General features: G+C 42.3%; 4 protein-coding genes across 9 annotated transcripts; 2 read left to right on the top strand and 2 right to left on the bottom strand.

Annotated features, from left to right (window-relative positions):
• Positions 1-21,913: 21,913 nt before the first annotated feature.
• On the bottom strand, positions 21,914-290,596 carry Phactr2 (phosphatase and actin regulator 2). Of its 4 annotated transcripts, XM_041680164.1 has the most exons (14): positions 290,040-290,596; positions 113,967-114,134; positions 85,987-86,067; positions 80,538-80,696; positions 75,130-75,369; positions 72,648-72,659; positions 70,782-71,316; positions 65,157-65,359; positions 63,663-63,819; positions 56,398-56,453; positions 50,366-50,427; positions 48,721-48,858; positions 35,817-35,893; positions 21,914-27,002 (listed from the first exon to the last, which is right to left on the bottom strand). In XM_041680164.1, the coding sequence occupies exons 1-14, from the start codon at positions 290,260-290,262 to the stop codon at positions 26,987-26,989; spliced, it is 2,127 nt and encodes a 708-aa protein (XP_041536098.1). In that variant the 5' UTR covers positions 290,263-290,596; the 3' UTR covers positions 21,914-26,986. The 4 variants fall into 4 exon arrangements, with proteins under 4 accessions (XP_041536098.1, XP_041536100.1, XP_041536102.1 ...); XM_041680166.1 differs by lacking the exons at positions 72,648-72,659; positions 75,130-75,369; XM_041680168.1 differs by lacking the exons at positions 72,648-72,659; positions 75,130-75,369 and having other exon boundaries at positions 70,782-70,875.
• A 27,911-nt stretch (positions 290,597-318,507) lies between these two features.
• Positions 318,508-339,321, top strand: Fuca2 (alpha-L-fucosidase 2). The gene is made up of 9 exons (XM_041679950.1): positions 318,508-318,843; positions 320,362-320,549; positions 321,194-321,533; positions 323,510-323,720; positions 323,999-324,189; positions 331,924-332,032; positions 333,168-333,335; positions 335,690-335,728; positions 338,938-339,321. The coding sequence occupies exons 1-7, from the start codon at positions 318,629-318,631 to the stop codon at positions 333,306-333,308; spliced, it is 1,395 nt and encodes a 464-aa protein (XP_041535884.1). The 5' UTR covers positions 318,508-318,628; the 3' UTR covers positions 333,309-333,335; positions 335,690-335,728; positions 338,938-339,321.
• Positions 339,322-341,212: 1,891 nt separating this feature from the next.
• Pex3 (peroxisomal biogenesis factor 3) lies at positions 341,213-372,205 on the bottom strand. Its single transcript, XM_041680364.1, has 12 exons — positions 371,870-372,205; positions 365,311-365,442; positions 361,735-361,816; positions 354,507-354,550; positions 352,814-352,938; positions 352,616-352,682; positions 352,479-352,533; positions 351,691-351,859; positions 349,427-349,497; positions 348,354-348,476; positions 344,710-344,806; positions 341,213-342,030 (listed from the first exon to the last, which is right to left on the bottom strand). The coding sequence occupies exons 1-12, from the start codon at positions 371,940-371,942 to the stop codon at positions 341,947-341,949; spliced, it is 1,122 nt and encodes a 373-aa protein (XP_041536298.1). The 5' UTR covers positions 371,943-372,205; the 3' UTR covers positions 341,213-341,946.
• A 51-nt stretch (positions 372,206-372,256) lies between these two features.
• Adat2 (adenosine deaminase tRNA specific 2) lies at positions 372,257-401,949 on the top strand. 3 transcript variants are annotated; one of them, XM_041679942.1, is made up of 6 exons: positions 372,257-372,419; positions 376,323-376,427; positions 383,745-383,895; positions 385,679-385,785; positions 389,279-389,351; positions 401,496-401,949. In XM_041679942.1, the coding sequence occupies exons 1-6, from the start codon at positions 372,324-372,326 to the stop codon at positions 401,564-401,566; spliced, it is 603 nt and encodes a 200-aa protein (XP_041535876.1). In that variant the 5' UTR covers positions 372,257-372,323; the 3' UTR covers positions 401,567-401,949. The 3 variants fall into 3 exon arrangements, with proteins under 3 accessions (XP_041535876.1, XP_041535877.1, XP_041535878.1); XM_041679943.1 differs by lacking the exon at positions 401,496-401,949 and adding an exon at positions 389,451-390,897; XM_041679944.1 differs by lacking the exon at positions 389,279-389,351.
• The last annotated feature ends 63,794 nt before the right edge of the window (positions 401,950-465,743 follow it).

The following is a 465,743-nucleotide window of genomic DNA, read 5'->3' as shown; positions in this document are numbered from 1 at the left end:
ATCACTGAAGATATGCCTTACCTATTACCAGCTGAGAACAAAACAAAACCAACTCTACACGTTCATGGAAGGAAAGTGGCCACTTCCCCGGCTTCTTTTTGGTAATATGCCACAGTTTTTATTGCGACGTGGCCACTTTTGTGAGGGTAGTGAGTTTGATCTCAAAACAATGTTCCATTTAAGGCTCTTTTATACAGAAATTGCCATCATGACTGATACTCAAAATATCTGTAGTGTTTCAAGACTCATACGGTAAACATAAAACTCCTACATTTATTCAGTAGTGTATACCCAATGGGAAGCCAAAGACATCAACACAGCTATATCTTTGAAGAAAATATGCAGGTAAGAGGAATGAACACTGAGGTATTAGGATAAATCAACGACAGGTAATGGAACTTAATTGTCATTCTTTTTAAGGGATTAAACTTTTTTTTTTTTTAAATAAAGTGCTCCCTTTAATCCCAGCACTCGGGAGACAGAGACAGGTGGATCTCTGTTAGTTTGAGGCCAGCCTGGTCTATAAGAGCCAGTTCCAGGACAGGCTCTAAAACTACAGCGAAACCCTGTCTTGAAAAAAACCAAAAAGAAAAAAAAATGCTTTTAACGCATAGTGTTAAATCTGTGCTTCCAGGTCACAAAAACAGGCTGGCCAAGGCAGGTGAGGGGTACAAACACTCCAGTGCCTCGAGGAACTGTAGTCAAGTGCAACTATAAATAATATGAAAAAAGGTTTGCCATATGACCAGTGGATAATACTTTCAAGGCATTCAATTAGTTTACCCTCTGTAGTACTCTAAGCTGTTCATATTGACATCACATCCATTGTAGTGCTCACTGCTAGGAAGGCATGTGAAAGACCTGGATAATTCCAGACCCCCCCCCCAGCAGGAAGAAAATAGCCAAAAATCTAAGCAGGAAGAGAAGAATCAGAAATCCAGGATTTAGCTGGGCGATGGTGGTGCATGCCTTTAATCCCAGCACTTGGGAGGCAGAGGCAGGCAGATCTCTGTTGAGTTCGAGACCAGCCTGGTCTACAGAGCTAGTTCCAGGACGGGCTCCAAAGCCACAGAGAAACCCTGTCTCGAAACCCCCCCCCCCCAAAAAAAAAAAGAAATCCAGGATTTAGCCAGTTCAGTAACTGTGTTTCAGGAACTAGCTGAAGATAAAGTTAGATTGTAATCTTGAGAATAATCTTGAGAAACAGGGAGTTTCCCCCTTGTGATTCTCATTAGGTTTTTTGGAATACTGTATTTCAGGAACTAGCTGATTGTGACCTTGAGTGATCTTGAGAGGCAGGGAGTTGCCTCCCGTGATTTTCTGTGACACCCTCCCTGCCCCTTTTGGATTACTGGGCTGTAGTTTCTTCCTATAAAAACCTTCTCCAGGTCACTCAGAGTCGAACTCTTCCCCTGCGTGGGTTATGAGTCTCAGCCCCAGTGCACTGGTTCCCGTCTCATCATTAAAGCCTCCTGTGATTGCAGCAAGGACGGTCTCTCGTGAGTTACTGCGGGGTGGGGGGGGTCGTGTTATCCTGAGACTTGATGACAGTCTCCCCAGCACTGGGGGTCTTTCACATGGAACCATTTGTTTTGGCTAAAATAAGACAATCTATGGGGAAGGCATTCCTTGGGTTCTACATCAAAGTAACCCTGTGAAATAAGAAGCCTGTAAGTTATTCCCTGGCATCTTGGACTAGGGGTATAGGTTGCCTAGCAACGTGCCACCAGGCCCAGCTCTAATAAGCAGAATCAGAAATCATCAGGGTGTAATTTGCACCTTTTGACAAACTACCTCCAACCCTACCTTTAACACAGTCCCTAAGACTATTGGTATTAGGGGCATATGACATAATAAAATACATTCCGAAGCTCTAATGGTTGCATATTTTCTAAGATAAAAATTAATAACCCCAAGGTGGTTCTTTTTGAGACATTGTCTGGTTTAGCCCAGCCTCCAGTCTAACTTGCTGTGTCGTTAAGAATGACCTTGAATTATTAAATTTCCTATCTCCACCACACCAAAGCTGGGCTTATACTGGTTTTGTTCTGAGGAATGAACCCATCCAGGGCTTCCTGCAAGCTAGGTGAGTTCCCTACCAGAGGATGTATGATGACGTTTCCATCCCCCAAGTTATTGCTCACATATCTTATGGTGGCTTAAGCAAATAGGTTTATAAGTATAATTTCTTAGGAAGATTTCCATCAGGTGCTAGAGAAAAGAGTGATGAAATAATTCAAAGTTCAAACAGTCAACGTTTTCTTAAATTTGTGTTTTCCTTCTGGTGTCTTTTTCAATGTCTTGGCTCTGATGGAATGCCTCTATAATTATAGGCAAAATATTTTCATCCTAAATGCTTGGGGGCCATGCTCCTTTCCTACAAGAACAATAACAGAAATGGTTTAGGTTAGGACCACAACATTTATCAAGAGAAAAGTAGATACTTCATTTAACATACTGTTAAGCTAGATACCCATCATTATTTATTGGAAAACAAGATTCTTAAGGGAACCATGTGTTTCATTTCAGTCTGCTTTATTTACTACTTTATCTGCTTCTTGGTACATGCAGCCAATAAACATTTGTTTATATATGAATTAATGGCCTGCTATTTTACCTGCATGAACTATTTCTCATGCTAAGGCACTGCTGGAAAGGTGCAGTTATGGTCATTTCACAGCAAACTATAGTTCCCAGAAGAAAATGCTACGCTTGTGTGGAAGATTCCACAAAGCTGAACGGCTAATTAGAATTTTCTGATTGTGGACAGTTAGAATATTGCAGATGCAGACTCAGATTAGCTTGGCCTATCTTCGGTCTCCTTTGTAGCCACTCACTGTCTCCTCTGTGTCCCACCTGGCAACCCCTTGACTATTCGGTGAAAGGTTTGGCATGTGTTCTGACGGACTACTGTTTCCACCAACCCCAAAGCTAAGCCTTCAGGTAGCATCAGCAACCACAACAGAGTTTTCTCTGAGCTACTGGAATCTGTCTACTTGTGCTGCCAAGCAAAGTATTTGGCAAATGCATTGATTTATGTTGTTTGTTTTTTCAACACAGGGTTTCTTTGTTTATCCCTACTTGTCCTGCAACTTGTTCAGTAGACCAGGCTGGCCTTGAATTCACAGCGCTCCACCTGCCTCTGCCTCCTGAGCGTTGGGATTAGATTTATAATTCTTTTTTATTTTGGTTTTTTGAGACAGGGTTTCTCTCTGTAGCTTTGGAGCCTGTCCTGGAGCTAGCATCTAGGCTTCTTAGACCAGACTGGCCTTGAACCCACAGAGATTTGTCTGTCTCTTCCTCCCAAGTGCTGGGATTAAAGGTGTGTACCACCACTGCCAGTTAGATTTATGATTCTTAAAAAAAAAAAATTAGTAGCCGGGCAGGTGGTGGCACATGCCTTTAACCCCAGCACTCGGGAGGCAGAGGCAGGCGGATCTCTGGGAGTTCGAGGCCAGCCTGGTCTACAAGAGTTAGTTCCAGGACAGGCACCAAAGCTACAGAGAAACCCTGTCTCGAACAACAAAACAAAACAAAACAATTAGTAGAAGTCTGTGTGTCTACTCCCATAGTTAATCAAGACAATCTGAATCTGTGTTCCTGGGTGTGAGACTCATATTTGGTGTAATGATAAACTCTTTTCTCTTTGAGGTGAGAGATACATTTTCACCAACATTGTAAGTAGTAAAAATTATGGTATCAAATAAGTGACTCTTCATAGTAAACATACTAATAGGTGGAAATTTTGAAATATAAGGTTGAAGAGCCTGCCTAGAGCCTGGGTTTCTAAGCCATGTTGCTTTCTTTAAAAAACTAATAATATGCTTATTTTATTATTTATTGCTCTAATGCAAACCCTAAACACACAGCAAAGGGCTTTCTTTTATTATGACATTGATTTCCTTCCATGGGCCCATGAAGCCTAACTAAATAATACTAAGCTAATCTCAACGATGCGCATCTGACATTCAGAAAACTGAAGGTAGCAAAATAAAGCCCAGAAATGTCCACCATCAGGCTAGTTTACGAAGGTCATGTTCTTACCCATTTTTTTTTTATTTTGTTCTCTCAGTGACAGTCAACCAGCATATTTGTTGATTTTACTTTCTAAATTTCCATATGTACCATTTCATTACCCAATTTGTTACATTGTTCATTTTAAACACCCACTGAGTCTCTTCTCTAGAATAAAGTCAAACTCTTGGACGGTGATTGAAATTTCAACTCATTTTAGCGTTCTGTTATTTTTCCAACTCCTCCTCACATCCCAGTCCTGTAAAACTGTTTGGAGGTCCCCAAAGCACCTGGGTGTGATGGACTCTTTCCTGCCTGTCTAAAAGGCTCTCCTCCCCTCACTGTTCCTTAAGGCTTAGCATTCTGAGTCCTAGGCTGGAGTTGCCCCAAGATGGGTGGCAAGGGAATTCTTGAAACAGATTTGCCAAACCAGTTGGAGAGGAGGACAGTTGAGATTCCAAAGAAAGAAGCAGTACACACTAGGGGGATCGGTTCAAAGTCCATATGAAGATTTAAGCAATGTGGCTCAGAGCCATGGCAAGTTTCTATGGTTGAGCAACATATTTTCCTATTTTCCCGCTTTGGGGAAATAACCCTCACAGCTTTATCATTGCCTGGAAATGTTCAAGGATCCGTCTTAGCCTACAGGGAAAAAACACACACAGCTGTCCAGGTCATGGAACAGTCAAGGTTCTCCGGGTTTCTGTTAGCATGCAGATGGATGGAGGGGGGCTCTCCAGCTCTCTCACCAGAACACTTGTGTCCATCGTTCAAATGCGGTCACCGTATCTATTGATTACTCCACCCTGCTCAGCTCTGCTGACCGGGAAGTCCTCCTTTCCTTTGTCACCAGAGCCTGGCTGCGGCAACCTACTAGCTCCATCCCTACACAGGAGAAGCTTTGACTGCGTGCCCCATTCAAAGCATTTCATGTATGTTTATTCATTAAATCCTCATCAACAGAATTGAAATACATACAGCATTATCTTTCAAAATGTATCTGGGGCAAGTGAGATGACTCAGAAGATCAAAACGCCTGCCCCCGCTCCCAGCCTGATGGCCTGAGTTCCATTCCCAGGACCCACAGGTTAGAAAGAGAGAACTGGCTCCTGCAAGCTGTCCCACGATCATTGTCACATACGTGAGGGGGCACGTGTGCATCTGGTCACATACACGCGCAGATACAAATAAACGATAGGTATGAAAAATGATTTGACGTTGAGGAACATAAAGTGTTCCAGGGCACAGAGGTGGTCCCTGAGGAATGCAGAGTGTGAACTCAGGGGTAGGTCCTGGCTCAGTGACATCCTTTGTTACCACAGCACATTCTGTTTCAAAGATCATCTCCCCATCACTAAACGCCAACACGTACTGATTTTCCAGGATCAGAGATAGTTGGAGTGCTATCTTAGCAGTAAAACATTATTATTATTATTATTATTATTATTTCATTTTATCATTTATTTTCAGTAAAGTGCCCACCAACTGATTTGGGGGCAATAATATTAAATCCACATCAGACTTTTACTTTCTTATTGGTATTCTGTAATTAACTGCATCTATTTTAAAATTGTTAAACAGAATTTGTGGTTTTTGTCTAGGCTCTGCAGAGTTGTTTTCAACTTACCCATTGAAAGGATGATTATTGTGCTAGTCTCAGTTCTATGCCCTTAGTATTTCTCCTACTTAGAAAACTTCTTCCACCCCCCACACTCAGGAATTCCAGGGCAGCAGGAAACCAAAGTACACAAGAAAGGGGGATTATTACTCAGGATAGGCAAACTCAATAGAATCTGAAGCAGTACGTTCAGGAGCTATAAATGACACGCTTGACAACAGTAACAGTGCTTAAAGAGGTAGTTAATTCATAAGAAGAGAAAATGTGCCCAAGAGTACACTGGAGTGCTGCTTGTAACAGAGAAAAAGAAAAACAACTAAAAATCTGACAGTAAAGAATTAATTGAAAGAAAGCTTAAAACTGCTAGTAGCTATTCCTGAAGAGCTGGGAGGGGAATGCATGGAATTTAAATCTATAGATCTTTCTTCATTGCATGTGTCTGTATATTGAGAGTTGTGATGGTTTGAAAGAAAAGTGGTCCCCAAAGGGAATGGCACTATTAAGAGGTATGGTTTTGCTGGAGTAGCTATGGCCTTGTAGGAAGCAGTGTGTCCCTGTGCAGGTGGGTTTTGAAATCTCCTTTGCTCAAGCTATGCTTAGTGTGGCAGACAGTTCACTTCCTGTTGCCTGTGGATCAAAAGGCAGAACTCTCAGCTCCTTCTCCAGCACCATGCCTGCCTACATGCCACCATGTTTCCTGCCATGACAATCAAGAACTAAACCTCTGAAACTGTAAGCCAGCCTGAATTAAATGTTTTCCTTTCTAAGAGTTGCTGTGGTCATGGTGTCTCTTCACAGCAGTAGAAACCCTAACTAGGACAGCTGTGTAACAGTTTCTTCTGAGACTGAAATATTTCATCTCTCAGTGAAGCTTATGACCGGAACTAAAGAACACAAACTACCTCTAGGAAGTCCCTGAAACTGACCAGTTCCACTGGTCCTTTCCATGTCCAAGAGTATAGACGCAATAAAGACAACTGGGGGTCACTCCCTGAAAAGCCTAGCAGCCAGGAAGAAGCCAGGACCTGCTGAACTGTATATAAGAAACAAAGACCAGCTTCCTGGAAGAAGCTCTGTTCAGCCTAGCCACTTAAAGGACACTCTGAAGGCTGGGCAATGAGCTCCAGCTTTCCGGGTTAGGTGAGCTGACCCCCTTGTTAGGATGGGCTTTGGTAATGCTCTTTTCATGTCATTTTTGCTCCTGTAAGTTACCCCTACCAAAATCCTTTGAATCACCCCAATAAAGCTCAGTGGCTTTTTTTGGACATTTATGGTAACAGTACTTTGATCAGTTGACAGTTCCCTATCTGGGGTGAGCAGATTTTCTTCATGTCTGTTCAGGAAAAGTCTGTCATACAACCCTTATGTCTCTATACCTGTAGGAAATTCTTTCAGACAGGTCCAGAGAGTGTCTGAGTCCTGATACACCTCATATAGACATACAAAATAATCTCTAATGTCATTAAATTCTGAATGCAATCCAGGTGCAAGGTAAATGCTGTGGAAATTGTTTTACTGTTATAAAGAACAAAAAAAGAAGTCTGAGCTAGATGCAGCAGCACATACCTTTTATCCCAAGTGTTGCATGGCTGATGCAGGATTGTGGGTTCCAGGCTAGTCTGAACTACATAATAACAAGAAAATGGGAAACAGAAATAGGGAGAGTATATAGGCTCACTGAAGACACAATTTTAAGGAGAGATCTCTTTAATCTATCATTGGTTGGATCTTCCAATGTGTAATTCTTGGATGTAGAACATTGCTCGTATTATATAAAGACACACATAAAAATAAAAGCAAGGATGGAACATACTAGAAATATATAATCTAGGCCAATAAGGAGTATAAATGATAATTTAAAATGATTAAATTATGCTACTTATATATCTGTAAAGTTAGCAAATATTAAGGATTCTGTTTACATATTATCAATGAAGCAACCATTGTGAGGTGGGGTGGAAAGTCCTACTATATATGTATTACTTTTATTGATTAATAAAGAAGCTGATTTTGGTCAATGGCTTAAAAGAATATAGCCAGACTGGAAGAGATATATATAGAGAGAGTAGGTGGAGTCAAAGAGCTGTCATGGAGCCTCCAGAGGAGAAAAATGCAAGCTGCCAATAGGCCACGAACATCATGGTGAAATATAAAATAATGGAAATGGATTAAACAAAGGTATAAGAGCTAGCTAGCATTACGGTTAAGTGATTGGCTAAGCAGTGATTTAAATAATATAGTTTCTGAGTGGTTATTTTGAGTCTGGGAAGCCAGGAATAAACAAGCGGCCTCCACCAACAGTAGGGTATTCACCAGAGAAGGCTGCTTGGACCTGGGTTCAAGCCAAAAGAAACTCTTTAGTAGCTGACCGCTGACTACAGTGGTTATGTGTTTGGGATTCCAGGGTAGCTCCAAGTCTTTCTCAGGCTGCGCTTCTAAGAAAAAAAAAAACCATATTCTGGGTTAACATACTTCAGTTAACAAGAAGAGTTAGCTAGAAGAACTACAGAAGCCAAAAAAGCAAGGTTAGTACATTTAGAAACTTTCTATAACTATGGACTTTGATGGATTAGACCTTTGTTTTAGTTGGTAGTGCTGTCTATGTGTGGAGTTTTACAGCCTGAATGGTAGCTACTTTTATCATGGAGTCAGTTGTGCTAAGGTCTCAGATCCTACAAAGTCTGGTGCCTTGTTACAGCAATAGGTAAATGTTACATTAAGTTCAGAGCAGAAACATTTGGAAGCATTTGCAAATGGTGATGCAATAAATTTCTTCTACAATGAGTAAGGGAAGACATTTGGACCTGTGATGGATAAAATTCAGGTACATAACCTAGAAACAAGAGGGACACTCACACTACTGGTGTGTGAAGTCCTTCTGAATATGCATTGGCATAAAAACAGAGAAGTCGACCAATGGAATCGAATAGAAGACCCTGACATTAACCCACGAACCTATGGCTTGGCCTTTGATAGGGCAGAGTAGAGCTAGGTGGGGAAAACTAAACTGAATGCTGGGTGAAAAAGGTAGATTTGGGAGATGCTATGTAGCTGCCATAGGAGAAGGATGCAAGCTGCCAGCTGGAACTTTGCTGGTAGGCCACGAGCCTCGTGGTAAATGGAAATGGATTAATTCTAGATGTAAGAGCTAGCTAGCAATACACTGAAACTATTGGCCAAACATACAAATAATATAGCTTCTGTGTGATTGTTTTAAATCAGGGTATCCGGGAATGAACGAGTGACCTCCACACAACACACTACTCTCCATTTTCTAAATGGGAAGAGAATGCTCATCTATAGAGACTTCATGTGTCACCGGAGCATGCATTTTCCTTTCGCAGGACATGAGGACCACAGTATGCCACTGGCGTACTGGATGGAATTCCTTTTGGGGTCTCTGCTCCACTCTCATTGTGTAGCTTGCTGCAAGTGAAACTCAGTTTTCTTACCTCAACATATTGCTTTGTGGGTTGCTGTTAAATGAGATGCGTGTGATGTTCCTGGTCTACGGTAAACATTTAATGAACATGAGTTATTGGGCCAGTCACAAGACTGTCGTACCCCACACTGGCCTTCTTTAAAACCAGGACCTTCAGCATTTGGGATATATCAGGACATGTGTTTTGCTCATATTATGGAACTGAGTTGATCTGCACACTGACCCTAGGTCCCCTCCTTTCGATTTTTAGCAGCTTTGGTACCTTTCAACTTCTTTGTTATAGTTATGTTTCAAATATTTTACTTGCTTCTAGCCCTAGAAAGCATTGTCTTGTTTATTTATTTATTTATTTGCTTGCTCCCTTGCTTATTTATTTTTGAGACAAGGTCTTACTGTTTGTCTAGGTGGGGAACTGAACTGCTGTATTCAAGTATTTCTCCTTCCTCAACATCTAAATAGCTAGGGCTACAAGTATAATCACTGCTGAGAATCTTAATTGTGTTCTTTAAAATTCCATTTAGCCATAGTCGCTTCACATTTCTTGACTTTCCGTTCACTGACTTCTGTCCTTAGAATCCAAAGTCTATACACTCGATTGATGTATACACTTGCAAATATCAGTCTGAATTTTCTTTACTGTGCTTCTGTAGTCACAGTGAATTTTGAAGTTTTTTTTTTTTTTTGTAGGTTTCAGTTCCACTGACATTAGTTTTAGGAAATAAGTGTCTCATAAGTCATTATTATTCCCCTTTCCTTAGTAACACATTGGTATAGGAGATCCTTCTGTATTTGTGTTGCTTTTATTGGTTAATAAAAAACTGCTGTGGGGGGCGGAAGGCGGCCGGAACACCGGGCCGGGCAGCAGAAGGCGGCCGGAGGACGCCCAGCGCAGCCGGCGGGGACCAACTGGGACAGGCTGGAACCGGCAGGGACCAGAGCAGCAGCAGAGGACACAGGCTGCTGGTGGAGGGAACCATCTCAGCAGCAGAAGCAGGCTGCAGGGACCGCGCGAAACACCTAGAACAGATCGCCCCACTACAATTAAACAAAAGAGGTAGGCATTCGGTTGGGGAGGTCCCTGGCAGAGGAGGAGCCCGGTCCTATTCTTGAAGACCCTTCTGAGGGGTGAGAGGGATCTTGGCCCCCCGGCAGGAACCAGGAAACAGAGCAAGGGCATTTTGTAAGAGGAGCCCCTGGCCAGCAGGGAAACCTGAACCAGTTTTAACAGACCCCTTAGATAGCATCGATAGGAGGAGATGGGCAGGCGTCAAGGAAAGAATTCACCCAATAATCTGAAAATCAGCATGAAAACACCAGAACCCAATGATCTTACAACAGAAGGTCTCCAACACCCTAACACAGAAGAAGTGGAAAAAATTGACTTTTTGAAAGCAGTAGAGTCCCTTAAACAACATGTGAAAAATGTCCTTATAGAAATGGATGAGAAGTATAACCAAAAATTTGAAGAAATGAGTAAATACGTACATAATACCCTGGGAAACCAAGAAAGAACGATCAAACAGGTAATGGAAACAGTTCAAGAATTGAAAACTGAAATGGAAGCAAGGAAGAAAACACAAACTGAGGACCAGCTGGATATGGAAAATCTAGGTCAACGAGCACAGCCTACAGAAACAAGCATAATCAATAGAATACAAGAAATAGAAGAAAGAATCTCAGATTCTGAGGACACCATAGAGAAAATAAACGCTCTGATCAAAGAAAACTGCAAAGCCCACAAATTCTCATCACAAAACATTCAGGAATTATGGGACACAATAAAAAGACCAAATATAAGAATAATAGGAATAGAAGAAGGAGAAGAGTCACAGCTCAAAGGCCCAGAAAATATTTTGAACAAAATTATGGAAGAAAACTTTCCCAACTTAAAGAAAGATATTCCTTTGAATATTCAAGAAGCATACAGAACACCAAACAGACTGGATCAAAGGAAAACATCCCCTCGCCATATAATAATCAAAACACAAAATATACAGGTTAAAGAAAGAATACTAAGAGCTGCAAAGGAAAAAGGCCAAGTAACTTATAAAGGTAAACCGATCAGACTTACACCTGATTTCTCTATGAAAACAATGAAAGCCAGAAGGTCCTGGATAGAAGTACTGCAGAAGCTAAGAGACCATGGATGCAAGCCCAGACTACTATACCCAGCCAAGCTTTCGTTCACTATAAATGGAGAAACCAAGACATTCCAGGATAAGAACAAATTTAAGCAATACGTAGCCACAAATCCAGCCCTACAGAAAGTAATAGAAGGAAAACCGCAACCCAAGGAATCCAACATTGCCAACACTGCCTACAATAACTCAGACATCTAGCGACCCTTCACTAGCACAACTCAAAGAAGGGAGACACACAAATTCTACTTCCAAAAACAACAAGAATATCCGGCATGAACAACCACTGGTCATTAATATCACTTAATATTAATGGTCTCAACTCACCTATAAAAAGGCACAGGCTAAGAGATTGGATACGAAAACAGAATCCAACATTCTGCTGTTTGCAAGAAACACATCTCAACCACAAAGACAGGCATCTACTCAGAGTAAAGGGTTGGGAAAAGGTCTTTCAAGCAAATGGTCCTAAGAAAAAAGCAGGTGTGGCCATATTAATTTCTAACAAAACTGACTTCAAACTAAAATCAATCAGAAGAGATCGAGATGGACACTTTATACTCATAACAGGAACAATTTGTGAGGATGATGTCTCAATCCTGAATATTTATGCCCCTAATATAAAAGCACCCATGTATGTAAAAGAAATATTACTAAAACTCAAGGCAGATATCAAACCACACACAGTAGTAGTAGGAGACTTCAATACACCTCTCTCAGCAATGGACAGGTCAATCAGACAGAAACCTAATAGAGAAGTAAGAGAACTACTGGAGGTAATGAAGCAAATGGACTTAACAGACATCTATAGAACATTCCACCCAAATAGGAAAGAATATACCTTCTTCTATGCAGCCCATGGAACCTTCTCGAAAATTGACCACATACTCGGAAACAAAGGAAACCTCCACAGATACAAAAAAATATCAGTGTCCACCTGCGTCTTATCAGATCACCACGGATTAAAGTTAGAATTCAACAACAATCCTACCTCCAGAAAGCCGACAAACTCATGGAAACTGAACAGTCAACTACTGAACCACACCTGGGTTAAGGAAGAAGTCAAGAAGGAAATTAAAGTCTTCCTGGAATTCAATGAAAATAGAGAAACAACATACTCAAACCTATGGGACACTATGAAAGCAGTGCTAAGAGGAAAGTTCATAGCACTAAGTGCCCACTTAAAGAAAACAGAGAAAGCATACATCGGAGACTTAACAGCACACCTGAAAGCTTTAGAAAAAAAAGAAGCAGACACGCCCAGGAGGAGCAGAAGACTGGAAATAATCAAACTGAGGGCGGAAATCAACAAAATAGAAACGCAGAAAACAGTCCAAAGAATCAATGAAACAAAAAGTTGGTTCTTGGAGAAAATCAACAAGATCGACAAACCCCTATCCAAACTAATTAAACGACAGAGAGAGAACACGCAAATAAATAAGATCAGAAATGAAAAGGGGGACATAACCACAGACACAGAGGAAATTCAGAGACTCATTAGATCTTACTACAAAAGCCTGTATGCCGCAAAACTAGAAAATGCAAAAGAAATGGACATGTTTTTAGATAAGTGCCACATACCAAAGCTAAACCAAAACCAGGTGAACGATCTAAATAGACCTGTTAGTCGCGAAGAACTAGAAACCGTTATCAAAAATCTACCTTCCAAAAAAAGCCCAGGACCAGATGGTTTCAATGCAGAATTCTACCAGAACTTCCAAGAAGAGCTAATACCTATACTCCTTAATGTATTTCACAATATAGAATCAGAAGAGTCATTGCCAAATTCCTTTTATGAAGCTACAGTTACCCTGATACCAAAACCACACAAAGACCCAACCAAGAAAGAAAACCACAGGCCTATCTCACTCATGAATATCGACGCAAAAATTCTCAATAAAATACTGGCAAACAGAATCCAAGAACACATTAGAAAAATTATCCATTATGATCAAGTAGGCTTCATCCCAGAGATGCAGGGCTGGTTCAACATACGCAAATCTATCAATGTAATCCAGCATATAAATCAACTGAAAGAAAAAAACCATATGATCATTTCATTAGATGCTGAAAAAGCATTTGACAAAATTCAACACCCCTTTATGATAAAAGTCTTGGAGAGATTAGGGATACAAGGGTCATACCTAAATATAATAAAAGCTATTTACAGCAAGCCGTCAGCTAACATTAAATTAAATGGAGAAAAACTCAATGCCATCCCACTAAAATCAGGAACACGACAAGGATGTCCACTCTCTCCATACCTCTTCAATATAGTGCTTGAAGTTCTAGCAATAGCAATAAGACAACATAAAGGGATCAAGGGGATTCGTATCGGAAAAGAAGAAGTTAAGCTCTCGTTATTTGCAGATGATATGATAGTATACATAAGCGACCCCAAAAACTCTACCAAAGAACTCCTACAGCTGATAAACACCTTTAGTAATGTGGCAGGATATAAGATCAACTCCAAAAAATCAGTGGCCTTCCTATACACTAAGGATAAGGAAACAGAGAGGGAAATTAGAGAAGCATCACCTTTCACGATAGCCACAAATAGCATAAAATATCTTGGGGTAACTCTGACCAAGGATGTGAAATATCTATTTGACAAGAACTTTAAATCTTTGAAGAAAGAAATTGAAGAGGACACCAGAAAATGGAAAGATCTTCCTTGCTCCTGGATTGGGAGGACCAACATAGTAAAAATGGCAATTCTACCAAAAGCAATCTATAGATTCAATGCAATCCCCATCAAAATCCCATCAAAATTCTTCACAGATCTGGAAAAGACAATAATCAACTTTATATGGAAAAACAAAAAACCCAGGATAGCCAAAACAATCTTATACAACAAAGGAGCGTCTGGAGGCATTACCATCCCTGACTTCAAACTCTACTACAGAGCTACAGTATTGAAAACAGCTTGGTATTGGCATAAAAACAGAGAAGTCGACCAATGGAATCGAATAGAAGACCCTGACATTAACCCACAAACCTATGAACACCTGATTTTTGATAAAGGAGCTAAAAGTATACAATGGAAAAAAGAGAGCATCTTCAACAAATTGTGCTGGCAAAACTGGATGTCAACCTGTAGAAGAATGAAAATAGATCCATATCTATCACCATGCACAAAACTCAAGTCCAAATGGATTAAAGACCTCAATATCAGTCTGAACACACTAAACCTGATAGAAGAGAAAGTGGGAAGTACTCTACAACACATGGGCACAGGAGACCACTTCTTACATACAACCCCAGCAGCACAGACATTAAGGACCTCATTGAATAAATGGGACCTCCTGAGACTGAGAAGCTTCTGTAAAGCAAAGGACACTGTCACTAAGACACAAAGGCAACCCACTAACTGGGAGAAGATCTTCACCAACCCCGCAACTGACAAAGGTCTGATCTCCAAAATATATAAAGAACTCAAGAAACTAGACCGTAAAAGGCTAACCAACCCAATTATAAAATGGGGCATTGAGCTGAACAGAGAATTCTCAACAGAAGAACTTCAAATGGCCAAAAGACACTTAAGGTCATGCTCAACTTCCTTAGCGATCAGGGAAATGCAAATCAAGACAACTTTAAGATACCATCTTACACCTCTCAGAATGGCGAAAATCAAAAAAACCAATGATAGCCTTTATTGGAGAGGTTGTGGAGAAAGGGGTACACTCATCCATTGCTGGTGGGAATGCAAACTTGTGCAACCACTTTGGAAAGCAGTGTGGCGGTTTCTCAGGAAATTCAGGATCAACTTACCCCTGGACCCCGCAATACCACTCTTGGGAATATACCCAAGAGAGGCCTTATCATACAACAAAAGTATATGCTCTACTATGTTCATAGCAGCATTGTTTGTCATAGCCAGAACCTGGAAACAACCTAGATGCCCTTCAATGGAAGAATGGATGAAGAAAGTATGGAATATATACATATTAGAGTATTACTCAGCAGTAAGAAACAAGGACTTCTTGAATTTTGCATACAAATGGATGGAAATAGAAAACACTATCCTGAGTGAGGTAAGCCAGACCCAAAAAGAGGAACATGGGATGTACTCACTCATATTTGGTTTCTAGCCATAAACCAAGGACATTGAGCCTATAATTAGTGATCCTAGAGAAGCTAAATAAGGAGAACCCAAAGGAAAACATATAGGCATCCTCCTGAATATTAACCTTCAGCAAGCCATGAAAGGAGACAGAGACAGAGACCCACATTGGAGCACAGGACTGAATTCTCAAGGTCCAAATCAGGAGCAGAAGGAGAGAGAGCACGAGCAAGGAACTCAGGACCATGAGGGGTGCACCCACACACTGAGACAATGGGGATGTTCTACTGGGAACTCACCAAGACCAGCTGGCCTGGGTCTGGAAAAGCCTGGGATAAAACCGGACTCTCTGAACATAACGGACAATGAGGACTACTGAGAACTCAAGAACAATGGCACTGGGTTTCTGATCCTACTGCACGTACTGGCTTTGTGGGAGCCTAGGCAGTTTGGATGCTCAACTTACTAGACCTGGATGGAGGTGGGGGGTTCCTTGGACTTCCCACAGGACAAGCAACCCTGATTGCTTTTCGGGCTGAGGGGGGGGGACTTAATTAGGGGAGGGGGAGGGAAATGGGAGGCGGTGGCTGGGAAGAGACAGAAATCTTTAATAAATAAATAAATTTGAAAAAAAAACTGCTGTGGGCCTGGTGATAGGGCAGAACTTAGGTAGGCAGGGAGACAGAACTGAATGCTGGGAGGAGAAAGCAGAGTCAAAGAAAAGCCATGGATCCTCTCCCTGAGATGGATGCTGCCAGTTATAATCTTTCCCGGTAAGCCACTGCCACATAGAGATATACATGTTAGTAGAAATGGATTAAATTAAGATGTGAGAGCTAGTCAATAAGAGGCTAGAGATAATGGGCCAAGCAGTGATTTAATTAATACAGTTTCTGTGTGGTTATTTCGGGGCTAAGCTAGCCGGGTGGCTGGGATGAACAAGCAGGCCCTCTCCTTGCAACAATACATTATTGCACAAGATAAGTTTTTTGAAATTATGAGGTAATTGCATCATGTATCCATTTAACTCATGAACTGAATGCTAATGCTATGTTTTCAGGAAATGGGAGAAAGATTACAGACATTTCTATTGAGGGAAATGGGCAATGCCACCTATCCTTTATCAAAGAGAACCTGCTTAGAATGGTGGTGAAAAGATTACAGACATTTCTATTGAGGGAAATGGGCAATGCCACCTATCCTTTATCAAAGAGTACCTGCTTAGAATGGTGGTGACCCCGAGACATGCACCAACTTCTCTCCATACATGCATATCATACTAACATACGGTTGTTCTGTTCCTTGTACAGCTTGCATTGTGAACATCCTAGTCATCTCACTGTGAGCAGTGTAATTCTTATGTTGCTTTTACTAGTGTTTTGTGAGGAGGGGGTCTCATACAGCCAAGGCTGGTTTCATATTCACTATGTAGCTCCTTATCTTCCTGCCTCCAAGTGTTGGGACGACAGGCATTTGTCATGAGATGCAGCAATTCTTACACTTGAAAGGTATGATTACATGAAAACACAAGTGAAAAATTCCACACCTGAGGTTATGTGAGAAGTCATTGTCAAAGACGAAGTGTACTAAGTATGTTGTAAGAGATGATATTCAGGCAATTTGCAGAATGTGAAGATGGAACAAATACATTTTGTGTTTAGACTTGGGTCTATCTATCCTCAGGGCACCGCATTATATATATAAAAATCTTCTAATGTCTTTAAAAATTAAATACACTTCTATTCGTAAGCTTTTATATAATGCAGATAAAACTCATATATATATATATATGTTATATATATGTACACAGAATACAGCAACTAAATATAAACTAATTTCATTTGTGACCATATTAAAGAACAAGCCATTTATCCTAATAGTAGACTGTTTGATTCAATGAGATAATATTCATATATATAGTATTTTGTGCAATATCAGGAATTTTCAAATGTAATTTTGCTTTATAATTTAATATCCTGAACAAAAAGTTTTTGCATTTTCAGTTAAAGTTCAAGTAATGAGTAAAATCCTATACAATTAAAACCAAGTAGGTATCAGAAATCCCCAATGATGTGTAAATAATGATGGCGTGGATTCCAAGGTAAAGTTAAGCAATGAGAAAATAGTTTATTGACTTTTGACTCTGTTGATAACTTCATGGGCTTAAGATATGCTTTTTTTGGTTAAAAAGGTTTATTTATTTTCATCTTCCATTGCATGTATTTATAATTCTCAACTTCCTCTCTGTCTCTCTGACATCCTCCCCTCCCAGCTCATGGTTTTGTGGGCAGAACCAGGGAATATATATAGGCCTAACAAGTACTCTCCCATCGGACTACTTTTCTGATTCTCAGCCTGGACACTTCCCCTGACCTTGAGACTTGAGTCCTGTTGACTCCTGTACATCTATCAACATGTGTTGTCCCAGCAGAAGGCAAGCCAAACAAATTGAATCACCAAGTTAAAACTGAATGCTTCACTTCTCTATGTCCTCAGCCTCTTCCACCCTCCCCGCTATACCTAACCCTACCCTTATATTAGCCTTATGTCTCTGCTGTTCTATCCTTCAGTAAGTACCATTGCCATTTTTTATACAACACAGACACATGTCAGGTATAGACATAACTTTTCCATGTCCCCCTTTCCCACAGGCAATACTTCCAACTCATAACTGCCCTTTGAATTAGTTGACAGGTCTTTGTTCTGATAGTAAATAGCTTGTTTGGAGCCATCTTTGCCTTCCCACCAGACGGTAGCAGTAGTAACAGCCACTATGCTTCCACGTGGTTTTTTCTAGTTCATCATGGATCGGGATGATTGAGGTGAATCTATTCCTGAGATTAAAGTGATCAAGAGGCTCCTTTCGTCTTGAGGACGAGCTACAAATTCCTTGATAAAGTTTACAAGTCCCATTCAACTTCGTGTTGTTTTTCTCTCAAAAACAAAAAATTCCAAACTAGGGCAGCAGTAACTCGCCAGTAGAGTGCTTGCCTTACAGGCAGGGGCCCTCAGTTCAATCAACAATATCACAGCCTCACTAGGACCCCCAAAACGAAACCTAACCCAACCCAAACTGAAACAAGCACAAAAACACTTGGGTGTATCAACTACTCCCCAGGGCAGGCTCCATGCTCAGTCAGTAGTTGGTCAACACAAACAGGATCCCACACTTTTTTCTTTTTCTTTTCCTTTTTTCTTTCTTTCTTTCTTTCTTTCTTTCTTTTTTCTGGTTGTTTTTAGCACTGTTCCTACATTGGTCTTTTTTAATGATTTTGGTTTTCGTCTTCTGGTCCATTTTCAGTTTTCCTCTCATCCATAACCTTGTCCTGGAGCTGAGAGAGGCTAAGTTGCATTTGTTAAGCCCTGTTGAAGAATGAGAAGAAATATTCTAATCCCGTTTCTGGTTATAGCATGCTCCTAGTTTCTTTCTTTGCTTACAGAGCATTAAAGATTAAACACAATGAGGAAGACTGTTCCCTCATTTATTAATCTGACACTGTTTTTTTTTCTTCTGATCTTTTTTGGGTACCTGTGCCAGACAACCAAGAGGAAATGTGATTGCTTCTCTACGAGGGAGGTAAGGAAGATTCTGTCTGAAATATCTTGGTGTTCCCTCGTCCTGTGATTAAAGTCAATGGGAAATTGCAACCCAATCCAGGCAGGATGATAAAGAGTCAAGGCCTTCAGGAATGAAGATACAAGTCACTTCTTCAGGAAAAGAACCAAGATCTGCTGAGGTGCTTGCTGGGCATGTAAGAAACACAGATGGTGAGTGAGACCTTGTAAATGCCAGCTAAGGCCACATGACCAGTTGCAGAAATAGGGAGTGGAATTGACACCAGTGTTTCTGCCATATCTTGTGAAGAATGTGTTTGTGCATATATGGACACATATTAAGCAGATTTTTGTGTTTTCCTTCCTCTCTGTCTTCATCACGTAATGTAACATCAACTGAGATAATATCAGTGGTTATCATATTTAAGTGATGAGACATTAAAAGAATGTCACTCAAGGGACGTTGCCACCTAATTCCAAAATATATAATGCATTTGTACTTGTCTGCTGGATAGTTATATTACCCATAATTAGGACCCAGTTATGTTTGTAGTTGGAAGTTAAGAATGACATAAGCAGATGTGGTAGTGTGTTAGGTTGACAAGGGATGGATTCATGATGGCTAATCTTGGTTATTAGCTTGATCTTGGCCCACTTGTGAGAGGCTTCTTCTTGAATCATCTGAGGAAGGAAGAACTATCCTAAATCTGGAAAAAACTTTCTAGTGTCGGCCTACATTAAAGGACCCAGAAGAAGAAACTTTTGCTTTTTGTCTGCCTGCCCCACTCCCACTGGCAAGATCATCTAGTTTACTGAGAAAGCATTTCTTCGCTGGATTAGAACACTCTTCTTGGCCTCCAACACTGACCAAAGACCAGGAGGAGACACTGGCCTCGTGGACTGAACGACTAGCAGATTCTTGTCCTTTCCACTCAGAGTCGGCCATTGTTGTACTAACTGGACCACAGCCTATTAAACTACTCTACCAAATCCCCTATTAATACAGATTCATTGTCAGTTCCATTTCCCTAGAAAATCCTAACACACACACACACACACACACACACACGCATGCGCACACGCATGCCACATGCATGCATGCACATGTGAGCACTTGAGTGTGCTCGTGCATACACACCCTAAGTCTTTTTTAAAAAGCAACAGTTCTTTAGGTAGGTTTTTAAAATTAAAAGCATAAATCACCAGGCCTCACATACAAAATACGTTAAAAATTGGGTGGGGTTGAAATACCAGAGAATTATAAAATGTATCTGAATCTTACTTTACCCATGAGACCTCCATGAACTTTTAATTTAAACAGACTATGCGTGATAAGTTGGCGGTGCATGTCTGTAAGTTAGCACTTGGGAGGTGGAGACAGAAGGATTAGGAGCTCAAAGGAGGCCCTGTCTTAGAAACACAGCAAATAAATAAAGAAATACAAAATAAAAAAAAAACCCAACACTATCTGAAAATGAGATGGACGGTAACAGAATAAAACTAGGATTTCCCAATGATTTTATTGAGGTAACACTTCCAAACTTATACACACATATATGCATATACATATACTTAGGAAAGCTAAACAATGTTCTAAGGCACTTGGAACTGTGCACAGCGAAATATTCTATTATATTATACTACCAGATAGAGTATAATTTTCCACTTTAAATAACACAAACACCAATATGGAATACAAAAGATAATACATGGTCTTTCAGGTTACAATCGTGGAATACATATGTTTCGGTGTGTATACTTGCAGCTGTCAGATTCACATACTATAATATAGTACGGATTAAGAACAACCGAAAGGAGAAACTGTCGTGTTTGTTCAGGTACAGTTCCAGTTATTAACACCCACAGAAAGCACACCTGTGCAAAAGATTGGGTCACGCACGGGAGACTGACCCAGCTAGTCTCAAAATGATCACAGTTTACTGTCACGATCACATTAACCAAAGCTTGAAATGACATGAGAACACAGACAGTCCGTTATGGAAAAACCACTGTTACTCAGGGGGGAAAAGAGAGAGAGAATTTTCAGCAGGTATTTCACGGGTCAATTTTGTGCAGGACGCTTTAACTACATCGGCACATATCTAAGTCACAGAAGAAATACTAAGGGATTAAGTGCCTATAGCGTACGTGATGAAAGTGGTTTGACCCTCAACTCCTGCTAATTCCTTCCAAATGCTAGTTAGCACTGCAGTGGCAATTTCTCATGGCGGATGCTCTCTACGCAACGTAATGATACAGTCAAAAATCAAATCAAGAACATCCATAAAGGGAAAAGCTTCCCCCCCACCCCAGAGCTGGCAAGTGGCACAAATATTATTGGCATTTTAATAAACCTCAAAATTGACCTGAGGGTGGAGTGGCGTACTGCCTCATGTACTCCTTCAATTTATTCTCTTCTTAAAAAATACTGTTATTAAGAAAGATAAGAATTTTTAGGCACCATCTATAGGTTTATGCTATAACCACCTTTATTGACTCTGAGCTGCTCTGCTTTCAAGACAAAGTGTCTTTAGATTTTAATATTAAAAAGGTTAGAGTGGGAGGAATTAATTCCATCCTTGCAGCTAGCTGCAATTCATCTAAATATTTTCCAAGACATATTGACTATTAAATTTCAGTGGCATAAAGAGTATGCTTCCGTATGGTTAGCGCAGGTTGATCGCGCTGCACCCGGGGGAGAACTCGCTTTACTCTGCATAGCCTCGGCTCTGTGGCGTGAGCAATATGCGTGCGATCCAGTTAACCCACATTTCTGCCACCATGTCCCATTTGCACCTCTTATTAGAGAAGCCGAACCATATGGGCTTGTTTACATGAGGGAATCCAAACTTCCATGTGAATTAACTGTGCTGTCTATAGGAAGAGAGGCGAGCCGGTCCGTGGTGTTACCAGGTAGAAGCTAATTCTGACTTCCAAAGGCCATCTGTTTTGTTCAGAGCCACTACTGTGTTGCTGTGGCCAGCAGTCTAGTTCTGAAGCGATGAACAAAAGTTTGCTTCACATATTAACCCCCCCCCACCCCCCCCCCCACCCCCCACCCCCCCCCCCCCCGCGCCCCAAAGTACGTACAAGCATCAGGTCAGGTCACTCTGCCCACTGTAATGGACAACGCTGCCTGGCAACCCTCTCTCCTAGAGAACAGAGTAATTTAAGCTGCATCTAAGCAGAAAGCTTGAAGTGGATAAGAGACATGCAAGGCAGTGGAGATGATATTCGGGGACAGGCACTTTCCTCTGTGTGTCCTTAGTAGACAGTGGTATTCAGGTGCGGGGGGTGCACCCTTCTGTGCAGGTGTATAGATACGGGGAAGGCTTTTTATTTTGTTTTTATTTTTTGTTTTGTTTTTTTTTTTACAATGTCAGGGAACAATCCTGGTGTTGAGTCGCTAGGAGTCTGGGATACCGAACATCTTGCAACATGTGGTACATTTCAGCACGACAAAGAATTGCCCAGATCCAAATGCCAGCAGCACCCCCACTGGGGACCATCTATCAACAGTTCTTTGTTCATGCGCAGCTGCTGCAGAGGAGCAACAAGCTCAATGGCATTTTCCTGCGTTAAAACCCAACGCGGCTAAAAATTGGCATTATGTAGGAATAGCAGCTACACGACTCTCCATCTCTTTGCCAAAATCCTTACAATATGTAAAAATAAGATTTGTTCATTTGGGATGAAGCCGTCCACAAAAAAGAAATCAAACAAACAAAACAGAAAACAAAATATCATCATAGCAAAAAAAAAAATAGTTGGTCTCTATTACAGTTGCCTTTTAGAAATGCTAATAGTGGTTCAAGCTTTGAAACCGTGTTTAAGCTTAGCAATTAGAAAAGGTAAACAGAAAGCAAAAAGGAGAGTGGTTTGGGCTTTTCTGCCGTCCTCTCCTCGGCCACCCTTTGGTCGTTGCTTGCCTCTGTAGTGGAACCTAGAGTCCCTCTTTGGAACTTGGGTTTGAGTTGCCTAGGCATGCACTTTCTCTCAGGAAGCTGTTCCCATTAATCTGACCATTGCTTATTTTTTCCCACTGTTGTCCTCTCCGGCCCATATCTTCGAAAGGTTCATTCTGCTTTGTTAAAGGAAACATATCACCAGTAAGTAGACAGCAAATCCTAACAAAGAATTCATCATTTTAAGGGGTGAAGGGACAATCTGTATACTCTGCGGATGCGGGGGAAGGAGTGATGATATCCAACCACAGCTTCTTGTACTGGTAATGATGAGCGAATAAAGTGAGGATTTAGGAATGCATAAACAAATTCACTACACTGATGAAAATGACATTGAGTTCATATATCTCCGATTTGCTTAAGTCTGTCTCACCGCTAAAGAAAGTTTACTACTCTAAATTAGGCTGCTAGGACCACGCACAGATAACACAGGATGGACTGCCTGAGCAGGGGATGAAGAAAAAGAAAATACTGTTCTGTTCAAATGCAGACATACTGCTATGTGGCAGACTGGCCTCTTTCTACTGTGCCTACGGCTTGGTCTTTGGTAGGCTTGTCTGTCCTGTGATGCCATGGGGTGGATGTGCTAACCCCCATTTCTTTCTCTCCCAGGGACAAACTACTGTATTTTTTGTTTTAAAATGCCAGCGCGTCACTGAATCAATCATAGGATACAAATCGAACAGAGGTTTTAAAGGCTCACAACTCGTTTTCAATATTTGGTGACTTTTGAGGAGCAATTAGAGTCTTCTATTTCCTTAAGTCTATTTTCAATTAAATTTCAGAATTTCCTCCTGACACCAGAGACAGATAAGTAAGTGACTGCCTTCATTTTGCAAATAAGGATGGGAAGAAGAAACGAAAAAAGGCAGCTTTTCTGGGTAAATCAGAGAACCCGGTCTGTTTGCTTTTCCCTTTTTAATTAATGGCTGTTCAAATACCCAGGATGGTTCTCTGAATATTGCAGACTTTAGCTAAATGTTTGAAGGGAAAAACATAAAGGTAAAGGACAGCTAACACAAAACCACAAGGCATTTCACGTGGGTAAAAAATCTCCAGCCAAGATGCCCCAGATGAATGCCGACTAAGGGACTGTTGTTTTTATCGCCTTGGTTGGAAATGACTGTGCGGCTGCAGAATGAAGGGGACTTGGTGTTCTCTCATTACCTTCAGACCAACAGGGTTTCTCTCCTCCGTGAAAAGCCAAGATAGAAACGGCCACTTTTTATTTTATATTTGGTCTAGTTCTTTCTTGCCTGGGACCTTCCATGAGATGGGCTAATTTTCTTTTTTCATTCTATCTCAGGAGTCAGGAAAACTTCCTCCGTTTCTCCATCTCCAGGCTCTAGTGAAAAACTGGAACCATATTACAACTGCACCAAGAAATAACTGTGATTTCTGCACACATTTATTGTCTTAGGGAACAGTGGCGGGCTGGCTGGGCTGCAGAAACGCTGGCGGAGGGCAGAGGCATAATTGCAGGGAGAGAGAGAGAGACATGGCTGCTTTGCCTTCTGTGGGGATGCCTGGATGGGTCGCTAGTGAGGTTATGCAGCCTTTACATTTTTCTGTCTTTAAAAATTAACCACGAAAATAGAGACTTACTCTGAGCACTACAGCTTGGCTCATGATATTTTAATTATTTCCATGGCTTTTAAAAAATGAATAGATTGTTGCAATGAACTAACAGGTCGTTCTAATTACTTAAATATTAGACTACTGGTAGTTAATTTTTAGCTTTTTAAACTTCTCTCTAACTTGAAAATTTTTCTGTAAATGTATGAGTCAGTATGGAGGAAAGGTATTTGTAGTTCATAGATGTGACAGATCATGTCAAGAAAACAGGCTTTCATCTGTGCGGTACTGGGGATTGAACTGGGGGCTTCAGCATGAGAGGCAGTCTGTGTTCTGTAGTGGGCGAAGATCATTGTGGAAAGAAAAACTGTAATTCGGACCACTATGGGGAAAAAATATTGTTCTTTTTAACAAGCACACGGAAACTTTCTATGACACACACTTTGAAGGACAAACTGGTGTGCAAGTCTTGCATTTACAATGTACAGAGAACATGCGGTTAGGAGTTGTAAAATATTCGAAGGTTATACGCATAGAAAAAGAAACATTATCTGCCTTGGCATTTTTCTCATGACACTGACATGATAATATCATAAAGGAACACTACTGTGCAATTAACGAGAAAGAAGTTAATTTTTATGGTCGAATTGAGACACTATGAAGCAACCAATGGCTGGGAGGGCAGCTCGGGGCTCCTAGAGAGTGTGCAGCGTACTGCAAACAACCAAAGGAACGAGCCCTCAGCCCAAGACAAATACTGTGGCACACACAGACGCTATTTCAAAATTAAAGCCTGTCCTATGCCGTTAGTGGAATGGACCAGTGTAAATGGCAGCCTTATTTTATTAATGCAACAGCTAAGCGCAGTTCAGGGGACAATAATGCTGGCTACCTCACAGAATGATCCTCCCGGCTTCTTATAATAAGCCAACTGCAGCTAACCACTTTTACTTTGAAATGAAATCATCAAATTTCCAGTGGTTCTTCCCAATACCACAGAGTGGTGGGACCTACACTTATTCCACTGATTAAATGCTGACTTCTCAGTAGAGATAGAAAATTACAGGCTTCCACATTCTGAAGGAGGAATGGTTCAGAACAGATATCGTTTCAGATCGGAGAGTAAGGCAGACGCGATACAGATTCTGCCTTCTCTTTTGAAAACACAATATGGCATGCTTTTAATCCAGGTGGCCCAAAACAATTGTTAAGGGACAATGAAATTTAGGGGAGTATTTACAAGTGAGCCCTTCTGGGGTTCTGTGCTGGCCTGATACCGCAGAGAAGGGCAATTTAAGGGAGGAAGCTTCTCAATGTAAACACTACTGATTAGAGGCTCTCAGGAAACCGTCTTCCACTGTATCTCACTGCTTCTCTGGCATGGGGAGTAAAGACTGTATGTATAGATGCGATCCACAGAATCAGCACAGAAGGTAAAGTTTCCTTTACATAAACCAGCAATTTTCTGTGTTTCTTGAAAGCCTTAGGGTATTTTTGCTAAATCCATGTGCTTGATATTTTTTTTTTTAATAGCAGCAACCTAACTTTTTTACTTTTAATGCAGCATTCAAAACTACCTGGCATTTTATTATTATTTATTCCCCTTTAGAACTTAAGAGCAAGGAACACACACTTGTATGTTGCTTAAGTTGCAACTCTGGACTGAGTTTTTCAAAAGGGTATCGTGATTGTCCTTATAATCTTCTTTCGGTAATGAATGCTTTTCTGACTTGGGAGATAATTAAGACAGGGAACAATCAGGAGATTTGTTTCTAAAGCCTGCAACGGTTTCTCAGAGTCACATTATATCTGACCTTATCTCTGTTACCCTTGGAGAGGGCTCATTGATTAGGAAAGCAGGCTAAGAAAATGTCACGTGGATCGCGGGCCACTGGAAGCATGCAACACAATGTGAGCGAGCATGCTTGGTAAGAGTTGGTAGAGGCTTCTCGCACTTAATGCACACACAGATTTGTTTCTGGCAACTGGGTTCACTGGCACAACATAAAAAATATGGTATTACACAGAACCAACTTATTGGCGAAACAAGAATATATGTTCTGGAATCAAGTCTTTAAGGAATCCACACTGGGTGAGTAGGTTCCCAAATCCCTTCGTAAGTTCTTAGCTACCAAATGCCTACTTCAAAAATATACTTATCTTCGTTCTTCTTTTCTTCATTAACATAATGAAACCGTTCTCCTTCTTTTTAGCTCCCACCCTGCTGGGGTGACCACCAGCAACTCCAATGTCTCTTGTTTTGCGAACCCACACACACTATACCATTTGGCTTTCCGGTAGTCGAACTGGCGATTGTCTTCTGCTTGTCTTCTTTGATGAAATTGTCCGAGGAAAAGCAGCTGAGAGAACCAGACTGCCCTTCCATCAGTGCACATCCTGGGCAGGCAGGCTTGCTGCGTCTGGTTCTCAGCTTGTTGGCCTCGTCTGGGCTGTCCAGGTGAGGAGCATGCACAACGAAAGCTGAGTCACAGGCCTCCCTCACCACAATGAAACGGAAACATCCACGTTCAAATCTCAGTGCAATCTCGGGGTCTCAGGAAGCAGGACTTCAGCTAGGGATGATCAGTTTATATTTCTGAGCAGTCCCGCACCTCATTATGGACGATGAAACCTGCAGTAAGAAACAGAGACTGTGAGCCCCTGGCATAGACGTGTATTCTGCATTTGGTGACACGCGTAAGGCGCAGTTCTGAATACCACCAAGCCAGTTACCGTTAAGTCGCTGCTGTAACAGAATGCTATTACGTGCATTATGCTGGAAAGTAGACATGATTTTACGGAAATGATCTCGGCTTTACTATTCAGGCTCATAGAATAAAGAAGACAAACCATCTCCATGCTCAAGGCTCATATTCTAACCAACATTATGCAGAGGGAGACAGGTTTTACATGGATTTGGTTATACCTAGCCTGTGGATATGAAACGCAAACACAATAATCACTATTTTATCATTTTAATGATAGGCATGGTGGCACACAGCTGTAATCCCATTATCTGAGTGGTAGAGACAGGGGAATGTCACCTTTGGTTATATGAGTCATCTTTGGTTATATGAGGCATTCCAGGCCAACCTGGGATACACGAGATGCTATCTTACAAAACAGAAAACAAAACAATGTAAGACAAACACTCCCTGCAACCATTAGAACAACACCCCCAACAAAGCCAGTAGACCATTTTCATTAGGCTGTCACCAGCCCCTACCAGTGACTTCAAACTGACTTTCACCACTTGGAGTTTTTTAAATTTATTTTTACTGATTTTTATGTCTGAGTGTTTTGTCTTTGTGAATGTCTGTGCATCACGGATACGCCTGGTGCCTACAGAGGCATCCGATTCCCTGACACTAGAGTTACAGACAGCTCTGAACTGCCATGGGGGTGCTGGAAGTCGAATCTGGGCACTGCAGAGAAACTCATTTGTTAGTGACTGTTTGGTCTGTTTCCACTTTTGCGTGACTTTTGTGCATAAAATATTTCACAAGTCCCTATCTTCATACACACACACACACACACACACACACACACACACACACACACACACGTGTTTATATGGGAAACCCTGTCTCAGAAACCAATATATAACAGCCCCGGCTTTCCTGGAACTTACTTTGTAGACCAGGCTGGCTTCAAATTCAGAGATCCACCTGCCTCTGCCTCTCGCATGCTGGGATTAAAAGGCATGTGCCACCACCGCCCGGCTTATATTTTATTATTTATTGTTTTTGTATGCGTATAGGGCACACATTTATATGGAGGACAGAGAGCGACTATGGAGTACGGACTTCCACTGTTCTACTGTGGAAACTGAGACACTGGGAAGCGAAGTCACTTGTCCAAGACAGAAAAGTGATAAGTAGAGGCGTTGGCTCTAGAGTCTTTCGTTTTTCCTGTATTATAGGCCAAAACATGGTAGCTGAGCTTTCATTCAAAGAGGGTGGACGGTTCGTGTTATAGTCTTGTGACTACCCAGGCAGGAGAGGACATATTTCAAAGAGAGGCACTCATGCTATCAGACCACTGAAATAAACCATAAAGAACAAGAATTGTCCCAGGAATCCCATGCCGGGTAAGGGCAAGGCTGACTGGACCTGGGTCCACTGGAGGAGAAACTTGCCTCCGGGAAGAGATTCCACACGCTTTTCCTCTAACTTATCAGACCACCTTGAGGACAGACCAGAGCCAAGACAATGATGCATAGACTCAGACCTTAGCCAGTGTTGATCAGTTTTGACCAGGGGTAAGTCCTGACCTCCATCTCCAGCGGGACGTGAGGCAGTGCCCTCAAGCTTTAACCAGTGGTTAGAGCAGCTGATCCATCTGCTCCATCTGCTCCACCTCCCTCCGAGAAACACACCGTGCTGTGGCACACAGGGACTAGAGCCTGCCTGAGACTGTTCGGGGAACAAGACAAACACCTCATCCCTTCGTGGCCCTCACACAGAAAACCATCAACCTCTCTCCCTCTCGGGTTCAGTTTCTTCTGGGCACTGCAGAGAAACTCATTTGTTAGTGACTGTTTAGCCTGTTCCCAATTTTGCATGACTTTTGTGCACCAAATATTTTGCCAAGTCCCTCTCTTCAGATACTTCCGGGTTCTGGATCCAAAGGACAAGTGTGGGCAAAAGAGACACAGGACATCTTATCTTCCCATCAGGATTCTTCTAAAGCCCAGCATTTTCTGGAGAGAACCCTGATTTTAATTTCTCCAAACCAGCAGGAAAACACTTAAGGTTTTCTCGCTGTCCTATACAAAGCATCTGCCCAAGAATCTGGGCTGAAAGTGAATTCCATTGGGTTGACTGTGATATGATACTAGCTCCTCCAGCTGGCTCAGAAGAGTATGGTGGCTAGCTATGGCTGCAGCCTCTATTCATAGCAACCCCCAAGATCTGGAAAAACAGACACAAACCTGTATTTTTGTTTTTCTATTTTTTTTTCCCGAGACAAGGTTTCTCTGTATAACAATCCTAACTATCCTGGAGCTAGCTCTGTAGACCACACTGGTCTTGAACTCACAGAGATCCGCCTGCCTCTGCCTCCTAAGTACGGGGATTAAAGGCATGTTCCGCCACTGCCTGGCACAAACTTGTATTTTGCTACAGTGTTCAATCAGTCAAAGATGTCTTCACCCTGCAAAATGAGGCTTCCCCTGTTCAAATTTGGCTATAGAATTTAATGGCTAGACGGAATATAAATGCAGTTTTCCCTAGGTGTGTTTAGCTTTATCTCAGAGAACTTCACCTCTCCGATAGAATGACATTTTTGGCTTTAGGCTTCGAGTTGGTGAAGCAACAAACGGATTTCCTCTCCCCTATGGACACAAGCTTTTCATTCACTCTCTTTTAAAGTTGTGTCTGATCTTGAATTATGGACATTTTCTTCTGAAGAGTAACAACCCAAACAGCCCTCTCACCCTTCTGTGGTGAGCCCTCCACAGGGCGTGCTGCAGCCCTAAGGACAGTCCCTGCATGTGTGGGCCTTATGCAGTGCAGGCTGCAACCCCTACAGTGTCACATTTTGAAAAGTCACACCCTATCTAGTGGCCGAAAGAGTGGGTTCCTATCTATGTATATCAATCCCTACTTCAAAAGACAAAAAATGAAATCACTGCTTGAAAAAAAAATGTATGTTCATATGTAGTAATTTTACATGAAAAGTATTTTAGAATTTGAGAGAATTCTCAAATTTTACAGACCCTTAAGAATACTGCATAATAACTATGAAGAACTTTTGCTCTCACTCTCAGTGTGGTTTTTTTATGCACCTGAATTTTAAATACGCACCACACTGTAGGCATTCAGGCAATATCTTGTGTGTCTGCTGGTTATGATACAAAAAAAAAAAATCTCTTTAGATCTGTTTTGACTTTGAAAGCTTCAATTCAATGACACAATGAATGTATGATAATGCACCTTACTTAATAAGCAAACATTTCATAAATGAATAAAATTATTCACATGTGAAGATACTCTGCACCTTAAAATGTTATTTTGTGCTAAATTAAATTGACTTTGTAAAAAGTGGTATTCTCTCTTGATTACAAATCTAATATAAGTTAATACAATAAAATCCTTAGAAAACAAATACTAGCCAGGCAGTAGTGGTGCATGCTTTTAATCCCAGCACTTGGGAGATAGAGACGGGTGATCTCTGTGAGTTTGAGCCCAGCCTGTTCTACAAAACAAGTTCCAGGGCAGTCAGGGCTGTTACACAGAGAAACCCTCTCTTGAAAAACAAAATAAAAAATACTATCCAGAAAATTCCAATTACCCAAGTCTTACTACTGTGACCCTTCATACTTTACTTTTAAGCAAAATATGGCTTTTTATGTAATTTGCCATCATAATTTAGATGTTTTTTCATAGAAATTCCATTTGTCTTGAAAAGTAGAGTGGATTCTGTTTGTCATAGTGGTGTCTTTCGAGAATGTAATGACTACATAATCAACATCCAGACCGCTATTCAAGTATGTTCAACTTTTTGGTTTTAAGCAATGAGCCGAGTAGGCAACAAAGGGGGAAAATACAGAGTGTAGCCAGAGAAGCGGTAAACATGCTAAAGAATGCAGGTCACAGTTGGTCCCTTATCAGGCTCGAGGATAAGTTCTTGTGGGAGCACTTGTCCCCATCCTTGTTGTAAGTCCTAGTTTGTGCTTCAAATCCCAAAAACGTCTCTAGAAAACTCAGGGAGTAACCAGGAGGATTGCAGGAGAGAACAGATCAACACAATTCATCAACGCATGCATGCACACACACTTACACATACGCACCAGAAGATATTCTGTGATGGCGGTCAAAGAAGTGTTTTCCTGCTGTGCTAAAAGTATTCACGATATAAATGCCGGCACATGAATCAAAATGAAGCACCAGGCTGGAATCCTTATTTATTAAAACAGGGTCTCAGGAATTGGATCTCTTCCCTGTATCTGTTGTTGACTTGGTAAAACATTCCCCTGTCTCAAAAATTCAAAAGGTTTGAAAGCCTCTGTGGCAAAAAGTCTTTCTCTTGTGTGTGCCCCAGCTACCAGCCCTCCTCCCCAGAGATAAGCAGTATCACCAGCCTTTGGGGAGTTTTTGCAAAGATCCTGAGGGAGATGGTTGGACCGCCATATGTGTGTGTCTGTCTCCCATCCAAGTACTAACCAGGTCCAACCCTGCTTAGCTTCTGAGATCAGACTAGATAGGGTGCATTCAGGGTGGTATGGCCGTAGACGTGTGTATGTTTTGCATGTGTGTGCGTGTGTGTTTGTGTGTGTCTTGCGTGTGGCTTGTGTGTCTGTCTGTGTTTGTGTCTGCGTGTTTGTGTGTGTATCTGTGTGTGTCTTGTGTGTGTGTGTCTTGTGTGTGTGTGTCTGTGTCTCTGTGTGTGTGTCTGAGTGTGTGTTTGTGTGTGTATGCCTTTGTCTCTGTGTGTGTCTATGTGTTTGTATGTGTCTTGTGTGTTTGTGTTTCTGTCTGTGTGTGTGTCTGCGTGTGTGTGTGTCTGTGTCTCTGTGTGTGTCTGTGTCTGTGTGTTTGCTTGTGTCTGGATAACAGGTAGGGAACAGAGCAGTCTTCAACATGATCTACCTTGACCGTGTGTGGGTCTCAGAGGCTTAGCGTCTGATAGGAAGGCTTGCTTGATATGGAAGATAAAGCCTGGCACTGACTAGAACAAAGAATTGCTGCCATGTGTCTAGGCTACAATTAAAAAAGATGGATAAGGATTCCGTGTTTATGCCCCATGCGGGGGCTAATGCCGAGAGTGCTGTGTTTTTTTTTTTTTTTTACAGGAGTACTTTTCTAAGTGAAATGCATGGCCATATTTTCACATTATTTTGACTAGAAACAGTAGTGTTTATTAGAACTTTTTCCTCTTCAAAGAAATACTGACACCAACATGAAAATCACAGCATGATTTTTATACCTCCAAAGCCAAAAATACTTCCCTGCTGGAATACAACTCTAATGATGTCATGTAAATTAATGGAAAAATAGCAGTAGACATTTGCTTTACTGTCAACTCTTAAAGACTTCTTGAGCAAGGCATGTTTATTTTGGTGGTATAAATATTTAATTTTTCCTTATCTGAAATGATAGTTTAAAGAGTGTTGATCAATACCGTTAAAAAAATCTTTTTAAGCACATCTCCTCAGCATGAGATGTTACCACCTCAAAACTTACCTAACCTTCATCTGTTAGCATTTACTTAAACAATAAAAACATCAACAAATTATTTAACAAAACACAAGGTGAGCCTGAATTTCTACAGAGAAGTAAATAATTGATAGGCTTTTGGAGGTGAAAAAAAATCCCATCAAATAGAAAAACACATTACAAGCCTTCTGTTCAAGAGTGTCACTAGCTAAGGCAGGGACAGTCAAAGATCCAGGGCATAATATGGAACCCAGACCTCTGGATGTGCCCAAAGCGAACTTCACATCTAGAGGGCAATAAATGGCACAGGGAAGGCTGAGCACTGGTTGACAAAAGCAAAGTTCATGTGTGATTTTGAATCATACACAGAAAGAGGTGCGCAATGGCTTAAAGTCTTAAGTGTAAAAACAGTTGAAAACAATGGTTTTGTATTCTTGGCTCCCTTCCACACAGGAAAAAAAAACCCAATGAAATAAAAGAGTAACAACACAGAAAGATTTCAGCACGCAAACATTACACAAAAGACCGTGGAAAGAATGTAAAAGGCTGACAGCAGGTTGCAAAATATATCTCAGATTTTACTAATCCATCTAAAAAAGGCAGGCAGTCCAAAAGAAAATTTACAAAGGTTTGAATACAAACGTTAAATAAATAAACAAAAAGGGTCAATAAAGATGAGTGAAGCTTTCCAACCATCTGGAGATTAGTGTGGAAATTAGCATGCTCCAATTTATCCTGGAGAGCACAAACCTTGAGGTCACCCACCAACTGTTGATGACGGTGACTGAGCGTGCAGCATCCTCTAACTGTGAGTCAGAAAACGAAGTGTTTTAAATGAGAACAGAGAGGAGTCTTCTGAAAGCTACCAAACCCATGAACCCAGTCACCTAGGAAATCCAGTCAATGGGGCAACCACAGAAGTCATGGCATGTGCACACAGACATAACCGTGACGGCAGTGACTTAGTGTCGACCGTGAAAAGCTGAAGTGTCATGGACAACCAGCAGAACCTGCTCAGTCGTGCGAAGTACATTATCTGTGGGACGCCGCAGTCATGGAGATAGATGAGCGCCATAGAGACCACAGGGAGGGACTGGCTTTCTACGTGCTGGATGTGGATAAACAGTCTGTGCACACAATTATATTATATTTGGACACATTCATAAATGCACAGAAAAAGAAATGCCTAAAAGCCCTTAGCTAGCTCTTCCCCAGGAGAATAAAGATGAGGGTGGAAAATAAGTAGAGGATTCATTTTTATTGATAAACTTTAGCACTACTTAAATGCTTAATTAAAATACATCATTTCGTATACAAAAGACATAAAAAAGAAACGGCCCTGATACCCTATCCCCCCCCCCCCATGGCTAATTTTAGTGAATCTGCTTAGAGAACACAACAGAAAGAAGGCCTTCCAGCAGAAATGCTTCCTGGAGAATTAGAACTACAAAATTTAATTAAATTTAACTAATGAAAACTACAAAATTAGAATTACAAAATACATTTTTCTTTGCTTATTTTCTGCTGTAATTTATTCTCACCTCAGGCCACTGAATGGAGATGAAGCTATCAGAACTTATGACTTAGAGGAAAGTTTTACACAAGGAAAACCAATCGGAATGACCATGTGGGATGAGTGCAGACACTACAGCTCAGGGGGCAAGACCCAGCTACAACTGAGGCTGTCTCTAGATCACAGCATCGAGACAATGCAATTAGGGTAGGGCATCAGTATTTGCATTCTAAAAGACAGAGAACCTTGTCTTCTTCATGCATTCATTTCCTGGAATTTTCTATTACTTCAATTGTGTGTTTATGTGTGTGAGTGTGTGTGTGTGTGTGTATGTGTGTGTTGCTATATAAGTTTGTGTTCATGTATGTGCGAACATATACTGAGGTCAGAGGAGACGGGATTTCTCACGGAATCCTGAGCTCGCGTCTGTATCTCTCTGCCCTACAAGCCCCCTAATAGCCTGGCAACCAGCAATCCCCAAACATCCTCCTGTCTCTGCGCCCACAACATTGCCCCCACAGGCTTATATGGCCATGCCAGGCTATTTGCATGGGTGCTGCAGATCCAAACTCAGACCCTCATGCTTGTGTGGAGAGTCCCCTTTTTACCCATGGAGCTATCACCTCAGACCCTCAATTTGGTTTCTAAAAATTTAATTTCTGAGCAAAATTTTAGGAATATGCTTGCTACATAAAGCAAAGCTAATATATGTATGAGATTGTAACTAAATAGAATAGCTGTTACTTCTGGAAATTAGATAATGTGAACACTCAGATTCCACCCCCCCCCACACACACACACAGTTTCTGTCATTTGGAAAACCAAGGAGTAGTGGGGAGACAAACCACAGCATTACACTTGTTAACATTTGGATCTTAGGTGCCCAAGTGCTAAAGTTCCAGGCCTCAACTTGGCTCTCCAGGGAATGCTGTAAACCTTAAGGGTAGGGCCTTGCAGTCGCTGGGGGCTTGTCTGTGAGGGCAATGGGACCCAAGCCTGTTCCTCTACCTTATTCTCATTCCTGGGTCACAGCAGGAAGGAGTGGTGTTCCCATGTGTTACCACCATGATGCCTTGTTATAGGTCCCAAAGCAGTAGAAAGAACTGAACATGCCCTGGGATCTCTGGGCTTGTGAGTCAAAGGAAGGCTTCTTTTTTTACAGGCTCATGATCCCAGAGATTAATGGTGATCCCAGCAGTATCTGGGGAGCCAATCAAAACTTGATTCCCATTATAAGATCTAGCTTCTGCAAAATTCAGTTTCTGCCCTAGGTCTTGTCCTGTGAGCAATAAGTAACACATATGTTCCCACACCGCCTGCTACCAGGGTGTCTTCAGAGCACAGAACTTCCGATATCAGTTTAAGAGCAGGCTATGACAATACTTGATTTTTGGCCCCAAAAAAGAAACTAAAAAGAGAACCATAATATAGTCCTTCAGAATGATTCACAGTTCACTGAAAGAAAAAATCAAGACCTCATTGTAGAATCCTTTTCTCCCAGTGAGATCAGTTTAGGTGCACTTAAACGACACAATTGAGCCAATCAGGAAAGTCTAGACATTGATAATCTGGTCCAGCCATATCTTTAAATTTGCCACCAGGACTCTAGTTAATCAAAAGAGCAAAGAAAGACAGAGGCGAGGGAAGCCGAAACCTTCATTAGACAATTTCTGACAAACCACATTTAAAAATGAAATCACTACACGGTATACCCGACATGAAATTTCCAGTCTTGAGTATTCTCACCCTGCAAAACTCGATCTTGTCTACCCACCTTGTAAACTGTCGGCTCTCCTCATGGACTTCCATTTCTGTGCTTTTGAATTCATTTAGTTCTTTTCTTATTGCTGCCTAAACAGGAGAAAACGAAACAGAATTTAGGTCCCATATTTTCCCAACGTACACAGCATCCACGAGACAGACAATCTTCTATGATATAACATTTTGGGGAAAGAATTACTAATTTATCTCAGATTAAGACTTAATAAATGAAATACATTACAGTCTGAGCACCCCTGACATAAAAGCCAAAATTAGAAGATCTTCAAAACCCCAAATTTTCTGAGTATTGGTGTGTGAGCCACAAGTGGAAAATTCCATACCTGCCCCCCCCCGTGATGGTTGTAAAGTGGAACCATGGCAAAAACGTGTAAAATGACCTGCAGGAGATGTGTGTGCGGTATGTACCAACACAAATGAACTCTTTTAAAGCAGGGTTGGAGACTGAACCCAGGCCTTATGCATGCTAGGCAAGCACTCTACCACTGAACTAGACTCCAGGCCCCATCAGAGAACTTTGTGTGTGGACACAGTCCTCATCCTTCAGCTACTTCTTCTCATTATGTCCTTGCAAATATCCCAAATTCTAGAACTACTCCTAACCCATAAACACCTTTGGTCACTGGCATTTTGAGAAAGGGACAGTCAGCTGGAAGCCAAACTGAGGCTAGGATGGACTCCCTGAGAGTGTCCTTTGTGGGGAGGGCGGCAGTAGGGTCTAGAATGTCCCTCCACCCTCTTCTGACCACGGCAAATGCAAGGCATGAGGTTTTTCAGAGAATCCATACCCTGCTCCTCGGAAAGTTTTACATTGGAGCCCACAGCAACGCAGCTTTGACTTGCAGCCACAGGGATGTTAAGAAGGCAATTGCTATTTATTTTTTTCATGTTGAAAGTTTAGACAAATGACTGAAAATTCAGCACAGCATTTAAAGCCAGTCGGAGAAACATCAAATAGGCGGCCTTGTTTAAGGAACACATAATCCATGCCATGTACAACAAAAATGCTTATGCATGCAGACTGGAAAGCTGAGACACCCCTCCAAATGCTAACTTTGGCTGTCTGTTAACAGACAGTGGCAGGATTATGCATGAGTTTAGCTTCAATTTTTGACTTATTTTTATTTCCGACTTTTTTCCCCCTACAAGGGATATTTTACTCATATAAAAAGTACTAAAAGGATCTTTTTAAACTCTATGTATATTGCACTATTCAGCTCAAACACAGAAGATTATAAATGTCTTTTACACAAAGAATGCTTTCCTTCATATAAAAGGAAAAGTAGGAATAAAGCACCCTTCTGACATCTGTGCTAAAGGGTTTGGCTCCAGATAAACACAGAATGTCAACATAAACCACAGGAAGTCCCTTCACAGAAAGATAGGAGAATCTACTTTGCGAATGAAAGTCAATGAACTTCGGAAAAACGGAAAAGATAGTAGAAAGCCCCGAGACCTCTCCATAGCTCTTTCCTGTCATTAACCATTACTCTACACTTCACAGACTTCCTTCCAAGTATATTTTAGTGTAATAATTAAGCCCTGTTGTCACAGACAGTCTCCTCTCCTTAGATATATTCTTTAGGTCTGGAAGTCTCTTTGGGGGGAACCTGGACAATAAACAGCAGTCATGATTCTTATTACTAACTCTCGGAAGTGCCAAAGCAGACAGAGACCTGTTTGTGAACCTGAGTCGCACGTGACACAGTTGGCTCACAAGACACAACAATGTGGACACTCGGTTTTGGCTATAGTAACAATCGGCACTAGCATCAGGAGCTGGACAGTTGCTTTGATGAAGTTCTAGAGCAATGCTCCTCCTTGGAAAGAAGTGTTTCGATATGAACGGGGTCAGGGATCCCATCTCTGTTTTCACTTGAACTTTCTTCTCTCCACAGGTTTCATCAGAGGCCGTGCTAGACTTTGTTTAAGCTCAGAAGACATGGTATTGGTCTTGGCTACATTTCCCACGGCAGTATGATACTCACGGAGGACCTTTCCCTCAAGCTGCAGCTTTCCTACCACTGTGATTTGGACGATGTTATCTGAAGTCCACGTGGTACAGCCCATTGTCCAGGGAGGTATTATTAGAGGGAGGGTGACCATTTAAGAGGTGGGGCTTTGTGAGGGACATGTCTCTAGGTCATTTGGGGCATGCCCTTGAAGAGATTATGGGACTATGATCTATCTTCTCTTTCTTCTTTTGACTCATGATGTAAGTGACTTGATTCACCATGTACTCCCTGCTCCAACCATATGATACCTCCAAGCACCCATTACTTAGACCTTACTTAGACATTACTTAGCCCTAAGCAATGAAGTAACTCTTGCATCCAGAACTATGAATCAAACTTTTTTATATTTATAGGTTAGCTATTCTAGGGGTTCTTTTTCAACAGTAACAGAAAGCTAGAGAATTTACTCACCTAGAAAATAGGAATAAAAATTTATGATGCAATTAAGAATATTAGTTCAAAATATATTTTTTAAAAATGTGCTGACCCTCAACTGAAGAATGGATAAGGAAAATGTGGTACATTTACCCAATGGAGTACTATACAGCAGAAAAAAGATAATGACATCTTGAAATTTGCAGGCAAATTCACAGATCTAGAAAACATCATATTGAGTGAGGTAGCCCAGACCCAGAAAGACAAATATCATATGTACTCACTCATAAAGCAAAGAAAAACCAGCCTACAATTTACAATCCCAGAGAAGCTAGACAACAAAGAGGACCCTAAGACAGACATACATGGATCTAATCTACATGGGAAGTAGAAAAAGACAAGATCTCCTGAGTAAATTGGGAGCATGGGGACCATGGGAGAGGACTAAAGGGGAGGAGGGAAAACGGAGGGGAGTAGAGAAAAGTATATAGCTCAGTAAAAACAATTTAAAAAAAGTTCTGATGACAGGTTCAGTTTAAAAAAAAAATGTGCTGAATATTGTAGAGTTACCAATAAAATATCGTGAAGTTTTTAAAAGGTATATTATTTGGACTGTGACTAACAATTCTTTCATTTTTATTCCAGACAATTCAATGGAGCGCAACAGGACCCTGCTGCAGGAGAGCTAAGCATAAACAAGATGAAGGACTCACTAGTGACAGAGGGCTGGCTACCAGCTGAAGAGTCTGGCAAAATCCAGGAGAAACATTCAGAGAGAAACACTTGGGATATGGAGTTTGTAAATCAGTACAACTACAAACTGTGCCCCCATTCCACCCAATATTTATATTAATGAAATTTATAACCCTCTAGTGCCCACATCCCCTCATGCGTACTGCTTTCCCCTGAAAGTCAGTTAGACGTGGGCGCATCCCATCTTCTCTGCAAGGCCATTTTGTCATTGCGTTCCTAAGATGTGGCTGGTGTCTGCTTCTTTGGAGTTGACTCTGGGTATAAACCCTATCATGACGCTGAATAAGAAGACAAGTAAAGTTGTCGCTCCATGATACCAGTCGAAGGACAGTGTCTTCCTGGCTCTGTGACACTTGCTTCTTGGAAGCCAGCTGCCACATAAAACACATTTGACTGCCCTGAGCAAGCTGTAGTACGAGACGCCCCAAGACAAAGAAAGACTTCAGAAAATGAGATGCCATGTAGACAGAGGTCAAGGAGCAAGAGGACATACACACATTCACAAAGAAACTACTTTGGAAATGGGTTTTCAAGGCCCAGCATCTCACCAACGCCATGTGAGCCTGAAATAAACCCCTGGGTTGATGCATTCCAGAAGTCCTCCCCCAGAAACTTGCAAGCGCTATAATCACTGATTTAAGCCAGTAGCTCTGGGCTGGTTTGTTACAAGGCAGTTGATAACCTAAACAGTATTCTAAGATGAAACAGAAGCCCAGAGGGGTCTTATTATCTTCTGGATATCAAAAGTGCTTAAATGATTATAATGGAGCCACTCATAAGCCTACAAGCCTTACATACATCCAATAAAATGGGCTTTGGGGCCTCGCTAATCCAGATAACTGCCTCATTGCCATGAGTGTGCTGGCTTGCATTTAGAAGTGAAAAGTCAGTTGTACGTAACAGTATGGTAATCAGCGTAACCCTGCAGGGTGTCCGCATTTGCCTGATTATGGGGACAGTCTTCACTTTCAAAATCTACTCACTAAGGACCTACTTTGGAGTCTAACAGTTACTCCATTAGGTAAGAAGGAAGAGTGCTTAGGGGTTCGAAGGAGAAAAAAGGAGATCTTTTATATTGACCAGGTACAGGGTCAGTATAAACACAGCTTTGTTCCCCCCACCTCCTTTTTTCAGATGAGACCAGATTTTAGGCCAAATATTCTCAATCTAAGTGTAACTGGGGCTGGTTTTGCTGAAAGATAAAAGAAATAGACTGAGGCAGTGGGATTGGAGCCCGAGGTGCTGCACCGGACCACCCTATGTAAACCATTAAGCTGAAATTGATCTCGAAGAAAACAGGCAATAGCAACCCCAAATGCCAGGAGTTTGCACTGAGACCCTATGAACAGTGGTGGCTTGTATCATGGGAATTAAACACAGGACACAAAAACGACAAAAACCAAGCTTAAGTTTGACTGGTGGTGAGTAGCCACGTACATCCCCCATCTGATCAGCTGTGGGCAGTTCAGGGGCACCTCTCGGCAAGGAACACCAGGCAGTTGTTTGAAAACATGGCTCTTGCGGCCATTTCCAACATGACAGCGTGGGTTGCGAGAGAAGAATTAGAGTTTCCAGTCGATATCTTTTGTTTATTTCTGTGCTAAAACGCTAGTATCAAAGGGAGGATTGCTGGCTGACTCATGAAGCCCCATGTCATGGGGAGGGAAGTGTGCATGCCATGAGTCAATGGATGACATTCTACAGGGAAGTGGGATCACATTCTTCCCGAGTATCTTGCTAGACAGCGCATTCCTGGGAAGACTTTTTGTCTCCCTAGCCCTCGTACCCACCATATTGTTAAGAGTTTTAAGAGCCGAGACAGATTTGTATATCATCAGAAAGCAGCCCGTATTCTGGTTCACTAGAAATCTTGTTTAAAATTTTTCTCAAAACATATATTTATGCCTCCTCTCAGTACATCTTAGAGCACCTTGCCAGAACCTCCCAGCAACGTGCAGTTCCCCCACCCAGCGGCCCATGCCCTCCCTGGCCCTTAGAGACAAGGCCCTTCACAGCTTGCACAACGGCACCCTTGTCAGGACCAAACCTCTTCAGCAGCTCCGTAGAATTTTCTAAGCTGAAACTTTCATGAGTATTTTAAATTTCCATCCAGCTGTGGAACCACAGACTGAAATTACTTTCGGAGTCTAAATAATATTTGAATTTCATTTTCTTTAAAAAAGTAATACAAGCTTTCAGTCATTTTGACTTTCCCTAGGTTTTTCAAGTGGAGTATAGAGATCAAAAATTAAAGAATAAAACCAATTTAAAGCTACATTTATTTGCTTTTGCGTACGTGTGCATGCCTGTGTGTTTGAGTAGGGGGTCGCACGTACCATGGTATGGATGCAGTTGGAGGGAAACCATCTCCCAGCACGTGTGTCCCAGAGACCACACTCAGGTTTTCAGGCTTGGGACAAACATTTTACCCACGGAACCATCTTGCTGGCCTCATAACCTAATTCTTTTTTTTTTTTTAATCTTTTCTATTTTCACTTTGTTTTAATTTTCTGATCATTGGTGTTTTGTCTGCGTTTATGTCCATGTGAGGGTGTCAGATCCTCTGGAACTAGAGTTACAGACAGGTGTGAGCCGCCACGTGGGTGCTGGGAATTGAACCCTGTTCCTCTGGAAGAACAGCTGATGCTCATAACTGCTGAGTTATCTTTCCAGCCCCCTCATAAGCTAATTCCTAACCCAATAGTTAAGTCACACTTAATTAATTTTATATTAATTAACTTAATGAATCAAATACATTATTTAAAATATGACTAATAGGTGTTATGAAACATTTTAAGGCAAAAGTAATAAAAATCAATAATTTTTGCTATAATGACAGTTAGTATGCTATTTTCATCCTTACCTAAAATGTTTTTAGCATATAGGCCCTATTTCTTTATACACACCCACCCACATACACTCATTGGACATTCAAGGAAACCCAGTGTTGACATCAGGAGGTTTCCTCAATCACCCTCCACATATTTCTTAGAACAGTGGGTCTCAGTGAACCCGACACTCACTGTTTCAGCTAGACTGTCTGTTTGGCATGCCAGGGAGCCAGCTAATTCTGCCCCTTGGTGCTGGGGTTGTGGGTATGTACCGCACACTCAGCTGTCTCACAAGGGGTTCGAGGATTCAGGCTGTGGTTTCCAGGCTTACTGGGCAGCACTGTACCTACAGAACCATCTACCTAGTCCTTGTATATCCACATTGTAACAACGGTGTGAGAGTACTAAATTTTCCTCAGTGTTATGGAGAAAACGGTATTTTCAGACATTTCTGAAAATGCCATGCATTGATCTAAATCCCAGTTCATGTCTCCTGTTCGTGAGTCTGGATACTCAGCTATTTGACAACAAGCACACACCACTTGGTGTGTAACACATACTACACAAAACAGACGTATAAAACACACTACATGTAAACAGCAGGTTTAATATTTGCATTTTTCTATTTTCTAATATATATATATATATTTAATTGAAAAAAATTTCCGCCTCCTCTCCACCTCCCATTTCCCTCCCCCTCCCTCTCCAGTCTGAAGAGCAGTCAGGGTTCCCTGCTCTGTGGGAAGTCTAAGATCCTCCCCCGTCCATCCAGGTCTAGGAAGATGAGCATCCAAACAGGCTAGAGAGGGGCTCCCAGGTGTCCGGGCAGATGTCCCCAGATAGTTCCTTGGGCAGCTGAGGAGAGAGAACCTGAAATGGCCCTATCCTATAGCCATACTGATGAATATCTTGCATATCACCATAGAACCTTCATCTGGCGATGGATGGAGATAGAGACAGAAACCCACACTGGAGCACCGGACTGAGCTCCCAAGGCCCAAATGAGGAGCAGAAGGAGGGAGAACATGAGCAAGGAAGTCAGGACCACGAGGGGTGCACCCACCCACTGTGACAGTGGGACTGATCTATTGGGAGCTCACCAAGGCCAGCTGGACTGGGACTGAAAAAGCATGGGATAAAACCGGACTCTCTGAACATGGCGGACAATGAGGGCTGCTGAGAAGCCAAGGACAATGGCACTAGGTTTCAATCCTATTTTGTACTTTTTTAAAAGTATACTTTTTTTGGTCTAAAACAAATTCTTATTTAAAGAGAACAGTTTTCTCCTAGGGAACACAGACAATAAAAACACAGCCCTAAAAATGTTGTCCTTTAGATCTTAACACGTCTCAGGATAAATGTGTGAGATTTCCTCGGGAGAAATGAGCCACCCCCGTAAGTCGGGAAGGACTCTGGCTCTGCCCTGGGCTCAGATGCCATGGTCAAGGGAGATGTGAGACTCCCATGTCCTTAGAGTACTCCAGAACAGAAACCAGGCTTGTAGAAGAAAACCTGGCAAGGCCCAACTCCCTTACGTTTAACAATCTCAAGACAAAAGCCCTTCTTTGTCTCAGTTCAAAATGTTCTTTTAAAAAAAAATCTCTGCCCATGGTAGCTGGAGATAGATGAGCTCTTGCCTCCCACAAATAGGACAAAGGCAAGGAATGGCTCTTAGATGGATGGAGACTGAGTTTGCATATAAGGGTAGTTAGTCATGTCAACCGTCACTCCTGCATAGTCGAGGATTTTACTGTTTATCTGGCCTGTATAAAGGTTGGCATTTGAATAATCAGGTGGCTGGCAATGGATGTGGCAAATCGTACTTTTCTAAGATGGCTACAATCCGCCTTCAGTCGACACAATATGACCCCACTGCTCTCCTAACAAGAAGTAGAGTTATCAATCCCCTTCCCATAACAAGAGGTAGACCTATCTACCCCATTCCCCTGGGTCTGAGCTGGCCTTATGACTTGTTGGAGCCAACAGGATGAAGCAGATGTGCACCTTGAGTAACTTCTGTAGTCAGACTTTCCTTTGGGCCACCAGATTACAAATAATGACATGGAAATTTCTTATTGATTATGAAATTAATTGCACCTAACTAGCTCTTATAACTTAAATTAACCCATTTATTTTAATCTATGTTCTGCCATGTGTCTTCCATCCTGCACCTCCTGTTTCCTCTCCCTGCTACTGGCATCTCTCACGGGACTAGATTCTTCCTCCTCTTCCTTTCTCGACTCAGAAGTCATGCCTAAACCTCCTGCCTAGCGGTTGGCCGTTCAGCTCTTCATTACACCAACCACAGCAAATACATCTTGACACAATGCACAAATATCCCACAACAGACTTCTAAGGATGATTAGAGAAGGCCAAGTGGCTTTTACTGGACTCTCTGGGGACAGAGCCTGCTGTGAGGGAAGCCAGCTCGGGGAAAAGGTCTGTTGACTCACGCCGAAGAGGCAATGTGTAAGTGGTTCTGTGGGCAGCCCAGCTGAGCTCCACCTCTGGGCTATGGAAACCAAGACACAAGACATGTTGAAGAATCAGTCCTGAACCTCTCAGAGAAGCCTAGTCACCAAGCAGGTGACGCTGAGGACCTTAGTCAACCATGGAAAGTGGAATTGCCCAAAGGATGCTTGAATACATCCTGACCTATGAAATCCACAAGATATAATGAAACTCTCTGTTCTACATCACCAAGCTTAGGGTATCTTACTGCATGGGGACAGTGGCTGCAGCAGTGTCAACGCTGAATGAGGGGAGAGTGAGGAAAGTCCACAGCTGGAAGGAGAGTAACTGGAATAAATCTATTTCTTGCTATAGGATATGCTAGATGCCTTGATTAACCCTTCCATTGAAAAACAGTGAAGATGATAAAGCATTAAAAGCTATCTTAAATTTATTGAATGGCTGGTAAGAGAGTAGAAACTTCTGGGGGAGGGCAGACAAACAGAGACAAACAGAAAAGGAAAGTAAACAGTGAAAATGTCTTTGACTTGAGGATACTTGCATTAAATCTGGCGAATCTAAGTAGTCATTTTCAAAAGCAGGCAGGACATGGAAGATGGGGGAGACCAAATGGAATATCCTAACACAAAGCTATGCTGCCTGAGCCCCAGAAGACAACAAAGGGAATGTTGAGCTGGAGTCAGTGTGGGGTGGGTGGGAACGTAGGCTGAGGAACTGAACCTATGAGGCAACTGCCCACCTGGTTTGCGGTCTAAATCCACAGTCATAAGATAGTCTGAAGTAATTTATTTCTCTCACACAGTTCAAAGTAACATTGAATAAAAGAAGCTTTAGAGAAAAGAGTCATTTCTTAAGATAGAGCTTCATAACGAAGTTTTTATAACAAAAATGTGGTTCGTTCTACACATGTAATGATGTAGCTCGTACATGAGGGGAAGACTTTCAAAACATTTTTATTTACTGTGTGAGTTCAGGGACCTGAGTGTCCAACACACGTGGAAGGTGCTTCTCTCCTTTCACCGGAGGTCCTAGCGATGGAGGACTATCAAGGCAAGTGATTTACCTGCTGAGCCTTCCTTCTGGCCCAGGGAAAATTCAAAAGACAAAAATGAAATCATAACACAGAAGGAAAGAGTTCGACTAAACTCAGCTGTATTAAGGCGTCTCTCTTCCATCAACAAGCCCCATAAACAGAGTTGACATGTCCCTAAACGGAAGCAGGCATGGGCTTATTTTCACCATACAGAAACCCGAATCTAGCTTCCTTTTGTCCCTGGCTCATTGGGCTACCAGGCATCACTGTTTAGGTGCTGAGGAGTTCCATCTGGACGGGTGAGTGTGTGCTATCCAGGGGCGGATTGTCCCGGAAGAGAGCACAAACCTCCCTCCCCCAGCTCCTGCTGCAGGGCTGTCTTTCTTATACACCAACCAGCCCCCCAGCCCCCCCCCCCCAAGCTGCTAGGTCCTTTGCTCAAGAACAGCTCTCTGCTCCTACACTAAGATTACCCATCCAGAGCGGTGAGTGCCTGCATACTGGGCAGGCCTCAAGGTCCCCTGCAAGGGAGCCCGGGCACCTTCAGCTTGTGCTGTAGGGTCTCCTGTGCTCCACTGGACCCTGCCCTGCCTGACATGTTCTTTCTTTTGTCCTCGGCTCATTGGGCTACCAGGCATCCCTGTTTAGGTGCTGAGGAGTTCCATCTGGATGGGTGAGTGTGTGCTATCCAGGGGCGGATTGTCCCAGAAGAGAGCACAACCCCACCTCCCCCAGCTCCTTCTGCAGGGCTGTCTTTCTTACACACGACCCTGCCCCCAAGCCTGTGCTGTTTGCAAGGTCCTTTGCTCAGGAACAGTTTCCTGCTCCTACACTAAGGCTATCCACCCAGAGCGGCGAGTGCCTGCCTATCGGTAAGGCCTCTAGGACCCCCGAAAGGCATCGTGGGGACCTTCAGCTTGTGCTGCAGGGTCTCCTGTGCTCTACTCAACCCAGCCCTGCCCCCCAAGTTCGCCCTTTTGTCTGCGGGTCATTGGACTACCAGGCATCCATGTTTCAGTGCTGAGGAGTTCCATCTGCATGGGAATGGTTCCTGCTTCTACACTGAGGAGATACACCCAGGATGGCCAAAGCAATCTTATACAATAAAGGAACATCTGGAGGCATTACCATCCCTGACTTCAAACTCTATTACAGAGCTTCAGTATTGAAAACAGCTTGGTATTGGCATAAAAACAGAGAAGTCGATCAATGGAATAGAGTAGAAGACCCGGATTTTAACCCATAAACCTATGAACACCTGATTTTTGATAAAGGAGCTAAAAGTATTCAATGAAAGAAAGAAAACATCTTCAACAAATGGTGCTGGCAGACAATGAAGGCTGATGAGAAGCCAAGGACAATAATGGCACTAGGTTTCGATCCTAATACATGAACTGGCTTTGTGGGAGCCTAGCCTGTTTGTATGCTCACCCTCCTGGACCTGGATAGAAGTGGGAGGACCTTGGACTTCCCACAGGGCAGGGAATCTGGACTGCTCTTCATTCTCAAGAGGGAGGGGGAATGGAATGGGGGGGAGGAGGAGGGGGGGAGTGGGGGGATGGGGCAATGTGTGGGAGGAGGGGGAGGGAAATGGGAAATGGGGAGGAGGCGGAAATTTTTTTTCAACAACTAAAAAAAAAATAAACAAAAAAAATAAAGAAAAAAAAACAAATAAAAAAAGAAACCTGAATCTACAAAGAACCCCTATGAATCAGCAGGAATCTAACAAGCCAGGAGAAGACAAGCAAAAGCCCAGCAGTTCACAGAAGTGGAATCTAAGTTCCTGTGCACATTTGATGGTGTGTTTGCACATGGAGGTATTTGTCCACAGCCTCCTTCCTCAGTGCCTGCTCCCTGCCTGTGAGCACCATCCCACCTTCAACGGCCTTTTCTTGCTTTCTACTAAATGTTGGCTTCTGCTCTAACGATCGTGTCTCGCTCAAACTTTTCCTCATGTAGACTTCATCTTTACCCTCATTTTTGGATCCTTCCTTCAAGTAAAAAACTGTTAAAATTTCCATCCCTGATCCCTTGGACTAGAGAGATGACTCAGTGGTTAAGAGCATGATCTGCTCTTCCAGAGGACCCTGGTTCAATTCTAAGCACCCATGTGGCAGCTTACAACTGTCTGTAACTCCAGTTCCGGATTACAAAAACACCCTCATACAGACATACAAGCAAACCAACAAATGACATAAATAATTAAAAAAAATCTTTTCCAAATTAAAAAGACAGACTCCCATTTTGATGCCCTTCTTCGGCTTATGATTAACTTCTTCCCTCAAAGCTGAGACCTTGGCGACTGTGTTTATCCTTACTGTCTTCCAGCGGTCAGTCCTCTGAAATGCCTCTTTCTGGGCATTAAACACTCACGGTCATCCCTCTAACGCTCTCCTCCTGGCTGATGTGTCTTCTCTTTTCACATCTTTCAGTGGTTTCTTCTACACTCTTTTATCACTTTTTTTCTAAAATGTTCCTGGGATGCCTTTCTTAGCTGTGCCCCTCCACTCTTCTTTTCAGCCCTGCTGGGACATGAACTCAGGGCCTCACCCTTGCTAGTAGTTTCTTGATAAACATCTCCAATGTGTCCTTCGCACATAGTATATGCTTGACAAAATGCCTCATTTATTTAAGAAGCGTCTCTACACAGTATCATTAAATACTCAGTTACAGGTATGGTAGGTATTTATTCAATGCCAGGTTTCACTGAGAGTAAAAAATTATGAACTCATTGATAGAGATACTGGTAAACTGGTAACGTGAAAAACTTAAAAACAAATGGTCGGTATTAATCTCGGGCTATGCAACCTCTCTTGGAAACAACTTAAGGGAATATTTATTTTAGCTCACAGTCTCAGAGATGTCGGCCTATCAGGGATGGTGCAGTGGAGAAAAGAAGCTCTCAGTACACGGCCTGACAGCAGCGAAGCAGACAAGGCTACCACCAGAAGAAACTCCCAATATTCCCATAATATTCGTGCTGCCAACCAGGTCCTACCTACTACACTTCACCAGCGGCCAGTAATACTATGCATCTGTCAAGGGATGAATTCGTTTTTAGACCAGAGACTTCTCAGTCTAGCTGCCTCTAGGCAAGGCCTGACAAAACACATCTGCATACACGCTTTATGATCTCCTAGGTATTTTGCAATGCAGTCAAGCTGATATCCAAGACTGTTATCACGATGAGGAAAGCCTCCTATCACAATTAAGAAAGCCTCCACCACTACACTTGATGAAGACAGGTTACACAGCAATTTAGGACCAGCTTTCACTGAGACCCAGTAGAAAGAACTGTATTGCTATTGTTTTACACGAACGCTTGTATTTAAACTTCCAGAGGGAGAAAGGGGCTAGGATGGCTGAGCAGAGGCTGAGCACACAGGTTTTGGAAGCACAAAAGGACACTGAGATACTTGCCTTGTCGGCAGGTGTCAACCTGGCCCAGGGCTTGTCGGCGCGGCGGTCATAGTCCGGAGAATCCGTGACTTCTACATACTCATTAAACCGCAGGATCCTTCGGGCTTGTAGCTCTGCCACAGAAGGTCTTAGGCTGAGCTACAGGAGGTTAGGAGGGAAAGGCAGAGATCAGTTACACGTTTACAGTCTCTAGGTGGCAAGGTTTCTGGCTGGAAGGCTTCAAAGTTAAGGTCACTTTCAGGTATTAAAAGAAAAGCAATGGCATCTTGGGAATTTGTAACGAGACCTAGAAAGCAGGGTGCCCTCATTTCCAGACCAGAAAATCATCACTGCTAGCTAGGTCAGCCTTTGGCAACCGTCTGGATTGTGCGACTCCCCATAGCATGCCTGGCACTAAGATTAAGGTTTGCCTGTCATCTCTGTCACAGGAACACTCAGTGGTGAACATACAGTTCAAGGACGGTTAAGGTGGTGGCTGACGGACTAAGACAAAACCTATGAAACTCCTAGAAAATGAGTCTCTGCTCCAAGTGAGTGTGGCATATGTAGAAATGTGGTGTTCTCTGCAGAAATGGCTCAGAGAAGGGTATAGCTACAGGGCGGTCTTCCTGGAGAGATGGGGACAGGTCCTGCGCTGGCCAACACAGCCAGGACAGGTGACTGGCAGATGAAGGAGGCTTCATGGAGGACACTCCTTCTTGCAATCTTTCTGACATGTCTGTTCTTGGGGATTTCTTCTCAAGTCCTCTGTCCCATTCAAATTGATCGCATATTTAATCCGGCCAGCCCTGGGGTGCCCTTGCTTTACTCTCTTGGTCCTTCCACAAGCACCCAGACAGACCTATCTCGGAATGCTTTGTTGTGAGCTCCCCAGCCAGCGCTCAACAACCCGAGTCAGGCCACACTCTCGGCTGGCTATGGACTCACACTTTAGTTAGCTCGCTCTCTTCCAGGTATGGAAGGGTTATCTGAGAAAAGACTACAAGGATTTATGATGAAAGATAAAATCTGATCGTCCTTAATTTTTCCAAAGGCTAATTAATTTTAGCAGAGAAGAAAAAACAAAGTCGTGGTCCTGGGATCAGGTTTGTATTTTTGTAAATAAGTGGAGACAATTGCCTGGTTCTAAAGATAAGCCATTTGTCAATTGTGGCAACACTGTGGTCAAATTCACTCAATAAATTAGTCACCCAGGCTTGCTACAGAGTGGAGACAAATCATTAAGAGCCACAAAATACTTATTTAGTATTTCCGAGATAAAATGTTGAGTGTGAGCATTTTTAAACCTAATTAATGGCATACAAATATATTGAAATGCTAATGGTGGCTCTCTAAATGGAAGATTTGTGTATGACATCTTTTTTGTTCATTTTTGTATTTAAACTTTTTTCACTTAACATACCTATTTTCATAATCATTAGCTACAATGTACAAGCTGTTAACTTTTCAAAATGAACATAGCACGCAAGTAGAAGATAATTAATTTGTGTGCATTGTTCATTTTAATGCCTTGGATCACATGGTGGCCTAATAGAAGCACTCATTCCTAAACATCCCAGTCACGTGTTAAGAGTGGGTTTGTATCTAACGAAGATAAACTGTATCCCAGAACACGCATGCTCATTAGCAATTGAAATGTCATCACCTTCCGGCTGAGTCTCCGTTTGAGTTCCATTTTTGCTTCTTGCTCCTCTTCTTCATTCTTTTCTGTTAATTAGGCATAAGTATAGTTACTAGAGATGATTGTACAATCAGAAGAGTCTACCAGGAACAACTACCCGGCTCTGGCATATGCTGATTATACAAGCCATCATGCTAGAAATCTATCAAAGGATTCTGCAGAAAGAACAAGTCATACGCATGGGATATCTATGCATACATGCAATGATATCGTTCTCCCATAGGGAACTGGTGGACTGTCTTCTTGCTTCCTGATTCTTTGTTCCATGCACATATTATTGTCTTAGAAACATAAACTACCAGAATTCAGATAAAAAAATATCTACTTCTGGATCTGATCTTCATGTGAAAACTCCAAGGCACGTTAAAAGAACAAATTAGAACCATCCCATGCACGTCTGAGCTGCTGACTTCCATTCAAACCCAACCAAAATATTTGATCTGTCTTCCTATGTTTCCATAGAAGCAAAATGTAAGCATTCCTTGGGCCTTGGCTTTCAAACCACCGTTCTGAACGGGGTCAAGTTGTACTGCGGGTAGAAATTATTTATTTTCTTGTGACTTTAACTTTCCAAAGTCGTCTTTTTCTCTAGTGCTTCATCAAGTAGTGCAATTTCAAGCAGTCCAACAGATGGGATTGAAAAAAGAGTTCAGAATTTTTAAAGAAATAGGCAGCCTTCAGGATTTATGGGATGCTATTTGGAAAGCTTTTGTGTGTTTCCTGTCTCTCTTCTGTATTAAGTAAGGCATTGATTTTACTTCCTAGCAAGATACGTAAATACTTACATTCTAAAGAGTCTAGTGAAGAAAGACTGTACTACTTCAGAAAAATTCTCTTCTATGAAAGGTTTTATTTTATTTTACCTTATTTTTTATTTTATTTTTTCGAGACAGGGTTTCTCTGTAGCTTTGGAGCCTGTCTTGGAACTAGCTCTTGTAGCCCTGGCTGGCCTTGAACTCCCAGAAATCCACCTGTCTCTGCCTTCCGAGTACTGGGATTAAAGGCGTGTACTACTACCACCCAACAAAAGTTTTATTTTTTACTCTCTCTCTCTCCCCCTCTTTCTCTTCCTCCCTCCCTCCCTACCCCACTAGTGTAGTATACATCAGAGGACCTTGAATGTCATCATCCGATTCTACCTACCTTGGATTTTAAGAGAGTGTTTTTCACTGGGACCGGAGGTTTACTGATTAGTCTGTTAAATCTGGCTAGAGAACCCCAGTAATCCACTTATCTCTGCCTCACCAGCATTGAGGTGGTAATTGTACCTCACCACACTTTTGTTTGTTGTTGGTTTCTGTGTTTGTTTTTAAAGACAGGGTTTCTCTGTACCTTTGGAGCCTGTCTTGTAGACCAGGCTGACCTAAAACTCACAGAGATCCGCCTGCCTCTGCCTCCCAAGTCGTGGGATTAAAGGTGTGCCCCACCACTGCCCGTCTAACACATCCAGTTTTTGAAGTGGGTGCTGGGGATAGAACTTAAGCCCTCACGCTCACGGGGCAAGCACTTTACTGACTAATCAATTCCTCAACTCCAAAATATATTTACTGTAGCATTTTAAATGGACTTTTCACCACTAAGCACTGGTTCTAAGAGTAAAAAGTTAGTCTTGAACTCACAGAGACCCACCTGTCTCTGCCTTCCGAGTACTGGGATTAAAGGTGTGCACCACCAGCTACAGGCAGTAGGTAGTGGTATTTGCTACAGGCATTTGCTCACTGACCACCTTATATTCTCCATACATCTTTCTCCTTCTCTGGACATACCGAACTTTCTGTTTTCTTCTCAAATACATCTTTCCATTTATATGTAGGAGAATGACCTTTGTTGTTACAGACAAACTGAAATCACTCTAAGACAAGAGAGTGTTTCTGTATCAGATGGATTTGGTTATAAGTCAGATTTCTTATTATGAATGAGCTGTAAGCTTCGCTTATGGCTTCACAAAAATATGTCTTTCTGTACCCTTAAAGTATACTCAAAGGGTCGATTACTTAATGTGAGCTAAATGAATCTTGTGGATTGCCTATTATACATATTACACAAATTCCAAACTTCTTGTTAATGTGATTAAAACCAGAGCTATACAAGGCTAGAGCTGTGATGACATAATATTAAAAGAAATAATAATTTAATAAGCATAATTTTAGTCACGTCTTCCTATATGTCTACTATGCTTCACTTCTTTTCTTTTTTTAAGCTACTTAAAAAAATTTGATGTATTCATTGAGTTTTATGAATGTTTTGCCTACATTTATGTTTGCACACCACGTGTGTGCTCGGTGTCCCCAGAGGTCAGAGGAGGGCATTGGATGTCCTAGAACTGAAGTTGCAGACAACTGTAAACTGCCACGCGAGTGATGGGAATTGAACCCAGGTCTTCCGCTACAGCAGCGAGTGCTCTCAACTGCTAAGCCAAACCTCCATCCCCGCTAATTCCCATGCTTCATTTCTTAAAGGCATTTTTCAAAGACAAAAAAAAAAAAAAAAAAGCCCAAAGGTTCTACTTGCGTAAAATGTCACTTCTTTAAAGGGAATATTAGTTTCACCCTATTAAGGATGTTGTACAACAAGGTGACAGTCAGCGATGTTTAAGAAAGAAAGAGCCGATGAGGAAGTTTAAGTAAACAGGGCTGTACCATCTGGGAACTCTTCCCTGACACTAGGAAACTGGCTTTTAGCGTTTCCCATGTTTGAAGTGATTCTTCTAAAGAGGGTGAAGGATGGAGGGGGCTGCCCTGGGGTCACCTCTGAGTCTTTGCAGAGTGGCAGGACCGGCAAGGAGAAATCCTGAAGTTGGTACTGAAGTGTTCACAGCGAGGGTCATTTAGGACACATCTCCTTCACTTGCTGACGAATTAGAGGACTAACCCTACTGGGTGATGTAAACTGTTGGGGGCATTGGGACGGACCATAGGGCTTTTGTGAAGGAAGGGGCAGAACTTTGGGTCAGTGTCTTATGTCAGAGTGGAAGGGTGCCACTTCAGACAGCCACAGGGAAGTGTCTGAGTAAATACTCCATCAACACCCCTGCTTTCAAGGCAGCAGGCACTGCAGAAACCTGCCTGCCAAGCCAGTATGACTCCAGCATTGTGTGAATGAGCTGAGAGAGGAGAAAATAGAGCAAAACCAGCAGCGGGAGTAGCGGTGCACGGTTGAGCCCTCGCTGTGCAGAAAATGACCTGGGTCTCCCCCAACATGTTCTTTGTGGTTTTGTTGATCTTTTTGCCTCTTTACATGTTTCCACGTGGGTGGATTTTTGTTTTGTTTTATTTTTTAAACATTTATTTATTTTCTGTTTGTGTGTGTGTGTGTGTGTGTTCACAAGCACACTGCCACAGCACACCTTTAGGGGTCAGAGGAAAACCTGTAGGAGTCCATTCATGTGGGCCCTGGAGATTAAACTCAAGTTGTCAGGTTTGCTACCAGAGTCTTAACCTGCTGTGCCATCTCACTGGCCCCAGACAGGTATGTTTAACAAATAAAAATACATCTATAACCTTTTGAAATAGAAAAATAGCATATATATGTCATATATATGTTAAAAAACACAACTCAATGGGTGGTGATTTATGATAAAGTCAACAGTAGAACACGCATGGTTAGGTGCACTCTGTAAAATTTCTTCAGTTTTTGTAGATTCAAAAAATTTCACAATTGATTGTTGAAGATAAAGATTCAGAATTCAGTGACCTGGGTCATTTTTTTTTTCTTTCTCTCAGTGGAAAATACAGCTGGCCTGGCACTCACAGTGTGCCCACAAGAGCAATGCATCCTTTCTCGGGTCCTGTATGGAAAAGCTGTCCCATATAGATCACTTTTTCTGGCCAGCCAGAGGCAGGAAGAGATACCTCTATATATGATCTGTATTTTAAGAGACTGGTTTGAAACTGAATCATAAAATATAAATGTAGTTGATATATTATACAATATAATATGTATTCAAACACATTATAAAGCTTATGCATTATACAATATGAATGTAGTTAAAGAAAACAGTTTTACCAACATAGGAAAGAAACCAAGTGTGTGGTATAAGGGATCTGATGCTAAGACATCAAGTTTGCTCCATGTCCTTACAAAATAGTTACTGGTATTCACTGTTATCTTAGCCATAATTACCAAAGGGGTGGGGCAATTCAAGTAGAGAACTATTGAATACTTTATGCTTTGAATCAGCTTCCTAGCCCCCAAGAGATGGTCTATGTGACCTTAAAAATCATATTGTATCACAGTTTTCTGGTGTCTTCATTTAGATACTGTTGCTGCTTTTGAACCAAAGCTTGAGATGAAATATACAAGCAAAAAAGAGGGCAGTATGGAGGAGTGCAGAAACAAGGGGGCTGAATGAAGTGTTTGTGGGCTAAGGCCCTGTGCTGCTCAGTGGAAAGAACCCCCCCTCTCTGCCCCAGCTCTGTCTGCTTCCCTTGGCGCATGTCAGGGGATCAGGAGCCAGTTATCAGCCGCTCCAGACTGGAAATGGACCTCCACTTTCCAGAATCAACATGAACTTAGAAGGAAGTAAAACAGGGCTGGACCCAAATCTGAAGTTGACTTTGGTGCTTCGCTCTTTCCCGAACCTCCAGGAAAACAGAGGGTAGAGAAGCCAACACAGCACTTAAGATCAACATGCAATACATTTCCGGATCCATGAAAGAGTTCCTCAAATAACTAAACTCCAGTGTGGCTTGGCACATCAGTCCCAATGGACAGGATTATCCAGAACTTGCATGGCCTTCTTTTCCAAGTATTTCATCAGACACCCAAGAAGACATACCCTCTGTACTTGCAGGCCCTCACAGTCTACCCTTGAGTTTGAACTTTAACTCAGTATGTCCTAGGAACTCCATCATGGAAAATACTTCCGAAACTTCACGGCTTTGTTTTCATGTCAACATTAGATGTTGCTTAGGTAAAAATGCACCCTCCTTTTGTAGTTACAACCTTTTTGTCTTTCAGAGTGACATTTCTTCATATTAGCAGCCACTTTGGTGGGTTCTAGTCAACTCAGACTCACAAATAGCCAGAAAAAAGCACAGCAGGGGAGCGATGCCACAGACTGTGTGGTTGGTCCTGCTTACACTGGTAAGTGTTCATTGCTAGGTTGCTTCAGTTATGGCAAAATTGCTATAAATATGCTACAAAAATCTTTCTTTCACAAAAGAAAATAACTCCTATGAGAGCGTGGGGTCATCCAGCAGGCTGACTGTACTCGGTCAGCTTGGTCGAAAAGGATGCCTCCATGCCAATGGCTTACTGCTATTATAGTCTGCCCGGAGTTCTGATCGTTCTTATCTTTTGGTATTTCATGAACTAAAAAGCTCCTTTGGAACTAGGTTAATATCTAGGCACTGCTTTTTAGCTGACAGGCGCTGGTGACCATCCTGAGAGAACAGCAGGATAGACAGTGGTTCTAGTGGGATCTTCTCACACTTTGCTGCCAGAAATTGGAAAGGAAAAATCAAGTGGGAAATGAGTGGAGACCTCTTTAAGTTCCAAGAAACCACAAAGAATTCAAGAAAGAAGAGGAGCAATCACAACAAAGGCAAGTGAAAGGCCTGGAAAAATCCCTCTTACCATAATTTTAAATTGGAACTTTTACTCAACCTAGCAACCAACTGTATTATTCATAACAATATAGGAATGTTTGATTGATTTCTTTGTGGGTTTGTTCTTTGGCAGTTATTTGAAAGTAGACTAGAGCATTTTCTTTAATATTTCGGCAAAAGAACACATGGGATAAATTTAATTTTTCTCAAAAATAATTGCTATGACCAGGACTTCACTTTAGGGGATATCAGGCTTAAAGCTATAAAATGAAATATGAAAACCAAGAAATTATTTTTTTAAATACGTAAACATCTACTAATATATATGACATACACGGGCCTTCCCAGTCAGCTGTGAATCATGTTTCTCTCCTGATGGATGAGTTGTCTCTAGGGCACCTTGTTATGGATCACATTAGGGATCGCAGTATGGAATCATATACTCACGTCTTAAGATGTTTCTTTGCTCTAATTCTTCAGTTGTTGGCCTCTGGCTGAGTCTCCTAGGATGACAAAATGATAGACTACAGGTTACAAAATGAACACACCACGAGTTACAAACAAGGCCCATTTGGTGCAAGATACAGTGAACCAACAAAGTTAGACTTTTATCTTGGGAAATAAAAATAAAATTTAAGCCTATGAAATAAATATCTCCCTCCTGTTTGTAGACTACTGAGCACAACTTAGATTTCCATCTGTCACCTCTCTTCCACTCATCCTTGTAAGAGAGGCATCTGGCTTTTGGCTGGGCATATGGCTACAGATCATAGCTCCCCTAGTTAGGTGCAGGATGCGACTGACTTCTTGAAACAGGACATGAGCAGCATAAGCTTTCCCCCTCCTCAACACAGATGAGTGTGTGGTCTCTGCTTTCCTTCTAGTACAGGCTGCACTGGAACATGGTATTATGAGCCAGCTTTGATCTTGCAGATAAGATTCCCCAGGGCTGTAAGAAATGTGCAAAGCAGAAGGAGTCTGAGTGTTAGGACTATGGGGAGAAGAGGAGAAATTTCCATCATGCTGGGTGGCCCAGTTGTCTCTAGACTGCCTGGTAAGAGAGAAATCAACATACATTGCTTGAACTCCTATATTCTTGACATGTTACAGCAGCTTAGCTGATAGCTTACTTAATTAACGTACAGTGCACTGGGGCCTCCAATAAGCTGCTGTTGCAAAGTTCACGCCAATGTACGAGCTGCTCAATCTGTGCTGCTCGGGGTTTGACGGGAAACCCTGCAAGTGAATATATTTCATACAATGCTATCTTGAGCTATGCGGGGGCCCCTTCTTCTCTGCCGTTGAGATAAGCCAGGCTCAGCCAGGATTAGTAGTTAACTGCTTTACATGAGAGCAGGAACTCTTAGAAATTCCATATAACTTTGTTCTTGGTCTTGATTACATCATCAATTTGTTTTTAATTGCAGCGAAAGATTGCCTCAGGATGTAGGCTGCATTTGTGTAAGTGAAGATAAAGATATATGTATTTACTAGACACAACCGATTCTAAATGTTAGGATCACAACAAACCAGTAATCCTTCAAATGTCTCCTCAAATTTTCATTGAAGTTAGATATTCATTGGGTTTGCTTTGAAATTAAGGCAGTAACTGAGTCCCCAAAAGGGTCCAGGGAGCAACAGTGTGTGCACTGCTGGAGTACTAGAGATTGTCACACTCAAGTGTGCTAGCTCTCTCTTGCTGAAGGAATATCCTTCCTCTGGAATGCTTTCTTTTCCTTTCCTATTTTCTAGAATCCTACAGTTGATTAAAATGGGACCTTGAAGGTTGTCTGTCCTCAAGGGTAGAAGCCCCTGGGTTCTTTAACCTCAAGGAACAGTATAAAGACTGAGCAGCTCTTGCCCTTGGTGTTAAAAGCACGGAAAACTATAAGAATAACCACGGCTACCGTTCACTCCTACTTTTAAATGTCTAGTCCTTGTGCTAGATGCTTAAAGTGTGGGGAATCCTCCAAACAACCCAGCAAAGTAAAGGCCGGCTCCCAGTTTGCTGATGAAGAAAGGGACTTGCTTAAACTAAAACATGAGCAAATGTTGGGGTCAAGATCCACTCTTATCTCATTGGACTTAAACTGTGTTATCTAAGCTTGAACAAGGGGCATAAGATTTGCTGTGTTCACTGAAAAGAACATTTATATATTACTAAGAACAAACCCTACTATATTGAAAATTTAAAGCTATAGATCATGTACGTACTTATAAAAATATTAAATATTTTAAGGGTGGCATTGGAATACTAGTTCATAAAAGATACGGTTGGTACCCCAGATTTATGGTTAGAATTGGAATGGAAATGTCTCAACCCATTCTAATCTATGCTCACACTTCCTGGTGAAAGACTGGGCATGATCCCCAAGGAATCCCTAATGACATGGATAGAAGACCAATGTTCTAAGGACAGGAACCACACTGCTAGGTTGTTTTTTTTAAAAAAACTTTCTTTATCAGTGTTCAGGTTTTGTCTACTTACTTGGCTTGTTCTTGGTTAATTTATCATTGCTATAAATAGTCTTATAATACATATCTTTATAAAAAGCCTTTCAAATGAATCACTATAGATCCTTTCCTTCTTACATATGTTCCACAAGATGGAGTTATGTAAGTTATAAAAGTTAATAAGAAGCCTGAGCTAATAGGCCAATCAATTTATAATTAATGTAGGCCTCTGTGTGTTTATTTGGGACTAAATGACTGCTAGATCAGGCAGGACGGAAACCTCAGTCAACAAATGGCACCAACGTGAACAGCTAAATTCACTTACAACCTGAGAGAGTTTGGGAAATAATTCTGGACAAAAATGAATAGCATTGGTAGCAGCAATTTCTCGGATTTGCTCTCTTTACTAGAGGCAAGTGCATCTCATTTAAGAGAAGCTTCCTAACTCAGCTTTAGTTGTGAAACTTGCAGCTCTTTTAAGAGGCCCTGCCAGCAAACACTTAAATGGTGTTTATGAATTGCCAACAGCATGCATCTTGGTGGTGTCAGGGACCTTGAAACTCCACAGAGTTGTGACAATAAACATGGCTCCAGCCAGTACTTCTGCCATGAAGCTAGGCTCTCAGAAAGCTAAGGAATGGGTTTAATTCTAGCCATACTGCTTAGCAAATTAAAGACTCATGTTGTCAAAAAAAGAAAGATGTACAGTAAAGATAGATTCAGGTGAAGAAAACCTCTAAATGGTTTACAGTGTATTTAAAAATATATGTAGGCTTCAGAGAGAAAAGGAAAAGGATAAAGTCCTTAAAATAAAAAAGAAACAAAGAAAGTTGGGTGTAGTGGCACACTCCTTTAATCTCAATTCTTGGGAGGCAGAGGTAGGTGGATCTCTGTGAGTTCAAGGTATGGTGTCACATACCTTTAATCCCAGCACTTGGGAGACAGAGGCAGGAAGATCTCTGTGAGTTCCAGGATAGCCAAAGATACACAGAGAAACACTGTCTCAAAAAGCAAAAAAATTTAAAATAAAAATAAAAGAAATAGAGTTTAAAATAAAGCCATGTAAAGATGAAAAATACACAGAGAGTATGAATACTGTATGTTATTGTGTTGTCTTTAAATTGCTTGATGACTGGGGAAGGAGCAAAAGCTGCTAAAAGACATTTGATTATAAATGCTGCTGAGTTTTTTTCTATAAATAAAAAAGCATTGGAAAATACAAAAGGCAATCATTTGTTTGTAAGGTTTAATAAACTTGGGTTAATGCTAAAAAAATATTGCTGGATTAATCCAACATATATATTTTGAAAATGCCTTGACTTCAAAATTTAAGTTAAAAGGTATGTTACTTTGGAGAAGAGGTTTTGCTTTTGTTTTCACAGGAAACAAGAGGCTGTGGATTCATTCTAGATTAAGAAAAATAAGGTTTGATTAAGGAAGACCCCCTGAGAAGGAAGACCCCCTGAGAAATCTCCAAAAGGAATGGATGGTCCAGATGATCCAAAATTTTAGGGGACCTCTGTTGAGTTTCCTCTGAGTTCTGCATCCAGAACAGTTTCAAGACTGTTGGCTGAGATGATCAAGCCTCACAGAATATTCCATTTAGGACTTGACCATAATTCAAAATTTTCTTTAGCTTCCTGTAAAATTATCAGTGCTTTCAATCAGCAGGAAGTAGTCTGGAAAACTACACCCACATTCCCAAAATATGGATTATGGATGTTTGCCTTTGTTTAGAGTGTTGGTTACAAGTTGTATGGATAATAGTCATGATGAAAGCTAAACAAAGGATATTAGATTCAGAGTTTTTCGTTTTTTTTTTTTAAAGGATAGTCTTTTATCCTGTCACTTGTATTATTTTTAATAAATGCTGATTGGCCAGTAGCTAGTCAGGAAGTATAGGTAGAGTGATCAGACAGGAAGTAGAGGTGGGGCAATGAGAACAAGAGAATTCTGGGAGGAGAAAAGAGTCAGTCTGCAGTTGTCATCCAGACACAGAGGAAGCAAGATGAGAAGGCCTCACTGATGAAAAAGGTACCAAGCCACATGGCTAACACGGACAAGAATTATGAGCAAATATAAGGTATAAGAGTTAATAAAAAGCCTGAGCTAATAGGCCAATCAGTTTATAATCAATGTAGGCCTCTGTGTGTTTATTTGGGACTGAACGACTGTGGGACTGGGCAGGACAGAAACCTCAGTCAACAGAGTTATTATGCAAAGAAATAGCTTTATAACTATTTTATTTAAACTGCTTCAAAAATACATATCAAGAACAATGTATACTATTTTCCCATAAACTTGGGTTTAATTTTTAATTGTGCTTCACTAGTTTAATAAGTGTGTGCAATTTAAGTTAAAAGTAAACATTTAATTTTCCTGGGTACTTGTAGTTCAAGTAGTAAAGGCTTTAATTTAAGAACTGTTCTGTGAGTGTCATCAACTGATGGCTGTTGATGTTTTCTCTCTTGTTTTAGATATATTTTTACCCTTGGTTTTTTTTTTTCGGTTTTAAATAAGGCCACATCTCATTCATTCATTTATTCATTAGTTTGTAAATTTACAGTGCTTAGGATCAAACCCAGGGTCTTACATTTGCTAAGCAATCCCTCTACCCCTGGGCTTCACCCTTGACCAGACACTCTGACTGTGACTAGTCCTCCCTCACTAGTGAGTTCATCATACAAACCCTCAAGCATCTTCAAAACGTGCTACCAAGGGTTTTTCATTCCATCTCAGCAGATCAGCTTGGATCTTTCTTTAGCTCACATCAGAAGGGGGTCACATTTGTCTGGTTTTCTTTTGTCAATCATCAAGGCTCCGATTCCATAGAACGCATCTACTTTCCTCCACACACTACAGGAGGGGCACATCTGATCAGCCTGTCTTGTGAGTGTGCCTCACTGATACAAATGTCTACTTTCTCTCCATTCTAAACTCATTCCATCCATCGTGGTTGTCTGGACAGGGCGTGCTTGGAGCCTCAACTGTTAAGTGGTTGGCTACTGACAATGGCTGCTGGAAATGCTGTGACTGCCATGTCTCCCACTTGCTGTGCTCTCTGCTCCGTGCCAATGCCTGTGTTACTAGGATGACAGTATTACCACGCTGCTGATGCTCATGAATTAACCTTAGGGGTTTTTTGAGCTTGCAGAAGTTACTATATAGCTGTTTCATTTTTTCTCAGAATTTTCTAGGTCTATAACTAGGAATAATAACAGTATTTTGTTCCCATAATTTATAGCTTTTTCCCCCCATTACAAATAACCATGGCTAGACATTTAGTATGAAAAAAGTAGGGAAACTTTGCTCATTTAAAAAATGCTTTTAGGTTTTCTCTAGGTACTAATGTATTTAGCATAGTTTATAAAAACCTTTAATTCTGGCTTGTCTCAGGCTTTTTTAAGCTAACACAATTTTTACCTGGGTGCTGAGGATGGAACCCAGGTCTTCACGCTTGCACAACAAACGCTTTATCAAGTGAGGGATTATCCTGGCATGGGGCTCACTTTATAAAAATCCTTTACTATGATAAACTATACTAATATTCTTTGCATTTAAGGAGTTTCTCCTGTTTTGCTACCATTTTAAATGCACTGTTTTTCTATGATTAAAAAATTTCACACCAAAACATAAACAAAGGCAATAAAATAATAAAACACATTTGTCACGTATCCGCATGCATGTGGTGTAGTGAGGATGGTATAAAAGAAATCCATCATAGCTGAACAGTGATCCTAACCCGCTTCTGTTCTAAGGAAATGCAGTTTTCAGAGAGTCCCTTCCTCTCCCCAGACCTCAGAGAGGCCCCTGCTTTTAGTTGTTAAGAAGACAAATTTGACATGAAGTTCCTCTGACTTCTGCTAGCTCTTTCCTGAGGCAGGAAATGGTTCAGGCTTAGGGTAGAGGTGAAAACCCTCCAGTGAGGAGCCCCTTGGCAAACTGCTCAGGACTCCTTTTGGAGTCTTAGTGGGAGTTGCAAAAGCTGGGGACACCACACCCCCAGGCCTCCTCCTGGATTTCTTAGGGAGGTGAGCCTTCCCTTCATCTGGGAGCCACAGCTGCTGCCCCGGAAAGTCTCCCTTTTAGCAGAGAAGGGCCTTGGAGATTCTCTCCCTTGTGAAGAACAGCAAACACTCCCTAGCAGCCCTGCACAACCTTCCTACAGTGATCACGAAAGGCTCTGGTTTCTAAGCAAGGGCAACAACTTCCTCCCATCTTCACATCCTGATCTGGTGCCCTTCTCCCAGGGACACACCTGGGTGGGTGTGCAGAGTGAGAGAAACCAGTGGAAAATAGTGACACTCGAGGGTGCTTATGCTGGCATCCAAAACAGTTCCTTCAAGAATTAGCCACTATTAAAAATCTTAGTTAAATGGACTTTTGAAGCCACTGTGGTCAAAACAGAAGACCTACAGCACATGAGAACAGCAGGGTGTGAGGAGTGATGCCCAATGACCCACCCATTCTAAGCTAACGGTCTGCGTCTGGACAGGGGGCTATGCTTATCTGACCAGGACAAAGCTAGACCACTGCAGCTTGGTACTTCTTCAGTCTCACAGCCCAGAGGGTGGAACCTCATAGTTTTCACATAAATCTCAGTAAGCCCCCGGATTAGAAGAGTAGCTGGTCAAGTTGTGGACTGTGCGTCAGTCTCCCCCATGCCGCCCCTTTTGGTAAATGCATTTTATTGAAACGCTTTCACGTTCATTTATTTCTATGTTGTTAACATCTTCTTTTATGTAATGGCCGAGTTGGCTAACTGCAACAGAGACCAGCCAGTCATCAAAACCTAAGACGTCGTAACAGATCAGTTTTTGGAAAAGTCTGTTGACCCCTGAGCTACGTTCTGGAGATCTCAAAGCTACTGGCTAACTGACCAAAGGGCAAATCCTTTGAGTAGTTCACAAACTGAGATCAAGTTTACAGGACTGGATGGGCCAGGAGCACCTGAACCTGGGGAATTCACCAAGCCCTCAGGCAGGTGGGAGACTTTGAAACAATGATGAGATGTAGTAATTAGGGCGGCAGCGGCGGGGCTGCGTCCCCAGCACCCCATCCGCCCTCATGGCTAGCTTATGTGAGAATTAGCCTAGAAGAGAATGGGCCAAGCAGTGTTTAAGTGAATACAGTTTGTGTGTTGTTATTTCGGGCATAAGCTAGCCGAGCAGGCGGCCGGGGTGCTGGGAACGCAGCCCCGCCGCCCTTAATATTACAATGAGAATCAGTCACTTCTGCACTCATGTGCCAGCAAGTACCTGACCAGGTTGGTCCCGATCTGCTGTCTTATTTCTTGCCTTTCTTCTTCAGATGTTCGCTGCAGGATGTTTTTGTCCTCCAGTTCTTTCTTGGATGGTCTATTGCCAAGTTTGATGGCAAGAGTGTCCCTTCGCCGTATCTTACTTGCCAAAGCACCTGAGGATTGGGAAGGGGCAGAGATACAGGTACATCAGTTTTTAACCTAGCAGGGCTTTGGTTACACGTGGCTGAACTTTAACAGGACCTGAGTCAAATTCTTTACTTGCGTGCAAGAGGGGAAGCTTAATCAGTTCAAGGGTGTGTGTGTGGGGGGGGGGGGGGAGGATTTTGAGTTGGAGATAATTCGTTTTGCAAAAGAACTAAAGGATTTTTTAAAAAATGTTCTGGAAAAAAAAAAAACCCAAGATAGCATGAACACGCTTGGAAACAGCACCTCATCATCTGGATGGAGCTCGAGGAGGTTTATTCTGCTGATTTGGTGGATCATGGAAATCGGTGATTGCACAAGGCTTTTGCTGTCTTTTCAAGTCAAGAGCTTATCCTCGCTCCTTTTCTGTACAGTTAATCCTTGTCATCCCCTTTCCCCCAGCCAGGCCTTATGCTGGCAAGGAGCCTACACTATACACAAATGCTTTAACCCTCAGTCACCCAGGCATCCTTAAGCCCCCAGCAGGCAGTAGCTATCAGGTGGGTGCTAAGGGGAGGAAACCTAACAAATTTCTGCTGAGTCATTAATACACTGATAACTTTTAATCATCTGTAAATCCAACCCCACAGTGAAATTCTGCCAAGTCACGCTCCTCCTAAGTTAAAAACAAAAAACAAAAACTAAAAACCACAACATTTTAACAGCACATTCTAGTCATCTAATTAGACACAGTCACGGCTTTGATTCATCTCTAGGATTCTTCCTTTCTAGAGGCATTCTGTCTTTGCAACGGTGGACAAGCAAGCATTTTCAACTCCAACCAAGCGTTTGTCATTCTCGACTCATTCCCCTCCCGTCTCTCTTTAAGCCACAGTATAAAATAAGTGAAGATGTCTAACACTTCCAGCAAGCCAAGGAAGCCCCACCCTGGCTGATACTCTTTCTTCAAGAGCAGGTCCCTGGAGGGATGGGCACCTTTGTCTTTCATGAGAAAAACCACTGTTCTTAAAAAGCTTAGACTGTTTGTATCAAGACAAATCTTTAGTCTAACTCATTGTCAAGGGTGTGGCACACCTATGTTGTATGTTCTTCTGGCAAAATCTGTCATCATGAACTAAACTTTGGGATGGGCACACTTTTTTTTTCAGTACTGGGAATTGAACTCGTGGAATTATGCTATTCTCCAAGACTGCTTTTACTTTTAGCTAGGATAAATATATTTTTAATTTGAGAGAAGAAGGTGAGGGGAAGAAAGTGTTGGGCGGTGGCTAAGGAGATTTTGCACTGCACAGTAGGTGTCTCTCTGTACGCCACCTGCTGCTCTACTTCTTGGAAATATTCTTACTTTCTCCGCTGCCGTCATCATCATCATCCTCTTCCTCATCATCATCGGTGTACAAGATGGGTCCGTCTGAGTCAGAGTCGTTGGATTGGTACTCTCTTGGGGTCTCACCCTCCGGGGCACTGAAGGATTCTGAAGAGTCTCCCACCTGCCCGGGGGTCAGCAACTGAGGTCCAGCCTTTCCCAGCTCATCTTTGGTTGCAAAGCTATGAAGGGCAGTAAAGCAGAGGGTAATGTGAAGTCCAGAGCGATCCTAATGGATACCGACACCACAAGAAGCATGCTAACCTCATGAACATCCTTCATGCTGGGAAAGGGAGAAATGCAACATGGGACAGTCATCCAACATCACAACACATACATTCTCTGGGGCATTACTTAATTGTTGAGGTTTTAGATTTTGCATTTGCAGAACATAAAGGTATTACTAGATGTTCTCTAACACATCCCGCAAATGAACAGAGTGAAACTGGACTTTGTGAACCGATTCATCCATGAATCACGGGGCAGTAGAGGAGACAGTAGTGGGTTAGGGCTGCTGGAGAAACAGCTCACTAAGTGTTCGCTGCACAAGCTAGGATACCTGAGCTTTCAATTCCCAGAGCTCACATGACAAAAAATATAGCTGTGGTAGTGCTTGCTTAAAACCTCAGTGTGGGGAGGCAGGGACAGGCAGATTCCTGGGCTCTGCCTACACTTCTTTTGTGCTCTTCAAGTCTAAACATAAAGCCCCAGGACCTCCACGGATGTTTCTGGATCACTCAGTTGACTTGCTCGCCCCATTCCTCTGCTCTCATGGTGACCCAGCGCAGAGCTCAGCATCCCTGATTTGTCTGCCTTCTGACCCCTACCATGCCTTTGACACACAGGCTTCTGAGAGTTCTGCATCCCAGCACCCAGAAGGGTGTCATACAGGAACACACATCTCTTATTAATATTAGAATAAATCCTGTTTTCTTTCCAGCCAGTATGTCAACAGGATAAAATTCCTTGATCATCTCCGTGCTTGCATTTCTTCATGAACAAGACCGCCTCTTACAGGACTAGAGTGACGCCTAAGACGCAAAGTCTTAGATGAAGGCTTTAAAAGAAGGGCAATATACTGGGGGAGGGGCAACGATGCTTTGTCGTTCAGTTGGGTAAAAGTCTCTACAAGGCTTACTCATCTTCAAAGACTAATGAAGTTGCGTGGGATGACAAAAATATTTAATTTCAAAAATAATGTAATCATTATTGTAAGATACAGACGACCTCCCAAATACTTTGTGATATAAATAGATGAATTCAAATTTGGTGTTTTCACAGAAAAAAAAAATTAAAAACCAACCTCAACCCTCCTCCAAGACAAACAACAACACACATGAACGTGTTTTGATTGTTGCACACAGGCAAACTTCATTAGAACAAAAGGCATTTAAAGCTGGTTCTATGATTAGAGGCCCAGGCACTTCCAAGACTCTACCTTTTTTTTTTTTTTTAACTTAGAAAGAACCCAACAGCCTAAGTTGTTTTCAAAAGGGTATATGAAATCTTTGTGTGTGTGTGTGGGGGGGGGGTCACTAATTTTGAATGCCTTCCTCTATCACTCTTAAATTTTGAGATAGGATCTCTCATTGACCCTGGAATTTAGCATCCTAGCTAGACTGATGGGCCAGCAAACTCCCGGGTTCTGCCTGTCACACTGCTGCCTTCCTATCCCGACCCTGGCGCTACATACGTGCACCCCTATGCCTTGCTTTTACATGGGAGCTAGGATTGACTTAGGGTCCTTTGCCTACCGAGCTGTCTCTCTAGACCCTGAAATCTCATTTTTAATTATGTGACATCAACATAACCCAAAATCTCCCATCTTAACAATTTTAAAGGTACCATTCTGTATCATTAAGGACATTCATGTTGCTGTATAATTATCACCATGCAACTCTAGAACCTTTTCATCTCTCTAAAATGAAGCTGTGTCCCCATGAGCTAGTAACCCCACACACTACACTCTCTGTGTCTGTGATGCTGACTGTTTTATGAAGGCTCACGTAAAGGTAATTATACAAACTTATGGTTTGACTTATTTCACTTAGCGCGATGTCAAGGAAGCCTACGTCCTAGCAGCGGCAGAATTTCTTCCTGTGGGGGGCTGGATGATATGACATTGTGTGCATATGCCACACTTCGTTTATTCATTCATCAGCCAATGCCCAGTGGGGCTGCTACTGCCTTTTGGTTACTGTATATTAACTCTACACACTCTGGTATACAAATTTCCTTCCCTAATTTCAATTCTCTTGACTATAAGCACAGAAGGAGATTGCTGAATCGTATGGTAATTCTGTGTTCACTCTTTTGGAGACAACACAGAATGAAGTGCCATTGGAAAGAAGTGAAGATGTCTTTTTATTGACAAACTTTTCCGTGGTCCAGATTATTAGTCGATTGCTGCAGAAAGCGATTCTATTTTGAGGATGCTGTCACTATGGACAACTACAGTATGTTTAAAGGTTTGTCAATTAATAACAGCATCTGCTTATAGCAAAACAAGGTACTTCAGGACTCAATCCTGTTAGTCACTAATTGACTGTGTTAATTATGTTGATCTCGCTGTTGATATAGTATTCTGCAGTGTGCAGAGTTCGGCAGCAGTTATTCACAGCTCATAACTATTTAAAACTACAAGGTGGTTGGAGAGTTTACAACACGGGTCCAAGAAAGGCTGTAAGTAAGTAGCCCACCCAACCTGGCCAGTGCAGTCTGGGATCCAGACTGAGACCGCTAGTCTACTAACTAAATGTTATATTATGAAGTTATTATAATTAGTTAATAATAACTGTGCTCCACATCTGCATTGGTCAGCTCACACCTCCACCCTTATGGTTCCTGAGAACACTGGACAACATTGAACATTACATAAATTTTTGTCGAGGGGACTCAACAAGTCATTTTTAAATATGACCTCAAGTGGGTTGAAATTTTTTTCTGCTCCACACTACAGAGATGCCTGTGTTATGGATAGAGCTGTAAATGAATAAAAAAAAACCATACTGAACAGCAGCCTGTGAGATAGGAGGAGAGGTGGGCATTTTTAAGTACAACCACTAGCCCTATTTCAAGTTTTGATATTTGTATCCCAAACAGAAGGCTTTTCATACTATGACAGAGTTTTCACACATTGGGCAACTAAATATAACCGAGGAAAAGTTCTAAGGAAAGCAAGGGAGTGAGAGGCAAAAACCCTAACTCAAATTCCACTTGAAAGAGAGAGAATTTGGGAGAAAATCTGAGACACTGCATTTTCCAGGCTCATTAAGTCAAGGGCAAACACAAACTACCCCTGAAGAATGCATTATAAAGTCACTCTTTGCATTTTAAAAATATACTAAGAAGAAAACGAGCTCTTCTAAGAAACTCTGAGAGTGACCCTCGCTGATGGGAAAATATATGATATACACCCTCAACGTCCAAAGAGACCCAAGCTTATTCCCTTTACTCGGGGTATCGCTGGAAACAGAAAACTTACATTTATTTCTTTATTTAAAAATTCTCCATGTACCTGGGGTAACTAAGGCATTAAGGTCCTAGTAGAAAGTGTGGTGCTTAGTGTAATTAATACAGTCCCTAAATGACCATGGAAATGAACTGAGGAGAGTCAGGTTGGCGGTGGATATGAATGGCTCTCTGAACACTTACAGCTACCCAAAGCTGCCTTCCTTTTTGCATAGTGAACAACAGGCCCATATACAGCATCCACTTTCTGAAACTGAAACCTTGTCTTAAACACACATATCCTGAGCATGCTGATTGATTAAAATCGACTCTTTGGAACTAGCCTGTCTGGCTCACAATTATGCCTTTGGTGTTTACAGCCTTGTCCAACGGAGAACAAACAACCTTCCCCCGATCACACCCGGAAAGAGAAAAAGTTCAGTTTGAAGTGCTGAGCAACACTACAACCAGAGGAAGGTGTGCTGTGTGCTGGAAGGAGTGAGGACACTGGGCTAAGGGTGTGGACATGTTCCTTGGAATTCAAGTCTTGGGAACTTCATCTTCTATGCACTAGCACTGAAAGGCAAGGCCTCCTGAGGGCAAAGCCATAATGAAGAGAGGAACTCCATTACAGAAAGGGCTCCTGGGACAGGGTGAGCTGTCTTGCTCTCTTGGCCCTGCCACCTTCTGCAGCAAGAACTTCCTTATTAAATGCTGGTTTGATTTAGACTTCTGAGCCTCTAGAATTTTGAGCTTATACATGTACTTTCATTATAAATTACTCTCTTTCAGGTGGTCTGTGACAGCTTCACCAAACAGACCAATAAAGATAGTCTATCAAAATCGGGTGGTGGTGGTGCACGCCTTTAACCCCACCAGGTCTACAGAGCTAGTTACAGGACAGCCAGGACCACACCTGGCTTGGAAAAAACAATAAATTTTAAAAATACAAACAAACAGATAACATATCATTTATCTCAATATTTTCTGTCTCTTCTAGCTTTTACTAAAATGCCAGGCAAATAGTTTGTAATTTGATATTTATCGATCATCTCTAAATTTTCCTTCAAATGATAAAAAGGAGAAACATGAAATAGGTTCAACTTTAGATCTGAGTCTTTCCTAGACAGAAATGATAATTGCATGATTGGTAATTGCATCTATTATATACTCTGCTAGTTTGTCTTACCTATGGGGCAGGAGGTCTAACTTGACTATTTCAACCTCAATAGCATATTTATAGGATTTTTTGAGGGGCATCAGAAAAGGAGCCAATGAGCTCCAGGCAGCTGGAGAGCGATGGGCCACTAGCCCATAAAGGGCAAGACCTAGTTCTTTATTAGACTGAGTTCTAACCGTTATATTTTGTTATCTTCCTGAACAAAACTAAGATGATGCGACCACTGTTGGGCCTTCTTTAGACTCTATGAACTCCATCGTCCAAGGCCGCTCACCTTCAGCACGTCACTGACAAAAGCTGACCTTGGCTCACATGTTCTTACTGTCACATGACAATTCAGTGAGTATGCATTGACGGCCTACAGCTCGTCACACTCTACACTGGCTGCTAGGGACACAGAAGTAAGTAAGACATGCTGTCTAGTTCTACAGAATGTATAGGAAAACTCTTCTAAATAAACTACCAGTCCTGTTAATACATATTAGAAGATGTCACAGAAGAAACTAGGATTTAGTGGAGAATTAGCGAGGAAGGGGGTCACTCTACTCTTGATATGAGTAGATCCAGAATTTTAAAGAGTTCTTTACTGTTGGTCTTAATTTTCCTGGGGAAGAAAGCTAGGTTGTTACTGGGAGATGAAGCTAAGCAAGCATGGATGAGTGATCTGGGACCAAATAATATAGGTTTAAAACAAGGACCAGAGGGAAAAAAAGGAAAATGTCTAGGTAGAAGAAAAAGAATGATGGTCTATGTTGAGAGAGGCTCGAAGCATCCTTGGAAGGCACACGGGGCCAAAGTATATCTGTTAGCATCATCGCTGTCATCACACAGCCTATGGGAATTCTACCTGGTGAGACCACGGGTGTGGTCACCTAACATTCAGCATGTTTAATACAGACAGGAGCAGACTATATTCTTTTATTCCAAGAGAATATTCGAGTAGCCTGTGCTACTTAGACTGTGTACCAACTCACCATTGTGCATGTTCTCTGCTGCCAGTTAAGTCGGCGCTTGAATACGGAGTGGTTCTGCTTGTCGGCTCTTCAGTCCAAAGGAGCTGACTTGGGTCTACGGCAGAGATGGGCAGGGTATGTCCATCACTGACTAGGACCATGGCAGTGTCCAAGGCAACAATGCCCTGATCCTCAAGTGGCAGAGGCAGGGCAGATGGGGAGGGCAGTGGTGCCACAGGATGTGGAAGGATGGTCGCCTTGGATTTGCCTGTGGCTTGCTCCTCAGCTCCAGCAGCCGCCTCCTGTTTGAGACTCTCTAGCTCAGCGTCTGAGGGCTCCCCTTTAAGACTAGATGGCTCAGCAGTGGTGGTGTCGGAGGACAGTCGGGACGCTGCCGTCTGCTTGCCAAACTTTTTCTTGCCCCTTGTGGTCCCCACTATGCCTGTTTTGCTAGCAACTGACTCCTTGGACACTTTGGAGCGAGAGGAGGTGGAGGAAGCAGATGCTGAAGCAGATGCTTTGGAGCCAGTTGTTTTCTTCAGATGAGAAGAACCAGCTAAAAACAGAGAAAGTTTTGCATTAAAAATCAAAAAATAAAACACTCTTTAAGTGACAAAGTTGCAATTGTCAATGACATTTGAAATGCTCCCTTTAAAATGCATCAAGTCAAGGAATGTTAAGAAAATTGGTCAGTAATCATAGTGGTCTTGTTTACTGTCTCCTCCCAGCCTCTCAGAGAGGGAACAGTGACATTCAAGAAAAGTAAAGGGCAAGAAGCCCTTGTCTCTCTCCTCCATCTTCACCAGAAACAGCTTAACAGGACAACTGCCCTTTGTTCTGAGTTACTCTTACAGACCTTGGTCCTAGGAAGGAGATGGATATGACGGGCAAGCTGACTATAGGACACACACGGGACCTTGCCAATGACATTCCTTCTTGTTTCTTTCTGGGGATGGAGAGAGGGCCCATATTCAGAAGAAGTAGGGTATATATTGCCAGCCTCTTTCTGGGTCACAAGTAAATTCATTTACCCCACTACCTTCCAAGTGGTAACTCCAAGGCAACTGCTCCCAAAACTCCAGGGAAAGAAGTTTGTCCTGCTGGCCTACACTTCCACCTGCTGTCGTGAGGGGAAACAGAGAGGGGACATTCACAGCAGAAAAAGACACCCCCCCCTCAAAACACCAAACCACAAGGAAAAATTGTTTGCTGTGGTTTTAAAAAAATATCTACATGGATGGAACCTGAATAATCTGAAAAGGAAGAATGTCACTCCATGCACACGTGTGTGTGTGTGTGTGTGTGTGTGTGTGTGTGTTTCTATGCCTGTGTGGTTCCTCAGGCTTAGCCTTCGAGAGGGTCTTCCTCTGCATCCCGGTTTGTTTGAGCTCCTGGACTCAAATGATTCTCTTGCTTCTTCCTCCTGAGAAGCTGCGAGAGCACACACACGTCAACTTTTCCAGAATTTCCAATCCCATCCACGCTGGCCATCCAGTCACTTTTACTTTCTAATGTTCTAGGCAAGCCTTCAAAGGCCTACCAGAGCAGGGCCTTTGCTTACTTCTGGATAGAGCTGACATCAACTAAGCAACTTCCAGGAAAACAAGTTAGGTAGTCTTTCTTTTTTTTCTTTTAATTACATGTATATATTTTAATTTTTCTTTATGTCATCTTAGGAAATCCATTTAAAATCCCATGCGAATATTAACTAGTTTCATGGCCTTTTTAATCTGTATTTTCTCTGAATATTACTTCTATTACGATGCTACATATTCTTCCTTTCCTAAGAGGGGGCTAAAGTTTCTTTCACACAACTATCAAAAAATGCCTTGTTAATGCACCAGGGAGGGCCTTCCCATTCTGCACACACGTATCACAGTGACTTACCTCTGGAGGCAACTTTATTGATGCCAATGAGAAAGTTGAAATAAAGAACAAACAGAGGAACAGACAATGAGACATATGACTTCATTAATTTTGACATGTAAAGAAGCCAGTCTTACTTAATGACAAGATTTAGGCTCACAAGGAGTCTAGTTAGGGTAATTACTATCTTAGACACACACAACAGCTGGATTTCCCCTTTGCCAAATCCGGGCTTGTCTGTAGGCTTAATGAACCTGATAATCTTTCTCTGATTACAAGTTAAACTCATTAACCGTACTAAAAAAAAATTAACCCCATTCTAAATTGATTTTTAAATAACAAAGACACGAGGCATTTTATGTTTAAACATGTTCAAGTGTTTTTCTTAAGTTAAATAGATCCCTTCTTCATATCCATTCTAATGGTATCAATTTTAATATTTTTGAAACTTTTTATTTTTTGACAGAAAGTATTTAATGTCATCCTATTTTAGAGAAAAATATTTTTTCCCAGTGCCTGGAGTGACTATTCAAGCCCTATTTGTTAGGTTGGAAACCTACACCTCAGCCTTTTGTTGATAGTAAACAGACAAGGGGTAAGTATAACCTTTGCTTTTAAAGTCTCTTCTGACAGGAGAGGGTTTGTTGAGCATAACCTTCGTTAAAAAGGAAGCTTTACCTCTGTGTTAAAAATGTTTGTTAATAGCAACAATGAGAAGAACAGAATCCTGGCAAAACCAAGGATGTTCTAGACTAAAACGTGGTTCACCAAGGCATCTACGCTCAGAGGGAAAATTAGGTGACGGCTGTTTTCAGAATGTAAGAAATATAATGGAAAACCGAGGGACCTCAATGCAGCCCTTGCTTCTCGGTGACAGTCCCAGAAGTGGTCACATTCATAGGAATAGGAAGGGTCCTGCACATTTTGCCTTAATACAAAGGACAGATGACAGCTCTCTAGCTCATTATCCTCTTAGAGACATCAAATCATATGTTAAATTTTCAAGAAAAAAAAATATATCAAGATCTGTCATGAATTCTGTGTCCAGTCTTTGTGTTCATTTCCAGCTTTCTTTCCAGCTGAGTCTACAGTGAGCTCACACCACCCAGAGAAGGAGCGAGGGAGGAAGTGTATGCAAGACAGGCTCTTAATTCCCGAAGACAAAGTGATGGTCTGGGAATTCTCCTTACTGAGTAGCTCCGCGCCTGTGTTACTTCACACACCACTGCTAGGCTTCGCAAGGCCGTGGGGGACATATAGGCACCAATAGGAAAAGCCACTGAGTCCCCAAGGAAATGACCTTTAGGAGCCGCTGGCTCATCATTCTGGGACATTTCACTTCAGAGAGCTTAGAAGAGGCCTGTGCACCAACGATCAAAGCGCGGAAGAAAGAAACCCAGGGAGAGGTCTACTTGCACTCAGAGAGCTGCTACCCTGCCAACTAAACCAGTCTTTGAATTTCAGTATGACGAGTATAAATTACAAGAGAAAAAGGATCAACGCCAAGGCAAGTCTTTGCAGTTAATTTCTGAAAAGCTGCTGCCGAGGTTAAGGGAAATAAGATGTGCTACAATACAAAAGAACTGTATGCACACATGAATGGGGAAGCGTCATCGAGCATGGGAATTCTGAGTGGTGTTAAAAGACAGATGACAGGATCTCTGTGAGTTCGAGACCAGCCTGGTCTACAAGAGCTAGTTCCAGGAGAGGCTCCAAAACCACAGAGAAACCCTGTCTCGAAAAACCAAAAAAAAAAAAAAAAAAAAAAAAAAAAAAAGACAGATGACATAGATAGCAGGCATCATGATTCCATGAGACAATGAAAGAGGAACTTCGCATTAAGCTTGTAAGGTTGAGAAACATATGAAGTTGCAAATGTCCAGTCACGATTTGTAATGGCAACATGTAATCACAATGCACTAGGACACTTTGACCTGTTGGTCTGCCGAAGTAGTGAGGGGGTATCACCGACCATCAAATCAAATCCATCAAAATGATGTTAAGTGGAGTAGGAAACAGGGGGATGTTGCTGACCATGTATATGAACCTTTGCCATATCATATTTATCAGAGGACAGACGACTATGGATGTTGCAAGGTGAAGACTTTATGATCCGGCAAAGCTGCCAAACACCCATGTCACATTTTAACATGCGAGTCTAGTGTATTTTAAAAGAGGAATAGTAACAGGTCACCACAAACTCTCATGGACAGGTCTGGATACTGGTTCATCAGGTCAGCCTCATTCCCAGGCACACTAAAGGAGTGAGTCTTATGCATTGATTGTGGAAACCAAGACTAACAAACAGTTCACAGTTACTCCAAAGACAACAACGTTAACTTTTCTTAGGAGATAACTACTGGGGAGTCTCTGAGACATTCTTGTGACTCATTGGTATTGTGCCGTGAGACAAGAAAAAACCACACTCCTGGAAGAAGCTACAGCCCCATCCCAGAACCCAACATGCTGAACTCTACCCAATTATGCACTAGGGCATACTCACCAGCCTCCCGGGCAGTGTTTCGGCTTGTTGGCTTGGGTGGAGGGGTTGGGGCCTGCTTACTGGGAGCCTTGACATTTTTTCTATTAGGAGACACTTCATCCCCTTTGTGGCCGGCCCCAGCAGTGGCCCCTTTGGGAGGCACAGGAGATTTTTTGGGTTTAGGTTTAGGTTTAGGCTTAGGAGGAGCTGTAGGAGGTAGAGCAGGAGCAGCCGGTGTTTCAGAGTGGATTTCAGGGTTCTCTACAAATGAGAAAGTGAACAGAGCACACTGATACAGACACACACCATAGGAAAGCAAGGGGCAAGACATGGCGGGAGTGAGACATACAGGTGGCTTTATGACATTTGGGAGCCAGGCAGTGTTTGCATCAGAGGAAGCAAAGTTTGGAGGCAAAACAAAAACTAAAAGACAGACTGGGGAGGGTTCTCTGGGCCCATCGATCACTCCTTTGATAAAAGGCGACACAACTTACTGCGATGACGTTACATGAAGGATTAGTGTCTCTGTGCGCTAGCCAACACCCTTATTCCAGCCTGCACTCTGCTGCTGCCGTATGAAGACATGGGCAATGGGTGCTAAACGGAACACCATCACCAACATAGGAAAAGCGGAGGACCCTCCAGAGTGACAGATGAAAGCAACGGACACACTGCCACAGGCAAGACCGACAACCGCAGTAATGACTGCACTTCCGGTTATCTTTAAAACTTCACCCCGCATCAACCAGAAGTCTTAGCGCGCCTAAAACAACCACGTATGTGCTACGCTCTGGGAGACTCTGGGGGCTTTCGACACAACGCGCTTGGCAGTCACACATCAGTGTGCTTTCTCGTTCTCCCAGCGGGGCATGGCAGCTTCAGTTTCTACAGTGATCTGAGCCATGACTATAGGCGCACAGAGTGCAGGATAAAAAAAGCTGGCTATGTCTTATCTGGCACACTTCCATAATAGTTTCGAAAAGACAGAGCAGAGATTTTACAGACAGAAGTTGTACAGAAGAAGGGAGGCCCCACGAGAGCTGGAGGGGAAGCAGGCTTTGCTCTGGGGACTGACAGTGGACTGCATCCCCACGTCTCTGTTATTTGCAATCGTGACTGAAATAAATTAGAATACAGCTCCAGTCCAAAGAACTAAGTGGTATCTCTTTTAAAATGGAGCACAATCAAAACTAAAGACAGTGACAACCCTAGTCAGCCTTTACTGACCAGGTCTTTCCTAGTGACCAAGAAGGCCATGACATACGTCATATGCCGTTACCATTTCTTCTGTTTTGTTTCTTATCCTAGTAACCATCAAGGGAGGGACTTCCCCCTTTTAAATCCCACCCTCTGTTAATCAAACCATGTGTCTAGCTGAGATAGTGATTTCAGTTACAGAAGTTCATCAATAAAACCTTCATGTTGTAAAGTTCTTCCTTGTCCTTGCCCTAGCCCTGACTTTCACCAAGTGTGGCTGTCCAGATTGACCTCTTCTACCTCTGCATGGATCTGGCCTTACAGTCCAGCCACCTCACATCTCTGAGGAGCAAATTTGTAATTCTGCTTTTCCGGTCAGGTGAGAACCTTATCCTTCAACATACAGTGCTGCCTCCAGTCCAGCGGGTATGAATCAGGGGTCCAGAGATCCTTGCACACCCTCCCCCCCCCCATGCTAGAACACAGAAGTGCAATGCCATACCTGGTTTTATGCTGAGGGTCCTAATTCAGATCCTCTTCTTTGTGTAGCAGATATCTTACCCACTGAGCCACACCCCAAGCCCCAGAAGACTACTCTTTATCATATCTCTGTGACTTCAGTTTCTATCACATGGCCTTGCATGGAGATCAAGTACAATCCTCTAGAGAGTGCTGGTTGGTGTGGCACTTGGGGTCTTGATTGTTGTTTAAATATTTCTGAGCCCAATGGGACATTTTGTGTCTTTCTGCTTGATGCTTAGTGTTGCAGAACATATAGTTAGCCAGTGTGAGACCCCAAGCTCCACCCCTAGCATAAATAATAAACTACTCCCAAACAGTCCAACTTTGTGCTTGGGAGGAAAAGGTGGACTAGCTCTCTGACAGCTGAAAGTGCCGATTCCTACACCACACACAAGCATGAGCAGTTCTTTGGAAAGTATGGAGCATTCCTCCCTAGCCTCTCAACTCTGCCATGACAGGGCTCTGTCAGTGCCTACCACTTACAACCTCGGGGTAAGTTGTGTGTGCTCAGGTGAAGACACAAAGAGTAGGATTTTCTAACTGGATTACAATTGTCTTCTATCTGAAAATCTGTATCTAATCGAATGCAATGCCTTAAAGGTTACGTCTGTTCAATGAATGGGACTGGCTGATAGTATTGGCAATCGGTAGAAAACACTCTTTACTTGTGTGTGGGTGGTAAGGAATTAGGTTCTATTTTGACTGTGAACATACGATTCAAAGGCTTTGTGCAAATTGGTGGTGGAGTAATGGAACATTGTCCTTTTAAGGGGATGTTATGAGAGCTGTCTATTCATTCTGGCTTCCCGATAGGAGTCTGGAGAACACGCTGTCCACTCCACTTGGCTCTCTCATTCATGTGTAGGGCTGAGGTCCAGTGTTAGAGCAATCCAGGACTAGGTGTGTCCTGCACCTGGTCAGAGATGCACTTCGGGTCCAGCTCCTCTCTCTCACCTGCCTGTCTTCTCCCCATCTCCCCTAGGATTTTGTTTGGAAAGATGTGGCACAGGGAAACAGCTCTGGTCTCCGCTGAGAGTTCTCTGGCTTTGGTACCGCAGCCTGCTCAGAGCTTCCTGACTATTGCCTCTGAGCCACCTGTTCTCTTTGAAGGATCTGCTTTTGGACAGAGGCCACTCTTTATTCTCTCTGTGTCCTCTGCTAGAGTTTTACTCAGGCTAGTCTTTCAGTGCTGTTTATGGAACAAGTAAGTGTTGATCAGTGTTCCTTCACCAAAGGCCTTTCCTAATCATACCATGGAAACAATGCTGAAAAACTTGGAGATTTCATGTGGTTAGATTGGAATAGAGTGTAGATATGATTTTGTGTCTCAAATTTCTAAGAACATCTACTGAGAAAGAATAGCAGGAGAATAAGAACCTAGAAGATGTTGAGGAAGAAGGTTAGTGTTGCCAAAAAGGCCCAAGGTTGCTAAACCAACTGTAGAATCAGGTTCCTTCAGAATCCCAGAAATACCCTCATAGCCTAAACCAAACCCATCTACAGAGCCAGGGTGGTGGATAGCACCTGGCATGTGCTTTGCTTTTGAATATTTTCTTAGAGTCAAAAGTGAATCAGGCTTTTTTTTTTAGAAGTAAAAGATATAGGACTAAAGAAGTAAGAAGTAATTCATATCTTTATCGATAAGCACTTTCTATTTAGTCTTATTCTCTGTGCTATTACTCATGAGTGATAATCTTTTTAGCTTCAGGAAAGGGCTCCCATTCTCAGTACTTCTCTCGGCTCATGGCACAGAGCCACGTGGAATCTGTCTACCTAAGAGGGAGCTCCAGCAGCCGCATGGTGGCACACCAGCACTCCTGGCATCTCCCTCTGCTCGTGTACTGATGCTATCACGGGATTTACTTGACTAGAAAGAACTCAATGTACTAATTGGAGGGATACGAAAACAAACCCTGTCTCAGCCATTCCTTGACCTATCAGATCTGCCATCTTTTCTGCAGAACACCAAGGCCTGCCAGTTTAACCAATATAAAACTGTCAGCAATGCTCTATCATGCTGATATGAGAAACATTTTTCCTTTCTAGTCTGGACAACCACTGAGTGGCAATGACACCCACAGGGACTAGGGACAAACCACAGATTGATAAGACATCTAACAGGTTGTTGAGACAGGAGAGTTGGAATGGAAGAAAATAAAAAAAACAGGTTTCTGTTCCCTACCCAACCAAACTCACTCCTTGCCGTTGAATCTCCTTATAATCTGTTGGCTCTCTTGTTATGTTTCAGAAATATTATCATTAAAAGTATAAGCTAATGTCCTATAATTGGTGTTAATAAACTTAACTAGATGTTTTTTCTTGGGAAGAAATTAAAGAAGGTCCTATAAAAACTATGCTTAATCTCCGAGGACAGCAAATTAAATTTCCAATAGCTTATTGAAGCTTTTAAAAGCTGATTACTGCATATGTAAAGGACCACAGGGCTTCAGTCTTCCAAAGGTGACTTTCTAGTAGCAGGGAACTTAATTAAGGCCTCCTTTTCCTCCTGCCTGCAGGAGGATCTGGATCAAGAGAAGAGATCCACTTAAAGGAATTTCTAGTTCTCAAAATATCTACCCAATGCAAGGGAATTTGACAAACCTTATAGAAATTAGGGAACATACTGGAGATGTTTCCTGAGGATCCTTTCTTATGCACATGGAAAAATTTATTCAGAAGTTTTTGGCTAAACCTTTCCCTATAGGATGTAGCAAGCAAACTAGAAGCAGGCTGAAGCAAGAAGTAGCTTCAGTGTTCAGTGAAGTCAACCAGGGAAACTGGGAGTGATGGGGCCTCTCTATCTCAGTTCCTGGCATGGTCCAGAGCCTTCTGCATAACACCGGGCTCCAGTAGTTTAGTGAATAAAGGAGTCAACATATTCTTTTGAGAAATTTGGATTTGGAAAGAGGAGAAGTTGGGTTTTGTATAAGCTAATGAATATTCTATGTTACAAAGATTTCATCAGCTCAGGGTTTCTGTAAGTATAAGGCTTGTGTGGCGTTGTGATGGATCCGCCATTCCATATTCATGAACATTCTGGGGGACCCCATTAGACATGTATTTACAGTATCTGATTCCGAGCACACTCAAGAAATGGGAGTTTTTAAAGAGAATCCTGTGAGAACCAGCATAATTGCCTATGGTATATTCTGAAACTTCCAAGCACACATGTAAATCACAGAGCAGAGGAAGTGGCATTGAAATCATGGCTCCTTAGGGAACTCCTCCTTGGCGTAGCTTAGAAATGTCTAGCCCTTAAAATACTGGGGTGGACGGGTGCATCAGTTACTTCCTGCTGCCAGAGAGCAAGTCTAGATTGAGAGAGGTTGAGCAGCTCACGTGGACCAGATACAGGGAAAAACAACATTCTGACTGCTTGTGTCTTCCACCTTGAGAGAAAGTTATGAAAAGGTCACTTCCAGGTAAATGTAAAGCCTGAAGGGTCCAGTCCTTGCGGTCAGTACCATTAATTAGCTCTCCTTATTAACACAAAAGCATAGTTACAGACAGATGTGTTTGTAACAAAGCAAATAGCATAGTTACAAACAGATGTGTCCACCCGAGGAGGCCACCTGTCTCTCCTTCCTAGCTTCCTTTCCTCTCTTCTCCCAGTTTGCAAGCCTCCTCCTCTCTGCAGGCTCTCTCTAATTCTCTACACTGGGCTGCTGGGCTGCGCTCCAGGAGATAACAGGGGATTCTCTTTATTTTACCTGTCTTATCTTCTGCCTTTTCCTCCCGAGGTGGTGTTTTCTCACTCACAGGGCCATCCCCTTCTTCGGGTTTCCCTACATTCTCCTCTTGGGTAGATTCCTCTCCGATGTGTATCATGTGCCCGTTTGAATTTTCAAAGTTAACTGTTACATCTCCATCTAAAATCGGAAAGAAACACCTCGATGTCTAACTTGATGGCTTTCTTCAAAAGTCATTTTCCCCGGTGACTAGGACTGCAGGGTCTGGGTTCCTGTTTCTGTCCCCTGGAACCAAATCACCACGTTTCCCCAGCAAATTTCTTTAAAAGGCAAGAGGTAGAAAATCTTTGGTTTCGAGGGAAAGCAACAATGAAGGGAGATTCCTGTGCCATGTTAAGACACGAGGTACTGCCTAGTGTCTTAAATCACACAGTACCCCAGACCAGCAGCGTTCCTCTGTCCTTGTGTTTAGGTTTGGTTGAAGGAAACAGTTAGGGTTTCTTTTGCATCCAGAAACTGAATGAAGGAATGATCTGAAAAATGGAACAAACATTGTAACACGTCAAAACCATGAGGTGAATGCAAATATACAAATAACATGAAATGCACTTACACGTACAGACAGCGGGTGGGATGATGGACCAGTCCCAGGCCCCAGCATCTGAGGAGCACGTGAGACAGTGTCCACGTTCTACACAGTGGCGTTTAATTGTGGGCATGTTAGAAAATATCCACACTCTACAGAGCAATCAACTGTGACCTTTTTTCAGGGAAAAGATGGCTTTAAGGCTAATTTCATTTTTTTAAAAAAACTTTCTTCATTATGAAAAGAATAAAAGCTAATTACAGCTAAAAAAATACACATCAGAAAACAAGTTAGAGAAGAATTCTAAAAAATTTACTGCTTCAAGTAGAATTCTGCACATATTCTGAATCATAAAGACTAATTTTATCTCCTGGACTGTTGTAAGTCCTGGAGGTGTTTAAAATTCAAGGATTTTTCAGAATTCAGTGGTGTTTGGAGAGATTACCCCAGTAATTATTCCCATGCATAGAAATATTTAGGAGACTCTGCTACCACCATAAAAAGAAAAATTAAGGAATCCAAGTTTTGATTTCAAACTAATTTGAAGAAATATATTAACAGAGTCATTTCTATGCAGTTTTTAAAATTAATTTCTTGGCAGTCATTAAAAAATAGAGATCATAGCTGGGCAGTGGTGGCTCATTCATGCCTTTAATTCCATCACTTGGGAGGCAGAGACAGGTTGATCATTAAGTGTGAGGCTAGCTTGGTCTATTATGTGAGTTTCAGGACAGTTAGAGCTAGACAGAAAAACCCGTCTTGAAAAAAAATTATTTCTCAAATTTTCACTGTTTTTTTTTTCATAAAATTCACAGGCCTTTTTGTCAAAATGAAAAAAAGACCATGACATTTCCATAGATAAAGTAAATAGGAATGATGCCATGTTGAAAACGAAATGGAATTGTCACTAAGTCATATGGATTCTAAGGACCTTTATTCTGATTCCTATAGAAAAGTAAAACAGACAATAACACAAGGCAATACCATTATAAATGAATCTTCACAAGTTCGATACTAGTAGATAAAACATTGGGCTTGGAGCAACTCGTTTTAAAAAGAGGAATAAGGAACAAACAATACACTGACAAAACAAAAGTATTGTAAAATGAACAGCAAAAAAATTTCACTTCTTTATACATGAATCCTTACTTTTAAAAGGATGCAGATAAATATTTTATTTGGGATTTCTGATTATAGTTAGTAGAGTCCTAAAGTCATATCAACAATAACTTAATGCTACTTTAAGTGATCATATTTTTATTAGGTTAAAAAATTTATTTTTAAAAAACTTATTTGGAAAAAAAAACAACTATAGAAAACCTTGAATATTACCACAATAGTATGCACAGCAGAAGAAAGTCACGTGGAACGGTACCTACACTGAGTCCTGAAATAAAAACAGTGCATGGAAAGACAGTGGCAGAGAAAAGAGGATTCGTAGGAAATATGAAGTTTATAAAGCCAACTAAGGATACTAAAGTGAGTGGCATCTATATCTTGAAAGCTTTCATAGAAATCTGTGCTAAGGAAGTTTTCTCGGAATTAAAATAAACTCAGTCCCTGGTATAGGAAACAATGCCAGCAAAATATAAGCCCAGTCAGAGAAGATAGTGCTGAGTCAGGCCTAGGCTCTAGGGACAGGTGAGAAACACTAGAAGAGATTGTGCCTGCAGAGGAAGGGGAACTCACCAAATCACATCCAGCTCAAAGTAAAAGCAGGGAAATCATTACACGGAGAAGATCGTGTATGGCAAAAAAAAAAAAAAAAAAAAAGTGATTCTTCGGGGGAGGGGGAATCACACTAGAATATATGGAAAGAGGATGTCAGGCAAGCAGGTGAGACACTTGCATGCCTTGAGAAAAGATGAAGGCAAAGTCGTCCATGTGGACTGAACGTGGATTAGAGCATGTGTGAGAACTTCTCAGAGGTCATTTGGTGAACTTTCAGATTGAAGCTAAGCTTGGTGTGGAAAAACACAATCTGGAAGAAGTAATAATCACAGTCAAGAGGGAGGGTACAGGACAGGGTGGGGTGAGGTCACAGCTATGGCAGCTGCAGGGACTTCAGGGGTCTATTTGGGCCACAGAACGAAGCTCATCGCTGACATGCCCTGTCAGGAGTTTCAGTGATACCAAGGAGACAGAGGCCATGAGTGCGTCTTCACTGACGGAGGGAGGCTGTCAGAGAACGGCAGCATCCAGTCTCTCAGACAGGATTCTCAAGGTAATTGTTTTGGGGGAAGGTGACAGCTAAAATGAGAAAATAGAAAACTACTTTTTCTAGCGTTTGGCTAAAAACTGGGAGATTTCCAACGGGCATCCTTGGGCACTTTCAACCATTAGCAATTCTGGTATTTTAGATGAAAACTGTGCCAAAGTACAAAGTAAAATTCAACCAACTAGCAGTCTCCACCAAAACTCCGAGTTTGGAAATGCATCTGGCCCGTAAGCTCTACCATCAATTCTAATAACAAGTTTCAACCATGATTTCCCCCTTTTCTTTTTAATGAGATTTTATTTTTAATTTTCAATTCTGTGTATGTGTGTATCTACATGCAGATATGTGCACTTGCATGCAAAAAAACCAGAAGAGGGCATCAGAGTTCTTGGAGATGCAGTTACAGGCAGTTGTGAGCCTTTAATGAGAGTGCTGGGAACGAAATTCATATCCTCTGCAAGAGCAGTAAGCACTCATAACTGATGAGCAATCCCTCCAGCTCCCCTTTCCTTTCTTTAAAACATTTTCAAATACGGGATACTGAACAAATGAATGTGTCACTCCATAAAGCTGATTGCACAGGGTTCAGTTGCTCATTCAGCATGCCTATCTCCTGCATGCATGCCTACCTCCTGCATGCCTACCTCCCCGCATACCTACCTCCTGCATGCATGCCTACCTTCTGCATGCCTACCTCCTACATGCCTACCTCCTGCATGCCTACCTCCTGCATGCATGCCTCCTGCATGCATGCCTACCTCCTGCATGTCTACCTCCTGCATGCCTATCTCCTACATGCCTACCTCCTGCATGCCTACCTTCTGCATGCCTACCTCCTGCATGCCTACCTTCTGCATGCCTACCTCCTGCATGTCTACCTCCTGCATGTCTACCTCCTTTATGCCTACCTCTTGCATGCCTACCTCCTGCATGCCTACCTCCTGCATGACTACCTCCTGCATGCCTACCTCTCGCATGCCTACCTCCTGCGTGCCTACCTTCCCGCAAGCCTACCTCCTGCATGCATGCCTACCTTCTGCATGCCTACCTCCTGCATGTCTACCTCCTGCATGTCTACCTCCTTAATGCCTACCTCTTGCATGCCTATCTCCTGCATGCCTACCTCCTGCATGCCTACCTCCTGCATGCCTACCTCCCGCATGCCTACCTCCTGCATGCCTACCTTCCCGCAAGCCTACCTCCTGCATGCATGCCTACCTTCTGCATGCCTACCTCTGGCATGCCTACCTCATGTATGCCTCCTGCTAGGAAGGGGAAGTGTGAGCACTTTTCATTTTTAAAGCTCCGAGGCAGGAAACAAATAACTTCAAGGAAATAGCATATTGAAAAATACAAAAAGGTCATTGGCAAAGATGAGTGGGAAAATTTTTACAAGTCAGAAATGGAAGGAAAATTTCTAGAATTGTGATGGCTTGCTCAATCAAAATAATATTATTCCATTTAGATTTTCCTCACTCCTTTTGAAGCAGCTATGCAATTCTTAGCTGCACACTGGGATTATTCTGGTATTGGAAAAAACATGACATTTTAACTAATATACAATGTATGCCCCAAACTGTTATATTCTTTATAAGGAACATATATGATCTATCTATCTATCTATCTATCTATCTATCTATCTATCTATCTATCTATCTATCCATCCATCTATCATCTATCTATCTATCTATCTATCATCTATCTATCTTCTATCAAGCTATAGAGAGGGAAGTATTATTATTTAAATTTCAAATCAATATTATTTCATTTCTTCCCATAAAGTCTCAATAATAATAATTCCCGAGGAAACTTGGGGGAATGAGGAGAAGAATGAGATAAATCACCAGCATTGTAGCAAAATACCCTTTAGTTTTAACAGTGGTAGGAGCAAAGAAAATATTATGGACTTATTTATTTGGCAAAATAACCAGTGCGGGTGTCTGCTTCGAGGGTCAGTCTTAATTTCTACATAATACTTGTCTTTTCTAATCAACTTCCCTCCTTCACAGGATAGAGGTAACAGGGAAGAGGGAAGGAAAGAGAAAAACAAAATGAAACAAACAAACAAAAAACTCCTGGAGAGAATTGTCCTTAACAAGGTGAGAGGCAAGAAGATTAAGAGAAACACAAGAGGAACAGATTTCTTGGGAGAAAGCAGAAGGCAGATTGAGTCATTCAGTCATGCTTTATTGATCTGTGAACACGGGTGAGTCTCTCAGACAACGCGAGGGATAAAGCTGCTGCTATCTCTTTTATTGGCAGAGTTTAGGAACAAGCAAGGCGCAAACAAACTCAAACTGAACTCGCTCAATCGATGGGGTTTAACTTGATTAGAAGAGTAAAGCTTGAGGTTGCGGGGGAAGGAGGCAGGCAAGCATCGTGACCTGTATCTCTAGCTACTGGCGCTGAAGCCTGAAGAGCACAAAGTTAATAAAGCAACCTCTGGAGAAGGATTGACCAGAAAAGTCACCATAACACCTCAGGTTTCCATAACACCTCAGGTTCTTGGCCACCCACAGAGACATCCCAGGTCGAGGCAAGATTCCGGGCATACACTCCTGGCTGCTTTATCTGACAGTGACCATGGTCACTTTAAATCCCGAAAGAAAATAACAAAGCAAAGAATGAAGAATCCATTAGTTTAAATGTAAGATGGATTTTCTCACCTTGATCAGGCAGTTCTTTAAGCAGGCCCCTTCTTATCAGCTCCTCTCTACTCTGTCTGGTGGAGATCTTCCTCTCTAACACTGAAAAAGAATAAGCACAAGTATGAATCAAGTCATTGCTTAGCAAAATTATCAACAGTATTCAAAGTACTTAAGCACATTTATTCTGTCCACATGAAGATTCAAAGCCCCGTTTGGTTTTATGCCCACCGAGAACACTTGTCTACACAGTACTGTTAGCACAGTAAGGACACAAGGAGTCCATGCATGACTGAGGCCCAGTCACTGTATCTGGCCAGGATGATCATGTCTGAAAAGGAACCCAGACATTTTACCGTATACCGGCTATGGAGCACAGAGGCCACTCGGTGTTTTTTCTCTGATAATAGTGCCTTCTGAAATGCATGCCGACACAGGCCTTTGCAGTGAGATATCCAGGTATGCAACAGGAGAGAGTCATATGAAGTGATTTCATCTCTGTGTTTTCAGCATAAGTGATTCCTGGATTTTATACACATGCATAGACCATGTACGTATAGATAATGTTCATGTATACACACACACGGTCTGTGCATGTGTATAAAAGGTGTGTATGTATAGAAGTGAGGCTGTCGACGGGAAAAGGGGATTAATAGGAGGAGGGACTGGTGGGAAAGGAGATGGTAGCAGGCATAGGAAGAATATACAATATAGACTTGTATGACAATATCCTTATTTAACAGTGTCTGGTAGAATGAAAACACACAGTAAAAAGAGAAGAATAGAAGCAAGAAGGCTGGAAAGCCAGATAAGTGTGGGGATTTTCACAAGATTTAATGTTAGTTCTTTTCAAAAGCCTTTAAAATTACATCAATCAATCAATTCATTAATTTGTGACTGCATATGTGCACATACCTCCACACATGCTACGCGTGTATATGTAGATGTCAGGGGACACTTTCGGGAGTCAGTTCTGCCATATGGGTCCCAGGAATTCAATTCAGTTCATCACGTGTTGTGGCAGGTGTCTTTAAGCCATCTGCTAAGCCATCTCACCATACCTAAATTAGTTCTTTTTTAAAATTACAATTTAATTTTTTAATTATTATTTATTTTATGTGTACAGATGCCTGAGGAGCCAGAAGAAGGTGTTGGATCCTCTGGGACTGGAGTTATAGACAAAAGTTGTAAGCTACTGTGTGTATGGGAATTAAACCTGGGTCCTCTGAAAGAGCAGTAATGCTCTTAACCATTGAGACGTCTGTCTAGCCCTCCTAAATTAGTTCTTAATGCCAAAAAAATCTAAACAACAAACAAATACAACACAAAACAAAAAGCCCCAAATCATAAACAACCCACAATGTTCCTGTAAACATTTTATCTAAATCCTGATAAAAAGGGATAACGTTTACTGGTTTCTTGTTTGATGTTTATTTATTTTGTTTTTTTTTCCCCTTTCACGCCATCAACTCAAAAGTTTAACACAATGGATCTCTGTAAATTTTTCTTTCTTCGGTCATACACTCTAGAGGTTCTGGTACATCCCTTGACAAACCTTAGGGAGGATGAAGAAGGGAATTAAGAACGGGCAGTTTTTTGAACCAAGTCAAGGGAAGGGAATCTCTACACGGATTCTTTCTTTCTTTGGAAGGAATCTGTATTTCTGATATCACTTAGGATGGCGCTTCAGAGCTGAAGGCAGGACCTCCGTGGTACTGAGCCTGCATATCTGAATTCTAGTAGCTACCAGCTGCACTTCCCACTTGAGGGCCCAGTAGGTGGAGGAGGATGAACGGTAGACATTGACCTTGGTTGACTACACGAATGTCTTCTGTGAGTGTCTACTGAAGGCAAGAGCTCTTAGGATAGCAGTACTTAGCCTCTTTTGAAGAAACAGGGGTTCCCCCTTTCTTTATAACTAGGAATTGTGTGCTGCTTTTTTAAATCCTGGTTACTAGAAAAGCCAGAGTGAAACTTGACACAACGCAGACCACAAGCGACATTTCATATTTTCTCCTTTATACAACCTGAACTCAGTTTCATTCTATGCATAGTATATGTGCTCTTTGTTCTAAGTTGTCAGCTTTTTGGAATAGAGATATAAACAAAGAAGAAAACGAATGAATGAGTGAATGGTTAAAAGAAAGAAAAAAAGATGACAAAGAACCCATTTATTGTTCTAGTGGAGACACATCTTCCTTCCCATCTCCAGCCCTGGTCTCCACTCTCAATTCCAGAAACCAGTATCCACAGCTCACAGAAAGGCTGGTGATTGCAGTGAACCAGGTTAACTAGGTGTGGCACAGATGAGTTCTTTTCTGGGAATTCATTAAAGAGCACTGTTCTTTAAGTGAAGTGTCAGTAGGTTTAGACTCTCCTCGAGGGAGAGAAGAGAGGTCCAAAGACTAACACCCCAAGGCCGCAGCAACTACCAGGCGCCAGATTCTTCACAATCAAACCACCCCAACTCACTGTCAATCCAAGACACAGCCACTTGCACCGCCTACCTTCTGCCCGGCCACCCCTTGCTAATAGGAAACAGAACTTTTCAACAACTACTACTTCTGTAACAGTGCCTTCAATGTCACGTGATTTTTCAGGAGTCCCGGGTACTGGTCCCAGAACACTGGCAACAAGTCAAGTGATGCTGGGTGGCCTACATCAAGTTTTGGGCTTCTAATCTATCATCTATAAAATGAGAGGCAAGACTCAGTCAGTGGTCACTAAATCAAATACTGTGGGATTCTGTGTCAACAATGAAGGCCACTCCAAAATTCCTGTCTTTGTAGATCTTTAAAGACCTTTATTCTTTACTAAGAATTTTCTTTCTTCGTCTGAGAGACTAGAACATAACTCACTCACACATGGGCTTTTCTACTGCAGATCCCAGTCCACTCTTTAGTCTGAGTTTTGAGTTTTTGTTGGTTTAATTCTAAGTTAAACCTTGGCTTAAACAAGTCTCCTTTCTTTCTTCCTTGTATAACAAAAATTCTTCCCATTTCTTCCCATGAATTCCGTGAAGCTCCGTGCCGGCTCCTACCAGCAATCAAAACCAACAGTTCTGTTCTTTTTCTCTGCCTCATAAATGGGCCCTGATAGGAAAATACCATTCGCTGTTTGCTTGGTCTTTGGCTGAGAGCATTTTAAACACATAATGTAGATAGCTGTGTGAGGGCCAATGTGGGCAAGCTTCAGGCTGCTGGGTATGGAAGGTATGTTGTTGGACACAAAATTCCAAGCCCTGCTCTCCCTGAAGTACAAGAATCTTATTCTTCACCTTTTAAAATATTTGCCTTGTGTTTATACAGTGTCTGTGTGTTTGCGGAGCCGGTCCACTGGACGTTTTTCATGGACTCTGAGGGGTTTTACATTGGAACGGACTTGAGAGGTCATTTTAGTTCAGCATGCCACATAGGGCAGGAGCATCATGGGAATGTTCTTGATGCTTGTTCGCCTGTTTTTCAATCATTGGAGGCAAAAATACATGCCTCTGAGGCCCATTCAGCTCTGCATGAGCCTTATCTTTAAGGAGAAATTTCCCAGGTAGCCCCCAGATCTCTCTCCCTGGGACTTCTGCATGTGACTCAAACCCAAGCCCTAGTTGTCACTGGACTGTAGGAAGCCACGTGTGAACAGAGGGCAGAAAGACTCTGTTCCACAGTGCTCACCAGGAGCAAGAGAGACCCCTGAAATCACCAGAGGTCTAGCTCCCAGGACCACATCAGGGACTTGGGGATTGAAGATCACACTAATGTGTACAAGAAGGAAAATACAGTGTGTGTGTGTGTGTGTGTGTGTGTGTGTGTGTATAGGGTTGTTAGTCCCACAACTATATCATAACCACACATTGCCAGGAGATGAGGGGGGCAGGATATTGGATACAGTTCCCAAGTCTATCCATGAAAAGCACTGATGCCAGTTCAGTTAACAAATGGGCCACGAGCGCTCTCTTTTATCCTGATTGCAAAAGCACAAGCGACTCACGACGCCAAGATCAAACAAATACACAATTTCTGTGTCACTTTCCGCCCTGGGTAAATTAATATTTTGACATTTCCACCCTGATCACAATAGCACACCTTCTCATTCTCTCTTGGATGTGAAAGAAACATTACCTGTGACTTTCCTGATTTTGCAGATCTCCTATTATTTTCCAGTATTTTTTTTTTAAAAAACTGGTCTTTCAAGGACATACAGGGACTGCTCATCTCTCTTTGGATAGCATCTCAGCTTCCTAGTATGGGTCTCTGCCGTGATCCTGGGAATGTCCAACTACACAGACTTCCATACCCGATGCTTCCCCCCAGAGACTGCTTAGCTCAGTAGTACTACCCTGTCTTCATCGGGATTCCACTCCCTAGTTCAGTGCACCCTGTCACGGCCTTCATGTTATGATCAAGGGTCATCTCACCTGAAGCCCCTGGTGAACAGCTTGCGCCCGCCCATTCCCTTTCCCCAGTCATCTCAACAAAAACCAAACTGTTGTGCTCGATGTTATGTTTCCAGTGGTGACACACTGGTTACTGCCACTCAAAATATACGTACATTTTGTTGAAAGTATGATTTAGAGAGAAAACAGTCTTTTCCTGGTCCTAGTCTTGTTTTCTGTCCCTTTTCATTTTCCAGTCAAGGAGAAAGCAAGCGAGGCTCATGGCACAGCCTCAAGAAACAAGGGTGTTCTGTCTCCTCTAGCCTTTCCGCTTTGGCTGGGCCAGGCTAAGGGGGAAACTTTCCACTTTAGTCCTATGGATCATGTGAAAAAGGCTCTGTATGAAGTAGAGAAGGGAGCCCACAGTGTGTGGACAGACACCAGCAGCTTGCAGGGTGTAGCACAGGATTGGCCAGGCTCCTTATAAATTATAAATGATTTATGATGTCCTTCTGGGCACGGCGTGACAGACATGGAGTCTGCATTCAAGTGAGGCCAGAGCATAGGCCACCAGCTCCTTTCAGGGGCTACTTGGCCAAGATTTCCTGTTACTCTGGAAGTATATGGGAGAGAGAACTGTGTGTCAACAAGTCACTTATGTTTCCAGTTGGCAGAGAAAGAAGGTCCTAATCCTGGATTCTAACCCCACTTAACGACTGAAGAAAATAGAAGTGCAAACAGGAGACCCCAATAACCGTGCCTTGTTATCTTCTCGGTTCTGAGTCATGAATGGTCTTGCTGTAAACCTGAGACAGAAAGACAGAAAGCATTTGTCCTGTGTTGGAAGTCTTCTATAAGAGCTGGCTTGGCTTGGCTTCTCTTCAGTAACAGAGAGGGGAAATAGGATGGTGGAAAATGGCCTCCTTTCTGAAAGACCCTTCATGAAGACGAAAGTAGCTAGCCTGTTTAAAGAAGTAACTACCTATGCTATTCAATGACACAGTCGCAAAAACCTTCCAAAGCATCTTAAGCATGTAAAGTAGAGTAAGAAATCCAACCTCCCCACCTAAAAACTCACAGGGGCCTGGATATTTTCTTGTTTGTCCAATTATGCCACTCCTCCCCTGCACTCAAAATTCAGAGCTCAGAAGGGGCTCATCTCCTTGGAATGGGAGCTGTCTTCAACCACTGTCCATAGGAGTCACATTCATCCTGCTTCCCCCTCCCTCCCTCCCCTTCATCTCCCCTCACCAAAACTAAGGTCCAGCTTTACCTATCATTTTCTAAGCATCTTTATTCTCTCCAGCGCCATTCCTGTAGTTACTGTTTCTTCTTTCTACACCATATGGGTTCCCTAATCTCTCTGTGGTGAAATCAGTCCTCAAGTTTTCAAGCCATTTCCAAAGGGCGCCCTGTGCAGGGCCCTCTCACCACCTCAGATACTTTCAACAAACTTCTTGGTGCTTAGGTCTTTTCACCGACAAGATGGTGTGATAGCTGCTGTTCTTTAGGTTCCTTTGGAGGCAATGGCTTACACCAAGCAAAGAGCACAGGCTAACGCCTAGAATCTAGATTTCTCAACAAACAAAACTATGATGTCCATGCTTTAGAACCACATGTACCTTAGTCACTGCTAAACGTGTGTGTGTGTGTGTGTGTATGTGTGTGTGTATGTGTGTGTGTGTGTGTGTGTATGTGTGTGTGTGTATGTGTGTGTATGTGTGTGTGTGTGTGTGTGTATGTGTGTGTGTGTGTGTGTGTGTGTGTTGTTCGTATTCACACAATTCTAGTGGACACCTGATGTTTCATCCATGGAATACCCAAAATACCCATACTGACTGCATAGTGTAGTTATTGAAGAATCTAAACATCTTTTATTGGGGCCAGGGCGGAGAAAGGGGTGATGAGAGAGGGAAGGCATGTCTAGCATATTTTTCTATTTCTTTTATAAATTGTCGCCAATTTTCTCCCATTTGGGAAATTACTCACCCTGCTCCCACTCTTTATAGTCTATCATTTATGATGCTGCCATGCCTGGGCTCTAGGCTCGATGGCACTCTGGTGGTTGGTTCAGAAAGGGGTACCTACTCAAGCTACGTAAGATCCAAACCCGGGAAACTGGTTGGAACAATAAGAAATACAGGCTTTACCTTTCTTCTGGAGCTGGAACAGCTGGCCTACTATGATGCTGGAGTTGCTGATTAACTGCTTCGCCTCCACAAGAAAAGAGATCAAATTTGAAAACAAAACAGGAGCGTAGACTCAAAGAGGGAGAAAGAGATTCCCAAACATAGCTTGTAAGTACCAGTAATCCATTGGGTCTACAGGCTGTATTCTCCTGGGATTTTTCTGTCATAGGCATCAACGAGTTCCCTGTTTCCTTCAGCTGTTATGATTCAGAAACAGAACAGATCTCTACCCAACCAGAAGACTCTTACATTGAATTTCCTTCCAGCAGAGACCAAAGACTCTCTCTGCTTTCCGAGGGAGAGATGAAAGAAGAGCTAAGCAGGCCTCTCTTGCTGCCTTAGTTTGCAACTCGGAAGAAAGGCCTTAAGAAAGAGGAAGATGGAGAGATCTATGTCCCTTCCTTCTCTTGGGAAATTAGTGTCCCAATTTCCCCCAAAGAAATTTGATCATAATCATCTATTTTATTTGTCACTTAGAGAACATTTTTAACCCCTGCCCAGTATCCCAGAAGGATGGGCAAAGCAGCTATTTTTATCTCCCTCCTATAAATGAGCGTTTGAGACTTGGAAAAGCTAAACATGCTTCCCAGTCTTGTCGCCAGGATCTGGTTGAACTCAGGTGCACCTAACAAAAAGTCCATTATTACATTCCCCAGTCTGCAGTGATGGCTACAGAAGATTCAGCTTCCCTAAGGGTGGGTGGTACCTTCTCATTCTCCTTCAAGTTATCAGGTAGAAGCGCTCCTAAACATCAGCTGTAAGGAGATACATTTTAGGCACCATGACAATATCATACCTCAAATCACAAAGTGCCAAGGTGAAAATGCTCTCTTGGGCTGGTGAGAGGGTCCAGCTGGCAAGGTACCTTGTTGTGCACCAGACAGACCCACATGGCAAAGAAGGGCATTGACAAGTTGTCCTCTGAGCTTCACATGCACGTCATAGCATGAACTCCTCCTCCCCCAATATATAAATAAATAATAACTATATTAAATTCCTATTTATTTCTTGTCCCTGCCCCCATTCCAACTGAATCCCATCCTAATTCCACAAGCAATTAATTTTCTTTTGAAAATGCATGTGTGCGTTTTCGTGCATATGTTTGTGAAGGCAGACGGTAACCTCAGGTGCAATCCTCAGCAATGCCGTCTAAGCCCTTTGAGACAGTCTCTCCTTGGCCTGGAGCTTACAATTAGGCTAGGCTGGCAAGGGAGCCCCAGGAATCCTCTCATCTCTGCTTCCCCAGGATTTGACATTCCTTTGTGGGCTCTGGAGACATGACTCAGGTCCTCAAGGCACATCTAAACTCAAGTACTGGTTAATTAAAGATCAGAATTGAAAAGAGGTTTCGAAGTGAGAAAAAGCAAACTGTGAAGGAACGCCTTCACAACAAAAATAATATCAACACAGAATTATTTGAGATTATCAGTTTAGGATTATATCTGGATAGAGGCCAAAAATAGGCTATATCATATCTGTGGAATGATAAGGCATTAGAATTATATTTAAGATTTGATATCTTCACATAAAATATCAGAAATTTAACTGTGCAAAGTCTGGCTAGCTATAGTTCTAATGGCAAAAAGAAAATATTCTGACAATATTCCAAATGGTTTTTTTTAAACCACTACAGATGTGAAGAAGAAACCTGTTGCAACAATGTAATAGGAATCACAGACCAGTTTGTTTGTGTAAAGGAAATTTTAGACACCCACGAGGAACTAGGACAGTCTTTGCCACCCGGTTTGACCCCTATACTCCTTCCCCACCCCTCCCAGTCCAAATTGAACCACTTACTAGTTTATGGCTTCCATCAAGACACTTGAAATCCATGAGGCATAAGAGAATGGGATCAGAAATTAATCGATCCTTTCCTATGGCTTTGCATATTGTCCTTTTTCATTGAACAAGTGTGTGCAAATATTTGTAAAACTCAAGAGCTAATGCTGATAGAAAAGGCTAAGGCAGGAGGAGAGACCTGCGCAACCCAAGAAGCCAAAAATTCACTGCTATTCCTACAGGATGCAAGTTTGGGAACCTCTGTGGTAGACCAATTTAACACCCACACTTCTTATTCTCAAGGGACAGAGGTGCAGGCCTAAACAATGAGTGAGCTGTCTGTTCCAAATGGGCCCGGAAGTATTAGCAATCTCAGGAAGGTTATGAGAGGCCAAGAATCATGTGTTACGTGAGCCACTTGCTGCTGTCCTTTCCTCTTCCACTCCAAGCCCACGGAAAACACAAACACCAGCATACGTGCTCTGGGCTTCATTCAGCTTCATGAAAAGCTTAATGAAATGCATGTTTTCTGCTTCTCGTTCCTTCAGAACCAAAGATGGGGACTCGTGTTTGTCATAAAGATGATGACGCCCCAAGATAATTGTGTTTTGGCCTCCAGTGAGGGAGAACTGTCCAGAGAAACGACTGGAAAGTGAGACTCAGCTCTGAAGGGCTATAATTCTTCTCAATCAGTTGACAGTGCCATCCACTAGCAGAGAGCACAGCCCTGAACTTCAGATGCCACTACTGAGATCAGGGCACAGACAGACTCACATATTTCGGAGACTTGTGAGCTTTCATCAATGTGAGCTGTCTTATTTCCTTTAGAACCAGTTTCCATAGCAAGCAAGATTAGATATGAGAGAGATTTGAGTCACACTAGTCTATCCAGATTATGACACTCACATTCAGTAAGCATCTAGTCTGTACTGTGAAGTGTGAAAACGTAATGTCTTAGGTTATTCTTTTACAGAGGGAGGTTTTTTATATGTTCTGGAGCTTGTTCTGCTTAGTTACAAACAAAACATACTAAAATGCAACTCAGGTAGTACTGAGAATAACCAACCCAAGTTAGAAGGCTAGCGCAGGGATTTCTTAATCAATGTTTACCCCTTTTCTATACAGATCCAACCAGGCAAGACTCCAAGATGAGGAAGGAATTTAATAGACCTCTGCATGGCAAAACACTTCTGCGTAAAACAGAGTCTAACCTCCTATGAGCAAGTCTGCCTCTACATCTAAACTTTATGATTTATTAGCAGGTGAGATAAGCTCCCACGCTCTCCCAGGGCTGTGTCCCTGGGCTGGGAACGACAATTAGAGCCTACCGGATGAATAAAACATAAACCGACTGGCACAAACCACGGATCACCTAGATATTACATTTTTCTTCACCTCCCACTCCCTCTCAAATACCTTTGTCTATCCCTTTTATTTTATCCCACTGAGACGATCAGCTTGATATGGTTATTAACCTGAAGGCATCACGGATGAGGAATGAAGAATGAAGACTCAAGCCACACTGACAGTGTTCAAACATGCATTTTTGATAAACAAGCACTGAAATGGAGATCAACTTCTTTAAATTCTCTGTGCCTCATTACTCATCCATTGATAGAATTAGGATTATAATTATAACACATCTCACGGAACAATAGGGAAGATTACAAGCATTTACAGCAGCCTTGCCCAGGTGAGGAGACGGCTCCGTGGTAAAGGCAGGTGCCTTGCTATTAAGTCTGACAACCCGAGTTCAGCCACTGGGACCCGGAGAGCAGCAGAAGGAAACTGACCCTTGCAAGTTGTCCTCTGACCTCCACATTCATGCCGCGACACGCAAAACAACAAACAGGAAACAAATAAAAACAGCACTGAATACAGTCAAAATGAGGGTTAGCTGTCATTGTTATTGATATCAACATCTCCTCTACACTACCTCATCAGAAAAGCCTCCAGCGAGGGATGGAAGCAAAAGCTTATGCCTCAAAACCAAAACATAAGGCTACATATGTGGCAAAATACCCCCTGGGGACATGTTCAAATCTTACGAGGTACCACTAATTTAGCCCGCTTAGTGCTGAGCTGAATTGGAAAGCTCAGCTGATTCAAGATGCCGGATCTGTCACTACAGTTGTCGCTCAGGCTCTGTGCTTGGTTCGTCTGAACCAAAACATTAAAAACAAATTAGAGGAGGAAGGGGAAGGAAAATGGAGAGTACTTGTCCAAGAGGAACAAGTCTGAACTTCCTGAAAAATCTCATGACATCTGTTGCACAACCATGTACATACACTTAACCCTACAGACCTGGACATGAGAGTGGCTGATACATATATATGCATGTATGCATGTATATTTCCATTATGATTTAAAAAAATCAAACTTCAAAACATTTTTGGACTACAGAACTCTGCACAAATACCGAGATGAAACATAAGGCATTTAAAAAAAAATTCTTTTTTCAAACACACTAATGCATAGTAATTTTTTGCCTGATTTTCTTGAGTCCATTCTTCTTTCCAATCATGTTTTCTGTTCCCTTATATTTCTTACATAGCCTCTCTCCGATTATAAGCATTACTAAGCCCTTATATTTTGGAAAAAGAAAACCCGCGTAAGAGCCAGGTTCAAACCATAGACAGTCTAAACTTGGGAAGTAGTCGAAGGAAAACTTGGGATAGGAAGTGTCTGAAGCCCAAATGAGTAACAGTTTTTCACTTACCACAAAAGAAACGAGAATTAAGAAGACAACCAATTCCAAATGGGAAACAAATCAGGAAAATACGTAAGCCAAAAACCAGTCACTTTCCAGGACTTAGCCCTAGTGATAAGGACCAGATTTGTATCACAGGATGAAAAAAGCAAAACAAAACCACAATGGGAAATAATACACAGAGGAAAGAAAATAATGGACTCCCCTGATCTGAGTCCTCAGACCTGGCTAAATGGAGCTCTGCTACACTTTTCAAAGTACTTGAAGAGGCACTGCTCCAAAAACCAACAAGATTGAGATGCTATCTATTGCAGCAAGGGCTACATTCAGACACCCTCTGAAAGCAGTGCAAACTCCAACAGAAGCCTCCTTTGACTGAAGAGGTTGATGGGAACACTACCTGCTTCCATCCTACTGCTTAAGAAACAAACGTGATGAAAGAGAAAGTTTCTCTTTAACAACAATAAATTTCAATCTAGTGAACATTTTTTTTTCCCCAGCGTGTCACTTAAAATCAGAATTTAGAAAAAGCACTAGGATCAATGGCTTCTTTGTGACCGTCTTCCTAGAATGCCCAGAAGGGAGGTTTTGCTTCTCTGAATTCTCTTGCTTGAGCAAAAATAACTGCTCTCCCCAAACCAGAACAGACTGAGTCTTTGAGGTACTTGTCAGCTTTCTTCAGCCACAAGAGTAGATCCAAACCTCTGTTTGGATTAAACAAATAACATCTTATTCCTCAGGATGCACAGGAAGCAAGGGAGGCCCCTTTACTCTGTTTAGAAACAGAGGTCATAGTTTACATTAAAAGGTAGAAGTTAAACTCTGATGGGTTGGCCAGCCCATTGTGCAGCTGGCTATTTTAAACCTGTGATGGAAGGAAGGTTCCTTTATTTATGAAGCCACTGGTTTCAATGATGATGAATGCATACTCATGAATCTCACATATTACGCTTTCTCATAAGTGGGTTTTCCCACTAGAAGAGAGCGGTCAAAAACAATGCGTGGTCTGCAAACAAAAGGTGAAGTTCTGACAATCCCTCCTACCTAGCTATGCATAGAAAAGCTGGATCAAGGAGGAAAAAACCCAAAGAGTAATAAATACTTATTTTCCCTCATATGCTAAATCCAAAACTCTTCTTCTTAGTGGGACAAAACACTCCTACTGAGAAAGGGAATGTCTAAAGGAATTGCTCACTGTGAGGGATAGTCCACCATGACAGGAGAGGCCTGGTAGCGGAAGCTGGAGGCAGTTGCCCTGCTGAGTTCTCAGTCAGGAAGCAAAGAGAAATGAATGCTAGTACTCAGCTCCCCCCCTCCACTTTTATCCAGTTCAGAACCCTAGCCTGTGGAATGGTGCTGCCTACATTTCGGGTCAGTCTTTCCACCTCAGCAGAGAAAGTCTCTCATAGAAATGGCCAGAGGTTTATTTCCACGATGACCCTACATCCCATCAAGTTAACAACTAAGAGTAAGTATAATATATTTTACATCTATTAGCTATGAAAAGAATCTACCTTAGCAAATCATTTATCTTTATGAAAACAATATTAGAGTAGGAGGGTCTTCTGTCTATGTGTTACTTTCATTGGTCAAATAAAGAAACTGCCTTGGCCTTTTGATAGGACAGCAGCTTAGATAGGTGGAGTAGACCGAACAGAATGCTGGGAGAAAGAAAGCAGAGTCAGGCAGACGCCATGGCTCTCCCCTCTGAGACGGACGTAGGTTACACTCATCCCGGTAAGCCACAGTCAGGTGGTGATACACAGATTTAATAGAAATAACTTAATTAAGATGTGGGAGTTAGCCAAGAAGAGGCTAGATATAACGGGCCAAGCAGTGTTTAAATGAATACAGTTTCCATGTAATTATTTCTGGTGTAAACTAGCCGGGAGCCTGCCGCTCCTTTTACAACACAATATAAAAGTTTTTAAAATATATATGATAAAATTATCATACATTATCTCTTTGAGCCACAGCATTCCTGATGAGACTCAGTTATAACATACAAGGTAGGTAAGCAATGATTGAACTGAAATAAAATCCCAGCTTGCTTCCCTTTGGCCAACCAGTCTCCACAATTACTTTTATATTGCCATACAAAGCACCCATATATGCTTAAGTCTTTTATTCATTAATGGTAGAGCAGGTCCCATTCTACCGATTAAGCTCATGAAATATTCACTTGACTCCTCATGGCCTTTTCAGGTTCCATCAGTCTTTCTTGGGCAACCCTGTGATATGAAGTAAAGAAGGGTTGAAAATAAGTATGATTCCTGTCCTCTAAATGTTCCAAGCCAAAAAGGTTCGTTTGAAAACGCTCTTTGTGGAATGGGATCAGGGCTTTCGTTCATTCATTCCACAAACATTTACTGAATGTCTAACACAAGCCAAGGACTATTCTAGTAGCCTTAGGAACTTTGCCAGGGAACTTGAAAATCCCTGCCCTTAGGCAGGCATGACGTGTATGCCTGTAATCCAAGCGCTTGTCAGATAGGCAAGAGGATCTTATTCAAAACCAGCTCAAGCTATATATACACAGTGAGGCCTTGACTTGAAGAAAACTTCAAAGAAAAGTCTTTGCTGGAAGGCAGTTTTTGCTCTAAAGTGTCTTAAGAAAGAAAAAGAACTAAGTGTGGTTGGGAAATAACTTCACATGATGTCAAGGATAAAACGAGACTGATAACAAGTGTCAGCCAGATGTAGAAGAACCGGGTTGCACAACATACGAGGAAGAGTAAATGGTGCGGCTAAGTTGGATAACAGCCTTCAACGTATTGAACAGCAAATGGCTGTAAGACTCAGCTTATGTTTCACAGGTAAACAACCAAGAGAAGTGAGAACATGCACCTACACAAGGAACTGCATACACATGCTCATCTAAGCATTATCCATTATAACCCAAAGCAGAAACAACTTACGTCTATCACCCAACGAATGCAATGAGCTCTATCAGTACAACTGGGAACCATTCCACAGTGGAAAAAGACCAAGTACTGGTACCTGTTATTAGAAAGATAGTCTTGAAGCCATTATGCTAAGTGGGCAACGTCAGTCCCAAGATAGCGCACATTTACTGTTAGGTATTTACATGAAATGTCAAGAAGAGGCAGAGAGCAGATCTGGGGAGATGGGAGGGAGGGAGGGAGGAATGTTAGGGGGAACAAGATTCCTTTCCAAGGTGATGGAATGTTAAGAATGATTGTGGTGCTGATTACAGAGCTTTTGAAAATGACTAAAAATTGTTGCAAATGTTAGATGAGAGAACTGCGTGGTGGGTGAATCACCTCTCATCAAGGCTGTTGGAAGAAACCCAGGTGCTGGAGAGAAACAGAAATGATCCAGACGGATCCCACTGCGAAGGTAGCAGGCGCTACTGAGCTTGTTGAAGAAGTCAGTCAAGAGGAACGGCATGGAGAGATCCTCACTTTGCTCCCATTGGCAAGCACCAGTGTGCCTTCCAGTGCCCACCCAAGATGGAGGAGGACACATACCTGGCCCTCTTACTAATGGAGAAAGTGAATAGGCAGACTTAACGTCCTTCATGGTCTGACGGTTTCACATGTGAATTTGACCAAACATCAGAAGAAGAAATAGCACCAGGGTCATAAAACTCCTTCCAGGAGGAGAAGGGAGGGACACTCTCCAGTTCATTTTATGTAAGCAGAGTCACTCCAAAACCAGAGGGTGGCACACATAAGAGAAGAAAACTAGAGATCACTATCACCAATAGCTAAAAAGTTACCCAATAAAAATCTGGCAAAAATGAGAGAGAGAGAGAGAGAGGGAGAGAGAGAGAGAGAGAGAGAGAGAATAAAACTCAGTGAAGTCATATTCCAGGAATGAAAATAAACTGATTTCAATATTTTAAAATATATCATTGATATATTTAAAAAGATATCAGTGTAACTAAATACAATACTATTTTAAAAAAGAAAGCCCATGAGTGATCATATTAATTAATGCAGAAAGAGCATTCAAGGAATCCAGTATTGGGGTAGAGAGATGGTTCAGTAAAGAGCAGCTGTTGCTCTTCTAGAAGGGCTGGGTTTGATCCCAGCTCCCTACTGTGGCTCACAACTCTCTATACTCCAGTCCCAGGGGATTTGATGCTCTCTTTTGGCCTCTGCAGGCACCACACACACACACACACACACACACACACACACACTGCACAGACTTACATGCAAACAATCTTTTTTTAATTAAAGAAAAGAAATCCAATATCTATTTGTATGCAATAATATCTCAGCAAACCAGGAAATATGAAGAACTCCTCAGTTTGATAAAGTTCACATAAAGTAAGACTTCAGCAAACACAATTAATGAGTATTTTCCCCTTACAGCTGGGAGCCAGGCGCGAATGCCCTTTCTCATTACTCACTTCCTATTAGAGCACAAATGTTAGCTTATGGGAGGAGAAGGCAAGAAAAGGCACACAGACAAGGAAGAAAGAAAGATAATCATTTCAATCCACAGATGGCTTATCCATACAGAGCCCTCAAAAGGCGAGTATGATACAATTGTGTAGCTATAGACTTGAACAAACAATGGACATCGACATTTAGAAACATTTAAAATACATATCATTTGCAATCGCCAAAGAAAAGAAAACACATAATTATAAGCTGAACATGAAGTTCTCAAAGCTTCAAAATGCTGACGAGAGAAATAAAGGAGCTGATTAAATGGAAAGGCTCCGCAGTTCACAGAGTAGATGATTCAACACAGAAAAGACCTCAATCAAATACATCCAAATTGTGATACACAGTTAATGCAATTCCAATAACAACAACAAAAATCCCATCAAGAACATTTTTAGAATATAAGTGAGCTGATTCAAAAATTTAAATGAGAAGGCAAAGAAAGTAGACTAGTTAAAATAATTGTAAAATGAAGAATGAAGTTAAGAGAAACCACAGTCACTAATTTTCAGACTTAAGAGCTACAGTAACGAAGAAAGTCTGGTATTTGTGATGAAACAGACATAGATTAGGAGAACAGAACAGCGAGTCCAGAAATAGATGCCACATATGTGGCCAATTAACTTTGCAAAGGTGCAAAAGCAAGTCAGTGTGGAGACGGGGAGCCTTTCCTGAGAGCATTGCTTGCAGCCCCTCCACGACACTTAAAACACAGCCCTCAAAGAGGAGAGGAAAAGTGCACCGCCAGAATGAAGAACTCAAGATCTACAAAAGGCCCCATTTAAAAAAAAAAAAAAAAAGGAAAGGAAAGGAGGGTTGCAGGCTGGAGGGAGTATCTCCAAATGACGCCCGGCCAGGGCAATGTCTCTAGCAAATATAAAGTAGTCTTAAAACTCAGCTGAGAGAAAACAAACTGAACCGTAAACACAGGCCAGAAGACTAGAACTGACCTTTCTCAAAGAGGATTACTGAGGTTGCAGAAGAGTAATTCAATGTGGAAAAACTGTTTCATTTGGCAAAGAGGAGCGAAAGGACTAGAAATGCACATCAAACCTCACACCCGACGTGACTATTCCACCCCCAAACTGACCTAAATATGTATGACATAAAATTATAAAGTTTTACAAAATAACACGTAACAAGACAATTTTTGTGACCTAAAGTGAAGCTCACAGGGTGGTTTGAGCCCTTGGGTTCAAGATGGCCCTGAGCAATGCAGTAAGATCTCATTTCAAATACTAATAATAACAACTTAGAGAAAATGCAAAGGCTGGCAGCCAGAAGGAGACGTCATTGATAGGCAGAGCTTCAGTTCTGCAAGACAAAATTGTCGGGGACGTGGTTTCATTATTGTGTAAAACCACTTGATATGACTGGACCATATATTTAAAAATAGTTAACGTAGTAAATTTGATCATCCATGCGTGACAATATCTTGCTTTGTAGCCCAGGCTGGGCTGTAGCCCAGGCTGGCTTGCAGCTTTAACTACTCCTGATCATCACCCTGTGTGCAAGCTCATGGGCGAGCATCGTCACGCCCAGTGATATATGACTATTTTTCAGTAAAATAGAAAATAATAACAACAGCATCAAACTCTGACAATGATATGGAGCAACTGGAACTGTCTTAAAGTGCTGGCAGAAATGAAAAACGTCTGGGATTTGTTTTAATGTTAAACACACTTAACACAGAACGTATTTCCCCACCATCAACAAGTGGAAACTCTCGTTCACAGAACTTTTACAGGAATTTTATAGTAGATTCAGCCACACTTACTCCCAACTGGAACCAACTGCTATGCTCTTCCTCAGGTGAATTACAGAATGGAATTGTACCATGAAATATGTCTTATCAACACAAAGACGGCCAACGGCAGGACACACTGATCAATCTCCTAAGGGGCTGTGCCAAAGGACAGCTGTCACTCTCCTAACTTAACACTGAATGACAGGGTCCTTTGCTTTGTTTGGCTTTCTTGTCAACGTTTTAGGTTACTTTACAAAGCAGTATGTTTCTTCGTGGTCTGTTTGGACACATATTTAATACACTGTGTTCTGATTTGTCCCTCCCCTCACTGTCCTCTCTCGTGTTCCCTCCCCAGCTAGTTCCATTTCTTCCCTCAGTTAGTCTCCTCCTTTCAATTTTCTACTGCATGTATTTCCTTTCTATTACTTTCTGTATTTCAGACATCCATTGAGATTCGCCACAAACCAATTCCTAGTTTGTGAAACACACACACACACACACACACACACACACAATGTGTAAAATTCAGGTTCCCCTATAGGGAAGAAGACACACTGTTTGTCTTTCTGAGTCTGGTATTCCTCTCTAGGGCTGCATATCTTTATCCATTGATGAATGGGTAGGCTGGGTCCACTTACTGACTACTGTGAATAGTGCGTCTGTAAACGTGGATGTGCAAGACTTGGTGATGTGTTAACTAAGAGCCCTTACCCAAGACTGGTATGGCTCAGTCCCATAGAAGTCCTCCTTTCGGATGGATTGGTTTGTTTTTGAGGTACCCCCATACTTCTTTCTGTAATGGCCATATAGATCTACATGCTCATCGTCAGAGAATAAGGCTCTTCTTTCCCTGTATCCTTGTTAGCATCTGTTGTTGTTGGTTTTCTTGATAGCCATTCTGATTGGGTAAGATGGAATCTCAAAGCAGTTTTCATTTGTGTTTCTCTGATGGCTAAGGATGTTGAACATCTTCCAAGTATTTACTGGACATTTATATTCTGGCTTTTGAGAACTGTTAGTTCATTAGCACAGCTTTCGATTGGAACATTTGTGCTTTGGATGTTTGATTTTGTTGTTTTTTATATAGCCTGGCTATTGATCCCTAGCTGACATGTAGCCGGCAAGGATCCCCCATCCCCCCACCGCCCATCCTGTAGGCTGCTTCTTCACTCTGGTGGCTGGTTCCTGTGCTGTGTAGATGCCTCTTTATTTCCTGTAGTGCCATTTGTCAATTCTTGAGATTATTTTCTGTGCTATTGGAGTATGTTCAGGAAACCCTTACCTATGCCTGTATATCTTGAAGTGTTTGCCTATTTTTCCATAGCAGCTTCAATATTTCAGATCTTACATTAAGATCTTTAATCCATTCTGTGCAGGATGACAGATATTCATCTAATTTTTTATCTTCATATATGAAAATCCAGTTTCCCCAGAACCACTGAAATGTATGTTGTGACAGTCTTGTTAAATATTAGCTGGCCGCAACTGTATAGGTTTATTTATGCTCTTCTTAGTCTGAGTATGTTTTTGTGCCAGCACCATGGTATTTGTTATTATTGCTTGGTAATATAATTGGAAATTATTTTTATTGAGCTCTACATTTTTCTCTGCTCCCCTCCCTGCCTCTCCCTTCCCCCTTCAACCCTTCCCCAAGGTTCCCATGCTCCCAACTTACTCAGGAGATCTTGTGTTTTTCTACTTCTTATGTAGATTAGATCTATGTATGTCTCTCTTAGTGTCCTCATTGTTGTCTGAGTTCTCTGGGATTGTGGTTTCTAGTCTGGTTTTCTTTCCTTTATGTTTAAAGAACACTTGTGAGTGAGTACATGTGATAATTTTCTTTCTGGGTCTGGGTTACCTCACTCAAAATAATGTTTTCTAGCTCCATTCATTTGCCTGCAAAATTCAAGATGTAGTCATTTTATCTGCTGTCTGGTACTCCATTGTGTAAATGTACCACATTTTCCTTATCCATTCTTCGGTCGAGGGGCTTTTCGGTTATTTCCAGGTTCTGGCTATGACAAACAGAGCTGCTATGAACATAGTTGAGCACATGTCCTTGTGGCACAGTTGAGCATCCTTTGGATATATACCCAAAAGTGGTATACTGGGTCTTGAGGAAGGTTGTTTCCTAATATCCAAAGGGGCTGTACCAGCTTGCATTCCCACCAGCAATGCAGAAGTGTTCCATTTTCCCCACAACCTCTCCAGCATAAGTTCTCATCAGTGCTTTTGATCTTGGCCATTCTTAGACGTGTAAGATGGAGTCTCAGAGTTGTTTTGATTTGCATTTCTCTGATGACTAAGGATGTTGAACATTTCCTTAAGTGTCTTTCCTCTGTTGAGAGTTCTCTGTTTAGGTCTGTACTCCATTTTTTATTGGATTATGTGTTCTTTTGGTGACCAACTTCTTGAGTTCTTTGTATATTTTGAAAATCAGACCTTGATGTGGGGTAAGTGAAGATCTTTTCCCATTCTGTAGGCTGTCATTTTGTCTTGTTGACTGTGTCCTTTGCTTTACAGAAGCTTTTAAATTTCAGGAGGTCCCATTTATTAATTGTTTCTGGGGTTTTATTAACCCCACTTATCAATTGTGCTGCTAGGGTTATATTTAGGAAGTGGTTCCCTGTGTCAATGAATTCAAGGGTACTTTCCACTTTCTCTTCTATGAGGTTCAGTGTGGCTGGGTTTATGTTGAGGTCTTTGATCCATTTGGACTTGAATTTTGTGCATGGTGATAGATATAGGTCTATTTTCATTCCTCTACATGTTGATATCCAGTTTATGCCAGCACCATTTGCTAAATATGTCTTTTTTCCATTTGATATTTTTTTCTTCTTTGTCAAAAATCAGGTGTTCGAAGAAGTGTGGATTAATATCCAGGTCTTTTATTCGGTTCCATTGGTCCTCCTGTCTGTTCTTATGCCAATACCAGGCTGTTTTCCGTACTGTAGCTCTGTAGTAGAATTTGAAGTCAGGGACTGTGATGCCTCCAGAAGTTCTTTTATTGTACAGGATTGTTTTGGCTATCCTGGGTTTTTGCTTTTCCATATGAAGTTGAATACTGTTCTTTCGAGGTCTGTGAAGAATTTTGCTGGGCATTGCATTGAATCTGTAGATTGCTTTTGGTAAGATTGCCATTTTTCCAGTGTTAATTCTGCCTGCCCAAGAACATGGGAGATCTTTCCAATTTCTGGTGTCTTCTTCAATTTCTTTCTTCAAAGATTTAAAGTTATAGTCATATAAGTCTTCCACTTGTTTGGTTAGAGTTACTCTGAGATATTTTATGCTATTTGTGGCTATTGTGAAGGGTATTGTTTCTCTGATTTCTTTCCCAGCCCTTTTATCATCTGTGTAAGGAGGGCTACTGATTTTTTTTAATTTAATCTTGTATCCTGCTATATTACTGAAAGTGTTTATGAGTCTTAGAAGTTCTTTGATAGAATTTTTGGGATTGCTTATGTAAACTATCATATCATCAGCAAACAGTGAGAGTTTGACTTCTTCTTTTTCTGATTTGTATCCCCTTGATCTCCTTTTGGTGTCTTATTGCTCTAGCTAGGACCTCAAGAACTATATTGAATAGATAAGGAGAGAGTGGACAACCTTGTCTTGTTCCTGATTTCAATGGAATCGCTGGGAGTTTCTCTCCATTTAGTTTGATGTTGGCTGTTGGCTTGCCGTATATAATTGGAAATATTTTTAAAATTATGTGCAGGTGTGTGTGTGCATGCACTTAGGTATGTGCATGTGCCTGCAGAAGCCAGATAAGAGCACTAAATCCTTTGATGCAGGAATTAGAGGTTGTTGCCAGCCACTTGATGTGGGTGCTGGAAATCGAACTGCAATCCTCTGCAAGCTGCGGGAGCAGCGTATGCTCTTACTTCTGAGTCACCTCTTCTGCCCCCTCCATTGCCATTTCAGATCAAGTACTGTGACATTTCTAGCACTGTTATTTCTGTTAAGGACTGTTTTCATTATTTAGGGCCTTTTGTGCTTCTGTGTGAATTTTATTTTTTTCAAGTTTTGTGAAGAACGCTTTAGTGCTGTTCTTTTTAAAACTAGAGTGAAGAACAATGAAGAACTGACCTACCATAGCCAAGGTCTAGTGGGACAGTCACACTTACAAAAGCCAGCAAGAGGAAGATTTGGGTTGTGGAGCAGTGAGCTGGCAGTGATGTATCCTAACTTTGGAAATGGTTGAACAAAACTATTCACATATTAAAATTCTTAAAATTGCAACATACACACACACACACACACACACACACACCCCAAAAGAAAAGTTCTACAATGAATGACCTGTTTGAAAAGGCCTTGGTTACCTACTCGGTGACTGACCATGAGTATTGTCAGGAACCTTTGTGCATTTTTGCTCCCAAACCCATGCTACAGATCTCAGAGGGACAGACTGTCATGGCCACAGGGAGTACACATATTTTCCTGAAGTTTCAAGGTCTATTGACCTGTACCAGCAGCCGAGAGGCAGAGCAGAAAAAAAACATTTCTGAACAAAGCAAGATATTATGTGTTTCCTAGGATAAGGGTTTGACAAGGCTGGCACAGATCAGTGCTCAGAGAAAGGAAAGACCCCTTGTCTAAGGGTGATTCACAGGGAATGCTTCCAAGAGGTATGGCCCAAACTATCCCCAGTTTGGAGATCACTGAAGCCTTCTTTCGGCTATGACTGCTACATCTCCCCGCAACCCACGATTCAATCTACCATTATAAGTAGTCTTCTCATGAATAGGGAAAGTGAGTGAAGTTGGAAAAGCCTTTGTTATGAATTGGGAAAAATGAAAGACATCTAGGAGCAGAAAAATTATGCAAACGAGGCATGATGAAGAGAAGGGTTCACAGATGAAAGTGTCCATCAAACTACAGTCACCAAGTTGACAAGAGAAAGAGGCCACACTGAAGAGGAGACCCCATGGACAGGTTCCTGCGACACGTGCAACAGGTGAACGACACCGACGGAGAGGAGACAGTCACCCCGGAGTCATCAGGCCCGGCTATCCCTAACCCATATCCATCTCCTAGGCACAGGCTGGTAGCGGATGAGTAACAGCCAGGAGCTGCACGACTGTCAAGCATTATGTTGTAAAATTGTTGGAGATGGTGATGTATAGAGAATGAGAATCGCGTGTTAACACCATTGGTGATGGAAGGATGTGTGTGATCCCTAAAATTTCCGTGATTCCTCAACAAGATTTCCCAAGGGCTTTTTTCTTGCCAGTGACGTCTCCTTGGCCCCTCCATTTTAATGATCTCCCTCTCATATTCCGCTTCCAATTCTTTTCTTTATCCGCAGAGACAGGGTTTCTCTGTGTAGCCCTAGCTGTCCTGGAACTAGCTTTTGTAGACCAGTCTGGCCTTGAACTCACAGAGATCCTCCTGCCTCTGCGTCCCGAGAGCTAGGATTAAAAGGCATGCACCACCACTGCCTGGCTCCTCTTTCAGCTCTTGGTTGTATTTTTCTCTATTTACTTTCCGATAGTCTACATACTTACTAGAGTTTACTTTCCACCTCCTACAAGACGGTAATTAAAAAGAAGGGAATGGAGCTTCGATGGACTAAAGTCTGTGAGAGCGCCACCGTGGTCCTTCCCGGAGGGAGGCGTGTCATGGCTGGAGACGTTCAGTGACCCTTCTTTGCAAGGACAATGAGCGCGGCGTAAGCAGTGATCTGTGGACCTGGTTGCTGTGTGTTTACTGCTTGTTTCTATAACTCTGCTCAGCCACAGTTAATTGGGGAGCAGGGCAGAGTCTGTCTCGCTCTTTTAATATGGTGTGGAGACGAGGGCTATACGGCGGCACAGCTACTTTCTTAGTGGAATAAGCGGGGTCCGAATCCAAAGGCTTCCAGGTGTTTATAAAGCCAGAGCAGGCCTTAACAAGCACCGTCTATGAGAAATTCTTTCGCGTTCATCCTCTCCTGCAGATATGGAAAATAATCCCAGGCAGCAATGTTATGCTTCCATGGTTACAGAGAATATTATGCTTTCCTAGGACCAAACATAATTTTGATCCTTGCCAACCATGCCTCTGAACATGCACTGCTGAAATCAGGCCGGCCAAGCAGAACCAAAGTAATTTACTCGGACCAAATCCGCCTTACAGGAAAAGCTAACCAAAGAGGCAAACCTGTGTGTTAGTGACACCTCTCCAGACCTGATCCTTACGGAACTGTGCAGGAAGCTACCTTACAGGGATACAAAGTAATGAAGCTGTTGACAGTGCTGGGCTGCAGGGCCTTTTTTGCTTCCAGATTTCTATTTCCACGGGGCTGACTGTCCTGGGCCAAGACTTCCTTGCTGGTAGAAGTGGGTAACATATCACTTGAACTTCATAAGGTCACTCTCATGACTCAGCGAGCCAATCTGAATGGAGTCCTTTGGGCCGGAGTGTGATACGTAACAACATTCAATAAAAGCGATTATTATTGTTGGGTACTGTAGAGCATTTTCAGCGACTTACAAGTTTTTGCCAGATGGCTCTCTCTGAGTTAGTCTGATTCCTAGAAGGCTGCAGCATCCAATGACATTATCTAAAAATCTCAACAGGCGTGCCTTTGCCATTACTCAACAGCACACAGGGGGAGATTAAGCCTTGATTTTCTTCATCGAGGAGCACAGTCTACTTTTAACTAAGGGTAAAAGTTAAGAAAGAAAAATCTCCCCTGATTATTTTGCTTGTTTGCTGTGTGTGTGTGTGTCTTTCGAGATGGGGTCTTCTTCTCGTGCCCAGGCTGCCACACACACGTGCACAATGCTTTCACACGTCCCCTCCCCTCGTTTCCCTGGTCTCCTTGTGGCGCTGAGTAGTGCCTTCTCTCCAGATGAATGCTGAGCGTGGGGAGAAAAATGGAATCAGCAGGTGCAGGCTGTTTTCAAAACATTTGGTTTGGATGGCAACAGATGATGCTGCAATCAGGGGGAATAACTGTGTTTAGAAAGACAGGCAAGCCTGCACGTCTAGCCTTGGGGAGACACAAAATGCCTCAGCAGCCAAGGGCTAGGGATGTTGCTCAGTGGTAGAGTGATTGTCTGGGAGGGCCTGGTTTGAATCCCCGGTGCTGAAACAAACCAACAAAGAAACAAAGATGCAGAGGCCCATACTTACAGCCCTCACCTTAAAACAAAATATGGGGAAATAGCTAGAAAAGAAAAAATACATAAATGATATTCTGAATTCTAAAGGGAGGGAAGGGAGACATTTTTAGCTTAGGCGAGATGGAGGGAGGCCTCATTTACAAGATGAGACACAGTAGAAAAGGTATGGATGTAGGGATGGTGTTCAGGGGGTTGGCAGGGAGAAAGCATGGGACACCTCTGCCATTCCAGTGTGTGTGTGCTGTGACATGCACACACACTATCTCAGCCTAATGACACATTCTCAGAATGGGCCGTGCCATGAAAATACACATGACTATGGATGGAAAAGCAGGGTGATCTCCTGGCCTGGGGAACGAGTCAGAGCTATGGGTAAATTTCTACTTGGGAATAACAGCAAAGAACTGGAAGTCTGTGTACAAACTCAGTTGGCCTCACAGCTAGGATGTTTCTTGGAGCTTTCGAGGATATCCTGAAGCATCACTGACTCGGGGCCACTAAAACAGACCGAGGTTGGGGGTACCTGCTACCATGCGCAATGGAAACAGCAATTAGAAGTCCATCTTACAGCCTGCCGGCTGCTAACTAAATAACTCCCCAGTATGGGAAAGGAGGCACACACTGTCCATGACCTTGGAACACAGCAAATGCCAGGCTAGAACTGGAAGGGACTCATACTGCAGAGTTAGTTTTCTCTGAAGAAATTCACCTTCTTTCCTAGTCCCAGATACTGTGAGAGATCTTGCCAAGACTTCCTGTGGCCTAGATCATGTTCAATCAGCCTGGTTTCGTTATTTGAAATAGCTTTTTAAAAGAAGATAACCATTTCCTCGGTTATTTCCATTTTTCTATTACATCTTTCTTCAACGTGAAAACAAAAAAGCCCCTCCCCCATTTTTAGTGCTAAGAGCTGAGCTTACAGCCTCCTGTATGAGGCCACCTAAGTACTCCACCACCCAGTTATATTTTCAGCCCTTTTGGTGTTTTTGTTTAAGCTTCATGGATACTTTCTTCAGGCCTCAACAGAAATGAAAGTCTTAAAATAAACATACAAGTATGGTGAAAACTATTTTGTAATTCTGATAAATAATGAGAAAAGAGGAAGAAGAGATTCTCTGTAGATGTTCTCTCCAAGGAGAGACATTAGCTGCTTCAGCCCTACATAAAGGGCAGCAGAGATAACTGAAGCCTGTCTTCTCTCAACATCTTAATATTATAGTCCAGAGAATTACTCCCATCTTGAGTAACCATGGTAACATGCAGAGCCAGATGCTAGTAAGGCTTGGGAAAACGTGAAAGGGGGTACTTCAGAAGGGCAATGTGGTTCAGTCTACTCCCAAGAAGCAGGGATAACAAGATGCCTAGCCAGAAACTAGAAAGTCAAGAGTCTCCCTGAAGTCCACCAAGAGCATCTGGAAGAAAAGAACCTTGGACTTGAGCTCATCTAATTCCCTGATTTTAACAGAGCAAATGAGGCCCGGAGACTGACCAGTTTGATCAGGGGCATCTAGTATTTGGTAGGAAAAGAAATCACTTAGTGAGCCTCTCTCAGCCTACTGCCCTCCATCTCCCACTGGTGTTCAGTCCAGGAAGCCCCTAGACACAAAGACATCTCAGCATCCATTTTCTGCCAATCAGGGCTCTATCATTTCCCCACTTGTTTTCACTGTGGATATTTCCAAATATCAACCAGTAGAAACAAAAAATAATAAACCCTGGGACATACTGTCTACAAATGTCAACTCCTGACAATCTTCCCCCCACCCCCCATGCTTTTACAACTTCCCTTCTTCAAGGCAACTCTGGAATAATTCTCAGGCATCATTATTGTTTATTAGACAGCAAACACTTACATTTTCTACCTGAGCATGAAGCAGAGACAATTGCCTCTAGGGATCCTGGGTTTCCCTGTTGCACACACTTGTGGGTGTCTAATATTTTCTTTTCTGTTTCACAGCTCAAAGACATAAAGGTAGTTTTACATAGACCAATAAGATCTGCCCTATGATCCTGCACATGTGGGGAATTTAAAGGAATTGTTTTAGATAGCAAGCATACAGAAAGTGAACTTATATCAAGAGATAAATGCCACTTGGCCTTAAACAAAATTCTATGGACACCTAGCATTTGCTTAAATTAAGCTTAGAATGAAAACCAATTTCCCCCAAAAATCCATGTGCAAGGTACCAAGTGTTTTCATTTATTTAAAAAATCGCATGAAGGGGGAATGTCATACAACAAGCTCACACAGGAAGTTTATTGGAAGAGGAGAGAGAAGGGGCAGAGAGGGGAGCAGAGACTGGTCCCTGGGAACAAGAGTGGCAGGAGAGAAAGAGAGGGAGAGAGAGAAGAAAGAGAGAAAAGGAGAGAGAGGAGAGAGGAGGGAAGAGAAAGAGAGAGGGAGAGGAAGAGAGAAGGAGAGGAATAAGAGGAAGAGAGAGAGGGGGCGAGACTGGAGGCGGGGAAGAGTCACTTTTTAAAGGAGAATGTGGCAAATGTGCGCAGGAGGTGATGCTCTCAGTGGCTGCAGCTGAGGATGTATCCTGTCGGGACCCAAGGGCAGTCCCGTACAGATCTGAATGCTAACACCAAGCAATGACATTCCTTTGATTGATTTATTTTTTCTCATACAGGGTCTGTTTTTCATCCATTCTTTTCCTTTGGTATAGGGTCTTGTTATACAACCCAGACTCAGAGTTCTCCCGCCTTACCCTCTGATGGGTTTGTGCACACCCACCCCAATGGAATTCTAGATGTTCAGTAAATCCCTAAAGTAAATGACAAAATAATTTCCCATCATCTTTTCTAAGACAGAGACTATTGGTTTGTTCTAATGTGATGGTAATTTAAAATTAAACATATTAAAAATAATATGATGGGAATTTAAAGTTAAACAACTACATTAACCCTTCCTTTCATCCAGCCACTTAAATCCTGTTTCGGAGAAAACCACAATGAAGAAGATATTTTTTAAAAAAGAAGTTCTGAGCCAGGTGTGGTGCTACACATCTATAATCTGAACACTTAAGAGGTGAAGTCAGGAGGATTAGGAGTTCAAGGACAGCCTGAACAAGAGCCTGCTCAAAGAAAAATAAAAGTTTTTTTATTGTTGTTTTGGTTTTTTTTTTGTTTGTTTGTTTTTCAAGACAAGGTTTCCCAGTAGCTATGGAACCAGTCCTGACTTGTTCTGTAGACCAGACTGGCCTTGAACTCACAGAGATCTGCCTGCCTCTGCCTCCTGAATGTTGGGATTAAAGGTATATGTCACTACTGCCCAGAGAAATGTAAAGTTTTAATCAACAAATATTTCTCTATTAGTAGCAGTAGATAGCATATGACTTTGCATGTATAAAAAACAAAACCAAAACAGGGTGCTTGATGCCATGACACTGACAGATGCCATCTCCACCGCCAACCCTTACTTTCCCTCTGCTCTGTCACGTGTAGTATTTATGAGTTTACAAAATGCATTCTAATGTACAATTACACTCGAAAGCCAAAGTCAGAGCAAATTCGGGACAGCCAGAACTGTTGAATTTTTTTTAAAGTGAAATAATTTCATTTCAAATATAAATTTCTATTCTTTCAGAAAAAAAAAACCAATAAAACATCACGGTCAACTGGCTGACAATGTTAACTGCTTATCCATCTTGCAACTGGGGTAGCAATCATACCTGCTGATGTTTCTCTAAATTTGTCACTGGTCTTCTTTTTCCTCCATTTCCAAGGCTTGAAGATTTTCCCAATGGTCGAGAGTTTCCCCTTTCTCTTGAAGGGAGGCGTCTGGGAACCTGTTGGGGGGCCATCCGAGTTTGCTATGGAGGCCTTGTCTAGTCCATCAACTGTATAAAGAAAAATCAAGTTAGAGAAAAGCTTCAGTGAACGCTTGAAACAACACTATCTGTCTTTTCTTGGACTATGAACAGCAACCTTGACTGTTCTCTTTGGATTCACACATAAAGTCTGTTTTGTCCCATTCTGCAGCTGGTAGGATTCCCTTGATATCCATCAGGGACTCAATCAATCATAAGTCATAGTTCCCGTAGGTAATCATTTTGGAGAAACAGAAAAGGGGTGAAAGACACAACAGCTAGAACCAGACAAATAAAACCCCGTGAAGCACAGCAGAGTCCATCTGCAGCAACACATCAGTCCAGAACTCTCAGTATCCCAGAAGTAGGATGCTCCTCCAAGGCGATTTTGGCACTCTCAACAAGGGCTTCACAGTTATGGTACTGTGAGAACCATGGTTTCTCCTTTACAAAAGGAAGCTCGGTGCCAAGAAGCTAAACTCTATTTTTATAATGCTAACACTATCATGGGTTTTCAGCCTCAAATAAGCTGACAGTTATTGCTACCAAGAAGAAATATGTGGGAAAGATGAGGATGGCGTGCAACAACATATTATCCACATAGGCATTTAGGATTTTCTCATTCAGGAGAAAAGTGCATCCTGAAGTTGCCTTACACTCTATGTTCTAAACAGAAGGAGTTAATCATGACTTACATCACCCCAATGACAAATCCTAGAAGCAGCTTAATGACGAACTATGGTATTACTAAATTTACTAAAACAGCACTCATTTGCTTTATAAAATAGGTTTTTGGACAAATACAGAATTGCAACAAAATGTTAAGTGTTGAATGTAGCTGGCAGACACATGCAGGTTCAAGTCTTTCCTCTTCTCTGAAGTTTTGGAAAGTTTCATAATAAATATGAAGGGTAAAAACAAGTACAAAGAGAAGATGTATGGCGAAGACTTACCCTTAGCAGGAGCTAGGGTAGACCTACTCTTTTTCCGTTACTCCTGCTAAAACCATTGCATAAATCCATTCATACAAACATCATGAGTGGATTGCGAAAATACCAAGATGAAAAGGCCACATAGAAGAGAGAATGCACTGTATAGTTCTAGTTTTATAAAATTCAACAATAGGCAAAATAAAAAAGAAGAAAGAAAGGAAATGGGTAGGGATGAACTGAGTGGCTGGAGAGCTAGGGGAGACAGAATTTACCCCAACATCACTTGCATTCTTACGTATCTTTACTCTTGTGCTTTTCCCTTTATGTAAAATTAATCTTAGAAAACTCATAGAGTGAAGTCTAATTGATATATGTGCTGAAGTGATTATAGGTGAATTGTGCTGATATCCATGAAGAATAAATGAACAGATGGATGGGATGAGTAGTTGGATAAACACCCAACATAGCAAAATGCACAAATACGCAAGGGATGAGGAAATGCTTTTATCCCACATATGTTTTTGAAAAGTTTCTAATAAAAATATCTGGGAAAGGGACAATGAATAACAAAAATCAAACAGCAGGCACTGCTACTTCAGGGAAGATATTTTGACTCCTATTCCTCTTGTTAAGTACAGCTTGGAAAACAGCAACAGCCCTGCATGCTACAGATTTGTGAAAACAGATGACCATGAAATAGAGAGAAAGCAGACCACCCCATGATCTCAGATTCCAATAAACCAATAAACAACATGATGTAGGGACCCATCGGTTCTATTTTTTCCACATCTCTCACTCTTATAGCTATAAAAAAAGAAAAGAAAAGAAAACAGAAAGACTAGTGGGCATAGGCCAAAAGAGCCTCAAACAAAAGCTCCTCTTTCCAGCCACCAGATGAAAAAAAAAAGACAACCTGAAAAGACAGAAGAGTTTAGACCACAACTGTTCTGCTCTGGCCAAGCACCACAGAGGAAACTGTGATCATACCTGCCAGCAAAAGCTGAATGCAGAACGAGACTTTCACTCTCATGAGCCTTCAGAGAGGATCCTGATGCCGCTGCCAGAGTCATGCTAACAGAAGACAAAGCAGGAAGACCTTCTGCCTATGTGGGGGTAACAAGCATCCCCCATAGTGGCAGGGGAGACTGTGTGTGAAGCCTAGACGTTTACCCCATCCAGCAACTGGGTCTTTGTCAACCCCCCGTCCTCTGGGAATTTTAGCTCTGCCCAATTTTAATGAGGACCTTCATACGTAGGGTGTCAACAAGAACGTAAGTAGAGAACCTGGATTTTCACCTCTGGGCAAGAGTGGCAAGCTGGCAGTGTTAGGTGAAGTCAGTGGAAGCCGAAGGTTTAAATAAGACGTGGAATCTCATGACATAATACATAAAAAGTTCCAGTTTGGGTTTTTTTTTTTTTAAATCCCCTGAGGCCGGGCGGTGGTGGCACATGCCTTTAATCCCAGCACTTGGGAGGCAGAGGCAGGCGGATCTCTGAGAGTTCGAGGCCAGCCTGGTCTACAAGAGCTAGTTCCAGGACAGGCACCAAAGCTACAGAGAAACCCTGTCTCGAAAAACCAAAAAAAAAAAAAAAAAAAGAAAAAAGAAAGAAAAAAAAATCCCCTGACATATCAAGAGCCAAGAAAATTTCACACTGAGTGAAAAACATCAACCAATAGTTACCAACATTTATGTACTGAGTGAATTCCTTCCAAATGCATATGGTAGGTAATTTCAACTCTTCTTCCATGTGCTCACAGGTGCCAGCTAGGCAGAACACAGGCTATATGCTTGTGCAAGTGGCCCTCATGCCACTTTCAGCCCCAACACAACAGAAAGGGCCATGGGAATGGCAGACTGGACACTGAGTTAAAGGAAAAGCCCAGTAGAGAAATGAAAACCTCACTTCTACTCCCATTCACCTGCTTACTGTGAACTACAGGACAAACCCGAGGAGGAAGTAAGGGTGTGGTTTCTCTTCTTCATGAGACTTTATACTGAGATCCCACCGAAAAGGTTAATTCTTGAATAGCTGAATATGGTAAACTATACAAGGACTGCAAACAGAGGAAGTGACGTTTACATCTGAAATTCGTCTCTATGACTACAGGTCAACATCTAGTTCTTACTTTGTCGCACTGGAAACGGAACGTCATCACCCAGACCACACACCTGGTTCTTTGACACACCACGAAAAATGTGATTTCTACATGAGCCAGTGATGCTCTAGGCTGTTTGTGCTTGTAAATAAAAATAAACAAAGTTTTAAAAAATGCAGCAATTTCCTTAATGACACAGTGGTCACTGGGCGAGGGAGACAGTTGTTGAGTGAAAAATGACTCAGAGATAAATTAGTAACCGCACACAGAATGATGTGGTCTTTTTTTATTGTGCCGTCAGTACTATCCTATCTAAAGTACCAAAGGCGGATTCAGTACCTGCAGAATCGGGGTATGTGTGCATACGTGTGCTTCTGCATTGCCCTGGTTGAATGAATCTCCTTGTGGCTTTAGAACTGGTAGACTCTTACTGAAAACCACCCTTGCTGTTAGAGACTGTCTGATGGCACAGTTGGCCAAGTGCCACTGTAATTCTCTCAAACCATGATGCAGAGAGTACTGTCACTGGCTTTGGAGAGGTATAGGCAGAATTAACTTCTCCAGATACCTGGAAATTAATAGACCACTGATATTTCTTTGATTTTTTTTTCTTTTGAGTAAACTTACCACCAAAAATCCTTTGACATTTTCTGTAAAGCCTTCTATCTAAGCCCAACAGAAAAGAAAGAAAAAGGTTTCTTTTTTCTGTTTTCAATGTTAATTTTCATCTACTTTCATGTTGTTTTCCTTTCTTTCTCTCTTGTTATGAAACGTATGTTCCTATGTAGGTCAGCCTTGCCTCCCAAGTGCTGGGATTATGGGGCCACACTATCATATGCAACAGTGATCCACTTTCTTGCTCATCATTACCTTTGGGTTCATACTATAGACCTACATTTTTAAGTATGGTACATTCTGAAATGCGGTCCTGGACTTCCTGAATATGGAAATTTTACACAGTATAGCTCAATGTATTTTCCTAGTGAAATAAGCTTCTTCATGTTGCCAACTGGTAAGACTTCAAGGCGTACATGCAGATTTTATTTTAATTTAAACAGGAACCCAAGTAATCTCAGTACAAAGTAACCATAACGGTCAAAAAAATAAATGAAGTTAGATTACTAGTACATTAAAATTATGAACTTTGGTGCTCTTTCCTCTGAGAGCTAAGAACAGACAGGGCTTCTTAGAAAAGGTCAACTCGTTAATAGGAGAGTTTATAGGTTTTGAAAAACAATATTTCATGTTTTATGATATGTAAGACACCTATTTTCCTGCACGTACAATCACTTCAGTCACTGGGAAAAGGAGGCACAGTATTCCATTCATAAATCTAGTGGCTGAAAGGTCACTTAGAAGAGAGCCCCATGGAAGACCTCCTGGTGTTGAACAAGTTGGCAGCCACCCTGAGAAAAACTAGTTTAGAACGACGGTCTCAACTTTCTTTAAATATCTTTAAATACTTGCAGGTGAAACTGAATGCCTTTCTCAAGTCCAATAATAACAAAACCAGACAGAGATCATGTGTGGTAAACACATTGTGCAAAACCCTTGCTTTGAGGAAGCTAAAAAGCAAAACAAAACAAGCAAACCAACTTTTATTTCCTTAAAATATGGTTTCTGAGCCATCTTTCCCTTTTTATACACATGTATGATTGTTCAATCATTATGATTATATCAAAGTTATTATTGTAGATTTCTACCATTTTTTTGTTTTCATTACAGTTCTACCACTAACCTTTAAGGCCATAGAACATTCAGTAAGGAAATATGAGCATAGTGTGTTAGGAAGATTCAACTGAAGCCCCTCCATTCAACTGAAGCCACGGCTTTGTGTATGTCCTCTTATGCATGAGGGCAGACATTTAGAACAAAGTAGACAAAAAGGTCACAGACAAGCAGCATTACATACTATCACTTGTTGTAGGAGGAGGTAGCTTGTTTGCTCCTGGATTTTCAGCTCCGAAATAACCACACAGAAACTGTATTAATTAGAATCACTGCTTGGCCAACTACTTAAGCATATTGCTAGCTAGCTCTTACATCTAGGATTAACCCATCTCCATTATTTTATATTTTACCAAGAGGCTCGTGACCTACCAGCAAGGTTTCAGCATGTCTGTATTTGGTGGCGGCTCAGTGGATTCTCCTTGACTCTGCTTCCTTTCTTCCAGCATTCAGTTTATTTTTCCCCGCCTAGCTTTACTCTACCCTATCACATGCCTAAGACAGTTTCTTTATTAACCAATGGTATTCACAGCATAGAGAGGGGAATCCCACATCAATCACTGATGACAATGGATAGGTAGCCAGTGGACATCCTTGACCTTGTTAACCACAGTTGGAGCCAACTATCTTCCCTTCTTTGGAAGTAAGATGGATGACCAATGGAGAAGGAAAAATAGAATCAACTACACGTCACCCTCATCTGGGCACGGGTTAGAAACCCCTGTATTTGTAGCCTGAGATGCTATACAGGTAGGCAAATGAATGGCTGATGGTGGAAGCTACAGAGAAGTGGGAATCCAGAATGCTCCACACAACACCAATGACAGCTGGAGATAACTCTGTAAACTCAGGTTTTGCAAGATAGGAAGATAATACATAGATGATCGGCATGGACATACAAACTGCCAGGCATTTCCCTGCATTCTGTCTTGGTTTCTAATAGTGCTCTTCAATAAAGGGAACACAAGAAAGTGTATTCCTAACAGAAGTGGTTAGTTCTAGGGTTTGGAACATAGACAATCCTCAGCATTTTCTAGCACTAGAAATTAAGGACGAACTCTAAACGGAACAGTGGATGTCAGAGGGACACAGGGGGTAACCCAAAGAATCCTCAAAGGCAAATGGTGGAATGATTTGGGTAAAAAAAAAATTAATACAATACTAACTTGTAACCCAAAGAATAAAATGAATATCTATGGGTCCATATTTATATAAATAAATACTAAATTTGTGACAAAGAAATCTGTACAAATGAGTTCTGATAATTAACAGGCGCGTATCGATCAGGATGCGGCTTAAACACTACAGCAGTGCTGATCCTTCTAAAAAGTTGAAGTGTGGAGAGGAGGATGAGTAACTTTACAATAAAGAGGCTGACAACCGCCTCACCCAAGGTAACCAAGGTCAACGTTGTCTGTCACAGATGTTGTTGACAGTAGGATCCTTCATTGATGTGATGAAACTGGATTGTCAACACCCACAGTCTGGTGACAATATGAGAAACCATCAGACAAGGCCAAGCTGAGGGACGGGACTGACATGTCTGGCTACCGCATCTCAAAACCATCAAGGTAATTAAAAACAAGTGGTGTCTGAATGACAGCGTCAAGACACGGTAAGAGGGGCATGGCACGGACCCTTAATGGGATCCTGGATCAAACAAAATGACATCAAGGAAAACCTGGTGGGATTCTAATAAACCGCAGGGGCATCTTATAAGAAGGTCCCACTGTCTGCCCTTTGGTGGTAACAAATGTATCACATACACAAGATACCGAGAACAGGAGACAATAAATACAGCAGCATATGAGAATACTGCTATCTTTCCAAGCTTTCTGCAGATCTAGAAAATAGTCTTTTATTTTTAAAAAATAAATCTCCTTGTCTGTATGTTTAAACGTGTGAGGGTGTGCACACCCACGTACCCACTTGCAAATCAGAGGTACACACTGGGTGCCCCGCTATATCATTCTCTAGATATTCTCTTGCAGCGGGGTCTCTTCCTGAACCTGGGTGCTCCGCTGACAACCAACATGCCTCAGGGATCCTCCGGTCTCTGCTAGCCACAGTGCTAGGGGCACAGGCACAAACCACCAAGCCTTCTTGTAGTGGTGCTGGAGGTCTGAACTCAGGTCCTCAAACTCAAACATCAAGCACTCTGACCCACTGGGCCCTTAGTCCAGAACTATTAAAGACAATTCATATTTTAAATATAGCAGAGTAGCCACTGAGGTAAATCAACATAAAGATTTGGATTTTTAGGGTTGTTTCTGTCCTAAGAGGCATGGAGGGGTGCAAAGAAGATTTCTGCTCCAGTGACTTGGGGGGAAATACCATCCTTCAGTCATCCATCCTTCTCTCCCCGCAAGAACACTTTTCATTTCCCAAGGTTTCGGCAATACGAGGGTATTTCAAGATCATCACCCTGCTATTTCAGCATGTTTTAGCATCTGATTTCCTCAAATTAAACTGTAGTCAACATCTGGTAAAAGAGGGGAGAATGGGTTTTCTGTTGACACCACATCAGGAAGTACTTAGTCACAGTTATGGGGAGACCAGGCACAAGGGATATTGCAAACTTATCACACACACAACATTCATGCACACACACAAACACACACACACACACACACACACACACACACACACACACACATCCAGGCATGCATGAATAGTTAGAGATGATACACAGAATGACATATTCAGTATACAAAGGTTCTCTGTCCTTCATTTTTAAGTCACTGGTCTATTATTTTAATTATAAAGTTTTGAGGCTCAAAAGTCAACTGAAAGGACTAAGGTTTATTCTGTAGTAACCGAGCACCCTCCTTTTCCCTGAACTTCTCGTGATTATGGAAGAATTGAACAATTAAGCAAATGAAACCCCGCAGCTTGGGCTTCTGTGGACAACCCCGTGAGAGTCTGAGAGCACGGACTATCACTGGCCTACACTGGGTTCTTTTGGTCTCCCAACAGTCAAAATTACTGGGTGCTTTATTAATAAAAGAATCCATTGTGGTTCATATTTCTTGAACATTTACTATGAGCCATGTGCTCAGCAAAGTGCTCTGTGTGCACCAATTTGCGCTAATTTCCACAACAGCTTGGGAGACGTTTCTGCAATTCAATTATGAAAGAGCTACAGACAGATATTAAGAGCTGATAGTGATGCAAACCTTTAACTCCAGCACTCAGGAGGCAGAAGCAGGCAGAGCTCTGTGAGTTCGAGGCCAGTGTGGTCTACAGAGAGAGTTTCAGGACAGCCAGGGCTGCACAGAGAAACCTTGTCTCGAAAAACCACACACACACAGAGAGAGAACCTAATTTAGTAGGGTCAGGCATTCAGTGTGCACATATTTTTATGTCTTTATTCACAAAGATAAAGACTAAATATTTATTGAGTAAGTAATAAAAATGTGCCCTCCTCAAGTAGCACAAGAGTTAGATGGCAGAGTTTGATTATAAGTCGAAGCCATCTGCCTCTAAAACTAGTCCGGGAGGACTCATAAGACAGTCTCAGTTACTTTCTCATAAGCCTGGCCCGTGTACCTGCAAATCTAGGGAGATCACAGAGGCAGCGGGGCCAGCTTCTGGCACTAAAGGAGCTCACACTCTGCTCAGGGAAGCAGACATGGCCAGTGGGCCAAGCAAACAAAAACCGAAAGTAGACTCATAGGAGAGAACAAACTCCAGCTGAGTGTCCCAAGAATGTTTCAGGAAGTAAGGACTGTGACCTGGGGTCATAAAGACGAGGAGAATTAAAATGGGAACAAATCTCCAGCAGGGGATGAATCAAGGATGGCTGAGCTTTTAACATAATGCAAATTAGAATCTTCTTGCTACTGCTGGGCTGGGTTCATAATAGACACATAAAACATATCTATGGAAAAACTATGAATAACTTATAAGGACATGTCGTCGGCCAAGTGAGATGACCAAGTAGGAAATGTTCAAAGAGAAACAAGAGTATTTTGAACTTTCTCTACATAAGTGGCAGATGTAAAGTTTCAGTCATCCGATTCCTGGTCAGGAGGCTTTCCCCTCCAACAGGCTATCTGCACTGGAGTATCAAAGCACAGGCAGTGAAGCAGAAGCATCCCCTAGTATCTCCAAAGCAGCCGTAGACTATAAGACAGAAAGCAAAGCAGGCGTTGCGCAACCAGGACAGCCAATAAATCTCAGTTACTGTGCTGGATTCCGGTCACGCAATCAGGATGGTGAACTGTAAGCCAGAAAGTGGAGATCTGGATCCCAGACCAACTCTGCTACTTCAGCAGCCCCGTGACCTTGAGCAAGGACCCCAATTTTTCAACACTGAAAATTAGGAGACTGGGTTAAGTGACTTCTAGGCGCCTCTCCAACTATGAATGGTTCTCTTGATTCTCCACATTGCTTTATTCTGAATCACGCTGAAGACCAGCTCAGCATGGATACCGCTCATTGCTCATCATTAAAACACAGTGCTCGATGCTATTCATGTCCCATTCAGTACAGGGGGAAGGTGAAGCCCAGGGAAAGCAAGCAATTTGTCCATGGCCACATAGCTGCTAAGAGAGCTGTGGTTTCTCTCCAGAAGGCCCTATACATAAAATGGGAGAAGGCTGAGGGTAAGAGTCGATCGTTGTTTTAAAAAAAATACATGAGAGAAATGAAACTCATGAGTGAATCCGAACTCATTTCTCCCCTCAGCCATGTGCTTGTCCCGAGAGTTGGGGGAAGGCGCGTTTCGGTCTCTGGCACAATGCCCCATGCCACCATAGTTCATTCACATGTGTTGTAGACACAGTGGTTTTAATTTAATGGGCAATTTTATTCTCATTTTCAACTGAGTGTACTCATTTCACTGTACAGAATTCTCATTTGCCATAACATTAATTCTAAAAATTGTTCAATACTATCAAATTTTAAACTTGTTTTTCTAACAGAGCAGCCATTCCTTTTAAATCCCCAAAGGGAAATGCTCCTAAAGACTTCCATCTGCCTGTAAGCATTGACAGAGAATTCCAGAGTTTCAACTTGTGGCCGAAGGCTTGTAGGATCGTCTGTTTGTGCAGCTGTGTGACATCCTGATTCACAGACATGCACAGCATCCCCCAGACCCACGACAGGATATTTCACAGATAAAATAAAGTCATTCATGTTGGGGGATTAAAGAAATTCTGACTGAGTGGGCAAAGGGTCACTTTGCAAATGGAAAAATCAATTTAAATGAAAACAAAAAGCATTTTAAGTTTTGAAAAGCATTGCGACCACTGTCAGCAGAAGGTTCTCTCTACCAGCAGAGAGACGGTGGTGTGTGTACAGGCTTGGGGGTGATGCAGGAACAAGAAGTTAACGAAAGGGATGAAAACTAACACAGGAACCAACCAGTCTCCGGCCTTGCTACCCTCAGGCCCTCACCATATCCCACAGCAACTCCCAGAGTCTGGGATGAATTGGAGGGTCGCTATGGTTGGGAAAAGGAAGAAAAATTCTACATATTTTTTGTGGACAATCTGCCAAGTAAGACATAATTTCACCTCATTGGTTTGGGGATAATGACCACCCTGTTTAGGCTGAGCACATACAGATGGATGAAATATTAGGGGAGAAAATGAAAGGTCTTACATATAAATTATAAAGTTAAAAAGAAAAAAAAACGTAGCCCTGATGGCATGGGCATAAAATCACAGATACACAGGAAGCTGCCAGGTAGACTTCAAGTTCAAATCTCTCTGGGCTACGAACTGAGTTTAATGCCAGTCTGGACAATTTAGTGCAACCCTATCTCAAAATAAAACATAAACAAAAGGGTTAGGGAAGGAGCTGGGGGAAGTGGTCCAGCTACTAAAGTGCTTGCCATACAAGTTAGTCTGAGTTTGGAATGCCAGTACCCACACAGGAGCCCGGTGTGGCAGCATGTGTATCCCAGCACCGGAGAGGTGAAGACGGGTGGATCCCTTGATAGCGAGCTTAGCAGAACTGGTAATCCCTAGATTCAGTCAGAGATTCTATCTCAGAAAATATGGTGCACACATAGCGATGAAAACTCCTAGCAATGGCATTTACAGAAGCGCATGCACGTGTGTTTGGGATATAGCTCAGTGGTAGAATGCCTGCCAAGTATGTAAAAGGACCAAGGTTCAATCCCCATTACTTTAATAAACAAATAAGTAAGTAAATAAATAAATAAAATCTAGTGAAATAATATCGTTTTAAAGTCCATAGCCAAAGTTTGCTTCACACAAAATCATAAAAAAAATTCCTCACAGAGGATAAATAGGACAGAAGTATCAATGGACCAGCCAAAAGAATAGGTAAGATCTCTTAAAATGTGACTGAATATATGTATGTATATATGTATGTATGTATGTATCTATCATTCATCTATCTATCTATCTATCTATCTATCTATCTATCTATCTATCTATCATTCATCTATCTATCATTCATCTATCTATCATTCATCTATCTATCTATCTATCTATCTATCTATCTATCTATCATTCATCTATCATTATCTATCTATCTATCTATCTATCTATCTATCTATCTATCTATCTATCATTCATCTATCTATCATTCATCTATCTATCATTCATCTATCTATCTATCATTCATCTATCTATCTATCTATCTATCTATCTATCTATCTATCTACCATTTATCATCTATAACTGTTATCTGGTAGCCTCACCAATTCCCCAGAGTTGGTACCTGCAAAGAAACAGGTGGCCGCACAGAACACTCTAGATTATTTCCTGGAGACAGACATGAACTTTGCAGGCATATAGAGAGAAAACAGGATGCTGAGAGATAGAGCCCACAGAAGAGAATTTATGTCGATTAGTCATGCAGAATCCCCAGGCACCAGATTTATATACTTGTAGCTCAGCCTAAGAAGCCAGGCATTTGAACTTGGAGAGGAAAATGGAAAAGGGCTGAAGATGACGAATGGATCCGAGGGGCGCAGCAGAGGAAGAAGAGGAACTGCCTTGAGATCTCCATGGCCCCAACCTTGACAAAGTGTGGGAGATGTCAAGAGGAGAGTGGGCTTGGGGGAAATACCATTAGGACATGTTTAAACCCCGTGAACTTCAGGTGTTGGCAGGACATTTGGGGGAAGATGTCCAGAGACAGTCAGAACTGCATTACTGACACACTAGGCAAAAAGTTGGAGTTGAATGGGGTGAAGTCTTCCAAACAAAAGCAGCTGTGCAGGGAGGAAGATAAACTAAGAGAAACAATTACTTTGGGAGTCAGAAAACTTTATGCAATAAGAAACCTTGAACTTTTCTTGGCATTGAAGTCCAGGAAAACTGTGTTTGCTGTTTGCTGAAATGCATTACGTGTGAAGGACACTGAAGTACATTCACGGTTGGAGAAGTACATTCACAGGGATGGGGAAGTGAGGGTCCATAGAAGCAGGCGACAGGACTGTATCAGCCAGAATGCCAGCCCAGCCACATATAGTCCAACAAGACCTGCAGAGGTGAGGCAGACTCTCAGTCTCATCTGGTGACTATGAGTGAGCCGAAAGTCAGGAGATGAGGGTGGCAAAGGCACGGTCAGAAACACTCACAAGGATGATACACCTAACTCCACATGAAGATAGACACCATCCTAGAGCAGTATGGTGGAGAACTTGTGAGAGGTCACTCCTGCCTTTAGTGTAGAGCTGCCAGGAAGGAGCACTGTAAGGGGTGAGGGCAGCTTGGGATGTGGCTCAGCTGGAAAAATGCCAGCCCAGTTTTCACAAAGCCGTGGCCTCCATCCCCAGCACTATAAAACCCGGGAACAGTGGCATCCACCAGCAATGCCAGCATTCTGAAGAACACAGAAGATTAGAAGGTCAAGATCATCCTGGCTACATCAGGAGGTCAAGGCTAACCCTGACTACATCAGGCTGCCTGGAAGATAAACAAAATAATAATAATAAAAAACGCTGGGGGAGGGTTATTTCTAAGAAGCAGTTATCAAGGAAAGCCAGGTTTCAGGCTGATCAGGAAAGGAGGAAGTCTACAAAAGGATGAAGATGTGGAGGAAGGCACTGGCTGCAGAATGGAAGCATTTAGTCACAATTCATTTATCAAGAAACGGTTATAGAGAGGGGATGATGTTGTCGAGGAAACCAGGACAGGATCTCTGCCTTGGGGAGCCGAGAGTCAGAAAGTAAGGGTGCTGACAGTCAAGTGGTCATTCAATACAGGATTAGAGTGTGTTGGAAGGCAGTGCTCCTGGGGACACAGTGATGCCACTGAGAGTTCCCATGACAGGCAAGACACAAGTAGTCTCCAAACTGTGAGTCAAAATTTGGAGTGAAATCACTCAAGGACTTTAGCCTAATTTCATCATGGTGCCTAACAGGTGGGAAAATACCCTGTTGAAATGAAACAGGAAGCTATTGAAAAGAAGCAGAAAGGGATTAACATTCCATAGTTTGCACATTTAGTTCTCTTGAGAGAGAGAGAGAGAGAGAGAGAGAGAGAGAGAGAAACAATCCCACCAATTTAAGATTATCTTACAACAATGCTGCCTTTACAGTCGATTTTGTTTATTTTTCTCCCCAGTATAACCATTGAAGGTATTCTCTTTGCAAAATGTTCCATTTGGGTTTCTTTCTTTAAAATGATGTATGCGTTGAGAGAGCATTCGAGAAACAAGTTGTACCAGCTGCACTTGGGTATAACCCCAAACTTAAAGCCTCTGAATCCAATCTTGGCACTATCCAGGCAACCGGCTCATTCCAAAGTTCTTCTCTCATAGCGTGTTCATGAAGAATTTCAAGACGAAAACCACTCTGTGTATGAGAACAATGGGAACCCTAACCGTGACTGAAGCCTACAAGTGGCTGGGTGCAATTCACTGATGTATTCAAAAGACACATAAATAATTTCAACTGTTATTAAATGAGTAAGAAGAAAAAAATGCCACCCCCATTCTTTAAAATGTGTGCGTAGGTTCATGCCAAGGTGCACGCACATACATGTGCACATATGTAAGCTGGAAGAGCAACCTCAAATGTCAATACTTGGGTGACATCCACTTCATTTTTAATGAAAATAATTTTTCTATACAATATATTCTGATCTCTCAACTCTCCCAGATCTGCCCCACCTCTCCACCCATCCAGCGCTACCCTTTCTTATTCTCTTTCATTAGAAAACAAAACCGGTAAATAAAAAACCAGACAAACTGGAACAAAACAAAATAAACAGAAGAAAGGAAAAGCACAACACACAACACACACACACACACACACACACACAATCCATAAAAACATAATAGGAGAGACCATAATATTTAATCAAAAAACCACTAACGTTAAAAAAAAGTCAACCAACCAAACAAAAAACAAATACTCAGATGAAATATTATGAGACAAAACATCTCCAAAAAATACTAAGAAGTTCTCTTTGTATTGGCCATCAGCCGCTGGCCCTAGGGCCTGCCCTGTGGGTGTGGTCTGTACACCAGTGAGACTCCACTGGAGAGAACCGCATTTTTGTGTTCATTTGTACTGTTTTGTCTTTGTCCTTGAGAGCAGTTGTCAGTTGGAGATAGCTTCTAACCCATCCACTTTATTTTTGAAGATAGGGGCTCCCACTCTCCCACGCTGGGGCTCACCAATTAGGCAAGGCTGGAATGGCCAATGAGACCCAGAAATCTGCTCACCTTCACTTCTCCAGGACTGGATTACAAACTGGATCACAAGTGGGTACCACCACTCCTGACTTTTTGTTACATGGGTTCTGGCGTTTGAACTCAGATCCTCATGCTTGCAAAGAGAACACTCTATTGTCTGAGCCATTTCCCCAGGCCAAGAACACCTTCTAATTAAGAAAAAAAAATATGCATTCTTACCATCTAAATTATAAATTCTGTCAGGTCAGGAACCAAACAGGTTTTTTATGGTCCTCCATATTAGCCCTATACTGCAGAAAGTTCTGGTTAAGGTTTATGTATAAAAATATGGGGAAAATTATAAGGGGAAAATATTGCAAATAATCCCCAGGGCCTGGCCTAACTAGATCGTGATTTATTTTAGCAGGTCTTCAGGTTTTTAACTCAGAGAAAATTATTTCCAACCATGTGTTCCTGTAGAATTGAAAATATTTTGAAAGATAATATAACAAACACTAATGTCTGAGCTTGGAAAACTATCAGAGACAGCAGGAAGGATGATAAATGCTCTTAAGAATGGTCCAGACTTGGCTGACACATTTCCTCAGGTGAACAAATGCTCAGTTGCTGCTCAGGAAGGAATTAGGAGACACTTCATCAAAGGCAAAGAACTGACGAGCACCCAGAAGAATTTCTATTAAGAAATCTCTGCTTCCTCATCATGATGAGTGGCAAACATTAGTTTCTTCAAGAGCAAACTCCGAGCCACCCCATTGACAGTTCCAAGCTTTTCTAAACATGCTTATGAAACAGCCCAGATTCTCCCATTTTACCTCCTTCCTTCTAACTGGGGAAATCCCAAAGGACAGGATCTCCATGATAAAGAACCTATAAAGAGTTGGAGTGGGGGGAGGGAGGAGTGGAAACTGTGTAAATATAGTACTCATGTATAAAATTCTACAAGAAAAAAAAAGTTTCCTAACTTGAAAAATAAGTCAACCAACCCAAAGGCAAAGCATCTACATAAACTGGAATGGAATCTGACTTGCTTTGTCTCTCCCCTTTCTTAGGCATCACACATGAGACTCTTCATCTCCCAGACAACCAAGAAACCAAACACAAAACTGTAAACTGTATTTTAACCTAGAATTAAATTTTCATTTTCCGGTGATTATGGATGGTTCAAGTCAATACTTGATTTTCAATTACTGAGTACTTGAGGAACTAGTAGATCTCCACAGCAGAGCTATTTCAGGGCTGTGGGGGACGGCTGATGATACACTGTAAGGCGAGCTGTTTCAGGGCTGTGGGGGACAGCTGATGATACACTGTATGCCATCAAGGTCACTGTTTTTGACTATCAACAGCACAGCACTTTGACATAATCTCAGCAGAAGTCACCATCTCTCCTATCGAGAAAGGCAGCCTGCTGCCACGTAGCTCTGTGCGAGAGCTTCCAAAGGAGCCAGAGAATGGTCTGCCTTCTTTAATCCTTTAGCTATTTGGCACCCCAGTATGCCTTGGTATGCTTAAAAACCAAGAGATAATCACTCTCAGTCCAAACACAGACCTGTGAGTACTTCAGAGGAAAAACATGGGGTTACAGGCCCAGAAAGATTTCAATCGAATCATCTGATCTTTCATTTCCTAGCTGCTAACCCTAGGCAAGTAATTCAACCTCTTGGAGTCTTCCTACGGTGAGAGTTCACAGAAATAATAAATGTGAACAAGTAGAAATGGGGCCAATGAAAGTTTGAGGGGATAAAAGTAGAATATGGGTTATGGCCCAGAATATTCATGGCAGCGAAATTTCTTTGAAAGATATTTGTTTTCTGTCCTCTTGTAGAAGTCTCCAGGAAACCAAAAACACACTATAAAACAGATTCCCACACACCCATCCAAATAGATCCCTGCATTCCCTAGTGTTCTCCAGATGACTGCTGTGAGCTGTGGAGACCAGCTATCACACACAGGAAACAAATGCCATTGGTTAAAAAAAGGGACCACATCAGAAGGTTGACATCACCTGCAGAAGTGAGAGAGCTGGCTCTCCTTCCCACCAGCTGGGAAGCTGTTAAATTTATTGTTACGCTGCTGGCGTGTGTGTGTGTGGGGGGGGGGGAGCCTAGGAGATGCTCACCTCACCTAGTGGACTAGACTCAAGTGTGTGTGGGGGGGGGGGAGTTTGGATGCTCACCTTACTAGACCTGGATGGAGGTAGGTGGTCCTTGGACTTCCCACAGGTCAGGGAACCCTGATTGCTCTTCAGGCTGATGAGGGAGGGGGACTTGATCGGGGGAGGGAAATGGGAGGTGGTGGCGGGGAGGAGGCAGAAATCTTTAATAAATAAATAAATTTTAAAAAGGAGCTAGTTCCAGGACAGGCTCCAAAACCACAGAGAAACCCTGTCTCGAAAAAAAAAAATTTAGATGTTTCTAACATTTTTTGAAATAAATACACTAAGAAGATTAAAAAAAAAAAGAAAAGAAAAACGGCAAAATGAAAGTTATTCTGTTCAAACGACCGGCTGCTCAGTTAGCAGAGCGCTTGATGAGTGAGCCCTGCTGAAAATCCAGTAGGGAACGGTCTACATCTAGCCTGAGACGGTTGTTGCCTTGGGTTTTCTGCAAAGCTTATAGCTTATCACCGTGCTACTCCAGCTGCCAAACATAGGAGGTTGCGCTTCACTCTGTTTCTAAATATGTTTAACGTCAAACTCTAAAAGGAAAAATGCATTCCACTTTGTTTCACAGTTTCATTAACAGCAGACACTTTATCGCCACCTGTAAGGATGACACACACGGACTAAGTCTGGAAGGACTCTTGATTACAGGAACACTTATCGACTGGTCTGGATAAGAAAACCATCATTAATTCAGCCTTGGTTAACTCTGTCCCCTTCACTTTCTAAGATCTAACGCAATTCTGGAACACTTCCTTCCCTCTGTTCCTAAGACTGGGAATACCCAGCAATAAAAACAAGTTTGTATCAGCACTGGAAAGCCACAAGCAATTGTTAAGATTTCAGTTCTCTCTACCGTATATAGTAGGACTTCGTCTGCAAGCTTTGGGATGCTAAGATTGGATTCTGAAAGGGAGTCTTGGAGCCAAGTGTTCTTACTTGGAAGAACGCCAATGTTCTGTGACTTCTAACCTTCCTCAGATTGAGCGCTCAGCACATTCTCATCTGCAAAGGGCCTTAAAAGGGCCAAACCAACAGAGATCCAATTAACAAGCGCAGATGCTTGGGTAAGGGTTTCTTTGCATCTTCTCTGATGCTCACCTCACCTAGTGGACTAGACTCAAGTCAGAGTCGAGGATAACTGGATCCTACATGGAGCTGTGGGGATTGCTTTGCATCTCGGCCATCCCAAGGTCTAATAGGCTTCAAGGAAGTTCCTAGTCTAAGAGAAGTCTGTCAGATTAAATCATCCAGGCTGGGAAGAAGGATCAGTGACAAAAGCACCAGCCTTCCAAGCATAAAGACCTGACCTTGAATGCTCAGCATCCACAAAGCTGGACATGGTAGGCTTGATTTTCTGAGTGACACTACCTGATTTCCATCGCTGAGAACCACCTTCAATGCACTTTCTTAACATAATACGTATCTGCAGAGTGCATGGCTGTAGCAAGTCTTTCTCTGACCCACCAGCTCCCAAACGATGACACGAGACTTCTCATTAATGAGGAAAGCTTGGTCTTAGCTTAGGCTTGTCTCTAATTGGCTCAATAACTTAACCCGTTTCTATTCGCCTATGTGCTGCCCGGAAGCCGGGACTTTTCCCTCTCTTCTTGCATGTCCTGCTTTCTCTGCATCCATTTGGTCACCCCTTGCACCTCTATCATCTCTTCCGCTTCCTTTCTCTCCGCCCAGAAGTCCCACCCATCTCTCCTGCCTAGCTATTGGCTGATCAGCTTCTTATTAAACCAATCATAGCAACACATCTTCACATAATGTACAAATCTTTCCACAATACCTGACATATTGAGGGGTTAGGAGGAAGAGATTATGTATGTTAAAGAGTAAAATTAAGGAAACAAGGTTGTTGAGGTGGCTCAGTGAGTAAAGACACTGGTTACCAAGGCTGACAACCTGAGTTCAGTACTCAAGACGATCCTCGGGACCCGCTCATGCAAGCTGGCCTCTGACTTCTACTGTGTTTCTGTGGTACATGTGTATATGTTCTCTCTCTCTCTCTCTCTCTCTCTCTCTCTCTCTCTCACACACACACACACACACACACACACACAAACACACACAAATGTAATAATTCTTTTAAAGAAAGTAGGGAAACTAGAAATAAGTCAACGGACCCAATGTCTTGGCAGGACACTGCCAAACAAGCATAACCACATTCATATTTTCAGGGCACTGTCATGGGCTGAACTGTATTTTCCTTCAAATCCCTACATGTAACTACATGTAAGCTTTACCTCCCAGTACCTCAGACTGTGACAGTTTCCAATACAGGGTCTGTAAGAGGGTAATTGGGATAAAAGGAGATCATCCAAAATGACTGACTTTCTAAGAAAAGTGAGTTTAGGCAGAACTGTGAGCACAGGACTGAGCACAGGAGGCCACAGAGGCAGGACCGCCATTTGCAAGCTCAAAGCGGGAGACCCTCAAAACAAACCAATTCTGTTGACACTGTGGGCCTTGGACTTTAGATGTCCAGAATTATGTGAAAATAATTTTCTGTTGTTGAGGTAACTGAGGCTGCAATATTTTCTCAAGGCAACCATACTAGACATGCAGATAACTGTAAGGTTATTCATTAACATGTTGACGGTAGACCAAAAATATGACACAGCTTCCAACCTCACCTCTTCCTCAGCTCGCTGAAAAGAAGGGACAAGAAAATCTTTTAAAGGCCTTCTCTATGAACACTGTAAACAGCTTTATAAACTGAAACAACTTTGTTTGTGTAATGAGGTATACATGTATTCTGACATTTTGTGGTTGGATGTCTGAAGGGGATTCAGTTTTTAAAAGTATACAGTTCTAAATTCTTTCAAAAAAAATCTCGTTTGATTTTACTTTTTTTTTCGTGTTTGCTTTTAAAAAAAAAAACTCGCAGTCAAATATTTTCCAAGGAACAGAACACTAGCCATGTACATATGTATACAATCCCTCCTCAGAAGCCTTAGGAAAATGAAGCGTGGCTCCATCGGGCCAACAGGAACACAGGGCCTGGGCTCAGTTAACTCGTTCTGGTTTATTCCAACTTTCCGTCCTCGCCCAGCAATTCCATAAACACCCTGGCAGGTCGGCACAAGTCCGTTTCACAGGGGCAGAAGACATTTTGAAAAGCACAAAACCCCTGAACAGATGGAGTTAGTACAGCAGGAATCCTAACCCAGGCAACATGGCGCTTCTCTCCACCACGTCAACCATCCGCTGGTGTCAGGCCAAGTCGCACCAAAAAGGAGGTCCCAAGCAGTCAGTATTCTATCCCCCACCCCAATTTAAACTACACAAACGGCCTTCTCCTGGGAGGCTGAAAAATTCTTTAGAAAAAGCATTTAAGAGCCCCGATTAAGAGCGAATGGAATTTACTGCATGCTGAGCAGTGCACGGTAAATAGGTGCCAAAGTGAACAGAAAGATCCCGGAAGCACAGGGAGAGGTGAAAATGAAAATGTCAAACATTGTCTAAAACGGAACGTATGAAAAGAATTTTTAAATAGATAATTGCTTCCTCTTGGGGTTTTCAGAAAACGCTGCCCACGTTTTGAACAGGGCAAAGGGCTCAGCCTCTGCGAGATACATTTTGCTAAACATCCTCCTCACAATTCCGCCCACTCATTACTAAACACCGGTTCTCATCCTGTGCCCGGCCTGCTCGCTGGTGCGGGCTCCCTTGGTAATGGGGTCCGTCGTGCAGCAGCTCAGGTGGAGCTCCCAGGACTCATCCTGAGCTGGCAACAATGTGTGCCTGCAGCTCTTCATAAGGAATTGCGGCCACCTTGCCTTCACATGGAACATGGTTAGTTCAACTTGGTCGTTGTAGGAAATAAGTTACTTGGCTATTTGTAATTTTAACAAAATGTACAGAAGAAAAAGAAGGTTTTTTTTTTTGGCAATAAGATTATTGACAGAACTCAAAATGGTCCCTGCAAGTGGGAATATTTGTTCATGAATAGTACAGATTTATGACCAGTTTCAACAGGACATGGCTTAAATAATAACAGTCTCTATACTAGACACTGTCCCTTTTGCCTCATGCGAAGGGAGACATAGACACCATCAGGGAAGAGAAGTTTTACTTGAAGCCACCTTTCAGGTGGTCTTACTTAGAATTTATTTTCCAGAGAGTGTGTCTCACTTTAAGCCTCCAGAAGGCTTGTTGAAATCTCACGCTGAGATTCCTCCCTGGAAGACTCTAAGTTTGCTATTCTGACATACGAAGTCTAGAAACCAGTGTTTCTACTGAGCACAGTAGGGGATCTCATGCTCGGGCAAATTTATGAAATGTCACCCCTCAGGGTGTAACGTAGCGTCAGGACCTGGCCTCTGAAAAGTCAATGGTACCCTAAAAATAAAAATAAAAAAGAACAACCCAAAGTGCAGGGAAATTATAACAAACCTACACAGAGCTTAAAAGAGAATCTTAAAATGTCAGCACAGTAAACATTTATTAAATTACTCTACTTATCCATAAGACTTTTAAACTTTCGTAAACTGTTTGTAAGGTCATTGCAACAAGCTGGGTCAGAGTTGAGATTTCATGTGACAATCTTCCCAAAGGTCCTTTTGAAAGAAGTTCAAGCAGGATCTGCTAGGAAGAAAAAGAAGTCTTTCTACAGAAGGGGAAAGCGATGGTCGTGGCTGATTGTGAGTGATGGCGGCTGTGTGTGCTGACTACAGCAAGTTTTTGTCTTGCTACCTAAAGTCCCAGCCAAGCTATCAACCGAGCATGAAGCCAAAGGAAAGGCATTTTCTAATACGAGAACCCCCCCCCCAAAAAATATAGGTCCCACGAGTCTTCCTCAAGATGCTGCCTGTGCGCTCTGCCAAAATAAAGGAATAGATTCAGGAAGACGATGTAGGGGAGGTGACATGGGATCCAGCAATCTAAGAGAATCAGCCGAGGAAGGAAAGGGAAGGAACTCCAGGGCTTGGTGCCAACAGATCTCGAAGCAACAGCTGGACATCAAGATTAGATGAAATCCACTTCAAATGGAGGAGGCAAAGACCCACTAACAAATCTCTCCAGAGCAAACTGGAGGAAACCCCTATGTGTTTGACTACAGTGATAAGAGATTTACATAACTCAGGACTGGACGTGGAGATAGCAAATGAAAACGCCAGGAGGGAAACAAAAGCTGCACGGGACAGGGAAAGCAACTAACGCTTGGCTCTCACTAGGTTTTGTTTCCTTGTTGTTTTGTTTGAAGTTATGTGGACTCCTGGGCTGATCGAAAGCACAAATAAGCTTGCTAGGAAGATGATAAAGCGGGAGGATAGGATAGAAAGCAACTGGAGGCGAAGGGAAGGAAGGGAGGCGAGCAGAAGTCAGGAGATGTGTGGAATGGAAGGATCAAGTCAAGTGGCAAAGTAAGGGCGTTGTTTAGACGCTGGAGATACCTCCTGCAGAATGGGTGGAAGCCACTCTTCATTTCTCAGCTGCTTTCTAAGTACATTCCTAGTTCCTACTGCTCTGGGAATACATGACCCTGCGAGAACAGCTACTCACTTTCTCCTCACAGAGATTTTGTGTCAGGCATGTAGCTAAGAACACAGAGATACACTGTTGCGTAAGACAGAGAATATCCTTCAGCATGGGGAGTGTATGCTCTGAGAAAGGAAAACATTGAACAAATAGACAGCAGCAAGACCAGCTGAGGGTTATGTGCAATGAAGAGACCTATGGCTGTGAAAGGGTGCAAGTGGGCCAATCCAAAAAAGGATATACAGGGAAGATCTCTGAGAAGATTCTGGAATGTGGTGCTGACGCGTCAAGCCAGTAGATGAGAGTCTCCAGTGGAGGCCACGGCTGCAAAGGTCCATGGGGGGTGGGGGGGGGACAAAAGCATGTTTTAGTCATAGAAAAGGTCTGAGCCAGCAGCACCAAAAGGGAGCCAACGGGCCAGGCCAAGAGAGAGGAGGTCAGACAAGAAGGGGCAGAGATCATGGAGGATTGCGTGGAGGCTTGGGGGCCAGGTGGAGGAATCTGGATTTGGCCCTAAGTACAACAGCGAGACAGGACCGTTTTGAGATGGGCAGTGACATGAAGTATGCTTTTTGAAACTTACTTTACCTGTTGTGCAGCAAACGAGCTGCAGAAGAATGGTCTACTGCGGTTATCTGGACGGTAGTAGGCTAGGGCTTGGCGGGCGGCAGCGGCAGGAGAGACAGAATGAAAGAGACTGGCTGCGAATGTGTTTTTCTAGACTCAACACTACACGTGGTTGGTTGTGTGATTTAATGAGATGCAGAACGTCCAGGGAAGGGCTGGAGTATAAAATCAAGTCTCCCATTTAGGTGTGCTCCCTTGGGGATTTCCGTGAAGTCGTCAAGCAAACTTGTCAAGTAGGCAGCGCATACTACATACATCTGGGGTAAGAGAAGCCATACTTTCAAGTGGGCAACTCCTGCCCCATTTCTCCAGCTTACCCCCAGGATGAGGCATCTCAGCATCTTATCCACCTTGCTGGATCATTCTTGGCCTGCTGTTGGTCCTGCCTTCAGTTTGTCCTTTTGAAATCTACATAGGCAGCAGTCACAGGCACCCCTGCCCCAAGCCCAACAGCACTGGACCACTTTCTCTGTTGGGATAAAAGATATCTTCAGTGGTTCCCGTTGCCTGTGTAGACAGTGCTGTGGCCCTGGGCCTGGTTTTTGTACCCAATCTACCAATCTGTCCCCTCTTCCACTTTCATTTCTGAATAGCTCCATTAAGTAAGTATCTTGTAGGGGAAGTCTGTGCAGGTTTCTGGCTCCTCCCCACAGCTGAGCATAACCCTTCACAAAACGACTGGTTCAGGAATGGCTGACGACATAAAGGGTCACTTTTTTCTCCCTTTAATATCCCTTATAAAACAAGCTAGTTTGTAGGGATCTATCACTAAGCACATATCAGCACAGCGTTCTAGGATACTCAAGCAAAATAGCACCTCAGCTCTTTCTCTGGCAACCCCAATTTCCTTAGGATTAAGGACTGCAGTCTTAGCCTTGCCAGGAGCTTGTAGGAAAAAAAAAACTCCACCCCTTGCAATGAAAATAAACAAAAAGGTAGTTTTTAAGTATAAATGTAAGTGATAATGGACAGGGCAGCCCTTTGGTAAGTAATGTTCTTTGCATGTTCCCTTCTGGACCACAGTGTTACTTGTTTTTGTTCTACTGCTTCAGATGGGGGATGGAAGAGAAATGGACGTGTTTATTTTCTTAAGACTATTTTTTACCTCAATATCACTTTTACATCAGTTGAGTCTTTAGTAAATGCTAATGTTTTCCCCCTAAGAATAGACTCCAGTTGTTAGCCTGCTAACACTGAAGAACTCCAAAGAAAGAAAGCATGTTGCATTTTTTTCCTCCCTCTATTAGAATTAAAGAGGCTTAATCACAGAACCAACAATGTAAGTTTATCTCCTTACTGCATTAGGCAAGAAGAAGTTAAAGCTGGACTTATCTGTTGGTTATTATGGTTTCAGAATGCTAAAGATAAAATAAATTCAAGCTATAGATATTTATGATGTCACCCAAGGCCAGATCTGATGAGCAATGGACCAATGTGGAGCAAGTGATGACCAAATTCTGACTATTTTTGATCTTTAAAAGTGACAAAGAAATGTCAGGCTTGAGGGTACACGCCTTTAATCCCAGCACTCAGGACATAGAGGCAGGCAGATCTCTGTGAGTTTGAGACTAGCCTGGTCTACATAGTGAATTCCAGGACAGCTAGAGTTACATAGTTATAGTCTGGAAAGAAACTAAAAAACAAACAAGCAAAGTGAGAAAGAAGAGGGCTAAACCTCAGGGAAGACATTAGGGGCTGCTGTGCCCCTAATGTTCTCATCACTGTATCTGCAAGGAAAACTAAAAGTGATAGCAAAACAGCATTGAGCTGCCGTTATGGGTTATTTGAAATGTATTGCTGTGATTGGTATAATAAAAAGCTGAATGGCCAATAGCTAGGAAGAGGTTAGGTGGGACTTTGGGGACATAGAGGACTCTGCGAAGAAGAGAGGAGACAGGAGGTGCAAAATGGAGGAAAGGTAATGCCACATGTTAGGCCACAGAGTAATATAAATGGGTTAGGTTATAAGAGCTAGTTAGGAGTAAGCCTAAGCTATAGACTGAGCTTTCATAATTAATAAGTCTCTATGTTGTTATTTGTGAGCTGGTAGACAAAAGAAAAATGTGCCTGAAGCTTCAAGTTGGGAGTCCAAGCATCTGGAGAAAAAATACAGCCAATTTATGCCTCTATTTCCTTGACATTCCATGCGATCAGCAGATATGAAACCTTGGCTTTGGCCACGTCTAAATGAGAAAAGGTCATGGAGGTCACAACACCACCAGGAAGTATCAGATTACTTTGAAAATTGCTTTTCATATTTTGGTACTTATCATGATGATCATCATTTTAAAAGTGCATTTAGGATCTTTTAAAAATGACTTGTGTGTGTATTTGCATGTGCATGTGGACATTCATGGCATAGGCCTGGGTGTGCCGCAGCACAAGCATAAAGGACTGAAGACAGCCACATTCACATGGTGGGTCTTGCTGTATGTTGGTTCTGGGGCTCAAACTCAGGTCATTGTACTTGGACAGTATACGCCTTTACTCACTGAGCCATCTCTCTAGGCCATAAATGGCTTTTCATTAACATGACCATACCTCAGCCAGTTCTATAAATCTCTTAGCATTTGACTCCTGCTACTTCCAAGGTAGAGCCTTGACAGATTGTCCTAGTGAGCAATTAATTTCTTTGCTCTTTTTAAATTTATTCTTCTGTAAGTATAACTGCTATGTCTGAGCACAGGCACCTTGCAAGGTTTTAAATACATATTCTCAGACTTCTCTCTTGATGGCATGTACTGGTTTAAATCACCACAAGGCAATCCTTCTCTTATAATTGTTCATTTTTATCTTGACTCAACCCATTAGATGGCCAATGGTATTCCCCCGCCCCCTCCCCTGTTTTATTCTTTCATTTATTGCTGAAAATTTCATGTGGAAACTGATCTCTTCAGTGTCTTCTTATAAATATCACAGACCAGTGACTTAACTTTCGTGTTTCTGCTTTCCTCGTGGATAAAATGAGACACAATACTAGTTAGTTGTCCCATATGGATCCTGTGAGCTAATTCCAGTGTTGAGAACAGGTCTTGGACCAATACTGAGATTGTAATTTCAGATACAGGGTAATTTTTTTTTTAATGCCTGTTCATTTGGGCATGGTGACATACAGCTTTAATCCCAGCACTCGGAAGGCAGAGGCAGGTGGATCTCTGTGAGTTCGAGGCCAGCCTAGTCTAGAAAGTGAGGTTCAGGACAACCAGGGCTACACAGAGAAACCCTGTTCTGAAAAATCAAACCAAAACTAACTGAACCAAACGAAAATAAAAAGTCTGCGTCCTTTACTTGTTTTTCTTACTGTTATGATTTTTCATACATGATACAAATATCGACTTTAATTCTGTGACTTCCCTTTCAGTTTGCTGATAACACTATTTGTATTTTTGTTGTTAAGGGAGACAGCCTTCCAGATACTGAAAAATTTCTCAAGAGCACATCTTTTCATCGTACATCAGAGTAAATCACAGAGATCAAGTAGCAAAGGAAAGCTCTGTTAGGAAGCACTATTCATAAAGGAAGAAACGAATTTATCAATTTGCGTCCATGAAACTTAAAGCGGTTCTATGAAAAATACTGTAAATAAGCTCCCAGTTCAAAATAGTCACTGACAGATACCACAAACAAATCAAAGAAGCGCACATTGTCAATCAATCATCTTCATACTTAAATCTGTAAGAAATCATAAAAACACCCTGAAGCTACAAAGAGGTGATTCAGAAGCAAAGAATTTTAAATGTTCAACTTTACTATTGAAATGAGAAGCATTTCCCCCACCCCCCAAAGATATTTATAAAACACTGTCCGAAACTGTCTGTGCAGAGCATTGTGGGCAAGCTCAGTTGTCTAGTATCACCAATGTATATGAACACCTACATAAAGACCCAGTGGGTACTGAGTTCCGATCTGCTGTTCCGTGCATTCAACCTGGAGGCTGTCCCACTCAGAAACAGTGACTTCTATTTCTTACTAAGTATGTGGGCAAAGACACACTGGATAGTGAGAGTGGTCAGAGAAAGAATTCTCACAGTGAGTAGCTACAATGTGTTACCTTCCACAGGAACAGTCTGATAAAGGCTGTCACAATAAAACACACAAAAAAATATTGCTGAGCAAGACATTCTCTTGTGGGGGAATTTACTGATACCTATTGTTCAAATTACTCGGGTAAGGATGTTCAACATTTCTCATAATGGTGCATGTACATAAAAGAATTTCCCACCACCAAATATGGGCTGGAGAGATGGCTCAGAGGTTAAGAACACAGGCTGCTCTTCCAGAGGTCCTGAGTTCAATTCCTAGCAACCACATGGTGACTCACAACCATCTGTAATGAGATCTGGTGCTCTCATCTGGTGCTCTCATCTGCCGTGTAAGCACACAAGCAGGCTAAACACTGTATATATAAATAAATCTTAAAAAAGAACCCCCCCAATAATATAGAAATACAGTGGTCTTTAAAAGGGAATTTCATATATTTTATAAAAAAATATCACTTGTTTGCAGGATTAAAGAAATTAGCATGGTCAATTTTCAAGTCATAGTGCATGAAAAAGTCAAAGGAGACAGCAGTAAGTGCAATAAGCCTTGTTTGTTTTGATAAAGAAACATAAAAAAAAACACTGTGGAATGGAAATCAGTGTTCAGGCTGGGTTATAATTAGAAAGCAGGACTGGGTGGGGAGCCTAGGAGGAACTTGAACTCATTCTTATATCAAATCATCTTGTCATGTTGAATTTTGACCTTGTCCACGTTATTTTCATTAAAGAAACAAACTCCTTTTGTTTCCTTAATATATCTACTTTATGAAGAATGGATAAAGTAGGAGCCTCAACTAAACCTGGAAACTTAGAAACACAGGTAGACAGAGCTTCTACCACCGTCTAGAATGACTCTGCACACCTTATTAACCTGTTTTCTTGCCTCCTAAAAATGGGATGAGGCATTCCCTGACCTTTCTACCTAAAAGGCTGGGACAGAATTACTAGGAACAGGTCTATGGTACAATGTAGATGGGGTGAGGTTAAAAAAAAAAGGGTGAGAAGAGATGGTTATTAGATTAAGACACCACCCTTCACACAATGGAGCCTGACAATCATAATTTTTGAGGTTAAAAAGAAAGGAATAATAATAAAAAGAAACAATACATACCTTTCATTCATATAATCACCGGCTTAAGGTCGTCAAACTCATCATTGAGAATATTGTTTGTTGATTCTGTACCCAACAAATACTTCCTGTGTTCAGTGTACCATGCCCTGTTCTGGGCACGGGGCCACAGAGTACAGGAACCACTTTAATGGAAGACAAGCCTGGTTCAACTCTACTTAGAAACAAAGAATCCAGTCCTCAACAAAGCACTGCCAAACCAAATCTAGCAAGGTACAAAAGAAACTATATACTATTCCCAAATGAATTTATCCCAGGAAGACAAGGTTAGTTCAATATCTCAATATCAACTTAATGTCACATGTGGTATTATTAACATACAACAAATAAAAAGCAAAATTCACACAAACATCCTCATAGAGAAAGAAAGAGCTGTTGACAAAACCCAACATTTTCATGATGAACACACTCAGACAGTTATGAACTAGGAATAGCGAGAAATTTTTGATAAAGTCACCATGTTTCAGAGTTGTCTGTAACATCCCACTTATTCCTGAAAGGCTCAAGCTACTAGCCCCTACCCCATGCTTAGCAACAGGACAATGTTCACTTTGACACTGGACTGCTGAGTCTCTATTGAATGGGAAAGAAAAGTATCATTCAAACCAGAAAGAAAAAAGCAAAATGTCTCTCTTTACCTATGACTTGTATCTAGACCTCATCTATAGTATAAACTTAAGTACAGAAAAGTATTGAGAACCTAAAAACAATTAGGAATAAGTTTGTTCAACGAGGTGCAAGATATATACAAAGATAGAGTTTTATATTTCTAAATCCTAGCAATTCTTTAAATTAAATAAGAATAAGCATTATAATAGCATCAGAAACAAAAAAATAGGATAAATTTAACAAAAGAAGAAATTAATGTGGACTAAAACCTACGGAACGGTGGGAAGAGGGGCATGGGAAACAACTCCATCAATGGAGTACTTGCTCCAAAGGCACGAAGACTGGAGTTCAATCCTCAGAAGCCACATAAAAAGTTCCAAGTGGTAAGACCCTAGCACTAAGGAAGCAGAGACAAGTGAATTTCCGGAGCTCAACAGCTTGCCAGCCTGGCCTACTTGTCAATCACCAGACTAGTTAGGTATCCTGTCTCAAAAGGGGGGAAAAAAAAAGGATTGCCAGACCTCCCAAAAAACTGAGGACTGAGGTTGTACTTTAGCCTCCATATATGCGCATGTGGGCAAGCACACACATGTACACGCATGCACATGCACGCACACACCTGAATAGAAACAGTCGAAGGAAAATTTAAACTATCTAAATAAATGAAAAGGCATTGTTTGCTTGGACTAGATTAGCATTCATTTTTAAGATGGCAGTATTATTGAGCCCGAGTCACAGTCTCAACACAATGTCTATCAAAATCTCGGCTTTCACAGGAAAACTGACAAGCTGACTGTGAGCTTCATATGCAAAGGAGGACCAGAGAGATGGAAGAGACAAAAGAATCTTGAAAAGGAATCAAATGAAAAGGTTCCTGTTTCTCAGCTTCAAAAGTTTCCTACAAAATTACAGCAGTGCAGTGCGGTACTGACACAAGAAGAGACATTTGGATGGAACAGAGTTACAGAAATAAAGTACACAGTCAACTGATTTCCTACAATAATGCCAAAACAGATCATCACCTGACTCTCTCAGCCCCCTCCTCTCTCTCGTCCCTGAATTAGAGATAGATCTCGGGGCCTCAAACATGCTGGATAAGTGTTTGATCACTAAGCTATATCCCCAGCCACAACAGTTCAATGGAGGGGGGATCACCTTTCGGAAAAGTAGTACTGAGACAACTAGATATCCAGAAGCCAGAGAATGAAGCTGGAATCCTACACTACACGGCACATGAAGATTAACTCAGGATCTATCACTGACCTAAGGATCAGAGTGAAAACTCAAGAACCCCTAGAAGAAAACAAAGCCATAAATGTTCTCGGTTTTCATAAGACAGTGTTTTTAGTTTTAGACATAACATCACAAACCAAGAACAAAAGAAAAGTTAATGGGACATCATCAAGCCTTTTAAAATATGAGACTCTAATTATATCATTCACTTAAAGAAGCAGGCCAGAGGGGCGAAGAAAAATATTTGCACATGACATGAACCTTTAGAAAGTAGAGAACTGCAAGCCAGTATCACAAGGATGGCTAACGCAAAAATGGACAATAACAAGTGTTAGGCAAGAAGGTGAAGGAACTGGAATTTCACCCACTGCTAAAGGGAAGGTGTGCAGCAAGCTGCCCTGGAAGGCCACAGCCCCTTAAAAGGTTAAACCTAGAAGATGACCCGTAATTCTTTCCACTTAGAGATTCAAGGGAAATCAAAACATACCTAAGTTCAAGCAGTGCTGCTCACAGTAGCCAGCTAAGTAGAAATAACCACGATGAAAGGCTAATATGACTATTTGGCAATAAAGCGAAATGAAATACACATGCTACAGCTCAGTTGACTCGTGAAAACATCACGCCCACTTGAAAGAGCCAGCCCTAAGAAAATACACACACTATGATTCAATTCCCATGAGACATTCCAGATCAGCAAATCTATAGACATAGAAAATAGATTCACGTTCATTAGCAGGAAAGAGAGTGAGAGAATGGGGGCTGATGGTTACACAAGCCAAATATACTAAAAACAGTAAACCATACACTTTCAGTGGGAAAATGGTATGGCTTGGGAACTACAAGTCAATCAAACTATATTTATAATTCCCTACCCTCAGAAATAGCTATTAATAATCCTCTAGATGCCCCAAAAGCAGATGTAGCCCAGAGCTGAAAGTCTCAGGAGAGCCTGGAGTCAAAAAGAGGGAGGGGTAAACTGATTTCTGGTGACAATGCACATTCTTACAAAACCCCAAACCAGGTGATAAATATGAACTCCGGAACCTGGTGCTAGAGATTTGCCCCCACAGATTTTGCCTCCCCCCCGCCCCCCCCCGCATTTATGCTAAGAATTACTTTGGGCACTATGGTCTCTGGCGGCCACTACAAGCTTATACCATTGATGACTGAGCTCACATCTCACCTGGAAAGTCGGGGAAGGAGCTGAGGAAGAGCAAAAAGGGCTTGCCATTCTCAGGCTCAGAGAGCAGACAGCGGAAGAAAGTAGACAAAACCTGGTTGAGTCTTGTGGTTGTTTTGTTTGCTGTCATTTAGAATGTTCTGGTGAAACAACTGGGAGATGAAGTACTGCTGACAGAGATCTTCAGTGGATACCACAAGAAAACAACTGCACTTCCACACCACAACCACTGCCATTCCCCGACAAGTCACACACACAAAAAAACAAGTTCCATTCATAAAGCTTGGGTTAGTCATTTCAGCTACACCAAGTTGTGTGAATCTGAACCAAGAACCTGCAAAGAGAGCTCCCTATAAAAAAACCTTTCCTGACCAAGCCTAACTTTTTATTTCAACAGACTGCCTCCTCTCTCGCTACGACTGCTCACAGCATAGATGCTAAGGCACTCAGAATTTCTTTTCCTTTTTTTCCTTTTTTCTTTTTCTTATACTAGTAAGGAGGGAGAATAGTCGCATTCTAGGATTTTGGTTGCTTCTTAGACTTCACTTAAGTAATATTCCATGATTTGTGTAAAGGCAAATTTCGCCTCTCCATAATTCACTCTAGTAGCATCTTGTGGCAGAAGACCTAAAATCACGACGGCACTTCCTGAGTACTAGCTGCACTGGAATAATGAGTTAATTCTGTCTTTGCCAGTGAAGAGGCAAACAAACAAACAAAAAAATCTTCGTTTTAATTGAAAGCTATCACACTACTTTAAATGAGACAAAAGAAATCCAGTTTTATATGGGCCAAATCATCTTATAATGAGGACTCTAACCAGCATGCCCTATCAACCCTCCCCCCCCCCCCCCCCACACACACATAAACAAGCAGTCATTTGATGTCCGGAGCAATGAGGCCGTATCATTATTAATAAGGGAAACCAGAAGCTTTCTCGCATTCATCTTACTCTCCCTTGCAGAGGGGTCATTCTTGGGGGCATTAACCTAAGCCTCAGCCATGCTTATGAAGTTCCAAGGGACGAAGCTGAAGCACCTGCGCAAACCCGTGGAGAGGGCCTGAGACAGTCAACTCCGTTGACTCCAACATCCTGGAATACCTTCTAAACCTTCCCTGTCTGCGCCCTGCCATTTCCTTCCCGTGAGATCCTGTTGATGTCTGCAAAACCAAAGGGTCCACAAGACCACTCAATGGTCTCTGCGAGGTCATGGTTCAGAAACTATTGATGGAAAAATATCTAAATAATACTTTATAGGTTTATTCCCGTATCCGATCACATGATGTGTCGCCAAACAATTGTTTATTCCTAAACACGGGGACAACGCCAGCCTGCTTACTACCTTCCTTCCTTTCTTCCTTCTTTTCTTATTTTTTAAAGAAAACGGCTAAGAGAAGCATGGTGCTGTAACTCAGAAATATTACACGCATTTCCATAAAACTAACTTTATTCCTCCAGACTTCCCTAAACGCTATGGCTTATGTGTGTAACATAAACAAAACAAGTATCATCTGAACCAATTACACATTTTGGGGTGGTTATTAAATATTCAGCGTCCTGCCAGGAAAGGAGAAAGCAAGCCGCACTTCTGCTCCAAATAACAAACCATAAATCAGTTGACAAGCTTGAAAGAATTCCGTTCTAGTCTGTTCGAAAGCCAAGCCTAAGGAAAGGGGGGAGCCCGCGGGAATGTTTCTCCTGCTCTCGAAGTTTCGCCTTTGCAAAACAGATTTGTGCGCACGCAAATGGCGCTTCTCGGAACTTTCTGGCTCTCAAGTCAACTGGAGACAAACCAAAGCCCGGGGCGCGCGCCCTCGCAGAGCTGGGGCCTGCGCCTGGGACCAGGCTCTGAAGGCGCCGGCCTGGCCCGGGACTCACCGCTGCCGGGCTGCGGGGACAGCGCGGACACCGAGGTCTGGCCCATGGCGGGTCACCGCCCCGCTGCGCCTCCGCCTCACCGGGCCGCTCCGCTCCTGCGCGCCCCCGTCCGCTCGCCGCCGCCGCCGGCCTCCCGCGCGCTCATCGCGGCCCGCGCCCGCCTGTCCCGCACCTTCTCCCCGCGAGCGCGCGGGTCGCCCAGCCCTGGCAGAGGCCGATCCAGCCCAGCGGATGCCTGTCATTCCTCTATGCAGATTAGCTGGGGTCAGGGGTCACCGGGAGAAAAGAGGGGGGCGAGGGCGACCGGGAGCGGAGGAGTGGGGAGAGCAGGACACCGGGATGCTGGTGTGGGGTGTGGGGGGGTGGGGGTGGGGTTGCTGGTCCAGCTGCACCCCAGGGGGCTGGGTGCCTGTACCCCCTGGGGCAGAAGAGTTATCAAAATACTCCCTTTAATTGTCAAGGTTCAATGTCAAATGATCCTCTAGGTCTGAGAAGAAGAAAAAAAAACATTAAAGTACTTTGTCACTGGTACTTAATTTAGGAAAATTTGTTTCTTTAAAGTTAGTTCCTTCCTTATATTGTTTGCAGCATTGCAGACTGTTAGAGAGGCCATTGCGTAGTGTTTTCCTCTCGTTAACAATTATCTTCCCTTCACCAAATGCAATAAAAACAAAACAAAATTAATGGCTTTGGGTTAGACAGCACAAGTCAGTCATGTCCACAGTGACCTATGTGTGACGTCAACTGAGCATATACAGACTTGACTCTACCACCTACAATTCTAGCTCGCTTGCCTCCTCTACGCCTCAGAAGAATCACTTGTCAAGTAAGGTGTTTGAAACACTCAAAGGCAGACACAACCATAACAACGTCACATAATAAAACATAACTATAACAACAACAGTAGTTTATTTGACAAACTATTATGTCCCCAAAGCTGAATTAACACCCCTATAATATTCTATTAAGTCTCAAGTTTCTAAAAACTATGAATACAGATAAAAGTTTTGCTATTACAGAGAATAGCAAGCTGAGTGATCTAGATTTAGTATATATACCTATCTGTGTGTGTAGGCATGAATGTATATGTATATATAAATGTACTATATCCAACAGAAGGGTAGTTACATGAGTATATTCTGTTATGAGTTGCAAACTATGATGGTATACCCCTTTCTGAATATATACATTTCATTAAAAAGTATATTTTAGCCACATTGCTTATGCAACCTTTCATCTTTTAGTTTATCCTAATCAACTCTGAAATATAAAAATATTGTTCATTATAGACCTTATAAGATCATCTGCTTTAGCATTTTAATCATAAAAATTCACATTTCCTTAATGCATGTATAACTGAGCTCAGTGAGACCTTGTTTTGATTTTTGAAAGACACTTGTTTAACATCACAGTCAAGTAAGTGGCCCCTCTCCTTTGGTGGGAAGTTCTTTTCCTTAAAAAGCTCTTAAGAAATAAGAAACTGTAACTATTCGGGGGTGTTGGGAATTGAACCCTTGGGGCTGTTTGCATGCTAGGCGGGCCCTCTGCTACTGAAGTATGCACCACACTCAGGAAATCCCAATTCTTAAAATGAAACCGAAAAACTTAACGAAAACGTGAGTTGTAGTTAGGACAGTAACATCAACAGCATCTCTCATCATGGGGTACCCGAAGCACACACTGCATTGTGTTCTGAGAACACATCCTCAGCGGTGAAAGGGAACTACGACTTGCTGCTCTCTGGTTTCTTTGCTTTAAATTGCCTTAAGAAGCAAACAAGCCAAATATCTGTGGAAGTGAAGAGGAGAGATATCTTACCATGCTGCTTCTGGCTGAGCTTCGCTGATAAAGGAAGTCATTGTTCAGGGAGAACACGGTAAATTCTGCCCATTGAAAGTTTATAATAGAAGCGTTTTAGGATGATAAACGTCAAACTGTGGTACAATGGTTTTTGCTATCACTATTTCTTCTCTTTGAGAAACGAGAGTGAGGCTTGTTTTCCCCATCTACAAAGTCTTATTTCAAGCATTATGGGGGAAAGGAGTGCTCTACGGTTCTAGTTTTCTTTTAGGATTTGCTTAATACATCCACATTTACCTGTTCAAGATTGTTTTCACCCTGATTCGATGGTTGATTCTTGGCCTCGTCTGGAATTGTAATAACCAGTGATCAAGTTACATCTTTCCCAGAAACTCTCCCAGTCCTGTTGGATTACCCTGGAAGTACATCAGCCAAACTGTAGGAAGTGTGCCCCAAGGTTCCTTTACAAGGATGGGGGCATCCTGCTTCCAGCGTTTCTGCTGGGGTTTGGTGTCTTAGCAGAGAACTTAAGCCAGTTCACAGAGAGGAAGTCTATAGCAAATCCCAAGTCTCCTTTTGAGGTCAAAACATGAAGATTAGGAAGTGAAATACAACAAGAGTATTTTCAAACTGGACATGGTAGCCTTCACTTGAAATCCCAGCACTTGGAAGGCTGAGGCAAGGGGATTGCCATGATTTCTGGGTCTTCCTGTGCTACACAGTAAGTTCCAGGTCAGCTTGAGCTACAAGTAAGACACTGTAACAAGAACAGAAGTATTTTAAGATAAGTTTGTTCCCAGACGCCTCACTAATGCCATACTGAACTTACACAGACAGTTCCGGGAGTTGCTCTCATGGGTTTAGAGTGGATGCTAGGAACATTTAATGTCACAAGAAAAACAGGCATTTCTCCTAGAATACTCATTCTAGGGAACTGGTTAAAATGCTAGAAAAGATGAGTGCCCATCAGAAGAGGTCACCTGCATACACTTCCTCAACATTGGTACCTTTGGCCCCAAACTCCATTCTGGATTTCTAAACTGATCTCTTGTGGAGTGAGAGCCTGGCAGATACACAGCAATGGATTTGGGTGCTGGTTTGGAGGGAGGGGGGCCACACAGAGACATTTATGAACCTGCAAAACTGATGCCACCTGGTTTGCCACATTCCTTACAATGGAACAAGTTGACTCTAAACCAGAAAGTGCTACCTTCTTCAGCATTTTTGTCTCCCACCACTGGATTCGAGAAGCTCTTTATATTAAATATTCCTGAAAATAGAAGAATAGCATTTACTGATTTCCCCCCCCCCCCATTGCCCAGTATAGTTTCCATCCTCAGAAGAACTGTGACTTATTCATTTACTTCCAGGAAGAAATGAAATCGAGGGGATTTACTTAGAATTTCCCTTGGGAGACAGTGCGCTTTTAGGAGCAAGCACTTGTACATAGGAGGTTTTCAAACACTTTACTCCATCACTCATGTTTCCCTGACTTGTCTGCCATGGGCGTTATTAAACTTAGCCATCTGGGGTATCCAAAGTGACAACTGCACTTGTCACGAATGGAAAGGACAGTGGCAAATGAAAGCAGATGTCAACCTCACCTTTACCAACCTAGACTATCAAAAAGTCCTTTCCTAGGAGGTCAAGGTCCAAATTGCAGAAATATAATTTGGTGACTGGGGGAGAATTTTAAGCATAGAGAGAGATGAACTCAGATGTCCTGAGTCCTAGTCCGGGGTCTATTGTCTTGCTTGGACCCATCAGATCTGCTCATAGCCATTGTCTGACTCTGGAACATGGAGGTAGGCGCTCATGGTGAAAAGAAGAGTTAAATGGGTGCTCCCCTCCCCCACCAGAAACAATTAGATGGGTGACAAGAACTACAGTGGCCTGGGGAACAACCAGAAATGGCCATGTACGAGTTTCCAGAGTGTGTTAACATACATTCTTATTTTTGGACTTGACTGTGAAAATTTAACAAATTAGTAGCCTTTCCTCGGCTAACGGGAATTGTAGTTGTAGCAAAGGTTTCCTAACGTGAAGGGGAGAGAATGTAAACTCAGTGACTTTCCAAGGAGAGCTTTTTTCCCTTAATTATCTGTTTTCAAGGTACAAATGTTTATTTAGAAAAACCAAGGGAAACTGAAAGATTGCCCAAAAGGGTCATTTTAGATTATTGCTTTCTATGTACTTACTCTGTCGAGAATTCCTAAAAAGTAGAGAACTGTCTTTTCTCCCTTCTCTCTAAGAGTTGCTGGAGCACACCTTTTTCCAGTGGTAAAAATGCTTTAACACAGATATTCTACTAATGTGATAAAAGTATTTGTACCCCAGAAACTAAAACCAATAAGCAAATATTTTCAGGTTTTCAAGTGAGTTTATTTTATTAGACAACATTCCAGTTTTATTTGTTTTGTTTGTTTGTTTATTTTTGTTTTTACGACTTTCTGTTTCTTTCAGAGCGTGGCTACATTGTTCAGAAGGCAGCGTCCTTAGGAGGTTGTGGCCACTAAAGGCAAACAGAAGGCTTTCTAGATTTTATACTTTGGGCTGAAGTCTGGAAATTTAACCTGAGTTTACATCTTAAAATGTTACTCTCTCGAGGTGGCAGTGGGTTCTTCTCCATTTTCTTTAGCTCTAGAATTCTGAGAGAACGCTAGTGTTATCATAATGAAAAGAGAATCTAGGCTAAGACTCACAAGTTTGGACTTTCCAGTTATATCAAGCATTGGGAAAAAAGAGACGCGATCACATTCCATGAATGCTAGGCCGAGCAGGAAATCAACCTGTAAGGCAAGTTTTTCTTTCCTATTGTTCTCATACTTTTATATGATTTATTTCCGGAGTCTCCTCCCTCCTTCTCCTCTCTCAAGCTAACACGATTAACAAAATACCTCGCCTGGGCCCCTCCCTGAGCTAGTCATGGAGGCATGGAGAGGCTTCTGTGTGCTTACTTTCTGACTGAGCCAACTCTTGGAAGATTTACTCAGAAAATAAAGCGCTCAAGGGGTGGACTGGAATGTCTTTTTCCAAAGACTTTAGGAGGAAAAACACCTTAGATGTAAAAAAGGACCAATCCAGAATATCTGAAACTCTGCTATAAAATTCAAAATCTTTATTAATTCACTAACCAAACTCTATAGAAAGCAATCTTCAAAATGCCCCCAAAATTTACTGCTTGGGATACAGAAAATAATAGTTTGATGTCAAGTCCAATAATAATAACTACTGTATTCATTCCCAGACCCTAACAAGGTGTTTGGGACAATGAGCACTTAATACACACAGGATAAATACTTACATTATCTTCTTAATACCAACAATAGACAAAAACTCATCTGTATGTGAATATATAGTTAGGGTTTCTATTACAGACAACTCTAGCCCGTGTCAAGTCAACATAAAACTAGCCAGCAAGACATGCATGGTTTGTTAATAGGGTACTGAAAATAGCAAGTCCGTCACTGACTGTATCTCTGTCCTTCTATAGACTTCTTGATGGGACAGTCATGTCTTCAGGGAACTACTAAAGACTGCATACCTACTATGAGCAAGGCCTTTAATTCATGGGCTTGAGGACAAGTGGATAGGGACACTCCTCTGAGGTCGGTCCCACTTGAGTACTGTGTCAGGGAGGGGGATGCAGCATCCTACCCTGACAGTGACTACCCTGATAGATGCCAGTTCCTCCTGGTGTCAACAACACAGAGCAGGGAGGATCGAACCTAGTTTCTCAGTTGGCATAGTTCCCACACTGAGTTGGTGCCTCGTTTCAGAGAAGATGCCCCCCTCATGATTTAAACTACTTCTCAAATCACAGGAAAATTAAATCTGATCGTATGCAATCAGACTAAACTATGTTCACTTGTTTACTGCTGCAGCTTTTTGAGGACTATGTTACAAATTGTAAAATGCACGCTTTATCAAGTAAACAGTCCGTGGGTTCTGATAAGTAACGCCGTAAGCCGAGTCCCATCGTACAGCCTGAAGTTGGTCCCTATCTCACAGCACACATGCTTATCCCTAGCATCAGACACCCAATGGGTTGATATCCACCTGTGATGGCTAGCCTTGACTGCCAGCGAGAATTGCCAACTGGACTAGTTAGAGGAGCGCCTAGAGGTGTGCACAGCACACCCCTGGGTGCTTCTGGGAGGGCGCTTCTAAAGAAGATTAACCGAGATGGGACAGCTCATTCTGACTGTGGGCATCATGCCATTGGCCGGCGTCAGGGTGGGAGAAAAGGGGGAAAGGAGCAAGACAGGTCCACATGGACATACATGCTAGCACAGGCTCTCTCTGCTCTCCCTCCCTCCCTCTCTCCCTCTCCGTCTCCCTCTGGGTTGCTAAGATATGAGCTGGTTTGGTCCCATCAGACCCACCCTGGGATAATGGACTGAAATCTTCCTCTCTTCATTGCTTCCCTCGGGTATTTTATCATGGTGACTATAAAGGCAGTACACCACCCCTATAGATTCATTTCTTGAAATTTCAAATAAATGAAATTATATACAGCAGTTTTTTATAGTTGATTTATTTCATTTAATTTAAAAATTGTCCACACAGTCCGATATATTCATATTTTCCCTTTTTTGTTCTGAATGTGTTCCATTATATACCTACATCAGTTTGCTTATTCATTCTTAAGTTAATGATTATTTGACTTGAAACTGCATGTCATTATGAAAATACAATTATACTACACTATTTATATTTATTGCTTCATAAACATGTATGTACAAACACACACATATCCCAAGTACTTAGATGGAGATTAATATAGGGAGATATTATATATTATATATTATATATACACATATATACATACTCATAGAGCTTGTGTTCTAAGTAAAAGATAAAAAATGAGCAATGGACATATTAAGATAAAAAGTGCTCAAATCCCCAGAGAAGGGATTGAGAGAGCCTGGGCTAGTGGAAGATTCACAACAGTCCCCCTCCTTCATAAGACGATGCTTATGGAAAAACGTGAAAGAGGGAATAGACCTAGCCAAGTGGCAATCTAGGAGAAGAGTGATCCAAGGATTAAAATCAGCAGCAACAACAAACCAATAGTTAATATAAAGCCAGTATAGGAACACGGTTTACATGTTTGTGGAGTCTAAAGGGACCCGTGAGTTCAAGCAGAGTGATGGCTGTTCAGGTAGAAGCCCTATTCCAGCCCTTCGCATCCATATATCTAAAGGGTCTTTAATGTTCTGTGGAAGCTCCAACTCTCTCCCCCTCTCCCATCTCTCTCCAAACCCTGCCTCATCTCAGAAAGCCCACCAGACACTATTCCTCCACCAGAGAGGCTCAAGGTCATTCCCACTGGGTATTTAAACTGCTCCCCCAGAAAACAGACACGTGTTTTTTTTTTTTTTTTTTTTTTTTTTTTTTTTTTTTTTTTTTTGTCTTTCTTCCTCTCTGGGGGCAGAAAAGCATCTGGGAGTGGTTTACCCGTTAAACCTGGGCTTTTTTCTAATTCAGTTTGTGTTGGTGGCGAGGCTTATTGGGGTGCAGAAACTTTTCAATGCCCAAGGAAAAAGGAATTATCTGCTGTGTAGGGCCTTTTATCTAAGCAGGAAGACTGTGACTTTTACTACAAATAGGCTATTTATTACAAATAGGCTAGGCACTCGGTGACAATTAGAGAGGCAATAGTGTGATCTGACATATGTTAGGCTCATGGTGGCTTCTGATGAGATCAGGTGCATTCAGGGCAGCATGGCTGGAGATATCCTGGTGGCTTCTAAATTGAGAATGGAGGAGAAAAGAGAGACTGTGAAAATATCCTCCGCTCGGCTGCCAATGGTGGCGGCTGAGAACAAGATGCGGCAGTGGGATTTGTGAGATGCTCCTGGACCCTGATACATTTTGAAGGTGGAATCAAACTTCCTTATGGATTAAGTGTGGGGGTGAAGCTAGGAGCATTCAATATGTGTTTTCTGACCCACTGGAAGGATCAAGCCGACATTCTAATTAAAACTAGAATAGGAAGTGAGTGCCACGGGCTGGAAGTGGAAACTCAGAACATTGATTTCAAGATGTTTATCCAAATGAAATGAATAGTGTACAACCAACACGAAAAAAGAAAATCAGCCTATAGCTATACAAATTCAGCTTAAGCTGAGTGTGAAGAGTTAAAGGGAAAATTCAAACAGTAGGTAGGAAACACAGTTGCCTCTTTAACTAATCATCATAAATGGAGAAGTCAGGAGAAGCGTGTCTATTATTAGTACTATGGAGAAATCAGTATTATCTTAGAATCCTATATCCAAATAATTCCATATTCACTAAATAAGGACTTCCTGAACTCTCTCCACTTGTGACCCTGGAACCCTCTAGAAATTTTTTTTTTTTTTTGATTTTTCGAGACAGGGTTTCTCCGTAGCTTTTGGTTCCTGTCCTGGAACTAGCTCTTGTAGACCAGGCTGGCCTCGAACTCACAGAGATCCGCCTGCCTCTGCCTCCTGAGTGCTGGGATTAAAGGCGTGCGCCACCACCACCCGGCCCCTCTAGAAATTTTTACATGACCTCAGATATGAAGAGTTATAAAATAGGTCTATAAATTGCTGCTAATAAAAAGTAAAAAGAACTTTATTTTAGAACAGTTACTTGGCATACAAATAATTTTAGCATTTATTAATGATGGAAAATTTACACATGAATGATATGGATATACTTGCCTATTTTTACACGCCGAATTAAATCTTGATTAAATGTGGTATTGCAGGACACAGTGCATCTACAACAGACTTCAGAGTTGATCAATATTTTGATTTTATAATCCTAAAGACTTAGATTGATACTTTGCCTACATACATACATAGTACAAAGTGGCAGACGTATATTTAGGGTTTGCTCAGAATTTGTTGGAAATTTTGCCCGAACCTCAAGCCAAAATCCATTGAACTGTTTTTAAAAAGTGAAACCCAAGTCTACAACTCAAACAGTAATTTTTAAAATATAACATTCCGGCACAATACAATCCGAAGATATACTAATTTGATACTCCCAAGGTGAAAAATGCTGGCAGGAATATTTTAAAAAGTTACCATTTTCTCTAATTTACCATGGACTTAGTATGCATCTGATTTTGATTACATTTAATTATTTATTTAATTAGTGTGTGTGTGTGTGTATGAGTGCGTGAGTAAGCACATGTGTATGCCATGTATACAGGTGTAGCTCGAGGGTGTGACTTCCCTCCTCCTATTATGTGGGTCCCAGAAATCAAACTCGGGTCTTCAGTTCCGGTGGCAAGTACTTTTTAATTTTTTTAAAAATTGTGTGTCCAGGGGTGTGACTGTGGTTATTTCCATGTGGGTAAAGGGACCTGGGGAGTCTAGAACACTGATCCTCATAGAGCTGGAGTTACAGGCAGCTGTGAGTTGGGAGGCATGGAGTCCTCTATAATAGCTGTATGAGCCCTTACTCCTTGCATCAGTCTCTCCAACCCTGCCAACAAGCACTTCTACCAATCACATCTGACTTTGTATCAGTTTTTGTCATTGTTCACCCAGGAAAGTTTCACTACTGCCAAATTTTTCACAACCGCCATATTCAGTTTTGTGACCCCCCCATATGGTTACAATTCGCAATTTAAGGAGGTGTGCGCTAAATCAACCAACCATTGAAATTATTTAATCTCTCCAGCAAGAAAGAAATTCCTTAGCAAGAAAGAAATGAGCCCAAAGATAAGTGAACTATGCAAAGAGCATTAGCACACAAGGCGATAGAATGGTGGTGAATTTGATCAAATATAGGCTGTTCAAAATAGGGGTAGACAGTTTTTAACATCTTTAAGTCCTGATTTTGATAAAAAAGGAAGACAGATAAACTAAATCATTTAGCTTTATCTAGAAAAAAATTACTGTTTCAAATAGCAAGAAAACCGCAACAGGATTCCAAACTCAAAAAAAGAAATTAAAGAAAATCTCACCAAAATTAAGAACAATAAGGGGGGTTAATACACATGCATATTAAGATGATTCAGTCCAAATTAGTAAATTTGATAGCCATAAACAGAATAGACTTTTTTATACAAACATGGAAACTAAATGATGGAAAGAAACAGAAATAAACCTCTTTGTTTGAGAATTATAGTCGACAAGCCCAAAACACCAGAGTTGAAAGCAAAGCTAAGAGCATTGGTTACCTTTCTGTTGCCGTGATAAAACACCATGCCCAAAAGCAACTTAAGGATGAAGGAGTTCATTTTGGCTTATGGTTCCAGGGGGATGAGAGTCCACCACAGTTGGAAGGCATAGCAGTAGGCAGTAGGCAGGGCAGCCTCATCAGTAGTCCGAGACTGCACATCCTCAACCACAAACGGGAACCGGAGAGAGTGAACCGAAAGTGACACCAGGCTTTAAAGTCTCAAAGTCCAACTCCAGTTTTCTGTCAGCAAGGTCACACCTTCTAAACCTCCCCCAGACGGTGCCACCAAATGGGACCCAAGTGTTCAAATACCTAAGCCTATGGGGGAGGGGGGATCTCATTCAAACCAGCATAATCTCTACATCAAAAATGCTAACTAAAAAAACTGGTATATCAGCATTAATAATATATTAATCAAAATTTAAGTCACAATAATAAAGAGCAGAGAGACCTACTATATAATGGTAGATTGGTCCATCAAGGTGTTTTTTATACAAACTATAAACCTGTGTGCCTCTGAGATCATAACCTTGAAATATGTCAAAATAAAAGGAATCACTAAGCGGCTGGGTATGCAGTAATGTGGAGAAGTTTTTAGCACATCACTAAAATGCCGTGAGATTAAGAAAATAGGACATTTTTATAGTTATGGGGCTGGATAGTCCAATTGACCAAACTATATGTAACAGACAACCTTAGAGACAGGGACAGAAGAAATAGAAAGCAGAAACTCAGTCAGTGATAGAGCACTTGTCGAGTATATAAAAGCCTGGTTTGACATTTAGTACTGAAAGAAAAAGAAGGAAAGACCAATAGGCACACAGACAGATAGACATAGAAAATATACTATTGAGTAAGTTCTGCAAGATAAGAGAAATCTCAATAAATTTAAAAGAACTCATATTACATAATCCTCAGCCTCTGAACAACATCCGTATTGTCCAGTTAAAATAGAAACCAACAAAGGAAACAGAGGGTTTTTTTTTTCTCACATGTTTTTAGAAACCCAAATCAACACACTAAGAAAACACAGGAAATCAAACTACAATTTATAAATTTCTCTTTGGGACCAAACAATCATAAAATACTGGAAAACATGTACAATGAAACTAATCGGGCGATGAGAATGCTAGGCATAGTTTTATCTTTATTAAAAATCAAGGAAGATTTATTCAGAAATACATGACTCAATCACGCATCGAGTTAGGTAAGTATCACGCTATTGACCCTAGAGAGGGAAAGGAAAAGGGGAAAGGAGCAAGACTGGAAATAAGGAAAATAAAAGCAGCAATAAAATAGAGCTTAACAAGACGGATGATTCATTGCTTGGTAAAGTCGGGACTCTTCATTCAACCCTCTGGAAAGCGAATGTGACCCAACATACCCTTAGAGAATGGCCCACAAGCAGAGATGGAAAAAGTAATTGGGATGCAGGTGAACGTAATTTAAGATGAAAGCATTTCCAGGAAGTTAGCAGAACTGAAGCCTTGCTACTAGGGAGGTAATTTAAAAGTTATTATTTTGCATTTCGAGGGAGGGGGATGCGGATGAATTTGAGTTGTTATTTAAACCACTTTATTAAATAGCTCGGAATCCAATAATGAAAAACAGATGAAGAACTACGCATTGCTTATTTTTATCCCCTGTAGAGTGAATACATCTCTGCCATATTTTTTATTTGTAGTATAATTGTATCTTCAAAACCCCAATTGATGTCTTAAGGGAGCAGAATAAGCAATTTCTTATGTTCGGCGGGCTTAACTTCAACAGCTCCTTCCTCACATATTCCAGGAATTTCGAAATGGGGTGGGCGGGGAGGGAGTAGAACTTTAATTCCTGAAGAAATGCTCTGATTCTTCGAGAATGCAAATGTAAGCCTAAGAATCCCTCCAAGTTAAACAGCCCTCTGGGGAGATGTGCGCATATTACAGAGGCTCTTTACGATAGAGCAGATTCTAGTTAGACTGCAAATTACTTCTCAATTAGGGAGAGTTGACACAGTCTCCAAACAGGTGACAAAGACAGCAGTCGAGGAGCAGGAGGGGAGAGAGGTGCCCCTGGAGCCTGCAGGTGTTCTGACTTAATCTTTCGTCAAAACAAGATTTATTTGGGGAGAATTTATATAGTCACACGATTAGAAAGCGGGCACGCAAAACGCACTCAGCAAAGTGCCATTTTTAAAATCCAATTTTTATTCCCCAAATTCTCCAAGTGGACGGCCTCCCATTTTGAAAACATACAGGAAAAGTTCTGTTAAGTTAGGAAAGGGCCCAATAGAGGGGGGGGGGTGGCGAACCACCGGGAAGGCAGTTTTCCTTGCGAAATTATTGTTATACCCTAGAGAATCTATTTGTTTTTTTCTGTTTAGCAGGAGAAAACGCTGCAGAAATTGCTGTTCTATAAATATTGCAAACGCCACATAGACGTCCACTGCTTGTACCATTTCTTCAAATTATTTGATTTCTTCTCCACAGCCGTGTAGGCAGTGTTGTGAACCAGGGACACAGCCATTGATTTGTGTCTATGAACCAGTGCTGAATGTAATATTTACATTTAATGAAGAGACAGCCACCAACGCCATAGATTTCCCAGTTGGGTTTGCGATTTTAAGGTGATTATTTTTTACTTTGTTTCTGTGTGAAATAATACCTCACTTCATTTAGAGTGTTTCATTTTATGCTAAAGCCCTATGAATATTTTAGCTGTGTTCCATTATTTATGTCAATATAGGAATATCTGGTACCTGAAAACTGATATTGCTATCTGGAGAATGAGACAATTATGCAGCCTGCCAGCACTATAATTGTTTACAATTCATGACTTATTTTCTTCCCATTTCTGTCTGACTGTTAAACTTCTATTTCTACCTTCTAGAAGTTCCTAAAAGACTCCCCACCTTCGGGTTTTTATTATCTGTCTACTTGAATTGATTGTCAGTATCTGCCTTCCACCTCTCTGCTATTTTGTTTTCTAAGAGGCAGGCCACTTAGAGGTGAAGTCCCCTGGACCCTTATCTTCGTGTCTCCATAGTAACCTCCTCAGTGGCATTTATACCGTGGCTCTTCATCTATCATGCTCCTTGGATTTAATATCACTTGGAGTGACATTATAATGGTTAAGAAAGCATTTACTTTTGTAATAGCAGCGGGACAGGAACATGGTTAAGTGCCCAGCATTTTATACAGGAATGAAGAATCAATGATTGATCCTTATCAATATACCATTTACATCTGTGAGTACCAGAAGCCATGGTTAAAGGAAATTGAGGGTGCCAAAGAAATGCCAGAGGACTGGCTTCTCTGGAGGCTTTCCAGTAAGCGAGGTGTCAAGAGAGCATCATTTATAGAAGTGCATGAGTTTTTTTGGGTCAGGGATTGAGAAAACCTAAGATCTGGCTATTACTAAAATCACGTTTAATATGCACCTACTGAAATCCACACATTTAAATTTTCAGTAGACCCCACTACAACTCTGTTCAGTTTCTCTTCTCTTCCCTTGTTAAAGATCAGTGTGAAATGTAGTATACTAAAGCTAAACAAAGGTACTCACTAGCTGGCAATCAGCACAAATTAACAAACCTGACAGAGGCCCTTAGTTAACCTATGCGTTGACTCATTAAGATAAATAAGTATTTCTCCACAGTAGGGGCCCTTGGGTATCCACACCACAGTGTGACACCATCCTTTGTGAGCAGGCAAAGCCTGTGGCTTTCCCCTAACTAGCACACTATGAGACGGATGCGTGCAAGTGTGATCATATGGTTGTATTTTGTAACACTCTGATATCTGTCTTGCCAGAGGATGCTCACCTTCCTTCTGGCAAGAGGCAAGTTATCATACTGGTAAGCTATAGCATGGAGGTATTGTGAGATCCAGAGTGTGGCACGTCCAGGCTCACAGCTGGCAGAAAACTGAGCTGGTCCTCAGTCTGTCATTCTGTAAGAAACTAATGTTGCCGCAGTCAGTGAGCTGGGATACAGAGCCTTCACCTGTCAATCACAGCCCTGATCGACCCCTGCCTTGACTTCCTGAAGATCTAAGTAGAAGATAATGTTAGACTATACTTTATTCTAAGCCTCAGAATTTGAGATCACTTGTACACTACATAATTTGTGGTAATATCGTATTTGCCTAATTACTATCCCATATATAAAACACTGACTAAATTCTGCCCCCCACAATGAAATAAATTGTTCTCTATAGATAGGTGGCTAGGTTAGGTGAAGATTAATCGATATGATCTATATACAAGGATTAAAAACTTAGACTTCTACTAAACACTGTAACAACATTTAGTCACAGCAGGATTATTCGAGTGCTGGTCAATGGTTCAGAGCACCTTAGTGAATTTTGTGGTGGGGACTGGAACTTAGTTCCCAACACCCAACTCTCATTAGGTGTCTTACAGCCCTCTGTAACTCCAGTTCTAGGTATGAGACCCTCTTCCGATATCCAGGAACACACACACACATGCATGCACACACACATGTACACACACATGTATGCATATACATAGAGATACACTCACATAAATAACAAAATATTTTTTTTATTAAAGCACATTGTCTAAATGCATTCTCTGGCAATAATACACTAAGAAACAGCATCCTAGCACTGTAGCTTAGGTTCATCCAGGGAACCCTGCATTTGAACTTCAGTGGTTCAACTTCAGGGTCTGTTTTCAGTTCCTACCCGAGCTTTGAGAATCTTATTTTAAAATATATTTAGAAATAGAAGCTCGAACCTAGACAACAATGAGGACCCAAAGAGAGACATACAGATCTAATTTACATGGGAAGTAGAAAAAGACAAGATCTCCTATGTAAATTGGGAGTATGGGGATCTTGGGAGAGGGTTGAAAGGGAGAGGAGAGGCAGGGAGGGAAGCAGAGAAAAATGTAGAGCTCAATAAAAGCAATAAAAAAAAAGAAATAGAAGTTCACTGTCAGGATAATGGAGTCAACAGATTGTGTATGATGGTTGCATAGAAATGCATGTGAAACTATGTTTTGCATTACATCACAGACTTAAAATCTATCTGACATGGACCCTAAACCTTGTGCAATTCCTCTCCAACTGGGTGGCAAACTTTTAAAGTTTTCCCTAAAACAAAAAGACTGGCTAATCCAAGTGTAGTTAAGGATCTACAGTAATGAGGACTCTTAGACAAAAGTAGGAGGATAGAATAATTGGGAATTTGTAAATTTATCTGGCAGTTTCTATAAACATGCACCTAGCCTATGACTCATACATTCTATTTGTCACTTGTCCAAGAGAAATAAAAACATGCACCCATAAACAGACCTGTTCAAGAATATTCATCATAGCTTCATTTATTTTGGGGCCTAGATCCTGTTGTATGGCCCAGGCTGGTTTCAACGTCAAGCAATCAACCTACAGCAGCAGGCTTCCCTGTAGCTGGGGCAATGTGCCCCACAACTTTATTCTGATTGTTTGTTTTGCTTTTGTTTTTGTTTGTTTGTTTGTTTGTTTTCTTAGGGCTGCCGATCAAACCCAGGCTGTCAGCATGCTAGGCAAGCTCACTACTCCTCAGCAACCTGCGGCTTTAATTTTCAATCGCTTAGATCTGAAACAGGTCAAAGAACTATCACCAGATTGAATCAACTGTCACATATGCAGTAGTAGATTCCTACTCAACCATAAAACCCTGTGCTGTGTGTGCTGTGCTCTGCTGTGCTGCCTGAAACCTTCCTCACAAGTAAAGGTTTTATTCTCCCAGCTGTCAGGAGTATTGCTGGCGATATCCCTTAGCTATCAGCCACTATCTGAAGTAGGAGGTAGGGAAAATTCCTCAGACTTCTTTGGGAAGCAGCCCACATGGTTGCTGCTCATGGTTGCAGGGCCACAACGGACAATAGCTTGAGGCAGTTCTGACACACCATCCAGCATCAAACCTGCTAGTGAAGTCAGTGGGGGTGGGTGGTGTTTGGAGGCAGGCACCTCCGAACCCTACTGTCTTTCTACCCCTTCTTATTCCTCCTCCATCCTTTCCCAGGCTGCTGATTTCAAGGGTCCTCATCAGCGAATCCCCAGCACGCTGATCTTCCCTCCTTGGCAGAGAAGCCAAGCTATGGAATCGGGTGATAAACCCAACCAAAGGAAGGCTCTGAAGCAACTTGAAGAGGCTAAGGACAAAACTGTGATGTCGGAAGCTCAGAGAGGACTGACTGGAATGGGACAGATCACTCTACTGACAGGTGGAAATAGCTTGTGTCCTGATGGGGTGTGGACGACATGGATGTGTGCCGATGTCAAAACAGACAGAAGTATTTTCTCAAAATATAGGCACTTCTTTACTGCGTGTAAAACTGACCACGGTTTTTCTAAAGTACTAAAGAAAACGTAACCGTACCAAACTTGGTTTGAACTTATGTTCATGCACATACTTTTTTATATTTCACTCTGGCCCATCGAGCCTTTATTCTTTGGTTGTTTTGAACCTGAGTTTTAAAATTAACAGTGCTGTTATGCTCCTCTTTCTGAGGACTGCAAAATCCAATTGACGTGCCCTTTCAGACTGTCATAATTAAAAGTGTTATGCTAATCAGTTGTAGCTCTAAAGCCTACGGAAAGGCATGTAATCGCTTCTTGTGTGATGACTCTATTCATCAATATGGCTGGGCACAAAGTTCATCCAATTACAAATTCAGCTACCTGTATCCTCATTTAGCATGGATGCTGAGAGAATTCTCAATCAGATTTAAAAATCATCAAGCACAAGCTATTATAGCCAGAAACCTGGGAGATCCTTCACCATGCTGACCAGATAGTTTGGCTTTGCCGGTAATGGAGTGGTGACCATCCACGCTGTTTCTCAGATATAGACAGGAGTAGACTTTACCCCTTACCTTAAGGCACATCCCATCGACTTTACCCCATATCTTTAGGCATGTCCCATCAGGCATGCCTCCTATGGGTTCTGTGTCTGTTGTTTCCTCTGCAGCCTCACTTGGAAACAAAAACACAAAACCATACTTTATCCAGGAGTCTTTCCCACTACTGATGTTTCTTACCTTACACTAAGTTCCACTGTCATTGAAGGGCTCCATTTATGCTGGAAGTGGTGGCAAACACCTGTAACCCCAGGACTTGAGAGGAAGAACATATCTGTAGTTCAAGCTTATCCTTGTCTACATAGTAGGTGTGAGGCTAGTCTGTGCTACGTGAGACTACACAAGACTCTTTGACTTTGTTAGAATTCTAATTTTTACCACAAACTAGAGGGGCACAGTCTACTTGCTGTTTCTCTGCACCCCTTTTCTTTCATGTAGCAATTCTACGGGAAGCAATTTTGGGAGAACCCTGTTTCTCAGTAGATAGATTTGGCTCTGCGCATATTTCACTAAGAATTCCATGGAGTATTGTTGACATACAGTTCACAAACCCTATGACTCAGTCACTTAAAATTATGTAATTGAATACTTTCACATGTATGTAGAAAGTTGTGTAAGCATTACTACCCTCAATTGCATGTTTCATCACTGCAACAAGAGACCCCGGAGCCCAGACCATCACATGTCTCCACGGTCTCCCCAGCCCTAGGAAACCACTAATAGGCTTCCTTTCTCTAGGAATATGCCCATCCCAGATATTTCATGTAGATGGAATCATACACACATCCTTTCCTCACTGGTTCAGTTCACTTAGCATGTTTTCAGTGGTACTTCATGGCGCATCCCCAGATCAGTCCTTCATTCATTTGCTGTAAGGATTTGCTATATCATATATTTCCATTCATCAGCTTGATAGATATTTGTGTTATTCAAATTTGTGCCTGCTATGAGTGATGTTGCTATAGATTTCACAGATCAATTTTTGGCGAATACATGGATGTGACGGTAACTTTCTGATGCATTGCTTAAGAAACTGGACCAGAGAGATGGCTTACTCAGTAGGGGCAAGTTTGGTGACCTGGGCACCCATATGAAGATAGAAGGGGAGAAATGACTTAACAGGAGTTGCCCTCTGACCTCCATATTTGTACCATGGTACACTCTATACTTACCCCTGCTAAACAATAAACAACAACAAAAATAAAAAAGAAACTTGCAAACTGTTTTTCCAAAGCAGCTGAAACATTGTGTGTGTGTGTGTGTGTGTGTGTGTGTGTGTGTGTGTGTGTTTGCCATAAGGGTAGGTACCTACCAACATAAGGTCAGGTCCTTTGGAGCTGGAGTCATGGGGTGGTTGAGGGCTGCCAGATACAGATCCTGGAAAACAAACTATGGTCCCCTGCAAAAAAACAGTACCTAATCTATTATATTAACTGGTGAAGCATTTCTCTAGCCCCTGACTATTGTAGGCTTGATTTGCATTCTCTGGGGGTCAAAGCTAATGAGCACCTCTTTATATGTATAGTAGCAATTTGTATATATTTTTCAGAAAAGCACAACATTTCCCATTTAGCTGTTTTGTTTGTTCTTGTGTTATGTTTTTTGAGCATGTTAATGAGTCAATTGCCTAGCCCAAGGTCATAAAGATTCATACCCACAGTTTCTTTGAAGAGCTTTAGCTCTTACACTTGGGTTTCCTTCCATTGCGAGTTAACTTTGTTAATGGCATAAAGTTGGGTACTCTTTTTATTTAAAAATATTGATTGATATTGATTGTAATTCTGGGACTAGAAACCCAAGGATTTGCTCATACTTATTAAACATTCTGAGTTACACGCTCAGGCCCCACACCTTATTCTTTTTGCCATAGTACTATTTACTGATAAGATGATTCCTTCACTGAATTGTCTTGAGAGCCTTATTAAAATCAGGATTCTATGACTGTGTTTCTAGAGTCTCCATTCTGTTGCATTTATTTCACATAAAAATACTTCATCCAAATACACTTTCCAACCAAAAGCCACATGGAGCTGGAGAGCCAGTTGGCATACTATGTCTTCAAAACATTACAAGTGACCCAGGTGTTCTGGCTTTGTTTGTTTGTTTTTTTTCTTGCCAGCTTCCGAGGCCCTGTTATCCTCAGAGAAGCATTCAAGGCATTCAAAAAAGTTGTAGTTTAAGGACAGAAGGAGCCTGAACAGCTTCTTTAGGCAGGAGTGGAAATACCAGGTCACCTGTTTTGAGGCAGTTTTCCCCAAATCCAGAGGTGAACCTCAAAGCATGAGTCAGTTTCCTGATGAGTGCTGTGACTAGCCTTGTTTTTGAAGTGCCAAATTACAGAGGTCTCTTCTGGGACCACTGGGTCGGAGGCTTTTGGGAAGAAAGTCCCTGAGGCCAGGTGACAGCTTGTGAGATGAAGTCCAGCCCTCCCACTCCCCAAGTTTGGCAGTTAACTGTCGGGGAGTGAGACCACATTGGTGCTGTTTGTTTTAGTATCTGTCAAAGAGCTTCAGGTCTTTTGATCTGGGGAAGCCCTGAGGGTTCTCGAGGCAGAACTAGGTACTCATTATCCACATAGGGTACTTAGGGTAGCTCCTGAAAGAAGGTGACCATATTTCATAAAACTGTAGCCTCTCTCTCTCTCTCTCTCTCTCTCTCTCTCTCTCTCTCTCTTTCTCCCTCTCTCTCTCTCTTTCTCTCTCTCTCTCTCTCTCTCTCTCTCTCTCTCTCTCTCTCACACACACACACACACACACACACACAAAATGTTCAGGTACGTGTGTCCAGATATGTTTATCTCCAAGTGGGCACTAGGCCTTATTCGGCCTGTGAGCAAGCATTGATGATCTACTTCCGGTAAAATCTCCTCAGCTCTGCACAGATTGTTAAGGAAGTGTGAGGCATGCTCCTACCACTGTTTTAGGAATCTCTGAGTCAGTTGGGCTCCCCAAACCCTAAGCTTTACAACAAAAACTGAGAACTGTTGTAGTGTGGACTGGCGGGCCGCTACCTGCCACCCGGCTAGCTTTGCCCAAAATAATTACACGGAATCTATATTCTTTTAAACACTGCTTGGCCCATTAGCTCTAGCCTCTTACTGGCTAACTTTCACATCTTGGTTAACCCATTTCTAATAATCTGTGTAGCACCATGAGGTGGTGGCTTACCGGAAAGATCTTAACCTGCGTCCATCTTGGAGAGGAGAGCTATAGCGTCTGCTTGACTCAGCTTTCTTTCTCCCAGCATTCTGTTCTGTCTACTCCACCTATCTAAGCTGCTGTCCTATCAAAGGGCCAAGGCAGTTTCTTTATTAACCAATGAAAATAACACATAGACAGATGACCCACCTACATCAAACTGTCCCAGTTTGGAGGCAATTATCCACTGGGTAAACAAGAGTGGTATCATGTGTGCACTCACAAACCCCTCTATGTAACCCATATACACCGAGAAGTAAAACAGCCTGACAATGTTACTGACGATTTTCACTCTAAAAGTGCTGCCTAGAAAGATTATTAGGAAGCTCCACTTAGCCCGGCCCCTACCATTCCAGACCACACCCCTGAGAAAGCCTGCCCTCAGAGACTCCACGGCCAGGGCATGTAAAAGCTTACTCCTGGTGGTTCTCCTTTCCCCTGGGACCATTGAGGAACACTTTGCTCAGATTAAAACCTCGGTTTTAATTCAGCCTGATCTGATTTATTGCATCAGCGGAGAGACCTAATATCGGGGTACAGAAACCTTTGAGAAAGAAATGAGCGCACAGAGGGCAAGAAGGGCTCACACGCTCTTGACGACTGTTGAGTCAGTAAAACTTCCCTTTTCTAGTAAATTTGTGGAAATTTTTATTAGGAATTTTACACTGATTCATAAAAACAAAAACAAACAATCAACAACAACAACAACAACAACAACAACAACAACAAAGGAAAAAACCCGCAATTCATCTGTGCTTAACCTGTACTTAATGTGTAGGGGATATTGAATAGTGTCTTCAAAGATTTTTAGTCAAATATCCTGGGGTTCTTTCTTAAAAATTTGCCCTGCTCCCAAATAGACCACCTAACACCCCATTTTTATTGCAAATAAGAATGGAAAACATTTACTTATATTTTAAAGGCAAAACAAATCTTTGATGATAGTATTTCTTAAATTTTCTCTGATTTGTGAGTATCTACACACGCCCCTCATCTATTCCATCATCACTGGAGACAAACCCCACTTTTTATACACGGACACACAAAATGCGTATCATCCCCTGAGAAGGAAGGGCCATGGACTTGAGCTGGTAGTTGACCATTCACAGGCCTTTTGGAAGTTGGGGGATAGGGGAGGCAAGCTCTCCCTGACCCTTTAGCAGACATTCAGGGCTTACAGACACCCATTCCGAGGAGAAGCAGTCATGGGAAGAGCCATCTGCCTGCTTGAACCATGCCCTCCTCTACACCCCTGGGTCCCCATCAGCTCTCCATCCTTTCCAATCAGATCACAGGTCCAGGGAGAGATGTTACTTCCATTGGCTTTTCCTCGATGCTTAGCAACTGCCATCACCTCAGCGGGCTCCCCAACTCAGCCAGATTTGTTTCCCCATTTCCTCCCTGTTCCCATTCTTCTCTCTCCCACGATTTCCAATTTAGAGACAATCTGATCTATTTCCTAGCCCCATCCTTTGGATTTAATCCTATGAAATCTGCATGGAGTTACGATTATGATATTCTTATTAATTAATAAATAAGGCAAAGTGACTGAATGAGCCACCCTCAGATGAAAGCAGGGCTCTAACGTTTTTCTCCACCTCACAACACCCACCATTGTCAACGTCCCTGTTTTCCCCAGACAGAAAGTGGTAGACACAGGAAGACACCACAGCACGCAATGAGCACGCTATTCCCACAGTCCTCCTCTCGTGAGTTTTAGTCCTATCATAGAATAGATAATGCTATAACTTATGAAATAGCTCCCAAGTGCTACAGCTATGATCACCAACTCTCTTAGCCTCCTTCTTATATCCTCCTCTCCCCTAGTTTTGCTGTGGCCCACTGAGAGCCTGTGCTCTGCACAGTCAGAGGCAGTTAGACCCCCACCTCCCCAGTCAACCCAACCCTCCACCCACTTTTACGTCATCTCTGTAAATAAAAGCAAACATTTTACGTCATCCTAGGCTACAAAGCCTTTCTCAGTTGGTCGTGGTTGGTGTCCTGGCTCAATTTCCCCTACATACTCAGTCTTTCTGTCCACACTGGTCTTGTGTTCCTCAAGCAGAAGTTCACACCTGGCTCGGGGCTTTTGCCCTGTCTGTTCTTTCAGCTCAGCTGTGTACTTGACTTCCTCCTCCCTAACTTGGGTCAAGAACTCCTGTTGGCTAAGACATCCGGAGCAGAGGGATCATCTCTTTTCTTTTATACATCAAGGTGAAATTCCTGTAACTCTTGTCTGTTTCCCTGTATGTTTTTTCTCCATGGCACATAGCTAAAACTAACCATTTACCTGGCTAAAGCAAATACAAGCCCAGGAGGAGAGAGATGTAGTCTTTCACCTTCACATTGTATCCCTAGGCTAGATTGGGCCTGGGTCACTGGAAAGTCAAGCAAGTAAGTGAATAGATGGGAACTGTTCCCATTATTGGAAATTTCATTTTGCTATTGTTTGTTGTTTGGGGTGTGTGTGTGTGTGCGTGTGTGGGTATGTGTTCTATGACATGGTTTCACAAAGCCCAGGAGGGCCTCAAACTTACTATGTAGCCCATGATAACCTTAAATTTTTGGCTCTCCTGTCTCAACTTCCCAGGACCTGAAATTTCAGCTATAAGCCATCATGCTAGTCATTTGTTGCACATTTTGGAAGTTTCTCTTTTGTACTTCCTGGTTGCTTAAGTAATATTACTTCCCTTTTCAGATCCTTGATGGAATTGAAGATTAGATAATAGTAGTTACTCTCTACATTATTTAGACTCCTTGAAATAAAATGCTTAATGAAACATTTGTTATATGTTTCTTGCTTAATATTGTTATTTATATATTTATTATTTGTTCTTATTGTATATAGCTGTATTTGGTTTGGTTCTGTCTTTTTTAGACAAAAGGGGGAGATGATGGGGAATCTCAACCAATCACCTTGTTTGTGGGGTGTGTTTCCCTGGGCGCTTGTTTTCCCTCTTTGTTTTCCTGTACTTCACGGGAACTCTGGCTTCGTAAGTTCCCCTTTTCTTCCACTGATTAAAGCTGAATATTTTATATTAAAGCTAGTCTGGTTAATTCTATTGACCACTTGCCAACACCAAGCTTTGTTTCTAGAAAAATGAGAAGTCAAAGATCACTAGTTAGCAGGAGGACTTTGTGTCAGGTTATTTTCAGTTCAAGCCAGGTTCCTCATTTGTAAAGTAATGATATCGCCCACCTTACAGAAAATGGTGCATGTTTAAAGAGAGGGGCCGCTGAAGTGGCTCAGTGGGTAGGAGCTTGCTACTCAACCCTGATGACCTGAGCTCTGATTCTCACTTGGCACCTATGCAAAAGGCTGTGAGTGACCTCTGGCCTTCCCATGAGTATGCACAGATGCATACACTTACATAACTACTACCAACATATACATACCACCACACATGCACACAATACACATCCAATAACCCCTAACTGCCATACAATCTGCTGGAACATCTCCAATTGTCAGTATGATTGATCAAAAATTAGTTATGATCGAGTGCTGGGTGGCTTGATTGACAACTAAATTCTATGTTTTGTGTATGAACTGTTGACTATCAGGTGAATATATAGTCTTTAGAACTTGTCAAGAACATATCTTGAAATTCCTAGTAAGCAAGTCTTACCTACCCTGGGCACCTAAGACACAACACTACAGACAATAGTCATAATCTCAAGGCTGTTGTGTTAACACAAACATAACAAAGTATAAGAAGCCTCAATCTTTCTGACTTCAAAGGTAAACAAGTCCTAGCATTGCAGTTCGCACTCTGAGAATAACCTCAGACCCAGAGAGAGAACGCCAGGGCTTTTCTCGCAGATTTTCTCAGGCTATTCAGATATTTAGTTCTGGAAGAGGGAATTGCTTGGGAAACAAATTGAGCAGTCTCAAATCCTCCCCATCGCTTTAGTTAAATTTAAAGCTGGGGTCAGAAGGCACTTGGCTTTCTTGCTGTTTTGAGAAAAGTGGAATTCTAATTATCCTCATCCCTCGTCCATGAACCCAAGCCAGTGGACAACAGATCATTGATAAATCACACAGAGCAAGACACCTTCTTTGCACTAGGACCTGAAGGATGAGGCTATTTCCAAAGACTCATGCCACTGCAATGAAATACATGGTTGTGTGTATCGGCCAAAGAAAGCACTTCTTGTTGGCCCATCACACACTATGAACTGTAGAGATTTGAGAGCTACTAAATTCTCCTATTTACTTCTTATTTGTTTATTTTTGGTTCTCTCCCCCCCCCCCTTTTGCTCATTTGTTTGTGAGACAGGATCTCACCATGTAGCTTGGGCTGGCCTCAGGAGGGCCTTCAACTCTCAGTAATCAATCCTTTTCTTTCGGCCTCCCTGGTAGACTATAAGCAGCTACTACTCTGCCTACCTGAAGTCAGTTCCTTTAAAGTTGATATGCTTTAGGAGTCTGAATGACTGTTAGACACTGTTATTCTGTTTAGAGTGGGATGCAGTTTCATAACTTCAACATAATTGATTGCTGATATAGATATTCCAACAATAGAGCTGAACTCTAGATTTCTGTTTATTAGGGGACTCCATTTCGGTTTCTTTGTCTCTCTACCTCTTCTATGACCACAGACATGGAAAACACTGAACACCTGATAAGGGATGGGAGTAAAGTGTTTTGACAGAATAGGTTTGAAAAAGAATGCTTCCATTGTTTCTGACATGATTGATTCCTTCATAGGGATTTATCCTCCCCTTTTTTTAAAAAGAAAACCTGCCTTTCATCTGTTATGATAAAGTACTGTTAAATATTTCTAGATAGTCAGCCTTTCAACCACTTCTTCTACGGATTTTGAAATTAGCATCTTAGTACGGAATGACATTCGCACGCTAAAAGCATAGAAATACACTTCAACAACATTCAACAATATTTTCTATGAGTGCTTTTAAATTTTCAGACGTGCGTTGTTCATGTTGATGTAACATGCGTACTGAAAAGTACAGCGAAAGCCTCCTTCAGATGGGGAAGCAAGGTTAATATTTCCCTTTAAATTATCCATTCTCAATTTATTTAAAAGACATTACCATTAGATAGAAGTATTATCCTGTACCTAAAGATTCAGAAAAGAATAGCATTTCGAATGCTATCACGATCGTTTCCGTAGAGTGACAAGAAAGCCTTCGCTTCCAGTGAGAAATCTGCCTCGTGTGTTATGATACTGCCAAGCCCCTTCACAATTTTCAAGCCTTTCTTTTATTCTGGCAATACTACATCTATAACATAAAGTTAGATATAAAGCCCTTTCCAATGGAGTCTAATTTAAATAAACAAACCATGTTTTCCTGTATTACTAAGAAAACAAAAGGAGCCTAACAAGCCCTTAAGTCCAGATAAATTCCATTAAAACGCACTTGAATCCAAACACGGTATACTTAAACAGACTTTAAACTACACAATCGTAGAAAATTGCATTGCAGTTAAATCATTCTTTGGAAGAATAAGTGGATTTTTTTTAACACCAATACAATGCATAATTGCTTATATTAGCTATTCTACATGCATTCGCTGAAATTACACGTTGTTTAAGATTCCGATACTTATGTTAATGAGAAATAGTTAAAGATATTTATTCTTTTATCAGAAATCATGCTGCCTCTAATCTCCTTTTCTATCCAGCAAGCATCCTGATCTGAGGTGCACACAGGGGTCAAAGGTGAAAGGAGTCGTGAGGAAGCACCCATCCCGTGCTTTATTTCACATCAAAACATGACCAGAACACAAAACTGCTGCATAAAAACCAAATGCACATTTAAACATTTAACGTTCTAAAATGCTAAATAAAAGATACCTGGAGGTTTGACACTCAGTGGTCTGCAGGAGTGAAAATTAAATGTCATTATCTAGATCGGGACATTTACGAACTACGTAGTGACTTGGTATTTCCACATTCTGAACTTGAGCATGCAGTGAAAGTTTGTTATTTACCCTTGGGATGATGGTGATAAAACAAGTTGATATAATTAGGTGATAAGATACTGTTAGGGCCAGTGATTTGATTCCATAATGCAGTGTTACTATAATGTACTAAAATACTAAAATTCAAATGACAGACTGAGCTAAATGCCAAAGATAATTATATTTAACCTATTTTTATAAGTATAACTATAAACTAGCCTATTTTTTATAAGTAACTTGTTTGTTGTGTTATGTCACTCTCCTCTTTGTGTGTGTGTGTGTGTGTGTGTGTTGCATGTATATGAATTTACAGGTGCCTGTGCTGCTGGGTAAACCTGAATGTACCGGAGCAGTACATTGGGCGTCTCTCCTTGACCCAAAAGCTGACCCTTGCAGATGGACCCATGCCTAAGATCTGCCTATGTCTGACTCTCAATACTGAGGCTACAGTCCTGTGCAGTCACATTGGGGCTCCACAGGTTCTGACACAGTTCTGCTCACCCGCTGAGCCATCTCCTCACGCACATCCATCCAAAGTGATCTCTGACTTGAGCTACTCAAACGCTCTCTCTCAATAGAAGTAGCAGGAAACATGCCTTGAGATTATATGTATTACAATGTACTTCTGAGGCTAATCAAAGAGCGAGGGAGTGTATTATTTCTGAAATAACCTGCCCCTGGCAATCTGTGTAAGCATGTCATTATTTGTATAAATTTGGTCATGAATTGTATATTGATAAAATAATGGTACAACCATCACCCATAACCTCTAGAGGTTAGTTCTTCAACATGTAACTTTCAGAGGTACACAAATCAATCCATATCACAATGAAACAAGCCATGCCAAACCAGAGCTGTGGATTATAACATGTTTCATAACAACACCCAAGACAGGAAGGTTCAAATCCTCCCACTAAAGGTTGGTTTTGGTTGTGAGGCTCACTCACTTCTGTGCAGTTATTCATTGCTCTGTCCCACTTGTCACATTTTGAGGCTTTCAGTCTTCTAGAAAAGTCCACTTCCACTGTGGACAAGAAAGAACTACCTTTTAATTATCATGAGGCACAGCAGCTGCACTGAAATGCTGCCCGTTTCCAAATAAAACCAGTATATGGGCAGGGTGCTGACTTCATCCATGGTTTGGGGGTAGCATATGAAAATGGAAAAGATATTGAGGCAACGACCTAGGGACCGTTAGCAAGTACTCAACCCTACAACGGTTACATGCACCTCACCTTTGCAGGGCGCATGACCACAGGGAGTAGGACGATGGCTATTCCCTGGTCTAATGAACAGATGTCTAGGCATTCTCTCAGTCAGAAAGCACATGACGAAGTTTCGCCTAAGCTGTGTATGTTAACAGTTTACAGTGGATATCGAAAACTTTGATGACGAGGGCAGTCCACTCCCAGTTCTGGATGTCAGAGGTCTGATGCTATGCTCCTTCTAAAGGCTCGAGGGGAGGACCCTTCCTGCCCTCATCTTCTTCCTGGTAACTCCTGATTTCTTAGTGTGCAGGCATTGCATGCATAGTCAACTCTGTTGCACATACTGCCATAACTCGAATGGTCGTTCCCTCCAAAATCCGTGATGATATTTAACTGTACTCAAACAATATTAAGAGATGGGATTTTCTTTTTCTTTTTCTTGCTTTCCTTTCTTTTTTCTTTCTTGTTTGCTTTCTTTCTTTTCTTCCTTCTCTTCTTCCTCTTCCTTTTCTTCTTCTTCCTCCTCCTCCTCCGTCTTCTTCTTCCTCTTCCTCCTCCTCCTCCTCCTCCTCTTCTTCTTCTTCTTCTTCTTCTTCTTCTTCTTCTTCTTCTTCTTCTTCTTCTTCTCCTTCTCCTTCTCCTTCTCCTTCTCCTCCTTCTCCTCCTCCTCCTCCTCCTCCTCCTCTCTCTCTCTCTCTCTCTCTCTCTCTCTCTCTCTCTCTCTCTCGCAGCTGAAGCTGACCTCGAACAGTCAAATAGCCAGGGATGACCTTGAATGTCTGATCTCCTTGTCTCTATTTCCCGGGTGCTAGGATTATAGGCACATGCTCCCACATCTGGTTCTTGTCATACTGTGAATTCAACCTAGGGCCTAATGTGCTCTAGACAAGCACTCTACAACTGCAGTTGGGGGGTGGACCTTTGAAGGTCCCCTGTGTATGGGCAGGATTGATGCCATCACCAAGTGCAAAACACCACTTGCTCTCTGTAGGCTAGTGAATCTCAACCTGTGAGGGTCACGACACCCTCGGGGGAGGGGGAAGTGAATGACCCTTTCATGGGGGTCACCTAAGACATTGGAAAACACAGATATTTAGATTAACGGGAGCAAAATTACAGCTATAATGTAGCAATAAAAATAATTGTGTGGTTGGGGTGACGACAGCATGAGGAACTGTATTAAAGGGTCACAGCATTGGGGAAGCTGAGAACCACTGTTCTACGCATCGTTTCTGCCATGTTATGATGCAGCAAAAGACCTTTCTATCTTCCAGACCAATGTTTTGGACATTCCAGCCTCTAGAACTGTGAGAAATGCATTTGTGTTCATCTTAAACTACCCAGCCCAGGTTATCCTAGTACATGAATGCATAGGTTATCCCATTATCTGAGTGTAAAATGGACTAAGTCACAAGCCTTGTGTGAATACATTTTCTGTTCTTCTGCCTGTTATGAACAAGATTTAAAGCCTGCCTGAGTAAACCAGAAGACTTTCATTCCAAGATCCTGAAGACTCTCCCTGTCCCTGCCACCCCGTCAACCAGTCACATTCACAGGTTCTGGGGGTTAGGACATTTGTAAAGACTACTATGCCGTCTATTCCACGACTGCCCAGGAATGTCTTTGGCATTTAAAAGATCTTAAAATTGATGATATAAATGCTGGGCGATGGTGGCGCACGCCTTTAATCCCAGCACTCGGGAGGCAGAGGCAGGTGGATCTCTGTGAGTTTGAGACCAGCCTGGTCTATAGAGCTAGTTCCAGGACAGGCTCCAAAGCCACAGAGAAACCCTGTCTCGATAAACCAAAAAAAAAAAAAAAAAAAAAAATTGATGATATAGTAGTATTTAGTTAAAGTGTGCAAATGAGAGGAAACAGAGACTGGGCGTGATCATTACAAAGCTCAATGCATAGAAGCACAGTCTGCTGACATCCTGCAGGTTTTCATTCCCAGGTTCCATTGGGTCTGCTTTACATCCTGGCTGTCTGCTGGTGGACACCCCTCCCACCTCTTCTCTTCAGCCATACAGCAAGTTTTTCTCCTTTTGTCTTTCCTCAGGGCTTTTGCTGACAATCACAACCTATTCTGCTGAATTCTGAGGGCCCCGGTTTACTTTATTTATCAGACCATGCTCTGTGTTTTAGCCTTTATCACTCATCTAGTAAAGGTAATTTTCTAGTAAATTTCACATGTGTTTAATATACTTAGAGCCATGGTAACCACGCTGGCATAAATAAAAATCCTCAAAACATGAACTTAAGGATTGTTTCTTTAGACTACATGGTATCCATACATCAGTTTGACAGTGTTTCATGTTTACATGTTTATCTCATCTTTAAAACCATCTTGGAAAGAGAGGTGTACTTTACAGTATCCTTCTGCATTTCATGAGATACATCATTGATAGCTTATAAAAATCAGAAAGATATAATGGTTCAAAAATTACTCCGGGGAAGAGTGAACACTGCTTAAAAGTCAGATATAGCTGTTCAGATTCAGCTGGCTTTACCAGCCTTCGACAGAGGTTATCTGAAGTTACACAGAATAAATTTTTTGCTGAATGAGCAAAGAGAAAATGATTATTAAAGAGGTAGTGGCATTTATAGTTGTTGGGGAAGCTACAATTTAAATTGCAATTTTGAAATCAAATAAAAATTATGCAAACTACTCATTGCTTGGGGGAGGGACGTGCAAATGAACATGGAAGCCAAGAGAATAGAATAAAGCCATTTTTGCTAAGCCAGTGGAAAGAGCAATGGATCATGGACATGACTCTATCAGGACTTCTCTATGTGTGAGAAATGCTGACCTGGGACTGAGTATCAACGTCTTTAACAGAAAAGTAAAACACATCTGCCTGCATTGCAGACGATTACCTTTTAAGGTTCTGTCATAAAATATATATTTAATATTTTTCTTAAGCAAATATATATTTTAAGTACATATATATCTTTTCTTAGGCAAATAATATGATGCTTATATAAACGAAAAAATAATTTATAACTGGAATAGTAATCTTCATCATATTTTCTTTCTAGCATTGAGTTAATCTCAGATGCTTGGGGACATGTTTTATTAGTTTTATACATACATCTATTATAAATTTACACTAAGACCAAGGAGGCTTTTTCCTCCGTTACTGTGTCTTAGCTCTTATGGAAACGCATTAGAATAGCATCTGAGTGACTTCCATTTGTACTCAAAGCAACTGCTCAAGAGTTTTTAATGACCTTGAAGGCCTTACATGGGTTCCAATGATGCATCCTCAATTGTCCTGTCCATGTCTGTTGTCCAGTCTCCACGTCCGTTTCCTCCTCCCAGGAACACACTCCTCATTCAGAACCTTTCCATTCCTAGTTCCTCAATCTATTTAAATCAATAAATCTCTGCTGGCATTATTGAGGCAAATGGATTTTGTAAAGTTTTCCACCCAAATCGATATAGTCATATTGATAAATTTGAGGCACTAGGTATGCTCCAAATACCGCGGTATGCCTAACTTATTTTTCTAGTTGGTTTGCAAATCCTAGTTTACAAGAATAGGACAATGGAAATGGCATCTAGTCTTTTGAGGTTTTGCCAATGGTACAAAATATTCTAAACAGGGAACTTGCAGGTTTCAGTCTCTCCAATGAGCGCTGTCAATCACTTGAAAAGTTGATAAAGGAACTTTTAAAACAGCTATTTCTGCTCCATGCTCCCCACTTTCGACATATAGCAATTTATTGTTTAACAAGCCTTTATACAGCACCACCCCTGTGCAAACCACTATTCTTAGTATTTTTTCTCTTTTTAGTATATTTCTTTTTAATGGTGATCCTTGAATTTGTAGGTGCGTATCAAGTGCTCAGAATGACTGGGACTTAAATCTTCTTCTGCCACAAAAAAATACTGTGTACCAACAGTGTCCTCTTCATTTAGAACTCCGTCATCTACCAAAAAATATTATTTAAAATTTCATTTAGAATCCTTTGCTTGCTTTACCAGAAATGCCATTATTTGAAATTGTTATAGAAGCTCTGGGAAAAGCACAAAAGGAAATCTCATGACTATTACACACACACACACACACACACACACACATGCACGCAGGCACACACGCACCCGCGCAAGCAGACTTATGACTTGCTCCTAATCAAAAGGATGTGTCCACGGCGACTGGATGTCACCCAATGACATTCTTTCTGTGCACAGTGTGGAGAGAAGCATCTCTTGCTGTGTTGCTATGTTATATATGTTATGCTATATATGCTGATTTGTCGAAGATTTGTTTTAATAGAAGGTTTGCAATAGCACATTGCTCTCTTTGCTGGCTTTGAAGAGGCAGCAGTCATGAGCCCAATGTTGCAAAGAGCAACCTCAAAGGGCTGGGAACCAATTCCTTCCCCCAGCCAAACCTTCAGATTAAACTCTGCACTGCTAACCCTTAGATTTCAACCTCCAGGTGGGTCTAGTTAGCTGTGCTTAGGTTCTTGGCTCATGAAAGCTGTGAAATAATTAATATTGTTTTAAGCTGCCAAGTTTGTGGTTATTTGCTGTGCAGCAAAGAAAATAAATATATTTCTGTTTGGCAAGGTTTCAGAAGCGAAAAATTACCATCAAGGAGTTGATGAGTTACTGGTCCTCGAAAATGTCATCATCATTGTTATGTTTCCTATGTTCTTTTCTCTCTTTTTGTTTTGGCAAAACAAACAAAAACAACAAAATAGAACACACAAACAATAACAAAAAATCCCACCCAAACTGGTTAACAGATAAAAATAGAATTAATTAGAAATATTCTGAGAGGCTCTTGAGTAGAAGTTTATACTTCCCTAAGCAAGGAGAGGCACTAAGATAGAAAAACAGCCAGAAAAATTTGATATTTGTGTTTTAATGACTTTGAAGCCAATAATCTTTGTATTTGTGTGAACTGAGTAAACATAGCTCAAATGAAATAAGAAGAAAGTTAAATTTCAAAAAAGTAGTAATATATAATTCACCATTCATGACAACATATGTCCCAGTAAATACATATAGGCCAAAATGAGCCAACATGACCAGTGTTTAAAAACCTAATGTGTAATTTTTGTCAAAATCATAACTTATCTCATATTTCAATATTTGTATTTGTAAATCAAATGATTTAATTAGATTTTTCTTGATAGTCAACTGTCTCCAGGTCACTGCAAAGACCACTGGCCATGACATATATAGCAAATAATCTATAACAAAGCTGATTAATTTTCGTGAGTCAAGAAATGGTAGTGATACGCAGGAGTATATTGGCAAAGATAAAAAGGGAGGTTTTATCCCCTTCTTTATATAAAACACATTTTCTTTTACATATAAAGAATATATATGCATATATATTGAAATATATACAAAATGAAACCTTGTGGTTTAAACCTTTAACAATAAATTAGGAACAAAAAGAGCTTTTCTACATGAGAGAAAAATCTCAGAAGCCTTATAAAAAGGACTTTTATGTTTTATAAAGGTGGTTAAGTGGGATTTTTTAAAGTTCTGTGTGTGAATCATGCATGGCTCTTCTATGTAAAGAGTCCTTACAAGCCAATAAGAAGAATATTGAGTAAAATGGGCAACAGACAAGAAAAATGTAGAGTTTGGCCACCCAAAAGAAAGGCGTATGAACTGGGTTAAACAAAAGTAAGTTAAAACAATAATAATTATTAGTGTTTAATTATTTTCCATCTGATTCACAAAGATTTGAACACTGACTGTTTCTAAATGTCAGGAAGAAAAAAACATTTTCACATCCTGTCTGTGAGAGTATGAATTTGTCCTCTGGGCATATTTTAAATAACTGGAGATTTCAAAAAATGTGTGCTTTGATATTTTTGATAATAGGGTTTACAGAAAAAAAGAGAGCCATACCTCCCCAACATTCTTTTGCTCAATTAAAATAAACTAGCTAAATATAGTTGGTAAGTATAAATAATGAAATAATATTGAAAAATACTCATACCTATCCCTATGGATAATTATCTAATGGGTACTGTTAAGGGGGAAAGTTAGATAATAGGTATAATTCTATTTGCATTTAAACAAAAAAATATAACCTATCACTTATTTTTCACACCATTATGAGAAAATCCTTGAAAGAAACAATTTAAAGGGGGATATATTTTATTCTGGATCATAGTTTGAAGGGTACCATTTATCACAGTGAGCAAGGCATGTGGGTAAGGTCATAAAGTTACCTACTTATTACATCTTGGAGTATGGAAAACAGAGATCGGAAAGGGAGCAAGAACTGGCTATAAAATGTCAGGGCCCGCCCTCTAGAGATCTAGTTCTTCCAGCTAAGTTCCGTGCTCTAAATGTGCCTCAGTCTCCCAATCACTACCAGCAGCTGGAAATCGAGTGTTCACATGCACGTGCCCGGAGAGTTCATTTTTATGCTTAGTCTATAACAAATGCTCTATATGAAATTGAGACAATACGTTTTGTTTGTGAATAGCCATAAGGAGGAGAGGATAACCATCACAATTCCAATGTGTTTTTCCATCATTTACATGATAACAGTGAACTTAGGCCAGGTCAGTCTCTTCATAGTAGATACAGGTCTGTCCACAGCAATTTCTTCAATGTCTTGGGCTTCCTACACAACTCCTTCCTGTCTCAATGAATGAGAGCAGGACTTAAAAGGGTGGTACTAATGTCTGACTTCAAAATCACCTATGAATTGATGGCTAGGCGATCCCTTAAGGATGAGTCCAGCTTTTACATTTGTTGCAGTACTGGTTCCACGTGCTCGCTACCTTCAAAGAGCAAAGATTTGCAACATGCAAATAACCCTGCACACACCCAGCTGCTCAGTTGTCAGACCGACACCTCACTGTGCAGAGACTGCGGCTGTTAATCATCTCTGGCCTGAAGCCAAGGCCCCTCCTCCAACAGAACAGACAAGAGATGAATTATCTAACTGGCCCAGACTCACTATCTTTAGACTCTTTTGTGGTGAACACTTACAGTACAGTGAACACAGGTGATTGGGGGCTGTGAGTCACAGCTGACAGACAGCGAGACCCCCCATTGAAAAACTGGGCCAGATTTTTAAACAGGTTCTAGATGTAACTACCACATTCAAATACATTAGACCACACATCAAAACTGAAGAAGAAATGGAAGTTTTATTTTTCAGCAAAACCACTCTTTCTGAATGAACAGGACTAAATGTTCTTACTCTAGCAAGATCAGACAGCAGGAAAATACATTTGTTTAATTATGGCCAGTCAAGAGAACAGTACATTCTCAGGTTGCAACTTTCTATGGGAGACCTTAGGCTACTATCAGGCCCTTCCCTGAAGGAGGTAGCATTCCGGCGATCACACTGTTATTGCAAAATTATCTGCAGGCAAAACAAGTTTGTTTCTGGAGTTATCACACATACAAAAGACCAAGGCAGGCCTCAGAACGGCAGACTTTCTAGGTCATTTTCTAAACAGGGTCATTTTACTTTTCTATCAAAGACCTATGGGAGCAGGAACGGAGCAAAGGAAGCTTATGCATGTTTGCACGCGCTTACACTCTCAATATGGGATCGGATTAAGTGCTGTAGTTACTTCATAATACTGTCTTGGCTGCTACAATATTTACTTCTAATTCAGAACCATTTCTTTAAAAATGTAGATTTTTAAATTTTCGACATAATAATTGTATTAGTATGGGGTGATATCTCAATACATGTATAAAGTGTGTAATGATCAAATCGGAATAATTGGCATGTCAATCACATTATACATTTATCATTTCTTTGTTGGGAACCTTCCAAACCTCTATTAATTGTATTGAAATATTCAGCTATAGTTATTCTACTGGGCTGTGGCACTGGAAGTTGTTTCTCCGTCTAGTTTTTCTATTGTACCCATCAACCATGCTCTCTCTAATCCCCTTTTCCACCCACATTGTTCCTAGGCCCTAATAAACACTGTAATTTTTTTCCCGCTTCTACAGCCAACATTTTAACTCCCACCTGTGACTGAGAACATGCAGTGATTGTTCCTCTGTGGATAGCTTACTTCCCTTAGCAAAATGTCTTCCAATTTAAAGATTAATTGTCTTTAAATACATGCATATGTGTGTATTTGTGTCTTTGGAGGCCAGAAAAGGGTGGGGGAGTCAGATCCTTTGGAGATGAAGTTGCAGGTGGTCGTAGTGACCTAATATGGACACTTGGAACCCTATGCAAGCCCTCTGGGAGAGCAGCAAGTGCTCTTAATGGCTGAACTAGCTCTTCAGCCCTTTGTATTCCAATTTAAACCATTACTTCTTAAACTTTATTTTATTATCTTTAAAAGTTTATCTGGACTTGCAAGATGGCTCAGCAGGTGAAGGTTCTGGCCACCAAGACTGACAACCTAGACTGGACCCACTGGAACCCACGGAGTGGAAAGGAAGAACTGACTCCCACAAGTTATCCTCTGACCTCTACACATCCACTGTAGCACACATGGAGTACACATCCACCCACACACCCTCACATGCACAAACACACAAGCACACATTAAATGTAATAAGTTCATCTTTGAAAGAGTAACTAGACACCAATATCAAAAAGATTGATCTGGCTCAGATAATAATTTTTATATGATGTAGCTCATAGTAGATCGTGTATCTAAATGGTAGGACAAAAGTTACAAGGCTCCTAGATGATAACTCAGGAGAAAATTTGGATGACCTACCATGCATTGGTGAGTTTTTAGATACGACACCAAAACACAGCCTATGAAATAATTTTCATGGTGGACTTCTTTAATATTAAAAACTTGCATCTTGTGAAAAACAATGTCAAAATAGTTAGACAAGCCAATGACTGGAAGAGAACACTTGAAGAAGACAAGATATTTGATAAGCACTGGTTATCCAAACTATACACTGAACTCTTAAAAGAAAATGAACAAGTCAGTTGTAAAATTAAATAAAAGGCATTTTACCAAAGAATATATAGATATTTCATGTGTGCATCTGAAAAGCTGTTCAACATCTATATAACTCACTGGAGAACTATAAATTAAAACAACAATGAGGTACCACTACACATCTGCAAGAATGGCCCAAAGCCAGGACACAGACACTGCCAAAAGCTGATGGGGATGTGGAGCAACGGGAACTCCCATTCATGACTGCTGGGAATACAAAGTGCATGTCCATTCTGGAAGACAATTTGGCAATTTATTATAAAACCAAACATACTCTTAACATATGATCCAATAATCACATTCCTTGGCACCAGAGCCAGCTTTTGTCAACTTGACACAAATGTGGGACATACTTGGGAAGAGGGAATCTCAACTGAGAAATTGCTTTAATCAGATTGTGCTTTGGACACATCTTTGAGGCAGTTTCTTAGTTTCTCATTGGTTTCGATGCCCACTGTGTGCAGTGATACCCTTAGGCAGGTAGCCTGGGTTGCCTAAGAAAGCTAACTGAGCAAACCGAGGGGAGCAAGCTAGTAAGCAGCACTCCCCCATGGTCGCTGCTTCAGTTTCTGCCTCCAGTTTCCCGCCTTAAGCTCTTGGCCTGACTTCCCTTGATGATGGATCTAACCTGTACTATGTTGTAAAACCTATCTCCCTCAAGTTGGTTTTCAGCAATCTCTTTTTTTATAATAGAAGTAAACGGAAAACTAGGACACTAGCTATTCAACCAAATGAGCTGAAATTATATCAACCAAAAACCTGTATGCATGATTATAGCAGCTTGAATCATAACAGCCGCAGTGTGAAAGCAACCAAGAAATACTTTGACTGGTGAACAAATAAGTAGACTGTGATTTACTTGCACCATAGAATGCTACTGAAGGCTAAGAACAAGTGAGCTGCGAGATCATGCACAAACCTGAAGGAAACATAAATACATATAACGAAATAAAAAGAGACAAATTGAGAAGGCGACACCCTCTACGACTCCATGTTTATAACACTCTGGAAAAGGTAAGAGCATAGAAACAAATCAAGGGTCAGGGAAGAGTGTGAAATGAGTAAGAGGATCATAGAGGATTTTTAGGGCAGCCGTTACGACGTCATATGATGCTATCACGGTGCGCGCATGCCATTCCGGATTTGTCCAAACCTCAAAAAGTACAATTGAAGGGCATGCTTTAATGTAAGCTGTGGTCTTTGGGAGATGAGGTTCAACACATGAAGTACATTGGTTTGGGGGAGTGCCAAGTATGTCAGGTTGCAGTATGAACTCAGGGCTTGTAGCTCAGTCTTGCTATGAGCCTGAAACTGCTCTGGAAACTAAAGCTGATTAGTACTTTCTAAAAGCCAAATATCCCAAAATGTTACTTGTCTCTATTTGTACATATTATTCCAGGTAATTTAAAAAATAAAATATAATTGTTTAAGTAAAATGTAGATATCCAGTTCAAAGTATAAAACACACCACTCATCACCAAATAGAAGCAGCCTAAATAATCAATCTTTGCAGACTTCAAGGAAGCATTGGCTCCAAACCAGTGCGGGAGACAAGAAAGAACTTTTTAAACATTGATTTTGGTAGTTAAGGTACTGTGGAATTAAATACTATCAGCTTGGCAGGTTCTGGGGCCACCCAAAGGACAAACTTCCAGGTGTGTCTATAAGAATTATCTACATTTTAGTCACCGAGGCAAAAAGATTAATCCGAAATGTGAGTCGCATCATTCCAGATACAGCCCTACACAGGCCCAAAAAGGAGACAGGAAGCCAAGAGGCAGCCTTCACCTCTCTCTCTCTCTCTCTCTCTCTCTCTCTCTCTCTCTCTCCTGACTGCAGATGTGATGTGAACAGCTGCAACATGCCGCTCTTGCCATCGCAATCCCCACCTGGAGAAACTGTACCTTCAATTTGTGAGCCAAAAGAAACCCTCCTGTCCTTAAGACATTTTTGTCAGCTCTTTGGTCACATAAGTAAGAAAAGTAACTAATACGGACACATCTTCTTCCTTATGGATGGATGGACACGAACAAGCATCAGCTCAGATTCAGCTACAGAGAGGGTCTGACTGAGGTGGACTTGTGGTAGGGGTCCAGCTCAGAGGTGAATTGCCTCAGCCCTTTTCCTTGTTTTTAAGGCTGATCCATAGCAGTAGTTCTGGCTTATTTCTTTCACAAAACATTCTTTCATATATTAATTTCAATTTTCCAGTATACGTGGCATCATTCCACGCTAGAGACAGATTCATAACCCTGGCAACAGAACAAATATGATCTAAGCAAGGATTGTAGAATAAAGACAGACTCGTAGGGCCTCCATCATTTTTGTTCCCCTTCTACCCAATCCGTCTCTTAATGATGTCTTTGGGAGGGTCTGCTCTTTAAGAGAAGCCCAACCAACATTATTAAGATGGTCTCCTTTCCAGAAAGCAAAATTTAAACCCCCTTGCTGAAGTTATTTTGGACGTGTATCCAAGGTTTTCATCTTCCTCTTACCACAAAGATTTTTCTGTACAAAAAAAAAAAAAAAACACAAAAAACCTTGAACTTCTAGAAGAGGAAAATACATTGGAGCTGAAGCTCTGCTGACCGCCTCTCAGAGGTCAGTCAGCACCACACTGCTCACTTAGGAAGCGTGGAACACCACATGTTGTACGTGGCGCCTTTCACGGGTTGTTCCCAGCAATGAATACCCTCACAGAGAACACTCCAGATGAATACAAGCTGCAGCCCAAACGCTCCCTCTGTTTGAATCTCATTATCTCGGGGCTTCTCTTTCTTGTGGTGAAAGAGCATAGAGCTCTTCTGGGCTCCTTTACAATCTGCTTCTTTCTGAAATATTTTTCCTACCTTTGGCAGCACACCAAACACGCAAACATCACCATGGCACTCACGTACAGCAATACAACATTTCAAGTTAAAGTCCCCCCGTGCAGTGGGATACACTCACCCTAGGTCATGCATACACAATTGTCACTGATTTTCTTCAATTCATACCCCAACCTTCACAGGCTTTTTCTGAAGGCTCCATTATGATGACAGGCAGTATTACTCCACCATAGACAGGTGCCTGTTACTTAGGAAGACAGCCCCAAACTCCTCATTGAGTACTGTGAGGATTCATTCCCAACTGTGGGGCTGATAGTAAGTCAAATGGTGAAAATTGACTCGATTTTTTTAAATATCCATGAAAAAAAATGTGAACTGGGTACTAGAAATATGTTTAGTTTTTAGGTGAAAAAAATCTCTTCCCCTGTTGACAGACTGACATGGTTCGTTTCTATTTTTTTTTCCCTAGGCAGATGTCTAAAGAGGGAGATATGAACGATACTAGAACTAGGGAGTTTTACATTGCTATGGGAATTGTCTAGAAAAATCATACCACCCCCAATTGCCTTCAGCTTCTGCGCTGAGTGAGCGTGTATCTTAAACTCAGAAACCAGACTTTGCTCAAACAAGGTGCCCTGAAAATCAGCCCCCTTCTTCTCCGCCACCATCCACACCCTGACCCTTAGAACCTGTGACGGGCTAAAGAGACGCTTCAGACTTGCAGCGTCTAAAATGAAGATTTTGAGGCAAGGCAGTTTATTCCATGGATTATTTCCACAGTCTCAGATAATCCCAGAGTCCGTGAAGAGGAGACAGGACGTCAGAGCTGGAGGAGGGAGACAGTCATGACAAGACACCTTGACGACCAAGGCAACTTTAGAAAAAAAAAGCGTTTCATTGGCCTGTGGCTCCAGAGGGTGAACGTCCCTGGTGATGGAGCAAAGGCAACTCTGTCTCAAACGGGAGGCAGCGGACACTCTGGGACAGGAGGGGGCTTTTGAAGCCTCAAAGCCCACCCCCAATGACACATCTCCAACAAAAGGCATGCCTCCTAGTCCTTCCCAGAAAGTTCCATCAACTGAGGACCAAACATTGAAATATGCACTGGGGAAGGGGGCTTTCACATTCAAATCAGCATGAAGAGTGACTGGATTGGAGGTCTCTGACTAGAAGGTTCTGTACTCCTGGCATAGAGTGAATGAATGGTCACACCCAAGGGATGTTTCTCCTGAGCCTGCAGAAAGGGCAGCTCCGCCAGCGGATTTGGGATTTCAGAACTCCAAAGCTCTACGATAATACATTTGTGTTGTCTTAAATCGCTAAATTCAAAGATACTTAGTACAATAATAAGAAATGCAAATCAAAACAACTCTGAGATTCTATCTTACACGTTAAGAATGGCCAAGATCAAAAGCACTGATGAGAACTTATGCTGGAGAGGTTGTGGGGAAAAGGGAACACTTCTGCTTTGCTGGTGGGAATGCAATCTGGTACAGCCCCTTTGGATATTAGTGTGGCAATTTCTCAGAAAATTAGGAAACAACCTTCCTCAAGACCCAGTAATACCACTTTTGGGTATATATCTAAAGGATATTCAATTGTGCCACAAGGGCATGTGCTCAACTATGTTCATAGCAGCATTGTTTGTCATAGCCAGAACCTGGAAACAACCTAAATGCCTCTTGACTGAAGAATAGATAAGGAAAATGTGGTACGTTTACACAATGGAGTACTACACAGCAAAAAAAGATAAAAACATCTTGAATTTTGCAGGAAAATGGATGGAGCTAGAAAACATCATTTTGAGTGAGGTAACCCAGATACAGAGAGACAATTATCACATGTACTCACTCATAGGTGGTTTTTAAACATAAGACAAAGAAAACCAGCCTACAAACCACAGTCTCAAAGAACCTAGATAACAATAAGGACCCTAAGAGAGACATACATAGATCTAATCTACATGAGAAGTAGAAAAAGACAATATCTCCTGAGTAAATTGGGAGCATGGGAACCTTAGAAGATGGGAGAGGCAGGGAGGGAGCAGAGAAAATGTAGAGCTCAATAGAAATCAATAAAATTAAAAAACCATAAAAAATAATAAAACCTGCTCATTCCTTAAGGACTCCTATTCAAACGTCCACAGTGGCTATGAAATTTCATTATAATTTTTGTAGGACACAAACTGTGTTGAAACATAAGTCAGAACTTTGACATCTTGCTCCCCTCCCTGTGATAGCCACACAGCTTCCTCCTATACTTCAACTGCCTGCATTTTCTCAGCATGCCCACCCCTCCCCAAGATAGCAGCCCCACCACATCCTTACACTGTCTGATTTTGCATTACATTAGTTTGTTTACACTATCTTGTATGTATATTTGGGTACTACCAATCTTCCCTGATAGAAGTCATCATATTCCCAGAACCTTGGCTATCCTTGAGGCTAGTTGTTCATCACAACGTTTTTAAAATACAGTTTTCAGCAAATGGTACCCAGCTACTTATACTGTATGCCTTGACAGATGGACTCATGCAACTGAATGTGGGGATTGTGAAATAATAAACAAGAAAGCAAACAATGAGGAAATGTATACATAATCAAACTCTTTCTAAATCTGAGGTGTTATTGGCAATGTTCATCAATGTGGCATTTCAAGACTTCACCGAATCCTTGATTTTGAGCACACGACATGGATACTTTAAGAACAATGCCACCGTGGCACACAATACCAATGAGCACAGCCTGAAACATGTTGCCTCAGATTCCAGACGACTGATTTTGAGTTGCAGTGTTTTTACTGTACATACAAAGTATTCTGCTTATGTAGAAACAAACTGGTTTGATTATAGAAAACAAAGACTTTGATCATGTCTTTACTGCCATCCCTCCGTATGTAGGCATTAAATATCCTTGTGCTGAATTGTTAGAATGCTTTACTTAAAAAATTATTATTTGAATTGTTAGTTTGAGTTTCATATAAAACCGTTCAATGAATTTTGGCTTAGAATTAGCACAGAATTTCCAACAATTTCTGAAGTAGTTCTAAATATACTTCTGCCATTTTGTACTATGTATTTATGAGAAGTAGTATTCTCAGTGCTGACGATTATAAAATCAAAATATTGATCAACTCTAAAAAGTGTTGAAGATGCGCTGCAGTATGAAATATTCAACCAAGACTTAACTCTTCGTGGGAAAATGTATAATGGCAATGATCTCATTAGCATGCAAATTTGTTTTAGTCTTCAATGAGTGGCAAAGTTTTATGCACAGCAAGGAATTGTTTTAAAGTAAATTTAATTCTGATTTAAATAACATTAAATATTATTTATTTATTTATTTATTTTGAGAGAGGGTCTCATTTTGTAGTCTTGGCTAGCCTGGAACACACAGAGAAATCCACAGGTTTCTGCCTCCTAAATTCAGGGATGAAAGGTACGTCCCACCACATCTGGCTCTGATTGTTATTTTGTACATCTATGTGCCTGCAGGTGCATCAAAATTTCCTAAACAAGAAGGAAATGCAAATGGAAACAGTTTGAGAAGACCTACTGTAGAGGATTGGTCCTGTAAGGCATGCTGGGATCATCTGTATTTCTTTGGGAAATAACAAGCTTTAGATCTTTTCTGTCCTAAAATGTTTAATCTTTGTAATCCTATGGAGTTATAAGAAAAATAAGTAGCAACTTCCAATGGAAATTGAAAGGGGAATCTTTAACTTTTTAAAGAATTTTATTTTTGGTGAGATGACGGAACAAAGGTCTTGCATGGACTTAAGAGTTGAGATGAGCTTTGAGATCTAGGTTTCATTTCTCTCTCAATCTGAGAATACACACTCTTCTCTCTCCCCACATATATCTATATGATTTCTCAATGTATATTTAACAGAGAGAAATTTAACTAGTAAAGAACTTAAGAAACTATCTTATAGGCAAACTCTCCAACTTCTCATAGTGCTATGAAGACTGGGCAAGATCAAGATCATAGATATGGCTCAAATTGATTAATTTTCTGTAAGACCCCAGTTATCCAGAGGATAGCAAATGCCAAAACCAGAAAAGACATCCACATATTCCTCCTTTAACTAGGGTAATAATGGTTGTCATAACCGCCGAAGCCAAGACAAGTAAACAATCCTGAAACCCTCTCATGCCTTACTGTCTCTAAGACACTTGCCATTACATCTTGAAAACTGCTGCCAAAGATGGAGGAGAGAAAATACAAAAATGGCCAAAGGTACATGGAAAGCAACCCTTCCATCCATGTCAGACTGTAGGAGAAAGCAAATCAAGACCACAATAAGATACCGAGTAGCCATAGGATGGCTACTATGAAAAAAGAGACAATAACAAGCGCCGTGCTGTGGGCAAACAGCATCATCCCTATTCCTCGCTGGTTGAACTAGTAAATAATGATGTTTATATGGGAAAGAGCCTAGTGGACCCTTTAAAAATTAAGGATAATTAGAAAAATATATGACCCAAGAATGCTACACCTAGTTATACACACCTGAAACCAAGTGCTCAAACAAACACATGTACGCAGAGCAAACGCTTATAATCACACTAACACACTATAGCTCCTGGTGAAAGCAAATCAAATACCTAACCCACAGGTGAAAGGAGACTTGAGCTGTGGACTGGTCTTACAATAGGTAGACGGCCATAAAAAGTTGTGAGGGCACAGTCACATGCTGAAATCTGGTAAACTGAAGAAGTTAGGCACAAAGGCTGCACACTTTCCGATTCTATTTATAGGGAACAGCCAGAAAAGGTAAACCCTTAGAGATAGAGAGCTGACAGGTGTTAGCAAGGGCGGTGGGGTGGGAGATATGTCTGACTTTATAGTAAGAGTTTTGAAACAAATATCGAAGGTGTTTTGCAATCATATAGAGCCAGGGGTTGTTCAACACTCTGAATATTCCAAACACTATTGAATTTTAACATGGCTAATCTTACATTAGGTGCATTTTATCTCAACTTTTTAAACTAATAATTAAAAAACCGAATGGCAAAGATTTTGAAATATCCAAAGCTACTTAATACAGTGGCATACCATATTACCCATGGCTAAGCATTCAATGACTATTTATGAAATTGAATGTAGGAATATTCATGTCCTGCAAGTCAATTTATTTTCTGGAGTTAGTCAGAATTGTTGTGAGTCAAAACACCTAAATAAGGTAGCTTAACAAACTAAGTAATGTCATTTCAAGTTTGAAATTAAAAGCCTGCCACCAGGCTCAACATTTCCGCTAACAAACTTGATTTTATTCTGAAAATACTCCAGACCAATGTCACTTCCCTAGGGAGATGTCCCCACATCTCACTATGTCATACTTCCTTCCATTCCTGACATACAAACACTGCCAATTCTCCTCTTTATCTGCAAACAGACCTGTCTGTTTGCTCCTAAAAGGCAAGAGGTGACTCTGACTTCTTGACATACCCTTAGAAAAGCACAGACAGAATGCTTTGCAACATTTGTCTAATGTCAAAGTAAATGAGCCACTAAATGAGAACCTTTTTGGTCTTCCCACTCTGAAAGTGGAGCTCCAGATACGTCTTGGGTAATAACATTCCACAATTAATGTGCACCTGCTCAAAGTAGTTTCTTGGGGGCGGGGACAAAAAACTTCCCAAGTCCTCTCCGTCCGTGCTTCTTTGCAGCACCAGGTAGAATCCCGGTGGGGTGATTGGTGCACACCGCATAGGACGAGGGCTATGTGTGCTCTCAATATTGAAGCATTCCAGTAGCAAACATGCGTTAACTTGCTTGCTGTTAGAGTCTTTGTCATAGTGGAAGAGACAGTTTGAAGATTTGTGCAAAGAAGCTGCCAGGCCTTTCTTATCTCACAGGAACATCCTCCCCGATAACAATGCAGTTCTGTGCCGAATTTCAAACAAATCTGGGCCAGGGCCGGTTTGGCAGGAGTGGGGATGGTGTGTAATTATGTGCCTTCATTCTGTTGTCACACAAAACAAGGTGAAATTCTTGGCATTTTTCTACGACCTTTGGGTATTTCTTGAAACCTGAAACACCATGAAACTTAAGAGAGTTCCAGCAAACCAAAATGACCGTGTTCACCTGAAACCATGTCGAGCTGATAGAAGACTCCACAACGGTGTGCTTACAAATCTCTGTGGCTTGGAATCCGGCCCACTCGGATGACTAATTATTCGGGGAAAACTCACATTACTGTAATCCCTACTTATCGGCAGGGGATCCATCCCAAGATGCCTATTGGAACTCTGAAGCCTCAGAGAGCGCAGAAATCTATACAGTTCTGACTTTTGCTATACATGTCTACCTATGATAAAGTTTCTCAACCTGGCACAATAAGAATAAGTAACAATTCTAATAAAAAAGAACAATTATAACAACATACTGTAATCAAAGTTTTAAGTAACACGATAGCTACTTGAAAAGAAGCATAGCACTTTCACCTTGCTTTGTTGTTTGTTTGCTTGTTTGTTGAGACATTGTCTTACTATGAGCTCTGGCTGGCCTGGAACTTGCTATGTAGAACATGCTGGCCTCATACTCACAGATGTCCTCTGCCTCTGCTCCCCCTCCCAAGTGCTGAATTAAAGGTGTGTATCACACCTGGCACGATGCATTTGATGTAACACATAGAGATAAATGGTTAATGGGAGAGTAACATATACAATGTGGATACATTAGGCAAAGGGATGATTCATGTCCAGGGGTGGATAGAAAACACAGGGCAACTTGAGATCTCCTCACACTACTCAGAACCATGTGCAATGTTAAAATTATGGAGTGTCCCTGAAGGATGAAATCCATTGGGAATACTCTACACAAGATGAAAATAACATTACCATAGCACAGACTATCCTAGTTGGGGTTTTCTTGCTGTGATAAAGACCATCATCACCCATAGCATCTTGGGAAGGAAGGAATTTATTTGGCTGACACATCCTTGATGGAGGAAGGTCATTGGCTAATAAAGGAACTGCCCTGGCCCATTTTATTGGTTAGGACATAGGTAGGTGGAGTAAACAGATCAGAACGCTGGGAGGAAGAGGAAGTGAGGTCAGAGACTCCACAGCTCTCTCGGGAGCAGACGCCAGAGAGAGACGCCTCAGAGAGAGACGCCATGCTCCTGGCTCCTGGGCAGACGCACGCTAAGAAGCTCCGACCCAGGATGGACTAGGCTAGAATCTTCCCGGTAAGACCAGTTCTCACACATTATTAGAGATGGGTTGATCGGGATAACAGGATTAGCCAGTAAGGGCTAGGGCTAAAGGGCCAAGCAGTGATTAAAAGAATACAGTGTCTGTGTATTTATTTTGGGCATAAGCTAGCCGGGCAGGCGGCCGGGGGTGCTGAGAACGCAGCCCTGCCGCCCCTATTACTACACATCCTGATAACAGTCCATCATTAAGGCAAGACAAAAACTCAAGGCAGGAACTGGAGCTGAGACCAAGAAAGAACACTACTTAATGGCTTGCTCATTCCACTTCACTATACCACCTAGAACCGCCTGCCCAAAGGTGGCACTGCCCAAGTGGGCTGGGCCCTTCCATGTCAATCATTAGCCAAGAAAATATCCCACAGACCAGGACGATGGTAACATTTTCTCAGTTGAGCTTTCCTCTCTGCAGATGACCCTAGCTTGTGTCAAGTTGACAAAACCGATTGAGCACACAGACCTATTTGATAACCTTTGAAGTGTTATCTGAATGAAATTTCCAGTTAGGGATAGATATTAGGTTCTGAGTCATCAAATGAAGCTTCTAGGCATCATACAGAAACTTTCTAAACTTTGACTAAGATCATCGTGTGTGTGTGTGTGTGTGTGTGTGTGTGTGTGAGAGAGAGAGAGAGAGAGAGAGAGAGAGAGAGAGAGAGAGAGAGAGAAGAGAGAAAGAAAAAGAAATAGAGACAAAAAACAGAGAGAGGGAATGTGTATGATGTATATATAAGGAGAGAGCCGCTTGTTGGTTCCCAGTCGCTTAGGCCTGAAATAATCAAACAGAAACTGTATTATTTAAATCACTGCCTGGCCAATTAGATCTAGCTTCTTAGTGATGAACTCTTATATCTTAATTAAACCATCTCCATTAATCTGTGTATTGCCACATGGTTGTGGCTTACTGGGTAAAATTCTCAGCATCTGTCTCCAGCAGGGGCTACATGCCTTCTCTTTAACTCCGTCCTTCTTTTTCCCAGCACTCAGCCTAGCTTTCCCTGTCTACCTGAGTTCTGCCCTGCTATAGATCCAAAGCAGTTTCTTTATTAACCAATGGTACAAAGGGAAATCCCACATCAGGTGTAGTGTTTCCTAACTGCTAGACAACTGCTTTACCAATAAGCTACATTCTCAGTTCCACATAACCGTATCATTAATAACATGCACATGATAAGTTACACAAATATTCCTAAAGGAGATCTCAAATGTAGCCCTAAATCTCTGTCTACCATGTTCCTTGATTCCTGGTTTATGACTGAATGTATTATCACTGTGTGTATCACTGTAGTTTTCCATCTCCCATTTCTACCTGAGTGCTCAGCACATGGGCACAAAGGCAAACTTAGTTTTACCTCCCTGGTCAAGAGTTCATACCCCCTCTGTATGACCTCCCCAGATCCAGAGGACATCAGGGGCCTCCCCTGTGGCCTGGAGTTCCTTGTAGACATTCTGAACATTTGCTTCCACTCAGAAAAACATGGGGTAGCATTTACCCACATGAACAAAGGTCTTTCAGGATAATACAAAATCAACCACTTTCCAAAACCCCCTGACCAACAGTGTTGTTTATTTTTACCCCTTTGCTCCCCCAGAATATCCGAATTTGGGAATGCAGAAGGAAATGTAGCTAAAGTGCTCATGCTATGGTGACCCTGCGTATGAACACCAAGCTAACCATCATGGCATGATCTTGATCATGAGAAGGGATATGTTTTTATATCTATTTCAGATGCTATAGGAGTAAGTTCAGTGACAGCTCCAGCTGCAGCAGGGTGGAGGGTGAGGAAGGACCAGGCCTTCACACCATTCACCCCATGTGTCAGGATGTGACCCATGCCACCAGCTTCTTGTTCTGGGAGGGCGGCAAGGGTACATGTTGGACTATGCATACTATATATCACACATGGTGAGACACAGCCACTATGTAGGATATTCTAGGCCGTACATAGTAAGTCTGAACAATATGTGTTGCTCTCCAGATAACTAAGTAGGGATGGCACTGTTTTCTCTTTAGACACCTCTAAAATAGTGTAGACTGAGTGCAAAAACAAAACAAAAAGAAAGTAAAATATGAACGTTTCTCATAAATGTCATTATACTTATCTAGAATCCCAGCACTTGGGAGGCTCAGGCGGGAAGGTCATGAGTTCCAGGCTAGGCTGGGCTACACAGTGAGAGATTGTCTCACAAAGCAAAACAAAAACAAGTAGCAATAATGTTAAAAAAAATAAAGTCAAAGTTCCTATAAAATTGAGAAGTGCTAGAAACTGGAACATGATCTCTGTAGACATTACAATGTGCAAACAGAAACTGCATCTATAAAGTCAGTTTTCACACTGTATTCACATTAACTGATTTTTTGTGGAAGATTCAGAATTATTTTTTCTTTCATCTGAGTATTATGGTTAAAGGACTTTTTCCCTCCTCCATATCAAGAGCAAGGGACAATTTAAGTGTACTGATACATATTAGACACTTTGAAAACAGCTAACCTCCCTTCCGAGGAAAGGCATTTGAAATGTTCATAGAAAATAGATAAAGAGTTTCACTAGACTGCGCCTCCTTCAGATTGAAGGCTGGATTCATTCCACTTCTCAATTTTTTGTGAAGTTTCTCAAGTCTCATTCCACTGATAGAGCAAATCCGACTTCAGAACATTTTAAAGATTCGAGTCTCGTCCGTTTTCGTGAGCTATCAATTCCAAAGTCCTCGCGACTGTAATTATTATATATCCTATCTCCTCTCACATGGAACCTCTACCAAAATGTAGTTTTTAAACTTCTGAATTTGGTTTTAATGCCAGTCAAATAGAAAAAGAAAAAAGAAAATTTCAAGATTCAATGGAGCTGTTTCTGGAGGAGTGAGGCTCTTACCGACAGGATCCCACGGCTTCTTGCATCTTTGCACTGTGTTTCTCCCAGCTATCCTTTCCCCCTTAAATGTATCAAATCTGTGTAATGAGAGGGTATGAATACACTATTGTGCTCTATAGAACATCCTGCAGCCTGGCAACAGTGGCAGGCAGCAGAGAGTCGGCCAGCATGCGCTCTGTACTTACCCTGTGTTACCTACTGTGCTAGCCTTCAGAAGACCCAGGGGGGACCACTCAGCCCCTGAGCTGTTCCCTGCTAAGTGAGGAGAGCAGTGGTAGGCGACGAGAATGAGAAGGCTGGGGAACAAAGCCAAATACCAGGAACAGACAGTCACAGGGATGGGGTGAAGGGCCTAGGATGTGGGCATCCAGGTCTGTGCAACTAGAGGCAGTGAGACTGTTGGGGACACAGAAGGACCAAGGAGGCAAGAGATTTTGTGCGAGGCCTTTGAGTTTTGGTTTGATACAGAGGGGTGAACAGAATCCTTGTGGTTTTCCAAACAAGATGAGGAGCTAACGTTAGAAGACAGTCCTTTGCTGCCTGCTTCAGCACGTCATGTCAATAAGTAGGAAGCAGACCGAGCTGTGACACGGACCCAGGGGAAGCTACCCTGACCCTAGTGGCGTCTGCCCTCGTCGTAACTTGGACAGAAGTCCGTGGGCTTGACTGTGTGACTTCTCAAACCGCAAGAGAGGAGAAAACAGCTGGCAATGCGCGAGGGGCTGTGGTTTGGAGCAAGCCCACGGGGACCAGAGCAGGCACGTGACTGCTAGACCCTCTCAGGGGTGCCTGGGAGTTGATACTGCGAATGACCCAGAAGTTAGGCAGCCCAATGAGTCGGCTGCTATGTTACCTTCACCAGGAGAGCCTGACATAACCAACACCTACTGCAGATGAGGAGAGCAAGGCCCAGGAAGGAGCATGCGCGGCTCTGGGCCAGCTCAATCAGAAGAGGCACAGCCAAGGGTCCCATGTTTTGAACTCTAAGCCTAGTGTTTTGGGGTTATTTCACACTTTTCCAAAGTTGGGGTTATGTTTAAGCAGAGAAGGCAAGTAGATGTGGGTAAATATAAGAAGAGTTTGCAGTTTAAGAATAATTTTAATTCAAACAGAAATTAAAGTGGTGGCTGGTGAGGTAGATAGAGCCATGGGTGCTAGGAGCTTGGCTTTGTTCATCTGAGTGTGTGTGAGTGTGTGTGTGTGTGTGTGTGTGTGTGTGCACGTGCTTGTGCACAGGCACGTGTCTTAGGGAAAGCATATGTGTGTGGGGGGTCCGTAGACAACTTTGTGGAGTCAGTTGTCTCCTTCTACCTCTGTGTGGTTTCAGGAATCGAACTCGGGTCACTGGATTTGTTAATCACTTTAATCCGCTGAACTATATTTCAAAACCCCCTTTTCCTAGGTCTTCTTTTTTGCCATCTTACACAAATGGAATCCACCAAAATAAATACTACAGTGGTATTTCCCCCAGCTTTTCTGCTGACTCTGTCCGAACCGCGGCATTGAACTTCACCTTTCCCTATAGTCTGTCTAAATACCTGTCCACTTCTTCATTGCTACTCTGTAACTGGAATCTCTAGGCTCAATTCCCATATAAAACCACAAGGCTTTCTCTGCCCTTCCAACTCTTAACCTTTCCCTATGTAAATACTAGTCCCTTATCATCCAGCTACCTGCCATATAAATGCATACCATTCCCACATGTGGTCCCCTAATTAATGAACCACAGACACTCTCCAATCCCTGCTTACCTGACTGCAGATCCTTCTTTAGACCTCAAGATGATAAATTAAAATTGTTGCATTTTGCAGTCATAATGACCAAAGCCATTTGCCTGTCCTCTCTTGAGACAACCTTTCTGGCTAGGACAAATGCAAATAAATCTCCCTTAAGAAACAACAACAGCAACCACCACAACAGAACATACTGCCTGCAACCCAAAGGGTAAATCGTGTTTGGGTTTTCTTTTGTATAACAGTTAGTGGGAGTCTGGCTGGGCATAGCTCTGCCTTGTGGGTTGGCAGATGGTCACATGCTGATCTGGACATGGAGTTTACATGTCATTGCTGCGTTTTTCATGTGCAGTTAAGCTGAGCATGAGGCTGCTTCGGGGTGGGAGGAGTTCCCTGCCTTAATTTCATATCTGCTTGAGCAGAACCAAAGCGTTGAGGTGTTTACATGATTTTCTGTCGCGCTGTGAGAAGGGAGCTATATTTGTAATCATTTTCAAAGATGAAAGGGGTATTTTGCTGAAGCATGTGGAGCATTTAAGAAAAATCTTCATTATTTCCAGCTTTCCATTAAAACATGGATGGCGGGGTTCAGTTTTGTTTTAAAATAACCCAGGCACACAAAACTACATTAGGAGATGTTGTAGTTTTGATGTTCCCTGGAAATCTCTCCTGAGCCTGGAAGAGACAAAGCTCACATCTGTTAGTGTAAGGGACATTTTTTTTTGTTTGTTTACAGAGCGTTAGGGCTAATGACAAAAACTGACATAAGCCAGGAAATTTAGAGGCTAGAGGTGATGTGTGTTCTAAATGTATGCTCTAGGACTCCTGGTTTCCCCAGAGCCTGGATTTGAAAGACAAAGTTGGCTCTAATTTTCAACTATCTGGCTTCTTTCAAACATTGTGACAGTTGGGCTATTTAAACACATGTCTTTGAACTTCCTTAATTTTAAAAAAGTGACCTGTAGGTTAATGAGTGCTGTGAGATGCTTACAGTTTAAGCAAATAGATTGACTCATCCACCTCGATGTCTGTTCACAGGACCATGGGTGGGCACAACGGATCCTCGAAAGGATGAAGCTCCACAAGGGAAAGCCAAGATATTGTCACCTCGTGTGCCACAGTGACCATTCTCAAAGGTCGAGGCTAGCAACGTTCCCTTTTATCCCTTGATTACAAATGTCCCAATGTGAAGCTGCTTTTTCGACGTGGATGTCTGCCAAATTTCCATTACTAAGAAAATAACACCCAAGTCTACGCAATGCGAATCAGAACGTAGCAGGTGATAAATTAAAGGCAAGTTGTGTGGCTAGAGTTTCCCAGAAGCCTTGGTAAATGAGACAGAACCTAGTGAGCGTTTTTCCATAGGAAGTGGAACAAGTGCATACAGAATTCTTGCGGTGAGTTCTTGTTCCACTCCACTCCAACAGTCTTGTGAAAATTGCTTCATGTTTACAGTTTCCTGCGGGCCTCTAGCAGGGTCCAGCCGAGCAGCTTTGCACACAACACATGAGCTTTATGGTTCTGATAGCAGTGTTGTTTCGCATCAGCAACCACCGAGCATCCTAACCCAGAAGGCGGGAGCTACCCATGCTGTTGGAGTGCTTTCATTGTATGGGTCTCACCATGGGTGCGTACAAACTCATCTACAAAATGAATCACTTGCTTACTCTATAGTAGGGTCTCACTATGTAGCCCCAGCAGACTTCGTACCTCAACCTCCCCGATAACTTAACAGTATTACTGGTGTGCGCCGCCGTGAATGGCCAGTCCAGGTGAACTCCACTGTTTAGAGGAAGTAGGGACACCAGGTGTGGGCGTGACACAGAAGGTGTGGACGAGAAGAAGGAACGTAGAACCCAGAATTGGTGTATAAAGTGCATCTATCCCTGTGTGAGAAAGCATGGTCCGGGCTGAGGCCTCCTCTGCCCAATCCTGAAGCTCCTCCCAAGTCTAGAGGCTTCATTCCTCCAAACATTTAGAGTTAAAACTCCTTCTATGTGCACTTTCTCAACCGTGTGGGATTGTTACATCAGACTTTAAAAGATGTTTTTGATTTCATTGTTCTCACTAGAAGATACATGTTGAGTTTGTTATTAAGAAAAAGCACCACTTATCAATCAACATACCAGAACAGTCCAGTATCCAACCACCCTATACTATAATATTGCTTCAAGTTGACCCGAAATCTATTCTAAGGTACATGTACATGTGCGCGTGCGCTATGTGTGTCACTCACCGATACATAAGGTAGGGAAGGACCTGTGTGTTTGTCAGGAAGAGGCGGAACACCGTAAGTCACACAGCTACAGGGAACAGGAAATGCAGCCTCAGAGTCTAACTGGCTCTAACCCACCCACTCAGTACAGACTCAGTTAATGATGACCAATCATAGAAGGACTTCTGGGTGGTGGTGGTGGAGAAGTGTCTAATGCATCTCTTCTTTAACATTCCACTTGATACGTGGTGTTTAGCATCTCCTATTAGTTAGAACACCCACGGAACGACTCACAGGCAATTGTTTCTACTACGGTGTTCACTCTTAACATTTAACTTGTCTGAAAGACAAGAAAGACGAGAGGTGCAGGAAGCTGGTGAGCCAGGCTCTCTATATCACCTGTCTTTCACCAGGTCTATTTGTCACCTAGAAACAATTCGTCTTCTACCATTGTCATTTCCTTGAAGGTTTCTTTCAGTCCCAGTCTCATGGTTCATCACAAAGTGGCTAAGTCCTAAGCACAAATTCTCCGTTAGACTGTCTGTTTATTGGTGAGAAGAGGGACACACAGAAAACAAGTAGGGAGAGAGGAAAGCAGTGAGAAAGGGGGAGGGAGTGGGAATAGAGAAGGGACAGGGAGCCTAGAGATGGAGGAGAAAAAAAGGAGAGAAGGAGGAAGGAGAACACACTACAGCGATGGCTCACACGCTGGTTGTTCTATTATAATCGTATGCGCAGTTCATCTACAAAACCTGACATTTTGAACTTTCCCCCACCTTTCAGAATCTGATGGCATTTGTCCAGCATGGAACACAGAGGTTGGCATTTCAGAAAACATTTACAAGCGTTTCTTACAGATGGCTAGTGTTCAGAACAACCCTTCTGACTCTTTGAAAGACACAAAAGATGTCTAAGAGGTGCCATCTGCCCTTCAGACTTTGTAGTTTTGTTTGGAAGAAGTTTGCTAGTAAGTGGAGTGCATGCTCCTGAATTCCACACATGCTCTGAGAAAACCCGGGCCTTAGTGGTTAGTGGGAAGATGTTAGAAGCAGGACTGGGGGGCTGAGGCAACAGTAAGTCTCTGCCTCCTATTGCTCTCCCTCTGTAAGCCATTCCCTCAAGAACTGACTGTGTGGATTTTATCATAGGAGCTCCAGTTCCTGCTCTTCCAAGTATTGACATGCCTTGAATTCATCAAGTACAGTCACATCATGTCTTGACCTAGAACCTTTCAAGGGCACGTGAGAGCTGGTAGGACAGAGACCCAATCTGCTGGCTCTTTCTAATTCTCCTGAAGTAGCTCAGCTTCAGCTGAGTTCCTTCCTTATGGCTCCATCAGTCCCCGAGACTGACCTAAATTTTGATTGTACAAACCCGCCAATCAGTTAGCTTCTGGGGAATTTGTGATACCAGCTCGTATGAGCACCTCTCAGGTGCTTGCTTTCCCTGGTGGCCCCATATAGACTAATACTCAACTGAACCCATTCTCTCTCTAAATATGTATTGGACACACCTAACTAGAAAATTTGAAATTAAAATAACTCAAAATTCAAAACTCGTTGAGCACCAATATGATGGTATATGTGGAAATGCTAGGCTTGACCTCATGAGACGAATTGCAGTCAAAATATAAAATTATCCTCAAACTGTGTACGTTGATCAACTTTCAGTCACTATAATAAATGCCCAAGGCAATCAAGCTATAAAGAGAAAAGGTTGATTTTGGATCACAGTTTGGGAGGTTTGAGTCCATGATCAGTGGGCCCTATGGCTCTGAACCTGTGTTACCACAGTGTATCGTGTCAGGAATATCCACTGCAGTTAAAATCTTCACCTGGTATCCAAGGAGCACAGAAGAAAAAGGGAAAATATGAGAGCCCACGTTTCCCCTTTAAAAACATGGCCCTACTCACATAAATATCTTCTACTGGCCTCTACCTTTTAAGGCTTTTCCTGCTTCCCAACAATACTTTGGAGGCTTGGTGCCCAGGGAGAACCCATAAGCCAATGCAAGGTTGAGACTTGGAACTCTTTCCCAGAGTATCACACTACATACATGCAAATATTTCAAAATCTGGAAAAGAAAATCCAAAATTGTGGATATGTCTTACTCGAAGCATTTCAAAGAAAGGATGCCCAATGTGTATCTCTTAATGAACTTCACAACATGGAACTCTGGTGCATTTGTCTACAATTACTCCTTACTTTTTCTGCCAGAAAGAAGGTTCAGGAAGGAAATCTGTGTCATTTACTGTGTCCACGCTGATTAGCATATTATCTGGCACACAGTGGGCTCCAGAAAATACTTCCTGGATATATGGGTACAGGAATGATGGGTGGCATGGGAGGAATACAAGAACCCAAGTCAGTGGCACACGCATTTTTTTAACATGTACAAAGCAGAGAATAGAACAGACGGTGGAAGCAGGAGATACAGGAACACTAACAAGACCTGGTGAGAAACCCAAGCACAGGCTGTTACTAATAGCAACGAATGGCAGGATTTGAACTTCACACCTATTAGGGTGCAAAAACTGCTGAGACTGAATGATTCAGGCCTAAGAATGGAAATGATGACTCTAAAGTCCAGTCATGAGATTTCATTTTAGTCACTAGACATAATTAGAAAGTTAAATATTTTGAGCAAAGGGCTCTATGTGAGGAAACTTACAAGTGTAGTGTTGGGCTGTTGAGTAGCTTCATACAGTGGAACTGACTGTCTGATAGAGGGAAAAGAGCTACCTGGAAAAATAATTTTGCAGATGCTTTATGTGAAGCAGAGGGAAAACCTGCCTGGGTCTGACCCTCGTCTAACGGCATAAAGGCATTGAAACCCTGTCAGATATGTGTAGCCTTGATTCTCCAGAAGACAAAAGATTCACTTTATAAAAAGGTGTACATATACTTCTATCACTAAAGTTATTCATGTCGCTTTATAAAAACAATTCATATTAATGACCTTACCACTATTAAACCCTTCAGTGAAAATTGTGTATAATTTTTGGCCATGGTGCAAGACCTCATTAGAGAAGTTTACGACATCCATTGTGTTTCACAAATTGTCATGAATGGGGAATGCCTATGGAAGAATTGAGTAGCTATACATTTTTTTTTCTTTTGTGGAGACAGCATCCAGTCACACAGACTAGGCTATAATCCTTTTGCGTCAGCTTATGCTTAGTTCTTATACACACAGATCTCTGTTCTGCATCAGGTATTTTAAAATGAATTTCTGTTTGGAAAAATTGTTCCAAATTCATTAAATGATGTATTTGACTTAAATCTTAAAAACACCAGATATTATACATTAACATTAGTCCAGGCTCTATATGTAGTGTCGTAGAAGATATAAAGGCCCAGGTTCATTGTTTTAAAAGCTACTTGACTGATGTGGGAGTGTCATATATCAATCTGTTGATATCATTGGTTAAGCAATAAAGAAACTGCTAGGCCCATTTGATAGGCCCACCCTTAGGTAGGTGGAGTAAACAGAACAGAAGGCTGGGAGAAAGAAGCTGAGTCAGTGAGTCACCATGATTCTCATACTCCAGACAGACGCAGGTTAAGATCATTCCTGGTAAGCCAGCTTGTGGGCTACAGCAGATTATTAGAAATGGGCTAGTCCAGGTGCGAAAGCTAGCCTAGAAGAGGCTAGATAGAAATGGGCCAAGCGGTGTTTAAAAGAATGCAGTTTCCGTGTAATTATTTCGAATAAAGCTAGCCGTGGGGGGCGGCCGGGTGCTGGGGACGCAGCCCGCCGCTCCTATTTCAACACTTGACAACAGGAAAATGCTGAGCTGAACTTGACTGTTGTGAAAGAGTTGAATTTGCTTAGAAACCATACACCTAGTGGGTGAGCTCTTACTCCAGCTTAATCAGATGTAACTCAGAGGCAAATAATATTTACTAATAGGTTGACTGCAAATATTAATGATGTAATTTGTAAGATATTGAACTTGGCACGGAGAAAAGAAGAAGCGGTCACAAAATCTCTGTTTTCTTCCTTTCAAGATGTACAATGTTTAGTTGACTATGGTTGCCCTTTGTTTTTGCAGCACTCTTGGTACCTGAAGTATAAAAATAGAACTCTGAAATTGCCTTTGACATACAAAATTTCTTCTCATCAATGTTTAATGCTTCGTTTTAAATGTTATGTTTGGATAAATAAAAGATGTGCTTCATTCCAAGGTCCATGTTTGCAATTAAATTCCACTCTGGTCCAAAGCACGTTGAAGTTCTGACTGCCTCTCTCCCCTTACATCATCAGAAAGTGACAATAAGCATCACTGGCATGGCCCGCCCCCCAAAGGCCAACAACAAGGAAGAAGAAGCAAACCTTGACCATAGACGACACAGTCATTCCATCTCTACCTAATCAAGCATTGGTATTTATGGACACAAATAATTCTGTAGACACTAAAAATGACTACTTATTTCAGAAAAGTGAGAGTCAGAAAGAATTCAGGAGAGGAAACCGAGGGTAAAAGTGGAGAGCAAACGTGAGAACAGAGAGATTTGAACAGCGATTTCCAGGTTTGCAAACCTACCTCAAATAGCTAGGTACTTCGTGGGAAACTCTGTGGTTGATGCCATTGGCAGTTCATCTTCGGAATTTCCAACCAGTATCAATTAATGCGGGCGAGAAAGTATATCCTCATTCTGGGAGCATGCTAATGCCTTGTGCGATACCGTTAAACCCAACAGTTCTCCTACTTGCCTGAACATTAAATTCTCAGTGTGCATATCTAGGGGAAGCAATTAGCGACTCACGGAATTAGTATAAAATGGCATATTATCTATGTTGTTTCCCTTCTTTGCCACTCAAATGCCTTCTTGTTGGTTTTCTTTCCATAACTTTTCCAAGTGTTCCTTTTGACTGAAACCATGTGACAAGCCTTTCTACTTTGTCTGTGGATATAGAAAATTTGCAGCTTATTTTGCTGTTGTAAAGATGAGTGTTTGCAATACAAGGGAAAAAAAACATTAAAAACAAATTCCAATGGCATGAAAACAAATAGAAGACTTCTTTTTGAGATGTCTCGTCTGCCACTGCGCACACTTAGCCAAGCTTACCAATCTATTCTCAAGAGGTCAAAGTCACTCCACAATTAAAACGAAAACTAGGAGGAACAATTAAGAAGAAAACCAGCATCATCCTCAGCACACTTAGCATTGAAACACAAGCCTGTTTTCACTTTTTGAAGTCTTCTTTTCAAAGAGCACTGATTTCTACAATAACGTAAGCATCCAGCAAACAAATGCCCGCAGAAGTAGGGTCTATCAAGTACTCATTAGTTTTCCTTAGAAAAGGATTCTTACATGAATCCTGGGTGTTCTTAAAAACACTCATTTGCAGAATTATAAAACACTGGAATAACACAGTGGTCTTTATGATAAATTATACTGGTAAACATCTGCTTCACTGTAATGACAACGTACAATAACGTGTTGAGGACTGAGGTCAGTGGGGGAGCATTAGACTTGTAAGCCCAGGGTCCCGAGTGTGGTCCTCACCACGGAGACACAGAGCACGAAGGAGAGTAATGTGATCAGTAATAAATATAAGGAGGCTTTCAGAGAACACAAATACGTTTCTTTTTTAATTACAAAGAAATCTGTATTAAGCTTGTATGGTTTATTAAGATAACTGTAACTATTACAGTCCCTTACATCAGGACTGATAACCTCCCAGGCAAGAGTGCACACATGGGCACATATGAAAAGTATGTACATATGTGTGTATGATATACATCTATATGTTAAATACATGTGTTTTAAGCATGTATGCAGCATCTCTACAAAGTGTTGTGGCTGTCAAAATTATAGATAATAGTACAACAACACAACTCCACTAGCAGATTAGAGAAAGAAGGTAAACATTATGCCAAATAAAGTCTGCAAACAAAGCGAACTCTCGCAGAAGCAGTCTCTTTGAAAACACGTAAACTCTCACGGGGGCGTTTGCCCCTCCAGCCACCCATCTTCTGAAACAGTGCCTTTGATAGTTCAGACACTTTGCTATGAGAGCCTTCTAAAAGTCACTTCTCCTGTTTCAAAATTTAAGTTTTAAACCTGCTTAAAATAAAACGCCTTTGTGTTTACATCTTCTTATAGAGCAGCCTGGCCTTTATACAAATTGTTTTAGTGCCTAGGGGAATTTTCCCACCCTGGGTCTGGTCCTCTTTCCATCTGCATTGAAAAAATGAAGCTTTTGAAAGTCTCTCCACTCAAGAGCCTCCTATGAGATCTGCCACAGGCTGGTGGGGGAGGGGGACAGGGAAGGGGCATTGGCTGTTTGTAGGTTCACTGGGCTGAAGATATACATTTTTAAATACATATTTAAATAGGTGGAAAATCTAAATAAACCAACTACCCAGCTTTATCTCAAATCCATGGTTAGTAAGGAATCGCCCTTCTGTGTGTGTGTGTGTGTGTGTGTGTGTGTGTGTGTGTGTGTAAACTTTCCACCTACTTTGAACTTCTATGGCTAACACAGAAGGTGTTTTTAATTCAACAGTTCCAAAATAGGTTTTGCCACCTTTTCCTTAAAATTCATTCTGTGTTCCATAGTGTCAGACTATTCGATTCTCAAACTAGAAACCCCAAAGGTCTCCTTTGACTAGGCAAGCTCTGCCTACGTGCACACTCAGCAGGCTCTGATGCATAGCCAATGCGCCCTTCCACTCCATCCCCACTGAGCCACCCACATCAATTTCCAATTATACTCCTGGGCCAGCCACCTGACTGCTCGCCTTGCTCCTTCACCACGCTGTCACTAGCATTTCTGCTTAAGCCATAAGAACACATACTGTTCACAGGCCGAACACATACTGCTAGAAGATAGACTGTTCGCAAGGCAGCCTGCTTCAGTGTTCCGATGACACTCGAAAGAGCATGTGACAGCCATTGGAGCAAAAGCAGTGCATGAATTTTCTTTTTCTCTCCATTCCAATCTTAAGAGATGGGTAGAGGGATTGTTATCTCTTAGGGATGGGGGATGGAAGCATATGAAGTTTCTATCACTTGTTCATGGTCCCTGAGGTGACAGAATCCTTCTTCAAGGATGTTCTTGGTGACTCTGTTGTCAACCTTCTTCGAGCTACGAAACAGAAGGCAAAAATCCAAGGGCTCTCAGTAGCTACTGCCTCCTGTCTAAATCATAGCACCTTTTACAATCCATACCATGTGAGGAAAACAAAATATGTTGATTTCAAGCAAGGAAAATGAGCCAAAAAAAATGGGAAATAATAGTTTACAATTCTCTGTCCTGTAGACTGTGGGTGACCTTGTTCCATAAGGTGTGAAGTGATCTTGTCCAGCAGACTGTGGGTGATCGTGTTCTGTAGACTGTGGATGACCTTGTCCCATAGGCTGTGGAGTGACCTCGTCCCATAGTCTATGGAGTGACCTCGTCCCATAGACTGTGGAGTGACCTCGTCCCACAGACTGTGGGTGACCTTGTTCTGTAGACAGTGGAGTGACCTTGTCCCATAGGCTGTGGAGTGACCTTGTCCCACAAATTGTGTAGTGACCTTGTCCCATAGACTATAGAGTGACCTAGTCCCGTAGGCTGTGGGGTGACCTTGTTTGGGATATTCACCATCCAGTTCTCATCATCAATGCCTCAACCTCTTTTCAAGTCTCACTCATGAGACCATCCTGAGGAACTGAGGCAAGAAGAAGCAGAGGGACAGAAATGTACCAGCACAGTGACTTGGACTACAGCTGTGGCCATGGGTTAGTAAATAAAGGGCCACCCCTCTGAGGTGGAGAAACTTCTGAGAAGAAATAGCAGTAGGGGTTTTAAAAAAAGATTGTGGGTTGCTGAGAGTATCCTGACATAGTCTGTATACATAGTTTGATAAATATTTTATTGTTATTCCCGGAAACGCTTTTAAAGGAAGACCTAAGCCAGCAGTAATGGGGAAGGAATGGCTCCTTCCCTGAGACGGTGGGAATGTCAGTTCTGCTTTAAAGGGAAGACTGGATCCCAAAGGCGACATCTCTGAGAAGCTCAAGCCTCACCCAAAGGGACAGAATCCCCTGTGGTGGCTCTTTTCCTTGTTTAACAACAGAAACCACATGAAAACATCTCTGATGTGGTGTTCTGATTGATCGAAATGAATCGAAGCCATTTAGCTCGTGCAAGCCCCATTGTTGTCTTTCTGCCTAAGGATTATGCAAGTCCCTATGGGGAAAGGGGACTTGCTGGAAGGGGTTGTAGCTCCTTCAGGAAGAAACTGATGGCCCACTGTCATGATGGAGTTCAGCTCCGAATAGCAGAGTTCAGATAGCCACCCCTGAAATCCACTTCTGATTAGAGATAGATGCAAATATTCAACAATATTGTTTTATTTAAATGAAACTGGAGAAGCTTCAATGCTCCAAGTGAACTGGGCCGCTTGGCATCATGGGAAAGATACTCAGTTCTGAGTTTTTTTTGGCTTTGTTGCTGGCTGCTTATTACCAGCACATCTTACATGCTTTTCTTACAGAAAATAAAGTTTCTCAGAGTATAGGTAGGGAATTGATGTTTATGTTTTCCTCTGCTTGGCTGGCGCTTACATCATTCAAAAAAATGACTATACAAAGTGTTCACTGATGGCCAATTATACGGCCTTATGAGAAAACATTATTTCTGAACTTCTCAAATAATGCCACTGAAAGTCTGTCATTCTGTTGAAAGGCATGCATACCTACCTATATTGGTGATTACTTCTAAAACTGGAAATAATGAAGAAATTTCTGTTTTAAGAGTCACTTTCCAGAGCACAGTACCACGCCCGAAACTTGTCAAGAGCATGGGTATTTTGTTAGTTATGCAAACAAATACAACTGCTAAACACTTATTCACCCAGAGCTATAGTTAGCTAAAAGAGAAATAATCAGCCTTCACAATGTTGAAGCCTCCAAAAACGCTGCTCCAGTATGCTGTTCCTTGGATTTTTTCTTACATGGGGTCTTTAAATAAATATTTGAGTCAGTGAAGAGGGGCATTTAATGAATTAATGTGATAATTCTGCCAGGACGCCAGTATACTTAATTCTGGGTGGCTGGAGTTTTAAAAGAGGCAAAATTAAGGATGCTGGCTTATTTGTTTGTTTGTTTGTTTGTTTTTACTCACTTTTCTATTGTAATCAGAGGAGCTCTGATTGATCTTTGGAATGTGCCATGTCATAGAAGAGCAGACTCTGGAAATTTCATGCCAAGCTCTACAGCATAGTGTCCTAGGCAGCGTGGGTCTATAAGTATACGCATGAATCCAGCTTTCCTCCACCTACACACACACACACACACACACACACACACACCACACACCACACACAGACGCACGCATGCACACACCTTCTCTTACACCTTTATTTCTTCTGCTCCCCCTAGGGCTTTCATTCCTTATAGTATGCTGCTCTAATTTACTTAAGTTTGTTCAAAATGTCCAAGCCGGAATGATTGTAATGAGTGTTTCATGCCTGGCCAGCTGTTCTATCAAAGACCACAGAATACGCTGCCTTTAAAACCCCTGCATGCCAGGCTACCTACACAGATGACTGAAACTGACCGATTTCCTAACAAACTCCTTTACCACAAGGGGGGAGTGGTCTTGGGGCATAGGATAGATCCTAAACAGTGAATCCTCTCAGGAGAGCTCCCAGGGCTCCGGGTGCTGCAGACACCTCTATGCAGCCAGAGCACTAGGTGACCGACCGAGCACCAGGTGACTGACCTACTGAGTTCCAGAGGGAAGCTAACCCAGAGCGCAGCTGGGGATGGGGGGGGGGGGGCGTCAGAAAATGGGAGCATCCCACAGTATGTAGCTTCTAAAAGTTCCTACAGCAAAGCAAGAAGAATAAAAACTCCCTGAGAAGTAAAGATTTGAATTAATTGTCTAAAATACTTCCCCCGTTCTGTTTGTGCTGCTCTCGTATAAAGGCGGTATGAACAAATGCTGTTTGAAAAGATTGATAACCAATGACTATATTCTCAGATTAAAATATCACAACATACAGCAATACTTTTGACATTGGTTTCTAATAGGAGGATAAAAGCATCACATCAAACAGTTCTTATGTTACTACACAGCAAATAGTGTAACGTTCTCAAAAATTCATCCAGCTCTTTAATATTAACTCCCTTTACCTTCTGCCATCCCTTAGCAAAGAGTTTTGTCATTAACTATATGCATTTTTTGCACCCACTGTGCTGAGCACAAAAGAGCAAACACCACATTTCCTGCAACCTAAATAGAATAGCAGTGCAGTCTTCCAAAAGGTGACCCGGGGCATGTTAATCTGTGTCCCCAATTCCTAAAACTTCAAAGAGAACACGGATTTCCTGGTGGCCCATCGGGGTTAACACACTGCATGCCTCCCAATCTGGAACAGTGAAGTCCAGAATGCAAGCGACAGCTAGGAAAAGATGCATGCTGCAGAGGATATAGGGTGCAGGGGAAGTCAGCAGCTAGGAAGAATTCAGGCTCATTTGACCTACCTGCTTTATCCATGTCTCAGGAGTGGCGAGGCGAGTCCTGCAGCTGGCAGCCCAGAAGCCCTGGCTCTTCTGACTAAACGGAGCACCCTGCCCTTATACTGATTATCAGCCCTCGCTGGCACACAGAGCACACTTCACGCACTGTCTGCAGGAGCCACCGCCAGGAAATTTATATCTCCAAGGATGACAAACAGCCATTAGCTCCATTACAGGCTGATTAAGAGAGACTGAGCCTATCAAGTGGGTACTTGAGTCCCCCGGGGTTTCCACCTCTGTTCTAAGCAAAGGAGAAAAAGAAAGAAAGAAAGAAAATGCTTGCAGTGTTGAATGTGCTGCACGTTTGGGGGAGAAAAAAAAAGTGCACATGCTATGCAAAAACACACTGCTTTCCAAAAGATGCCAGAGCCAACAGGAACAAGAAAAGGCACGGATAATCGAAAGGTAACAGGGAATCTCCAAAAATACTCCAATGGAGGATCCTTTCTGGGGGTTAGGCTAAGTGGGCTTCAACCCTTAGAACTAATATCACAGAAAGACAGGATGACTTTTCCTGTTCAGAGTAGAAAGTGTTTGCTTGTTGTTGGGGGGCAAGGACAGGCAGATAAAATGTTTAAATGCATTGCTGTCCAATTTTAGTGGTTTTTTTATTGTAATTAATTTCCATATTCCTGCGCAGAATTTTTTATCCACCTGCCCTCAGCACAAAACATAAAGGGAATTCACTAGTGCCACGAATCAAAGGGGACATTTGCCAAAGGGGGTCGGGGGTAGAGCGCTGTATCTTACTCTCTGCAGTTATTCGAGCAGTGGGCACCCGAGGGTCAAAAGAGATGAAAACCTGAAAGGCCACTGCACTTCTGTTCCGTAATTGGGCTGTGTAAACAAGACCTTCAAAGACACGCAAGACGCCTTATGATATGAGAGTTCAGAGCGCCGCAGGGTCCTGAGGAAACCTCATCCAGAGCCATGTGGCTGCAATCACACGAGATCCGAGGGCCCAAACAGTTCTGTTTTCTGCATTTTGTCAGGTATAGGAAGATGATTTACAGTGTTCTCATTGGATCGACAGTACAAGAAATATACACTACATGAGGCTCTGTGGGATCGTCCTGAAAGGGGGGGGGGGGGTAAAGGAAAAGCTGGTGGTGTAGCTCTGGTGGCAGAGGGCTTGCTTAGCATGCTTGAAGGTCAGAGTTCTAAGCCCAGGCCATCATAAAACCAAGTGTGACAATGCACACCTGTCACCCCAATACTTGAGAAGCAGAGGTAGGGGTGTCAGGTACACAGCAAGAAAAAACAAAAACAACAATCTTTGGTATTATTATTATTGCCTATGCTTATTAAATCATAAAAGGGAGCTACTTATTACAGATTTTTTTCCACTGGAACTCCTAATGACAAACCACTTACATAGTCCACCAATGCAACTGCCTTTAGTGACTTGTGCTTCTGTGGTGAGTTCAGACACTCCTGTAGCTGTTCGGTTCTTTCAGAGGAAAAACCAACCACGGCACTCAGGCATATCACCGGCACTCAGGCGTATCACCAGTAACTCCGAAGTAGTTCCTTCGAAGTTCCTGTGTTTCTCAGCCATTCTGCCCTCCCCTTGCCCTGCTCTTCCATGCCAACCTCCCAAACCATCCCAGATGATGCAAGCAAAAGTATGGGCAAGCTAGAGAGACTTCTGGAAGTAACAGAGCCATCATCGAGAGGCTTTATGAAACAGGGCACTACCTACAAGCTGCACTCAGGATACCATCTCCCTGTGGCAGTCGCCGGTCCCCCAGTGACTTTTTATCCATATTAATTTTAATTCTGTCACATGATTTCAAAGATTTATCACTCCATGGATTCAAATAAAGAGAGCTTAGTTCCCATAAAACTAAAGTCACTGTGGCCTGCACACCTCATCAACGTGCCCTGATTAAGATGTGACTGTCATCAGCACAAAATCTAGGGCAAACTAACTATTTTTGAGGGGGAAAACATAGAGGAATTGACAGAGAAATATGAAAAAGAGTAAGTACATGCTTAAGTCTGAGGCCTTGGCAAGACATAGCTGAACATCACCAATGGAAAGTTCTTATCCCCCACACAGATATCATTATGCTATCTTTGTTCGTGGTTCCAAAATTTAAGCTGTGGTTCCTCTTCTTGTTGTACCATACCTCTAAAAGACTAACGGATGGTGTTCTGGATGCTTGTCTTGTTGGTTATTTGAAATACACTTTCAAATGCTGAGCAGGTTCCTTGGACAACCCATAAATAGTCATTGGTGCAATTTATATCAGACCCACAAGCCCTTACATGCAATTTAAAAATGCGTGAAGTTCTGGAAAATCTTACCTCTGTTTAAGTTTATTAAATGCTAAAATGCATTCGGTGTCCCAAACCCATTTGAATACTACTTAAAATCTTTATTTCATTCAGAGTGAACAAGCATGTTTTTCTGTAGCAATTTTAATGTTACTGTCTGTATGAATACACTCAGACTATACTGAGGACAATCCACTTTTGTATAGTCTATGCATTTGTATGGCCTTTCTTTAAGAAAAAAAAAGCATGAATTCAGAAACACAGTTGATACCCAATTCAGACCAGTGGAGGATCACAATCCTCCAGGACAGTTTTGGAGTCCAAAATGGTAGGTGCTAATTTCCTTTGGTGATAGATATGCTGATTGGCTTGATTTAAGCATATAACATCATGTAGATATGTCACAACATCAGGCCATGCTTCATAACTATATGTAGTTTGATACATTTAGTTTATCAACTTAAGAGCACTAAAAAAAACTGTAAAAATAAAATAGGTGGCAAAAAACTTTAACTTGTTTTGCAACAAGACCCCTTCAGTCCATGAAGAAACTCACTTTCTCCTGTCCTCCCCTGCTAATCTCCCAAACCACTCCAGATAATGCAAGATGAGCCGCACAGGGAGACTTCTAGAAATAATGAAACTGTTAGCAAGTATCTATCATGAACCAGGCTCTGCTGATAAGCTGTCTGCAGGACCCAAGATCTCATTGCCCTGTTCCAGCCACTGTTACCCCAATGACCTTTTTCGCTCTTCTTGCTCAGCACCTAGAAAGGTCACATAGCAAGGAAAAGGTACAATCCGTGGTCCACTGTCCTCAAGGCACAGGGAGAACCCCTCCTTCCACCCATTTAATTCAGAAGCACATGTATACTTTAGCTGAGGAATGTGTGAGTATAAAGTTCTCACTGGGAGCTTTCAATTGTCCCAGAGATGCCATGTGGCATAGGAACTGCACCAATCTGCCCAAATATCCTCTACTATGTTTCTAAATAGGAGTTTAGCTCCTGACTTTATTAACCCTCCCAGATGTACAGTTTCTAGCTTGCTGGCAATCACCATTTGAAGCTGGAGGTAATTTGGACCACCTGCGCCCGCAGTACCCTCAATGCTACCCCACCTTCAGAAAGAGGGTTACGACCCTCACCATCTGGTTTCCTTCTCTTTTATAGAGAGTGTTTGGAGAAGGTTGTTTAGAAGATGTTTGACAACATACAGAAAGGGAGGAAACATTTGCAAACTATATATCTGACCAGGGGTTAACATCCAAAATACACAAGGAACCCCCAAAAAGCTGAAGAGCAAAATATTCCCCTCAAAGACTCTGATTTTAAAATGAGGTGAAAGATGTGAATAGACAGACATTTGCAAAACAAGGCAAGAAATGGCCAACACATATGTGAGCAAAATGATCCCCATTGCCATCATCAGAGAGATCCGTGTCAAAACCACGGGACATCACTTCCCTCTAGTTAGAATCGCTGGTACCAAAAGGCAAACATGTTGGCAAGGGAATAAAGAGAAAAATTGGGCCTCTTACACACTTTTGATGGAAATGTAAATTACCAGCTATGGAAAACAATGCGGAGGGTTTTTTTTAAAAAAAAAAAACAACTAAAAATAGAACACCAGATGATCAAACAACTACAGTACTGCTTGTGTTTATAAAGACAACGAAATCAATATATTGAAGAGGCATCTGCATGTCCGTGTTTACCTAAGCTGTGGAACCAACCTGGGGGAGCCTCAATGTGAGGTAGTAAATACGTGGCTGGGTATTAGTTGTCCATTAAAATTAGAATATGAAATCCTGTCATTGATGACAGAACAAATCCAGGAACTGTTAAAGTGAAACAGGCCAGAAACAAGAGACAAATGTTGCATGATCTCGCCCACTTAGAACCATAGATAAAGACAACTGGATAGTGGTTAGCAGATACCTGAGGAGGGGAAATGGGAGAAGAGAGAAGGTTGGGCAACAGAAGACAAGCCCCAGGGTGTTAGAACACAGAAGGTGACTACAGTTTCCAATAGTGTACTGAACATATCTAACAGAAAAGAACGTGAATGTTGTCAGCTCCCCCACCCACAGTGACAATGATCTGAGGTGACAGACAAGCTAATCACCCTCATTGATCATTACAGAATTTACTGAGCTAACGCAATAGTACAATGTAACCACGTGTCCTCATTTGCGTTCTGTCGCTGTGATCAACCACCGACCAAAAGCAACCTGGGGAAGAAATGGTTTATTCCGTCTTACAGCACCATGTCCCACTCCATCATCAAAGGAAGCCAAGGCAGGAACCTGAAGCCAGGAACTGAAGCACAGACCATGGAGGAACACGGCTTGCTGCCTTTCCTTCCATGACTTATCCAGCTTGCTTTCTTTTATAACCTAAGACCACCTGCTCACAGCTGGCACTGCCTACAGTGGGATGGGACCTTTTACATCCAAAAACTAATCATGAAAGCCCTCCAAAGATATACCCACAACTCAACCCAACAGAGGCAATTCTTCAGCTGCGGCTCTCTCTTCCCGCATGACTCTAGTTCATGTCAAATTGACAAATATATGTATACAGTTATTTTTTTTTAAAAAAAAATTAATCCAAATTTCACATTTTATAGGACCAAGCAAACAGAAAATGTTTATGACTCCAAACTTGTTCAATTCAGGTAACAACTGCAAAGGCCAGTGACAGCACCAATGTGAACATCTTTAGTGTATCTTTCTTTACAAAACTCTTTTAATGGGGCTGGAGAGAAAGCTCAGTGGTTAGGAGAACTGGAAGAGCCATCATGAGGGCCGGAATTTGGATCTCAGAGCCCCTCCTGAACCCCAGCTCAATTGAGAAACATCGCCAAGAGGATTGCTGTGGCTTGCTGCTTTCCAGCCTAGCTGAGAAAACAAGCGCCTCAGATTCAGAGAGGGAGCCTGCCTCAAAGGAACAGGTGGAATGTGATAAAGGAGGCCACCCAAGATCCTCTTCTAGGCTCCACGTGCATGCACAGATTTGTCTGGGTTTCCTATAAAGTTATTCAGGGTTCACTAATCAAGATTAAACTTGTGGTTCTGGAGCTTAAATATAGCTCATATATTTAGCAAATGCTTTACCCTTAAACTGTATCTTAGCGGGACCACGAGGGGTGCACCCACCCACTGAGACAGTGGAGCTGATCTATTGGGAGCTCACTAAGACCAGCTGGACTGTGACTGAAAAAGCATGGGATAAAACTGGACTCTCTGAACATGGCGAACAATGAGGGCTGATGAGACGCAAAGGACAATGGTACAGGGGTTTGATCCTACGTAATGTGATGGCTTTGTGGGAGCCTAGCCAGTTTGGATGTTCACCTTCCTAGATATGGACGGAGGGGGGAGGACCTAGATCTTACCACAGGGCAGAAAACCCTGACTGCTCTTTGGACTGGAGAGGGAGGGGGAAAGGAGTGGGGGGAGGGGGAGAAGGGTGGGAGGAGGGGGCGTAGGGTGGGAGGAGGGGGAGGGAAATGGGAGGCTGGGAGGAGGTGGAAACTTGTTTCTTTTTTCTCCCTTTCTCAATAAAAAATAAAATAAAATAAAAAAAAACTGTATCTTAGCTCTTTGTATCAGTTCTTAAGTTTCCTAATAGATGGGGGATGGGGAAGGGGTCACAGGGAGTACCCTGGGCAACAGTATTCTGCATTTTAGAGTTCGGGGGGGGGGGGGGATTCAGAGCAGTTCTTATGGATGCTGTGAACAGCCAAAGCCAGAGACACATTTCCAAGGGGCAGAGAAGTTCTTGACTCTCTGGTTCAAAATGCCATACTTCAGTGCATGCACTGGATTCCTCGCAAAGCCAGACTCTCCCTTACCATGGAAAAATTAAGAGAATAAATTGCTCAAGTTATTCTGTTGCTTGCCCCTTCTTCCCCACAAGTCCTGTCCCAACAGCTCCTGGAAACGAAGCTCACTCTGGTTTGCTGCTTGACTTTTTCACGTTCTGATTTTTTCCTAAGATATATATTTTTAAAATGTGCTGGAATATCAATGTCCCATGAGAAAGATTGTTCCCAGTTCCTTTAGAAACAAATTTTGCTGGGAATCCGTTCTGAAGGTATCTTGGCCACTGATTTTACAAAAACAGCTATAAGACATAATTTTGATAAGCCAAGTTCTAGGGTTCATAACTCTCCTAAGACTAACCCAAATTTCTGACCCATTAGCAGACAAAAAAATTCCTCAAAAATAAAAATACATGCAAGAAAGTTCTGCCACAATTTTTCCAGGAGAGTCTGGGCTTAAGCATGAGGCATCTGCCTGATACTTTTGCCGTCTGGATTTTAGACAGTGCAGCTGGGGTGCCTGTGTTTTGGGTTACTTGAATAATCTCCTCTGGAGATTTCCCTGAAGTTGAAGGGTGTGTTTGGGGATTCCTGAACCAATTGCTAACACATTCATTGCTCTCCGTTTATCAGTGGCATTTCCCACATAGTATCTTTAAAAAAAAAAAAAAAAAAAGTCTCTTTGACAGTTTCATACACATATACAGTGTAGCTAGATTGTTTGCCCCATTGCCGTCTCCTCCACCACCCACTCTTGCTAACCCCTTCTTCTTCCAAACTAGTTTCCTTCCTAGTTAGATCTTTTGTTTCATTTTTTCAAGACAATGTTTCTCTGCATAGCCACCATGCTCAGAATTCTGGGGGTGAAACCCAGGTACTTGTGCTTATATAGCAAGCATTGTATCAACTGGGTCACAGTGCCACCCTTATCCAACATCTTGGGTCTAGAGAAATATCTCTGTTGGTAAAGTTTGCCTTGCATGCACAAGGTGCTAGGTTTGGTCCCCAGCATCTCATAAAGGTGTGGTGCTGAAGGCCTTTAATCCTGATACATAGGAAGTAGAGAAGGAGAATCTTGAGTTCAGAGTTATCCTCAGTTAGATCAAGAGTACAGCGTTCAGTACCATCATGAGGTTCAAGAAACACCATCTTAAAAAAAGAAAAAGGAAGCTGGGTAGTGGTGGCACACTCCTTTAATCCTAGCACTCAGGAGGCAGAGACAGGAGCATCTCCACAGTATTGATGGGTTTTCAGGAGCACCACGTGAGAAAGGAGGCAGAGCCACACGCCACACCTGAACAGAATGCTTGACTGACTCAAGAGAAGAGGTTAAAAAACCCACAACTTCATAAGGCCACAATGAAAAGCTAAGTTCTCAAATTGAGAATTTGTAGTAGTAGGAGGCCGCTTGATCATTTCCGGCTTTCCAACCCGAAATAATCACTCAGAAACGATATTATTTGCAGTACTGATTGGCCAATAGCTTAGGCATATTGCTAGCTAGCTCTTACATCTAGAATTGACCCATCCATTATTTCTATATTTTACTATGAGGCTCATGGCCTACTGTCAAGGTTCCAGCTAACAGCTCATATCTTTCCCCTCTGGTAGCTACATGGCTTCTCACGTCTCTGCCTTCTTTCTCCCAGCATTTGGTTTAGTTTCCCCCTCCCCCACCCTGCCTAGCTCTACTCTGCCCTATCACAGGCCAAGCCAGGTTCTTTATTCATTAACCAATAAAATCAACACATATACAGAAGGACTTCCCATACCAAGAATTAGTAAGTTTCATGTTGATAAGTGCTGGATCAACATTATCCCCTCAAAATAGTGTAGGTACCCCAAAGTGTCCTTAGAAATTCTGACTAGAGTGAGCCACAGACAGACAAGACAGAGGTGACTTTGATACCATAAAACAATTGAAAGACAAGGAAAAAAAGGAAAAATTCAATGACGTGAACCAGAGATAAATAAAGCAGCCAAATTATGAAATAGTCAAATGTCACTTAGTAATGGGACATGGTCTGGAATGGGCCATTGGACAATCTTGTCCTTGTATAAATGTCACATGCTGTGCTTACACACTCTTAAATGTGGAAGTCAATCATAGGATGCAGCCCTGGTTCAGTCAAAAGACATGTGAAGCCCTAGATAGATGAAGATGCTTCTAGAAGAAACAAGGCATTCCCTTTACAGTGACTATGCTCCGTAAGTGGAAGGCATATGCACAAAAACATCTATAAATTATGGTGGAGTGGATGCGTAAACCAATGACATAGTCACTTATCACCATCAAGTATTACATACTGAGTGCAATTGCAGAGATTATACTTTTCCATGAAGGACATGATGGACAGCATAGTGGCTCCATTTACAGCAGTGTCACTGCACGCAGGAGCCCTGCATTGTGCTAGGACATTACAATGGCGATAATGTGACGAGACAATAGAAATGGGATAATGGGCAATCTTCAGCTCCCTTACAGTCCTAGGGGACCACTCTGCAATATGGGTGTCATCAATTGGAAGAGTGTCCTTATATAGTACATGACTGTATCTTACTACAGCTAGTACTAAAATGAACAAGTAACATGATTTCCCTGTTGATTATGAATTCCACGCTACAGAAGAGGTAATAAGGGTGCTCACCAAGAGATAAATTGTATCTATAAAAATAATCAAGTATGAAAAATGAATAAATAAATAGGAAACAAGAAAGAGACATGGAATTTAGGCCGATATAGACTCCTCCTGAATCATTTTAGATGCCTGAAGAAAAGAATTTCAGGGAATCCCTGATGCCATCCTACCCATACTATTGTTAATTATCAAAGTATTGCATAGTTATTGGTGCAAAGACTAAAAATGACTATAGGATGGTACAGTATCTTAGTAAAATGAAGAGAAAACCAAAGAGAAGGTACTGTTTAAAGAAAGACACAGTAAGAAGCTAAGAAAATGTATTGTTTATTATTGACTTGCTGTGATAATTTTATATAAACAAAAAAATGAACAAAACAAGGTGAATAAGACCCAAGGAACAATAACTGAGGTTAGTGCATGTATACCCGCATATGTGTACACACACGCACACACACAAAAGTAAAACTGTATAAATATGAGAAATGAGAAGGTTTAAAGTTTCAAAAGCAAATAAGTTTTGGATAACTTTAGGTTTGGGCATGATAGATAGTTTTAGATTTTTTTTTGTTAAGAAAATTTATAGTTCTATATTGTCTTGAAAACTTGGAGTATCTACTAAAAGAATGGTAATAGCTTGGTGGCATTAAACAGCTGTCTCTAGGTATCAGAGGAATGACCCAGTGGCTAAAGGCACTTGTCCAGCAAACCTAATGACCCGAGCTTGATTCCTGGAACCCATGGAAAGGTGGTCAAGAGAAAACTGACTGTGCAATGCTGTGCTCTGACCTCCAAGTGCAGGCCATGGCATTTGTGCCACCTACCCTCCAACACACACAAATAAAATATGTAAACTAAACCCCTCAACACACACATCAATCTGCTCTAGCACGGGTGGAATGTGTATCAAAGAGCAGAACAAAATGATTCACTGCTGTGAGGAAAAGACCGCCGAAGAACATCTGCCAACATTTATTTTTATGTAAAGATAAGCAGCCAGGCAGAGGGCGCAGCTTGATGGTAGGGTGCTTGCCTTACGTCTGTGAGGCCCCGAGTCCTTCCCCAGCCCAAATAAATGAATAAATAAGCAAACAATACGCTATTAAGAAACAGTAATATTTAGCCTACATATTTCCTTGGCATCTCCACCCTGACCAGCTACCAAACTCACAACTTGCTGCATGGGGTTCGACTCATGGGGTTGACATAAATTAGGATGCAGATTTTGTGATCTAGTTGGAAAAGCTTTAAAAGGGAGAATTTTCACGGCTTTTCAGTTCATTCACTAAGATTACAAAAGAAGCAACACGCATTGATTGGCTTTTCTGAACAACCGTGGACAAAAGAGAACAAGCCATTCGCTAGCTGGGTTTTCACCAAGAATTATCCACAAAGGTCCATGGGATTCACGGGACCCAGCCAACGGTGCACTTCTTCAAAGAGGTGTTTTTCTACTCTGACATTAAAAAGAAGAAAAATCAACTTATTATGAACCAATTCGTGAACGTGCTCTTTTGTGAGGCATTAGATCAAGATTTTAAACCATTATGCTATTTATTGCTCTCATTCAAAAATTAAAAACTTTTATCAATAAAATGCATGTCTTAGTCATGCAATGCACTTGCCCTTTTGAAATGTTCATCTTGTCTTGAGCTTGGCTTTCAAGGTGTTTTATTTTTATGCTGCATAATATGCATGATTCATACCAATGTAACTTTTTAATTATATATTCACATATATATATATTGAGAGAGCATGACGATTTCTGTGATAAATTACTGCAGTGCCCCATTTACTGGTTATCTGTAGCATTAGTTAATTCTACCAAAATGGTTTTTTTTGTCCTCACTCCATTCATTCATTCATACATTCAGAGCTATTGCCATGACCATCTATAAGTCTATATATCTTCCTTCTGGTCAGCAAACTCTCTGACACATGTCTTTCCCTATTTAGTCACTAGACATCACTTCCTCCTTCTTCCCTCTCTTCCTCTCCCTCTCTCCCTTGATGCTGTCATTTTTTCGCTGAAGCCTTTCCTAGCTAGCAGGAAATACAAGAATCTTCCATCACTCCACTTCTACTCATTACCACATAAACTTACTACTTTGTGTGTTTTACACTGACATTTTTATTACATCTCTCTTGTTTGGTTTTTGAGACAGGATATTACGTATCCAGATTGGCCTTGATCTTTCTACGTAGCTAAAGATGTCTTCGAACCTTTTATCCTCCTGTCTCTAGCTCCTCAGTGCTGAGATTACAGGCCCAAACCACCAAGCCTACTTTTTGTGCAGTGGTAATGATTGATTCCAAGGCATCCTCCATGTTAGACAAGTATTCCAACTGAGTCTACATCCCCAAGCCCTATTTAAGGTTTATTCTTTGTGTTCCTTGGTATATGTTTTCTGGATGATAGGACCCAAAAGGACAATGTTGTCTTTACTACACTACAGCAGAGAAACAGAGTGTCATTGGCTCTAGGTTAGAATTCTCATTCTATGAAAAACTGGCACCAAGATTAACTTGGGGTAGCCGATCTCAGCTGTGCTGTCTAAGCACTAGATTTACTCATTGCATTATCTCAACACTCCTCTTCTCATGGCTCCTCTGTGCCCTTGTAGTTCCCAAATCATACTTTTCAGAAGGGAGATGCATTGCTGTTTCTATTGCTGTGAAGAGGCATACATTTTCAGATGTTTAGTCCATTATTACCATTGTACAGCTTTGTGGTGTGCTAGCAGACACAGTGCTGGAGAAGTAGCCAAGCATCCTACATCTTGCAGGCAACAGGAAGTGAACTGAGACACTGGAAGGTATCTTGAGCATATATGAGACCTCAAAGCCCCACTTCATGGTGACATACTTCCTCCAACAAGACAAGCAAGGCCACACCTTCTCACCTTCTAAGAGTGCCACTACCTTTGGGTCCATTGTCTTTCAAACCACTACAAAGAGATCAAAGTTGTAGACTCGTTTTCCTCTTAATGGCATCTCCCAAGATTTTCAAGCTTTTACTCCTTTGTCTAATCTTTGCCTCCTCGTGCTCCTTTTTAAATAACTCTTGTAATTTTCATAGAATCATCTATGAGTTGATGGGACTATTGTCTTTTTCTTCCCAAGGTATACATCTCAACCCAGAGACTTATGCATGCTAGGTAAGCACTCTACCATTGAGCTGCATTCTCAGACAAGCTGAGTTTATTTTTAAAATGAGTACTTAGCAGACTTTTTGATCTTGCACATTTTGGGCACTTAACATCAGTGTGGATATTATTAGTACTGCATGAAGAAGACAGATGCTCAAGTGTATACCCAGGAGGAGATCTTGATTAGAAAAAAACCCTCCTCTGCCACATAGTAAAAGCCATGGGATGTCCCCTCTCAATGCCAAAGAATGAGAGATGAGAAAGGGCCTCTGGGACCCAAAAGCCCAATCTTCTGCAGCAGCGAGTGTCTAGGTAGATGCATGGTATCTCGGGAATGGAAAATCAAAACAAAAACAACTCTATTCTATCAGAACATCTAAGTCGATGGAATTCCTAGGTTCCGTGTAAAAGAACCTGTTTTAAAACTGTTGGTTTCTCTCTCAATTTGACTAGTAAAGGCTAATTTTTCATGTCTTGGCAAAAACAAAAACAACAATCAACGTCTCTTGGTCTTCAATAGCATTCAGTGGTCTTGGTGTGAAAATCACCATGTGCTGTGGAATAATCTTTCTGTTCACTGTGAAAATGTGTTGCTCTCATTGCTAATAAATTGCTGACTGACTGATAGTGAGGCAATGAGAGTGCCGGGAAGAAGGGCGGAGTCAGAGGAGTCACAAGAAAGGCAGAAAGAAGCAAGATGAATGTCCCATGTTGAAAAATGTATCCCTTTTTCTTCCCAAGGTATACATCTCAACCCAGAGACTTATGCATGCTAGGTAAGCACTCTACCATTGAGCTGCATTCTCAGACAAGCTGAGTTTATTTTTAAAATGAGTACTTAGCTCTTGTGGCAGAGCGTAGATAAGAAGTATGGGTTGATTTAGGTTGCAAGAGTCGGTTAGTAAGAAGCCTAAGCTATCAGCTACGCGTTTATAATTAATGTTAAGTCTCCGTGTTGGTTATTTGGGAAATGGCAAGGTGGGAAAGAAAAGGCCACCTACAACCGTGGTGGGCCATTGCACCAATTTGAGCGTCTTTCTAAATTCCAGAAGACACCAGCATTTTAAGATTGTTTCTGAAGGAAGTCTAAATCATAAATCTATAAGCCAAAGCACAATGATGCGCGCTTGCCATTACCCAGATCGATGTACGTGTCACTCTAAGGATTTTTAAAAATCATTTTCAGAAACTTCACATGCACTTTTTTTTCCCTATGGCCAGTGTTCAAAAAATGATTGGGTCGGCAGCAGTTCAACCACATCACAGCCGTGTGAAAGAAGGCTCCTGTCTGATGTGAGCTGGGTAATTGCCCCCAAAAAGAGAGCTCTTGGTCCTATTGTTCAGTCAAAAAGGCAGACTAACACCCAAAGGACAGTGACCACTGCGTGTGGGGGATGTCCTCTCTTACAAATTAGTGAATAAGGGAAGAAACATGGTCTTGAAAATCTGCCCCAGAAATCCACAGCTTAAGAAAGTTCTCTCTTCAAGCTACAGTTAGCGAACCCACCGCGATGAATTCACATCAGTCAGGGAGTCTACCTCACGTATTCACTTCACTGTGACCAAATTCCCCGACAGGAAGCTTAGCAGAAGAAGGTTTTCTTCTGGCTCACGGTTGAGTGACTTCCGGTCCATCGTGGCAGGGAAGGCAGTAATACCGACAGGAATGTGAGCTAGCTCGGCGCAGCCCACTTCAGAAAGCAGAGAGACAAGAAGGCTAGAGTTCAGACCAGTTTTCTCCTTCAGTCCCATGAGACTGTACCACCTTCATTGGGGTAGATCTTCCCTCCTCAGTAAAAGGCCAGGAAGGAAACTCTTCCACAGATACTCCCACACAAAGGGGTGCCTCGTTAAAGCTTTAAGTGTTGGTTAATCTAATCAAACTAACAAACAAAACTAATCCTTGCATTGTCAACCAAGGAGCTGACAAGCTTCCCCCAGCTGATGGAGGGTTGGTAGCCTTGGGTGGGGGACCTGACTGGGGCAGTGCTCCACCCATGGTCACTAAAGGAATGTTCTCCAATAGGTAGGGGGATAAAAAAGAGGTAAGAGCAGGGCACCTTGGCTTGTGCTTGTCATGTAGCCACTGGGGAAAGCAAGGTGAGAGGGTCATTTGAGTCTGATAGGTAGAGATCATCTGTGGCAATACAGTGTCACCGCATCTAATAAAATAGTGGAAGAAAGGAAGGGAAGAAGAATGACCAATGATTCAATGTTGCCAACTTCCGGTCTAATCAAGTGTGAGCCCATGATGTGGTTATTTGGCCAGGCTGTACAGGAAAAGCTTTATGTGAGGCATGGGCTCTGAGTTGCACAGAGTCCACACTGCCCCTTGTCTTGTTCAGGCTATAGACACACACATGGGCTGCCTGGCCCCCAAAAGCATTTAGCTCAAGCCAGTGGAACACACTTACAACCCCTTAGATCCCATCCAGATTCTTGGTTCTATAAAGACAGGTTGGTATAAAGACAGGTTCCTGTATCGCAGGAAGAGGTAGGAGGAAGTAAATCAAGAGCCATTCCTACACTGACACCACCCTGCAACCAACAATGTTCTTGGCATGGGATCTGTCTGGGATTCATCAAACAAGGTACTCTGGGCTGCGAGGGACTTAAATTCAAACAGGACCGTTTCTTTATTGATGAGGTGTTTGTTGGCGGGGGTGGTTTCTTATTACACTCGCATTGGCTGCCTCTCCTCTATTACGAACCACGAAAGCAGGATATCTTCTCATTCTTCCTTACAGTCCCTAGGATATCACAGAATGTGGGTTGATTGCTTTTAGAATGAGTGAGTGACCAGGCTCGTGATGGACAGCCTGGTTTACATTGTGGTCCAAGCAGGGCCATTGTTTTGGTTATTTCAGCAGCAGGAAAATCTTTAAAATTCTTAAAGTCTACCTTTCACTTTCAAAAAAAATTCTTTCATCTGTTTCTCCCTGAGCTTCTTACAGAGTCCAGGGAAGTTTCTACCCACATCTCAGAGCCCAAAATGTATAGAGTAGGGTATCAATATTTGTCACCCTTGCAATTTTATCTTATCTGGGCACCCATTGGAGAAGGAAGTAGAGGTGACCCAAATATTTCCTTATTAGCAAAAGTGACACTCTGGAGCCAAGTGCTGAGTCCCCAAAGGGCTAACTGTTCAATGGAGGTCAGAGTGAGTAGCTACTCAGTTCAGCTAATGAACTTGGCCTCTGTGCTCACTGCCCACATCGGTTAACTTGACACAGTGAACAGTGAGAGCCAATACCAGCATCTCCACAGACTTGTCAGGAGAAACAACCAGCAAAGGTCTCTGAGGCGGGTCAGATCCAGTGCAACTACCAAGGTGGTCCTAGGAAGATGCTCAGGAGCTATAGAAGAAAAGGAGGTGAGTGTCTGCATCTAAAATGCAGAACAAGACAGATTTTGGCTAACATTAAAGTTTCACCAGGCTCTAACATACAAGCAGGTACATGGGTCAGGATGGGCGGTTGTTCTTGGAGAAACTTAGCCTTCTTCCGCTGGCTTTCTGTGTCTAGTTGGTGGCTCTGCTCTCAGATTGTTTCTGTCAATGTCTTTTCATCAGTATCAGTTTGGTGTTGCTGCTGTAACAAAACATTACACAGTTACCAGCTTAATGCAACTTTGACTCGCTCTTTTTAAAAATATTTTTATGGGTAGGAGTAATTTTTGTCTGGGTGTATGTGTAAGCCTGGTACCTTTGGAGGCCATAAAGGGGCATCAGATTTCCTGGAAGTAAATTTAGGGATGCCTGTGAACCATCATATAGGTACTGGGAACTGAACCCTGGTCCTCTGGGAGAGCAGCCAGTATTCTTACCCACTGAGACACTGTTCCAACCCCTCAGTTCATTCATGTAGAAATATAAAATGAGTCTTGATGGGCCATCATCAAGGTGTTGACAGGGCTGGGATCTTATCAGGGGTACTAATCATGTCCCTTCTAGCCTAGAGGATGGGGCATTCTTTTGGTTGTAGCCCCTTCACCCAGAACGTTGCCTCCATGGCCATGTGGACTTCTCCTCTTTTGGTTTCCTTGTCTCCATCTTATAAACTCTTGTATTTTTATTGCTATCAACTGAACAATCCAGGATAACTTTCTGAATTCAGTGTTAACCTTAAGTTAACCTTCCTTTAACTCCCCCTTTAACATATAAAACAGCATATTTAGAGATTTAGAGTTCATGATGTTGAAAACTATTATTCAATCCACACCACATTACCCTGTCTTAGTAAAAACATCTCATCAAGTTAAAAATTAGTATTACTATGATGATGATGATGATGATGAAGATGATGATGATGGCGATTACTAGTGTGTGTGCAAACACACGCATGGGGAGGCCAGTGAGTGCCATGGCATGCATTTGAAGCCAGAGGACAACTTTGTGGGGTCAGTTGTGCTCTTTGTACCTTTACACGGATGACCTGAGGTCACCAGTGTTGCACAGAAAGTGTCGTTATTGGCCAGTCCATCACACCAGCCCCTCCTGCCAACTTTTAAGAAGATTCCCCTCCTCCAGGAACAGGCACAGAGCAGCCCAATTCCTCATAGTCGCTTTCCTAGGTGCACCTGAGTTTTGGTTTTTTTGTTTTGTTTTTGTTTTTCTGCGTATTGGGGAAAAAGATATAGCTGACGGGAGGAGGGATTAGCACAGGGCGCCAAGTAGTGTGATTTGAGCTGGTAATGAAAAAGTATGTAGTGAGAGACCAGGAGAATTCCAGTAATATAGAATTTCAGCATAGTAGACATGGGAGATTTCACAGAATCTAGCTTCATATGGCATTCCAAAACCTGGCTCCTGGATGCCTCTGCAGCGAACACCAACAGTATTTAGGCCAATGACAAACATTTTAAAAACATTTTTAACAAGAACTCAAGTGCAACCATATGTACAGAGAGGAATGTTGCCGGGAGGGGGGAGAGGGAGAGGGCTCCCTCTAACCCTTTTGCATCTGGCTCTTTGCCAGGAAAAATACAACTGAAGAGAAAGGCAAGAATCCAGTGAAAGTCAAAACTAAACTGCAAAGATGCCGTGTGTGTCGTATCTCCTGTCACAAGCCAGTGCTCCTGCATTTGGCACAGGGCGGTAGAGAGTGGGGATTTGAGGTCCTGAATGGTGGCTGATGGGAACAGTCACAGGCAGCCATTTGGTGGAAATGCATGGTCTTTGCCACCCACTGGGAAGCCAGTGTCAGGTTTCAGAGCAATTGTGGGAGTTAACACAGCAAAGTGGCTGATGTTCCCTAGAAGAACGCAAGCCAGCAAAACCAAAGAGCTATTTCTCTGACTTCTAGGCAGCTAGGGTGAGCAAGTGTCTCCCTGGAAAGAATTCCTGTCCCTCATCTACTCTGAGGGAGAGTGCTCTTCCATGGTGTGGGGACAGGTGCGTTAGGGAGGAAATACACAAGATAGATTCAAAGAGGAGGAAGGAAAACTACAGAGCTTCACAAACAATGGTGTGGGCTTGACCTGCACCCTGGGAGCACAGAATCCACGAATGTAGAGAGGAGACAGCAAGGGCATGGCTGCCACCAGTCACAGGGCAGGGGGCAGGATCGTGGGTCAACCCATTGAGTTCATGCGATCTGCAGTTAGATCTATGAGCACTAACAACAGCTACACAGTTGGAGGCTGTGGTGTTTGGTTGAGGGATTTGGTATTTCCGAAACATCACCTCGCTGCCTGCTACGTTATCCACTTGGAAACATGGCGTGTTAAGCATATGTCGATGATGCTGTGGTCAGAATCCGAGGGCACCAACAGGTAAGACAGTCTTGCCCAGTACCGCTCAGGCAAAGGGCAGTCTCAGCAACATGAATAACTACCAAGAAACAGCCCCAAGAAAGGATGATCATCCCAACTCAGAAAGGGGCCATGAAGAGCTAAAAAGGGAAAGAAACTCACAGATCTGGCTTTCTGGGTCAAGGAAAGTATTTCCATAACTAGTTTTCTTTTCTGGTTTGGGATTTGGCTTTTCAAGACAGGGGTTTCTCTGTGTTACAGCCCTAGCTCTCCTGGAACTTACTCTGTAGACCAGGCTGGCCTCGACCTCACAGAGAGATCTGCCTGCCTCTGCCTCCTGAGTGCTGGGATTAAAGGTGAGCGCCAGGGCACCCAGCTTCATAACCAGTTGTACAGGACCAAATACCAAGATTCAATGGTGATAGATGCATCTAGTCGAGAAAGTATCTGTAATTCATCTGAGACAGCTGAATTATTTAATTTGCGTCATGGCTAGAGAGCATTTAGCATTGGTGCAGCTCTATGAACTAACTAATTCTCAAATACTCTTCGATCTTGACAGGCCTATTCTAAAAGCCCCCAGTTGATACTGCTTATAATTAAAAATAGTCTACACCAGAGGAAAACTCGGGAATCTTAACAGGAGCAAACGCTTTCCTGAGTGACTGCCTCTAACCCACCCACTCGGTCAAGTGGAAAGGAGCAGGAAAAGGTTGCAGGATGAATATTAAAACAGTACCGCCAGTCTGGGATGATTCATCCAGCATGTTTGTCTCAGGGTGGCTAAACTAAGTAGAACATTCGGGTATTGTTCCGTTTCTTTATCCTAACAGCACTCTTTCACTCCTTGAGATCAATAACAACAAAGCACCTCAAGTCATTGAAAAGGTTCCAAGGAGGACTAGAATTCATCCTAGGGATCTGTTCCCTTGAAATTTGAGTGAATATTTACATCTGTAACATATAAAGTGGATATCAAAATAAAGGTCCTAGCATGGCAGGAAGCTTTCTTTTTTTTATTTTAATCAAGGCTCATCTTACAGCGTGTACTCTGAAAGTCTGAATTAAAAATATGTTGGATCATCAGTCATTTGAGTCTGGAAACATTTAAATAATTAACCTGCAAACCCAGGCCACTCTGCTGAGGGCTTGTGACTGTGGAGATGTCCCAGGTCCTCTCTACTCTGCAGACTTGAAAGAGTATCTCAGAGCCACGTAAACCTGGCCCACAGGCCTACATTTTAGCTATATGCCCAGGATAGAAGTTCCTTTAGCATTAAAGCCAGGCCTCTGGATCCTGCCACCCATATTTTCCGTCTGCCTAGTGAGCCTAGTGTGTCGTTTGACATACTTACCTTAGTTCATATATATTTTAGTGACTATCATCTAATTGAACTTCTTAATAAAAGCCGCTGTTCCTGTCCACCTAAATTCTGCCTGGAATGCGTCACGTCTTAAGAACTTTTCTAAATCCGTCCTTACTATGAGGAGTCTAAAATGGTCTGGCTTTGAAAACCTGATTTGAAAAATGTAACGGAAAAAAAAAAGGAAGCTGTGTTATTCACAAAAAAATCATTATTTAACCACCTTCGTTACAGAGCCTCTGCCCTCGACTGAGGTGTTTATAGAAAGAAGCTGCGCTAACACAAACTGATTAGATGGAGAGAGGACCTGTGATGTCAAGCATCCCCACGGGCCTGACTCACTCCCCTGCACCGCAGCAGCAGCCAGCGATTCTGACCTGGTTAATGAGAACAAAATGAGGCCAAGTGTTTTGCGGAAGCTCAGGCCCAGACTCTGTGCACATGAGCACAGCCGACTGTTGGCTCCGGACCAGTGAATGGCAAGCTCCAAAGGATGCCCAAGTGCCAGCCAGGGCAATCTAGGCAAGGCCAGCAGTGAAGCAGAAGCCCAGGCTTACTCCTTGGACGATGACCAAGTCTAGGGCCTTTCCGGTTCTACCTCTCTGTGGACTGTAGGGGCGCCAGTGTTTACTCAGGAGACGATGACTGTTCATTCTATGCCTGGTCCTGTGCATTGCTCCATTTTCACCAGAATGGCTTCATTGGTTTAAACCCAAGGAGTTAAAATTGAATGCCGCTCCTGGTGGGTAGCTGGCAGAAACACAATCGTGTTTCACGAATTCATCCCATCAACATTCACTGAGTGTCAACAGAGTCTGGGCACAGAGCAGAGGAGAGGCAGTCAGGAATCAGCCATGAATGTCACCATGGTCAAGGAGGCAACATAGATGTCAATGGTTCTGATCAATTATGATGTAGCAAGCAACACAGACAAGGACAGTGTCTTTTGGCAATGTTACAGCCATGTTGGCGTCTCTGGTAACATAGATGGTGCAGGGGAATGGCCTGAGAAGGAAATGCTATCAAATAGAAGAACGTGGAAAAACAAGTATTGCTCTACTAGAACTTGTAACATCTCTTTTGCTTTGCTGTTTTTTATTTAAAAAAAAATATTTTTTATTTTATTTTTTGTTTTTGTTTTTCAAGACAAGGTTTTGTTCTTTTTTGTGGTTTTTCAAGACAGGGTTTCTTTGTAGCCTTGGAGCCTGTCCTGGAACTAGCTGTTGTAGACCAGGGTCTCAAACTCACAGAGATCCGCCTGCCTCTGCCTCCCGAGTGCTGGGATTAAAGGCGAGCACCACCACCTGGCCTGCTTTGGTGTTTTTTGAGGCAGAATCTCATGTCGCCTAGGCTGGCTTCAAACTGAGGAAAATCTTGAACTCCTAATTGTCTTGCCTCCATATCATACATGCTAGGACTACAGACCTATACCATAATAGCAGGTTTTATATGGTGCTAAAAGTGGAAGACCCATGGGTAAAATCGGGTTTGCATTACATTGTTTAGCTATAGTTTCTCCTCATTTTGTTTCCACAAAGGAATGTGCATGGAGGGTGTGATTGTTCGTAAGGCTCTCAAATCCCTTAGGAGATGAGCTACTGAGCAAGCTTGTGAAGGGCTTTTCATTGGGTTCGGGGAGGTATAAAGACCCAGCTTAAAAGTGAACAGCACACTTCCCGGAGCTTGGGTCCTGGACTACAGAAAGAGGAAGCAGAGAGCTGAGTACCAGTATTCGTTGCCCTCTTCTTCCTGATTGTGGATGCAGTGTTCATGTATTTAAGACAGTTTGTTCATTCAGATGTTGGGTGAGGTGATGGACAGGTAGATGATTGATAGATGGGTGATCAATAGGTAAACATTAAATTCTCCAAGCCCTTGCTGTCTTGACTTTCCCACCATGGTGTCCCATACCTTGAATTATAAGCCAACTTTCTGAAGCTGCTTTTGTCTAGGGATTTTTGTCACAGCAGCAGACCAGTAACTAAGACAGAAAGACATAAAAAGAATGGGTATTTGTAACCTCTAAATAAAGTTGTTATTAGCACTGAATTGAGAGGTTTTTTTAACCTACTTGAAGCAGAATGAAGAAGAGTCAATAATCTATAAGACACGTAGATACTGTTTATCAATCAATCAACCAATCCTTGCAAGTTCAACCTGGCTGCCTTTATCTTTCTGAAAAGTTAGACATCTCTTTCCTCCCCAAGATCCTGTTTTGCTAGCAATTTAAATACCACAAAGTACAACTGTGTGGTTATATCACCTACATGATTTCCTGAGAGGAAAGGACCATCACGGACTTCCCTAGCATCTTGCACACTTCTGTCATTTAGCAGATCATCAATGAACATATCCATTTGCTGCACAAGTAAAATATATGTGTGCATGTGTTGTGTGTGTATAAGCATATGTGTGTGTGTGTTTTGTGTGTGTGTGTGTGTATAAAGACACAATTCCTCTTCCCTAAAAGATAAATCTCATGAGTTGGGGATTCTTACTAACCACTTTCCTGTTTGATATAGACAATAAATTTGAAAATGTGAATTGAAAACTGAAAATTGAATCTGAAAACTCTGGAGAAGGCAGATCAGCTTCAGAGACAGCTTGACTAGAAAGAAGAAGGGCTCTTTTAAGGATAACACAAAACCACAAACCAGTGCTAAAATGCAAGTGCTAACAGTGGCCACTGCGGGGAACCAACCTGTTGAGGATTAGTCTGTACAAACAGTGTCCTCTGGAGGCAGGATTGGTGATACATCCGAAAGGCAGATCTGCACCAGGATGCTGGGTAAACTTCTCAGTGAATGTGGGCTTCCTGTCTTTCCTTAAGTTTCTCTTTCTCCAGGTTTGGGTCAGGGTTCGGAGATTTGCTAAGTAACAGGAAATGCCAGGGATCACACCCTGATGGTCACCCCAGTCTGGCAATGGTTTGAGGCAAGTGGGTAAAACGAAGTTCACATCCTCTACATTGAAATAAGTCCACGTTATAATCAAGCTGGCAAACTGCTCACCTCCATAGATTCTACCTTGCCATCTTAAGACACACCTCCATTTCTGCTTGGAACATAGCAGTACCTGCCGGCACAATCAACCCTGTTGTTCTTGCCTGCAAACAAGAACATGGAGCTCCAGGCAACTGGGCTACGGGAAGTGTCACAAGCATAAACATAACAGGTGAGCGAATCTGCTGGTAGTTCAAAACACTGTCTCAGGCACTTGAACAAGAGGGAGAAATATCGACCTCCATATCCAAGTGCATCGTCGGTAGATACATATGTTGAAATGTCTTTTTAGTAGTGGGCCTGCAGGCACCATACTTTGCATATGGTCTCAAAGAGTCCACCTAATGACAGGCAGTCAGCACTCTCAGGGTTGCTATGGGGTGTGGGGGCAGACAGGAGCACATCATTAGAGACTCTGCTAGCAATCTGACATTTTTCAAAACCCCAGTTACTTCAGCTAGTAGGACACAAGGCCTGTTCTTTCGTAAACGTCCATGTGTTTAAGACAGTTTGTTCCTGCAGGTAGACAGATGAGAGACGAATGGATGCGTGAATGACTAGATAAATGGGTAGATGATAGGGAGATGCTGTGTGAGAGATGGATAAATAGGTAGGCAGGCATGTGATAGATTGACGGACTAATGCACTACTAGATGATAGATGGATAGTAGCTAGATATCGAACTCAGAATGATATTTAAGATATTTAAGAATGATATTTAAGCTTAAAAAGCCTTCGTCGCTTGCTTTCTTTCTGTTTTTGCAATGGCAATCCACTTATACGCGAAAATGCCTATGTACCGCGCAACCCAGGATTCTGTAATTAGCTTCCTAACACTGATTTTTATATTAAGGCATGTAAATACCATGGGGGAGGTGAAATGCTAAGACTCACTCCATTAGTATATTAAAATAACAGTCTTAAGCAGCTTCGGGCTGACAGACATTTGCTCCAAAAGCACACTGAAGTCAGAGACTGCCATTCTCCATTCAACAATGCAGCCAGGGCCTCATTAGGGCCGGTGGGAAGCGCTAGGATGCTTTTATGAATGTAGGACCTTCAGCTTTGGGGGTGAGTCCTTCAAAGACATCTGTAGCACATGAAGAGTTTTAATGAGTGCAAGACCCATGCAGGAACAGGAGCAAAGTAAAACCTACGCTTTTCAAAAGGACCTGTGGGCTTTAATGAATGCAAGGCCACTCCAACTTTCAGTTCTTGAGTAAATCAAATCTACTCACACATAAATGTCTTTTGTCTAATCACCTCTCGCTGGTACTGCATCTGAAAGCCCTGCCACCACGAATTTTAATTGGCGAGCATAGAGGCCTAATGACTACAGTATTCTATAATAAACTCAACTTTGGCTTGATCATTACATTTTTAAACACACTGTTGGGTTAGCTTGCATTTTGTTTAGGAATTTTCCATCGACTTCTGCGATCAAAAATGGTTGCTGGGTGGCTTTCTCAGACTATCCTTGCTTGGTTTTAGAACTGGAATGTGTTTTGTTATTTCCAGTAATGTGGGATAGTTTGTCAAAGATTATCGTTTGGGGCTAAACTATGTCCCCTACCTCCAATTCATACTTTTAAATTCCTTGAATGTGACTGCATTTGGAGATAAGGCCCTTAAAGAGATGACCAAATTAAATGATATTATTAGGGTGAGCTCCAATTCAGTCTGACCGATGTCCTTGTGATCATATTTGTATCCAAAAAGAGACACTAGGGATGAACACTTGAAGGAAATAATGCGGTAGTGGGGGTACTGACGTCTATAAGCCAGGGAGAGAAACCTTAGAAGAAAATTCTCCTGTCAACACTTTTATCACAAACAACCTAACTTCAGGTCTGTGAGAGAAATAAATTTCTGCTATGTAAGCCACACAGTCTGTGTTGTACATAAAGTAAGGCCAGCAAAGTGCCACAGCTAAGACTGTGACATGCCGCGGCAGACTTATTAGTCACAATTTCTAACTGGTGAGACAGTTTGATCCTGGATTCAGATTAGTTATAGCTAAGATTTCACAAGTTTTTTAAAAAAAAAAAATTCTTCTCCCAGCATTTCAAGAAAGTTGGAATTACTTTTTCCCTTCCAGAACACATACCTTTCCTGGTTTGAAGGATATATCGGCTTGTTTATAACATCCTCTTATCTTTTTAAGTCAATTTTTGAGAATTTCCTACTTGGATACTGTATTTACATTTCTACCCTTTTCTCTCTCCACTTTAACTCCTTCCTTGCCCCCCACCCTCTCAAATTCATCTCTTCTTTAATTATTGTTACATAAGATTCTCCCTTTTCCCCCTCTCTCTGACACGCACACACACACACACACACACACACACACACACACACACACGGGTACTGAATCCATTTACTGTTTTTTTGTCTGTATTTGTATATATTTAGGGCTAATAACTTGAGATTGGATAACCTATCAGGGGCTCATCCCTGAAGAGAACTAATTCTCCTTGGTAGCCAGCGGCTGCCTGTAGCTCTTCATCTATGAATGAACTTGCGAAATCTCCCCCATTCACACTGGTCTATCAGTTGGTGCTGTCATCATGCAGGTAGGTCTTACTTAGGCAGTTATATGGTTGGAATGTCCCAAGTGCAGCCTTCTGGCCATGTCTGAAGCAGGTGTCCTGCTCCCCTTGTCCTACAATCTTTCTACTGTTCTTCCAAGGTTTTCCCTGAGCCTTAGGTGTTGGGGCTCTGTTGTAGCTGTAGATATATTGTTCAGGTTTGGGCCCCACGCTTGCTGAGCCAGTCATCACTGTGGTTTGTACAGTTTAAAGGTGGATAGGGCTATCAATTGCTTTTCTCTCTTGGCAGCTTGCATAGTACCTTCCAATACTAAGAGAGCTAGTCGTCAGGGAATAGGGGTTCCAGGACAATTCCAGCTCAGTTCCTCCAAGTTCTGTGTCGGAAATGTACTATCAAGAGTGTTTGTATTCTCAACTAACTCCATATTTAATCTTTGAATCTGGTCTTCCATGAGAACTACATAGTCTGTAGGTGCAATTGTTGCTTCATAAATTACTGCCACAAGCACTTGGATAGTGCGGAGAGATCAATTAAAATCGGTTTGCATTATTAATATAAACTAGGGACAATTGTGTCAGCTATCTCCCTTTGATTCTACGGACAGAAACAAGTTGTGTGGACTGATCCGTGTGATTTGACATAGTCTATGAATGCTTTTAAGACATCAGTATCATATTTCACGGCCCAAAATGAAAGCATGACGGCTTCTTAGAGAAGGAAACTGAAAACTCAAACGACAGAGAACAGGACCGAGCACATTGTAGCTTGTTTGGGCCCCGTCTCGCTTTCTCACTCTCGCTTGCTCTCTCTCTCTCTCTCCCCGCTTTGCTAAGTAGTTTGGTTTAAACTTTAGCATAATCATCATGTCTTTCCTTCATGGCAACTAGATGATTGTCTTCACACAGATGATGTGAACCAGGAGCAGCAATTAGCTGAACTTGCTAGCTAATTACCATCAGGAAAAGAAGTGACTCAACAATAACAAAAATCTTAATTGCTCAGATAAAAACTTCTTTTCCATTTAATATGATGCAGAAGGCCGGGGTCTCATCCAAACACATGATAATGCATTTCCAAGATTTATGTTCTGTTTTACAGAAGAAGCAAAAAAATATGTCTTTGACATAAAGTACTAGTGGGGGCCTTAGCTTAAAATCCCCCACTGCTGGACCCATCCATTTCCAGTTTCAACATTCAACATGACATGGATTCCAGGACAAATTTAATCTGAAACAGAAATTACCTAAGAATTCTCATTCTTCCATGTCCTTCTGGGAGCTTTGGGACATAAGATCTCCCACTAAGTTACTTCACTCCCCAATGCTTCTGAACACTTTTTAAGTGGCTCATCGGGGGTAACTATGGACTATCCCCCACCTCCCTGCAGCTTCTTTTAGGGTCTTCTTTAGTCTTGTTAGGTCATGGTATCCTCAGGATGACACCCTTATACTTGTACGTGTTCCCTGAGCATCCAGGCCTTGTGAACTCTGTTTCAGTGTGAGACCTTCCTCACTCCTCCCAAATCCACTTCCCCTACTCCATTAACCTGACACTAAGAGCTACTCTTCTTTCCTAATTTTGGTGTGTGGTCCTTGTCCTGCCTGGTACCTTCTCAATGTCCTGCCTGGTACCTGCTTTGAAATGAGATTTAAGCCTTGGTCAAGATGACATTCCCCCAAGCACTGAAGGTCAGCTCCCAGTTCTGCCCAGGGAGCTGGGATCCTACTCTCAAAACAGACCTGGATGACTTCTCAGCTGAATTGCAAATGGTTTCCCTAACTCATGCTACAGATGTGGTCACAACTCAGCTACATCCTTCTCTGAAAGCCTCCTCTGTGCACAGTTTCAAAGTCAGCTTCTGGTCCTGCCTCGGATGTCTCTATAGCAATGAAATAGTCAAGTATTTTCCCCAGTTTAGTTAAAACGGACAAATTCTTTATCTAGGAAAGACAAAGCAGGCTTTCGGCATTTCCAGAAGGCTGGGATCAGGCACATTCTCTCCTCCCTTTCTCCTAACCTTCCTTTCCTTTTGTGTTAGAGTTCTATGTCACTAGCTTCCTTTGTTTAAATGACCAAGTCCCAAAGGAGCATCTTCTGTTCCCTTCTCAGATATTCCTCTGAACCCATACAAATCCCTCCCCATAACCATGATCGTGAAGAGGGTAATTCCTGAGTCTCACAGTCCCTGAACCAACTTGCTCATTTGTGAGACAAGTATAATAAAATAATAGTAATAAACTAATATTTGTAGAAAAATTTTGTCAACTACAACATATCACCCTAATCTCCTAAGATCTTCAAGGCTGGAAAAGTTCAACCTAAAATTGTCTCATAGATGCCTGACAGTAAAGGCATGATGCCTCACTTGGGTTAGGTACTGTTTCTTACGTTCTTCCTCTTTTTTCCTCTGGGTCCAAGGCTACCAGATCTTTCCTTGAAAATGTGGCCCCCTGAGTACCTGGGACTTGCCCTTACTACATAATGGGGGAAGCTCAGGATGCTTTGGTACTATGAGGTCCTACACAAAAACACGTCTCCAACTGATCTCTCTTTATGTCTGCTCTCTAGTTTTCTGTGCCCGATCCACAGGAGTGGCTCCGATTAAGAGTCAACTTGTATATCAAAAGCAAGAGCAAAGGATACTTCTCCTGGAAGGTCGTGATTGGTTAGAGTTGCTTGGTAACTTGGATGATTATTTGAGCATTGGTGGCAGCAGGCATTTCTGCAATAAAGCCCTATGCAGTGTGACAACCTCTGTCTTAAACTAAATCATTACTAAGTAAAAAAAAAAAAATCAATCATCTCAATTTACAGGACTTGAAGAATTGTGGAAGACTATTTATTTATTTTTTTATTGTAGGGGCCTCTAGTGTGGGAAGGACTGAGAGCTAAAAGATACCAGGGAGGTAAGCCTCCTCAGGACAACATCCAGGGAATGGATGAAAGAGCCTCAGCCCCATGTCTAGTCCATTATCTTATTAAGAAGTCCTGTGTGGTAGATGTAGGATTCCACAGAGAATGATCAAGTAGTTACATTCCCCACACAGACATCTCAGAATCACTGGGGTTCCTTGCATAAATTTTGCACACTTACCGTCTCGGGGTCTGAGGACTGTCACCTAAAGTACTTTCCAATCAACCAATACGTGATGATTTATGTCCTCCATGTGGTAAGCAAGTACACTCCCAGGTGAATCAACCAAACTGAGCTGAGAACAGTAGCTGGGAAATGTTTGCACTAAACACTTTGGTTCTCTCGGTATTTAGAATAATCTGCCTTCCACTGAATATAGATGTTACTGTTCTGTTGTCCCTGTCTGGGCCCTTGTCCTTTAAAGAGCTCTGTGCGTAGGTCTCGCCAGGGCCCTTGCTTTTTGTGATTACACAAACTAGAAGCATACCATCGAGTCCCTTGAAACCTCAGGATCCATCCAGAGAGTGTAAGCCAATTTGCCACCAACCCCCAAAGTGCGAACGCGATGGCATTTTGTTCTCTTGCTGTGGATGGTTCTGTGCAGACGACTGCCTGAGGGCTGTTGGCAGCAGGCGTTTCTGTAATACAGCCCTGTGCGATCTGACAAGTGCTTTCATTAACTAAATCACTGCTTAGCAAAAAAAAAAAAAAAAAAAAAAATTTTTTTTGATCTTCTCAGTTCACAGAGATGGAAGCATCGTGGAGGAATGTTCTTTATTGGTCCTGTGTGCTAGCAGGAGTGAAGCCATGAGTATCTAAGTGGTCCATTTCCTGGCTATTACAGCCAGAAGAGTTGTCACATAATTGCATTCAATGACAGGAAAAGAAACCAAACTCACTTCTAAATTCTCTGTGAAGCCTTTATATCCAAAACAGAAGGACCCAGTATGAAAGGTTTTTTTTTTCTAATTAAATTATGTGAATGTTGTCTGCATATTTTAAGTGCATCAGAACTTGAAACTAAATTCTATTTGTGAAAGCTATTGTTTATGTATCTTTATGCTTATATTCTTGGAGGACGCTTTTTTTAATCTGCTAAAAGAACTGAATCCTTTAATAAAGTCCTGTCAAGATTTCCTAAGTCTTTTCTACCATTGTCAAATGTTTACAAAGAATTTTAGAGAAATAAAATTCTTCCATTCATCTAACTAACGTGAGAGCAAAGGAGACATCTCAGTAGGCAAAGTGCTTGCCGTGCAAGAAGAAATACTCATACATATGTAAATTCAGATGTGATGTGTGCACCGTACCCACAGAAACAGGAGGCTCCATGGGACTCGCTGGCCAGTCCCTCTCACCAGTGAGGCGGAGTGAGAGACCCGGCCTCAGAAATGAGGGTGGGGATCATGAGTTGACCTTAGGCCCCTGTGCACACAGGCACGGGGGAGTGCATACCAGACACTTATATAAACACAAGAGCTATAGAAAACATAGTAAAATGCTCAACACCACCGTGTTTGACAGGCAATTTCTTATCTGACTCCAGTGCCCCGAGATTATATCATGAGCACATTCTCATAACAATAAAACTTCATAAATAAGAACAATACTGCCCGTGCTTTATCAGTTCCCTGCTCTTTCCCTCTTCTGAGAGATTACAGGCTGCGTCTAAGTGTTTTACTCCTTGTTGTAGGTAACATTAAGATGAATATCGCTATATCTTTATAGCTGATCATTTCCTTAAGAATAGAAACAAAATCAGCAAATAAAAGTAAAGGAGCCATATATCTATCTATATCCACAGAGCAGCCATCTATCCATATATCTATATCTATCTGTATCAATAAATGATACTAAGTATCCAAACTCTCTTCTACCTAGTAGTCATTAAATCAAGCTATCCATTTTTCCTCTTGATATTGATTATCTGAGCCTGGCAATTGAATTTCTATTTCTGGCCTTTCGGGTGGGGTGTTGTTGTTGTTTCCTTTTTCCTGTGGCTTGTAGTCTTTATTTATGAGCTCATACTCAGATGAACATGTTGTGGGAATGGCATGAAGCTAAAGCAGAGACTGTATTTCCAGAAAGAGTTCGCTTAGGTCTTTCTAGGTACACTATGATGGTCTAACATAAGACCGCTTTTTAGAAGCTTATTTCAAACTGATATTCAGAACAAAAAATGCATACATGTTAACTAGGTATTGTGTAACGTGTGAGTGTGTGTGCGTGTGTGCGTGCACGCGTGGCATGAAGTTTAAATCGGTGAGCTGTATTTCTCTCCTCAAGCATTTACTATTAGAACAACTTCTAAGTTGTTAGCTGGACTTGTCATCTAGACATATAAACTCTAGTCTCCTGGAGTGAGGAGGTGGCTTAGTGTATAAAGTACTTGCTGAACAGGCAGGAAGACCAGAGGGAGCATCCTCAGCACCAGTTAAATCCTTGGCGGCAGGGCAGCAGGTTTATTGTCAGCTTTGAACCCGGCAGGGGGCAGCAGAAACAAGCAGATCCCAGGGGCTCACTGACCAGCCAGTCCACCAGGTTCAGTGAGAGACCCGATCTCAAAAAATAAAACGGAGAGCAATAGAAGATACCCACAAGTGACCTCTGACCTCCACAAATGCCCACGTGGGCACGTGCACCTGCAGACACTAAAAACTCATGTACACACACACACACACACACACACACACACACTACTTTCGGGTCTGCTGGAAGGTGATCTAATATTATAAATTCTTATAGAATGTGATTTTCTATTCACAAACTAAGCAAACTATTTCATGTCCTGTTTCTTTTAATGCCAGGTTTGGTTTCATGTCTGACTTTACCTTTTGTTGAGAATCTAGACTTTTGTCTGGGAATTATGGGACACCATGAGGTAGAGGCACCAAGAGCAACGCCCAGGATGCTTCCACTTGGTATCCCAACAAATAAACCAAGACAGATTGAGTTCATCTACTGTGGCCTCAATGGTCTTAGTAAGGGTGACTTGTTGCAAGCATTTTCACATATCTGGGCCAATTAGGGGTGTTTACATAGTCAATAGAGAGTTAGCTGAGGGGACATCAGAGGCCTTCATGCCATGGTATATGTAAAACAGAGAACATTACCCAAAGCCTGAAGATAGTGGCAGACACCAAGGTTTGGGTCATGGCTTCATTGTCTGCTACTCACCCTGGTATCCAGTTCCCTGGAGAATCTTTCACCCTTTTGGAAATTTCCACAAACCATTTAAAAGGAGATAGCCATTCCTGATACTGTGATTTGTATGACTTCTATAACAGGAGGGTTTTTTTTTTTTTTGCAGAATACCTATTCTCCAATACTGATGGAAGTAGCTCCCCTCCCTCCCCGGCCTCTAGAGCCCTTGTCACCCTCTCCCTTGCTCTTCAGCATTTTCAGCATCAATCCCCCCCTTCATTCTGAGTCACCTCGGTGTTTATGTGGGTGACTCATCCTTGCTGATGCACATCTCCGTGTTCTTTGAGCCCCCACACTGTGGGGCCCCTTCTCCACAGACAAAACCACCTTAATGGCTTGAATGCATCTTGTCACTCCCTCATCACAAGCTTTTGTGTTCCTAATTTTCTGATTCAGCCTCCACAGCTTCTCCTGCCCACTCATCGAGACCTCTGTGCCCCTTTTCTTCCCACCCGGTTGCCATACAGGGCCCCCCCCCTTCCCTCTCCATGGCTACTCCCCCCTGTGCTGCTAGTCTAGGCAAATCGGTGAGCTCCAACTTTAGTGAAATTCAGACTCAAAAATGTAAGGTAGGTAAGTGATGAAGAAAGCCACTTGTCGTCCACCTCTTCCCTCCACACACGTACACGCTTGTACATGCACACATGTGCACACACAGACACATATAGAGTAATCAAGTACCACCATGGAGATTGCCAGCTGTGCATGCCTTCCATCTTGCCTGCCCTTGCTGGCCTTTCTCCCCACTCCCAGAGAGAAGCTGGCTGCCACGCTGTTCACTGCCCCATGGAGAGGCCCACGTAGCAAAAAGCAGGGTGGCCAAACAGCTGCTGGTGAGGAGCTGTGGTTCTCAGGCCAACAACTCACAGAGGACAGCAGTCAGCCAACAACTACGTGAGTGAGCTTGGAAGCGGAGCCTCCCTGTCCAGCCAGCAATGACTGAGGTCCTGGCAGAGACCTTGATTGCAATCTGGGAGCAAAGCTGAGCCTGAGAACCCACCTACAGTGTTCCTGGACTCTTGACCCACAGAAACCATAAGTGTTTTTTTTTTAAGCTGTTACATTTGGGGGTCATTTGTCACACAGCAGAAGAAAATTAATAGACACACCTACGTCTGGTTTGCAACGAGGAGGGCTTTCCCTCCAGCCCACCACCTGTGGGGAAAGCCCCCCCTTTCCCTCTCGGGTTCCCATGATTTCCTTCGCTGTTAAACAACACGTACTGGAGATCCTGCTGAACTTATGGGCAATTTAGATGTTTTCATCGCACTCTTCCAACGCCTCTTTCCACCCTCACTGCAGACTCTGCTGTGTGAGATCCATGCTGGTCTGCTTCCCCGACGGTCGCTTTGTTCTTACCAGCATCGTTAAACAGTTGTGGCCCTTGATAACTGTAGTGAATGGACGGGTCACAAAGGAATGTGAACATCTCCCCCCCCCCGCCCCCGTGGAGTTTAACAAAATGTTTCTGGCAGCAATTATGATTACCTCACTGACCTGTTTTGAACAGGTACATTTAAATATGCAAATCTTGTTTAAAAACTTCACACACACACATAACAGCATCATTTGTGGAAGTTTATTTATTTTATTTATTGCCAGATCTGGGTTTTCCTTTCATGGTTTTGCTTTCTACTATAAGTTGTAGGACATGCCATAATCCTAGCATTTGGGATCCTGAGATAGGAGAATCTAACGTTTGAGGCCAGCCTTGGGCTATATAGTGAGGTATTGGAAAATGGAGATGAGATGTTGCAGGGGGAACTATTCTCTACGAATGAAAATTTTCCTCTTCTTAGTCAGAACCTCACAGAGTCCTTTTCAGGCAGTTTTTGAAAAGTGCAGTGTGGCCCTGTCCTGCACACTCTTCCCACCGCTGTCGGGCCCAAAATCAACACATATTCGTTCTATTGTTTTGTTCCTCTAGCAAACCCTGACTGATAGAGACGCTTTCTCCCCCTGGAGGAAGTCAGCCTTACTGATAGCATTCAGGGTCCAGCCTGGATTTCTGACTCTACATCTGTCACCGACTATGATCTCGGGAAACAGACAACCTAGACATCATTCCGTGACGCTGTACTCAGACGCTTCCCACAAAGAAAGCCTAAAGGTGGCTATTTCCCCTCCTAAGTCCCAGGCCCCCTTTCCTCTCTGAGAAAAGAGTCAACTTGCACCCGATTATCCAAGGGAAGAGGCAGAACAGGAAGGTTTGCCATGAAAAGCAGACTGCTAAATTTGGCTCTGGCTTCTCTGCCCCAGACCTGGGGATGCCATACCCATTCCCAGCCGCCTGCAGGGGAGCGCAGGGCCTGACTGCAGTGGACATTGACCACACTTAGGTTAATTGAGAAAAGCAAATGCATAGCTCTTTCAGGCACGGAAGGCAACAACGTCTATACGCACACTGCCCTCCCACTTCACTGGGCTGCATTTTGAATAGTCCCTTGAGCTTTAGCTGAGGTTCTGGTGATTTCACATGGGAGCGCCATGGGTCCTCCATGACTCCTCCTGCATCTCCTCTCCTCTCTCTCTTCTCCTGTCCTTTTGATCAAATTAATCTGACCGAAACATACAGTTTTGTGTCAATCACTCGGGTGCCCAAACATTGTCTGCCGTTCTCCTCTGATTGGTGGCTGTTCTTAATGGAGAGCCTGTGGTTTGAGGCCTCACAGAGAAGGGTTCCAGTGTGTCTGTCTGGCGTCTTTATTTCTCTCACCTGTGATGCCAATCAAACTTAAAACTTCCCTTGGTTCTGTCATCTTAATACTTCTCCTCAGCTCAGCTTTCCCTGACTGAGGTTTTTTTTTTAACCCCTTAATATTAGTATGCATGTGTGCAGGGTGTGCATGTGTGTGCATGTGGGGGGTGCATGTGTGTGTGTGTGCATGGGTGCATGTGTGTGGGGTGCATGTGTGTGCATGTAGGGAGTACATGTGTGTGTGCATGGGTGCAGGTGTGTGTATGTGTGTGCAGGGTGTGCATGTATGTGCATGTGGGGGGTGCATGTGTGTGTGCATGTAGGGGTGCATGTGTGTGTGCATGTAGGGGGTGCATGTGTGTGTGCATGGGTGCAGGTGTGTGTATATGTGTGCAGGGTGTGCATGTGTGTGCATGTGGGGGGTGCATGTGTGTGTGTGCATGTAGGGGGTGCATGTGTGTGCGCATGGGTGCAGGTGTGTGCATGTGCACATGCATGTTAGCTTGTGGGGATTAGTTTGTCTAGGGATGTCTGCCTCTATTGCCCATCACATCACCACCATCATCTCCTTTATAATTACCATGGCATTATTATTACTAAGACAGGGCCTCCCTGTGAATCTGGAGCTCACTGATTCAGCAAGACCAGCCAGGAGTCCCCAGGGATCCTCCTGTCTGCACATCTCCAGGCGTGGGATTAGAGGCCAACTCTGCCGTTTTGGGCTTTTTTGTAGGTGCTGGTGAGCAGAACTCAGGTCCTCACACTTCGATGGGAAGCACTTGCCAACTAAGCCATCTTTCTACTTTCCTTTTTTTTATGATTTAAAGTATGGCAAATCTCTAATATCCATTACAGTTTCCCTTCCCAAAAAGAGTCCCTGAATCTTATTTCCTGAGTCCTTTCCCATTCCCTGTACTATTTTAAGATTATATTCTTGGGGTTGGGAAGATGGTTCAGTGCATAAGACCATCAACTGCAAAGGTAAGGACCTGACTTCAAATCTCCTACACACATGTAAAAAGTAGCAGTCTGTAACTACTATGCCTGTAACCCCGGTGTTAGGAGGCAAAGATGGGAAGATCCTGGGAACTCATTGGCTGGTCAACCTAGCCAAAATGGTGAGCATCTGGTTCCATGAGAGACCCTGTCTCAAGACAATAATACAGTTGAGAACAGTAGAAGAAGATGCCCGATGTCTTCCTCTGGCCCTTAAATATATGTGCACAGGCACATACATCCAAACACTCATATGACTGCACCACATATATGCACACAACACCACATACAACACTCATATACATAAAGTAAAAAAATAGAATAAACAAACAGATTATGTTCTCTTGGCTTCATGTTAGCAGACTGTTCATTTAAAGACACTAATTTCCCAACTGTGAGTTCCTCAGGAAGGGCCATGTCGCCAGCCTTTTTATCCCTTCCCCTCTTCCTGGTACAGGGGTGCCTATACACAGCAACAGAGGAGAGCCAGCGGAATCTTTCCTTCCCCAGAAGGTTCACCAGTACAAAGACCAGGGTCTAAATGAACGGCATGCGATCATGAGAATATCATCTGCTTCTTTGTTAATGTACAGCTTTTACTCTATGCACGAGTGTGGTGTGGTATGGCGTGTATAGCCATGGTGCCGGTGAGTTCTGAAAGTCGGAATTCTAACATCAAAACCCAGCTTTACATTCCAGCTTCTCATACAAGAAAAGAAAGGAAAAAGAAAAGGTTACCAGTCTCACAGCGGGAAATGACAAATTCTGAAAGATAGTCCTGTGGCAGACACAGCCATGCCTCTGAGACCCAAAGTTTGGCTTTCTTTCTTGTGCGCTATAGAGTTTTAAAGAGAACGTATCTCCCATAGAAGCTTTACCGCAGGATTTTTGTTTTCAAGTAAGTTTTAGCTTAAGTTAAAAACAGCAAGTCTTTTCTCTTTCATGGCAAGAGGTTTCGAAGTGAAAAGCTGAACGTTAGAGACAAGTTTCTAACTGGTACCAGGTATGTGGTAATCAACATAATACTCAATAAACATTAATCAATGGGAAGTTCAACAAACTTTAGGTTTTATTATACATGTAAGTTTAGGTTCTTTTTTTCAATGGATATGTTTAGCAAACTCGCTTTTTCAGGAACAGAAAATCTTATGATTTGTAAAAAAAAAAAAAAAAAAAAATACGTCATCTAGAAAAAGCGTGAGAAGAAAGACCTTCCAAGGCAATGTCCCCGAGAGCAGAGCCTTACACAGCAGCCTCCTGTCCTGGCGGTCCCCTGGGCGTTATATAACTCAAAGGTAATTAAGAAACGCAGCCTTGGACTGTAAATCCCATCCCACAAAGACTAATCCAGCGTGAAGACATCAAGCGCGCAGATGCTCGGCGTTCCCAGCCAAGATAAAGACCGCAGCCTTGGGATATATACATCTGCACTAATCCTGCCGGACATCAATTTAGAGGGATTCGGTTTAGCCAAGGACATTGGCTTTCTCTGACATATCTCCTTCCAGAAAAGCGATTATGCTGTTCTGGCTGAACACAGCAACTCTAAACGTTTCTAAAAACTTTTTTAAAAAACATTTGTTCACAGACTGGAACATAGACTCTCCCCCATCTAAATTGAAAACAAACGTCCACTTAGTAAGACTTAATGTACTTAAGAATCAATTGTCTTCTGAAAACAGTTTATCCCGAGAGGGGAAGAAATTTTATTTAACAAAACAGTCCAACCATGGTTTTAATAGGTTGGAGGATAAATAAACACTAAGTCGTTAAAAACCAGAATTAACGTAAGAGTTCTTCTAAAGGCCTATAGTATTTGATGAGAGAAATTAATGCTCCAAAAGCTTTGTTGTTTCTGTTGCCAACATCAAGTTCCAGACTTTGCATTTTATTGGTGTAACCACTGCGCCATCTTGTGCCCAACATTCAAACAGCAGCAGGGAAGGGTTTTTTTTTTTTGTTTGTTTGTTTTTTCTTCCCTCCACTTTTAAACATTTTTAACGTCTTGAAAACATTCTTTCAAAGCAGTCTATCACGGTGCATATAACAGGTGGGAGCCTGTGGACAAACTTCTGGCAGCATGTGACATTCCTGAGAAATCTCAGACCTGATGCTTAAAAGATCATTGATAATAGATAAAACTATTTGAAAGCCACAGATAGAGAGGAATAAGCAGAATTGTTATTAATTGTGTGTGTGTGTGTGTGTGTGTGTGTGTGTGTGTGTGTGTGTGTCAGAGACCAAGATTCTGTGTCTTCCTTCATCGCTCTCCAATTTTCTTTCTCTCTCTTTCTTCAGAGAGAATCTATCACTGAACACAGGAATCAACAGTTGGTTTAGACTGGCTAGTTAGCAAGCTCCAGGGATCCCCCTGCCTCCGCGTTCTGCCTCCCCGGCATTCCAGGAGCACACTGTCACATCTTGTCTTTAAATACGAATTCTAGGGGATCAAATCCAGGCCTTCACACTTGTGCAGCATTCGTCTTACCAACTGAGCCATCTCTGCAGTCCTTCACCAAGTTATTTTTAAAGGAATTTTTTAAATCTTACCTTTAAGGTATCTCTCACTGAATCACAAGTCATGCTCAGAATCATGACACTCGGACTATTTAGACATACAAATGGGAAGGTCATTATCAGTTACGATGTTAAACTCATAAAATATGGAAATATCGTTAGTCAAATCATCGATTTGCTGAAAAAGTTTTCAAAACTGTTAGCTATTTGCCTAATTTAAGCTCTTAGAAACACTCCGACTGGATACTGGGCCATAATTGCTTGTCAGGTAAATGTTAAATTGAATCTGGCAGCTACATTGCACCATTCTAGATAGATAAAAATTCTGATCAAATCTCACTGGTAGAACCATTATTTTCGCTCTTGTTTTAAAGAGTGTTTGGGTTATTTTTTGAATGCACACACACACACACACACACAACAGTATGAGTTCAGCTGCTACAACAGAAATAAGCATCTGGAACAACCAGTGCAGGGCCTTCTGGGACTTTCTTGATTACTACTACAGCGGGGGTCCTATATCATTTGAAAACATTCACCCCAGATTTCCAATTCAACCAACTCAGCTGGTTTTTTTTTCTACCATCACACACACTCACACACACAGAGAGAGAGAGAGAGAGAGAGAGAGAGAGAGAGAGAGAGAGAGAGAGAGAAGGAGGGAGGGAGGGAGGGAGGGAGGGAGGGGGAGAGGGAGAGGGAGAGGTGGGGGGGTATTGATTTCAGCTAAAAACACTTTGAAATTTTCAAGATATCCTGGAGACTCATTTTATGAATACTGCCAAACAATTCAACCTACAGAAACTGCAAGCAATCAGATAGAAAAATAAATGTAGCTGCAAATTTTAAATCTAATTGAATTCTGGGTGCTAGTATGTTGAGTGGTATACAAACCCACTGACACTGCTAAAGGAACAATCTTTAAACCTAAACTTTTAAGGTGCGCAGAAAACAGACCCCCAAAGAGCTTTGTCACCAGAAGAGTCCGGGTCAGTGAATGATTTTAAATGAGGCTAGAACCCATGCTCGTTTCTATTCAAAAAAGTGCCATCTGGAAGAGGCTACCCCCTGTGACCCTGTCACACAGCGAAGGCCCTGCCTGTCTTTGCAAAGGAGTAAGAGATTCTCCTTCCTGGGTTGAGAAGAGGACACTGAAAGCCCCCGTAATGCTTAGAAATCACAACACAGATGAACTTTGCAGCTTTGGCTACTTGTTTCTGGTTGGCGTTACAAGTCACTACTTTTGGGGTCCACATGGCTGAGCACTTGCCTGGGCTACAACTCTGCCCTTGGGCATGCACAGATGTCCCCAGGGGTGACCTTTTTACCTCAACACCTGGAAGCATTTCCCCTAACCCCATTTTCTGAGCCGTTTGGATTGGATCCACATATGCATGACGCGGGTCACCTTGTCTTCAGTCAGCTCTTGCCTAGGACACAGCTTGGTGGAAAAAATGTTTGCCACACAAGTCTGACAACCTTTGCTTCATTCCTGGAACCCATGTAAATGTAGAAGGAGACAACGAACTCTACAAAGTTGTCCTTTGATTGCCACATACACACATTTTCCCAACACACATATGCTACACATAAAATAATAACAACAACAATAATAAATATTCTCTTTCTCCTCTCCTGAAGTCCCCTCATTTTTTTTTATCCCACAATATCTCCAAGTCCCACCCTAGGCAGCTGGGTTTTGATTTGCTCTCCTATTCCACATGCCCGACTGCCCGCTAACTAAACTTTCTCTGTTTCATGTCCTCTCTTGTTGTTCAAGCAGGTCTAGTTGAACATCAGGCATGAATGGCCATCTATGAATGCTGTAATACCTTCAAGTAGTTTGAAATGGTGGCCAGCAAGATATGGGTCCTGCGTCTCTCAACCCCTGGCACGTGTAACCTCTTCTACCTACAGCCTTTGCCTCCAGGACCAGGAAGGTTCCAAGCAGGTTTCTCCCAGCAGAACCCCTAGGTGAGAACCCAGATCTCTGTTCTGTTGCTCTGGACTTAAGGAAATCCTCATAGATAGATGACCATAACCAGTTTCCTGACCCAGAAATTGTGATTTGAGTTAACTACCATGAGAGTGGAAATTTATTGTGCAAAAAAACACAAAACAAACACTGGTCCATTAAATAAAATTCACAACTTAGACCAGCTCTGGGCCTCTGAGCTCAGCTAAAGGGAGGTGCTGAGCTCCACGCAGAGCTCAGTAAGGCGGGGAGAGTTCAACAGTCTCAGGGGCGGGAGGGAAAGTAGACATGCAAGTAACTTTGAAAAGTACTAAAAACAAGTGGGATACAGGCAGGAAAGCAAACAAAGAAACCAAAAACCCACAAACCACAAACAACGGGATGAACTGAATAGGAAATGTTTCAACATGAATGTTGCAAGCTACAGAAAACCTGGATGAAGTCTTCTCAACTAAAAGGACAAAAAAAGACAAAAGGGGGAGAGAAATCTGTGGGTTCAGAAAACCAAAGTGGAGGTCAGGATGGCGTTTGTCTTGGCTAACTAAACACTTTTTTTAGCTGCTTGCTTTATGCCTTCAGTTGACTCTCCCCATCACATGTTAGGGACGACAATCCATTATCAGAAACTTTCCTTTCAAAACTCCTGTGCATCTGAGCTGGAACACAGACTCACTGTAATTTCAAAAGTTAAAAACATATCTTTTACAAAGAAAATCAGCAAAATCTTTCCCTTTAGGTCTCAGGGACATTCTATAATTATGCATGAAGTATCAATTTCAAAGCCATTACCTGCACCTAAATTTTAGGTATAGAGACAGCTAAAAGAGTTAGAATTATAAACAGGACATGCACCTAAAACCACTCAAAAGTCTAGAAGATGCACTTTTTGAGTAAGGTACTAAACACAATCAAAATTTACAGAATTGTTCTATAAAAATCCTAATTACATGGCCTCCCATTTTTTTTTTTTACTCTATATAATAAAATAGCATGGGCTCAATATAGTTAGATAAATTAGTGGACTGATATGTAATGATTAATCAATATAAAAAGTGGTAGAAAAATATCTAATATCTTCTATGCAGAGACTCCCATATTAGAAACATTAATTTTCCAAGATTATAAATAGTGTTATAAGCCTAACAATTAAAATAGTATGGAAATTGGGGTGTGAGTGAAAAATGGCCAATTCCAAGGCAGGGGCAGGGAGAGCATAAATGAGCGTGGAGCATCTCCTGACCTGAAGGATTAAAGAAATGTCCTGTAATGGGATAGAGCATAGCAACAGGGCACAGGAGCCGGCTTGCACAGGACTCACAATAGCTGAAAGAAATGCCCTGTAATGGGACGGGGCATAGCAACCAGACACAGAAGCCAGCTTGCATGGGGTTCTCAATAGCCAAGGGCATGGCAATCTGGGCAAAAGCATCCATATAACAGCGATGGGTTTTGATATATAGGATAAAATAGACATCCATGGGCTCATACAGATACAAGTAAATTAGTGGATGAATGAACAAATAGCTCAGAAGCGGTGGCTCATCCTTAGAATAGAATTCCAGCTCATACATGTAAAGGAACCATAGAAATTGAAAGGTCATTTAGCAAACACCATGGCAACTGCTGCCGGAAGGAATCAGTGAAAACCATTAGTAGCTAATTGGATACATTTGCTTCAGATTTGTAGATTAGTTCTTGGTATTTTATCAATGTTCCTTTCCTGGTTTCAATAATTGTGCTGTGGTTTAATAAGATGTTATCATGTGAGAAGCCAGGAAAGGGTGCATGAGACTCCACAAGCTCATTGTTCAACAGTTAATATTTAACTTACTGTAATTTTGCAAGTTAAAAAAAATTTTTTAAACTCAACAAAATCTTTCTCTTTAGGTCTCAGGATCATTCTATGAGCATGAAGTACCAGTTTCAAAGCCATCACCTGCATCCAAATTTTAGGTTTAGAAGCTGCTAAAAGCAGTTAGAATTATAGACCGGGTAGGAGCCCTTCTAGAACAAAGGCAAACCCGCTGCATCCTTGCTAGCATGGATGCCTCCCTCCAGCTGCGACTGTGCTGATCCCTTTCCACGGATGGAACAGCTGTGGCTGCCGCGGAAATTTATCATCTCAAGGGGCAATGGATAAAGGGAGAACAGAAGGAGGCATAGAGCCTGGAGAACAGGAAGGGGCTGTACACAAGATGCTGGCTGTTTCTCCTGGACCCACTCAGGGGGCTGTACTGCAGCAGGACATTCAAGCATGTGTGTGGCACAGGCCTCATAGCCAAACAGTCAGGAGCTGGAACATCCCAAGTTTGAGACAACACAGTAAGACTATTAAAAAAAAAAGCCATCAATACAAAGCTAACGGTAGGTTCTTTTCTTGAGTGGTGTTGGTGTGAAATACAGGATGCTACACATAAGAACAACACTTGTCAGCCATGTTGCTGGCATGAGCATCACTCCTCATGTAAGTAAGGAAAGCCAAATCACAACATTGTATGGAATGAATGCAACACAAAGACACTTTTGACTGAGGCTTCCATGGCCACCCTGTGGCTTCAGTCAGACCAATAGCCACCTCCCTTCTGGATACAGGGACAAAGTATCTCTTTAAAATGTCAGCCATAGAGCTGGGGAGATGGCTCAGTAGTTAAGAACATTCGCACTGTGCTTGCAGAAGATGCTGGCTAGGTGTTCAGCACTCACGATGAGTGGCTCACAACTACCTATAACTCTAGCTCCAGGGGATACAGTGTGCTCTCTGGCCTCTGTTCCCACCTGCACATACATGTACACACACAGAGAGAGACACACATGCACGCACACACAGTGCCACAACGCTACAGCGCTTTCCTTCCCAGTTCACTGGCAGGATGAATCACACTGCCTCACCAAGCTGCAAGGGAGGCGGGAGGTGTGATCCTTTCTCTTGGACACAGATGTGCACTAGATGTTTTTATTAGAATGGGGTTGGGAGGATTAGGACACAAGTCCAGGGGAAAAGAGTCTCGAGGGAGAAACGCGCCTGAATGTAGCAGAGAAAGCAGCAGTGTACGCAGAATCGAATGGATCAGAGGCAGCATCAGATCACCTCTGCAGCTCTGATTCCTGAACTCTGAAGTGTGCACTCTGAAGATGCTCCAGTGACCTTTGGATCAGTGTAAATAACCACCATGCTTTCACTGGCAGTTCCTGTCTGTTTATACCAGAGTTCGGGCTAAGAGACATCTACTGGACTCTTAACAGTGTACAAGGAACATGTTAGGCTTGAGGTATATCCATTCTAAAATATAAGAATAAAAAAGTGTATCAAATATGCAAAAATATTGGCTGAAAATATCAGAAACTTACAAGAAATCAAAGGTTCAATTCTGCCAGTATTCATAGCTGTTTGTGTTTAACATGTGTACTGCCTGCTAGCAATTCTCACACCTTGTACCACAGGAGAGAGGTATGAAGGAAAGAGATTTCCTTCACAAACGTAGTCTCATGACTCTGCACCAAGGCTCTCTACCTAGCTGGATGCTTCAGCCAACCTGAGCCAGCAGGGTCTCAGTCTTTTATCTCTAGGCTCCAGGCCACCCTGAGAGCTTTAGAACATCCAGGCAAAAATTGATCGACGTAGTTCCGACAGCCTCCAGGTATAGGCACCAAAATCATATGAGTAGATATTAATTCAGACCTCAAAAAGGCTCCAGAGTATCATTGATTTGTTAGACCCCATTTTACAGAGAAAAAGGTTTGAGCCATCCTGCTTGTGTGGTTGGCTTAAACCAGATCCCAGCTCTGAACATTCCATCCACTACCCAGGATCTTCTGTGAGACTGAAGGAGACGAAAGTCCTTGGGTACCCTGAATCCTAAAAGTCATGATATAGAGAAGAATGCAACAACAGAAGTGTTGAAGATTTGAACAGAAAGAAAGCTAGGACTATAATTGATGGGTAGAGTGCCTACCTAGTAGTTGCGGAGCTCGAATTTCAGTTCCTAACCCTGAAAAAAAAAGTCACCTTTCAGGTTGGGGAGACAGCTTGGTGGGTGCGACACTTATTTGATGGCAGGAGGAGGACTTGAATCCAGATCTCTAGCACCTATATAAATCCCAGGTTTGAAGGAACACAAGCGCAGTGCTGAAGGTACAGAGATGGGGAGATCCCAGAGCCTCCATGACCCTCAACCTCATCGAAACATTGAGCTGTCACCTAGTTCAATGAGAGATGTCATCTCAAAAATCCACATAAAAAGTCATCGAGGAGTACATCCGGCACTGGCCTCCGGCTTTTACATGCTCATGTGTGGGTGTGCACACCTGCATATATACAAATACAACACAACACACACACACAAGCCCTGCATGATTGCAATTATCCAAAGAGATACACACCTCTTATTTCAGAGTTTTCCCTGTGGTGCTGAGGAGCAGTGGGGATGTCCAGGACCTTTCTAAACAGGAGGGCTGGTGCCTCATCAGGATTTTAAAGACCCTATCTATTTCTCTCTACTCCCCGCTCCAAGAATATTCAGAACTCTAGTGTATCCAAGCCACAACTTCATAGATCAGAAGTTGAACACAGGAGACCACAAGGAGGGAAGGTCACACCTCAACTCACAATGTGAGCTGTGGCAAGGTCCAAGGCGCCCTGAGGAGGGAAGACCCATCTGAAGCAAGCTGGCATTTGAAAATTGAGGACCAAAGGCAGAATGGGAAGACTTAGGAGAAGAAATGTGACTGTTTTTCCACTCCAGATAGGAAAGCTGGAGCGAGGGGGAAGCCGGGATTGTGCTGGGTACTGTCGATCTCTGTATCTACAATTAGATACCCCTAAACCACAGCTGCTGCTTTCAGAATGACTGGTGACATTGGCACTCGGAGAATTCGAGACGTGAAAGTGCCATTGTGACAGGAGCAAAGCCTCTGTCCAGTAAAGAAGCAACAGTGACCTCGATGGGGAGGTGAAGACAGACGGGACAGAGCCCCTGACTGCTCTGAAAGCTTACATCGACACAATCTAGAATGATCTGAAGACAGTCTCAACAAGGGGTTGTCTAGATCACATTCCTCTTCCGGGATGCTTTCGGGGAGGGGGGGGGATCTTCGTGAGCTAATTACGGAAGAAGGACCTGGCCACTGGGGGTGGCACTGTTTCCTATGTGGGAAATCCTACAGTGTAAAAGCGGATAAAAGTCAACTGAGCATATGCATGCGCACATTCATTCTGTTTCTGTTGCTGACTGGCTATGACTTGCTGCTTCAAGCTCCTGTGGCCTGTAGCTCCCCCACCATGAAGAACGGCAACCTGGAATTGTGGTCTACAATGAAAAGAGCTCCACGATAGCCCGGAATGGCGCTTTTGTCAGAATATTTTGTCATAGCAACAAAAAAGAAAGGAAGACAGTGGCCAACATCTTCGGAGTGATAACCCACGGACATGTTACACAAGGAAATTTGGAACCAGACCCAATGAATCACTTTATTTGGATCGTGTCCAATCATTTCTGAGACTGCGGGTAAATTTGAACACTGAACTTGTAACGGGTTCATGTTACAGGTTTTAGTACTATATTGGCACTGTGGTTGGTTTTTGTTTTGTCTTCTGTTTTTTGGTGAGGAACCCTTCTCACTTAACACTATGTATTAAAATATTCATAGAAAAATCAATATGATGTCTGGAATTTGCTTTGTGATATTCTAAAATGGGGAGGAGATAATATGAGCCCCCCCCCAAAAGAAATTTTTGACCATGAATTGGGGAGATTGAAGCATTGAGAGTAGATGCTTGAAGGAACATTCTAGAATTCTATCTACTTTGAGTTACTTTCAGTGCTACAAAAAATAAGCTTAAAAATGAAAGTCTGAAGTGTTTGTGATGTGACTACAGTTTCTGCCACATCCACATCCTTCCTCCCAACATCTAGAAATAGCATTGTCCTCCCCTTTCTCTAGGAACCTCTCCTGTTTCATCTGGTTTTCTTAGGGGTCACCAGCGTCTCCAACCAGTGAACCATGTAATCTAACGGTGCCCATCACAGCTCCTTCTGTGAGATTTTATGTGGGAGCCCCACAGGAGAGAACTTCTGTCTTTTCTCTGGGATTCCCCAGGAAGATGGCTGGAATCTGGAGTTACTGGCAACCGAACTTGAACTGCATCTGGAAAAGAGAGAGACACCTGCAACTGCAGGACTCAGGGTAGAGGCAGGGTGGAGACAAAAGAAGGTAAATGATGATAAGATAATGATACCAGATGAAATCCCGGGATTCCATGTCCAGTGCTACCCTGTTCTGAGTGAGGAGAGCGACTAAGTTCTCTCTCAAGTACTTTTTACTAAAACAGAAGCTCAAGTAGCAGAAGCTGGCCTTGAACTCCTGATCCTTCTGCCTCTACTTCCTACGTGCTAGAATTACAGGCGTACTACCTCTATAGTACTGCAGGCTCCAGCAACTCTAAAGATATAATTGAGGGATCCTGAGCTGAGAGGAGCATCCTGGATTATCCATGTTGCCTCAAGAAGTTAGGAGGCTCCTTCTGAGAGTAACGGAAGGGCTAGGGTCAGTGAGGAGAAAGTGGTCGTGATGCAGAGGCAGACTAACACACTTTGAATATGAAAGACGTGGCCCTGTGGTGGTTAAACATTGACTGTCAAGTGACTTAATCCAGAACCAGCTAGAAGATCCTCCAGACACGCCTCCGAAAGAGGATCTAGAGTAGATCAGCCTCTAGGCATGCCAGCGAGGAATTATCTTAATTGGGTCAATTGTGTTGGGAAAACACACCATAATGGTGGGCAGCACCATGCCCTAGGGAGCTGAGCAGTCCTCACTCACGTGCAATGTGACCAGCTGCCTCCAGCTCCTGCCGCCACGCCCTCCCCATGACGGTGGACTGTACCCTAGAGCTGTGAGCCCAAACCAGCTCCTCTGTAAGTTGCTTGTGTTGCGGAATTTTGTCTTGGCACCTATAAAGATAACTAATAAATAATACAGGCTGAGGACTATGACAGCTTTGAAAGATGAAAAAGAGCAAGGAAAAGCTGCCTGGGGCTTCTCAAAGGAAGGTAGGCCAGCTGCCATCCTGGTTTCAGAATGTTCGATCTCTGTCGTAGTAAGACGAGGAGTCGCTGTTACTGTCTGTGTACAATGCTACGGAGGCCTTGGGGAACACACACCCCTGTTTCTACTCAGCATCTCCCCTCAGATGTCCAATTGATGCCTTACACTCCATGTGCCCAGCGTGAACTGCCAGTCTTCACACGAAACCCACTTCTTCTAAAACTTTCACTTGCTGATAACGATATCCTTTCATAACTTGGGGTTAACCCTTCGGAGCCAGGCTAACCATAGCTCCCCTGAAGACCATGCCAATTTCACCTTTTATTATTTCATGTCTGGGTTGCCTTTCCAGCATACTCATCAGCATCGAGTATCCTGAGCCTCCACTGTGTCTGCCCTGATGCATAATCTTGAGTTCAAGTACCAGAAACTGTATAGTGGCTCTCAACCACCTGTAATAGGATCTGGTGCCCTCTCCTGGCCTGCAGGGATACACGCAGGCAGAACACTGTATACATAATAAAGCTTTAACAACAACAACAACAAAACCTCCAAGAAAACAAAAACTCTTGTCTCATGACTTCAGTTTCTTAAAACACAACTTGTTCTTGGACCACACCCTTCCCAGATGTAGCAAACAGGAGTGAGTTTACTTTAGATTGGTTATTATAGCTGGCTGCTATTACTGGCTTATGTGTTTTTATAGAAAAACAAGTTTCTGCCATGTGCAGCTTGTCCTTGTGATTTTATACTCAGGTGACTCTTCTTAACCCTCAGAGTGCAAACTGTCTGATGCTCTGAATAAAGTTGGGTATTGCATGGGGAGAAAAGAGAAATGGCCTCAGGATCCTCATTCCCACCCGGTTCACACTTCTTTATATCCTGCACAGTGGCCAAGCAAATCCTTCTACAATCTTGAGTAGGGCCACCTAGCTCACCAGAACACCCTGTGAGCTGAAGTGACAGTCTGCAGGTCCTTCTGTCCCACACCTCTCTCAGATCACCCTGCAGCAAGCACACTGGCCAGGCTTAGCATACCCTACGTCTGGATCCCTCTGTTTCTGCTTTTCCTAGAACGTTCTTCTGTTTCTGCTGGCTGCTTGTTCTCAGACTTTGCTCATTGTTCTGGTCTCAGAGCAGAGACCGTACACATCACCACACAACCCCATCTTAGGAACTGTTAGTTAGGGTTCCTAATGCTGCAAAGAAACACGATGACCAAGAATCAAGTTGGGGACAAAAGAGTTTATTAAGTTCACACGTCCACATCATTGTTCAGCACTGAAGGAAGTTAGGACAGGAACTCAAACAGGGAAGAAACCTGCAGGCAGGAGCTGATGCAGAGGTCATGGAGGGTGCTACTTACTGGCTTGCTCCCCATGGCTTGCTCAGCCTGCTTTCCTATAACACCCAGGACCACCAGCCCAGAGATGGCTTAACCCACAGTGGGCAGATTCCTTGTCCATCAATCACTAATAGAGAAAATACCTTATAGCTGGTTCTCATGGAGGCCTTTCCTCAACTGAGGTCCCTGCCTCTCTGGTGACGCTAGCTGTGTCAAACTGACATAAAACTAGCCAGGACAGGCATTTTCCTCACATCTGCATCTCCCTGGTGCTCTCAAGCTTTCTTACGCTGCCCTGCCTCCTGCTTTTTCTAGAACACTCCACCGCTTCCTAGTGATCATATCATGTACTTAAGCATGATTAGTCGGTATTTGCTGTCTTCCTCCTGGACCGTGGGGACAGAGAGCCTGGTCTCGGTTTGCCTTGGCTCTCTTCTGACAATCCTGCACAATGCCTACCTGTAGCAGGTGCTCACTGAACAGCAGCAGAGTGAGAGAATGGCTGGATGAACACTGATCTCCATTCTGTTCTTACCACCACTGGCAACCAGAAAATGTCCCATCCCCATCTATAGACCTGAGCTGCAAGAGGACCCTGGCCACAGGGACTGATGCCTTCCGCCACAAGTCCTTTGTAGACGCAGGGAGCATCCTGCCTGTGACCATAACTCATGTGCCTGGGTGAAAAAAAACAAAACCCGTCGATACAATCCCGATGACACCTCCCACACACAGAAGGGCTCTGTTGTGCTAGGTTTGCAGCTATTATTTTCAGGGTTTGTTATTGTTTGTGACTCTCCCCTTAAGTGCGGTCAAAGCCCCCAAGTTTGAGCAGCTGCCCTTCTGGGAATCCTGGCAGTCAGTGGCACCTGCCCATGGGATGAACCCCAAAACGATCCACATACAAGGAGTGGTCCCATCAGCAGTGCAGCCAAATGCATTGCTTTGTCAGTCCTGCTGTTACCTCTTGGTTTTGATCTGTTTTGAGTGGGGAAGTTTTGAATACAGACTTCTGTGGCTCTGGTCCATAATCCCAGGATTTGGGAGGCTGAAACATGGGGATTGCTGGAAGGTTGAGGCCAACCTAGGCAATAGAGTGAGTACCAAGTCAGCCTAAGCTATAAAGAGAGGCCTTGTCCAAACTAAAGAACAAAATGAATAAAAAAACTTATTCAGAAATTCCCCTCTCTTGAGGTCCCATAAACATACACAAGATTTAAAAATGCAAAATGACTCTATCAGAGGGTTCTAATATAGGGTAATAAAAATATATAAAACAGTAATCATATTAGAACTATTTATCTCAAATATTATTTGTGCGAGTATATGCAAACATAAAGTTAATATATATATTAAAAATGAAAATGGACTAATTTCAATAAGCTGTGTTTGAGTTCAATAAGCCATTTCAATAAGCTGGCTTACTAGAAATGAAATTTCATAAACTAAAACAAGCATAATTTAATGTGTGGGGAAAATTACTGATAATGGGATTGCACCAGAGAATATGATTCTGACTTTGATGAAATTTTACCAATTTCTAAATGCTGCAAAAATTCAAAAAAAAAAAAAAAAAGAAGGACCAGCAAGGTGACTGAGTGGGTAGTATAGGTTCTCGCTGCCAAGACTGCTGACCTGAGCAGGGTCCCTGGGAGCCTCTGAGAAAGTCCAGAGTCTTCTAAGTTGGTCTTTGACCTTCACATGTATAGTGTGGCCTAGGCACACCACACACACGCCACACATAAACACACTCACGCATAGACACACACACTCACACACACATATTCACATATAAACTCATATGTCACTCAGTCACACACCACATATACTCACACATGTACACCACACACAAACACTACGAGTACCACATATACAACTCAGAAACAACACTGCACACACACTACACACTCTCACTCCACACATCACACACACACACTCCCAAGCAGACTCCACAAAAACACACAAATACACCACACACTCTCTCTCTCTCACACACACATCACATATACTCTCTCTCTCATACACAATAATGATAATAAATAAAATGAGATAAAAGAAAGGAAAAAAGCGCAAATGGATAGATCTAGAAAATATCATATTGAGTGAGGTAATCCAGACCCAGAAAGACAATTATCATATGTACTCACTCCTAAGTGGCTTTTAGACATAAAGTAAAGAAAACCCAGCCTACAATTCACAATCCCAGAGAACCTAGACAACAAAGAGGACCCTAAGAGAGACATACATGGATCTAATCTACATGGGAAGTAGAAAAAGACAAGATCTCCTGAGCAAATTGGGAGCAAGGAAACCTTAGGAGAGGGTTGAAGGGGAGGGGAGAGGCAGGGAGGGGAGCAGAGAAAAATATATAGCTCAATAAAAACAATTTTAAAAAAAAAGAAAGGAAAAAAAAACAAGGAGTCTGCTTACTTTAAAATTTTCCGTGGGGTGTGTGTGTGTGTGTGTGTGTGTGTGTGTGTGTGTTGGGAGAGTCAAACCCAAAGCCCGTCCCACATGCAAGGTCAGCACTGTGCCTTGGAGTTACACTCTAAGACTATTTGGACCATTTTCAGAAACATAAAGCCTGCAAGTGTGTGTGTGTGTGCGCACACACACACACACACACACACACCACCATTCCCAGAACTCTTTCTTCCCAATACAATCACCTGTTAAACAATAGTTTCTTGTCTCCCCAGCCTCCAGGAACCTCTAAGAATCTGCTTCTCTACCTATCTCTAAGAATACAACACTTGTTCTTGTGCCTGGCTTTCCACTTAGCAAGTTGCCAAAGGTTCATCTGTGTTTGTAGCATGTGTCAGACTTTTGTATTCCTCTGGATGTCCTCACAATGTTCTGTTACAGTGTGGCATTGTTGAAGCCACACTGTATTTTTCTAGCTACTCCTTGGCCTTTAGAAGAGGAAGAAAAACCGTGGATGACATCCTAGCTGTGTTCTTTATTGTCTTCCTTTGTGATCAGATGCCAGGTCAGGAAGCTCACTGTGCAGACTTGAAGACACAACTATTTCACTGAGGGAATTCGGATGTGCGCTCGAGCGCAGAGACCATCCCAACAGCCTGGAGAGGGGCATTGCTGAGGCTGCAAGATCACGGAGGGTCAAGGAGACTGGTCCATGAAGTAGTAACGGCTGACTTGAATTTAGAAGGCTAAACAGATATTTAATGCAGAACAAGATGCCCTGGAAAGTCACAGAGGGCTGCTCAGCGTGGGGGATCTCACCTATCCCCATATGTGACAGTCACTCTTCCCTGGCCACCTACTGTCTGTAGGGGCAATTCCAGAAAGTTTTGATGACGATGGAAGACTCACTCTGATGTGATTGATGGAGGACTCACTCTGAATGTGATGGAGGCCATCCCATTATGGACCATGGCTTCACGCAGAGTGAAAAAGCCTTTCTGGTTTCTCATCTGCCCAGATGTGAACAGCTCACATACCATGCCTTCCCCTTCATGATGGGGCATTCCTTCCAAACCATAAACCAGAACAGGCCAGTTCCTCCTTTAAGTTGTCTGGCAATTTCTGCAATGATGAGAAAAGTGGTTGACACAAGGTGAAATGGGCAGGTTGATTGGAGCACAGGGTGTGGCAGAAGTTGGAGGGAAACTGCTCCAGAGCACCAGGTCGTAACCCTTTTAAAGGGTAACACGAAAAGCCACTTGCATTTCCTCAGACCCTTGAGCCTGTGGTTGAAAGTTCAGCCACACCTAGCTCTCCCTGACTCCCTGCAGGCCTCTTGCCCAGCCCCCAAAACCTTTTCCTGCCTTTGCTTCCTCTCAGAAGTCACTTTCTTGAAGACAATTTGATGCCCCTATGTGACCCTACTACTGTCCCGAGGGAGTGTGGAGACCATGTCCAATTCCCACAGGGCCTGTACCCCCCAGTACACTACTGGGAGAACCCTTAGCAGAGCAGAGGACCATGTAGCTCACATGCACTCAGCCTGAAGTAGCCCCACAAGTCCAACCTTGCAGCTCCTTTCGCCAAAGCCTGAGCTACAGCCCTTAGAACCTGCTGTTGCTTGGTATTGAACATCCCAAGATGTCTCCAACATCCTCCTACACTCAGCTATTCATTCAACAGCTATTTATCAAGGAACTACTTGATGCCTTAGGAACTGGAAACAGTTAAAACTAGGAAAATCCTTGAGGAGCTCCAAAGATGGTCGAGAGATTAAGAGCACCGATGGAAGTTCGTGCAAAGGAACTGGGTTCAGTACCCCAGCACCCACATGGCGGCTCACAACCAACTGAAACTCCAGTCCTGGGGATATGACTCCCTCATATGTGATGCACAGGCATGCATACAGGCAAGAAAAGCATAAAGAAAATCCCTATTATCATTAAACTTTATCTTTCCATCCTGAGTGTGTGTGTCTGTGTGTGTGGAGGTAAGTGTGTATGTATGAGTATGTGCATGTATATAGAGATGTAAACAATGAACAGGTACAAAGTTCAGTGTAATTAGGTAATTATAGTAACTTTTATGTTTAGTAACAAAGGAGAAACAGGACGTGTGAACAGGGAGGAGTGTCCACGCAGGAGGTGAGGGTGGTGGCTCAGGGTATCTATCGGTACAACTAGGCCCTTTTGCAAGAACAACTGGAGAAGAGAAACCCCAGGTTCCTCCCAGTCCTCCCTCTGAGCTACATGTGCCTTAGCTCCCTGTATCGCATTTTGCCTTCTGACCAGAACCTCCAAGGAAACCATGCGCAGACTGAGGGGCAGCCTGACACTGTGTGACTTCGTTTCCAAGTGGAAATACAAAATGTTTCTTAAAATTTAACTAGAGTTTTAATAAAAGTTAGTGTTCAATAATAAAATGCTATATACTAGTAGCATTCTGAGATCAAATTAAACAGAACAATTTTTCACATTATGTTTTTCCATTTGTTATAAAGTCACCAATACAGAAATCCTGGAAGGAAAAAAAATCCTTTTAGTTGGTCATTGTCTTAAAAGATACCTCTACTCTCTAACGGAGACTGTGCCCAGGGTGGCATGAGGTCCTGTCATTGTGGATGAGGCACAGAAGTAGAGCAGTGAGCCTGAAGAAGTGTGTATTGTCATCTTTGTCATACCCAAGAACCATTTGCTAATGTTTGACGGACTGAGGGCCTTTACGCTCACAACCTTGGAGAGTTAGAGAGTGTTGTATGGATGATGGTGGACCATCACTGGAAGAAAGAGGTAGATACCACATCCTGGACCCTCAGATGTGGTCTAGGTGAGGAACTGTTCAGTGACCAGACTCTTCTGACAGAAACAGGATAGGTCATCAACACTCACACATACACACACACACACACACACACACACACACACACACTATGCCAAGGTGAACAATGACATTCATCAGGGCCTTCTATGTCATTGCCTGTTTGAGGTGGGCTGGGTCTGGCCTAGGCTGGCAGCTGCCAAGTGTAACTGGGACTTAGACTGATTAACTGGGCTGGCGGCCAGGTGCAGGAGTCTGGCCAGTTCATCACTTAGATATCCCCAGAGTCCTTCCTGGTTCTGAGTCTGGAAGCCTTTCAACTCTTGGCATCATGCCCTTTGCTCATGTGTGGCAGTCTGTGTGAAGGCAGGCACACGGCACATGTACATGCCACCTTGCATTTTGTATTTCAGTGACCCAGGGTTCTGACTTCTCATCCATGCGCTCACACTGCTTCCCTCCCTCTCCTGTCTGTTCTGTGCTCAGGTATCCACACCTCCTCTGAGTGACCGCTTTCCAATGCAGTTTAGGCCAGGTCTCTCTCCTGCCACACCCCCATTACATTAGGTTTCAAGGTCAGTGGAATGGCCTTTTTATGTGACAGAAACAAATGCCTAGATAGAGACTAACCTAGATATCAACACCCTCTGCCCCATCTTTGACAGAGAGGTCTTAATTAGAGCCGATGAAATGAAGAAATGAGCAAATGTCAGACACCAAGTGAGAAGGTTCAAGACAGTTGCCACAAACTTACTTTGACCTCTGTCCATTTTTTTTTTCAAATTGTGGTGTGTGTGCATGTGTGTATGTGAGGTGGGCAAGCATGCCGTAGCCCACATGCAGAAACCTGAGGCTAACTCCAAATGCTGGTCCTCATCTTCTACCTTGTTTGGGAGACAGGATCTGTTGGTGTTGCTCATGGCCACCCTACCTGGCTCCTGAACTTCTAGGGAGCCTCCTGCCTTTGCCTCCCACTTCCCAGGAGGAACTCTGGTATTATGAATGTGCAGTACCTCAGCTAGCTGTCTGTAAGTCCTGAAGCAACAAGTGCTTTCCCCACTGAGCTGTCTCCTCAGCCCTCCCGCCATTCCTCGTTGGCTTTCAGACACCTAGGTTTTAGATAACCTCATCTAAAGATATGAATAAAGCTAAGGACAAGCCTCTGGTGCTGTGTTCTAAGTTCTAGGGAAGCAGATACAGGAGGATAGGCAAATCCAAGGCTGAGCTACAAAGCAAGACTCTGTCTCAGAGGTAATAGATACAGAATCAAACAATTACTTCACTTTCTGCTGAATTAACCTGCTGATTAAATTGACTCCCCAGACTGAGAGGGTGATGTCGATAAAGGCAGATTTGTCACATGGTTTTGCTCGATTTCTCCATGCTTTCGCAGCCACCAGACTGTAGCTGTCAGAATATAATCAGTTGTCTTTCAAGAAATAATACTGTATAGTCATTATTAAAATGTAAACACACATCAAGTACTGGCTATCATAAACAATTTCCATATGGAGGAGAACTGTATCTTGGCATTTTCATTGCAACCCTTATCATACCTTTTTTTAAGTAGTGGAAAAGAACTGGCAAATTGAGCAATGGTCCTCATAGGGCGAAGGAAAGAGCAGAAAAAGAAGGAGTTACCTAACGTGCCCACAAATGAATTATGCTCCTTTCTTATAGGGAACTGTGCTCATTTCCTCCCTCCACTGTCTCTTCCCACTGCAGACCTGGCAAGGGTTTGGAGTGGAGTGGGGGAGGGATAGATATCAGATAGAGTTACCACTGACCACAGCATTGTAAAGCAATAAATAACCATAAATTGTCTGCTGCTCTCTCTCCTTCCTTTCTCCTGGTATTTTCTCAGGACGATCTGTGAGAATTTTGCCCAGGAGATCTGAACTCTGAATTTTTCACATAGCAACTGGAATGAGTCTAGTTCTTGAGGGCTCTAAAATCATGAACATGTTCTAGTTGGCACCTCCAGCCCACTCCAGGCTGCCTCACAGAACACTAAGGTGAGGTCATCACTTACCTCACAGTATCCTCCTCCATCACCACCGTGGTCCAGGGATGGGCATAGTGAGGTGAAAACTACTGAGTCTGCTTCTGACTGCCAGCTGTACCAGGTCTGTTTGCTGCCCTCTGTCATCGATCTCCCCTCCTCCCAGGGAATAAATGGATGGGACAAGGCCTAAGCCATCCCAATGGACTTCTGGCTACTCCAACATTAGGAGCTACTCCAACATTTATGAATTATCATGCTACCTGATCACTGGGCCAAGGTTTGCCGCAAGGAACCTATTATTCTCTAGAAGGGTCTTGAGAGTATAAATGTTCCTACACTCAAAGGCCAGTATGGGATTAAAGGATGGTAGATTGATTTCTTTCTTTCTTTCTTTCTTTCTTTCTTTCTTTTTTTTTTTTTTAAGAGAAGATGTCTAAGTCCTCACAACGGAAAAACAGCTTGATCTCTCACCACAAAAGAACTCGCTCCTCCTCTCTGCCTCTCCAAAAAATGTTTGGAAAGTGATAAAAGAAAAAGGGGAGGGGGGTGTGAATTAGCAAAGGAATGGATTCCCTGTCTCTTTGTCATGGATAGCAAAGGCTATGAGAGTGGAATTTAACCTAGTTATATGAAAACATTTAATTTGGTCCTTACTAGACCTTATATGACCTGACGATAAATCACAATTTATCTTCAAAGCCTATCACATCTGCACATGGGTTTAGGATGAAGTGGTTCTTTTGTTAAAAACGTATCATTTATTTTTACTTTACGTGCATTGGTGTTTTATATATATATATATATATATATATATATATATATATATATATATACCGTGTGTGTGTGTGTGTGTGTGTGTGTGTGTGTGTGTGTGTTGGAAGTCCTGGAACTGGAACTAAGGGCAGGTATGGCCTGCCTTGTGAGTGCTGGGAATTAAACCTGAGTCCCCTGGAAGAGCAGCCAGTGCATTTAACCATTGAACCATCTCCCTAGCCCTTAGGTGTAATAATGTGGGTAGGGTATACATCTAGGATTAAAAGAAAGGGGGGTGGGTGAAGGGGGAATTGGAACATTTTGTAGACAAAGGGGGAAAATATGCTTTTTCTTACATAATATTTCCTATGCAAAAAGATGGAGAGATAGCTTTAAGAAGAACATGAGCCCAATATCATTTCATACCTAAAAATAATAGATATTATTTTTTAATATGACCAAAAGTCAAATAAAAATTATTTTGCAGTTGGATTCAGCAAGAGTCCATACATGTAAGCTATTAATTCCCTTTAGTTTACTTTCAGCTTCAAGAGAGTGGAAACAAAGACATGGGGGACACTGGGTAGAAAGGGAAAAAAAGCGAGATGGGGGAGGGGAGAAGAGTGGGGGGGAGGGAAGAAGAGTGGGAGGGAAGATGCTTAGCCTGGGGTACCCAGCAGGAGCAGTTTATCTTAAATCTGAATGATCACATCCATCCTTCGAGGGATTTTCCAGAGGAAGAACCTCAAGTAGAAAGACCAAGAAAAGCAAAGGGGTTTCCATGACAAGAACATGGCTCCAGCTTATCCACCGGCCTTAGGCCTAAGGGTTGCCTGTTCAGGTATTCACATCCCCCTCAAATGTGCCGCCTTTGATCTCTGTCTCCAGGTTCCAAACTAAAAACCAAAGAGCTCTGCATTTCAGGGTGGAAGCACGAGGTAGCAGCCAGGTGAGACAGAGAACGTAAGAGCCTGTGACAAGGCTGTTCCGGTGGAGGCCCTATCATGTTTTAGAAGGATGAAACTATGCCTGTGTAGTAGGCAGCGCCTGAGCAAGGATGTGTGGCGCTCCTGGGGCGCTCAGCCTCCAGTCTCCTGCTCTGCCATACATCTGAGAGTGCCCTGTGAGCCAATCTCAGTCCTCACTCCACCTGAACTCCTGTCGCGGCAGGTGTGGGAACATCATGCATCCAGCCATCCGAGCGCTCACCAGCAGTTCAGATTCTGGTCTCACGCATGCAGAGACAGCCTTTAATCCCCTTAGATGAAAAAAAAATATTCTGCAAAAGTAAAAGCTTATCAAACTATTTTTTTTTTTTTAGACAGAGAGCTCAGTTCCTCTTGTTCTGCTTAACTGAGGCTGGGCCCAGATAGGCCCTTTCATTCTGGCCTCCTTTTTATTTCAAAGAGAAATGTGGTCTCTAGGAGGGAGGAAGAAGGACAGAGTCAGGTCTTTGTGCCTTGTTTTGATGAGTCCCTGACCTACTTCTCTCTTTTTAAATGTAATATCTACTATGTTTTTAGAATTTCATGTGCATATACAATGTGTTTTGAACATTTTTGGCCCTTCCCACTCCTCCTCCTAACTCCTCCCAGATCTACAGTCTCCAGCCCTCCCAACTTTGGGTCCTCTTTTTTAAATTTTAATTTAACTGTGTGTGTGTGTGTGTGTGTGTGTGTGTGTGTGTGTGACCCACTGATTCCAACTGGTACAGCCCATACACTCATGGCTGTGGGGCTCTATCCACTGGAGCATGGCATTTCTTTCTTAAGTACGCTGTTTGCCCTTAAATGGCACATAAGAACACACTGCCTTGATAGCAGTGACTGAACCAACAGCAATGGCCCGGCAGCCGGTCTAAAGGTTCTACGGTGACCCTCTAGTGTGGCAAAACCATGGTTTCCACTCTGATTAGTCTTTGAGTGGAGGGGCTCAAAGTTTGGAGCAATTAGAAAGTTATCAGCCTCTCCCCTAGAAGAGTCCAAGATGGGAAATCTATCCTGATATCTAGAGGGGTCGCTGTATTGCCTTTTCTATAAACAGTCCCTACAAACGGGAGTTAATGCTACCTCAAAATAGTTTACTCTCTTTCCTTGTCCCCTCTCCAATTTGCCACGGAGAATTCAGGGTGTTTTCCCTACTCTGAGTTTATTCCTCGGTTGATGTTCTTTTACTGGTCTATAAATCTGGGTGCCTTGACTTCTTTCCTTCCATTGAGTAAATGTTCACCTCCCTTCATTAGCTGTCCCCTGGCCTGTACCTCTTCTCATGCCTGGCACCAGGGGGCACTAGAGATGCCTGGGCCAAAAGTCTATACACCCTCACGTCTTGAGATCAGTAAGTAAATTAAAAAAAAAGAAAGAAAGAAAGAAAATCTAATTGGAGCACAGGACTGAAATCTCAAGGTCCAAATCAGGAGCAGAAGGAGAGAGAGCACGAGCAAGGAACTCAGGACCGTGAGGGGTGCACCCACACACTTAGACAATGGGGATGTTCTACTGGGAACTCACCAAGACCAGCTGGCCTGGGTCTGGAAAAGCCTGGGATAAAACCGGACTCTCTGAACATAGCGGACAATGAGGACTACTGAGAACTCAAGAACAATGGCAATGGGTTTCTGATCCTACTGCACGCACTGGCTTTGTGGGAGCCTAGGCAGTTTGGATGCTCAACTTACTAGACCTGGATGGAGGTGGGGGTTCCCTGGACTTCCCACAGGACAGGGAACCCTGATTGCTTTTCAGGCTGAGAGGGAGGGGACTTAATTGGGGGAGGGGGAGGGAAATGGGAGGCGGTGGCGGGGAAGAGACAGAAATCTTTAATAAATAAATTAATTAAAAAATTAAAAAAAAAGAAAGAAAATCTACCATGATCATGCTGTAACTGCTACCTCAAAATTTTAATCAAAACTAGAGAATGCCAGGGCTGGGGCACAGCTTGGGTGAAGAAGTACTTGCCTAGCGTGCTCCCACCTCAGCGCTGAAGGAGCCTGTGCTGGATGGGGAGTAAGCAAGGGAGACTGGTAATTGTGTACTTGATGGAAACCCTCAAATTCGATCCCTTCCTGTAGCAATTTCTTAAATATCGTGAGTTTCCCGCTCCTTTTGACTGTTGCTCCAACTGCTGCAGGCAGGCAGTTACTGAAAGTAAAAGGTTCATTTTTTTCTTTCTTCCCCCCCCCCTTTCTTTTTTTAGTTAATTTTTAAAAGCTTAATTGTGGAGCATGAACCTGAGAAAATAGTTTTTTAAAGCCAGATGTCAATGTGCCCCACAATCTTTTGTGTCTGTGATTAGATTATATGTCACAAAACCATCCTGAGGTGATAATTAGATTTTATCTCTGCATGGAGGTGGAGGATGGAAGTGGGTAGTGGTGTAAACCTTTCACCAAAATAAGACAATTCACTTGATGAGGTAGGAAACAGAAGTCACTCAAATGGTTGGGGTACGGGACCAACGCTGTCCGATTAAGTTAATTTCGGCATTACAATAGTGAGATATGAGGGGGTACTTTATTTGCCCCTCTGTTGGGGCTCCAAAATCAAGAATGCAAATCAAAAAGACAGGGAAAACAGACACATGTTAAGATGTAAACTCTCTCTACTGGGAGTCACCATGGAGAGACTAAAAGGACTGAAAAGCTCTGGGGTTCTTCTCCCTGTGAGTTTTCAGCAGTCAGTTAGGGTCATTGCTTCAGAGCTAACGCTGAGCACCGAGGGGGAGGCAAAGAAACCTCGAAGCAGCTGGTGTTGAAATGATACGGCTCGGGCTTCCACGTAAGTGATACCTCCAGCTCCGCACAAGAGCCAGAATTCCAGTGACAGAATTTTGCTTCCAGCAAGGTGGTGGCCTACATTTTAACTTACCCTCAAGAAAAGCGCCTCAGTTTCACAGGTGTTCACAGTAATATGACCCAACTGAAAAGCTCTGTTTTCTGTGTTAAAATTGAGCTCTGCACGCTCATGTTCAGCATGCAGACAAGCAAGGCAGGAAGCCTCCCACACGAGAAAGGAAAGATAAGCATTATCAAAGCCAGACTTTTTTTTTAGTGAAGGCCATTTCAAAGTGAAGTATAGACATATATGGCATGCTTATAGATCCTCTGTGTATGTATATAAACATGCACGTTCACATATCAAAACTCATTTCTTGCATGAGTAACAGAAGGTACCAAGAACAAAGCGAAAGCAACCAAAATGGAAAATGAGAAAGTATTTCCAACTCACACAGAGGCCAAAGGATTACTTATTACCCTCTAGACACCGAGAGCTAAGAAAGAACGCAGAAGGGAGAAGGAAAAGATATATGCACTGAAGGACCTCAGAGGCCGAGAACACACATGGCTAACCACCAAATTATTCCCACTTCAGTGGTGAGCAGAGGAATACAAAACAGAAACAAACTTTTGACTTCCTTCACTGGCTGGGTGGGACAAAGATCCTTCACTTGGCCAAACTTCCGTTCAGCCCCTGAACCTTCTCTTGACCCATCAACTGTCAATCAACTTGAACATGGACATTGTAGAAGCAGAAGTACCTTATCTGGGACTTGGAAATTGCAATTTGGGATCTACAGATCCAGACGGTTCAGAATGGGCACCCCAAAGACACGCAGATTTGCATCAGGCTTTGAGAAACTAGGAGGAGCTGAGAGGAAATTTCTCAAGTTGCACAGCAAGAAAGGTGCCAGGTCCAGGGAAGCTGTCCTACCCTGAAGCTGAGCCTCACTGAGCCACCACGGGCTAGTAGCCAAGACTTCCCTAGGGGTAAAGTTAGTTGGCTGTGGCCGTTTGATGGGCTGTAACCTCCAATAAAACAGAGCAAGCCTGAGCCCAGTTCCAAAAAAAAAAAAAAAAATGAGCATTGCTGTGTTGTTCACTGCAGGCGGCAGGCTCACATCTCATCACACAGTTGGAGCAAAGATCACCACTAAGTCAGGTAGGAGCTTCTTCCTCCTCCCCCATGGCATCTGGTCAACCCCATCTGTGTTCAGTAGACCAGCTAGGTTGGCTTAACCAGCCTCTCTCTCGTATCCTTCCTGTTCCCTCCCCTTCCTACTCCCTGTCTTTCCTGGCTCTTCCCAGGGATTTTCTAGCCACCAACTCTATCCTACTTCTTAGCTACAAATTCTCTTTTCTTGCTGTGGCAGAAAGGCCCCCAGAGGCTCATGGGTTTGACTCTCTGGTCCCCAGTTGGTGGAACTGTTTGGGAAGGAGAAGGCGATGTGTCCTTGTTGGAGGAGCTGTGTCTTGAGGCAGGGGAGGAGAGGGCACTTGGAGTCTTCAAAAGTCTCCCACCATCCCAAATGCATTCTTTTCTTCCTGTTGCTGATTCTAGAAGTGAGCTCTTAGCTACTGTGCTGGCCATCTGCGGCCTCCCCTCCACCCTCATGAACCCCTATCCGCCACAACTATGAGCCCCAAACAAGCTTTCTTCTGTAAGTTGCCTTGGTTATCACAAAGTAGAAGAGTAAGTAAGACAATTGTTGTAGGCAGAGTTGAGCCTGGCTGGTGTTTGTTTGTTTGTTTGTTCGTTTGTTTGTTTGTTTCAGTGTGGAGGTGGGGGGCACACAGTGCTTCCTTCTTTGCTTCAAAATACCATAGCAATGGTTCTGAGTAGAGTCATCCTTATGGTTACCCACATCTTATGGAATAATGTTTACCTCCACAGAAGCTTTAGATGTTAAGATATCCAGTCCCGACAAGAAAACATACATTGCACTCTGCTGGGAGTGCAAATGTAGAGACCTGGTGGTGGCCTGTGAACTGGGAATCTTCTCAAGGAATTAGGTCCATGCAGGCGGGAAGATGTGTATGCCTAACTCTCACTGACCACTGTAATTGTCTAATTTCAATGGAGTGGGGATATTCCTGGCAGACTAATAAATCACTCTCTTAGAAGTATCTGTGAGGGTGTTTCCAGAGACACATTGCTTGTGGGACAGTACCTTTGGGAGAAGATGCTCTCTTAATATGAACGGTAGCATCCTACCAGAGAGGGGAGGCTGGATGGAAGAAAAGATGGGAAGGAGGAAGCCACCAGCACACACATGCTTCACCCTCTCTGCTTCCTGGCTGCTGGGAGGTGAATGGCTCTGCTCTGCAACATTCTTCAACAATGACCTTTGCCCTCACCACCACCCAGCAACACGGAGCTAGACGAGTATGGACAGAAACCTCCGAAATCCTTAAAGTGATTGATTCTCTCAAGTATCTGTCACAGTGACATGAAAAAAAAATGAGCAATGCAATTGTAATACTGCAAGTTTACAGAGGGTTGAATGCTTGCAACAGAGAAGCGCTTGTGTAAAACACACAGACGATCAGACTGCCCACACCCTTTGAGAATGAATGGAGGATAATCATCTATACCGGTGTGAAGGTATAGTCAAGAAACTTTTGAAGAAAAAGTATAGCTTCCAAGGAATATGCATGCATGTGCCCAAATTTTGAAGAAAAAAAATATCTATGTATCAAGACAAGCTTGAGTTGGGTTATCTAGGAATGAGGTCACTGAATGCAGAATTATGCTTTTTATCTAATACGTATCTGTATTGGCTGAACTTTTAAGAATGCATCCGATGGTGGGGGGGGGGCGGGGGCGGGAACGTACTTGGAGCTTGCTGGGTCTGGATTAGTGGGGGGCAGCTGTTTTAGTCATTGACAAGGTGTTGGTGATTAGCTAAGAAATGAGTTAGCGACTGTCGCATGGTGTTAATGAGTGTTTTCAATCAGTCTCCTAATTGCTGCCTATTAGTTAGCTCAAGGAGGGACGCCCCACATACTTCTGGATTCACTCTCGTGCTGGTACGGCCCTGAGAGAAAGAGCCAGCCCACAGACTTGGCTTTTCATCAAAGGGCTTGGCACCTCTTTGCTCAGAGCCACTGGTTTCCTGTCTCATTCCAGGAACGCAAAGGCCTCAGGACCCTCTAGTCACTTTTTACCTCAGTCCTTGTTCAGTGCTGAGGAAACAGGCATCTGCACGTGCCTCTGGGCCTACTCCTTTGTTCTTTTTGCAGGGAGGTTCTCTCCTTGGTTACACCCAGGAACCCCCTCCCCACTTTTCTGGGGACATCATTTGATGTCACTTTCTCAGCCAGGCCCGCTTTCACCATCTTTAATGGTGATCTTTTCACCTTCACCTCCTTTCCCCTCCTTGGCTTTCTTGGTTTCAATTATTATCTCTCTTCCCTAACAATGACTCTTTGCCTGAACAAACTCTAGCCAAACTTTTAAACTTCTCCCCCCTCCCCCCCCGGCTTTTCTTTCTTTTCCCCTTTGTTCTCTTAGTTTTTGATGGTCTCTAGTGACTTATGCTGATTTTGAATTTGATATGTAGCCCAAGCTGGCCTTGAACTCATGATCTGCCTACTTCAGCCTCCGGAGCTGGGATTACAATTGTATATTACCGCTCCAGTTTGGCGTCTCCTTTTGGCTGGGCCTCAGCCCCTGCTCATAAAGAACTGAGTAAAGCCTGACAGCTCAAGTCTATATCCCTCAATGGACCCATAACACCCTTAAAAATGGCTGCCCTGAGAAACTTGGGGTCTCAAATAATTTACCTTCTCCAACACTAGAAGAGCCCCAACCTTCAGTCAGGTTCCCATGCCCCAGGCTCTATGGAAGGGTAATTATTTGACTGTAATGGGCACCAGTAAAACAAACAAAACAAAAACAAACAGAAAGCAATTAAAGCTCAGTACCATGGGTCACTATTGTACTCCTAGTGTTAGGGGTGGGCTCCCCTACACACACTGTGGAGCTTCCTGTGGTAGAGATGGCTCTCTGATAGACAGAGAACTCAAGTCTTGAGGAAAAGGGAGTGTCAAAAGAAACAAGAGACCTCCTTGCATGAAAAGCTCCTGTGAGTGGGTAGAAAGATGGTCCAACCACGAGGCGTGTGTATTGTCTCAGAAAGGACCAGAGTTAAGTTCCCAGCACTCAGGTCAGGGCCTCTCACAAGCTCCTGTAACGCCTGCTTCAGGGAAACTGGCATCTTTGACCTTTGTGGGAACCCACACTCATTCACACACACCTGCACAGTCATATCCAGATAATTTCTTGAAGCAGTCTTTGAGAATGAATAAATGAACCCTAGCTGGAGAAAATCAATAGTATGACCAAGCCCTCAAACACTTGGTGAGTGCTGCTGGCTCAGCACCGCCATCATGCAGGTTTTCCTAAAGCTCGGTTGCTTTTCACTCCAAACCAACACCTGTTACATGCCTAGGACTCCCTGGAAGCAGGTAGAGTGCAGGACAGAATCTTGTGTTACTGCAAGTTAGGGTTTGTTTGTGTGTGAAATGAAGCCCTCAGTCTCATACGCCAGAAGCTTGACTCTGAGCTGGTGACATTATTTTGTGGCATGCTGGATAGTTTACCAGCTGGGGGAAAAGTGTGGGCTTGGCATGTTCGAGACTCAGGACTCAATTTTTTAAAACATGGTAGAGAACTTGGCTAGGAATTCTGTCAGATGTAAATCAAAGGTGTCTATTGTTGGCTCCGTAGGTTTTCTTAGGTGATCACAGGGCTAATTAACTATCCATTCAAATGCTTCCCCTTTTCATACACTGATGGAGGAAGGTCATTGGCTAATAAAGGAACTGCCTTGGCCCATTTTATTGGTTGAAAGATAGGTGGGAGGAGTAGGCAGAACAGGACGCTGGGAGGAAGAGGAAGTGAGGTCAGACTCCACAGCTCTCCTCTCGGGGGCAGACGCCGCAGAGAGAAGCCATGCCCCGCTCCCGGGATGAAGCTCCGACTCAGGATGGACATAGGCTAGAATCTCCCCGGTAAGCGCACCTTGGGGTGCCATACACAGATTATTAGAAATGGGATAAATTAATATGTGAGAATTAGCCTAGAAGAGAATGGGCCAAGCAGTGTTTAAATGAATACAGTTTGTGTGTTGTTATTTCGGGGCATAAGCTAGCCGGGCAGGTGGCTGGGGTGTTGGGGACGCAGCCCCGCCGCCGCTCCTATTACTACAATACACACACATACACGCTTAAAGACATTTAGTTATGACGTCATCGTTTCAGGTGACAACAAACAACTCCAAATGTAATCCCGCACTTCTAAAAAATTCTTTATATGGCCCATGGAGAAGACAAAAGTCAACTCTCAAGCAATGCACTGAAAGAGAGGAGAGAGAACCTACACTCACGTGAAAAGCTAGATTTCTGCTTTAGGATGATGTAGCTATTCAAGATGTTAATAAGCTGCTACATCATTGATACTCTCAGAAAGCCAAAGTGCTCAGCCAGGAGTTGTATGTAGCCTGTTCCCTTGCTATATTTATCAGCTTGAGACATTCCCAGTGATGCTACATCAATCACTGTCTTAGGGTTTCGATTGTTGTGAAGTGGCACCATGACCATGGCAACTCTTACAAAGGAAAACATTTAGTTGGGGCTTGCTTACAGTTTCAGAGGCTTTGTCCTGTACCATCATGGCAAGACAGGGCAGTGTGCCGGCAGACATCATAAAGGAGAAGGAGCCGAAAGCGCTACATCTTGACCCACAGGCAGCGGAAGGAGTCTGTCCACACTAGAGTAGCTTGAGCACATGAGACCTCAAAGCCTGCTGTGCCATGGGGACACACTTCCTCCAACAAGGCCACACCTGTTCCAACTAGCCACACCACACCCACTATGGGGGGGCGGGGCATTTTCTTTCAAACCATTACAACCACAGTCAACAAAAGGAACCTGTCTTCTTATTTCAGCCTCAAAGCACATTCATCAGAATCCTCACTATTCTTCCTACCACCAAACTTCTGGTTCTAAGGTATGGCTCACTTTTGCCTTCCTTAGAAGCAAGTTATCATGTTCAACTCACCAAGTCAGCAGTTCTCAAGGCTCCCCTTCCTCCAGTTCTGTTATCTCAGCCCCAGCTGTATAGCATCAATAACCTTAACCTCAACCTCCTTCAGTATTGCCTAACTGTAGTGTACAAACGTGTTGCAGGCACCGTGAGATGCGGCTGGAAAACTTTATGCATCTACCCTTGCACTTCATGCATTGGGGACCCAATCATCTTAAGGGATAAATCTGGGTTTTGAGTTTTTGGTTTATCTTAATTTTAAATTTAATTTTTTACTTAATTTTTTTAATTTTGAAAGATTTTAATCTTTGTTTTAGACAGGGATTTTGCCTTTTTATGGGACAACATGTATCACTAGCAAGCTGGCCTCAAAATCATGGTAGATCACTTGTCTCAGACTCCCTTGGTATTGCAGGTAGGAGACACCATCTTGCTTAATCTTTGTTTTTGAAAAATCTTCTCTTGGTTTTTAATCCTGTGAACTAAAAGCTCTCCAGTTTTTAGTCCCAGGAATCAATTCATATGGATATTTTTAAAGCAAAAGGTTCGATGTAGGTGGAAGTTCTAAGGCTCACTTTCTAAAGCTACAGGGCTTTCACCTGCTACCCCATACTAGATAGTTCGGTTAGCCAAATGGAAAACAGAAGTAGTCTTTGAAGCATCATGGGAGCCATTATGGGTAGAAGTTACAGGAACATTAGCAGAATATTATGGTTTGGGCTATGGTCCATGGTTCCTGGCTTATGCCTCCTTCCTTAAAAGGCAACTCGTAGAAACTAGAATGTCTGTACCACTAATCTCCCCCAGCACTCTATCTTGAATAACCTTAAAGAAATACTCCAACCTGCTATTTTCTGATAATAAGTCATAAAACCCTCATCATCGCAAAGGGGTACTATGCCATGCTCTTGAGGGAAGAATACTGGGATGCTGAAGCACACAGACCTCTCTGGATTTCCCTGCTATCAGCTTTGGACATGCAATGCAATCACCATAGACCCCCACAGGACACAGTGAAGAGGCTTCTGATAGACTAACCTGTGGAGCTTGCAGGAAAAAAAAAAAGAAAATTCATCCCCACAGAGGAGTGGGTACACTCCTACTCCAGAGGGACAGAAGGTCCTGCACCCTGGGCTCTTGGAGACTTTGTCCTACATATCTTTCATGTGGCTAAACATTTGTGGCCCTTGAAATATCCTTTGTAAAAAACTGTAGATGTAATAATAGTGTTTCCCCAAGTCTAGCAAGTCATGCTAGTAAGGAGGACGAATAGAATCCAAGGAGGATGGCGTGGACCCTCAACTCTGGGCAGCCAAAAGTTCTAAGTACCCAGGTTCATGATCTGAAGGGATTTAGTCTTGGGGACTAAGCTCTCAATTCATGGGATCAGTCACTCTTCCCAGGTGGGCAGTGTTAGTGGTGAGTTGAACTGGAAGATACCAACCTGGGGGATTACTTCATGGAGGGGACAGATTCCTCATCTTTCAGAGTCATAGATATCTGCTATGTTGGACGTGGTGTGTCAATACAAGAAAAAAATAAAATAATTTTTTCTCCCAGTAGAATTAGTGCTGAAAAGACTCCTTCTTTAAAAACAGCTGAGGTTTCACATCCTTATTAAAACCCATCAGTAGAGTATTGTTTCCTTCAAAGTGTAACCTATGGGCTCACAGCAAAAGACATAGCTCGGATGCCCATTTGAAACTTCCTAAATTTAATTTCCACCTGTTACATTTCAAAAAGATTCCAGTTGCTTCATAATCATGGCAATGTATGAGAAAGGCTTTATGTATCTGTCACTAGTTCCCATGTGAGCTTGAGGTGGGACCTCCGGTAGAGCTGACTGGAGTAACCCGCTGACACACTGAAGCATCCTTCCGAGGCTCGTCTAGCAGAAGACTGACATGGCTAAGTAGGACCTCCATTTCTCATCCTTCATGGTAAGCCTAAAGCCTATTGCCTATTAACAGTGCAGATGGCTGGGCATAATGCCGCCTAGCTATCATCCCAGAACTTGGAAGGTCAACTCATGAGGATTACCAGTTGAAGTCCAGCTAGGAATACAAAGGAAGACACTACGTCCAAAACACAAACAAAAAACACTGAAGTCCAGGTGTGGTGACTCGTGTCTATAATCTCACTTACTTCAGAGGTGGCGGCAGATGGATCACCGCCTTCTATGACTATATAGTGAGTTTGAGGCCAACTGAGACTAGTTAAGATTTTTTTTTAAGCCTAAATCCAACCCCAGCAAGTTGAGGTAAGCAATGAAAGCCCAGAGCTGCCAGGTGCCAATGGTTGAAGGCTTCATCAGGTCTCTTGGTGAGAAACAAGAGGCAGCTGAATCATACTGAGACAGCCCCTCCCCCTCCCCATCAATATGCTAACATAAGTGACACCCCGAAGCATGAACATCAAGAGAGATTTGGGGAGAAGAAGACTTGAAGAGCGACTGTTCAAAGAGGTTCACTCAACAGGAGAAGCAAGGCAAGGAGCCAGGGAGCCTCAGAGGGAGTGGTGGGGTGGGGACACTTGCATGCACAGACTGATATGCAGGGCAGATTTTTCCACCATCAGAGGGTTCAGAACACTTCTTTCTCTTGAAGTTGCTTGGCCGCTGCAGACACTCTCTGGAATGTGCCTGTACTTGGGCAGACCTTGCTAGTTTCTCATTGACCAAGGCCGCAGTGTGTCCTGAGCTGCCAGCCCTCTGGGAGTTTCTCAGCTGTCCAAGGAGCAGTCCTTCCCATGAATGCCCTCAAATCTTGATCTGGGTCACCATATGTGACCACGTGCCAACGTGAGTCCTTGTTGAGATGCATCCGATCAAATGAAGCCAGAGGAATGCCATCTCACTGCCTAAACAGGTCCTTAAGTCAGGTCACCAATGGGAGGATGTGGTCCCCAGAGGGCGAAGGTCTAAATCAGCCTTACTGACATGTGACTCCATTTGGAGAAAGACACAGGCTTAAAGCACCATGTGATATTCTTAAAGTAATGGGAAGACCTTGCAAAAGGCCTTTGATAGCTACTCTAAATGGAAATAGGATGTAAATAGTGCCATGGCCAAAGGTACCAAACAGGCTAGGATGGGGTTACCGGGAAGAACATATCCTTCAAGAAGAGAAAATATTGGGCTTCTTCTGAGATATTTCTGATCCTCAAATCATAGAATTTGACTCTTATAACCCATGATCCAAAGGGTTGCTCTGATCTGCACCTCTGCCAATGACATCTATCACCCTTCCCATTGGACACCGCGTTGTTGCTTGCACCCTCACACCTCCATTGGCCCCACTGTGCCAGTTTTCTTAGTCTACTTTTTTTCTTCTTTTTTACCTAGACAAAAGTCTGGCTTTTTTTAGCGACATCTATGCCTCCGGGAAGCCAGGAATTCCTCACTTCTCCAGCCTTCTGGACATGAGACAATGAAGGTTTCCCATGTGCCATTCAAGAACTGCCCTCTATACAACCATGTGGACACATCACCAACACACGCCCCACATCTAAACATAGGTTGTAACAAGAGAGCTGGCTTATTTGGCTCTGGCTGCATTTAGAACTGGAATCCAAGATCCCCAGTGAGTCTCACTGCTAGTTTGAATTGAAGACAGGTAAATTTGGCTTTGATAGGAGCATATGTATGCAGAGGCAAAAATTCTGGGATGGATGGGTAGATGGATAATGCAGATAGTATTATGGAATAAATGTCTATAACCCCTTAAATCCTAAATGTTGCAACTCTGCTCTCTCATGCAACAGTTTCAGGAAGTGAGGTATTTGAGAGGTAACTGGAGTTAGAGGAAGTCAGGAGTGTGTCCCACTAATGAATGGCTTTAGCATCCATAAAGGAAATCATATTCAATCTCTCTGCCATGTGATGACACATTAAGAAGGCAACCATCCATCAATCAAGAAGCAGGCGCTTACATAATGGTATTTGTAAAACTTTTTGATTATGGTGTCATTGTCTCCATTTTAATGTGGTGTCCATGTGCTGTTTCTATGAGGAGTGACAGATATGTACTCAGACACACGTGATCAAAAGGTACGTACTTTGAGGTCAAGGGGATGTGAGTCTGGGTCCAGTACTTCCTTACCACCCAAGGGACATGGGTGTCCTATTTACCTTTGAAACCCCAGACTATTATCTCTACGGGGTTTCTGTGAAGGTGAAGCCTGTGGTGTGGGCAGACAGATCAAGACTTCATCAGCCACAGTGTGCAGCCTTCTGAACCCCCTTGCCCACACTCTGGGATCTGGTGCCAGCTCAGCTTTCCCAGGAGCCTGCAGAGTCCCTGTGTCTGAGATGCCATCTCCACTGGCCTCAGGTGAGACAGAGAGCCATCACTTCCTCTCCACAAACTTTCCCCTGTGGCTGTGGCCCAGAGATTCTTGTGCAATGGGCCCCTCCCCTGGAGGACCTAGTTAGTTCATGAGAAGCTCTGAAAAAGCAAATATGAACCTCTGCTTGGTTATATTTTCATCTTAGAACATTTGAAGATCAAGTTTTTACCTGTTTTTATATACTTACGGTAAGCACTTTGGGTAGTTGTTGGCTGACAACTTGTTATCAAATGAACTGAGTTCCAAGCCACACCCAATCTGTTGGACTATGAGAAGTAATCTGTGTTGTTTTAATATCTATGGCATTTTATTACAGCTATTCACATGCACTGAAATAACTGGATGAGTGGATAAATAGATGGATTGGGAGAGAGAGACAGAGACAGAGAGATGGAGAGATCCAGAAATACAAGGTGATTGGGAAAGGGAGTGTCCTCCTTAGCAATTCCTGTCTCTAGGCCTTCAACACAGGAACCGCTCTTGAATCTTTGCATACTCTCGGAATGGGGCGGGACTGAGAGCTGTGACAGACCTAGCTATCTTAATAACTGTTACTAACATGAAACAGTCCTGCCAAGACACAGGAAGATATTCCCACCCCATGGCCATGACCCCCTGCCCTTTCTGCAATGCCTCCTTAACTCTTCCTTGGGGGCAGTAATCAGTGACTCTCAAAGGCAGATCCAAAGAGCTATGATGAATTATAGCCTTTGTAACAGAACAAAAGCAGCTGTCAGGCTGGGCTGACAGCTCAGCTGGTAGGGTGTCTGGCTTGCAAACACAGCAACCTGAGCTCTACAGTCAGAACTCAAATGAAAAAAATAATCTGGGCACAGTGGTGTGTGCTTGGAATCTCGGCACTGAGGTAGGCAAAGATGGGTGGGTCTCTGGGGCTCACAGGCCAGCAAACCTAACCTACGGGAAGAGGTTTGGCCAAGGACAGACAGTCTTAAAATTAAGATGGACAGGGCCATTGAAGTGACCCGGAAGGTAAAGCACTCACTGCCATACTTGATGACCTGAGTTCAGTCCCCAAGATCCCACATAGTTGAAGGAGAGAACCGATTCCTACAAGTTGTCCTGTGACCTCTATACATGTGCCGTGACCAGCACACACACACATTCACATACACACACAAATATTTATATTCAAAGAAATTTAAAGCAATGTTTAAAAAATAATAGGGTGGATGACACTGGAGGAACAAAGCTCAAGATTGACCGTGGACCTTCACACACACACACACGCATGCACATGGACATGAATGCGCGTGCACACACACACACACACACACTCCAAAAGAAGACAGACATGCACACATATAGAAACTAAGAGGTCACACTTAATCAGTCATAAGTTTTCTTAGGCAAAACAGTGAGCTGGACAGTATTGGATGTCAAATACTACTGTGACCGGTAATATTATAATTAGAATAAACACAGACTCCTCTGACATATTAACTATGAAAGACAGTATTCAGATATTAAATCAAGCTGAATTCTTTATCATCATGCCTTTCTGTCAACTGAGTCTTCCAGAATTGAAATTCAGAGTCCATGATGTCCAGTAGGTTGAGGAAGAAGAGATTAAAACACCTTGATTATTGATGTTTAGGCCACTTAAATGATTATTCAAGAGAAGTTACACCCTCAAAGAAGACCAGCCTAACATTCAGGTAGTGAAAATACGCATGAGCACTAAAGGAGCTCGGGGCCGCATTCACTTGGTTCACAACCGCACATGATGTACAGGAGGCAGTGATCCAAAGCCAAACCCTATCAGGGCCCTCAACATTCTTGACCACAGTCCAGAGGTCTAAAAGGGCACAATGGCATTTTCAGAAGTCTCAAAGATTCTTCCTGTTAGGACAGATAAGCGACGGTTAATTTTCTTTTCTTTTCTTTTCTTCCAAGACACCACAGAGGCACTGAGAAACTTGCAAGGTAAGGCTTATAAATGTCAAGCTTTAGCTAGTTGGTCTCAGTGAGATAGCCTCACACACGTTTCAAAAGCAAGCCAGTAAGCCTGCTTCTTCCTGCTCGTCTCACCCAGTGCGATCAAAGATCATGACTCATCCACCGAGGCTGCCTTGGTGTTTTGTGTTTTCTGTTTTTTTTTTTTCTGAACCTCTTCGTAACTGAAAGTACACTTGAACTTTGAAACAGGCTATGATGGTTCTTACACATGAGCTGTGCTCACAACTACAAGCCTCAGTCGCTTTCAATTGAAAGACTAGGTCATATATTGCTAGAATTTGACGTGTTGCATGCACCTTAAAGTGGACAGCCAATTGGCTAAGGACTTGAAAGACTTGTGTTGGCAGAAGAACTTCTTAATTGAGTGTGTGTGTGGTGTGTTTTGATGTGTATTCATGCCTGTGTGTTCATGTGTCTGCATGTATTTGTGTGTCAAGTGTATGTATGTATTCATGTATATGTGTATATTTGCGTGTGTCTGTGTGTCAAGGGTGTGTTTGTATGTATTCGTGTATGTGTGTGTATCTGAGTGTCAAGTGTGTGTTTGCATGTATTCATGTATGTGTGTTCATGTGTGTCAAATGTATGTTTGTGTATGTTCATGTATATGTATGTGTTTGTGTGCCAAATGTGTATTTGTGTGTATTCATGCATGTGCATTCATGTGTGTCAAGTGCATATACATGTAAGTGTATTCATGTGTATATTGTCAAGTGTGTTTGTGTGTATTCATGTGTTTGTACATGCACATAAATTCATGTGTGTGTGTTCATGTGTGTGTATTCATGCATGTGCATTCATGTGTGTTTCAAGTGTGTATATTCGTGTATGTGTGTTCGTGTGTATTCATGTGTATATTCATGCATTGGATTCATATGTGTGTATATTTATGCATATGCATTCATGTGTTGTGTTTTCATGTGTGCAAATGTGAGCACCCATGTGCTAAGGACACGTGTGGATCAGAGAACAGCCTCTGGTGTCGGTGCTCTCCTTATGTGTTTGTGACTGAATCTTGTTGGATCGCACTGCTTATGACAGGCTATGGCTGCACACTCCCAGACATCCTCCGATTTCCACCTCCCATCTCGAAGTAGGTGATGAGATGGCATCAGTTGTCATCCCATGTCCAGCTCTTACACAGATTCGAGGAGTTTCCTCAGTTCTCCCCCTTGCAGGGCAAGCACTTTTATTCACGGAGCCATCGTCTCAATCCAAAAGAGCTATTCACCTTGTCGCTCTTGCTCACATGGTATTTTTGAGTTTTCAAGAATGATGCAGTTTTCCCCCCTTTTTTTTTTTGCAAGATGTCCGCGAGCCATTTCTTTGAGGGAGTGGCAGACACTCAGGTACACTTGAGCCAAAAGGGTATGCACTTTGAAGTCAGGAAGATGTGAGTCTGTGTCCTTCCCATACTTCCCCGCCACCCAAAAGACATAAGTGTCCTCCTCCACCTTTGAAACCCCAGGCTATTATCTCTACGGGGTTGCTGTGAAGGTGAAGCCTGTGGTGTGGGCAGACAGATCTAGACTGCATCAACCACAGTGTGCTGCCTTCTGATCCCACCCCCCTTGCCCACACTCTGGGATCTGGTGCCAGCTCAGCTTTCCCAGGAGCCTGCAGAGTCCCTGTGTCTGAGATGCTGTCTCCACTGGCCTCAGGTGAGACAGAGAGCCATCACTTCCTCTCCACAAACTTTCCCCTGTGGCTGTGGCCCAGAGAGTCTTGTGCAATGAGCCCCTCCCCTGGAGGACCTAGTTCGTTCATGAGAAGCTCTGAAAAAGCAAATACAAACCTCTGCTTGGTTCTTTTTATTTTAAAGCATTTGGGAATCAACACTTCAACTTCCTCATGTGTGTGTATGTGTGTGTGTTTGCGAGTGTGTGCGCTTTAGGTTATTTTTTGACAGATGTTTGATGTTAAAAGAACTGACCTAGTTAATCCATCATCAATGCCTTAGACATCTAGCAGGCACTTGTATGTATCGTATGTACGAGATCCTAGCCCAGGCACCAAGAGTTCAGAAACAGGGAAAGCCTGGCTTCTGTTTGTGATGGTCTCACAGTGCAGGAAAGACGAGAGGCCCGTGTCCTCAGTTAATGCACCTTAAGCAACTTTCAGTAGAAGTCTGCCAAATGGCACACTTTACCCAGAACCTTAAAGTTCAAGGTCTCCTTTCTCACCTTTCACCCCCACAGCCCTGTAGTAAGCAAGGTGTTACTCTTACTAATCATTTCCAGGTCGGCTATAAGGAAGTCAAGGGCAGGGAGGGGAAGTAACACGACCAAGATCACAGGGAGGATAACCACAATCCTGTGTCTCCTTTGCCCGTGTTCCTCCACCGTTGTGGGGGCCTCTCCTGGAACATGTAGAAACACGCTCAGAATGTATTTCCTCACACTCTCAAATGCCATGCCAATGCCACCTGCAGCCTGCTCCCATGAGTGACGGGTCAGACACAGCCCCCTCGGACTCTGGCCTTGGCCTCCCTGCTACAGTCTTCTTTTTCTTTTTTGGCATCAAGCAAAACCAAGCAGACTCTAGTCATGCCTCAGGCTTTCATGTATTGTTTCTTTTCCTAAACACTCCCTTTCTCCATGTGTCCAGCTCCATGTTCTACTTTCTGCAGAGAGGGAGGGAAGGTTGGAGGGAGGAAGAGAGAGAGAGAAAGAGAGAGAGCACGTGTGTGTGTGTGTGTGTGTGTGTGTGTGTGTGTGTGTGTGTGTGTGAGTGTGTATGTGCACAGGTCTGTCACAGTCTCTGGGAAGCCCTTCCTTTCCCCCAAGTTATTTTCACAGCTGACCACAAGGCCCTGATCATAGGTCATACTTTCTTTTTGGGCCACATTTAGCTTATTGTCCTCTTTCCCCTGACTAGACCATGGGTCCCTTAGGGCTATTTCTGCTGCCTGTGTGTTCAACACATTAGTTTTTTTTTTTACCTGATTAGATAAATAAACGAAACATCAAGGTATTCTCCCATGCCTGAAGCACCTCTTGCAGCACATAGGGCTTAGAATAAATGTCCAGCCCATCACCAGTCTCTGAGCTCCTACAAGATGACCCGTGCAGCTAGACTCCCTAGTAAACGACTCCTTGTAAATGACTATCACCAGCAGGTACTATATTGCCTGTAATTCATGACGCAGGGCTTCGATCCCTAAAGAACCATTGTCACTGGCTGCCATACCCTTTCTGAAGAGCTTTTGTGATGAAAAGTCTCACATCCAAGATTGCAGAATCATATCTGCTTGCTGCTGTGTGCCCTGTGCTTAGCATAGTACCCGGCACCCAGTGTCGTCAAGAAACACTAGCTGAACCAAAGACTGAATGACTGGATGGACAACACGCATGTGTAGTTCCTGTTAAGTGGACACATTGCGACTATGAGTCCTGGATGCTCTGAAACCAGCTTGGGATTGGATGAGCATCTCACAAGGGGAGCTAAACCACAGAGAGGCTCCAGAGGGACCTGTGATCTATGGCTTTCATTAAAAGGAAGCTTCACAACGTAGGGCCTTTCTTAAGAATCTGAAAAAAGAATTCTTCCCCACGCAACCACTGACTGGAGAGCTCACAGAAGGAATGAGCTGGCTGTCCCAGGGGTGGGTAGAATGCCTATGCTGTGTGTTACAACGGAGTGAGGAAGCCCATATGAGGGCGGGAAAAGAGCTCAAACTAGAGAGGAAGAAAGCCTGCCAGCAGAGAGGCAAGCAGAAGCTGTGGGCCTGCTGAGGTCATGCCAGCCTTAAGAAAGTGACAGAGGAAGAGGAACTGGTTGCCTAAATTCCTGACAGCTTTCTTGCTTTGGACCCAGGTCCATTGCATCCTGACCGAGGAGGGACCAGCTTATCCACAGATGAAGCGGGATTTTAAAAACAGGCCACTTGCAGAACTCCCTGAGCTCCCCCAATGCTTGTGTGAGAAGAGGGAAGACATACTTTCTGGCCTAGCTGTAAAGATGAGGGCATTTCCCTTTCCTACTGTGAGGACAGGATGGACGCACATGTCTATACAAGATGCCTAGGCTGACAAGGGCTAGATTTGGGTCTTCCAGTATCTGCTGCATCCAGTCTGTTTTCACACTGTCCAAATTGGCCTATCATTGCTGGCCAGGTAGACTTACTTTTCTATGACCAGGCAAAGACAGAAAGTAAACATAAGACCTGATGCCCACTGCTTGGCAAAAACTAACAAACACCAACTCCCTGCGCTCTAAATTACACAAATGTGAAGTTAGCAGGCGCTAGCCTTGGTTGCTGACCTAGAGTACCACCAGCTTAGAGACCATCATTATACTTTGGACAAGACTGACTCACGGATCCAAAACGGTGTCTCTCCCTCACAAAGCTTAACCAAGACATCCTGGATGCTAACGACAGGAGTACACCCTGGCAGCCTCTGCTTATTGCACAGTCCTGGGAGAAAAACACACCAGAAACAGGCAACTCCAGCAAAGCTCTGAGTAGGAACAAGACTGGCAAGATGGGTGTGAAAACCGAGAGACCCTGAGTGCGTACAATGAGAACTTCAGGGCAAGAGTCCACTTTTGAAAAATTGGTTTTATTTACCAAAACATTAGATTTCAAAAGTCCAGAGCTTTGGTTAACCCCAAAGGCCTGTGAGTTTAAAACCAAATAAACAAAAAGACAAAAATCAGTCTAAGCTCTTAAGATGCAAAAGCAACCCCAGTTTGACTTTTAAAAACTACGTATTTGAATATATTTGGACTTTTACCCATTTTGCATTGGTTTTAAATTATGAAACTATGGCTTTTGCTGACAAAATACAAGTGTTTTATGTGGAAAAATTAGCTCCTGAATCCAAAAGTCAAATAAAAGCCCCTAAACTATGAGATATCTTCCGTTCTAAAATCTGGTAACAACCCAGGGCAATGAAGGAAGCAGGAGCTCTTAGAATGTCTCCAAACACTGCAGGCACCAAGCAGGCCTTTAAAACTGATTGACATTGAATGACCCTGATTGCAGCAGTTGACAGTTTTAGGGGCTGAGTCAAGGAAGGACCAGAAGCTAAGGCAGGAGATGGAATGATGGGTGAAGGCAGGAGAATGTGGTCCTTTGTCTTGGAGTAGGTATTGTCAGATAACCCAAGAAGAAATTCCCTCTTTCTTTTTCCTCTCTAAGGCATTGCCAAAGATAGCTTTTTCCTGCTTGATGTTCATCCAACGGCAGGGACTAACACCAGGGAATTAACTCATTATTAGAAGTGATGATACAGGAAGAACTCTTTGATAAATAGCTTAATCGGGATTGGAAGCAAGAAAAAGGCTTTGGAGGGTGTGGTAGAGGGGTGAAGAAGAGAGAAGGGAGCAAGCATCCATGCTTCAAGGTTCCACTTGTTTAGGCCAACTCTCGGCACAGTGTTCCAATACTGCCCGGGCAAAGGAAGGCAAGCCTCATGCTTGACTACACTTTAGAGTCACCTGATGCCCAGGCTGCACCTGATGCCAGTTCTAGCAGAAGCCCTGAGATGGACTCATCCAGGAACTATTTTATTATTGTTTTCCATTTCCCCAAATGATCCTATGTATTGGATCTAAGATTGAAAACTTGGCATCTGAAAGAAAGACGTTTTAGACTATAAAGTGCAAAAAGAAAGAAAGAAAGAAGGAAATAACAAAAGAAAGGAAAAAGGAAAGAAAAAAGAAGGAAAAGAAAAAAAGCCTGGGTATCTTTCAGCATGCAGATTCAGATTAAGTAGGTCTGTCTGGGAGGGACTAAGTTTAGCAGCAAAGGCTGGGTCTGGGACAGCTACATAGGACCTTTCTCTAGATACTGCCTCTGAGCATGCCCAGAGTTTCTGGCAAAGGCCTGCAAGTTGTGCTACCATAGCACCAGAGCTAAGTAAGGATTGTTGTCAAAAAGAGATTAATCTTCTTATTCTGCTCCTGAGCTGACTTGGGTATCCCAGCCTGTTCAGAGGTTGCGGCTGTCATGGGAAATGCTCTGCCTATCCATGAGGGACTGGCTCATTCTTTATCCTCTTGATTCAAAGAAAGGTGAGGTCACAGTTCTTAGAGACCTGTCTTAGTTTGGGTTTCTATTGCTGTGAAGAGAAACACCACTATCACAGAAACTCTTATAAAGGAAAACATTTAATGGAGGCTGGGTTACAGCTTCAGAGGTTTAGTTCATTACTGTCATGGCAAGGAATATAGTGATGTGTAGTCAAGCACATGCTAGACAAGGAGCTAAAAGTTCTACATCTTGATCTGCAAGCATAAGGAGACTGACACACTAGGCCTAGCTTGAGCATATAAAACCTCAAACACTGCCTCCATAGTAACTCACTTCCTCCAGCAAGGACACACCCACTTCAACAAGGCCACACCTCCTAATTATAGGGCAACTTCTTATGGGTCGAGCATTCAAACATGTGAACCAATAGGCCATACCCATTCAAATCTCCACAAAACCCAAAGCTTAGTTCTGAAAGCTGGGAAAACAGCCTCCTGGAAGAAGTTCACTCTCCTACCTGAGCACCAACATGCTGGGAGGTGGGGGACAAATGCACTGAAAGCTGCCACTTCCTCATATCCATTATAAGGACAGGGGAATACCAGATTCCCTGAAGATAAATAGATGCTCCTGTCACTGGCACATGGCGCATGTGCGTACACACACATCGAAAGTTCTTACTGTTATTCACCCGCATGCAGCTTTAATTCCAAACTTTAAAAATAAAAACTTGAGACACAGTTATGCTTGTTAATCTACTGTCACCAACTAAACTATTATTCACTTGTCTCAGGATCATTGGGAGGGTTAATCCTTTAATCTTTTTAGAAATCAATCAAGATCACCAACAGCTCCAATTCTGTTTGGCCCCAAAGCAGAAGACAAAATGCTTTTCCACTCAACACTTTCCACAAAATAAACTCAGAGGAAGAGTCTGAAGACGAGATCTTACAACCTGAACTTTCTCCAAGGGAATCTTCAAAATCAGAACAGAAACACTGCCAATGCTTCCTGAACACGCTGGGTAGCAAAGACCGTATCCGGAAAAGAAAACAGTCAGTTTCGGTGACCAACAGAGTTGGGTAGCTGGAGTGGAGCCAGATGCACAGAAGTGTGCTCTTTTCAAACTAGAACGTGGCTTTGGGTAGAAATGAGGTTGAGTTCAAGATCATGGAGACGACTCATTGGGTAAGGGTACTTGACACCAAGCCTGAGGGTTTGGATTCCATCACCAAGGCCGTGCAAATTGGCCTCTGACTTCTCCGTGCACGCCGAGGTGTGCCTGTGTGTGCACATACACAAATAAACAAACTGGGCGGAGGGTGTCGAGGAATGCATGACCCCAGAGCACTGGAAAGGCGCAGGGGTTCTGTGCCTGGGAGCGGTGGGGGTGCAGTTCGCTTCAGCAAGCACTTTCTTGAATCTGGTCATTCTCAGGTCCTCCCTGTCTAGTTTCCCAACTCCTGTGCAGCCTTCACAGGTTGAGAATTATAAAAACAACCCTTGGAAACTGGACACATCGGCTGGACTAAAAGACAAAAGTTCTCCAGTTCTTAGGATATTTAAATTATGACTTAATCCCCCTCATGTCTCCACACAATATACCACACCAGAGTTCCACATTAACCACTGAGATTTGAGAGACAAAGTTAAGCGATTAGTCCTCCATCACACAGTACAGCCTGGGCAACATCAGGCCTCATTGAAGTTCCTGGTTTCTGCCTGCCCTCCGAGGACACAACGCAAAAGCAATACTGACTCTAGACTTTCCAGAGAGTAGATACACACACAGCCAGGCCAAGGTCTCATTAACACCTCCATGGGTTTTCACAGTCAGGGAAACGCGAATCCCAGGTCCTCTTACCAGCAAGCCCGCTAAGAAATCTCTATTTCAGAAGCAGGAGTGAGTGCCTGCCAGAGCTTCCAAGCCCTGTACTAAGGCCAGTCCCTGAAGTGAGGGAACCACACCCTTCTGAGGGACCACAGTCATGCCAAAGACCGGTTAGCCCAAGACCTAAATTAGCCCAAGAACCAAAGCCAGCACCGATACCGTCTGGCGCCGCACAGCGGAGAGCGAGTCCAGGGGAACTCGCGTAAACCGCGCCGCTCTGCACCCGCGCAGGAGATAGGCGCACCCACTTGGGCGCACCCACCGGCCGCCTGCCCCTCAACCGAGGGACACCAAGCTTCTGCAGCTCAGCTGGAGGTGGCGATGTGAAGACAGCAGCTTTCGCCCTTGCTCTCAGCACCCCTCCTCCCACGGTTGCCCGCGGGCTTCCAGGAATGATAACCACACAGTGACTGCCACCTGCCCGTGGCTAGCCCTCCCTGGACCACCCCAGGCCATCCCGCGCCACCCTTACCTGAACCGGAGATGTGGACCCGGAGCGGGCGGCCCCTGCTCGAGGCGGACGACAGGTCGCTCTGGGAGCGGCCGCGGGGACTTGGGTCCCCGGGTAGCCAGCGCAGGGCAGGAGCGGCCGGGCCGGGAGCCTCGGGCTCGGGGTCTAGATCCACCGCTGCCACCGCCTCCTGGCCGGCTGGCTGGTCCGGGGACATCTCAGGGCTCCCATCGGCTTCCGCCATCGGCCCTAGGCACCGGGAAGGAGCGAGCTCAGGCAGGGTGGGGCCGGCGCAGAGGGCTGAGCTGTCCGCTGCGGCCCCGCGTGGAGCCCCCGGCCGGCTGGCAGGGCGGGGAGGCGGCCGCAAGCAGCGGTGCGCAGCGCGGGAGGAGGAAGAACACAGAAAAGTTTGCACAGGAAGGAGCCGCCTACAGCCGGCTCTCGCTCCCGCCGGTGACAGACACGGGGCCCCCCAAGCCTGCTGCCCTCAGTGCCCGGGAACCTGCCCGGCTGCTCCACCCCCAGGCGCGGCCCCTCCACCGGAAGGCTGGGGTCTGCAGCCACTGGCCCAGCAAGGCTCTCCCAGCCCGGTCACAGAGAAGTGAAGTTTAAGCTGCAGAGCTGAGATGCAAGCTCAGGGTTAACATTAACAGTACCATTTGCAGTCAGTCGGGGCGGGGCGAGGACACGCGTGCACACACCTGACGGCTTGTGATAGGACCAGGACCCAGTGACCATCATCTGTAATTTACAGGTGCGAGATACTGGCGCCAAAGGGCACTGGGTTTGCCCGGGGATTCCTGGCAGAGCTGGAGTCACTTGTCAAGTCTGCTCCTTTGATCCTCCCTCTACTACCTCCTGCCCTTGTCAAAGCTCAGCTCTGCCTCTCACAGCCCCACATTCCTGGGCTTCCGTCTGTGCTGGGTCACAGGCAAAGGTCGCGGTGTTTTAAAAGCTCGGTCTTCTGAGGGCTGAATTAGTGTCACAGATGTGGTGTTTGAGTCGATGCTTTCCAATGGGAGAGCAGCTGAGATGACTGGCAGTGGGTGCCTCAGTCGACAGCAAAGGGAGCAGTGATTTTGCTAATTGGAATGCCAGCCTTATCAGTTTCACAGTCAGGTCCCCAAGTAGTGGCTGGCCCAGAACTGAAAAGCTGTAAACCAGAGCTGGGTGGCTCTCTAAGTTTCTGGCAGTGGAGGAGTGTTTCTGGGCTTCACAAATGGACCATAAAAGCAGGAAGAGAAGGAGACTGAGAGGGGAAGGGTGGCCAGAGTCAGCCATTACGACCACACACGCGCGCGCCAGCACACACACACACACACACACACACACACACACACACACACACACACACACCAAGTGATTCATCAGACACTTGGTGCGGAATAGTTCATTTAACAAGAAAAGAAACGCAAGTCTAAGGTAAAAGAGAAACAAAAACTAAGAGAGTAAAGCTAGACAAACGCAAAGACGCCCGAAAGGCCTAGCAACTAGGTCATGGTACTCACAGTGCGCCCTCAACAACTGAAAAGGGGTTTGTTCTCCCAGCAACTCTGTGCGGTCCTGGGTGGAGTGGGGGCTGGGGGACCTGATTGTCCCAGCTTCTCTGTGAACACTGTCCAGATTCAGATCCGTCTTCACAGTCAGCCGACGTCATCTGGCCTCGTCGTAATTATTTTCTGCTAACCGAGTCCGTGAATCTACGCTACCAGTGCGATGCCTAGGTAGGTAAAGGTGCTGTGGCAAGCTAGAGGCCCTGAGATGGGTTCCTATGACCTACATACCGGAAGAAGAGAGCTGACTCCCCCAGGGTGTTATCCACATGCATATTCATGCCTATTCTGTTCTACTGTCTCTCTCTCTCTCTCTCTCTCTCTCTCTCTCTCTCTCTCTCTCTCTCTATCTCACACACACACACACACACACACACACACACATTAAATCTATAGTGCTCTAAACTTACTCCACTTTTTTGTCTGGTTCAGGAGAGAAAAAGTCTGTGATCCCAGGAAGGGTAATAATAGGTTGCAGGGACACTTAGATTTTATACTTACCCCCAATAATCGCCTTGGGGTGTTTCTAATCATAATTAGTTTAGTCCATGAGGGTGTAACCCTGAAAACTTGTGTTACAATGGAGCTTCTCACTAGGTTTGCCATCCGCTGTATCCTACATCTGCTGCTCCTGCTACAACGATTGTCCTATATTCTGATGATGTGTGTTTTCCTCTGGTGTTCTGTCCCCAACTTGCAAGCCAATCTTCATTCTGAGACATGCATTCCAGCTGCCCACTTCTGGGACTTATGACATCTCTCTCCCATTGCTTGTTCCATGAGTGTGCATAGGTCCTTTAGGCTCTGCCTCTGCATGCTTTGGTTAATCCTCTGTGTCATCTCTTGTTAAGCTAAATAGCTAATCAAATGCTTTAGGACCCAAGAAGTCTTCCCTAACTCATCATTCAGCTGTTTAGCAAAGAATTCATCACTTCAACTTTTATTTGACAAATGTCATTGAGTACTTGTTATGGGCCAAGCCCTGTGCTAACACTGCTCGCCCTATCTTCTTCCCTTAATTTCTCCTTCATTCCCATACCATTTCCACACCCCTGCTCCCATGTCCTCATGCTCTTTATCTTCTGTGCATTCTTTGCTAGCTGTGTCATGACTTCTAATTCCTCCACTGCATAGACAGCATTGGTAGCCATCAAATCAGAGCACCTAGATGTCGGTGCCACTGTTACTTGATCTGGTTTCAACATGCTTGAACACTGGCTTCTTTCTGGACTCTGCCTCTCTGGTTTCTAGAACACTCATCTCCCCTGGCGTCATTCTAGTCCAGCTTCCTCCCCATCCTTGCCTGCATCTCTTTGTTCCACCTGCACTCCGGTTGAGCTGCCCAGAGTTCTAACATCAGTCCTTGCCTTTGACAAGCTTTGCTGGGAAATCTTACCCATGGCTTTGAACTATGCAGAGAAGAGCCCGAAATAGCCACGTCCATCCCAGACATCCCCCTTGGCTCAGGATCCCAACATTCGGTGATCTATTGGCCCTTTTTCCTTTGTTCTTTCCTCCTCCTGCAGCTAACTCTTCTCTTTCTTTCTTTCTTTCTTTCTTCCTTCCTTCATTTATTTATTTATTTCCCTTTTTTCTTCCTTCCTTTCTTTTTCTTTCTTTTCTTTTCTCCTTCCCCCCTTTCTTCCTGCTCCTCCCTTTTCTCTTTCTCTTCTTCCTTCTTTTTTTTTTTTTTTCATGGCATGGGGGTCGGTGGTGGTATTCGTGTTTGTGTATGTATTCATGTTTACAAGTTGGGGGCACACATGTATGGATGTACACATACATGGGTGTAAATGCCTATACAGGTCAGGGGATAGTGCTGAGAAAAATGCTAGATCACTTTTCTACCTCGTTTCACAAAGCAGCATCTCTCCATCACCCAGAGTACTTTGATATGGCTGGTCTCAAGCCAGCCTGCTCTGAGGATGCATATCTCCACCTCCAAAGGCTGGAACTATAGATGGTCTGCTATGCTCTCCCAGCATTCGTGTGGGGTCCAGGGATCTAAACTCTGGTCCTCAAACTTGTGTAGCAAAAATTTTAACATCTTATCCATCCCCCATCCCCTTCTTTTTTTGAGACGGAATCTCAGGCAGCCTAGGTTGAGCTCTAACTTCCTATGAAGCCAAGGATGATACTCTGACCTCCACAAACTGGGAGCTGGGCTTACAGTCATACGCCACCACAGCTGCTCTATGTGGGGCTGGGAATCAAACCCAGGATGTTCGGTATGCTTGCCAAGCACTGTACCAACTGAGCCACACCCACAGCCACAAGCCTCCATTCTTGATGTTTCCTCCACAGTTTGAGGTCAACACGCCAAACACTGAACTCTCTCTCCTGGGCCGTTAACCTGCTCGGCCCATTCTTGACATTTGGAATCCTCAGACTCGCTTTCCTCCTGCTATTTATTGTACCTCCCCCTCTTTAGCTGACACCGTCATCTTCCGTGTTCTCTCATGGAAACTCTCAGCACCTACAGCCGCTTTCTTCCACTCTGCCTCCATCGCAGCCATAGAGTAATCTTCTAATCTAGCTCGCAGGGTATTTTGCTCCTCCATGTAAATTCTTTCAAGAAGGCTTTGAGTGTAGCTGAGGGAGGCAGCCTGTGTCTAGCACATGTGAGGGCTTAGTGTTAAGACCCAGGATGAAGCAAAAGAAAGAAATTCTTCGAAAACAAGTATTCACGACACACAGGTGACTTTTTTGGCCATGCTAACAAGTGTTCTGGAATGCTGCCCTAAACTCTTTTCTTGGAGTTACTCTGGCTATTCTGCTTCCAAGTCATTCAGACCTCACTATAGCTCCTGAATGCGACTAGGTGCTTTGTTTTGTTTTTGTTGTGGGAGTAATACCTTTGTTACTCCCATTTTCTTGGACTTCAAGTGTCATCTCCCCTATCTTCTTAATTTTGTCTAACTGGCCATCACTATTCTTTAACCCTCATGACATGTGTCCCCCTCTGAGCAGCTTTGCTGTCCCTGACCTTCAGGTCATCCACAGTGCCCCTCCTGAGCCATACCGCAAACCCATGTGGATTTCTCTCATTGTCACCTTCACAGAAGACTACACTTTAACAGGGGCACTAATCTATCTCCCCTTCTGCCTCCGAGCCTTCAGCTCCATAAGGGATGATTCTCAGTTTGTTTCCCCAGTGCCACTGTGGGTTTGGTGAATCTAGCTATGAGGTCTTTGGGGATACAGACATTAACAAATGATTACAGGCAAATGCATGGTAACTGTCAACACTGAGCTATAAATGAAAGGAACATTGACCCCAGGAGAAGCAGATGCCTTGACTCTCAAGGGAGGGTTTTTAGAGGAAGAGCTGTCTAAGATGCCAAGGCACCCTAGAACAAAGTGGTAGTGATACAGATAGTTGAGGAACTGAGCTCCTTGGGATGGTGTAATGCCACAAAGGAAGCGCAGAAAGAGAACACATGGTGAAGGCAACCTCCAGGGCTCTTCTGTTCTGAGACATCATAGCTCTAGGAACATCATTTATGTTCATTTTAAGATTAACGATGATCTGGGTTTTGTGGCACTCCCCCCATATGGTACTTGCCCGAAAATCTAAAAAGCTTGGTCCTTCTTTCTTTCCCTTCCTCCCTTCCATTCTTCTCACTATGAAAATAAACTCAAAGAACCAGGAGCAGTGGCATACACCTTAATCATAACACCCAGAAGGCTGAGATGGGAGGGTTTTGAAAGCTCCAGTCTAACCTGAGTAGATACACTCTGCCTCAAAAACAAACTAAACTGATAATAAATTCACAGAAGTAGAGTAGGGTGGCAGATCAAAGTTTGGGGTATGGGGTATGCTCAAGGAGAGGCAGGAAACAGTAGGGAGGAGAGGGAGTGTACCCAGAACCTTATAGGAGAGGAAGTGCTGAATTATGAACAAGAGGCTGTAGAGCAGGGTTTCCCAACCTGGTTTGCAACCCTTTGTGAGGCCTAGGGACCCTTTCACAGGGGTCCCTTAAGACCATCTGAAATACCAGATATTTACATTGTAATTCATAACAGTAGAAAAATTATAGTTGTAAAATAGCAGTGAAGATAATCTTATGGTTGGGGAAGACCACAACATGAGGAACTGTATGAAAGGGTCACAGCATTAGGAAGGTTGAAAACCATGTCTCTAAAAGATTTAGGCAAAATGACAACCTATCTTTTTTTTTTAATTTTGACATGAGATACATATATTTGATTGGTTTTATTGCTTTAATGATTGAAGAAAAATGTATATCAGGTGCCAAATGTAAAGACTATCATCCCATGAAAGTTCAGTCCACTTCTCTTAAGACATTTTGGATGTTGAAACAACCTAAATGCCTCTCGGCTGAAAAATAGATAAGGAAAATGTGGTACATTTATACAATGAAGTACAACACAGAAAAAAAAATAACATCTTGAAATATGCGTCTAAATGGATGGATCTAGAAAACATCATATTGAATGAGGTAACCCAGACCCAGAAAGATAACTATAATATGTACTCACTCATTAGTGGCTTTTAAACATAAAGCAAAGAAAAACCAGCCTACAATTCACAATCCCAGAAAACCTAGACAACAATGAGGGCCCTAAGAGAGACATACATGGATCTAAACTACATGGAACATAGAAAAAGACAAGATCTCCTAAGTAAATTGGGAGCATGGGGATCATGGGAGGAGATAGAAGAGGAAGGAAGAAGAAAGGAGGGGAGCAGAGAAAAATATACAGCTCAATAAAAACAATAGAAAAATAGACATTCTGCATGTTGTCCTCCATTTTCAAAGGCTACCCCAAGGACACTTTGGTCCAAAGAAGGACTTTCTGAGCTCATAGGTCTAGAAAGAGAAGCCGACACTTCTCTGTTGCTAGTCAAACTCGGTGCTGCTTCTGATTCTCTCCCTCTCCTTCTTTTTTTTTATATTTAAATTTATTTATTTATTAAGGATTTCTGCCTCGTCCCCGCAACTGCTTCCCATTTCTCTCCCCCTCCCCCGATCAAGTCCCCCTCCCTCATCTGCTCGAAGAGCAATCAGGGTTCCCTGACCTGTGGGAAGCCCAAGGACTGCCCACCTCTATCCAGGTCTCGTAAGGTGAGCATCCAAACTGCCTAGGCTCCCACAAAGCCAGTACGTGCAGTAGGATCAAAAACCCACTGCAATTGTTCTTGGACAGAAATCTCAAGGTCCAAATCAGGAGCAGAAGGAGACGGAGCACGAGCAAGGAACTCAGGACCACAAGGGGTGCACCCACACACTAAGACAATGGGGATGTTCTATTGGGAACTCACCAAGGCCAGCTGGCCTAGGTCTGAAAAAGCATGGGATAAATCCGGACTAGCTGAACATAGCGGACAACGAGGAATACTGAGAATCTCCCTCTCCTTCTAAAGGTAGTTCTGTAGTGGCTCCTGACACCTGTTCCAGGACCAGCCACACAGTGCTTTGATTAGACTTAAATAGCATCACATGCCAAGCTCTAGACATCTGGGCCACTAGAACTATCTGTCCATGCCCTGACTCCTCCAGATAGACCCTGCTGGAGGGGGCTAGCGTGTGCAAAACTCTAATACTGCAGGTCCTTATTCCTACCTGGTACCAGAGTTGTCTAGGAACTGTGCGTTCCTCAGCTTTTCCCTCTAACTGTTGCTGTTAGAAATGTGACATGGCCCTGCCACACTGGGAAACCCTGGAGCAGTTTCCTCAAGACAAAAATGTCCTTTCGCCCTGACCTAGTTTGCTCTCTATTGCTGTGATGAGCACAATGACTGTCTTAGTCACTGTTCTACTGCAGTGAAGAGACACCATGACCACAGCAACCCTTATAAAGGAAAGCTTTTCATTGGGGCTTGCTTACAGCTTCAGTGGTTTAGTTCATTATCATCGTGGCAGGGAGCATGGTGGCACACAGTTGGATGTGGTGCTGGGGAAGCAGCTGAGATCCTTAGGCAGAGAGAAAGAGAGAGAGAGAGAGAGAGAGAGAGAGAGAGAGAGAGAGAGAGACAGAGACAGAGACAGAGACAGAGACAGAGACAGACACTGGGCCTAGAATGGACTTTTGAAACCTCTGTGATACACACTTCCTCCCACAAGGCCACACCTCCTAATCCTTTTCATCCTATTAAAGCATTCCACTCTCTGGTGACTAAGCATTCAACTCTATCAGCCTGTGGGGACCGTTCCTATTCACACCACCACAATGACCAAAGGCAACTTAGGTAGGAAAGGGTTTCTTTCACCCTACTGCTTACAGTCCTTCGTGAAGGGAGGCCAGGGACAGAATCTAATGTAGTAACCTGGAGGCATGAAGAAACACATTTCTACATGGCTTGCTCAGCCTGCCCTCCTTACTACACAGAACCGTCTGCCCATTGGGCAGAACCCACACACAGTAGGCTGAGCCATCCCCCCTCCCCCATGAAGAAAATTAATCAAGAAAATGCCCCCTCACACTTGCCCAGGGGCAAATCTAATGAGATCATTTTCCTAAGTGAAGCTACCAGATTATCCTGGCTTGTGTCAAATTGACAACAAATAAATAAATAATAAAGTAAAAATTAAAGGAAGGAAGGAAGGAAGGAAGGAAGGAAAATCTAACTAGGACACACCCTAGACCCAACCATACTACTTTGAGTGATGGATCCAAATGAAAGAAAAGTTTGCATCCATGCAAAACTGTTAAGACCATCCAGAGGAATGCTACTCAACAACAGGAAGGTAAGAACTCCTATTGCATCCTGGGGAGAGTCTTGCATTCCCCTGGGTAGAAGATGCCAGGCTCTAAGGTTTGAGGTTTCCTAGAACACTATGCGGCTTAATTAACATTGTAGGAAATAAAAGATTGAAAAATAGATTAGTAGTTGCCAATGGCTTAGAAGTGGGTTCTAAAGTGTAATTGTCTCGGTGACTACTCACCTGTATTTGTCAATAGCCACAAAAGTGTGTGCTGAACAGAGAAACTTGCTGTGTGTTGAGTTATACCTGGAGAGAAAATAAAGGATGAGGGGAGTCCCATTAGGTTGCTTTTCTTCCCTCTGGGGACAGTCTAGTCTAATGTCGTTAATAGTGACAAACAGCTGGAGTGTGTATGTTGTTTTTGTTCTGCACGTCTCTGCCCTGAGAATCTGAACTCCCATGGGAAATCTTTAAACACATGAAGGTGTTCTTGCGTGACTTACAGGAAGCAAAGGTCTGGCCCCTGTCTAGAAGGGAGGCAGACCTTTCCTTTGACACTCTTGTTCCATCTCTAGCTGCATTCAAATTGGAGGGGGAGGGGAGAGAAGAAACTGACAAAGCAGGTTAAGTTAGGGTTTATCACTAAGCATTGACAATATTTGATCTGTTTGCTTTTTAGCTCAAACTTCCCAAAGAAGGAGTAGCTGAAATGATCTTCAAGCATCTCCCTGTCCCTTCCGCCAATATGAGCCTGCACCTGCAGAGAAAGGAGTCAAAGGAACCAGGAACCAAAGTGACTTCTTGATATACTTCTTATCCACTGCACCTCTGAGTCGCAGCACCCCAGGGTCTGATCGCCAGGTTGAGGTCTGTTTTGGGAACCAACGGTGCAGGAAGTAGATTGCATGGAGTGCCAGAGAAGAAGGCTGAAGAAAGGCAGCTGAGGTATTAGTGTTTGGACTGAGTGAGCTGTAATGAAAAGTTTTCTTGGCTCATGGTTCAGAAGTGCAAGATCCATGGGTCTGGGGGGAGGGGTCTTGATAACTGAGCCCTGAGTTGATGCAGATATCAGACAGTGAGAGATGAGGAGCCTGCCTGTGCATGTGGGCCTCTTCTGGTCTCTCTCCCTTTTCTTAGAAAGCCATCAACATCCAATCATAAGAGCTCTGTCCAACCCTAAATCCCTCCCAGTGGCCTCCTCTGCAAACACTACAGTCAGATGAAATTTCCACCTCCTCGGTCCCTGACAATAAGGATTAGATTCAAAACGTGAAACCCCAGGGAGAAGCACACAAATCATTCACAAACTGTAGCAAAGCGTGGAAGCTTTTCATGTGTTACTACTTAGGAGGAAACAAGCAGAACCATTTGCTAGGAAGTGCCTAGAAGGGGAGGCCTTAGCCAGACTGGTCCAAGGGAAGCTTTTAAAAGACTGGAACCCCAAAGTCACAAACACACACCCAGAACACAGAGGAAGGAGTCCATGGCAAGCTGTAAGGCACCCATGTGGGGAGCCAGTAGGGCTGGGTGTCATGAGAGATTATTGGGGTACAGGTGAAACTGGGATATTTCTGCATACATATACTCTCCTAGTCCAACCAGAAGAAGGGGATAGGGGATTTGAAACAGGTGAGTGACATGAGCCAGATCACATTTTGAACAATTATTCTAGAGGTGGAGAGATGGCTCAGTGGTTAAGACCACTCACTGTCCTTCCAGAGGACCTAGGTTAGAGTCCTCGTACTCACAAGGGGGCCCACAACTGTGTGTAACTCCAGTTCCAGTGGATCCGACATCCTCTTCTGGCCTCCCATGGCACCAAGCATACAAACAGCATACAGACATACATGCAAGCAAAACACATATACATATAAAATTTTTTAAAAAGTAATAAAAGTAAAAACTAACATAATTGCTCTAGATTTTTAGAAACACAAATACCGATTCAGTGAGATGGCTCAGCTGGTAAAGGCGCTTGTCACCAAGCCTGATGCCCTGAGTTCAGTCCCCAGGCCCCACACAGTAGGAGAGAACTGACTCCTGCAAGTTGTCTTCTGACCTCCATACATGTGTCTTCACTCCCCACCTCCTGTGTGTGCGAGCGCACGCGCGCGCGCGCACACACACACACACACACACACACACGTAGAAGCAAATAAATGTAAAATAACAACTACAAAACAAATATCAGTGACTTCCTGGTAAATGGTGGTGAAAGAAACAGATGTTATGTGAAGATTTTTTTGACTTGACATTAAATTTAATTTTTAAAAGGAAACAGAAATGAGAACAATTTGTTTTATTCAATACCTTTCGAAACAAGACAAGCCATAATATTAAAGTCACGTGGCATTGACACATGAATAATGATTAATAGTCATGTGATGTGGCCAATGCTCTGGGTACCACTCTGGCTGTTTACATGGACAGCTGAGTTAATCCTAAGCCTGAACAAGACAGGCATCTCATAGTGCTTGCTTACTGCTGAGGAGTTAAGGCACAGAAGGAGGAAACTGTCCCAAAACACAAAGCTTACAAGCTGCTCTCTCAGAGATCCAGGCTCCTGGGTGCAAGACATACTCTCTCACACCTTCCTCATTCAGAAGCTGGAGCTCAGAAAGCCAGGCCCCCGGAACAGCGTGTGGATCAAAGGTACTGGATGTGTCCAAATCTCAGTCCATCATAATGGCACCAGCAAAACCCCATGGAAATTAATCTGTAGTGTATCTTATTTCAAAAGTATTCAGAAAATGTCTTTTTAAACATTTCTTTGGCATGTACACCAAGACACCCTGATAAAAAAGATAGATTCAATAGTAAAATGCAAAGAAACCATAAATCATAAATAATCAATATCGATAGAAAAACACTTTCTAGAAAACAAGAAAACACACAAAGAAGAAGCAAGTCTTTGATTTGCTTCTCTCTATAATCTTTCATTTTTATGAAATTTATTCAGGAGAGCAGAAAAGTCAAGTGCATTCCCCAGACGGCATGCACTGTGCACTACACTTCCACCCTGCTCCCTACTGGCTACCATAGGCCAGGCTCTGCCCCCTGGCCATCCTTTTTGTAAAAAAAATTAAGTTGATGAGAAAAATGGTAAGTTTTGTTGTTATATTTAAAATAAGATCTGATGTCTGAATATTTTCTTATGTGCCGAGCAGCTGATTGTCTCCCTGCTGGTGAGCTGCAGAGCCACAACTGGTCTCTGTTAGTCCGCAGGGATCTTAGCCTTATCGATTACATGAGCACTTCAGAGATCAAGAAGACCATAATTGTTCCATATTTGTAGAAAATGCATTTTCCTTCTCTGTTGTCTGCCTCTCGGGTTCTACTTTACATTTGTGCTGCCGTGGCCCATGGAATATTTTCCATTTTCGAGACAGTGGTGCATACAGGAAAACTATAGCTTCCCTGTCACTCACCTCATGCTGAACTCTAAGACGCCTTTTGGAATCATAGTGTGTTAATCCCACCAGGGAAGAACAAGATCATTTTGTTTTTTTGGGAACCAAATATGAAATAAGCTTTATTAAATACTGGCCAGGGCAATAGACAGCGGTGTTGGAGGAGGTCATTTATTTGTTCCAGGCTAGCCCTGAAATAATCACACAGAAACTATATTATTTAAAACACTGGCCCATTAGTCCTAGCTTCTTATTGGCTAACTCTTACATATTAATTTAACCCATCTCCATTAATCTGTGTGTCACCACTTGGCTGTGGTTTACCAGCTAAAGTTCTGGTATCTGTCTCTGGAGGGGCTACATGGCTTCTCTGTGACCCTGCCTTCTTCCTCCCAGCATTCAGTTTAGTTTTCCCCACCTAGCTAAGTTCTGCTCTGCTGTAGGTCCAAAGCAGTTTCTTAATGGTAATCACCGCATACAGAGGGGAATCCCACGTCACAGCGGCCAGTCCATTCCCAGGATTCCCAGAGAATGGATGTGAATTACATTAGTCAGGTGATTATTAAAGGTAAAACCACAAGGCTCCATACTTCCCGCCTTTGTCCAATAGGGGGCAAGCACACATTCTGACACACTTCCTGCCTATGTGTCTCCAGTCTATGATCAAATACATCCTGTGCCTTTGGGGCAACCAATCCTGTTTACAAAAGTGAAAACACTTGGATTTTTATCTTATGTGAAAAACAGCCTCCAGCATTCCAGGAAGTTATCTGTCCTTGGGCAAGAAAGGATTACAGGTTGTTTTGTAGATCTCTTAAGCACAGTAATTAAAACTTAAAGTGTGACTTTAGCCCTCACAAGTTCACAGAGGTTAAAGGTATCAGAACAGGGTCCATGGATGAGGCTGTGTGAGATTTCCAAGACTGTCTAAGAAAACTCCAAATAAATAAGACATAAGTCCTGGGACCTCTATTCCCCCAGAACATGGGGTGTTCTTGGAATGCGTTTTCGTGCCCCTCCCAGGTGTAACTGACAGGAGTGGCTTCTATTTCAGACTACCTATCTATCATCTTACCCACTATTATTCAGGGTGATGTTTCTAATTGTGAGTTGTCCTTCTGACTATGTTGAAACCCACGTGATCTTGTTGGCATGACTTGAACTCAAGCAAGCTTTTCTCATGTGACACTACTTAGCCCTCAAAATACCCTCAGAATATAAGTTGTCTGATGCCCTCAATAAAGTTGAATATTCCATGAGACTTTAGTCTGCTTCCCAGGTTCACACCACCAACTAAAGTGGCAACATAAAAGAAATAGTTTTTCTTCTTCTTTGTCTTCTCCTTCCTCCTCCTCTTCTTCCTCCTCTTCTTCCTTCTGTTTCTTCTTTAGCTTGAATCTCAATTAGCCCAGTCTTAAACTCACACTGTAACCAAGGCTGGCCTTGAACTCTTGATTCTCTTGTTTTTATCTCCTAGGGCTGGGAATACAGACAGACGCGGATCATCATACCTCATTTTTCCTACCCCTGCTAATAATGAAACTCTGATTGTTTTTGAAACAGCAGTTCCAGAAAAAAACATGCTGATAATAAACATCACAGCTTTTTCTTATTCTAGCAGGAATGCCTCTAGAATTTCACTATTAAGTGTGCAGCTGGCTCTTGGTTTGATACAGATATTCCTCACTACCTTGGGAATACCGTGTTCTAAGGTGTTTTCTTTTAAAGAATGCATTATGCCAGGATTCTCTTAGCTATCAAATATGGTAATAAAAATGACAACAAAATGTCCAACCTCATGTAGAAAGCACATTAGCATTCCCACATACTTAACTTGAAACCTAGAAAGCCCTCTTTGTGTTGTGAGCAATATATTTTTTAACAGGCCTTTGATTTTCCTTTGGGTAATAGCTCCTTTTCTCATTCTAAAACTCAAATCTATCTAATTTACACTCAGTAGAGTCTATCTGCCTCCAAATAAATTTGGTGAATTATGGTGGATGGCCACAGCTTTGAAACGACCCTGGTGAGAGCACTGAAAATGGCCATCAGCCCCACAGATCCTTCCTGTGTCCTGCTGTCCTTCTCTCCCTTCCCTGGCGACCCACAGCCCCAGGCAACCACTGATCTGCTTTTTGTCATTACATCTTGTGTCTTTCTAAAATGAGCCATAAGTGGACCCACACTGTGTGGCCTCTTGGTTGTTTAACTTCTTTCTCTTAGTTCTACCCACTTCAAGAAGTGTAGGCATGGCACCTTGAGAGGGGCATGAGAGTTCGAGTTACTGCAGGTATGTGTCCTCCTGGAAGGGCCATAGGCCCTCCAGGATGCTCCAAGGATAATTACCTCCTTTGGGGAATTAGTGAGGAGCTACCATGCTGTGTTTAGAGGGGGTTTTATAAGATCATCTGTGTTTGAGGGTTTACAAAGAGAAGACGAATGTTTTTCTTTTGGCATTTGTCCTTACTCCCTGAGAAGGAAAAAACCAGATGCCCTCCAGAGCCAGCAATGACTCAGTGCCCTGGATGTCTGCAAATGGCCATGTGTGTAAAGTAAAAGGCCTGACCTCAGGGACAGGAGCAGGTTGACATTCAGGAGCCTCACATGTGACCACCACTGAAGACCATGGAGACCCATCCCCTGGAAAATAGCTTGGACCCCCTGTGAAGAAGCTACTGCAACTCTGTGCCTCAGTCTATCATTTGCTCAGTGCCTGTGACTGTGTTGTAAGGAAACAGATCAGGGTGCTTGTTATGGACTCTATGTATGTAAAACAAGCAGAAGAACGGTGCAAGTCCCAAACAAGCAGTAAACGAGTTTGTTTTCTCTGCACTGGCGTCTCACTGCCCTGCGCATTGTTTGCAGTTGTGACTTCGCTCCATATTTCATCTTTTCCTTTTCATACTAGCTCATCTCTCCCAGGCTGACAGAGAGCTCAAGAATATCCTCTAGTTCAGCCTTAGGTCTTCTGGACTTGACACACTTATTATCCTATGCTCGTTGCCCAAAATGTATTCGTTGAATGAATACATTTAATAAGCATTTTCTAAGCAAGCAAAACAAAAATCTTGGGAAAAATTCTATTTTAGCATATCTTAGAAACTATTTCTGTGTACAAGTCAGGAGGGCTGTGGTTGCACAGCACATGTGTGGAGGTTAGAGCACAACTGATGTGGGATTCCCCTCTGTGTGCTGTGAATATCATTGGTTAAAAAAGAACTGAGTCTATAGCAGAGCTATAGGGGAACAGAGCTGGGGGGCGGGAGGCGGGGAGAGAACTAAACTGAATGCTGGGGGGGAAGAAAAGGCAGAGTCAGAAGAAGCCATGGCTCCTCCACTGGAGACAGACACACTGAAACTTTGCTGGTAGGCCACAACCTTGTGGCGATACACAGATTAATGGAGATGGGTTAAATTAATATGTAAGAGTTAGCCAATAAGAAGCTAAAGCTAGGGCTGGAGAGATGGCTCAGTGGTTAAGAGCACTGGCTGCTCTTCCAGAGGTCCTGAGTTGAATTCCCAGCAACTACATGGTGGCTCACAACCATCTGTAAGGAGATCTGGCGCCCTCCTCTGGTGGGTGGGCATACATGGAGGCAGAATGTTGTATACATAATAAATAAATAATAATTAAAAAAAAAGAAGCTAAAGCTAATGGGCCAAACAGTGTTTTAATTAATACAGTTTCTGTGTGATTATTTTGAGGCTAAGCGGCTGGGAATCAACAAGCAGCCCTTGCAACACACAACCTTGGTGTCAGTCCTCACCTTCTACTATGCCTGGACAGGGTTTCCCTGTTTACACTGTGCACTGCATACTATGAGCCAGCCAGTTTCTGGCAGATGCCCGGTCACTGTTTCCCATTCTACACAGGGATGCTGAGGTAACAGACCTGTGCCACCACACCTAGATTGTATAAAGGTTCCAGGCATTCAAACTCGGCTCAGCAGTCTTGCATGGTGAGCACGTCTTACTTTTCCTAGCCTCCTGCTTTCCATATTTGTAAAGCAATTAGGAAATCAATCAATCAGCTGTAGAAATCTTAAGTGTTTTTTTGTGTGGCCATTGTTTTTCGATATCTTCAACAGTAACAGCTAGGAATCATCCCCTGCTGCTGCTTTATATTGGTAGCTATCATCAAAAAGGCATTGGCCTAGCCTTTTGAGATAAACAAGAAGATTTTATGTTAGATTCTAAATATTATAATGAGCACTACATTTCAGTAATCCCATTTTGCTTCATATGTTGATGTATACCCGCATGGTGTTTTGGTTTTAGTTTTTTATTTTTCAAGAATAAAAGTAGTACATACTTGAGGAAGTTGGGAAAACAAATATTTAGGGTACCCCCCCCCCCCATGTTCATGGAAGCCTCACGTTTTAACACGTGAACCCTTGAGCAGTCCTGGGGTAAGAGGATGACATGGGATGAAGTAGGTTTTGTTTTTGTTGTTGTTTTGCCATGTCGTCCAGGCTGCCGTGCAATATCCCTGCCACAGGATCCCAAATCAAGTACTGGGATTCATACATGCATCACCAAGAGAGCCTGCATGACGTTCCTTCCGATGAGTTCTGAATGGATCTGCAACCATGAAAGAAAGGGATGTGTGATGAAGACAAAGAATGGTGGCCTCTCAGTGCAAACCTGACTGACTACAGCCCTGTGTGTCGCCCAGGTGGCCACAGTCACCCTGCCACGAGAGATTCGTATAAAAGTATATGAAGAATCTCTTGTGGCAGGATGACTTGGTGCCAGTCTGGAAAGCAGGACACCCCTTTCAACAGGCTTACTAATTTACTTTCAGCACCATGTCACCATAAGACAAATCTATAAGCCTCACTCTTACATGGCCTTTGGTCATAAGAGGAGAACGTCATAGCAATTTATTACTTCTCAGAATGTCCACAAGACAGGACCGTCTCACTCTCAGAGCCTCTCAGGGCTGTAAATAATTTAAGCTCCTCTGCCTTCCTCTTCAAAAAGCTGTTAAAGGCTTATTTCGTCTTCCATGCCATTCTTATTCACAGAAATTTCGTTGGTTTGAATCAACTCATCCTCCTCTTAGGCTCTTCCCCAGTTCAAGTCTGCACCAGCTCTACTGCACACCAGCACCTCCTCGAGAGTCTCTTCTGTCTTGACTTTAAAAGGTTCGTAAGGAGTGGACTTACATTCTGGGCACCTAATCCAGACGGTCCCTACCTGGAACACCCTCACTTCCACTCATTACTTAGTTACCCATCCTTATTGCTTCAATCAAAACTTTGATTCTTCAGGAAATTCTTTCTGATACACAGATTCAATTAGGGTCCCATGGCATAAACTTTGAGAACATTCTACAAAGTCACCATATGAACTCTGGCTTGCAACATAATATTTAGAAGGCTGTTTATTTCCAGTCCTCTAGAGAGTAGGCATATGAAAGACAGACCTTTGCATGCTTTCTTCTCTCTTCCTGGCTCAGTGTCCTGCACAAAGTAAAGGTTATCTTGACCTATCAAAATAAAATATATATTTTGACCTATCAAAACAAAAAAAGTAATACCAAATAAATGAGTGAATTCATACAACACAAATTTTTTTTTTTTTGATTTTCGAGACAGGGTTTCATTGAAGTTTTTGGTTCCTGTCCTGGAACTAGCTCTTGTAGACCATGCTGGTCTTGAACTCACAGAGATCCGCCTGCCTCTGCCTCCCGAGTGCTGGGATTAAAGGTGTGCACCACCGCCACCCGGCCACAACATAAGAATTTATATAGCTTTTTCCCCTCATATAATAAGACAGGCACTGGGCTATTTGATGAGGACTTAAGTCTATGTGTAGTCTATCATCATGTGCTGAGCAAGGACAACAAAACTATTCTTTGAGGGCATTGTGGCTTAGCAATTAAAGGTGCTTGTCACTGAGACTGACAATCTTTTCTGATCCCTGGAACTCATATTGCAGAAGAAGAAACCGACTTCTGAAAACTGTCTGCTGACCTCTGACCTCTACATGCATGTCATGATGCATGAAACACCAACCCCCACATACATACATGTTTTTAAAAAGATTTTCTTTTCTTTTATGTATTTTGTTTTATGTTGAAATAACCAGGCTAGTTAAGGATAAAACAATTATATTTTATTTATTATAAGGGGAAAACTCATGAAACCAGAGACAAGAAATTCAAGCACAGTAATGTCCCTGCGGGAAAAGGCACAGAGAGTGCACCTGGGTGGTGCACAGGTTTTTATCTCCCCATCCCAGAAAAGCCACGCCTAAACTAGGTTCCACTTTTTAGAAGTAATAAGGGCGGCGGCGGGGCTGCGTCCCCAGCACCCCAGCCGCCCGCACGGCTAGCTTATGCCCCGAAATAATTACACGGACACTGTATCCTTTTAATCACTGCTTGGCCCATTCTCTTCAAGGCTAATTCTCACATATTAATTTAGCCCATTCTAATCATCTGTGTGTAGCACCCCAAGGTGCGCTTACCAGGAAGATTCTAGCCTATGTCCATCCTGGGTCGGAGCTTCATCCCGGGAGCGGGGCATGGCGTCTCTCTCAGGCATCTGCTCCTGAGAGCAGAGCTGTCGCGACTCTGACCTCACTTCCTCTTCCTCCCAGCGTTCTGTTCTGCCTACTCCTCCCACCTATCTTTCAACCAATAAAATGGGCCAAGGAAGTTCCAATAAAATGGGCCAAGGCAGTTCCTTTATTAGCCAATGACCTTCCTCCATCACTGGGTGGTGCACAGGTTTTTATCTCCCCATCCCAGAAAAGCCACGCCTAAACTAGGTTCCACTTTTTAAAGATTTTTGGTTAACAAGGCTTTCCCCATAATCTTCCCCTTTTGTCTAAACAAGAGTAGTCAAAACCCAATACAAAACTATATACAATAGGAACAGATATCAAGTATAAAATCTCTGTTGTCTGATGTTTCTGTCCTGCCTGGTTCCCGCAGTCATTAAGTCCCAAAGAAATTACACAGAGGTCTACATTACTTATAAACTGATTGGCCCATTAGCTCAGGCTTCTTATTAACTAATTCTTATAACTTACATTAGCCTGTAATTCTTGTCTGAGTTAGCCACGTGGCTTGGTACCCTTTTACAGCAAGGCAGTCACACCTTGCTTCCTCTGTGGCTGGGTCACGACTGCAGACTTAAACTTCCTTCTTCCCAGAATTCTTGTTGCCCTGCCTCTACTTCCTGCCTGGTTGCCCTACCTATACTTCCTGCCTGGCAACTGGCTAATCAGCATTTTATTAAAAATAATACAAGTAACAGGATAAAAGACCATTGTCCCACAGCCGTTTTATGTGTATGAATGTTTGTCTGCATGTTTATATGTGCATGATGTGCCTTGGAAGAAAAGGAGAGAAAGAGAACAAGGGATCACTCTGGAACTGGGGTTTTGCGGCTTTGAGCTGTCACATGAGTGCTGAGAACCAAGCCTGAGTCTTCCAGAAGCGCAATAAGTACTCTTGGCCACTGAGCCATCTTTATGACCCACTAAATGTTTTCGTTAAAGTACCTTTTGGGATACTTTATAAACTTGAATGTATCCTATAGGGATTTAATGGAAAAAAAAATCACACGGCATAGTGCCTACCATATTGCAAGCAAAAATAGCACATGCTGGCCTGCACCTTAAAAGCCACCTCTCTCTGGAATTGTGTACTTCTTATGGTCATTGCATTCCTCACTGCCATCTCAATGCACTCAACCTGCCTCACATCAATATAAATATTTAATTTAATCTCAGTGTATTTTTAGAACTTATTATTTTGTGACTCTTAGTTGTTCAGGACTGTCTTATTGATTAGGCTCTGTGCCTGTATGACTTGAAGAGACCCATAGAAATGGTTTGATTCATTCTAAAATTAGAATGGGAAAAAAAGAACATTTATACCAAAAAGAATGTTTTGATATGCAATATTAATATATTTACTTGTCAATGTAGTCAGGGTGTGTGTGTGTGTGTGTGTGTATTTACATTTTTGGAGACAGGTTCCTGTGTAGCCCAGGCTAGCCCCAAAACTACTTGTTAGCGGAGAATGACCTTGAACTTCTGCTCCTTCCTTGAGTCTTCACCTCCTGAGTGCTGGATTACAAATAGAGTCACCACATTCAGTTAACGTGGTGCTGAAGATTGAACTCAGGGCTTGGTGCGCACCAGTCAATCACTTGACCAATTGAGCTACGCACCCACGACCCCAATATTTTTTATTCTTTTGCTGTTATGAAAGGCAGCCTCTTGTGGACAAAGTGCAAGGCACGGCAGTGCCCAGCTGTTCTTAACCTGCCCTCTGCTTCAGTCCTCTGGCTCTGCATTTTTTCTAGAGGAGAAGCAGAGATATCTCCATATGACATGACACAGCTGTCGCCGTGGCAGTGCTTTATGCTCAGAGTGGACCAATCACTGAGAAGGACATCCTAGCACCGGAGAATCTATGTGCAATCCACCCTCCAATGCTCTCAGCTGTCCCGGGAACGTACGGAGGTCCTGTCTCATTCTCATCTGCCTACTCTTTCCAGCTGGCTCCCCAGCATGCCCAGTCCCTACATCAATCCCTGGCAAGTCACCCTCAGAGTGCTCCAGCGTCATCCACGCGAGGCTCTCGCTCCAGGAGGACACCTAGTCTAGCCTCAGGGTTCAGCATTATCTGTCCTACTGACCCTTGAGTTTCTCACTCTGCTTTTCTCCCATCCTTTCGACCTTTCTGGTCTTCCTTCATGAATCTTATGACTCTTGCATATGATCTGGTCCTTTTTAATTTCCAGTTGCTTTTCCACACCAGTTCTGGTACACTTTGTTTCTCCTGCCACCTTTTTTTGTGGTTTTATGGCTCTGTTCTCCTATGCTCAGTTCTTTTTTTTTTTTTCCTTTGAAATAAATACACCCCCTCTGTTCCTCTTGTCTCATTCCTCCACCGGTTCTCTTCCTCTGAGACTTGACCTCTTCCCTCCCACTCTTAACCAGGGCTGTGGAAACTCCCTTCTCTGCTTGGACTGGTGCAGACAGATGGTGTTGTACTTTTAAATCACAAGGGCCATCAAAAGCGCGTGATGTTGGTGAAGACTGCCCTTCCCCCTACCTGGGGCTCCCTGTTGTGGGAGAGAGAAAACGTGGGTCTTCTTGTATTCATAGTTGAGCTGCTTGCCTGTTGGAACAGCATACTCCTCTCTCTGCCTGGGGGAACCAGCACACTCCTTGCTCTGCCATTGTTATTCCCAAAAGACCACCACAGAGACCAAGTCCTGTATGTAAAAGCCAAGAGAGTCTTTATTCAAGTTTGAACTTAGACTCTGCATGTGTCCAGTGCATTTGCACAATCTGAGAGCCTTGAGTTCAGTTGAGGTGGTTTCTTTTGTTTGTTTTTTGAAAACAGGGTTTCTGTGTGTAACAGTCCTAGCTGTCCTGGAACTAGCTCTTGTAGATCAGGCTGGCCTTGAACTCACAGAGATCCGCCTGCCTCAGCCTCTTGAGTGCTGGAATTAAACACATGCACCACCACCACCCGGCTCTGGTGTGGGATTTTTTAATCATAGCAGAGGTTGGGGTGAGGGATTTCTAAGGTTCAGGTCCCCTGAGTGGCTGACTTTTGTCTAGGGGTGTTCTGGTGAAATGGGATGGGTTTGTGCTGGGCTAAGGGACATCAGGTGGTCCTATCTACAATGGTTAGAACGTTAAGAATTTACTTTGGAATGTTAGGTACTTGGGATGGTTCCTGGGCAGTGCCTGGGTGGTCTCAGTTTGTGGTCTTTCCTGGAACCAGGTAACCTGAAACTCAGGCCTCTATTAAGCTTGTCATAGCTGTACCCTACACTATTACATACATATATCACTTGTTTGGTGGCGTATTTCATTGTCCAGTCTGCATTAAACTTTGACAAATACTGAGAGGTAAGCAGTCCACTAGCAAATACTTGGTCTTTCTTTTGGCAAAACTGTTCAGTACTGAAGATGCCTTGCCGGGCCCTGCACTTTGGTCAGGCATGTTGTGCTTTTCCCAGGTGTGAAGAAGAGGTACAATGCTTCTGTCCCCTTGGTTGCCGGGAGCTCACCCTTTAGCTATTCCCAGATGAAGCCTGAAGTTTCTGTGATGTACACTCTTGCCTGTGTAGGGCCTGGAGTGTGCTGAGGTCCTCTTGTTGTTGTTCTTTAAAAATGCTACAAGATCCCCCGCAGCAGTAGGCAGCAGAAATGCTGTAGGTCCCAAATGGTGGTGGCAGGCCATGTGGCAGCAGGCAGTGGGCCCCAGGCAGAGATGGCTGCTGATCCCTGAGCAATGGCTGGTCCCAGGCAGGGAGACACATGGCGGGCAGGCAGAAGACAGAAACATGGATAGACACGACATGCAGGGTGAGGTTGAATGTTTATTCAGGGGGTTATGGAGGAGGAAGGTTGAAGGGGGGGACAGAGAGAGAGGGAGAGAGAGAGAGAGAGAGAGAAGAGGAGAAAGAGACAGAGAAGGGGGGAAGAGAGAAGTGGGGAGAGAGGCAGAAGCAAAGCTGCCTCTCCAAGAGGAAGATGGAAAGAGAACGAGCTCAGGCCGGAAGCTGAAGATCAGTCTGCCTCAGCGGATGGGGAGGGGAATGGGTGTGGCTTGTCTCTTAAAGGGACCAAAACCATAACATTCCCAGGTCTTCCTTATAATAAAAGGCACGTACGTCAAGGAAGCAGAAAAGGAAGGGCCCAAGATGGCGGCGGGCAGGTCAGAGGTAATGAAAGTGGGCGTGGCTTGTCCCTTAAAGCGACAGGAAAGCACAACACTTGTAATACAAATTCTGATTGTTCTTAATAATAAAACCTGGAGCCAGACATCGGGGTAAATGAAAGATCAGAGACAAAGAAGCAAACCACAGCCATCTCTTACCTTGCCAGCTCCTCAGCCAGAAAATGGTTGAGCATGGCCGGGCAGTGGCAGCGCATGCCTTTAATCCCAGTGTTCTGGAGGCAGAGGCAGGAGGACCTCTCTTCTCTGTGAGTTCAAGGCCAGCCTGGTCTACAAGAGCTAGTTCCAGGACAGGCTCCAAAAGCTATAGGGAAACCCGGTCTCGAAAAACAAAACAAAACAACAACAACAAAAATAAATAAATAAAATAAAAAGGGTTGAGCTCCTGTCTCTTGCCTTATCTCTTCCTCTCTCAGCCCAGCCATATCCCTTCCTCTTTCCCCCTCCCAAGTGCTAGGATTAAAGACGTGTGCCACCACTGCCTGGCCTCTATGGTTAACTACTGGCTGACTCTGCCCTCTGATTTCCAGGCAAGCTTTATTTGTTACAGCACAAACAAAATAGCACCACATGCTCTGACTTGTGACTGCGAACACCAGTCTTTGGCAAAGAGAGCCTGCCACAGGGAACCACTCAGGCCGGATTTCTTGCCAGGCTTCCAGATACTTCTGGGTCCTGTATATGTCACTCAAATATCAAAACCAGGAAATCTAAAAAGCCAAGTGTGCTGGGTCTGACGGGACTCGGACCTCTTGAAACTTGCCCATCAGCCTACAGCTGCCATGGAAACCAGGACGAAGATGTCTTTCCCTCCAGCTCCCCATTTCTCTCTAACAGCTGTAATAATATAGCTCACAGTTACAAGAGGATCTGTGTTTTCTTGGCCCTCTTTGGCATCTACAAGAGCCGAGCAGATGCTCTTGTACCCTGTGGTTCTACTGTTCAGGGAGTAGGGGCTCTAAGCACAAAGACTAGCTTGGCGAAGTATTAGCCCTCAAAAGACGGGATGGTGTCTACTTCAGGTGGGCGTCTCTGTCAGAGTGTCTGCTAACCCAGTGGTTGGCTGCTCACAATCTGTGTTCTAGGTGCATCTCCTGTTGTGTCTCTTTTGTTTATTCCTTGTATTCCTCCTAGTCTTTGTTTCCCTTCCCATGGACCAGGAAAAGGAAGGTTTTCCTCCACTTTCTGTCGTGTCGCTTGCTCTTCCTTTTAAGAACCTGGGTTATTTACCAAATAAAAGCTGGCCAGGGCTCTGCTGGTTCTTGGAGCTTTTCTCCCACACTTCAGGAGAGAGAGAGAGATAGAGGCTGTGTGCTGATGTCAGCTGTCCTCTTCAGAGCAGTTCTGATACTGCTTGGTGGCTGCCATCCAGCTCATGCACGCAAATCCAGAGTGGGTCCTCCAGAGCTTCGCTCTAATGCCAGCGTCACCCTCAGCAGATGGTGACATCCCCAAGGATGGCCACGGCAGGACTGCTTCCTCTTGGCAGCCACCAAGGTTTACGGAGACCTGCCCCTCCCCCACCCACCTCCAATCGCTTAGATGCACTCACAGCTGTCTACACTTACTGCTTCCTGGAGGGACTGATCTGTTGATGTGGGGACAAAGACCTCATTCTTAATTCCTCTGGCACCTCAAGGTGACATCTGTCAAGCAAGGCCGCCTCAGGACTCCTTAGGTGTGCTCCCCACTGAGGTCCAAGGCACCCCAATGGTTTTTTAAATGAGCCATGCATACCTGCAGAAACCTGGTGTTTTCAGAGCTCTTGATCCTCTTTGGCAGAGGGAAACCCTTGTGGCCTGTCTCCACTGTTCAGGGAGCAGAGGCCCTAAGTACAATGTCTTGGCAAAGCTTTAGCATTCAAAAGAAGGCATGTACTCTACTATAGGTAGGCTTCTCCACTGGGGACCATGTTCCAAACATCTCACAGATTACATTTTTTTTCTGTCATTCAGCACCCCTCCCCCAGTACAGTTTTTTTTCTTCTTTTTCATTTCCAGTACTATTTGACATTTCTTATGATCTTAGGCTGTAATCCCAACCTGCTATTCTAGGACTCCCATGAATTTTCCAGGGTGCTAAGTGGGGGCTGTGAGGTTTTTACGATCTCCTGTAGACTGTAATTTCAGGATAAGATTGTGTGCACTAACTCAGCATTTCTTTGCATTCATATGAAATGATATAATTGACCTGAACGGCATTTCAGGAACTCAGGTCTGATGGTCAGTCTGAAATTGAAATATTACATGGAAATATAAGTAACTTAGACCTGCTAAGATAATTATTAAAAGATGAACTGTTTTGTTACCTGGGGTTCACCTGGAACTCCCATACTGCAGTAGGCACAATAATATCTCCGGGGCCTTCCCTGGCACATGGCACAAAACTGAAGGCTGTTTTGTACTCACTGAACAGAAATTCACTTAGGAGAAAAGTAGGATGCAGGCAGTGGTCAGGAAGTCTGTTGTTTTGTTTGAGGGCACCTCGGGGCTGAGCAGCCACTGAGGGATTAGATCGTTTTGGGGTGTGGGGTGGATTGATTGAAAACGGTCCCCATAGACACAAAGGGAGTGGTATTACTGGGGCTGTGGAGGAAGCTTTAAAGCCCAAGCAAGTCTCAGTGTCGCTCTCTCTCTTTTGCTGTTGTGTTCCATCTGTTTGTAGAACTCTCAGCTCCCTCTCCAGCACCATGTCTACCTGCACGCCACCATGTTTCCTGCAATGATGATAATGGACTAAGCCTCTGAATTGATCGCCAGCCCCAATTAAACATTTTCCTTTAGAAGAGTTGTTGTGGCCATGATGTCATAGCAATAGAACACTCACTAAGACAGGGTTTCAAGACTAGATTCCAACAGCTATCATTGTTTTGGAGTGAAACTGGGACCAGTGATCGTTCATAGCACACCAGATTCCTTGAGCTCAATCATAGTGGTTAAGGCTGATTTTCAATTGGATAGAGTGTAGACTCACCCAAGAGACAAACCTCAGAGCAGATCTGTGGGTCAGCTTTTGTAGAGGTGGGTGTCTTAGTGACTTTTCTGTCTTCATAATAAAGGATGACCAAGGTAGTTTATAAAGAAGGCATTTAACTGGGGGTTCACAATTCCAGAGGATTTGAGTCCATAACTCTGTTGGATAGTTTTTTTTTTTTTAAATATTTACTTATTTATTATGTATACAATATTCTGTCTGTGTGCATGTCTGCAGGCCGGAAGAGGGCACCAGACCTCTTTACATATGGTTGTGAGCCACCATGTGGTTGCCGGGAATTGAACTCAGGACCTTTGGAAGAGCAGGCAATGCTCTTAACCACTGAGCCATCTCTCCAGCCCCTCTGTTGGATAGTTTTATGTCAACTTGACACAAGCAAAAGTCATCTGAGAAGAGAAAACCTCAATTAAGAAATGCCTCCATGGGCTGGAGAGATGGCTCAGTGGTTAAGAGCATTGCCTGCTCTTCCAAAGGTCCTGAGTTCAATTCCCAGCAACCACATGGTGACTCACAACCATCTGTAAAGAGGTCTGGCACCCTCTTCTGGCCTTCAGGCATACAGACAGAATATTGTAAACATAATAAATAAATAAATATTTAAAAAAAAAGAAATGCCTCCATACGATTGGGTTGTAGGCACTTTCTTAATTAGTAATTGATGACCCCTAGTCCATTGTGGGTGGAGCTATCCCTGGGCTAGTGGTTCTGGGTTTTAAAAGAAAGCAGGTTGAGCAAGCCAGTAAGCAGCACTCCTCCAGGGCCTCTGCATAAGCTCCTGCATCCACATTCCTGCCCTGCTCAAGTTCCTGTCCTGACTTCCTTTGATGACGAACAGTGATATGGAAGGGTAAGCCAAATAAGCTCCTTGCTTCCAACTTGCTTTTTGGTCATGGTAACAACCCTAACTAAGACAAAGACCACCACGGTGGGAAACACGGCAGCAGGCAGCACGCAGGCATAGCGCTGGAGCGGTAGATGTAAACAGAAAGTTCACATCTGATTCACAAGCGTGAGGCAGAGGAAGAGAGAGCTAACTAGGAGTGGCATGGCCAAAGCCCACCCCCAACAACAGATCTCCTTCAGCCAGGCCACACCTCCTAATCCTTCCCAAACACTTTCACTAACCGTGGACCAAGCATTCAAATATATGAGCCCACGGGGGCCATTCTCATTCAAAACACCATAGTAACTGTAGGTGGCACCACACCATAGGTTGAGGTCTGGGAGAAAAAGAAAGGGGAGAAAGCGAGTTGAGCATCAGTGCTCACTGCTGTCCCCTTGCAGGCTTTGGCTGCGATGCCACCAACTGCCTTATTCCGGCCACACCAGGCCTTTACTGCCTTAACAGACACTTCCTGTTCAGTCAAAGTAAACTTTTCTTTCTGTAAGCTGGTTTTGTCGGGGTGTCTTCTGGTGGAGCTGGGGTGTTGGTGAGCCATCAGCATTGCATGGAGGGGAGCGGTGTCCCCAGGCTTGTGGAGACAGGGGCATCAGTTGCTCCCAGCTGTGCAGAAGAGGGAACCACAAGCAATGCTACTTGGTGTCACTTCCTTCTCTGTTTACTCAGTAAGGAGAACTCCGGTCCACCAAGGAACTCCAGAAAAACACGAAGTGTTGTGCAATGCCAGACTCTGCAGCTCCTGAAGGCAAGGCACCAGGCAAGTCCCCCTGGATGTCCTTAAGACGTTCACTGCCTGAGAGAAATGCAAGCTTTAGCCACCCAGCTCTAAAACTACCAGTGGATGCCTGTGTTAGTGGTCAGGATAAGGTGTCTGGGGGCACACAGGGGGAATAGAATGCTATGGGAGGGATGACAAAAAGCTTCCTGGAAGAGGTGACATTGGAAATGGGCCGAGTAGGATAGGGATTTTGCTGAAGCACCAGCAGAGATTCTGGCTTTAGGTCAGAGGCATTTAAAAAGCTTGGGGCTATGAGTTCCTGAAGATGTGCTTTGGAGATTATTCTAAGTGTCTGGCTCCTTTCTTCGTCTCCAAGCAGGTTCTTTCTTTCTCCTTTCTCTCCCACCCCCACCCCGCCCCGCCCTACTTGCACCTAGGACATTTATCGTTCTTCGCTCCTTATTCCCCGCCCTCCCTTCTTTCCTTTCTTCCTCCCTCCCTCATTTTTGAGAGGGGGTCTCAGGTAGCTCTCGATGTGGTCAAAGATGACCTTGAACCCTCATCCTGTTTCCCCCTTCCATACTGCCGTGGTTACTACCACTCCGGTTTCACTATGTGCAGGGGATGGAATACAGGGCTTCCTGCAATGCTAGGCAAGCCCTCAGGCCCTCTTTTTTTTTTTTTTGGTTTTTCGAGACAGGGTTTCTCTGTGGCTTTGGAGCCTGTCCTGGAACTAGCTCTGTAGACCAGGCTGGTCTCGAACTCACAGAGATCCTCCTGTCTCTGCCTCCCGAGTGCTGGGATTAAAGGCGGGCGCCACCACCGCCCGGCTTCTGGCCCCTCCTTGGATGTAAATTTCTTAAAAGATTCTTTCTACTCAGGTGGCCTTGTTTCCTAATGCAGTTTCTCACAAAAGTTTGTTCCACCAATCAGCAAAATCAGAACTATCAAGATTCCGAGTAGAAATGCCAGTTCCTGGACCCCAATCCAGACTGACTGAACCCAAAACTTGGGATTTCATCTGCAAATTCAAGCCAGGCAGAGGCAGATTCAGAGACTGGGAGCCCTAGGGGTTGTTTCAAAAGTTCTGAGCCAAGAGGGGCAGCCCACAGGGTTCCTGTTTCAGGCTCCAAGCCCACAGTGGGGCACACAGCTCGGACAGCTCTGCAGCCATCAGGACCGGGCGGTCGCGCTGACCTCTTGAGAGGTTTCCGTAAGATTTTTTCCCCTCCCTCCCGAGGGAGGGAGGTCAGAGGCACGGATCAAAGATCACCCTCCGGGTTTTTTGTCTCACAGCAGACACACCCGGAGTCTTGGCTAAGCAGATCAGGTCTGGCTAGGAAACAGAACCAGGGCCGGTAAAATGCCACGGCTGGCTAGTAACGGACTTACTTGGTTGTGCACCTGAGTGAGGCAACCTTCTCGGGGGTCCTTAGGCAATCAAAATTCACCAGACCCAGCCACGCCCAACTCCCCGGGGCCCACAACAGTCAGTCATCTGACCAGTCTGGTCTTGGTCAGGTGACAGGGGCGGAGCACATTTGGCAGAAGACGGAAGACCAAGGAGTGCTACGCCAGCCTCCGAAGGTGGCAAAGAAAGTCAGGGGCTGTCCTGGTGACACGCGGGTCCCAGAGGTCCCCCCATGCTGACGCGCATGCGCCTGGCACTTCTGCTGCCGCTCCTGCAGCTGCTACCGCTCCTGTCAAAATGCAGGACCACGAGTCCCCCGCGCTACGACCCCACGTGGGAGTCTCTGGACAGCCGCCCTCTGCCCTTCTGGTTCGACCAGGCCAAGTTTGGCATCTTCATCCACTGGGGAGTGTTCTCCGTGCCCAGCTTCGGTAGTGAATGGTTCTGGTAAGTGCATACCCCTGCCCAACACACACCCTGTTCTTTGTGTCCACCTAGGCAATGGCAGTCAGTAGCCAGTCCACCTGGCGTTGAGTGCTGCCTGCTTGTCACTGTTTTGGCCGTGGGTCCATTTGTAATTCCAGATGTTGAATAGATAGTTTCTTGACAGGGTATCTCGCCTGTATCGACATGGAATATATTTGCTTCCCCTGAGTTCCTAGGCACACTGTAGGTGGGCCTGGCTGTGCCTGTGTGCATAGGGTAGTGCCAGTCTCAGAATTAAAAAAAATGCTTCAAAGGGGCTGGAGAGATTGCTCAGCGGTTAAAGTCACATACTGCTCTTGTAGAGGACCAGAGTTTGGTGCTTAGCACCCGCACTGGGAGACTCACGACCATGTAATTAAAAATAAGATACAATCTTTTAAAACAAATGCTTCATGGATCAGGTATGAAATTAAGATCTTTGCATGCTAAAGCAACAAAACCACAAAGCAAATAAAGGGGTAATAATCGAGGTGAATTACGTCACCTTATCTTCAAAGTCACATGATGGTAGATGGGCATAAACTTCTTAACTCTTTTAACCTGTTTCTCTCTTCATTAGAAATTCCCAGAAACGTTGGGCGGTGGTGGCACACGCCTTTAATCCCAGCACTCGTGAGGCACAGGATCTCTCTGAGTTCAAGGCCAGCCTGGTCTACAAAAGCTAGTTCCCGGGCCGCTAGGGCTATTAGAGAAACCCTGTCTCGAAAAACCAAAAAGAAAAAAAAAGAATAAAGAAAAATAGTTCTCAGAATCGCCAGGTGGCTCACGACTTTCGTCCCTGTACTTGGGAGGCAGAAGCAGGCAGATCTCTGAGTTTGAGGCCAGCCTGGTCTACAGAACTAATTCCAGGACAGTCAGGATTACACAGAGAAACCTTGCCCCATAAAACAAAAACAACAACAAAGAAGGAAGTCCTAGAATCTGTCTGATCCACTAGCCAGCATGGGCCGCTGTGATGGATGCTCGTGAAGTTCGTGTGTGCCTTTGGGCCAGGCACAGGACACGCTGCTGCGGTCTGTGAAGTCCTTGAGTAGTCCCAGCCACACAAAGCTGCTCTCCCACCTTGGGGAGGCAGTGCTGATTGTGGGTTTGCTCAGCCTATGGAACTGCTTTCCCCGTCTCCCCAAAATGTTTTCTGTTAATGAATATGGTAGACGCATGTTATGTTTTAGGTCCTGTTGTCTTGCCTTGAAATCTTAGCTGATTATGTTCCAGTGAGCTAATGTATGAAGGGAAATATTACGTCACATGACGTAAGTGAAGAATTGGGAGAATCAGTGGCTGGATAACCAGAGGACAAGATGGGGAACGAGGCGAGAGTATTGGTTTACATAAGCTGCCCTCAATGCAAAGTCACACTGGTAAAGAGATGACAGAGAACCTAACAGTAATCTGTGTGTTGGGGGGGTGAGCCGCCACGGGGTGAGCCCAGGCAATTTCTTCAAGCATTTATGTGTGCTCTTTCTTTCCCTCTCACAGGTGGTACTGGCAAAAGGAAAAGAGACCCAAGTTTGTGGATTTTATGAACAATAATTACCCCCCTGGTTTCAGATATGAAGATTTTGGAGTACAGTTCACAGCCAAGTATTTCAACGCCAACCACTGGGCAGATATTCTCCAGGCCTCTGGTGCCAAATATGTTGTCTTAACTTCCAAACATCACGAAGGTAAGCAGAGCACATACAACATCTGCTAACCATGGTTTGGGAATGTAAGGGCATTTTTTGGGGGCGGAGACATTAAAGAATCACAGGTAGAGAGATGTTGAGTGTCGCTTACAGTTTAAGGATCACCTATCCCACTTCAGTTGGAAAGCATGATGAATCCAGACAGCTAGTACCATAGAATGGAGGGAAGATGAGCACAGGGTTTTTTTTTTTTTTCGAGACAGGGTCTTCATTCCAAATAGTGAAAATGATTGTTCTGTGATAATGTGTGTCTCTATTAGAGACCATCCACTACTATTGATTATATATATTGCATTAGATGTTGTGCTAACAGTTGGCAGGAGTGTGTAGCTTAAACCACTACAGACACCATGCTGTTCCCCAAGAACCTCAGATTCTGAACTGGAGACAGTGTAGAGCTTTTACAATGCACCCTGAAAATTGCTTTGAAAACACCAATCCCACATTATTTATGTTCTCCTCTGTTTGTTTAGATGAGTACCAGACAGACTGCAAAGTCTGCCAAGGGATGGTTATTTGGAGAAGCCGTGAATTGTGTGTTCCATTTGAATTGTTTCATGGGATGAAATTTCTTAAGGTTAAGGTGATAATGCTCCCAGGGGTTTCCTGCTGTCATTTTCCAGGCTTTACCTTGTGGGGTTCAAAGTATTCCTGGAACTGGAATGCCGTTGATGAGGGGCCGAAGAGGGACATCATCAAGGAACTTGAGGTGGCCGTCAGGAACAACACTGCCTTGCGCTTTGGACTGTACTACTCCCTGTTTGAATGGTTCCACCCGCTCTTCCTGGAGGATGAGGCCAGTGTGTTCGAGAAGCGGCACTTTCCCACTTCTAAGACGTTGCCTGAGCTCTATGAGTTGGTGAATAAGTACCAGCCCGACGTTCTGTGGGCGGATGGAGATGGGGGCGCACCAGATCACTACTGGAACAGTACTGGCTTCTTAGCCTGGCTGTACAATGAAAGGTCTGTACACTTTTATGCACATGGACTTGCCTGCAACACCCCTAAAGGATATATAAGCATTTACTTTTCTGTGGTTTTGTGCACATTTGTGGTGTAGGTGGAAGAAATCATTATAAACAATGTTTATTAGCTCGGTCAGTTTTAGCAATCAGAAGTAAAGAAGTCAGGAGTCAAATACAACCAAAATGGTTTTGTAATCAATTAAAAAAACATCATCATTGAGAAATGATTGGGACCATCCCCTTCTGTTTGGGAGTCAAACTGCCCCGTGAGTGGAGCCCTGCCTGTTCTTTCTACTTGATCCACCACACAAAAGAAATTTGGGGATTATATTTCACGTGACGTCAACACTCAATTTTTCAGAGATTTTCCAGTAGTAGGCACAAAGCATAAGAGAAAGGCTAGGATGTATAAGGCTATTTAGTCTTGGGGGAGAAACCTGGTCTGGAGTATCGATTGAGCTTAGTCTACCATTCATAGCACGAGAATGGGAACCTCGGGTGCTATACAGTGCTCCATACAGTGTCTATACAATGCTCTATACATTGTCTATACAATGCTCTATACAGTGTCTATACAGTGTCTGTACAGCTCTCTGTACATTGTCTATACAGCACTCTATACAGTGTCTATACAATGCTCTATACATTGTCTGTACAACGCTCTATACAGTGTCTGTACAGCGCTCTATACAGTGTCTGTACAGCACTCTATACAGTGTCTATACAGTACTCTATACAGTGTCTATACAGCGCTCTATACAGTGTCTATACAGTGCTCTATACAGTATCTATATAGCGCTCTATACAGTGTCTATACAGTGCTCTATACAGTATCTATATAGCGCTCTATACAGTGTCTATACAGTGTCTTACAGCGCTCTATACAGTGTCTATACAGTACTCTATACAGTGTCTATATAGCGCTCTATACAGTGTCTATACAGTGTCTGTACAGAGCTCTGTACAGTGTCTATACAGTGCTCTATACAGTGTCTATACAGTGTCTGTACAGCGCTCTATACAGTGTCTATACAGAGCTCTATACAGTGTCTATACAGTGTCTGTACAGCGCTCTATACAGTGTCTATACAGTGCTCTATATAGTGTCTATATAGCGCTCTATACAGTGTCTATACAGTGCCTGTACAGCACTCTATACAGTGTCTATATAGTTCTCTATACAGTGTCTATACAGTATCTGTACAGCGCTCTATACAGTGTCTGTACAGCACTCTATACAGTGTCTATACAATGCTCTATACAGTGTCTATACAGTGTCTGTACAGCGCTCTATACAGTGTCTATACAGAGCTCTATACAGTGTCTATACAGTGTCTATACAGCGCTCTATACAGTGTCTATACAGAGCTCTATACAGTGTCTATACAGTGTCTATACAGCGCTCTATACAGTGTCTATACAATGCTCTATACAGTGTCTATACAGTGTCTATACAGCGCTCTATACAGTGTCTATACAGAGCTCTATACAGTGTCTATACAGAGCTCTATACAGTGTCTATACAGAGCTCTATACAGTGTCTATACAGTGTCTATACAGCGCTCTGTACAGCGCTCTATACAGTGTCTATACAGAGCTCTATACAGTGTCTATACAGCGCTCTATACAGCGCTCTATACAGTGTCTATACAGTGCTCTATACAGTGTCTATACAGCGCTTTCCTGCGCATCCTCCTCACTGGACTCTGGATTATATGCCTGTTATCTGCACTGTAACAACAGTGAAGGAATTCATTCTTCAGAGGAATTTGCTTTAGGCCTGGAAGCTGGAACGTGAGAGTCAGGGCTCCAGTCACCACAGCTGTGGTCGGCCTCAGACACAGAGGCTTTCTGACTTCTCATGGTCATTTGCTGGGAGTGGATGTGGAGAAGATCTATTTGGCGTGACATTTCCTTTGTTTCAAGAGTGTTTTTTTTTTTTTTCTTGAAGAGAAACTCTGCTTTTCATTTCAGCCCAGTTAGGAACACGGTAGTCACCAATGACCGCTGGGGAGCTGGTTCCATCTGCCAGCATGGCGGCTACTATACTTGCAGCGACCGTTATAATCCCGGACATCTTTTGCCACATAAATGGGAGAACTGCATGACAATAGATCAGTTCTCCTGGGGCTACAGGCGGGAAGCTGGAATCGGTGATTATCTTACAATTGAAGAATTGGTGAAGGTACAGTAAAATATGTTGTGGGGGCTATGACTCTGGAATGTTCTTAATGATGAGATGTGACAAGGATTTTTTTTCTTATGATTGGGGTAGTGTAGTGTCACAGACTCAGGGCATTATTCTCTGTGTTTGTTTCTATGAAGTGATTTAATATATATGTATGTGTGTATATACATAAATATATATATATATACATACACATATATATGGATAGACACATGGGAGATGAGTTATTTTTTCTATCTCAAACTATATTTGTTCTTCACTTATTTTTCTTTTAGCAACTTGTGCAAACAGTCGCGTGTGGAGGAAATCTTTTGATGAATATCGGTCCCACACTAGATGGCATCATCCCTGTAATTTTTGAGGAGCGATTACGGCAGATGGGAGAGTGGCTCAAAGTCAACGGGGAGGCTATTTATGAAACACACCCTTGGAGAGCTCAGAATGACACTGCCACTCCAGATGTGTGGTAAGTTTTCCTGATTGACAAGTGCTGTTTGGATAGAGGAAAGCGCTTAATATCTGAGCTATACACACACACACACACACACACACACACACACACACAGAGAGAGAGAGAGAGAGAGAGAGAGAGAGAGAGAGAGAGAGAGAGAGACTTAGTGGCTGCTACCTGTACCACACATGTTCCACCATGACTCAAATACAAAGAGAAGGGATAAGAATAAGAGTGTCATTGAACATTATGTTTATTAAATTCTGCTTAAATCCTACCTAGATATCCCCTAATGGTGGGCAATGTTTAGCTAAATTGACGCTTACAAAATTGGAAGACGTTTAGATAAGAAAAGAACACTGAGTGGTTGATGTATAACAGACTAATGTTTAATCACTAGGAAGTTTTTTAAGTCTCTAGTTTTCAGATATTAAATCCCATGAAGTTAGTAAGCAAGCAAGTAAGGTATAACCAAGGGCAAAGCCAACAGTAAATTAAAATTAGCCAAAGCCCTGTCTCAAAAAAACAAACAAAAAAAAAAACAAACAAAAGAACAGCTTTTCTAAAGAATGTGAGATGATTTCCGGTTGTAGTTTCATTTACATTTTACCTAACGGACTTAATGTGAGTATCATTTCTGATGCTCACCCACTAGCGTACAAATCTGACCACCACAGCTAGTGTCTCTGCAGGGGCACTTGGTACTTCTTATTCTACCTTTTGAGACAGGGCTTGTTTCTCTCTGTAACCCCGGCTGTCCTGGAACTTGCTCTGTAGACCTGGCTGTCCTCGAACTCTGCCTCTGCCTCTCATGTGCTGTGATGAAAGGCGTGCACCACCACCACCAGACTTAGAATAGCTACTATGTTTTTGTTTTATTTTTTCCAGATAGACACTTCTATTTTTTTGACGCTTCTATTTAAATTGTAAAAAATAATAATTCCAAACAAGAGTTACCACTAACCCCATGACAACTCACCAGGGAAGGCCCTGTTTTACCCTCCCCCTTCTTGAAGTCCCCTGTGCCTAACCAACAGCCTGGGGCAGTACCCTGCACTGTTGCTGGCTTTTCCGAAGAGGAAGGGCATGGCAAGGCTCACCACCTTTGGAAATTGCCTGAAACCAACTGAAATAGTCCAGTCCGAAATCCCTAACTCTTTTTATAGATGTCTCTATGGGTGACACCTTGGCTTGGGGCGGGAGCGAGAAAGGTTGGACCAGAACAGCCTGTGGGCTTGCTTAACTTCTCCTGGAACAAAGACAATCTGTCGCTTGTTAGGCTTATACTGTGGCAGGTTGGAGGCTGAAGGTCTGTTAGTTCATTTAGTGCAAGTGAAAAGGGTGGCCCAGCCTGGGATACTGAAGTCCTCTGATGGCAAGGCAGAGCCATGAGAGCCCACATTCCCTGTCACCTTCTGCTGAGTAATGGGGTGGGGAGGATGTCCCCAGTGCTGGTACTTCGAAGCCTTTCTGTGCCTGCTTGGGCCTGTACCTCGGGGCTACTATTTTTTAAGGTACAGCTGATGATCTTGAAGAGACTGGAATTCCTGTACACTACAGTGTTGTGAGAACACAAAACCACAGCTAGTATGTAGACAATATGTCAGCCCCTCAAAACGTTAGAGATAGGAATACACCACTACCCTGCAGTTCCACTTCTGAGTAAATATGCAAAAGAATGGTACCATAAGAACTATATTTCCAGAAACTGACATGTAAGAGCAAAGGGGTCCATTCATGGTCAAGCTAAGTGTGTACACACACTGAGGTTTTTGTATGTTATTCAGCTTCGGGAAGGAAAGAAATGCTAAAACGCAGATGAATTTTCAGGAGTTTGTGTCAAGTGAAAAGACCAAGTCACAAAGAGGCAAATATTATTTATGAGCTACTTAGAGTAATCAAAATTATGGAGACAGGAGCTAGGGTAAGAGAGAATGGGGAATTGTTTACAGGGTATAGTGTGGCCTGCCGCTCAGGTAATTCATCATCTGTATCCTAACTCCTGAGCCCTCCTTCTCTCTCTTATACTCCTTTGACAGAAGCCTGCCTCTAGCTCCCTCCAGCCATCCCTTCTGAGGCTGCCCCCTGAACTATTGGTCACATACGTACAATGTCAAATTAGCTCACATTTGGCTTTAAGCCCAGCCCTGTTTTCTCCCTCACATCCCAGATCCTCCAGGCAAGGCCGTAGCACAGTTTGTATTTCCACGCCTCATTTCCAGGCTCCCCTTCTTAGTTCCTTTCCTGCCCACATACAGACATGTTATTTATTTTATCTTTAAAAGTTCGCCTTCGTCTCCAGCTGCCTTCCAGTTCTCTCCTTTCATTCATAATAAAATAGCTTACAGAACAGTTTTTAGTGGTTGTTTCTAGCTGGAGCTCCATTCTCTTCCTGTTGATCTCTCTCAGTTTGGACTTCCATCCCACTCTTCCTCAGATCGCTTTTGTCAAGACTACAGTGCTCTCTCTCCCTTGCCTGGCCCAGTGGCTGGTGCTCCGTTTCTGAAATTACCGGCAGGATTTGCCTCAGAGATTCAGACTCATTGGCTGTTCCTTGTTAGTCTCCTGTACTTAACCTTCCCAATCAGTAAATCTTGAAGTGTCCTTGGGCTTCCAAATTTCTCTATCTTAGTTCCCCAACTGACATTTGGTGACAGTTCTCCACCTTCCTTCTATAGCCACAGATGTCTTAGTTAGGGTTTCTACGGCTATGAAGAGACTCCATGACCACGGCAACTCTTCTAAAGGAAAACATTTAACTGGGGCTGGCCTACAGGTTCAGAAGTTTAGTCTGTTATTATCACCGTGGGATACAATGGTGTGCAGGCATACATGATGCTGGAGACGTAGTTGAGAGTTTTACATACAGGTTAGCAGCAAGAGAGAGAGAGACACTGGGCCTGGCTTAAACATTTGACACCTCAAAGCCAACCACCAGTGACACATGTCCTCCAAGAAGGCCACACCTCTTGAATAGTGCCACTCCCTATGATTTTATAGGAACTATTTTCATTCAAACCACCACATTCCATTCTCTGACCCTTGTAGGCTTGTAGCCACACATATCGTAATGCAAAGCTACATTCAGTCCAACTTCAAAAGTCCCCATCCATACTCTATCCCAGTCTCAACTCTGTTTGAAAGTCCAGTCTCTTCTGAGACTCATGGCCATCTCTTAACTGTAATTCAAAGTCTCTCTATAAATTCAAAGTCAAAAAGCTTTGACTACCTCCAACAACTAGTAGCATAGGATATACATTACTGTTCAAACGCAAGCGAGGAAATACTGGACCAAAACAAGACCAAAAAACGACCAGGGCAAACTGCAGACTCTGCATCTGCTGTCTGATGTCAAATTGCTCTCCAAGGCAATCTAGGACACACCTTCACCGCTACACACAGTGGCCTCTCTGGGCCTCCATGCCCACATGTGTGTCCTCAGCTGCTTTCCTCAGCTGTGGAGACAGAAAGCAGGTGAAAATGTACTTGAACGAGGGGCCATGTTCCAGCCTCAGCAGAACTTGGCAGCTTTGGCGTGTGGTTCTAGCTTTGGAGTCGAGGATAAAAGAAAGGGGTTGTGGACTCTCCGTCTGCGACTGATGAAAGATGCTGAGGCCAGGCATGTGGCAGGGGCGTCACTGCATGGGGGTCTAAGGAGAGGCCATTGTGTGAAGCTGTGAAGGAGAAGTCTAGATTGCCTTGGAGACCTCAAGATGTTGGAGAGGGTTTCTTTCACTGTTTAAGCTTGGCTGTCCTGGAACTTGCTCTGTAGACCATGCTGGCCTTGAACTCTGAAATCTGCCTGCCTCTGCCTCCCTAGAGCTGAGATTAAAGGCTTGTACCACTCTATAGGACCCTAAGTTTTCTTTAATTCTTTTTTACAAATTGGAAGCTTAGCTTGGGAGGGAGGGTGTCTTGTCTTAGGGCACCACTCCCTTCATTCCGTCTAGCATCAGGCTTTTCTTGAGTCTTTTTATCTCCTTGAACACGGGATTTAGCTGCATTAAGTTCCTGAGGCCCCTCTTTGCAAACAGTACATTTTGTATTTTTGCTCAGCTTGCTCCTTTTCAATATAGATCTTCATAAGCGTGGCCACGAATAACCACATGACACAGTCAATGCTAGGCTATTTTGAAATCTCTTCTGCCAAAACTGTTAATCCATAACTCTTAAGTTTATCTTCAGGCAGATATTTGAGGGGGAGGAGGCAGGGCAGAGAGAAGCCATGCTCTTCATAAACTATCACAAGAACAGTCTCTAGGCCACGTACTAAAATGCTCCTTAGAAACACCTTGAGCTTGGTCCTACAGTACAAACCACCCTGAGCCCCACTGTCTCTCATGCTCCTCACTAGTGTGACCCATTGAGCCCCACTTCCAGGGTCAACTGCTTTTCTAACCCAGTCTCAAAGTCCACATTCCTCCAAACAAAAGCATGGTCCGGGCTATCTCAGCAACACCCCAGGCCCTGGTACCGACTTTTGTGTTAGTTCTTCCAACAAGGCCATACCTACTCCAATTAGGCCACACACCTCTTAATAGTGCTCTGTGAGCCGATGAGGGCCATTTTCATTTGACAGCCACAACGGCCAATTCATCATCAGATCTCTTGTTTTTTTTTTTAAAATGTTTATTTATTATGTATACAATATTCTGTTTGTGTGTATGCCTGCAGGCCAGAATAGGGCACCAGACCCCATTACAGATGGTTGTGAGCCACCATGTGGTTGCTGGGAATTGAACTCAGGACCTTTGGAAGAGCAGACAATGCTCTTAACCTCTGAGCCATCTCTCCAGCCCCAGATCTCTTGTTTTTACTTGTGAAGTGTGTATAGATTCTGGCCTCGTCTCCTCTGTGGTGGTTCTGACATGGCTCTCCACTGCCTCACCCGTGGGTTATTTTAGTGCCGTCTTGACTGATCCTCTTTCTGCCCTAGCCTTTGTTTTCTAGTCTTACTCCTGTGGTTGGGGGTGGGGTTCAGGGCATGTGGGTACTTGTGGGTACAATGTACACAAACGCACAGCACGCATGATTCCAACAGAGGACAACCTTCGGTCTCAGTCCTCAGACTCTTCCCATCTTTTGCTTGAGCCGGCTTCTCTTTCTTACGGGGCTGGAACTTCACCACAGAGACCCGGCCAGCTGACCCATGAGTTTCCAGGTCTTCATCTTGCCATCGTTGACGTTAGAGATGTACCTCTGCGTTCCGATTTTGATGTGGGATCTGGGAGTTGAAACTCAAGCCCTCACACTTGTGAGGCAAGCACTTATCATAGCTGAACCCTCTCCCAGGCCTTCACCCTGGTCCTTTTAATGCAGTCTCCAGAGAGCAATCAGAGAAAACCATGGATTTATGATTTATTTATTTAGTCAGCATTTCATGATGTAACTCAGGCTGATGTCATGCCTGGCTTAGAGTATTTCCATACCCAAATTCTTCCAAGGCTTCCAGTCTCAAGGGAGAAGGGTTTACAGAAGTCTCCTTGGCCTTATGCAATCCGGCCCTTGCTCTGTCTGCTTTCCCTGCCCCCCCCACCTCCCCATCCTATCCCCCATCCCTGGACTCTTGCTGCTGTATCTGCAAGCCAAGCACACTCTGTAGCTTTTGTGCTTGTTTCTTACTCTGGAAGGCTTTCCCACATGCTTGTGTGGAGCTTCATGTTCTTTGGGTTCCATGGCTGCCTGCTCAGAGGGATTGTCCCTGCCTATTCTGCTCAGTGCTGCAGCTGAGGCCTACTTTTCTAACACCAGTAGGCCTTGTCTTTCTGCATGTAGTCCTGGCTAGTCTGGAACTCTCAGAGATCTGCCTGAGTGCGGGTATTGTACTGACTGATTTTGGGTGTCAACTTGAAAAAAAGCTAGAGCCCTTGGAGAGGAAGGAGCCTCAGCTGAGGAAATGCCTCCATGAGATCCCACTGTAAGGCATTTTCTCATATGTCTTATATATGAGAGGGATCAATGGGGCCCAGTCCATGGTGGGTGGTGCCATCCCTGGGCTGGTGGTTCTGGGTTCTATAAAAAAAGCAAGATGAGCAAGCCAGTAAGCAGCATCCTCCATGGCCTCTGTATCAGCTCCTGCTTCCAGGTTCCTGCCCTGCTTGAGTTCCTGTCCTGACTTTCTTTGGTGATAAACAGCTATGTGGAAGTGTAAGCCAAACAAACCCTTTCCTCCCCAGGTTAATTTTTTTTTTTTTTTTTTGGTCGTGGTGTTTTGACACAGCATTAGAAACCCTCACCTAGACAGGAATTAAAGCCATGTACTCCCATGACTATGTCCTTACAACTCTGGAGATTTTTTTTTTTTTTTTGGTTTTTCGAGACAGGGTTTCTCTGTGGCTTTGGAGCCTGTCCTGGAACTAGCTTTGTAGACCAGGCTGGTCTCGAACTCACAGAGATCCTCCTGTCTCTGCCTCCTGAGTGCTGGGATTAAAGGCGTGCGCCACCATCGCCCAGCTGTTTAAAGATTTCTAGAAATACTTTGGTGAGAAATTGGGTGAACACATGACTGTATCTTTGTCTAGAGTGAATTCCTCTTATCATTTCTACTGTTCTTATTTATGATATGACTCTCAGGTTAAATGTGGTTTTCTTGGTAAAGAAGCCATCTGCTGTCCCTTTGTGGTGGTTTGAAAGAAAATGGCCCCATAGGAAGTATACGATTAGAAGGTATGGCCTTGTTGGAGGAAGTGTGTTACTGTGGGAGGTGGGCTTTGAGGTCTCCTATGCTCAAGCTAAGCCTAGTACCACAGTTGGTTCTGCTGTCAATGGATCAAGATGTAGAACTCTCAGCTCCTTCTCCAGCACCATGTTTGCTTTCATTCCACCATGTGCAGCCAAGATGATAAAGAACTAAACCTCTGAACCTATGGTCCAGCCCCAACTAAAATAGTTTCCTTTATAAGAGTTTCTGTAGTCATGGTGTCTCTTCACAGCAATAGATACCCTAAGTAAGACACCCTTTATTACAATTGTCATGTTTTCTTTTCTTTTATACTGTATGATTGACTGCCTTTTCCACTCTAGCCTAAGTCACATGAAAACAAGAATAGTGTTTGGCTCTCTGTAGCATCCCTAATAGAGAGCAGACTACATATCCCTGCATCTTTGAGTCAGTGGTAGTCAAGTCATGCAGCTCCAGTTAGCTTCCCTCTGTACTCCATTTTCACTTCCATGTGAGCAGTTTGGATAGGAATAGTAGTAACTCATGTAGCCCCTCCCCAGAACTTCCATTTAGCCAAGTGTGGCAGCATGCCTGTAATGTCAACACTGATGAAGCGAGGCAAGAGTCAAGGCTAGTCTTAGCTACAGATTAAGACCCTCTACTCTGGGCGGTGGTGAAGCTCGCCTTTAATCCCAGCACTTGGGAGGCAGTGGTAGGTGGATCTCTAGATTCAAAACTAGTCTGAAAAAAAAAAACAAAACTAGTCTGGTCTACAGAGTGAATTCCAGGACAGCCAGGGTTACCCAGAGTAACCTTGTCTCGAAAAACCAAAAGTAAGTAAATAAATAAAAGACCCTGTTATAAAATAGAGTAAAAGTCAACTTCTTTTAATATTGGTGGCCTGGAAAAGGGTGGCACATTTTATATACCATGGGGGTAAAGTAAGTATGTTTATATTACTAGTGATCACATTGTCAAATATCTGTAAAACAATTCCAGACATAATCCATAAATAAGGAGAAACATGGGGTATAACTTATTAACTATGCTGTTTGCTTGCTTGCTTGTTTTTTTTTTTTTCTAACCAGGTACACAACTAAACCAGAGAAAAAAATAGTCTACGCTATTTTTCTTAAGTGGCCCATCTCAGGAAAGCTGTTTCTTGGCCAACCTGTAGGTAGTCTGGGGGAAACAGAGGTAAGAAAGAATTTTATCTTCGCGATTCTTTTAAATTGCTGACTTAAACATGCAGAGGAGAACATAACTTCCATGTGATCCTCTTGTACCTAATTTTATCCTATTTTACTTTAAAATTAGCTTAGACAGTGCAACAATGGCAACTGTTTAGCCACAATCTTTTGAAAATCTAAGAAAACTGAACTTACAAACCACAACACCTCCCCGACGAATGATGTAGATTAGGCATTGTTTTTCATAGTTACTCTGTGGTGTTCAAGTTCACGCCAGGCATTGAAAATGAATTTTTCATAAAACGTTGAGTGCTTCCCCCCCCCCCCCCCCCGGACACCACACCAAGAGCACATCTGAATCAAAGTAAGATGTTAGGGTTCTTCTATCATTTAAGGCTGTCCTCAGACCCAGTGGAGTGCACTGTGATTGATCTCGGGGCCCTCATGAAGCTGATAATCTCTTTGAACGGAGTCATATGACTTTCCTTCTATCACCTCTCGGTTTTCTTTCCAACCCTGGAGGTTGACATTTGGAAAGATAGTTTTTAAATCTAGTCTTAAAGCACATTCTAGACCTGGATATGGCAGCAGCTACCCTTTTTATCGTCGCCTTGAATGGCATTAATTAATACAATTAAAATTTAGCACTTTTATTTTGTATTGTTCCATGTGATAAAGGGTTCAGATAAGCCTTGAGTATGTACAGAACTGCTTCTGTGAATTCACTTTCTATGAACAAGAGCAAGACTGTATCTTTGATTGAATTCATGTGCTACCAGCCATTGGAGGTCGCTGGGAACTCTGACAGTAGGGTCCGGCCAGGAGAAGGAAGTCTTTATTTCAAAGTGTGTGTGAGAACTGGGCAGGCCTGAACTGGGCAAATGGCTCCCAATTATTTCCTATCTCTCATTCTCTCTTCAAGCATTTCCCCTGCTCCGGCACTCGATTCTCCTTTCCCAATCTCTGTACATGTGCGTTTACCTTCTGAGGGTAACATGGGAACTGGAGTAAGGTGTAAAATGACATGTGAAGGTAAAAATGGACCTCGGTCTAGTACCTCTTTAGAAGTTCAGTCACCCCTTAGAAATGTCGTGGTGATATCTTTGGGAACGCTTGTACACTGTCAGTGTTTCCAATTACAGGTAGAACTCCTGGGCCATGGGCAGCCGCTGACCTGGGCTTCTTCAAAGCCAAATGGGATCACAGTGGAGCTGCCACACCTAAGTTTTCATCAGATGCCCTGTAGATGGGGATGGACTCTCGCACTAACAAATGTGACTTAGCCTGCAGCTGGGAGACGCATGCCACAGGTACTTCTAACCCCAGGAAATGGCAGGGTTTTTAATAGCACTAAAGAAATCAGGGTGGAAATGATAAGAAAAAGCAAGTCATTAGGCAATGCAGCCTCCTTTCCCTCTCTTCCTAAATAGCTCATGTTACTATTTGAATATTTCTGTGCTTTCCTACGAAGTTTTCCATTATTGAATTCATGTCTCCTATAAATCCCGGGTGACAAAGTCTGTTCTAGAGAACTTAGAAAATGGTGATACCATGGACTGAATTTTTCCCAAGTCCTATTCTTATATTGAAGCCCTAACATCCACACTCCCACTGTGGCTGTATTTGGAAACAGAACACTTAAAGAGATGATTAAGATTAAACTGAGTCAGAAGGCTAGCCCTAATACAATAGGAATCATAAGGCTAGCCCTAATACCATAGGATCTTGGTGCCCTATAGGGAAAGAGACAGCAAAGATGCTAGAATACGGGAAAGCCAGGTAGAGCGATGGCAAGAAGGCAGCCATCTGCAAGCCAAGAAGAGCATAGAAGAAACCAGATCTCTCAACACCCTGATATTGGACTTCTGGCTTCCAGGACTGTGAGAAGAATAACATCCTTTTGTTGAAGCCTTTCAGGATGGGTTTGATCTCCCCCCACCCACTCTGTTATTGAATCCTCATATAATGCAGGCCAGTATGTGATAAATTTGATTGGATGTATGTTTCCAATAAATTGAGTAATTATCGTTTCATTGTAAAGACTTCTCTCTTATTGATAAAACTTCTCTTTGCTTAGACATTTAGCATTAGTATCAAAAATATATTAATATTTTAATATTTATTGTCCCAGTTTGGAGACAGAATGAGACTGGAAGGCTGGGTTTATTTTTTAATAAGGGCTTAAACTTAAGTTGCAAACCTAGTTGAAGTTTGAGAAGGTGTTATTAGTTCCTTTCTTTTGCTGTGATTTTCATCACACCAAAGCAATTTTATAGACGGGATATTTCCTTTGGCTTTCAGTGCTGGAGGGATAAGAAGCCATCATGGTACGGAGGTATAGCAGCAGGCAGCCAAGGCAGCTGGAGATCACATCCTCCGCTACAAGTATGAGGCAGAGAGCGAACTGAGCTGTTTACCTTTCTATTCTATAAATCTTTCTTCCTTTCTTATTCCATGGCTAGTCGTGTGGCCGGGTGGCTGGCCCTTGGTGTCTCCTCCTTCTCGCCTCTATTTTTTCTCTTTGCCTGACAGCCTTGCCTATCCCTCTCTTGCCTAGGTACTGGCCATTTAGCTCTTTATTAGACCAAGCAAGTGTTTTAGGTAGGCAAGTAACACACTTTACAGATTTAAACAAATAAAACATAAAACAATGCAACACATTTTTGGATCATTTTGTTGTTATTGTTCTTTTGTTTTTTTCAAGATAGGGTTTCTTTGCCTTAACAGTCCTGGAACTCACTCCATAGACCAGGCTGGCCTTGATTTCACAGAGATCCACCTGCCTTTGCCTCCTGAGTGCTGGGATTAAAGGTGTGCACCACCATCACCCAGCCACCTTTCCATCATTAAACAAATATTTTGCAGCATGAACAAATGTAAAACATCTTAAACTAATATTCCATAACATTATCCATTGCTGAAGATCTTGCAAGTATTGTTTTTATTTCCTTTTGAGACAAGACTCACTATGTTGTCCAGACTGGACTCAAAATTTTGGGGCTCAAGTATTCTTACTGCTCAGCCTCCAAGTAGCAGGGAATATTGGTGTTTCCCACCATACCTGGCTGCTACTATCAATTATTCAAAACTATGTCAAAATCGCCATGTAAAAAAAATTTCAGTTTTTTATTTTTAGCAAAAAAAAATTAGTTCTAAATCTCAACATTTTACTAGAGAACCATATGTGTAGGTTTAAATGATCAAATTCTAGACAAAACAAACAAACAAACAAACCTAAATTTAAAAATAGGAACAAAACCAAAATCCAAATCAGTGTTGTAAGAATCTTACTACAGGTGTTGAGTCATCCATTTGAAAAAGTGTTTTGAGAGGGAAAAATTGTGAACTGCTTAAATTTTTAGGCTTCTCATCTTTACCTGATACAGATGAAAAGGAAAGGAGAAAGATGCCTAACAAAGCGATTAGCAGATGAGTGGATGTATTAGCTGTTTCCTCACTGCGGTGATTACACACCTTACAAAACAATATAGAGAAAGCAGCATTCATTTTTGGCTTGTGGTTTGAGGATACAACAGTCATCATGGTGGGAACCATGCAGCAGGGGCATGAGACAACTGATCACCTTGGGTCTGCAAGTCAGGATGAAGAGAAATGAAAGTTTGGGCAACACTTGCTTTTTCCTTTTCTCTCTTTTTATTTTTAGTTGGACCCAGACCATGGAATGGTGTTACTTACATGGAGGGTAAGTCTTTCTACTGAAGTTGAATCTCTTTGTAAATGTCCTCACAGGTATGTACAGAAGCATGTCTCTAGATGGTTCCAAACCCAGTTAGATTGACAAGGAAAATTAACCATCACTATATACTCCTTGTAACTTGACAAACAAATACACTACTTTTAACCCTGACATTCCATCCCTCATCCCCTGTTGTGTGATAAAATTTGTCTTGAGGACACAAAACACATGCCTATTTACCCCATGTAGGAAACCCATTAAAGGGGAAGGTTTCCCCAAATGAAAACATTGCAGCTCTGAAGGGGAAGGTATTCTGGCAGTCAGGAGCCAAGGAATACCACAAAGTCACGTCGTACAACAAACTTCATGTAGGAGATTTATTGGGGAAGACAGAAGGGTGACTGCCTCTGTTCAAGTGAGAAGAGCAGGGAGGGACCTAAGCAGGAGACAGGCTTCTAAGGCATTTCTTCAGGGTAGAGATCTCTAGGGTAGAAATTCCCAGGGTGGGGATTGGTGGGATTTCAAGTCCTGAGTTTGGGCAAGCCCAGGGATTGGTGAGTTTTGAAATCTGGGTATAAGCTTGAACCTGTCAGTTTCAGGAATTTCCTGAAGCTATTATGAGTTGTTCACTTTCCTGCCTAAGGAACTTTCTAAGGGATGGAATGTTTCAATCTCTGAGGAAATTTACACATCCCCATATGTTCATGGCTTACAATACAGGATGCAATGCACTCAGCCCAAATTTTAGAAATTTCCATAGTCTTACCAGTTTCAGCACTGTTCAAAATCCAAAGCTGACAAACCTCTTCCAAGACTCAAGGCAATATTGTTTAACTATGAACTACTCTGTGTAGTTGGAATTTTCCTTGGGCTGCTAAGCAGCTCTCAAATAAAGACAGAGAGATTTATTTTAATCATGAATGCTCAGCCTTAGCTTAGGCTTGTCTCACTAGCTCTTTTAACTCAATTTAACCTGTTTCTACTGATCTACACTTTGCCATGGGGCCTTTTACCCTTCTTTCATTCTGTATGTCCTCCTTTCTCGCCTCTTCCTGTCTGTTAGCCCCTGCCATCTCCCTGTCATCTTCTTTTCTTTCTTCTTGATCCTAAATTTTTCCTACTTACTCTTCATGCCTCTTCCCTTGCATTGGCCATTCAGCTTTTTCTTAGACCATAGACAGGCGAGGTAAAAGCAACACATCTTTACATAGTTAAACAAATATTCTGCAACAAGTATATAATCAAAAACCAAGTTACAGATTTCCAACGTACAAGGCAGAGAACATCCCTGTTTTAAAAGGGATGAACGGGGTATGGTAAGGAAAGATTGGGTCAGAGTAAAACTGGAACCCAGCATTGGGAACTGCCCAATCTTCAAGCTCTGTGTTCAGCATCTGAGGATTTTAATATCATCACATGGCTCCAGCAGCCTTGTGTATCCCTCTCCCTTGAGTTTCATCACTGTAGCCCCTGTAGCCTGTCTCACAGTCTAACTCTACTTCCAAGTTGTAGCTTTCCTCACTGGGTGTCCCTTGTACCTGACATCACCAACATCTTGAGGTTTCTATTACCAGAAAGACTTCACTTTTACAACTGCAACAATGGTCTTCAATGGTCCTTTCAAGGTCTTCTTGAAAGAAATCCAATACTGCCACACACTGCCGGGCCCTAGAACCTTAGAAGCTTTCTGGAACTGTGCTGCAAGCCCCCATAACTTCCTAACACTTGCATTTGGCATGTTTGAAAAAATCGTGTGGATGTTGCTGTTTGCTCTAGAAGTAGTCTGGCTTCTTTCTGCCACATCTCTGGTGGCCTCTTCTTTCCTTGGTGTCTGAACATGTTTTTTTTGTTTGTTTTTTTTATTATAGAGAAGCCCTTTAATGTTGTTCTAAGTTTAGGCTGTCACCTTTCAAATTAACTTGTACTTTCACAAGTTGGAGTCCTTGATAGGTGGGGCCATGCCCTCAGGACACTGATATTGAGAACAGCACAGAGGGTGCAATTTGATAGTACAAAACGCAACAATTGCAGTGGATTTCTTCATATCTGCCCTGTCTGAAGCTTTAAACTCATTCCTCACTAAACTGAGTTTTGTTTACCATTCTACTCTGACTATAGAGTTCAGAGCAGCAATAACCTGCCACAGTTGCTGTTCCGATCTCTTAAGGTTTTCTCTGCCAAAGTTTTCATTACTTTAGAATTCAGTTTCACTTATATTTCCAGGCCCCAAGCAGAAAGTAGCAAAGGGGGACTTTGTTTCCTAAGAATTTCCATTCCATCTGAAGCCTTCTGAGTTGGGACGTCATTATACTCGTCTTGGCATTCTGACTTTCTGGATTCCCAGTAGACTGGCTCCCGAAGTCCTAACTATGCATGCCCTATATCTAGTGTTTGTTCAGCAGGAAGCAAACTCTACAGTAAACCCCTGCAAACCAGTTCTGAAGGTCTATGAACCACATGGTGAAGTTTCTTATATCAAAGACCACACTTCTCAGTAACAGTTTTCTGTAGACCTTTTTGTCTGGCTTTGAATACCTAACAAAAGCCACTTAAGGGTTCAGCCCATCACCGTGGGGAAAACATGGGGGCAGAAGGGTGAAGCAGATCCCACCAGTCAAGAATAAGACCATTACCACATCTTAAAGTCAAATTTGAAGCAAATTTAAATACCAGCCAGGTAGATAGGTTCTAGCCAGGTCCATACCCAGGTTCCCAGGAAATAACCCCCAGAAATGTTTTGCAGGGTTTTAAAACAGCAAAACCCACAAGGTGGGCTGTGGCAGTGCACACCTTTAATATCAGCACTTGGGAGGCAGAGGCAGGCAGATTTGAGTTCTAGGACAGCCAGGATTGTTACACAGAGAAACCCTGTAACCCACAATTCCCTGTGTTTCCTATGAGGTCCAATCAGGAGCAAGCATACATCCCAATCTACTTCTTGCCTGCATGCTTTCTGCCTACATCCAATCATCCGCAAGCATATATCCTGATCATTTCCTGCTTCCAAACATCCCACCCACATATCAAGCACATAGGTTGCAGATGGGTCCAACAAACTTATTTAGGGGAGTGGCTTGTTATCTCCCGTAAACAACAGCCTCCAGCATTTCAGGAACCATCTGTCCTTGGGCAGGGGGCTTGCACAACAGAGGCATTTCGTTTTGTGGATCTCTTAGGCATACCATTTAAAACTTAAAACTTTGGCTTTCACACAGGTGGACTCGTCAGGAAGCTGAACGATAAAACACTTGTTCACCATTAGCTCTTTTGAAAGAGCCAAGGAGCCAAACCAATGCCACGACAGACTTCAGGCCTGCCAGGGACCAGGCCAGTTTCGGCTTACTGGAATTGAACAAGCAGTTCTTGGAAAGACCACAGCTCTTGTATAACCAAGCAGTAAGCGCTCTGCAGCTTTATGGAAGCTCAAGATAGCTAAAAATAGCTTCTCGTACCCTGATGCTGAAAAGTCCCTAACCACTGAGCCACCAACCAATCCTATAGCAACCTATAAACTTTGTGTTTAAACCCACCAATCAGCCCCCAGACAAACCTGCATGCAGGTATTTTTATTCTCAAATTAAACATTCTTGTTGATTGCATACGTGACTGGTGGTCTTTTTGTGGGGCTTACTATCTAGATATTGAAGGCAAACCAAACTAGATTACTGGGTTGAATAAAATAGGGACTGATGCTGCCTTTAACAAACTAAATATATGAATTTATCTCATTTTCTTATGAGTGCCATACAAAGGCAACACAATGGTCCTAAAGGGACAGAGTACTCAGTTATGAATTAGGAAAAACTTCATTTTACTTTTGTTAAGTTAAAAACACTACTAGATAAAAATTTTCCAGCCTTATTTCCAAGTGAAGTAAATGCCTTTCAAAGTTTTATACATGTGTAATATCAAGTATAGTTATTAGGTCTTAAAGGGGAAACAAGTAGAAACAACTTAAAGTTCACTTAGCCAACACACTATTAGCTGATGCTCTTTCCTGCTGACTGTTGTCTAGGATAAGCAAAGGTTTTCCGTGAGTGGCACACCCTCCACTTCTCCTGTGGGTGGTGTGCATTAACCAAAGATTAGTTACGTAACTGCAATGTCCCTCTCAAACCTCTAAAACATGATCTTGGAAATGAAATCTTTATTAATATAATGAAGTTTTGAAGGCAGCTCATGTTGGATGGAGGATGGACACTATCCTTAGAACTTGGAAAAGGGCACAAACACAGAGTTAGGGTTGTATTTCTACGAAGGGATGGCACCACCAGAATCTAATGGAGGCAAGCAAAGCACTCAAGGACTTTCCCCACAGCCTTCAGAGAGGAATAGTCCTGGGATATCTTGGTGTTAGATTTCACACCAGAAGTGAGAGAAAAAAAAGTTTTGATGTTTCAAGTAACCTAATTAACAATAATTTGTTACAGCAGCCCTAGGAGAGCAATACAAATGAATTATGCCAGTGGAACATCTTATTATCCTGACTGTGCAAGATGGTGACTGGAGAGCTGCAGCTTCCTTGGCAGCTAAGCTGACTCTGGGATGGCTAGATGAACGAGTGTTGCCTTTAAACAAAAAGATAAAAATAATAAAAAACACTATTTGTTTAATGTAAGTGAAACAGTACTAATAGTACTAAGATATGGGGAAGTATAATCAGTAGATGTACTGAAAAGTGAGACGAGACACTAGGGGAAATATTTGCTAATTAACAGTGTTTGGATTTTAAGTTAAAATGTCTAAGGGTTTATGATAACCTGTTTTAAATTACTTTCTAAGTTAGCCAGACTGTTTTAGACAAGAAGGTTCCAACACTAACAGAAGCAAATTAGTAATCTGCAGTGTCATTTACCTTTACACACATAGCTAAATTGATTTCCTTTCTTTTAAACCGTGCCACCTCTTCAATGGTCTTGACTCTTCAGATGCTGACGACTCCAGATAATTTTGTGCACAATTTTAAAGTTTTCCTGGTGCAAACCCGGGGCATTTCTGGAAGAGATGCATGCCCTACTCCACATACACATTTCTAAGGTTCCAGAATGCAGAAAGGAGAATATCAGTATATCTTATCAAATTTTAAAGATGTGTCCCCTCTGACATCTTTATACATGGTTGTTTTGTTATAGAGCTCAGTCAGGCTTCAGGAAGCCCTTCACAATTCATTTTCCACCATCTCCTGCTCAGCTATGTTATATTATGTGGGAAGGACATACAACTCTGTTCTGCAGACAGTCCATTACTGGGCTCAGCTAATCCACTGCTGATACTTGATGCAGTCAGTTCTGCCTTCATGCCCCTCTAAAGGAAGAACCACAGGTATACTAGAGACAAGGAATAATTTACTTTTATTTACATTTTTTCTGGAAAAAAAAGTTAGAAGAAAGCACCAACTGTATACTAGTTAAAACTTAAAACTATCATGCTCTCTTTATTACCAGCTAACAAATAAATTAATGGCTGAAAAGTATTAACTGAACAAAACTATATTGTATTAAAATAGTTTATTGCAACAGGTTATTGTACTCAAAATCAATACAAAGTTATTAAAATGATTTATACACAAATGAACAACTCTATAATTAATAATTGTGAGTAAACATGAACATAACATGAACCTGCAGATTTTGAGGGCTGCTAAGAAAGCTTTAGAAAACGCTGCAAATAAATAGTGAAGAAAAAATAGCAAAGGAAAAAAGTTGATCAGAGGTTTTAAAATCCACTGATTTCCAGAAGATAAGCCCTCTGTCAAGGTGTGTGAAGACAAATCACTGACTGGAGAGAATCCGGCCTGCTCTCACTTACTTCAGATTCCAGGAAACTTCATGATTAGTTAAACAGTATATTTTCAGAGTTCACACATCCTAGATCTACTTCTCAAGACAGATTTTCCCTCATTTTATGTGTGAAAGGACACCACGCTCCATTACATGTACATATAAAATTATCTATTTGGTTTGGATCTGCTTTCCAGGTTGTAACAGATCAGGGATGAGCCTGACGTAGTCTGTGCACCAGTGAGATACACTTGATGAAGTAGACTGTTGATGAGTTAAAGATACAGTAAGGTGCCAAATGAATCTACTTCATTATGAAATAACTTTGCTTAAGAACATACTTTATTAGGCATTTTGGTTGCGAACTGTCACTCCTGGTATAGGTGACTTCAGTACTTTTTAATGTAGATGACTCCCGCACTAGCTTTTCTCAAAGGAAGACAATCATTTCTCCAGTTGTTGGGGGGTACTAAAAGCTTCGTACACATTAGCAGCAAAGTCTTTTACTTGCTCCATCATCAAAAGGTCCTAGCAAAAACAGTAACAGTACAGTTTGTAAGGCATAAAGACGTCTGCAATTCATTTCTATGAGCAATGAGTCTGTCTTGAAGCTTTGTGTACTTAAGAATGAGAAGAGTGGAAGGAAACTAAACCATAGGAAATACTGCTTAGTTTCTTATTTCTACAAAATCTGCCAAGATTCTTGGCTACGTAGGATATGTATGTTTTATATAAACACGTATACACAAACCATGCGCGTCAGCTTTATGGCAAAGGTTCTCAGTCTCCTGATGGGAATATAAAGCTGTGGGAGGAAGTTACGTTTTATTTTAATGAACTGAAATGTCATGTTTCCTTTAAACAGGACCACAGGCCTCAAACTGCATCAGTATTAAATGAAAAAGGGGAATCTGTATGCAATATAAACCAGACCCCTTAAAAATTTCCTATGACAGTAGTGGAAGTTATTAGAACTTCCATTCATCTTGTCATTTAATTTAGAAAGAACTCTCCTAAATTTATTTTAAATGTATTTTGAAAACTATGTAAGTGTTCTCCTTTAAAATGACAGGACTGAAATGGCAGAAAGCATGTGTTCCTGTCTGCACTTGTTTGTTGAGGTTGCTTCTGCACTACAGGAGCAATGCATCTCACACGCCCACGGACCTCTAACAAGTGTAAAATAAAGTCAGTACTCAAATACTAAGATAGTTTTGCTTGGGTTTCAAAATAGGGTCTTGCTGTCCAATCCAGACTGGCCTTGAATTGGGGATCCTGCTCAGCCCCTGAGCACTAGGGTCAGAGATGTGCAGCACACCTGCTGGTGCTTACATTATCTTTATGTGTACTTGAAAAAATATATAATGTCTTAAGTGCAGAGCCTTTCCATAACTAAAAGTGAAAACACAAGCAGGGAGTGACACATCCTGAAATTCCCGGGACTCTGGAGACTAACAGGAGAATTACATGTTTGAATGCATCCTGAACTACTGACAAAAATAAACAAAAAACCACATTACCATTAAATGGAATCTACCCTACAAAACCCAACAGACAACTAAAGCCAATGGTTAATAATTTGTTGATTTAGTGTGAATATGGAACTATCTTGCTACTAGCACTCATGTTTTTACACATCCAACCTGCTTCTACACCTGAGTGCCTGGTGCTCTTTAAAAATCAACCTGTCCCAACTGATCTGGGGCCATTCCTCTGTGGGAGTGAGTTATCTGACTTGACCGTCACATGAATGATTTTCCTGTTGCTGGTTTTTTTCATTTCCCTGTAGCTCTCCTTAATCCAACAGCACAACTGAACACTTCCTGGGTCAACAAGAACACGCACATAAGGACAGATATGTGCCCTAAATTCAGGGACGTTTTAATCTTGCAATAGATCCTGTGTGGGTTTGAGTTTTCTAATTCCATAGGTATCAAATAAACTTCCCCCTCAACCTCTTGGACTCCTGCAGCCGTTTCTATAAACCCTGAAGAAGCACGGATTCAAAGGACGTTTCTTAGGGCAGCTGGACTGAACATCTGAAGCTGAGCATGTCACAGGAGAACGCGGGCCAGGCTCAAGGCCTGCATCCCTCATTCTCAAAGAGGCTTCAACCTTTTTGAGATGGATCCATTTTTAGTTTGGTGAAGCCCATGGATCCTCATTCAAAATCATGACTACAAATGCTGACAATAAAACTTGAACTTTTTGTTTCGTTTTGATTATTTATCAGTTACACAGGCTTAAATGTATAACCGATTAAAATGTAATGTACAAATTTCTCAGGCCTTAAAGCTGTGGTTGCAGTATTATATATATTCTGTTGTATTTCTCATGAATTTGCCAAAATGGATGCGTCCAGGTTATACCAAAGATGATGGCTTGCACTTCGGTGACATGCCATCAGCCTTCTTTACTGTTTTTTCTACAGTGTGAATGGCCAGCTGTTGGGTGGGAAGAATGACTAAAGGGAACAGAACAGGGCCACCTGGATGTAAAGAATGGCTCCTGACTGGTCAGGGCAGGAAGAAGCTCAGTCCTTAAGTGTGGGCACTCTGCACTGTGCCAAGAGGGTGAAGTCTACACTAAACTGTTTGAGGCCATGGCACTAACAGACTGGCAGGTGCATGCGGGCCTTAGACTCTGCACGGCACGTCACTGCAGCATTTTGCTGCTGAGGCAAACCGTAACACATTCTAAACTTACAATACAGTCCCCAGTTTGTCACTGACTGAGAACAGGACATAGATTCAAAATCATCCTTTTAATAAAATGTTTCCCAAATAAAGTTTGAAGAAAAAAATGGAGCTGTAAGTAGTCCGATGAAAACTTTCCATACCTTGTGATGTTTTCATTAACAGGCTACTGGAGCACTATCAACAACTATTTTATTAGATGAAAACACTTTACTTTGCCACATTTTTTTTCAGTTTCTTTCAAACAGTGAAGAACTGCATTGTTAATGCAAAGCATAATGCTACACAGATTTGACCAACCCTCAAAACATTTGCACCATAGAGCAGTCTAGCTAGAGCTGGGCAGCATGGGAAGGTGTTGCTATGAGTTTACTGTCAAGCACTGCTACTCTTGCAAGAGTGCTATCACTCTGAATATGGTTGCAAGCTTCTGTTTTAAGCAAATTAACACAGCAGGGAATATACTTTTGTGTTGGAAACAACCACAGCATGAACACAGCTTCCTGCTTACCTGTACAAAATGACTAGGTGTTTCACTGCAAACTGAATGGATCTGTCCATTTACTATGGGAATTATCTTAGCTAAAGGCAGGCTGACACTGGACAGACTGAAAAACAAAAACCCACATCATCACAACAGTTATTTTCTGAAATTACATCATATGCATTTAACATTTTAATTATAAAAGTGCACACACATCGAAGAATATTTACATAAATATAACTAATATATTTATGAAAACTAAAATATAATTTCCTCATCTAAAAAAATCACTCTAGTTGACTTCATGGATATTTTCTTCTAGTGACTTTTATACATTTTTATTATTTTTCAACTTAAAACCCTATCAATCATATTTTTGCTATAAGTCCTCTTCATAACATCTTCATCTCTGTTGTTTTCAATGGTTAGATGGCAGTCCATATGAGGTATTACAACGTCACCAGCTTCTTAGAGCTGGCACTGAAGTTCTTGCCCAGGTTTTCTTAGTATTTAAGTGTCTGTCTTAACATGGAGTTTCCATGTATTACATGCAGAAGGTCTGCAGTCTCCACCGTCAGACAGCTCTGGCCTCACTGGTGTGGAACTCCTGCACCATGATGCCTGTCCACAACACACACTGGATCTCTGCTGACTGACAGGCGGAAATATCTTTATTTCTATGACGTCTCAGTCCATTGTCTGACAGTCACCTTTACCATCACTTGACAGGGTTAATGCCATCAAAATAACTGTCTTCCAGTCTCCAGTGGGGGTATCAATAGAATTTTGACTAGATTTGTAGATTAATTTTAGGAGAAGAATTTAACCTCTTTGGTTAATCTTCCTGGGTTTGTGAATATAAAGTTTCCCATCAAAAATGATCTTATATTTTGAAAGTTTATGCTTAACTTAGGAAATTAAGAGTCAACTAACAGTTTATTAGTTGTCTATCTTAAACACAATACAGGAAAATTCAGTGGTGTTCCTAAACTCTGGTCTTCAAGATTGGTCTTTTCTTAGCCTTGTCACATTCATCAGAAAGAGCAAAAGTTCAATGCTGCACATCCCAGATGATCGTCATGCTCTTTCTGAGTTTAATAAAAATCAACCTGTTTAGTCAATAAGTATATTTGCTTTTGATTTCAATTTTTTATTGTATCAAATCTTATTTATAAAAAGATGCAATAAATTTCTTAGTCTATGCCTTTTCAACAACAGTAAAGATGATTTGTGTCCTGCTAGCATATTTTTATTAATAGTTTATTTATTCAGTGTACATATGTTCCTGTGTGTGTGCATGTGTACATGACAGTATACAAGGGAAGGTCAGGGTACAACCCAGCGGAGGCGATTCTTTCTTCACACCGAGTAAGTTACAAGGACTGCACTAGGGTCAGCAGACTTGGCAGCAGGTGCCATTACCCACAGAGACATCCCAAAAGCCTTGTTTTATTAACATTATGTTATAACTGACTGTGGTAGTTTTTCTAACACTTTAACCCTTCTTTCATTCCTAATATTATTCCTAATCAGTAATGATTTTGAAGTATAACTAAAATTCTATATTCTGACATCAGTGAGAAGTTATTGAGCATTCAGCTTTCCTAGACTTTAGAAATGAAATAATTTTTTTTTACTTATCAATTGAAAAAGAGAAAAATCCCAAGTTTCTTTAAGACTTGTCTAAGGTGGGAGCAGGAGAGATGGCTCAGAGGTTAAAAGCACTGGCTATTCTTGCAGAGAACCAGGGTTGATTTCCAGCACCCACATCAGGGAGCGCACAGCCATTTGTAACTCTATTTTCTGGGGTTCCAATGCCCTCGTCTGGCCTCCTCAATGACTGGCACACATATGGCATATACTCTCTTACACACACACACACACACACAAACACTGAACAATTACAAAAACTGCACTACAACCACATCAGCTCTTGATTACCCAGCCTTCTGAAAGCCTGTGGTATTTTCTGCCCTTTCCTGTACAACCAACACTTGTTACACTGAATTGGACCTTCACCTCTCAGCTATATTTTGTGTCTCCCCTTAGTGGCCTTGTGTTCTCTCACTTAGCACATACTGCATGTTTCCCATCCATGCTTTTCTATTTCATATCAATAACCAACTTTATGCTTCAACAGTCTTAGAGACATTTCCATCACATCATCTGTCACTGCTGTTGTATAACACGGTACAGAAGTTCTAGCCTTCACAGCCATTCACGGAACAAGAACTGAAGGTCAGGGAGATAGTTCATGAGGAAAGGTGCCTGCTGCCAACCTAACAACCCACATTTGATTCCCAGGACCCACATGATAGGAAATAATCAGCTCCTGAAAATGGCCCTCTGTCACACACACACACATACGCACACACGCACACACAAATTAATACAATTTTAAAGATTTTTTTTTTGAGATAGGGTCTTACTATGAAGGCCTGGCTGGCCTAGACCTACTGCAGTTCTAGACCCGAGTATTGCAATTCTTTAAACTTGGGAAGTAACTAGCACTCTGCTAAGTACAGGCTACACTGGAAATTCATTAGTTTGAGTATCTTGACTACAAATATTATATAAGAGTAGTCCTCAGATGAATTTATTTAAAGGTGAGATTTAAGTTGTTTAGAGAGTAAACCTTACTACTATGAGCACTCCAAATGTTCACCATTAATAACAAATTATACTTCTCTGAACAATAAAGAAGGATCTCTGAAGAAATGAATGGCTCAGAAGTTAAGAGCACTGCCTGGTCTTCTGAAGGTCCTGAATTCAATTCCCAGCAACCACATGGTGGCTCACAACCATCTGTATTGAGATCTGGTGCCCTCTTCCAGCACAGAGGCAGAACACTGTATATATAATAAATAAATCTTTAAAAAAAGAAAGATCCCTGAGAACGGGGCAAGAAAAATGCCTTGCTAGGCCTAGGCTAAGAATTCCATTAGAAACCCCACATCTACGTTACATGCCAGTTACTGTTTCTTTAAATTTTAGTAGGTGCATTTACAATTAACCAGCACTGATTTAGTAGTCCACTGTTTTCAAGTGTGATGTAAAACCAGAGGCTCTTAAAGAGTGAGGAGCCTGATGTGAAACCAAGTATCCTTGTATCAAAGTGACAGACACAATGAAGCTTTCAACAACACGAGTCCATTATGTAGCAACAGTCAGAATTGACAAATTACAATAATTGAGCCAACTAGGTATTCCCAATTCTATAATGATATAATATATATAAGCATTTTTGAAAATGATTGTTTAAATATAAGCTAAATATGACTATATGGAAACAATTCACCAAACAAGAATCTACAAGAATGCCTGGCTATTACCACAACCAGACCAATGAATTTATATAGGCCAATAATGGCTACATTATCAGCTTTTTATTCTAAACAATTTTTAAAAATGGATTTTGACTAAATAAAAAGGAAGTTTCACAATGTAAATACTATAGTATCAAAGGTGTGGAGATAAAGCATTATTAAATTCAGAAGAAACTTATGTCAATAAAGGAGTCATTGGTTTAGAAGAGTTTAATTTCCTGAAAACTCAGGGTATAGTTTATCATTTAAGATTTCTTTTTATTTGGTATGAAAACTTAAGTATATCTAAGTCATCACATTTCAAGAGCATTTGATCATATTATATTGTTTTATATGCCATCTTACCTATTTATGGAGTTACCATGTTGCAGGTCCTGTTCAGTGGGCCGAAAAAATTCTGCCATGTTGTCTAGAAGTCGACTGAACCCTCTGTTTAAACAGGTATTTAAAACTGTACTAAAATCTGGACTAGATAAAATAAGAAATATTTCTTTTTAAATTCCCAGCGGACAAAGAAAACAAACTCAATAACTATGTGGTTACTCTTCAGAATCAGGAACATTTCCAGTTACAATCTGGTTTTCATAGCATGAAAAACTGTCTAAATTTATCACTTAGTTTTTCAAACTCAGTGTAACAATCAGTTGTATTGTTTTGCCTGACATGATGAGACTATTTGCCAACTGTCACATATTTTTCATATTAATATGTATTTTGTACAATGTTATCTTAAAAATATCAGTTGGCAAGAACACAAATGAAACCATCCACTACAGACATCAGCATGGAGGTCCTCAAATACTAAAGCAGACCGATCCTGTGTTCCAGCTATGAAAGCCACTCCTGAGTTTTTATCCAGTCGGGTCCAAGTCAACACATCAGAGGTACTTTTGCACACTGGTGTTTACTGCAGCATCATTTAAGATGGCTCAGCTATGCAACCAAACCTAGGCATTCATCAACAGGGGAATGAATACAGAAAATGTAAAACACATTGTAATGTTTGGAGGAAAAAGAGGCACCTGTAGGTAATCAAGTTTTAGAAAGACATGTACATCATTTTCTTCATTTGTGGGTCCTATATTTTATGTAGACACATAAATTATGTATTTACATATTACACAAAAGAAGAAGCAAGGCTGTCTAGGGGAACAAATGAAACTATTGGTTGGGGAGACGGGAGATAGAGGAGAGGGCAGAAAGGCATGGGGGATATAATTCAAGTACATGACAAGCTTGCATGAAAATGTAAGCCACATGCAAACTTCCTTCCAGTTTAGACAGGCAATCCCACCTGGATTGGAAGGGAATAGACTACAATTTTAACTTTCACAATATTACACTGCATATTTGATCGGGAACACTGGAGAATGGCCTTACTTGCACTGGAAGTACAAATGCATTTCTATGTACTCTACCTTTCCAACATGTCTCTTGTCTCATTGAGAAGTTTAATAGTGGTGATATCTCTCGGAGAAAGCCCATAGGCCTGTAAAATAAGAGTTCTAGATATCAGTGTTTCAAATACTACCAAATCATGAATGAAGTAATCACATTAAAAATTCAAGGGTTTGGGAAATCTGGATGTCTCTACTTTATCAACAATCAAAACTGCCAAATTAAAAAAAATTATCAAGGTTTATGTAAACATGAAAGTAGTATTTAAAACATAAATTGAGGTACTCTTTATAAAGCTTTATTTATTTATTTGGTTTGTTTTGGATGTTTCCAGCCATCTATAGACAAAGAAAAATAATAGATAGTAAGACTAATAATAGGGCAGACTGGAGAGATAGCTCAGAGGTTAAGAGCACTGACTGTTCTAGAGGTCCCGAGTTCAATTTCCAGCAACCAGGCAATGGCTAGCACTCATGAATTGAGATCTGGCGCCCTCTTCTGGTAGGAATGCATGCAGGCAGAATCTGTATACATAATAAATAAATCTTAAAAAAAAATGACTAATAGGGCTGGGGTACTGGCTTAGTGGATAAGAGTCTTTGCCCTGCAGGCCTGGGTGTGACTCCCTAGTGCATAAGTCTAGCAGTAAGGAGCAGGCGTAAGTGGATCTCAGAACTTGCTGGCCAGCTACCCTAGCCAAAATGTCAAGCTCCAAGACCAGTAAGGGCAGTTAGGTGCAGAGTGACTGCCTACACATGCTTGTACACGGGTGCATTCACCTACACCCCGACAAGGATGCCTTACACACCTACACACACAGATGGAACACAGGTCAACACACACCAAACAAAAGCTCTTTCTTTTCTTGTACTATTGAGAAATTCTATTAGGATGTGTGAGGTTTTTCTCCCCTGTCTTTTCTTCTATCAAAACTATGTGTGTCCCTTTTATCTACAGTTTCTTTCTTTCTTTCTTTTTTTTTTTTTTTGGTTTTTCGAGACAGGGTTTCTCTGTAGCTTTGGAGCCTGTCCTGGAACTCCTTTTGTAGACCAGGCTGGCCTCGAACTCACAGAGATCTGCCTGCCTCTGCCTCCCGAGTGCTGGGATTAAAGGCGTGCGCCACCATCGGCCGGCTAAGATTCCCTTTCTAGATTACAATTTTTCTCTCATTTTCTTCCTCCCTCCCTTCCTTGCATAATTTTGAATCTAGAGCCTCTCAGCACCCAAAAAGATAACCATTAGAGTCCCTAGGGGAAAACTCTTAAACAAAGAAAACTAATTTAAAATAACCAGAAAGCTTTGGGATTTGTACTTTCTTACTGAGCATCTATAACATCTGTCAGCACACCTGCCAGAGTTGGTGTTATAACAGGCCTTGTTTGCTTCTTGCTTGAGAGCTCAGAGATTTCTTCAGGCTGCTGCCCCACAGTCACTGTTCATTTTTTTAAATAAACACTTTATTTTAAATTGTGTGTGTCCATGCTCAGGTGCATGTACGTGCTGGTACTTGAGGAGACCAGAAAAGGGAGACAGATCTGGAGCTGAAGTTCCAAGTGCTTGTGTACTATCCACACATGTTCAGATCTTTTATAATATTGGTAAGTTTTCTTCACTGTGAAGCCATCTCTCTAGCCTCTTATTTTCTTACATCTTTAGATACTAATTTCAATATTTCCCCCTTTTTCTCCTTCTAATTCCTCCCATGTACCCCTTCTGCCTTGTTCTTATTGAAATTCATGACCTCTTTTTTCCTTTGTTACATAACTCTGTGTGTGTGTGTGTGTGTGTATGTGTGAGACACACACCTGTCACAATAAAAAAAAAACAGGCTATGAATTTAAGCAAACTTGAATGTAGCCCTAGTTTCATTAACATTTAATTCTGTAAACTAAAGCAGAGTCTTTCTATCTAGAGACAAAAAGCTCGTCATGATCTTGTCTCCAGTATGATCTTCCTCCAGGTTCTCTTTGCTCCTCTACAAACTCGCTAGCCATACTGACTTGTCTCTTCAATCCCCGAGTGTAATGAACTTGTATTCTCCTTCAGATTCATAGCATACATCATCACAGTGCTTGAAACCTAACTATGATGTGATAAAAATCTGCTAAGTACTCAATATTATAAGTGCTACGATAAATCAGATTTATAGTTTTTCTAACGATAAGGCTTTATTTAAATTGCTGAAATACAAGACTTAGAAATCTATATTTCAAGAGAGAGTAACGGATTTATAAAATATGGAGTAAGAGTCAGAAAACATAGAAATGGCTTATGAATTAAGTACCTGAGCTGCTAATGGCGTTTCTTCATCTGGCATCATGTATTGGCACAGTGAGGACCTGGATACATCTTTATCAGTCCAAGAAGGAGACCTATGCTGCTCCACAAGAATCCTGATTTCTTTTAGTTTTTGCTCCAAGTCCAAAAGGGACAAGGAATGTTTAAGAGAAACACTAGAACAGAGGAAGGAGAGTAAGTAAAAGGAAAAGGCCACAGCACCCTTCACAGCGCTCCTGTCTTAATAAGCTGGCATCTGAAACCTTGCTGCATTTAGTCGGAACTGCTGAACTGGGAAGGACTGGGAAGCCAGCCACCAGGTGAGGGCCATCAATATAGAACCACAGTAAGCTATTGCACAGATCTCACAAGGAAAGTCCTGCCATAATTACAGATCTTATTATTAGTGTAAGGGGGAGGTAGGCAGATTTTTAAATATGTTTTCTTACTCTCATGACTCACCCAATTCACTAGGTCAGTTTTATCTTCTGTCCCCCTTTCCTCTGCACTACTGAGAAAAGAATGTGAGACCTCAGGCATGCATGCAAAGCAAATGCTCTACGTAAGCCCACCCGGGTCCCACTTTTTTCTTGTGTTTAAATTTGAAGACAGAGGCCATTACGTTGTCTAGGCAGCCAGCCCTCAACTCTACCTGCCAGCTAAGCCTGAGCCTGGGATCCTCCTGCTTGGGCCTCCTGAGGACGGGAAGAAGCAACTGCCACCACAACCAGCTCTCCCCCTCAGTTTACTCACCAGAGCCGAGAAGTCAGAAGAGTCAAAGGAGAAACAGCTTACCTTCCTAAAATCCTCTGTACAGCCTGCTTGATGACAGTGACCAGCTCAGTCAGGCCTATTGGAGGGAAAGCAGAGCCATGTTCCCTTAACACCGCCCACAACAGCATAAACATGCACGCTGCCGACTGTGATCTTACCGTCTCCGAGGAGGTGTTGAATACTTGACAAATACTGTTGCTGTACATCCGGGGGAGCAAGAACCGTCTGCATGGAACACAATTAGAGTTAAATGAGCTAAGCCTTTATAGGAAAAGAGTCTTTAATGTGCCAAAAAGTCTGCTCTCCCAAGACAACAGTCAGTCAGGAGATAGAAAAGGCAGGTCTGGTAAACTTACAGTGCCATTTTTGCCAACTGTTGCATTATCCAGGTAAATATATCCACCAATTATGTTTAACTGGACTCGCAAAAGAACGACCAGCATACATGTGCTATATACGGCTACAATACTTCTTGTGAAACCTTCAGAGAGAAAAGGAATCTTTTGACATTGTTACTAAAACACCAACAAAAATATAAAATCATGACCTAAGCCTATGATTACTTTTAAATAGCTGATTTTAGCAAATACATTTGTAAATGGAGCAAGTACAAAAATAGATCAATTTAAAAACTTTATCTCTTTAAGCCTGTTGCCTGTTTAGAATAATTATGTCCTCTCCCTACTCTCCTCCCCAGAGGGCCCCCCCCCACCTTTTTTCTGCAGGACCTTACTAAGTAGACCTGGTTGGCCTTGAACTCAGGGTCCTTTTGTCTCAGACTACTAAGTGCTAGGATTTCAGGCTGTTGTCATTATGCTTGACTAGGTATAATTTCCCAAATGAAGTCCTGCCCAATAAGTACTTATTAGTAAAAGGAATTGCAGGTTAGAAGCTGGGAAAGGAAAGCAAAGAAATTTGCGTATGTGACTCTGGTGGTCTGACTTCCTAGTGTTCACAAGGCCCTGGACCTATCTCGAGCATGGGCACAGGGTTGGGGCAAGGCAAAATCAGACCTGACTAAGCTGTGTCTTCAGAACTCAGATGTCCAAAGAGTTGAGGTAAAGGAGGGCTGAGCACGGAAGACTCCAGCTCTCAGTGTCAGGTAAAGGAAAAGAGGCCCAGCAAAGAACTGGAGGATCAGAGAGGACAGGGAAACAGGAAGACTTCGCCCTCAAGGGAACAACACAGTGTTCAGGACAGAGAAGGGAACATAGGTGTCCACTGTGCCAAGAAGTGTGGTGAGTCCACAGCCCCAGCGGATTGGACAGCAGAGATTACTTCTGATGCCTATGAGGACTGCTCGGGTAGGAGCAAGAGCAGAAATCAGGGCGCTGTATCAAAGAGTGAGTAGGAGTAAAGAAATGGAGAACGAAAATGTAGAAATGGCTGCTCCCAGGGCATGTGAGGAAGGACAACAGTTGAAAGGAAATACAGGAACTTAAGAAGTTGGATTTGTCTTCCAACTAGGTGAAGACGTAGGCATCATCATTCAGTGGACATATTAGCTGAAATGAAGAATCAGGAGAGCGTGCTGGTATGAAGTTTTGATACATACATATAAAAGAGCCTAGGAATGTTCTTTGATTCAAATTTTTATCACTAATGAAATTTTGCATATAATAGCAATGTAAAGTTGGCACTACTTGGGTTAGATAATTTTTTAATACAACGTTAAAAATATAATACCTAACCAGCACACTAATATCACCATCACACAATTAATATAGTTTAGAAACAGACTTTGATCTCTCTGCTTTATGAATATTTATATTTAAACATGACTATATGATGAGGTAGGGAAAGAAGAGTCATGTACATACTATGGCATAAAAAGTTCCTGTTGCAGGGTGGTGGTGGTGCACACCTTTAATCCCAGCACTCAGGAGGCAGAAGCAGGCGGATCTCTGTGAGTTTGAGGACAGCCTGGTCTACAAGAGCTAGTTCCAGGACAGGCACCAAAGCTACAGAGAAGCGCTGTCTCGAAAAAAAAAAAAGTTCCTGTTATAAATATCTTAAGGATGTGCTATTATAAGAAATATGCAGGCTTACTTATTATCTTTAGGTCTTCCCATATTTCTAACTTGTTTGAAGGCCTAAAGAAAAAATCAGAAAATAATAATCAATATAAACAAATATAACTTTCAACTACACAGCTATATTCCCTTTAAATATTAAAACAACATACAAATACTGAAGAAACAAAGCCCATAAGATAGCAAAAGTGCAATTCTTTTAAACAATGCTAACAATCACTTTTACCAGTGTACATTCTTCCAATCCTTTTCCTCTGAGCACATACATGGAAATATACAAACAGTAAAGAAAACCAGGAAGTTTCTTCCCTCTGCTTATGTTACACATAATCAAGTAGATTCTGTGATCATTCAAAGGTAAGTACCACTGTTTTGTTGCTTTGCAGCGTCATTATAAACACATGAATTGACAGGCATATTTGATGTGTAACAAACTGAAGTTATTTCCCTCTTGCTGTTGAAATCACCACTGGAGGGCTATACTTAGGCTGGCTTTTAAGACTTTTGGCACGAGCCCACTACTCTTTACTTTTTAAAAAGATGTCCTGAGTTGTTCTAAGCTTGCTGCAGATCTGAAACTATGCATTTCTTTCAGAGTCCTGGTTTGTCATGGTGGGAAATGTTAGAGACTACATGACTCCTGGGTCAGGTATTATTTCTCACCATTTTCAGGGTGCTCAGCTGGTGCTATGGCTTGGCTTACTGTCCTCTCCAATGACTGTATATGAAAGGCTTGGCAGTCAGGCTACATAACTGGAAAGTAGAAAAACCTTTAAGAGTTGGAGGTTACAGGGAAGTTCTAGGTCATTAAAGACAGGCCTACCAGGGGATATGGAGACCCTGGCACATCGAGTATTATTCTTCTTGCATTTTTGGTCATTAGGTGGCAGCTTGCTGGCCCACAACTGCCATCAGAGACCCAGTGCAGCAGATCTGCCTAATCTGGACTGGAACTCTAAAAATTACAAACCAAAACAGCCCCTTGCAGGAATTTTATTGTAAGTGAAAACTGATGGATAAGCTGTTAGACATGTATATATTTGTTGACAGAGGTTTCCGTCCCACCCGGTCCCACAGTCATTCAGCCCCAAAGAAACACACAGAGGTCTACATTGATCATAAACTGATTGGCCTAATAGCTCAGGCTTTCTTATTAACTAACTTTTATATCATACATTAACCCATTATTCTTGTCTGTGTTAGTCACGTGCCTTGGTATTTTTTATCAGTGAGGCATTCTCATTTTGCTTCCTCTGTGTCTGTGTGAAGACTGCAGAATGAGCCTTTTCTCTTCCCAGAATTCTCCTGTTCTGGTAGTCCTGCCTATACTTCCTGCCTGGCTACTGGCCAATCAGCGTTTTATTAAAATACAAATAACAGATCTTTACAGGGTACAAAACCATTGTTCCACAGACTTCCCCCTCCCCTTTTATTAAAATTCAAAGCAAGAACTCTGAATCCAATCTCATTGTTTAGCTTTTTCCTGACCATTATCAATAACAACTTGCAATCAACATTCCAAACAAAGAAAAATATCCATAATCCATTTTTGGGGGGGAATAATGGGCACAGTTTTCCAGGCTACTTCTTGCTGATTGGGGGCACTGATAATCTTACAGGAATCTAAAAATTTTTTTGCTAATCTCAGCCAGCAGTGTTGAGGTTGTTCTGGATGTAGAACTCAGATATCTGGGCCATCTGCTCCTATTGGAGATTTCTCAGGTGGTCTTCTTGATCAAATCTGATTTTTCTTAGCCTAGAAGGAATCCATAGCCTCTCATTTCCTGTGGCAAAAAAAGCAAAACCTCTTCTCCAAACTAATATACCTTCTGACTTAAATTTTTAAGCCAAGGAATTTTCAAAATATATATGTTGGATTAATCCAGCAGCATTTATAATCAAATGTCTTTTTGCAGCTTTTGCTCCTTCCTCAGCAATCAAACAATTTAAAGATAACACAATAACATATAGTATCCAGACTCTCTGTGTATTTTTCATCTTTATGTGGCTTTATTTTAAACTCTATTTCTTTTACTTTTAATACTTGGCTTTTTGAGACTAGGTTTCTCTGTGTATCTCTAGCTGTCCTGGCACTCACTCTGTAGACCAGGTTGTCCTTGAACTCACAGAGATCTGCCTGCTTCTGCCTCCCAAGTGCTGGGGTTAAAGGTATATGCCACCACATCCAGGTTCGTTCTATCTATCTATCTATCTATCTATCTATCTATCTACATACATACATACATACATACATATTAGGACTTTATCCTTTTTCTTTTCTCTCCCAAGCCTACACATATTTTTAAAACACACTCTAAACCATTTAGAGGCTTTTTCATTTGAATCTATCTTTACCTTATATTTCTCTTTTTTTGACCACATGAGCCTTTAATTTGCTAAGCAATATGGCTAGGATTAAAGCCGTGGCTTTGCTGGCTAGATCAATCACATTCCTTAGCTTTCTGAGAATCTAGCCTCATGGCAGAGGTTCTGGCTGGAGCCATGTTTATTGCCACAACTCTTATGGAGTTTCAAGGTCCCTGATGCCACCAAAATGCATGCTGTTGGCTATTCATATACACTTTTTAAATGGTTTGTGGTAGAGCCACTTAAAAGGGCTGCAAGGTTTCTGCAGCTAAAGTGATGCCTCTCTTTAATGAGATGCATTTGCCTTTAGTAAATAGAGCCCCCCTGAGAAAATGCTGCTACCAAGAAGCCATGCTTAACTCTGTTCTTTTTGTGTTTAGAATTCCTTCCAAAAATCTCTCAGGTTTTAAGAGAATTCAGTTGTCCACGTCAGGGGCATTTGTTGACTGTTTTGAAAAAAGGGGGTGGGTGCTGTGGGACAATGATCTTGTATCCTGTAAAGATCTGTTACTTGTATTTTAATAAAACGCTGATTGGCCAGTAGCCAGGCAGGAAGTATAGGTGGGGCAACCAGAACGGGAGAATTCTGGGAAGAGGAAAGGGTCAGTCTGAAGTTGACACAGAGAAAGCCAGACACAAAGGAAGCAGGATGAGACTGGCTCGCTGATAAAAGTTCCAAGTCACGTGACTAATATAAACAAGAATACTGGGCTAATTTAAGATTTAAAAATTAATAAGAAGTCTGAGCTAATAGGTCAAGCAGTTTATGATTAATTTAGACCTCTGTGTGTTTCTTTGGGACTGAATGACTGTGGGACTAGGTGGGACAGAAACCTCTGCCAACATATATTATTTATACACACATATTTAAAGATAAATTATGCCAAAAGCTTATAGTTTAAGTCAAAGTCGACTTTATAAGATGTTAGCTTAATTTTATTCATCTTATATATGCATTTGTTTTGGCCCACACTAGAAATCAGTGAAAACAACATAGTTATTAATCTGCTTCAACCATCAGTTCAAGAATAGAGGTCTTAAAATAGTGTTTCAAAAGGGGCTAGAGTAATTAAGTTCTAGGTAACAGGAGTATTTATTCCACTAAGGGCGTTTAATTAAATTTCTGATTTAAAGACACTTAATACAGTTTCTGTCTTTGTGGTTATACTATCAACTAGAAAACATTCAGGTTATTTATTTTACTATAAATATTTGATATCACTTAAAAATTAAATATAGTTATAATTACAGAAAACACAGGGTTATAAAGTCAAATTGATACAACCTTGTATGTTGAGTATCATATTTCTCTCTCATTCATAGGTGATTTAAATATGCTTTCTTCTACTGTACTGCTTTATATAAGCATGTATGTATTATTCAACACATTTCAATAAATACATTGTTCTTTAAATAAATGCAGACATACTACATACTTTATTTTCTTTTTTTTTTTTTTTTTTTTTTTTGGTTTTTCGAGACAGGGTTTCTCTGTGGCTTTGGAGCCTGTTCTGGAACTAGCTCTGTAGACCAGGCTGGTCTCGAACTCACAGAGATCCGCCTGCCTCTGCCTCCCGAGTGCTGGGATTAAAGGCGTGCGCCACCACCGCCCGGCTACTTTATTTTCTTAAATAAGATATCAACATATCCAGGACATTAGTCCATAGTAGCACAAAGGCATATTTGTTTAAAAACATATTTATGGGCCAGCAAAATTGTTCAGTGGGTATTAAGTGCCTGCTCCTAAGTTTGATGATTTTGAATTTGTTTTCAGGACTAACACAGTAAAAGGAGAGAGCCAACTCCTGAAAATTATCCTTCAACACACAAAATAAATAAGTACAATGCAATAAAAATAACAGAGTATTTAAATGCGGTATAGCACCGGAGTGTGTGACTGTGCTATGTATGTAAAATGCAGTGTTTTGCAGAGCACCTGTTTTAAAGGATTGGGATTTTTACTATTTTCAATTTATCATAAATGTTTTTACAAAATATAATAAATATTATTTACTAGAACACAAAGATATAAAACACAGGCCAATTACGCTTGTTATATCTGAACATAAATTTATGTTTCAATGGAGAGATGGCTCAGAGGATCAGAAAAAATACTACTGTTCTTGAGGACCTAAGTTTGGTTCTTGGCACCCTCATCACTGGGTGGCCTGTAACTCCAGCGGCATCAGATGTCTCCAGGCTCCACAAGCACCAGTATTCAGATTTGTGTGTATGTACGTGTGTGAGTGCGTGTGCGTGTGTGTGTGTGTGTGTGTGTGCGTGTGCACAAATAATAAACCTTAAAAATTCAGAGTTAGTATTACAATTGAAGCTGAACCAATATAACAAGACAGGATGGACTTAGTGGCAGCAATCTGTAAAATGACAAACTGATGTCATACTTCCTGAACCATATTTCATTTGGGGGAGTCTGGTGGCTGAGAACAGAGCGAGCAACCAGTAGTGCCTGTGTATTGGCCATAACCCTAAGACTGTATCTGTAGTTTTAAGCTCAGTGGTAGAAAGAACCCTTGCCTATCATGCACTCCTGGTTCAGACCCCAGGATTACAAAACAACAAAACGAAAATGTGCACACACACACACACGCACACACTCATAATTATCTTTTTAAGAAATCCTGATTTCAAATCGCATAGGTCAGGGAAAGTACCTTCTACGTGGTTTCTGTTCAAAGGGACTCTTCAAGTAGACATCTAGTCCAAGTTAAAAACAACTCGACTTTCCAGTGTTACTAAAATATCTACCTAAAACTTTGGCCAATGTGTGCTAAAGCATGCTGCTGCTTGTGATAAGGGCATGTAAGAGTCTCTATCATTGGTGGTTCTTTACCACACACCTGTCGAAACAAAGCTATCAGGTCATTTGTTCATCCCTTATCAGTTATGAACAAACTAGTCTAAAAAGAAGACCAACTTGCTTGGCAGGTTTATATGGAATCAGAGATGACCAGATTCTAATATAAAAAAACCATCAAATTGTAGATTTTATTAGTCCCTTTTAAACTTTTTCTTGTGTATTAAGTCAAGATTTCACATTGTCTTGCAAAGCCAATCTTTTTCTAAACTCCTACATTCTCCTTTAGTGTTTGTTTTTGCCATGGGATTAACATTTTTGAATTGTATTATATTTAACCCATTTCCCCCTTTTGGCTATCAATTCAACCTTAAACTTAGAGGTATTTTATTACATTTTTATTCGTCTGCTTTTTGGTGTTAGAGATTGAGTTGAGGGCCTTAAGAATGCTAAGCGTAGGCTCTACCACTGAGCTGTACACTGAGGCCTTATCTCAATCAGTGAGAATCCTTCTAAGCATTTAGAATGAAGGGCTTTATGGGAAGCAAGCTTGCCAAGGGGGAGGAATATCACCACGTTTAGCATAACTCTTATCTATCCATCTTTTTTTTTTTTTTAAAAAAAGTCCTATTCACTTAATTTGTCTTTGCTTCCTAAATAAGATTGAAGGTTATGGCAATTAAAATCTACTTTTTGTCCTTTACTGTGCCCATGTGAGAAGTGACTAGATATTTATTTGAGATTAATTTGTCCATATATACCTTCATGTATAATTATACAGATTACTTTGTAAGTCACATTTTACACCTATAAAGCAGATATTAAATTCAGTTACTTCTAAGAATGAAAATCATCTGCCACTGGTATTATATTTTAATCAGATATAAAGTTTTAGCATAATTTCATTGTTATTTTGGGATGTGTTCTCTGGATACCAGTTTCAAAGAAAGCTGGGGCTGTAGTTCAGTGACAAAGTGTTTGCCTTATATGGGTGAGGCTGTAGGTCCACTCACCAGTACTATAAAATAAACAAGAAAACAAATTTGTCAAGTTTGTTGTCAACCTGTCCGAGTATTAAGTTTCTGTTTGCAAGGCACAGATGATAACATCTGCCTCACAGACACACTGTGAAAACTGCATGAGAGCATGCACGTGTGGGAGGCACCTAGCGCACTGTGAAAACTGCCTGAGAGCATGCACGTGTGGGAGGCACCTAGCGCCAGGGCGGCCACAGCCTCTGGACAGCACTTCTTCCCCACGACTACATGGAGGCTCAGTACAGCCAAGCAGATGTTCACATTAACCTCGTTACTAAGACTTACTTGTTTGGGGTGTAACTCAATGGTCAGCATGTACTTAACATGTACAGGCTGCTGGGTGTGGACCTCACCTGTGTCTCGATCTTCTCTCCTTTCTCCTTCTTCTGTCTCTCTCTCCCTCCTCCTCTCCTTCAGTCACAAAATTTGCTTAGTGAAATCATCACTGCCCATATTTTGCTCATCAAAGGAAGCAGCCATTTGTTTTCCAGAAGCCTCCTCAAACTAATAACTTCTAATGCCTGTGTGTATATCACAAGCCACATACTAGGTCATAAATGTGGGCAATGCTTTCTACTGCCATAATAATTTGTCAGCATTACACATTCATGTTTTGTATATCAATTTGTCAGTTACTTATAAATATATGTACCTTATCCCAAACAGTCTACTATATTCCTAACACTATGAGATGCACGATATTGACCATAATTTTATTAGCTTTACATTTCTCGTGCAGGACTATATTCTATAAACACTCAATAAGTAATCTGCTGAATAATGTAAAAATTATATAAAATATTCACATAAAACAATAATACTATTGCCCATATGATTTGTATAATGAGGCAGAGCTAAAATAAAGTTAAATATTGATTAAGTAATATAAGCATTTATTTTTTTAAACTGAGCCTATGCAAGTTTTAACTGAAAAGTAAGGAAACAATCACTTATTAAAAGTATTTATTTCATTCTGTAAACTTTGACTGCATTCCAATAAGGCAAAGAACATAACTTGCTTTTACCTGTTTTTCAACAAGGCTGTTAGACTCTCAGAATTGAGTTGCTGCATCAAGGCCTCTCTCAGAGTTGGCAGCATGGACAGCACTGTAACACAAACAGAAAAGAGAGACACTCACAGATGACGTGAACACACTCATTGAGATATTCGTATGTTTTAAGCTATATGATAATAGTGGCAACTAACAGGAGATGGGAGGAACGATCCAGGTTAAAGAATTTCAATTAATTATGTAAAACTAATAAAGCAAGCATTTTCTTGCATTACCACAACAACACTTTATCATAACCACAGCAAGAACATGCAGAAGACAGAAAGGGAAATTTTTTCCTAACTGTTAACAGTGGGGATGTCTGGATGATGGTCTATGGATAGCTCCGTTCCTTCTTTTCGATACTTCAAAATTCTCAATGTTAAGTTTACTTCTGGCATGATGAAAGTGATCAAAGCCAAGGTTTTTATATTCATATCCTTTGTTTCAGATATGTTAGCTTACAAAGAAAAAACAAGGCTCTAATCCCACATTAGAATGGCGCTTGTGGGAACTACTTTAAAGACTATGGGATATAACAACCTACTTTGAAGAGTCTCTTTGATTATTATTTATTATTTTATATATATCTACTTATATATTTATGTATATTTTATATATTTAAATATATACTATTACATATTGATTATTAAATTTGATAATTTTTTGATAATTTTTCTCCTCTAGCCGCCTGTAAGAAAAATGAATAAGTCTCTGTATCTTCAGTCATCTGTTTTCAACAAAATTTTTTGAAAAATTAATTTATCTCATATGTATTTGCATGTGCCTGATTGTATGTCTGTGTATCATGTGTATGCAAGAGCCAGAAGAGGTCAGTTCTTTATCCAAATCACATAACTCATTACTATAGTCCAATTATTGCAGTCAAATAATAAGTATTTCTAGAAGTCATAGTGTACTGTTTGTTCATTACAAGTTTATGATGCATTAGAATTCCCAATCTTTATTCAATATTCTGGATCATTGTGTATCTGTAAAATTGATTCATCATACAGAAAAAATTGTCTATCACAGTCCAAATAAAACAAGAATATTTTGTAGTCTGAAACTTTTATTAGTGATGTCAGCTATGAACAAAAGCAAGCATTATTTCACGTGTAAATTTAAACTCACAAAAACAATAGAGCAAAAGGACAAAGCACAGAAGTATCCCATTATCTTATAAAACTTAAGGCAAAGACCTCTCATGTATGCAAACTAAGGTCCTTAGTGCCTCTGGATATCACCAAAGATTTCTATGATAAAAATGTAATCACATTATTTGTAGCCTCCTTGTAGATAAATACCAGAAGTTAGTTTGTCATGTTTTTCAGGGAATGTTTATTTTACCTCCTAGTGATCCTGATATGCTATTTTAATTGCCTGTAGTCTGCTGAGGGTTGTAACGGCCATGGGCATGTGCCAGCTACACCGTCTAAGAGCGGCAGAATTAACCTACAGATTCATTAGTAGGTTTGCATTGCTCCTAGGCAATGAGTACTCGGGTGGGGACTCCTACTAGGGAACTGGGGCTTGTTGGCTCCTGTTAACTAGCTGAGCTTCCTTAAAGCTGTGGCGAGTAGTCTCACACTTTTAATTTTTTAGATTTGGTCTCACTATAGCTGTCCTGGAACATGGCTAAAAAGACCACGCTGTCCTTGAACCCATAAAGAACTGTTTGCCTCTGTTCCCTGGGATTTTAATATTGGGATTAAAAGTGGCATCACCATGCCTAGCTTAGGGCTCTTCTTACCTACAACTCCTCCCTTCCACAAGTGTCAGAGATCTCCCTTAACCACCCTGCTGCCTCTCTATTATTTTTCATAGGCATTTCCACAAGAAATTGCTCACACATCTCATGTGGTTCTGGGAGGCCCAATCTGACTCAGGATCCTGTCAAGCTGAGATATATTTTGAGATCCCGGGAGTGACCTTCTATCATTTTATGAAAAATTGCATAATAATCTCAGACTATTAATATTCTCTAAAAATTCACGGAAATGTCCTTAGCAGTACCAGCTAGTTCCATGAGATGTGAGGTCATAATTTGCTGAGGACCCATGTGCCAAGCACTTTAAGTCCATTAGCTTGTGATTTCCTCATTTTTCTTTTTAAAGCAGGGATGTGCTATATGGCACTGACTGGTCTAGAACTTGCTAGCTGAGGCTGTCCTCAAACTTGAAACAATCCTCCTGCCTCAGGATCCCAAGTGCTAGGATGTGAATTCAATTCAGAGCTTCATGCATGTATGGGGGCACTTTCACCAACTGCAATACATACCCGGTCCCTTACAAACCATTTCTGAAGTAAGTTTGAGATTGGGGTTTTATATAGAAAGAGCTGATGCCTACTTAGCTCACAGAACACAGATAATACAAATCTGAAATTAGGCCAGCTCAGCCCCTCCCTAGAGCCTCTGTCATCCTGGGCTGTGCATGAGAGAGCTGTCATTACAGACAAGACTTCTGACTAGGGTTTCACAGAATGGAAGCATATGGTTAGATAGGATTACTTCAAATAGAAAACTCACACATGGCTGTGAACTATCTCTTCTTTTTGATCTTAGCTTCTCTATCTATGAAATGAGGAAAGTGAGCTAGCAATAAAGTCCCTATAAATCTAGAGAAAAGTCCTACATGTAAGCTGAACAAGAAGCACTTAGCTTGCCTGGTAAATTCTTTCTAAATTAGTTATTCTTGAAGGAAATGTTAGAGAAAAAAAAATGAGCTTTAAATAGGGAAAAGAACAGGGGCTTGACATACAACTGAGAACCTAGTTTTCAACTGGTCGTTTTCTAACTGGTGTGATGCTCTTGCTCTCTCCAAATACGAGCAGGCTGCTTTTATTGTGCCATTTTCCCAGGAGGTTTCTAGCTCTGGTAGTTACATTATTACCATTAATTAAGTGATTGAGCAGACGCCATTATGTAATACCCACATCCTGTAGTGTCCTGCTGCAAATGTAACAGACTTATGACTCCTTGCTGTGGCCTTCGAGGCCATGCGGGTCTGGCCTATCTCTGGAGCTCTGTTTCCTCGCACCCATCCATTCCTCATGCATTCCAGTGCTTGTGTGCTGTTTCTCCAATGTCACAAGCATGTTCTCATCTCGGGCATCTGCTCTCTCTATTATACTGTGAGTCTTCTCTACACACAACATCTGGTCAGAGGCATGAGCCCCTGACAACACTTTCCAGACAGGTGCCCACTCCTCAAAGTTTACTTCCCTTACTGGATCCACCACTACCCAAGGTTATTTATTTGCTGTGCTTATCTTCTTTTCACCAGAACATACACCTTAGAGGTCAGGGAATTTTACTTTACTGCCTACTTCCTCAGAGGTAGGCACCACAAACATCTGCCAAATGAATAAATGAGTATTTGTGCTGGTTTTAAAAATTCACATTGAAATTTTATGTCTCTGTTAATAGAATTAAAAGGATTTGGCATCTTTTCTTTGTCTTTCCCATAACTTGAGATCTGAAAGTATGTGCACTATTACAAACCAACAAGCACTTCTCCACATAAATATATCTATATCTCTGCTTACCTGTCATGTTGCAAGTCCTCTGGTTACTTTCAAAATGATACTGTCGCCGAGCTTGGGCAATGTATTCTGCAGCTTCTCTTTCTTGTATTTCTCTAATTTTTTTCTGTCCATATTTTCCCAGGATATATACTCCTAAAATCATTAAAAACATACTAGTATATTAATTAGAGTACTAAAAATCCCAACTAATTTTTTAGGCATTTTTGATTAAACTATAAGGTTTATATTAGGGTCAATATTACAGTTCCTAAAAAACTTTTATTAAACAATTGAAAAAGGAAAGGAGACTGCATATTTTACCTTCTTATTTATTTTACATGTATAAAATGTATTTTATTATGTCCATCCACAAGAGAAGTGACTGGCAGACAAGAAGCAGAAAGGCACTGAATCTATGAAGTCCGGCAGCATCTTTAATAGTTAACTGGAGGTATTCTAAACGTCCAGCAACAGAGAGTTATTTAAATAAATTATGATCTGTCCACATAATGGTATCTTATGTAGCTATTAAAAACCACATTGCTAAATAGTTAATGACTGAGGAAATATCTACCTTACATTATTAGGTGATAAAAGAACATCCAGGAAGTTTGTATTATAATGGAAAAGAAACAGATAAGTTCATGGATTTAACTTCTAAAGTAAAGTAAACTGTAATAATTGTGGTTTCTCACTTTTGTTTGCTTTCCTCTATTTTCCATATTTTCTTCAATGAACAAATAATTTTAAAAGTCTCAATAATAAGAGATTTAAAGGAATGAGAGAAAGGTATATAGTTGGGAAGTCATGTATTTATCCACCCATTTATTAGAAAAAACTGAGAAAAAGAGACTATAACTGATATCATCTAAAAATTACTCAATATAAGAGAGCAGGAGGACAGCATCATAACACAACAATGTAAACTACGGCAGTATCTTGCAGTCTTCAGCACATGTAAGCATAGGTGATACAATATAAATGGGTACATGTTTATCTATATGTACGATGAGCGGCCATTGACTTTCTTAACTGGGAATATGATGAACATCTACTGTTAAAATTTGATCAACTCCACATATGTATACCATCCATTGAGATCACAGCCACCACTACCCCCATTACCTGCTCTTACTTCCCACCCTCTCCTGGATATCTACATATTTTCCCCAGCAATCCCCCATACCAGATGGTCTGGTTTAACTGACCATCTCCGGTTAGCATCAGATATTTTGCTAAGTAGTTCAATGAACAGCAGAACTGGATTTTCATGGAATACATAAGTAGGTGTTCTAGACTCACAATTAGCTGAAATAATTTAGAACCATTTCTGTGAACATGAATTTGCAGGCCTTTCTCCCCCGGGATGGCTTAACCTGGAACCCAGAAATGTCTTCCAAGTCAAATGAGTCACAGCAACAATAGTGTCGCCTTTGTTTTAAGTACATGATTTTGCCATAGTGCCAAAGCAGAGCAGAACTCAGCAAGCTTATAGAGCAGGCTGTGCTACTGTTTCATCTTTGTTTGCTAATAGATGCCTGTGCCAGAACTTGATTTCATTATAATCTGGCATCAAGGGTAAAGGGGACTAACCATTTCTCATTTATCTCTACTGTTTGTAGCTCACAGTATCTAATAAAGGGAGTATGTATGACTTAGGTAGCTAGATTTGTTTCTCACAATCAGGAACTGCAAAACAAACACATCCTAAATTATTTTCACTAAGATAGATGTTGTGATGCTCTAAGATGCTATATATCCTTAGATGGTTCCATAAAATCGTGTGCTAAACAGAAACAGTGTACGATTATTGCTAGTGTGTGTATAAATACAGGCATGGTAATTAAGCTTGAAGAGAAATTCATAAAAGCTGCTCAATGGTTGTGTCTTCTGTAACATCACAGCAGGACAGACACAGTATCATTAGAATAAGAGAGACATGGTGGCTCACACCCATAATTCCAGCTGAAGCAAGGGTATCACCATTTTGAGGGCAGCCTGGGATGTTCTGTGAGAACCTATTCCCCTCTCCCCACTAAAATCCCAAGAGAATGAAGAAACTGACTTATATTTAGCAAAGTGACCCTCCAACAGGCAATTCTAGTGCAACTAGTTCTGAATGAATTGCCTGTAGCTTATCTCCATAACACATTACTGAAAGTTACATACGCAATGATTATTATCTCTCAAGTTATATTGTAAACTGATTGCTGATGTGACATTCTTTGCATAGATCATAATTTTTCTGGGACAGTGGTAAATTTGATTGTCCTGTGTATTTTCTTGGGGAGATGGCCTATCTCTTTCATCATATTCTTAATAAATCTTATTTAAAAAAATAAAACCTTAGGAATTCTGTATTTACTTGGGAAGTGCAGTATACTCCTGCTAAAGCTAAAAAGAGAAATGATTTGCTAAAGGTTGAATTTATCCACTCCCTCTTTGCACCAGATTAGTATATTGACAGCTGAAGCACCTTAGAATGTGAGGTCAATACAAACTGAAATCAATGGGCCCCAAAACAACATGACCAAGTGTCCTGTAAAGAAAGTGAAATTTAGAGAGATATGCACAGAGAGAAGGCAATGGAAGGCTCCGAAAGGATCTCTGTGGCTTTATGGCAATCAGACTTCTGTTGTAGAAGACCGTGGAAACAAGATGGCCACATGACAGAAGGAACACCCTCTGCTGACACCCTGATAGTGGACTATTAACTTTCAAAACTGTAAGATAAATTTCGGTTTCTTAAGGGACTCATCTGGGAGGTCTTCACTGTGGAATCCCTAGAAAAGTCACACGTGAAATTAAGCTTAATAGACCCATTGTTTTCTTTTAGCCAGCATTGATATTCATTCCTATTCAAGGTCTAGCTCACTAAGATCCCATATACAAAATCCACAAATTGACTTTTTCAGATGTTTCTCTAGAAAATATTGATGAAAGAAAACATATCATGAGTTAAGCTATAATACTCAGGCCTATATATACTTCACTGGCAGCCTGACTCTTGAACTAGACAACGACAGCAAGTGAGGGGATTTGGAGCAGGTGACTTTTTCTCTCTGGGCATACATCTGTGTAAAATCAAGTAGTTTCAGATTTCCTCTGTAACTATAACCTTCTTTATTAGCAATGAAAATATCTATTAAATGCCCAAAAAAAATAAGTGAAAATGTTTTGACATTTCCTTTCATGGCTAGCAAAGCATGGCTAGTCTTTGTATAAATCATCTGTTTTAAAACCACCTCTTAGTCTTGTCTTTCAGGATAAAAATGACTACAGCACAATTATTTTCTATAACAATCTGAAAATAATTAACCAGTATCACTTCTAACTTGGCAGATCCCCAAGTTGCGATGTTTGGGTTCTATTTCCCTTTTTTTCTCCAGTGCTGACTAACAAATTTGTCCATAGTAGGCAGTGCTGTACCACCTGGTGGCATCTCAATGCCTCTAGTACGAGGCGTTCTTGAACTGTACTACATCTGAAGAACTAGAATCTGAAGGGCAGGGTTCTATATTTTTCCGAATTCCTTCAATGGTTTCATCCATAGTAAAATCTGAGAAGTAACCACACACACAATCCTCCTACAGTATACACAGTGGCATAGTTGGGAAGGCTTTTCACACTTCATACTACTTTTGCTTATTTCTATCCCTATTTTCCAGACTAGATCATGAGTTCAGAAATGCTGCATTATTCCTTGTACAGTCAGAGCCCAGTATAGTTAGAGTAGGCCTTATTCTTATTCAAATGTTGAGTAAATAAATGACAAAAAAATAAGAAAAAGAAAACCAAAATCCAAAGAGGTTAAAAATTACAAGGCTTAAGATACAGCTCAGTGTTCTGTGCTTCTTTTTTTTTTTAATCAGTAAGACAATAAATATGTATTTAGCTCCATTGGTCTCTAACACTTTCTCTTGTAGAATGTTTTTCAAAGTATGGTCTGAACATCCCTGGAGTCGGTTTAGGCATCTCTAAGGTCCACAATACTATTGTCATACTAAAATGCTGTCACTGGCATTCTACACTCTTCCTGATGGGGAGAATTTAGAAGCTAATTAATGGGTGGTTTCACATATGACTGACTACAGAAGGTACACAAATTTATTTTGCAGCTAAGCCAAACTAAATAAGGAGTTTTGCAATTGTAAAACAACACCATTCTTATCCGTGAAGATGTCTTATGCTAATATTTAACATGTTTATTATTGTTATCACAAATCGGCTAATAATTACTTTAAAACCATCTTATATTTGATGTTAATAGATACAGAACTTAGGTATCTTGGAGAGGGGCTTAGTTTCTAAGAGTACAAAGGAGACTTCTCATCAAACAGTTTGAGAACCACTGTTCTTGGCCTGTCTCAAATGATCAAACTGCATAGACAGACATGAAGCAATTATCATCCAAAATACAGGAAAATAGAAATTCTAACTTTTGAAGCCACGCTACTCAAAGTTCTGCTTGCCTGTATTTTTCCATCACTCAATATCTGAACACCTTTGAGCATGTATAACACCTTAGTCAGCTTTCAAGTCTGTCCAACTGTGCCACTCCTCTTGTGAAATCCTTTCTCACTGTATACAATTCCATATTGCTACATATCAATATGTTCTGTATTTAACTCTCTCATGGTCTTTTAATATCACAGTCTTTCACTTATTTCTCAGTTCTTAAAAGATCAAAGAACCCACAAAGGCAGAGTGGTAAAGTACAGAATAATAATGTGCATTGGGTTCTAACACACCTGGGGCTGAAGTCTTACTTCCTTGTAGTAACTCAAACCCTTGGCAAGATTCTTAATTCTATGTGCTCTCGTTTCTACATTTTAAAAATGGCATAATTAATTATCCTGCTCTAGTTTCCATTGGCTGGAAAGAGCTTAGCATAGTGTTCAACATACAGTGGGGTCTCTAATAAATGTTAATGATTAAAAATCTGTAACTTGTATACTATTTCCAGCAGTACACTCAATTAATAAACATTTCTTAAACTGAAATAAAGATAGGCATTTCCTCATGACACTGAAAAAATATGATCTCTTTACAAATCAAAACTAGATATGCTGAAGTTTTAATATTTTCTATTTTGCTAGAAAGTTGTAGTGTTTCTATTATGCCTCTAAGTATTTTCTCCTTCCTTTCTTTTTTTATTCTTTCCAAGACAGGGTTTCACTATGAAACTCTGGCTGTTCTAGAACTCAATTATGTAGACCAGGCCTCCAACTCAGGAGATCTGCCTGCCTCTGCTTCCAAGTGCGAGGATAAAAGGCGTGTGCCACCACACCCAGCTTTTTTCCTTCCTCTCAATCTGCAATTATAAAGCTCTCCATAGAGCTCCAAAAGAAAATATATTACCATATTCATATACTTTTTAACTTCTATGAATTTTTCCGATCTGCCATTAAGGGGTAGGCTCTCCCTTCCAAAATTGTGAGAGACATTTTTTTCCCCCTCCGGCAAAGGAAAAATCTCTATTTATTTATTTATTTTTGAAAATCTCTATTTATATGTCTTCTATGAGACATACATCTTTATCTTTCACATATATATTTTGTAATATTGGTGTAATTTAAATATTGCTTAGATAGTAGAGGCTGAAGGAGTATTTCTCAAAGGTGATTATCAGTCATTATCCAATGAGAAGCAGAGACAAGCAGAACATGACTATTGCCATATCAGTGACCTAGTATTTTAGGATATGTGGATAGTGATGACATTTCCTAAAACTCAAGTTTTAAAAAATTCTTTTAAAGTTCCCAAGTTTCCTTTCTGTGTAACTCAAAAGATTTTCTACTCCCTTATTAAAATCCCAGAATTATGAACTGTGTGTTTTACGAAGACAAGGGATTTAAAGTGGTGTCTGTGTGTACTGCCTGAGATCTAATGCAGTCAGCTGAAGAAAGTACTCTATCACAAAGCTACAAGCCCATCATCTAGATTTTGTTTATTCTATGTGTTTCTAACTCTCTTCTCAGTCAGTGAACTCAACTATATCAGCAAAATAGGCAATGACCAACAATGACAGTTTTGACAGCACTAAAGAATAACCCAATCCAAAGCGTTTTGTTGATGCATAATTTGTATTTTGAAACTGGAGAATCAAAAATACCCCCCCTCATTTATTTAGGGTATCTTACAGCAGCATGTTACACCTGTTTTCAAGTTAGCTTTAAACACTACCCCAAATGCAGGCTTAAGCTAACTGCCCCAGAATATTTCGAAACTCCTGCAAAAGGTTAAAAGCCAGAGTACTGGTGCCAAAAAGAATGAAGAAATCTAACAGGAAAGCAACAGAAGATAATAGGAAGGTAAATGTTATCTGTATAAGAATAGAGCTTCGAAAAGAAACTTCATTGGGGTAGGTTTCCAAAGTCCCGTTGGGGGGCGGGGGGAGAGAAGGGGGACAGGATGAGGGGCAAAGGGCACAGAGAGAGGAGAGAAAAGAACCCCAGAGGTTCTTCTTTGACGGTTGAGCCAAACCCTCTACGAGGATCGGTGGGCCCTGCCTGTTTGGAAAGCCACCTCTGTCCCTTCTTTCTGCCAAAGTCCCCTTCCAAAGTACACTGTCACTCACCTCCAAGAACTGTGCCCAGGAAGATGCATTTCTTTTTGTGACGTTTCAGAAAATTCCACATTGATCTCAGCATCTTCAGACCCTGGGTGTGTGGGTTACCTAGGGGAGAGGGGCTGCCTCACCAGGAAACCGTGTCTTCGTCTACCTGGGCCAGACCTCCGGCTGGAGCGCGGCGGCGGTGCTCGGTGCTCTCCTGAAAGCACAAACGCTTCTTGGCGCAGAGGTTCTCGCCGGAGCGGAGGAAGGGGGCGTGGACTAGAGCGGAGCTGCAGCGCTTTCGGTCCTCCCGGAGCCGCCGCTTACTAAGGTCCGGGACGCCTGGGTCCGTCCACAAATAGCTCCCGGGTGCCTCGCCCTTTTCTGTCTTCCCGGAAGCAAGAGCCCGCGCCCGCCGCGTTCCGCTGCTGTCAGGTCTCCTCCGGCTCCACGGCCCGGGTCTCTGACTGACGGCGCCATGGAGGAGAAGGTGGACTCCTCCACTGCTCCAGACGGCTCGTGCGTGGTGTCGGCACAGGAGACCGAAAAGTGGATGGAGGAGGCGATGCGGATGGTGAGGAAGCCAGCAGGTGGATGATGAGGGTGCAAACTTTCTCCCAGCCATACCCTGACCCGGGTAGTTGAGCAAATGTGGCTGGCGCGCTTTCTCATCACCTTTGCCTATCGGCTCTCAAAATATCTAGATCAACCGCTTGTTTTATTCTCGGGAAATTTTCTTTAGCTTTGTCTCATAATAATTGGGGTTGAGGGAAAATACAGAGAACGGTTGGTGTGCCGTATATATTACATGTAGCCCTAGCTGCTATTTTACCTACCTGCCTACCTTCCTCTCCATGGATGGACACAGACTTTCAGATCCACACAGCCACATTATTTTGTGGTTTGCTCCCGACACCCTTGAACATTTAAAATGGAAGGAAGCTGAAGCTGTTTCTGGTAGAGAGTCATTTGAAAACGTATACCTGTACAATCCTCACCTATCACTTGCTTACTTTTTACAATACTTTTCTTTGCTCTTGTATTTCCTTTCTTCGATCCCTTTAAGGATTGCTGATTACGGAGGGTTCTGGTCGTATTTACATCTTTTTCCAAGCTTTACCGATATTGATGTGGGCCAGGGATAGGTGTGTGTGTGTGTGTGTGTGTGTGTGTGTGTGTGTAGTCTTTCTAGTGCTAGGTTTTCATTCTGTGAACATTAAGAAATGTACGTAACAGGGATCTAGGTGGTGTAGCCATCTACATACCGATTTGCTCTCACCTTTATAAAGGCCTTAAAACTGAGCTCAGCCATTGATGTTGGAATGTTCTTTTTCCTTATTCTTTTACAAAATTAAAATATTCCAACTTTTCCTTCTAATGTTTATAAAAGTTCACATTCATAATAAAGTCTAGAACATTTAACAAATTATGCAAAAATTTCTTAAAGTCCTGACCTCAGAGATAGCATTGATGACATTTTGTGAGCATCCTTCATGTGTTTCTGTCCTTGTGAAGACAAAAGCACACATTTTTTTTCATATATGAAATAATGTATTCTCTCTTTTGTTATTGTTAACACTTTTTTGTTATCTTTCTCAGTACCTGGGATAGGAAGAAGAGAGCTTTTGTTCTTCAGTTTTGAAGTTGAGAATTTGTTAGTTTATGGAAGATCAAGTGGCCATTTCAGTGGCCGAGTTTTGGCCTCTCGCAGAGAAGTTCAGCTTCTTAAGTTCAAAGCTGTCTACACTATTAGACCTGTTTTGCTTGAACTCTTTTGCACTTGTGACGGGAGGAAGGGAGTGGCCGGAAGAGGTGGGAGGGGCACTGGAAAGTCTGAGATAGGATGGAGTGACATGGATGTCCAGCTTTCGTACAAGTTTTGAACTTGTCAGTAGAGGAAACGTATGCGTGCTTTCATGGAAATGTATTGGAAGACAGTGCTTCTAAACCGGCTCGCACAGACTTTGTATTCTCAGCTCCCTTTCTCTGGACTGCCATTACACCCACTCTCAGCATGGCCTAAAGGGCCATTCCTTATCAGCAATGTTGTTTGTCTCTTTTAGGTCATTCCTATCATTTCTAGGGAGATAAACTGACTGGAAGGAAAAAGAGAGGACCCAGAGGAACTAGATACCATGACGCCCAGTCCTCTCTTGACCTGGTGGCAGAGAAAGGCTGCCAGACAGCAGTGCTGTGGGCCATGTCAGGCACACAGTGACCAGGGCTATTGGCTCTCCCTATCTCTTTCCTCCCACCTAGGTACTTCCTCTACTTGGTTGGGGAGTTTAAGAAATAATTTAATGTGTGTGTGTGTGTGTGTGTTTGTGTGTGTGTGTTGTATATGTGCGTGTGCATGTGTGTGCACACGTATGTGCACAAGTTACACATGTATAAAGATTAGAGGACAACTTTTGAGAGGGCAGAGTTTTCTCCTTCCTTTGTGGGATCCAGAGATTGAACTCAGGTCATCAGGCATTCACAGCAAGCCCTTTTACCTGCTGAACCATGTTCCTGGCCCTGTCTTTGGTTCTGTTCTGTGTGTTTGAAGCTCCTCCTGCCATCGCAGCTCCAGTTCTTCATGTTCTGTTTATCCTCTTACAGTTTTTAGTCTCAAACTCTCCATGTTTCTCCCTCTGACTCTGCCCACTCCGTTTGGCTCTTGACCAACTCTAAGCCCCAAACTGGATGAAGTGTCTGATCAGTGAAGTCGCTGGTGATGCAGAGAACCCAGCATCTGATGCTAACAGTTGCTCCAATAATCTGTGAAGTGTGTAAGGAGGAAAGTCAAACTTCCTAGACTTTCATTACAAATCTCTCAGATGGCCAAGACACTTCCCGGTGCCTCAGTTTCCTCATTTGCACAATGGAGATCCGTGTCCCTATCACTTTAGGATTATAAACGAAAAGGGATTGATAGTTATGAAGTGTTTAAATAGTCCCAGATCAAACCACACTTACAAAACAAAAGAATAACTTAATTTTCAACCTCTCGGGATAAGGTGTAGACATGGTGTTGCCTCTTAAGAGAGCTACTGGGAAATGTCCACTTGGAAGCTGAGAATCTGAACTACAGGAAATCGTTTTTCAAGACAATGCTTTTCTTTTTCTGCCATTCCATCTAAATTACTTCTGTCACTGGTCTGGCCCAGTTGATACCCCTTCCTTTTTGGTCTGTATTTTTCTATTTTTCTTCTGTAACAGTCAATAGTACGACCTTCCCTCAATAGGCTTGCTAGACTCTTATTTAGTTATAGTTACTATCTTTTCCTTTTGGAATAATTTTACACCACAGGAAACTGCAAAAAAGTAAAAATGTACATAGAGAGGATCCACTCACGCGATTTTCTTCAGTGTTATAGCTTTTCTAACCGCGGTACACGATCAGAGCCAGGGATATCTCATTGGTATACTCCGAAGAGCTTCTTAAAGTATCATAAGCTTACTGTGTATGTTGTGTGTGTTTCTGTGCAATGTGGATCATAGATTTTATTCATATTGGTTTTTAAAAGAAACGTCCAGAATATTTTCCAAGTGTATGCCATGTTTATATAAAATATCCCTAAACTTACACATGTTTCTAGAAGATGTGGGGCAGAACAACATCCACTCCGATCCTTTTTATGATATTGGTACTTCATGGGATCATTTCTTCTTCTTAAAGAAGCAAAAAAAAATTAGATATATTATGTATTATCCCACCTCTTTGTAACTATACGTTTCATGTCTGAGAAGGGGTGGCTTTGGAATTTTAAGAACACCGGTCAAAAGCCATTGATTACCTGTGCTACCAGTGAGAGAAAATGAGGCTCAGGGCTTGTGAAGGGAGACATTCCCGAGTCCTTCTTAACATAGACACCCAGCAGAGAACACAGCACCAAGACACCAGACCTCAGAAAGGGAAGCGCAGGCGTGTTTTGTCTTTGTCATTATCTGTGCATCTGTTCGCTTTTTTTCTCTTTCGTGTAGCCTTTCAAGCACCGCACATAACTGTTGTGGGATGTTTTACTCTTGGTTTTTTGGGAGGCCTCCACCCAGCTCCTAAATAAATCACACATGGAGGCTTATTCTTAGTTATGAAAGCCCGGCCTTAGCTTGCCTTGCTTTTTGCCCATTTTTCTTAAATTATCCTGTTTACCTTTTGATTCTGGGCTTTTATCTTTCTAACTTCTGTATACCTTACTTTCCTTCTTATGCCATGGCTGGCCAAGTGACTGGGTGGCTGACCTCTAGTGTTCTCTCCTTTTTCTTGTCTCTTTTTCCTCATTTCTCCTTTTTGTTTTCTCTGCCTGCCAGCCCTGCCTATCCTTACTCCTGCCTTACTATTGGCCATTCAGCTCTTTAGTAGACCATCAGGTGTTTAGACAGGCACAGTTACACAACTTCACAGAGTTAAACAAATGCAGTGTAAACAAAAGTTACACCTGAAAATAATATTCCCCAACACATCACCACTGAGATTTTCCTCTTTGTGTTTCAGGCCAAAGAAGCACTTGAAAATACTGAAGTTCCTGTTGGCTGCCTTATGGTCTATAACAATGAAATTGTGGGCAAGGGAAGAAATGAAGTGAATCAAACAAAAAATGTGAGTTGAGCAATATCAATGCAAAAACATAATATAGCCATGGCAGGGGCCAGCTGGCAAGACGAGACCAATTGTGTCCAGTGGGTCAATGTCTCTCCCCATTGGTGCGGAAGAATTGTCTGTATTCTGTCAATCATGTTTTAAATAAACGCTGATTGGCCAAGCAGGAAGTATAGGCGTACACCTTTATGTGTACGTGTGTGTGTGTGTGTGTGTGTGTGTGTGTGTGTGTGTGTGCAGGTTGAGGTCAAGATGCCTTCCTCTATTACTTTCCACCTTACTTTTTGAGACAGGGTCTCTCACTGCACCTGGAGCTCATCTGTTCAGCTAGGGTGGATGGTTAGTGAACCCTAGGAGCTCCCTCCTGCACCCCTGTTTCCTTTCTTCTACACTGGGGTTGTCTGTGAATGTACGTGGCTATGTCTGGGTGTTTACATGGCTGCAGGGGGGGGGGGGTCTGAGTTCAGGCCCTTCTTCCTCCCCAACAAGCACTTTATCTTCAGAGCCATCTGCCAGCCCTAGATCTTTTCTCTCTCCTTTGTAAATGTTCATTTTCCTGATTATAAGAGTGATATAGCCAATGATTTTTTAAGCACATATTTAGAAAAGTTCAATGAAGCTATTTTTTCTATTTCTACATTTGTGACCTTAGCCAAAAAGCTAAGAGATGTTTTTCATTTGTTTGTTTCTTGTTTTGTTTTGCTTTTGCTTTTTTGAGAGAGGTTTTCTCTGTAGCTTTGGTGCCTATCCTGGTACTAGCCCTTGTAGACTAGGCTGGCCTCGAACTCACAAAGATCTGCCTGACTCTGCCTCCTGAGTGCTGGGATTAAAGGTGTGTGTGACATGCACTCAGCTCTTTGTTTTTTTTTTTTTTTTTTTTTTTTTCGAGACAGGGTTTCTCTGTGGCTTTGGAGCCTGTCCTGGAACTAGCTCTGTAGACCAGGCTGGTCTCGAACTCACAGAGATCCGCCTACCTCTGCCTCCCGAGTGCTGGGATTAAAGGCGTGCGCCACCATCGCCCGGCAGCTGTTTTGTTTTTATGTCATTATGTTTCCCTTTAAGACTTGAGTGAAACCCAAGAAGGAATTTTGTTACATCAGAGTGTCAGCACAGAGGAAAGGAGTCCACATTCACTGTAACAAATTCAACCTGAAAATTAACCTTTTCAAAGGAGAACCATTTAACTTGCAATGCACTCCTTTTAGTTTCTTTATTTTTTCCTAGAGAGGACAAAAGACCCTCAATGTACAAATTAGAGGGAAGCATGAAAAGATTATATTGGAGAAAATGTTTTTGGATAGTCAATGGGATAGGGTCTTCAGGATGAGCTGTCTTCAGCTACAGGCCTTTCAGCCTCAATGACTTGTTGGCATCTTGAGGTCGGACTGGAAGGCCATGGTCTAAAGCAGTGCTTCTTAAACGTGGTGGCACATCGATGTGTCCTTGTGGACGTGCGTGGGAAATGGAAGTAGGTGAAAGTGCTGTGCTATTTTTTCGGATTTAAAGTGCCAGGTGAACTGAAGGATAACATAACTATAATGCCATTCTCATGAACTTTGATCTTCTGTGCTTCCGCAGCATAGACCAGTCTACTGTCAGCACTGGGGCTTTTAAAGTTCATCCATTACAACCTCGAAGTTTAGCAAAGCTCATGTAAAGTAGGAACCCAGATGCACACAGCGGTTATGACAGCATGGAAGCCTCGGAGGCAGATCACACACGTGGTGCAGTAGAGGCTATGTTGATACTTACCTCCAAGTTCTGTTTTACAGAATTGCCACGGTGTCTACTTCGTATTGTGTGGTTTGATACCATGCGTTTCACACGAGAACTCATGACCTAATCCCCACTGACTGACTTTTTAGACACTTTGGAATTAACCAAGGTTATTGCACTGCCATGTCTCATAGACTCGCCCTTTGAATGCAGCATAGGAAGGCCCTGGACTCTGGTGTGAGGAGCCCAGAGTTCTGCTTTGGGCTGTGATATCAACCCTGCTCTGTTATTCCCCATCCTCTTTCCCTGTGTGTTTTCAGTGCACGGTAAGATAGCTTAGCTTATGTTCCTTTAGCGGTAAAAGAGCAATTTGGTGATTTCAGTTCAACTGGTTTTTATCAAGATCTGTGAGGATGCCATCTCTCAGTGAATCTGAGCTTTAAAGACTCCATTTGGAAGAATCTTTGGTGTTAAGTTCTCTTGCTGTCTTGGTATGCAGCCAGAACCATACCCTCTTCTATAAAGTCCTTCTTTCCCCAGGTTTCTGGTTCTGTAATCATCTAGGCTAGCTCCTGTCCGCCACTGGCTACCACAGCATTGTGGGTCCCTGCCAACTCTTTCCTCACTGTGCTCCAGGTCACAGGAACATGAGCACCTTTCTTTCAGCCTTGCTCAGTGCTGTGCTTGTTGAAGACGGAATTTTTTTAATCATATATATAGAATTTAGTTAGCTGTATAAAGTTAGCAATCAGGATCAATTGTTGATAAATGTTATTGTCAGATATTATAAATTATTGCATAGGTGCTTTACATTAAACTGCTTTTATTTTAGACTGTTTTGTTAGTTTTCTTTTAAAATTAGTTGTGCAAAGTAATACGTTTTTTTTTGTTTGTTTTTTGTTTTGTTTTAGATTTTTATACGTGTTCTACAGTGGCCTCCTCCCAGCCCTTAGTCCCAGTCCCTCTCCTCCACAGCCAGCTAATCCCCTTTGGCTTTTCTGTCACAGGTAGTCTGTTGCCCTCTGGATGGTTTTGGTTTTGGTTTTGTTTTGTTTTTGATCTGTTTGTTTTTGTTTTGTGGGGTTTTGTTTGTTTGTTTTGCTTTTGTAGTTCAAGACAGGATTTCTCTGTGTAGCCCTGGCTGTCCTGGAACTCCAATGTGTAGACCAGGCAGGCCTTGACCAGCCTGCGGCTGCCTTCAGCACACTGGGATTAAAGGCACCACTACCACTCAGCTGCTTCCTCTTTTTCATGCCTTTTCCTCTGCCCCAATTTTCTCTTCCTTAGCAACTCCTATTTTCCTTTCATGGTTTTGTGGTCTGTGCCCTTACATGTATACATATATGAAATTTTAAATCTTTGTTCCATCTTTGAAAGAAAACATGCAGTATTTTCTGAATCTGGGAGACTTTGTGTAAAATAAAACTTTTGGGATTGGGAAAATGTGGTAAGATTACTTGCTGTGCAAGCACAAGGTCTCTGAATTTCAATCCCAGAAACCACATAAAAAAAGTAGGTGAAGCCATCAGTGCCTGTATCCCCAGAGCTGTGGGAGGGCTGGATCGGAAGATATCGGAAGGTATGGAGGTATGGAGGATTGCTGCAGCTGTGCCCGGTTCAGTGAGAGACTCTATCTTAAAGGAACAGGGCGCAGAGTAATAGATGGGACGTCTACATCCTCTCCTAACTTCTATATGCATGCAGATGGGTTCACATACCTCACATACAAGCACCTGTGTGCTTTTAATAAGAATGTCCCTAATAGGGTCAAATATTTGAATGCTTGGTTCCTAGTTGGTTAGCTGCTTAGGGGGGATCAGGAGGTACAGCCTTGTTGGAGGTGGTGTGTTAGTAGGGTGGGCTTTGAGGTTTCAAAAGCCCAGGCCAGACCTAGTCTCTCCACCCTCCCCCCCCCCCCACTTCCTTGTGCTTGTGGATCAGGATGTAACTTTGAGCTGTTGCTCCAGCACTATGTCTGCCTGCCTGGTGCCATGCTCCCTACCATGATGGACTAACCTTCTGAAACTATAAGCAAGGCCCCAGTTAAATGCCTTCTTCTGTGAGTTGCCATGGTCATGGTGTCTCTTCAGAGCATGGTGTAGCTGGCAAAAGTTCTCTCCCACTCTGAAGCCCCTCTCTTCATTCTGCTTTTAGTTTTCCTTGCTGTGCAGTGGCTCCTAAAAGCTGGCAGTTTTAGGAGTTCTCAGGAAGTTTTACTTATACCTATTAGTTTCCAATTTTCCTCCAGGGGCTAAAGCATTTCAGATTTATATTAATATCTTTGATGAATTTGGCATTGATTTTTGTGTGGGGTGAAAGAAATGGGTTTAATTTTATTCGTGAATGTGGAAATCCATTTTTCTCAGCACCATTTGTTGAGGAGGTTATCTTATTTCCACTATGTGTTTTATACTTGTCAAATATAAGGTGGTTACAGCTATCTGGATTTATTTTGGGTCTCTATTCTACTTTACTTCTATATGTTTGTTTTTGTACCAATACTTACTATTTTATCACAATGGCTCTGTAGAATAATTTGAGGTTAGGTATTGTAATATATTCCTTCAGAATTGTTCTTTTTGCTTCAGCTATTCAGAGTCTTTTGTGGTTCCATATTAAGGTTAGAATTGATTTTTTTTATAGTTTTGCAGAGAATGCCATTAGAATTTTGAGGGGACTCTGTAGGTTGTTTTTGGTAGTACAGCCATTTTCACAATATTAATTATGCTAATCCATGCTCATGAGTGGGCTATTTTCTATTCAATTTCTTTCTTGATTATTTTAAAGTTTTCATTGTAGTATAGAAGTCTTTGACCTCTTCAATCTGATTTACTTCCAGATATTTTTAAAAGTTATTATGAAGGTGAGATTTGTTTTCCTGCTTTCTTTCTTGGATAGTTTGTTATTGATACATAGACAATTGGCTGGTTTTGTCTATGCTGATTTTCTATCCTGTCACTATGTTGAAAGTGTCAGATGTAAAGGTTTTCTAGTGGAATCCACAAGACTCATGTCATCCAAAAATGAGAGAATTTCACCTCTTCCCTTTTGATATAGATGTCTTTTATCACTTTCTCTGGTCCTACTGCTCTAGTTAAGACTTTGAACATGGTTTTGAATAAGAGGAAAGAAAGTGGTCACTCTTGTCTCATGGTGTGATTTTGTTTTAAGTTTTTTTTTTCTCATTTAGTTTGTTGGCTGTAGCCTTGCCATATACGGCAGTTATTATATAAGATTTAGTTTCTTCAGGACTTTATTTTAAATCATGAATGTCTGTTGAACATTGTCTAATTCCTTTTCTGCATCTATTGAGATGGTCAAATTATTTGTGTCTTTAAGACTACTTAATAAGTATATTGCATTTTATAATATACTTATAAAGTATATTACCGATTTGTATATGTTGAATCAACCTTGCACCTTTGGAATGAATCCAGCTTGATTGTGATGTGCAAACTACTACATTCTCGCATTAGGATTGTCAGAATATTGAGAAATTTTTCATCTATGTTCATCAAGAAGGATGATCTACAGTTTTCTTTCTTTGCGGTACCCTCATCTGGTTTTGATATCAGAGGAGACTGGCATTGGGCAGTTCAGTAATGTTCTTTCCCCTGTTATTTTGTGGAATAGTCTGATGAATAAGGGTGTTAGGTCTTCCTTAAAAGTTTGGTATAATTTGGCCATGAGTCTACCCAGTCCTGGACTTTTCTTTGTGGGAGACTTTTGATTATTGTTTCAGTTTCATTACTTACTATATGTTTAACTTGTCTACATCTTCTTGACTTAATTAACTGTGTTTAGGAGTTTGCACTAAGTTATTTTAAAGCTTTATTTTCTTTTGTGTGTGTGTGCACACATTGGGTGACACTACTCTGGGGACATGTGAACAAATGCTCACCTCAGATAGGAAACCAGCAACTCACCAAAAGTAGGGGCATCACCAAAGCTTGGCAAACCTATTAATTTGGTTTGGGTTACTTACAAGAGCAGAAGTGACTTGTAACAGATACACCACAAAGCTTGCCCCAACCTTTGTGACAGCTCTCCTGAGAGCCAGCAACCTGACAATGCTCTAGCTCAAGGCAGCTGGGCAGGTGGGAGAGCATGTCTTTCACGTGCCTCAGGTGTTCTGAGCTTCTTCTAGGTAGTATGGCTGGTCTAAAAGTCTTGAACTCACAGAGATCTGCCTGCCTCTGCCTCTACCGCCAGAGTGCTGAGATTAAAGGCGTGTGCCACCACTGCCTGGCTTTGAGTGTCTCTTATTAGCCCCCATTGCTGAAGTGCTCTTGAGGAGGGAGGGGCTGTCTAGATAGTTTCCAGGACTTTGAGTTGTTTACTTTCTGAGTCTGAGGAGCTTCCCAGCAGGAGAGAGTGTTTTACCTGCCCCTAGAACAGTAGTTCTGAACCTGTGGGTCACGACCCCTTTGGGGGTCAAACAACCCATTCCCAGGTGTTGTCTAAGACCATCAGAAAACACATTTACATTATGATTTATAATAGTAGCAAAATTACAATTATGAAGTAGCAAGAAAGTAATTTATGGTTGGAGTCCACCACAACATGAGAAAAAGGATTGCATCATTAGGAAGGTTGAGAACCACTGCTCTTGAACATCCTGTGTCTTAAGGAAATCATGTCTAAAGTAGAAGGCTTTATCTCAGAGGAAACTGGTACATGAGACAATGTGTGTGAATGTGTGTGTGTATGCATGTGTGCATGCACATGAGTGCCCCTGAGTGTATATGTACCATGTGCCTCTGCAGGTGCCTTCAGAGGCAAGCAAAGGGTGTTGGAGCTCACTGGAATTAGGGACAGTTGTGAGCCACCCAGTGTGAGTGCTAGAAACTGAACTCTGGTCTTCTGCAAGAGCAGCAAGTGCTCTTAATCTTTGAGCCGCCTTTTCACCCCTGCTCTAAAATTGTTTTAATAAGGGAGAAAGGGATGAGGAGAGCATTAAGCCACATTGTGCCTGGTGAGACTCAGATTGCTCTAGGAGCTGTAGAAGAGATAACAGTAAACTCGAGACACAGAGGATCCAAAGCTTGAGACCAACAGAGCGTGCCTGTCAGGATTCAAATGTCGGTGTGATTGATTCCACATGCTGGGTGGTTTCTCCCGTAGTACGCTGTCTCCCACGAACTAGCTGAGATCTCAGGTTTGTGGTTTTTATGGAGCCAGTTGTGTTAGAAAATCTCATCTCCTGCTGTGCACATGATGATATTCTAGTGAGCTCTGCCCTGAAGTGAGCTCAGTTGAAAATCTGTCTGAAACGAGAGCACAAGATTATGAAAATTTCAATCTTCCCTTCAAATATTCAGAAACCATAGACATCTTTTTTTGAGACCTATTTTCTCTATGATATTTTAATGAAAACTTTCCCCCAAGGTACGTGGGAATTTCACTAAAACCGGAGCAAGGTTTGTATATTATCTCGGATTAGTTATCCCCGTTGGTGTGGCTAGGATATGTGAACTGGGGAACCATGAATGTTCCAGTTCAGACAGAATGATAGGAATGCTCTCTGAATTTCTGTTTTGCTTGTTTTAAAGACATCAGTTATGAAATGAACAATATCAATACAGCTCTCTCTCTTTCAAGGCTACACGGCATGCTGAAATGGTGGCCATTGATCAGGTCCTGGATTGGTGCCGTCAACACAGTCATCGTCCTGCTGACGTGTTTGAACACACCGTGCTGTTCGTCACCGTGGAGCCGTGTATCATGTGTGCAGCTGCTCTCCGCCTCATGAGTATCCTTTGGCTTCTGAGTTTCCTGTCTTTACCTCTCCTGTCAGAAAGAAAATGGCCAGATCCATAACATGTCTTTTCTCTTTTCTCTGTTTGATTTTCTTTTCAGTGGTGAGGATTGAAACCAGGCTCTTGCTCGTGCTAAGTGTATGCTCTATCATGGAGTTAATGCTTCTCCCCAGCTCTCCGTTTCTTAATGTGTGGAAACAGTTGCTGAACACATTGGAAAGTTCAGCCAGAAACAGAAGGGAGGATTTTTACACAGTGAAGTTACCTCTTCTTTCTCTGTACCAATAACCTCAAAACTATTGAGCCCATCCGCTACAGAAAGCAATGCTTGGAACCGACTTAAACTCTGGTGTAAGGATGAGTCCAAATTAAGATAGAGCTCAGGACATATTCTGAGGAGCATGCTTTGCCTTGGAAGACAGATTATGGGTAATTTAAATATTTTCTGTCAACCTGCTTTTGTCATAAATACCTATCACAAAGTACAAAAAAATTAAGTTCAACTTAAGTAACTAAGTAATTAAGTTACTTAAATAATTAAGTAACTAAGGATTGGAAATGTCATCGGATGTTATTGTTGTACACGCATGGACATGCGTGAACTAGTGTTCCGTTTCTGGATTGTGTCTTACATAGAGTGAGCAATGTGTATGCTGACTGCAGTCCATCTCTACAGTTTGTTTATTTATTTTATCCCACCGAGAGCCTTGTGAATGCTAGGCAAGCTCTCTTTATTCGTGCGTCTTCACTCGCTTTTAAAATTATGTGCAGTTTTATCACTTAAAACAATGTAGAGGGCCTCTTGGCTACAATAAAGCATACTGCCTCTGTGTGAGAGGAGTTGTTGACAGAGTTATTAGAGGAGTTATTAGGCCGTTTTCCCCATCCTGCCTTGCAGAAAGAACAGGGAACAATGCGACTGGGTCTTTGGCTTTTGTTTGGGTGATTATTTTGGTTTGACTTGTTATTTTTGTTTTGAGACTGGTCTCACATAGCCCAGGCTAGCTGTCATGTATCCCAGGCTGGCCTGGCATTCACAGTGGTGGTTGGCCTAAATATGCTGATTCTTCACCCCCAAAGTGCTTGGATGTAGGCACATGCCACCACCCCAGGCTACCATCCACCTTTTTACATTTTGATTAAATTTATTTATTTATTATGAGGGGCATGGACATGCCATGGCATTTGTGTGGCAATCAGAGGACTACCGTTAGGAGTCTGTTCTCTTCTACAGTGGGCTCCAGGGATTAAACTACATGTTTTAAAAGGTGAAATTCTTGAATTAAATTTCTAATTCTACAATGATTCTGAAAAAGTGATTTTGGAAAGAGCAGAAAATTGGCTAAACTGCATATTAAGTAAAAACACTTAGTTTCTGTTCTATTTACAGTAGCCAGGTTTTTATCTTTTGTTGAAATTATGTTTGTTATTATTATTATGTGGGCAAACACATGCCATGGCATGCATGCAAAGGTGAGAATCTTGAGGAGTTGGTTCTCTCCTTCCACCATTACGTGGGTTCCAGGGATCAACCTAGGTTGTCATGCTTGCATGGCGAGGGCTTTAACTAGCTGAGCTGTCTTGCTGACCCACAAATGCTAGATTTTGATTTCTCAATACTTAAAACCCCTTTCTCTTCATTTGTACAACTGATTTGTACTATTTTAAACCATGAACTTTGTTTTGAAGTCTAGACGGAGTTTTCGTAGGTAATTAGAATCAGCCTATTCTTTGCCATGATTCTGCATACTGTGACAGACTTTAATTCTGTACCATAAATCCCTCTGGTTGTCTATGGCTGTCAGAATGAACGGTTTGGTGGTTGTGGTTCCGTCCTAAACATCGCCTCTGCTGATCTACCCAATACTGGGAGACCATTTCAGGTAATAGATTCTGCATATGCCCTCTTTTTGTCCCTCCCTACCTCCCCTCCTTCCTCTCTATCTCCACCCACTTTCTTCTGTTTATTCATCTCCTGGTGGGCTTACCAATTGTGTATGGTTAGTATTCCAAACAGCCATGGCAGCATCCAGCAGAACCTCGGGGCCCTGGCTTGAGTTCTTTTCTTGGAAGAAAATGTGTGTCCCGTCTCCATTTCCAGAATCTGTCCTTCAGGACAGTCTGCAGCTTCCTGAACTGTTAGCTCCTAAGGGGGTTCACCGGCACCTTGTGTGGGCTTAGAGACTCTCTGTTGGAGCGAATACTAGCTCTGTAACTGTGATGCTGGAACTCGGCCTGCATCAGCAACCACGATACTGTTCACAACCAACATTGTTTAGGCACAAATTCCATCACTTTATAACATACCATGATTACCATCCAATCATCATTGCAATTTCATTATCTTAGATGTTTTTAGTGTTGAGACCTTCCCAAGACCAGAGAACCCACATGTCCTTAGCTGTTAGAAATTCTCCTTTCCTCTGAGCCTTTATCACACCATTGGAAGCTCTGTTGTTGCAACTGTGAGCATTAGAAACCCACATGTCGGGATGCATACCCAATTCTCTCTACTGGTTCATTCTCCAAGATGGAGGGTTAAACCCACAGCATTTATACTCGAAAAAGAAAAAGATTCGGTAAATTCTTGAAGATCTCACGTGTTTGCAGGCTGTGGTGAGGACTTAGAGAGCCCTAATCCTGCACAGAGCGAGTCAGGTAAAGCATCCTGCCTTGAGTTTTCCAGCTACTGTTGTGTTTAAGGACAGACGCCTTTAACATCATGTCAGGAAGAGGCTGTAACAGAGTGATGGGGAGTAAATGAGGCTGATTATTAAAGACGGCTGCAGAGTGACTTCATTTTTCCAGCTGTTTCTAGGAGCCGCCCGAGCACTGCTTATATGACTGTGCATGGACTGCTGGCTCTGTACGTGCGGTCCTTCCTCTGTGAGAACGACCTAAGTAATTTCTCAGAGTTCTGGACAAAACTAAGATGTGTCCTTGGGGATCAGACATGGGTGGAACATTATTCTCTAAAATGTAGGTGAGGAGACAGCTCAGTCAGTGGGTAAAGTGTTTGCCATGCAGCATGAGGACCTGAATTAGGGCTTCCAGATCCCACTGAAGGCCAGATGCAGAAGCAGGTATCTGGAATCCAGGGGTCCTGTGGCGAGATGGGATGCAGAGGTAAGGAGAGTCCTGGCCAGCTAGCCTGCTGTACTCGGTGACAAACAGCGAGAGACTGTCTCAGCAAGGTGGAATGTGTAAGCAGACACTTGAACTTGTGTTCTGGGCTCTACTTGCCTGCTAGCCTGTACACACACATGTGCACATCACACACACACACACAAATAAAAAGAATGTTGGTGACATGAAGTCTTGAGCAGTTCTCTCTCAGGGATCTCGATGCAGTCAATCTTTCTCAACCTGAAAACTTAATTTACAGTTCATCTATATGGCCGTACTGGCTCAGTGGAAAATGAATGCCCATGGTTTAAAAGCATGGATCAAAGCTTAATGCCAAATTATGTCCTAAGGAGCTCTTTTGACGTGCTAAAGCCAGGCTTTAGTAGGCCAGGCTTCTGGATGCTGTGTTCTCTTCCTTTTCTTTGGCTGAACTCATGGTACAAAAGGGAGGTGGCATCTCACATCAGACTTAGGGATTCTTTTCATATAATGTTGTGTTATAAGCAGCAAAAAATTTCACAGAGAATTCTGTGGAACTATTGTTTTTAAAAATGGCTATTCATTATCCATTTTTATTACCTCTCCTGTTCAAAGCTTTTATTTTTATAAGAATATTATTTTTGATAAAAGCCACACATGGGCAGCTCTGGTTGGTACTTTAGGATACCATCTTACTATCTAGACCCATAGTTTTTATTATTTTTCCCACCTCCGTGTTTGTCCGTGTTTCTCCTTGGACCACATGTTGGAATCTCCTGGAAGGGTTCTGCATTTCTCTGTGCTCAGACCCTGGATCAGATGAACAAAAAGGTGGAGAGGAGCATCTGTGCTCGTGGATGTTGCCCACGTAATTATACTGGACAGCAATGATGGAGAAACAGTGCATTACCAGTCCCTGGAGAAGAGGGCCTGGTGGGCTCAGAGGGACATTGGCACCAGCCCCCGCACACCTTGAGCAGCCGTGGTTAGCATGGCAGACTGAGAAAGCAAGGGAGGATAGGATTCTAAATGAAACTTGTGTGTCCAGTCATGACGTGACCACAGAGCTGGGGTGGGAAGGAGGCCATGTTTGCATCAGTGAGTGTCTTGTGATGCCTGGGAGGCAGCCACAGTGGAGTCTTGAGAGCATGAGATGGTAAAGATGAGAGGAAAAGGAAATGAGATGGCCAGTGAAGTCTGGAATGTTCTGAGGCCAGAGCTGGGCCGTATTTTGAAAGCAGAGGGAGAAGATTTCTGTTACCATGGGGGAAGATCCCAGCCATGCATCAGCTGAGGCTCCAGGAAGGGTTGTGCCTTCTCAGCAATGCCCCAGAGAGGTCTGCAGGTGCTTGGCTGGGCACCACTTTGAGGGATGACTGAATTGTTCCATAAACTTCAGCAGGATGGGTTAGAGCCTTTCCAGTCTCTCTAGCCTTGTGCCAAAACCCCCGAGCGCTTGGCGCCATCTCAATGCCTTTGATTGCTTTCCCCTGCCCTACCAAGCCCTTCAGCCTGCGTCCACACACACAGCCCATGCTTCCCCCACTCTTCCCAGCTGCTTCTATAATGTCCAGTTCATCTTCGTCTTCAGAACACCATTCATTGCTCCTTGCAGCTCTCACTTCTCCTTTGGTCTTCCACACATTGTCGTCTCCTCTGCCCAGATCCCAGAGTGAAAACAAACTCAGCACAGCAGTTTTCTTAAATCCTCCTTAGCAAAACTTGAAAAGTGTTTCCTGTAAATGACAGGATAGTAAATATTTTTAGCTCTTGTGAGAAACATGTCTCTGTCATATAGTGTTTTGTTTAATAATAGTAGTAGTAGTAGTAGTAGTAGTAGTAGTAGTAATGATAATGATAAACTCTTAAAAGTATAAACGGTTGCTAGCTTGTCATTCTCAACTGTGGCCTGGATTTGTTCCACCAATAATAGTTTACCTGCCCTAGGTGAATAGCAGCCCATGCTTGGTGAAACGCTAGAAAATAATCGCAGGTGAAAATAGCTTGCGCTCCATGAGCACCTGTTTAGCATCTCAGGTGATGAGTACAGCATCCCTCTGCAGTCTCTACATACTGTAGTGACCGATTGAGAGACATGGGGACTAAAGCTGGGAACCATTCTTTTGGAAATGGACATCTTTATCCATGCTAATATATCTGGTGTATCCTTGCGTATTTGTCCTGAGTAATGAGCAGTGTGTGGAGTCTGCTCATGTATACATTACTGTTGGGTCACTGCCGACGCTCACCTCATGTTCCTCCCTTCCTCAGTGCATACCCGGATACCGTGCTGAGGAGGCCGTGGAGCTCCTAAAGACCTTCTACAAACAAGAAAACCCAAATGGTCAGTTTTCTCCAGGTGCAGTGTCCCACCTTAAAACAACCCGGTGTGAACCAAGTCTGGCATTCCTCATTTCCTGCTTCTCCCTCTTTTTTTTTTCAGCACCAAAATCAAAAGTTCGGAAAAAGGATTGTCAGAAATCCTGACATTCTGATGAAAGCCATGTGCCCTTAGGAGACCTGCAAAGAATTCTCAACCGAGAGCTGCTGGCATCGCTGGCCTTGTTTATATGTTGTTGTTTCTGTGTGGGAAAACGGTGTCTCTCGTCATGTCATTTGCTCTGTTAAGGGAACAAATGAGCCCTTCTTAAAGTCTGACAAATGTAAACAGCTATTAGCTCTTCCCAAGCTGAAAGAGTGTTTCCGGAAGGGGAAGAGGAATCCAGGCTTGAGGTCAGAGATCAGCCACAGCTTCAGCTCCATCTTAATGAAGCTCTTCGTGGGTTGGGGCGATGGCTGAGTGACAAAGTACTTGCCGTGCAAGCAAGAGGCCTCAGTCCCCAGCACCCATAAATTCCTGGGTGGGCTTGGTGGCCTGCCTGTAACCCCAGTGCTTAGAAGGCAGAGTTGGGCTTCCCAGATCCCAAAGCAAGCTACTAGTTAGGTGAGCCCTTATCGGTGAGCTCTGTGTTCAAATGAGAGATCCCACCTCAATGAGTGAAGAGTGATCTAGGAGGACCCCACAATGCACCCCCAAGCACAAGTACATACACACTGACACCGCGCATGCACACAAGAAAGCAAACAAACAAAAGACAAGTCTTCAGAAGATTGAGCAAGACCCACAGAGGAAGAAGAAGGAAAGGAAGCCTTCAGCTTTTTACTGAGTGTATTCAGACCCACTTCTGCCCACAACTCCCATAGGACATGGGACCTGGGCTCGTGCTAGTTTGTAATATGACTTTATATATGCATATGACCGTGCATGTTGGGGGTTCCTGTGTGGGTATGGAAGCAGAGGACAATCTCAGGTGCCTTTCCTTTCCTCAGATGTAGCCACCCTCCTCCTCTTCCTGCTGTCTTCCTCTCTCTCTCTCTCTCTCTCTCTCTCTCTCTCTCTCTTTCTCTCTTTCAGGATAGGTTTCTTACTGGCTTGAAATTTACTACTCAGTTAATACCTGGCAGGCTGACCAGGAATGCGCAGGGTTCCTCCTGTGTCCTCTAGTGCAGGAATGCGCAGAGTTCCTCCTGTGTCCTCTAGTGCAGGAATGCGCAGAGTTCCTCCTGTGTCCTCTAGTGCAGGAATGTGCAGGGTTCCTCCTGTGTCCTCTAGTGCAGGAATGCACCGAGTTCCTCCTGTGTCCTCTAGTGGAGGAGTTACAGGCGTGCACCACAACACCCTCCCATCCCCTCCCTCCTTTCTTCTAAACCTAAGTTTTGGAGGTTGAACTCCAGTCCTTCTGCCATTATACTGACAGATTTCTCTCCAACCCTAGAATACTTTTTAGAAGTACTTAGATAAAATGGATGCTTTTAAAGGCAGTGCCCAAGGGTCATGTTTGAATCCTAGCATATTGCTACAATAAAATTGTGTTCGTTCCTTCTTTGAAGAGGAGTGGTCTTAACTAGTGGGTGCTAGAGAGGTGGCGCAGAGGGCAGAGGTGAAGGATAAACACTGCTCTTTCAGAAGACACAGGTTCAGTTCCCAGCCCTACACTGGGCAGCTCACAACCTCCTGTAATTCCAATCCCAGGGGCTCCAATACTCTCTTCTGGACTCCAAGGGCACACTTACGTGTGCACACGTTTCCACACAATTTACACACACAATTAAAACAATTTTAAAGCTAAAACTGAAAGTGAAGTCGTTTCTTAGAAGAACTATTCTGTTAAGATCCGTATCTTTCTGGAACAGAACAAAGATGATGTAGTCTCCAAACCAAGACCTCGTGTTCTCAGAGACAATTGAAAAGTGACGTGACTTGCTGGAGAATGATAGGTGCACTGGGCTAATGGTACACACTGTGACCCCAGTACCGGGGAGGTGGAAGCAAGATGATACTTGGAATAAGAATGCAGGAATGATGGTTATGGGATTGAGTAAGATGATCCATTTAATCCAAAATGACAAAGCCATTACTCTTTGAAACACAGCTGATAAAATTTAAATTGAGTGGCTAAAAATTTGACCTTACAACAAAATCTCCCAGAAGGATCACCGCTGCCAGGTGCGGCTTTTCTGAGCCTCCCAGGGCGCAGTGCTCGACTCTGCCCAACAGGGGGCCTCGCCGTTCCACCACAGGGCCTGTGCCAGCGCCAGCCACAGTGCCAGCGCGAGCCCTTGATGCAAAGCGGCTGTGTTTGTTGACTCTGCCATTTGAGCGCTGTCTCCGACTTGTTTGTTTTGAATTACATTACAGGCAGGAATGTGATTGTGGCGGTAGTATTTTTATATTGCCGGGGGGAGCAGCTAATCACAGTTACATGCTTCAGAGGATTTATAATTGCGTGGTTTTGTGCGTGTGTGTTTTTAACGGCATTTCAGAAGTTTTATGGGCGAAGAATACGCACGATTTTAAATTTACAATAATGGTCTGTGCATCTCTTCGGTTCTATCTACTTTAAAAATTGTCTTCTCATTAAATTTTAGTGCCCTGACTAGTGTGTTCCTTTTTGCAGTTGGCCATAATTCACTCTGGCTCCTATGCCTTCCTGCGGGCAGACATCGTCTATTGACTTCATATCATTTTCTGGGTATTACCTGTAGGCAAAGCAACCCGGATCTTTCCTCTATAGAGTACCACTGGGTCTTTCTGGCTATGGCTTTATGGTAAGCTTTTAATGAAGTGATTAGTTTGAATTTAGAGAGAAATTCATAAAAAAAAAAAAAAGACTAAGCTAAAAGCATAGGGCCAGAAATAGTGTGTGCATTTTATCCCAGAGACAAGCCCTGCTTAGGAAGCGAAGAGATAATACCAGAAAGTAAAGCCGTGAGCATGTTCTCCCTTCTCAATTTTAGCAGATGGCGAAGTGACATTTCCTGATTCCTAAGCAGGGCTGAAAGGTTTAATTTCCCTTTACCACCTTTAACATTCTCTTTCCAGTCACTGACAAAGAGTTTTTGGACACAGGCATAGTTTCCTACGGGAAAGATCACTTTGGATCTGTTGTAGACTAGGAACCAGCGCTGCCACTGCCCGGCAGTATGGCTAGTATGTCATAGCCACCAAATCTGCACAATTCAAAAGCAATATCCCCGTGATGGTGAGGAGCTATAGATGTATATTTAGTGAAACAGTCTCTCTCCAGCAGTCTTAGCCAGATCTTAAAATATTAAGAGAGCAGCTCAAAAGTTGACACCCAACAGAACCATACTGGTTGTGCCTTCAGGAGAGACTAAGAGTCGTTCTTTGTGCCTGAGATGGTTAGGAAGGCTCAGGGCACAGGGTAGCTGTGGAGCCACTGTCCTGTGAAGAGGAATTAGGGAGACATGGTTACATCTAAGCTGCTGGAATACCCAGCAAAAATAAAAAATAATAAATGAAATTTAAAAAAAAAACTAGCAAATTTTAAGAATGGGCGGTTATGTCATGCTGTCACAGGCTTCAATCACTGACGTAAGGTCATGCATGTCATTGATGAAAGGTCATACCTGTCAAGATACCGGCACTTTTCTTCCTGTGATACATTTCAAATATGGAGAACACAATCTCAAATGTAGGCAAGATTGCTTGTTTTTCTAAGAATCCCTTCCCTGCTTTGTGTTTTGTTTCTCTCATAGCCTAGGCTGGCCTCAAACTCACTGTACAGCTGAGGATGACTCTGAATTTCATATCCTTCTGCCTCTACTAGAGAGCTGGGATTATAGGTGATGGCTGCTGTGGCAGGTTTGTGAGTGCCAGGAAATCAGTTTCAAGGCTTCATGACTGTTAGGCAAGCATTCCAGGCACTGAACTGGGCTCCATCCAGAGTGCTTTTGTTTGTTTGGTTGCTTTTGGTGGCAGTTGTGCGTACATCCTCAGGGTCCTTTACCCCTAAGCGCTTCAGTTTTTAAGCATAAAATGCTCTCGGTCTGGTGCCATCATCACTCTGTAGTTAAAGATCCCTCGAGTTTATCTTTCTTATGCTTTCACCTAGCATTGGTGTTCCGGTTGGGTCACTTGGCTCAGCTAAACCCTGGAGAGGATTTTCTTCAGCCCTCTAACCCTGGGCCCACCCTAGGGCTCTGTGTTTTCATCTCCTTCCAACCTAGAACATTTCCTTTGCCTTTCCCATCGCCACTGTTTTCTTTCCTCGGTGCTCCAGGGACCACAGGGGCTGGCCCAGGCCTTGCTCTCCTGCTCTTGGCTGAACCACACCTCCCTCCCTCGCTGACCCTTTTTTTCCCCCATACCTGTCCTGTGCCTGTCGCCACAGCTGTGGTTTTGTCATTGCTACCATCTTCTGGACAACAGAGGTGTCTTTTTGTTTGCTGTGTTCTCATGTGGAGGCCCACAAAGACCAGCAGACTCCACAGGTGACATTAGTTTTGGTCACTTGGTCAAGATGTCTGATTTATTCACTGTGTGCTCAGTTTTTTCACGCTTGGTTGCGGTGAATGAGCAGTCTGTGGGGAAAAGAAGTTGTAACTTTTTTTTTTAACAAAGTATGTTTGACCCTGATGGAAGGGAGGGAAGGAAAATTGATTATGTAAATCCAAAAGCAACTGTTAAATTATCTGATTTCATTTTTCCCTCTTCATTGTATGTCCCAAAATTCATAAAAAAAATTTTTTTTGGTAGGGATATTTTAAACAATACACTGTCAATGAAAATTAAAAGGAAATCTCAGGGCAAAGTACTCTAGACTCCTTTTTCAGTAAAAGAAATAATTACATAAATTCCATTATAACTAATAGGGTTGTGGGAAAATGGTCCAACGTATTGCTGACATCACCGATGGCCTATGGTAATACAATAGGACGTTGAAGTCTAGGCTGATAATCACCTGGCCATAAAATATAAGTTGTGTATGTGTGTGTGTTTCCATAGAGACATCTTAACTTAAAATGTTTTAAGCCCCACCACTGGCGGGTAGGTAAAAGCAAAAGCTGCAACTCTAAAAACCTTTTTCATTTCTTTTAAAAAGCAGTGTAGATTCCCTGTTTAAAAAAAAAAAAAAAAAAAAAAAAAAGCCCTGGGGAAGCCAAACCCTGTCTTGCCTGGTTGTTCCACATCAGCTGACCTCGAGTAGGCCTGAGGAAAAGAGACATCAGCAATTGATTTCCCTGCCTTTTGGCAAAGGAATGAGACTGCCTTGACTTCATCCGTGCAGACAACTGCCAGCTATTTCCTTACTCCACAGGGCGCTAATTGTGAGTAGTGAGGAAAGGCCTGATGGGTGATGTTGTTTTTATGGGTCAGACGGGCATGAGTTGTGGTGAAAGTTTGACATTTTTAGGATCCTACATTTTTGTGTGTTGAGCTAATAAACACAGGCTTATGCGATCTTCTCTCACCTGACTTTCACACGCTGGACACCACCCATCAATGACAACTAGCGAGAAACCTTTGATTTGACGAAGGCTGTCCTTGGCCAGGCTTTGGTCAGGTTCCAAGACCTCTTAAACAGGCCACAACACCGGCCGCATTGACTGTCGGGTCCTGTGAGCTCTCCTTAGAGGACCCTTTCCCCCACTCTCAAGAGGAAGCTCAGTTTTTCTCCCCCACCACTGGCGTAAGTGATCATCTCTTACCTTCAGCAGGAGTCTGCAGGCTGACATTTGTTTCCTCTCCCCCCTCGCACCTGTGTCTCCTGCTCTCTGGTTATAAAGTCCCTGTTGTTTTGCTCTCCGGGCTTGCAGTCTCACACCACAAATGCAGTAGTGTTGATAGCGCTCTAATCCCAAATGAAGTTGTCTTTCCCATTTTCACAAGTGCCAGGATAAACTTTGCTTTTAACAAGTTGAGAGCGCTAACTAAAATCTAGAGAAGGAACCCACAATGATGGCCCGTGGACCAAATCCCCTCTAGTGCCTGTTTTTGTATACTCTTCCGTTGGACAGGTTTTTTACATTTCTAAGTGGTTGGGGAAAAAAAAATCAATTGAATAATTAATATGTAGGGGCTTGTGAACGTAAGATGAAAATAAAATCGCACTAAATCTTCCCGGGGTCACAGCAGCTCCCATCTGTTTCTGTCTGGGCTGGCTTTGGGGCCACAAGGACACACACAGCAGTAGGGGCAACTCTGGTCACAGGGTCTATAATAGCGTCTGGCCCTTTGGAAACGTTTCCTGTCTCCTGAAGGAGGGTGGGAAAGGTGACGAGGCTGGATCTCCGCACCGCTCATTCAAGTTCCATGATTTTGCAGCTGGGTTATGTGGCTCAGAGCGCAGCTTTACCTCGTTACCATGACTTCTTAAAAGTTTGTTTATAAATATCGAAGTGAGATTGGAGACACTGAAATATTTATTTTGGCTTCAACCATGTTGTTTCTTTATATACTGCTTTGAAAGAGTAGCAAGGAGAAACGATAATGTATCATTTTTTTTGGGTTTAGAACATGCCTTTTACTTAGAGTTATGTCAAAAGGTTTTCAAGCATTGGCCCTCTTTAACGACAGTTACTATAGTGTCAAATCTTTTCAGCTTTCTTTTCTTTCTTTTTTTTTTTTTAGACAAATTAAAAGCAAACCAAAACCATTCCACACAGCGCTCCTCAGATGGGATTTTCTCACATAATGCTCATAATTTATTTAAAATATTCTGGTGAATGCAAAGTTCATAATTAAAGGGAAATAAACTATTGCTACTTCCATTAATTAATTAGATCGAAACTCACACGTTAGCTATGGGAAATTCTTGGAGCAGATGAGCAGATGGACGCTGGTTATTTTGGTCCTTACCCAGGGTCTCACCCATTTTCTCCCTCTTCCCCTTTGCCCTTTGGAGAATGGCCCATCCTGACTTCGCAGCAACATGCCTTCAGCTTTGCCTGCAGCCTGTGCTGGCATTGGTAGGAAGTCGTTTCCTTCAGAGGTATTTCTATAAGAGAAGCTAAATAAATTATGGATGTCTGATTTTTTTTTTATATCAGCAATGTCACCATTATGGATTCAAAGTATAAATGGTTTCAGGAGAGATTGTATTTCCTTTTTAATTTTGTTTTAGTTTCATATTTGTCCGTGTTTATCTGTGTGTTGGCATGTACACCTGCGTGCAGGTGCCCACAGATTGGGTCCTCTTGGAGACTGAGCTGCAGGCAGTTGGGAGTCCCCAGTGTAAGCACAGTACAGGATCTTAACTGCTGAGCTGGCTCTCTGACTCCCCTCCCCTGAACTTCCTTCCATCTTCTTTGTAAAGAGGGACTCTGGCTGGGTACCAGAAGAGCCAGCATCTACCTTCCCTGATGGGTCCCTTCCACTTTACTCAACACCCCACCAGTGATCTTTTATCCCAAGCCCCTTTATCAGCGGTGGAAACCTCAGCATTATGGTGTTATTTTTCTCACAGGCCTGCAATCTTTATGAGCTCTCTCCCAAATACCCCAGCCCACTGTGATCATTCGCTTCCAGCTCCTCCTTACTGTCACAGAGTTTAATACTCAATTGGTCTGTAATTACAGTAATTAGATTGTAAGCTGCTCAAACGCGAGGATTTAGCCCAATACTAGGCCCAGAGGCAGCTTCAGTAAATGCTTGCTGAGTGATGGATTTGCATTTTTGGATGGTTTCCAGGCAGTAGGACAAACGGGTGAATTAGCACTACCAGAGTTTGCTGTCCTTTTGGATTACTGGGCAAGCCTTCTCTCTGCCTAATGCCCCCTTTTTGCAGAGGCCACCACCGCCAGACAGCTGGGCAGCCGAGGTAGCATGGCTTAGATTCCAGATGTTCTCCAGTTCGTTTATGCTCATTGGAAACCTACATGCGGGACATGTGTTTACTCGCTCACATTTTCACCTTTGAGGCACTGGGAAGGACAATAAGGAGAGGGGGACAGAGATGCACAGTGTTTGTTTCCACCTTGGTAACTTTCCCATGAGACAATTAAAAAAAGAAGAGGGGGACCCTAGTGAAGAATTTCCGTGTTAGGTATTTATATAACTCTTTTGCTAACTTTGTTCAGAAACTGGATTGATATTTTAATCATAGCCTCTGGAGAGAGAAATTCAGCCAGTAAAATTGCTGGAGGTGACATGCCAATCTACATAGAAACCAAATGTGGTTTTGGAGACCACCATGGAAATAATAACTTCAGTCATTAAGTGGAGAAGGAGAAGGAGAAAGAAACTGGATAGGTTTTCCAGGATTGAGAAGTTATTTTTATTATAAACTGACCTGAAGGCGGCCATAGGCGTTATTATTATTGTAACATTTAAATTTGAATACCAATGGCGTTATCTCTTCGTGCTGATGGCTTTTGGCAACGGTGGAGCAGGCAGCTGACGGCACAGGTCATCTTGAGTCTTTGCTTTGAAGTTGCCATTTTCATAGTGCCTAGAAGCCCAGATGTGCGGGCAAAGCTCAGCAAGGAGCACATGGCACAATTCCTGTACTGATGAAGATACTCTCTTTCACCCGCTTGACTTCCCGAGTCTTGAATTCAGACAGTTGGCACAATCTCCATGGTTGGATTCAGTGGAAGGGAGTGGATGCCTCTTCATTTGCTCCCCTGAAGACCTGGACACCCCCAAATCTGTACAATGGCCTGCTATTGGCCCTCAAGTAGAGATCTGGTATATGACCTGTGCTGGGATCTAGGAAAGTCTGTCCAGACAGACAGTGTGGGAACTGTCATCAGATGGAAATCAGTGTTTAAGCTATGAACTAGAAATGGCTTTGTCTTCTGATTTTGGGGGGGGGGGGGCGGTGAAGGCTGATGCTGTGATAGTCTCGCGTGTACTTTTGACCCTTAGGTGTGTTAGAGAATAGAGAAAAGAGACGTGGGGTTGAAATAATCAGTGATTGGCGGTGTTAAGTCTCTAGTCTAATTACACTGGCAAGCAGCCTAGTGCACAGCTGCCAGAGGCCCCTGGATTCCACCAGATCCCCAAATGCTCTCTTTGCCTATGACAGAGCCAGGGAGGGGAAATAGCAGAGCCGAACTCTGGACCAAGGTTTGCCTGTGGGAGCAGCAGATTGAATTGATAACGGGAGAAAGTTTGTATTGTTAACTTTTATAAGGTGGCAGTGATTTCAGGAATTTTATAGTGTTGGCATGGGATGTGGGCCCCGCTTTCATCTGGTACTCATTGTTCGTTCTGCTGGGCTGTGGAGCATCCGCTGAGCAGGATTCAGAACGAGAACTGGCAATATCTGTGGCACTGGCATTGATGTCTTGACTTACTTGAGCATCTGGTGACCACAACAAGAGAACTTGCTAAAGCCCTGAGAGGTTGAACAGTCATCTCCTTGATGTGTGTATGTGGGGGGAGTGGAGAAGAGATGCAAAGACCAGGATGAAGAAGAAAGTATAATTTGGTGGCGACCCTTCTGAGAAGAACAGCGACACTAAGAGTTGGTTCTAGCTCCAGTTATCAGTTTCACTAAATCAGTGAGAGAAATATTTCACAACAGCAAGGCCACTGGTCTATCCGCTTGCCTGGCTGGCTAGGCGAAGGTCATTTGATTTGTCTGAGTGGTAATGGGCAGTTATTCCATGAAGTTGAAAGTCTCTTTGAATTCCTCTTTCTTCTAAGAGGCTGGGTGAGATGACTGAGAATCCATGAAAACAAAAGCATCATTCTTGACATTTATCCAAATTCTCCTTGGCCCTTTCTCTTTTTATGCCATTGCCTGAGGTTCTTCCTCCACTGGACTCTGAAATCTGAAGTGAGCACGGTGACCACTCCAGTGCTGGTGATCTGTCTGAACCAAGTCCTTTTAGGTTTACCTACCATAGACAGGAGTGGAGCCCAGAAAACCTAGCATGGCTCGAAATGGAGCTGCAGGACCCCAGCCTCCACTGCGGAGTAGTTCGTGATCACAGATATTTATTGACTGTTTATTGTGTGCCAGGCACAGCTGTGCGGGCTTTGCAGCTATAACTTTATATGAGCCTTGCAACCCGAGGAGGTTCCTGCTTTTATTCTCATTCAAGGAATGAAGTAATCCAGGTCCCAAAGTTTAACCTGCTCAAGATCACAGAGGGGGCAGAGCCAGAATTTAGGCTCCAAAGCTCCCATTTCCCATCATATTAAACCACCTCAAGAGGATTGCCCAGATAGGCTACAAGGAAAGAAGATGGTGGTAAACATTGTTTCCTGCCCATCCCTCCCCTGCAGCAAAATCCTCTAACTCAGGTTTAGTCATGAAGCCAGGCCCGGCTTCTCTTGGTAGACTGTGGGTTTGAATTCTTTGTGGGGTGTATGCATGTGTGTGTGTGTGTGTGTGTGTGTGTGTGTGTGATATTGGTTAGTTTTGTTTTTAAACATATTTAACATATTTAATTAAACATATAAATTAAAAATATTTAATGTAAATCTTGTAGAAGGAAATGAACTGCTTGTAGACAGAGTTCAGGGTATCTATTAGATTAAAAATATAACTGAATCTTCTTGGTCCTTCACAAAAACTGGTAAATGACATGTTTCAGAATACTTGTCTGTTTTAGATAAATAGATGAATTTCCCATACATTTGCATAATGTGTAATTGTTCATTGAAAGAAATAGCACATCAGTATTACTCTTATTATGATATAGATGCAGAGTTAGTAGTTACTACTGTCAGATGTCAGTGATTTACCATAACACCAATACTGAGTACCAAAAAGCTTATAGAACCTTGTGGCCATATGTTCAGTAGGCTACTGCAGAGGTATAGGCTCTGCTCTCAAGCTCTGAATAATCTAGTGATACATTCCATCCTTTTCCTTGTCACATACCTGTAAATATCTAATTAGCTAAACAAAGCCACATCGCTAAGGCTTAGAGTGTAAGTAGCTTAGTTGCTTAATACACCTCCCATTAATTTCCTTGGAGAAGAACTGGAAAGTAGCATGGCAGAAGAATGAATACTGGCAAGGCTGGACTCAGCAGTTTAGAGCAGGCACTGCTCTTGCAGAGGACATGAGTTCAAATCTCAGTTACCCACACTGGATCTGTAACTCTAGCTCTGTAGTAGAAGGCTGCTTGTTTGTTCCCAGCTACTCAGCCCCAAAATAATCACTCGGAAACCGTATTATTTGCAATACTGTTTGGCCAATAGCTTAAGTGTATATCTTAAATTAACCCATCTCCGTTAATCTGTGTATCGCCACGAGGCTGTGGTATATCGGGTAAAGTTCCAGTGTCTGTCTCTGGTGGGCCTACATGGCTCCTCACTGACTCTCCCAGCATTCAGTTTAGTTTTCCCCATCTAGTTCTATTTTGTCCTATCACAGGCCAAGGCAGTTTCTTTATTAACCAATGGTATTCACAGCATACAGAGGGGAATCCCACATCACAGCTCTATGACATCTACCATCCTCTTGAACTCTGGAGGTAACTGCATACACACAGACACACACACACACACACACACATGTTGAAATAAGAGCAGCGGGGCTGCGTCCCCAGCACCCCGCCGCCCACACGGCTAGCTTTACCCGAAATAATTACACAGAAACTGTATTCTTTTAAACACTGCTTGGCCCATTTCTATCTAGCCTCTTCTAGGCTAGCTCTCGCACCTGGTCTAGCCCATTTCTAATAATCTGCTGTAGCCCATGAGCTGGCTTACCAGGAAATGATCTTAACCTGCGTCTGCCTGGAGTGGGAGAATCATGGCAACTCACTGACTCAGCTTCTTTCTCCCAGCCTTCTGTTCTGTTTACTCCGCCTACCTAAGGGTGGGCCTATCAAATGGGCCTAGCAGTTTCTTTATTGCTTAACCAATGAAATCAACAGATTGATATATGACACTCCCCCATCACACATACACACACACACACACACACACACACACACACACATTATATACATGATTAAAGGCAATAAAATAAATAATAAAAAGAATGAATACCAAGAATGGTGAACAGTTCAACTATTTTTTTCTTTCAATCTCTAGCATATTTTCACTTTGCAAATAAAGAAACTGAGACTTCCATAGTTAGGTGACCTTGTGACAAGAGCTATAAATTGCAGGGCTGGATTTGAAAGGATGGGTTTGCCTTCCTCAGACTAGAAGCTCTTAGTTATGTGCACCAAATGAAGGTTTTAGAAATTGACATTTCCTCCAACTCCTTTCCAGGTAGCAAGTCTGTTCACTCCCTTTCGTACCTTCACCAATGGAGACGGCGTCTGTCGCTTGATAGTGCATGATATGAACGCTGCGAGGAGCTCTTAGCGCCATCTCGGGAAAAGCATGCTGGTGAAAGAGGCACACAGAATTTTCGTCACTGCCCTTCTTTGTTTTGCATCTTGCACCCTTTCGGCCACCTCCTACATGTGGTAGTTCAGATATGTAATGTGTATAAAATCTGATGGCTTCTTTTCTTTTTTCTTTCTCCAGTCATCTCAGCAATTCCCCAATCCATTCATATCAGCAGTATCTATACATGAAAAAGAGACCCTGCACAAATTGCTCTTTTGAGATAAAAATGATAGCAGCACCCTTAAGTCAGTCTACAATGCTGTGCCTTTCGTCACCCAATAAAGGCAGGATTCTGAGTTGATTGGAAGTCTAGGCTCTTTATCACATACTCTTTCTTTCCTTCAGATCGGCCTTGAACATTTGATCTTTCTTCGTCTAACCTCCCAAGATCTGGCACCGTGAGCATATGCCGTTATATTTATCTTTCAAGCACCCTTTCTGCGAGTGTCCTAGTCTAGTTTTGCTGTATAACTTGCCTGCTATTCTGTTATTCTTTTTTATTAGGCTAGTTTCATGGTACATATTCTGAAGAAAGTTGGAATTCTTTATATACTGCTGTTGACCCTAGAGGCAAAAATAGTATAAACTTGAGCATATTAAGATACACTGCTTGCCCAAAGTGTATTTCTAAGGAAGAAATCCACCATGTATCCTGCTTGTTTGTCTCGTCCTGTCCTGCACCGTTGACAATATAATGGAGACAACTGTCTGCTTCTTCAGGGGAGGACAAATTTAGCAAACTTAGTATACCGCCAAAGATCTATCAGGATCTTCGAGGGTGGTCTGCGCCTAAGGCAGTGTCGGGGATCACCTCTGACATGCAGAATTGCTTGGAAGTGATAACTTAAAAAGAAGGGATGCCACCTGCAGAATGAGGAGGGAAAGTAAGGCTGATCAGTTTCAGCCAGTGTACAACGGTTGAAGGAGTCTGAGAAATTCAATTCTGTACCCTGGTGGCTATAAACATTGGGGCCACTCGAGTGTGTTGCTGCGCCTGCGCGTCCTAGTTTCCCCGTATCGCATAGCACTGGCCTGCACTTCCGCAGTTAGGGCAAGAGCTGTGTAAATCTGAATGCTTTTACCATCTGAAGGTGGCTCAGTGTGTTGTACTTGGCACTCGCCGGATGTCTGTTAGCCAAATATACAGTAAGCAGCTACTGCTTCTGTTGTCTTCCTCTCGTAGAAACTCAGAGACATCCTTCGCCTCGTGCAGCAGGAGTGCCCACAAGTTGAACAGTGTGGGAGATCAATAAAATACAATTCCAATAGTTAATTGCATCCCAAAGGAAAGCTTCCTGATTATGGCGAAGAAGAAAAAGCATGGCTATTAAAGGGCTTTCCTTCTTATTGTAGTTCTGGGTTGGATCCCGGTCACGTGACTCACCAGTAGTTTCTCCGCGTGTGTAATCAGCCTAACAAGCGATATGCCATATCTGAAAATGTTTCAGAAATAAAAGTTCCAAATTAAGTCCAGGTGTTACGATTATGTAAGAAACAAACTGCAAAAAGCAGCTCCAGATAACTTAAGGAAACTCTACTCAAGGCAGAGCAGGGACAGATTTTTGTGTCATGTATACAACTCCAGCCCATTGAAAGGTGGGGCTAAGGCTTGGATGAAATTAGTGAGGGATCCTCAACTGATGGGGAAGAGTCTTCTGACTTGTGTTAATTTCATTGGTTAAATAAAGAGACTGCCTTGGCCCTTTAATAGGACATAAAATTAGGTAGGTGGAGTAAACAGAACAGAATGCTGGGAGAAAGAAGCTGAGTCAAGGAGTCGCCATGATTCTCCCACTCCAGATAGACGCAGGTTAAGATCTTCCCTGGTAAGCCACCTCGTGGGCTACACAGATTATTTGAAATGGGTTAGATTAATATGTAAGAGCTAGCCAATAAGAGGCTGGAACTAATAGGCCAAGCAGTGTTTAAAAGAATACAGTTTCCATGTAATTATTTTCGGGGTAAAGCTAGCTGGGTGGCGGGAAGCAGCCCGCTGCTCCTAACACAACACTCAATAGCAACAGAATTATGAAAACCATCTGAGGTAATTAGTCCTTTTGTTTATAACAAAGATTTTCACACTTATTGTGCAGTTTATAGGAACTACATAAATTGTTGCATTGCTCAAGATGGACTTTAACTGAAATAGTGAATATAGTACTATTTGCTGATTCAGTGAAAATTTACACCCTAATTATGATATACATAATTTACATAAGGCAGAGTTCTTTACTTAGGAAACTTACCTTGGTGGCTCACAAGGCACAGTCAACCTTTTCTCTCTCAAATGAAACCGAGCAACGAACATAAACAGTACTAACAAACAAGTAGAGAGTCTTGTTGGGAGTCTGAAGCAGGAGGATTGCCACAAACTGGAGCCCAAGCTGGGCTGAAAAATTAGTTTCTGACCTACCTGGGATACATAACAAGACCCTCTCTGAAACAAGCAAACAAATGAAACAAAAAGACAAAAGATGATAATCAGGAAAGCAAGGGACCCACTGGAAGAAGCTTCTAGTCTTGAAATTTAAAAGCCAAGATGAAGGTGAATCTAAAAGTCTGCTGTTTCTGAGGCTAGAGTACAGAACCGGGAGGTTGGATGGCTGTGGCAATGGGGGGGGGGGTAACAATTTAGATGGTACTGGCTTGATCCCCTGGATGTTAACTACAGTTAGAAGTCCATTCCAGGCACACAGAGGTGCTTTGGAATCCACCATCAGAGCACAGGGATCAACAAGGACTCAGGGATTAGAGAATGTCTCTGCTTAGGTTAAAATTAGCGTCAATTTGACCTTCGCTTCTCAGGGACTAGATGGAAACTCTCTTTGGTTAATATCCAGAAGGGAGGGTTTCTAAAACCTTAGATCAGATTTGGAAGATAAAAGGATTTATTCAGGAATTTAGCCTTTGTTCTTAACCTTAAATTGTTATTGGAAGTATTTACGAGACAGCGGAGTGGCTTGTTATGTTTGTGATGGTTTGCACTCCTTATTTACAAACGGACTATTCGTCATGGAAGACCCTTGATCTTCCGTCCTCCTCAGGAAATGAGTGCAGGGCTAGAAACACCAGACATTTCAGTGTTTGACTTAGCACCGAGGCAGGATCGTGTTTAGCCACACTCACCCTTCTGTGCCTGCTCATTATTTATCCTGGACTTACCTCAAAAAATGGATTAAAGGAGAAAGCATGAACCTACAAGCAATCCTTAACCTCAAATATTTGATCTATGTCATCACATTTGAGGAGTTGAGAGTCCTGCTCAGAAAAGGCAAACCAGGGAGTTTGGCTTCTCTTTGCCCTTCTGAAAGGGTCAACGTGAAGACTTAGTATTAAGCCAGCGTCTCCACAGGCTTAAATGACCCAGTGGTGGCCCTTTCTAAGTCGGCTTAAGTCAACACATAAACCGTTGTCCTGTGGCAGGGATCTGTCACTCCAAAATGAAAAGTAAACCAGATGCTGCTTGCCTCACGAGAAGCCTATAAATCAGGTTTCAAGAAATATAATCAACTTTTGTGAGTTTTGTATGTTCAGATGTCCACCAGTGGTATTCAGTTACATTGAGGTACCTCAATATATTAGAAGCATAATTTATGGGTTATCTCTCTGGCTTTGAGAGACCTGTCGGCTCAGTAGGTAGTTTGTTTATAAGGAATCAGCTGGTCGTCGACCACAATCACAATGACAACTGCTAACAATTCTGCTGGCTAGGCTTATAATAAGTTCCATACAAATATTAGCTATTATAAATAATCATCACATAGATGTAAATATTGGCAGTAAGAATGAATCCTATATATTATGTGTTATTATGACCACTCTTTCACAGGCACGGAAACCGAGTCTTATAGAGATGAACTAGCCTGCAACACAGAAGGCCTGAGTCGAGCCTGCATCTGGATTCTTTCAAAGCCCATCTCATCCCTGTACATTATGACTTTCTTACTTACCAAATAGCCCCATACATACCATTGTGCTAGATTTTCAACAAGAATCTATTCTCCTTGCTGTTGTTTTAAGAATTTAAAAATAGAAATGGAAACTTTCATTTTAAATGAGTTTTACTCATGTAAAAAAAAGTCATACAAACAGTAAACAGATCCTTGCATAACTACAGTGATCAAAACCAGGAAATTAATATTGATACAATTTTTTTCCTGGCCAGCAAGCCTTACGCAAATCTTCCCACTTTTCCCACTAAATCCCCGGATCTCAGCCAGAATGACATGCTCCTGTCAGGTCTCCTTCAAAACCAATCCTGCAGTGCATGGCCTTGAGCACGAAGGGCCCCTTCAGTCTTCGCCCTGGCTGCTTTGCTCACTCCGGCTTTCGCTGAAGTCCAGAAGGCTCCTTCAGTCTTCCTTTGTCATCCATGACTCCTTTGAAAATTACTGGCCAAGTTTTGTTTCATTGTGTTTTTTAAACCATTTTATTTTTAAATTTAGTTTTGTCTAAGGTTTCTTCATGAATAAATTTGGGCTGTGCCTCTGTAAACTGCTTCTGAAGTCACGTTAGGAGTTTCTTGCTGTTTCGGAAGACTTGTCCAGGGTTAACTCGTCCAGTCTCTACTGCTACTGCCCATGATCATTTGGTTAAAGTGATTTCAGCTGCATTTCTCTGTTGTACAGCATTTCCCCTGAACTGGCCAGTGCTTGTCGGGCATGTATTTTGAAGCCATGTGACCATCCTGCCTTCTAATTCTATCTTTTATTGACGCTTCTTCCCCCTCTAGTGCTGGGGAAAGTTTAAAGATACTGGTTTTCTGCCTCATTGTTTCTGCACTTACTAATTGGAATTCCATTGTGCAGGAAAGTTTCCTCTTATCTATTGCCTTAAAAAAAAGTTAGTTATTTATGGCAGAACAAAATCGTGGATTTGCATATTTTTGACACAGGGTCTCACTATGTACCCCTAGCTGACCTGGAACTTGTGTAAACCAGACTGGCCTCCCAACTCATAGAGGTCTGCTTGCCTCTGCCTCCCGAGTGCTGAGTTTATGGCATGTATCACCATGTCTGGCAACATTCCTGGATGTTTTTATTCTGTAACATCCTATTCTTAACCTTTATATTTAGGTTACAATATTCCCTCATATTCAGGATACAATAAACCCTTCAGGTGTTCCTGAGATTATAATCTAATAAAAGCATTTCCCTCTACCCTTTTCTCCTTCTAAGCCTCCCATATGCCCCTCCCTTCTCTCTTTCAAATTCATGGCCTCTTTTTTCACTAATTATTATTGCATGCTTATATGTATGTGTATATACACAAATGTTCCTAAATATAACCTGTTGAGTCCACATAATGCTGCTGCATGTACGTTTCTAGGGATGACTCTCTGTCACTGGGAAGACTACTTCACTCTATCCCACATCTCATCATATGGTCAATACCAGGTGTTTTAAGTGCGGAAACCTGACAATAGTCGTAGATCCGGTTGAATCAATTTCTTTTCGTAGTGCTCTCTTTTAAATTAAAATATATACTTTTGCAGTTTATATGTATGAGTTGTTGGCCTGCATATATGTCTATGCACCACATGTATGCTTGCCATCCCTGTAGGTCAAAAGAGTGCCTCCAACCCCCTAGAACTGGAGTTACAGACAGTTGGAGCCACCACGTAGCAGTCAGGAATCTGGTATGGTCCTCTAGAAGAGCAGCCAGTGCTCTCAGCTGCTGGGCTATCTCTCCTGCCCCATTTAGTTCTTTAAAAAGGTTTATTATCTGTTCTCTTTTGTTTGTCTTCCTTACAGTGGTTCTTTGGATGAGTATGTGCCCCACTGTCTCCTGTCTTTGAGCCCTTAGTCCTCAGCTGGTGATGCTGTTTGGGTATAGAAGGTGTGGCTTTGTTGGAGGAAGTATGAACTGAAGGTAGTAGGCTTTGAGAGTTTAAAGACTCCTATTGTTTCCTCTTGCTCTCTCTCATCTGAAGATGTAAGCATTCTGCTCCAGCCACCAAGCTGCCTGATGTCATGCCCCCCAGTCATGGTGGACCCTTATTCCTCTGGAACTGTAAGCCCAAATAGATTTTTCCTTTTATACATTTCCTTCTGTATGGTGTATTTTTTTTTTTTTTTAAGTTTTGAGACAGGGTTTCTCTGTATAGCTTTGGTCATCCTGGAGCTGACTCTGTAGGCCAGGCTGGCCTCAAACTCATAGAGATCAGCCTGCTTCTGCCTCCTGAGTGCAGAGATTAAAGGCATGCACCACCACTACCCAGCATGTTCTTGGTGTTTTATCACAGAACAGAAAAGTAACTAATACCCCCTGTGTGATGCTAAATTTGAAGGAAGCTGCTGTTGGGTTTCAAAAGCACATTTTTTTTTTTTTTTTTTTTTTTTTTATTAACAGTGACTAGTTAAATCAATGGGAATTCAGTGTTAGAGAAGGAAAAGGGACCAAACATCAGTAACCCAGATACAGTGAGGGAAACTTCAGAAACAGGAGGCAAACTCCAGAGAAGTTCTTTATCCTGAAGTCACGGTTGGTTGGAGAATCAAGATTAGATGAACAGAAACTGTGGCCAGGCCTAGAAGGACAAGAGAAGCAGGATCTAGAATTATGATATCCAAGCGCCAGCATGCTTTATGTAGGAGCACACATATTCTCCCTTCAGGTGAGATCCATTTGGAAGAAAAAGTTCCCCATCCTTTGTTCAAACTGCCGGCAACATGACCTTAAAAGAGTTTAGATGTGGAGTCAAGAGAGATGGTTCAGCACTTAAGAGAACTGACTGCTTTTCCAGAGATACCAGTCTCGGTTCCCAGCACACATAGAGTGGCTCACAACTGCCCGTAACTCTGGTTTCAGGAGATTAGATACACTCTTCTAGCTTCTTTGGGTACGAGCCATACATGTGGCACACATGTGCCAGCAGAACCCCTACATACGTAAAAATAAAACATTCAGTGGAGAGTTTAAGTATGTTTATGCCTCACATATTTCTTAAGTATGGCTTGATTTTATTCCTGAGAAATCTAAGTTCCTTCTTGGAGAGCTTAACAACTTGAAACTAAAAGTTTCACATACGTTTTAAACAGCCCCTTTCCTTTCGCTGCCCACACATTTACCAAAATAAACAAGGGTACCCAGCAGGCTTCTCTCTGATTTGCATAGGGCCGAGAGTGATGCAAATGCTCACATTTGGGTTATTTCAGCCCTCGGGGAGATGATGAAGGGTTCCTTTCCTCAAATACCCTTCAGCATGCTGTCCCTGCCAGAGATTTCTCTAAAGTGCTGTGGCTGTTAAGCAAAGATATTGAAGGAATTACAATTCTGGCTTTAAAAATTGGAGTGACAGTTTCAGCTTTAATATTTTTTTTTTAATAATAAGAAACCACCCTAGTCCTGAGTGGAAAGTGAGGACCTGTAGTTTAGCATCAGCTGTGGCTTCTGCCTCACCCCCACCCGACTCCTGGCTTGTGGGGCTCCATCAATCCCACTCTTGACTCAAACTCTTGCACTTCTCCTCTCCTCACAAGAAAAGCAGACTCAGATGTTCCTCTCCAGCCTCCTGTAGCAAAATCTGTGGAATGACACTGGGTTTGCGCAGAAGCCAGCATGTCGTCGTGTGGTCGTAGACAGGTGTATAACAACCTCTGGTCTCCCGTGAAGGAAGCCCACTATTTCCTTAACCCTATGCATCATCCCTCTTGCTCCGAGCCCAAAGCAGCTAGGTCATAAGTGATGCGTTCCAGATCATGTGCATGGATGGGTTATCAAGGATTGATGCCGGCAGATTAGATGCAGAGAGAAGTGGGAGAACGGGGAAGGGATCTTGGTCTGCAGAGCCCTGGCTCTTAGCTGGCAGGCGTGATTAGCCCTTGCTTCAGGTAACAACTATAAGACTTAGGAACCGCACAAGCACACAGCTCTAAAGTAATGAGCGATTCAGGATTGTTCTCACTTCTCTCTGTCCCTGAGCTCACGATAAATTAAGGTGCTTTTTTATTTACTTGGCAACTAGAACAGCAAACGGTGCCTAGTAGATGCCCGAGGATTGCTTGCTCAAGTGACGTTCAACCATGGACTTTCAAAGACTCAAAGCATAACCCCTAAATAATTATCTTCAAAGTTTCCTAGAACAAAGATACTTTCTTAAAAAATTTTTTTTCCCATCATGCATGAAATGTCCGACCCTGGATTATGTTTCTATGATTTCTCAGATTTGTTTCTTCCCTTGTCTGTGTCTTTGGCTGACCCCATGTTGAGGAACCCTCATAGCGGAGCTTGGTCCTATCATCATTTTCAAAAGTCACTCTATCCCTGAAGACTAAGCAGATGCTATCAAAAATGCCAGAAAAGTCTAATGTCATAATATCAAATCTGTTGATCCCCAATAGAAAATGCCACTCACATGTCTTTTAAGGATCTTTCTCCAACCTCAAGAGGAGACTTCTAGAGGGAGGCACATACACGTGACCCACACTTTTCCTCCAAAACCATTTGGGACATGCTGATGAAAATTAAGGCGAACCATTTCTGAAATACCTTGCATATAAAAGATTAATGTCTATAGTTAGCACAGATGTGTAAAAAGTCATATACTTTTATTGTGATGAAAATCAGTAAACATTGTTAGATGTTTAGTTAATAGATCCACTAAACATTTCTTCTTTTTTTTCAAAGATTTATTTATTTATTATGTATACATCATTCTGCCTCAATGTATGCCCACACGCCAGAGGGCGCCAGATCTCAGTACAGATGGTTGTGAGCCACCATGTGGTGGCTGGGAATTGAACTCAGTACCTCTGGAAGAGCAGCCAGTGCTCTTAACCGCTGAGCCATTTCTCCAGCCCACCAGTAAACATTTCAAATGTAGGCATTCACAAGTTTTAACGTTTGCTTTCTCTTGCATGCTGTTTGAATCTTTCTGTTTTTCCTTTCTCCCTTCTTCCTTTCATCCCTTCTCTCTCTTTTCTAAACTTCATTATCAACATTTCTTTGCTGTCACTTTTTAGAAGTCTTCCTAGCAGCAGCCTGCTTCCCTTAGTGATGCAAAGCCCTCTACCCGCTGCCGTTTGTTTCTTTAATTCTTGCTTTCTCTGCAGCACAAAGTACCTATAAAGACGTTGTCTTTTTCAACTTAAAGGAATTTCCTGAAAGTTCATTTATCTTACCACCAAATAAAGGGGAGATATGTTTGAAGGGAAAGGAATTAGCAGCACCGACAACAGCCTTAAGTAGACTGGCTCTGCCATTCTTGGGTTGTGGAACTGGGCCTCTGTAGCACCATGTTCTTCCATCCTTTTTTTTCTGGTACCTGGACCTCTTCTCTTTAATTGAAGATCCAGGACTGCCACCTTACCTAGCTGTGATGCGGCCTCAAGCCTTATTACTCAACTTACTTAGCCAAGGCCTTAGAACTTCTAGAAAATTCAGCTTTCTTGAGGTGTGTGGCTATTTCTCTGTTTCACTGAAGATAGATATTTGTTCCATGAGTCTTAAGAGAGGAATGTAAGTAAAACAAAACCCCTGCTTCTTTTACCATTTAATTGGAAGTGCAATTTGGAAAGAAAACATTGTAACTCTTTTGAAATTATAAACAAAACACCGTAACTTACTTGAAATTGTCTTTTGCTTACACTTTTTTTTTTCAATGCTTGCTTGCTCATCATTGGCTTGGTTAATCATACACACCCCAGAGTAACATGTACTTAGATTGCTAAATATCATTGGAAATTAGTTTTCCTTTTCTTTCTTTTTTATTTCCACAATGTTCCCATCCATTCTTGGTTCTTGTACTCTCTTCAGTGTTCGTCAATGGACTTTTAGAGTTTTCATAGGAAAGCAACTGTCTGGGGAGACAAATAGACAGGTTCAATGTTCGAATCAGGGAGTGAGCCACACCTCCCATCAAGAACAGTGACTGTTCCGTACTTGTTTCCAGAGTGCCAGTGATGAAGACAACCTTTCTGACTACACTTCTACTTGGTGGCAGGATTGATGGAGTGTCTAGAGTCAGGCTGCTGTGCTGTAATGTATACACATTACAAAAAGCTTGGTGGAAAACAGCAACAGTACTTGATAAAGAAAGACAAGTTCTGCTGGAGAATTTTTAATTGTTTCCAATTTTCACTTCACTTAGTAGTTCATTCCAACACGCTTGGCTGCAGAAATAAAAGTTAAATGTGGACTACAAATCATTTGGAGCCATTTAAATTTTTCTTCTGCTCTCTTCAGAACATTAATTGTGCTGTCCTGGAGAGTTGCTTTTGTTTGTAGGCAGACATAAATGCAGAGGTCCTGAGCCTATTTCTTTCTAAAGGCACACATGTTCTCAATCCCATGACAGGCTCAGTTCCTGCCTCGCTCTTCATCTCCTATAGGGCACGGCAGCACACCAAGACACAGCTCCCTGTCTTGTCTGAAGCAGCTACTTTTACAGACTTCATTTTGGTGTTGAGCTTTCTATTCTTAACAAACAGCTTCCAAAATGAGACTGGACTGTGCCCAGGATTATATAGTATTTTGAAACTTTGGTGAGAGAAACAACTTACTCATTAACAGCTATCATCTTTCTTTAAAAATTACTGGTGCAGGCCACTTATCTATATTCTGTCAATTATGTTTTAAATAAACACTGATCGGCCAGTAGCCAGGCAGGAAGTATAGGTGGGACAACCAGACAGGAAGTAGAGGCAGGTCAATGAGAACAGGAGAATTCTGGGAAGAAGGAAGCCCATTTCACTGCAGTTGTGAGCCTGCCATGGAAGAAGCAAGATGTGACCTATCCCACCGAAAAAGGTATTGAGCCATGTGGCTAACACAGATATGAATAATGGGCTAATATAAGTTACAAGAGTTGACAAGAAGCCTGAGCTAATGAGCCAGTTTATAACTAATGTAGAACTCTGTGTGATTTCTTTGCAACTTAATGACTGCAAAAATCGGGCAGGACAGAAACCTCAGACAACAAATTACATCTCTGTTCTTGTTTTTTTTTTTTTTGTTTGTTTATTTGTTTTTTGTTTTTGTGGGTTTTTTTTTTAAAGATTTATTTATTTATTATGTATACAGTGTTCTGTCTGCATGTATGCCTGCAGGCCAGACGAGAGCACCAGATCTCATTACGGATGGTTGTGAGCCACCATGTGGTGGCTAGGAATTGAACTCAGGACCTCTGGAAGAGCAACCAGTGCTCTTAACTGCTGAGTCATCTCTCCAGCTTCCCATTCTTGTTTTTGAAAACTTCTAGGGCTGGAGAGATGGCTCAGTGGTTAAGAGCACTAACTCTTCTTCTAGAGGTCCTGAGTTCAATTCCCAGCAACCACATGGTGGCTCACAACCACCTATAATGAAATCTGGTGCCCTCTTCTGGGGTGCAGGTACACATGCAGGCAGAATACTGTATATGTAATAAATAAATAATCTAAAAAAAAAAAGAAAACTTCTAGGTACATCATTAAGTCATTTGTTTGAGATATTTTGAGTTTTCAGTGTAAGTACTTAACCATAAACTTTGTTCTTAGCCCCATGTTAGCTAGGCCTCAATGACTTTGCTATCTTGTACTTTCATTTTTATTTAAGTCTACAAATTTTTAAATTTCACCCACAATTTCTTAATGATCCACTAGTCATTTAACAATGTATTGTACAAGTTGGGTGTGATGGCATACATATGTATTCTCAGTATTTAGGAGCAGGGGATAAGTAGTTCAGGGCCAATTCTGACTACATAGAAAGTGTGAGGCCAGCCTAAGATATCCAAGACTCTTTCTTAAAAACTCAAAAGCAACAAAAGAAAGAAAAGAAAAATGGTGCATTGTTACATCTCTAGCATGTGTGACGTTTGTGTAGTTTCTCTTGTTACTGATAAAGCATTAAGAAAGTTTCTTTCTTTTTTTTTTGAGACTTGGTTTGTGGACTTTAATGTGGTATATCTTATAGAATGTTCCATGAGCTTCTGAGAAGAATTTGTATTTTGTGACTGTTGAGTAGAATATTCTTCAGATAGCTGTTGTCTGTTGGCTCTGTAGTGTAGTTTAACTTTGAGGTTCCTTTACTGGAGATAGTTTGCATGATCTATCTAGACATGAGAATGGGATATAAGTCACCTGAAGAAATTTTGTATTATTACCCATGTGATCATTTCTTCTCATTAGTGTGTGTGTGTGTTTACAATTGTTTCAGCTTCCTAATTCATTTGTCCCTTTATTAATATGTAGTGGTCTTTTTAATTTCTTCTGAAAAGATTTTGTTTGATGTCTTTCAGATATGAAAATAGCTATAATATAATAGTTTTGTTCTAAGCTTGTTGGGGCATCTATTTATTAACTTAATTGTGTGACTTCCATCCTTTGACTTTCAGCTTATGGATTTTTATTTTTAACACATAAGCATATTTCTTGGAGACAATAGTTGAAGTTTTTTCTCAGTTCAGGAAGTCAATCTGTGCCTTTGACTTCTGAGTTGACACTATTTGTGCCTAAAACTATAATCAAGAAGGGCTTGCTGTTTCTTGTGGTTTTGTTGGGTGTTGTATATATATTCAGAGTTCTTGGGTTTTTGTGGTCATACTCATTCTTTTCTGGATTGATATTTGAATATACCATGTCTTCAAATGCATCTTTCAGCTGGATATTCTTTCTTTGTTTGGCTGATCTTTTTGGTGATGCTTTCCATTTGATTGAGTGAATTTTTTTAATTAAAAACTTTTATTTATTTTACATACCACCCACGGTTTCTCCTTTTTTCTCTCTTCGCATTCCTTCCACCTGCCTCCTTTCTGCACCCCTTCCACTCTTTATCCAGAAAGGATAAGGCCTCTGATGAGGAGTCAGCAAAGCCTAGCATATCAAGTTGAGGCAGGACCAAGCTCCTTCCCCCTGCATCAAGGCCGAGCAAGGCATCCCGCCATAGGGAATGGGCTCTGATAAGCCAGCTCATGTGCCAGGGACAGATCCTGGTCCCACTGCTAGGGGTCCCACAAACAGACCAAGCTGCATAACTGTCATCCACACACAGAGGGCCTAGATTGGTCCTGTACAGGATTCCCAGCTGTTGGTCTAGAGCCCATGGACTCCTGTGACCTCAGGTACACTATCTCTGTGGGTTTTCCCATTGTGTTCTTGACCCTCTTTGCTCATATAGTTCATTCTCCCTCTCTTCTACTGGATTCCCAGAGCTTAGCCCAGTGCTTGGCTGTGGATCACTGCATGTGCTTCCCTCAGTTACTGGATGAAAGGTCTATGATGACAATTAGGGTGGTCACCAATCTGATTACAGGAGAAGGCCAGTTCAAGTACCCTCTCCCCTGTTGCTAGGAGTCTTTACTGAAGTCACCCTTGTGGATTCCTGGAAGTATGTATCCCTGGCTCCAGGTTTCTCCCTAACCCCATAACGACCCCCTCTATCATGATATCTCTTTCATTGCTTTCCCTCTCCATCCCTCTCCATCCCTCCTCCAAGTCAATCATCCCCATTCCACATTTATAACATTTCTAGTGTGCTTTTTTTCTTTCACAATCTCAATTTCCTTTCTAAATTTTTCTTTCATGCAGATGACTTTTCCATTCATATTACTGATTTTCTCAACCATTTTGCCATTTTCCTCTGTGTTGCTAATTTTTCCTCTGTAAGTCCAGGTTTGAATTGCTCTAATTGTCTGTTTCTTCTTTGAGATCCTTGATCCAAGTGCAAAAACAGTTGACTACAAGATAAGGCAGAAATTAATAAAATGGAGACTAAAAGAACAGTACTTAAAATCAATCAAATAAAAGAGGGCTATTTGAAAAGATGAACAATATTGGCAACTTCCTATCCAAACTAACCAAATTAAAGAGAGAGAAGACCAAAACTGGCAAATCTAGAGATGAAAAGAGGATGTAATATATTTTAGTAAAATGTAAGGTACATTGAAAAATAATCTGAAAAATTTTGCTTGCAAATCTCAAAAATTTAGAAGAAACAGACAAAATTCAAGGTACATGTGAATCAAAGTAGACAGATAATACCATAGAGAAATCATCTGGTATTGACCTGAAAGTTTCATCCCTACTGGATGGCTTTCATAGTTCTCCAAGGTGCAAAGCATGCAATTGGAGAAAAAGGTAATCGGATATATTACCCAGTTATGAACCCCCCACCAAGCTACAATAATACCTACCTGCTAAGACATCCCAACTAATGCAATAGAGCCACAAACACCAGGGAAGTAAATAATCACTTTTAGACTGGATTGAAGTCCCACTCCACAAGATGAAATCCATACCTGGTACCATTACTAGCCAAGAACACATAGGTAAACATGTCATAGGTTCTATGTTGCCAAATGGATATAGTATTAAAATGACTTCTAATGATTTGTCATTGTTTCCAAAACTCAATGCATCTCTCAGCCCTCGTCTGAGAAGCTTTTCTTTGCAATAGATGGTGATTAATACAAAAGACTCACAACTGGCCAAGGTGCAGACGAGAAGAGACTGCAGAATGCTCAGCTTGAAAGGGAACTTATACCCTGAACCTCCTCCTTCCAAGGCTTAGGGATCATTGTGGAAGAAACATTTCAAGAGCTGGAGGCGATGGATAATTATAAAGAAATAGTGTCCTTTGGCTGCACATAAGAATTCACAGTATGCACAATACCGGTGAAAATCCAAGACCTACCAAATCCCAGCATAGAGTTGGGGTGGGATAGTGAATCCTTTCCATAACCATGTAGCTTTTGGAATCTTCTAGCTTCTGGAAGAAGGAGAGCTAATTTTCGCTAAGTGTATGGTCCCTGGTAAGTAGACATGCTCCTGCGGAAGATTACACATTGAAGATTATTTGGGCAATACAAATTTGGGTAGTCTTGGTGGGTTAAGAGTTGTAAAAAGGACGCAACGTTATATGGAGTGAAAAGAGAGGATGTCTCTGGAAAGAAATGAAAGAGGAGAGTATGTTATCAAAATACATTCTATGAAATGGTTAAATAACCAACATATATATATATATATAAATAATCATAATAAATGTTTAAAATATTCTCAATAAAATGCTTGCAAATTGAATTTAAGAACATATTAAAATCATGACCCAAGACCAAGTTAGTTTCATCTCAGGATTCAGAGTTAGTTCAGCAAATGTTAACTAATTAATGTGATACAAAATTAGATATAAGCACAGAAGTCACATGATTATCATTAAAAATAGAGAAGACCTTCAACAAAGATCAACATCCTTTCACAAAGTCTAAGGGAACTAGGAACAGAAGAACCACATCTCAATATAGTAAAGAAGTTTATGACCATAAATGGGGAAAAAACAATGATCTCTAGTCCTAAACATTTTCCAATAAATGTCATAGTTTCATTTTCCTTTATGGTTGAACAAAATTCCTTCGTATATGTATACCACATTTCTTTATCTATCCATCTGCTGATGGGCACTTAGGCAGCTTTCATTTCTTAGTTACTGTAGATAATGTGGTGTTAGAGTCTTTCTCGTCAGGACAGCCAGGTCCCCAGTAATGACATAGAGACTTATTATTAATTACGATAGCTTAGCCAATGGCCTAGGCTTATTTCTAAGCAGCTCTTATCACTAAAATGAACCCATATCTTTTAATCTACGTTCTTTTATGTGGCTCAATTACCTTTACTTTCTAATGCCCATGCTGCTTGCTCTGCTTCTTCCAGCATGTCCTCCTTCTTCCCAGCATTCTCTCTGCCCCCCAAATCCTGCTTGGCTCTTGGCCGTCCAGCTTTTTATTAGACCAATCAGAGTGACACATCTTCATAGTGTACACAAAGATTATTCCACAACAGTGTGACAACAGCCTTGTGCGCACATTTATTTCTGTGGTGTGTTGGATGCATCCTTTGAATGTATCAGGAGTGGGCAGTGGGATCACGGGCTTACACTCGTTTATGTGTCTACCTGCAGGGAATAAAGATTCCTTCTTCTCCACATGTTACCATTCTGTTGTTTGTGTTGTTTTGTCTGTTTTGGCTTTAATTTGTTTTGCATGACTATACTGACTAGGATGATGTAATTTCACAGTTTTACTGTGTAAAATCTGATGTAGTTTTACTTTGCATTTCTTTGATGGCTAAGAACCGGGTGGTGGTGGCGCACGCCTTTAATTCCAACACTTGGGAGGCAGAGGCAGGCGGATCTCTGTGAGTTCGAGACCAGCCTGGTCTACAAGAGCTAGTTCCAGGACAGGCTCTAAAACCACAGAGAAACCCTGTCTCGAAAAACAAAAAAACAAACAAACAAAACAAAACAAAAAAGAATGTTGAATGCTTTTGCAGGTTTATTCACCATTTGTATGTCTTCTTGGGAGAATGCCAGGTCTGTTCATTAGCCCATTTGGAAGATTTCTTTTTCTTTTCTGTTTTTTTTTTTCTACAATACATCCACTACTCTAGATATTAACCCCCCCTACACACACAGATACACACACACAATATCTTGTTCTAGTTGGCAATGATTTTTTTCTCGTTTTGTAGATAACCTTTTAACTTCAATGAATTGTTTTTCTGTGCAAAAGCTTTTTAATTTCATGTAGTATCACTTGTCAATTATTAGAAGTTGCTTCCTGTGTGATGAGAGTCCTTTTCAGAATGCCTATGACTATGCCCATGTCTTCAAGTGTTTCCTGTATGTTGTACTGTTATGTTTCAAGCTGTCATTAAGGCTTTTGATCCACTTTGAAGTGATTTTTGTGCAGGGCTAGAGAGAAGACTCTAACTTCATTCTTCTACATGTGGATATCTGTTTTTCTAGTATTATTTACTAAAAGACTCTTTTTGTCCAATGTAGGTTCTTGATATCCTTGTAAAAAATTAAGTGTTTTAGCTGTGGCACATTTCTGAGTCCTCTGTTCTCTTCCTCTGGTGTTTATGTCTGTTTTATGTTGGTATCGTGTGATTTTTGTTACTATGGCTCTATAGTATAATTTGAGGTTAGGTGTTGTAATGTATACAACATTGCTATTTACTGCTTAGAACTTTCTAATCATTCAGGGTTTCCTGCGTTTCCATATGAATTTTAAGATTGTTCCCAGATCTGTGAAGAATGTAATTGTAATTTTGATGTCAGATGCATCAATTTCATAGATGCCTGTTTTTATAATAATTCTGTCAATCCTCAAGCAGGAGTGTTGTCTCCATCTTCTTGAATCTTCATCAAATACTTGTTCAATCTCCAAGTTTTTAATCATAGAAGTCTTCCACCCGTTTGGCTATATTCACTCCTAGGTATTTCTAAAGCTATCGTAGGTGACACATTTTTACTGATATTTTTCTCACCAAGATCACAATTAGTTTGTAGAAAGGCTACCAATTTTCATGTTGGTACAAATGCATGCTTATCTAAATTTACATTCTGCGCATGAAAGAAAACATGGTATTGTGCTGCTGAGTCATACACACTTATATGTGTCTGTTACATGAGTGTATGCACCAAAAGAGAGGCTGTGTCAGGACAATCTCTAGGACATTCTGACCAGACAGTCTTCAGTGAGAGACCCTATCTCAAAAAAAAAAAAAAGACAGTGAGTGATGAAGGAGGACATTCAGCATTGACCTCTGGTCTCCAAACAAGTGCTCACAGACACACATGTGCATACACTCATACCATCCTTCCAGAGGAAGGGGAAACAGGACAGAGGGTAACTGAATCTATGTGGTATGAAAGCAGAAGAAAGGACTAGTCGGTGGAGACTTGGGAGGATGGGAAAGGGAGATGAGTAATGACATGTAAGTATGAAAGTGCTGTGATGAAACCAGTCACAGCACATGTGAAAAACTAAGAAAAAGTAGCCGGGCAATAGTGGCTCACACCTCTAATCCCAGCATTCAGGAGGCAGAGGCAGGTGGATCTATGTGAGTTCGAGGCCAGCCTGGTCTACAAGAGCTAGTTCCAGGACAGCTAGAACTGTCAAAGAGAGAAACACTGTCTCAAATCAAAACAAAACAAAAAACTAAGGAAAAGTAACAAAAAGAAAAATAATGCTTTTGGCTTCTACTATGGTTTGGACGTCCTCTCAAAAGTCATGTGTTGGCTAAACCCATGTAGTCATATGTAGGTGGCATCTGGAGATGGGGATATTAGAAGTAATTAAGATTAGAATATGATAGGGTGGGACCCCATCATAGCACTGGTGGCTTTACTTGAAGACAGTAACCTGAGCCAGCATGATTTCACTTTCCCTAAACCTGGGTGGTATAGTCAGGTGCAGTACCAGAGCCCTGAGCAAACACAAAACAAATGTCAGCACAATGGTCTTGTATCCTCAGTCTCCAGAACCATGACCTCAATAAAACCATTCCTCATCAGTTCCTGTATTTCAGATGTTTATGATAGAAACAGCAAACGAACTCTTTCCAAGTTACTTTAAATTGTTTTTACTTTTATTTTTTCACCCACATGGAACCGCAGATACTATTTTATTTTTATTTTAATCAAAACTGCTTTTCAGGAGGAGAAACTTTAGAACTGTAATGACACATTAACAACAATCAGAAGCTCAGTATGGTCAGTGACAGTCTATAATAAAAAAAAAATTCCTAGTAGAAACAAATCACTCTGCTAGGAGAGGAAGTTGAGAGTGCTGGCTCAGGGATGTTGAGTTTAGGAAGGACATGGGAGAGAATCACTTGACATGAAAGAGTCTAAATGAAGCTGTCGCTGATGTGAGCGTGAGTTAAGTGTTCATAGCATTGACACTGTATTGAAAAAAATGGAAGTTAAAACAGTCCCCCAGGTGCTAGCAGCTTTAGAATGAAAGTGAGGAGCCAGTCCTGGGGGAGCTTTCTGGGGATGGATGCTCAGGGAGCACCGGTCACATCTTCCCTGACAGGATAGCTTCTGGGATATCACTGAGGACAGGTGCATTCTCATCTGTGGGTGACAGCCTTGAGCAATGCCGTCTTAGCCGCCATGGTCCTGTTAATGAATAGTCTTGCCAATCTTGATAACATGTAACACACAGTTTCTACAAATCATGATGGACAAGATAAAGGCACTTCCTATTGAATCAGGAATTCTTTTAACTTCAGTGGTGGCATTATGATTTTGACAGAGTTTGCAAGTCGTGGAGCCTTGTTAACCAGCCCGAAAGGCCTTCTTTTGCATACTGTTTTTTGGACTGCATTAGCGGTTCGTTTAGCTCTGTGGCGGTATCCATGAGAATGGCCCCCATAAGCTCATATATTGAATGCTTGGTCGTCAGGGAGTGCAACTATTTGAAAGGGTTATAAGGATTTAGGAGGTGTGGCCTTGTTGGAGTAGGGTAGCATTATTGAGGACATGTGTCGCTGCTGGATGGGTTTTGAGGTTTCAAAAGCCCAGGTCTGGTCTCAATCTCTGTCTGCAGCCTGGGTATCAGGATGGAACATGCTGGGACATTCTTAGCTATTGTTCCAGTGCCATGCCTGTCTGTTTTCTGCCACAATGATCATGGCTAACCTCTGAAACTGCAAGCAAGCTCTCAATTAAATGCTTTCTTTTATGAGTTGCCTTTGACTTGATCATGGCATCTATTCATAACAATCTAATAGTCACTAAGACTAGCCACGGCCAGCGGCTCCTAGCCCCTAGGAATGCTGATTCCCTTTATTTCTTTGTAACTCTCAGTCCCCTTGGAGCTCGAAAATGCTTCAAACAAGCTTTCAGAGGTTATTAAACAGAAATCAATCAGAGACTTAGTGCAAACATCCACAGGGACTGCTATCATCTCTCATGTGGAGTAAAAGCTGTGTTTGTATGACTGGTGCTTTTTTTTTTTTTTTTTTTTTTTGCTAGCTTCCTGATGTCTAGCTGTATTTTGCGCAGCTTTATGGAGGGTTTTGGATAGTATACTTTAAACCAGAGGATGGCTACAAAGAGCATGACCTTATTGTAATCAGCATTGGGGATCCCAGTACACTGCAAGCATAGTGAGGGGCAATGTCCTCTGATTTTTTTTCCCAAGTACCTGAGCACTGGCAGATTTGTAGCTGAGTCTTGGGGAGGGGGGCATGTGACTGTGAAACCGATTTACTTGGATGGCTCCGAATTGGGTAGAAACATAACTTCCTCTCCTGATTCTAGTGTGACCTCATAAAGAACTGTCCACTTCCTTGAGTTTTCTTGTTATTTTTAATAGATTATACATTTGGAACAAAACATAAGATTTCTCTAGTTTAGCCAGGCAGGGTGATATATGACTTTAATTTCTAGTACATAGGAAGCAGAGGCAGGCAGATCTCTGTTATCTGGAAGCCTGCTTGGTCTACATAGTGAGTTCTGGGCCAGCCAGGGCTACCTGTCACAACAACAATATTTAGGCAAGAAACTGCTCTTTCTTGGACATCCAGAACCAGCAGAGAAATGATTGCTAAACATGCCTAAAGGTGAAATGATCCTTCAGGGTTCCTGTTTCATGAAAAAGTCTGTGAGACATTCTGCAGGATACAGAAGAAAATGACTAAACTGTCTTTAAAATTTCTTGCTTCATAAAAAGATCTGCTGGATACTATGGGCCTGTAGGCTGAAGTTGGATACTCCAATGCTACAGAAAAACTTTGGGTGACTGTACAGGCAGCGAGATGTCTCTATTAATTTTTTAATTTTGGAAGCTGCTTGCAATGCTCTTCCTGTTTACTTAGGTAATATTATATCCTTCTGGAGTCTTTGATGGGGTTGAAGAATAGATAGTTATTATTATTATAGTTTTCCTCAGTTATAAAAAGGTAAAATAGATATCAATATTGTAATTGTAGTTTTTGCTTGATACCTGTTTTGTTATATGTAATTTTACTATGTTAAAGTTAAAGCTTTCCTTTTTGTTTAAACAGAAAAGGGGAAATGGTGTAGGAGTTCCTTCTGTTTGTGTGTTGCTTTCATTGGTTAATGAATAAAGAAACTTCCTTGGCCTAGTTGATAGGGCAGAACTTAGGTAGACGGGGAAGACAGAACTGAATGCTGGCAGGAAGAAAGGCAGAGAAAGAGAGAGACACCATGGAGCTGTCAGAATCAGACATGCCAAGTCTTTCCTGGTAAGCCACGTGGTGATACATAGATTAATATAAATGGGCTAAATCAAGGTGTAAGAGTTATCCAATAAGATGTTAGAGCTAATAGGCCAAGCAGTGATTTAATGAACACAGTTTCTGTGTGGTTATTTCGGGTCTAAGCTAGCTGGGTGACTTGGATGAACAAGTGGCCCTCTCCTTTGCAACAAACAACAAAACAAACAAAAACCCATATTCTAGCTTAACACTCTGAACTGTGAGTTTCTGTTTAAAACACTTTAAAATGCAGGACCTGTGACAGATGGCCAACTGGTAGATGCCAGACCTAGTGTGTACTAAGATCAGATATCAGGACAAGAGAAGTCAAGTAAATTACCTGGACCTCTCTCATCAGCACTGATGTGACAGAATGAGACAGGTCAAATTATCTCTAAGCACCACCTTCCTGGCCCCATGACCTTTTGTCCATGCACTATGAGACAGCTGAAGATGGGGAGGGGGTAGCCTCTGCTGCAGCACAGAACGCCTCCAGACTGACCTTTGAAGAGAATAATTGCAGTGCAGTGTCAGTCAGTCAGGCTCTGGTTGGCCTTGTGCTGTCTAGGTCTCACAGTCCCCTTCCTGGTCCGAACACATTAAATACCATTCAGCACGCTCCCTGCCCCTTCAGACTGCCATCTGCACGTCGAGGCATGACGGGATAGTTAACGCATCCTCAGAATCTCCAACAGATTTTGTTGTTAACAAAACTGACAATTCCATGCATTTTAAAAGGAAGAAGGGTGGGGCGGGCAAGCATACATTTTACTTTCAACATTTTGTCAGAAGTGAGTGTGACGCAGACTGGAGATCAAAATCCTGGCTGTGAAGAAAGGACGTGGTACCCAGGATTCTGTACTGTCACAGGGATGGAAAAAGCAAGCGGTTTCTTTCCAGAGTTCCAGGGCCTCTCAGTCTGACTGGATTGGAATAAAATTTGAGATTCCCCCGTCTCCTTTGGAGATTGTCTGCAGCACACACACACCAGACGTGGTATTTCAGGAGAAGCACCGAGAGTGTTGTATGCCATATGGAGAATGCATTGCATCTTAAACTTGGCCATCATTCATGACCACACACATGCTTAGGAAATGGAATATACACGCACGATTTGGATAGTCACGGCACAGCATTATGCTTGAGGAACTATATATATAAAAGGCAGTAGTCTAAGGGAAGACCCCAAAATTCTCAGCTGGGTGTGTCCATTTAAGAAATTCCAGCTACATACCTTGTTTTGATTAGAGCTTATCCAATAACGAATATCACAGGTGTTCTGAGACCTGGGAATCCCACCAGGATCGAATCCATCCCCTTTAAAATTTATTTCATCTTAGTTCCTGCCTTGCTTTCCTATTACATACATCAATAAAGTTCAAATACTTCACTTAGAATTATAAGACTCCCTATTACCAGGTCATTCTACATCTTTAGATTGCCCTTTCTAATGTTTCTCCCCCTGAATCAAATCGTCACTATTTTCTTTCTTTCTTTCCCTCCCTCCCTCTTTCCCTCCTTCTTCCTTCCTTCCTTCCTTCCTTCCTCTCCCCCTCACTTCCTTCCTTCCCTCCTTCCTTTCTTTCATTAATTCATTTTCCTTTTTCTGTACACAAAAGGACATATTTCCTGTCAGGTGTTCTTCACACGTGTCTCATTTAAATGAATCTTTTACAAAAAAGATTACAACAGACAAATTTGTTGTCCTTATTTTTCACTTTTGAGATTTTGGCTCCAACATTTCTCCCTTCTATTTTCTCCCAACAAACCTTCCATATACCTCTCTCTGCTTTCCTCCAAATTCATAGCCTTGTTTTTTTTTTTACATTGCTATTGCATGCATACATGTATATACACATGGACTCCTAGATATAACCTGCTCAGTCTGTATACTATCGTGAACCCCGGGATTGGATGACCATCCTGGTGGTCTGTGCCAGCCTGCTACCTGAGGATGGGCCTGAGGAGCCTTTCACCACAGTAGCTGAGGGCGGCAAGATTTAGTCAGCTCATCCTTTCTCTCGTCTCAGGAGGAGCAAAACTAAACAGCCCTAAGCAAGCCCAGGACTTTGACAAGATGTCTATGGGCTCCGTTTGGCCTTTGCTATGGTGTTGAGGCATCAACTGGCAAGACAGGAAGTCAGTGGTTGGACCAGCCCAGCCAGGATCCTCAAGGCCCCACACCAGGCAACAAGGCCTGTCCGCATTCCTGCTGATTCTATGGAGACCAAGCGTTTGTGTGAGTCCAGTGATTCCCAGCAGAAGCTCACACTGAGGTACTGTAGCAGTCAACGGATGCAGGAAAACGCACCAGTACACTCTCCTAGCAGGCTGCTGCTCCCCTCCCCACGTCCTGGTGCTCTGAACCTGGAGGTTTTGCAATCAGCCTCACTCGGTGACCCATTCTTTTTGATTATGTAATGAAGCAGGGATTTAGAGTCTGCTGTGTCCATACTTGTGGGGTGCTGAGCTGCACAGCACAGGAAAGAGGATGGAGCAGAGGCCAGCCAAACCCCCTAGAGCATTGGTTCTCAACCTTCCTAATGCTGCGACCCTTTAATACAGTTCCTCATGTTGTGGTGACCCATCACCATAAAGTGATTTTAGTTGCTACTTCAGAACTATAATTTTGCCTCTGTTATGAATCCTGATATAAATATCTGTGTTTTCTATTGTTCTTAAGTGACCCCTGTGAAAAGGTCATGAGATCCCCGAAAGGGTTGCTACCAGCAGGTTGGAAACGGCCGCTCTCAACAGCCACTTCCTCCCCGGTGCCCTCATATCTGTCTTAGCATGCCCTTGCTTTGTCCTCACTGAGGATCCATAGCTTAGGGAGTAAACATGAGGGCTCAGGAGAAAATGTGCCTGGAGTGTGGGATGCTGGACTGCCTTCCATCTCCTGTGCGGGACTCACAGAGCGATGAGGCCTCACAGCTGCTACCATGGGGACATCACCGTACATAGGTCAATGACAACATCTGGTCTGAGACAGCTCACACCTGGGTTGGTGTATTTACGTGTGTGTGTGTGTGTGTGTGTGTGTGTGTATGTGTGCGCGCGGGTATGCGAGTGTATGCGGTTATGCGGGAGGAGCACGTGGGGGAAAAGGCTGAAAACTCAACCTCCAAAGAGGATGTTTTAATGCAAGAGACTTCCCACTGAAGAATCCCAGCACAAAGCTAGAGACAAACGCGTCGTTTTTGTCAAAAGCTGTTGCCAAGAAACATGTCAAATCCTGGTGCTTTTCATTCAGACTTAGCGTTAAGTTGCAGCTAATGCGCTCATTAAGACTGTTAAATAAGATTCCAGTCAGCTCGACCTTAAAAAAAAAAAAATCTGCCAGGGTGGCCTGTCCCTGACTTTGTGACCACTGTTTTGATGGCAGTGCAATGATCCCTGTCAACTCTGAGCTTGTTATTGCCTGTCCACTCCCTTCCCCAAACCATCTTATTTAAAGGGTAAGGGGTGGAGGGTGGGGTTGGTAAGGTGTCACCATTGTCACCAGTGGCCCTGGTGGAAAGTCACAGATTCACTTACAGCCACGACACATAAATAGCAGCACGACAGAGGCAAGGTTGTCTGCTTTGCTGAGTGACAGGTCAGAGGGAGCAGCCACATTACCTGCAACTTCCAGCTGCCTTCTCCTTTCATGCATTTCCAGCCAGACTTTGCAGCGTTATTATTTTATCGCCCATTGCGAAAGTGATTGCCAGGTCATTCTTGAAAGCCTGGGTCTTCTTGCTCTTATCTGTCAGCTCAGCTATTGACCGGCAGCTTACATTCTCCAATGTAAGAAGAGGGGTAAATGAAATGGATCTCCGATTTACTCCCACGAATAGATGGCATTTTAGAGTGATTCGGATCAATTTAGAAATGAACGCAGTTGCCTTTTCGGTTGCTTTGCTAGTTAAGAGAAAGAAGTATCTTTTAAACCAAGATAACCCTGGGATCCATGGGGTCTGGTCAAGCCCAGTGCTGTGGGCTTGAGTCACTACAGACATCTCTCAGTCCTTGGTCAAGGAAATGGAGTCACCGTGATGACCTGACCCCGAATTCTCCTCCTTTCTTCTAACTTTGTCCTGGTCCCGCATGTGACTTCTGCACAGTGGAGACCTTTGTGTCTTAAAGGAGGAACAGCACCAGGGCTGGTGTTGGGGGTGAACTCAGGACAGACTCCGTCATCGCTCTCGGTTTCCTAGGTCTTGTCACTCTAAGCCAGATGCTTAATGCTATTTTAATGCAGTTGTTTTGTGTGTGAATAATATGTTTCTGCTGCCAAACCTCAAAGCCTTGGAACTAAGATCTCATAAAAATGCCGAGAGTCCAAAGCTAATAGCAGTTATTCATCTGTTATGGGATAGAGCCTAAGTACTTTTGTGTTGATGCCCTTTCTCCTCTCCATGGACTCGGGTGACACAAACCTGTGTGGCTGAAGTGGCAGATGCCCACACACCTGCTGTGCCCCACCAGCCGGCTTCAGGTCACTGTTCTATCTCCATGACTCTCTGTCTTCAATCCCAAGGGGATGCTTTCTCTTTTGGGGTTCCTGACTCTGAGGACAGCCTCCCCTCCTATCCACGTTAAAGGTTTTAGAAGTCATGGTTAACAACCCCCAACTCCATCTCTCCATCATTTTCGCTATTATTTACACACTCATTCAACAAGCCTTCCATGATACGTGATGATAAAATCTCAGCGTGCTCGTGAGAGGGAGTGTAGGGAGAGTTGCAGTCAAGACTTAAGTCACATAAATGGCTTAACGTTCTAAATGCAGCAGTGCCTGGCATCTGATAAAGGCCGTAAGTATGTAAACAACAAAATAACATGGGGGAGAAAAATGAGACTTTACATAGACTGGGGACATGGCTGTCTGAGGAGAATTGCCACGTGAGCTCTGGGAACCCTGAGCTGGGGTCTGAGGACCAAAGACTCCGGAGCTCCCTTGTTCTTTTCCTAGGACCTCAGCTCCCCCTTGAACTGTCTTCCTTCACTGTTCTCCCCCAAAGAAGCCGGTGAGGTTTTCCTAATGAGTCAGTTTGACTTCATTTTTCACACGTCGTTCTTTAGTTCTCCCCGAGTTACCCCAGGCTCCTAACTCCTCAGTGGCTTCTGCGGCCTGCATTATTTTTCTCCCAGTAGTATCTCATTCCTCTTCCTCTTCACCCTCCTGCCTGGAACACACTGACACAGACTGTATTCCAACCTAGAGACTCCTCCTCATTTCTCTGTGGCCCAGTTTCTGGCTCCACTGCACCTTGGGTTTTCTGTCATTTCCTGTCTGTTCCACCTACCCCGTCCCTTGTGGATACCTATTGTTCTCCAGACCTTATTCCCTCAGGGGCAGCCTCCTCTGGGTGTACACGGGAACTTTTTCCTACCTGTGTTCATCTATAGTCTTCCCAGGGAAAAAAATGTATTGTCACAATCATCATCTTATTGATCTTATAGTTTTCCTTCATAATCTATATACCTCTCAGAGGCCTGTAGGGAAGCAGAAACTTATTTGGTCTTAAGTTCATTGTCATAATTCAGACAGTGCCTGACCCATGACAGACTTTCAAAAAATACATTAAGAATCAAGCTGTGTTCCCCAACCCCTCATACATACCTCCGTATGTATGCCTGATCCCAGCATCTCAGAATATGGTGTTCTTCAAACACTGAGTGGCTACAGCAGAGGAAATTAGTGAGGATGAGGTTGTATTGGAGCAGAATGAGTCCCTAATTCAATACGACTGAGGTGCTCAAAAATGACACCATATAGAGAAACACAATGGGGAGATGGGAAATGACATGCAGGCACCATGGGGAGAGTGAAGGAAATACCCAGCTCACCCCCCCCACACACACCTTACAGAAGAAACTAGCCCCAAGATGCTTGGATCTTGAACTTCCAGCCGTCATCGCGAACTGTGATAGATTAACAGCAAATAACTATCCTTAAGCCACCTTAAGGATAAGGTATGGGTCTTTGTAACAGCAGGCCAAGCAAACTCAGATAGCATTTCTTCAATTGCTGGGTTTCCAACACTTTTAAATGAGTTCCTATATGTAAGGACTTCGCTTGTACACAAATACACCCCAAACAGCCCCGTATTCCACAAATAGACGGAGCCACAAGAACAGCAGGCCAGGTGGCTGTTAGTCACTGTGGCAAGCAGCCAAGAGTAGCTCCCTCCAACCCCCTTCTCCCTGGATATTCCAAGAACTTCACCCAAATGGGCAGGAGAGGCACCCCTCTTGGCAAGCCTTCACAGCGGGGCGGAGTGAATTGGTGGGCAGGCGGGTGCTTATTTTCCTCTCCCAGCTGAGAAGGAAGAAGAAGAAGTAGGGGGGGGGGGCTGGGTGAGGAGCAGGGGAGTAGAGGAAGGAGAGCAGGAATGTGGAGCCAGAGTCATGCTCGTTCTGAACTCCAGGGCCACCCCACGGGATGTCAGAGCAGGCTGCACAGAAGCCAACGTGTCAGGCAGGAATTTCCCCCCTGCTTAAAAAAGTTCTCCTCCTCCGTTTGATTGCGGCCCCTAATAAGCAATTCTTCCACATTTCTTCTGACTTCAGAAGTTCAGAGTTTGTGGAGCTGAAGACATACCAGGCTCATAATTATGGTTATTATAGGGAATGGTGTGCCCATCACCAGAGCATCTGGCTGTAATCACACACTTAATGGAAGGCAAGATGATCTGCTCTCATAATGGACAGTTTCCGAGTCAGGCAGCCACCAAGTGCCCACCCTCTCACTTGGAGGCCCAACAGAGCAGATGTTTGATGGAAGAGAAAATGCTATGTCTGGAGGGCCAGTAATCCCAGAAACAGAGCCAGGGAAAGCAAGTTCCATGACCATGACCCTGTCAAAGACCATGTATGCTCTCTACCAATGAAGAAGATTTCCCTCAGTGCTGGGTGCCTGGAAGGGGTAGAGCAGGGCGAGTCCCACTGTTTATCTCATAGATGGGACACAACCCTGGGCATGGACCATCATTTGCCCTTAGTAGCATCAAGCACTTGGCCCTGTTCTCCAGAAACGAAGACACCGAAAAACACTGGAGAAGGCAGAATGGAAATGTTTCCATCCAAACAGTTTCTCTGAAGCATAACATGCTTAGTATGAAAAGTGCTATGGGCTGGGTTCTCTGCAGTAAAAATCTACCCAGCACTGTCCTTGAGACTGGGGAAGATAAGATCAAGTGTTGATTCTTGACATGGGATTCTCTGTATGCTGCGATTACCATTGATTAATAAAGAAACACTTTGGACCTATAACAAGGAAGAACTTGTTAGCTAGGTGGGGAAAAACTAAACTGAATGCTGGGAGAAGGAAGGAGGAGTAAAAAGAAACCATGAAGCCCTGCCAGAGACAGATGCCAGAACTTTACCCATTAAGCCACAGCCACATGGTGAAACACGGATTACTAGAAATGGGTTAAATTAAGATGTAAGAGTTAGCCAATAAGAAGCTAGAGCTAATGGGCCAAGCAGTGATTTAATTAATACAATTTCTGTGTGGTTATTTCAGTTCTGGGTGGCGGGGGTGAGCAAGAAGCCTCCTACAACAGGTTCTTGGTGAGGGCACACTTCCTACTAGGCTCTCACTCAGTAGAGCCTCTACCATCATGACCTAACTCAAACCTAAAACCTTTCCAAAGACCCATTTCCTAATCCTCCATATGAGGGATTGGAACTTCAAGATATGAATTTAGGGAAACACTGAGTTCTGAAAAGAACACCAATTAGATAGATTTGTTCTATAAAAGTGTATGTCTGTGTCATTCTCTCTTACCTTCAGAGCGAAAGTTTGAGTCAAGAAACCTAATAGCTAAGCTGACTTCTGCTGTGTGACAATGGTCTTTTACCCTATCACTTGTATTATTTTTAATAAATACTGATTGGCCAGTAGCCAGGCAGGAGGTAGAGGTGGGGCAATGAGAACAGGAGAATACTGGGAAGAGCAAAGATGCAGTCTGCAGTTATCACCCAGACAGAGAGAAAGCAAGATGTGACTGCCTCACTGATAAAAGATACCAAGCCATGTGGCTAACACAGACAAGAATAATGGGATAATATTAGATGTAAGAAAGAGTTAATAAGAAGCCTGAGCTAATAGGCCAATCAGTTTATGATTAATGTAGACCTCTATGTGGTTTTTTTTTGGGGGGGGAACTGAACGACTGTGGGACTGGGAGGGACAAGAACCTCAGTCCACAGGCTTCATTCCCTACAGATGGAAACCTTGAGACCTCATGCCCCAGACTGCAGGCCACCATGCTTCCTCTGAGTCCAATGCTTACTGTGCTGGGTTTTAACTGCTGGGGCCTCAGATGATGTCCCCAGTGAGTGTCTGTACACTGGCATTAAGAACCTCAAGGCCACTTGTTACTTATTTGCCAAACATCCAGCTTTGTCTGCAGTCAACTAACGTCTGGCATCACTTGGTCTGTGGTCTCTGTGCTTCTTTTTACTATACTGATCTGCTCCTGCTGCCTTCCTTCTGGGTCTCCAGTGTAAATGACCTGCCCTATTTCCTCCACTAGTTTTTTTTTTCTGTTCTACTTGTTTCTTGTTTTTTTTTTTTTTATTCCTAGGGAAATTTCCAGGAATTTTATTATTTTATTTTAAATTTTCTATTTATTTTAAATACCAACCACAGTTCCCCTTCCCTCCCCCTCCTCCTGCTCTTCCCATTTCTTCCCCAACCCTCCCTCATCCACTCCTCAGAAAGGACAAGGCCTCCCATGGGAAATCAACAAATCAATAGCAAAAGAAAACCAGGCTACAGTCCACAGCCCCAGAGAAGCTAGGTAGCAAGGAAGACTCTAAGAGGGACCTGCATGGATCGCCCTAGGAAGGAGAGAGAGATGACATAGATCTCATGGGTTAACTGGAGGTGGGGTGGAGGGGTGGGGGAGTGAGAGGGGATGGGATGGGGGTTGGGAACGAGAGGGATTGGTTGAGTTCGGGGAGGGATGGAAAGGAAGAGCAATGAAAGAGATATTTTGATGGAAGAGGCCATTGAGGGGTTGGGGAGATCTTTTGCTTTACACCTAATATCCACTGATGAGTGAGTACATAACCGTTTGTGTTTCTGGCTTTGAGTTTCCTCACTCAGGATGATTTTTTTTTCTAGTGTTTGTTTTAGTCAGAGTCTAACCTGATCCAGGCTATCCCTAAATTTACTATGTACTCTTTCACCAATTCTATATTCAAAATTACATTGTACCTCAAAGCCTACATGGTTAGCAATAAACATTCACCAGCCCTTGACCTATCCTACCTCATATAAACCTACGTCTTTTTCTATTGATTAGCAATACCAATGGCCACTGGCCTGACTTTTGCCTGACATCCCGCCTTCCTGCTAAGTCCTGCAGTGTTCATCCTAGGATAAGGCATAGAGGAGAACCCAGCATTAAAAGAAGGTTCTATCCCCAGGATCCAACTAATTTAGGGGGAGGGTAACTGTCAAATATCTGCATTTTAAATGATCTATATTTAAATTATTAATTTTACAATACATGCATTTTTAAGTTCCATACAGTATAGATGAGATCAAAATTTAAAGATGATTCCCTAACAGTTCACAAGACAATTGTATTGAAAATTGTGACTTGTAATTTTGACCTCGGGAGTTCCATACCCGTCAGGACCTCCTGCGGTGTCCATCATTTTCTAGAGCAAATCACTGTCGGTTCTGTGGTGTTTAAGACGCAGCAGTTTTAGAGTCCAGATGTGATTCTGTGTCCAGAAATATTTCCGAAAGTCGCATGAAGCAATGGAACAGCTGGCTTTCCCACTGTAAATTACAGTCCTGACTATGTAGTCACATAATGGCTTCATCTTAACGCAGCCTTCCAAATGCTTGTTCATAACACTGTCTAACACTCAGGAGATGTCATCCCAGAGCAAATGCGGAAGACTGCATTGGTTTGGCCAGTCTCCCTATTCCCCCACTCCTCCTGAAGACCAAACACCTTTGGTTTTGTTTTACATATTTATTTTTGAAGCCGGATCTTGCTATGTAGCCTAGGCTAGCCCAGAACTTTCAGTCGTCCCTAGTCATGGGATTTACAGGTGTGTGCCCCCATGCTCCTGGTGACTTTTGTGAATATCCGCACTAGGATTGATTCAAGTCATTCGGGTGAATGTACCTTTCCCAAGCATTCATCTAGAGGGCCAGGAACACTGCTGTCGTAGTTTGTGCCTAGTTTAGATCATTGATCATTCCACCAATTAATTAAGACTGTAACTCATGTGAGAGGACTAGCCTAAAAGGAATCTCTAAGAATTCAAACATAAGGTGATGCCATCTCTTTTGTTGGATGATGTGGGGATGGGGGAGTCACGGATGAGTAGTGCTTTTCACTAAGTCCCATGGTAGCTTCCTAAGTAGTTTCTCTGTCTCTTTCTTTCAGTTCTCCTTCTACTCTGCTGTTTCTTCTTGTTCAGGACACTCCAGCGGTTGGTGTCAGGCTCCTTACTACAGTTTATACTGCCCTCTTTGTCTGGATCTCTATTTTTCATAAAACCCACTTCCAGCCATTCTTTATATTTTAGCCTTTTAAATGCTCTTACATCTTAATCTGTTGGAACCTATGACTGTTACCTTACTTTAAAAATAACCACTGAGCTACAGAGACAGCTCAGCAGCTAAAGCACATGCTACCTGTGGTAGCTTGAATGGAAACGACCTCCATAGGCTCACAGAGACTGGCTTTACCAGGAGGTGTTGCTTTGTTGGAGTAGGTGCGGCCTTGTTGGATGGAATGTGTTACTGGGGGTGGGCTCTGAGGTTTCAGATGCTCGTCAGACTTAGTGTCTCCCTCTCTTCTGAATGCCTGCTAATCTAGAAGTAGAAGCATGTAGCAACCATGTTTGCCTGTGTGCTTCCTGCCATGATGATAATGGACTAAACCTCTGAACCTATAAGGCAGATCCAGTTAAATGTTTTCCTTTTTAAGAGTTGCTGTGGTTATGATGTCTCTTCAGAGCATTAGAAATACTACCAAAAACACTGCTCTTTCAGAGGACCCAAGTTTGGGGACAAGCACCCATCTCAGGTGGTTTACAATTACCTGTAACTCCAGCATGACCCATCTGATACCTCTGGCTTCTGTGGGCACATATGCACACACATGTGTGTGTGCACACATACACACAGACAAAACTAGAAATAAACTCTCCAAGTCTTTAAGTAAAAGCTAACCTCACTGTGCTGTCTTTTCTATATGTTCTGTGATTTTATTCACTTTTCTCTGTCTTTTGCTGTATTTTATGGATATTGTCTATCCTGCCACCTTTGGTTTGTCCAAGAAACTTTGGTGGAAGGACACTATGTGATTTGTTTCCCTTACTTCATGTTTAGTTGGTGCTTAGCAGTTTAATTATTTTAAAAAAAATGTGCTCAAAGAACTTAATTTAGCCAATGTTTCTTGAAGACCTACTTGTTTCTTCTCCATTTCCAACTATTTGGAGAAGAAATTCCTATGTTCACTATTATATTTTACAATACACTGGGGAAATGTCAATTCTACTAACTGGGAAGATAGGAGTCAAGCTGAAGAATTCTCGGTCGCACTCTTTTCCTTCCAGTCTGGGTTTTCAGGAACTTTGCCTCAGTGTGTCCTGAGCAGGGCTCCTCTTAGCTGGACTGTTTCAGAAATGCTAGAATCCAGGTACCACATTGATTGGGGCTAAAGGGAATCACCCACCGGGAGGGTCGTAAGCTGGAGAAACGTCAGAGCAGAAGGTGGGTTGAAAAGGACACGCTGGACATAAGGAAGCCACTTAGAAGGCTATCCGCAAACTGAATGAAACTCTCCAGTTCTGTTCACAGGTAAAACAAGCTGGAAATGCCTCAGAGCTACTCTTGCCTCAGCTGTAGGTTGGACTTTGCCTCACGTTCCTGTCTTGACGTCTCAGTTCACTCTGCTTCTTCCCCTGGCATACCATTCTCCGTCATTCTGCCTGACCCACACTTGAGCCCCCACATCCCCCAAAGTTCAGATGCGGGCTAATCCTTTCACACTCGGGTGAGAAACTAAGCCAGCCCAACCCGCCACTCCCATAATAGCATCTGCAGGTGAATTTCCTCCAAGGTGGAACCAACCACACTTTCCCCTACCTTTCCCAAAGAGAGCAGCGGCATCCTTAGAATAGTGATGGGCTCTCCTCCAGAGACCTGAGAACGTTCTCTTACTGACCCATTATTTAAATTTGCTCTCTTTCTATAAATGAGCAATTATAATGCTGTTCCCTAAGTATTATAATTTTCAGTCTATATGAGGCTTTGATTTGATGCTTTCAAACTATGGGCGAAGGGCTGAGCCCCTGATGTGTGAGTTGCTTCCATATAAGTCAGAAGAAAACATATATATGAATGCAATCTTGAGACCGAGAATCTCTTCATAACCAATATTTAATATTTTAAAACAAAATCCCAGAAATATATGAGGTGCAGCCCCTCCGTAAAGACAGAGAACTGATGTGAAGGGCTGTCATGAAGGTTTTGGGAGCTGTAACAACCACACACTCATTGCCCACACGGGAAAATGACTTTAAAGTTCTTCACAGGAAGGGGCAATGTTCCCACCACCTCTCTTCCTGCTCAGGAAATATTTGTTCTGCATTCAGAAGTCCCTACAGGTAAGTGTTCATGAGCAATGAGGCATTTCAGGGAAAGATAAAGTTAGAATCACTGGACTGGGAAGATGGGGAGAGAGAAATGATCTCTATCCAGGGAAATCACAGACTATAGCCATCAGAGGACAAGATTTTCATATAGATTTTTTTACAATCTAATTCAGATCTCATCAGGAGACAGCGTTCTTATGACTGAATTTATAGTGGATTGAGAGAGAATTTTCCCTGGAGTTGTAGAGACCTGGGCTCTATGTTTTATTTCACTTCCTGGTGACTTGGTCATCCTTTAACAGCAAGAATTGGTGGAGTTTTTTTTTTTTTTTTTTTTTTTAAATCTATTTATCATGGAGAATATCTTAAGGTTCCTTCTGGGTTTTGTGTCCCAGTTCTGTTACCTGGTACTTGCTAGCATATGAGATCTAGTTTAATAGTTTCCTGATCTATAAACACCAAAGCAAACTATTTACCTGAAGACTGTTACTCCAGCACTGAGCTGTGCAGGAAGGTTGGTGGGATACCAAACCCAGAGCCTTTTAGCTGGTCCACCTCTGCTTTGTCAGCATGGGCAAACTGCACTCTGCTCTGCTTCTCAATCTCCAAGTTTTTCATAAAGTTAATTCTCTGTGGTTGACATTGTTTTTATAAAGGAGAGAGAGAGACACACAGAGAGACATAGAGACAGAGACAGAAAGAGGAGTGGGGGGAATCTGAGAGTGATTTGGTGTTTGGACGACACAAACATTCAATCCATTTCAAGTAGCTAAACCTTTCATTCTATTAAGTATTGTTCACTGTAAATTTCAATACATGACCTCCAGTATCTCGTAACTATCTTCTAAACTGCAGTCCCCTTCGATGGAAGAGGAAATAGATTATAGATGGTTTATAAAATTAACTCAAGGACATTCAAGCAGTGATAACACCAAGACCAGAAGCCAGGGTTGCCTGCCTTCATAACTTTTGCTCTGCATGTCATGCTAACTCCAAATAGATCAAGTAACTATAAAAAAGGACAGGTCCATAATTATCATTGTATGCTGTTCTTATTATTATATTTTGTGTAAAATACATGTGGATCAAACCCCACAATAGCAAGTCTTGAGAAAACACATGTTCCATTGTGCTTTAGAGTGAAGATTTATAATTGCGTCATTTACCATATTGTAATGAACAGACACTAAGCTGAAAATTGAAAAAAAAATAAGGTAAGTTTTTAGGTTAGCACAAAATGTGATGTGTTTCATCAGGACATCTTCATTCATTCTAATTTCTTTTTTGTTTTGTTTTGTTCCCCTAATTTCTAAATAAATGACTTCATTTGGTGAATTGTATAGACTCTGACACTGCTTTATTACTCACAGACTTTCTTTAACACAGGCATAGCCAGCATGCACAGAACAGATTCGTTTTTAGATTTGCTTTCGAATGTTGATGTCTTTCTATTGACATTTTTCTGAGACCCAGTTTAGGATCACATTTTCATCTCTGTCCTTGAGTTTGTCTCATCCATGTATTTCAATATTCAATGTCACACCTCTGCGAGTGAAGATATCTCAAGATATCAATCTGTAACTCAGAGAGAGCCCTCACCAGAACTCAGCTGTGCTGGCAACTTTGTCCTAGACTTCTGGTTGCCAGAATCATAAGAAATCTCAGAAGTTTATAAGCCATCAGACTGTGTTATTTTGTTACAATAGGGCAAATGGACCAAAACACTACTTAAAAATTGTGACTAACTTTATTCATTTCCTGTGTCTATATGTGTGGGTAAATGGGTGTCGTGGTGTGTGTGAGGAAGTCAGATGAAAACTTGTAAGAATCAGAAGTTTTTTTCCTTCTGCCAGGTGGGACTTGAGGACCTCCTCAGGTCTTCAGGCTTGGTAGCAAGTGCTCTCCCTCCTAAGTCACTTGACAGGCCATTGAAACTATTTGTTTTGTTGCAGTTTTCTTTTAAATCATGTTCAGTTGACCTGGATATAGCAGTACTTCCAGCTACTCATCAATATGGAAGATAAAAGAGAACCTTTTATCTTTGTATAGACATTAGAACAAGTTTTCTCTTCTTTGAAATGAAGATAAGAGAATAAATACTGTCAATATGAAAACTCATTGCTATGCTTCCACACGTGAGGAGCAAAAGTAAATCAGTTCCTCATTCATTCTTTCTAAGGAAACTTGAAAAAACTTTTCTCATATTAACAAGGAATTAATTTGATAAAGAAGACAGAGTCCACAAAACACGAGCTCTGTTTTGGGAGATGAGAAAATACAATTCCCAGATTAATGGGGATGAGACACTCAGGATGTGACCTGAGGGACAGGTTAGTGTCCAGGTGAAAGGGAAGGAAGTTGGGGCTTTAGGAGAGAACTTTCAAGAAAGGCATTGAAATGAAGAAAGATGAGCCGATCTATCTGATTGTATGTTCATACTGAAGACTGGGTGTGCCTTCTGGTGATGAGTTAGTAATAATTACGGAGAAAGAGAGAGAGACAGAGAGAGAAGTGGGGGAAAAAGAAAGCAAGGGCGAGAAAGAAAGTCAAATGACTTCTATCTTCAAAGGAGAATTTTCTAAGAAGGTCATTGCAGACCATTACCACCAGGTTCAACAATGAAAAGTGTGAGGATTGTCATTAAAATGTAATCACTGGACATTCAATAATTCAACAATGTTTTATTAAGATAGAAGATAGAAATTAGGGAGGAGCTTGACATAGGTCCTTACTGACCATAGAGAAAAGTAGAAAGTAGAAAAAGGCAGGAATATCACAAAACAACTAAAACTTGAGCTCGCATTAGAAGCATGGTGTTGAATGGCAGAAGAAAGATTAAAGAGGTGAAGACCATTGCTCATACAGCAAAGCTTCAACAATAGGAAACCTGGAGTCTTATAGTGTACTTGATTTTTAAAACTAAAATTTAACATTATCCTTTGTGATGGTTTAAATAAAAATGGCTCCATAAGTCCATAGCAAGTGACACTATTAGGAAATGTAGACGTGTTGGAGTAGCTGTGGCTTTGTTGAAGAAGTGTGTTATTTTCTCTTCCTGCCACCTATGAATCAAGAAGTAGAACTCTCAACTATCTTTTCAATACTATGTCTGTCATCATGCCACCATGCTTCCTGCCATGACAATAGTGGACTAAACTTATGATCTGTAATCCAGCCCCAATTAAATGTTTTCCTTTGTAGGAGTTGCCATGCTCATGGTGTCTCTTCACAGCAATAAAACCCTCACTAAGACATTCTTGCTTTACTATGGCTCCTAAGTGTTCCTTAAAAGCCATGTGTTGAAAGCTACATTCCTAGCCTATGATACTAGTGGGAGGTGGAAGAACCTTCATGATGTTATGGCTAGTGAAATCAAGTGAGTCCCCTGGATATGTGACCTTGAAGAAGAAGGCATTGGGACTGGTGTCCTTCCATTGTCTCTGTTTCCTTACCAATGAGGTGACTAGCTTCCCATACCATAACTTTCCACTACTATTTTGCCAAAAGAATCAAGTGACCATGAACTGAAACTTTTGAAACTGAACTCTTCCTTTTAGCTTGATTGTCTTGGGTGTTTTGTCACAGTGATGGAAAATTGTTGTAAGAGGCCCATTTGTTCATTTACCAGCTGCCCAGACTCCCAAAATAATTCACAAAAGCCATATTATTTTTTTTTTAATAATTTTTTTTATTAAGAAAAGAAGAAAAAAAAACATAAACAAAAAACAAGTTTCCACCTCCTCCCAGCCTCCCATTTATCTCCCCCTCCTCCCACCCTTCTCCCCCTCCTCCCACCCTTCTACCCCTCCCCCCAAAGCCATATTATTTAAATCATTGCTTGGCTAATCACTTAAGTGTATTGCTAGCTACCTCTCACATCTAGGATTTAACCCATTTCTATTAATCTGTGTATTGACACATAGCTGTGGCTTACTGGGTAAGGTTTCAGCTTCTGTCTCTGGCAGGGCTACATGGCTTCCTTTTACTCCACCTTCTTTCTCCCAGCATTCAGTTTAGTTTTCTTCACCTAACTCTACTCTGCCCTATCAGGCCAAGCCAGTTTCTTTATTCATTAATCAATAAAAGCAATATATAGACAGAAGTACCTCCCATATCATTTCTCCTTTACTGTTTAAATAAAAGGAAGGTTTTAACTTTAACATAGTAAGATTAATATAACAAGACAGGTATCAAGTAAGAATTATAGTTACAATATTTGTATCTACTTTATCTTTTATCAAAACTAAGAAAAACTATAATTATAGCTATCTATTCTTCAACACCATCAAAGACTCCAGAAAGATATAATGTTACCCAAGTAAACAGGAAGTGCTTTTTAAGCAACTTCCAATACTCTAGAATTGACAGAGACATCTAGCTGCCTGGACAGTCACCCAAAGTTCTTCTGTACCATTGGGGCACCCATATTCAGCCTACAGGCCCATAGTATCCAGCAGACTTTTCCATGAAGCTGAAAGTTTCAAAGACAGTTCCACCTATATTGGCAGTTCGTCAGTCACTTTCTTCTGTGTCCAACAGAATGTCTGGCAGACTCTTTCATGAAGGAAGAACCCCAAAAGACTGTCTCACTGTCTTTAGGCAAGTTCAGCAGTCATTTATCTGTGGGTCCTGCATGTCCAGTTCATACAGCATAGCATCAAGCTTTCCAGGCAAGAGCAGTTTCTTGCCCAAATGATAGCAAACTCCATAAGGAGCTTTTTCGATGCCCATGTTCCTCTTGAAGTAATTAGTGCTGTCAGGAACAGATGTATCTCATTGTTATAAGTCCTAAATTCTTAAAACATATTCTGGAAGTCTTTGAAGGAATTGAAGAATACCTGTCCATCTGAAGATATATCTGTGTACATCTAGAAAACCTAACTAACATGACTACAAGCTTGACTATTATAGATGATTATCTATTAACCTGTGTTTCTTAATTATGCATAACATTTTTAAATGAACTGGACAAATACAATACCTTAATCAAGATCAGAAATACATATACACAGTATAACAAAATTGACCTTAAATTTGTATTAATAAACCAAGTTCCATACCAATGCAAATCTCTATAGCAGAAAATGAACACAATTTTGATGCAAAAAACCAAATAAACAAGTGCCTATAGATCGAAGCTATTCATTTAAGAGACAGTTCCTATAAGAAAAATAAATTACCTCTGAGTAATTCCACCAGTTAAATTTAGCTGTAATTAACATTTTGGTGTTTTGTCCCAATGGTATGTTTTTTTTTCACAAAGTAAATATATTTGTATATACTAATCTACACCTACATATTGAAAAAATATGTTCTTTTACTAACATCATAGGGATTTCTTATGTGATTAAAACCCATTTCTGGCTTTTTGCCAAATATTGACTCATATAAATACAGTTTGACAATTTTTTTGCTGATGGAAATTTCATTTTTGAAATGCATCGCCTCATTTATACATTTCAATAAAACTTTGAGTAACTTCTCTTTATAAGTTTTGTTTGCCAAAAGGGAACCCTGAAAAGATCACAGAGTGTTCTAAGATGAAACACTGTTTTAAGTTCTATGGAAACATTGCATTGTTTCCTCAAAATTCATATGTTAAAATTTTAACCTGGTACCTCAAAATATGACCGAGTCTCTAGATACGCTATTTAATGAGGTATTATTTTTGTTTGTTTGTTTGTTTTTGAGACAGGGTTCTCTGTGTAGCTATTGTCCTGGAACTTACTCTATAGACAAGTCTGGCCTCAGACTTATAGAGATCTGCCTCTCTGAGTGCTGGGTAATGAGGTATTAACTAATGGAGTCTTTAGGATGAGCCTTAATCCAATAGAACTGCCAAGAAACAAAGATTAAGGCTAGGGAGATGGTTCAGTGGGTAAAGTGCTTGTCATGCAAAGTGGAAACAGACCTTAAGATCTCTTAAGCTTATATAAATGCCCAGGCAATTCCAGGACTCAGACATAGAGCCACAGGACCCCCTAGAACAAACTGTTTTGCTGGATTAGTCATATTGTTAAACTGTGGGTTCAATTGAGAGACCCCCACTTCAATAAATAAGATGGAGAGTAGCCAAGAAAGACACCCCCATAATCAAGTTTGGGCCACCACTGCATATGAACACACTTACACGTGCATTAAAACACACAGATGCACCCATGCCTACTCTCTTTCTCTCTCTCTTTCTCACACACAACCACAGACACATTTGTGAGAGAGGAAATTAAAAGAAAGCTACAGGGAGAAAAATTTATGTGGTGCTTTGAATGAGACTGTCCCCTTGGTGTGGAAGTCCTCCTGTATATGTGTTGCTTTTATTGGTTAATGAATAAATCTGTTTTGGCCAGTGGCTTAGCAGAGGAGAACAAGGCCAGAATTCCAAGCAGATAGAGTAGGAAAGAAGACAGAGTCACGGAGAAACCATGTAGCTGCTGCTGGAGACAGACACTTCCGCTGGAGCCTGCTAAAACTTTCCCAGTAGGCCATGACCTTGTGGTGATGCACAGATTAACTGAAGATGGGTTAGGTTGGAATATAACAGCTAGTGCGAAACACGCTTAAGCTATTGGCCAAACAGTATTTCAAATAATATAGTTTCTGTGTGATTATTTGGATCTGAGGTGCCAGGGAATGAACGAGCAGCCTCTGGCAACACCCCCTCCATAGGCACATACAGGTGAATCATTGGTCCTTGTTCATGGAACTGTTTGGAAAGGATTGGGGAGTGTGGCCTTGTTGGAGGAGATATATTACTGGGGGGTGGAGTTTGAGGTTTCCAAAGCCTACTCCATACCCAGTTAGAGCTCTTGCCTTGTGCTTGTGGATCAACATGTAAGCTCTCATCCCCTGCTCCAGCACCTTGCCTATCTTCCTGGTGTTACATGCCCTTTCATAACAGTCATAGAATTTAACTGTAAGCTTCCAATACACTCTTCTATAAGTTACCTGATCACAGTATCTTCTCACAGCAATATAAAGATAACTAAGACACCATGTGAAGATATAGGCAGAAGGCATGAAAGATCTCAGAAGTCAACCCCAGGGACATTTTTAAACATCCAGTCACCCAAACTCTGAGACAATAATTTCTGTTCTTAAATCCAGGAGTTCCAGGAAATTCTGTTATGAAAGTTCCAGAAAAGCAACACATGCATCTGTTTCCATTAGTCACTGGATAAAGTCTCTATGACAGTTAGGGTAGTCACCAAACTGTTTACAGGGGAAAGCCAGTTCAGGCATCCTTTTCATTACTGCTGGGGTCATCTTTGTGGATTCCTGGGAATTTCCCTAAGGACCACGTTTCTTCCTAACCAAATAATGGCTCCCTCTAGCAAGATATCTCTTTTATTGCTCTCCCACTCTGTCGTTCCCCCCAACTCAACCATACCGTTCCCTCATGTTCTCATCTCCTCCACTCCACCCTCTCCCTCCAGCCTGCAGTTTACCCAGGAGCACCAGGCTGAGCTCTGGAAGTTCATCAGTCAAAGAGAGGGGGGAGGGATTATATGAGCAAGGAGAGTTCAAGATCATGACAGGAAACCCACAGATACAGTTGATCAGACTTCCTGGAAGCTCATGGACTCTGGACCCACAGCTGAGGAGCCTGCATGGGACCAAACTAGGCCCTCTGAATGTGGGCAACGATTTTGTTGCCTGCTCTGTTTGTGGGACCCCTGGCAGTGGGACAAAGATCTCCCTGGTGGATGAGCTAGCTTGTTGAAATCAACTTAAAATGGTTGGATGTCATATTAAGCCTTGATGCAGGGAGGAGGGACTTGGTCCTGCCTCAACTTAATGTGCCAGTTTTTGTTGACTCCCCATGGGAGGGCTTATTCTTTCTGAGGAGTAGAGGGGAGGATGGATTTGGGGGTGGGTAGTGAGGGGGAGTGGGAGAAGGGAAGAGAGGGGGAACTAGTTAGTTTGTAAAATGAATAAAAGAAATAAAAATAAATTAAAGCAAAAACAAGCAAACAAACAAAAAGAAAACACATGTCTTTATGTCACATCACCAGAGAGGAAAAAAATTTGAGACAAAATTCCCTATCTTTTGAATACAGATTTGGGATCCCACACTCGTTCTCTGATATAATGCTCTCTCTCACACACACACACACACACACACACACACACACACACACAGAGAGAGAGAGAGAGAGAAAGAGAGAGAGAGAGAGAGAGAGAGAGAGAGAGATAGGAGAGATTCTGAGAAAATAACCTATATTTGGACAAGAATTATTTTTTTGATGCTCTAATCACTTCCCTTTGCTTTTTCCTCCTCAGACCTGATTTCCAAACTCTTCTGTCTCTTTCCTTTCTTCTGTGTTTTCCATGGGGAAGATCTTCTGATCACAAACACATGTTTCAGACTACCCATTGATCTCCCTGATAGCCTGATTTGTAAATACTTTCTTTGCTGTTTCCTTAATTCAAGGCACACCTGGTGGAGACCATGTCACCAGGGCTCTCAGGTCTTGACCAGGATGTACGCAGCAACAACTCCATAGGATGCTGTTTTCTATAATATGGACCCACACGGATCATGGCAGAAGAAAATCAAGCAATGCAGACAGCTATTAGCCTTGATTTGTAAGTCTCACAGTGCTTAGCTTGTTCCCCTTGGGGCATTAGTTTTTTCTTTTGACAAAATGTTGCCTTCTCCAATGTCTAAGATAATTAAAAAAATGACACTTTCTGTTTGGCACAACTCTTGCCTTTATTTCAGCAGATGCTAAATAATTATAGGCATGCTTAGCATTTCAAGAGTGTGTTTCCTTTTAAGTCCCTAGAACACATATTCACAATTATGTTTCCATTTCCATGAGAAGAAGAAACAAAATAATGAAAATTGAAAGCCCCTAGTCTTAACTAGCTGCTAAATAGATGTGGGGCAGGGGCTGAAGAGATGACTCAGCCATGAAGAGCACTTGCTAGTCTTGCAAGATGGCCCAGGTTTGTCCCAGTAGTTTACAACTGTTCCTAATTCCAGTTCCAGAGAATCCAATGTCACCTTCTGACTACTGTGGGCACCATGTGCACACATGGTGCACATACATACATGTAGGCAGTACTTATTAACAAAAATCTAAAATAAGTGGGGCGGGTGATGGGTGAAGTTACCATCCAGTGGTGATGAGGACTGGCCCCTTTTAGTGCAAAATTTACAGACTTCGTTGGGAATCCTATGCAATTGGCAGATGTATTAATATCAGAAGATCATCTATATCATGCTTCTATGTGCAAGGTTTGAGGATTTAAAATATATTAGTAATGACAATGAGGGTTACTATTACACAGATTTATTTATTTATTTCTGGTAAAAGCTTTTATTTCTTCATGTTTTAGAATCTACCTGTTTTGAATGTCTTCAGAAATATGATAGCACCTCGCTATTCCCCAGTGTTTCCTCCTGGAGCAAAATTGAAGAGTTCCACCTCACATGTGGAATTCTGAATTCTGTGTTTAAATTTGCCACATGTTCTACAGGGCATGAGAGGAGATCAACCATCAGTCAGAGGCCCATGGAAATAGTGATGAACAGGGTAGAACTTGAAATGACCTTGGGGTCTGATCACTTGATTTTCTCCATGATACCTTGCATGGATTCAACCTGTTAGAACTCAAGTGAAGGGTATGCATGACAGTGGAACTTCACAAGGACTTGCTAGATATGCCAAACTCCTCATCTTCTCAGTCACCCAATGTTCAATGACAGGAAACCTGTGACGGTTCCCTGATGGGTTCTCCAGGTCTGTGACTTCGGAACTCTTAAACCCTGTAATGTGGAATTTGGGTTGAAAATCGCCAACTAAATTTGGAGAATGACAATATTCATTCTTTAAAAGCAGCAGATGGAGTGTAATCCTTGTTCAGCTTTTCTTAGACCCCATCTGGATGCCCGGGAGAAGAAATATGAAAGAGATGAAAATGTGCATAGGCATAGAAAATATAAACTAGTGAGCATGCTTCTTGGTCTCAATTCAGAAAAACTTTTCCCTCCAGGGGTGTAAAAGATATGACCTGGAAAATATTTATGTTCTTATTTGTCAGATAAAGTCATATCTTTAAAAAACAAAACGTAATTATATGAGGACAGAAAATTGAAGGTTTGCTATATAGCAACTTCTGAATGATTTTAATGATAAAATACATTTACTTTTGTTAATTTGTTCATTCAACACTTACTGCTTGTGTTTGAGATTGTTTGATCAATTAACTATATTGTCCAAATTTTGCTTTCTTTTCCCCCTGACCTCTCTCACCATAAAACTCTTGGTAGTTGTATAGGGGCCAACAGGATGACTCAGCACAAGCATCCCATCTCTCCTATCTATTTATCTGTAGTTTTAATTCCCCTTTTCCACATGACAACAAATTCAGAAATTCAGGATAATGTTATGGTTTGAATCTGAAATATCTATAAAAGGCTCATGTTTTCAATGATTGGTCCCCAGCTGATGGCACTATTTTATACATTTGGGAAACCATTGAAGGTAGGATCTGGTTGGAGGTAATAGGTCACTACGGGTGTGTCCTTGAAGCCCAGACTCTGCACAGCCCTCCTCTTTGCCCTGGTTGCTCCTTTTTCTACTGCAAAGAAGTGCTTCCAAGTTGCTGTTCATGCTACAGTATGTTCCGTGTTATGTCACATGCCCAGAAATGTTGGAATATGTCAGGATAGGTTAAACTCTGAAATTGAGAGCCAAATTAACTTATTCCCCCCTAAATTGTTCATGTCAGATATGTGGTTATAGAAATGAGGAACTAAGCAAAACAAAGGATTAGGACCAGTATATTATTCTAGCCTACTTGGTTGAGTTAACTTTTATCATAGCAACTTCAGAAAAAACCGTGAAAAAGTACAGATGAGCTGACATCACAACTGTGTTCAGCACACTGGTATGATAAAATCCTTATTTTGCTATAAACATAGTTTAGAAACAATACCCTACTGAGCCTGTTTTTGTTGTTAGTTTGTATATGGTTTCAGGGCTGAGCACTCTGCGTTGGACACCCAACAGGGAGGCACCCCACCCCCAGAAGAGGTTAATTCTCCTTCCTGCTATGGTCAGTTGTCTAGCGATGGGATCCCTTGAGAGACTCCCCCTCCAGTGTTAACATGTCTATTGATATTGCCATGTTCTGATCTTGTTTATGTGGCCCTTTCTAGGAGAGACTGTTTCACAGCAAACATCCTGATATTCTGTGTCTTACACTCTTTCCACCCCCTCTTTCATGATGTTCTCTGAGTCATAGATACAGGAGCTGTGCTGTAGATGCATTATTTGATATTAAACTCTTCCACAAACCATTGCTCTCTGTATTATATCTAGCTGTGATTTTCTGTGCTGCTTCCCATTTTCTGGGAAGGGAAGCTTCTTTGATGAAGGGTGGTAGTTACACTTATCTCTGGGAATAAGGATAAGATTTAGAATATAGTCATGACTTAGGTTGGTCTAGCAAAGTGGCGGTAGTAGATTCTTTTCCAAGGTCCATGATCTCACCAGCCAGGAAGCTGGTTAGGTTTTCAATATCAAGCATGATCTCCCTCTTGTTGAATGGGCCTAAAGTGCAATTAGACAGCTATTGGTTGCCCCAGGTTCGTAGTGCCATTTTTGCACCTTGAATCATATCTTACCATGCTTCATAGTTGTTCAGCTGGGTTCATAGGTGAGTAATAGGTGTTGCAGCTGGGTAGGACCATATAATTGTTCTCCTCCACTGGAAACTTGCATAGTGTTTTCTGGAACTCTGTCAGTTAGACCTCAGGAAAGAGGCATTCAGATCAGATTCTGCTTGAATGATCTAAGGTTTTGTCCTAAACATATAGTGTCTTCAGCAATCAGAGCCTACCCTTAACCTTGGAGAGGCAACCAAGGCCTAAATCCATAATCCATATTGTTTTGGGAGACCTTTGGACTACCTATCATCCAAAGCACGTTTCTTGGGCCTTTTACTGGGGGTTTTGTTGGTCTGGCTCTTCTGGGGAGCATTGTTGGCCTAGTTGGCTTAAGTCCCTTGAGGTAACCCAGATATAGAAAGACACACATAACATGTTCTTTCTCATCTGCAGTTCCTAGCTCTCAGTCCTCAGATGCGAATATCCAATGTGGAGTAACTATAGAAACCAGAAAAGCATAAAGGTGGATTGGGAAGGAAACAGAATAGAATAGGGCTGATATTAAGTAGAAAATGGGATAAAGAGGAATGGGTTCCAACTGAAGAGGAGGGGGGATGGAGGTCAATACAGTAGTACGAGGAGGACCAGGGGACAATTAACAAAACATTGCTCAATAAAGCGTAAGGAATCATATTGTTTATTATTTATCTAAAATTATACACAATGCACATAAGTGTATATGTATACATACATCACTAATCTTTTCCTGTATTATATGATTTGATGTTTATGTTTATTTTCACTTAAATTGTGAGTTTCTAAAGGAGAACAGATAACTTAGACATTTCCAGTTAGTGTTCTGTGCCACACTGTGCTGAGAATGGAGTGCTAGCTACACCTTTTGGATCCTTATTGTTGGACAGCTCAAGCACACAAGAGCCAGCCCATGAAATGAATCCTGAAGAGGAGATATCTCATTTCCAGATGGGAAAACTGAGGCAGGATGGGGTCAATATTGGAATCCCCTAGTCAGTGAATAATAGCTGTATCAAAGCTACACCTGATGGACTGTATAGACCGTGCTCTCTGAACTTTGGTGGTTTCTTTTTGTTTCAGACATAATAGAGTCCTGTCAAGCTTATCAAGGTGAACTTGAGCACTCATCAATGAATGTATTTTTTTTTCAATCTGTCTGTTTGTTTTCTGGCCTTTCAACCTTTTCTTGGTTCCTGCACTTAATTATGATCCCTTCTTACAATCTCAAAAGATCTTGACTGTGGCAGTGAGAGAAAGGAGGGGACTTTGGAGGATCTTGGGGAACTCTGAGGTCCCTCATAAACAGTAAATGTGCTCTTTCCCAGTCCTCAGGAAATTTAGTTGTGAAAATCATTTCCACTTCAATTCCCACATGGCGGGCAGCAGGTTAGAATGTCGGCAAGACTGGCTAGAGGCCTGGCAGGAGCCCAAGACCACCCTGTCTGCACACCCACGTCCTTGTCACTGGCACTCTTGCCTGTCATTTATCTACAGGAAAGAGGTCAAGGTTCTCAGCAGCAGGGAACACCCACCGCTCCCAGTGCCTCCTGGGAACCTCACTCTCTCAAAGGAGGAAAATAAAAATTGTTTCAGAAGTGGTGTTGTGGACAGAACCAAGAAGCAGAGGGAAAAGGGTGATAAAAGGACAACAATAATGAGTTGAGAGATGGGTGTGCTAGAAAACTAGTGAGAGGACAGAGGGAGATCCCTACGGAGAGTGGGAGAAGGCACGAGAAAGAAAAAACTGATTGTGTGTGGCCCCCAACTATTTCAAATCTATCATGAGACTAGTTCCAAATAGATTTTCTTGTACTATAGTTTGAATTATAACGCAGCCAACAGTTGTCCGGCAATGTCAATATTTCTCTTGACTCTATCAAGACGGAGAGCCCTCACTCACCTAACTTTTGTTAGCATGTTGTAATAATCAAACTACTTCATTACTAGTTATTGCTGCTAACCTTTTATTGTGCCTAATGTATAAGTTAAATTTTATTATTGTAGATATATGTACAAAATTTTATATATACTGATATATATATATATATATATATATATATATATATTCCATATGTATGTACCATCCAGTTCATCAGATGTCTATCAAGGTTCTCAGAACCTATTCTCTTGTGGATAAGGTAGATTTCAGCAATGCCTAAAATTATGGCAGCATGAACATATAAATAAAACACAATTCAATTGATGTATGAAACAAAAAATCTGCATGAAGATACATTAAAATCAAAGCAAAACACAGGGGAAAATTAGATTATGCTAGAGACAAATAAATTATCTTTTTATTTTATCTATTGAAAGTCACATACAAAAACAAAAACATGAAAAAGTAGCATGAGAGGTGGCAAGATTGATTCTTATTCTTATGAATAAGAATATTTGTTTTTCTCCTGGAGTTTTTGGTTTTGGAAGTTCTTGGCTTTGCAATACTAATGATTTGTGCTGACCAAATGTTAGAGTTAGTGCCTATTTGTTTGAGTTTGTAATTTTTATTACATCCTTTTTATTTCAACAGCGGGCCCCCAAAGAGATTAATATTCTATGCTATTACACTGTATCTACTCCCGAATTGCTAACAGAAAGAAAATAATAATCTCTGCATATTGAATTCATGTCTCAAAAATATATTCCTGAACATCTCAATATGCAAAATAAATGTTCTTTTTTTTGATAGTGGCAATAACATTTCAAAAAAAATTTTAAACAGCACCGAACACAGTTCCACAGAATGAAACCAGCACTTCTGCATGTAGAGACACTGTACTGTGGAGAAAAAATGCGTGCTATAGAGACAAATAGGAAAACAGTTGAATCCTAGGGTCACCAGGGACCAGTGGTGGGACCCTAAGAATGTCGCTGGTCCTCTCTCCTTTCTATTCTGGGATGATGGATGATGTGGATCAGACCCTTCTGTTCAGAGGACCCATCTGCTACGCACAAAATGGATACTTCCATTTGTCAAATGATTTTTCTCTATAGTTGAGATTTATTTGCCTTGTTTTTTCATTAAACCAATATGATAAATTGACTCATTTTATTAAACCTTGTACTATGGTGATGAATGATTCTTTGTGGGATATAATCCTTTTTAGGAGATGCTGGCTTCACCTTGCTCTGTTTTATGAAGAATTCTGGGAGGGTGCTCTTGAGATTTGCTAGCATGCAGGTTTCTTTATCGTATGTTGTATTTAGTTTGAGTGTTATCAGGAATGTTTTTAGAGTATATGAACCATAGAAAAATATATTTGCATATTTGAGGAAAAGCATGAACAAGGCATGGTGACACCTGCAATATCAGCACTAAAGCCAGCAGCAGGAGAATTGAAAGTTTGAGATTAGCTTGGGCTACATAGAAATGTCACCTTACAAATCAAACCACATACTATAAAACTATAGTCCTATGTAGGACATAGCAAAGATTTGGAATGCAGGTAGGGAAAAGGAACTTTCTGTTTGTTTATTATCTAATGCATGAACATAATGTCTCTTTGTGGGATTCATCTCTTCCTAGTTAGGTCCAGGAACTAGTTAGGTTGCTTCTGGGTCTTTATTGTCCAGAGTGTCACTTCTGGCTCATTTCCAATCTCACATTTTAAGAAACCTCAGCAATGGTGATTTATTCACAGTGTCAGAACTCAGTTGCACTGAAGCATGAAGATCTTGACACTTCTGCAGTTCCCTACTGCCGGTCACATCAGTCCTCACCAGGCTCCCGCTGTCTGCTGCCCAGGAACGCTGGCTTTCAAGGAGTCACATGGAAGGCTGCTACTAGGTTCTGTTATGATGGCTTCAGAAGGAGGTATTTCCAGAATCTTCAGGAAACATGAATGATAATTTGCTTTTTTGTTTATGTTGAACTTGCTGATTAGAATTCTCTAGTGTTGTCGGGGTTTCGGTCCTGCCTGTTTCCCACAATTGTTAAGTCCCAAAGAAATCATACAGAGGTCTACATTAACTATAAACTGATTGGCCCATTAGCTCGGGCTTCTTATTAACTCTTATAACTTATATTGTTCCATTATTCTTGTCTGTATAAGCCACATGGCTCAGTACCTTATTTGGCGAGGCAGTCACATCTTGCTTCTGTGGCTGGTACAGGACTGCAAAGGAATGGGCTTTCTTCTTCCCAGAATTCTCCTGTTCTCATTGACTCACCTCTACTTCCTGTCTGGTTGTCCCATCTATACTTCCTGCCTGGCTACTGGCCAATCAGCATTTATTTAAATTATAATTGACAGAATACAGACCATTGTCTCACACCACTCTAGCCTCCACATGGAACTTGCTTTGTCTTTAAAAATATTTATTTATTTTATGCTGGTGCCAATGGATCTAGAAGAAGGCACTGAATCCTTTGGAGCTACAGTTCTGGGTAGTGGTAGGACTCTTGTCCTGTATACTGGGAACCAAAATTAGGTCCTCTGGAAGAGCAGCAAATGGTCTTAGCTGCTAAGTCATATCCCCATCGCTTATGTGGAAGGCTTCAGACTGTAACAGTACATTGGTAGAATGTGTTATCTCTCTATGTTGGCCCCACTGTTGCCGCTTCTAACACTCACACTAACAAGGGAGAGATGGATGAGCCAGAAATAGGGCAAGAAGGCAGTTTAACTTCTGCAGGGATGTCTGTATCTTTCCTACAAAATTTAAAGCTATGCTTGGAAAGCACAAATACATAAGTCAGAAGCAAAAGAGAGTAACAGTCTCACAGGCTGCAGGAGTAGGGAGAGCCACTGTCAGTGAAGTGTAGTTTGGGATTCAGTACCAAACTAGCTTTCAGATGCAAGAATATATAGGGTCAAATATGTTTGAATGTAGCACTGCAGTCAGAATATAGGTAGACAAGAGTTGGGGCCCGTGAACAACTGTGTGGCTCAAAATCAAGGTTGACAATGAACTTTGGATAGCCCTGAATCTTTCAGTTGCCTTGTGTTGACTTAAGAGAGCCACTTATTGCCTGCATATCAGCACCATCTTGGAGAGCCAATGCTGTGCTTCCCAATCTGAGTACTACACATCATCTTAAGGTTCTTAGTAAGCAATCTGCTTCCCACACCTCGCTTCTGGAATAAGAACCTGGCCATGAGGTTAAGGGACAGCACCAGAAGGGTAAACTCTTTGTCTTGTGAGGTCATCTGGTTGACCCACTATTGTTGACTGAGTTTTCTGTCCTGCCTGGTTCCGGCAATCATTAATTCCCCCCAAAATGGTACAGAGGTCTACATTAGTTATAAATTGATTGGCCCATTATCTCAGGATTCTTATTAACTCTTATAACTTATCTTAGCCCATTATCCTTGTCTATGCTAGCCACATGGCTTGGTACTTTTTTTGGGGGAGGCAGTCACATCTTGCTTGTTCTGTGGCTGGATCAGGACTGCAGAATAAGACTTCCTCCTTCCTAGAATTCTCCTGTTCTCATTGACCTGTTCTCATTGACGTTCTGTCTGGTTTTCTCACCTATACTTCCTGCCTGGTTACTGGCCAATCAGCGTTTATTTAAAATATAATTGACAGAATACAGACCATTGTCCCACACCACAGTATGCAAGGTATACATTCAGAGACTGAAGAGTCTAGAGCAAGGGTCCATGAAGGTCCTACAACAAACTCAATGTACTCAACTCTGAGAGCCTGCTAGCCTTATTGACTTCTAGGTACCAAAGGGGTTTTTTAAATGTTAAGTCTGTATTAAGTGAAGTGACTTTTACTTCAGACCCAGAGATAGGGCCTAATTTTTAGGTTTACAGAACAACGGGGAGACGTTATCACTCCTCTGTTGTTCTCCTTGTTTGTATGAGGCTAGAGTCAAAATTGAAATGACACAGAGTTGTTCATAATATTCTTATTTTGTGATTAATATCTGTAATGTTTCTTGGATCATGCATGTAGGCATTCACTCTTCACTTCAGCATTTTGAAATGCTGTGATAAGGTATGGGCGCATTTATGATCATTATCTTCTTAAGGGGAGAATCTTCTGTCTTGAGGACAAAAGTTTTTGTTGTGAAGTTATCTTGTCTAGTATTGAAATAAAAGCAACTTGCACTTCTTCTCTCCCATTCTTTATGCAGCTTGCTTGACTGTTTCCAAAGCATCAAGGAAATTTTATACGAAATAAAGGTATGGCATAGATTGGGAAAAAATATGCTGTAAAGAGTAGCAGTGGCCCATATGAATGAGAGTACCCAGTACTATCAAGAGTAATGGTAGTCCTTATAAAATAGAATACTCAAGGGCCATATTATTATTGTTGTTGTTGTTGTTATTTGAGGCTTATTTTTACAAATTTCAAGAGAAGAAGAAATTTGAATGCTAAGGGGTGTTATTTGTTTTGATTGACAGACTATTTTCATCTATTTTAAACACCAATAAATTGCCTTTTTTCTCTCAACAGTCAAAAATTGTAGTTTTACCCATTCCTGAATAAACTTACTTGTATTTAAAGATTAGATGGGTTCCCATGTGAATTTTTGGGGCCCCTTCTCCCCTTGAACTGTGTTTCACAGATTCGAGATCTCCCTGAACGCCATCACCCCATGAGTTATTGTTACTGCCAGGTTCATCTGTGCTACAATCTGGAAATTTCCCACCAGGTAGAAATCCAAGGCGTACCAGTGTAATTCCCTTTCCTCAGTGCTCTTGTCTTAAACAGCTGTTGACCAATTCTAACAATTATTGTTTTTAAAACTTCTTCTGCTTATTTATAAATGTGTGTGTTGTGTGTGTGTGTATGTGTCTTGGTCCCATATCCTATTACTTTTTCTTTGAAGAAAGCCAAAATTCTCCAGAAACAACATGTTTTGAACTGTGTCTCAATATTCTGCTTTGAGACCAATCACCATGGCTTGCTGCATTCCTCAGAAATACTAAACTTTATTTATTCTTATGCTTCCTCCCTCAATTCTACTACCTTTAATTCTCAGAATTCTTTTACTCAAAACTTTTATTTTTGTTCTCAATACACTATCTTCAAATTTGTGATTTAATTAATTCTATGATTCTGGTTTCAAATGGAGCTGGTTTAAATGGGAAAAAAAAGCAACCCAAAAAACAAAGCTTGCTTCTTGGAGGTGTAGTGGCTATGCCTTACTGGCTGAAGTTTCAGTGTCTGTCTCCAGCAGGGCTACAGGGCATCTCTCTAACTCAGCCATGTGGCGATACACATATTAATAGAAATGGGTTGAATTAACATGCAAGAGTTAGCCAATAAGAAGCTAGAACTAATGAACCAAGCAGTGATTTAATTAATACAGTTTCTGTGTGATTATTTTGGGGCTAAGCAGCTGGAAACCAACATGCGGTCTTCTACTACAGATGTGATTTTTTTTTTAAATAAAGAATTTATGAAGAATTCCCAAGGCCTTTTGCCTTGCTCTCCCATTGATTCTCTCAGTTGAGGGCTTGGGAGTCAGGGCTCAAGGAAGTTTCCCTTTGTCTCACTCTCTCCTCTTGGCCTCTGTCTTCTCCACTTCCAGAAAAAGCTGTGGGAAAGATCTGTAGCTGGGAGAAGGGTTGCTGATGGAGCATTCAGTGGTTTTATAGGGGAAAGAAAAGACCCCATGCAGGCTATGTTCCTTGGTTTGACCAGGCATGATGAAGGCCTATTAGGGAAAGTAGTTGGGACTTGTGTAAGTGGAGATTTCTGGGAGGATTTCTTGTTGCCATGGTAACGAGGGAAGAGGCCTGTGTCCATGTGAGTCCTTATGGAGTCACAACCTCATCTCTTCTCAGAAGCCATCAAAGTCTTAGTAATGGACCAGGAGTCAGAGAAGGGATTCGCCACCTTCCATTCTTGGAAAGCTTAGACAGTTCTTCCTCTTTCCTAGGCATAGGGAATAGTCAGGGGGACAGGAAGTTTTGTTAGCTTGAGTTTCAAAGGCATTGGATGAATACTAAACCTGAGGGGTATGAAGAAATATTTCTGGCCTAGTCAAAATGCATAGTTGATGCTTCAAATTTTTGTGATGTTTGAAAGTGGATAAAGTTCATTCTTACATATATTTATGTTGAGCCTGTTTAATCAAACAATGTGCTTGTACAAATATGTAAAACCAAACACAGCACTGAAAACTACTTCTACTGTTGTTTGCATCACATACTTTCAAAATTCTCTTGAGAGAAGTTCCAGGATTATTGTTTTGACTAAGATTTTAAAGATATATTTTTTTGATGAAAGCTTGACCTGATCGTAGGATATCTCCCTCTAGCAAAGCTCCTTTTAACAAGCATAGACATTTGCCATTAATCTAAAATGCTCTGAATTGTTCTCAAAGTTAGGGTCATCTGTCTCAAAACTTTGCATTACTTTGCTGGGGGGATGGACAGAAAAGCACTCATGTGCCCTTGAATGACAAATGCTGCTAAATGAGAAATTCTTCATTGACCTCAGAACTTCCTTTTCAGGATGATTCTCAGTGAGAATTCTATAGTTTGGCCTGTGGATGACTAACAGCGCTGGCCACTCAGTGAGTAAGAAGTGCAGACACACAGATTTTTAGATCTTAATCATGAGGCAACTACTACTACTTTAAATCTAGCACAAAACTAAACATTTTCAATGATATGAATACATTCTTTCCCCAGTGCTGCTATTAAAAACAGCAGGGGGACCTTGTGTAGCCGAAAATCTTTTGCATGGCAAAAAAAAAACATCGTCATCTGGACAAAGTAGAAGCCTGTAGGAAAAATGTTTTTACCAGCTACACATTCAAAACCAGGCTAATATCAAAAACATGTAAAGAACTCAAAAAACTTGAGTTAAATAAAACAAATAACCCAATTTTAAAATGGGATAAGGCTCTAAACAGAATTCTCAAAATAAGAAACTCAAATGGCTGAGAAACACTTAACAAAATGTTCAGCATCCTTAGCCATCAGGAAAATGCAAATCAAAGCTACCTTGATATTTTATCTTGTACCTGTCTGAATGGCTCTGATCAGGAAAACAAGTGACAGCTCATATTGACAAGGGTTTGGAGTAAGGGGAACATCCACCCATTCCTGGTGGTCATGCAAACTTATAGAGCCCCTGTGGAAATCAGTGTGGCCGATACTCAGAAAGATGGGAATCCATATACTTCAAGATTCAGCTATGCCACTTTTGGACATATACCCAATGTATACTTCATCCTATCACAGGGATACTTGCTTAACCATGTTCATTGTTGTAGGATTTCCCTTTGTTTGCTATGAATACATCAGTAATTAGGATATATTATGTCAGAAAAAATCCAATGTTCAATAAAAGGAAAAAAATTAAAACAAAGTAAGTAACCTAAATTGTGAATGGAGGTCAGAAGCTGAAAATCAAACTGTCACTAAGAGGGTATTATCTTTGAGACTCTCATGGATAATTCACTTCCCTGCCTTGTGAGTTTTAGAGTCTGCTGGCATTGTTCTGGGTGACAAGATTAGGGGTCCTTTCTTAGATATCAGCCCCTATTTTTGGGACAGCCCCTCTCAGTGCCAAGAATGTAAGCATGTGCTACAACTCTTGGCTGTTTATTACCTGGGCCCTGCTTGCAGGCAAGGACTTTACTGAATGAGCCATCCCTTTAGCTATAATCTTTCCATTTTAAGGTCCTTGACTTAATTACATCTATTGTTCTCTTTTGCTAGTCATGAGTGTCAGAACGTGAACATATTTGGGGAATAGGAAGTATTAGCAGAGTATATTTACTCAAGTAAACAGAAGTAATATGGGTTTCAAACATTTTTAAACCATGCAACATTTTTGAGTCCCCTCCCAAGTTTTAAACCACTTTTGTTGTGTCTCAATATTTATTGCTTGCTAAGTCCCCCCTAGATTTTCTGATTTGTTCTTTCAAACACTGCAATTTAAACACTTCTTACTCAGCATTCTTGTCTAGTGAAATTCTTCTAAGTTGAAATTCTAAATTGAAATGTATTTTAAATACATTTTTATTAATTATTTGAAAATATACTATGTAGTTTTGCCCTGCACTCTTGCCTCTAATTCTTCCCAGATCTACCCTCCCTGATGTGGGAGTGTCATATATCAATCTGTGGATTTCATTGGTTAAGCAATAAAGAAACTGCTTGGCCCTGATAGGTGAAAACATAGGTGGGAGGAGTAAACAGAACAGAATGCTGGGAGGAAGAGGAAGTGAGCTCAGACTCGACAGCTCTGCTCCAGAGACGCCATGCTCCTCTCTCCCGGGCAGACGCACACGATGAAGCTCCGACCCAGGATGGACATAGGCTAGAAGCTCCCTGGTAAGCCACCTCGTGGGCTACAGCAGATTATTAGAAATGGGCTAGTCCAGGTGCGAGAGTTAGCCTAGAAGAGGCTAGATAGAAATGGGCCAAGCAGTGTTTAAATGAATACAGTTTGTGTGTTGTTATTTCGGGCATAAGCTAGCAGGCGGCCAGGGTGCTGGGGACGCAGCCCCGCCGCTCATATTACAACCCCTACCCATTTCCCCATATCTCTAATTTTTGTCTTTAAAATAAAAACCACCAAATCAAATTTGTATTGCCCATACATTTATGGGTATGGGGCCATCTCCTGGAGCATGGTTGACCTATCATGACTTAAAGAAAACTGACTTATTGTCCCTCAGAGGCCATCAACTATTACTAGCTCCTCAGTTAGGGGTTTTCTCAACTGTTAATAACTCCTCAGCTAGGGGTCTGAGCTCCTATGTGAATGCTGATGGGAAGCCAACAGCTGCCATGAGTTCATGAATGCAGAAATTTCTCATTTTCAGAAGACTCTGTCTAGCTCATTCACTCAGGACTACTTCTGCTCTCTTCTGCATATATTCACATAAAAGAATTTAACTGGGGTTGCACTATGCAGATGCTAATATTCTGAGAAGCCATAGTTCCTGGTGTAGAATATCTGTCATTCAATTGTTGGTCAGGGGTGTCTAAAACAATACAGACTATTGTTTATATTCTGCTTCAGGTTGCTCAGCAGAACTGGGAGGTAACACCCCATTGCCTAAAACAACATATACTTTGGTCACTGGATGCAGAAATCAAGCTGGTATTGAGTTGATGGAGGAGTTACTTTCATTGGTTAATAAAGAAACTGCCTTCGCCCATTTGATAGGCCAGCCCTTAGGTGGGTGGAGTAGACAGAACAGAATGCTGGGAAGAAGGGAAGTGAGCCAGATGCAATGAAGCTCTGGCCCAAGATGGATACAGGTTAGACATGCTGAATCTTTCCCGGTAAGACACCACCTCATGGTGCTACACAGATTATTAGAAATGAGTTAAGCAAGATGTGAGAGTTAGCCAGTAAGAGGCTAGAGCTAATGGGCCAAGCAATGCTTAAATGAATATAATTTGTGTGTTGTTATTTCGGGTGTAAAGCTAGCTGTGTGGGAGCCGGACAGGACGAAAAGCAGGCCTGCCCACAGCTCCTTCTACATTGAGTAGGAAGGTTATTCCCTGATGGATAGTTTTTTTCGTGCTGGAAGGTGCTAGGTAAGCTGTTGGGGTAGGAAGTGAGCATGTCGTCAACAGTCTTTCCCAGTTGTGAACCCTTTGATTTACAATAATGACTGATGTGGCAAGATATGTCCATGGATACATTAGTGGCATGAACGTTATAAAGACAACCAAATACTTTCTGATTAATGCCTGTTCCATGGAATAAATGCATGCTTCATACTGTAAATCTGTCCAAGAACCTAAGATTGGAGCACACAGACCCCAGTGATGAACCTGTTATCACTACTCTGTTAAGTGGGCATAGCATCAAACTGACCTTTAATTCTTATCTCTATATCCCCATATTAGTGCAGCTGTGCAGAGTGTGGTATCTATATACATGTACATATATGTATGTATGCATGTTTTTCTTTTTCATAATCATTTTTATTCATCTTTTTATTTTACATCCCGACTGCCACCTCCCCTCATCCTCCCCAATAAGTCCCTTTCCCCCACTCCCCCTCCCAGCCCCAATCCCTATCTCTTCTCTCTCCATTTAGGAAAGGGCTGGTCTCCTATCAGTATCAATAAAACATGGCATACCAGGTTGTAGTAAGACTGAGCACCTTCTCATGTATTAAGGTTTACCAAGGCATAAGTATGAGAAGTAGAGTCCAAAAAGTCAATAAAAGAGATGGAGACAGCCCCTGTTATCACTGTTAGGGGCCCCATAAGAGGGCCAAGCTACACAACTCTAACATATATGCAGAGTGCCTAGGTCAGTTTAAAGCTGGTTCCCCAGTTGTCGGTTCAGTCTCTGTGAGACCCTATGAGATCAGGTTAGCTGATTATGTGAGTATTCCTGTGGTGTCCTTGACCCCTCTGGCTCCTACACTCCTTTCTCCTCTTCCTCTACAGGATTCCCAAAGTCCACTGAATGTTTGTCTGTGGGCCTCTGCATCTACTTCTATCAGTTGCTGGATGACACTCTCTGATGACAATTGGGCCAGGCTCCAATATGGACACAGGAGACTACCAGTTCAGGCTACTTATTCACTATTGCTAGGAGTCTAACCTGGGGTCCTCCCCATACACTCCTGGGAGATTCCCCTGCACCAGGCTTCCACTCAACCCTGAAGTGCCCTCCCCCCAGCAGTCCCCCCTCAGCTTTCTCCCCCTCCATTCCTCTCCAGCCTGATTGCTTATGTTCCCATCTCCACATGCCCTCAGTTCACTCATGAAATCTCTGCTATTTTCTCTTCCCAGGGAGAACTGGGTATCTGCCTATGAGCTCTTCTTGTTACCTAGTCTTTCTGGCTTTGTGGATTGAAGCATAGTTTTTCTTTACTTTACAGTTAATATCTACTTATGAGTGAGTGAGTGCATATCATGTTTGTCTTTCTGCGTCTGGGTTACCTCACTCAGGATGAGTTTTTTCTAGTTCCATACATTTGCCTTCAAATTTCCTGGTGTCCTTGTTTTTAAGAGCTGAGTAATAATCCATTGTGTAAATGTGCCACATTTTCTTTATCCATTCTTCAGTTGAGGTACATCTAGGTTGCTTTCAGGTTCTGGCTATGACAAATAAAGCTGCTACAAACATAGTTGAGCAAATGTCTTTGGCATGATTGAGCATCCTTTGGGTATATGTGCAAGAGTGGTATTTCTGGGTCTTGTGGTAGGTTGAGTCCCGGTTTTCTGAGGAACCACCTTACTGACTTCCAAAGTGGCTGTACAAGTTTGCCCTCCCACCAGCAATGGAGGAGTGTTTCCTTTACTCCACATCCTCTCCAACATAAGCTCTCGCTTGTGTTTATTTTAGTCATTCTGATAGATGTAAGATGGAATCTCAGAGTCATTTTGATTTCCTAATGCTACATGGCCAAGGATGGTCAACATCTCCTTAAGTCTTTCACGACCACTTGAACTTTTGATGAGAATTCTGTTTAGATCTGCACCCCATTTTAATGGATTATTAGGTTTATTCTCATCTAGTTTTTTAAGTTCCTTATATATTTCAGAAATCTGCCCTCTGTCTCATGTTGGGCTGGTGAAGATCCCTTCCCGTCCTGCAGACTGACATTTTATCTTATTGACAGTTTCCTTTGCCTTACAGAAACACTCCAATTTCATGATGTTCCATTCATTAATTTTTGATCTTAGTGCCTGTGCTATTGGTTTTCTCACAATCATTTTTGAAGTTTCTGTATATCTACATGTGGTTTAAGGGTCTTTTTTTCTTTTCATAAAATAGGTTTTTTTCACTTATTTCCACACCATTTATTGAATATTTTATTATAATCTTATTAATTCAAAATGCCATCTTTATTTATTTAGTACATTTTAATGTATAGAGGTAGTGTCTGTATTTTTATCTACTTTTATTGGTTTTCCTCTCTATTATTTACCCACACCATACTCTTTCAATGACTGCATTTTATAATACATTATAAAATGTATCATAACAGCACAAATATACAAAAGTACTTGTCTTTTTCAGGACACTCTCCCTCAGTGTTACCTCTTTGTTCTTCTATTGAGCCTTTCAAAATTTATTATTTGGAAATTATAGTTATATATGGCATAGGTGTTTTGGTCCTCCATGGGAGGATCACATATACAAAGGCAATTCTGCGAGATTGTCATTGAGGAACAAATTCCTCTTGCTTGGCAAAATCATAAATGCAGTTATGTTATAGTATATTCTTCACATCTGTGATGATGCTCATGTAAGCAACCTGTCCATTTTGTAATGATGTATCTCATCCAGTTATCTACAGCCTGTGTCACTTGATAGTAATAACAAGTGACCACCACTCGTTTATTATTTTGTATATGTTTTATAATTATTATTGAAGATTAAACACTTTTTACTTACCAATAAGCTTTCTTAGAAAGCAGTCTGTCATGTTGAGTCAGGAACAGCCTCAGGCACCTGTCTCCAGTATACCTCTATTGGTCAGAATGCCATGTCTAGTAGTTGATCACCACCATGCCATTTGAGGAAGAGCACACTTTGATGTATACACAGTGAAGAAATGGCTGAAGGAGGTATTTCTTAGAACCTATACCCTTCACTAAATGACATGTGGTTGTATCTGGAAGCAACAAAACCCACAACAAAACCCACAATAAAAAAACAAACAAAAATGATATTCTCAAGAAATGGACTCTTCTGGAATTCCATGTGTCTTTTTGTTTTATTAAATCTTTAAAAAGCCTCTTAAGAAAAGGCTATTTGGCTGTGGAAAATTAATTTTATTATAGAATTAGTTTTGTAATCCTAATACTTTTTTTTTTACTATGTTTTGTTTTAAGGGGTATGTTAAGTCAGTCGTACAATCTAGATAACTTTTTCTTGCTCTGCATCTTTGGTCCGATTTTTTCTTAAATCAATTCTCATTAATCAATAATTCATTTTTATTTTCCAGGAGAGGAGCTAGAAGCTCTTTCTCTCCTGAATTGTGGCTTCTTGGATAGTCTTCACACACAAAGGTATAAACATCCTTCCAAACAGCCTGAAGGAAGCAAGAGTCTCCAAAGCTGGATGTGTGTTCTCCTCTCAGTCCCTGCAGCACAGCAGGTGGATTCATTCTCAGGGCTCTCTGCTCCTGGGCACCTTTAGATGGCCAGCACCTGCTACAGGGCAGCACCTGTTACAGGGTGGGAGTGTCTTGGTGCATCCAGAACACCTGCAGAGACAGGTTGTGCATGTCACAAAACGTGTCCTTCAGGTTCAGGGGCTCTGGTTCTCAAAGCTAAAATAACCCTCTAAGGGAAAACGGGACACATGAAACCGAATCTAAGCCATAGGACATGCAGCTTTGATGCACAAATGCGAGAGTCCTACTGTAAGGTCGTCTAGCTCCGCGCTCAAAGTCCACAGGGCTCTGGTTTTGTAGGTGTCAGTTTAGCCACTGAATCAGAAAGTGTTGCTTGCTGAATAAGATAGTAGCCAGTGTCCCTAGTATTCTCTCAGCACTTATCCTCAGCTCATTGGCCACTTATGTGTTTCTGTATTAATAACTATCTGTGCAGTAATAAACCTCCCTTATGAAGGCTGGGCACAGCACTGGGATTTAATTTCTTTCTTTCTTTCTTTCTTTCTTTCTTTCTTCCTTTCTTTTAAAATGGCAGAATTTGTTCATCTTATTTTGAAAGTTTTGTAGTTCACTCCCAATTAAGAAAGGCTTTTCTACTTCAGAAAAATTATGAAAATTGTTCTAATGCATTATCTTAAATGTCAAGTTCTTGATCAATTCAAAATTTACCAAGATTAAAGGAATATTTGTGGATTCAACTTATTTTTATCCAGATGGCTTTCTAGTTGGCCTGATGATACTTGTCAAATAATCCATGTTTTTCTCACTGGCTTGAAATAAACTTTTATTGTATTTCAAGTTTCTTCATGTATTTGTTTTTGTATTACCAATGTTTCCATTTTGCTTCCCCTCAAATCTGTGCATTTCTAGACAGTTCCACCTTGCTTTGTTAGCAGGATCTTACTCTTTGGTTGCATTAGTCTTCTTTTACTTCATTACTGTTTTTCTCCTCAGAAGTTGGCTTAACAATTCTTCCTTGTGATTTTTTAACTTTTATTTTTATTTCTATGCATGGATGTGTTGCTTGCACGCATGCCTCTGCATGATGCAGATCATGTTTCGAGAGGCCAGAGACTGTGATGGAACCCATGGGACTGTTTCAGACAATTGTGAGCCACCATGTGGGTGCTAATAATCAAACCCAGGACCACTGGAAAAAGCAACCAATGCTTCTAATCGCTGAGACATTTCTTAATACCAGTGTACATATTTCACTAATAAACAAATAACATGGTTCATACTTTTATTGAGTTCATGCTGAATTTATAAAGCAACTTGAGGCTTGGCACACTTATGATTTCTCAGATGTTTCCACTTTTTAAAATCCTATTTTGCATTTGTTTCATAATTTTCATTATAAAGTTATTACTATTGCAAATGGGACTTTCCCCACTATTTCCTATTACATCTTGTATGCCAATTATCATATATTAATTTAATGTTTAATTCTCTTTTAAATTATCTTAAATTTTTTATCTTTTTATTTTTGTTATTTCTTTTCTTTTGAAAATAGATTTTTTCTTACATAATATATCCTAATTATGGTTTTTCCCTCCCTCTACACCTCCCAGCTCCACTTGCCCTCCCATCTGGACCCATTCCCTTTCTGTCTCTCATTATAAAATCAACAGGCTTCGGTGAGATAACGAAGTATAATAATATATGATATGATAAAACAAAAGCTAACGGATCAGAATTGCACAAAACCAACAAACAGAAGGAAAAATGCAAGAAAAGGCACAAGAAACAGACAGCCACTTACTAAAGGACACTCCTCTTCAGCAGGGTTTCCTGAGCCCTGAGAGGAGTGATTTGATGGAGATATTCTGGTTAGGGCTGAGTGTACCAAAGACTCTCACTCTGTACATGTTTGGCTGTGAGGCTCTTTGCTATTTGTTCTCAACTGCTGCAGGAGGAAGCCTCTCTGATGACGACTGAGCAAGGCACTCATCTATGGAGAATGCCGCTAGGAGTCATTTTATTGCTATTTTTTTTGTTTTGTTTTTAGACCAGTAGTATTTGGTTTTACCCTGGGACCCCGGTCATCAAAGGAGTGTCAAGTAAGGTTTCCACCTCACGGAGTGGGCCTTCAGCCAAATCCGCTATTAGTTGATCACTCCCACAAGCTTTTGCCATCATGACCCTCACACATATTGCAGGCAGGACATCATTCTTAAGGTTGGGTTAATGTTTTGCTGTTCATAGAGAGCAGAGCACCTTCCTGTACCAAGGACGTAAGAATGTGAGGCTACATAGGGCTCCATGTAGACATGAGTTCGACTTCTCTCTGTTCATTGAGTTGTCTTCAGCAATGCAGCTTTGCCTTCAATTTATAGAGAGCAACCTATAGTCTTGGTGATGGCCTGGCTCATTTGGGGGTTCCCATGGGGTTCCTTTGGCCACCAACTCAATGAGATGTAACCCGGTCCTGGGGCTAGAAGCTTCATCTGGTGACAAGAGATGGCCAGGTGGGGCTGTGCTTCCTCTATTATTTGGTGATTTCATTTAGATCATATATATATATGGAAGTTTCCACTGTTATAGGCTTTCATACTACCCCTCAAATGGCCCATAACGTTAGCTGCCTTTCCTGGTATCCCCTTCCTCATCTCCCTTTTCATTTGCCATCTCCACTTGATCCTCCTGCTCTAGCCCCCTCCATCCATAACTATCTATTATATTAAATTCCAACTTATCTTCCAGCTTTTTTTAGATGTGCTCAGCCGTGTCCAAATCTCGATGCTACTATGCCCTGATTACACATTTTCTTTTTACCATGTCACACTGATGCTCCTCCATGAAGATTTGGGTTCTATGTTTCCATCACTTGTATCTGTGCAGGGATATGTGATTTCTGCTAAGTCATACTAGGAGATGTATTCTTAGCTTGGGTCTGCAGGGACCCAGCTGTCAAGTTGTTGCAAAGCCAATATAAAAATGTCAGGTATGAAGGGAGGAGAGGTAAAGGAATGTAAATGGGATGGGCAAATATGAACAGAGTGCATGATATGTATTTAGGAAAATGTCATAATGAAACCCATTATTTTATATGTTTTTTAATTTTATTTATTTTTTTCTGCCTCCTCCCCATTTCCCATTTCCCTCCTCCTCCTCGCACACATCGCCCCCTTCCCCTACTCTCCTACCCCTCTCCCCCTCCCTCCTACTACATTCCCCCTCCCTCTTGAGAATGAAGAGAGAATGAAGAGCAGTCCAGATTCCCTGCCCTGCGGGAAGTCCAAGGTCCTCCCACTTCTATCCAGGACCAGGAAGGTGAGCATACAAACAGGCTAGGCTCCCACAAAGCCAGTTCATGTATTAGGATCGAAACCTAGTGCCATTGTCCTTGGCTTCTCATCAGCCTTCATTGTCCGCCACGTTCAGAAAGTCCGGTTTCATCCCATGCTTATTCAGTCCCAGTCCCGCTGGCCTTGGTGAGCTCCCAATAGATCAGTTCCACTGTCACAGTGGGTGGGTGCACACCTCATGGTCCTGACTTCCTTGCTCATGTTCTGCTCCTCATTTGAATCTTAAGAGCTCAGTCCAGTGCTCCAATTTGGGTCTCTGTCTCTGTCTCGATCCATCACCAGATGAAGGTTCTGAGGTGATATGCAAGATATTCATCAGTATGGCTATAGGATAGGATCATTTCAGGTTCCCTCTCCTCAGTTGCTCAAGGTACTAGCTGGGGACATCTCCCTGGACACCTGCGAGCCCCTCTAGAGTTAAGTCTCTTGCCAACCCTAAGGTGGCTCCCTTAATTAGGATATATATTTCTCTGCTCCCGTGTCCACCCTTCCTTTATCCCAACCATCCCATTCTCCCAAGCTCCCCCCATTCTC

This window comes from Microtus oregoni, unplaced genomic scaffold, assembly GCF_018167655.1.
Source record: "Microtus oregoni isolate MIOR12 unplaced genomic scaffold, Mior012 000033F_ref0000390, whole genome shotgun sequence".
Classification (NCBI taxonomy): Eukaryota; Metazoa; Chordata; class Mammalia; order Rodentia; family Cricetidae; genus Microtus; species Microtus oregoni.
This window is presented reverse-complemented; position numbering and strand designations above follow the sequence as displayed.

Excerpts from the sequence above, each read along its gene's own strand:
- Adat2 (XM_041679942.1), top strand. The coding sequence starts at position 372,324 with ATGGAGGAGAAGGTGGACTCCTCCACTGCTCCAGACGGCTCGTGCGTG. Across the intron at positions 383,896-385,678 it reads AGCTGCTCTCCGCCTCATGA|AAATCCCTCTGGTTGTCTAT; the intron begins GTATCCTTTGGC and ends ATTCTGTACCAT. Across the intron at positions 389,352-401,495 it reads CAAACAAGAAAACCCAAATG|GTAGCAAGTCTGTTCACTCC; the intron begins GTCAGTTTTCTC and ends ACTCCTTTCCAG.
- Phactr2 (XM_041680164.1), bottom strand. The coding sequence starts at position 290,262 with ATGGCGGAAGCCGATGGGAGCCCTGAGATGTCCCCGGACCAGCCAGCC. Across the intron at positions 65,360-70,781 it reads AGCAGAGAACATGCACAATG|CTTTGCAACCAAAGATGAGC; the intron begins GTGAGTTGGTAC and ends TGCCCTTCATAG. Across the intron at positions 48,859-50,365 it reads AACGGAGACTCAGCCGGAAG|CTCAGCCTAAGACCTTCTGT; the intron begins GTGATGACATTT and ends AACCTCCTGTAG.
- Pex3 (XM_041680364.1), bottom strand. The coding sequence starts at position 371,942 with ATGCTGAGATCAATGTGGAATTTTCTGAAACGTCACAAAAAGAAATGC. Across the intron at positions 352,939-354,506 it reads GGAAGACCTAAAGATAATAA|GTTTCACAAGAAGTATTGTA; the intron begins GTAAGCCTGCAT and ends TTCTCTCTGAAG. Across the intron at positions 344,807-348,353 it reads CATGGTAACTCCATAAATAG|TCTGTCCAGTGTCAGCCTGC; the intron begins GTAAGATGGCAT and ends TTTGTTTTTCAG.
- Fuca2 (XM_041679950.1), top strand. The coding sequence starts at position 318,629 with ATGCTGACGCGCATGCGCCTGGCACTTCTGCTGCCGCTCCTGCAGCTG. Across the intron at positions 324,190-331,923 it reads ACTGCCACTCCAGATGTGTG|GTACACAACTAAACCAGAGA; the intron begins GTAAGTTTTCCT and ends TTTTCTAACCAG. Across the intron at positions 332,033-333,167 it reads GTAGTCTGGGGGAAACAGAG|GTAGAACTCCTGGGCCATGG; the intron begins GTAAGAAAGAAT and ends TTCCAATTACAG.